The following is a 551,430-nucleotide window of genomic DNA, read 5'->3' as shown; positions in this document are numbered from 1 at the left end:
GGAAAGAACCAAAATGTGATTGTGGTCTCTTTTGGGGTTTAGGAATGCCTACAAGACAGAGCCTTCTATTAGGAGTCATATAGCTCCATCCAGTTATAACTTGGTATATATAACTTGGTATATATAACTTGGTATATATAACTTGGGTTATAACTTGGTATACACAGTATAAAGCAAACAGAACTGGATGTATTACTAATTTTGTATGTAGGAACATTTCTATTATTTTATTCCACCAAACATATTTTTCTACATGTATTAGAATCTTGATTTTTCTTGCTATCAAGTTTATCGTGACATTCCTATCAATATTACTATATTTGGCTGAACTTCAGTTACAACTCCCTTAAAAAGGACTTTCTTGTAAGCAGGGCTGTGCCAAATTCACATGGTGAAATTTGTAGTGTCTGTATTTTTGGTACTTTCTTTGTTTTCTTCCATTTTGGTGTTTCTTCATCTTTAAATGAAAATGTATTTCTGTTATTGCTCTGGAACAACAGTGTGAATTATTGTGAGTTGTGGTTTGTAAACTATTGAACAGCACTAGGAGAAGCTTTATTTCTGTCTTAAGAAAGCTAGTTTTGGAGATATAACAACTGCAAGCTGTATTGTAACAAGGTACAAGTGACTAACTAAAGCCCTTTTCTTTTAACCTCTTCTGCCTTGCAATTTGTGATCTTTGTGACCACAAGGTCCCAGAAGCTGAAATTCTGACTTTATTGAGAGAGATAACAGCATAGGTGAATTTGTTATGTTCTCATTCACTCCCTCACGTGCAAGCAGCAGATCCTATTACTGTTATTTCTTTCCATATTTGAAATACATGTGTTCTATGCTGTCAGATGCAGACTTTATCAAGAAAAGTGTAACCAAAGCTAATTAAAGCACAAGGGCAAGCCAACCTGCTCAGTAGCAGAGGCAAATTAAAGATGTGGTTACATTGCCCTGTGCTGCTTTTGTGAGTAGATGCCACATGGTGAGGTTTTTCATGCAAAATCTTTACTAAACTACCTTTTAATCATTGAATTAATATTGAATTATTGAATTATCTTTCAAAACATAGCATTGTATTGGCCTGAAATGAAGGCCTAAGCTTAGAGTGTCTTTAAGAAGTTTTAATCTTCATTTATATAAGCTGTATAGCAAAAAGTAACAATAAAAACATAGCCTTGATGTGTACATTGGTATCTCACTGATACCAAGAGATCTCAGCTAATTTGCAGGCCTACAGAGTGTGCTTTGTTTGGGACTCTGCCTTCTCAAGGCAATTGTTTGTGTGTTTTAAGAATTAACACATGAATGTAAACTGTTTAACAGCAAGGCTTGCTCTTCCCAAATCCCTCATCTCTTAGTGACAGGCCTCGAGATCTTCAATCCTGTAAAATTCATATCAGAGGGCTAAACTGCATGTACATGGGAAGAAATGCTGGAAATGTCAGTAGCACCACCCTCCACCTCTGTTTTTCCTATTACCCAGCATGTTTATTTGAAAAGCAAAGCAAGGTTCTTTCTGTAGAAGCAAGAAGATGGGTGAACCCTACCCTGAAGGGTTTGTAATCTGAAGATCTGACTGAAAAAATATGACAGAAAAAAGTATAATATCTATATTTTCTCATTCCATGTTTGGGTCCTCTTTAAAAAGAGCTTGGGATCTAACCATGGCAGGAAACCACTCAGGACTGTCAAATGACCTCAGGGAATTTATCTCTATTTCCATACTGCAATTCAAGTGTGTCAATCTGCAGACTAGAGAGATGCCTCTGTGTCCCTGAGCTCTCCTCTGTGCTGGCATTAATAGTTTAAGAGTTGTACAGGGAACTACCTCATGGAGCCAATGTTGAAAACGATCTGGTAATTTTTTGGCAGGTCAGTTTTTCAACCAGCCCACTTCCATGGCCCGCTTCCTCCACTATCACAGTGTCTGCTCTACAGGTTGGCCAAGTTCCAAGGAAGGATGGAATTTCCTTCCTAGTAGCTATCTACACCCAAATGAGATTAATCTGATCATGAGTACACAGATGGAATGTAGGCAGTGCCCAGCATGCCACAGACACCAGCAGAGTAAATATTAACATGTAGTTCATGAAGGTGTTTTTGGCAAGAGCACAGGGAGGAGTATTCTATGGCTAATCTTCTTACCTAGTGAAAGTCAAAGAAGCCTGCAGACCCTAGAATGGTTATCTAATGTCACCTGTGGCCCCTGGGAGTCTGGTGTCAAGGCATTGTGTGATATTAAAGGCCCGCTTTGTGGAGATGTCCAATAACACAAGTGTGGCAAAAAACCCTAAAGGAATTTCAGTGAAGTCTGTAGCTGTTGCAGCTATAGGAGTTCAGACACGTAATGCTGGTATCCCTCAGAGCCTCAGAAACATTATTGTAGTGGTGTTCTGGGACAAAGATGGCCAATACTTTTTTTAAAGTTATGCTTTTTGAAGTCAGACCTGTCATATTTGGGGCCCAATTTACAATTTTTGAACAATTATGTTGGCAGCAGAGGGAAAAGACAATCTCTAACTCGATTAAAAAACAAACCCAAAAAACCTTGTTCCTAGCCTCTGTAGTTTGTATTTCTGCCTGAATACAAACCCAGATCCTGAGCTACCTTCCCAGCTCACGCTCCTCCTTGGCTCAGCTGTATCAGTAACTTTGTGTTCCCACCCCTGCATCAGGAGTTTCTCCTGGCTGGGATCTGAATCTGCCTCCCAGACTAACCACCTTGCTGAAGGGGATGGGATCCTCATCAGTCATCATCCCGTGGCTGACACCACCCTCGCAGACAGATGGAGATCTGAGTCGTCTTAGTCACTAGTCCAAGCTTCAGGATATTTTCCTTCATTTGGGATGATGATAAGTAGAATGATATATTTTTTCCTCTATACTTTTTTCCAACTGCTGTTACAGAATTCTTTTCTGTTGTCGTTAAATAGACAGCCATTCATCAAGCGAATCTGGTGCTTCTCAAAATACCATAAAGCTAAAGGAAAAAAAGCATAGGAAGTTATGTGGAACTGTTTGTTTAGTTTATCTTTATGTCCAAAATGACTAATTGATTTTAAGTGATGTTTTATAGAAACAGTTGATATCCACAGCAAAAATCTCATGTAACAAATTTCAGCACAGATGGTATTTTGGTTGCAATCAAAAAAAAGTGGCATATAGTAAATGAGTAGAGAAGGTTTCAAATCCAATATAATAAGTCTTGAAAGATAGTTGAAGTAACAATGCTTTATATGTTCAGAAATTAGAAAGCTGGCTTCTGATAGAAGTAACACAAAACCTGGCCCTAAATGTTTTAAGCTGTCAAACTAATTTACCCTAAAGATACAGGTCAGTGTGGAAGTGAATCTTATGAGTTGAGGGCAGACAGTAGGCCCTTTTCTGAGTAACAAAATTAACCCCTTAGTCTGTACCCAAAAGCATTCTTCCTATGCTCTATGTTATGCAAGTTTCCTTTGGAGGAACAATATTGAGGTGGTGACAATGTTGATTTTCTGAGTAAAGGGAAATACCTGGGCATGGAACAAAATATTTTTATGTGGTGCAACCTGAACAATTCCAATAGCAGTTCTGAATTAGTACTCCAGGAATAAAGAATCTCTTCTAGTTCATAAGTGCCAAAATACAAAAACAAATAACACAATAATAAAGCATAAATGTGTGAGTGCAGATATGCCATGTATAGAAGAGGATGTGACAGAGAAGTGCGGTACAGAATTAGAAATGAAGGCTGTAATGGTTAAATAGGCACAACTGGAAAATCTGCCCAGACAGAATGCAATTACTGCCAACTCCTCTGCAGAGAGGCTTCAGAGGATCAGTCTTCATGTAATGTCCTGGGCTAAAAGAAGCACTGAAAGCTGAACATTTCCATGGCTCGGGGGGAAGACTCAGGACATTGTGGGAGAGGATGTCCGATGGATGTGACTAAGAGCAAAGAAACCCCACAGAGCTGCAGCAGTCCTTGGACTGTGGATGATTGGCAGCTGAGGGATTGTTGTGGGAAGTGTCGGACTTCGTGCCACAGCCTCCAGCTCTCCCCTGGCCATCTGCCTTCAGCCACTCCTGGAGATCAGTGGCTGGGTTCCCACAGATCTGTGGTCTCACCCAGTCTGCATTTTCTCCTGTTTAGTGACAGGAGACGAAGGTTGTGAAAAGTGCTTAACAGAAACAGTATGTTTAGAGACAAAGTCAGTGTCCTTTTGAGAGGTGGGCAAGGTTGATGTTTCACAGAACTGGGCAGATGTGTGCAAATGAATAGGAACTCAATTGGATATATAATAAATGTAATAAATAAATTTTGCCTTTAATGAATAGAAGCATTTTCGGTTTTGATCTTGGTAGGCATGGGCTTTGCATACATAGCTATGATTGAAAGGATGAAGTTTGATGGAAAGAAATTAATTCAAACTGATTGGCTCTAGCTTTAAAAACAATACTCTATCGTAATATATTCAGATTTTATACTGACTCTCCATTAATGCTATTTCTTTTACCTATTTCACTGCTGCTGAGGGATATATTATTTTCTGCAAGACTTTGACAGGCTCAGACAAGCATCTGCAATGGGAAATCTTTTACTTCTTGTTATCTGTAGGTTTTGTTAGCTCTTCTAAAATAAATTCAGGACAGTCTGAGGTTCACATTAATTCTTATTCTATATGGATTCAAAAATGAAACAACAATTAAAATAATGTCTATAATGCTAAGGTTACTGATATTGAGAAGACGGCATTTGTTTTGATTTCAGGATCATTTACAACTTCCATGATAATGGATCTGACATCTAAAGTAATTATTCTCCAAATAAATAATTAAACTGAGTAAAGCAGGGCAATTTTAACTATTTATAGGAGGTGTCCCAAAAGACACTAATGGTAATGATTTTTTTTTCTTTGAGAAAATGGGTTTACAGAATTTCTGCTAGTCATTACACAGGATGGAGGAAAAACAGTAATGTCCCGTGCTTTCAACTAGAAGTCCTGAAGTGGCAATCAGTGCTTTTTACTGCAGTTCATAAAATCTCAGTATTTTATGAAAATTATGATGGAAGTTGGCAAGGTCCAGGCCTTTTCAAGTGACTTCTGCTACTTACACAGATAGAAAATTTTCACCCCTTTGATGAAAAACTATAGATCACTAATAGGTAATTGATTTTGGCTAGTATGTTACATTAGCCTTCCTTTGTATCTACTCAAAGAAAAGGAAAATGTCTGACTATTTTATACATCTTCAGATTTCTAAGTCTGAAGGTCCATGCTTGACAGTGTATATATAGAGCTGCGACAGGAACTTGGTGTCATGGTATTTAGTATTTGTGTCTACATCTGAGGCAGTTACCCATGGATCTCTCTATTACCATTGGATATTTAGTTGTCACCATTGGTAGATGTCAGGATAAATCTAAGCAAATGTAAACATCTATTTTATGTTAAGATAGCCTGTGTACTAGACTCATTTGCTAGATATCCACTGAATATGAATGAACCCCAGGATAAGGACCCTAGATGTAGAAATGTATGATGGGAATGCATAAAATATGGTGAGTTGATTCACTGAAGTAAAACAAGGATCAGTTTCTAAGATGACCAAGATATTTCTGTTAGAACAGACATGTGAATTTTGGCTTATGTGTATACAACAGATGCACAGACATTTTAGGATAAGTGCAATATAAAATGCATCACTGTGTTCAAGGTTCATATAGTAAATTATTCAGAATGCTGCAATTATTTGCATTCCTATTTTATTACATCAAAATTCCATTTTCAGTCTCTGGGAAGGGGAATTTTTCTTTGCTATAGGCAGTGTAATGGTACTCTGGGCACTGGTAAGAGAGCAGATAAGAATAAAGACTCTATTAAGATCTTTTGTTGTCTTTTAGTACCACAGGGAACTTTCTCTGAAGCCTGCTAGCCTTTTCATTTTCTTTTTTTTTATTATTTTTTTTTATTTTAGGTAAATCATTACTCATTAAATATAATTAATATCAAGAAGTATGAAAGAACTCATTTTACTTAAACCAATGTCCTCTTGTTTAATCACAAATACTTTGCCAAGAGTTTCTTTGGAATTACAGCATCTCAGGTTTCAAATTAAATCTGACATTTAACCTAGCATTTGGGACACTAAATATATGACTTTCTCTAGAGAGAAACTGTCTGTTCAGTTAAAGTGCTGCTGCACCAGCAGTGACCTGCGAGGAGAAGGAGAACTCCTTGGCAGTCAGCCTCGTTGCAAAGCTGCTTTATATAGCATTTGAAAAACACAAAGTTGTTGATCCTGGGGAATGGTTTCAATCTGCTGTTAAAAAAGATAAGAGCTGGCAGTGTGGCTCAAAGATTTCCTCGTCTCATATCCAGAGCTCACGTTATCTCCCGACCATCAGAGTGAATGGTGGGAATGTAACCATTGGTTTCATTCCATATAATCCAGCTCTGTGAAAGGGTCCAGGCCACCAACTTGTGAAATCACGAGCGGTGCCTCCCGCACACACCACGCTGCTGCCTCGGTTTCCAGGGTAATTTGTAGTAAGGGAAAGAAGGGGAATAGTCTTTTAAGTTCCACAAACATTTTAACTTTCATGGCAAAATTTATGCAAAGTAATAATGCTCTTATAGGGAACGAGCCCTGCCCCAAAACTCCCAGTAAAATGCTAAACATTGCAACATGATGTTGAGAATTTTGCATTTATTTTTTCCGTGCCAGTGATGGTCTGAATCAAAGGGACATTTGCTGCCTATAAATCATGCTCGCCATGGTACTTCCCTGGGCAGAGAGCTCACAGTTAGTGATCCAGAATGAGTTAGGATGGTAAGGAAACACTAAAAAATGTTTTTTTTTAAGGCATACAAAGACAAATGTGTGTTTCTCCTATTAGTCAGCTCACCCCTGGTGCTGCAGAGCCATCCCAGACCTACTCACACACGCTGCACATGCAAGTACAAAATTAGGATGATAATGGGCGGACTCCCATGTGCACAGGGCCTGTGTGAGGTTGTCCTGGCCTCCGAGCCAGTTTTGCAAGTTAATTTGAAGCTGAAAGGCTCAATTTGCTTTTGAGGAACTACTGTAAAAAGCAGCAGCCATGCACATAGGCAGAGCTTGGCATTTCCTGTCCTTTTCCCTCTCATGGATGATTTATAAGCATTTAACTGTTAGGGGTCAGTTATTACTCCCATCTCAATTCTTTTGCAGGTAAGGTCATAGTTTTGGTCTAGCAGTTTTCTCCCTTGACTTATTTTATCAGAACTGGACTGTTAATTAGAGCCAGGGTTTGGCTGTCTTTACTGTGAAATATAATTCTGTTATCAGTGCAACCACATTCTTCCCTAGGTGATTTCCACTTTGGCTTTAATTCTTTTTTTTTTTTTTTTTTTTTTTTTTTTTTTTTAAATCTCGTGAAATATAAAGTATTTTCTTACTTGGGTAAGCTGGATAGCCCTTTGGTCTAAACAGAATTCTTTCATTTTGAGATTTCTGATATGCTAAACCTCTGTGAAAGTTTGATAAAAGGTAGCTTTAAGGCTTTTAATTAATTATGTACAAAAAGTTGACAGTACTCTACTGGGAGGTGTTCCTAATAATCCATGCATGTAATATAGTGGGAACATTGTTTATAAATATAAATGAATTGGAAGGTTTGTAACCTTGGAATAATAGAAGATGAGAAATCAAATCATGGCTGGCAACCTCACAATTAAATGTTCTAAGATTAAATGACCTACTTGAAAGCTACATTTTTATCTTTGTTTTCCAGTAAGTAGAGGAAAAATAATCCCTGTAAGAGCTCCTTTAAGCTCTTACTGAGAGTGAAGCAAGCAAATGTTCGTTTTAATATTTCATATCTCCCACAAATGAAAAGACACACTCTCACAGTTTGGCCTAGCTGGAAAACACACAGTTCACATGATCCTGAAAGAGAGGGTGGATAAAAAGGGGAAAGACAGTGTCAGTAAACTAGGTACAGAGCACTGGCAGAAGGACACTGAAAGTCTCAGGTAAGCAAAAGAAAAAGGATCACAAACCAGGAAAAGAAGGAAAAAAAAAAGCTGTCTGCAGGGCAAGGGTTAATAATGTTGACAAACCAAAAATGAATTGAAAGGAATAAGGGAAAGACCAACCCTCAGATCAAATTCACTTCTGTCACTGTAGCATTTGGGGGATTAAGAATCCTATTACCATTGGCCAGCATGGATTAAAAAAACCCCCACCTTATCATCATCAGTATTGTACCTATTTTGCTTATGCTTGGCAGCAGCAGAACAGACACCTTCTGGGAAAGGTACAGTATATCAGCAGTATGGGACCAGGTCACTCAGAGCTGTGTGTCTGCAACTACTGTTTCACCTCTGATCTGATGGTGCCATTAAAAGGAGCATCCACAATCTGAAAATCACACTTCTGTCTGTTCTCATTAAGCTTAAAAAGAAGCACCTTGATATTCTGGAAGTTAAAGGAATTGGGGGAAAAAAAAAATCTACTTTTTAGTTCTTTTCTCTCACTGCCTGACTGTTTCAATGAGAGGCTCAACTTCTTCACAGGTTTCTGCACTGATAAAGGGCCGTATGTGGCAAAGTGCCTCTAGATCATTGCAGGGAGAAAATTTGACTGAACAAACCATACTTTTCTCCCTGGTGTCCTTTGTTGCATGGAAGTAATAATTTACTACTGCTCTGCACCAGCAGCAAATGTTTTCTAGGCAGTTCCAAGCCAGCTCAGCCAGGCTGGCTGAGGGCAGTACCACCCCTCCGAGGCACAGTCTGGTCCCTCTGCTCATACCTGCCTTCCTGGAAAGACCCTTATTCAACTTTTCATCTTTCAAAAAAGTGTTAATTTCAAAAGTTAGTGAGTTCCCTTGAGCCCTTTCTAGTCTTCATGACAGCACTTAAAGTTTGAGAGTGCAGGGATTACTTTTAAACATTCATTTCCATAGAAAAATCTAGAAACACTCCTATGTTTTTCAGATATGGAGAACAAAATGCTCAAATAGCATGCTGCCTTCTTCTTTCTTCACTGGCATGTACAGGACAGCTGATATGATTTCAAAATTCCTCCAGACAGCCAAATTCCCAGGAGCCATGTTGTAGAATTGCTGCTACCATTGGCCAATGGACTAACAGACTTGGGAAAACGCTGTCCTGGTTTGCAAGAACACGAAATAAAGAATGAAAAATAACTCATAGCTAATACTTCCATATTAATTTTCAGTATGCCAGATGGAAATGCTCATTTAAGAAGTGGAGGATTTTATGTTTGTTTTTTTAATGTAAAGCTCTGTTTGGGATCCAACTCCTCATTTCCATATGAGTCCCAATAAGATGCAAAGCCCCAGGAGTGCACAGTGGGCTGGAAAGAGCAGACACTGAGTTAATCTCCAACTGATTGAGATTCCTTTTTCTGCTATGCTTGTTGCTCCCAAGAGATTTTTGTCAGGGTGGGCATTATAGCTAGTTCTTCAGGGATAAGGAGGAATATCTGGGGGCAGTGGTCCTTCAACCTCTTTATGTTTATTTAACAGCTGAGTGTATTTATTTATTTGATTTTTTTTTTTTTACATAATGAAAATGTTTGAAGAGAAGTACAGAAGTACCTTGTTTTAGATTTCTGCTTTGGAAACCCAGAAAAAAATATGTGGGGGATATTTCATGACTGTATTTTTAACCTTCACATAGCAAAACTGAGAAGGAAATTTGCACTTCAAACTATAGCTGGAAACAAACCACCCACATAAAGAGATAATAAAACATCAAAAGGCCTGTGAAATATGCTGGCACATGTATATGTGTTTAAAAAGTGCACGAAAATGAAGAAATCAGGAACACACAGCTAAAGTTCTTTTCTGGCTGGAGTATTAGTTATAATAAGCAAAATTTGCTAGTCTTTAACCCAAGCCCAGCTGAAGTGATATGGTAAAAACGAATGTTTTCTGTAATGTTCAGATTGCTGAACATAAACATATCTTCTCACAGGATTGAGAATATTGAAAGATACAAACATTACCCAGCCTCATTAATTCTATTTGGCCTGAAAATTGCTGCCTTGTGCTCTGGGGAATATGTTGTTTTATTAAAGTGAAAGTTCTGAAAATGCATAATGGAAGTATTAGTACCATATTACTCATGATCTCAAGGCTCAGAACTTGTTGGCTTGTTGACTTTTGCCAGGATAATGTGGCTGCAGGAGCAGTTCCACACACATCATTCCCTCTCATTTTGATGTGGCAGCACAATAGGGAAAATTAAACCTCTGCAGCGTGGGCTGACTGAGAAGTTGTCGAGTGCAGAGAGACCACAGGGCTGCTGGAGACATCCCTGCACAACCTCATCCTCTTGGTTAGCCATGGAGATTCCTGGAGGGGATAAGCTAAATAGGTCAGAGGCCAAAATAATGCTCGTTGGAGAGTCCAGGGGAGAGTGCTGCTGCTGAAAAAGCCTCCAGGAACTTTTCTCTTCTGTCTGCTGGCAGTTTCTCCCTTGGTCTTTCCTGGGTTTCTCTGTGAGCTGGGATGAAGCTCTGGCTATCCCAAAGTGTCAGAAATTGCAGTCCTGCTCTGCCCTCCCCTTGTGCCGAGCAGTGCAGGGCACAGCATCCCAGGGATTACTCTTTTGGCATATGGCTACTGCTGAAGTTTCTCTTTTTAACTTTCCACTTGAAAGTCTAAAAAAAGTTAGTCTTTTATTTTATTTTGCAGCTATTACAGTATAGGGTATTAAAATAAAGGTTGGGAGTGCTGGTGAAATCCTCTACAGTGAGCTGTGCCCCGGCGCCTGAGCTCTCATTTCGAGGTAGATCTGTTATCAGACATGAAACTGGAAGTACCAGGTCTCACTTGATGGGTTTTTCTTTGGTAGAGGAACAAAGGTACTAAGCATCTGTAGCTGATATTCATTGCTATTTTTATATCAAAGCTTTCTTATCTACTTGGCAAGTGATTCAGGGATTTTCTCTCTCTCCTAGGTGCCCCCGCAAAGTGTTTGTTGTAATCTCTCACATATCCTCATTACACTTTTTGCTCCACATTAATAAGAAATGAAGAAGTCAGGTTGCATTAGATTTTCTTATCTTAGCCAGCTCTTTTCAGAATTTCTCCCCAAAAAGTTAAATGCCCTCTTTTCACTTTACTTTTTCATTTCCCTTTTCCTATGCACTTTTCTTCTCCATTCTGTGCTTACAATATGTCTGCTCTGTGACCTGAGCTGACCTCCCCAGAGCTCTTAGAAAATTATTAAATACGCTATTGTGAGCTTTCATGTGTATGCACATGCAAGCATTATTCTTACATGTATAAATACACTTCTGCTTAGTTTTTAATCCTTTCCTTACTTCTCTCTCCCTCCCTCCCCCCCTCCCCACCTTTTTGTGCAAGTGGGTTTGCTTTATCTGTCCCAGCAGACCATGTGAGCTGTGACTGTCTCTCCTTAGCACTTCTGCCAGTATCAACTGGCTGTAGTCAGATCTATTCTGCTTTCCTGCAAAGGCCAGCTCTGATGCTTTACTTTGGCTCTGCCATGAAAAATTATCTCAAGCACTGATGATTTCAAACTCACAAGAAACAGAGACAGGCAGAAGCTGTGATATTTGGATTTGGACTCAGATTTTAAGTCCTACAGAGTTCAGGCTATCTTGGATCTGCCTAGTATAATGATAAAGGTTGCAAGCAAAACAGGAATTTAGGCAGCTCTCTGTTCTAATGATAAGGGAGCTCAGGAGCTTTTAGTTTGACACCAGCTGCTTCTCTAAGAAATGAGTTAATTTCCAATTGACCATTTATCAGTCTTTGAGTTCTTGATTAACAAATATCATCTTTTGTAATGAGATGGGGAACATAGCTCAGAGCCATGTCACTCCCTTGTGAAATGTTAACATGTTTCCTTTTTGGTCCCAAAGGAAAAAAAAAGGAATGATGGCATGTGTTTTGGTAAAGTACAAGACTGTTTCCTGACAGCTCTGACATGACCTCAGAAAACATGTTACCAAAGGGGAAAATAGCACCTTTGCTGCAGTCCAATGGGTCGGGCATGTCCCCTGCACTCCAGGGCCTCCTGCAGGAGGAGCCAGGTTGTGCATGTGCAGAGGGAGCAGTGGGAGCCCTACCTTGCCTGGGTAAATGTCCTACGAGGTCTCTGAAACACCACAGAGTTCATTGCTCTGTCATGACAAGGGTACCAGGGAGTTTTGGTAAGGTGTTGATGTAAAATACTGTGGGATGGCTGCAGTAGCTGGCAGTCCCTTGCCTACAGCACCGCTCTTTGAGTCACGTTTTACAAGCCCTAAAGTGGATGTGAGCAATGCTGTAATCCCCCATGTCTATAAAAAAGGCTGTTGTGTAATAGAAAACCAGTAACAACTTTTGTCTCTCCTTTAAAAGTAATTCCTTGTAGGAGCCTAAGATGCCAAAAGATAACGGGGCAAGGCTGCAAAGTGTCTTGGCCAAGCACAGGAGCTCTGCAAGACCCAGAGGAAATGAAGGTACTGCTCGGAGCATGAACTGAATATCGTTTCATCTGCTGGCGTTGGAGAGACCAGCCTACAAGTGAAAAAGGCACCTTGATAGCTGTAAGCCTTTTGGTCAGTGCTTCCATTTTTCTAAAGCAATTCCTCCAAAACATGGAGTTCCTGAGTTCCTTTTTATGAGCTCTGTTATCAGTTATTATGTTGGTATGTTCTCTGCCCTTCGTGAGCAGGAAGGGGTGGAAACTGCTGTTTCTGAGCTTGTGCCCTCAATGAATCAGGTTTTTACATCAATTTTCTGACTATTTGCTTTCAGGTTTGTTTTTTTGTGTGTTTGTGGTTTGTTTTTTTTTTTTTTAATGTATTTTGCTACAGCTCACACTAAAAAATTCTCTCTGTTGCTGGTGCTTTGGCATAGCCTCCAGCCTCCTGCAGTGACTTGTGTCTGATGCAGCTTTGATCCGCAATATATCTCCTATCTCACTTCAGTTGCTTTCCATTTTCTTTTAAATGGGAAGCCAATAATCACCATTCCTGGAAGGGTTTTCTTTTACACGTATGCTAAAAGTATTCTTTTAACCAGGGACTTCTAGTGAATGTGCTGCGAAAGACGCTGAAAAAGGGCACAGTGGACTGTGGTGGAAATTTGCTCCCCTTTTTCAAGCCTTGCAGGAATGTGCTGCCTTCGAGGGATAGTGCTGCCTAATACTAAGGCTCTATGTTGAGATGGATGAGGATGTGCCTGTGTGTCCATAGGCAAAGAAAGATGCTGACCTTCCCTTGGCAGCTGTCCAGTAAGAAATCCAGCCACTGCCAAGGAGCCCTTCCATCAATTTTTATACCAGATGAGATACAGATAGGCAAAGGGCAAGAATGCAGCCCAACGCCTTGCCCTCTCAGTGCCAGAAGGGGCCAGAACATTTGGAGCAGGGAAGGAAGATGATGATCAGGGAACTGTGACTCCCATCTTGCTAGAGCCCTGTGCCATCCACCCCTTCCTCTGCTTCTGTCCTGATCAGAGGGCTGCCTGTGTGGAACTGGCAGTAGATCTTCTCCTCCTGGGAGGAAAGTCTCACCAGTCTTTGTTCTCCCCAAGCACTATAACTGCAGGATTTGGTTGGGTTTTTTTATTTTTTTTTTTCATATGCAACTTTCAATTTTTTTGCATTTGCAGTGAGAAAATTGGATATAACATGATCTTTCTGATCTTCCTCCTATGCTTATATGTGTTATCTGCATTTTGATCTTCGTGTGTAAACATTATCTGTGTAGACTCTACCTTCATCACAGTTTCTGTAGTTGTTTTAAGTTGAATAAGCATGTAATCTCATTAAAGTCCCAGATGCTTATCCATGTGTCCTGCTTCTGAAGGCACTACTGCTGTCTTTTATTATGTCATAGAATTGAATTTATCTTAAAATAGAAATTTAGATTTTGTTCTAAACACCTTTGCTGGTGTTTAAATCGGTGTTTTCTATACCAATTCAGCAAATATTAGAAAGTCTGACACTCCCAAACAGTATCTTATGACAATCGTGAGCCACTTGCAGGGATTTATAGGGGGTGTGTTGTGCTTCTGAGTGTGTGTAAAATTGTACAAGGTAGATTTGAGGCAGCTTTTCCTTTTAACCCTATGGACCCACAAATACCTTGTTATCCTGTTGGTCGCCTTCGAGTGTTGCACCTCGTAACTCTCTTGAGTGGAAGCTGATGCTGTTGGGAAAGATAATAACAAGCTGGGGCACATTTTACACTCATGGGCGTAAGGCTGTCTTCTAAGGATGGAGAATTTTCATTTCCCTGGACTTTTCTGGATGGTTTCTCAGCTAGGGACACAACTATTTAGCAGTAAAGACCCAATCTCTGGATAAAGGAGAGACTCACTCCCAGAGCTTGTGTTCCCTCTGCTTGTCCAAAAGAAAGAGAAGAGCAACAATTGGTCTGAAAGATTTAGGATTATTAGTACTCTGCTGAGGTTGCTAGGCCATTCCTTTCTCATGTAAATATAGACACTGATCAGAAATGGAAAAATCTGCAAGATCTACAGATCAGGAACTTAAACAGCTAACTTGTTTGGCTTCATGTCCTCCTTCTCCAACAGAGAAGGAAAGGCTACATCATGGATGTGAACAAAGTAAATGTCAAGTAAAGGGAGAAAAATGAGTGAGTGAATATTTGCATATGCACAGGAGAGGAAATCTTGTGCAATTTTCTTATGGCATTTCTTTGCTCTTGAGATGAATTTTAAATAACAGGAAGTAATTCCTTCTTGGGCTTTCCATAAATGATGATTTATATCATTTTGCCTCTAGTCAATTCCTGTGATATATGGATGAATATATATCAATATTTGGGCAGATACATCCTCTATAGATGATTCATGGTTTTTCAATTAAAGTGTATTCTTGATGTAACAATTTTCTAAAAGTTGTCATGTTCCCCCATTCATCTCCCAATGCATCATCCAGTTTCCCCCCCCACTTAACAAGTTATTTTATTAAAAGAAAACGTTCACAAATGTTCTGGAGATTTTTGTTAAGTAGTTGGGAGATGGTGATAGATTAATGTATTTTTATATCATTTCAATGTCAACACAGGAATTGTGTTGACATTGCAATTCTGTAGACTTAGTTCTGAAGGAAGAAACAAGTCTGGCAGAGGATTTTAACTTGCAAATTACTTTCAAAAGTAAGTCAGTCCCAGTTAAATGCAGTTACACTGTGTTGGAATATAGCAAGTCCCAGCTGCAGATTTATTGAGGATCTGTACCCTTTCCTTCACTGGTGTGATATATGGTAAGAAGAGCAATCCCATTCATAACATAATGCACCTATTCCTGTTTACCACTTCAATACATCTGTGCTGTTAACAATGAACCTGCTGTTCCTCTTTAGTGGGATATGCAACCAGTCTTGGATGAAACATTTTACAAAAACCTTGCAGAAATCTGTAAATATACTTTTAATGCCCTAAATATAAGGAGCGCGGTATTCAAGTCTGCACCTAAATATAAATGTAAGGTAATCAGTGGCTCCCATCTTTGTATTTTTGGCCATCATTCTTGATGCATGTTCTTTTATCTTCTTGGTTTTCTGAGTGCTTTAAAATTAAGTACATACGTGTTTAGCACAATTCAAATTAAGAAAAACACAAGCTGACTTTGGTCAAAGAATAATAATATTCTAAGGATTTTTCAACCTCATAGCAGTTTTCTCAAATGAATGACTTAAACAGAAGAGGTTAAAAAACCTTAAACTTTTTGATTACAAGAGGCTAGATGTTGTACAACGTTTTTGCTGGTGTTTTCAAGATGCTTAGAAAATTTTTCATTCACCAAAATCAGGTTTTCTATAAAGAATATTTTAGTTTATTTGAAAAGAAATCTTGAAAAAGTTTGAGATGCCTACATACTACCCCAGAAAATGAAAAATAAGTCTTTGACAATATTCAAATGTTAGTCCTTCATACACAGTTGGTTTTTTGAACAGACTGCATTGTCTTTCTTTTTCTCTTGTCTTTTTATAGGTAACCATATTATGCTTCTTTGTACAGCTAAAACTGGATTGCTGACTGATAATTTTAACATTCATGTGTGATAAATAAGATAATCAGCTTCCTATTTTCATTAATTCTGATTATGTGGTCATTTTCAACACTTAATTAATTAGCACGATCAAATAAATTCTGTAACATTATTTTAAGGCATTGATCTGGATAATTTTGAACTCAGAAGTCATGGCAGTTCTGCAGCAACCCCTCAGATGAATGCTGAAGTAATTGGCTCCCTCAGAGGTAATCCTCGTAATCACACAAATCAGTAACACCATCACGAACTCCTGTCAAGACGGACAGAGCTCAATTGGCCACATTAGCTCCTTGCCGGACTGAGAGAGCCCATAGATACCATGTTGCAAAAAGATCTTCCTGAAACATCTTTCTTGAAGGAAAGACCCGGCCCATTTTTTGCCTTTCACAGGTAAAAATTGAAGGAAAAAATTGAAGGCTCAGAGGATGACTAACCTGCTTGCACTGGTGGTGTTGCTATTCCTTACTGCAGGACAATGTCCAGAATAGCCCTGAGCATGGTGGTGAACTCATGTTACTTAACACAAGAGAGAGATGGGATATTTGTGTAGCCCAAGGAAAGAAGTACAGAAAAGAAGGGCTCCAGAGCATCATTCTGTGGTTCAGAGAGCTCCTGTGAGTCCCTGGGCACATCCATACAGTATGATAGAGGGTGATAATAAATGCCTGCACTGGCAGCTGTGTTTGGAGGTGGGTGTGTGGACATGCATGCCCAGATCTGGAAGCACTGCTCCTCTTTCTTTCATGGTGCTTTTGTCAAGCCGAAGGTGTCCTGCAGTACTTCTGGTGCACGTGGTCCAAGCCAGGCAGTGAAACTATGAAGCAGCCCTCCTTTGTTTGCTTGTCACCCTTCCCACAGCAAGGGATCAGAGCCTAGGGCAGTATTGCACATAAGGGTGATGAGGGGCACTCATAAAACACACAAGCCTAAGGTTCCCAGAGGTCTCTTTTTAATTTTGAGTTTCACAACAAATAAATGCCAAAATCAAATTTATTTCTAGAATATGTAATTTCAATATTGAGCTGGAGGCTGGACTATCATAATTTTTTAGAGAATGACATTGATAAAACCTGAAAACACTGGTAGAAATAAAGCAAAGCAGCCTTAAACTCTTCTAAGCTTCTTCTTCTTTTGGGTCTTGCTAATGGGAATTTTACTCCCTATGAATTATTATGCTGCTAGTAAAGTAAGTCAGGGTCATTCTGCCTCCTTCCCAGCTGTGCTGCTGGAGCAGAGACAGCCTGCACAACACTCCTGGCTGGCCATGGTGTCAGGACCAGGATTCTGTGCTCCTCTCCTGGATCAGATGGTGTCTGAAGTGAGTAGGCTTGCAAAGGGTTTTGGGAAGGAGTCGTTGAAGGGAACAGGGCATTCAGTTTTTGAGGAATGGGGTTTGTGGCTTGTGAAGTTACTCACTATTCCCGATAATTAGAAATTTTAGCTTTTTTTCTTTCAAAGGTAACATAGCAAGAGCTAAATTACACTATAAATTGAAATAAAGAATAGGTCTCCAGATTCTTCATAGGATAGGTGTTGTTGTGCATGGGGCAGAATGCACTGTACTTTCACTTTTCTCATTCCATGAGTCTTCAGTGATGAACAGATATATATCTTAAAAATATTGCATCTGCTTCAGTAAAGCTGGGTGTAATGATACCAGAAATGTGTACTACAAGCTGTTGAAGAGATTCTTCATTGAAACTGGAAGTCGTATTGAGAACCTGCTGTTGGCTATAGGTAGATAATTTTACAGCATTTTCAAAAAAGCTAGAGGATAATTCTAAATTTCTATAGCACAAACCAAGATAATTCCTTGAGTAGTCTAACCAAGAAAATTGCACAGGTTCTTGACACAGTACTACCAGATGTGATACAGCTTTTGTCTGCAATCCCTTGTACTAGAGAATTAAAGGAAGTGTAATGAATTCTGAGTGTGGGTATTGTATGCAGGGTGTGAAAGAAAAAAAATATATAGAATAGGTTCAGTTGCACTCTCAGGAAATAGTAAAACCTCCCTGGTTTATAGAGCCTGTAAAGGTGCTCTATTGCAGCTGGCCATCGTAATGATAAAATATATTTTACGTGATCACAGGCAAGCTCTTCTTTTGTGTTGACCAAATCCCTCTGAGCTTCTACTTTATAGATACAGTTGTATTTATCTACATTAAAGGTTGTTCAGACAGTTTGAGATCTTTGTGTGAAACTCATTATTATAGAAAGTCAAAATATTATTATGCAATCCTAAGAATAAAACCTAACTTCCAGCTCCCTGGGTATTACTAGCTGAGAGAACTCTTCCCAGGTGAATGATATGGAGGTCAAGTGAATACAATTTTGTTGATAAAGTACACAAGCTACCAGCTCTGTGGTTTGAGAAGGATTTAAACTAGTAAGCTTCTCCTGTTCCAGTCAGTTTAACAAGAAAGCAGAAGCTGCTCACCACCTTTCAGGTAAGCCCAAGTATATAACATAGTGTGTTTTGAGTAGCAATTATTCACAGCTTTGGCAAAAAAAAAATAGGGTACCCCTCATTTTATATGAAACATATTCAAAGTAAATACCAAGCTTATTGTTAGAAACTTGTTTATTTAGGCTTTCTCATAGAAGTCTATTATTTGTATGTGACTAAGACATGGTATCCTCAAAAGTTAGTATTAAGACAGCTCTATGTTTTGGAATAATAAATTAGGAACTATGGCACAGTATAATAAAAGTACTCTTCATTTGCATGTGCTAATTAATTTTTACTTTATTGCATCAACATTTGGGAGCAGTAGCCTTATTATCAGGAATGAATTTGCTTATAGTCTGAAACTAAACACTGAACAAACTCAGTGAAGGTGACCCTTTTTCCTTTCAATTATCAAGGTTAATTATAAAATTAATTAGGTCAATTTGTAACTTTGATTAGGAGAGTTTACCTTCTCTCAGCTTTGACACAGAATCTGGATCTGCAGTGAAAGAATTTTGCCTTCTTTACTAAACTCGGTAGTTTTGTGACATCCTTCTTAAAAACTTCCAGTTTTCCACTACTTGGATGATATCAGCTGGTTGAGCTCAAATTGGAGACTGTGTATTCGTTTTATCTTGTCATTATCCTTTTCCTGGTCTAGTTCAATAATGAAATCTGCTTTTATAAAACAGTTTAACAATTTAACGGGAAACAGATTAAAAATTAATCGGTTTCTGTTCTTTTCATGTACTGTCAGTTACAGTTGCAGTTATAATCTAGAGCATCAACATGAGTCATCCGTAGAATATTACCTTTTATTTCTGATTATGTTCAATAGCCTTGCTTTTTCCATAATTAGCCTGAATTCTGTTCTTTGGCTTTTATAAATTAAATGAGCAATAGCTGTGGACACTCATTTTGCTTAAATTTTCTGCTGCTGTCTGGCACACACTAAGAGCATTAACTATGGGTTAATCCTGAATGGTACTAAGGTCCCACCATAGATGTGCACAGGCATTCTCCTCAAGAACTTGTAGGCTAAACAAGTGTGGGTTAATTGGCAAATACAAAAAGGTCTGGAGAACAAACAATTATCCCATTTACTGGTGGGTAACAGAAATTTTAATTGATTTCACCTCTGTGACAAAGCTGTGCCTGGATCAATAATTAAATCTTAGTCCAAAATTTATTGTCTTAATGAGACAAACATCTTATTTCAGCTGTAATATGACCCTTTCCTGACTAGAGAAAGCATTAGTAGTTAACTTCTGCAACCTTCTGCCTCTTAGCAATTAACAGAGGGACTAATTCTGCAAGGTAAAGGGGGATTTCTGAGTGGCAGCAAATATTTCTCTTTCATTGCGAAGGAGTTTGAAGTCTTGGCATTAAGTAAAAAAAAAAAAACAAAACCCTTCTGAACTCTTGGCTTCTTAAAAGTGAGAAATTAAAGTGCCAGGTCAAATAGGCAAGGATTAGGAGTGGTTTACCTCCATATCATAAGAGATAATTAAGTACTTGGACTCCATTTTGTCTTTGAGGGGTGTAAAGGCATCCTGAAGCAACAACTTCTAAAGGAAATTTCTGGTAGGTCTCCATTTACTCTGATGATCCCACTTGTCTTCTCTGCTCACACACTTTCACTATTCACATATTCCATATTTCATTTCATTATAATTTCAGACATAGCTTTCCTTTACTTCTCCCTATTTTCAAAGCATTTTAGACTGTTTCTACTGGGAATACATTAATAGTTCAGATGATAACCCCGTTTCCATCTTCTGCATGGATCCAGTCATTAAGGCCTGACTGATGCTTCCCTGCAGTACAGTTGCCAATGTCAAAGGGGTGTGTGCCACTTTTCAAAACTGTACATGGAGGTCACCTCTCAGCTGGGCCTTTTATGAGCATGATTATTAGCCCCCCAAATCAGAAACTAGTTCAGAGAAGGCAAATGGACTCTGTTCTCCTAATGTGATTGGGAGTACCTACCACTCCAAAACCTGACTTGTTGTCTGCAAAGGTCTTGTACCTTAGTGAACAGCTTCTCTTGTTTAACCTGTCATATCGATTATAGGAGCAGAAGGGCTTTTTTTATTTTAGCATGACAGACAGGCAGCCAGTATGCTCATCAACCTCAATGAACTCAGTGCTTCTATATGAAGAAGAATTTGACAGCAACCATGAAATCTTTCAGCATTAAAAAAGTCACTAAAATATTTGATATTCTCCCTTAAGCAGGAGAAGCAGTCCAGAAGGCATCAACATTTTTCCTGGGCCTTAGCTTAATAGAAGATAGATCCAGCTAAATGTGGTTGTTTTCCTCACCTCAAGGCTACCTGAGATAGGGAACTTCAGTTATCATAATTACCCTATCAGCAGTTTTTGCATTTAAAATAGGAGGATTATGTAACTATATTAAAAAAAAGTTACAACAAAAGTTTAAATAGATCTCTTAAGATTACCTTTTCCCCTTTTCTTATCAGTTTTTGCCATATACAGAAACTTTATTTTTTCAATTACGACATCATCAAAGTCTTCTTCCCCACTCAAATTATTATATCTTAGCTAATTTGTAGCTATTGAACAGTCTGGTTTTCCCCTCTCGGCTAGCTCGTGTGTCTGCATTATTTGCTATTTTATTTGCACTCCTGTGCTTTCCTGTGTTTTCCCAACTGTCAGATCTTCAATACAAGAAAATCCAGTGTCTTTCTCCTTGTCTATTATAAACTAAATGCTATTTCCTTTCAGTGTTAGAATCAGGAATGTAATAAAATTCAAATATTTGTTACTTCATCTGAGATGAAGGCCAAATAAATATCTCCATAACTATGCCCTAACATTTCATTGCCCTTGGCTATGGGTAGTAATAAAAGATAGACCAAGTTGTTTTCTTTTGTGAGCAATAGTCAAGAATGTCACCATCAGTAAAATCCAGCAAACTGACAGGTACTCGCTTGGACTTTTGTTGGGGAGTATCTCGGATCCACCTGCCTTTACACTGTGGCTGCAGCCCATCTTATCTGTGCCTAAAGCTGAAGCAATCTGCAGGTGTCACCTGAGGAATTTGAGCTGAGGAGGCTACACACTACTTTGGTCCCGCTTGTTCTGCTGACCTATTTCCTTTGGCTGGTGGAGATTAGGGTACAGTGGCACACCATGTAATCACAGGAATCAGTCTGTGCACTACAAGTCACAGGAAAGAAGCTTACAATTTTCTTTTAGTAAGTCAAACTTGTTTAAGCATGTACACTCCTGGCTTGTCAGCTCCCTGCTGCTGTGGCTTTGCTTTTGTCCCTTGCCTTGTCCCAGAGGTCACTTGCTTACACACTAAGCAAATGTCTTAAGTGTTCCTTAGCAGAAGGGGAACACTTCTGCTAAATCGCTGTGTAGCCCTTAAAAATAGAGCTAGAGGTAATCAAATAATAATAATAAAGCAAATAATTGCTTTATTCTCATACTGAGTATTTAGCAAGAGCTTTGAGGCTTGGGAATACTTTTTCCGGGATAGTCACTTCTTGCCATGTGCAATAAGCAAAGCACTATCAAAAGCATTCTAAAATCCCTGGAAAAAAAGAGCATTTACTGTTATTTATGGAGCTGCACCGGATTTACTCCATTTTCCCCATCTACAGATGTAGAGAGTCATGATCACAGTAATACTGCTATGGATTAGCAGTACATGTGTATTGACAAGAGGAGGGGATCCTCCACCATCAATTTAAAGTGACCAAAACTGGGAACAGATTTGGGTTTGCCTGGGAGTGAAGATAACCCGGGTGGCCTGGGCACCACTGTATGCCTCCGTGGCATTTTGCACTCCACAAATGTGACTGAATTAATGTGGGGGGACTTGTCTGATCAATAGCACACTGGAAAACACTAAAAGAAACACTTTAGGTATATAAACCTCTTGGTCATAGCTAACTTATAATTTTTTCCTGTAATTAAGCCTTTGTTTTATAGTTTATTAACTTGCTGTGCCCACAGAGAGGTGCATTTGAAAGGAAAGCCACCAAGAATTACAACTGTGTAGGTAGAGTGCAACTTTTAAATACAAGTCAAGCTAATTTTGCAAATGGACAGTGCCTTCTCATTGAAAATTTAATCACCCTGTACATGGGGTTGATAGCTTGAGCAAAGCTAACATCTCTGTTCATTTAGGCTTTCAGCTTGGGATATTGCAGCTCAGTGTGCAAGAACAGCAGAAATCAGTGCAGTGACTTTGGCAATTACCACAATATTTATTGTGCTTCATGGGAACAAGACTGATTTATATGGGCTGCAGGTAGCCTGAAGGAATAGCCTACTAAATTTTCTTTTTTCCTGATGCAAGTTCTGGATCAATGCAGCAGACAAAAGGAGCTCTACAACTCCATAGTATCCTGCATTCATTCTTCAGGCAGTTTGAAGCTCAAGTTTGCTTCATGGTACCAAAGAGCTGGCAGCAAATACTGCACGAGAACACCAGTCCACAAACTCAGATGAAATTTTGAAAGAAAAGATTTTTCCTTTTTTATCGGATTTCACTGAGAAATGATGAACCAGAAGTAGTGATGAAAATTTCCTCTGTACAGTGAAGATTCCCTGTTCCTTTGAATATGTATTTTGAAGTCAGAAGTTAATAGGAAACTTTACATTGTTTTCCATAAGTTATCTTGTCTTAAAACCTGAAAGAATGCTTCTCCATGTGAGATGTATTACAAAAATACAGACATTTGCATGACATTGAGTGTCCTTTTTGCTATCTCCTCTTGGCTGACTGCCTTTAGCTGCTTTTCTTTATGACTGCTAGAAGGTTCAGACCTTTTATCACTTCACTCCAGTCTAAGAACTCTTTTTTTTCCCCCAGCTTAGAGTAATTGTGTGAAATGGCTTTCCATTCACTTTTATCAAAAGACAGAACAGATCAGTAACATAAGTGATCTCTCTGGGCTAGTAGAATGCACCCACATCTCATGCCCTCATCCTTCAACTCAGTGAAAGAGAGCCTGTACAAAACTCCACTAATACACAACAACAACAACTTATTAATTTGGGTGAGGAGAATTTGTTTGTTTGCATTTTTGTTGTTGTTTCAAAAATCAAAACAAAGCAACAGCAGCCTTTTTTGAGGCAGCATCAGAATTCAAATGCAGAATTCTTGTCAATTAGCTCCCCTTGGAGCAATACACAGCGGTTTGTTTCTTTATCGATATCATGCTAGTTTTGAGGAATCTTAAGCAGGATGATGGCCTCATTTTTCTGTATAAACACATTCAAGAAAGAAAGTTATATTGCAAATACAGTAGACTGACACATCATGAGTGAAAAGAAGCCTGGACAACCATAGTCTCTGTGAGAGGGAAAGGTGGAGGGACAAACCCAGTCACCCTGAGCCTGTGGAGAGCTGGCTATAAGCATAACCTAGACATGAGACTAGTCTGTGCATTGGTGGACAAATTTGGGGATAAAAATTAATGTACTTAATCTAAAGAGCAGGAGCTGTTAAGGAGAACTAGATGTCTTCATTAGGAAAGAAAAACATGCCTGAAAATGTTTAATGGGCACACCAAGAGAGAGGAATTATAAAATATTTTTGACTAACTCGCCAGGATATTGAAAAGAATTTGTATTCCACACCAGAACTCAGGACAATTTGTGCTACTTTCTTGTAATAAAACACCATAAAGAAAGAAATGGTAATTATGTGCACTTCCTTTGTATGCAGCTGAGAGATACCTTTAAGTACTATGACAGCTTGCTAATGTACCACTGTATTTGAATAAATACCTGAAGCAAAGAGATTTGTGAAACCCCTCATAAACTGCCAGGTGCATAAGGGGATATTATAATAGTACTGTAACTTGCTCAGTTTTGTCTTTGTACAAGCTGTTCCTGAGCAGGTCTATAGGTGACTGGATGCAGAGATCACAGGCAGACACGGTGATTCAAGGGAAAGGGCACTTACTTTCATGATATAAATCTACCTAGGTTGCCCCAGAATATGAAGACCAAACACCCCAAGGTAAATTCCTGTGAGTTGCAATTTACTTTTCAGTAATTAATCTGGAACTACTAAAACTAGAACCTTCCTCACTGATTTTCTTGGAGGTCATTTGGAGGCCAGTCTTAAGAACTATTTGTTGCTGACTCAAACATCAACATGCAAAAGTCTTACCATTCAGTTTTACATGATTATATTTTATAAAAGACACTGCTATCAATTAGAGGATAAATTTCATAATTAAAAAAAATTCCCACAATGAAACCTGTAACTTTATTTCTATTGGTCTCCAGTAATTCTCAGGGCAGATAGGATGTTACAGCCAGACTACACTGTATTTCTCCTCTGTTTCTCCTAAAGGAACCAGCACTGAATTGAGCACCTTCTACATTTTATGTTTCTCAGAAATTCAAGAGTGATCCCAATCTGATTTGTTTTCTTTCTCTCTCTCCACTCCCCACCATCCCCCAATATCATAGAAATGATGATGCCTCAAAGTCTCATCATTCTTCTGAGACAGTGGCTATTTTCCCATTTCATGGTAGTTTGCAAGGAAGATTGTTTTCTTGGAGTGGACTGCATTCAGCCTCAGCAGGGGAACGTGCTTAGGTAGCTCTGTCAGGGACAGGGTGGCTGGAGAAGAGAGAACCACAAGGTAGCACAGCTTCTCCATCTCCCAGTGTGCCACCTGCAAGGTGTCTTCACATGGAACCAGTCCCAGCACTCCAAGCTGAGACAGCAGTCAAAATAACAGGCAGGTTTTCCTTCAGACTTATGTTTTTCATTCCTCATCTTCTGATTAGACATTTCCTATTTTTGTAGCATTTCGAATTTAAAACACTTTATCTTGGCATGAGATGTTTGTTTGTTATCTAAATGTAAGTGGGGCTATGGATGCTCTCAAAAGAACACTGACCTTTAAGCATATGTACAACATCTGTAGGAAACAGCTGGAAAACATATCAGGTGATGATTCTTCAAGTAAAAACGCAATGTAGTGTTCCTACAAAGCCTTTTTCAGACCTCTTCACATCATGCAGCACACAGCAGTGCTATTCATTACAAGCTGAAAAAATTCTTCTATTGACCTGAATATTCTAACACAGAGAATATAAAGTTGCACAGCTTCCCATATGTGAAATTGGTAGTGCAAAAAAAAGAAAAAAAACCCCAATTAACCTTTTTTCTACTGCTTTTACCTTTCAAGCACTCATTTGATAAATAGCTTCCTTTTTAACATCCATTTTTCTCCCTGCTAAATATGTGTTACTAAAATGCATATTTTAGTAATCATTCCTCAAACATTTATACACATTACCTAATTGGTTTGCAGGGGTTAAAGCGAGTGGTTTGTAAAGCTCAGATAATACTGGCAACATTCAGAGGTTCAGATGATTATCCAAAATTTATCCAAACTCATCTCAGCCTCCTCTGGCTAAAACCTCAGCAAGGATTGCCTTTTTTTCCTCATTTCAGGTTGGGCACAAAAAGCAGCAGGTCTCTTGCTTGTGGTGCTGCCTTCCAGTTTTCCTTAAGATACTTTCTATATAGACAGATGTTTCTCTTATACACTTCAGACTATATGGGTAAAGTGGACGGCAGATTGAGAATGCCTTTGGATTCTGAGTTTAGGGCAATATGTTCTGGACTTGCTTATGCAGCCATGTGGCCATGGCAAAGCCCCCATAGCTGGGCACACTGTCACTGATGTCTGATGCCTCAAGTGCAGCCACTCCAAGAATATCCACTTTGTGCTGGTGCCTGGGATCACAGATTTTGTTTCCCTACAGGATACAGCTTGTGACACTTAAGACCCCTGCATGAGGACTAAACCAAACCAGTCTTAGGCTTATGAGAGCCTGCTTTAACCTTGACCACTATTACAGTAAAACCGAGTCGAGCTTCCTTAGCTACAAAGGCATTTCCCTGCTCTCTGCGGCTCTTTGTGCGCTCCCTGCTCTCCCGTTCTGCTCAGCTTTCAGGGTCACTGTGTGTAAACAGCCACCTCTCTCCCTCCCTCAGGGCAATCTCCGATGTTTCTGGGGCCATGGCCAGGCTGCCTGGCTCCTGGGGCACGTGTGGGTTTGCTGGGGGCCACCAAGCACTGACTTGTTCCTGAGTCAGGTCTAGTCCAGCGCATTTGTTGGAGCAAGGGCAGGAGAAGCCAGAGCCTGTTTGCTCTGCCGTGTAAACAGGCTGTAAAACTGGGAGCCTGGGTCGCTTACTCAGCCTGTTGGACCTGCACCCTTTGCCCCTGCAGCTAAAGTGAGGGTAAAAGACAGTGAAGGATTTGACTGTCCCCTTTAGAAATACAAGTGCACTCTCCCCTCTTCCCTTTCCCCTGAACTCTGGGATTGTATTTCGTCGCTATCTGAGTGATCATAGAAAGTTTAACCTGCAAAATTATGTGCTGTAAATGACAACCATTTTCCTCTCAAGGTGAAAGACTTGGAGACAGAGAGAAAGAAGGAAAAAGAGAAGACCAGTTTCCATGACAACCCTATGAAACTTATACACCATAGGAAAATGTCATTTTCTAAAAAAGACAGAACTTCATGGACAAGTGGTACAGTACATCAGAAAGGAAATGGCAGTTTTAAAATGAAAAGCTCATTTGCATTTATGGTTTTGAGTTTCATTTTCTAGTTACAAGACCCAATTGTGGACAATTTAGCGGAGAAAATTATATTCTACATTTGAGGTGAATAATGTAGATTAAGATCAGGTTCAGCCAGAAGTGCATTGTGACAGACTCAGGTTTGGAGAACACAGATGTGGATGGATTCTGCTTTAGCTGGGCTGATGCTGAGGCATCAGAGAAGTTGTTGACATTTTACACCCTCTAATAGACCTTGGAAAGTCAGGATATGTCCCTAACTGTTGAGATCCTTGCCACGACTTGCAATTTCAGCATCTAAAGTTATACCTTCTAGATTCCATGTTACCTTTGATACCATCAATCACCATCCATTGTAAGCCACATTGCATAGGAGAGCATTTTATGATGAGCATTAGCGTTGTAATATAGCAAAGAGCATTGTTAATGAAGCGTGGAAAAAGAATAAATTCACCTAATGGGTATATGTGTCAAATTTCAATTAGGGATATGTTGGAAAGTGGAAGAGACAGAGGAGCATACAAATTAAACCTTTGACCTTCAGAGTGAAGGGAGAAAAACCTGAAAGAAAAGGAGGATGTTCAGAGATGTTTCCCTAGCTGAATGCCAAAAAGTCTGAAAACTCTAAAGTACTATTTTCTCTTTAATTACGATTATTTTATGAGTGATTCAGCTGGTTTATTGACAGATATATTACTGTTTGAGCTATTTGCTGCATGTGAGATAGATAAAGATTGTGAACAGTTTATGGTGATGGAAGACAAAATCTCACCTTTGTGAAGCCTAGGCAGAGGATGTTAAAACTTATCCTTCCCTGCCTGTGAAATGCTACTGGAAAAAACTCCTTCTCACTCTTCTTAGGCTTTCAAACAGGTCTTAGTTGATTCAAAGTGTATTTTAATGCATAATCTGATATAGCACAGTTTTTGAATGCAAATAAACAGTAGGGGAGGGGTTGCAGCAGGAGCACAGCTGAGCAAGCTGCAAGGCTTGGGCACAGCTCAAGGCACCTGGCAATTGGTAGTTCACATTTGCTTTGATACTGGGGTGAGTGATGGTTCAGATACGCAGCAGTGGGTTCATACAGGTGCCATTGCACCCCCGCACAAGTGTGATTTAATATCAGTTGCTCTACTAAAGCAATGTGGGTTGAATTCCACCTGAGTTTAATAGGCAAAATTGCCATTAAATGTACATATGTCAGGGTTTAATTTAAGCCATTTGTCTGCATGAAGAATAAGGGCCTGTTTCACAGAGCACTGAGGCTTGTGGGGAAAACTGCTAAGACCTGAACCCAGCTCCACTGCCCTTGCAAAACCTAACGTGCTGATGCATTTCTGACATGTTGACTGCTACAGAAAGCTTCCCTGAACACTTGTCCCAAGGAATTTAGCTGTTCCTGGTTCCCATATGCCCCCATGGATGCCTACTCACCCCACACCCTCAAGCCAGGGGACACCTCAAAGTCCCTCACCCTGGGCACATCATCCAGGGCCAGGCATGGGGATGCTCCCTGCCTTGCGTGAGGACAGTGGGTCAAACACACCAAACAGATGTTTCACAACACCTCTGTGATAGATGCAAGCTTGTGTTTGAGTCACAGCCTTGGTGCAGCTCTTCTGCATGATGCACACTTGAGGACAGTAATAGGACAGACACCTCTGCACGTGCCTTGTCACATTAAAAATGGCAGGCAGCAGATCACCACTCACTGTCAGCCTAGCAAGGAAACAAAAGCCAGTTGTATTATATCCCCACAACTGATTAATACTTCTAAGTTCCAAAAATATTTGAACATTTGGTCAGGAGACCAACCCTTGATAGATCTCATAGTACATTCTTGAGTTGTTGTCATGTGTTTTCATTTTCCAAGATGGTCCATCGTTTTGAGGAACTATCTTATCTTTATTTTGCCTTTTTTTGATCACAAAAGCCTCTGGGTCCTTGACGGTCCAAGAACTTCTTCTCATCTCCAGACATCCTTACTCTCACCTCACCTGCTCTGTGGATGTCTGCTGCCAATTTCAGATTTAAACACGGTACAGAGCTCTAGTCTGAGTCAAAGTCAATACAGAAGGTGAGATTATACTGTTACCTGCTGTGTAGTATAACCTTGAAAGGATGAGGGAAAGGAATGTCTATGTCTCAGGGACAATTCTCCTCTTCAGTGAGGTCCCATGTGGGCCTGGAAAGACCTTGATGCCCTCTGGTCAGGTCTTTCACCTGTAGGTTTGGTTTCCATTTACAGACATAAGGCAGATATTTCAAACATTGCAATCCCTATTTGCTGAACACTGGATTTGTAGTAAGAATATGTAAATGACTGCTATCAAAAGGGTATATTACATGGAAAACTGTGTTTTTCCAAAAGCTTTTGTAAAGACTAGAGACATGTTGAATTTATCCTTCATTCAGAATTACTAACATTTTTTTGAGTAGATTTTCCATTACAACAGGTATCTCAGAAATATTGCAAGATTATTCTTAGCATCTGATAATGGAAGGATGGAAAGCAAATTATCCTGTTAAGTCATATGACATCACTTTTGTTTCATGAATGAAAGATGTATGTCCCTGCAAGTAGGTAATATAGGTAAAATTTTGCTATTTTTAAATAACAAAATTTGCTTTGACAAATCCTGCAACCTGAAAACTTAAATTCTCCTTCTTCCCCTGTGGTAGTATGTATTTCAAACTGTTTTTCCTTCTTTTGTATTTAATTTTACTAAGTAGTTAGAAAGAAAATATTTTCAGTAGAGTATCTTCTCTAGTCTAATGAACATCTACAAGTTTACTTCCAACTATACTGGTTGATTTTAATAGCCTAAATAGGCTACATCATTGTTACTAGATAAATATTATACTGTGGAAGCATATTTCCAGTGTTAAAATTCGCATTTGCAGGTCAGAGAAGAAGGAATCTTCCATGAATTTCCTGCAATATTTACTTTCAGCTTCTGTTTAAGTGAACATTCTTGCCAGAAAACTTGTTCGGTAGCACATTCGGGGAATGCAAATAAAACAGGAAAGGTACAACAGTGAATTAAACTACATTCCTTCATCAGGTGAAAATTCATCAAGCTCTGTGTGAAATGAAGAAAGTCAGAAATCATCCATGTAGCTGCTTTCAGGACACAGTTACAGTCAAATCAGTTTCATCAATCTCAAATACTAAACATCTAAATTGGGATTTAATTCATTGTTTTATTCAAAAAGTGTCTTACTTTTAAAGACATGGTACATTTTAGAGTTTTTATTTGCTCTAGTGGTTTTGAACTACTGGAAAATATAGTCATAGTTTTGAACTTTTAAGACCAATCCCACAACAAATAGAGACTTTCTTTAAAAACAAACCCCACAAAAGCTGGGGTTCTCCAGGCAGTGCAGTGCTCAGATACTGCAAAAGGAGCTCAGATATCTGTGGCCAGATACAGCAGGTTTTCGCTGGGAAATGAGGTCCTCCAGTGTCTCATCTGGCTCATATCATCACAGGTCCTGACACAGAGATGCAGCCAGGAAAGCAGGTGAGGGATCCAGCACTGTATTAACTCAAAGTTTCCATAGCAGCTCTTTGGGAGGTGAGTACTGCACAGCCTGTGATGCACTGATCACTCTGCATCCCCTCTGTTCTGCCTCCACCAGTGTTTCCTGGGGGGGATTTGTTCCTGTTTAGCCAGATTCTTTCCAAATATGTTCAAACTTCAGATGATTCTTTTTCCCTACCACGAGCAGCAGAGATGATCAGCTGAGTGCTACAGGCTCAGTCCTGTCAGGCAAACTGTCCACAACTACAATACTTCTCACCAAAGTTGGTGAGGGACACCTTGACCCAAAGCTACAGCCCATTTTTCTCTTACTAGTTGAGGATGGAGATCTGCCCCACTTGCCAGCTATGGATTCCTTGCTGATTAGAAGCAATATCTAATGGAATTTAACTCTGACATTGGGGTGGTGTCACCAGATGTAGAGACATTTCTTAGTACATTAGAAAGGGGAGTTAAGTGAGTCAGAGAAGAAATTAGCCTGCTTTAATTTAGGGCTGGGTATACACACAGCACCAAGAGTTCAGTATGCTCAGAGTGCCAGATAGATCAAACGCAGTAATTTGTTGCCAAAACAAAGAATTTAAGCACAGTGGATATATGTTTACATTTCACATCTCTAACCTTGGCTCTGCTGTTCAGACTTTAAAATTTCATCAGTGAGAAGAGGATGAGTATGGCTGTCTTCAGGTGTAAAATGGAGAGATTAGGAAATTTCAAAGGCAGAAAAGAAAAGAATGCTTCTACCCTGCAAGGAATTTTCCAGGACTTTTTTTGCTATTTGATGCAATATGGATTTCTACAATAGATTGTTAGGAGAATGTCATAAAACATAGATTAATGATTGCATTATCATCTTTTTGATGTGCCATTTAATGAGGTGTATTCTCTTTCATACTTGACATCAAAAAGACAACTGCTGGAATTCTTCACATATACATCAAATGAATTTTTGTGTTAATAGGTATAATCATCTAGGCAAAAGAATGTCTCTTTTATATCAACTGGTTTGTGGCTGATTTGATATAGTCTGTCTAGTGCTCGCTAGAGTAAATTGAAAATATATGTTAAAGTGCTGCAGTTTGAGCCCATTCTGCTTCCCAATCCCAAATGAAAGGGAACAAGACCACCCTTTCTGGAATTTAGATTAAGTTTTTAATTTAAAGAATAAATGCCAGTAACCTTTAGTACCAGGGAGAGGTAGCAACTAAGGTGGTGGAGTATGTAAAAGCTAATGAAAGCAGTTAGAGTTGGTTTTATCCATTCACTGCTCTGCCAGCACAAGTATTTTTCTGTATCCCTGAAGCATGTAAGGGAGAGAATCTGATCCTGGACATTTGGAGAGAGCAGGATGGACTGAATTTATGTAGTGCAACTCTTCTACCCCTCTGAGCTTTTTCCATTTCCTGTGACCTCCCAAAAGAGAATTAAGCATGGTTTGTTGATGAGCCATTAAATGACTTTGTGGCTGGTGGTCACCATCAGTGTTCTTATCATAGACCAGCAGGTCCAAAGCAAATCTTCATGAGACTGAAAGCATACTGGTTCTACAGACAATCATATCTTCAGTCTTTTGGAGCCTGTATGCACGCTTTTAAGCATGTCCAGGATACCTTTACTCTACACCATTTGTGGCTTTCATTTTAATCAATATCCTCCTCTTTAAAGGGTCCTACTTTTAACATTTTCAGCTTTTATGATCTAAATACAATTATTCTGAAAGCACTTAGCAAAAAAACTTGTTAGGTGGCATGTTGAGAAGATGTTTAGCTTTTCATAACAGTTGATTTGCTTCTGCAGGTAACTATAATTTTTAAAAATCAATCACACTACATGTATCTTGAGCGAGTTTTGGCTTGCAGAACAAACTACCTCCTAGAAAGACTAATACAGTATCTGTCTCTGCTGCTAGAATGGTTTTATTTCAGTTGAAACCCATGAATCTATTGGTTTTGCAGTTCAGACAAGTTTTACAACTTTTATCACTGATTATGCCCTTGTACTGGTGCAGAAACCCATCAGTGTTGGGAGAACATGGAGAAACTTCCTTCAGAGTATTTGTTCCCGTTGCCGTCAAGCAGGATTTTTAGCTGTTGGTTCCCTACAAGTGCACAGTTTGATTTCTTACACAACGTGACGGTTGCTCCTCCATGGGGTTCAGCTGTTCACCATCCAGCCCTTGCCTTGGACTTCTTGCCAAGTTTGCTGCCATGGCAATTTTATTCTGTTCCCTTTCTATGGGCTTCAATATGGTTTGAACAAGGGTCCCGGCAGACAGCAGTGTTGCCTAAAAGTGTTGGGAATTTGTATGAAGAAAGCTTTCCTAAAATTTATGCTATACCTTAAGACTATTCATTCAAACACAACATGGGCAAATTGAAGGATGCCTCCCACAATATAAGCTGTAACAAATATGGATTTTGACGTTCATTCCTATACATTTATGCATTTTATCAAACTCTTCTCCACACCACCCAGTCATTTACTGCTTAGATTCTAAAAGCATTTTACAAGAACTTTGGAATTATTTTTTAAAATATAATGAGAAAGAAAGCTGTTTTGTTTCAGAAAAAAAATCAAATTATGATCTCTAGTCTCTTTATAGTGATTGGATATGCAAAAGCTGTTTTTAAATTCTGTTTCTTTCTCATCTCCAGTGGCAGACTCAGCTGCCTGTTCTCTAAGCAATAGAGTTCTACTTACTGTTTTGCAGATACATCATTTTTCTGAAGTAAGGTGAAGGTTGGCTTGTATGGAGCTGCATGCACGCGAGCAAGCACAGCCACTAATGCTGGTATACAATTTGTTGTTGCTGTTATTCCAGGAGACATCACAAATGTTTAGGTTTTTTAATACAGACTGGTATTATATTAATAAATGCCTATTTGTCACTGAGTGGTTGCTCATTTCTGACTACAGCTTCAGGTCCTAAATTTAACTACTGCTTTCCCAAGGTGGTAATAGCAAGGGGGTATATGGCCAAAAAATATCTTCTGAACCATGTTTGTAAATAAGGCAGGTGATTGCTTACCTGTTGTTAGTGTATATGTTGCCCAATTTTCTTAAGTTTAATGTTAGCAAGTCCTCTTGCCATGACAGTGTATTTCAAATATATATATGTATATGGTTTTATATATATATATATATATATATGAAGTTTAATATATGAAATTCTGGAATGTTAAGCTGAAAACTAATGCTATTCAGTGTTGGAAGCTTTGAGCTAGAAGCCCATTCTTCCCACGGACCTTAGACTGACAGGTGGCTTTGAAAGAGTTTTTAAATATATCTTTGAAGATTTAAAAATAGTTTTATACCAGAAGGCAAATATACAGTAGCTTCTTCTGTGACACTTATCTTTCAATTGGCAATAAATAGTGTATGGCTCAGGGATTTTTGATCTAGTTTGAACTATTTATTCTGTTATACCTGAATAGATTGCTTTAATATACTATTGAGATGAGCTCCCACTCTGGAAGGTCATTATATGGTAATGAATCACCAACTCTTCTTATCCCAAACCTGAAGCCCAGCTTTCTCGGGCTGCAGGGCTATCAATAGGGGTCTGCAGGGAGAGGTCGGGGGGGAAGCACTTCAGGCGAGGGGCTGTAATCTGTGAGGCATGGACAGCCAGTGAACCTTTCCTTTTATCAGCAAGGCAGCTCTCTCCTAGGAGGTTGCCATGTCTTTATCACACAATAGACTGCAAAGCATATCTTTTCTCTGTGACTTTCTCCTGCCAACTTCATGGGGAAGGGTGACATTTAAAGTTTCAAATCACCATCTTTATTTTGTTTGTGATACTTTTCTCCCCAATACCCCCTCCTCAACATTTTATTTATTTTTTAACAATGACCCGATATGAATATTTCCCGTGGTAAAGCAGATCTGAGAGAAAAAACAGAGTTTTGTTTTGTTTTGTTTTGGTTTTTTTTTCTGTTATTATATAACAACCATAAAGGACAACCAAATATGGTTGTTATATGTCAGTCATACAGGCCATATGCAATGGCCTGTAACTGAAAACTTTGTTTACCCCATGTCTACTTTCTAAGTATAAATGCATACTTAGTGAATAAGATGTCTAACTTGAAACAAATTGAAAACTAAGGTGAATCTTGGCAAGACAGGTCCCTGGATTGTGCATTGATTGAAGTTTGTCATTATATGAAAAAGCTAAAATAGCTTTTATGTCAGTATAGATATTTACCCTGAAAAATATATATTTATTTATTTGTCAGGAAAATATGTGTCCTGAAGAAGACAGTCTGTGGTGTTAAGAAATGCCAGCTAATACATAGATAACCAAAGGTGAATTACATGTGAATTTCTTTTACACAAAACTCTTCAGATGCTGGCAATAGCACAGTCATTCTGATAAAGAAGCCAAAGAGCAATTACTGAGAAGCAGGATGGTTAGCTACCACCTGAAGGCATAATTCTACAAGACAAATGCACATGGACTTTGACAACTGATAAGATTTCTGATTTTCTACAGAGCAGAAAACTCTCCCCACCTTACCACTATACAATAACATTACTTGTTTGATTATTATCATTCATCTTTTGCATTACATGGAAAAGTAGTTCTAGTGGAGGTAAAATACCTTAGAAATTACCTACTCTTTCTTTTTTATAGGTAAAAGCTATTTGTCCTTGTAGTATACTCTCATACAAAATCCTTTCAGTCTGAGAGATGGGCCACATCCCAGCTGATCCATAGGGCTCAATTTTCAAAAAGTCCAAAAGGAAATTTTCTGTGGGTGATCTGCCTTATTATAAGACAGAAACCGAGCTGGCTGCAGAGGTGGAATTCATCATGTTTCTTCTGTTCTGAGTTAAGCTCCTGTATCTGATTTAGGAAATAGGCTGGAGAAAAAAAATATCATGTTTGGCTTGTTTAGATATCACCTATAAATATAGTTAATTTTATACAGGTTAAGTATGGTTGTAAGGTGCCAGGAAAGTATACGATGCATAAAACATGCCTTCCAGAAAATAATTCTACAGTAAATTGTACTTTTGCACATAACTAAGCTATATATAAACTACATGAGACGAGTCATGTCCATATTGAACCATTAAGTAGCTTGCCAAACCTGCTATTACTACTTCTTTATTCTTGTTTCCCTTATTTCCCACATAATTCTATTGTTTTTCACATTAAAAGTATGTTATTTTCTGTATAAAGCTCATGAAGGTAAAGAAAAGTATTACTATGAGTGCATACTGTGAATGGATTGAATCTTTGCCTTGACCTTCCAATGTTACAGAATAACAGCAGGATCAGGTTTTGGAATACACGATAGAGACTTAGTGTAATAAGCAGGTAGAGTCTGTTGTCTGCATTTTAACTTCTCTTTCTTCTGTGGTGGTAAACTTTAAAAAACTTGAATATGGGATTTATTATCTCATCTAAGGAGGTGTGTGCATTGGGATTCTCCATTTCCATTCTGTCTCATTGAGATAGAATGAACGAGGCCTCAAGAAAGTGTTGCTGGAAAGGGGAAGGGCTGGTCAGTGCAGTCACTTTGCAGTTATTCTTGGTAAGCTCTGTGCATCCTGGCAGATAGAAGCTTGGCTTTCATAATGTCATGTGCCTATTTATGTAGCAAAGATTAAAGGCACTTTTTAACAGACATTTGGTTTAAAAACTTGCTTATTAAAAGGAAAAAATGACTTTTTTTTCCCAGGTGATATTTTAATATAATGGGAATCATCACAATGAGCAATCACTTTCTGAGCAGGTGCTTAGCATCATTACCCTGTGTTAAGAAAGGTAAAGACATAATATATAAAAATTTATCTCTGGTGTCACGTACTCTCTAGTAGATGAAAAATAATTCCCCTCATGTCAGTTGAGCTTAGGCAACATTAAATTAGTGCAAATGAGGTCAGAATCAGGCCCAGAGATTATTCAACATATTGAAGAAGAGATAGCGAAGTGTATTATCTGTTGTTTAATTAATTTTGTGTTTCCCTAAACAACTCTCATTGGCATCAAGTACACTAAATATATTTTAAATATAAATGCCTGATTCCAAACCTGAGTACACTTCACTTGTGTGAGCCATAAGTTAGAACTTGCTTTTACTGCTAGGAGTGGCATTAGCAAGGTATTTAAATAAAGGAAAAATTATTATAGGATTACTAAAGAAAACAGTAGCAAAATATGCATGGCTAGAAAATCTTACATTAAGAAAACAATGTACAATAGCAATATACTGAGAACCCCTGGTAATTGTTCTTAGAGCAATGTGCATTCTGCAAGGTTGCACTGTAACTCTTGAAGGCCAGAACCAAACTATTTTCTTACTGAGTTACATTCAAAGACAATAATCATTTTGATGTAAAAATCCAATCATATAGTAGTTCATAGTCATAGATTTGGTCTTAGTCTTTTTGTCTGTATGACTTTTCTTGATTATTGCTTACTTAATTGAATATAAATTTATATTTGACTAAAGGACATAGCTGACACACAAAGTTCACATTCATATGTAGTTTCTTAGTCTAACAAACTCTAAAAATCCTTGAAAAAACTCTGGTCTCAAATTACTAGCCACGCAATTAATTGTTTTCCTGCAGTGATTGGAAGCCTCACAACATTTTTCTGTTTTTTAATCAGAAACTGTTTCCAAATTAAGGATTTTCTCTCAGAATTTGTGCCTGTGCTTTATGCTTTCCAAGAAATTAATTTCAATATAAAATGATCAAGTAAATGTACATGTGCTCTGAAATCCATGTAGTTTAGGAGATAAGGTGCTTTTTCATGAGAAAAGCTGCACCTCCAATTATTTTGACATATTAAAACATTTCCCACCACTTTCCCTGTCCAGAGCTGCTTGGGCAAGATGGTGTAGACTGAACAACATTTCTCTTAAAATGGGATTTTGACCGTGTAGGTACCAGGGCAGCCTTACATGAGGTTGTTTTTTTTCCTTGTACTCTCATGACATGGTGCTAGTCCAATTGATGCAATTAGGAATTCAACACATTCTAATTTCGGAAAGCAAATGGCATTCTTAATGCAAACCTTTACTTGAGGGAAAAAAAAAAACAACAAGGAAAAACAAAAACAAAAAAAGCCCCAAACCCACACTAAGGTATAATTCCCAGAAGTCTTTGAGAGGACATTTTAAAGCTGGCAGAGCAGGGAGAAATGCAAAGAAAAGAAAACATTTTGAAAGCATGTTTCAAGCAAAACATTTCAAACTGCTACCAATAGAAAGCCAATAAAGCCTTCCATTAGCACATCACAACTATAAACCTGTGTAAATAATTTTTCTTAAAAAAATGCACAGCCTCCTCTGAGGAGTGACCACCCAAGCAGTCCTAATAGCAGCTGTCTGGGAGTTCAACAATTTAGGTGATGAATTAAGGAAATACTGCAGCTGTTGACTCACTTGACAGAAAGATAATTGCAGATGACCTGAGCAAGATCAGACTTTGAATGAAATGGGGAAAAATCACAGAAATGGGCTGAGACAGGTTCTGTTTCCCAGTGTGACAGCTCATGGGATAAAGATAAATCTCTTGGGTTTTAAGCTACAGCACCCAGCAAAATATATGTACCTATTGCTAGGAGGTGAGAAGATGGTATCTGAAAATATGAGAAAGCAAGGCCAAAGAACAGTGTGCAAGGCAGGTGGAGAAAAGCCCTTTCACTAAGGCAGATACTCTGACTTTAGAAGAAAAAAAAGTCAGGTCCCATTTTGTCCTCAAATGCTGTGTGGCCATGTGTAATGGCATGATCTTACAAGGAGATCAGTCAGCAATACAGAAACTACTGTTTTGGGAAACCATAAGTGTAAAAAAGCACTGCCAGAGAGCATTTATTTTACTTGTGTTCTCATGACTGACAGAGTTATCTTCTACAAGTCTTCTTTCACAGTTGTGCATTGTGACATTCAAGAATAGTGGAGGGAAAGTGGCATCCTTCACACAAGATTCACTTTCAGATTCATCTACCCTCATTGTAAGACTTCATTCAAGTTGAAATAGCATTACATAAGCTGAGCCCACATCAACCAAGAAATCATTCTTCAGTTTTCTCAGAGAAATGATGGATTCAAAGGTACTAGTTCAGCTAGGATACTAAGTAGGTATTCTGGAATCTGTAACCATCAGAAAATACAGACTTCCTCTAAACCCAGTAGGATCAGAACAATACTAGTGGTTCTGGAACTTCCAATGGTAGAAATAAAAAGGCTGGATGCTGCAGATGAGTGTAGTTTCTGCATGTGTTATCCAGAGACCCTCTATCTTTAGGAAGATCTCTTTGCAAAAGCAAAATGAAGCTGGGATTTCTCTAGGGCAGTCTAGAAGTGCTTGGAGATACTACTTCCATTAGCACATAAAAGCAGAAAAAATGAAAGCAGGTGGTATAGGGAAATATCTTGTGGACCAGATAGCTGTTTGTATTGCAGAGGTGCACTTGATGTTGCTTTCCAAATGCAAGTGTCTGCACATGGAACTGAATATTGCAAAACACAGAATCAAAGAATGGCTTGGGTTGGAAGGGACCTTAAAGCACATCTAATTCCATTGCCACGGGCAGGGATGTTACCCTCTAGACCAGGATACTCAGGGCCCCCCCCCGGTCTTGAACAAATATGTTTGTATATAAACAGGTTCCTCCCTCTTCAACATATAGGTAAAGCAAGGTACAAATTTCAGTTTTATTTATCTTAGGTGTAGCAATATTGAGTGCAACATCTCAAAAATCCCACTGAGTCAGATCTCAGTTCCTTAAGTCCCCAAGTAAAAGACATACTGCACCTAGGGTAGTTATTGTGGGAGGCATTCTTCATCAGAGGACATGCTGGATTACTACGAAAGGACTTCAGATCCAGTGTTTGCTGTTGGCTGCTGCAGAAACAGGCAAAAACATCCTCTCAACAGGGTGGGGAATGTTCAGGATGAAATTCCTTTGGACTTTTTGCCTCAGGGTAGGATTTAATATGATCTCTTTAAGGTGAAGGCAGCTGCATAAGGTAAATTTCCTCCCAGATTTAGAATTAGCTTGATGAAGGGAATCACTGATTACTGATGAAATGCTAATACCATCCTAAATGTAATTTATTCAAGAGTAGCCGTGCTATTCATGAACAGAAACATTGCTATTAATGAACAGAAACATTGCTACACCTTAAATTTACAGGATGATGTAAAAAGTACAGGTCCTGCTTGAGGTGGTTTTACAAGGTATTTGAAGATCATTTTTATTCAAAATAGTAGATGAAAATTCAGTGTTTCCATTTTTAATACTGTGTTGTTATGAAGTCTGTATTTGGTTGGAATACAGGTAAGAAGTAGCATCACAAGCAGGTTTACTGGTCAGCCTGCTGCAGGTGTGGGGCCATCCACAGAGCCCAGGGCAGGGGTTTGGGTTCACTCCTTCAGTTTGCACCAGGGGGCCCCGGGATGGGACCGGGAACCCAAGAACAGTCCTGAGATGTGAGCTGTGGGAGAGGACTAAGTCAGCCTTGAAAGGGAGAGAAGATGAGCAACAAAGTAGCTGACTTGCTGACAATGTGGTTTTTAGGGAAAATTTGCAGTTTTTGTGAGAATGACAAAACAGTCAGAGCTCAAAAAGGTCGAGAAACTTGAGGCAGCAAAGTCAACCCTTCTCTGTGGCACTAAAATTTAGCATGGAAATTTTTGCGGATGACTTTTACCTCTCTGAAAATAACATCTGATAATGAAACTGTGGACTTGAGTTTAATGATCCCAGTGTGAAAGGGTGTCTATAAAATGATTTCTCCTTTTGTTGCCTGCTTCTAACCAGCATTTTAGAAAAACATAAACAATTTACAGCAACAAAAGCCTTTTCTTTTCCCCCCCTGACCTGAGTAAAATAATTGCTGCAGTTACTTTATGTCTCTCCTTTTGGAGAAAATAAAATAGAATAGATGATGAGCAGAGCAGAGGGTATGTAGAGCCAAATGAGATAAGTGACAGATGGTCACTGAATGACCACACAAAGTCACAACATCAGAGATCCTGGAAAGAGCTTTGGTCCAGGCAATGGGTAGCATGGCATAGCTTCCTAAACTTAAGTAGGTACTTTTGAAATATAACTCTAAAATCACTGTGAAGTATTTTTAAAACTCCTCAATATTGTGCCTGTGGGGGAAGCTGCTTTTTGTGTGTTGGCGGTGATTTCAGGAATGAATTTTGGCATGATCAGCTGAGTTCCCTCACTGCACAGTACATGGTAATGTTCATTATGATTATATCGAATACTATCCATTCTGTGCAGAATTAAATTTGATCTAATTTTGAAATGAATTCAAACTCCTAATGCCCAGGTGCATCCTGGAACCAATTTTTTTGGTAATTAGTCCACCACTCCTTGACGGTTGATTTTTTAAATTTTGTACAAAACTCTTATTGCATTTTACTTTACTGCTTTTTAAATAGAAAATATTTATCAGAGCAATAAATGGGTCCTCTAGCCTACCTTTTTTGTTAGAGGCCAATAAACCACAACAGTGGACCACAAAGATCCCCAAGCTCGCTAAGTGCTTTGCTCCTGAAGCAGCAGAATACCTTTCTAATATCCAGGGCTGAAGCTCTGGAGAGTTTTGAGTGTTAAAAGTTTCTAATCTTTATTCTGCTTTACTTATCTGGCAATACATATTCATGAGGAAGGTCATTATAGCAGCACCCAGTAGTGTGGCTCCAGTTTGGAACAGCGGCACTCATCGCTTAACAGCCAAACTCACAGAAGAGCATTGCAGAGCTGAACACCAAGGCAGTCAGAAGAAAGCAATTTTCTGAAAACTAATGAAACCAAAAAAGTTTTCATTTACATTATTGGGCTACCAGGGGGAAAAGAGAATTCCAACTTATTTGAGTCTGTCTTCCTACTGATTTTAAAAAGCCATTTTGCCTTGAGAGTGCTCTGACAGGGTGCTCCACACATGTATTTTTCAGGTGCAAGAGGACTGCTGCAAAGGGCAAGTGGGGATGGTGGGCTGAATGTCATGGATTCAAACAGCCTGGTCATTTCAGGGACGGGTGGTCTGAAAAATAACACAAGGATCATGTTTGTTCTGCTAAAGCTGTGGTTTGTGACTACTCCGGATCTTGGTAACCGACTTGAAGACACTAAAAAACTTTTGGTGTAAAACAAACTACCAACTGAGTGAGCTTTGAGTAACAGTTAAATGCAGAACTGAGAATTTAGTGGAAGCTTCTGGAGACTCCCTCAGAACACCTGAGATTGAAGGAACTCTGCATGTACCGGAGTTCCCCCAAACTTATTCACTGGTCCCGAAAGCAAATACAAATGCAACATTATGACATCCCTCTGGTAAATGACGCCTCTCAAATACCTGAAAACCCAATCACCTTTCCTGCCTCACATCAAGTGATTTATAGTTTCATGATAATAAAACTGTATGCAGATTACTTAAAGACTAATATATGCTAGATAAAATGTTGCTAGTATTCAAATAAGTATACTTATTAATATTTCAGTCAAGCATTTAATTCAAGTTACTGCCTATATCAATGTCAAAACATTTCAATGTACATAAGCGTGGGTGTGTTTGGATGAGTGGGTGGCAGTAAATGTATAATCAACATATTCCTATACCACAGACTGGATATTACTTTCTTATAAACTGTATTTTGCCAGAGCATTAGTTTGACTCATTAGATTCAAATACTTGGGCATGTACGAACAGCAAAGAATAACAGCAAGACAAAAGAGAGCATTCCTATTCCCCAGCTGACTTTATCTCCTATTTTCTTTCATATTCTGCAGGTGTGACCTTGATTGCTGCCCACAGCATGGAGCAGGAAGGCCCTTTCCACCCATTCTCGACAACAGGAACATGGAATGCTAACATGGGAGGCTGGTGCTAAAATGCATTTTCTGCAGGGGACTACAGAAGCAAATTAAAACAAAATAAAATGGGAGTGAGTCCCTTGTACACAGTCTTGGGCTGCTAGGGTCTAAACAGAGATCTCATTCCCTCTGCCTTTCTAGTACCTGGCAGCTTCCGGAGGAATCCTGCCTCCTGTTGGTACCTATCTTTCATTTCGGGATGGGTGATCAAGTCTGGATCCTGAGTGTTTTTCTTTTTCTCTAGTGTCAGCTTTTATCTTCACTGTTCTGTGGGATTGTCTGTCTCTGCAGTGCAGTCAGGGTCCCCACCTTTTTATTTCAGTGATTATAAGGTAAGATTTTATTGTATTATCGCTGCTGTGGTCTTGGAGACAGCATCTATACCTTCCCTCACTTATCTGTATTCTACCTATGCTATTGATCTCAAAAATTGTTTCTTCTCTGAATGTCACCTTCCCTGCTCTTGAGTCTGTGCCAAGTGACTGTGCCTGACACATCTCCTCTTGGCCTCCTGACCTGTCCCTGGCAGTGTCTGGCTCACTGCAGGATTAGCTGAAGTGCATCCAGAGGTCTCCCACCAGCCCTGTGGGGCTGCATCCATGGTGCAAACCCCTGGCAAACTTTGGGCTACCAAACATGGAGTTACCCCTGCAGAACCCCAGTGGTGCTGCCAGGCCAGGGCATCTCCTTCAGGCTCAGCTGGCCCCACACCAGCGTGGTGCAGAGGGTGGTTTTGCATAACTGCTCCTTTCTGCTATTTGCAGCACTTTTGTGGCCAGAAAATGGCCGTGGTCTCTCTTCCAAGTGGTTTTAAAATGGCAACATAATTTTAGGTGTTTTTGAAGGAAGAAGTGATTTTCCACTGCAGAGACAGCTTTTATCAAAATATTCTTAATATTAAGCAATGATGACATTCAATGAGTTAAAATCACCACCCCCTAGAGACTATTAAAAATTCAGTAACCTTGGCAACAAAATAAAAAGCAATTCTGGTTTAGTTGTTTCAAATGAGGAAAATACACCCTTACATGTGTGAACATATTGTTAACAGATTGGTTTGGGTAGTTTTTATTTTCCTAATTGTATAGCTCAATACTACATTTCTTCCTCTTGCTTCCTTAAACATGCCAGTATTAGAAAATAGCAATTTTCTTCACATAAAACCTGTCCTACATCACAGAACATCATATAATTAGGAAGAAAACCCAACAAAACAAAACACTTCTCTCTGAAACAGAAACAGAAAGGTGTCCAGAAAATGGCGCAGGAGCCTATAGACACTCTTATGAACTGACTATAAACAGAAAATGAAAATATGCACTGAGGTAATTTTTCAACGTAAACTGAGCAGTTCATTATTCTTTTCACATCAAATGTTTTAGAGATTGTATAATTTGCTCTATTCCATAAAGAGATAGATATCTATTCCAGGTTAGGAATTAAGTACGGGAATATTCCCTTCAAGACTAAAATCTCGTACAGCTACAGAAGATGAACTGTGTGTTAAGAGACAGGTTGGCGAGTTTGCTGCTAAACTTAGAAATATGTGGGACTAGTGGGAAAAGACTGGGTGGCTGTGTGCACCAGCACCCAACACCACTGAGGTCACTGGTGCTCTGCACCTCCACAGGGCTTTGCAACTGAAAATTGCTCTTATATTTGGCTGCCTGAGGCTTTGTATTTGCTTTTGCAAATTATACCAAAGTATTACCCTCGTTCATTTAAGGGGCTTGAGGCAGTAAGTTCAGACCATCTAACAGCACACTACAAAAAGTGCTGCATGTTTTCTTTTTTTAAGTTTGTGAAATAATTTGTTTCCCCAAGCTAGTGATAATATGGATTTGGAGCACAGCTTTCCCAGATTTATTTAATAAAAGGTTACCATTTTTCTTCTAGCAGAAAGAAGCAGAGAAAAGAAAGCTATTCTTCTCCACACAATAGAAGGTAGGATTATAGAATAAATGCAAGGCAGATAAGAAAGGTGAATCAATTTAAATGACCTTTATTCAAGCTTCATTGAAACAAATGAATAAGAGGATTTATCCTCCAGAAAATAAAGCGGAAATAAGAAAATAACAACTAAATAGCAAACTAAAGGGAAAATTCTAATTATACTGAAAGAGATTTGTCAGGGTATCTTAGTTGAAAATTAAAATCAACCAAGAGTATGTTAAAATGTATAGATTAAAGCTGAGCAAACATAATAAACCACTTGGATAGCTAAGCTAGGAGTAGGATGTAATGCAGTGCTCACAGCTGAGAGAGGGCTTTGCCTATTTGCATCATTAACCTTCTAAAATTTAGTCCTCCTACCTTATGGATCAACTGTTTTAGAGATTAATTGACTCACTAATCCTGTGAATTCCTATTTTTATATTTATCACATAGGACAAGACCCCTAAAAGTCCATTGCAGAGCTAAGCAAAAAAGCAAGTGGAATAATTTTAATGGTGTCACAAACACTTGCTATGGTGCTCAAGGTCCAGAGCACAGGCTAAATCTTAGCCCAGTGCCCAGTGCAGGGATGCTCAGCCTGACATTTACTTGCCTGGCTGTGCAAAGCAGAGGCATCCCTGAGGCAAAGTGTCAAGTGTACAAACACCTGGTGCCCAGTGCTGGTGGGAGCCCGTGGGAACCTGCTGGTGGTGTGCCGGAGTGCACCAACACCCCTGGCAGCTCCTGGGCACCCACCTGGAGTCTTTGCTGCTTGCAGCCAGCTGAACACTGCTTCTGAGCGGGCTGAACAGCATCTGCCTTGCAATGGTGGGCAGAACTTCATGTGTTTTGGGTTTTTTCCCATGAATATTTTTTCATATTTTGTTAAAAAACACCTTAAATTAGTAAACTGCACATGCAGTTCTTCTGGTGCCATTTTTTTTTTGTTTTGTTTAGCTTAAACCTTACATCTTTGCCTCTTCTTGATATGGCAATCAACCAACTAAAACCATTAATTACATGGTGATAACTTTCTGCCAGTGCACAGATCCAAGGGTAATAGGTTTAAGCAAAGTGATGGAATTTGGCAGCTTTCTCTTTGTAGCAAGATTATGTCAGTTGCTCCTAAATCCATCGATCCAGTGAGACAGTAATTAGTTAATTTAATGAGAATCAAAGGATTTTAGCCTGCAGAATTTACACTACTAACAAGACAGGTTATTATTAGAAGCTATTTCCAATAAAAACACTTCAATCAGCCAACAAGAATATTGTCTCTTGATTAAAAAAAATTGAGCATCATTTATCGTTATCACCACAAGGTTAGGTTAATGCTAGAAAATATCCTGCAACACCAATTACAGTGGTGTTGGCTACAGCTAGAGAATGCCTGTTTTGTTTTAATAATAATATTAATATGAATCACCTTTTTGAACATCTTCTTAGGGTGCAGCCGTGTGCATGAATGGTTTTGCTTTTTCTTGTTAATTACTTTCCCACCACTGAGGAGATTTCTGCTGATGTCTGACTGCTGTGGCTGCCAGAGAGCTGCCAGGGGCAATACAGTGGGCAGGGGAAACAAGGCTGGATTGCAAAAGGCAGATTTGCTTCACAGCAAGATGTGCCCAAGAAATATTGGTTTCAGCTGAGGGGATCAGCATAAGCCAAGGGTACAGGAAAACTGTGTTGAACCTGCATGATACTGGAGTCTATCTTTACCATATCTCTAAAGCACTATTAATTGTTCTGAAGTGACATCCTAAGCTTGGCATTTAGTTTAACTCTACAGAGATGTAGCACTTCTGCTGTTAGCAGAAACAAGCAAAGAAACCAAAACTGCTCAGCAAAAGAGCAAACCAAATAAAGCCAACCAGGAGCCAATTAAATGAAAAATGCAGCCCATGAGCCATTGTTCATTTACTTGTGCTATGCAGGGACAGGTATAAAAGCATCCAAGACAAACAGACTCACCCTACTTCCATCCCCCCACCCCCAGTCCCAGATTTTGACTGTACAAGGAACCTCTGGGAATCAAATATGTTCTGTGGAGAAGTGTTTCCTGGAGCTGCAAGAATTCAAGTGTAAGGTAGTCTCCACGCAGTTTGAATTGCTGTAAATACATACCTTTCCTTCTGTAGACTGCTTACAGCATGCTTTGACCACGAGGTGTGAGCAAGTTGGAATGTTGCTCATCTCTGGAATTAGTTCTAATGCTGGCTTTCACCACAAACTTTATGCTCCTTCTGCAGATGACATTGCTTATTCTCCAGCATCCATTTTGCAAATATGGAACACTTCAGATGGCTTTAAGGAAGAAATGTGAAGATGAGACATACTGTGTGGCAAAACTTTTCTTATAATATAATTATTTAGAGGGGTGTGAATTCCTGATGTGTTTATTTAAAAGCATCTTCAGTTTACAGTCAGCCCCAGAATCACTGCATAATATCCCCATCATACAAGTAGTAAGTCAGTTTACACATAAATATAACAAGTTTGTCTCTTGTATTTCTCTTTGCTTACATAAAATAGACATTTGAGTATAAAAATATTGTGATTAATTTGGGGAATTAGTTGGCTGAGTACTTAAACAATTCCCCTACCAGAAAAATAAGAACAATTTAACTAGAAGAAGAGTCAATGTCTTCTCTGAGGATGCTTTAAAAGATTATTTAAATCTTATAAATATTTAAAGACCTGCATAAAAGCTAATGGATTTTTAAGGAAAAACAAAGCAACAATGTGTTTTTGAGAAACAGCATCTTCTACTAAACCAATTAAATAAAAGAGTAAATCCTATGTTGTGACTGTGTTTTGAAAATTACCTCAATTGGACTAGATTGTATCTCTGCTGAAATACAGTCAGGATTTTGCTGAAAATAATGCAAATGCATTTTAGCTTTAACAGGAAAAGCTGCTGCTATAGGAACATTGCATGGCCTTAAAGAACCAACGTGAAGATGCATGTTCCTCATCCTTCCCTTTCTTTGCTGCAAATAATAGGCTCTGGCCAGTATCTGACTCCCATGCTCATTTTACATTTTATGTTGCCCGAAGACAAGACCTTCATAGTTTAAAAGAGTAGCCATGATGTTTCTGAAGGGGTTAAAAGAGTAACTAAATCTGATTTGCTTCGATAATAAAACTACTCAGTGCAACCACTTATCTCTCCCTGAGGATAGTGACTGAGTATATTTAAGCATATAGTGCATATTTACGCAAATCCTTGTGCATTTGAAGGTGAGCACATCTTCAAGCGTGTGGAGCAGTGTTTGGTTAAATAGGGCCTCACATGGTCCATCTTGGCTGCTTGTGAGGAAAGCTCCCTGAATTCTACAAAATCTCAGCTTTCACAGAAACCAAATGAACCTGAACACATAATTTTTGGGCAAAACCCCCACCCATTTCACTGTGTGCTACATGTGTATTTTCCAATTGATAATTAAGCTTGATCATGGAGAAAAAACCCATAATATATAAATATTTTTAAGACAAAATAGTAGTGTGATTTCATTTACTTTAATACAAAGCTGGTATGCACCTTGCCTAAGTGAGAGGAGAGAAAAGGCCTTGCTACAGCAACCCTTGAATCTGTAAAAAGTTTAGGGTGATGTGAATGATGAGGGGGAATGTTGTTGTTTTGTTTTCAATGTTCTGCTTTATTCTCACTGAACACATTGACAAATGTTAAGATGAAACCACAGCTGAAGGAGATTCTGAAGAAATACTGGACCCCTAGCAACAGTTACTATGCACAAGGAGTATGTAAAACCTTATTCCCCTATAAGACCATGTTTGAGAAGGAAATAAAATTTTATTTTCTTTTAAAATAAAGATAAGGTGCTTGCAAATGCTTCATGTACCTCTAAATATACTGTAAGCACAATTTGAATAGTTGCAGGATTCATAATATAAACTCAAAATGACAACTGCAGTACTGAGGCAGATAACTAGTGGAACCAGAGATACAAATCTTTTCTGTGAAAAGCATGTTTCCACCTCTATGCTCGGGGAGAAACAGAGCATTTGATTTTGATTCCAGAGAAATAGAAGTAAAGAGGACAATAGCACCTACAAAGGGTTGCTGCTATAATAAGAGAGGGCATGTGAATGGGAAAGGCTTGTGGCAGCCTAGTTATCACCTAGAAGAGGACTAGGCCCTGCAAAGGGAGGTGGTTCACAAAAGACAGTCCTGCAAGAAAGCAAAGTGAATAGGAGAGGAAAATGAATCTTTTTACTGGCTAGATGAAGGATGCACTCAGAATAATGTGCCACTAGGAATTAATCCTCTTTCTCCTCTCTCAGAAGCTTACATAGGAATCAGAGCCTACAGAGTATTAATGATTGCAATGAGTTAATGAATAGATGCTGTGTTGCTGCAGTTTACGAAGCATCCAGCAATTTTTTAAAAACTTTGCTTTATCCTCCAAACTGCTACTAAGAAAGAATTGTATCACTATAAATCTCTAAGCAAATTCTTTGAATATGTTGCTTTTAGCAATTTTATGTTTTCTCTTTATTGACCAAAGCATTTGTGAATTGCTGTACAGTGCAGTGCATGTCTCAACTTGCTTGTAAAAAATAAGATGCATAGGGTTATATCCTTATACATCTGGTCACCAGAAACAAAGGGTTTCTTTCTGTTCCAAGAGCACAAATGCACACAAAAGGCAGACTGGACTGCTAAGGACATAATTAAGGGTCATGCATGCTGATATCCTGGGAAGAGAGACCCAAGCTGTGCTGCACTCACAGGCCCTCAGGCGCTCGATCGCCTTGAAGCTGGCAGGGCTGGTGGTGCACAGCGAGTCATTTTGATACTCAGAAATGGCTATTTTGCACCCTTACTCCCCATGGAAGCAGGAATCCAAGTCCAGATAGCTCTACTGTAGAATCCCAGCGCTGCTGCCCTCACCACCCAGCAGGGACATGCACCCAACAGGTTCAACAGCTTCTGTCACATCCGGACAGAAGGAAGATGAACGAGCCTTGGTGAAAATGTTGGAGTTTTTCTTCTCCCTCTAGAAAAGCTATTTCCATCAGCAGCCTTCCTTTACTTTCCCAGCTGATCAGACCCATTGCAGATGCAAACCAATGGAGTGCTTTTGATTTTGTACACCTACGTTTACGACAAGTCTCCCTCAATCAGCATTGTTCACGCTTGCAACAGAGGTTACCAATTATACTGCATGTTTTACACGGCAACTGTTTACAAAAAAATTACATTGTTTATATATTTTTGCTACAGTTAACAAATTATTCTAAATGTCAAATTGCTTGATACAGAAATAGAGGAGCCTACTCTATGCCTTAAAGCACTACAATTGTTGGTAAATTGCACTCAGCACAGAATTATAGACATTTAAACATCATTCGGAAGGAAAATACTTTCCCAAGGCATTCATCTGACATCATAAACTATGAAAGTGAAGGCTTAACAATTTATAAATGTCAACACAACAAAACCAGCCCATCTTCTGAGCATGACTGGTCATGTGCAGTTAACAATTTACCAGTTGCACTGTACTGCTATTGATCTAGTATAGCTTTTGTGAAATTAATTTGATAGATGTTCATTTATCATTAATTGTGCTGTGAGCTTCAGAGGGGATTGAGAGCATGAAGGAAGTTAGCTCATGGACTGGACCCAGTAGTTTGTGGCATAATGAGAAAAAGTGAGCCACATCTACCATTCTGCATGTAAGAACCATCCATAACCATTATCCTTGTCCTCACTGCTGTTTTCTGTATCATTCTGGCAGCACTTTTTATCAGCTAGGGTCATTAGGCACTTAAAAAAATCAGTGTTTTCTGTTTTCATACAGAGATCTTGACAGTCAGGGGCTGTAGCTGGCTTGCAGGTGCAGTTCAGGGCAGCAAGGAGCCAGCACTCAGTCCACTGCTCAGGCACTGCTAGATGGTAGGAGCATCAGTACAGCAAGTCCATCTCTCTCAGCTCCACAGGCAGGCTGGTGAATCCCAGCAGCTTCAGAAAACACCCACTACCTTAGGATGTTATTGCTGGCACCCTTGTCTCACACTGACCAGTGCCTTTTGTCCTTGAGGCTGAGTCACTGCCTGGGAAGATCTTTTTAATTCATCTGGAAACCTGCCATGTCACGTGGTGTATGTACAGTTGCCACTTCCCCTCACTCTCCTAATAATTCTCCATAAACAATCCAGCTCTGGTGAGCAAAAGTGCATTTCAATGCCCTTGTTTTCCTCCTGGAGTCCCCTTTGCTATAAGAAGATATGGTCTCATGGTCTGCTCACAATCCCCACCTAAACCTGTGCACATCTTGGTGAATTGTCCATTGTGTTCCACTGCTGCTTATTTGGGAAACTGCCACCAGGGCTGTGGATCAAAGGTTTGGGTGAAGGAATACAGTTTGTCAGGATCAGAAGGACAGAATGCTCCCCGAGTGAGATCTGCAATTTGCTTTCATTGATTTGGCCAAGCACTGGTGGAGCAGTGGTCCACCAGCACCACTGCTCACAACGGGAATGGCTCCATCACAGACCTCCATCACAGGTCAGAGGCAACAAGCCAGAACTCCACGCCTGTCACTTTGCTTCCTTACACTGCACTGCTGTACTTCAGCAGATTGAGAGTATGGCCTGTTCCACAAGGTAACAATTTACCACTATTTGGTACTTCTGATATAAATCCTTGTTTTTTCTAGTTGCAATGATAAATTATAAATATTTGCTCTAGTCTTAGTAATGAGCATCATTCTAAAATTTCAGAAGGGCCTCATTAGTGCTCTTGCCTGTATTCACCCTATTTAAATTGAGTAGCAAACTGGGGATAGACAATTCACACAAAATTGGACTAGCAAACCATAACCCATCACTGTATCATACTTTACACTTTCCAAGCCAGTGGTGTCTTTCTGTGCCTTTCCAGCAGCAGACCCGTAGTCACTGCAGAGGGAGCTTTACTATTAATTATGATGATAATGCAGTAAGCTTTGCATTTGCTTCATACATATTACATATTTCACATGGATAATAAGGGAAATAGGGTACACACCCAAAGAAAAGGTATAATGGGTTATAACATCTAGACGGGGATTCTAAAAAGAGAAAGAAAAACACAGTTGTTGAGAAGTAATTTGGGGAAATCTGAACCAAAGAGAGTCTTAACAAAACTGGCCATGGAGATAGGAATTAAAACAGCCTCAAGAAAGGTGTTATTTCCATGTATTTTCTTCCAACCAAGTTGTGATTTAGAAGACGAGCATCCTATGTAGGCTGTCATTAAAAATTAAATTAAATTGAGATTAAATTGGAATAAGAGACAGGAGAAAGGAGGAAAAGTGTTCAAAATGAGGGAAAGGTGAGAGATATGCATGCATTAAAAGTAGTAAATTGTCACTCAAGTGACAGTGACAGGAGTGTGACAGGTAAACAGAAGAATTTTTTCTTCCCCAACAACAGAATCATTTCAAGCATGTTTCATTGTGTCTCCTTATTTACATTAATATCTATTTGATCATTACAGGCTATGAAAAATGAAAAATGACAAGTAGCAATTTTTTTCAGCTACAAGGACAGTAAGTGCTAATGAAGCAAGATCAGTCTACAGCAACCCAAAGTCCACAAACAGCTGATGACAACTGGCTGGTCCCAGTCAAGTCCCTGCCCTTCATGTGCCTTTTCTACAAAGTGAAGATTGTATTTGTTACAGCTTCTTTTCTCTCAGCTTTTCATATGGGATAGCAGCTCGTATATCAGATCGCATTTCATTATCTTTTCAGGGTAATGCTTGGGCCATATTTTCTAATAAATCTTAGCTTTGCCAGCCTAGCAGAGTATCATAACATTATCTTTCAAAATACTGCTTTCAGCACTGGATACACAGGGCTGCATCTTTCACGTGGGTTTTTTTGAAGTTTATCAAAATGAAACATGACATCTACTGTAAATGATATTCCCATTTAGTGTTTAATGATACATCTGCTTCCCATCATCCACAAATCCTGATGGTTTGCTAAACAGATATTTTGTTTAGTGACAACCTGTATGCCAAACTGAAGGTTCGTTATCTTCAGTCTATCAGCAAGCTGATGTAATTATTAGTTGGGTTTAAGAGCTAAAATTGCTTAGTTATTACAACAAAAAAACTAGTTTACAAATGCTGGATTTAACACCACGTTGACTTCTAGAAAAAAACATCAGCTTTAAAATCTGAGGTGCCATCAAGCACTGTTATTGCTTTCTACTCAAAGGGTAAAAATGATGTTCTGCCATCAATAGCTCAATCCAGAAGCTACCACTATTGGGATGGAAAAAGTAAGAGAGAACATAATGATATCTTTTCATTAGCTTCTGTTGTACTGGATAAGCCCCGTGGACACATTCAGAATTTCATGGGATAGTAGAGCACAGAGAAACCTGTTGCTGCAGCCCCAACCTGTGCCCCCTTCCACAGTCTCTGGGTTGGGTACCGCTCTCTGTTGTCCAGTGGGCAACTCAGCAGGGTTCAACACTCAAGATTTAGGCAATTATTTTCCAAAGGCCTTTCATGGCAGAACGTGCAAATTACAGCAGACCTACAGTAAGGTAGTTTTTGCCAGTTAAGCTGTGAAAAATGTTAAATACAATTTATTAATTTCCATCTAAATTAACTTTATACTTTCTTATTTTTGTTTTCCTCTAGACTCTAGGACTTTTCAAAGAAATTTTCAGAACTTTGATAGAATCAGTGGAAGTCTCAGTGGTGTAAATTAGCTCTTACCTCCACGAAGACAATAATCTGAAGGAGTTAAATGTACATGTTTTTGTTGTCATGCATACTCAGTAAAACACAGTTACCTTGTGATTGGTATCCTAACTGTACATCCAAGACACAGTGCTTATCTTGTTATATTTCTTATAAGTGGCTGTAGCATTGCTTTCAAAATGGCCCATGGAGATTTTCATTTTATGGACAATTACACTAAGTTGACTCTCAAAAAAGGAGACTTATACTTGTAAGAGTGAGAAGGAACAATTATTTTCTTGATTTCAGTTACTTTCTAAGGCAATCAAGACTTTGTTTGATCAAATAAAGAACAGTACGTAGATCCATATTTAAAATATACTTCTTGCACACTGTACATATAATTTTACATCATGATAAATAGGGTGATTTCTATGAACTGACAGTAAGAGCTTTCCATATAATTAGTATAAATTGTTTGCATAGATAAATGATGATTTCAAAAAGAATCTTAACAGCAGCAGTTCATCCCATGACCTAAAATGGAAAAAGTCTCATGGCCACAGTTACTTTGACCAGCCATAAATTAAAAAGCCAAGCTGTATTTGATTCAGATTCAGCTCCAAACAACTAAACCTGCTCAGTTCGAGTGTTTCAAAGATCAGTTACCAGAAGTCTCTTTCTAATGTTTGTTTCAGAACCATGTCCTCACCCTGAGGTTGTCCCTGGAGATTGCATATCCATAACTGTGGGGCAAAACTCAAGGACAGTTCCCTCTTCCCTGTAATACATTGTTTCCCTGAAAAAAATATGCAAACCACAGATAACCCAAAGTTAATTTCCATTTCCATTTTTAGGATCAAACCTCCCTCAGCCAGGCCTTGCTTGATATCACCAATTTTAGAGCTGCTTCACACAGTAGCAGGCTATTTACACCGTTATGGCCTTAGATTTAATAAAAAGTTATCCGTTATGGATAGTCAGCCATTTATGGTTCAGAAATGGAAATGGCTAATGCTGTAACCATGTCTGAGGCCCCAGACCTCCTGGTCTACAATGATGACAATGTATTTGCAAAGAATAGGGCTCTACAGCTCTAGAAAAGAAGATATGCTAAGGGGAAGAAAAAAATCTCCATTTTTATCTCTGGAGATAAAGTCTCCCAAGCTTTTGGTCAGACTGGTGTGTGAGAAGGGGGTATGGCCTCCTTTGGACATTCCACTCACGATGGAGCTCATCCTAGGGAGCAGGTGGCTCTCTGGCCATCACCCAGAAACCTCACCCGTGCACTTTTCCGACAATGCATCGAGCTGTTACGGGTTGACCATGATCCTGAGCATCCCAGGGACAAGGCTTCATCAAAATAAAGTTGACTTTTGAATGACACTCCAAATATTAAGGTATCTGAGGTGCTACAGGAAGAAGGCAGAAAGTTTACTTAATGTGAGCTTTTCACTTGAGTTTCCAACGTTTGCCAAGCTCAATCAGGTTAAAGGGAGAATAGGAGACAAATCATTATTTTTTTCTTACCTGTCACTCAGTAGTTTCCTCCTAAGAAAGCCAATAGCTAAAGAGACATGCCATAAGAACCATGTTAAGGCACCTCTTCCAAGGGAGAAAGTAGTAATCCATTATTCTGAAAGATAGTTCAGTATTTAATGAGAAAGTCATGGTTTCTAAATATTACCTCTTTTCTAAATGAAAACTTTACAGACGCTTGAGATCATATCTACACCCGTACCTAGAGTCTCTAGTTCTGCAAAGTTCTCTTTCTGCCACAATGATCTCTTTTTTCTTGACACCCACAGGAAGTCTGTGAATTGTTGTGGTGAGTGCAGCCATTTCTACACATCCCATCCCAGACTGGTGACTGAAAGCTGGATCCTATCTTCCCTCCCACACAGGCCATCAAAGTGATGCTCATTTCTCCATACTATTGCTGCCTTTGTCTCCATAGTGACACTGATGCTTCAGCTGCACCTGAATGCCATCCCTCAGCCCTCTCCTTCCTGCCACTTGATGTGTGCCAGGGCACAGGGATGCTGCTTGGAGCTAAACCACCATGATAATATTTCATTTGCCTTCATCTTCTACTTGCTGTGCTCCAAACTGGTTTTACTTCTCTCCCTCCAGTTCAGCTGCCAAATGAAGAAAAAAAGTAATAAAAATGTTCATTACCTTAGACAGATCCCATGTTACTTAAGTTCTTCACTGTACTTCTCAGACCCATCCTGGAATTGCATGGAAACCTCTGTAGCTATTAAAGCAAATTCACTTCACATGGACAGAAATTTCCAACTCAGGAGCAGAAGTTACATTAAAAACAGTTTGGCTGTGTAAAGCACTTGATGAAAGGAAAATGTGATGGCCAAACTGACTTCTCTCATCTGTGTCCCTCCTTGGCCTGGCACAGACTCCACTGAGATGAATGAAAAGACTCCCACTGATGTCAATGGGCTGGGGATCCAGCCCTTGATGTCTGTGCTTTGAGGGACTGAGAAAAGAGCACCTTTGTACTGCATATATCTAGGTAATTTTAATTGTGGCAGTGGAGTGAAACAGCACCTGTACCTAAAGGATGGAAAAGGGAATGTTAACAAGGGGTTGTGAAGTGCTGCAAGACAGGAGGAGCTGCCTGTCAGTGAAAATAATGAGGAGTCTAAGAGACGTGTTTGGTGTGTTTTTTAGAGAATATTTAAACAGCCTCTGCCTCTTTGTGCAAGTGCAGTATTGGCTTTAGTTAACACATACACTGGATGGGTATGTCCTTCCTTACTGAGATATAGTGGAGATACCTGCATCTCCCCAGCTCTCCTCCTCCCTGGCCAGCAAACCAGCTTCTGCTGGATACAGCTCCCAGCATCTCTGCTCCCCAAAAGCCAGACCTAATCACCATCTGTCTGCCAGACACACCTTTTCTCCTCTGAAAGATTTCTCCTGCCTTCTCTGTGCTGAGAGCTTCCCTAGGGATGCAGGGCAATTTCCTCCTTTTGCTCTCCTGTGTGAATTGACCCCACATACATTATCTACAGGTCCTCCCTGAGAGTGCTGCGTATGCCTGACAATATAGGGAGCAATGCCTAGAGGATTAGCAAGGGCTTGATGCCACACAGAGCTGTAACTACTGCAATTTTCCCTCAGGACAGGAGATCCAGTCTATCCTGCTGCTTGATCCTTAAAATAACCTCTTTATTTTCCTGCTTCCAAATGAGTTCAATTTTCTGAAGATTAAATTCTCTCTGCATTAATGATGGAGGAAATCAGCTTTCTTACAAGAACTTTCTTTAACATTTCCCTTGGCTACAAACAAATCTAAGCTTTGAGAAGTTATCTTTTAGCAGGAATGCCTGGGAGTTCGAAATGCTCTTACTCTTACTGGTATTACAGGTCACTGCCCTTCTCAGCATTTACCAGAGCTGAAACACTAAATAGCTTGTTATTTCTATTTAGAAATGTGCCTATGCTTGCACCCGCTAGTAACCCTAGTGTAGCAAAGAAAGATTAAACATTCAAGTAATTTAGCTTAGTTCCAGTTCATTTTCAATTAACAGGAGAAAATCCTCTCAGACATAATAGACTATTTTTGGTTGGAGTTTAGTTTATTTGTCTGACAAAAGTAAGCATGTAGGCTTACAAGTTAAACTCACTAATGTTTTTACAAATGTAGATTATTAAATAAAAACAAGTTAAGGAAAAAAGCATATAAAATTAAAATACCGATTTCAAAGGTATTTTCCCTTTTCAGGAAGTTTCAAACTAGTAAATATCCCAAAATAAAATCAATACAAAACATTTCAGGGAATAAATTGTAATATTATTTGTAGTATTACATAAGGTTTTATTTCCTAACCTCTAACCTTTCTGTATGTTTATTTGGTATACTTAGAATGTAAAACCTGCTCTGGAGCTGGGAAGGTTTGCCCAAATGCCCATCTTTCCTAACATATTAGGCAATAAGATGTCTTCTGAAGACATCTTCCTGACTTTATAGGCAGGAGGAATATGAGTCCAGAGAAATAAGAAGGTTGATGGCCAGCGTCTTCCATTGAGGTTTAACACTCTGTCATCAAATAAAAGCCAAAAATTAGTCTCTTAACAAACTGATGTTAATTGCTAGGAAAGCCAAAGATTCCTCCCTATGTGACAGAGGAGGTCCAGCAATTTTCACAGGCAGACGATTAGAAAGTATAAAAGTGAAGAAAAGAGCAGATGTACATCAGGATTCTTGGGTCAAATCTCATCTAAATAGCTACATTCAGGATTTTGGGGTAAAATCTCATATAAATAGTTGCATTTGAAAACCCACATATCTCAGTTTTGCTGGTTTTTCTATTAAGGAATCCTCTCCAAATGTCTTTTCCCTAAAACAAATAAGATTAGAACTTCCTGCTTCGCCCAATCCCAAGCTGCCAACCTTTATGCTTTTGTGTTTCTTGTGTTTCTCCCTGTCTTTGAAAAGTTATAAAACCATCTTTTCTTTTTTTTTTTTAATGGAATCATATTGTTTTCTGAAGGAGGACAGAAGTCATTGATGGGCACATATCAGTGAGCTGTATCTGGAGAGGGATAATGAAAGAACATAAGAAAAAACTATAAAAAATGCAGAAAATCCCAGAGCATTTATAAGCTGTCTGATACACTTTTGATTTACACATCTGGCAAGAACTCTGGCAAGAAGCAATGAGAAAGTTAGAGAGTATGAGGAATCAGCAGTGCAGAGGACAATTTGCATCTGTGAGAAACACAGGAAAACACCACACCATTCTCATTCAAGCTGGTTTGCAGAATTAAAAATGAATGTTTTCATGAAACAAGTAAGCATCATAATCATCTCTCCTCCAGCAGTTCCCACTGACCAAGCATTTCCTCTTGCCCTGTGACAGAAGGAAAAACTGTGTATCCAGCTCTTCAGAGACACAATATGCTCCAGTTCCAGGGCAACCTGTGTTTAGAAAATCAATTGAAGTGAAAGGGAGAACGATAAACATTTAAGATCATTGGGGAGCTAATGATCCTCTTACAGTCCAAAGATACCACAATTATAGTAATCTTTACACAAGACTGAGAACAGCAGCTCCTACCCTGAGCACACACGTGGGAAACCTCCCATGAGACCGAGTGTTCCTGACAAGCCAAGGTGTCACAACGGAGCTGTATCAGACAGTCACTATTCTGGGGTGAAAGGAAGGTCTGTTTGGTGACATGTTTATGATAAAGGGACACACCTTCTCATCTGTAAGGTACATTAATCCTTTTTGATTCTTTATTTTTTGACTCACCTGTACATTATTTTGGCATTTTTGTACTTTGCATCCCCCATTACAAAATAGAAAGACAAGGAGACAGAAAAATAACCACACTGGGACATGGCTGGCTGTACCTAGGCAAAAAACTTTGTTTCAGGGTGAGGTTTTCTACAGAAAGTTGCTTCTTTGAGGGTGGTGGTGGGGAGTTTCCTACAGAAAGCTGCCTGGTGCCCTGAGACCCAGCCTCTCCCATTACCTCCCCATGCCTGGCCATTTCCCAGTCTCTGATAAGGGAGTGCTGATAAGGTTCAGATGTGAAGTTGGCAACCATAGGTCCCAGTCGTGCTCTGCCTGCCAGAAAGCTTCAGAAACCCAAACATATTGAGATTTAACCAGTTTCCAGTGACAGAAGTTTGATTTTTCTTTCCTTTTGCAAATCTATTTAGCCTTTTTTCTTAGTTGTTCTGGATAGACAAACACGAGTTTGAATCACAGAATTCAGGATTCACACATGAGTCAGAAACTTTGCTCTAGTTTTCTAATTTTATCCCTGTGGGTTTTTATTTTATCCACTTGTCCTGCATAGCTTGTTTATCTCCTGTATTCTTTCAGCCCACTCCTGTTTGCTTCGTGATTTGTCTCTTAGCACGTTGCTATTCCACCTTCCTAAAAATAAAGTCTTAATCTTCCCATTGATTGCTCTGCCACCCACAACTGCAATTTATAAAGGCCTGTCACCAAATTCAAGTGCCAATCTTCCTCAGTGAACAAGAACCACTCAACAGTGCTATACATCCTTCTGAAACCTCATATTCTGCTCTAGATCTGACAGACCCAGGTTAGTACACAGAAACTTCCAAGTCAAAATCGGATAGATTGTATGGGAAGGAGGCAGCGTCTTTCTGGCATAGTTTATGTGTCCCATGGACTGATTCTTCTATCAATCTGCTGTCTCATAATCCACATTCAGCCTTTATACAAGAATCTGTCTCTTTTTTGGATCTGCAGAAAACGGAGTGCTGCAAATAAGTCACCATCTCCCCGCCTACAAGTCCGCCTCTTTTTAGAAATCTGTGCAAATAAGAGACATTTATCAGGTGCTTGATATATATTTTCCTCCTTATTCTGCTTGTTCAGAGCCTGCCTCCTGCCCCCCAAGCAAAACCAAAAAAACAAGAACATACTTAGCCCAGCAGGAAATTTCTATTATTTACTTCAAAGAGAATCAAATATGAATTTGAAGCCTGAGTGCTAAGATGATCCATTCTTAAAGAAAATAGTTCAATTGAGTAACTATTTTACACAGTGATACTACCAGAATTAGCCACAGCTTATTCTCCCTGCCCACCCCTGCAATGCCCATATGCAGAACAACAGCTGATATCTTTTTGAAGACCACCTAGTCTTTAAAACACAGATTTGGTTGGGTAGTTAAACTATCTCACTGCTGAAAAAACCTCTTTCACTTTTATAATTGACTAAATAAAGGCAAATTTGTAGAATTTTTTCTCTACAAAACAGGCAATTGCATTTAGGAACATTTGTAAATCTTTAAACACACAGGTCATAGAAACTGTGGTTAAAATTATGGTTTCATACCTCTTTTATCTGTACCCCTAACTTAAATTGAGGTTTACATACTAGGTTATTTTAAGCAGTGAGCAGACTTAACTAGAAGTCAAAACTGATGCAGTTTTGTCTTTCCTAATCAAAAAAACCCCACAGAAAATCCTACAGCAATCACCACTGCAAAGCCCCAGTATTATGCTTGTGAAAGGAAACAAAATGACTTCTCAGAAAAGAAGATGGGCATCTCAGCAGAACCATTTTAATCTGCAAAGTAGCAAATGGTGTGACTGAGTGGTTTTGACTCCAAAGCAAAATTTATGTAGTGAGGACTTCTGGGAACAGCCGGGTCACGCTCAGTCCAGAGCCCAACTACTGGGACTGAGGCAGTTTTTTCACTTAGATGATTCTTCGAAAAAAAACCACAAGCCATCCAGAACATGAGATGGAAATCTTAATTTTTCATTTGTAAGAGGATTTTCTACAGTTTTCTGATTAGTTTTCTCTCTTTAACCTTCCTAAGAGTTTCCATCCTTTGACCTCTATTAGACTTTGCACATGGATTACTTCTTTACTGAAACTTAAAAAATATTAAAATTCACTACAAGTTTTAGGAGAAGAGATTTGAGGTTTCCTTTTAGATAGTAAAGAAAGTTCGAGATGGAAAATGTTTGTCGAGTCAAACAGAGCTCTTTTGTACATGAAGAATTTGAGACTGATGTTACTCTCGTGCTGGAAAAAATGTAAAGTCTTTGAAGTCACTCTATCAAAGTCAACAACTATACAGTAATAAAGTAAAAAATGAGCTGCTTATGTCTTCTTTTTTTTGCTTGTTTCTTCCTTTAATTTGAAAAAAATAATAAAAATTGCCTGATTTATGTTTGTTCTTTGTGTATATAAGGCATGACAAATACATTCAAATATGCAGACCAAATACAGTTCTGATAAAAAATTCAGGATTCTTTCCTTTCATTTTCATGGACTGAGTTTCAGCTTTTCATTTTGATATTTTTGGAATTCACATTTTCCTGTGTGGTCTCTTTTATTTGGTTTATTAATATTTCTCATGTCTTGAACAGAAATGACAGGTTCTGCTGCACTTTTGACACTGAGAATCAAAACCATACATCAAATCAAAGTAAATGAGGCTCACAAGTTTCTCTCCATTCTGTATTTTATGACATAAGTGTGAGTCATAGCTTTGAAGCAATGGTGAACTTGGATGCAGTGGCTGTAGAAAACATGTGAATAAGGGGGAAAAATTTAACTCAGAAGAGGACTGAATTAACTAAAATGAATTAACTATTTTCCCAGAAATGAGATTAAAATAATTTTTACCAAAAGAAATGGCCAGTGATTCCAAGCATATAAATACAATGCTAAAAGTGGAATATTGGTGTTTTACTCTAGGATGTTTCTTTCATTCAAAAAAATAAATAAATCAGAGTATTTAAAGTCTGGGTGGTTTTTTGTTTGTTGGGGGTTTTTTTAGTTATGAAAAATTTCATTATGGTGATTATGTTGAGAACAACAAAGAGATGAACAAGGCTCCCATTTTGGCGGGGGCTGAATGCACCTGTGCCAAATTTTCTGCACATAAAGATTATACAAGGAAATTTCAAACTGAGGAAAAATGTCAGAGTGGGCTGTGTGGTGTGAGCACTGCCCAGTCTGCCTCAGGGCAGAGAAACTGGAAAGGCAAGAGCTGATGATGCTGGCATCTTTACTGTGTCCCTTCTAATGTCTGCAAGGTTTATCACTAACTTGTTTTCTCCTTCAGTTTGGGTTTGACAGCCAGGCTATCTTTCCTTTCTTTGCTCTGTTATTTATGTGTTTACAGTTAAGCACACAGAAAGCACCTGGAATACTTTTCAGTGCCTTCTGATGTCTCTGTGGAGGATTCCCCAAACTTCCACTGGCTGAATCCTGGCTTTCCCTGGTTGTATACAAATTTCCTTCTCCATGACATTGTGAAGACTTTCCTGCCTCACAGGGCTGGTTTAATATTTTTAAATCTACCATTATCAGCAAATTGCCCCAAAGATGATATTATCAAGGCTACATGAACGAAGGCATGTATTTTTACTAACAAAATGTCTTCCCCCTGCAGGAGAGAGGTGTTCCAGGTATTCTGTGAATTCAAATATACACTGAACAAGTGGTTTCCCACAGCCCCTCATATCATTTGACTCTGTCTAATACTGTGCCCTTGAGAACAGCTTTTCCAAAGCATTTCTGCCATGGTAAGGTACCAGCAAGGACACTTAAAAGTGCCAGCAGAAATCTTACTGCAGTTGCACCCAGAGCAGCCGAGGACCTCATTTCATCCATCTGCACAACTAGAGAGCTGGCATCAGCCAAACCCTGGGTGTCTGGACTCAGGGTTGGCTTCAGGACTGGCTGAGGAGCATCAAGGTCTCCTCAGTGCAGCCAGCGTGGGGGGGGAAAGATTGAGAGAGACTCCCTGTTTCAAACGTAGAATATATTAATCCTCTGAAAAAGTCATAAGTACTCTTTTAGAGAAAGCATGAGGAAAAGTATCAGCTACTGTGCTCAGAAGAAGAGAAGCAATGGAAATGGCAGTAGGTCTAAAATCATGAGGGACCAGCCAGTGGGGTGCCACCAGGCACAATTGCAATGGACATATATTCATTTTTGAGGAATCTGCTCCTCTTAAGAGCTCAGCCATACTTGTAGTGCTTGGCATGCTGACCTAAAACAAATTGACCAGAGAAGTAAATTTGCTTTAGTTTGGGTAGAGAGAGAGGATACGTTTTCATACACAAACCTCTTTGGGGATCTGAATTATCTTTCTTTCCTTGCAGTCCAAAGAAATATGTGATCATTTCCTATGCCTGTGCATGGTTAGTGGCTCCTGGGGAAAAGAAAAAGATGTTGTGCTTGTTGCCTGGCTAGTGTTTTAGGACTCCCCAGATGTGTTCCACTTCTGTGCATCCCCAGGAGGGCAACTGCCATGCACAATCACAAGCAGATCAGTTGAAGACTCTGTTGAAAGGGAGGTGAACATTGTCATCATCACACACAGGACCTAGAGCAGCTTTTGCCAGGAAAATGCAAACTCTATGACTTTTGGAAGGAAACAGAGCCACAAAGCAGTCCTGCTGAATACAAACATGACACCAGGACTGCAATAGGGGTGATAGCACAGCAGGAGCAGAAGGAAAAGTGCAAGTTTCAGTATTTTGTCTAAAGTATTTAAAGGAAAAAGAAGAGGCAGAAATGTCAAAGAAGTGTCTTTTAATTATGATAGGGAGAAAGATTATAGCTATATCTGCATGGAAGATGTAAAACCTATTTTACTAAAAGGGATTATTAAAAATTTGACTTCAAGTACAAAAATGCTCGAAAGCCTCTCCCATTTCAAGATTTTTCCATAAATAAGCGGAGAGGAAGTTTTGTTTAAGAGCATAAGGCGTAAGTGCAGTATAATTGAAAGAAGATTTAATTTCTAAAAATATAAAGGATAATCAAAATTAAAGAAACTCCAACAATCTCTTAATCCCTGATAGACCTAATAGTTTCAAAATATATCTTCCCACATCACCTTTCTGCCCTGCCCACTTTTCATAGCAGTGATATATTTGCAAAGGCTATGGAGACTTCAGTGAAATCACCTCTTCTGATCAATACAAAGGTTTCCCATACTTTCCATGTCTTGCTCTGTCCATGGTGGTAAACAGCCAATATAAATAGACTGAGCCCTTTCACTCTCCCTCTCGCTAACTAAAATGCAATCAATACCTCATCATCCTTTCTCCTGCACAGCAGTCCACAGGTTATTTAGCTTCTAAACACAACTATTGAGACTGTCAGTGTCAAAGGAAAATGGCAGGATTGTCCTGCACTAATGTGATTCTGTCCCTAATGTGATGGCCTGTGAAAATAGGTTGCCTCCATCCTTGTGATATTCAAGTTGCACCTTTGCCAATTCCTTCCTTTCTGTCCTGCAATTGTTTTCTTTTTTTGTGGGAGCTGAAGAGGCTCAATATTCCTTTAATAATCCCTAATTCAAGATCTCCAAGAGTTACTTGGGCAGCTTGTGTCTGAGAGGATCTCCTAGTGGAATCTGCTCAACACATCACTGCCAGAGCTATGGCAAAGGATGGAGGGATTTTGGAGTGGTGTGCCTCCTCCATTGTGCCCAGAAGGTCTGGAGCTCAGACCCCTTTTAGAAAGTTTTGCGTGATCTCGATTCACTAAGTGCCAATTTTCATGGTGTAGGGATTGGTGGCACACAGATCATTGTGTGTTCTTGGAAAAAAAGAGGAAGTGTCACCCCTCACCACCACCACTTCCCCCCACTCCCACTTCTGAATGGTTTACCCTTACCTAGATATTCTCAGTTTCAGGATGAAGAAAGAATTTAACAGGTGCACTCCTGCTTAATTTGATTGAAGCTCTTTGTTAATGCTGCAAGATTTTCACTAAAGACCAGCTTTGTTGTGCTCCACCTTCACAAAGGACAGGCCTTTCTGATGTTCCGTGCTATTACACTTTCTGGCAGTTTCTATGTTCTCCAAAACATCTGCAAAACAGGTCAGATGATCTTGTCCACAGTGTGAAATATAATTGTAAGGTGCACAACTCAGAAGCATAAACTCATGCTCAGAGAACCTCGGATTTTGCATTATGGCATTATCATACTCTGCAAAGCTGTTGACAACTGCCAAATACATTTCATTTATACTGAAGTCTGAGAAAAACATAATTAGCACCTCATATTAAAAAGAAAGCAGCATGCTGTTGACAGTAAGCCAGGAAGTTGATAAACACAACTTCCTCAAATTAAATTTCCTGAACAACCTAGACAGGGACATAAATTCTAAAGAGGCTGGTGTTAGCAGCTGTGCAGCACAATCACAATTAAACTCCAAACCCTAACATTAACATTCACTCTTACAATATATATTTTCAGAAGATTTTCAAATTATACCAAGCAAGTTTAATGTTTTGGGTTGGGGGCCTCTGAGTAAGGGATGGTTTCAGCACATAGTTGCTGAAAAACTCTTGTCGTTCCAGAGTTGGTTGTCATCTGTGTGTACTGCTCAATTCAACATGACTTTTTGTAGCTATGTGGAAATGCAGCTTTTCAAAATAGAGATTCCCTTAACAGGTACAGCTTATTTAAAAAGAGAAAAAGAAGTGAGCCTGTATGTGACACAGTGTGGACTTCCCTGCTTCTTAGAGCTCATGGGAAGCCCTGCGAGGCAGGGGAATGTAGCTTTGTGATTTCCCCCATCCCGGTGCTGTCACACCTGGGTGAGTGCAGGGAGAGCAAGACTGGAAGTTGTTTGTTCCTCTTCCAGACCAGGGACAAATTTTGACAATCCAGGGGCCTCAACCCTGAAAGTGCTGTTCCTACACCTATTTTCAGTGTTGCACAACTTTCACACACTCCACATTTTCTTCAGGACTTATCCTAAGAAACTCACAATCCAGTCTTCCACAACTCAGAAGCATAAACTCATGCTCAGAGAACCTCGGATTTTGCATTATGGTCTGTTTTCTCCTCTCTTCCTTCAGCACCCCTGTTCCCTCCACTTGCACAGTATAGTCTGTCTTCCCTTGCATTCCTCTTCCCCCTGTTACGACTTACTAATTGTTTCTCTTCAACTGTGTCTCTTTTTTGTTATTCATATCCTTGTACTTTATTAGTCCTTTTCTCATTACACGGATGTACATAGCAGCTTCCAGCTAATTTTTATGTATTCGGTGCCAAGCTTGCCCTTAATAAAATATTAAAAGACATACACATGTACACTCATAAATCTGAGAGAAGATGAAGGGACTGATTTCTAGAAGCACACCAGAAGGCTGCCAATTTTCTTTGACTTGGTCCCAAATGCTACCCCCAGTTCTACCACTATAAAGTTATAGTGGGTGCAGCTGCTTTTGGTGATGGAACTGCCCTGGCAATATGTTGCATTTCTTCTGAAACTGACAGGTGAAAGGAGTAAGAGAAATATTAAGAACAGAAACTCCTATTATCATTAATTCCAACAATTTTTGTGGGTATGTAGGTATACCTGATATCATGGCGCAGCTCAGCAGTGATTGCACAGAATTGTCCGTCGGCAGTTTGTGCAGAGGGTGAAGAAGGATTTTTCATTTCATGCATCATTTGCAACTGCCTTCAATAATTCAGCAAAGTCAATACATAGCCCTGATGCACAGTTAAGAGAAAAAGCCTGAAGCAAACAAAAGTAAGTAATCCAGAGAGTGACCAAGCATAGCTAAATCCTTTTAAGCTTTGTTCCTCCCCGCTCCCCTGCCCTTTTGCTACATACTACATGAGAGCTTGTAGTTGTTTGCACAAAGTTCATTACAGTCATGGAAATTCCTTGAAATAAATACATAAGGATCTGACCCTCCTGCATCACACAGTAATTTAAATGGATTTTATAGTGCCTTTATTTGCTCAGACCATTCAGGGTTCAGACTGCTCAGTCCTCCATAGTAGAGACCAGACAGTAGTCTTGGGAGAACATTTAATCCCCAAGAGTATGAAGAAACTGTCCTTTAGACATGTGTATTTACCCTGACCCCTTCTTCCCAAAAAAGAGTGAGAGAGGTCAGGAAAAAAATGGAGTAATACAGACACCAGAAATCACTGTAGAATGACCCCACAGCCCATAGTCTGAGGTCAAACAGGTCAGGATCAACTTCCTCAGAATGACCAAAAACCCAAATCTGATACATATCCTACTCCTCAGGTGTCAAATTCCATCTTTGACGCTGGACATACCATGTAGCCATCCTAGAGCATGCAAAGGGTTGAATTGACAAATCCAGACCTCTCGCAAGACAAAAAACTTCTTTATCCTCTGTGGATTACCTTTTTTTTAAATTCAGGAATGTGACATTCAGGCAGCCATAGCGTCAAGTAAATGGATAAAGTCTTGTGACCTTGACAGACTGAATGACTCTGCTGGAAAAATTACTAATGTTTCAGACTTAAAAAGGAAACAATCATTCCATTAACCTGACCAGCAACTCTAGAAACCCCACAAAACACCTGTAGAGAAAAGAAGGAGTGTGTTTGGGACATACATAGGGCAGTGGTGTCAGCAGGCCAATAGGAACAACCTTTCCTGAGAGTGTCTTACTTAAGAACGAGGAATGGTTGCTTTAAGGGTTAGACAACAGGAATAGGACATTTATTCCCATGCCACTAGATCATTGTGGCTGCATTTATGTGATAAAGCATATCACATGCAGAAGTAACTGTCTCTTTGGCCACACTATTCCTCTTGGACACAGCACTGGCATGGGAACCCCAGATAGCATTGGAGATGAGCAGCACTGCTCTTCAGTGTTTGGAAGCTTGGAATGCAAATGGAATAGCCACAGAAGTTGGTTCTATGTGGAGAAAAGAGTAAACTTTCTCAGTCATCCCAGCACTCCTCAATTACTAATGGCTTTCATTCTCAACACTGCTCAGAAAACAAGTCCTCATCAGTGGCGTGTGTAGGGCAGCAAAGGCATTCACTGCTGGGGCAGTAGAAGGGAAAGTCTTAGTCAACCACTGCAAGTGAGAAGCATGGCTGAACTTGGAGACTGCTTGAGAAAAGGCTCTTGGAGAAAAACGCAGGCAGTGTTCTGGGGGTTAATTTTTCTCAAGGTTTTCTTGTGAGAGAGGTTTTCTTTCCTGCTAAGAATTCAGGTTTTTTTCGGCTCCTGCTCCATTCTCTTGCTTCAGCAGAACACAGCAAACACATTTCATTTCCTTTCCTGCCTAGTGGGATGCTGAGGAGATGTGATCTCTGAATTGGTATACGTTTCTGCTGGCCCATATTCACAGCAAAATTTATGACACATGCCATTGCCTCCACTAGCTGATTGGATACAGCCAGGGAAATGGAGAAAGCCTCAACTCGCTGAGCTTCAAAAAATGAACTTCACTTAAGTGATGTATTGTTGTTTTGCAGAAAAAAGGAACACCTGGCTTGTACTGTGGGGAAAAAGAACAAAATGCAACATTCATAAAAATGACTGAAAGGGAACTGGAGAATACAGTTATTTTTGCTTCCACATGAGATAACGTGCCACAAAACAGGGTTTGCAATTATAATCTGGAGTATCTGTTGCTTTTGTTTGACATGATTGCAATAGTATGTCCACTAATTCAATTTTAATTTTCATTAACACCTACTGTATTTTTCAGAGCAGATTCATACTGTTTGATGCTTCCCATGTCACTTGGAAGAAGCATTAGGAAATTATTGTTGGGTTTCTTATGACATTAGATAATTACTTCTTCAGACATAAAAGTCATTTATATTGGATGAGCGAGATTTTGGTTTTGCTTATCCCATTGTACATCTTCAGTGCAGATGTGCTGCCTCTATTCACAAATAAGTAAGAGTAGAATTGACTCTAGAAAGAAAGATTTTTGTATGTATCTTCAGTGCAAAAGAGATTTGCAAATATTTTTAGGTATCTTAGAGTTTAAAATGCTGAGTATGGAGCACATGTTTAATTCAGCTAAAATAGGAGTTAACCCAACTTGCAACTGGGCAGAGAGGAGCAGAGAGGTGTGGGAGGAGAGTGAATAACCAGAGAGGACCCAGAGGTAATCCTTTATCTATTAAGTTATCAGAATAGCAAATGCAAAGTCTGCATGTGTGTGTGTGTCTGCAGGATAGACAAGATCTGTATTTATGTATACATACATTGAAGAAATATGTAAATCAAGGGATATATTTTTAGCAACAGGATATGCAGTGTTATAACACGCACTATTTGCCTTTTCCTAAATGCTACAGAAAAGCAAATCCTGTAGCAGATTTAGCATGAAGATATAGATGTCATATCGTTCATTAAAGCCAGACCAGCTCTTAGGTAATAAGCAAATAAACACGCTGACTCCAACACCTATTTACACATAGTCTCCTGCACTCTGCATTGAGCAATGAGAATTTTGAGTAATTTTAATGCTTGGTAAGTGTGTTACCAGATCCTAGCACCAACATGAATGAGGTTCCTGGGACAACAGGGATACCCCATGTCTGTCTATTACAAATATGGAAATAAATGGTTCTGGCATGGGAGCACTGATGTAGAGCTACTGCCTGGGAGCGTTAATAGAGTTGGTGCCTAGCAATCCTAATTGCAAATGAGCAGCTTCACCTAATTGGTCCAGCAGCACGAATACTATCAAAGTATACCCATCTTCACTGGGAAAATGCTATACCCATTTTGGTCTCTGTTGTTCTTGGAGAATTTGAGCCTTTATTCTTGGGAAGCAGAATCCATTATGATGTATATCTTTTAAAGAATAATTGCTTGTCAGTAAGTGCTGGTCCCAGAAGAAATATATTCTGAATTGATTAGTACTCAACCACCCATCCCTCCATAGAGTTGGGGAGTTCTGTATTATCTTTCTTAACTTTTCAATTAGATTGTGATTTGGGAGCGTTTTTTTCTCCTGCTATGGAGAGAATTGGCTGGCAGAGTGCAGGGAGCAGCAGGAAGGAACTGTGAATCCTCCCACCCTATTGCTAACATGGCATTTTCAAAATAAAATGGAAATTAAACAGTGCTGCTAAATACATGCAATTTCATGTGTCCCTTGGTTTTTAGTTTTAAATATTTGGTGCATGGGTTCCTCAGCATTCTGGTTCTTGGAGAGACACCATCACTCTTGCAGAGAGAATTCAGCAACTGCAAGCATCACTGCTCTCCTATTTGCCTGCCTTCAGCTGAATGACCTGCTAAGAGCAATTCCCGAGACTGTTGTGGACAATCCCACCCTGTGCATTAATCTGCCACTCAGTATAAACCAGGATGTCCAAATTTCTGGCAGTCTGAGCTGTGGGGCCAGTTATTTTAGGGAATTACGTGTGAGCAAAATATTCCAATACAGAAACCACAGTTTCAAAATGATTTGCCAGCCACAAAATTAAACGAATTGGCTGGATAATTCGTTCACTAAAAGTAATTCCACCAATTTTACCACTTAATTTCCTGTCTCTCAGAATGGGAGTCTGGAAAGCTCAGTGTATCAAGGTACATATTTTTTGAAAAGTATTATATGAGAAATGATCATCATAACATACCATCAACAAGTTATGAAAACACCTTGAATTTGTATTTCAATAGAGGAAAGGAGATGGCTGCATGCAAAGTACACAAAAATATAATAACAGTGATTTCTTTGTATTATGGAGAAAACCAAGATGATTTCAAGAGGCAATTTGAAAATAGGATACTAGGCACACTCATCAAACCAAAGAAGGATTGTTTAACAAAGGCCTGATGGTCAGACCAACAATTAGCCGCTGTTTCATCAAAATAATTATAGTGAAAAATTGAAAAAAAAAACCCATATAAAAATCAATACAGGCAAAGAAAACTCCTGATCTGCTGATTCCAAAATAGTGGCCTATTTCTCTCTTTTTAAAACAGCAACGTTGGTGTAGCAGTTTCGGGATATTTTTAGGATAAAAGCCTATTTCTTTCAAAAGCAATAACAAATATTCCATTACTTTGGGAGAGAAGGAAAAAGAAGGACTACTATTTTACCTTTATTTCTATCTCTGTATTGTCTGTGAGAGCTTTTAAAGTCCCTTTCAAATGTGGATAAATTTGCCTAAATAGCATGATTCCTTCCCACAGTCTCCCTATGGTGTGGATGTGCATAAAGATAATAGAGCATGTGAGACTGGGAAAACATGGCCTGGGAAAACATCTCTGCATGCTCTTTCATACAGACAGGTGAAGCATCTTTGAAAGCAGCTCCCTAACTTAATTTAAGTCAGGGTAATTTTGCCATATAATGATGGTATTTCAGCCTGTTTTATCAGAAGGCAACTCTCTCAAGTGAAACATGCAGAACTGCAGTTTGGGCTCCTGAAGCATTTCCTGACATGCAGGAGGTGCTGGACCCAATCTGCTTTTCTCCCTGCTAACTCAGAGCTCGCTTGTACAAATTGTCTCGGTTTCTTCTGAAGAAAATTTGCTAGAAAAAATGTGTCCCAATCAGCCATTGACAAAGCTTATCAGTATGAAAGATACATAAAATAAATAACAAATAAGAGAGACACGGAGAGTCTGACTCTCCCATGCCCTCGCTCCTGAGAAGGAGTAATTTCCTCCTGAAAGCCCCATCTCCAAATGTGCCTGGCAGCACAGGGCTGTCCCAGAGGAAAGGCCCGGGCAGATCACAGGTGAGCACAGTCTGAGGAGCCACAGCAGCACCGGTGGGTGACAGTACTCTGAGGAGAGGACCCTGAGCTGTGGCAGAGCACCCTCCACTTGAGGATGACTCATGTCTCTATGCCACTTAATAAAAAATTAGTGCTACCAGTGCACAACCCAGAGTCTTACTTAACTGTAATTCCCATTTGATTTTCTCTGAAATGGAATGATTACTTTCAGGAAAGAGCAAACTCCCTATCACTGGAGATAAAGCTTCTGTATCTTGCAGCTCCTGGCCCAGGTAGGGGCTCTCTGGGGAACAGCCTTCCTGCTTCAGCTAACATGAGGTCTCCTGAGGAATGGTGAAGGAAATTTGCCAGATCCAGCTTCCTCTCCTGCCATCCTGCCCCAGCCAGCCTCCACCTGTGAGCTCAGCCTCCCTTTCCCTGTGGCCTGACAGCCGTCTTGGCCACTCATCTTTGTTACAAAAAGAGCTTGATTTACTGGTCAACCTATAAGGCTCCTGTGTAGAAATCTCTCAAAGCAGTTGTAAAGTTGTTTGGGTTTTTTTCAATAGCAGTGTATTGAAGATGCATTCCGGGTGGTGTGTGAGATTTTTACATTTGAGGAAGCACGAAAAACTCATAAAAGTGGTAACTTGTGGGGGAATTTGAAAAAAAAAACAACCCTCAGATTTTGCACAGAATAGGAAATATAGTGTTCCACTTCTGTCACTTAACTAAAAGCCTAATCCTGGAATCAAGACATCTCTGTTCATTTCAAACACTAAAACCACAAGATGTTGTCTCAGCTTTGAGGTCAGCACATCTTTGGATTTTTGTGGCACTTTTCACCCCCGGACCCTGCTGTGCTCTGTGCAGTTGAATTGTTCTTTGGATTACTCATGCTTTCCCAAGGAAAATACTAAAAGTGCAACAATCAAGATAACTTGTTCTACAAGCAGTGACACAAGGCTTTTTCTCTATTTGGCATTCAGCTTCACAGCCTAATTAATTAGCATTTGTACAGCACTTTGAAAATATGAAATGCAATTGAAGAACTAAGTACTATTATTAATATTAGCAGCACCATCACTTTGCTCTCCTGAATGCATTTTCCAACAGACTTGCTACAGAAAAAAGTAGCCAAACCAGCTGAACTGACATGCTATAGACCTGAAATACACTTAAGAGCTTCTTCAACACATTTGATTACAGTAAGCCAAATGGTTGAAACATCTGCATAGCTGTGCAAATTTTTTCAGTCTATTAAAAAAATTGAATCTCATATAGCACAATTTGTTCTGAATCTGTCAGCAAGGTAGACAGATATTGCTTTGCAGGACAATTTCAGGATTGTTTATGAAAAGCATTCTGAGATGCTTGACTGCCATAGGCTACCTCTCATTTGTATGTATACAAACAAGCCACCCAGAGAAAAAAACTGCCTTATGAGCCCTTGTAATTGTATCTTTGTCATTTAGCACAGAAACTGCTGATAGTCAAAAGGCACGAACACTTTTAAATAGGCAACTGATCCTGTTGCCCTCAATTTAAAATTTAGCTGTAACTTGTGAACACAGGAGCTCCTGGGACACATCTTTCTTGATTTCCATTTTGGTAGCTTCTGTTTTTGGCAGTGCCAAGAGGATATCTGGCCTTAACCCTCTGAATCAGTTTTATTTCAAAATCAATGGCTTTTCCCCCATGCTGGCTATTTGCTGCTCACACGCTCTCTAACACATGCATGGGTTAGTGGCTGCAGCCGTCATTTCCTCACCCAGCTGCTTCTAACTGCCGGATTTTTATTTCCGAGCAAGCCACCTTGTTCTGCTCGAGGTAATTTGCAGTAGCTGAGAGCTAACTAGCACTTGGCTGCCTTAGGCCAAAGGGAGTCTGCAAAGGACTGTGAGGCTAAATCATTACCTTCCTGCAGTTTGCTTCTCGTGATGGTCACAGTAGCTGTCACACAACGGGACGTGCACCCGAGCCATCGCTAAGGAGGTGCACTGGCTCACCTGGGGCAAACCTGACTGCAGAGGAGGCAAACTGCAGCTGCCAGGCTTTGTGCAGGAGCAGATCAGGAGCACTCTGGAAATCTTTCTGACAGTCCTGCTCAGGAGTGTTACCCATCTGTAAGGGCAGAGCTGACTGTTGGCAGCAGCAACTTGCTTTGGGGTCTACTTTGGTACCACAGTGCCCACACATGCCTGGGTTTTGCAGTGGGAAGAAGAAGCCACGGATTTGCAAGAGCTGAACCTCCCATAACCTTACCCAGCTCACGTATGCTACTGCAAGAGAAGGCATGAGGAGAGAGCAGGGGTCTGAACGGACATCTTTTTGGGCATTTATGGCATGACCAAATCTAAATATGTTGCTTATTGTGCTGCAAAAATTTCCATGTGTACTGACTCCTACTTCATGGTGTATATTTGTTAATTAAAATAAAAAATTATTATAACTCAAGTTTATACTTTTCATTTCTCTCCTAACTCCAGATGTTATTGCCATGTTGGTAGAAAAGTGAAATTTCATAGCTGCAAGGAAGTAGGAGAGAGGAGTTTCATCATTGTAAGGAAGCAATAAATGCCATTTAGTTTGATAACAATGAAAATGGGGCACCAAGGCAGAAAAACAGGTAATAAAACTGGAAATCATGATGCCATGGAAGTCATGGGGCCCCAAGATTGCATCCTGGGCTGTAGAAATTGCCTGCTGTAAGTAAGGCAGGTATATATCCTCAGAACAGCCAGGAGATGGGTCAAAGAAAAGTCAGATTTTTTGGGATGAGTCGCTTAATGGATACGAGTCCAGGAAACAGGAAACCTGACAGCAGTTATTTCTCTGAAAGTCTTGAACAGCTGATTGATCACTACAGACAGATAACGTCCCTAACAGCAATAGCAAACCAGAGCAACCTTGAACTCTGGAGAGTCGACAATTTTCATTAAAAACATGGTATTCAATCATAAAAATACTTTGTGGTTTTAGTTCTTGTGAGTGTTTCGCCCCCCCCTTCCAAATCCCCTGACACTGAGATAACACATCCCTTCAAGATGCATAACAGTGAAATACAAAGATCTTTCAAATATCAAAGCTGTGTGCTGCAGCCTGCAGACAGTACTAAAGTGCTGATGAAGATTTGTTTGATAGCTTTCTGAATTCTGGGGATATTTCCAGAGCCAGAAGACATATTAGAGAGGCTGATTCATAAAGCAAAACCAGATTCTTCATTCATTTCATGTGCAGGGTTCAAAGGAAAGACCCTGTGAAAACGTTACAAAGTACTAATAATACAAACCTCATAAAAATGAAGGAAAAAAAGAGAAAACATCCAAGAAACAAAAAGCCTCCAGAAAAACACATAATAGAACTTAAACCCTGCGAAGCTGGTCTTTGAATACAAGATTGGCATAATACATTTTGAATCTTCAGTCATACAAAAATGTGGTTTTGCATATGAAAGGTCTTTGTAATTTTTCCTATCATCACTATAAGCCTCAGATGCATTTGCTTTGATTTAGTAAACAATAAAAAAGAAAGAAAAAATCCTAAGTGCTTTTCTACAGATGTATAAAGATGCTTTAGAAAAAAATGTTATTGCTTCTTCCCCCATACCAGTTGCAGAGGGAACTGCCTTCCATGACTGGGTTTTGATTATTCTATTTTTCCTTTCATTTTTCTTTAAAAAAACCCCCACAAATCCCAGACTTTTGGCCTGATTGACTGAGCCTTTCTGGAAAGAAAAGGAAGTGTGTGAGGAAGGAAAGACAGACAGAAGTGAAAGGAAGTTAAAAAAACACAAAACACCAAACAAGGGCAGTGAAGTATATTCAGTGGGAGAATATACATCAAAACTAATTAATAAATTAATAAAAAAGCATATGCTACTTCCAAATTCAGCCATGAGGAACTATTAATCATATTTTAAAAGGTATTGTGTTTTGAAACAAGTGGAGAAAGTGAGTTTTGTAGGCTCAGAATTTCCCAAGGATACGGTACTTTGAAAATTTCTGACATTTGTAGTTGTTCAATAACTTTTCAGAGGAATTATTTTTCCACTGATTTGCATTTATCTAGTGTTAGAAAAGGCTGCTCAGAAGAAAGTTTTATGTTCCTTTATGGAAAATCTATACAATCAGAGCCTAAACTTCAAGTCCCAGCAGAGTCCCAGAGCAGGTCCCAGCAGCCAAGGGCAGGCAGGTCCTCAGATCTCTCCTCCCAAGGCAGCAGCAGTGCCACCACTCACGTGCTGCCCTGCAGCTTCTACCTGCTTCTCAGGTACCCAATGCCATGACTGAGCACGACACAAGAGGAGCTCTGGAATTCAGGTAGTGGACCCAGTGAGCTCATTTTGCCCAAATGCCACAACCATTACCTGAGAGGCCTTGCCCGTGGTGTGACAGAAAGGCTGGACCATAACTATTTTATGGTCAACCACAAAAAACAGCTATTATGCTTGTTTAATGTGTTTTCATTCCTTGATATGATATCTCAAAGCCTAAGCAGAGTTCAAGAAGCTCATTTAATTTTAATGTATTTTATTCCTCTAACCAGAACAATTTTTTCTTCAATTACCTTTAGCAGAAATCTAATCTAGCAAACAAGAACAGCAACAAAATATGTCATTACAAATGATTTTTACAATTTCGTTGTTACTCTGATTTATTATGGTGTCAAGTTTTTCTAATTTTGTTTGCTGATTGCCCTTTTAGGAAAAAAATATGTCTTTGAATTTACAAAAATTGCCAGTAACACCTATGTAAATATTCAGATGTAAAGAGGCAATTTCAACAGCCATTTAAACAGGGTAAAATACCTGCTTAGATACACAGAGTAATGAACTTGTGTCTGTTTTCCAATGGCTTACAAAAAATAATACAATGCTCTACAAGACTATTACAATGTATAGCTGATAGCCAGAATTTAAAGTGGGATAAATACTTTCTGGCAAGGTCATAAAAGGAATCAATGCTGGAAATTTAGTCTTTCATCACACAACTATACAGATAATTGCCAGGCAACAAACAATACGCTGGCAATGACCATTTTTTCTGTCCTTAAGAGATACAGGCATATCTACACTTGCAAATGCTGTAGTGCAAGAACAAAGAGTCTGTGGAGGTAAAGAGCTCGTGGACTCAGTGTGCACTGGATTCATGTTTAGGCTGTTCCTTTCTGCCTGTGTTTGTCTGGACCTTGGATGTGGATGAATGCTCTTCAGGGATGGGAGGGCATCCAGTGCCCTCCTGGAGGATGCCTCCCAGGTCAGCTCATCCTAAAAGGGAGCTGGATGGTGCAGCCCTGACTGCCTGAGGAGGTGAGCCAGACTGAGGCAAGAGGGCATGATCCCACAGTTTACTTCAAAAGCACTGTCTTGATCCAAAACCAGACACGAAGGAAACTGCTCTGTCCTGCCTACAAAGCTAACCCTGCCCAGCACCACAGTGCCCAGATGTGACAGCCAAGCTACCTCTACAGATGTCAGCAGCTCCATGGTCATTCCTGATCCATTCTGGAGGGAGGAAAGCCCCGTGGGACCTGGGCAGGCACTTTGCTTCCTTGATTGCTCCTTCCAGACGTGCTCAGGGATGGAGGCTCTCACACCCCTCCAGTCTATTCTCCCATGCTTGGTCTCTCACACAGCCCCATGTGCCACCCATGGTACACAGAACATTTTCTGGGGCCATTTTTGGGTTTCCCAGTGGATGGGTTAACCAGGCTGGCACTAAGCTCCTATTGCCCCCAGTGTGATTACCAGACTAGAAGTATCTCTCCTCCAGCCAAAGACAAACATTTAATTAAAAGAAAGATTCTAAATATTCCAATTGCTGGAGAGCATCTACTAGAGGTATAGATGCAACTTTGCAGGGTTTTTTTCTGGCTCTGATTTCTGTTATTGTATCTCAACACAAGTGCAATAAAAATAATATATTGACTTCCATTTCAGATCCTGAAGAAATACAGAATGCAAAATCCCAGATATATTACCTTTCCTTCAGACATAAATTTTGAACCAAAAATGCATATTGATAAATAGAAAATATTTCATTGAATGATGGTGATTGCTTTCAAATTTTACCACAGGAAATGATATTTTAAATATAGTAGGCAGTATACAGTACAGGAGGGGAGAAGGGAAAGCCATGGAAAACTCCAGGAACTGGCTGCCTCCTCTGAGGGTGACACCACATAGCAAGTACTACCCCTGGATGACGTATAACCCCTACTGGAAAATGCTCTTCTAAAATGTATCTGTTCAAGGCCCTGCATTTTTTTGCCTTACAACTGCCATTTTTTGCCAGTTTTTGAATTCTTCCAGCTGTAGGCTGCATTTCAGCTCAGCTTAACAATGGACAACAGATTTTCCAACCCTTCCAGTTCACTCCAGTCAACTGCTCAAGCAAAATAAAACAAAACAAAAAACCCCACCATAGTTTCTTTAGAATTTTAAGTTACTTAATTTGTGCGATGGCAAAAGTCAATGAAGAGGAATGCTATGCTGGTTGCCAAAATAAATGCTTAACACTTGCAGTGAATTGTCAGTAAAGAACAACTCAATTAAATTAAACAAAATCTGCTAATCACTTTTTGGTGACTTTATCAAATTCTCTTTGTAGAAAATAGATGATCTTTGCTTTGAAAGATTGAGGGAAATGATTAATAAAATCAGCTGGAGTCTGAATTTCTTTATTAAAAAAAATATTTGATTCTATCAGGACTAAAAGTCAAAGTTGAAATCCTATTTCAGAGAAGTCTTTGTGTTTCTACTTTTAAAATTAAATTAAAACAGTGGTTATCAAAATATTACTTCAAGTAGTTGTCAGGAATTGTCTCTGTTCTTCCTCAGACCTTCAGAAGCAGTTCCTAGCTATCCACATTTGGTAAATAAGTATATAAACTGTACCAGATAGTTTCCTCATGAACATAAATATTTTACATTCAGATGGCTCTCCTTTTATTTCTACCCAGGTAAATCAAGGTCATTTTTTCCTGTATTTGCTCAACCAATTAGTCACATGGGAGGAGCGTTGGTAAGGCCACACTAGAGGCTTCCCAGAAGAGGGGTAGAAAAAAAAAAACCCAAACCTTAAGGCATCTCGAAGGTTTCTGCTTTGTTTATTCCCTAAGTGAAAATGTGAGCCTAGAAGCCATGTTCTCCTTAAATCAAATGAACACAAAGGCTTTAGAAAAAGTTCTCATGGGAAACAACTCATCTGCAATCACCCTGCACTCTCTGAAACTTGAAACACATAAGAGAAGAAGGGTGACAGAAGGCCATCAGATACGTTTAGCTTCTCTTTCAGATTCAGAAAATGCCTAAACTCAGCTTCACCAGGAAAAAGCAGGAGAAGATGGTGTTAATACACCATGTGAAATAGAGTGAGAGAGCTGTGTTTCCCAGAGTCTCCACAATCACCTGGAAAGGTAAGCACACATTTGACAAATAAAAGGATCTTTCATGTCCTACTTCTTGCAATAAACCAATTTTCCTACAAATGTCCTTACTTTGGAAACGAATTTTCACTTCATAAGCAGACACCCTGGACATAAGGCACCACATTCTCCAAAAGCAAAACCAATTTAGTAGCTCTTCATATTCATTAAAGACCATCTTTAAATACTGTTTCAAAGATATGTGGATTTACTACTACACATCCCAGTAGATCATTTTTAAACCTTCATACAATAAAAATCTAAAAAGAAACTAGAAAGGTTCTTCAGAAAGCAAAGAGAAAATCTGATGAAATTGTAAGCCACGGATTTTTACTCCTGGTCTAACGCTGACTTTTAACTGCTAAGCAGCACATGGGTAGTTTCTGTTTGCTATCCAAAAGCCAACTGTCCTGCTTAGTCCTGCAGTCTAGGGAGCTGTGAGGCTTTGGGATAGAGCATCATATCCTTTTGCAGCTAAAAATAATATTTAACAACATAGCTTCCAGTTATTAACAACAAGCTTCCAGTTATCTTTTGCTGAAGCTCAGATGCTAGCCAGCGGATGGAAATTTCTACCCACTTTTGAACTTGCTATTCAGCTTCCCAAAGGGAGGTTCAGCATCTCCAGCATTTATTGCCCTGAAGGCAGAGAGGCCCCTAGATGCCTTTTGTCCCTTCCAATTAAGTTACCTGCTGTGCTCCCCACATATATGCAAGGAAATCAGTTGAAACCGCCTCTCCTCTCTGCTGCTTTTATGTCACTCTCTGAGCAGGCATCACGCAGAGAGGGCCATATGTTGGCCCTTTTTCACTAAACTCAGTTTAATGTTCCCAGTCTTTTCTTAAAATACGCTGAACAAAGATAGCGTAGAGGACATTTGGAAATGCCTGATGGCAAAGTGGGAGTGTTCCATCCCTTTCTGCTTCACACCGTGTGTGTGTGATAGCAATGTCACTCCAAATTACAGATTTCTTTAAGGACAGTTTTTTGGAGGAGAAGGTCACGTTTCCCTTCCCTTTGCAGTGGTGTTCTTGTAAAACAAATATACGTGACATGCACAGACTCTGAAATTTAGCAGCATTGCCTGTGATCCGGATGCTGGTACGCAGAAGAGAACAGGTAGAGGCAATGAACATGGAACTGTTTAGATATTTTGCCTTTCAAAAAGTGATCTGACCTTTGAATAAATTTTTTGCTTGCAACATTTTTCAGCTGCAACTTGTAGCCACAAATGATGAGCTTGACTTCTCCATTTTGCTTAAAGACAAACAGAAATGTTCACATGTATTTGAATGTAACGTATGGAAACTACTAAGACAACCTGAAATATTGTTTTTCTTCTCTGAACTAGGGGATCTAAGCCCTGGTGAACATACGCAATGACAGAATTGATGGGCTGGTGTTGAGTGTTTTTAATAACAATTCCATTCTCAGAGTGAAATGAACTTTGAAGAAAATAATTCCATTCGGAAATGATATCGAGAATTTGTGGGTTTGAGGGAGAAAAAACAAAGGAAAGCAGAATTGTTATGAGTACTATTATGACACAATGTGACCCAACCCATCATAAATTGCATAATCATGAAATGAAGTTATGAGCTGGGCATTGCATTTGAAAAAAGCACTCCATCAGATCTGCTCTGCAAGACCATATTAGCAAAGCAAACATTCTGGAAAAACTGGGATTTAAATTTACTGAGAAACAGTTGCATTGTGTCTCAGATACATTTTTTTTTTTAAAGTTAGACTACAGACAGGCTGTAGCAGTGGTTTTTAATGCCATCATTTGAACTTGACAGGCAACTACCAGGTAAAATGAAAGGAGATTATACCTTTTGGCAACTGCCCTCTCCATTTCCTAAACTAAATGACCTTCAACCAGAGCAGCAGTGAAAAATCACAGCAGTCTAATCTTAAATGTGAACCCTGTGGTGAAAGAGCAGTGGTTCATATTATAAGTAGGACATAAATGCTTTGAATCATCATCAGATTAGATGAAAAATGCCACTGTGTTCAAAAAGAGCAATTCTTCACAAAGAAATGTAACAGAAAAAGGCTTAACAATGTCATAGAGACAAGCTAATGGGCTTCCCCATTTCTCTCAGATTCATGAAGATATTGTTTACCTTGTTCACTTTCTCAATGCAGATAATTTTCCATAGATTAACTTTTCATCTACTCTAATTTGAAAAAAAAAGGCATACATTGTCTGATACTTAAAAGGAAAAGCAATCACTGTAATTTCTGTGTGTTAGCTTTGAATCTCTCTCCAGTAATTACCTGTATTTCTTCCATGCTGTACATCATACAAGTGGAAATAATTTTCTTCTTCCAGTTCTCCTGAGCATCAGCCACAGACAGCAGTCACACATTTTTGCTTGCTTGCAAATTATTTTTAGGGCTTTTACCTGCCATCTTCCTTTCATCAATTGCTTCAGGGTAGTAGGAATTTCTGGGTATTTCTGTTCAGCCTGGAAAGCAGGAGGGCTCATCCTCTCAGGCCTTCAATCTCCTCTTTGGAGCATCTGAGCCCTTCCTGGTTGCTGGAGTGTTTCACTGTTAGCTGGAAATTATTTCTTATTGAATTATAACCCATTTGCTGTTCAAATGAGGCAGTGGTTGACTGCAAAAAGCTCCCAAATTACATGTTTGTGGAGACCAAGCCTCTGTGGTTTTCCCTCTGCAACCATTGCTAATAAGGCTGGTGATTCCCTATCCCCTTCCAGGTGATAGGTATGTCTCCTGTACAACAGCTTAAACTAGCAGACCTGATCCCACTTGGCCAAGCAGAAATCTTGATCCTACAGCCACCCTAAGGAGTTACTGGGGGTAGCCATATGCATCATTGCTTTTAGAGGAAAGGTTCATTCTTTTTCCAAGTTAAATGATCCCTGTACTTTTGGGGAGTTTGGATTTGAAAGACAGAGCAGAAAGCAGTGCTGGGTTCTGTGCTGCATCTCAAAGCATCTCAGCAGCTGGTGTGCAGCAGGGTCTCTCCTCTCTGCCCTCCCTCCTCAGATGTGTGCCTGCTGAAGCTCTGCTGCAAGGGAAGTGGTCATTCCCTGTGCCAGGGGAACAAATGCCCTTGTCCTTGTGTATCCCTACAAACATACTGACATCCCATCTTTAAGTCAGAGCATGAGCAAGTTTCTTATGTGAAGGGCAACAGTGGGTACCTGAGTGGCAGTAAGAGAAACACAGAGCTGCCTTCTGTTCCCAACTCTCTGCTGAATGCAAACACAGTAAAAATTAAAGATGGGAAGGGGATTATTCCAAAGCTTAACTTCCAACAGCACATTAATGACCAAATTAAGACTTAACAGAGAACACAGCAAGTCATTAAAATGCTAATGACGTCACTGAAGGATGTATAAGATGAAGGATGCCTGTTTTGTGTGTGGTTCTGTGACAGACACTTTGACAGAAGCAATACTAAGTGAAGATGGCAGTGTCTTTCTAACGTGATTTTAAATGCCTGATTTTTGGTAGCAGTTTTCTGCCTCTGCTCTATGAAATATGATCGTTGTTGTTTCTGTGCAACCTAATTGCCCTTAAGTCTTCCAGCACAGAAGACAAAACTTTGATGAAGGCAAGTACAGCCTAGCCAGGGATGTTATTGGAAACTGAACTGTGTTGAGGAACTTTGAACTCTGACTGTATTTCTGGGGAAAATTAATTGCATGGAAAAGGCTGATGGGAGTTGGGAAGCTCCTTACATTTCCCACTCCACTCTGTGACTTCCTGGAACATCAGGCACAAAGCAGTACTAAGGTGGGTTTGAGCTGGGATGTAAATTCCCACAAAGTGGCACTGTGAGTGCAATAAATGGTGGAAGTCCCAGTGCAGGATCACTCAAAGCATATCTGTAGTTGGCTGTGAACCCACATCTGTCAAGCTGTTATTCAACATTACAAAACCAATGCACTGCTTCAATTTTGCACTGCAAGCAACTGAGAACACAGCTACTTATCTCTGCACCATCAAGCATTTTAGAGTTAATGGCATAACATCTTCTACTGGGCACCTGATCTGATGCCACGCTGATTATACACTTCAGATGAAAGCTCCTTCTGTGAGATTGCTGATTTCTTTAATGCAGGTCAATATATCATGGCCAGCCAGTGCATTACATTCTAACCCCGTAGCTACACAAGCTTTCTGGCATTCAGAGTGGCCCTCACCCAGGTGCTGCTGAATTCTTGGAGGAATTCAAGTTTGAATAGTCATAGGCAAGCACCACATAACAGAAAAATGTTCCCTGTCTGGTGCCTCTGGTACAGTCACACTGGAATACCAGCTGCAGCAAGTGGTGAAGCAGTAGGGGAGGTTCAGTGTGGGAGGGAATAAAAAGCCAGTGGAAAATTATTCAGAGTATCTGTGTACCTATGACTAACCTGCTTGTGTGTAGGGTGATGGATGGTTACATGTGCCCAAGCCCCTGCTTTCCTAAGCAGCACACACCTTCTCCAGACCTGCAACAGTGACAGCCCCTGTCCCTTGCAGCGACACCCATTAGATCACCTAATTAGGATTATTTCACCAATTTGTTTGAGACAGACCAAAAGGAGTCAGAAATTCTGGTCTCTCTCAAATCCAGATGGATTTAAAACAGCAACCTGGTGTCAGGCAAAAACCCTTTAGCTGCACATAATCATGGCACTACGGCACTGGCTTTGCACCAAGTCACATAAGTGCCTTACTTGGAGGACAAAGAAGGAATGTAAAAAGCTTTACTTTCACATACTGATTCCCTGAGAAAATTACCTCATAGTACTTCTTTATTTTCTTTGAATGGAATTACACATATTTTTCTTCATTACCAAGAGCTAAATCTTTCTATCCTCCCAGCTTCAGATAAATTCTCCAGTGCAGCAACAGATAAAGGATGCTCAGAAATTAAAATATGTGACTTGTATAAATACATAATGAAACAATTGGCAAAACATTACAAAAACTAATATCCCTACTGATAGAATACAGAATTTGAAGTTCCCTTTAATGAAACTAAACATTTGGTTTCTGCAGAAGAGAAAGCCTCTAAGAAGCTTAACAGCATTAAGAGAAGAGAATAAACTATTGTTAACTTAATTTACTTTTAAAAAAGTTAATCCTGCAACAGTCATTTATATTTTTCTGACTCAAAGGTGCTACTATGATTCACTTTCATTCCCAACTCCATTTCAGTATAATGGAGTTTAGATGTGCCTCTGAGACTGTTGATTTATCAAGCTGTAAGTTGCATGTTCTTCATTTTTAGACCAGGCACTTAAAATCTTTGCAATGATGCTCTGTGCTGGGAGGGTTTTTTTTTTCTCTTTTTGGAAAAGCAGAAGAAACCATATGGCAAAACTACACACAAGCCTATCATAACTGTTCCAAAAAGCACAGGGACTTTTCTCTTGTAATCTTTTTAGTTTTTTACTAATTGTAAAAGAGTTGTCAAATCTACTTTTCCAATGCTGTTGCTGAAAGCATTACTAACTTTTCCAAGGAAACTTCAGCTAAGCAGTGATTTTTGGCTTGAATTTTTTTGGCTTACAAAGACCCACTACCTATCAAATGTCAATCTTTTAGCTTTTCACTGTCAGAAATCACAGCTAGTGGTTATGGACTTCGTCATATTTCAAAGTATGAAATATCATTACAAAATGGGTATTCAAACTTGATGTGTGGCAACAGGCTTCAAAGAGTGGAAAATATTTTTTGTACTGTTGGCTTCGCTGCTGCTCCTCACTTTCAGGTCAGCTGGAATAAACATATACTTTGTCCAGAGCATGAATTGAAATTGCAAATTAAATAGGTTCCTATTTGCTTCATCTTATGCTACCCATATAGACTCAGAAATTTGTTGTATTTAAGCACAAATTTCTTAAGCTATCAATGACAGCTTTTAAGAGACCCCAAAACATACTTTGCAAATGTCATGTTACTTTTGAGAGAGGAAAGAAATATACTCAGTAGAATAATTTGCTGAGACTCAATTCAGAAAAGAATCAGCAGACAGAAGCCATTACTACCACCCAAGAGACATGCTGCATCTAAACCTTGTCTCATATATCTTTGGTGAATCTCCTTCTTTCTTGCCACACCCCAGCACCTCTGCACTCCACAATAAATGCTGGTTTTTTTCTGAATGTCTGCTCTGATAAAAGTTAGTTCTTTGTTACCCATCCAGATATTAATTGGGACCAGAAAACCCTCAATACACCACATGGTATAGTGGAAAGATACCACCTCATAAGGGCCTGTCTTCCTGCCCTCTTGCGTAGAACAACATGCCCTGTTGTTCTATCTTTTGCTCACCAAACCAGCTTGTGCATCTGGATGACATGCAGATCCTGAGCTACTTCACAAACAGCTTAGAAAAGCAAGTCACAAAAGAAATAAAATTGCACCTCTGGAAAGCCATATGTGAGTACAAGGATCTACTACCACTAGCAATTGCTTGTTCAAAACAAGTAGTACAATACTTTAAAAACACTCAGTAGGTTGATCTAAGCTAAAACCATGACTTGGGTGGGATATGTGAACCATTATCACAAGGACTGTGACATGCAGCACGGTCCATCAGGGACCTCTCCTCAGGCTGTGCATCTTGGGACCAACGCTCACGAGTAGTTACGGGGTTTTCCTGGTGGCAGAGTTAACACAAACTCCATTTAAACTGCAAGCACGGCACGCTGGGATGGGCTGGTGTTTTTCTGAACTCTAGATGGCCATCCCAAAGGTCCTCATTTGCTAACTTACTTCGTTCCACAGGGAAAATGTACTTGGCAATACATCTAGCTCTTATCTCACAATTTGAATTCTCCCCTTCCTCTTTTCTTACAGAAAGTGTCCTACAACTTAGATCATTCAGCAACACTTTCACAGCAAGTGTAAGACAGAAAGAGGAAAGGAATGAGGCTTGTTACAGTCTGAGTGCCACAAATTTTGGCTTTTGATTTATTTTTATTCTGCAACAGAAGCTAGAAAAAGGGAAAAAAGTTTGAAAAAAAGATTTTGGTATGAAATATTTGAAAATGCTATTCAGATGCCATCTAAGCAAAAATTAAAATTAAATCAAAGAAAAAAAAAATAACTGAGAAGCAAAATCCTCTCTCTCTCAAAACAGATATTACTCTAATATTTAAGAAATGTATAAATAGGTAGTTTCTTGAACACACTGGTGTTGTCAAAGCCCTGGTTTTCAAGTCTTCCTGCATACAAGCAGGCCACACTCTGCAATAAGCAGGAAGAGTAGAATTTGCCTAAAAAAAAAACTCCAGGAAAAACATAAGAAGGGAAATGCAATCTGTCTTCCAGTCCATGTCTTGTTTCAGAAACTGCTCATATTCTCCTTTCAAATGTTTACTTTCCAGACTAAGGCAGTTTTACGACAGCTCCAGACAGGTTATCATCCAGCTGAAGGTGGATCCTGGTGGCAGAATTCATCACAAAATTGGTAATGGACTCCAGAACCCACAGCAAAAGCCCAGGAGTCTCTGCAGAGAAGCAAATGCACTGCTACATCCGAAGTAAAAGGATTTCCCTGAATGGTGCTGTAGGGACATGGTGGGGGAAGCAGTGGGCACAGATTTGCAGACCCACCACAGTTAACAGGCTGGCCCACGGTGGCATTTGGCTTTGTGTGGTACACTCCTGCTGGGCTAGCTGGTGAGCTCATTCTCTACCTCTTTGCTCTCCACATGTGGGTTTGTGCACACACTCCCTTCCCAGCTTTTGTCCACCACTGAGGAGCTGTGCCTGCACTGTGCTTTCGTGGGTATCTCTGATGTTGACCCCAGGGTCATAAACTGGAGAGAAAAACCCAAGAAACACCTTGTTAACAACACAGTTGCAGAAATGCTGTGCTTGCCCTATCTGCTGCGGGGTGTGGGAACAGGTTGCCAGCAGAGCACTGGTCAATTAGTTTTAAATCCTGATCAATGTAACTTTTTTAAATCATCTTTAATATTTTGCCTACAGTGAAGAACCTGAGATAACCACCGGCCAATCAAGAAGGGTTTGAAACAACACATTTTATTCATGCTTAGTATTGTCATCTGATCAATTTAATCAGTTACAAACTTATAACTTTTCTTCCTCCTTGACAAGTGAGGGAAAAAATTCCTAGCCCTCCTAAGGACCATATAAAAATTTAATATTACTGCTTCCTGAGCACCCACCTGCCTCAGTACAGTTAAAGTGTGAACAAGAAAAAAAAAAAGCTGTCATGCTGTTCCTGTTTTGATTTAAATGTAACATTTATAAAAATAATAAACAATAATAAATTCAGTTATAACACGGCCTCCAACTGCGGTTTTCTGTTTCACTTTCCAAGCAGATGCACCACTTAGGCTTTTACATATTAAAGACCAAAAATCTTCAATCCTATCACTGGAAGAAGGATTTTTCTTCAATTATGAGTCCATCTGTTTCCACTTCTAATAGCGCATATACGTTAAACAAAAAGCTGAAATCCTTGACTAACTCAAACTAAGATGTTTCATTTTATATATCCTAAAGATCTGACTGTAACAGCTTCAACTTTTGAATTTCACCACATTCAGTTATGAATGCTTAGGGAAGACAGAGACTTTTCTCTCTACACTCCAGTTCTAGATAAGTAATCTTGCAGAAGTTTTGCTTACAGAAGGATTTCTGAATTTACGTCTACACTGAGAACTTTTTCCTTAATTGAAGAAAAAAATGAGATTAGCCTTAAATTTGACAATTTCTCTAGGATACTAATTTTGTAGGAGATCAATCTACTTTAAATTTTTCAAGGTAAACAAAACTCTTGCATCTTCCCATGATAGAGAATCTTCTGCTCTTTCGATTCAGAGGATGCCTAAAGCCTTGAGCCCAGAAAGTCTTAAATGAAGATAAAAAGCAGTACTGCCCTTAATAAACAACACTTAAAAGAGTTCTATGGGGCTTTAATTCTTTTCTAAAGGAAGAAAGATTAACCCAGTAGCTTAGCTGGTTCATGAACACGAGAAGAACAATGTCCAAACCCAGGAAAGAAAGGGCAGAGAAAAGTTAATCTTCTAAACACTTAAGATTCAGGCTACTACTAAACCATAAATACAAAAGTCACAGAGAAAAGAGACCTTCAGTCAGAGAGAAGGGAAAGCCACTCCAACCTGCATTTCCAGCACAAAAATCTTCATCTTGATCTGTATCTGCCCAGGCCAGTCAACCTTCTCTTAGGCTATAGGACTCTCCTTTATAGACTGTCAGCCCTCGTGGTTCACATACTCATTTTCTGCACCGGGTCTCCCTCGTCCTTGCAAACCAACGGCAGTGACTTGCCCACAGGTGCATGTATTTTCTTGTTTGGCTTTCCCTGTTTTTTAAAGAAGCATCACATCAGTGAGTGGGGTCAACAGAGAAATAAGTTTATATCTGGCTCACCTGTGTTAAGCAGTTTTCCCCTTTTTATTTTAATTTTTTTTCTTTTGGTGGGCAGGACAAGCAATAAACTATGTCATGTCTAATTTTTACTCGATTTTGTCTGGCTTGTATTTAACTTGTTACAACTTCTTGCAGAAGGCACCTTTCTTTCTCCTCACTCCAGAAATGCATCTCCCATTTCCCAGAGAGATAAGTGCTCTTCTGCCCCAGCTTTCTTGGCACGCTTGCTGAAAACTTCAGAATGAAAAATAAATGAATATGATACAGGACAATGCATTGTTTCTGATGCATTTCAGCAGTTTCCCAGGCAGCCCTTGTGTGCTGTCTCTGGGCTGAGACCTCACACCATGCCAGGTGAAAGCCACCTCAATTCTTATTCCTTGGAACAGTGCTATCTTTACACAGTGAAAATTTCATTTTGTTTTAAGGGCCCCTCCCCTGCACCAGCCTCCAGAGAAGATAAATTTTATCAGGCCAGCGTCAGCAAAGTGATAAATAAGGGTGCAGCCTGTTCCAGCATGAGCCAGACACCGAGGCTTGCTTAGCAGCGCAGCCAAGTGCTTCAGCAGCTGATGATTGAAAGTGGAAGCTTAATGGAGTGAATGCGGACAAAGAATTAGAATAAATGCCACCTTTTGAAATAGAAAGCAAGCAGCTAAATGGCTTGGGTGAGACAGGAAAGCAGATGTAGAGCGGAGAAGCAGTTCAGCAAAGCCAGCCTGGATTCCAGATTACAGTTGAGTCATCTTTGTCAGCCAGCACAATCACAGCCTCTGTCTGGGTGGCCTCCTGTGTGTCAGCAGGTGATGGGAAAAACACATGCTCCTCTTGCAAGAGCGGACTTACTTCAGAAAATGGTTGTTTTCTGGTCTCCTGAGTAAATCTTCTTCTAATTAAGCATTTCCCATTAGAACATACCACCCCAATTACCTGTAGACATATACTAATCTTCAGACTGATGGATCTTCAGGCTTTAGCAGGATAAACGTAATCTATGAAACCTTGTCCCAGATGAAGGAGAAGGGAAGGATTTTGTCCTTCCACAATTAAAGCAGCTACAAAATCTGAGAAGAGATTTTCCACGGATGCAAGTAAGTCAAACCATGAGAGTACCACACCAATGCAAATCATGTCAAGTGGTACAAATATTATGGCACTTTAAGAGAACTGGTGCATGTGGCTCTGCACCTCCTCCCACGGGAGTCCTTACACGGTGGGACTATTCTGTGAGCTCACAGAATAGTGATGACTGGGAAAAAAGGATGACTGGGAAAGGAATGAGTTCAACAGACAGACCCCTGAAGTACTCCAATCTGAGGCAAGGGCTGAGCTTGCTATGAGCATGAGATTAGCAGTGGTCTAGATGCACAGGGCAAGGTGTGACTTCTCCATGTCTTTGCCAGAGGAGGCTGTAACTTGGCAGGAAGAAAGAAAGGTCATGCTGCCCAAGGAAAAACCCAAAGGAAAACAGGCCATTGGTGATGATGGGATGAGTGTGAGAAGTCTGACCTGCAGACCTCAGTAAGCCTTGCAGACTAACCGCCAGCACTGAGACATGATGTTGGATTTGGGCAAATACAAGGAGCAGAGGTTGTGATGCAACTTGAGAAGATGAATCTCTGAACCCCAACCACATACCAAGGATGAGGCACACAGGCTCTGGCTGTGTCTGGATGCAATACAGCTGGGACTAACAGGACATAACTGGTAAAGTGTCTTCTCTGTCATTTTTCTCTCAGTGGTCGCCTTGTAGAGTGCATTTGATGAATATGAATAACCATAAGCCAAGAAGTGAACAGACCTTTGTGCTGCCTGAGGGCTGTCCGTGAAAATAGTGGGCCAAATTTTAGTCTAGATGAATGCTTCAGTAGACTTCTTCATACTTTGCTAACAGAAAGTATTTGGCTGCTGTCTCTGGCAGTAAGGGTAGGGGCAGTGCCAGCTGCCATTCGGATAAGGCAGAGACTAATGGATTTCACCATCAGACAACCGTCACTGAAAGCTGTCCAGAGATGCCTGGGTAGACAATATTCATTAGACAGAAAAGAAGAATTTCTTTTCTATAAGAGAGGGTTGGAAAGCACATCATTCCTACACAGCTGAAGGGAAATAGATGCTACTCTGGCCTGACTCCTCTCCCCTGCCTCTGAACACAGCAGCAGGGCTGCTGCCTTGTCTTGGCAGTGTTGATGAGTGGTAATTATAAATATCTGTCAGAACTTTGATGTCAATATTTGTAGGTAGCTACCTGATCACACTTTGGAAACAGCAGAGCATGTTCTGTACTTCCCACGTTTTAAAATGGATTAAAAAATTTCCTTAGGAAATCAAATACAAGTCAAGAGATTGAAGTCAAGTCCAGTCCTTATTAATTATGACTATAACACTGTTTGACTTGACACAAAGGAGACATTGCATTCAAATCCTTTCCAGAATTGTTTGTAGCATGTACGAATCTAACCGAAACTAGCGAGATGTATTTGCATATTTGAGGAGAGAATAACTGTCTACATACCAATGCACAGCACAGGTAATACACAGACATTCTTTTTAATGGCCAGGTTTATGCAGCTAATTCCTCACATTCAGCACCAACTGTACAATAATCCTTTTGACAAATGAGTCAAGAGGCAGGGTGCTGCTGAGCATAATACGCATTATTGCCTTGCACACATCTAGGACATGTAGATGAGTGAGGATTAATAGTCACAATTAGAAACGTAAGGGCAGACTGTGGATTGTGAAAATAATTAGCAGGTTTCTGAAAAGAATTTCCAGCTCCACAAAAATGTTTTAGTGCGGAACGCATTTCAAACGGAAACAATAAAAGAGGCTCAGCCATGCTCTTCCCATAATGATACTTTTGGGACTGTTAGGACAGGATTTGAAAGCTTGCTGGCTCCTTAACAAAGATGGCTCAATGTTCATAGACAGCCAGACACCATGGCCCTTGCTGGGGGTGGCAGGCAGCCACTTGGCTTCCCAAGGCAGTCTTGGTCACATTGTACCTGTGTTCCTACTTGTGCTCTTGCTCTTAGGGTTGTAGCACTTCACGGTCCAACAGAATTTATACTCCCCAAGCCCTTGTAGAAGAAAACATCAGCAATGCTGCAGTATGTGAGCAACCTCACCCACAGCAAGGATAGGGCAGAATCTGGGCAGGTGTGTGGAAGGAGCTGTCCAAGAAATTGTGGACACACACTAGGAAATTTAAATAAGCCCGAAATTGGATTATAAAGTTTTGGTTTTAAAATACAGTAAATGCTATATTATCTTTGATTGACTTTTGGGATTAGAGGAATGTGGGTTTTCTTCTTAAGACAAGATCTGAGATGCCCCCATTTTTCAGGAGTGCTGACTTTCGACAGAGGCTCCACAGATTCAGAAACCTTCAGTGAGGTGTAGAAGTTGGCAAAATGAGCAGTACGAAAATGGCCAAACTTCCCAGCCATGCTGAAGCAGCCTGGCAGGGAGCAATGCTAGCTGAGAGGCTGAGCTGCAGGATACCAGAGCTGAAGCATCTCCAGAGCAGGCACATGAGCTTCTGCCCTTTGCAGATCAGCCACTCTGCAGCTTCTTCCTAGTGGGCTGTCTCTGGGATTTAAATAACTAAAATACCATTAAAAAGATCATGAATCATGCTCACTCAGCAGGAGAAAACAAGTCTGATTTGCCTTTCTTTTCTCTGCTTGAAGGTAATAGGTGACTGTTGACAATTCCTTAAAAATCCACAGTCCACAATTTATCTTTCCAGAAAACTGTCCTATTATGGCTATCCTTTCACACTTCACATAAGACACAAATGGTAAAAGCACTCTGAGAAACCCAAAAATGCAGAGTGGGTTTCAGATAACAGACTTTAACAGTAAAATGGTGGCTCATTGCCAGTAAATTCTCTCAGGTGCACCTTGCTTCTGGCCAGGAGACAGCATCCCTCCAAGCTGCGGACTGAGTGGGGATGCCTTTGCAAAGTTCACAAGTCTCTAACTTGGCAATGAATAAGAAATTCTGGCAGGAGAGGAGCATATAACGATCAGCTATAATGAAATGGTGACAATACATCTCACCAATCAATAAGGACACTCTCTTTGTAAGAACATATTCCTTATTTATAGATCAGCTAGCTTGTGCTGAAAAGGGGAGTCAACAGCTTTCAGTCTGATTTAGAAGAAAGACTGACTGATCATGTGAAATTAGCTGGAATACTTAATCACAGAGATCAAAGCAGCTGGTTTGGGTTTTGGGCTCTTTTCTTGTGTGTGTGTTTGTGTGTGTAAGTACAGCTTTAAAAATCATATTATTCCAATATAATTCCCATTGTTGCTGTCAGTGTGGAGTGTTGGAGTGCCTAATATATCTAACACAGATGTGCCAAAGGGCTACAATTAAATCACTCTGCACTCATCTTCTGGTACCAATCAACTTTTTCTCCTCTTAATGAACAGGCACACGCTGTTTTATACAGTCTGATTGACTGGCTGATATGAAAACATAAAGTGGCAGAAGCTGGTGAAAAGTATTCATTATTCTCTGTGTTTGGAGCTGCAATTGTTCCTGACTGTGGCAGCCACTCTTGTGATGACTGATGAGCGCTACAGCACTGGCACAGAGGTTGTGTTAGACAGGATGGAAACTCATTTGTGAGACCTTCATGAAAGTTAAGGCACCCCCAATGTTTTGTTTTAATGGTGAAAATGGCTTTGAATTGGCAATTTTCTACTACCTGGTCCATAGAAGGTATTACACCTTTTTAAGGAGCCCCAATCCAATATTACAGCTCAGGAAACTGAGACAGAGGGAGGAAAAGCAGGTTTCTCACATCTTTAGGCAGCAGAGCCAAAGTGATCCACGCACTGCAGGAGTCCCTGTCTGTCACTCTTGGTGTGACATACTTCAGGAGACTCATACTCAAACTGAACTCTACTTGTTCATCTCAATGATAGAAATAGGTGAATTTTTTCCAAAGCTCAAATATGTTGCATTAAATAATGAAGGTTGGTGATAGGACCTCAGCAACAAGGACACCTCCTCAATGTCTATGTGCTCTGTAGAGATAGTAATGACCTTACCCCTGTACTACTGGCCTACAGTCTTTGTGAGCCTCTGAGTTGGGGCAAACTTATCCCTGTTTCTGCATTACTTGTAAACAACACTCTACACAGGTTGCAAGCTGAGTTTGCCTGAGAAAAAGGGTCTGTAGCCAGCTGAAGCAGTGCCTATCATCAAAATGCCACACACAGGGTAAAAAGCAGAAGGAAAACACATTACTGCTGAAGTAAGTGAAGGCCGTTGACACAGGAGCTCAATACTTATTTTGGAGGGAAGGTACATTAAATTATGATCCTCAAATGCCAAGTCAAAACCAAAGTCAATCAAAACCCACATCATTCTTTGGAAATATCTGGGAATTACAATTACTTTTAAAGTTAACATATTAAAGAGCAGATTCAGTGAAAAAGGAACGGGTTCTAATTTGGGCTAGATATGAAAGCAGTCATTTCCCAGTGTAGATGGATGTGGGAACATGGGTCCACACTCAGCACATCCATGTGAGGGCAGCATATCCCCGTGGACACTGGTTTTTGGAACTAGGCAAAGGACGAAACAATAACAACAGCAAAGCAAACCACACTTTTCGATCTGAAAAAGCATGAAAAAAACCACTGGAATTGAATCTCAGCATTGGCTGAGTGTGTACATTTTGGTTGCAAGTACTCAACTTGCATTTCCTAAACAATAGCAATAAACTTTCCTTGAGCAAAGTACTCAGAACAAGTGCTGGAATGAAATTACAAACTTGTGTCTTTTGTAAAAGGATAAAAAAAAATTAAATAAATAAAATCGCACTTGTCATTTGACTACCAGTGGTTCCCATAAAGGCTGTTTTAATACTATGTTTCAGTGGCACAAATACATTAAATTCTTCGGTAGATAATCATAATTTTAAATCAGTTAAAAATATTGTTGTGCTCTCTGGAGAGCTTTGCAAGTTTAAATTCAATTTTTCTGCTTTGCTTTTTTTCATCTAGTTTTGTTTGTTGGTGGGGACTGCCAAAGTTTGTGTAGATATTTAAGCCCAAGACGGCATCTTAGCTTAGCCATCTGTGAAAACAAAACTGAGTAAAAATATAGCTTTGAATAAATGAAGCACCAAGGGAATTTCATACTGGATATGAATAATTGCAGATATAGCTTGTTGCTATGCAGTTAAGAAAAACATTTCTCTTATCCTTGGTGAGGATTCATTTCTTTAAAAGGTTTCGCTTTTAAACACTAAGACAATGAAACATTAATATTTTTCCATCTTCCACTTCAAGTGTACATGTAAGATCAATGCCTTACTGTCTGGTTTGATAAGAAAGAACACAAAGGATTTGGAGAGAGGCTGGAGAGAGGCAGCAGAGGTTCCTGGCAGCTGATGCTTACCAACACCAACACTTCTCATGGTCTCAGCCAAAGACCAGGGGCTTTCAGTTTGGTGTCCAATCCACTAGGGCTTAAAATTTGGGTGCTCTATGGAAGCACGAGAAACAGAGGCTTCTTCTCTTTTAGGGGGTTAGAGGAGAGCTGTAAGGCATAAGCTCTGGGAAAGGGACACTCACTTCCCAGGTACAGCAAGAAAAGTCACTTTATAATGAGCACATGGGAAAAACCCTGAGGACACAGAAGGCAAGGGAAGGCAGTTCTGCAGCAGCAGTTCGCCCCCCCCCCCTTTCTTTTTTTTTGTTTCCATTTCAGCTTTTGGAAAGTGGCACGCCTTGTTGCAGGGCAATACTTGCAAGGGAGGATTCGTTTAGGAACTTGCCCTTGAACAATTCATCACTACTATGTGTTTAACTATGATCCTGAGCCGTAAGCCTCAGCTCCAAAGTAAGACTTCTTAGACATAACATACAGAAATTACAGAGGTGACTGTTTTGTAAGAAAAGCTGCTTTGAGATGGGCACCCTGAAAGCACAAAACCAGAGATGCCCTGCTGCTTTTGGTGCATTGCAGGGCAAGGGCTCAGGTGCCCTGGCTGCCACACACAGCCCCTGCCTCCCACCCAATGTGGGCTGTTTCTGAACACTCTTGTCTCTGTGGAACTATGGGCACAACAGGTCTGCTGGGGGCTGCCTGATGCCACTGCAGATAGCCCCCAAAAAGGAGAAATGCTTGAATAATAGAGCACCACTCCCTCCACACGTGCTCACTTAATTTCAAGCCTTGGAAGGAAGACTACAGGGATCTGAGCACCTGTGTAATAAAGCATAAAACCAACAGCCATTCTGCTTCCAACCATTCTGTTTCTTGTGGAAATTTTCCGTCCTGATTTCTCCATCTTAAGTCCTGAAGGGCCTTTTCTGATCAATGCTTTGTAAAAGTGCACAGGGTCTCACACTTGTCCTTAGCCCTCAGTGAGGCCACAGCTCCCTGTGTGCATGCTTGGAGTGCCTATATATGTGTATGTTTATGCATATGTACAGGGGGAACAGCAAAACCAACAGCTTTTTTCAGCCCTAGAAAAGCTCAATATTTTTTTGCTTCCTTGTTTGACTTGTTTCTCTGAGAAAAAAATTGGACTTTCTTGGCTGAAAGCTGTCATCTTCAATGAAAAGCTGATTATATAGTGGAAGTAAATAATAAAAGCATGATTCTGTCTGGTTGTCTGGGCTAAATTCATGAAAAAACCCTCAGTTGGCACTCAATAATTTCCTCATGAAAAGCAGTGTTTTCTTAAGGAAATTGTGACAATTTGCCGTGGACCAAATTAGTGAAGATATAATCTGTCTTCGCATTGAAGATGTAGAATTTGCATGCAAATAATTGTGGCATGAGAACTGGTGGTGTCACACAGCTTTAATGACGGTCTGCAGTAAAAATACCAGGAGAACAAACACTGGCTCTCCAGCTTCTGCAGGTTGCCAGCGCATTATTATTGGTTCTGACCTTCTAATTGCCTCTCTATTTGCTGCTCCTGGCTGCATGGTGAATAACACCAGTGCTCTTTCAACTCCTACATGTCTCCCAGGTGCTCCCCCCTCTCTCCTCTTTCTCTCAGAAAAGAAATAAACTACCAATTTAATGACTAACTAGCTTGTACTCTCGGAAGAGTTTCCTGAGCTTTTGTAAAAACGTTGAGCTTTGAACATTTTTCAAATAGAAATCAGTATTTTTGTCTCTCTTTCTCTTAACTTTCTGTACGTGCCAGTGAGGAGCATTTTAGTTAGAGCCCTGTCTGCGTGGCAGTACAGCCCCCCTGCCTCTTTCCTGCTGGTAGTGAGAAAAAATGCTATAGTGGCTGCTCCTGTGTAGTCAGGGCAGTAAACAGCTGCTAAGTACGAGGAATGTTAAAGACTCGGGCGGCAGGCAAGGTGCAGGTCACGCCTGGTACCCGGGGGTCAGCGGTCGGGGATGCTGCGGGTGGGATGCGGGCGGGATGCTGTGCAGCGCCCGGCGCCCGCGGCCCCGCTGCCGCTGAAGGGAGCAGGATGAGCTCTTTGGGACCGCAGGAGGCTCTTCCAAAAAAATATCGTCATGTGAGTAATTGCCAGAAGGAAGGGGAGGGCGAGGACGGGAGCGGCAGAGGCGAGCCCCGGTGGCACGGGGCCGATGCAATGCTGGTCGACAGCCAGGAGATGTCACTGAGGCCCCACACAAAAGCAGGTACGAGCTAATTTGTCAGACAGACCAGAAAGACTGAGCCGTGGACGCTTCGCTCCTTGCCTTCCCCCCTCCCCGCGCCCCAAAACTGATTGGTTGTCGCCCTGGCCCCTTCCCCGTCCCTCCAGTTCGGTTCCAGCGATGTGCGAACCCGGGGCATCTCCCTGCCACGTTCAGGTTCCACCGGCAGGTCTGCACAGCAACTGATGCTGCTGAGGATACACCACCTTAGGGCTGTGAGGAGATCACACAGAAATGTAAGAGTTGCACCATTACTACAGCTTCTAAACTGTGGCTGACTCACGCCACCTTTTTCTGAAAAGAGACCACCACGGTTCTGTCATTTTTCTGAGATGCTCGAGTGAAAATCACTTAGTCATTCCCTTTAGATCTACAGTCTGACCTGACATTTAGAAACAGTAATGAGGGATTTTAAGCAGTCGTCTAAAGTACCTGCCATGCCCTCCTTGCTCTAACGTAGTTTTTAGTCTTGTCTCAAACCTTCTGATTCAACAACTAGATTTTGTAGGAAGGGCAGGATCTTCAGTACTACTTTTTGACTTATCTATAGCTATGCTTATGTTGTTCAGCTCTTCAGTGTTAAGAATAAATGTAAACATATGCTAGCAGGGAGAGGACTTTATTTTCTTTCCCACCACATCCCATGTGCTATCCTGAATAAAAGTTCCCTCCCAAGTAACTCAGGGACAGGTGTGCTTCCTCAGCACTTAGAAATTCCTCTCTCATCAAACTTTTGGTACAATTGCACTTTTTTCACCCTAGATGAAGTGGAAAGTAAATAAGGTTTATCCCTGCAGCAAATCCTTCAGAAGACTGGCACCGTCTGCCATTACGTGAGGACTGCAGAGATACAGATAAGAAAAGCAAGTCTAGGAAGCCTTACTGAGGCATATAAATATGCCCTGTATTAATAGCTGTTTATTAAAACAGGTTATAAACCACATTTTCAAAGTTCAGATAGTGACCATCTTAGCCACTAACATCCGAGGAATATACTTAGATCAAAGTTTTATGACCTCTATTTATTACAGCAGATAGCACTACCTGAAAATGCCCACTTTTAAAATCTTATTACTGTCAAATTCCTTATTTAGGCCAGTGACTTGACATTCTTGCATGAGTGAACATTAAAGTTTTTGCCTTTTTAACCTCCTAATCCTGGTGCATAAATCTTTTATAACCAATTCTATTCTATGTGTCTTTTTGGTGTTATTGGATTCTTATCTTTCATTCCTGTCTAGGTTTCTGATTTAATATATTAAAAACTTCAGTTCAGCTTTGCTTTCCTTATTAAGATGCAAAAGAGGTAGAAGCTTTTAGAGTGTTGAACAAAAATCACTATATATAATTCTTTTTTTTTTTAAAAAAAAGGAAAATTAAAAAGTTTTAATTTAAAAGGAAGGTTGTATCACCCTCTCATGTGGCACCCCTTTATGACTGCCACACAAATGCAGAAAATGACTTTTAATTTTGAGCAAGTACATTTGTGTACTCTCCCTTATCTGCTTCTGTTCAGATAGTGAGGTCAAGCCCTGCAGCCCTAGTTCTACTGGTGGGTCTCAGCAAGCTCTTGCTTCTCCAGAGTGCTGCTGGAAAATCTCTTCCTGGGGACCTCCTGGCAGGATCAGAATATGGAAGGACACGGACCTAAAATTCTCCTTTACTATCCCACGTTGCCTTCTTCTCCTAGAACTTACAAAACATCTGGGTGAAAAAGTAAAATCAGAGGCCACTAAACCAGCAGAAAAAAAGCAGAAAATAAAACCAAGCCCAAACCCTAAATATTCACATGACTAGCAAAACCAAGTAAGTCTGATTTGTATCTTGGAAGTGGTCTATATTCCAGGTTTTCTTATGACAAAGGTCTGACAGCTGAAAGGTTCAAAAGTGACAAGAAAACTGATGAGACCAGTTTGGTTATAGAGCGTTTGTATTCAGAAAGTCCTGGCTGTACCCACTATAATAGTATGAGAGACTAACAGCCTGCCAGATTAGCTTACAAAAGGCAGGTCTGATCCTTCACATGGGTACATACAAGATGGCTCAGGGATGGATGAACTTGCAATGATAACAGGATCACACTGCAAATTAAAAATTCATCCGTACAGAATTAGATACTTGAGCCACTACTGGACATAGGAAGAGGTGTGGTTAAAAAATACATCTTTTTTGAACAAAGATGAAAGTATAGAATAGAGAGATTTTCATCTACATTTAAATGAAATTGACCTGCTTTACAGAAAGAAATCTTGTTCGTGCCTTAAGTACACCTGCAGTCACATAGATTTGAACATCAAGTAATCTCCCTTCCCTGTCCCAGGGAGGCTGTTTAAATTTAGATATACCCCCCCCCCCCCAATCCCCTTGTACTCTGCATGTCTGTTATGTCATTTGGCCACATCATGCTTAAGGACCCTGGCAGCAGATGGAAAGAGCAAGGTTGGGCAAACTTGTATTCATTTCATTTTCTATTTGGATGTATAAAGCATAACCCAGATACAAATAGTAATGAAGTACTCCTCAGTATTTAGTGGTTTAGACTCAGACTTAATTACTGATTCAGCTGAAAGTGATTTGTATTCAGGTAAAGGAAATGAGTGGGTAAATGGTCTTTTTGCAGCAATAGTTGAAAGCCCTGACCCAGGAGCCTGCCAGTCCAGGGTGAGAAGATGGCAGCCAGGAAAGATGTCAGGAAGAAAATTGTCATCTGGCACTGCCATGCTGGGACATGTGCTGGGACACAACACAGCTACCCCAATGCTGTACAATGTATTTTTCCAAGACCACTTGTTGTAAGAAGCTCATAAAATCACTCTGACAAGCCCCCACCTGAGATTTTCAGGTCACCCTACTTATTTTCTGATTTAGGATTCATCCACATGAAAAACAATTTTGGAGCACAGCTGGGTGACTCTTATCTCTGGACAGCTGCAGCATTACAGGTCATCTGTAATGGTGATGGGAGACGCTTGTGTCTTGGGATGCAGGTTTCCCAAAATTGGACATGCTCTGAAACCCAACTGTGATCTGATCCAAAAAATGGGATTCTACCAGTTTTGTAGTGCTTCACACCCAGAGTGGTAAAATCCTGACAGATCTCACCATCATTCCATGGGGTGCTGCTATAATTAATACTTGGTTCAGCTGCCAATTATTGCAGATGCCCTTCTGCAAATAAAAGGGGACTTTTCCCCCCCCATTTATTTTTCTGCAAGTTCCCTGACCTGGAAACCTGACATTTTCTAGTTCACACAAGCACATTTCAGCCCTTGAGTCCTGTTTGGGATCTCTACTGACAACAAAATGACACAGACAATAGAGTCTGCACCCACCCAGAGGAAATGCAAACACAGCCTTGTCAGGATGGTCAGCCTCTGTTATTACCCCTTTGCTACCTAAACTGATTTAATCCAGCATCCATTTCAGGTGCTTGCTTTTCTATACAGCATTTTCTACATGTTACCAAGCTCCACAATTTCCCAGTGCAGCAAACTGAAAGATTCCTCCCACTTTAACAGGGGAGGGGATTCTTGGTGTCTTAAAAAATCACCTAGAATCCAGCATTCCTTTTCCCTCGCTTCTTGAAAGAAAAGGGCAAAAAAATAGGAAGTAGATTCTCTACAAACTGACAAGCCTGCCTCTGTTCAGAGCGCTGCAGAAACTGCCAGAGAATACTGGATTTGTAACAGAATAATTCCAACATAAGGCTGCCAAGGTCAGTCAGCCTTGTGCACTGGGCTGGCAAGCCAAACTTACTTACATAAGTAATGGCTGTCGGCAGTCAGCTTTAAATTTGGCACATACTTCTGCCCCCCCGCCCTAGTATAAAAGGAAAAACATATTAAACTTGTTCTGCCCTAAGCTGTTTTTCCCTCACTTGTTTATTTTCTCCATCTCTTCCAGCTCGAGATGCTCGCAACTGCTGCTACAAGTGTAAAATTCAGCATTCAGCGAGGGCCTGATGGTTTTCTCTGTTTCTTCGGAGACTGCTGGGATTTTATCTCATTAATGGTGTAGAGGTGCCAATAGGAAAGGTCATGTAAATAAGTTGGGTCATCACAATCTAATGCTCCAACTTCCTCACGCATATGCATTTCTTGTGTCCATCTCATGCCAAAACCTGGTATTTCATGTTCTTACCAATGGCAGCTGTTGGTTACAGTGGGTGTCATCCTAGGCTGAGGTGGGTTACTGTTGTTACCCCAAGTACAAGGGCAGATACAGTACCTACACCTCTCACTTGCAAGGCAACAGCACACCTGGGGCTGTGTCAGGAAGCCCTGCAGCCTCAGGGCAGCTGGGCAAGGGCTGAGCACCCTGGGCTGGGCTGAAATGGGTCTGGGTCCATGAAGTTCTGCAGTTCTAGCTGGGGCTGCTCAGGGCCATCAGGACCTCGCACCACCCCCAACAACTATTTCCAAGCTACAAACTCCCTCTCCCTAGAGATGGCAAGTTGCAAATGAAATAGCAGAGATAGTGAAAAAGTGGTTAACAGGAGCTTTCGGAGAAGAATAGAAGAATGTGGAAATAAGCCCCTTCCATTTCTTACATTATCTGAGAGCTGTTCAGCCATGAATTGTCTGTAATAATTAGCATGAGAATATCTCCTTGATGACATTCATACTGCATAAAAGGGTCTGCATTTCCTCCATCAAAGTGCATATTTATGAACTGAATCTCCGAAAGACGGAGCCTTTGATAGTATTATTTTAATATTTTTTGCATATGATTTAGAAGTTTAAACTTCAAGAAGGCCTAATAATAAAAAAGACTATCAGATTTCTGCTAGTCACCCCTGTTCCTAGTAAACACAAACACATATATGGGAGTCACTGTTTAAATATGAAAGTGATAACCTATACAAGAGAGAATGACATGAATAAATTTACTTTTGTTCTTTAGTGATCCTGAAAATAGCAGCTTGAAAAACCCAACCTTGAATACTGAAACCATTGGTTTCCTCAGTTCCCATTTGTTTCTTGACCCTGGTGACAACTTATTCTGAGTCAACTAAAAAAAACTCTGCTTTTTGTGTACATCCTTGTATACGTATGCTACTGCCCCTTTGTTGTTCAATATCTGTTCTTTTATGTACCTGATTACTACAATTCCTCAAAACCTAAGCTTAATCCAAAACTAGACTCATCAAGGGCAGGATTACAGGACTCGCCTCCATCAGAGGTAGGACTGTGAGGACATAAAACAGACATGGTCCATCAGCTTGAGTAGCCTGAGTAACTTGAGTTTGACATCTCTTCTTAAATGTCAAACTTATAGGAGGTTTGTCAACAGAGCCTGCCCAAAGCTCATGTACTTATAGATGCTTCTACTTACTCGGTCCTGGTGTTATTGTTTTAACACCTACAAAAAGTAGGTGCCTGAAAGTTAAAAGACTTGAAATCTGAAAGGCAGTTGATAGTTACTGAAGTGCTTATAGAGAAAATATTCCCTTTTGTTACTATCCTTTCAGCAAAAGTGTGCAAACATCCGAATTATCCCAGGCTTGGACAACTGAGGCTGAAAGAGAACCCAGGGAGGGCTGTGTGTGTGAAGTTGTGTTTAAGAGGTGATGGGCCACCAAACCTACTGCCACGGGATGCCAGACTCCTTTTCTCCCAAACTCATGTCCCCCCCAACTCGTTTGCACTGCCCATTGGAAATGATTTTCCCCATGAGCTGCATCTGCTTCTCCTTTGGTTTGCAAGACCTCGATGCCACTGGTGAAGACATCAACCTGTCCACGATGCCTTTGGAGCTGCAGCAGCCTGCTGCCGACCCATGAATCGCAATGTAAAAAAGGTTTGGGTTCTCACTAATTTTTTGAGGCTGCCAATGTAAAGTTTGGAAAGTGGAGGAGAAAACAAAAGGAAATATAGTGAGGTTCAGGCTCCCTGGGAACAGAGAAAGAAATTTTAGAGTGATACCAGAACCAATGCTTTTGCTACTGCCCAAAAATCTTCCTACAAGCATCCCACATGGAAAAGTTTCGAAGTTGTCAGCATTAGGCAATTACAATTCCTGCAGCTAAAGTCTTCTTTTGTTAGAAAGCCAACTATTTTAACTTGCATAATTTCAACATTTATATTACTTTGACAAATCCTTTGACATTTGGCATGTATCTCTAAAGCTCCATTTCTAAAATAACTTATATCTTCTATTATTTAACAATAAATAATCTGTATATAATTCATGAATGCAGATAGCAGTACATTTTATGCACTAACAAAATAATAAGTTGTGCATGTCTTACTCTTAAGGATGAGAACAATGGGGGTGAATGCTGGATAAATCCCTGTGCTAAAGAAAATAACTAATATTTGCTAAACAAATACCTATTCAAGGCATCTCATTTTTTCTGAAAATTGAACAGAATACTCTGAATTAAAAAATCCAGGAAAAAAAGCCTCTTCACACTTAAAAAATCTGGAAATATTACAGTTTTGCCTGGCATACTCAAATAATAATAACAGTGAGTGATTGTATTTGCAGGAAGATTAATAAAATTATCTTCCTTACCTTTCAACTGTTATTTATCTCCTTTAGATGTAAGTTCTTTGGTGCAGGGATTGACCTTCAGTGGCCAAATACACCCTTGCTCAATATCTCTCAGTGTTACAGGAATGAAATTAGTATAGAAAAATAGTGTGTTTATGTATATATACATAAAGTATATATATACTCAATATATATAAATATATATATATTATGTATAAAGTGTATATATACTTGTGCTTATAAAGAGAGAGCAGTATAGAGACCAGGTTCTTATCATAATGAAGTTATGAATATTTCTGAGATCTTTGGTGAAGAGTGATGCCTTTATCCTGATATCCCCTGTTAGCTGATAGAAGACTAGGCAAAACCCAATGTATTCAACACCAACAGCTATTCAGAGCTATTCTGATCTTTTTATAAAACACATGGTGTGTCTAAGTATGTGTCTCTTAATTAACAAGAGAATTAAACTTGATAAAGTATATTTATGATGGACTTTATAGAATCTGGTCCAGAGAAAAACTTATACCATAATATGCTATTTTCATGTATTTATCTTGAGGACCATTGAGAGCTTTAAAGATTGTATTTCAATTCTGCCATGATTTCACCTTTTTATAAACCATGCCATGGTTATCTAGAAACAACTAGATGTCACCACATCTTTTACACCATCACCACTTGGTTGAAACCCCACTGGGGATGATGCAAGTGAGCCCAGACACTCCCTCTGCCCCCTGCTCTCCCTGAGAAGGAAACCAGGAACCCCTCTGCATGGGCCAGGCAGAAATTTAGCACATATCCACTTTTTTTTTTTTTTTTGGTCATTTTGAAACAAAATAAGAAGTGAATGGGTGAAAACAGTCGGGGAATGGATAATAATAAGAATATTTTGGTCTATATATCACAAGCACGAATCCTGTAAAATGCTGGTCCCGATCAGAAAACAACCACATATTCAGAACATGCAGAAGTGACTGAGTGTTTTCAGAAAATGTTAATTCATCACCACCAGAAATTCTTGTGGGAATACACACATCAGTTTTGAAGGACAGCTTTTCTTGGATCTGAGATGAAATTTCTGATCAGAAAAAAGAAAGGATAATTGAAGGTTCAGGTATTTGCAGGGCACCTGGGAACCCTCCCCACTCTATTCAAGTCACCATTTTGCTTCTAAAAGGAAACTTAAATGTGAATCTCCCAGGTGAACCTTTTAGCTATTGTCTAATCGGAGATGGGTGAGATTTCACAAAAAGAGCTTCACAGAGTTTTAATTGCATCCTGACTTTGTGCAGGACATCTCTTGGATGCCTCAAAGAACTGCTGTGACATGAGAAGATATTTTTGAAGACTGGTGCTGGCCCCTACTGCCGTCCACTCCTCTCCTTACCCCTCCTCCCTCAGCAAAGCAAGTGAGAACCAGGAGCAAGCTCACAGTCTCATGCTTATAAGGTTATCAGAATAAAAATTCATCCACATGAAAGGAGAAAAATAAATCCTATTATTGTTAGGGAAGATTTAAAAATCACAGTTGTTTTACTGATCATTCTTATTCATAATTCAGCTTATAACTATAAAAGATGAAGGGGAATATGCCCTACTTTTCCCTTTGTGATTTGACAGCACCTCTGTTGAGTAGCTTTGCCATGAAAACCAATGGTTGCTTAGTTTCCTCTGTTGTGTTTTTGGGTCTTTTACAACACAAAAAGAAAGAAGAAAATCTGGAAAAAGGGGAGGAGAGCACAAACAAAATGCCTCAGGCAATTAAAGCCCTCATACTGACTTGGGCCAGCCCTTTTCTTGTTGTTTGCCTGAAAAATGATCAGTTGACAATAACTTTTGCAATTAAGAGGAAACATTTGCTCTTATCAATGACTGCAGGACAAATCCAACCCCTAATGGCTGTGACTAAAAGTCCAAAGTCTGCAATCTCCACGGAGCAGGACCCTTCAGACCATGTGAAATGTCAAGTCAGAGCTGTGAAACCAAGAAATGAGGATGAAGTCCTTAATTGCTCATGTTCTCACTAGCACCCATTTATTCCTGCCAAAGGCGTAATCCCTGGAGGCAGCTCTGATGCCTGGGAATGCAAATGCAAACATGTTGTGCATGCTTGTATTGCCTCTGCCATCTGTGCAGTTTGATGTCATCCCACCCACCTCTACAAACCTTCTCACTATCCAGCCCCTGTCAGGAGGGGTACCTGCACAGACATAGAGGTCAGGCAGAGGTGCATAGGCAATGGAAATAACCTGCCAAAAAGCCCCAGTTGACTTATTCCTCTGCCAATGTATCAAACAGGAGCTGGGAAATCCAATTTCCCCCTCAAAACCTTCCTGGTTTCCTACACTATTGATTAGTGCGTCCCAGTGACTTCAACCATGGCTCTAGAGGTTTTGTGTTTGCATATCCTTAGCCATTTCCAAAGAAATTTCTGCTTCCAATGAGTGGGTCTGCTGTACCATTTTTTTCTGATTCATGAAGGTTTCCTGTTGCTGCTTAGTGCATTTGTGTCCTGGCAGACCTCGCTGCCCCAGAAACCTGTGCTTGCTGAACTGCCTGAATGCAACTATGTTCAGTTTCTCAGGACTTCGGTGGTCTCTTTGCAGAGATACAATGACACTTGAAAATTTTTCCTCAAACCAGTCTATTTTGTCCTGTGCTTTGGCAGCTATCAGTAAACATCCTCAGCTGAACAGACCCCACAGCAATAAATATCTCCTGATATGCAGGAAATATCCTCTTTTCTGTTCAGATCACCTGAAGCTGTGAGGCTCATCCAGCCATAATACTGTTGCCTGTTTTTACTCTTTTCTGAACTATTACTTTGTACTGATTTCAACCACATTTTTCTTCAATTAGGGAATCATTCTACCTGACGATACTGTTCATTCAGCTTCTCCCTCTCTGTAATTTCACGTGAATGCTCCACGTACCAAGTAGGATCTATTTTTAAACATCTCCTGCTCTGTGTTGTTTTCCATTTGTTTCCCTTGTGTATCCTGGCCAAGGAAATTCAAACCGAGACATATTCTACTACTTGCTCTTGGCTGTGCCACAAAACGGCTTATTCAGGGAAGAGCATTCTACATGCATAAAACCCATAAAAATCTCTGCTTTGATCAGGAAATGATATTTGAATACGTGGTACTGGGGTGTTTCATGTATCTTGTGTGGTCTAAACCAAAAAGACAGTAGTGAACTATTAAAATGCAGTCAGTAGTGCAGGTTCTTCCTGCTGGATTATTTTAAAGTAATGTTCATTTCTCTGGTTGTCCATCCACTGATGCACAGCAATTGACTTATTTTGACATCTCACAGCTAACCCAATAATTTTACTTTGGTGAGCAGTTTCTAAAGTTGCTAAAGACAAGGGACAAAAGTGGTCTCTTGTCCAACCCTTAAGCTGGTCATTCACTGGCCTGTGATCAGCAGCCACCTTGTGACCATGGCCAGTGAGCTGTCCTAATGCATCTGCTATTCCAAGCCAAATGCCTAATGCTACACCTGTCCTCCGAGATAATAGTTTTTTTGAATAATTACTTTGAAAGTGTGGTGGAAATAATTCTTCCCTCTGCATAAGTGCAGCAGAACAGGTCTCCCCTCTGCTGCTGAAAGGGTCCCCCTCAGCAGTTATGGAGTTCTGGCTATAAAGTGTTTGGTGAAACAAGGACCGTTGGCATTTAATTATTTCCTTGCTCAATCTAAATCAATATTATGGTCCTCTCCATCCTTTAGCTCTCTGAGGTGAGGAATTTGGGCTCCCCTATAATAATATGGCATTGCCAAAAGATACCTTAGCCCTGAAATATTCCAGACTGTGTCCAGATTGTATTTCACTAGGATGGGAGTGCTCCTTCACCCACACCATAAACATTAGCACCATCTATTCCTGCCAGCTCAACCCCATCCTGGGAGGGACGTGGCTGCAGGAGCTCCCTCCTCCCTCCTCTGCACCACCCTGTGCCCTGAACAGACCACGCATCTCTGCAGTATTCACTGCAAGGGGTCAGTTTATCAGCTGGTATTCCAAATCTTAATGTATTATTTAAAGCCTTTTGAGGAGATGTGTTACCAAGCTCAGTCTCTCCCGCTCCCATCCACATAACAGATGACACCATTTAACTGCTAGAGCACACGATCCATCATTCCTTGCAACACCACAGGTGTACTGGCTACGCCATATGGCAACTTCTTAGACTTGAACAGCCCCTTTGCATGTGTTCACAGCAAAGGGTATTTATTAATCTGAATCTGGTGTGACATGCTGATGTGTTTAAGACAGGTCAAGTTTTGTAAGCCTCTCCCCCACCTGTCATTTTGAAAGTCATAGTTTAGGCTTGGCTGATGATCAGCTGTCAGAGGCTTACAGGATGCATATGTCAAGCTTCTATCTTTCCTCTGAGCTGCAGTAATAAAATTTTAAATAAAAATTAGTGGTAGTAGTAAGATTTTTCTCAATTGACTCTAGAAGTTTTTGACATTTTTTCTTAGTGCAGGAATGTTTATTTTAGTGATTTCTAGAACAGAGAGGGAGCCAGCTCCATCCTGACCTGCTTTGTGTCTTTGCCATTGGTTCAGTCCCAGAGCAAAATGGGGTGGCCAAGTCCCTGCTACCAACAACAGGCACACACTGACTGGAACTGGAGACCACAACATCACAGAAACAATATTGGTAATGCTTCAGACAGCTCTTCATTCTACTGCTCAGTTTCCTGACTGTTTCCTTTAGGACTTGAGAAGTAAACTTTCAAATGCCTGCAGAAAGGCTCATTCTAGGAGATTTGTTTTCTGATTTGGCAGTCTTGAGGGGTTCAGAGAAGCATCAGGGAAGGGTGACTTCAACTATAGCACAGTGAGCTTATGCTCCTCTAGAGCTCCATCCCTGCTACATTCAATCAGAAAAGAAACCTCTTGGACTCACTTAAAAAACCCAAACAACAAACTGATCCCCCCCAAAAAACTAACCCCAAAGTAATATTAGTAGAACTGATTTTTATTCCACTGGAGACTTGCAATATTCAAATTTTTTAAAACTATTTATATGTTTTTTTCCTATGTTTTTCTATCACTTTTGGGTTTTTTGCAGTTATCAATTACCCATCTATTTCTTGGAGATTAAAATAAAACCGGGCACTACAGATCATTTGTTGTTTTAAGACAACATACATCTCTATGATTTAGGCAGCAATCTTCTCTGTGGTTTAGGCATTGATCATAATTCTGTGAAAGAACCAACCGGAGGTGAACTCTGCTGAAAACCTGAAGAGATTTAGAACAAAAAATTACTTTTCCATTTTATGGCAGATCTTTATTAAAGTGATATCTTCCCTCATCTTATCCTCTGAAACCTACTGGAATTTTAAACTTTATTTCCTCTTTTTTATTTAAGTGGACACTTGCTTCAACATCTTTAAAGCTATTTAAAGTTCAGATATTAAACATGAATAATTGCCTTCTGATTTCATTGCATGATGAAATAAAAACTGACAATGCATGTCTTCTGGTGACATTCACACCTGCATCTGTGACAGAGACTTGTAATTTGATGAAAATTAACTTTACTCTGGACTAGAAGGGCAAGTTTTTAACCAGCTTCAGTATCACATTCTGCATCTCTTTTCTCCCTCACATGGAGCATGGGGTGGCAAGTGGAAAAGGAGTGGATGAATAGATGAAATCTGAGCACTTTTGAGTCCTTTATCAGCTTGAAGCATCTCACTGATTGTAAAAAAAAAAAAAAAAGAAAGTATAAAATGGATGCCTGAGCATCTTATCACTAAGTTCTTTAGAGAAACAATAGGAAGAGAGAAGCTCGTTGATCTCCATCATTCAAAAGCCCAAGTCTCTCTGCCACCTCCTGAGACAATTGGCAAAAAGAGTGCAACAACTCCTGCCTGAATTTTCCTTAGCCTCTTCCTTCCAGGCTAAGCACTGCTCACTAAAGAGTTGCAGAATTTGTACTGGGGAAGAAGTGCACCTGAGAAGTCCAAGCTCAGTTGGTGGACAGTACATGTAAGTAATACCGTGAGTTATTCATGACCTTTTGTGAATATGGTTAAGACCTGTGGGAGTTAAAGAATGGCTACCAAAGAAAAAAGTGTATTTTAGTGAAATATAAATATTAGATGGAATATCACATGGAAATACTCTGGAGTCTTACACCTCATTTCCAGGGAAGGAAAAGGCATATTTTTGAATCTCTTGAGGTGCCAATTCATTAATTAGTACGGATATGAAAGCTATATGCTTAGATGCATCAGTCAAGCAATTACTGAGGAAGTATAATTAGAGAGTATAGTCTGGCAATGATGCTACTTTTATGCTCATTTATATTCACTTCATTGACATTTTATTTAGCAGGATCCAAACAAGTAGAAGCAAAGAAGGAGCATATGGCTCCTGAATAAGGTCCCTAAGGAGTTTGTTTGGGACCATGGCACGTTCCCCTTGCAGAGCACTGGTGAGGCACAGACCCTGCTGCGAGACCCAGGGCTTCACCACTGTTCCCCAGCTTTCAGATCTCCGTGTGGGACTCAGCTGGGGGCTGCCCTTCACTGTCCTCTTTCCTTGTCTGCTGCCAGTGCTGCTCAGCAAACCTCTTCCCTGGGGCAGACTGTGAGCAGAAAAGTGTAGGGGATGGCACTGCTGTTCCTTTTCCTTCAAATGCCTGACTTCGAGGTTTGGAAAACAGTTAATTCTCACATCCTCTATCAGCCAGTCCTGCTTCCAGAAATTCCATGTAATAATGGCTGTGGAAGTTGGGTCAGGCCTTTTTCCCTAAATTCTCTCTATGTATTAGTGATATAAAAGCAGTATGAACAAAGCTGATGCCAAGGACCTAGACTATTTCTATCCATGATTTTCTGCCTGATGCAGCTTATTTAGCTAAAATCTGAATAAGAGAATTTCCATCTATGAAACTTGTTAAGGTTAGAATAGTTCATATTTACATTATGTTTGATACACAACATAAGTATCCACCTTACAATTACCAATTGAGTTACTTTGTACCAGTTCCTTGGACAAGATGGAGCAGTTAGTTTGACTATTTTATAATGATTTATTTGCTGGGAATGTTCCAATTTCCATTGAAAATATTATTTATGACTGGACTGGAAGGACATTTCTTACACTTATTTCCTTGCAAAGGATAAACCCATCTCTAAATCGACCTTTCATGCTCCGTAAAATGGATATGGGATGAAGACAAACTTTAACTCCCATTCTCACCAGGATCAGGTCCCTTACTGTGCACATGTGACAGTGCCTATGTTTTTGGTGTGGTGTTTCAAGCGTGCTGTGAGCTCAGTCCCATCGCAGTAATTTTCTCTTTCAGTTTCTGAAGTAATTTTTCAGGACTTTACACACCCGCTCCTCAAAGCAAGGCTGGGCAGTGAAGCATAGGAATGTGCATTCCTCAGAGCTCTTAATGTTTTTAGCATTGCATATCACTTTCAACATGCAGGCTGAAGAAAACCCTGAAGACTCACAAGCACCTTCTTAATTCAAAATCTTCTGGAAGGAAGGCTTTTTCTCATGCAGTTTTGCCAGAAGAAATCAAGTGACTTCTCCCACTGACTTCTTTTAGTCACTCCATGAACTTCACACATTTGCTGCAGACTGATTTCCTGATCTACATTTTTCTTTGATACTGGGGAAACGGGGATCAAAAAGAGAGGCTTCCTTACAAAGTAGAGTCAAGTAAAGGTTTCAACTCTCATTCATGTGGCACATTCTATTTCATCACCTTTGGCAGCCAAAGGTGTCACAGTCAAACATGAGGCAGCATCATGCCCCATAACTCATGCAGTAAATGGCTTAATTTTCTCTTTTAGCTGCCTCAGTGTAAAGTGTGGTGCTGTAGGATAGGTAATCTTGCATGACTTATCACTACTAAACTGAGACCACTTCCCAGCTTGTTCTTTAAATGACCTTTTTTTTAATCTTTACATCTTTGTTTGGATTCAGTCATTCTGTTTCCTGAAGAACTGAGAGCGAAGTGTCTTTTAAAACTGTTTTCTATATTTGTGGCTGAGGAGAAAGGTACTCACATAGTTTGTACTGTAAACTACTGAGAGTGAATAACCTTGGTGCTGAGGAGTGAATGGAACAATTTTCTGGTAAACTTATGGACTTTGAGGTCTGTACTCAGCTTTCTTTCAAAAATAGCTGAGTAGCCTGAACATAAAATAAGAGAATTGGGTCTGGCAATGCTGTGAACTGAAACATCAGGAAAGGAAGCACTTTCCCCCCTGCTTTTCAGGAATATCACATTTCAGTTTTCTGAGGTATGGGCTAATTTGGCTCTTTTGTGTTAGACAGTCTTTTGTAGCACTGTGTTCAATTTGTAAGTGGCTTGTAAGTGAGAAAGGCAATTCAGCCGGTGAGAACTTGGGTGATAGCAGCAGAATGCAGCAAGTCATTCAGAGAGGAGAAACTCAGCCAGACCTCTCTGGTGCATCTGTAACACAATTATATCCCCATAACGACCTTCATTAGGCCCAGCATGCAAGTCAATACAAACAACTTTCAACTTGATGGAGATTTTCCCTCGGAAAAGTAACCTTTCAGTTCTATTACTTTTGTACCGTTTTTAGCCATATGCTAAATATTAGAATGCCTCGTTCTCATTTACCCTTCACATATTAAGGTGAAAACTCTGACCTAGTGCATTCTAATTACTTGCCTTATTAGCTTCACATTATATCAGTAATGGTGTGATAGCCAACATAATTACTAGGACTTGAAAAATTATACTTTGCTGTACTATTTCATGAACTATGAGACGGTTCTCTCTTCTTATTAACTTCCTTATTTAATGGGTCGACCAGATTTTTCATCTACCTAGGCCATTGATCAAACTGATAATTTTAAATTTTAACTGCAATTGAGAAATTGCCCCCCAAAACAGTGGGACATGTTTTTAAGAAGAAAATACAGACATTCTTCCTCTGTGTTTCTTATTGACAGGCCACCACATTAGGTAGTTACTGAGTGCTGTTTGAATGACGTTTTTAACTCATAAAGTTTTGTGAAATTTAGAGCTTTTCCTCAAGGAAATTACTTTTTGTTCTTTTATTTTTTGTCAAATTATTATTTTTGTATTCACTAAAATTCTGGTTTACCTTTTTTAATTTAAAGCTTTTTTTTCTCTTTCTGGAAGAAAATAGAACTACCACACCTTTTTCTTGTTTAAGTAAAACCATAACTTCCAATCCAAACTGGCAGGATTGGCAATTATTTGTTCACCAGTTCAGTCTAGGAGTTGAGTCTGATTTTGAGAGTTTTTCTGATCCCAAATAGTTTTGGTTTACAGTATGAATATACAGAAGAGACTGGTTTGTTTGTTTGTTTGTTGTTTTTTTTTTTAATGGAGACTCCTTCTAAATGGGATAACAAGATACTTGTAAGTGGTCACACAGCCACCCTTTGGTGGTTGGTGGTCCTCTTTGATAAGGCAAATTGCAACAATGATGAAAGGAGTAGACTTTCTGAAGCCATCAAGGCAAGAGATGGCAGTTCTCTATGCCTCAAAACTGACTCAAAAGGCCTGGCTATCTCCAGGAACCCCTCTTGCACTTCAGTGGGCTTTGGACAAAGCCCGTAATGTACAGACATGGCTTTTTTCTCTTTTCAGCTGATTACTGAGTTAGACCATCCTGAAAGACAAGCATCCACAGTCCTGTCTGTGCCACTCCAGGACCTGCAGTGTCTCCTGTGGAATGTGCTTTTTATCATGAGTGAGGTTCATCCATGTTACTCGGCCACCAGCCCAGGACTTCTGCCTGCAGGGGAGAAATCTCAGCCAGTCTCACTAATGTCCATGTGTCCCTGACAGAGGAACAGCTCTGAGGTGTTCTGGAATATTTGTCCCCAGACCACAGAACAAATGTAAGACAGTCATTTTCAAGGAAATCATCTCAGAAGCTCCTGGATTGAATTAATCAGCAAACCATCCCTGCTATGCTTTCTGGAAGCAGTCACAGTATAACCCCCTGGCTTTTGGCAGATGGACCTGCACTTTTGCAATGCTGTGACAGCTGGAAGAGTTTGATGCTGTCTTGACTCAACATATCAGTCAGAAGATTTCCCTGTGGGGAAACCTGTGTGTGTTTTAGGCTTATTTAGTTGGAAAAGAAATGAACTGACTCCTTATTTGTTTTCTTTTCCCCTCTCTCTCTCTTTTTTTCTAAGTGGGAAAAGAAAATACATACATCTTCTTTCATAGCTTCCCAATGAAAGGCAGAGTTGTTGGGAGGGAGGCTGACACAGGACTTTCAGGCTCTCTGTGAGAATTTCACTTAAGGGATAAATCCCTTCATGTCTTGTCCACCTGACCAGAAAACAAAGTGAAACTGTGCATCATCACCCATCAACAAAATCCATGCTCCCTGTGTAGATGTGCAATCCCCATTTTCACAGCTGCACCTTTAAGCCAAGAGGAGATGGTGTAAAAATGGCCCGGGATTATTTAATAAATAATAGGAAATTACTTTTATAATGTAGCAGGGAGCACCTGGAAATGTATTCTTCCTGCAAGATTTTAATGGAGTGCTACTTAATTCTATTGTGCTTGGTGAAATCAGTTTAATAGTTCTGATTTTTCTTGACCTCTCTGCATGAGGAACATTATTATAAAAGAAATATATTAAAAATCTTCTAAAGGTAATAGTAGAGACAAAAAAGGTAAGAGGCATGTGAGCTTGAATGTGAGGCACTAGTGTTAGTGCAGATCTACAGGTGGCTTGACACTTGCCTGCTTGAGTGATTAGGGCTCAGTTCATGCTGCATTTGAGATTAGTGGAGGTATTAAAGCCACAGCCCTCAATATTAAAGAGAGGGAAGCGAAGGTTGAGAAATTTCAGTCTCAAATTGGATAAATTTGCCAAGTCTCTGGCTGCAGTGCAACACTCATTTATTTGCAGGTGAATTTAATAGACAGGGTGTTGAATGAGGAATTACTTCCCAGAGTGGTATATTGGTCTAGATAGAAGCTGCCTAAAGCCAGAACAATAGGTTGCTTTTGTGCTAATTTGTGCTTTAAAAATGCACCTGGCATTTTAGGTAATCTTTATATATTTAAATTAATATGAAATTCAAACTGTGTTTTTGGAATTCTTTCTTCACTAGAGTATACCTATGTTATAATAGGCATTTTGTAATATATAACTATGTATCTTGTGGTTTCTTGATAATTTAAGCAAGAGAGGCTTTTAAATTAGCTATTAAATTACCATTCAGAGATCTGATCATCTTCTAATTTCCGTAAAAAGTCCTCCACAGGGGATAAATCTAGTTTAAATGTTCTCTTCTTCCCATGATTTTATACTCTAGCTGTAAGATGATACAACATTCCTGCATTTCTAGCTGAAATACATTACAAGCACCTGAAAGGTTTTATCTCAGTCTTGTCAAATAAGTCTATATTTCAGTTGTAAATGCATCCAGAATTATGAAGAAAAACATGATTTGCGGTTTTGTTCAGTTCCTTACCCTAGCCACAGGTGTGATAGCTGAGTAATTTAGAAAAGCACAAACAGTGGGTTTTTAAATACTTCTAAATGCTAATTGTCTCCCCAAGTTCCCTTATTTACTAGCAGAATTGAAATTCTGTGTTTTATTTCTTCTGACTTTTTGGGTAGACATTTGCTCACTGCTTTTCTGGGCAGAAAACCTGCAGAGTTTTCTCGAGCTGAAGCAAGGGGTGAATTTCTTCCCTGACCTGCAGAAGATGGAGAGCGTGTTTGGTGTTTCCCCCTCCACCTCTGCACCATGAGCTGCTGGTGCTACCACAGCCTGGCTGGAGCGGGTCTGGGGGGGGAACTTGTTCAGCAGATGTGAACAGAAAAAATATACAGCTCATGAACAGTCAGACAGATTAGGAGGAGGGTACTCTGGGCTTCATTTCCCCTTCCCTCCCTTCTTGAGTCTCCCTACTACTGCTGCCTTTCCAGCCTACCCCTGCTACGGCAGATCCAGTTTCCTGACTGTAGCTCAGAAATATCTGCTGCATTAAGCATTCCTCCCCCTTCAGCATTACTGCACAAAAGCGTGTCTGGTTGTGACAAATAGCATGATGCCATTGTGTGTGTCCACACTGCTGAAAACAGATAACATGTGGCCACGTGAGTGGTGGGAAAACCTGAAGAATAAAAAATGAGGATAGCCCAGTTCTTATCTGTTTTGTGAGTTTTGCCTTTCAAGGTGCTCTCAATCAAAGTTACTTGAGTTCTACTTCCTGCTGCAAAACACCTTTTATTAATTTTATTCTGACGACAGAGACTTAGGTAGGAATTTTCATCTTCTTCTTAAAAAAACTGAATATAAGCAGAAAATACAATAAACTGGAACTAGATTAGCCTGTATCAGTTAAAGTAGTAATGAAAAAAACCAGAAATATTATATTTGAAACTAGATTGAACTCATGCCCTTCTTTTCCAGCTTTGTTGAGTTCATTTAGTAAAAATACTATGCTGTTGTTACGTTTTTGAGCCTGTAATTGCAAACTCAACATGCAAGTTCAATATATGTTTTTTCTGGTTCCCATGAGTTTTCAAAACTTAAATCTTAAACATCTTTTCATGATGCATGAACTTTGCTCCAATACCTGCATTAGCCTAGCAGAACTATCTCAAGTGATACGATAAAGCTATAATTTTGAAACTGTTCAACTGAGAACAAAGCAGCACTCAAAACTGTTGGAACAAAATACTTTTCAAATATGATTCCTTTTTCTGGGTTTACTGCTCTGTGTTACCATGACCATTCACCATAGGCATGTAGTCTATTCTTATTTCATTCCAGCTCCACAAAAAATATAATCCCACAGACCATAAACTGTGATCTGCTAGAGCAGAAGGATAAGGATGCTTTTGTCTGTCTCTGTAATGGACTAATCTATTCCTGAGCAGGTTCCAGAGTATATTTTTTATAAATTCTCACTATCAAAATTTGCCCAGACATATGCAACCCACAAGGATACCATTAATTTTGCTTTTATACAGATTATAGTAGACTAATTAGTTGTTCCTCTTGAGATTCCCATAGATGGGGGGTAACTACATCCATTGTTAAAGGCAAGCATGTGCCACTCTAAGAACAGTATTTACTTCTCAAGTTTTCCTTTCCTCCTTTGTTCTTCTGTTGTCCTCTAACAGTCTCAGAAGTTATTGTTGTTGGGTACTAATTTAATAAAAATGCAGGAGATTCTGACTGAAATGATAACCACCAAAGCTATTCAATTGTTTTCCTGTGTAACGACTCTGATTGAAATTCTGGTCACAGCAAAGTCAAAGGCAAAATTTCCTTGGCTTCTGCAGGGGACTGGAATTTCATCTAAGGTGAATATTGGTTTTGATTTAGACACAAATATCTTATAACAGTTTCTGATTTGCAAGTCTCGTCTAGCATAATACCACATTAAGCAAGCCAAGAAACCGTAATCTAAAGGATATTGTCAAGTGGAGGCTGAACATATATTCATTTCAGGTGCTGTATGCTAAATACAAATCTCTTTACTTGGCATGTGATGTCTACCAGGAGATAATGTTATCAGGTATGTCCCGCGTGCTGTAGAGATTATCACTTTCAAGGCAGAGAAGGAGAGCAAAAGAAAGAGCAACATGGCAGGAATGAAAGTAGCAGTGGAAGAGGAGGAAAGCCGTGGTAGGGAATGCCTTGTGAGTGGTGTGGAGATGTTTCAAAAATACTTGAATTCTTTTCTAATGCAACTCTCCCCATGAGCAGGATCTGTCCTTTCTGATTGACTTTTCAAACAAAACACATGTAAATAAATCCGAGTTTTACTTTTTATGGTCTGCATTTCCCTACGTACCTATGTGAGAAAATGATTGAAATGCTCGAATGAAATCACCTAAAACTTAACCAGCTAGTTAGCTCTCACTATTTCTGGAAACAGTTGACAGCAACCCCTTTTGAATACACAATTTCCTTGTAGCAGGAAGAGCTATCTTAGTACTGCCCTTTTCAAGAAAGTCATAAAGCAGTCTAAAATATGTACATACATATATGTGTCTTTATATGTGTGCATGTATCTACCTACCTATTTATATATTTAGGTTATGTGTGGGAGCAGAGGAAGGGTTTTTTCCTGTTCTAAGCAATTACCTATCCCATCAATATGTACATATTTCAGCACTTACTTTTTTCTCTCCATTAAGCCAGACCTTGAATATACATGTTTATTTTTAAATAATCGCAAATTATCCATGAAATGTTAAATAGGATGATGAACTCATTAGGCACTAATCACTGAGGCAAGCACTCTGGTGATGGCATGAGCTGCAGCAGAGCTCTCCAGTGCACTGCACAGGGGGAATTCCCAAACTAGGGGAACTGTAGGAGAAGTTGAGAGAGTCACCAGGAGCCTGCAGCTGATGGGGCCAGGAACAACAGTGGCCAAACTCCTAACACAGAAGAAACCCCTTGGGGAACACTATCAACCAGGGCATGGCACAGCAGCTTGCACAGCAAGACAGTAAAAAGTGCTTCTATAAATACATCAGCAACAAAAGTAGGTCTAGGGAGGATCTTCATCCTTTATGGGATCTGGGAGGAAACAGCAACAAAGGATCAGGAAAAGACTGAGATACTTAATGCCACCTTTGACCCAGTATTTTCCTGTAAGACCAGTTGTTCTCTAATCCCCTGAGCTGGAAGACAGGGACAAGGAGCAGAACAAAGCCCCTGTAATGCAAGGGGAAGTGGTCAGCAAACTGCTACTCCACTTAGACATGCACAGGTCTATGGAACCAGACAGAATCCATCCAAGGTCAATGAGGGAGCTGGAGGAAGTGCTCCCTGAGTCAGTTTTCATCATTTATCAGAAGTCCTGGTGAAACAAGGGTTTTCCAATTGACTTGAAGCTAACAAATGTTATGCCCATGTAAAAGAAGAGTCAGAAGGAGCATTTGGGGAAATACAGGCCTGTCAGCCAGACCTCAGTGCTGGCAAGGCTTGTACCTCGAGTGCCCTGGGCTGTCATGCACTGAAAGAGGCTGCCCAGGGCAGAGGTGGAGTCACCACCCCTGGAGGTATTTAAAAGGCAGTAGATGTGCCACTTGGGAACACAATTTAGCATGGACTTGGCAGTGCTGGGTTAATGATTGGACTCAATGCTCTTAAGGGTCTTTTCCAATCTAAATGATTCTATGATTCTGATCACATAAGGTAGTTCAAGCAAGAAAGCAGGCTATTCACACACGCTTCTTGTGAGTTACCATAAAATGCAGAGCCATTTGAGGGAATTGGGAAGACCAACAGTTAAAGTGGTTGCACAGGACCTGGGAAATGACAGCACATTCCATCATCCCACTGCAGACATTTAGGTGCTGCTGCTAAAGGATCGTGCCTCCCTTCACATCATTAGAGGAGTGATAAAACATCTCGGTGGGAGGGGAGGACAATAAGCACATGGGGGGCTGGGGGGATGGTAGGTGACACATCTAATGAAGGCCATTAACGTATCACAGTTAGATTTTCATGGAGCAAGAGAAAAGCCATTAGTCTTTTTGTGTGTCAGCTGGCAGAAAGACTGTGGAGCAAAGTCACTTTTCCTCCAGGAATTTAAATTCACACAGAAAAAGAGATCTTATCTTAAGGCTCTTTTTTCACTTAACCACAACATGCAAGGAGAGCAGTTACAGCAGCAGTCATTTGTTTGAAGATACAGTTAGAGTGCATGCACTTATCAAGTTAGGCTTGATATTAGTTTAGGTTAAAATTGCTTAAGCTGAAAAGTCAAAGTAAATATTTTTCTTTAAAACACATTCACTTTTTTAAACTGTAAGTTATCAACTGTTAAACAGGACAGGGGGGAAAATCGTGACATAAAAATATTTCATGTCAAGGAGAGTAGTTTGTTTGATATAATTCCTTTTCTTGGTGAGAAGGATTATTTTGTTGGAAGGTATTAACAATCAGTGTTATTTAATCAAAGTTAGAAGACAATGGTTAAGCTTTGTTGAAATTTATTTTGCTCTAGTGACAGAAGGTGTTTATTTCACTAGAAAGCCTCCATAATTCTTGCTTTTTTTGCAAAACTTATCAAAATTTTACTCAGAAATTTACTTTTTATTTCACAGTCTCTATGAATAAAAATATTATTTCAAACACTTGTAATACCAAAAAGAACAATTGTATTCATTACTTGCTTAACAACCATCCTAAAATAAATTATATTTTGAGTAGCTGTAGGTAATATCTTGCTATTGGATAATATTTTTTTTAAAAAGTATTTTATAAAATAAGATATTTAAATGCCCAGTTTTTTTACTTGAAACCTCAGATATCCTCAAGCCATATTTTCTGCTTCATTTATGTCAGCTGTTCAAAGTCACATAAACCAGGGAAAACCCCTGACAGCTCAGAAGGGTTCAGGATTTGCACTTCTCTGTAGTCATTCAAACCATGACAAACTGAGACAATTTCAGAACATCAGAAATGGGCCATTGTTGAACCAGGACAGTAAATTCAATCATACCTACATGAGTGTATGGCATCCCAGTGCCTAGAGATATATGCTCTACCTACAGCTTTTTTCATTTTCTGGGCAATTCATGGATATTTTTTATTTTTCATTAAATAAGTGGCAGTGCTTGGGTATTATTTTTTATAATCAAGCAGTAATAGCAGACCGAAAAGACACTGGCATGGAATTCAGGTTGCTTAATCTTAATCTTACCCCTTTCTAAATACAAACAGTGGTTAAATACAAATCTGACACATAAAAGAGCATGCCAGGATTCAGAGTTGCACATCACTTCAAGTCTTAGGGATAGCTTCAGGTGCCTCTTCTGTCCCAAACTGCATTACCCAATGCTTCACCTTTACAGATGCTTTCCCTCAGACACCTGGGATACAGAACATGAAAGCAGTGTTGGACCAGGTCCAGTGCTCTCATCTCACCACAGTACTGGGGACCTTGCTTTCTTGTCCTAGGAATGTTTCAACTCAATCCTGCACATTAACACACCCTTTATTTAAAATTCACAGTTAATCCTTTTGATTTCAATGATGCCGTTCTCACTCACGGACAAAATCAGTACCTTATGGAATTACAAACTTTGTGGCATTAAAGATATTGGACCGAATTCCCTGAAGCATCAATCCAGTAGAAGCCAACATGGTGTCTGTAGCTTGCACTGAGTAGACATGCAGAGCTTCAAACCCAAATAATATGCAAAATAGTACTGCAATTACGGGGCAGGAAAGAGCATCGAGAAGCAGCAGAAATGTTCTTAATGCAGAGGGTTCACATGATCCCTGTTGCACTGCACCGTGTCTGTGAGATGTAAGGTATGATGGTAACAGTTATTCAGCCTCATTTCCCTGTAAGGACACTGATATCTCAAATAACATAAACAATTCTGCTCCTTCTTCCTGAGGTTCAGCATACTTTATGGTAATAAATTTGGCACATACCCAACAGACCTCAGCATTCAAAATGCTTTTTTATGGCTTCCAGTAGTCAAAGAGTGTAAGAAAAATATTCAGTTATGATAAGCAGCGTTAATAACAGCACATTTATATTCAAAAAGTACCCAGATTAGAGAATTACACATGTTAACTCTTAGCATAAGTACAATACAGATTTAATTTATACATTAAGGAATTGGAGACCAATAATTTCTGTACCTAGCAGGAAAAAAAAGGCAATTTTACACCTCTGATTGTCCCTTTTCACTTTTTCTGTAAAAGTCACCAGAAATGTGTGTTAAAAAGAATAAGAAGAGAGATGAATTTTACATCTAGGTACTTCTCTACAGATGACATTAAATAGTTGTTTGAAAAGCTGCTTTTCAGGGAGTCCCAGAACAGAGTAACATTCCTACACGGTTTTAGAGAAACATACTCATTAAAGAACTCTTCCATTAAAATGATTTTCTAATTCTCTCATCATGTCTTAAACCTGTTTTTTAAAATGTCTGGCAAAGCTTCATCATTTCATGAGTCACCTAGAGAGGCAAAGTTAGGAGAGTAAATGGCCTATTTTTCTTGTTTTAACCAGGGGTTAGAGCTGGAGGAAAGACTGTGTAGCAGCAGAGGTCCTGCATCACCAGAAGCACCAGTCTTCTGACCCTTGCATACCCAGATGGTTATAACTAAGAGCACTTTTGAATTTCTACTAAGCTACTTGTGTTCCAAGAGCAAAGGAAAAATAGACAAAGCCACCCCATTCTGTGTCAGAGAAAGTAACTCCCTTACAGTTGCTGGGTTGCTCTTTGCTATTACTCAACCAAATACCACGGTCCTAATCAGTAACTAGTCCTGCCAATCAAGACTGCAGGAAAGCTCTTTGTTTGCTATTCAAAACACATTGCCCAGCAGGTTGTGAGGTCCATTTGTTTTTTATTGAAGGGAAGGAAATATTGCTTATTTTGTGCTCAGAGTATGGGACAGTCTAGGTTTTCATTTTGCATTCAGTTTGCTCTGCTCTGCCAAAATTCTAAAAAAAAAAAAAAAAAAAATCACAAATATGAAGAGGTAAACATTTTATTGACTTGTATCATTCATCTTTTATCTAATGCAAATTCACTAAAAAGAAAAAGAAATAATAATTTCTTCCAAGAATTGCTGAGACAAGTTGCTTATTTTCTAAAACCCCAAATGTGCCTATTCAAAGTGGGACTCAGAATTTGGTGATACAGATTTGCAGATGGCAAATTATTTATAGTTGATGGATTATCTAATCAAATAGTTATGGGGAGGAACTAACCACAAAGGATAGGCAGTTTTTCTCAAGTATTTATTTTCCTCCCAAGGAATTAATGAATTTCTTCAAAAATATTGAAAAACCGAAAACAGCAAGCAGTAGCCACAAAAAATTAAAACATATTGCATAGGAACAGACTTGTTTTCCTAGACCTCTTTTTCACAACTGAAATGCTATCAGATGGCAATGTTACCAACTGTAATTATGAGTAGCTTAAAATGACCTCAGCCACACAATCTGCTTACTCAAAAATGACAAAAGTTATTCCCCTCTATCTTGCCATCTTCTGTTAATGTAGAACTGGAGGTGCATGTGTTAAATACCAGTGTCTAATAACTGGCATAAAGAATATTAGTATACCAGCTGAGATGGTATTCCTGCCATGGTTTTTTTGTCCTTTATAGCAAGAGAATGGGCTGGAACTGACAAAACACTTGCAAGAAAAGAGATAGGAGCCAGCCTGTCCCATCTTATTTTTCATATGTTCCTGTAAATGTTTTTCCTTCACTTGTAAGTGCACTTATTTGTGTCAACAAAGACTTGTCCTGGTCAAGTCCCATCCTCACTGCCGATGACTAGAGAAAGTGTCAGAGGGAATGACACTTGCTCCAGACACCCTCAAACTTTGGGAAGAGATCCTTCAAGAAGGGGCCAAAAGGAAGACATAGAAATGTTTTCATTACAAAGCTTTAAAAATGTCTTTTTTGTCACACTTCCATTCTCTCCCTGCTCCAAATCTTGGCCATATGAACAACCGGCTCTTGGTGCCCGCACTCAGCTTGCTCATAAAATTGTCAACAAGACAACATCTGCATTTCCCTTTATTCCTCTAAGTCAGTTATAATGATAATAGCCCCATCTGCCATCATTTCCAAAACTGACTAGAAAAAGAGATTACAGAGGTGTCGCTTAAATGACTGTTTCATGCAACTGGTAGCCTATAATTTCTAACAAAGGGTTGCCCTCAGATAGCCCAGTCTTTGAAGGATTGGATTTTAAATAGACTCATTAATGAATGTATAATCTTGCTTAAGAAGGAAAGAAGATGAAGGAAATCATAGTCAACCCTAAAAGGAGTCTAAAACTGTTTGGAATAAAATGTTTTGAATGCAAGACTCAAGCTGGTAAACACACCAGAGCAGAGCTCTAACTCTGATGGGAAGACAATTTGATGGGGAAAATAAAGACTGGAAGCTAGTATAGTCCACTTAAGTACTGCATACTTCAGGGGGTTCAAAATATAAGTATGATCCTAATATTATGAATCCTGGACAAGACATCAGCATACAAGATTATTTTAATAGGAGATTCACAGGTTTCAAAAAGAGTTCATCTTACTGAGGAGGCAGCATTCAAAGCAGCATTTCAGCTCCCTGCTGCAGCTATTGGGCGGGAAGTGAACAGGAATGATTATTCCTGAGTTGCTATTTGAACCTCTGCAGTAAGGCTTGTATCAGCACTTACCCTGTAAAACCATGATTTTGATGAGTTTTACTACCACAATATCAACAATTTTTTTCAAGGTCATATTTGATTCACACACCTCTGTGTGAGAGGAATCCTTATTTCAAAAGTTTGGAAGATGCAAAACCAACTTCATTTTAGGCTATGGATATAAATATTAAATAATTGGACATTTACAGGTTTTAGAGACTGCCCTGTTGCTCTAAATCAGCACTGATTTAATAAATGAATTTGTACAATAGTCAAGTTAATACCATGGTCTAAATCAATGTTGATATACATTAAACTGACAAATACATATATTACTAACTTGCTCTGGAATCCAGTATTACTTAATCAATAAATAGGGTTGTGATTTGTGCCAGGTGGCTAAAGCACAGAGGCAGTTCCTGGCCTACACATTTTGCTACACATACTGAAAAGCATTTTCTAACTAGTCTAAATTACTCAGCTGCTTAGTTGGGGTAAATCCATGGGATGCTTTTAACAGGGGTAAGAATTATTTAGTTGCTACCAGATCACAGCAGAGCCAGCTCTGCCACAGGTATTTGCTCCTACCCAGCATCATTCAAGCAGGTATGGTCAAAACTGGGACCAAAACACTGATCTCCTGACTTGAAAAAAGCAAAACCAAACAACAAACAAAATACAAATCTTTTACAATTTTCACATCCTTTCAAATGAGACTGAAAGCTATTTAGGATACAGCCTGGAAATGTGTCAGAGGAACCTCTGCATGAAAACCTAACAATGATTTTTGTGACCCTTTTAGTCATTCATTCCATTTTCAGATCTAGTTTCACAGAAATCCCCCCAAAAGACATTGCTTTGAGAATGTAGGCATTAATTTAAACATGTATCACACCATGCTGCTAATTAAGTTCCAAAATGTAATTTTTCATAGAAAAAGGTGTTCACAATTGTTGACCATTTCAAATCACTACCAAATCCCTAATGTGGATTTAAAATAATGATGAAAGTATCTGCCAAAATTAGGGACTGGAGGCAAAATACATATAGAATGTACTGAAGAAGGAGCAAAGACATAATTTTCATGATTCATTTGCTCTGTAGCAGTACCTATGAGTACCACGACAGTCCTTCCCCCAAGCATTGAACAATTACAGTGCTATTAAAGCAAAATGCTTTTAGTAGATGACATAAGTCAGGCCTGTATGGTGAGCACATTGGATTGCAGCACTACTCTTAAAATACTGTTAAAATACCTCTCAAAATACCCCTTGAGTCACAAGAAAAAGCAATTCTCCCTCAAATCCTACCCATTCACAGCCCAAAGCCCTGGAAAATGCACAGGATTGAAGTCTGGGACTTGATCTTTTCAACATTTTCCTAAAGCTCATACCAGACTGTTATGTGCCTCTGATGAGACTGATTACTACTTTATCTTTTTAAGCCATACAGTCTTTTATTTACTAAAAAACTGCTACCCGTATTCCCACTTTTTACTTTTCCTTTTGACACTAGACCTTCACATTCCTGACCATTTCTTTTTTGGAATAACCTTTCACTACCTTTATTACCTTGTTAAGAAAGGACATTCTTTCCCTTCACATCTTCTGCAGGCCATCTTCCTACACATTTTTTAACCAGATTCATATAATGTTAGTAATGTATCAGTCATTTACTGGCATGTCTGACAGCCTGTGAATTTATTGGGCTCATAGTCTGGTCTGTGACTGGCAGAAAAAAAGATGTGATAACCATTTGCACAATGTAATACATGGCACATTCAATACTACATTTGATAATGAGCAGTTTCTAACACTCAGCAGAGGGGGAAGATGCCAAAACCTAGGAATGTCCTTTGGGCACAGTGAGGGACACTGAGCATTTTGCTCCAGCCCTGTATCTCTGTCAGGGATCATTTGTATCTGGTGAACAAGCATCTTGCAAAGACATTGAAGAGGCACTTTAATCACATGTTCAGCTGGCTGTAGTCCTGAGGATGTTTGGGAATTTACTGAAACATTTTCTAAGGACTCCCACTGCTACCACTAAAGAGTCACACTGCTGGTGGTGTCCAGCTAATGCTTCGTGCTGAGACAGGTCTCCCCTCAGCCAAGGGTGAGCTCTTTAGCTTCTGCCTGTGACAATTTCTTGGCCCACCTTGTCTGTAAAGACTTCTTTGCTTGTTACTTTTATTTTACTGCATGAGCTTAGAGTCTTGCTCAATGCTCCAGGTTTTCTTCTCATCTCCTTCATTGGCCAAGGGGACAAGCCTGATAAGAATGAGTTTTTAAGAGATGCTTCTGTCACCCCAGCCACATGCCTTGTATGCTTAAATCATTGCAATTGAAAGTTGCTGTCTTTGGCTCTGCTTAGATCCTTCCATTCTGAATTAGGTATTTTTCTCTGTTAAACGTTTTCTAATACAAACTCAAAATTTACTTCAGTGCTTTATTTTTGCAAGTATTTATTTGTTGTTCTTCCTTCTTGGTAATGTCCTTATCACACTTCCAGTTAAAAAGAGTGTTATAACACTATCCTAAGTCTGACCTTTATCTGGATCTTGAATATCCTCAGTAATTAAGAGCCAAAATTGTTTTATTGGGATAAACAACAGATTGACTCTGCATATCTTAACCTTCCTTTTTTTTCTCTTTCAGTCTCTGTCATGTTTAAGTAAAATTACTAATCCCTAGCATGAATGTCAGATACACTTGCCCATGACTTGCTCATTGTCCATAATTTTAACTTTCTTTTTTCCACCATTTTCTCCAAGGGTCTGTGTCTTGCTTGTATTGTTTGTGTCTTAGGATAGTCAAGTTACTTGCTTATCCAGTAGGATGGTACAAACTATTTAAATTTATGTGTGCACTGGCCAGCAATCATGCCACTTTTTCCAGGGAAATATCAAAAAACACTAGGAAGAGTATTCACTATTCACCCAGGGCAATAAATTTTAAATGTAGATAATATTTTTTAAAAGAAAAAAAGGGCAGAAGTACAGTTGAATGTAAGACATGGATGGGAATATTGTTGTTGTTCTGTATAAAATCAATGCATGTTTCATGGGTGCTAAAAAGAAATCAGCAAAACTCTTTATGATTAGAAGCATAATTTAACATGAACATTTACCCGATAGTTTGTTGGTTCCTAGACCTTACAGTACAAGCTTCAGAAAAGCTTCTCCACAGTTACAGTACATTACTTATAATTTAAAAACTGGCAATAATAGAAACATCACAAATACCACAGGGACATTATCCTAATATATTAATATAATTTTTTACTCTGGCTACATTCCTCAGTTATCCAGGAAACTCAGGACTAGACTTCACTGACTTGAACAGAAATTTTCTGGGAAAAAAATATTCCCTAAATTTTGCATGTGAGAAAAAGGTAGTTTGACAACCTCAGAATTCATGAAAGTGCAATTACAGAAAGGTGTAATAAACAATCAAACAAGTAACTTTTATATCCCTGCTGCATTATATTGCTTTATTAGTTATTGCCTTCAGTCCTTTTCCAGGTCAATTAACTGAATTACCATTGGATAAAAGACTGGCTTTTCTTATTCCATATGTGCCGATAAAAGCAGACCAGGTATAATTAATATATAAATTTAAAAAAAAGGAGTCTCGATCCTTCCCTCCCTCCCAAGCCTTTGGATAAGATAAAAATCTTTGACAAAGGTAGTCAAAGGAGCAGTTTGCAAATGAGTGTATTCACTCCAGGAAAGCAGAAACTGTACAGACAGCAGTGCAATGTGTGAGATTTCTGCAGCCTGTAATGTTGCTGGTAAAGCCTGCAGATACAGTTTCCAGGAAAAAAAAAAAGAAAAAAAGGAAAAAAGATATTGGGAATACTGGATAAACTGCTTGCCATGAGCCAGCAAATAAACTGGCCAGCAAAATAATGACACTTTGGACCACACCAAAAGAAAGCAGAGTAAAAGAATTAGGGTTGAATGAGATGATTCAGGCTGCTTGTACTTGGGAACAAGGCTGCCTGCTCTCCCAGCTGAAGGATAAGAAATAATACAAAGAAGTCTAAGGGAGCCTTGCCAAAACTCATCTTTCTAAATGGCAACCTGAAAGCTCACTACACATGAAAATCAATATATCACTGTTCAAGATGAAATACAGTCAATTACCAAACAGAGATACATTTTTTGAACATGGGCAATTGTGCTTAAGGCAAAAAGAAAAGAGAAATAATCTTGCAAAAATATTGTATATTAAGACTGGAGAAGAATGTTCAACCTTTGAAAAAATAATTAGCTAACGGGCCAAGCTACCAGCCAGCACATATTTCACCTGGCAAATAGGAGCACATCATCAGGCAAGTAGGAAACATTGGTATTTATAGATAATAAAAGCTGAGGAAGGTCTTGGGTTTGGTATTAACTCTGTGATACTCAGTATATTGCTGAGATATTTGACCCAATAGCCTTCTTCTGCTTGCAGGGCCCCAGACAAAGAAGATTCTCCTTTATTCACCAGCACTATATTTCTGCTTCTTCAGAAAACCTTCTCCTCCTATAAGTACATTCATAAACATACAGTGGACCACACCAACTGTATTGTTTGACACATTAGTACAATTAGGAGGCTGTTCAGACCTTTCTCTAATTGTGGAAATGCTTTTCTAACTCCCAGTCTGAGTCTGTTTGTGACTGTTGTTTTTTCTGTGTCACTTCTGCAAGTGCCTGATATTTTTAACTAAAAAAAAAAAAAAAAAAAAAAAAAAAAGAATTACATTCCCTATCAGACCTTTCACTGCCAGGCTGAAGCCCTTTCCTGTAAGAAATCCTTCCACTTCCAGAAGCAGTGCTACAGATGAACACCCTACAGGGTATTGTACAGTGCCTCTATTGATAAAAATCTCACTCAGTCTACCCCACAGTTAAGTTGTCTCTTTTCAGAGTTTCACCCCTTAAGGTATGGTCCTGCTCTGATCAGCTTGTCCTGCCTTCTGTTGCTGTCATCAAAAGGTCCCCTGCTCACAGCAAAACACTCCTGCACTGCAGCCTTTAATCTCACCTCAATAGCATGATCTTCAAAGTTATCCACCTTTTCCTCTGCAATAATCTCCCTTCCCTTTTTATGGTATATGCTGCTCAATCATCTTCCAAGCCTGGGACATGAAGCAAGAAACAGATACCATCAGGAGATGGCCAAGGAACACGGGCTCCTTACCATGTACTTAGGCAGGGCTAAGGGGCCCTCCAGGAGGAGAGCAACAAGTGAGCATTAGGGAGAAGAGCATGGAAAACAGGCATCCTAGGATGCACAGTGTAAATTCTGCCACTATAATTATAAATCATAATGTTCTCAGAGGTAAAGAGTCGCACAGATTTCTGAGGTAGATCAATGTCAAAACTTCCAGCTTTCATTGCTGGAAGTACAAATCCATGAGCACTTTTTGCCTACGTGACCATTCTCAAACCAGATCTTCAGCAAGACTTTCTTTACTTTGCCCCCGGGCTATTTTTGCCACTGTCTGGCTGTGCTGATGGATATTACCTCAGTCTGCCCTCCTCTCCTGGAAAGCCACCCCAGCGCACAAGGGAGGGCCCCAGGACCTCCAGGAGGGGGAGCAGCTCAAACACCAAGCCAACACTTCCCACTTGGATGTCCTGGGCAGGACCCAGCAGGAATGGTGTCCTATACAGCCACAAGGATTGGAACCTGCTCCATCAGAAATCTAACCCCCAGCTCCCATTTTGTTTCTGTTATTATAAGGTGAGACTCAGAGATGGATGTTTTTTCTTGGATTCCGGCTGAAAGTCCTCTAGTGATGTATTCTTATTTCTCCCAGACCTCAGATGTTTCTGATAAATACATTTTGGGTTTATTTCTAATAGGAAAATCTAACCACTCTTCAGGCTTTGAAGGCAGAGGTGAATTGTGTCAAGCTTTATTGTGATTTATAGATAAGACTGTTCAGTTTTATCACTGTCTGGTTAGATGGCGCTGCAGTACGTGACAGCCTGGTATGAAATTTTCCCTCACCCTCTAGATAAGTCCAAACTTTTTTTTTTTCCTTATAGATTACAAGTGTGAAAGACAGAAAATGTAAAATTACTGGGAGCTTAGCACTAAAAAATAATGATCCATTATAGTGACATCATTAACTACCCCTATCTGCCTGTTATGAAACTCAAAAATGCATTTGGACAAAGATATCTGATACCATTCAGGGCATGTGGAGAGTTTAGACTAATGAGGAGCTGCAATATGAACACACACACACACAAAAGAGATTTCACTTTTCTTCCCAAGTTAATTATCTCTGACAGAGGAGGCAAGCTCAGAATTGGTATTTGCTGTTGTATGCAAATATTTAATATCTCCTTCCAGAGTCAGCTTTGAAAAAAAATAAATAATTTAGCAAAAATATTTATCACCACTGACTTTGTCAGTGAAGTTTCATTTAAGACATTTATGTTTATTTTTAATTAAGTGAGCATGAACATAACACCAGTGAGTGTCGTAAGTCCATGGGGAACACACAAGGCACTGCAGGGACTGTGCCTTTCTTATAAGGAGAAAGTTTCTAGGGAAGTTTTTACACAAAACTCTTGCAAAGAGAGAATTCACCTTATATATACTTCTAGCCAATGTAAAAGTCTGCCCATTATTCCTGAAACAAAAAGCAGTAGAGTAAGCATGTAATATCAGTATTCAGCTTTGTGATGAATAACTAAAATGTGACTTTTTCAGAAATTATTACTTTAAGCTGTACAAACAGCGGAAAGAAATAGTCCATAATGTTTTAAAACCGTCACCCTCACTTTTCTGGTGCATTCAACCATTTATATTTCTGTACATTCTAAGAGCTAATCAAATTCTGCCAAAAATGGATTTGTCAGGAAGTATTTACCCTGATAAGACACATTAAGCGATGAAATAATGTAGTCACTGGATACTGTTAGAACACCCTCGCTTGAGATGTCCTAGTCACGCTCATCACCTTGGTATTTTCCCTTCCTGCATATGCTCTCTACTTTACCTGTCTGTAACAGAACATGAGTCACTCTTGAGTCAAAAATTTCCTGCTGTATCTACCTTTTCCTTGTTTTTCTCTGGTTTTACCACTTTTTTTTTTTTTTTTTTTTTTTTAGTTTGTCTCTGCTGTGTGCTGTTTAGCTTGCTTTGCTCTCCTTTTCCACCTCATTCTTTATTTTAGAAGCTTCTCTAAAAATCCTTATTGTCTTTTTCAAAACTTATCAATCTTCCCTTCACTTTCTCTTCTCCACATCTGTCTACCTTCGTATGTCCCCTGGTATTTTTATGAAGCATTCACAGAAATGCTGCAGCCAGAGCCTCCCTGAGAGAGCAGGTGGTGAGAGAGAAGTGGAGGCCCTGGTCCATATGGTTGGGAGCCAGAGGGGCCTCTGCCCTCCTGGGAAATCAGTTTAGCTATTTGTCTGATAACACACCCTCCTGTGGTGCTGCCTTCTTGCCCGGGAGTCGTAGCCATATACTATATTTTACCTGACATACTAAGGTGCTTCTGAGATAAACCACTGGCAGGTGCATCCTCTAGATTAAACTGGGTGTCCCCTCTGAACTCCTATCTCAGCCTTTCTGCAGCAGTGGTGGTTTTCAAGGCAGACCAGGTGCAATTGCTCAGTCAGCAGGAAGCAAGGCACAGCAGATGGGCTATATGTGTCCTTAGAGACTAATGAGCAACCTGAGAATAGAAATATGTATCACCAAGTGTAAAGGCATCTACTTTATATATGGTGTACTGAAATTTTCCAGATAAAAGAGACTTGTCTTTCAGGCCTGATCTTCATTCTTCCTATATTTTAATTTTTATGGTCAGAAACAATTGAATCAGCTCAAAATAGTATTCTAATCACAGCTTTTTTCATGTGGTCCATTCTGTTTGACAATTAGCTCCCTCACTGGCCACATTATGGCAGCCTCTGACTAGACCAGCAAGAGGCCAAAATGCTGTTCAACTTAGAACGTGAACTTTTTATTTTTACCTTTGTATCATTTTCTTTCTGCCTATTTATTTACACTCCCTGAGACTGCATAGGCCCTTTACTGAGATGTACCTTGACAGTCAGCTTTCTCTGTTATGTCCATTTGTGTTGGTTTTTTCCCCTAGAGTGATTATAGCAGCTTATGCTTGGGACTTGCCATCAGTGACATGTCTAATCACTAGGTTGTTTTTCCATGCTCTGATACAACAGGAGGCATAGTTGTCTTTCTCCAGAGCAGATCAATGATGCTTCCTATCATTTATTTATGCATGAACTGTTGAAGAATAACAATAAAATAGACCTAACAGAACAGTTTCCGAGAGGTGTCAGGATTTCATTCCAGTTCTGTTCATAGATTCTCCTCTATATTTTTTCTTGTGTTAAAACCACACAGAAGATTATCAAAACAAAGAATATGATTTATTTTTATTTGTATAAAAGAATCTTAATCTCCATCAAGGTTAATATCCCTCCCATCAAGGTTAAGATCATTCTATACTAGGCAATACATATTTGTATGGTAAGAACTTGTCTATGGCTTAAAGAGTTTTTAATGCAAATAAGTGATACAATGACAATAAGAGGAGTAAAATGCTTTTGTTCCCACTATATACCTCCACAAGTGAGACAGAGAGAAAGATCAGGTAGCATGAGAGAAAACATAAAAGGGTTTGGTGGCAGAGGGAAAACCTGCCCTGGGCACCCCAAGGGCAAGGTCATTGGCTCAACCCTGACTAAGCTGCAGCCTACCAGAGATTACATTAGTTTTACTCCATCATAGGAAATCACCACTCTGAAATAGCTTTGTTTTTCTTCTTTTTTTTTTTTTTCTTTAGGTGATACAGTGTTGTGGTGAAGTGTCTCAGAGAGAGACACCTTTACCCACAGTTTGTAAGGTGAGGGGAAAGCACCATGACAGGACTGGAAATCACACTCCCAAACCGACTTGCCACTCAACAAATTTTGAGTAGATTCATAATATGTGTGGTTTAGCTGGAGAGAACATCATCCTCAACTACTTTTGAGGTGAGATCCTAGAGGATGATAGGAGTCTGAATAAGGGTGTAGCAGTGTATTAGAAATAAAGCCAGCACTCACTGATTCTCTCCTGAACCACCCAGTTCTGCTGCCTACAGCCAGAGCCCCCCCACACGCTGCCCTTTCACAGTCACCCCAATATTCATTATAAGTCTGTTCCCACAGTCCTGACACCGACATTCTGAAAGCAAATCATCAGCTCTCTGGCATCTCCATTTTGTTTGACATCCAGCAAGACAATGAACCACTGTGACAAATTACTAACATCAGAAACCCCATCAAGGAATATTGTGACAAATAGAAACTCTGCAATTACTTCTTTCATAGCCCTCGACATCGTGTCTGCAAGTAGCATCAATCAGACCATTCAAGATATGATAAGACAGTCTCTGAAACCCTTTTTGCACTCTCCAGATGTGCCATTACATGCTTTACTTGTTGAGAACTGTTGCTAATTTTAATACAGATCTTCTAATCTTGGATGATATTTTGATTTTTTTTTTCCTGTTTTATAGCTGTGGCCCTTTTTCGCAGGAGAGAATCACGGAAAGGCTCTAAGGTGCGTCCTTTCAGGGGTAGCCTCAAGTAATTTTACTGAAAAATATAAAAAAATCCCCTTTATCGTCAATATTAGCTGTCCTTATTTCCCTTATTTCCATTAACCCTTTCATATAAATGTTGACAATATATCCAAACTAGATTGGTTTACAAAAGAATACACACAATGTTCAGGGATCAAGACATATAAGCTGGTAAAAATATGTGGGTTAAAGTCTAGTGCAGTTACTGTACCTTGTGCCAAATATGTTCCAAGAAAATTTCAGAAGAATGAACTCTATATTAACCATAATATTGGAGCTATTTATTATAATATTTGATAAAGGATTAAAGTAGATCAACTTTTTAAAAGACCTGAACTACCCCAAAGATGATCAATTTTTAAAAGAGCAGTCTTATTGTTTATTCTTTCAGAATTGAAAAATTTCATTTTTTTTTGTTTAAAACTTCAGAAAGTCCTCCATGGAGCCATTTAGGAAGTTACATGGCACTTTTAAAACATTGTATTAAATAGAAAAGCTGCCCTACCATTTGTTGTATTTCCCCAACTACATGGGACCTACTGTGCCAGACCTAGAGATGATCCACACGGCATCCTGACTTTTTTTTATATTAACCTTAACAACAAAACTGAAAACTTTGTGTCCACTTGTGAAGACCTGACAGAGCTAACAGATCTCCTCGAGAGGCAAGTATGAGCATCACAGCCTCTGCTTTCTCAAAGCATTAATTTACAACATAAGGATTAAATAATGAAGTTTAAGGGATACAGATCAGGTTTTGTGATGGAACTATATTAATGCACAGACTGATAAATTCATCTTTAGTTAGTTCTAAAGGAGTACAGTTTAAAATTAGTATATGCTGCTAAAACTGTGCATAATGAGAAATCTTAATAGTTTGGAGGGTTATTTATTAGTTCAATTTATGTATGAACCCAACACAATTCTAGTACTTGGAATTGAGTAACACTGTCGAAGTTGTCAAGGACTTAGAGCTGAGATAGGTTATCTAACCTATACTTGGCCATCCCACATCTGGGGTCCACCAAACCCAGTAATTTCAGAATGTCAGAAATCTTCCAGATTCTAGTCTAATAAGCAAGCTACACACATTTTGAATGTTCAATGAAAATGAACTGTTAACAAGTGCTACAAGTGAGATATCAGTTAATTCGACTATATGCTCCCATTAAGAATTAAAAATGTTTTAGATCTCATGTGATGACTTCACCATGTAACAGCATTTTTAATTTTCAGCCATTTAGTGCTTTGTAGTAGAAAAAGGCTACAAAAATAACTGGTGAGCTGCTAATATTCTTTATATCACAGAAAATCACTTCATGAGAGCGACGACATGGGCTTGCTTCATATTTTCACACTTCATTTCCACTGAGCTGAAATCACTTCAGACATTTCCAGCTGTCAGTTCCTGTCTCACCAGGGATCTGGAACATGCACTGAGATGCCTGGAGGGTTTTGGAGAGAAAAGCCATCGGGTGGAAAAAAGGGGGCTGGTACACACTGGCTTTCTAACAACAATAGGGAATGTGGTCTGGTGTGCACAGTGAATACACAGATGTTATAGAGGCCATACAGATACCTTTTTTTGAGCTTATTTCCTAAACTCATTTACCTGTGTTTACCTCTGGAAGATCCATATTGGTGACTGTGTAGCATGTATTTTACAAAGATTGATTAGAGGGGGTTTTTAAAGTAGCTAAGAAATCAGCTCCCTCAATAATGGGATCTCCCAGAAGGCTTGGCACGATCATGCAATAAAGTCAGACCTGTGCTTCTCTACTTGTCAGGATCATCTAACAAAAATGAAACAAGAAGTGATAGGTGGTGGGGAATCTCCTATAGTTCAAAGAGATTTATGATTTCAGAGCAAAAGTTCATGACATGTCTTTTCAAACCTCTGTCACAGACTTGTGGCAAAGCTCATTTCTGCTCATGTGGTCCTGAATTATTACAGATGGTTGGAATTCAATGAGAAACTGTATTTATCAGAAAGGGATTTGTGCTATCTGATGGGAAAGAGCCCATTGATTTTTTTTAGCCTGCTACAACAGGTGTTTTTGAAGATGAAGAAATTCTTTAATGTGTTAAAATGCCACACATGACCAGTAATAATTCAATGAATAATACTTTATGCATTCAGTAACAGCTTACACGCAGCCTAAGATATTGAGGGATGAACCAAGTGGGTGGTTTAATTGAGTGTAACCACTGTGTTATTAGTATGTTAAAGGACTTTGCTAGGGAAGAGATCAGGTAAAATTTGGATGAAAAAGACATGGTAGTATCTTGGAATCCTCTATTTCACTTAGACCAGCAAAATGAGGGTATTCTGAATGCTAGAGACCTTCAGGACTAAAGAAATTGGATCAGAAGCTTTTAGAAGATAATCCCACTCACAAAGTCACTGAAGCTGGAAGGATGAATTTGGAGCTAAGGGAATAGCTCCATTAGTTGATAGTATTGGAGAGTTTTATGCTTTGAGTAAAGCACGAAAACCTGGTAAGTTTTCTCAGGCTTTATAAGAAAATAACTGCTTGGTATGTGAAACAATTAAAGTCTGTTAGCCTTACACAGATTAACAAAAGATTACAAATTCATTTTGACATTGGTAAATCCAAAGATCGCTGTGCCTCTCATTACAGCCTTTTTTTCTTCTCAACCAGATGAAATTAAGATCTGGAAGAAAGAACAATGGAAAGAGAGCCAAATGAGGTGATAAAAGACTGGTACAGCAGAGCATAAGGGCTGAGAAAGAGAAGGATATGTAGTAATGTATTATACTTACATATTTTCTACTGACTTCCAGTCTTGTCAGCCCTCCTCTTGTACACTGATACATGTCCTGGCACCATATTTATAATTTTACTGTAGCTACAAAGATGTGGAAAATGCCTGGATCCCCTTGTTTGTGGTGAAGCTGTGCTTTCCAGCCTTCCAGACTACCTCAGGTTAAAGAGCTCTTGAAGATATTACAAATAGCATGTGTTATGAATCTAGCTGGCGCCAAAACTGACTTTAAGCTTTTGCTTTCTTTAATATACTCTTTGGAGGACTAGAGGGACAAAGAAACAAAAAACATATTTACAATAAAATGTAATGAGATTGATCTCTATAGTAAATGTCTCTCTTGTTGTAGCTTAAAAATATTTGGTTGCTTAAAGATCTTATAGTAAAGTCATTATTGCTCATGGGAAGTATTACTCTACCCTGTGGGTAACTGATGTTATCAAAATGATGTTATCAGTATGTGCTCCTGTATTTCCTTTCAAATGAGAGCTCTTCTACCCCATCATACTGATGTCTCTTACATTAGATAGTGACAGTAGGGGGTAAAGGAGTTAAGAGAAGGCTGATGAAAATGTTTCCCCCCCCCATGGTATGTTGGATCCCAGCTGGTGCCTCTGGAGGTGACTTTTCTGCTAAAAATCACCTTTTGGAAGGTGACATCAAACCTTGAGAAGACCACACAACCCGACACACATGAACAGCCAAGCAAGGGCACAAATCAAGAGAGTGATGGGAAACACCTATGGAGTGAAAGGCTTCACCAAAGTCGTGTACTACAGCATGGTCAATCAACCCAAATACGCACACCTCTGTTACCATGGGCTAGCAAACAACCTCAAGAATGCATTTGGATTTAAAAGGCTTCAATGAAATAGAGGAGGCAGCAAACACTTGGTATTTACCAAACATTTAAAAGAACCAGCTCTTTCCGCTTAAAAGCAGAGGAAAATCCTTCCTCTCCTCTGTTACTGGAAGTGTTCAAAAATGGATCTGTGATTATGTATATTCACCTTTTCTGCTGCAGCAAATGCTCCAATCAGCCAGTGAAGGTCTGTCATGGGTCCATACAGATTCATATTTGAATGTTGTCAACAATAACCAGATTTTTCTTTGCCTTGATTGTGTAGTTTGGCACCCACAAATATTACAAGGCAGCCCAAGATCATAAAGCAACTGAATTTGGTCCGTGTGTGAGAAGAACTTCTCCTCCTCATATTTTAGTTCTTTTCTCATTCCTCTACCTCATCTGCCTTTCATCCTGCCTTCGTTATCTGCTTTTATCCCATATCTTAAAGCTTAACCTAAAGCCTATCAAAGCGAAATGTAAAACCTCATTGAATGCAATAGACTTTGGGTCAGGCCTGTAGGGATTAATCAGTATGGATACAGATCATGCCTGTGAGCTGCTGAATGCCTTCAGGTCTCAGTAGCATCAGCAAACCTCACAGGACCAAGCCTGTTGCTGGCTGGTGGTACCAGGACTGACGGGAGCCTGAGACATCTTGCAGCTTTTGGGTTTCAGAAGTTGTGGCATATTGATCTGACAGGCAAAGGAGCTGGTATATAGGTATGGGGGGGCTCTAGGAAAGTATTTCACAGGACTGGAAGCTTCTTAGGCCCATCTAAAATTTTCATTTGAGTTATCTTAATAGGCTTTTCCCCTCAACCCTCCTGAGGTCTAAGGGAAAAAAAAAAAGGATAAGAAATTAATTCAGGTTTATGTTCTTTTGTGACTGCTCCTACTGAGTACAATAAACTGACATGCTGCTTTTAATTAGCATTTAGTTAACTGCTCATTTTTGTGCAGAAACTATGCACCAACTCCAGTGAACACAGAGGTGCTGAAGTGAGGACAGGAAGATTGGGTGGAATTATTTAAAAACAGCCCTTTAGATTCAGTGTTCAGGCTCTGTCTGATTTGAAACTATACAGATAGAAACAATGAAATTTTAAGAGAAATCTAATTATTATTCATAATTCACCTTAAGTAACAAACTTCAAGTCACTATGACAGAATAGAACCACAGAATATTCTGAGCTGGAAGGGACCCACTAGAATCAAAGTCCAACTCCTGGCCCTGCACAGGACAGTCTCAAGAATCCCACCATGTGCCCAAGAGCATTGTCCAAACACTTCTTGAACTCAGATAGGCTTGGTGCTGTGACCACTTCCCTGGAGAGCCTGTTCCAGTGCCCAGGCACCCTATGGATGAAAAACCTTTTCCTAATATCCAAACTAAACCTCCCCTAAATTAGCCTCATGCTATTTTCTCAGGTCCAGTCACTGGTCACCACAGAGAAAAGATCAGTGCCTGCCCCTCCTCTTCCCCTCACGAGGAAGTTGTAACTGCAGTGAGGTCTCCCCTCAGTCTCCTCTTCTCCAGGCTGAAAAGACTAAATTGCCTCAGCTGCTCCTTAGAGCTTCCCATCAAGACCCTTCACCATCTTCATTGTCCTCCTTTGGATGCTCTAGAAGAGCTTAGTATCTTATATTGTGATGCCAAAAACTGCCATAAAACTCAAGGTGAGGCCGCCCCAGGGCAGAGCAGGACAATCCTCCCCTTGCCTGGCTGGTGATGCTGTTCCTGATGGCCCTCAGGACACGGTTGGCCCTCCTGCCTGCCAGGGCACTGCTCATTCCTATTGAACTTGCCATTGACCAGGACCCTCAGGTCCCTTTCTGTGGCACTGCTTTCCAGCATCTCATTCCCCAGTCTGTACACACATCCAGGGTTGGTGATTGCCCAGCCCCCTAATTTGTCAAGGTCTCCCTGCAAGGCCCCCCTGCCTTTGAGGGAGTCAACAGCTCTCTGAGTTTTGTGTCATCTGCAAACTTGCTCAGTATCCCTTCCAGTCCTGCATCCAAGTCATTTAAGATGATGAAGATCACTGGGCCTAAAGTGGAGCCTTGTGACTGTGCATTAAAACACAATGGGGTCCTACCACTACAACACAAGCACAATCCAAACCCGAGCTCAACAATCAGTGCCCAAAATCATGACAAAAAATAACACCTTCCACGGTGAAAACAAATTTACAAAGCTGTAGGTGATTTCATCAGCACAAGTTCTTCATAATCACTGCTCTTATCATATCCATTTATCCACCCATTAGGATAGAACTCTACCAGTAGAGAGCTGCTGCACCTTGTTTCAGTAAGGCTGCAAGACCCAGCTTCTGAAAATCAAACTGCATAATTTCAGGAGAACACCGGCCTCCTGTGAGCCGTACGCCTTCCTCTGACACCACACAGCACCAAAAATCTTGCTAGAACATTTGAGTTGAAGAAAATTCACTATTTAATTTTCACAATTCACGCAAGCTGGTTCTTGAAAAATTAAAAGTCATCTTGGCAAAAAAGGGAACTAATCCAGATGTTGGCTGAATTTACAAACAGAGTAATACGTTTTCTCTACCGACTTGTAAATGGGCATCACCACATACAAAAACTTGTAAAATGAGCTACTGCATGTGAAACTTGCATGCCTCTTCAACTGAGGAAGAAATACACCCTTCTCTTTCCCAAGCTGGGAGATCCTGAAAAAATACTTTCTTTCCTAAGTTTAAGAAAATACTGATGACCTCCTTGTTTTCTCATCTGCTATTCTTGGTCAGTATTCTCCAGATGGGAGCCTGAACCCAGGGGTGAGCTGAATTAGTTAGAAGCCACTTGAAATTTTCCCATATCCTGTCTTTATTATCATGGGAAATTCAACCAGAGAAGCTGTGCCATCTTTGAAAAGATAAAAAATGTTTAGCAAGTTTTTCCAGACAGAAACAAGGCATTTATGCTTTTAAAGTTGTGTGGGGAACCAGGGAATTTTTACCATTATTTCACTACTAATACTGCAGTAGGAACAGCAGTCATGGACCAGAAAGTTTGCAAATGACACCAAGCTGTCCTTCAGGCACGTAGCTGACATGCCTGAAGGACAGGATTCCACCCAGAGGGACCCAGACAAGCTCAAGAAGTTGGCCCATAGCCATGAGATTTAACAAGGTCAGGTGCAAGGCCCTGCCCCTGGATTGAGGTGCACCCCTGTAAGCCCAGAAGAGCAGCTCAATTCCTGTGCATAGTCTCAGATGCCATTTATAGGGTTGGACATCTCTTTACTTAACAAATACGCCTAAAGAGATGTGAAATGCCACCCCCTGGGACACACTGCACCAAAGGAGAGGATTTTAGAGGACTACTGCAAGAACAGAAGTAGCCGTTCTGCATCCCTGTATCTGTCTGCTGTATAGCCACTGGTGAGACCTGAGACTTCTGTGCTGAAGTTGCTCACAGGTACTGCACCGAGACCCTGGTAATACTGACTTTGTTAAGCATAGCTGGCTGTACCTGAGGCAGTCTGAGTAATAACCATTACTGAATACATAACTTTTTACATGCCTTGTAAAATCACGTCATTTTCGAGCACCGAAAGGTTGCTGGAAAGTCACTCAGAGTGGTACCAGAGCACCACTTCATTATCATAAGCTTGTTTGTATTATTTTCATAAAGGAAACAAACTCAAAATGGACAAAAAAGGGACGCACTATTGCAGAATAGTAAAAATTGTAGTTCGGGATATTAATCACACTGAATCCCGTGAGTTTTTGTCAGATAATAAACGGGTGATAGATTGATCTCTAAAATCACAGGCATATTATGAGAATAATCCTCACTTTAATATAGGGTCATAGAATTTTAAAGCCTCATAAGCTTGCAAGTTTCACCTGGAACATCAAAACAATTGCTAAAAGTGTAATAAATTCTATAGCTAGCCATCTGCTTACCCTCCTGACCTTTCAAATCTTATAAAAATCCTAGCTCATAATTTTTCACTCTATGAATTTCAACCCCCCCTTTTTTTTAATACAGTATGTTCAGAAGGTTATATTCATCTTTTCCATGTAATAAAGAAGATCCATTCCATTTGATAGTATTTTGTGGCAATAGACATTTTTTCTTGAAAGGACTGAGTGCTATCACTAGAGTTAATGGGATTGTGGGGCATTGCCAGTTGTTTTATCTGGTTGGAAACATTTATTTTGAGTCATGCTCTTCTTCTGTGGGTTCACCCATCAGCCCCTATTGGAAATTACATCCAGCAACTGCTTTAGAAGAAGGTTAAATAGCACCAGAGTCTGTTTCCTACTTTAATCTCTGGTATTGTGAATCACTCTGCTTTGCTTTTCAGAAAGTCATAAAGGTTAAGGTTTCCTATTTCTCAGCACTAAACTATTGTATCTTCCCCCGAAATTAATATTTCTATTCCAGCTAGACAATTCGGAATATAAAACCTATTGGTACATTGTTTTAATACACTCTACTACACCAATACTTTTATATTGCCAAAACTCCTATACAGGATCTGTCACATTTCATAAGTGACACAAGTTAATAAGCAAACTATTGCAAATATGCTCCCTTGATGCCACTAATACAGATAGGAAGGAAAAAAATATGAAAACATGCAAAAAAAAATTATTAGGGCTTACACATATCACAGTTTAAGATAATACAGTTTGGAGACATCAGCAGAGAGAAAGAAAACAGCAAAAAAACCAACCAACATGTTAGAAACAAGTAACAAGCAAAAGACAAATCAGGGCAAGGGCTTTAGGCTGATGTTCTCTCTGTGAAGCACAATGTTAAGGTAAAGGAGATCAGCTCTCTGATGCTTTCACTGGTGGAAAAATAATATTCCATACCATCTTCCTCTGACATCTACAGCAAGTTTAGGGAAGGACTGCTCTCTCTGTTCTATGTCATAGAGAGACCTGCTGTCCCTCATGCTGTAGTGGTCAAACACTAGTGGAGATACAATTAAAATTACATCATCGAATCAAGTCTTTCTCCAATAGTAATTTTCTCCCATTTCTTTTAGGATTTTTTTATTTTTCCCCTCTACCAGAGATAAGGACAATATTCATGCTTTTCATGTGGATGTTGAAGAGTCACCAGCTACTGTTCAGAAATACAAGCAAGGTGAAAAAAATCTCAATTGTTGTTCACTCAAATTAGTTTTGACAATTCTTTCAAAGGCTCTACATTTGTCCTCAGCAATGAATAACTACAAATATTATAGATCCACATGCAATTCTGAAACTCCTTTAATTGTCAAAGAAAAAAATATTTCTTTAGATTAACATTATCAGTTCTCCCCTTCCTCAAATTCATTTATAGTCATGTTATTTTCTCCAGTTTCCTGACAAGGTGAAATCTATTCAGTCTCTCCATATGGATGTCCCCCTTAATAACCCTTGAACTTCTTGGTCACTTTTTAAAAGGCATAGCTTTCAGAGGTGTGAAACTGCTGCAAATGTGATGAAAACAGTTGACTATTGAAAAAGAGATCCAAATTATTGCCTCAGCTGAGGGAAAAGATTTTTTCCCATTCTCAGAGATAAGAGCCAGCAAATCAGCACACATGTGCTTTGAACATGCCACAGCAATTTGTCCAGCCAAATAAACTGGGGATGCTAGAGAGAGATAGGCTTGCTGCAGGAGTGAGATTGTCAAGGAATAACGAGAGAACTAGAGGAAACTAGTTGTAACTGGCAGTACGATGATATTAGGGAACATAAGGCAAAAGGGAAGAATGAGGTTTAAAACCAGGTTCTGCTCACTAAACAATTTTTCTTTAAAGGAATAATTAGACTGCAGTACATTAGTTCATCTCTTTATGAGCTTCCCTTTAAAATACTTTTAAATATAAGGTAGGAGTCAGTGTTTAAAAGAAACAACAGGAGAATACCTGCCTTTGCATCATACTGTAAATGTGCAGGAAGGACTGAGTAGGAATCCATTTATAGGAACCATGTAGTCAGAATATGTCTCAGGAGAAAGAGTTCTCGTTGAATTAGAATACTTGACATACTCAGTGAATTAAGGGAGCCAACTGTTCTGCCTGACAGCAAAAAACTGTTTTGCTAATAAATGTGTCAGTTGCACTATGTTAGCAAAGTATTAAATGCAAACTCCTCCATAAGGAAGTGTGGACACTTTCAGGAGCTCTCCCAGCACAGGGGAAAACTGACCCTGGCAGCTGTGGAGAAGGACATCTGAAGATAACCACTAGGACTACTTTGGGAAAAGAAACAATGGGTTAAATTAGCATTATTTCCTATTCATTACAGTCAGTGAAACAGAAGATGAACCAGTGCAAAGCCATTCCTCCCTTGTTACAGTTGCAGTCTCAGGTTATGTTCTGTCAGGTACCCAGCCTCAGGTTATGTTGGTCTCCATGTAATGTGCAGTCAGTTCTTGCAGACTTTTCATTTTTTATGATTTTAATCGGGAACCCCACTGCTTCCTCACAGTAAATATGGCCAGAGACAATATTATTCTACACATTTCCTATGTCACCTCTCCAAGTCAACAATGCCAAGATGATTTCAGAGCGGTTAAGTAGTTAAAGTCCAAGCACGTGCAATATTTGAAGGCATGTTGGCCCACTCTTTACTTGTTGCCTTTCTGCAGTTGGAGTTACATTAGCTAGCAAGAGCTGAGATTTGGCCTTTTTTTGGAATGTCACCCTTCTAAAATTTGCCTCAGTTAAGAATTTATCCATTCCAAAGCTTATTTTCTTCTTGGGTTAGACTTAAAATATAGGCACAGAATCCTTTCTTGTGTTTCTTTTCTATGTAAAATAAACAGCCAGTGCAAAAGTTATGTAAAACCTCTGTTCTCATCTTTGGGGTAAAATTGTGCCATGGAAAAATGTGTATCCAAGCCTAACTCATAACCTGCTCTTCAACAAGGACAGCTGCTCACATACCATGCAGAGGGTTGTGGGTGGACTGGCTGGTTAATTTTCAAATTAGTGAGTAGTTTCTGTGGGATACAGACAGATATTGTTCATTGCCATTTTATTTGCCCATAGTTTAGACTTGCTTCTCTCCAGAACATCTACAGGAAAAGAACAGGCAATTCTTGGCTTCCTCCAACACCCCGTATTTGTCCAGTGTAACTCTATGGTGCAGAGGACAAATAGAAGCACTTTAAACTCTTTTCTTCAGAAGTAAAGTGAAAAAAGCTTCTCCTGGAATAGATCCATGTTGGGGAGAAGCCCTTCAGAGCAGTACAGAAAAGAAATGGCATTTGGGAAGAAGCAGCTTTCTTTAAGGATAATCCAAAATAGATTAGGGGCCATGTATCTCACATTATGTCCATTTTGGTCACACAGCCTTCAATAAGGAAATGTGATGGCTGGGAAAGGACAAGTAGTCCTGGAAATTATTGAATGTCTTGAATATCAGCAGCAGTTGCCATAGCAAGTACAACATGCACAGAGCATGCAGGTCACTGTGGTCTTTTGTTCTGTTCATTACTGACCAGATTTTCAGTTGATAATTCTAAAAGACATGGAAAATCGTGTTCTTAAAGAAATGCCATTAAAAATTTAGCAAGGGGAGGTGTTTGAAATCAAGAAGAATGGATACTAATGGTGCAGTAATTAAGTAAATCAGAGCTGATGAAAGCTAAAGGGAAAATTACATGCTTAAATGGGTAGAAAAGGAAACAAAGTTCAAATTATGATCACCCACAATTTCAATCATTCAACTTCTCATTTACTCACCTAGGGGGAATTGATAGCAGTTGAAACTTATTTAATGGCACAGTAAGAAACTGGGCTTCATCTTTCTTCACAGTAGATGTGAGTGAGATTATTTCAAACATTTAATTCTAAGAAAGCAGAACCTTTATTCAGGATTCCAAACACAAAAAGACTGGGTTTTCCATTTCTAGTGGAAAAAAGATTCTGTGTCACATCCAAGCAGTCTGACTAATTGACATTGTGATTTGGAAAGTCACAGAATGGATTGCTCAGCAGAAAAGTGACCTCACTGGCACTGTGTTAGTGACCCATTAGCACTACAGCCTACAGTGGGATAAACTCAATTTAGCAAGAGAATTTGTTCAGTGTTTGATGCACTTTGATATAGTTTCCTCCAGCATGCCTCCCTCACTCGTTACAAGCAGGGTCCCTTTCTGTCCTGGGGAACAAACCACACATATATGCAGATCTTCTAAGAAAGAATCATGCAGTCAGTCAGCACAGATGCTGCAGCTCTCAGGCATAAAATAACCATGAAAGGGGAGCTCATCAGAATTGCCTGCACATTATGTTGATCCTCACATTTCAGATCTGTGTGTGCTGGCATTGAACAGACTTCAGAAACATGCTCCACCTGCACCTTCTTTCATTCTCTGAGACACTCATCAGCCTTGATAGTTCAACTACATCTGAATCATTCCTGTTCTTCTGCATTGATATCAGGTTTGCTTAAAGGAAGATTATTTTATATGAAGAGGAGAAAATCACAACTGTTACTCAACCAGAATACACTTGATTAAATGCAACAAAATAATACCTTGTTATGTTGTGAACAAATGTAATAGTATAGACACACATCCCTCAGATAAGAAAATCAAAACCACATTAAGTATTTTTATATTTACTCCACATAGGTTTACTGTGTTTTCTACTAATTTGGTTTTATCCTTCAATAACATAACACTTACACACTGGAATTCATCCTTTAATGTAGTCATTGCATGTAACAAAATCTCAAAGATCAGATTTAGTATCAAACCCTGACTTCTAGGAATTACATATTTAAAGGCAAAGAGGGAATGAGAAAAATAGAATAGACCATGGAGGTGAATAATTATTGTTGAATGAAGTACTATTTTTTTCCATTGGTCTGATTTTTGCCACAGTTGAGAAGCTCACTGAAAATCAATAAAAATTGTTATTAAACAAAAAACTTTTTACTAAATTTAAGAGTAGATTTATAATGATGTAAAAAATAGATAAATAATCCAAAATCTATATGTGCAATTGTTGATTTTCAAAAATGCAAACTATTTAATAGCCTTGGAAGACTACATCAGTAAAACTAGATTCTCATACAATCTCCTATGTCATCCTGGACTGCCCTTCCTCTCCAAGTTTCAAAGCTGAAGGTTTCATTCTGCAAGAGGTGCGTGCCCTCCAAAAAGGCCAGAACTATCTGAAACCAATTTTAATAAGATCTTTCCACAGTAAAATAAAAATATCTCCTAATCCTCTTTTCTCTTTGTAAACAAATTCACTTTGAGATGGGATAAGTTTTCACTTGAATTGAAAGTGGATGAGTTGGATCCAATCCTACAGCCTTGTCAGTCTTCAAGACACACATGCAGCATACATGTTCTGTGCACCAAAGCAGTGAGTAGGTTCCTCATCACAAACAGCTCAGGACATGAGAACTTTGTCCAGCAAGGTGAAACACTCACAGAAGATTTTGAATTCCATGCAGAGTTTCACTTACATAGTTTATGAAAGGATTATTAAAAAAATAGAGTACAGGTAGAGTAGGTTGCTATAGTAGATAACCAACACAGTCGTGTAAATTTTGTGTTTCCAGACTTAACAGTAGATGAATACAGAGGAATGGGATGCCAGTATTAATACTCATGGCATATCTTTACATTGTCTAGAGTGACATTCATCCCAAAGGCCAGCAGCAGGCTTGCTTTACATACCGAGTCCTTGATCTGTAATCTGTTTCACTGCACAAAATGACAGCTTGCACTACCTGCTTCTGCTTCTCTATTAACATTTCAAATGGTCTTCCTTCTCCAAGAAAAGAAATATCAAAAACCAAAGAGAATTCTCAAGTCCAAAGTCACATCAGCAACACTAAGTAAGCTAGGAAAAGATCAAGATGTGTTAATGTCTCTGCAAGGCATAATTACGAGAAAAAAATGGGGTATTATTCTCCTTGTCAAAACACAAGGCACTTCCTGTGCATGCCTGTGCAAATGCATGCAAAAACTTAGCTCCTCCGAGAAAACATGGTAGTACACCCTTGAAGAAGTAAAAAACCTAGAGAATTTTGAGGACGGTAAAAACTTTTCACCTTTTCACTGAGATACCCACCTTGTCAGGGTTATTTCTTGTATGCTCATAGGGTAATACAAAAAAAACTAGCAAAAAAATACCATAGAGGATACTTTGGCTTTCATTGTTAGATGTTCTCCTTAACACCTTTTCTTTCCTTTGGGCCTCCTCTTCTCCTCATTATCCTCCGAGTTCATTCTCTTCTGACTTAAAATTTAAAACACGGAAGGTGGGGAAATTTGTCAGCTTGCTGAAGTTAAGAGCATAAATAATATTGAGGGTAAGATCCTCAGATGATGTAAACCTACCAGAGTTGTAGGTCATGAACTCCCAGTGATGCACCACGGGCAGCTCCCACACTCCCACTTCCTTCCATTTGTCTACAGGGCATTTGGGATATTTTTTTTTCCATGGAGAAAGGGTTGGCAGGTTTAGGGTTGGCTTTTTTAGAAACCTATACTGTTCTAATTTAGCTATTTACTTAAACAGTGTCAGTAGATTACTATATATAGTAATAGATGCTTAGATAAATGAATTATGGATAGAGAGTGCCATCATGTTATTTCACTTTTTGAAAAGCTACTTGCAGGATACAGACCTGTGGAAAAGCAATTATCAGAACATCTCAGTATTTATTAATTCATTAAAAGCAAGATGTATCCTAGCCCTAGAATTATGTATGTGTGAGTGAACAGTAGCATATTTTCACTTTTGTTTACAAATATTTAGGCTAGTAAACTAATATCTGAGGGTACAGTTGGCAAGTGTCCCACGGCCATTCTGCATGAGGTTCTGCTTTGTGAAAGAGTCGTAAAGGAAGTCAAAAGACTTAATTTGCTTAGATTCTTGGGTCTGTCAGCCTTTATTCAAAGCCTGTAGAAAACAAATACACACATCTTTATACAAGCTGTAATGGTCTAGCCAGACCCAAGAACAAAATAGCAGCAGAACTGAGCACTGTGAATTAGTGTGACTTTCAGAGAAGATGTTTCACTACCTATGGGCTACTGCACAGCAAGAAAAACCTTCAATTCATGGCTCACATGATTACATCATTTTTAGTGGCCAGCTGAAACAAATTATCCTTGTAAAAGAAGTGTTTTATTTTCTATTGACTATATTTGCTTATAGTTATTAATTTTTTTTATGGTTAAACATAACTCCACTAATCACACAGTTACTCACTTTGAGAGAAGGAAGTTATTATAACATTTGTTCATATTTATTGTTATGCCAACAGTTTTATAATCACTACAGTAGTCTCCATGCTCACCATCAACCATATTATTATACTGTACAATTTTTTCCTCAGTGCTTGACATCTCTGATTAATAAAGCTAAATGGTGGTAGATGGCCTCTAATTTCACAGCCCATGCCTGGCTTTCCTTTGCATACATCAATGTATTCTGTCTAAATCCTCATGCTCCTCATTCTGTTGTCTGTAGGAGACAGAAGCTGTGAGCATCAGAAAGACCCTGTTACCTAGTAACATGTACCTTCCTCAACTATATTTCTAATCTTGTGAAGATTTTTTCTGGCAGATGTGCAATTTCTGCTCTTGCACATGGTTTTCTCTCACAAAGAGCAGGAGCCCTTACCTGCTATTAGTAGGTAGCTATTTCCTGCTGACCAGTATTGCTGACTAGTAATATCCTCCTTTTCACCTAACCCACCTGCTTACCACTCTGAAGTTTCACATGTTGAATCCCAATACATTCCCACCATTTCCTGCCACGTGTTGATTAGTAACCCCTGGTCAAATATCTCAAAGCATAACTTGCTAAAGACCACATTTACTCACATCTGGTCAGATTTGGTTAGTGACATCCTTCTGTAACATTCTGAATGTTTACTCTGCTTTTCACACTTCTCTGCACTGAAATGACAACTTGGGTTCTTCTGACACACCTGAGGTTCTCAAAGAAGCGAGCTTTCAGGAGGTACTACTAGATATATAAATTATGTCCTTGAGTTCCGTTTGTCTAGAAGACCATTTCTGTTGCACATAAAGGCTGAAGAAGCAATTTGATTGTTACTTTGCATTCTCAGTCAGGTTAATTATCATCAAGCCATGTCCTTTTTGTTGCTTGAGAGATCAGTAACAAGTTCACCATCTCTTATTTAAAAATAAATACAGACCATTCCAGAGTATATTATTTTATGTGGCCTCTAATTGATTGCTATTATCCCACACTGAAAACCAGAACATGGAAAGACAGAGATTAAGTGGGGGAAATCAAAGGCAGGACTGAAACACAGACCTGTGTGTGGAAAGGACTCACTGTGTTTTCAGATCATACAGGTAACTGTGGGACAGATAGTGAATGTTCGTGTGGTACTGAGACTTTTAGACTGTTGAAGCCTTTAAAAAAATAAAATGGAATCTTTCTTTGGGCTGCACAGTGAAATAAAATAGCACTAACCCACAGCCTTACTAAGTGGGTGCTCGTACGACTCTACAGCCCAGAGCAATGCCATTTTTTTCCTAGAGTAGTCCACTGTATATGCCTGTATAATTTAGCTGGAAGAAAACTTTGAGTACACCTCCACAGCTGTGTGATCAGCTTCCAGGTTCAGTTACATGCTCCCCCTTTCAACTGTTCTTGACTCTTTCAGGTAGACTTCTTTGTGGCTGAATGGTTCATGTTTGAACTCGTTTGGAGGTGACCTGTTTGTCCAAATTCAGCAGTCCTTGCAGCCATTAATGAGTCCCAATAGCCAGAAAAGCAAAAACATTTTCCCATCAGGTTCCAGCTAGAAACTGTGCAGGGAAATAACTGAGGCAAGGAGTGTTTGGCATCAATGTGAATTGAAGTTAAGATCTACCTCAAGAATTTCAATCTGCAATCTTTGATTCAAGAAATTCTATCCAATATGAGAATATCTTTTGGCTACAAGGATTCCTTCCCAGGATTAATGGCAGGATAGTTTGAGTCTTTGTCCAAAATCTTCTAATGGACTCTACTAGCAGAGCTTAAACTAGTATACTACTGTGTGTATATACAAATGTGTTTACTTCAATTCCTCACTCCTAGCACACTATTCCTTTTTTCACCCAGATGGAGATTACCTGCAGCACATCGAGCTGTCTTGTCCTCTTCTTGTACTTCCCAATTCCCACAGAAACCCTCGAGGTGAAGGATTCTTTTTTGTTTGTTTGTTTGTTTGTTTGTTTGTTTGTTCTCTGGGACAAGGCAGTGTGGGGAACCTTCTCTGTCACCAAATGATGTTATTTAATTAGAGTTTATCACTCCTAGGTACCAGGACACCAAAGGACAACTTAATGGCGGGGGGGGGGGGGGGGGGGATGAAATATCAAAACCAAGAGAGAGGCGATGGATTATTCTGAATGTTTTGTATCCCAGATAGACCCATTCAATGCACCAGCTTTCCCAGGTCATATTTGAAGACTGTGAGAATGGATGGTAACAGGTTTTCAGTGCACAGGGAACGGGGAAAAGAAATATCACAAGTAGGGAAAAGAACCCAAAACCTCTCCAAGGACAAATGACCCAATTTGTTCCTTCCCAGTAACTGTAGCAACTTGGTACAGCTTTGCAAATCTATTTCATTGTTGCTACGAATTGGTTACTTTAAATGGAGCCTCACTTTTCTTAACACAAGGCACAGCAAATTGCCTGTAAGTAGTTTTGGGTCAGATACACCAATTTTCAGTTTGAAGTTGCAATTATTTTTTCCAGCTTTCACTTACTTGTACAGAGCCTTTGCTCGTTTTAAAGGCAGTCAGCATATATAATAATTTGCATTGCAAAGAATGTGATACAGCAATTAATACTATGAACATTTCAGATCAGATTCCTTTCAGTTTAAATCTCTGCTGATGCTTGTACTGTGGTTCTCCAGCTCACACCCTCAGCTCCTGTATTTTGTAGAACCTGGGCAGCCTTTCAATTGTCTGACCTTTCTGTTTTCTCCAGATGCTAAAATTGAATATAATTTTGCTTTATTCAGTATTAATAAACTGTAAACATCATCATTGCCTATTCTTGGCAAAGTGCCTGAATTAAATAGGTTTCTTAATGTGTCTTCTATCTGTATTAGAGCTATTTAAAAGCAATATGCCAAGTATGCTGATGATAAAAAGACCATTTTTCATTCATCTGTTAGCTTTTAAGCTCCATATACTCCCTGTGAATATTTTCTTTAGCATAAACAGTTGCCAATACGAGCCTTTGTATTCAAAATACATAAATTACTACCTAGCTTTACAAAGGAACTGCTATTTTCCTGAGCAAGACTGTCAACTCTCTTTCTTTAGTTGGTAAAATCCACGCCTATTCCCACTCTAGTGAAAAAATACCCAGTTGGACAGCTGATATGACAGAAGTTGTCTTTGAACTGCTTCTACAGGTCTGATAACTTTTGGAAAATATCAATTATTATTCATATAGTTGTCCAGGAGAATTTTTTTTTTTTAACTGAACAGATGTTAGCTAGAAAACTTGGAAGAAATTCATATCGAACCTTTGTATTAAGTTAATGTTCACTGTAAAACCAGACAACAGCAGTCAGTAATCATTGTTATCATTTTAGGCAAACCATCCATAATTAATGGTTAGTTCATTTATTACAGGTCTTCAATAAGCTGATGGATTTAAGTAGTCAAATCTTGAATCTCACATCTTGTGGATATTTTAACTTCTGCTGCCAGTTTCCAACCAAGTAGCTAGCACAACTTTTATTTCAAAACTTAAATTTACACTTAGAAAAAAAAAATCCCAAGGAATCCTACTCAGCTATACCAAACTTATTATGCTATACTGTAATTATTTAATGCCATGACTGCCACATATACTTGTGTAGAGTCTACAAATAACAGAGAATCCATATTAAGATGGGTCAGTGTTGGGGTCCTATTCGCTTTTCTTACTACATTTAAACTTGTCACTGATTTGAAATAACAAACCAGGCAGATTCAATTCTGAAGCACAGAGAAGCCCCTTTTCCCACTTGGTTAACAGAATTATGAGTGAGTTTTCTGTTACATATTGACCAGATATTGTGAATAAAGTTGTCAAGTTTGTATCCTGCTGTATCAGGGAGAAATCAAGAATGGCAAATATTGAGACCCAATACCAATAACTAGAAAATATTCTGACTAAAGAGTAACAGATGTCCATTTCCCAATTTTAGAAGGCTATACAAAAAAAACCTCAAAACAACAAACACCAGCCATACACCAATCTGAAGCCCAAGAACGTAAACCCTGAAGAACAAAAGTATAATTTCAACTCTTCTACGTCAGTAGAGAGAAAACCTTTCTGAAAATCTGGAAGCACTTCACTGCTTAAGAGCTCCAACTTTGGGTGTTTAGATGGCAGCTTGGGAGGACCTGAGGCTGATTGTACAGCACGTGGAGTACACTGGAAATAGTCAGGGCTCTTCCTGCAGTGCAGTCACGTTGTTAAGTAATGAAATACTTATTTGCATCTTTACCCAATAAAATTTCGTATAAATATAGGTGCTGATAACGTAGCATTATTTATGGATAACAGCTGTCATATTCCCCAGCTGTTTCCTTGTTGTCTGCTATAACATATGTTAATCTAAACTTTCACCAAATGTCATGGATTGTTTGCAGTGCTCCAGCTGCAGCTTGGCAAAATTTTCCTCTAGGTTTCTGTTGGCTCTGGAAGTGATTACACAGACAGCCCATAACAACATAAACAAGTCTTGTGTGGCTGCTGAGCTGTTCGTTAACTCAGCTAAGTGAATGTTTGCTGGAAGATGCGAGATGTGGATATGAAGCATCTCACTTATTTTCATTTTCTGAGGTATTTTTGGCTGTTGTCAGTAGAGAAAATGCAGGGGACGCTGGTGTCAAAGGAATCCTTAAGGAAAAAATGCATCACACTGAACACATTATTTTTATTAAAGCCTCAGTGGTCCCAAGTTAAACTTATTGTAACTTACATTTGTAGATAAATTGTATTCCAAATGAGTGGATCTCACTGTCAAAAGTCAGATCCTCAGCTTACAAAGGCAACCATAAAAATTTAATTGACTTAACATAGCAGGACTGGGTGACAAACTTTATGATCAATAAAAGGTTGCCATATAATATGAATGGAAGAAAAAAAGCAGGACAAATTGAATATCACAGTTTGTGCACAACTTCTAAGGCACCGCATTGCACAGTAGGAAAAAATATGTAGCAATGAACAGTCTAAAGCAGAAAACGGAAGGTAGAGAAGAAAACAAGAAGGATTGACAGGACTTGTCAGGCTTGTTTGGTTTCTTTCTCATGGGAAACTTTCAATCAGAATAAATACCATCTACATATGCTGGAAACAAAGGCTGATACAGAGGGGAGGCTCTGATTTCTCAGGCAAGAGCTTTTACCATCCTTTCTCTACCGTGCTGCCTCTTCCACAGTGGGACACTGGCATTTCTTTGAGATGTGCAAACAGTAAAAACACCTCCTGCTTTCTTTTTCCCCTATGTTGCCATCAGTGTTCAGAAATGATATTTAAATTACGCTAAAGGTCAGCGTTGGCAGACAGAACAACTTATATCTGCTTTTCAGAGCAGGGTAAGGATCAATATACAGAAATGGAACTTACACTTACGTAAACGTACAAATGATAAGATGATGCCAAGAAGCACAATACAAATATTGATCAATTTAAATACGAGAGTAAATGGAAAAGGAGAAAACATCATCTCTGGTGACAAACTGACAAAGAGGCTGTCAGCATATAAAATGGATGGTAAGATGGGAAATCACTCTTTTTCTTATTATTTATTTTTCCTTAAATTTGCTTGGTATTACCTCTCTGCCTTTTCATTCTGTTCTCAAATCACATTTTAAACTTATCACAGAAAAATTTCTCAATATACGGAATGTGTTTTAGATTATTATGGTACAGAGCCTCTGTAAAAGTAAAGGACAGCAGAGAAACAGAATTCCTATATTAATTATACTAGAATCAAGATATTTTCTGTAACAAATAAGAAAGTTGAAGATCAAATTTGTCTTGTGCTATGATACAATTTGCCACAACCTAGCATTTTTCAACCAATACCTGTAAAAAAAAAAAAAAAGGCTACTATAGGTATAAGAGGCTGCCATTTCAATTTGGGTGAAATGATGCACTTCTATAAGCTACAAGACCCAAAGTTTTTCCTGTGTAGGTGGTTTTATGCCTCTGACAGAGTTCCAGGACCAGCTGTGAAAGTAGCATACACCTGCACTACACGCAGGGAACAAACGTCCCCCAGTCCCTCACTTCAGACTGGGACATTCCTCCACTCTTTAAAACATTCTGGGGCATTTTAACTTCTCTTCAGTAAGGAGGTTTGCCCTGAACAATTCAGTGCTGACCAACAAAGAGAGGCTTAGTATCTCTTCACATCTCTGGCAGACCACTCCTACGAGAACAGTTCCCCGTGCTGCTGAACTGCTCTCTGAACTAAACTCTTCCCTTCAGCACCAAACACAGAGATTGGAGCACTTAATCCTTCCTTTTCAGCAGCACTCCTCTGCCAAAAGTTGCTGAATTAGAGAAGGCTTCTAGTTTGTTGGTATTCTGCCAACTGACACAAAAATTAAATTTCACCCAGTTGAATCAGCCTCGTTTAGTCAAGGGCCATTTAACAATTATTTTTTTTTAAAAGCTTGATTGTACAACCACAGTTAAATGCAACATCTTATCTATGATACAGTCACCACATCCTTAATATTGACTTAATCCTTGAGCACAAAGCTTAAAGGAATGGATATTACTAAGGACTGATTCCAAAAAATGATGTTGCAGGAAACTCATTACAAAATACCTTTTTTTTTGCCTTTGTTTTTAATCCTTCAATCCTGAAGACCAAGTGTGCTGAAATGCCATCTTAACTTTCTCCTAGAAGTTTTAGATCTCAGATTATACGAGGTGCCTTTTTTTTTTGTTTAAAAAAGGCTGTTCTGCATGTGGCACACACAGAACCCTGTGATTTTGCACTTTCAAATTCCTCTCTTTAAACACAATATACAATTTCCTTGAAAGTCTGAAGAACTTTTCCAAAATCTTTCTCTTAGTCTACAGGCAGTCCCTATGTGGAAAAAACCCAGAAGACTTTGGATCAAATACAGAAGGTATATAGCTTTACTGTGGTGAAAGGGGATAAAATACTTGGTAGTTGCTTTGAATTTATCTTCATCACAGATTTTCAATAGCACAGCATTAGATGGATTGATGTTAAGTTGCTGCCTACATGAAGCAAAGAGGTGATCTGTAATCATCTCTTCCATAAAGCCATGATCTACACTTTGAAGTATAAAGCTGCAAATTTCCTTCAATTTTCCCATTTTCAAACTCTAACACCTGAATTTTCCATCAGTTAAAGCAGCTGGAGACAAAAAATTCTAGAAATCTCCAAGTAGTATTTGAAGTCTCTTTTCTTAGATGCTGAGACTTTCAAGACAAATGTCAAAAATAAGGAGACACACTACATCCTATTTCACACCATTTGTTTCTGCTTCAAAGCTGAATTTTTTGTTTATGATTTCTGGATTAACATCTGTAAAAAAAGTAAATAATGTAACTGAAAAGGGTGTGCTGCATGTGACTTAACTCAGAGTTGAGTTCTCCCTGTAGATACAGTTAATTTAGACTGAATCCAAGCACCTTATTTGCTCCCAGGTAAGGATCCATGAAGGTGTATAGGCTTCTTTCCAGACTTTGCTGGTCCCATGTTATAGCACTCTTCACCAAACACAGTGGTAAATGTGAGACTTTGTTGATACTATCAGTAATGAGACACAGATGAAGGACAGGGAAGAGTTTGCTTCCACTAGAATCCACAGTAGAACTCTGTGCTACCCTCACAGAACAACCCAAACCTTGATAGTGCTCCTGTTATAGGTCAAATATATGTCATTAATGTGTAAAAACTTAATGGAAGTCTTTGATATTCACCTATTTTATCATAGGAACATTTGCATGCTTGTATTGTACTTGTATATAAATTATTTTGATAAATTATTCCAATAGAGTATTTATTTTCAAATAGACTATGCTAAAAGCACTGAAGTAACCTCAGTGTGTCTTTAAAGCAGCAGAATATGTTATGGGTTTCAGAAATATGCCCTAACCACAGACTTATTCTAAAAATCATGATTTGACATGATAATCAGGCACTGACACACGACTAGACCTCTTTATCAGAGCATCATTATTCAATTGAAAAACAGACAAAAAAGAAATCACTGACAGAATTTAAAAGAAACTGTGTGAGTAGAGAGAGAAGAATATCTAAAGGCATCTGTTATTTGCATTATAATAAAGTAAGATTTTCTGTGAAAGCAGCAAGTGAATTTGCATGGATGAGAGTGTCAAGAACAGTTCCACCTGAAATCCTTTTACTGAAAACCCTCAAAGTATCTCACAAATACTTCTGGTTAGACATGTTAGGAATAGTTCTTATAAACTAATGAAAAAAAAGGAGAGAGACCTTGCCACGAGCTACTGCCATGTGATGATCCTATCTGACATCTGCCAAGCCTTTTATGACTTGCCTGTCTTGCAGGTTATGAACAAGATAAGAATTTTGTCTGTGGAAACTGAAACACATTTCTTTGAACTACCTCTCTAACAGGCAGTTAACTCTGGTGGCCAACATCACTGTCATGAGTGCTGCATCTCTCTCCCAGTATGTGTCATCAAATCCAGGGACAACACTTTCCACCATCTGCTGAGACCTTTGAATTCAGCCACTGCAGCTGCTTAATGATGCATCACTAACACGATCAAACCCCTTCATCCCCTGGGCCTGTTGTTGCTGAATATTTCAATACTAATTCTGGATGTGCCCATTTTTGGCTAGTGTCCACAGGTTATGAGAAATTAGTTTGGTTCTTTGGTTCATAGCATTCTCAGGATACAAACCAAAATGACACCAGTGAGGAAGGCCAGAGTCAGGTGAGTCAGTTGTAGGACATCCCAGGTGTGCCCTGCCCTCTACACTGGCAGTTACCTTCTGGTGAGCAGTGGCTGACAGAACCAAACAGTCACAGCTCCAGTGAGATAAAAGCCCATTCCCATTTTTAAAGACATTAATTTCAGCAGTAGATGAAGAGTAAGGAAAACTGGCCATTAAGACGGACATTTCTTCTTGTAAAATCAGAACTTTTTGCCAAAGAGTTCGAAGTTTTGCTCCTGTGCTTAAAGGCACCTCGAGCAGGACACTTTTCCTCACTGCATCTCTCCAATCTCTATAGCTGCAAAAGCTCTGTCTCAAGATTGCAATCTCTTTTAGGGCACCAAGACATCATTTACATGACTGCAACAAGTACCTGACAGGAAATTTAATAAATAAGCCTAAACTAACCTCATCATAGAAACCAATGTGTTAGGTCAGTGCTTCCTTGACCAAGGCAGTGTTTTTCTACCTTTAAAGCCACTCTCAAATGCTCTCAACAGTTTGGAGCCTTGTCATTTTTAGAAGGAGAGTGAGATCTCTGTGTAAGGCTTCTTCCTAACCTTTGGCAACTGAGAGCATCTCTGCTTTCTCAGCATTCTTACCTGGGTCCAAGGCTTTTCCCCACTCCTGGTAACCTTCTGCTTTAGTGCCTCTGCCCAGCGTGACTGTGCAGCCCTACACCAAAGCTTACACCCTGATTTCACATGTTTTATGTGCTTCCTCCTTTTTTTTTTTTTTTTTTGTTTTTAGCTGGGGAGGAGGCAAAGGCAATGCTTGGATGAGGCACTAAGAAGAAAGTTAAATCCTCACACTGAATCCATATTTCAAGTCACATGCTAAAATTCAGTCAAGCCCTGCCCTTTCCTTCATAGGAAAGGATTTCTTCTTGGATTACAAGGGCTTCATTCTGCTCTCCATCCCTATTTTGCAGCTCAGGGGCCTGGACACCCCAAGAACAACTGGTCTTATGATTAAAGACTGAGGCAAAGGTGGCATTAAGTACCTCAGCCTTTCCTTCATTCCTTGTCACCAAGTAATCTGTCCAGCTAGGCTGGCCCTCTTCCACACCAGCTCATCTTTGGATACATGCTTGCTTCTGTAACTTCAGGATTTTCTTCTTGGAGAATGTCCAGCCTTCCTGGAATCCTTTGCCCCTCAAGACTGTCTCCCAAGGGACTCTCTCAACCAGTTTCATAATCAGGCCAAGTTCTGCCCTCTGGATGTCCAAGGTGGCATTTCTGCTGACCCTCCTCTTTACTTCTCTGAGAACCAAAAACCTTTATAATTTCCTGATTGCTGTGCCCAAGATGGTCTCCAACCAGCACATCACCCACCAGTCCTGCTCTGTTCACAAACAGCAGGTCCAGTGGGGCACCTTCCCTCACCAGCTGTGTCAGGAAGTTATCTTCCACATGCTTCAGGAACTTCCTGGACTGTTTCCTCTCTGCTGTATTGTATTTCCAGCAGATGTCTGGTAAGCTGAAGTCTGTTTGCCACACAGTGTGGCAGCTACTAAAAACTTTCCTCCATTCATTGGGTGCTCAGGCAAAGAGCTCCACAGCCAATCTCACACTGAAGAAAAGCCCCTTGACTTTGACTGAGCAAGAACGAGCACGTGTATGGTCAAACAGTGGTTTGGATCAGAGTTCACAAATAATGCCAAATGAGGGAATAAGCACAGTTTATCAAACACAAGAAAACAAATAAAGCAGAATGTATCAAGATAGCAAGCAATTAGCTCAGCTACCTGAGATGAGCCCATACTAAGGGAACATTAAAACGTAGTAACTCTGGAAAATACATTGAATTAATAATAAAATATGTGCTATGCAGCCTGAATTATGCAACGAAAAATAATTTGGTATAGAATATCTGAGCTGTTCTGTGACTTTCTGCAGAAGGCACAAATATACCCTTGTAAGGTCTAAGTCGCAATACATTTATTTTTCAGCTTTTTTCATAAGAACACCTTCTCTGCAGGTGAGAAATACCGTCATCTCCTAAAATCCCTTTACAATTTTCCATAAACAAGCAAGGTTTCAGAAGTAATAGCTCAACCTATTTTTCTAGTAAACTCCTGTTGAGTACATCATTCAACAATCCTGACAGCTCCTGAAAGCAGCTTAGATGTTTCTTTTTCCTTTCTAAATCATTTCAGCTCAAATATTTTACTACTTGGAAATCTCATCTAGAAGCCATTAACAGATAAACAAGTAACTGCTCTCAAGTTATCCTGATTAAAAAAAAAATAAAAATTCTATAAGAATGCAATAGATGATGCACAGATATAAATATAAGCACAAAAATACCCTGAAAGCATACTACATTCTCCTCAACAGTCATTCACTCTCCTCTTGCCTTTCTCTATAGAGCAACTGCAAAGAAGCTGAGCACACAGAACCAGTTCTCTGCCCACCATCAGCTCTTCTCCTGTGGTCAACTGCTCACTCGTTTCACAACCACCCCACAGAACCAGGTATTTTTGGGTTACCAGTGACTTCTACAAGTCCCTGCTCTGACCCAATTGATGTCAAAAGACTATTGCCAAAGAGTCTTGTCAAAAGTTTCACTCCCTGTGAGCTCTGTAAAGTTGCCTGGTGATTGAAGATGTCTGAATAATTAATTGCCTCCTTGAGCTCACAGTAAGGTGCATCTTATAAAAACACATGGGCTGGCAAGATCCTTTTATTTGTGTCTCTGTAGGTGGTTTCTTATGTTGGCTGAGACTCAATCCAATATTAAACTACACCCAAAGATTAGATTTTTCTATACTAAATAATTGAAATTAAATCAAATAACTGCTCTTTTATAGCCCTTGGGACATTCCAATTCTTTTCTTCTTAGAGGATAACAGCAATCTGCATTAGCTCAGTAGTCAAAGGCAGGATGACAACTGCATCTGACATCTAAAGGGACAGGACTAGTGAGCAGCAGGGTAAAGGAGGTAAATTTAGTTCTGACTTCTCTATCGGTGTCCATGGGGATAAAGGTGGAAATTGTGATCCATTGATAGATCAGAAAACTGAATGGTTGAGATCTGAGGAAGAAATTTATGGATAGCACCCCAAAAGGATAAAACAAGTATAAAAGCTGGTCCAAGCTCCAGAAGTAAGTCTTTTACTTAAAGGGAAAGGCCCCCAAATGCTTGAGCAAATATCCAAATACTAACAATATAATGAAGTCTGTACCCAAACCGATGTGAACAACTGCTTTTAAGGTTTTCTGGAGTAAACCTCCTTCTGTTGTTCCCAACAGCAATCTAAGCACTCTAAGTAGAGGGTATAAAGAGTTAAACACTGAAGCAATGACTCATATTCCTGTATAATTACTCTAAACACTGACTTTGGTTACTTCTAAAATGTTGTCCCTACTTCAGCAGCACATCATGACTGTCTATTTCAGTGTTCTTTTGTGTTTTAACACTGTATGTAAAACAAAGGGTTTGAGGATGAATTATTTAGCTCGCTGCAGAAAACGTGCTTTAAAATCATCTTCTTGGGGACACTGAATGCATTTATTACCCTGGAAAAATTCTGATCCAGCATCTGTTGTCCTGTGTGTTTTATTGGCTAATGATGAGAGCCTGTGGGATTTGTTTGCAGCAAGGCTTTCTGGATTTATTTTTTTGTTTGTTTTCTTTTGTTTACTTCACTCAAAGACAACAGGAAATTGAAAAACATTATTAATATTTTAATGGAACAACTTATGAGGTTTTGACAATTTACTGATTAATTGAGGTGGTTACCAAATTGCCCTCTTTTAAAGAACTATGGTATTACAAAACAAAAGCTAAGGAAATGAGGAAAAAAAATGATTTTGCCTTTTTTTTCCCTCCAAGTTGCTTATAATCTGATTGTGTAATTTGACTTCTTTGAGACAGGAGTCCTGGCCTACTTCCCGAAGCATCTTATCTTTCTAATTCCTGTCTAGGATAAATATAGTGAAGACTAAATTCACAGAAAAAATAGGTGGAAACTGTACTTCACAGAAAATCCTTGAGAGCAGGGAGGCTGTATGTATGCATGTGCATATTTATGACAATACTGTATTTATTGTTATAAATGGTCTCTTGCACATCTTTTAGGAGCAGGTTTTTGATTTGTCACTGAAACCAACAGAAAGGCCAGGCTTTCAGAAAATTGCACTTCTCATAATTTTACCCCTCAGAACAGGAGGAGGGTCAGCTGCTTTGTGTTTGTTTCAGAGGCAGAGCCATGCCTTCCTAATGAGGAGGCAAACAAGAGCTGCTTTTGTTTTCCCTCCCCTTTTCTCCACGGGGGTGCAGAGACTATGGGGCACTAGGGGTAGGTGAGGGAAAGGGCACAGAATGGTCCCAGGTCTTGCACCACAACAGAGCAGGATCCAGCCAACTTCTTGCAAGAAGGAGGATGCTTGTGCCTATGACATCCCACTGGCTTTACTTTTCATCTTCCAAGTTGTCTTTGTTTTTTTCTAAGCCATACTGGACACCTTTCAGTAGTGCTTATGTAAAGAATACCACACTAGTTCCAAGAGGAATTTGTTAAATGTCCTACAAATTGAGCCAAACATCTGCAGAGCTAAAAGCATTTGAACAAAACTGAGCAAATGAATTCAAACTCTTTAAGACACACTAGGGCCCTAGCATACCCCAGGGCCTTCACAGTTAACCTCTGTTCCACCTGCTGTAATGATTTTGGAGAAGATGAGAAGATTCTGAAATCAAACCATTAAAAAAAAAGAAGAAAAAAAAATAGATATCCACAGAGGGAAAAAGTTTTAAGAAGTTCTGTAGGTTACAGTTGCCAGGGAAACCACTTTGCAACAGCCATATGGTCAGAAAATCTATTTTCTTTGTTCTCTAGGGGAAAAAAAGGAGGTATTTTGGTGCAAAGTGGAAGAAAAATCCAACAAAACTTACAGAGAAAAATATTTGCACAGATACACTTAATCACTAATGAGAGAAGATAAATGACTTGCCAAACTGAGCTACAGAGACCCAGTACTTACCAAAATATTAACATAGGGGATGCGACTTCCTTTCTGCTTTATGTTCATACCTCGAATTGAGCAGCTTCCCTTGGTATCAAAGCTCTTTAATGTAAGTGTGAACTCTGTAGATGGAAAGATGATCCCAGCACTGGCTCTAATTTTCTTTGTCACTGTTTTTCTTGCTGCCCTGTGCTTTCAGCATGGGCCCTGCTGCTCTAGCAGGGACTACGGTCCATAGATGTGCCTTTTTAAAGCATTTGCCTTTCAACCTTCCGTATTACCAGATTTAAGCAGAAAACTGAGCAAAGGGCTGAAGGGGATCTGTGGCAGCACGGTACATTTCCAGACCAGCACGTGAGTGCCTGCATCTCTGCCAGCACTGAAGACAAGAGCAGTTGCAGGTCCCACGGGCAGAGAGCCCTGATTACCAGAGGTAGCCAAGAGAGTCTCTGGCCCCTGCCTCCAGCTCTGGCCCCAGAGAGGGAGACCACGTTTGAGCCTGCAAAATTGTACTACAACAGGCTTTTCCTATGCAGTGATGCAGGGGGAGTGCCAGAGTCCCTCACAGCTCTGCAGAAAGAGAGGATGAACCTGTTCAGTTTGGTTCTTTGCTCCTCAATAGAAATAGTATGTTATTTGACTAGACCTCTTTCAGCTCACAAAGGGTTCCTAGTGAACTATTAGGAACTATTTTCAATGCTATCTATGTTGAGATGTTTGGAAAAGATGTTTTGTTCCCTAATAATAATGGCTTGGTGAATAAAAAAAGTCCTTGAAAATAAATAATCTGCAAAATGGCAAAGATGCAAATAATCTGGTTTTTCTCTGACCACAACTATTCAGTCCTGCTTTTCAGAAACAGGTTGACTGTTCAAAATTTTTGTTTTATTCTTACAGCACTATCAACAGAAATGTTAATGACAACAAACCTAACAGTTTCTGCTCATTATAAATAATGGATATTTACTTGCTCTTAGTAGTGCTACATACTTGTTCTTCTGAAACAAGCTTAAATACATACACAGTCACAACTTGTGTTTTAAATTAGAGTCAACACTGACTTTGCTAGTGTTACAGACCTGCCAAAGAAAAGCTTAAGGTGAAAACAAATGCAGACTATAAACCAGATCTATTTCTGATTCTCTGTTTGCCCCCATGTTAGGCAGCAATAGGTGAAATCTTAACTTTCTTATAAAGATGGTGACTCTGGGATTTACTGTATCAGTAGTGTAATGACAGTCTCTCCTTTTCAAACTGGGTTTTTGGTGGGCTACTGAGACATGGCTTTCAGAGAAAGTGATAAAAGGTACATTGGTACCAGGACATAGGGATTTGTTCTATTCACATCTGTAAACATTTACAAGAATAAAACAACTGATGACAAGGCTGGCAACTAGGAGGAAAGCATGTTCCCTTTCCTCTTACACTCATGCTGATGTTTCATCTGAACCCTGCACCAAGCAGACTGCAGTGCTGTGTGAATTAATCGTAGCACATAAGGCTCAAGATGCCCTGCTGCCTATTATGACACTCTGTTGGTAGACCTTAGGAAGGATGTTCAGAGCAGAAAACTCGGCATTCACAATAGACATCTACACTCTGTAAGAAGGGAACTGTTTGTCTACAGCTTAAGAAAAAGATGCCTCAAAATCAGACATCTTCAGAAGCAAAGGAATAAATATTTAATTGAACTGCGAGTTTCCAATTTTTTTTAATTTTTTTTTTTTTTAAAGCCAGTTTTACTTTCTTTTTAAACCATCTTCTGTCTATCTTGGTGTTCCTGGAAGGCCTCCAGCTCAGGGTCTTGCTCGTGGCCTGCACCCAGGAGCTGAGCAGTTCACAGCCATCCTTGGCACTTGGCAGCTGCCACCACCTCCTACACTCTCAGCCAGCATGGAGGTGCAGAAGACATAACAGTTTCTCCAGATGTCACAGACACTTAACCCATTCTTCTCAAGAATCTTTGTGGTTGGACAGACTACTGCAAGAATGACACTAAGAATATTTTTTCCTGGCTCTTAATATTTCAGCTGCGTAACTAAGAAAGCTCCTAGAGGTTATGGTTAAAATTACCACCTGCAAGGACACCCTGTATCAAAATGTTCCCTGGTTAAGACTGTCAAGAAACCAAATGGCTAAGTGAGAGCAAGGACAAGCCAACAGCAGCGGCAGAAGCTTGTAGGCAATGTTATTAGAAGAATGATCTCAAATGTCCCTGTTATTCACTAGGTCAGTCACTTCAGTTTCAAAAGAAACCTTTTCTACCTGCTTATCCCAGCCTCTTTATTGTGCCTTACCACTCTGAGAACATCAGTTTTCCAAGAGCACAGCTAAAGACCTGGTAGCTACAGTGGGCTTTGCTGCCAAATGAGATCACAGATTAGCAAATCACTGAACTTGAACAGGTACTGAATTGGTTCTTGTTTACTCAGACCTTTTTCTCAGGCCTACTGCCAGCCTACTCATTTTGTCAAAGGAGTGACTTGGCACTAGTTTTGTCACTCTGAACATTTATTCTGGCAAATTTAGCAACTGATCTTCTATTACCTCGTGCTTTTGCATTAAAGTCCCAGTTGAGGCTTCCAACCGAGAGCAGTTTGCATAAGTTTCTGAATTCCTGCTCTGCAATCTTTGCATCTCGTTCCTTTTGGCGAACATGAAGATAGCTCCTAGCGATACCTGAACCTAAAATGAACCGAAAAATATATTGCAACTTTTAAGCTTGCCAGGCAGCAGAAGAGAAATTCACACCAATCCCAGCTCTCAGAACAGCTGTTGTGACAAGGTGATATTGCTAAGAAGTCTCAAAATAGAAGCCAAGGCAACTACTCTCCCTATAAGGGTTCTGCTGTGTTTTGCAGTCTCCAGCTGGAATCTAATTGCAATTTAAACCCAGAGCACAAAACTCACAATATTTTCTACTTTTAAAGTTCTTTTAAGGAATCAGAGAAAATTAAATAGTAAATCATAATCTAGATTTTCTTAGAACTAACATGGATTCTCTAGAGATACAGTAATTCTTTTATCTATCCAGTTGAATTTAGTGAAATGCTTTTTGTTAAAATAACAAGGTGCCAAGGAAAAATAATACTTTATTTCATATACTTCCCATGATGCTCTCTGTGGTTTTTTTTCAAGTCAGCAGCAGATGCTAGGTGTAGATGAAAAGCTAACACACATTTTCACAGATGTGTTATTTGAAATCATTTCATATTTGAGGAATTCTTCCACATCTCTCTCAGTAAATTATCTCAAATAACATTCTGATAATAAAGATGATTGACGCAATTGTATTTATACTTGCTGCCTGTCTACATTCCATTCTTAGGGGTTGAAGATTGCTGTTAAAGGTATTGTGAGCACAGACTGCTCCATTCAAACATGATATCCATTTGTCCTGCATGAGTGTATTTACTTAGTTATTTTTAAACCAAGCTATCTTATTTGCATCCACCTGTATTAACAAGGTAACTTCTACATATTTCATTGTGGCTCTGTTGGATGTCTGTTGAGAAAGGACTAAATGTGTCTGCTTCTTGATTATGTGCTGGGGATAATCTACTAATACAAGACAAAAACAGAGCAGTTAATTTTTCCTGTAGCAGTTTGCTACACCAGACATAAAGTGTGATCTACTGATTGTGGCAGAAGTCTTAGGGTTTGGGAATTCTTCATAGACCAGACTGCACTTCCTATGCCTGTTTTTTAATTTTCTTCCCAATATAAATTTAAATGATGTGGTTTCCTCTGTAAAGACATTTCTATACAATCTCTTAATTTTTTTTTCACCAAATGTCAGCATTTCTTACTATTTCTTTAAATACGCACCTTGATCAGTATCCAGAAAGAGAACAATAAAATAATCATAAAATCATAACCAATCATTTATCATGAAATCTGTTAACTTTTCACCCTTTACAAAGCACTGATGTATATAACCCTGGAACATAAACCATCTCTTCCTAATAAAGATTTCAAACATGGGTGGTTAGGTTTTCAAGTGCACTCTTTTTCACGTAGCCTTATCCCCAGAATATACAGAGCAATGATGGATTTCCCATTTCCTCTCAGCTGAGGCGTGTCTGCCTGGTGTGCATCAAGCAGGAGACCCAGATAACCTATTTAGCCATAGCAGAGAGCCATCTGAATTGGTGGGTCACAGCAGCTGCAGGACAGCAAGGGCCAACCCAGCTTGCTGCAACAGGGAAAGCCCGAAACCTGGATTTGCAGCAAGGAAACATCACCACTGACTGGCACTGGCTAGCAGAAATTCCCACATTAATCTTGCTCAGAGTCTGTCTCAGGACAGCTGGAAGAGCACACCTCAGGCTGCGCTGAGGCTTCCCTGAGCGCGTGTGCTCTGACAGCACACTCTGTCATGGCAGAGCGGGGTTTGGGCCTGACTCATTTTGGCCATGACAATGTAACTTTCAGCAATGAGACTGCTCAGAGATCTGCCCACCGAAACGAAGTACAAGAGAAATGGGGCCTCGTGCAAGTGTTTGCTCTTCCTTTGCACAGAACTACACACATGAAATACCATCGAGAGATGCATATCACTCTTTTGTCCACTGTTTGTGGAAGGACAAGGGACAACCAACAGGACAGATGAGAAGAGTCTCATGCTCCTTCTTTGCACTACTTTGAGCAGCACTGAGAAAAAGCCACTCCAGATCCAATTACTGACCACATAAGCGAGAAAGAGGGTCCTTGCTGGTGGTGGCGGTTTGTCTGACTGTCAAACACTGAGCACACTTCACATTTTCCATGTCATTCCCTCAGAAGTTAATGGTGAGTACACATAATCCTGTGTGTCCAGAGAGCTTGGGCATTTTCTGTTTCTGAGTGACCAGACTTAAACTGCAATAAGATCTTTTTCAGATGACAGCTATTCTTCTGTCTCCTTAAAAAAGGTGTTTGGGGAATCTAACCTCTTGACTGCCAAAGAATTGGTTCATTTTGAAATCCAGACACTGCTTTCAAAAGTTCATCAATATTCAAATGTGTAAGGAAACAGCAGCACACACAAGAGGTTCCTCGGAATTTACCCAAATGTTTTATTTTCTCAGTTTTATCTCCCACACCCTCCTTATTAAGATATTGCTTTAAGAGATAATGGTGAAAAGTAAGATTTAGCCAGAACATATTTTACTTTGAGGTAAATTTATGCATTTTCTTATTTCATAAATACATAAGAAAATTCATTGCAGCATGCATCTTTGGTGAGCTTCATCTCTGCTCTGTTCACCTGTAACCTCTCCTCTTCTGCTAAGACTACATTGGGATAGACCCTTTATTTGGTAATTGATACTATTAAGCATAAGGAAGATGTCAATTTAAAACCTCAGCTTGCATTCCTTTCTACATAGTGCAGGTTTGCCATTATTGTGAAAACTTGAAACTTCTGCTGCTTTTCTCAGTGTTAGTTCAGAACTTCCCAGGCCAGTGCCTTTGGCAGCACACACACTAAATACACCTTCTCTCGCCTTCTCCTCTGCAGGCAGAATTGTCTAGTTTTCATCTGAAAACACCTGTTTCACTATCATTCAGGTTTCGAAGACATGTCTAAAAATCTCCATTGAAAAAGAACAGAAGTGACTGAAGTCTACAGGTTATTTTTGCTTCAGCAAAACAACATGATTGACAATTTGCTGCAATTAATCCAGCTCATTCCAGTAATGTTAAATATCTCAAAACAAGTCTTTGAAAGACAGATTATTTTTAGTTGAGTGAGCCTAATTACCTGTTCTAGGTAAATTCAGTATTTAAAGAGATCTTTCACAAAGCTACAGATAGGGAAAAATAAAATTTATACAAATTTTGATCCATAAAAGAGACATTTTGTTCAGTGATTATTATTTTTTTACCATTATTGGCAATAAAACAGGAATCTTGATTCCTTTTCTGTTACCATTATGTCAATGTCATTCTCAAAGCTTCACCTATAGCTCTCTTGCTCTATAAGTAACAAATACCACAAAGAGTGGTAGTTTTGTTAAGTGCAAGCACTGTGCTGACATCTTAGATTCAGTAGAGGACTAACCTACTTTTGAACTGTAACTCCCCCTTTGATCATCTCTATAGCAATAGACCAAAACCTTTTGCTTTCTTCATACTCTAATGAGTGCTAAACTCATTTGTATTATTGCCTTAATATCATATGATGCCAACAGTAGTGCTTTAATCAGTCTGTACCTTTTCTTGACTGGTCACACTACCTCCTTCCCATTCAAGTGAACTCTGGGAGTTAATTATCAGTTTTTAGATGGATATTAGTATTAGCCTTCCATATTTATGTCTCCTATAGACTTACTCCTGAAACTGCCTTTCAAAAAGTCACTGCAAGTGAAAGCCATAGAAACAGTGTTTTCAGATTAACAGAAAGATCAAGTTTGTGGAAATTCAGCTGTGTTCACTCTCAGCTCAGTGAGATCACACTGAAAACACAAAACTGGGATGCATTATGCAAACACTGCACTGTTTCCTCCACTGTACCTACTTGGTCAGGATTGTTGACTTGTTATATGGATTAAATAAGGAAGCAAACACAAGTGGTGAGGCACCATGACTTGACCCTGGATTTATATCTGATCCTCAGGATCAAATAGGTGCAATTGTCAGTTTAGTTCCCCTGTACATGGCTCTGAAAAAAAAAACACCTATAGCGATAGACAGCTCCTGAGCACCAAATCTCTGCATTAAAATGCATAAAATGTTCGGTGCAAACAGAGGCACTCAGAAGTGGCATGAGGGTCACACATCACCTGGCCAGAATTCAGCTCAGCTCCCTATGTCCATTTGGCTAGGTAAGCTTTCATAGGTTTTTCTTTTAATCTTACTCCAGTTTTGCTTCAACCCGTACTTCAAGATACTTCCCCCCTGCCCCACCTCAGGGTTATAGTTATCTCTAGCAAACTTGGAGACTGCAGAAATTAAAATAGAAATCCAGAAGCATGCTGGAACTTTACATGACAGGTACAAAAAGTGTTATTGTTCATCTGAACAGTAATTATAGGAAAATATACAAAATAGACCAAGAAGAGGCCTCAAATCCCCATGGTCCATTTTTTTGCCTTGAGGCAGTAGCATTATAATCCAGACTACTCCTGACAGGCATTTGTCTACCTTATTTTAAGAGACTCTTCAAAAAGCCTTGTGAGCTGATAACTATGCAAATTACTATCTCACCACCTTTCAGACAGATAGTTTTCCTCAAATCTGTGTAACAAACATATTAATGCTTACCCATTACAGACTGGACATAGAGAACATTATGTTATCTACCTCTTTGTAGCCAGCCTTTGAGGACTATTGTGTCTTATTCTTACTGTCTCCTTTTAGATATTTCTACCTTACAGGAGGACATTACAGCAGATCTATATTCCTGTCAAAAACCAGCGACGCTAATTGTAAATCCTGCTTATTCCAACTCCACTCAGCTAATGTATCTCCAAATCCTGCAGTTACTACAACAAAGCCATTCTGTACACAAGACAGCACATATCAGGGAACCATTCATAATCACTGTATTCTGTAACCAAAGATAATATGCAGGGGGGCTAAAAAAAAACCTTCCAAACCCCATGATCAAATAGATGCAAAACCAGCAATCCCCGCTGCTTTCTCCTTCCCCCAGTGTGTTACTCAAGTGCATATGAAAGGGAGGCTGGAGAGCTGACAGGAGATATGGTTTGCCTTAATTTGTGGAAGTAGCCCACAGCTTTGGTTACTAGCACAAGCATTTAATTCACTCAGCCTCTTTCAGGGTTTGAAATACGACACGCTACAGCTGAAGGCCATTTCACAGTCAGTGTCAAACATAGTTTGCTGTATATGCATGTGGGGATAATAAGGTTGGTTCCCGTCACTTGGCATTGCCCAGGACCTATCATTTTAATGTGATGGACTGTGACACATGCCAAGTGAAAAGAGCACTTGACACAGTGAACCAGACATTTTGAGATGTCTTTAAATAGAAAACATGCATGTAACATCCCTAACAACATCGGGGTGCTGCTTTAAAAACTGCCTAGAGACACTGAGACCTTTGGAGCTCATGAAGACTGATCCAAGCTCTGGACCCATTTGGGGGCTGTGGAAGCCAAGCACCTGGTGAGATACAGGAGTTTTAATCTATTCTCTCAAGATGCTGTAATTGATAGATCACAAACCCTTTTATTCTGATGGACACACATCCTTGTACCTGGACCATTCCCAGAAGCGTTGTCTGTGGCAAGACTGTATTATGATAATTGCAAAGTTACATTAGACTGTGTGGAGTCTGTGTAGCAACGTTAAATTAAATTTCTCATTGGCTTCAAGGCTTGCTATCTGTAATTAGTGGCTTCTGTTCTTTATTACGCTGATCAGTAGTGCAGTGCTATTCATCACCACAGTCTTAGTTAATTATCCTTGCTAATGATTTTCACTGTGAAAATAATCTACAGGTCCCATTTGCAAAGATTGCTTTGTGTTAAAATTATTTGCTGGTAAGGCACCATCATGAGCTGACAAGCTGTGGGTAGGAAGTTACTTAGCCTGTAAGATGGTAGCTTAGTTGATGCAGTCAAGAGAGAAAAGTATTATAATTTCAATTTGGCATTAGGTTCATGACTATTATCTGCCAGATGTGCGAGAGGGTGGGAGCGAGATGTCATAACAGCATGCTGAGGGGAGCTCAGCTGGAGGTGACAAAAATAGAAAAAGAAGATTTTAAACATCTCTGCAGTTTCAAGCAAGCACTGCTTGTGACTATTGCTGGTCTTCTTATAACAGCCAAAACGTACAATTATGGCTAACTAGCCATACCTACACTTGGCAGAACACTTACTCTGAAGTTTAAAGCAGAGGTGCTGAGTGATTTTTGCCCTGCAGGTGGGAGGTTTTGCCCTGTAGCTAAGGATGTGTCTTGGTAGAAGTTGGCTGTATCTCAGAGAACTGAGATGTGGCCACCCCTTCTCAGGCTAGAGGAAACCACCATGAAGAAGAGAGCTGGCAGAGGACAGCCATGCTTTACTCCTTACATAAATGCAGATGACAGAAGATCCTTGAGAAAGAGAAGGTTGTCTGTCAGAAACAAACAAGTTTTGTTTAACAATTGCTTTTGATTACCTAAACCTCTTAATGGCTATAAAAATCCAAGGATGAAATTTGTCATGCAATGAAAATACCAGACTGTGAAATTAAACAGCAGCCTGGCACCTGCCTTCTGTGCTCAGTATTTGTTCTGCACTTGGAGATATAAACACACCACACATATCAACTTACAGTGCACTCTGCACATGCAGTGTCTTCAATATTCAAACTAACGCAGTAAGGAAAGAGGTGAAAGGACTTGCATGGAGCTAATGTTGTTTGTCTCTGGAAGACATTAAAGGATATAGAAAATCACCATTATTACAGGGACTATCAGAAATCATATACATTTCACCAAGAAAACAGAACTTGCCAGGGGGGAGCAGAGAAAATTAAAAGGACAAAGCTTAGTGACAGATGCTTTTCAGAAGGAAGGTGTCTCTTGTGACTTTACTGAGTAAAGTCAGTAAAGGTGAGGAAGGCCAAGGCACAGCTGGAGCTGAACCTACCAAGGGAGGCAAAGAATAACAAGAGCTTCTACAGGTATCTCAGAGAGAAAAAGAAGGTCAAAGAAAGTGCATCTCCCCGATGATCAAGACTGGGAAACTGGTAACAATGGATGAGCAGAAGACTGCTGCATTCAACTTTGTCTCTGTTTTCACTTGCAATCTCTCTTCCCACACATCTCAAGTGAATGGACCACAAGACAGAGACTGGGGGAGCAAAGTCCCTCCCATTGTAAGAGAGCAGGATGGTGACCACCTGGGGAACCTGAGCATACCTCCCTCCATGGGACCTGGCGAGGGGCATCCCAGAGTCCTGAGGGAACTGGCTGATGTAGTTGCCAAACCACTACACCTGACCATCAGGATTTTTTCAAATATCAGGGAAAGATCCTGGTGACTGGAAAAAGGGAAACAATGCACACATTTTTAAAAAGAGTAGAAAGAAAGACCCTGGGAACTGACCGCTCAACCTCACCTCTGTACCTGGAAAGATCAAGGAGCGGATCCTCCTAGGAGCTATGCTAAGGCATATGGAGAGCAGGGAGGTGATTCAAGACAGCCAGCACAGCTTCACCAGGGGCAGGTCCTGCCTGACCAACCTAGTGGACTTCTCTGAAGGAGTGGTAAAACAAGGGAAGAGCTATGGATATCTCTTATCAGGACTTCTCTAAGGTTTTTGACACAGTCCACAACAACATACTTCCATCTATATTGGAAAGAGAAAAATTTGATGGGTAGACTGAATAAGGAATTGGTTGTCCATCCAAGAAGACAGTTTTAAACTAAAATAGGATAGATTGAGTCTAGATGTAAGGAAAAAAATTTTTACAATGAGAGTGGTGAAATGAAGGAACAGATTGCCCAGGGAGTTGGTAAATGCCCCATCCCTGGAAACATCCCAAGTCAGATTGGATGGGGCTCTGAGCAATCTGATGTAGTTGAAGATGTCCCCGCTTATTGCGGGGCGGGAGGCTGGACTAGAGTCCTTTAAAAGGTACTTTTCAATCCAAAGTATTCTATGGTTCTAAATGTGAAGTCAGCTGTAAAAATGTATAAATTGTCATCTGTGAAAGCAGGGATGGCACTGGAGCAGAACAGCTCCAACCCTACCAGCCTCTGTCAAATGAGGGCCTGGGATATTTGATTCTTGACACAGAGCACTTCACAGGTACTGCCTGGCTGCAGGCAGCAGCAGGGATCTTTCTAGGGTATCACATATTTATTCAACAATGGTAAGAATCCTACAAACTGTAAAATTTGTATCTAGCAGAAATATCCAGAGAAGGAGCTCTAAGTTCTTTGCAAGGGAAATGTTATTTTCTTATGAAATGGAGTTTCACAGGATGCAAAACATGAAAGTCCATTTTTACAACTTGAAGTTCTTGTAACAATTAACATTTGTCATCAGTAAACACCTTTAGAATTAACCTTTAAAGTTAAAGTAACCCAGCAACCCCCTTATCTCTATTTCTACTAAGTTTTACTGTTTATACTCATTTGCTTTTGTCTCCCATAAAATCTGATTTAATCCATAACATGCCATATGAATTGCACACAAACTACAGAAACACCTACCACACTGTAGTGTCAGGAACCAAGAAGCTATACCCAAGAATTCAGTGCTCCACAAATATAAGCATTAAAGCAATTACATTGTCAGTGAGGTTTTCACTAGCACAGACCTGTGAAATTCCTGCAATTACTTTTCTTTAGTGTTGAGCAGAAGACAGAAAATCTTCCTCTCTGTCTCTGAAGAGAATCAGGGAGTATACTGTGTAGAAGTTTGGGTGACCATACATCTGTAGTAGCCTCTTTCTGTCTAGGAGTAACTGCATTGTGCCTTTTTTAAACACCCAGGGGTGCTGAAAACTTTACGGAGGGCTAACTGGTTATTGCAACTCTGCAACACTTGCAGCTTGGAACATCCAGTAATTTTTTCATCCTAAGTCTGTCCAGTGCTCAAACCCACAGCTTGGCTCAGGTGCTTGATTTCCCCCTTTGAAAAATACTCCAAAATAAATATGTTTATAGTTCTGTGTGTTTTTCCTCTTCAACTGCTGGGAGCCAAATGAAGTGTGATGTTGATTTCAATCTGCTTTGCATAAAATACACAAAACAGAATTTTGCATTTCCAATGCTAGGAACAGCACCAAGTGAAAACTTCTTTCAGGGTCTGCATCTCCCTGGTAACTGGTTTATTGTGTCTTTCTAGTGGTAGCAAGCTGTCGAGCTTCATTCTCTCCTCTGTGTCAGAGAGCAGCAGCACAGTCACAGGGGGCTCAGGTGTGTTGTGCTACTGAAACACCAAATGCTCAAGGGTTCCCTGGACAGATTAACTCTCACCTCCTAGTTAAGATAGTTATGTCACACAAACAGTGCCAGGTACACCAAAGGTCAGCTTCAATTCAACAGTGGAGCACAGGAAATGGGTTTACATCTTGTTTTAATTATGCTAGACTGTCAGGGAGTGCTAGTCTGTGTTGGCTCTCAAATACATACGATAGTTAGTGACAATACACAGCATAGTGTCATCCTAAAGTGTTAATTAGCATTTATTTCTCCCACAGGTGCTCCTGGGAGCTCCTCTAGAACTTCTAGGAATTTCCTGAAGTCCAGCTGGTCCTGTACCTAGCAGGATTACCCTAGGACATGTCTACTTTTACCACCCTGGTCCTTAACTCGCCGGGCCATTTGTACATGAGCATCACCTTCCCTCTTTGAACTTATACCTGAAGTTCAGCCTGAAGTGACCTCAAACAGACCCAATGCACATGAATAACTTCTTCCTGCAGAGTGTACCTTAGGCAATGCTTTTGAATTATTTAAAAGTATAGACAATAAGTCATAGCAATGTATATGAGAAGGTCTAAAAGCAGCACACGTGTCTTGCATAGAGGGGAAAGGGAGCAATGCAAGATGCACTGTAGTTCCAGCAGCAATGGATTTCAAGCTTGATGTGAATATAAACATTTTCCAAAAGTGAATAAGGAGTGAGAGGGAAGCTAACTTGCTTTCCCTTTGGAAAGAAGAGAGGGAAAACATTAATAAGAAATATTAGACAAAATACCCATTGGCTCTATGGTTGGCAGGAATAAGTTGAATATACTGCTTTGAGACTCAGATATGACGCTTCTGCATATAATGCAGGACGTATAAGCTGAATAACTTTGCTTAGAAATTACTGAGTCATGATGCTGGAAGTAATATTGTGCAACTTATTCTACTTGTGCTGCTCTCTAAATATCTGGCATCTGAAGCTTTTTAACAGCCTTTCACAAAGTTAAGATGCAACATTAAGAACCATAAAAGAAAGAGGGCTCAACAATGCATTTAATGATGCTCAAGTAGTACACTAGTACACCTGTTCAGATACAACAGCTAGCCCTAAATTCCTCATTTTACTAGATTTGTATCTATAAAGTTGAACTAAGTGTCACCTGAATCTTAGTGTTGTTTCAAGGTTACATCCATAGCCGTCCCTGTCTTCCTTATTTCTCAACCTGAAAAATTGCCTTCTAGTTTGAGATTAAAAGTACAGAAAGAACTATAGATTTCATGCTAAGTTTATGTCTTCACTGTTAATGAGTCTTTTTGTTTCCTGTCTCAAAAGCAGCATCAAAACTACAGAGTGTAGTTAAGCCACAATACGTCCATGCAAAAACCAGCCTAAACACTTTCAGTTTTATGTCAGGTCCTAGATGGTTATTACTCCTTTGCAATATGAGAAAAATGACAAATTTTCCTAGTGTCATCTATTTTGTTATTTTAGTTTTCCGTTACTCAAAAATTTAACTGCTCTCTAATATTATACAGGACTAGCACATCTGCTGAAGGGTATACAAGTCACTTGAAGTAATAAAAATGAAGGGAAAATAGCGCTTAAACTGTTATTTACTGCTTAGTTATTTATCAATAAATGGCAGCTGTGTACAAATAAAGTAGGTTTGAGCATTTCAAAAGACAACTGGTGGTTTCCATTACTGATAAGTGAGATGAAAGGCATTCTCAGTAAGATAGCAAAGATATACTGCCTGAGAAAGTTATTAGCTTTTCTGCTCGCAGTAAGCCATGGAAGGAGGCTGCCATTGACAATACAGCAGATGAAAACCTAAGTAACAAGGTGGAAAACCAGCAAGCAGCCAAGAGACAATCAATTAACTGCAGGGGGTCTACAGACAGTAACAGCGTCACACACCAAGTCGGCTTCCACCTACCTGCGGGGAGATAGCCTTCCCCACCCCTCTCTCCTCATTATATCTTTAAGTGATTAATATTGAGCTGCACGTAGGATGCAAAGTGAACTGCTTTCTGTTGTCCTCCTTTTAAAAGCAGAACCAGTGCATTTAATTAATCTTACTCTGGTCATTGCACTCAAGCTTAGAAACTTTTTGCCTGGAGGTAAGGAGGCAAGGTTTCACACCAGAGAGTCCCTCCAACCACCCCCTCCCATTTAGGTTGGGTTACCAGGGTGCTCCAGCTTTAAATGGTGCTTTAAATGTGTCTAGTTTGAATGCTGAAATACATAGGAAAATACTCAAAAGCAAAAAAAGGAGTCAGACATTGACAAAGTGGAAAGTGAACAGATCAAAACAGAGTTTACTAAAACTAAGCTAACTGATAATGGCTGCTTAAGCAGCTTCAAGTACTCAAACTTCTTCCTCAAAAACCTCTTAATTTACAGAAATACAAAGCCAGAAAGGCCTTGTAATCTACTCCTCTTTAAAGAGGCAGGAAGCCTTGTCAAAAGGAGAAAAGAAATATCTTCCTGCACTTAACTTTCACTCACGATTTGGGATTAGAATAAATTCTTTCTGTACGTGAAAAAGTACACTCAAACCGCAAAGCTGTTTTCATCTTCAGCTGCAGTAAATCTGCACATCCCTGCCTGAGCAAGTCAAACAATGCCAGCTCCCACCAGCTGGAGAGCTGTCCCAGACATTCTCACCCAGGGAAGAACATGGCATGCTGCACTTTAAATAGATTATACTCTTAAATATTTTATTGGACTTGAGCAGTTCAGCCACACATTATGTCTTTCTTTAAAGCAGAGCTACTCATGGCAATTATATTTGCAACTTCCTGTGATACCATAAACTCCCAATTACAGCTTCATTTGAAGCTTGGCCCATAGGATTAATTTGGCTGCTGGGGGAGGATGGCTTTACTCAGACCACGAGGGTGTCCACATGGAGGAAAGACACAGTCAGTTGAATGGCAAGCCTAGGACACACTGACATGGTGAATATATTTATAAAGTGACAAAGGTTTTTAGAGTATAAACCCCCATTCGAGTTCCCTGTTCAACAGGAGGGTTATTTTTTTCATTCTACCACGATGAAGGGGTGATAAAGGACTGTCTGGGTTTCTGTAACTGCTAAGCAGTTGAGAGTAAATGGCTTTGGGCACAAAGGGATCTGGTGGTGCAATACACGAACAGACTCATTTGTGCCAGCCACCCACTGCCAGCTGCTCAGCCAGCTTATCAGATGACATAAACAAAGCAGATTAAAGCTTGCTTTTGTTTTGAACTGCCTTCTTGCTTCCTGAACATTACCTTCATCCTTTCAAAGGTTTTAGATAAGCATTTATTGGAAGTGTAATCCTTGTTATTGAAAAGGGGTTTAATGTGTGTGAAGAAAAAAATAGGTTTTATAGTGATAAGGTAATAGCTTATTTTAGGTAACATTACAAATTATTAGCATCCCATTAATTATTTTCTCTTCAAAAACTTCCAATGTGAAATTCTTGAGGAAATTAATCCTTATTATTGTTACGTGCATTACAAGGAGACATGGGCTCTGTTTTGGTAAATCATGTTTTGTTAAATTTACTACTGTGTATGTACCAAATCTGCTTATTTTTGCCTTTCCAGGTCAGCTTTCTTCATTCTGAATTAATATCTAATAGCAGGTAATGCAGACAGAACGCCACAATGTCACAACAAATTGTTGTACAGTAGTATATGGATTGGTGATAGGGTCTCATATCCGTATTCTGTCAGATATACCAGGAATTTGAATCATAAGGAGGGGTTCCAACTCTTAAACCCCAAAAAACAATCAACCAACCAACCAAAAAACCACACAAGAGTTCCTCAGTACAAGGCAGCAGGAATCTACATACTTATTACTGTACTGAAAAGGAGGATTCCTTGGATTCTGTCCTCTCCTGTATGTAGGCTTTGCAATTTGGATAGTACAGCAAGGGATGTCATCAGAGCACAAGAGTTAAAGGGAGCAGTTGGCTGATCTGCAGTCATCTTTCTTGTTTACATCCAGAGGAGGTACTGGGCACAGCAGCCATCCAGCTGTGGGCACCCTCCAGCCTCTGACAAGTTTCAAAACACTTCAGTATAAAATGACTATCATGTTGAAAGATAAATACTACTTCTAATTTTATCTTCTGGCCATAAAAAGATTGAGAATATTTCCTAGACTGGAAAGTAAAGTATTTCCTTGAGTTTTTAATGTAATTTAAAGTAAAATATGTTATAACAAAGAAAAATATTTCTATGTCACCAAAAAATGAAACTATTTTCTGGTAACTCTCTAATCTAAAAAGCTGCCATACTATCAGACAGAATCTTTTTAACTTTCTTGGAAACATGTCACATCATTAGATAGCATATCTGCAAGTCAGTGATAGAGCCAAATTAATTTAAAACTAATGATAGAACTAAACACTTATGCCAGAGTCAGAGATATTTGTCAAACCTTACTTTGTAAGAATAATTTGAAAAGCCATTTTTTAAGACACACCTGAAGTACTGACTGAATAGCAAGGTATTTCTCTATATAATATTTTCAAAATGTGCCTTACTAATAACATGCATTCTTTTAGCATTTTGCTGTGCTTTTCTGCAGATATTGATTATAGTGACATTAAACTTCACCATGTCTTGCATGTCAAGACATTTGGAGCTAACACGAGCTTGAAGATCTGAGCTGATACACCAGATCTCTGGGTGTCTGGGGAGACAGAACACTCTTATTGCCTCTACAGAACAAGCACAACTGTTAAGATTCCAAAGCAATCCATAATTTTTTTATCTAAATGAATGGTAAGTACAGTAGCATTATACTAGTATATATATATATACACATACATATATACATACACACACACACACACTAGTGTATTGGTTAGTTTATGTTTGATTTCAGAACAAAGCCCTTGAAATTTCTATTAAATTACAATAACTTACAAAATTCTAAGTTACAATCAGAAAAGCAAATTCTTTTTTGAATGCTTTAACCTTTTGAATGTTGTATTTGTTTCCTTGCTTAAGTAATTCTAGACAAAATAAAGGAGAGAAAGTGTAATAGAGGAAGTAAAGAAATAAATTCCCCTCATATATTAACGTTGAAAGATATACCCCATTTACAAGAGACACTTTCATAGCCTGATTAGCAGGTTTTTCTTTTCTTTGAACTTCCTCAATAGATAAAATTATAGGCAATTCTTTCAGCTGAGTTTGTCAGTCTAACACTGTCAGGAACATTAAAAGTCACTTTTCTCAGGAAGTCTCACAAAAATTGAGAAGAGGAGCACCAAAAAGAAAAACTTAGATGTCTCTAGATAGCAAAGTATTTCACTGATTATAAGATATAAAACTCAAGCGACAGTGATGCTCTCATATCAGCATCTAAGAAATAGCATATAATGATCTGTGCTTTCAGAGATGAAAGAAAAACAAATGTAAGAGGTACTAAATAAAAGGAGGATGACACAGAAAACTTGTTAAGTGTTGCTTAGCAAAGATGCATTTGTGCTATTTGTATGGATGACACACACATTACCTACTTTGATAGAAGAATCAAATTTATGTTTACCCAGAAAAGAGTCTAAAGGCTTTATCATATGAGGATACTGATACTCTGCTGACTGGTTCATAGGAAGCTGGTCCTCTTTGAACTTCTGGTTGGGTACAAAGCAAGTACTAACATATGTAATAAAAAAACCCCAAAACCAGCACCAAAACCAAAGCAACCAACCAACCAACCACCACAAAACCCCTCCAAAAACCAAAAAAACAAAAAAATACCCAATTAAAAAGAAAACTTTAACCACTAGTTTTATTTTCTCTTCTTTTATTATGGTTAGAATAGCAATGGGGATGTTTGAAAAGGCATTTTGTTCCCTGCTGCTTGTTCTTTAGGCAATACTTTCTATTTTTTTTACCTCCTAACATTCTCCAGAGAAATGCAAGCTGCTTTATACCTCCAGCTTTTGTTTTCTGCCCTTAAACTTCCAAGAAGTCTCCAGTTTAAATGGGAGTTCCATCTCTAAACATGTTGAGGAACTGGACATCTTTCCAGAGCTGCTTAGAACCAGTATCTGAAATACATCTATGACACTGAAATACAAACTAAAATACATTCTAACTGAATAGAACACAATGAGATTTTACTGGTGTGACATGCTATGTAAGAAGGAACAGACATCCTAGTTATTTGTCTGAAGTGACAACACCAATTTGTGACAGGCTCTTCTTTGCTGTGGGTTTGATCCTGCGCTCATTTGTTGTTACACAACATTTCAAGCCAGCAGCAGCCTGGTGTATGGCACAGGGCTGTCGCTCACACATGCACCTGCTCTGAGGCAGCAAGGAGAATCCATCTCAGCTTTTCTTTTTTCACTGAAATTAGCCACCTGGCAGTTTAAAATAAACATTTGGGTGTTTTTTCTTCTCCCATGGAAGCACAGCATAAACTAAGACAAAAACAAGATAGAGTTCATCAAGAATTATACTGATGTAACCCATCGCAGAATTTATTTTATTAAGGTATGCTGGTGGTCATTTTTGCATCATTTTCCTTACAATCTTTCTCTTCTAGCAGGTTGCCTTTATAATTATGTCCTTGAAACACTGAAAAACTCCAAAGAAGGCTCTTATCAGCAGCAACTCATAGGACATGCTCCCACACTTAGCAAGAGCTAACAAACCCCGTGTGACTCAGGCAGTGGCAGCCTGTGACACTGTACAACGGGATCAGCTGCTGGGCCAGTGCTTCGCAGTAAAGCATGTAAACCACCACTCAGTGGTGTGCAACCTGCCAAGATCTTAAGGAAAAATGGCAAGGTGCCCCTAAGCTGTAACCCAGTGGCAGCAGTCTTGGAGAAAGGTATTTCCATTGGCATCACAGACAGAGTTTGGTGTCTTGGCCATCACATTATCTGTTGCATGGCGAACGTTTCACATTACACCACGGCATCGAGGCAAATACTTCTGATAGAGGAAAGCTCACAATTGCTCCTCAGCCAGCAAGGGGCTTCAGCAGTGACACTGGATTTTTGTGCCTGGATCATCCATGTCACTATAAATAATCTCCTCAGTGCCAGCATTAGATCAATACAAGATTATATATCAAAATAGTAAATAGCTCAATCAAGTCAGTCACAGACAGTGCCATGAGACAGACTCCCCTTTTACAGACCAAAAAAGAAATAAGACTGATTCCCCATTAAGTACTTTCCACAAGCTGCATTTGTTCAGCACTCCAAAGAGTGAAATATACTGAAGTAGGTGATGCTGAGAAGTATTCTATTCACAGACTAAAAATATCTTCACATTCAATCATTAAGATTATGAAAACGCACAAAGTCTTTCCCTATCCATTAGAAATTGTATTAGATACTTAGCAATCAGACATCTGTATCCCATTCTCACTGTATACCAAGAGAGTGCTTTCCCTCTTACCAAGATGCCAGACTTGAGCTCACAAAGAGCACAAGCCCCCCCTGCACGAATCAAGAGCTTTGGAGGAAACTGCATTGCCAAGTATTGCTGTGCCTCATCACAACACACTCTGTAAGATTGTGTTTGTCAGCATCAAGTGGTCTGTTCTCAGACACTCCTATTGATACAGATCTTTAGGAATAAATGTCCCAAACTACAAAATGGGGAAAACTAATCTCTACTTATCACTTCTCTGCTCTGGTATCTCTTTCACCTGTCCTCCCCACCTTTGTAACAGAGATGTTTCAAGTTGCCAGGACAATGGTGGCAGAGTTTAGCTGCTTTGCAGCCCCCTGAGTTGTGGTTACAAAGCAGAAGGTCTGTATGTTGTGCATGCTAAATGAGGCAGCATCCCCTGTGCTGCAGGAAGAGCACACATTGCTCCTGCCTTCAGCAGCACAGAGAGCACAGCTTACAGGATGTGACAGAGTCAAGGGCACGGTGCCTGGGACCAGCCAAAGCTCGTGGCTAAATATCATCTGACATGCTGTGCTTTCCCAAAGACACTTCCACGTGCACTCAAACACTAACTGGTTGCACACACAGAGGGTTCATGCAGCAAGTGCAGACTGGCCCCTTCTAAATCTCCATACAGGTTTATCTTTGGGAACTGAAGTTCATCCTCTAAAACCAGCTGCATCTTCCCTATAGAAACAACTCCCAGCCTGGCTCCAGCATGCTCCCACACATGCTCATCAACACCGATGATGTTTTCTTGTTCACCTCTTTTCATTCTGTCTGCCATTGATTTTTTTAAATTGCTGTGACAAAAAAGCAGCCTGTGAGAGATACACCCACTGCATTGTTATTTGCACATTTTCTTTTGTGTATGTCTGACACAGCAACGTGTTTATTACAATCTTGTTGGTTATTATATATTGTTGCCTGAGTGACTGTTTCTAACTTCTGCTAAATTAACAAACACAGCAGTAACATCAGTAACCCCTATCCTGCTAGGTAAAAAGAAATCAGAATAAGAAAAAAGAAACATAGCATGGAGTCCTCCCACTCAAAAAGCTCATCTTAATCAATAAATATAATTCATTTAGACATTAGAAATATAATGCAACTTTTTAGATATGTATATGGCATACTGGCATGTAATTTTTTTCTCCAAATTTCACATATTTTGTCAGATGCTTATCAATAGTTTTCAGAATGCATGACGTTTGTTTATCTGTGCACGTTGAATCAGTGCCACTTCTATCATTAAATAAAACTTTTTTAAAAATAGTGTAAGGGTGATAAAGCCATCAAATGAGTTGTCACATTCTCCAGTCTTCAGAAGACTTAGCAAATATTACTTTCTCCCTGCAATAAGTAGCTATCAGATGCAATATCCTTACTAACATGAGGGAAATTTGGACTACAAGTGCGTTTTATAATCCAAGATTTGACAAGACCTGTAGTGCAGAGCAAAGCACACAGCTGGCTTACAAAGCTGGTTGCGGTGGGAACATCATTTGCAACCACTGAATTGCTGTAGTGGGACAGCAATTTCATTATTGTAAGAAAGTCATCAGACATTTTAAAGAGAGAAAACATCATAGTAAAGAACAAAACCTCACAAACATCTATTAATTCCCTGAAACGCAAGACTTTCGTGAAGACAGTAACATTCTTGAATCAATAGAACCTGCTTCCTTCTGAAGGCTTCATACTTCATTGTCACATCTAGAACTCACATGCTTCAGTTTGACACTCTGGAGTTCACTTGGAGAAAAGACTTTTATCCAATTGTTAAATGACTTTGAGCCTTGTTATAATGAGTTCTTTCATTATTCAGTTGATTCTGATTTTTCAACCCCTCTGTGCTAAAAATGTATTTTGAATTTAATAATGTTTTTCACAAATTTACAGGTGCAAAATACCTATGACTGCAAGCTAAAAAGCTTCTGTGGATGAAGCCAGATGTGCAGAATTACACAACAAACCAAACTGTACTGACCCCTCAGGGAAGTTATAATGATCAAGAGTTTAAAAGCTGCTGCATAAAGTCTATGGGAGTTTTGAACTCTCCTTCCATCAGAGTAACATTGGACAGTCCCTGATAAAAAGACTTTAAACAAATGGTTTTTGATAGTCAAATGTAAGAACTTCGTTGTATACAGAGATACCAGCAGGCTTTTAACTAGATGTTTCTACACCTACTATCCACCTAAAATCCAAATGTGTCATTACTTTACTGAAATTGTCCACTTCTCACAATTGTGCCACACAGAATCACCTCTTGGGAAGAAATATCAGATATGATGCTCTACCATTTTCATATTTCCACTTGTGCAAAAATTTGCTAACTTTTGTGATTTTGCTGTTCAGGATAAGCCAAGCTAAGTTTTGAAGACTGAAAAAAGAAATCAAGGAGTAGTTCTTTGGAGACATCAAATAATAGGATTGTCAATATTCATTCTGTGATGATAACGGATCAAGTACAATCTCAGTAAACAGAGCTGAACTTCATCATGCTGAAAGGCAGTCTACACAGGAAGGCAAAGTCAGCAAACTGTCTGATCCCCCTGGAAGTACCTCCAGAGCTGACTTCTGAAGCAGGGAGTAGGAGAGGCCCTGTTGAAAGCTCTGTTTTACTGCCTCCAGCTACAGACATCACCTTCAAACACGCCTGGGCAGGTTTTGCTGAGGCTGGGGACGATGTAGCCTCCATGAACAAAGTGATGGCATTCAAAGGATGCAGCTCTTAGGCAGAGCTGGTAGATTCCACATAGGCATTGAACCCAGATGATGTATAGCACTGTAAATACGTATATGTGCAGGAGTAGTTGTCATATTAAACTAGAAACGTTCAGGCAAATGAGCTGCTCTATCACTACCTCAGATGGTTGAAGGCTGAAGGATCATATGCCAAATTTAAACAAATGTGTGCTACATTTGTTACACAGGTAAATTATCTTCCCCATTAAATTTAACAAGCAATGATCTGTATTATTCATCACATTAAGTTTTGAATCCATTTAACCACCTTAAGATTGTATTCCAGCTTAATTAGAAGTGATGGACCTCACAAAGGAATTACTAGGTGGAATTTCTACGGTGTATATAAAGCAGAAAGCCTGAGTAGCTGATATTTCTAGTCCCTCCTGGCCTCAAATCCAGTGACATCTCTAAACTCATGTAATGAGTGCTTGTGTAACATATTATTTGTCACAAGGTTTAAGATTTTAGTCCCAGATGCAGTCAGCAAACCTTCCTCATAGGCCTTTTACATGCAAATCTGGCATTGTCAGGTTGATGGCATTTTGTGATAGCAGGGCACTAGGTCCCCTGAAGAACAGCTGAGATAACACAAAAAAGCTCCCATCATTCCTCATCTTCAGAGTTATTCTCAGAACAGCTTTATACACTGTTTACTTGCTGTTTCTCTCCATCCCTTTAAATAGCTGGTACCATCAGGAATTGCTACAGGTGTGTCCAGGTGCTGAAGGAAGACCATCAGGAGACCACCTCAGCCAGCAATCCCTTTCTGAGCAGGGGACCACGGCAGTGTTCCCTGACACAGGAGATGGGGTAGGGCAGGACAAGCTGAAGCAGACCCTTATCTGCAAAATGTGATTTAGGACAGCAGTGGCTCACACAAAGCTTTTGTTCAGAACCCCCTCTTGCAATTTATTTAGAGGCCAAGGCAAATAGAACTGCTATCCCCCTCCATTTCTCCCAGAGACTCCCCTAAGGTGCAGCCCCTCATCTTGATGAGCAGTTCAGAGATACAAATGTCTTTGATTTTGGTGATAGTGTTGGTTTTGGGACACTAGTCCTTTCCCTAAGAAGCTCCTCTTGGTGTGATTTTTAGCACTCACACACCCAGTAGAAGCACAGTAAAGCAATGCACAGGGCACTTATTGGCCTGGGCTCTTTATCTGTGTACACTGCCCTCCAGTGTAGGGGAGCCTGCAGGGAGAATCACTAACTCTTAATATTAATTGTTTGATGTGTTTGGTATGGGCATAATACTTTGTCTAACGTATTTCCTTCATCTCCATAAACAATGCCATACACCATTTTAGAGCTAAAACCAAAAAGTTTTTTTTTTTTTCCAATATTAGCTAGATTCTGACTTTATCAGAGCAGGACTTAACGGTTTTGTTTTGAACACATACATAAAAGATCATTTAAAAAACTACTGCTTGTGGTTTTCACACCAGCATATGCTTTAGTTTAACTGCATACAGATAAGACACTCATACTTGGTAGATACTCCCCAAAAGAGTTAATGAAAAGATTTCTGACATATGGGGGTGGTAAGAGTTCACTCTAACATGAGGAGGCACAAAAGACGAAAGCAGTTATCTGTGAAGATACTAATTTATCCTGATAGCAGCTTTAATAACAGCACAGTTTCCCCTCCTAATGTCACTTCTGCTGCATTACTTTTTTTTTCATTGCACAAAAAGGTTAATTGTTAAAATTACACTTCAGAATAGAAAATAAGGTTAAAGATGATATCTAGCTTCTGACACACTGTTTAACCACCAATACAAGCTGGTAGACTTTCATTAAACAAGAAAGAAGAGAACTTGGGGATCAATGCACAGAAAACTCTGAACATAGAAGACAAAAAAAAAAATCACAGTAAATTGGCCAAATCACACACAATTAACATTGAAAGAAAAAAAACCAGCATCACAATAAGGCAGATGCAGTTCTGCCTTCTACAAAATTAAACAAAAATTACTCAAAACCACTGTTTCCTATTTCTTTCCACACAATCCTGACATCAGTACACTTGACTTCTCTCTTGATTTTGTTCAAGTTCACAAAGAAAGTCTACCGGGAAAACAAGAAGTATGAAAATCAAATAGATTACTTATGTCAGGCTTGATTCTCTCCCCTGTGGGAGAAGGGGAGATTCTGTCCCCTAGTGAAGAAGCAAAGCTGCTTACTGGAGTTCTACTAATGCCACGTGGTGTAAAGGAGGAAAATACTCCCTGAATTCTGATTCACCCAGTGAAAGAAATCAATGACAGAAGACTGTATTTCATAGAACATGTCTTTTTTAATTTCTCTGTTCCCAACTTGTCAATTATCTGCCTCCACTACCCTTTCTTCTTACTTTACAGCTCCCATTCTTAGCTGTCTTCACGATCTGCTTCTTCATACCAGTTTTCTTTCAGTTATGGCTCCATTTATTTAATATTTGAGCCTAATTCTTGGTACAATTTTACATGCCTATAGGCTCAAATTAAGATAGATTGTTGCTCTTGCCATTCAGATGTGCTGCATACTCCTACTCTCAAGCCCAGCTCTGTGGATGTTCTGTAAATGCCAAACAAAGTTTTCTTCTTTCTACCAGAATCTTTCAACTGTTCTGTCCTTACCCTGTATTTATCACCTTTATGTTTTATGAAACTCTCGAAAAGAAAAAAGCCACCCACAGCACTGTATGAATTCCCTTTTTCTTCCTCTTCTGCCTCCCACAGTCTCCTTTCACTTTAATCATTAATACAGTTTCAAACTACTTATCTTGATGACAAGTTTTAAGGTATTCATCCATGGTCAAAAGCCAGAGAAAAACATTCCTGTTTCTATACATACTAGTTGTCATTATTCATTCACATTCGCCAAATTCTTTCATCAAAACAAGCTTCTTCCTTTATCATCTGCCAACCTAAGAAACTAAGCCTCCTGGGAGCTCATCTATTCTGTGAAATGCTGTCTTAGATGTGCCTTTATTCTGTATTTTTACAAAAATAAAAAGAAAAAGTTGCAGGAGCTTTATCAGTGTAAAATCATGAACCCTTGTGAGTGTTGTCAGACAAAGAGAGGGGGAAAAATAATCAACTTCATTGTTAAAATGTTCAAGATGCAACATATGGGCAGCTTTGTTTACAAAATTCTTTCAGTGCCTCTCAGAACACTTGCATACAATATAAATGTCCAGCTACAGTCCTCCTATTTGACTAGCTATAATCACTGTGGCCCTCACTTTTACCTCGCAAAAAGATGCTTCATTAGAAGAAACCTTTCTGTATCTATATGCAAAAAAAAGAAACAGAACTGAAAGACTATGACAAACCCAGAAATCTCTAGTTTAAAACATATTTTTCTTCAGAAGCAGAAATTTAATCTGAATTTCAAGGGTGGCAGAGATAATTAGCTTAAGAAAACACATGCTTTCATTATTAAATTTAGCCACAGGATCTGTCAGCTGCATCACCTGAGTGATTTATATGCAGACAAGGATAGGGGAGAAAAAGTGAAACAAATATCAACAGATTCAAGCAGCAGGTATGGATTTCCTTCATATGAAAAGCCATACAGTAAAGTGTGTTATTCCACCAGAAAGGAGCAGACATGGGAATTGTACCAAAATTACTGCCTGGGGATGGTCGAAGACCTCTACCTCCCAAGTTTTTACCCCAGTTTCACTTTCAAAGTTGAGTAGATCACAACCACAAGAGCCACCCCATGATCTCCCCCTTCCCCAGAGCCCAGCTGGTGTTGGAGACCATGGAGCCCATACAGGGAGCTCTTCCCACACACACTCCAACTCTGCAAATGCACAGCTCTACAATGCAAATTCTCATAATTGACCCTTGAAGGGGTGGGACAGTCACAGAAGCAAGGAAGGAAGCAACACCAGGGAGGCAGCCTGGGAATTACCATTAGGGAGGTGACTTTGTGAGACAGCCAAGAAGTCCTAAGAAAAGCATAAAAGTCTTCTGTGTTACCCTCTCTGCAGTTCACTTATCTGACAGTCAGGTTGGATCTAGGCTAGATTAAAGAGTGCACAAGTCACACCAGGTAACTCCTCTGATTCACAATTAAAAACATAAACCAACTCAACAAGGACAAGAAAGCCCTTCTTTTCTTAGAACTTAAGATGTCTCCTTTCTGGTTTTTTTTTCAACATTATCCTGCAAAAGCTAGAAGCCACAAAAGGACTAATTTGTGAAGCAGTACTACTGAACTCAAAACCAGGAGTTAGTAAAATAACAGTAAAAAAAATACCTTTAGAAGACAACAGATGCTCTTTCCACTTCAGAATTCCAGAAAACTGAGCAGCACACGTTGCTTGTTCTTTTGTTGCTTGTGTGCGATTTGTGAAATCTTAAGAGCTGAGGACCTAGGAAAGGTTTTGGTCTTTGGAAGCAGCTGTAGATAGTGAACTTCAGATTAAATGAGAAGGCACAGCTGACTTGCAGCCCACAATCAGGAAAACCAACAAAGAAAGGAGTAAATAGGGTAAATGGTCACATGTGTGTTGGGCAAGGTGAGACAGAACTTCACAGCGTGACAGCCCCATGGTCAGAGACAGCCTATGGGTCACAGTTTACCCTCCCTCCATTAAGAAATTTGTTACTTTGTTGAAGTTTAGCTATTTCATATGCATAAAGGTAGAAAGATGTTATTTCAACATCTGTATGACTGCCTCTGGACTGTAAGAGCTGGATAACTATTAGCTTTATTTTCACGTTTCTTTTTCTGTTAAGGCTGTAACTTTATTGCTGCCAGCTTCCCAGTTTGTGCTTCACCTTCTGTTCCAGATTAGCACTAAGGGCAAATGCAAATTTGTATTTGTTGCTATCAGACCACTCACAGTGAGCAAGAGCCCTAATTTGGTGGTGTCAGCAATAAATTTTTGACATAGATGTTCAGAGCTGCTTTTCCAGCTGGCTCCCAGAAAGCATGAACTGCTCTCAAGGAACTGGTGAGATATCCGAGGGTGAGGATGACCACGATTTCACAGCTGAGATGTCTTCAGCATTTGCAGCTGCAGGAATTTGAACTCCTGATTAGCACAGCAGCCCCAAAGTAGCCTGATTTGGATCATGCAAAAGGCAATTGAAATGCTCTGCTCCACGTGACATTACAACTTTGTTTAGAATTTATTAGTGCTGGACATGAAAGGTCCTTGAGGCTGACTGTTACTTACAGTTTAGAGGAAATCATTTTTAGTGAGACAAAGAGGATGTTTTTATAGCAGTGATATACAGTTAATAATGTCATTTGTGGAGCCTAATGTACAAGCATTAAAATGAGATGCAGAGTTTCATAGCTGCAGCTATGAAACCATCAAATTTAACTTTCTTTTTTCCTCCCAATATCTATCTCTATAATTATACATCTAATCTCTCTACTATGGATTATTTATAAGGGGAGCTTTCCCATGATTTTCTATGGGACACAGTGGCAGCCAATTGTTCATTTAAGAACAGTGTCTCTGCTGTAGGAAATATAGAAATTTTGCCCCAAGTACAAAACTACCTTGTAATTATTCCTTTTTTTTAGAATAATTTAACTCTACCAGCCCTACTATCTTTCTTCAATCACACTGCAGTTACATTTGGACCTTTTTATTTCTCAGTAAGTCTAAAAAAGAGAACGTATACTCCAATTTGTGAGTAGTGATGAATAGCACTCATTCAGCCTCCTAATACACCCCAAGGTGTCAAAAATATTTGCATATGTATTTCATTAATAGATAAATTAGAGTCCAGCTTGCAAAGACAGTAAGACTAGCAGAGGCAGGAAAAGAATATTAAACTCTTTTCAGGCTTTTTTATATTGACTGAATTGCATCTTCTTACAAAATATTACTGAATCTCCATATTAAGAGATACCTTGTGCTCTTCCCTTTTTTCCAAAGCTACCTTGGGCTTTTTTTTTTTTTTCTGCTACATGCATTTCTCTCTAACTTTAAAAAGGAAAAAAGAGTGGTTTTCTTACTGACTCTAACACCCTGTCAGCTGAAATGCTGAATGAGAAACCATTTTTCCCCAGAAGTTTGTTACTTTAAATATCTGTCCATAGGTTTATTTCATAAACTACATCGTAAATGAACTGAAAACACTCAGATCTTCCTAACCCCTGCCAGTTTCTGCTGACTAAGGGAACCCAAAGTCTAGACCTGAGGATGTTTATTCAGCACCAAAGACCTCTACCAAAAGGTTCCTCTTGTTAAGCGGACCAAGCGCTGAAATAACGCTCAGTCTCAAATTAACAGACCTGGCCTGCACACAAGGTTTTACTCTGCTTGCAGAAATGAACAGTTCTTTGCTTCCACAGAACTAATTATAACAGCACCTGGCAGCATCACCGGAGATAGGGGCCTGTCAGCAGTTTCTCCAGATCCTCTTATGTAGACGTTTATAGCTCAGTCATTTAAATTTCCTTCAGCCTAAAATTTAATATAGATTTTTCAGCGGCACTTCTGTCAGGTATGTTTTGTGTGGTCAGATCCATTTGTTCAGTCCATGAAATAGTGGTTTTGATAAAATTGCGGACATGGTCTGCAACTGATTATTTTCCTCTTAGTATCTTTAAAGAATAAGAATTTCTAATTAATTTATTGGAAAAGAACTGATTATGTCTGGGTACACTTGCCAAATATATTCTTTGACGCTTTTATGAATTTGAAGGTTAGGAGGAACATCTTGCCTAAAATGACTGGAATATACTCAACAATACTTATTCATAAATATGTACTAATATCAAACAAAATCAAGCTTAAAAAAACCAAGTAAACCTATTCCCCAACCTGACCATTCACTTTTTTACTCCATATGTGATATAAGAAATTAAACAGTAGATCTGGTGTTTGGCTATAAAATGGTGCCATTTCATTGAAATCCAAGCAACTTTTTCTAACTGGAGGACTGAATTAGGGCAGAATTATATATCCTCACTCCTGTAACCATCTATCTATGTTTTTTAAAGAAATGAAGTGAATTCAATTATCAGGACTATTATCTCTTCCAGACTGATACACTATAATCAATTCAGCCTTCAAGCTTCAAGAGAATTTATGTCATCCAACTTTGCTTAATCCAGCTGACCTCTCCATAATGAGAAAGGATTTTTAACACTACAGAAATGTTCGATAAAAACCAGATAAGGAAACACTCCTGATTGGCTGTTTCCATGTGGTCCACCTTAATTTTGTTTATGTAATTTCTGGTTGTTTTAAAACTATAGAGTTAATATTTTATCTAATTCTAGTTCAATGTGCTGATTAAATTGCTTACCAGAGCTTTTCTAATACCCTATTAGAAAATAAAACAAAACAAAGAATTATGTTTAAAAAAAAGATTAAAACCTATGAATTTCCATAGAAGGTTAACCTTATGTCTAAGCCATTCTTCCAGTACTTCTCTTACAGTTGTTTTCATTCTAACTCTTGCATCCAGCAATATGTAAAACGTGTGACAACTACTGAGCTAATAAATAAAATGTCAAAGCAACAACAGTCAGAAGTGTCCCTGAAAGCAACTCCTCAGTTTCAAGTTATGAAAAAGAAAGCCAGGAGTTGATTAAGGAAAAAAAAAAAAAAAAGAAAGCTGAGTTATTTTATACAACCATTTGCTTTAATTTTCCTGCTTCCCTGGACATATGTATTTTGTCAGAATTAGTTTTTTGTGTATTATGGATGGCATTATCTTGCAAAGGATGGATAATCTTTGTGTAGGGGCTGTTGCACTTTGGAAGACCATTAGGCTTGTATTAACAAGTATAACTCAAGCATCATTCTCCAGAACTTATTTTTTTGGGGATAGAGAGAATTTCTTCTTGATCATCTGGCAGGATGAGAACCCAATCTATCTCATTTATTCACTACATACAGAAGTGGTTAATTCATTTTACCACTTTCTGAAAATACTAATGCTCTTGTTTTCATTTTCATAGCTAACCTCTTCAGTACTGGAATAATTTTAATACTGTTTCCTAACTTAAAATTAATCCTTTTAATACTGTTAAACTAACTTCTGCATTAGTTTAATATATGTTTTTTAATTAAATTAATTTAGTTAATATAGATCCATTCAATTTTCTTGGATGTTCACCACAGCTCTGTGCTCCACATGAAGCTCAAGGATTTGCCTTAGTGCTTGTGTGGGACAAGGGCAGTGGTCAGCCATTAGAGGCCATCTAATGTCACAGATTTGTCTCTTTTACTTCTAACAAGTCCTTTCAGACAGGTGAGCCTCACCTCCACATCTCTCTATAATTCCTCAAATATCAGAAACTAAGGCAATTCAGTGATATTAAAGTGCGTCTACTGAAAACTTCTGGAGATTGTAGAAATTTTTACATGTCAGTCCCTTTTTCATAAGAAAATTCACAAACACACTGTGTGGTAAGATATTCCCTCTAACTTTGCCCAGGACTACCTTAAGAGTGGTGATGTGACCTGATTCTACAGAAACAGCAACCTCTCAAAGCGAATGGGAAGGACCACACAGGGGATGAACACATATTGAACGACTATGACTGTTTCCAAGATTATATTAATCAGGCTCCTCCTAATCTTTCTGGTAACCTGATAACTTGTCTCAGTATTCCCATTATAAGTTTTTTAATTATTAATTCATTAGGACAGAGGTTACAGCATTGGATGATACATCAAAGCCTTCAGCTCAACTGTGACAGAAAAATCACTAGAGCCTTATGTTGAAGCTCTGTGTGTGATGAAGTTTTTTTTCTTTTGCCCTGAGGCACAGTCAATTATTTTTCACTGGCAGTAGCTTTCTGCCAACCCTGTGGATAAAATTTATTGGATTTGGACCACTGGTTGTTAAGCCCCTGGTCAAGAAGCCATCTATTGCGTTGTTACAGTATTAGGCTCCTCTTTCTTATCCCCTCTTAGGCCTTGCTCAGTCCCATTGACATCTTGTGTTTCCAAACTAAACTCTGCCCCCAGCATGTTTTATTTGTTCCTGAGTAACAAAATGTATTGATTCAAAATGGTATTTCAGACAATATTTCTTCTCTCAAACAAACAAACTGCTGATATACATTTACCAGTGGCATCCAAAATAAAAATTGTAGAGGATTCTGGTTTTCAGGGTGTACAATATGAAAAAAATGCGTGATGTGTAGAACAGAATAAAAAGAGCTACATGAGTGCTGGTGGGGTGTGACAGATGTTTCAAAGCAGGAGCCTGGGCTGATGCCTGTGAGGAGGCTCACAGGCTGTGCTTGCCAAGCTCACCTGCCTGTGGTACACAGCTGAGATGTGCTCCAAGGTTACCTTTGAATTTAAGTGACATCACAGTCTAGTCCTTCACTTCCAAAGATCCAAGTGCTTACTCTCTTCTTCTGGAATCCAAGAGTCCATGAAGAGCACAGGAGCCCAAGAGAGTAGCACAAAAGCCCAGAGTTCTAACCCAGGCTCTGTCATTCACATGCACAACATTTAGACTTTCAATGTTTTCCTAAGTGACCTTATTTACTAACTACTGCTTACTAAATACTTCTGCTACTCGTCTTTTTCCAGAAGAATTAACCAAGATGTAATTCCTGACTTTGTAGCTCAATTCTCATACCTGAAGGTTATTTTTTTTACCGACTGTTCAGGACCTTCAGGCTCCCAGCTCACATCTCAGTAACTTAGGACAAATAAAGGGAGGGAAATCTGTGGCATATCTGCAGTGATTTAGGTTGCTCAGAAAGCAGCCAGGCCCTTCAAGCATTAACACATGATAATTAGCAACTAGACCTAGTTGAATGACGAATTATGTTCCCAAATCATTTCCTAAACCATGATATTCACTTTTTAATGAGCCATTAGAAAAGTAAATGAAAACCTCCAGGTGTGAATTCTAAATGAAAATGTTTAATAGAAAAAGATATATAACAAGAAATTATCATCTATTAAAAATACTGAGAGAATTAGGTAGTGGGAATTCTTTAAAATTCTAAGCCACAGAACAAGGCAAGTTGAGCCAGAAGTATGTGTACTTAAATAATTCAGTTGAACGATGGACAGGACAGTCAATAAAGCAGCAGAAGGGGACGGAGCTGGCTAAGGAAAGGTGAGGAACAAGGACAGGCTGCAAGTGGCCCTGCATCCCCAGTGGGACAGATCTGCATGGGCAGGAGACCTGAGGGACCTGCTGCTTCCTCCCCTCTCATCAGGGCCTATCACAACTGATCCACAAATAGTGGTGTGACAGAAGAGACCAGTGAGTAAGTGCAGACCACTGTGAGAAGTGTGAAGCAACGTCTCCATACAAACACTGCGTGAAATGTGTCAAGAGATATGTTTACAAATATGTAATATATATGTGTTTATTTTTATGAGCATTCCTGGCTAGAGACTTATTGCCTCAGCTGCTACATAAATCAGATGAGAAATACAAGGAATTCGTGGTCCACTGTACACTTATGTCGTGTCAATACACCCCAGTACACAAACACATCTGCATACGTATATATGACATATAAAGCAAACTAGATGCAATCCAGACAATCAGCAGGTGATTATCCATCTTCCTGGTCCATTCAGGAATGGACTAAGCACAGATACTGTATATAAGTAGGAAAAAGTATGTATTTTCCTATGTGGGAGTAAAAAAAAAAAAAAAAAGAAAGATATTTTAGAAAATTTCCAAATAAGTTCTAGGCAGTTTCTCCAAACTTAGTTTATTCACGTTTTCCCTCAGTCATTATTTGTTACTCTGTGTGCTCCTGAGAGTCCATTGCAGATTTATTGAGAGTGAACTCAGGCTATAATGAATTCTGCTTTTAACTTGGACACCCCCAATTCGGTCTCCAAGAGGATGGTTATTGCATATCAAAGGATATAAATAAGACTGTGTGACTAATGGAGCCAGCCTTGTTGTCCAGATGGCAAGGAATGATTGGGAGTTTTGAGAAAATTCCACAGGCAATAATTTGTTCACATAAGTGATCTGACAAACACTTATGAATAAGGAATGAAGTAATAAAAGTCACATTCTTCTTATGGATATTTTGTAGAACCGGAAAAAATGGTTAAATACTTTCAATAAATGGTTTTTTTAGGAACAGTTTGACCAGATGCAGATAGAACAAATAAGGTTATATATGACCCCATTGGGTGGCTATTAAAAAAGTTATTGGAGAGCAAATAACATGCGCTTACTAGTAAGGAAGGGATCACATGACAAAAATCTTCAGACAAAAATTGATGCTTAAAATGGGGAAAAAGTAATTTGCTACATTTAAGTTGAAATAATGGACTAGTACCAAGCTACATTGAATAAAATGTCTTTAAGTGTATTCATTTGCCTTTTCTGGTAATTACCTGCTCCATGTATATTTAAAAAAACATACATCAAAAAAATAAAGCATGAGAGGCAGCCCTCCAAAACTAACTTTTATCAAAGGAAAAGCATCCTAAAGACTGGAAAATTACAATGCTTTGACTGGAATGAGTTAGGGATTTTAAACTAACTTGTACCAACCTGTTTTGTTTCTGAGACTTTTTAACATAAAGATGTGATGAAATCTGGAGAGAAACAGTTGGTTAAAAGGAGTTGCAGGTTTCTGACCTCACTCAGCCCATGCCAGTAAAACAGAAGTTCACAGTCAGAACCCACCTGGTATAATTTTGAGGATAGCTTTCAAGAGAAACCTGGAGCTTTAACACCTGCAATTAGCCCAAAGACATGTAGTTGTTCCCCAAGCATTTCTTATCATTCTTTCTTTGAACAACACAAAATAAATTGAACAGCTAAACAAGCTGATAGCAGTGATATAAATGTCCTGACTTTGCTGAGGGATGATGAAATCCCCTCAAGAACTTTTTGTTGACAGGCCTGCTCTACCTCAGGGGCATAATTCCACAGCGAAAAGTTTGTTTGGCAAAAAGGTTTTTTACCTGCACCTGTGATGGCATAGAAGAAGAAACTGGGGATTTAGTCTTAGAAAATTCTGCTGCATATTATCAATGATTGCTTTTATGCTTCCAAAGGAAATGAACCTTCTCAGAGTTTTGTGAGAAAAAACAAAAGAGAGAGAAACAGGTGCCTGGGAATTAGGCATTCACCCTGCTCTGGATCTATTGTTTTCCACATTCAGACTAAAAGGCCTATTCCACTTTGTGTGAATGCTTAAGTATGTATTGGGTGACAGCAATGGCTGCTGTACAGCCTGGTGTTGTACAGCTTGGTGTGTAAAGTGCTACAGTAGCTTCTGCACTGCTGCATCTTTGCTATGTCAAGTGTTCTAGTTATGAGGTTCTTACATTGGTTTCTATCATCTCCTGTTTGATCTGAGACACCATTTAAGCCAATGGCCATTTCAGAAAATTGGTATTTTCAGATTAAAAAAAAGTCTGAAAAACCACCCCAACAACCTCTGCTGAAGATGCCATTCCCTGCTACTAAGACTCTTATGAAAGCCTATTCTCAGATTCAATGTAAACATGTGGTTGTTTTGGGAAGAACTCAGGACAATCCAGCCATTTGGAAAAGTGTTCTGGTTTCAGCTGTTAATTTTCTTCCTAGTAACTATTACAGTGCTGTGTTTTGGGTTTAGGACGAGAATAACATGGATAACCCGCAGATCTTTTAGATGATGCTGAGCAGAGCTTACTCTAAGTCAAGGGCTTTTCGGCTTCTCATACGATCCTGGCAGCGAGGGGGGTGGGGGGCATAAGAAGTTGGGAGGGGACACAGCCACAATCAGGACAGCTGATCCCAACTGGACAAAGGGATATCCCATACTGTATGGTGCTGTGCTCAGCATATAAAGCTGGAAGGAGTTGGCTGGGGGTTGTGGCCCACTGTTTGGGGACTGGCTGGACATCAGTCAGTGGGGTGATAAACTGATTGTGCCTCCCTCATTTGGTATATTTTTTATATCATTATCATTATTTTCTGTGCTATTAAACTGCCTTTATTCAACCTAAGGATGTTACCTTTTTTCCTATTGTCTCCCCATCCCCTGTGTGTGTGTGTGTGAGCAAACAGCTGTTTGCCTGCCAGAGATAAACCACAACAAAAAGAAAGTCTTGTTGCCCTTCTTCATAACTGACAGGCTGTTAGAAATGGAGAACCAAAAGCAGAGAGGGGGAATGCTCTGACTTCTTTTGAAATATCAGAAGCATTACCTTTGTCTGTTAAGGGAGCAGGGGTAGGCCTGAGCCAAAACTCTAAGGACCAGCTTCACAGTGATGCTCTTGAGGGTCACTAATTCCATGCTTCATAAAGGCAGTCTGAGATTTTAATTAATATATTACAGTTGCTTCCATCAAACATGTTTATGGTCATTTACCTCTTAGATTTTTCTTCTTCTAGAGGTTTGTGGAATCTTAAACTAAGGATAATTCTTATCTTCGAGCCTATATTCTTCAATGAGCCACGATTATCAAATTCATGAGAAGATATTGAAAGTAAGGCCAAGCCTTTTCAAGCTGTATAAATTAAAAGTGTTTTTCTCCCTGCTAGAATAGCAGAGCAGTGACTGTTCTAAAAAGAATGGTTGCAGCAAGGGAGAAAAAGTTCAACTGTATCTATAATCTAATCTAAATGTTGTGATTACTACCCTTCTCTTTTCATAGCCAGCTGTGTGACACTTATCCATGTTATACATTTTTTAAAACCACCAACTGCATAGATTTTTTTTTTCTAGGAGAATTAATCACACTCCTGAATGCATGGATATTGTTAGAAAAGAATCAGTCCTAACAAGCTCTGAGCATTGGAGTTGTTAGACTTTGTGGAAGAAAGCCAATCTGGCAAATAAATTCTGTTTAAAAAAAAGAAAAGCTTAAAAGCTTGTAATTTCTGCATCTATAAGAAAATTAATCAGAGGCAGAACTAAATAGAAAACTGAATGTAAAAGTAAATGATAGGGAGAAGGTTAAGTAATAAATTAATGCAAAAAAATTGTACTTTGAATCAACTCAGAAGAAAAGTTAGGTGTCATTAAGCAATTCTTATTCACCTTGCCCTACTGCAATGAACTAGGACACAAGTAGTCTAAATATAATACATAGACTACATCCATACATGTGTTCTTCCTACATATAATTACATATGTATGTGAATATATTTATATAAAGAAATACAGATATGTACATATATATAATGATACAGAAATTATGTACAGTCTGTACAGTGTGTTCATTCACCTCCATACCCAACTCCCCCATGCACCTTTGTTCTTGTGATAACAAACATTAGAGAAAAAGAGCACAAGTGAGACCACAGTATGAGAGACACAATCTTCTCTTGAGAAGCAGCCCTGCTACAGTGTGTTACTGTAAATGCATTACTAGCAGGACTGAGGAGGTGAATTATTCTTCCTCTGTGGTTGAATTTAGGCCTATTTTTATCTCCTTCCTCTCTGTGTAACTCTGTGTACAGCCATGGCACTTGCAGACATCTAAAACACAGATGGTACCAGAAGCAGAGCACATAGATCCTAAGAACTCATCTATTGCACTTCCCTGTTTGATGCTGGAGTGGACCAGAAGAAAGTCCACAAGTCCTAAGGATGGGTAAGGGTGGGTAGGGTAGGCAAACACATCTAGAAAGCTTTCAGAATAGGTATACAAATAAGTAACATCTCAGAGATCCCCCACAGGCTGGGGGATCTCTGAGTCTCAAATGTGCAGGATAGGTGGAACCAAACAGCTGCTGGCAGCAGGGACAAGAAGTGGTGCTTGCTGGGGCAGTGGTGTGCTATGTGTGCCGTGGCTGTCACCGGGACAGCCAGCACCATGGAAAGGACCAAGCACATGGAGACTTTCCAGATATTGTTAGAGCACTGAACTGATAACTTGGACCTTTGCACCAAATCTGGCTGTGGAAAAAGGTTTTTGAGAAGATTATTTTAGTTCTTTTTTAATACAGCTCCTCCTCTTCCTCCTCCTCCACCCCTGTGTTTTCATTCCCCCTCACCGTCATCCTCAACCCTCCCTCTGAGCTGATGCAATTAATGAATAGAAGATGCTCTGATAAGTAAACCAAGCTGGTAACTCTTTAGCAATGTACTAATGAAACATTCTCAAGAACATCAAGCCCAGCTGTCCTAACACCAAGGTATGAATTCATTTGGACCTGTTTCTGGCTCTGATGCATACAGGAGGTAGAATAAACTTTTCAGATAAACAGCTTGCTGTCTGAGGCCTTGCAGAGGCACAGCTATCAATTAAATCAATTGCTTATCCCTGGATAGAATGATCTGGCTCTTGGCAAATATCAACATAAAGAAAAAAAAAATTTTAGGTTAAAATAAAATGAACAATTAGTTAACGAAACTGCTTCGTAATTTGATTTGAGTGGCTGGGTTTTATTCTATCAGGGAGAGAAATTCATGTACAAAAATACTGCAAGAAAAAGTGCTCCAAAGAAAATTTCACAGGAAAACTTCTACAAATTCCTGCATCTCCAAAGTAAAGCATGGACACTTTAAATAGTGCCTGTATTGTGCTTTTGGCTTGACCTCTGGTTAATTTTCTGAGCAGATCATATGATGTTGTTGAAGCTGTACAGCATGATAAGAAGCTCTCTTGACTTAAATATCAAATTCTAGAGGCCACTGTAGGGTATAAAAGGCCTCAGTGAATAGACATTTTTGGATCACTTCCTTCTGCATACAATACATGACTGAGGCTCTTCATGCACCATTTAAACTGTCTCCAAGCTGGCAACGCTCTGTTAATTTTCTTAATTCAGCCACACACTCATGTTCATCTTCTTTTTATTCTACTTATAAAAACTGAAATGCTCTTCAAATCACCAGTGACTCTGGGGACAGATGATTTTGGAGGTTTTTTTCCCATGTTATCAGTAAATGTTTTGTCTGCTGGTTTAACAAAGGCTTTTAGTCTGCACAGCAAGTTGTAGGTTTTTTTGCCCCCGTTGCACTCAGAAAAAACACTATCTTTATCTCATCAGCAGTGCTAATAGAAGTTGTTCAGGCTTTTCACAGAGTATACTATTGAACTGTCAGGCAGGTAGGTCCATTTTCCCTCTAAACAGCCATTTTTAATCCCCCCACTCTTATCCTATCTTGTTTCAGTGGGATTTTCATCGAGTATGTCGCTGCATTTGGGATTTTTTGCCTGTTTATTGCCAAACATTCCATCTTTTACTTCCTCTGGCACGAAGTCAGGATATAAAAACTTCACAGGCACTTTCAGATCCTAATTTGTGTATATATTAAATATCATGAAAGGCTAAGTTATATTCTTAGTACTGTGATCATTATTTTCTGAGTCCTTCTAAAACACAGAATATGGTCAACAACTATTTGCATGGAAGTGGTTTGAAGAGATTAATTTCTTCATATACCCTGTTTGACATGTTTAACCCCCAATTTCTGGAGAAAAGAAGCAGCTATGAATTCATCATGGATGATAGGGTATTTGCCTGACTATTTATTGCCTCTGCACCTCAGTATGAACACAGATTGAAAAAGCATGAAATTTAAGAAATTAATAAATGAGCTATAAATGTGTTGTTTTGTTGACTTGAACTTACTCTTTCTGTTCTCCTTATGTCTCCTAGGCTCTTGTTTTTGAGTCCTCATTGCTCAGATGAGATATTAAACACAGAAGATGCATTAAACACGCTATGGCCTGACAAAAATATTTACCATTGTCTAAATCTTTAAAAATGCTAACTCTGTTAACTGATCATGACAGAGAAGTATGGAGGAACAAATAAGTGGCATCAGTTCAGAAAGTAGAACAATTTTCTTCCTCTAAGGATCCTAATTTTCATAAATAGGCACGTGTGCTGAAAGACTCCTTATTTTTTTCTTTTGAAAGTCACAGTGTGTGACCTGGCATGGCTGCATTTAACCAAGACTGAACAAAAAAGAAGAATGACAAAAGGTGCTTTATGATTCAGTCCAACCCAATCTATGTATTTCTAATGCAAATGGAGACATTCAGGCAAGCACATTCTTAAAAACCTTTTTGGAAAGCTTTCTCATCTGCAGAGATGGATCGTTTTTATTGTGGATACTTTGGTTTTGTTTGGGGTTTTTTTGTTGGATTTTTTTTTTTTTAATTTCTAGTAGACTGGTAAGAGTTTATATAACTTACTAAAAGCCAAGGACTGCTGAATTATGGGTGTAATTACAGAAAGTATCCATTTTTTTGGGCTGATTCCTTGTCTTTAATATGTCACAAGAGTGCTCTTTGATTTTTAATGTTGAATTTCTCTTTGAAAATCAAAGTATCTTTCAATTGTAAACGTTAAGTTTCAAAATTTATAAGCTCTACAAGCAGTGCTGTCATTTGTCCACTAAGATTTCATGACATGCAAACCTGTTTCCAAATAAGCTTGTGCTGCCAGGAAAAAGAAGAATAAAAAGTCCCAACTTCATATATCAAGACCTACTGTCTTAGAAGTAGGTTCCTTTTCCTTTGCTTAATTCTTATTAAGAAATTCTGGAATAGCACCATTTCTTGTTTTTGCTTCTCATGCTTCTCAAGACAAATGTTTTTGATTACTGCTAGACCAGGCTTTGCTGCAACTGTTCAACAATTGCATTATCAGTCATCTTACTATCACTCTTTAGACCTCATCAGTTAAAATACGTTTTGTCCCCACGGTGTAATTTCCTGGAGTTTCTCTGCAGACTTTTTGAAGAACTAAATTAATGAGTTCTGCTTTCTAAAAGAAAACACTACATCCACAGCTCCATTTATTTGATGAATCCAACTAAATACAACTCAGCAATTTGACTTGACTAAATGGTTTCTGACAAGATGTTGGAGTTACAATGAAAGAGGCACTTAACAGGCTGTTGTATCTTCTCTCCAGTGCCTGTAAGGTGATGGCATCACTTTGTTTTTATAGTACTCTATGTTAATTTTAATAATTTCAACATGATCAAGGACATGAAGAAGTAATTTTCTGTGTGTGTTTTTCTCTTTCACCTGACCTTTAAAATTAAATTAACTTCATTCAGCCTCAAAAAAGGGCATTCATATTATCAAATGACAAAATCTCAATAGACATAGTATGTTTCTTTCAGCCTCATGGTTCTTGTCATTAATTCTTATGTAAAACTTGAGAACATGAGGTCATTTAAATACCTTGGGCATATTGGTTTCCAATCACCTGCCAAGTGGGTTATACTAACATGTAAATGTATAGCCTGTGCACATGTTGTATTATTTATTATAATACCAGAGAGAATTATTGCAATTTATATGCCTAGGCAAGGTTTCTTGGTCTACCTGGCACTGTACTACTAAGTAATGAATCTGCAGCATTGTGTATTTTCCTGCAGTTCCAAATTTCTGCTTTGTTTTGGGGTTTTGTTTTTATTTTTTTCAGCAATGGAAGTCAGCCTTCTGTATAAATCTTTTTCCTTCTAGCACTTGGTGCATAGTACATCACCCCTGAGGGACAGAAGGATCCTTGGAAGAACCACTTTCCAAACATGAGGCTCTGAAGGAAGCTCATCTCCTAAAATCACTCTTCTGTTCTTCTTCTCTTTCCATGATATGATGTTCAGTTCTTGTGGGACTGCAAGCTGAGCTATGTCACACCAGATAGCTTCGGATACATTTATACAAATGATCAAATCTGTGAAATCATTTACTGAAAAGGCTTTTGAGAATAATCCAGCATAATGAAAATGCTACTCTTTACATAATACAGAGTTTTTTATATGATGAAGCAATTATTTTCCTTCAGACTTTGCAGGTGATTTCCAATAAACTCCCCCTACTACACTTTGACAAGATTTTAAAGATTTGCTCATGGTGTTTTTTGCCTTCATAAAAATCAGAGCGGAGATGTCCTGCCTGCTTTCACATGGATGGCTCAAAGGTGGTGGGCAAACAACTAAAAAGAAGCACCTTGGCATTTTATTTGGCACGTGCGTAGGAAAATTTCTAAATAAATGAGAAGAACGTTGTGTAGACTTTGTGCAGTGCATGGAAACATTTCATGGAAGAAACACTGTGACTGCCTGGGAGAGAACACTTCTGAGAGCTTTGGCTTTGTACAGAAATGACAAAGCAGTTTCCTGATGGCCTTCCCAGACCTGGGTGCTTTCGTAAGCAACCATTACACATAAATTTCTGTTCCCATTTTTACCATCTTCCAGCTCTCTAAAATTCACCCATTGCATTTTCTCATTCTTTGTTTTTCAAGAGGGCACATACAGGTATTTCAAACATATAATTCCATGAAGTTCTTTATCCATTTTATAGCAGTTTATAACTGTGAAAGGAACGGCTCAGTCATACACCTTGCACACTCACCAGCACAGACACTGTTGTGGTACCTCTTTGCTACCCTAGCAAGAAGAAAAGATGCCACCTACTTATTTGTGGGTTGAATACTGGGACTGGATGGGCCACAAAACTTCCCTTTTCAGACCAGAGGAACAGAACACAGAGTTTCCAAGCAGATTCCATTGCAGGAAGGGATAGCATTTGTTGTCATTTAGAGTAGCTACACTTAACAAGAAAGACGGTGCAAACCCAGTGATTAAACCCAGCAATTATTAAATTACTCTAGCATAGGCTCTTTTGCTGGAGCAATTTTGTGGAGCCCTGTTGATTTCAGGTAAGCGAGACAGAATGAATCGAAACCCAAATCTTAGACATCCCTTCCCTTGCTCCTGCCTGCTTAGATGCTTCTTTTGCTACTGTTGACTTTTCATCCTCTGCTGCACAGACCCTTCTGGAAGTCTCGGTCTTTTGCCTTCGTGGTGCCATCCCTGCCCTTGCAAGCTTCCCTGGGGAAGCAGCAGGTCTCCAAAGTAAAATAAGTTGTCCAAGTAATCTAAGACTTTCCCATTAATTTTATCTCACTGCAACACGCAGGTCAGATCTCTCTCTGCACAGAACTGCTAATGAACTGCTAAGAAATTTGACCTTTTAGGTCCATCAGGATGCAAGTAAGTGGGAATTCACCACATGTGATCAGACCCTCTGGTTTGGGCATTGCTATCACAGGCAAAGTCATGTGCCAAAGGCCAGTATTAAAAGACAAGAGTTTCATTAGTACTCACTACAACTGGGATCAAAATGCTATTGATTTATGCAAGAAACATCCGTAGTTTCCTAAAGCCTTTGGGGTCTTTTATTTGATTTTTTTTAAGAAAATTGAAACTGTAATACTGGAACATGGCAGCCCTTTCTGGTTTTGCTACATGTACTTTACACCACTGACATTAAGAGTTATGAATAAATGGTAGAGAGGAAATATATATGAATGCAGGATTTAGACTACTCTTTACATACAGCAAAATATCATCTCTCCAGTGTTTGCAGTCATCTAAGTGTCATTTAGTTTTATTTCTCTCACTGATTTTATCCAAAACATGCAGTATGGGACTTCTTACTATGAATGGCAATGATGTTTTTTCATTCCATCTTACACTGTTTTTAAATCACTTGATTTAATAGTTGTTATACTAATATTTCTAATTTTCTGCAGCAAGTTAGATTAGACTGAATTTGAGGCAAGTGTATTTACTTATTCTGCAATAAGACCAGACCTTTAATCATACAAAAATCTCTCTGCCAGTGTAACATAGGCTAGGAAATCATCCCTGTGACATCTCTGGCTTTGTTTCTGTGGAATAGACAGTGTTTTGGGGGTTTCTGTCAATCACAATAGCATCTGTTTTTCCTTGTGGATATTTCCATCCACAATTCAGGGTGTGTGTGTTCAGAGATAACGGCTGATCTAATTTCATACAGGAAAATAAATGCATTCAGATAAGGTGAGAGGGGAGTAATTGAGTTAAAATCTGTCTGCTGTGCGACAGCAGAGATCAGATACACTCTTCATACATTTTGCTAAAATTACAATCAGGGATGAGTGAGAAATGGACTTCATCTTACTTTTCTCTGAATGGTTCTCCAGGCCAATGATTTTTGGTGCTAATTTTCTAACAGGAAGAGGTGTAAGTTTCTTTGTGGGACAGTGCCCTCCTTCACAGAAAGTAACGTAAGTGCACTTCTATGAGGTCCAATAGATTGTTCAAATGAAAAAGATGCTGTGGGTTTCTGTAGTGTTGGTTTTCTGTGATTCAGGAGTGAACGGAATTTGCTTTGAGATACGTGTTTCTCACTAACACCAACTCGGTTAGGTGAGGAGCATGCTAGGTTTCCTTTTCTTTTTCCCCTCAAGATCCTGAGGATCACAACATGCAATTTACGTTTTTTAAATTCGTTGTTTAGATCTTCCCAAGTCTGTGCACTTTACATCCCTTTGTTTCAACCAATGGCTCGCAAAATTCTTCAGTTTATGACATCAGGCTAGAAATGGTGATTTATTTCTGTTACCAGCTCCAGCACCTGCAGGGTAGCAGATGGGTGTGCCTGTCTGGATACCACTGTGCTAGAGACTTTTGTCTTATCACAGAACAGAACCCAAGATCTACTGCTCTCCTAATTGGACTGAACAAGGCATCTGTGTTTGTCTGACCCCTTTTATTCAGGTAGAAGGCCAGCATAATGTACAACTACTTTAAAAAGTCCAGCCCACAATGGAGAGGGTGCCCTTGAAACAGTGGTAGAGCAGAGCAGCAGGAGGTTGTTGTCTGAACTTGTCCATGCACATGTGCCATCCACCTTGGCACAGATGGTGTGCTGGAGTGAGAGGGTGCAGAGGAGAGGAGTGATAGGGGTAAAGGCACTGCATACGACATTATGGAGTGTGCAGAAATAAGATTCTGCTGGATTGGGGCCTCATAGTGACTCTAGTCAGAGAGGAAAGTCTTGCAGATCAAACTCATTCCATGTATGTTGTTCTGAATCTAACAAAGGCTGCATCTGGAATCCCTCTTTAGCATCTACCTCCTGCAAAAATAAAAACCAAAAAACCCCAGTTCTCTATACCTCAGTGCATCTTTTGCCTTGTTTTCTGCAACATATCCAGGTTGCAGTGTAACGTATTGGAATTAACCTGAACTAATGTTAAACAAGTTAGCTTAGAGCCAGCTTCTCAGCAGGAGAAATTAATTCTCAGAGATTTCCAAGTACACTTAACAGGTTGATTTTGAGACACTGTTACTTGCATAAAACTATTGCTTTTTCCATGGGATGCAATCCAATATACTAGGTGTAGGAAATTTCTAAACTGCAGATTTCAGGAAGCAGAATTCAAAGAGAAATGCACTATATACTTAAGGTGCTCTTTTGGCCTTCTTGAGGCCCCCACTGATTCTTTTTTAGGGCCACTTTAAAGAAGAGAGAGTGGGCCAGATGGGCCAGGACGGCCATTCCTATGTCAGTTGGAGCACTGATCTGTTCTTCATCACAGTTTGAATGATCCCTTTCCTTCTGCTTTACAGTCTCCCTTGAAATCATTTGTCAGAGGTCATAGCCTGAGTCAAAGTATAGCTGAGAATAGATACAAAGAATTTGAACTTCAGTTTGTACCTAATAACAGACTTCTCTTCTTTTCCTGAAATAATCTCAGATTTGAGGCTTGGAGGTAGTGCTCCTTCTTTATATTTGACACACAAAATATTCCGCCCATTCAGTTTCTGGTATTTTTCTACAAAGAAAATTATTATTGCTCTCAAGTGTAACTTTATTGGTTTGTTCCATTTGTTAAGCTATCTGAGAACCTGCAAGGAACACCAGAAATATTAATATTTACTAGGAATATTTAAATGTACCTGCAGGTCTAAAGATAAGTGAACTTGCATTATCATGTTTCTTTTCTAATAACACAAAAATTTTATCATCAAAACCATCACTTGGCAGAATCTGAATATGGATTCTCCGTATGTGGATATCAGCCCTAAAGGCCTCCAAGAAACACAAGATACATTTGGATCACAGTAAGTGTTGACTACTTTCATTCACCTCTACATCCATCTTGACATGCTTTAGCACATGGCAGACTGTCTATATGAAATTAACTGTTGACCTTTTTTAGATTTATTTCTGTGGTTTTTTAACTGGTGATTAAAAAAAAGTATTTAGGTTTCTTTGAGAGGTTTTAATTGCTTGTTTATGGAAAGTTAAAGTTGAATTTAGTTCTACTTAAAGGTTCTATTTTTAAAGCTATTTGTTTCCCATTTCACTCTAAATAAGAGAAAGTTCTGCTACCTGCTCCTCTGAATTTTATTTTGTGATCTAAATGCATTATTCATTTATATGTGTGAATGGTAAGATTTGCAGAAACACTTCACACTGGCCTGACATTGCTACTATAGGTTTATGATATTCAGACTTCTTAAAAAATGTACACACATGTATTACTTTTGGCTGTAATGTTGAAATTGTTCCAAAAATTCTTTTACTCTAATATTTTGCACTTGTAGGAGTTAATATAGTTTCTTTATGATAAAAATTCCAATTCTTTATAAAAAAATTACAATGGATCAGACTAGTTTATTGATTTCATACTAGTTTATGGTATGAGTGGGCTAAATCTATTGACTTCATACCTAGTTATGTATTAGCAATAAACAAGGGAAATTTTGATTATGTAGCTTCCTGAATCCTCTTGGGTAATATACCCTCTCTTCTTTTCTAGGCTCATACTGGAATTATGTTTTCCAAAGGCTCCTTACTAGTTTACCTAACTAGTCCCATTTAACTCTTCAGTGATAAATCCACTGGCATCAGGCGAATTTTAATTCTTTCTTTGACAGCTTAGCTACTCAGGAGTCATTTCAAAGCCTTGTAATGCTGCCTCTTCATTTCACTCCTTGTCCCTGCCACCTGCCCCTCTAGTAATCTGTCCCTGAGTCACGACCCCCTTGCTTCTTCCGTGAAGTACGAAACAAAGAAATGAACCCAGGTTTTCAGTGATATCAACCTTATCTCTGTCATTAATGTGTTTTTCATGACCTCTTGGCTCCCTGTCCTCACTGACGTGAGCCTGGTCTTTGCTACTTATTCTGCTAACACACTCCCTGTTGGTCTTTCTTTTTGTATTTCTTTTGCTGTACTCATGCACTTTTTCTACCTTAGTTCCTTATCAGGTTTTTACACGGGTTCAGCTTCTATCTTTGTATGCCTTTTCTATTCCATTCCCATTTTTAATTTTCTCTAAGCTGCTCTCTCCTCTTATAAATCACCTGGCTAAGCTCTTTACTGAGCTGCACAAATCTTTCCTTAGCCATCTTTTCTCTCATGTGGACTCCTATCCAAACAGCAGCTTCTGGGCTGTGATGGCCACCAGTGGAGCAGTGAAAGCCTCTGTACATAAATCTGGAGAGAGGGGCTTTTCAAAGCACACACATGAGGTTCATTGTACCTGACTGTGGCCTGACTGGGCACGCTGGTCCTGCAGTCAGGCTTTGTCCTGAGGGGTTCCATTGTGAGACTAGGGAGGTTCAGCTGCATTGAGAAGCTTGGTGCCTTGCTGTGAAGCAGAGAAGATAAAATTCCCTCCTCTGAAGTTTAGCAGGCGAGGCGATAAATTAAGATTTAGGTTAAAAATGGATGAGAATGGTGAACCAGAACTCCCACAGTGTCTGCAAACAACCCATATCCAGCTTGGCTTTCCGTGGGACATGGTAGGTGTGTTCCAACGAGAGGCAAATGCTATTGTGAGGTTTCCAGTGTTTTGGCAGGAAAGGCTGGAGCCAATGATTCCCTCAGAAAGGGCTGGGGAGGGAAGAGCAGGAACTGCTTAGCTACACCTTCCATGTTGCTGGCACCACATTCACCTGTGCAATAAAGTTTCTTGTTTTTATGCTAACTTAATGGAGGTTTCCTCCTCAGCTTCAACCTGCTGTGCAGGCTTGGATGAATTATCTTCTATTATAAGTGATATAGTGAAGAGATCAACAGATCTGTATTTTTAATCTTTAATTACCTGACATTTCCCATGGTATCTTTTCCTGTATTTTCTCCTGTTAGGGAGATTTCTGTTCAAAATAAAAGCTAATGCCAGCCTGACAGGAGAGAAGCCAGATGAATTCATAAAATTTCAGGCATCCTGCTGAACAGATTCCAGTGCTATTTAGCTCCTGCAATCTGAATCACTACCAACACACTTTAAAGACCAGCAGGTAACTTTTCTCCATTTTTGACAAGCCCCAGTTTTGGAAAAAACTTGGCTCCTTGTAGTGCAAAATTATTATGATGAATGTAGAACAACTCTATGTCATATGACAAATTTAGAGTGAGCACAACAGGTGGATGGCAGGTTACTGTTTTACTTCCTTGGTTAGACTCAGTGTATTGGGTGTTCTCCTTCCCCTGGGTAATGTTGACTATGCAAACACAATCAGTCACCAAGTATTGCTGTAGTGCAGTTCAATTCATGGTGTAAAAGCTGGGGCAGACAGAGCTTTCAGTAAAAGGACTAATTGTGAAAATAGAAATGCCAATCCTGAGCAAGAGAGAATGGAGACTGAACAGAGGAAGAAATATGGAAAGGGGAAAAAAATTTACATCAGTGGAGGATGTGGCCTTTTTTGGGTTGCATTTCCCCCTGTGTTTCAGATTCATGGCAAGAGCCCTTACTTTGATTAGTGACAGAGTGACAGAGCTTTTAAAAACTAGCAGTTTTTGTAACCCTCATCCTAGTGCTTGCTTTTTTTTCCCCTTCCTTTTTCTCTCTCTCTTTTTTTTTTTTTTTTTTTTTTTTTAAATTGGCACACATCTGGGCAAGTAAATCTCTGTTAGGTGAGTATATTATCTCGTGGGCTCTTAGTGCTTCAGCACGGGAGAAAAGAGATGTCTCTGTTTCTTTACTGCTTCTGGAAAGACACATCCATATCACTGTGGATTCACAAGACCCTGTGCTACAGGGGACAAAGGGGTGGCAGGGACACCATGCCTTGGCTCCAGTGTAATGGGTCATGCTGCTCGGCAGAATAAACCTCTTCCCTGCTCCAAGTAAAGAAAAACACAGGAATGAAACCTTCAAACAAAAAATGACCCTTCTATTCTCTCGCTCCCATCTGTTGCTTCTTTATCTTTCCTTTGCTTTTCTCTAGTGCTGGTGCTGGCAGACACAGTAGGATGGAAAGAAATTAATCTTCACCCACTAAAATATGTTTTCTCAGAGTGAAATCTGTGACTTGAAAACCAACCTGACTTAAAAAACCCCCAACACACATACCCAGGAGGTTTTCACAGTTGTCTGATATATTTTTCAAATGTTTACTAAGCCACCATTCCTTTCTCCTCATCTTTCTAACAAAAAGGACCCTGTCAGCCACTAGGCAATAATGAATGGCTCTGGGAGAAAAACAAAGCTCTCTAAAAAGTGTTCCACTGAAAACCAGTTATTTTTCCTAGGCACCACTGTGTGGTCAGCTTGGTTAACTGAGAGCCTTCTCTGGATCATAGACTTTGCATTCATCTACAAATAACACTCCAAATAATAATAAAAAAGGTTTAATTTTTAGTATTGTTTGAGTTGATTTGTTATTCAAAGTGGTTGGTTGGTTGTTCCATGACTGTGCAGCCATTGTGTCCCTCCTAGTCTCCCTTGGCTTGGACATCTACCTCTTTTTAATTGCAAATATTGTGGCACCATTAGTTGATTTTATATTACTATGTTGTTTGCTTTCAGTTCATTATGATATATGCAGAACAGTTAGGATTTTCCATTTTATTGATAGTGATCACAAAAGAGTTTTTCCAGACTGCTTACTTGCTGTGACTGTGGACTTTTTTCTTTAACATTTGCATATTTTGTGTTCTGCCCTAATAACTTTTGAATTACTTGGATAATTTCAGTAAAATTTGGCAAAGAGAGATCATTTTCAAGCATATCCAATTCTGATTAGTTTAATGAAAATAGAGTAGCCAGAACCTATTAGTACTGTTACTGAGGAAAAGTGAATTAATTCAAGTTGGAGAGAGATTATGAGAGCCTTGTGTCTTTAGAAAAAAAATATAACAGAAATCCATTGGAAATGAAACTATTCACTGAGCTACACATTTTTTTCATCATAACCAACATTGTTGGGCACTTTTCATTCAACTTACGTTTCACACAGTAATTCTTATCTACGAAGTAGGATATAAAAATTCATCAGAAGGCAAAAAGGAGAATTTTTTATCCTCCAGACTCTACAACCTCCAGCCACTGGACAATATCATATCTATAATAAAGTGGTTACATTGTAAAAAGGGCCAGTTTTAATCCCTTTTCACGTTTGGGACAACAATCACTCTTAAAAGTTGCTAAAGCCCTTAATTAGCTGTAGCCAGGTAGTGGGTTGCAGCTGGATTCCAACTGAATATTAGCAGGAGTCCCGTGCTCCTGCTGGGCAGTGCATTAACATCTGCATACCAAAAAGTGCTGTATGTCCTTCCTCAGCAGCCTGCCCATCATGGGGTAGCAAGGAAAACAGCTCTTTAGCATGGGATGTTCTGAGCAAACACTTTTTCTTTCACATTGTTCCTTCATATTTACCCTTCGACAACCTTCCCTAGCAATTTCACTGTAATAAATGCATTAAACAAGCAACAGAACCACCTCATCCAGTTCTTTTCAATTGACTTTTTCACACAGGTTTTAGTTACCTGCATAGAAAATCCCTTATTCAGCTGCCTACAAACTCCCATTAGCATGCTATTAGTAAGCACATACTGAGGAACAGTTAAAAACTGTTGGGTTATGTGTTCAGTATTGCCTTGGATCTTAGAGATTCATCTTTGTTTTTGATTGTTTGATGGTAAACCAGCACTTCCTTGACAGTTAATTGGGATTTGAATGTCTGGGAACTGCCTAATTTGGTATTGAGCTGTGAGCAAATGACATCATTAAAAAGTACAACTTTTTTTTTTGCATAACTCTGCTTATATTTTTACTGTTATGAGATGCTTGAAGAGCTAGAGATTATTAAAATAAATGGCTGATATAACAAAAAGTGGAAACAGTTCATTTTTGCATTCACTTCTCACTCAGGGGAGCTGTGAATGAAATTTTTCTGGGTTAATGTCAATGATTTTAAACTTTGAAAACCATGATTCACACTTGGTTTGCTTTAATCATGTGTTATTTAACTAATAATTTCCTCATGAGCATGAAAGTGCGTGCACAGACAAACACTGTACTGATGTACTTCTGATTACTCTCATTTAAACATACATAGATGTGTGTTTTTAAGGAGGTAGATATGTTTATTTTTGAATTTTATTTGTGTGGCACTTTGAGCTCATGCATTGCAAGCATGTAGTAATTTTCTGCCTTAGGAGCTCATAACCAAATGCAACTGGAAAGAGTTACATACTTAGAAAAGCTCTGTGTTTAAGTAGGAACTTGGAGTTGGGCAGGTGGGAAATGAAAGGCTCTTTTAAGTGTAGGAGGAAGCACTAGAGAAATTGCTATTCAAGTGCTGGCCAAGGGGATGAAGAAAGCAATTAAAAAAGCGGACTGGAAAATAAAAAGAAAAATTGGGAGAAAAGAGAGCAGAAACTAAGGTGGGGTGAATTTGATCAGGGTTTTGAAGGCAAGTGTCAAAGACATTTGTCAATAAGCCCTCAAATTAGAAAGCAGAGCAATATCCAAGCCAAGAGAGAAAGCTTCAGATGAACATTATACTTGATCTCTGCTAAAAAAATCACATCTCTGAAATATGGGTTATTCTTTTCTTGCATTTGATTTTAACTAGGATTTGGTTTAACATTAGATCAAGAGTAGTCAACTATTTGCAGGGATGTTAAAGGTTGGAAACAGCAAGAATAAAGAGTTGGAGAAATAACTCCTTTACTGAGGTATTTTACTTGCCATCATTGTTTCTACTCCTTCCTATTTTAATTTCCTGTTACACCTGTTTGACTGACTACGCCACCTACAAAAAGACACATTAATTTTATGAGCCTACCCAAACAAAATCTGTGAAGTGTTTGCATAATACTGCAGGGAGCTCTTGTGGCAGATGCAAGAATATAGATGCAGTACACAGCACACAACCCAGCTTTGTTACCCAGTTGTTATTTCCCAGTTTGTGTGTACAGAAAGCGGAGTCTTTAAGTCTATCTGAACTGAAAAACTTGAAAGTCAGTAAAAGTCATAAAAAATATTCGTGGTGTAGAACATTGCCTAGACAGAACTTTTTAAGCAGATGTACTGAACACCATTAAGACTGGGTTATGATGAGCTGCAAACATTTCAACTTTTCAAAATAAAAACATCATGGCTAATGTTATGCAAATTACAACAATGCTGAGTAACTTTCAGCACCATCAAGGGCTTCTGCTTGTAAATGGAAACATCTGTGAAACTAAATTGACAGAACTGGGGTTTTTTGGTTTTTTGTTTATTTATTTCTTTTAGAAAACAAACTTTTCCACTTCCATTGGAAGGTAAAAAAAAAAAAAAAGGTAAAACAGAGACCCAAAACACTAAGGAAGCAGCTAACCTATGAATCCCACAGCACCCCTCCATACAGAGTTCAGCTTGCCCTAGACTCCAGTTTTTTGAGTCAGGCATCTTGAAAGAAGTATACAAAGGTTCAGTGGTTTGGATGCACTTACAGTCCAGGACTTGCAAAGGCATCAGCTCATGTAACTGTCTTTTCTGAACTGAGCTCATTCAGAGTAATGTTTTTCTTAAGAGGGTTTTCTCTTTTGTGCACCTGCATGATTGAGGTAGACTTAGGCCACTGATTGAAACTGTGTCAAACAGTGTAAGATCCAGCATTTTTAAGAATTTTTAAGGGGAGTTTGGAAAGATCAAGAAGAGATTTTTGTGCCATACAAGTATATTTTATTTTTACTTCTAGTCTCTGATGATGTGAAAAAGGGAACAGACAGATATTGAAGACAGACGTATTTTTAAACTCGGAATGATTCAAGCTGTCCTCTCTATTTTGTGGTTCAGATCAATTCTTGTTTTATCCTGCTGTGTATTTTAATCTCAAACTGACTTCCATCTACATTTTTTTTGTGCTGTGCTTTTTTTATTGGCATATTATTAGCAAATTGAGAAAGGATGAAAAATCTTCAGCAGAGACTTAAACATATTTTTGATTGGAGTATCCATTCCACAAAATAATTCCCCTTGATGTGGAGGCCATGATAAAAAAAGGCATCTTTACAATATTTTAGCCTTGGAGCTGTTTTTGACGTTGAGAAATTCAGCTCATATGTTTTATTTTCTCTATTGGCCGAAGACATGTTTTGTGCTGATGAGGTTTGGGAATCGTAATTTCATGCTGTGTCTCAAAGCAAGAGGCTGAATTCAGTCTATTTTGTGCCTGTTTGTCTGCCAGTGCCATTAGAAACTTAATCCCAACACAAGTTTGTTTTCTGAGCTGAGGAGATGCTCAGGAATAAGGGCTCCTTCAGGGCGCTGCTCCTCCGGGAGACACTTCTCCACCCCCACCAGAACATTGCACACCTCCATAAAATCTTTCTTTGTTCTTCTGTCCTAATAGTGATGTGCAGTGAAAATATAATACAATAGAGGCAACACATCACCTTTCCATAGCACTTTGGTTACTGATGCTTAACTGCTTGGCAGAGTGCAGTTGTACCTGTCTGCCTGCACACAAGTCCTCAGAGGGAATTTTGCTTCCTAACACCAAGTTCACAGAGATGGACATGCAGAAACTTGGGCTGGAAGCTGAGAATGTGAGGGAAATGGTTATGAGGTCCCCTAACAGGTAATGGCAATTCTTTTTCTGATTTCCACCATATTATCCAACAATGACTAACCTACACTTGTCTTGCTTTGAACAGTATTGCTCTCTCTGAACAAATAAACACACACACATCCACTGCAGAATTTTCTGTTATCTCCATAAGCTAAAAGACACTTGAGCTGACAGTGGTTCTTTCTTAGCTATTTAACAGAATACTTTGAATATCTTTTAATTCTACAAGTTATCTAGAACTTGCTATTTTTTCAGAGCCTTCTCATTGCTGCACATCCCTCTGCCATTGTACATCTGAACAGATCCCTGTAGCCTTTTATCCCTCTAAGTCAAACCCACTGCATATGTATCACAGGAAGATGCCTACGCCTCAATTATAAAATCACAAATTATGCTACTTAGCTCTACCTTGGAAGCACCCAAAGAGCTCAAGTTTTGCTCTTTCTGCATTTCCAGAAGCTGGTTTATTTTTCCTAAATAAGTTATCTTAATTATAATGTATGGAAATTGATTGAAATCCTTGTCCCAAGAATATAGAGTAGATTCATGCAGAGTGATAGAGCTATGGCACTTAATGAATATTTTTTCTCTTATACATCCTCTCAACAGTATAGAAATCAGCAGTATAAACAACTTCTGCCTGGGTCATCAGCTGAAACAGATACCAATGGAACTATCCTCCATGAATTTGTCTAATTTGCCTTTTTGAAGGCATCTTTAGGTTCTATTATTTTTGATAACAAGGTCCAGAATTTTTCTATATGCTGCATGAAAAAGTTTGTTCTTTAATTTGCTCCAAACCTATTTCCTTTTATTGCTTTTATTTTGATACCATGAAAATTAGTGAATGTCTTCTTTATTCATAGTGCATCATTTATTTTTGTTGCAATATTAGGAATTCTCAAAACATGTGAAGAGCAGAAAGATAGGTAATACTCTTTTTCCCCCTTTTATTTCTGAACAGTGGATAAATGAGAACAATATATATTACTTTTAAACACATTTTCTAATATTCAGAATCTGACGAATTCTGAATATTAGATACTGTAATTTTAACCCAAGTCATATATCTTTGATAATCTCAGCTGTACAGCTTAGGAAGAAGTACATTATATTAGAAGATATTAGCTGGTGTTTATTTGTTGGATGGGATATTGAATAATAAATCTGGAGTAAATTATATATTTATAATGCCTTACACAGAAAGTTTGAAACATACAGTTTCACACAAAAGGTGAACCTACCAAATCCTCTTTCTAAAATCATGGCACATTCTGCACCACTCAACCCTTTTCAAGGGGGTGTGTGAGAACCTGACCTGCTGACACCAATGACATTTCTCCTACTGTCTTTGGCAGTGTCAGTATTTTTGTCAACTGTTCATTTAAGACCAAGATTATTTGTACCCCTAACTGAAAACTGGAATTGCATATTGGGTCTCTGTTTTTATTATTAAAAAGAAAAAAAAAAAGAAAATCAATGACCAGTCTTACTAAAAATTAAGAGTAATATATCCTAATTCTGGAAAGAGTAGATTAATATTGCACAAAACCAAATAACTATTTAGCTGCTGGTTATTTGATTGGAAGATAATAATTCTGCACTTGTTAATCACACTTTGCTGTTGCTAATGCCTGATTTCCATTAGTCTTGCAGACTGCTGACTGATAAATTTTTGTCATTTACTGGGTTGGATTCAGCAGTTTAGAATGTTACTATATCAATGTTATCATTTTTTTGTTTTTAATGTCATTTTGGTTTATATCTGAAGTAGTAGAAGAGTTTATTGGTAGCTTCATTATTTATCTTTTTATAAGAAGCTGTGAGGAATTAGTACAAAATTTAAATCAGACATATCTGGGTTTGTATCTGGTTATAAAATAGGGCAGTAACAACCTCCTGATATACTAATCCCAACCTTAAACTAGATATTCATTGTGATACTGATCTATAGAAAATGATTTTTCATTTCTTGTAAAATATGAATCCTAAATAAGAAACAACAAATCATACTTTTAAATGTAAATAATGTCTCTATGGGTCTGCACTTGGGTGCATCCTTGGCTTGCTGAATATATGATAAACAGCTCTGAAAGTCACAAATGTTTAAGTCACTGTGTGACATTATTAGGTAATGGATACCACCTATCAGATCTTCTACAAAAAAGGAATGCAAATGGAATTAACTGAGCAAACAATAACCAAAGATCTGACTTTTAAGGTATTGTTGATATTTCTAGTTTCTTTTTATTCCAAAGTCATCTTGATTTTGAGTGTAATGTTTGTATATTTTTCCTAAGCACTATTAGTTCTGTGGCAAACAGAAAAAATAACCTTCATAATATTAATCCATTAGTTTGCAAGCAATTAAAATATTTTACTAAATAACCCAAGCTCAAAGTAGAAAGAAACAGTACATGCAGTCACAAAACAGTGGCACACACACACAAAACACACACACACACACACTGGTTTTCATATAAGTCAGTGTTACTTAACAGCATTTTATTGTAGCTAATTTCTTCAAAGTGAATTAACATTAAAAATGTATCAAGTACTGTATAGAATAGCAATAAAATGGGGCCTCCATAAAGAACAATAACAAACCTTGATAAATAAAAGTGCTTCTCTGAAAAAAAACTATAACTAAACATAAATTCTATTGTATTTTTTAATACATATGTGCATACATAATCATGTATTTTCTCTGATTACACTAATCTTGGTGCACAGCTTTCTGTGCACATAGAAGTTTTTTTTGTGCATTGTTGGTATCTTTCTGCATATGCAGAAATTCAATTAGCAATGAAAGAGTTACTGTGAGAAGAAACTGAATGCTGTAATGTGATGATTTTGGTGTTATGCTTATCATACTCCTAGGGAGACACTCGATTACTGAATTTCTAGAACATCCAGCAAATACCATGTAGTGAATAAACATCAGCTTTTTTTTTCCAGTTCACAAATGTTATATTGTGCTTTGTTGAAAAAGCTTACAATAGAAACATGTTATACTGATGTTGAAATTACATTTCTCAAACTGACTATATTAAGCCCTTTGCTAGAGAAGAGTTATACAAATGCAACATGATTAAAGTCTTGATAAACAAAAAGGAGAACTTGAGGGGACATATGCACTATCTATACACAAGCATTAAACAAGAGTCACACCAGAGAAATATTTTTTTTTTATCACTGCTTCTTGGGGTTTTTAAATGCATGAAACCATATACTTGTTTCACTCACAGTACCTGAGGTACTTGCTTGGCTCTTTGGTTCTAGGAATAAAGCTTTTTATATTTTCTTTCTCAAATACTGCAAAGAATACAAATATTCCTCTTCCCACTTATAACAGAAATATAATTAATACTTAGGACTATCTTGAAGTCTAGTGCATACAAAGACTTAAAACTTATTATCAATAATAATCTTAAGACCTCTGTGGAGATGAACTTTCCTTCTGTCCTCCCACTTTGGAACTGTTGGATGAAAAGTCCCCACATTGTTCCGTGGAAATTCTTCAGAAGGGAGATAGATGGAAAATGTGACAAAAGACCTTTTAGAAAGTGTAGATTACTAAAATGAGGTTATTCACTGACTCCATTACTGCCTAGTATAAGGTCTGAACATGTGAGGAGGCTTTTTAAGTCTTTCAAAGCTGTTTCAGAGAGGAAGGAGAGAAATCAGCTTGTTCAGCTACATAGGGTTGGACTGACACCAGCCACTGTTTTGGGGTGAGTTTTCTGCCTTTTTCTAGCTTCTTTGCCCCATGCAGAATTGCTCTAGATGAAGGATCACAGAGCACATTGCTAGGCTGGCTCTGGGACGTCTCAGGGAAGATGATTTCTCACCTGTCTCCTGTTGGCTGAGGTCTCTCTCCTCGGTCCTTAGTGAGAACCTTTGGTGTTTATGAGACAGCACCAAGCCAGACAGAGCTCAAGAAACAGTTGGACAATACTCTCAGGCACATGGTATGACTCTTGGGTATGTGCAGGGCCAGGAGTTGGACTCAATGATCCTTGTGAGTCCCTTCCAACTTGGCCTAATGTGTGATTCATAGAATCATAGAATCAGCTGGGTTGGAAGGGACCTTCGAGATCATCAAGTCCAACCCTTGATCCACTACTGCTGCGGTTACTAGACCATGGCACTGAGTGCACATCCAGTCTCTTTTTAAAAATCTCCAGGGACGGAGAATCCACCACTTCCCTGGGCAGCCCGCTCCAATGTCTGATTATCCTCAAATCCATTGCCACACTCTGGAAAGAAATTCTTTCTAATATCTAACCTAAACCTCCCCTGGCACAACTTGAGACCATACCCTCTTGTCTTGCTGAGAGCTGCCTGGGAAAAGAGACCAACCCCCACCTGGCTACAACCTCCTTTCAGGTAGTTGTAGAGAGTGATGAGGTCTCCCCTGAGCCTCCTCCAGGCTGAACAGCCCCAGCTCCCTCAGCCTCTCCTCATAGGACTTGTGCTTGAGTCCCTTCACCAGCCTAGTTGCCCTTCTCTGGACCTGCTCCAGCACCTCAATGTCCTTCCTGAACTGAGGGCCCAGAACTGGACACAGCACTCCAGGTGTGGCCGCACCAGTGCTGAGTACAGGGGAAGAATCACTTCCCTGGACCTGTTGGCCACACTGTTCCTGATCCAGGCCAGGATGCCATTGGCCTTCTTGGCCACCTGGGCACACTACTGGCTCCTGTTCAGCTTCCTGTCAATCCAAACTCCAATCCAATCAAATGTCAATCCAATCAAACTTCTGTGATTCTAATAACAACACACACACTGCACTCCTTGTCTTTCAGCCCCATGGTATGGACACATATATGGACTCCACACTGCCAACTAATCCCATCCCTCCTTGTCACTACTCCTTATGCTGTCACTTACACTGCCATGAAGTGAGGGATGCAAATTAGAAACATTCCATGCTACTTTAAGCTATGGGGACAGTCATAGCAAGGGCACATCTGATATGACCTGAACCTTTGGACCCAGCTGACACATCCTCCAGACCCTGGGATGGGCACCTGCTGAGATTTCCTTAGGGAAAGAGCTTGACAGTGTCACTGTTCACGCTCTCCTGGCAACTGCTCATCCTCTGCTCCCCTTGAGCTTCTCCTCCAGGTGTGTAATTACCTCCTGCATTCCTGCTATGGCCATTTAGACACTCGGTTGGAGCTCAGCAGAGAGCTGTAGCTTGCTTTTCTGAAGATGTTTTGCATGTTGATTTGTCCCATTGCCTCAAGGACTGCTGGCCCCAGAGGGACTTTGAAATAAATTTCTGGTTAGAACAGGTAGATGAGTTCACTTTAAGGTGTTTTTTTTTCAGCTTCAGACTGAATGAACACGGGGAGCTAGGGGGAAAGAGATAATTTGAGAGAAGAAGTGGAAGTTGTTACCTTGATTGACTGCTAACATGCTTTTGGCTCCCAGAGATAGGGAAAAACTTGTGGTTTGTGCAGATGGTTCAACTCACAGAATATATTTACAGGTGAGGAAAATATCATGTGCTTGTGTTGTATATTATACTTTAAAATGTAGAGAAGTCTCGTTCACTCTCAAATGCATGCACAATCTGCAAGTTGATCTACAACATATTACTTTTGTAGGATAAGAAACTTGCTAAGCAGATGTAGAATAGTAGCATCAGAGCAGTCTAAAACCATATTTCTGGGACACTTAACTTACAGCCCTCTGGCTTAAGTAGAGTATGGGCAAAAATGTAAGCTGAAAGTTAATTTGCTTTTTTTTTTCTCCTATTTTAAGCTGACTTTTTCCTTATAGCATTTGTTACTAGTGACCATATTGTGAAAAACCTGTCTTAGGGCATTGCCTGGAAACCAATGATCATATAATCTTCACTTGTTTTTGACACACTTTCATTCAGCTGTCTAGCTTCTGAGTGACAGTGACCACCTAAAAATAGTGCAAATGAGGTGAAAAATAAAACATTTACACTCTGAGAATGTTTTGCCCTTGCAGACCAAATGTGTCCATTATGAGGGAACATTTGCCTTGTAGAGTGGAAGCCAGTGTAGGTCATTGATGTAGATATTTTGACTAGGCTATATGCAGGCAATAACCACAGCCCTTTTAGCCCCTTGATCTTACAAAACAGATTAATTGTAAGGCAGAAGATGATAGAAAATTGAATTAGATAAAATTAATGCGCACATTATAAGAATCCTGAACTTAAGGATTCTCCTTAGTACATATTACATATGAATGAAGCATTTTCCACCGTAAATTAGTCTGAGTTTGATGTGAGTAAGAAGTACTGTAAGTAAGAAGCAGGACCACAGGAAGCCTAAAAGTCTATTTTCCTCCTAGTCAAAATCCAAGCTTATAACCCGGTGTCAAAATTAAAACATGCAGATATTTTCTATGGAAAATTTGTGGACATATTACTTAGATTTTTTTTTTTTTGTTCTTGTTGGTGTTCATTAAACGAGAAGGAAAGAAGCTTCAAGATTTCTTCAGAATTTCTAAAATAATATGTAGGAGTTGCTCCAGGCTTTGACAATGGCTTTAGGTGTTTTGACCTCCCCAGACCTTAGACTGTGTGAACATACTGCAAATTTGCTGTTACTATTTATTGTTAGTAGGCAACAGCCAGCACAGAGCAAGTGTAATTAAGGTGTGCTGCAATGCAGCAGAGGGAATGTTCTCCACTGCCTAAAGAAATTAATTCACCCTCATGTAAGAGAGATCAGCTTTTACAGCTTACTCTGGGTATGACTAATAATTATCAGCCTTGATAAACTCCTGGATCCTGCCCATTAACATTAGTAGCTTTTCACAGGTCTGGCACTACACTTCACTTGCCCACTGATGGCCAGTGTGACTGGAAATACTATTTTGGATACTTTCTGTGGATTGTGTCCTCTGCCATTGCCACTTTGCAACTCTGAAAGGTAATTATAGTTAGAACTGTACTGAGAACATAGGTTCATCTGAAGGATACCCATGGACATGTAGGCTACAGATGGATGTCAACCAATGAATTAACCTGGTGGCAATTTCAGTATCTGTCTGTAGATGCACTAAACCAGAAAACTCCATGAAAAAAAACTGCAGTAAATATGACCTAGGCAAGAATCAAGAAAGCCATGTAATGACTTCTAGTTCTCTTCTCCTCAAGAATTTAGAGATCCTTATTACCATACTAAGTTGCAGGACATACTAAATCAGGACTGCCTAAACTGGCTTAAGAAGCACAGAGGGATAGGACAAGGGGTAATGCCTTCAAACTGACAGAGGGCAGGGTAAGAATGGATGTTAGGGAGAAATTCTTTACTCTGGGGGTGGTGAGGCAAGGGAACAGGCTGCCCAGAGAAGCTGTGGATTCCCCATTCCAGGAGGTGTCCAAGGGCAGGTTGGATAGGGATTTGAGTAACCTGGTCTAGTGGAAGGTGTCCCTGCCTATGGCAGGAGGTCGGAACTACATGATCTTTAATGTCCTTTCTAACCCAAACAGTTCTATGATCCATGAAATGCCTGCCTCACTCCCCCTCATACTCATTTAGGCTTTCTGGCACCTTCATAGTAAAAGCATATTTATTTATAACCATGGGAACTAAGCCAGCTACATAGAAATTGGTCTTTTTCAAAATGATTTTTCAACCAAAAGGACCCCTTCCTTGATCTGCTTCATAACACCACTTTTAAAGGGTGAAAATGAGTGACTAAGGTCTTTTGCCACCAAAGTGAGATATAAATCAAGCATCTGCCACTGCCACACTCCTTTGTACATTCTTCTGAAATCATGCTATGGCTCAGGGTACATGAAAGAGCAAAAGATGACGCAGATTAATGATTTTGGTGAGAAAACCAAGGAGTGGTACAGATGCAATGTGAGTTCTAAAGTCCCCTGATGGCAATGAGAATCTCTCAGCAGATTTCACAGCATTTGGTCCCAGAGCAGCAGGTGGATGGCCCTGTTCCCTAGTAAAAGGCTGCTGGAGATGATAGAGGAGGCCTGCCCAGAGGAAGGGAGCCATATCTGAAACACTGCAAATGAGCACTCCCAGGTCTCCAAAGAAAAGGTGACAGAGCTCATAGGAAAGAACACATCTGCAGCCAATGGGACTGGCTGTGCTTTCTTGCTTCCTGTGAACGCCAGCACAGTGATTTATTGGTTTGTTGTGCAAAACTCAAACAATGAGTACAAGACACTCAGTCTTTTTCCATAGGAACTGTTCTAATGGCAATCCTTCATGACATGGGTGGATAGTATAGGAGTCAGGAACACAGTATCCTTTTTAAACAATTCAGACATGAGATGACTGATTTTTTCCTGACATCCTTTTGGAAACATAAACTCAAGAGTCATTTTTCTGACATACTGCCAAGACAGCTTCAGGTTTAGAAAAGTTTTTAAGAAGTATGTCTTTTCCATGCTCTTCATTATATTACTTGCTCTTGGATAAGTATCACAGAGCACCATACAGCAAGAGAGCCAATTATAAGTGAAGGAGAAAAGCAAGATTTTTGTGGAGAGAGACTGAGAGAAAAGGTGATTTATTGTCTCAAGGTGAATAAAGAAAAAGGGAGTTCCAGATAAATAGGGAGAAAAAACCCCAACCACAAATTAAAAAGTGACTTCTGACCTCAGACTCTGGGAAAGGGACAGAAAGAGACTGGAGGAAAGATCTGGATTGGATAGGCTATACTGACTGGTGTTTTGATTTTAACTCTGAACAAAAAAAAAGATCTTAGTTCTCATTAGAGATAAGAAAAGATCTATTATTCTATCCATGCTATGTTTCCTAAAAGTAGCAATTTGCAGAGGGTAAGCTAAACCAACGGTTTCTTTATTTCATATGTACTACAATGGGCGAGAATCTATATTTTCCTTTCTTTGATTGTAAGACACTTATCTGAGTGGCAATGTTCTAATGTGAACACATTTTAAGAGACCGTCCTGAGCTTTTATTGTATGTTGGAAAGTCCTTGCACTGAGACCTCTTTAAGCAAATGAAAAAAGAAGTTGTAAAGCACTGAATAACTCCTTTGGAGCTTTTTTATTTGAAGTTGTCATGGACATGAAAGATGTTGATGAATCAGTTCTTCAAACACCTTTTCTTTCCACAGGGCGTCATTTATATGGAAAGTAGGAATATGCGCAAGAGATTATTTTTTTCAGACAGCTCATTTATTTAGCATGGGTCACCAAGACATGATGCCTTCCAAGTGTTTCTCAGAAAGAAAAGTAAGTCTTCTTTAGGACTTACAATAAATAGGGTTTCGCAGGGTTACAGAATCAGTCAAAAGTACAGACCTCCAGCAGAGTTTATGTTGAGTCAGTTGTTTGGAAGTGTAGTTCCAAGAATCCTGAAATCTCATCATGGTCAGGGAATATCAATTCTGAGAACTTACATTTCTGAGGTGCACTTTAAGAGTTAAACTGGTAACTCTTCAGGGATGAAGTCCGGAGAACTTGTAAAAATTCACCCTATACATTCTTTTAAGAAAGTCTTAAGCCATATTTGACAATTTCTGTGATTTTTACGTCACAGTAGTGACCCTGCGGTCCTGGGGAGCTCCTAGGATATTATTCCTTCATGCTAACATTCAAAGTGAGTTAAATTTTGACTTCTGGACTGCAGTCTTTAGACTATGCCAGGAGCGGGACTGATGTTACGATAATTGCCCATGTTTCTGAAGAATGCATTCTGTCCTTGCTATTGCTCTCCAAATGCTACCAGTGCTTCCATCTGTAAGCCTTACCTCTGTCCAAAATAGATAAAAAGAGAGGAAAAAAAGATTTACTTTTTTAAAAAGAAAGAAGGAAATGAGCCTTGTTGTTCCAAGAAGCTCTACAACTGGCTTATGTTTACTTAGCAGAGTCTTTATTCAGTAAAGCTCAGGACACCTGGGACAATGGAAAAGAAGAGAAAAATTACAGGGAAGTGGTCACAGCACCAAGGTGTGATTCTTGGGGATGTCCTGTGCAGGGCCAGCAGTTGGACTTGGAGGATCCCTGTGGGTCCTTTCCAACTCAGGATATTCTATGATTAATTATGAAACAAGAACTGTAAGAAGGGGCAATACAGCATGATGAGAAGTACTCAGATTGTGAACCATTACAGTTCGAAAGAGGTACTGCTGCAAGAAACTACTCACAGACAGATCTCCCTCTCTGTCCTATGAGTTTTCATGTGCTATCTTACCCAACAACTTAAAAAATACTCTGTAAAAGGTTCTGACTCAGAGCAGCTTTAATAATTGCAACAGGGAAGGACAAGCAAGGGGAAAGATACATATTTGATGCTTTTACATTTAAATGCACTGAATGTTTTGTTTGCAGTGTGCATTTGCATAACCTGAAATATAGAAAGAGGAAAATATGAATATGGTTCCAAGAAGCCTATGAGAGGCTTTACTCTAGTAAAAATCTTGAGAGGCCACCAGTGATAAAACTTGAAAAAAACCAGAGCTGAGCATGGCCAGAGTCCAGCAAAGCAAATCAGTTTATGTGTAGCATTTCAAAAAGATTGAAGGCTGCAAATCCCACATAGCCAGAATGAAAATCCCATCCTGAAATTGTCATTCATTCTGTACATGGTAGCAGATAACTAACTGTAATCAGTCACAAACAGTTAGGGCATTCAGCACGGTCTCGCTGTGAGGTAAGATTCCTTATTCTGTTGCCAAGACAACTCAATAGATGCTAATGGTGTAAGTTTATTTGGCAGCCCTGCTCTATACCACACTGTGGATATTAATAGGGGGCCTTCAGGCATTCATAAAACATTTAAAATTTTTATTTTTGCCATTTTTAAAGCAGGCATAATGTACACATAGGTATAAAATGAACACTGCTCTCTGTGGAAAATTAATAGTACTCTAAAAGAAAGAAAATGATGGTAATAAAAATGAAGTGAAGGATGGAGTCTGGACCAGAACATCCCAGAAAGGCAAGAAAGGACTTTGTCTTCATGCCTTTTCTTTCTGTGGACTCTCAATTGCTGGGACACTGACTTTGCTATGCAACAAGGATTTGTCTTAACACCGTTGCTTCCTCACCAAGCAATATCCTGGAATTATTCAACCACTGAGCAAAGGATAAAGTTCAATGCTTATAGGGATTATAAACACTTGCAAAAAATTTGTCACCAGCTTGCATGTGTCCAGCACAGTAAGCAGCCCAGTGTCACAAATGCTTTTAAGTGATGAAGTCCACTTTTCATGTTTACCAAACTCAAAATAAGCCAGCAAAACCACAGAAACATCATACACTCAGTAATGGGTTCAAGAATCACATTCTAGTCAAGAAGAGGTAAATCATTCTGTGGAGGGAAGGAATACACCCCACCAGGACTGATAATACCAGTGCACTATCATGCTTTCTTACAGTAAACACAGTGAGAGCTGAAACACACAGCAGGGTTCTTAACAAGAAATCAAATTTAACGCTTTTTTTTTTTTTTTGAAAGGCATTTTAAATTAAATCAAGATCTACGGATGCATTAGAGAATACATGTTCCAACTATACTTCTTTTAAAACAAGCTTTCAGCTGCTGACAGTTGCTATGGTTGGAAATGTCTGAAGGAGAATGGGTCTGTCCATATGTGTTTCTTATTGTTATCGGTGAGTATGTGTTCCCAGTAACTAGGTAACCAGAAACACTTCCCTTTAGCACACTGGCCTTTAGACTTTTCCTTTCTTTTAAGTAGAGAAAAGGTAAGAAAGAAGAAAATTGGGTTACTAGATGGCTGTGCCAGAGAGATAGGTGCACTACTTTTTCTCTTCAAGTGTGGACGTGGCCCTGCAATAAGGATACACTTTGATAGCTCCTGAGACCACTGAAACTTGCTTTGTTCTATTGTTGGACTGCTTGGGAATTCTGCTGGGGAAAGTCCTCATTGACATTTTCAAGCAACAAGTGGGTTGAGCTGCTTGTTTAGTCATTGAAGTGTACAGGAAAATGTAACTAGATCCTCAGCTTGACCTTGAAAAATGAAATGCTTTGAAGTATAGGATTTGTTTCACATCAGAAAAGTAAAAACTGTGTACGCTGGGCTTTAACTTGGTATTGTCTGAAGCTCTTTTATCTTGCCAGATTTCCAGAGGACATTTGTTTTCAAATCTCTGAGGAAACCCAGGGTTCCAGAGAATGTTTATTTTCAAATATCTGAGGAAAAGTAACTCGTTTACTATTACAAATGTCTTGAAAGTCAACAGAACATAATACTGTGGTTTTGCCACTGACATTAGGCAATGAAACAATAATGGTTGTTTTTAATAAGGACAGAGAAGGGTTTTTTTGGCTGCAGTCAGAACCAGAATAACTCCATCATATCTGTCCTTGGATTTTCTAATGGTTTTCAGAGAAACAGAGCCAAGTGATTCCAGAAAGCTCTAAATTTTGTGCTATGGAGGGAAGATGTTCATAGCAAGAGTGTAAATATTTATAGTGAAATTTTAATGGGACATTTTTAAATTTTTGGGCCTTCTCCTATTAGTTCTGAGTACTAATTTACCACCTTTAAAGACACCAATAAATATCTAAATTATCAATAATATTAGATAGAAACAGAAACATTGCTTTGGAAACAAATTACTGGAAATAAATTACTTAAAATATACAACCATCTTAAAAAAAAAAGTTTAGATGTAAATCAATCCATCCTGAAAAATAAAAAAGGATTCAGTTTCCATAGAAATCAGATATCAAATTCACAGGCTACTTTTAATGGAGAATATTGCTTTTCCTTTTCCCTCTGACATTTTAGGCTAGTTCTGTAGGTTGTGTAAGAGGCACCGAAGTGTTTTCTGCCCGGTGTTTTCTGCTTGGCAGAGCTTTTATCACAGAGGTACAAACCTTTTCTCTTCAGAAAAGGTTTCCAGATCAATGCTTCCAAGTGATCTGTTCAGAGCCCACAGGTGCCAGGATATTGATTTCCTGCTCAGGACTGGAGAAGAGGCAGAGCAGGGTAAGGTAGGAGAAGGGAGCTGATGAGGTGTTAGGGAAGCTGGCAGAGCAGGGAGTGCAGGTGGGCACACACAGGGCAGCAGCAAGGGCTGCAGACAGCGAGGACCTTTGCAGGTGCCTGAGAAGGGTGAGGATGCCAATTGTCAAAGCAGGGGAGTGGTCACTGCCCCTACATATACACATGGCCTGACACAGATCAGTTTGCAGGGGTACTACTGCCAGTGGCAGCCAAACCACTGCCATGCCACCTGCAATGTGACTATTGCTGGTTGTAAGGGCTGGGACGAGCACCTTGTGGAGCAGAGACAGAGACAGCCTTTCCCAAACACACCTCGCAGGGATTATTTGAACTGTGGACCTAATAAGGTTTTGGAGTCTATCTACATAATAGCTACCATCATTCTTGTCACAGAAACCTTAGAGACAGGGCTCTGCTGTGTCTCTCCAGTCATCCTGCCTCCAGCTCCTTCCAGCTCACAATATGCCCCAATGTGTGATGATCTGGTATTTGAGTTTGTCAACAACAGGAAATACTGTTCTCTTCCACACTGAGCTTCTGAAGCCTCACAGCTCTTATTTAAAGGATTTTCACTGGTTTCAAATAATTTCAGTTCATAAGTCTTTTGTTGCCAGAGCTGATAGTTCATCTTATATAGTTTAAAGGAGTTCTCACATTTCCATGTGGTTTGGCTACTGAAGATTAGAATCTATGCCCCACCTCCTTACCTTATAATACAATCCATAAAGCATACTCTTAGTTTTGCTGCATATTTTCTTTGGCCTATGGAACAAGCAGTCTGATAAAATTCTGCCTCGGACCAAGAAATTTGCAGTGAACATATGATCTCAAAGAAACACTTCCTTGCAAACTTTAGGCTGAACACAGAACTAAATTTCAATCTTACTCCTTTGGGATGTGGTGAAACAAATAGTGTCCTTTTGGATGTGTGGAATGAGCCACCAGAAATGATGCATTCTCCTCGCAGCACTTGAGTCATGAGCAACAAGTAACAAACAGCTGCAAACAAAACCCTACATATGATCCAGCACTTTTTCACTGTGATCATGCCCATGGCTTAAAGTCTTGGGATGTTCTACTACAAATAAACAAACAATGAAATTGTATAAAAGACAGCTCAACTGTTTGAGAAAAGATGGGTCAAATTAGAATGAGTTTTGATAGCAACAATGCATGGCACCTCTCAAAACTGCTGCAAAATACACTGTGTGGCAGTAAATGGCTTTACCTCTGCTTAACCTTGCTTTCCACAGTTACTGCTCCACACTTTGGACAAAGGAATGTGTTGTAATCTGAATTATTATCTTTAATTACAAAGAATTCACACTTATAGAATTGCCACTAGAACCATATAAGGAAAGGCAAAGAGGAATTATTTATAACTATTAAGCAATAGACAGCATACCTCTCATTTTAGGAATCATATTTTTTATTGCCTTTGCCTTGAGATAAACAGAAGAGCTGAACGAGGCTGGAATGGTCAATTAAAATGTTCCATGTATAGTTGTCCCTTATTTATGTTCAGTACTGATTTTTATAATTCATTTTTCCTTATAACCCAATGGTTCTCCAGTAGAACTTTCTGAAGATGGAAGATTAATATATCATTTTAATGTAATTTCTTGTACTTACAAGTTCACAAGCACTGGTAATAAGTTGTTTAGAACCTCCTCAGAGAACAGAATCAGGCTTTAAACTGAATTTCCAGTGTCTCTATTGCTACAGCATGCAGAAGTTCCAGTTGCATATTCATTAGTGCTCATATTCACCCCAAGCAGCATAAGGATGGGGGAAGGAAGCCAAGATATCAGCCTTGGAGAGTCTGGCACTGGCAGCAGAAACCTGTCATCCATGGAGTGGATGGCAAGAGGTGATTTAAATGGCAATTAGTGTAACACAGCCAACCATCTCAATATTTACAGGTTGAGCTTAAGGGCCCTGAGAACACGGATTTCCCCTTTGCAGAAATCAAGGTCAGGGTGCTGCTGTCCCTCCACAGCAGCCCCATCCCCACGGCATCCCCACCCCAGCAGTCCTCCCAGGCAGCACTCCTTTCCTTTCCCTTTATGAGAAATGCAGAGGGAAGGGAAGGAGGGAGGGACAAAGCTCAACTGCTTGGCTTTCTCCTGCCTCTCACATTATCCTAACAGGGCTTTTGACATTAAATCTGGCTAGTTACCAAAGGAGATGGGGATGCAGCCTTTTTGTTTGGTAGCAGTCTCATTATCTCATCAAAGCAGCTTCTCTGGCTTTTCTAGCTATTTCAAAAAAATAAATAAAGAAGAAAACAAACACAAACAAACAAAAAAATAAACAAGGAAAAGGAAAAGAAAATGAAAGAAAAAGTAAAAAAAAAGTAAAACTGGAAAAAGTGAAAGGCAAAGTTGTTTCTGTGAACTCTCATTTCTCTGTAGAGCCAGATCTGCTGCAAGTTAGCAGAGGGTGCTGCACGACTCCATAGCTAATCAACACCACCACTTTTATTTTTATTTCATTGCTCATAAAAAAAACCAAACCAAAATGAAAGAGTTTGCATAGTACTTTGCTCTCAGTCCAGCTGTCTTAAGATCAGTGTTTTCCAAGGAATCAAAAGATTAAATATGTTTTCCTTGTAACTGAACAGACAAGCAACACATCTAACACTCACCGTTATCCGAATAACCACCATGTATATAACATACAGATTATTTCTATGTTATCTATATTACATATTCTTATCAATAATTGGTTTCTAACTGAAAAGTCCCTTTTCCTGACACTTTTTTTTTTCCATTGTATTGTCAATAATACCATCTTTTTTGGCTATTTTTTTACCTTATTGGGCAAAGTAGTCTAAACCCCAGCAGATGCTATCACTTCCACTGGCAGGGATCCTATAGCTCCTGTTATAACAGGTTAGCCAGGGGTGCCTCTGACCTGCAGGGTGCTGTGTCCCCCCCCAGCACCCCTTGCCCCAGAGGGGCAACACCACAGGCACAGAGAGCTCAGGCAAGACTGGTGCCCTGAGCACTGGGTACATGTAAGAATGTCTGCCACTGCTGGCTGAAAATCAGTGTAATCAACCACAGGGTGCATTTCTACTCATCTAATACACAGAGCTAATTACATTGAGCTATAATCACCTACCGCTAATTTCGACATGATACAGTGAGTGAAGTCACATGGAAAGTTAACTCTGGCTTGAGGTACACAGAAGATACTGTTTCCTGGGGAATCCATAAGAAGTAGAAGTGTTTAGTCAAGCATATATATATTAAAAAAATCAAATCTTTCTTTCATGCTTCTAGGCAGTGGTATAGATTTCACCAATGTCAGCTACATGTCAGTGCCCAAACTGTTGCAGCAGTACTTGTGCCATTTGTGTGTTTTACAGATCCCATTTATTTCTTGGATAACCGGGGAAAAAAATGAATCCCACAGTTACAGATATGTTCACTGGAAGGCATTGTTCAAGCACATTATTCCTCTAGACAACCTTTCAAAGTAGCAATATAATAGGATATTGACTGTATATGAATTGATGGAAAGAATAAAGGCTAGTTGTGACCAAATCATTGAACTTTGCTGATTCAAGTTTTGATCAATAATGTATTAATTTAGAACCCCGAGCAGAAACCTTTTACCTTTTTCTCCCTCCCACACTTACTTTCTTTTTTCATTCTCATATCTCTCAGCATTTCAAAGGGACCCCATCATGGTCCTATGCAATGAGATGGAGGCAGTGAAATTGTGAAAGGTTACCAAATTGTAACTTTTATATAAAATGTGTTATTGTGTTGCTGTGAAAAGATTTTTTAGTTATTGCAAGATACCAGAGAATTGTGAGTGAACTTTGGAGCACTCACCCTCTTATTATCAAACTAACAGCAAACACCATCTTTTCATCTGCTGCCTTCTGCCTTGGCTGACATCTTTCATGTCCCAGTCAGGCTGCAAGATTCTCAGCTCTAGGCATCCTCTCAGACATGCTTAGCTATATATTTTTGGATTATTGGATTCTGGAAAATATAATTTGTATCTGGTGCCAGCAAATAAAATGGAAGGGATTTTGTTAGATACCATTTTATCTGTAACTATGTACTTAGTTATTACAGGAATTACCATGAGTATCTAATATCTAAAAAAGTTATTTTTCAATTGTTTTCATGGAAGACAGGGAAATCTCAGAGCTGATAAACTTCACTGTGATTTAAGAAATTCTGTATCCTCTATGTCATAAACTCCCTGTGTGACAGTTAAGAAAGCCCTGGAGAAACATGTTTAATCTTAAAAATATGTCCTTGTTTATTCAATAGGAGTAGCATGGGCTTAATATTAAACTAGTGTCTTTATCTTTCTGACCAGGAAGGGAACTCTTTCTGTGACTACACTTAGTTATATTGCTTCAGTTCAGAAGATTATCAGTCAGATTTTTTGCTTTTTTATTTTCACTGGAAATGAGGAACTGAGTAATTCCCTGATCTGTCTTTCCACTTTGGACTGTAATCTACCTAAAGTTCATAATTTGTTATATAATGGAAATGTCATCTAATGTGAGGCAGCCTGGTGCCACTGTAATACAAGTCATAAACAACAATATCTCATAATCTAATGGCTTTTTTTCTTCTACAAATAAAGTCAGTGGCAAGGTCTTATATAAAGATTCAAAGAGAAAAAAATACATTGTGGTTCATATATTTTCATAATTGGTCTCACAATGAACTGCAAACCTGACCTAATTTGTGTGATTACGTGATAAAGTGAAATACATCTCTCCAAAGACCAATCTGCAATTACTGGAGACAAAACTGCACTACATTTGCTATACATGTTTTAGCTTGCAATGAAGAGATTTCTTTAATGCATTTTAGTTCAAACCTCTAAAGCATTTTGCATAGAATTAATAACTGTTAGAAAAAAAATGGAGAAGTGGAAAGGATCCTTTCACACACAAAACCCCATAGTGTATGTGTATTTTTAATAATTACTATATTCCTGTAAATACAGTTACAGGTGCAGTTCACTTTGAAGTTAATGGATCTGCTCACATCACACAGTCAGATTAGGAATGTATTTATGTACAAACATCCATATGTGAAATAATCCTGATCTGGTAGTTCTTTTTATCCTGTTTATCTAAAATAGCTTCCAATCTGTAAGTGCAAGAATGAGTCATAGAGAGGGCAGGGAGAGATGCTTGAAGTATTTTGGTATTCTGTTTCTGGTCAGAAATACATTTTTAAAGCAAATTTTATGAAACATTATGTCAACCACATGCTGGAAGTGACATTTTTCAGTGAACATAGTGCTCTATCTGTCTATGCTTGGGAGGAGGTGAAAGCAATTAGTGCAGTTTAAATCCAAAGCCAGACGCACAGACAAGGCATGCCTTGCCATGTTCCAATGCTGATGGGAATTCACAAACAGGGAGATGTGTTTGAGAAGATTTGTTTGATGAAGCTGAAGATAGAACAAAACACATCTACTGGCATGCCTTTAGAGCACTGATTTCATATATCTAATTCCCAATTTAAAAATAAGACACTGCTCTTTGATTTGAATATAAAATATTCAAATCAAAGGAACTGAAAGAGGACCTGGACCTGACCTTACCTCTTGCCCTACACTACTGATCAAGGCAGCAGGGGAGGCAGTCAGAGATCTTTCTAGGAAACATCTCTTCTAAAATTCAGTTAGTCGTCCTGGGCTCCTTTTACAACTGAAGGCATTGCTACAGAGCAATTCCCGTGATTGCATTTATACAGCTCCATTAGACTCCTGTGTATCAGGACCTAGAAGGTTTATTTCTCTCCACTTTGGATGAAGTTTGGATAACTCTTCAATATAAGCATTCAGATCTCGTACTTGGTCATATGAACCAAATTTTCCTCTGTGGAAAAGTGGATGGCATTCTCCTATATCACAAGAGAAAATGAACCAGAGGAAGGACCTCTGTAGAGCATATCATTTTTAGTTTAGAGTAAAATTCACAGAGGTCTGTGTGGGTATTTTCAAAATGTTTTCAAATGCTTTTATTAGCTTATAGTAGGGTCAACGTTCGTGTCTTGGCAATCAAGGCTTCATGCTAAAATTCATTTTCCTGTCTTTCGCTCTGCTTTGCACTTTGTCCCATTCCGAATGTTACACTAGCCAGGGGGGGCCAGTTAGTGCCACTTGTTTCACCCTGATATGAGCCTGCAAGCAGGAAGGGGCCTGCCAGAAGGGCTCCTGTGGGCACAGGGACCTGCTGGACCAGGCTGGGCTTCTATTTTGCTTTTTGTGGCAGGGAGAAACTGCTCCACAGCATCAGCTACGTGACTTTCTGCTATGGGCAGCTTTTATGGAGCTAGTGCACAGGTTATTCTCCTGACCTTCCTTCAGCTGTGCTCTGGGCATCAGCATAAAAGTGTGTCAAAATCTAGTCCTTGCCTTTTTACAAGGTATTCTGAGAGCCTAATTCTGAAAGCATAAGAGAGAAACAGAACATTACTTGAAAAAGCTGCTATTGGTAAAATTCCACACTGACTGCATGCTTTGAAAGCATGTTGAGAAAAGGTGAAAAGGTTTTGTTTCATCTGCCTGATTTAGTAAATAAGGTGCAGTTTGTAAAACCTGATAGTGAGTGATAGTGAGTCTGGCTGACACAGAGGTAGTGCTGGGCAAAGAGATCACTCAACAAGTTCAGCTGTCACAGTAATGCCTACATAAAGATCTTGCATTAACTCCATTGCTATTGCTTCTATGAAATACAGATCACTAGAAAAAAGTGAGAGCAGATTAGAAACAATGAGAGACTGAACAAAACAGCAAGAGATAAGAGAAGTTCAGAACACGAGAAAAAGCCTGAAAAATAATAAGATCATTCAATTATATTTTCTTCTTTTCAGTTGATGTATATATACATCTTCTCAAGGTGGGAAGAGGAGGAACATTTTGAAAAAACACAGCACAAGCAGACTTTTTACCAGCAGAAAGGCAAAAGACATGAGAATAAAACAGATCCCAGAAGCTAGCACACTTATCAACCTAAAACCCTAACAAAACAGTAGTTTGGTAAATTGACTTCAAACCTCCCCTAAAAAACCCCAAATTACCAGTGAGAAAAGCAGACACAAGATTTTCACTGGAGAGAGTGAGACAAGTGTTTCTTCCACAAAAAAATTTCCTATTTCAAGTATTACAAAGTTGTGACCCAGTAAAAACTAACTCCTGCCATCTTAGTCATTCCTCATCTCTAATTCTCAGGTTGGTCTCAACTCTTAGCTCATCATGTCAGGTACATTGGGAGAAGCTTATTTGCCTTGCCCATACAAGGAGCAGAGTTTTAGGCTGAATGCACACAAGACAGGTATGAAGTAGAACAAAAATGAAGCTCGGGTCAGCAAAAACTAGGCAAAATTCCAGGATATTTGCTCATGAAGATTGTCCCCAGTCCCCAGCTCTGTGAAATGAAGTAGATACACTGCTCTGAATAGTTATTTTACACCTTCAAACAGGATCCTGAAAATGGAGTTATTTTTGCTTCTTCCATTTTCTTTAAATAATTGCAGTTGTAGGGAAGACCTAAATGAGAGTGGTATGCAATGAAATCTGGAATTTGAAATAGATTATATATTCCAAGTGGAGAACACTGCAATTGATTTATTCAAAATGCAACCTATCATTATAAGTCAAGGACTCTCAGAAACATAAGAGCTCTGAATTAAAATGTCATTTCTTTCCTTTAAAAGTAGAAATTAGACATCTTTGTTTTTCACTATATGGTCTGGCTTAATTTGCACAAGCTTTATATTAAATAATACACTTTAATGAAGATAGTTTCTTGGTATGACTGTTGTGAACTCATTTTGCCATTGCCGTAGGCAACATTGGCTCTGTCTCCACTGTTAAAAAAGGCTCTATTTTCTAAGGCAGGGACCTGGCATATTTTATTTTACCTGCAATAATTCTGTCTATATAGAATAATTTTTAGATTGATCTATATTTAAATATATATCTATCACATTTGTACAAGAATGGACCCATGATGACTGTACTAATTTAACCCTTTAAGAGATCTAGGCTTAGTTCGATGATTTCTGCTTTACTTATATCATGATCTTCAAAAAGGACTGGTGCTCAAAGTGTGACAGGTATGATTTAGGTGTTGAAATCCAGAACTACAATCCTCAAAACCTTGGCTTATTCTCTGGAGGATCTTCCAAGTCATTGTCACAGAGGCAATATTGGGCAAAGGCTGCTTTCAGATGTTTTTCACTCATCTCTAGAGCTTGTGGCAACTAATGAATATACAGAAGTAAGGAATAATCATAAAGAAAGTCCTAGAAACCAACATGCTTTTTGGAGGACTTCCACCAGGAGCTTCAGTACCATTTAAAAAACAATCAGATCAGAAGATAACTAGCTATTACTTGGAATTTCATTAAATTTCCAACTATTTTTTTACCCTCTACTAACATAACTATTACTTTTCATAAATAATGTACCGTAAATCTTACTTTAAATTATATTTTTGTGATTAATTAGTATTTTGAGTTGATTTTATTTACTACATTTGAATCACTTTTGTGAAGCGTTTTGTTTGTTTTTTCCTGTTGATGCATTAACATTATTAAGAGATTTTCAAAGCATTTCAGTTTTGTGCATCAGAAATGTTATTTTTTTAAATTACCTTATAAATGTTCAGCATCTGTTTAGCATTCAAATGCTAAATACTCAGGAGGCTGGATTTGCTTTTCCAAGTACATTATTATGAGGCATAATAAATCATAATTAGAATTTTAGTCTAATATATTATTAAAGTAGTGCTGCTTAACTGTTTTGGCAAATGCCACTGCTGCTGTCTTAGGTCTTCAATGGGCAGTATCTCAATTTAATGGGCTCCTCATAAACCAGTTAGGAATTTAAAATTTATTTTTCTTCTACATTTCCTAGGTAATTTTAAGCTTCTGGTTCTGTGAAACCAAAGCCTTTTTCCATTCCAGAAAGACTTCTGAAGCTTCAATTGAACAAGACTAATTTTTGTAAAAAATAATCACCAGTTAATTAATTTTTGGGAAAACATATTCTTGAAGAAGAAAAAGGAAATCTGAAACTACAAGGATACTTTAGCATTTTTACATGGATCTATTTTAAGTTTTTTTAAGCTGGAAGTCTTATCATCAGGATTTACATTGGGCAAAAAGCTACAAGACTTTGTGTCAGGAGGGGGTATTTTTCTGGGAAGAGCCACTTCCTAGTGATGAATACAATACCCACAGGGAGATGCTATGATCCAGTTAGAGTCCCTTCCCTGGTAGCAAAAAGGAGTGTAAATTTTCTCTCCCTTCTTCTCAGCCTGTTCTGTTGATAGAACTCCTGGAAGGTTCTGGGAGCACCACCAAGGGAGGTGCAAAGCCTCTGGACCTGCAGCTCTGCATAGGGATGGCCTGTTGGAGGCTGGGTCTGCTCTGGGAGCCTGGCTGAACCATTTTCTGTCTTCATTTCCCACAGACAAGAAGACTGCAGACATGTGGCACTTTCAAAGAAACCTGAATGGCTCCAGGGTGTTGTTTTCTTTACTTGGTTTTCAGTGAGACACTGTTTTACTTCAGTTAGGTTATTTTGAACACCCTACCAATGCAGTTTGTTTGCCAGAGATTTTTGGTAATAGAGAGTGATTCATACGGAACCAGACACCCATTTTCTCTTGGCTGCTATTCAGAAGCATAACTGTTTACATAAAATATTTTTTTCAGTTTTTTCCCTGTGAATTTTAAAGATTCCTTTCACCATATGTAGAGATAAGGAAAGCAAATGACGCTGACAGCTATTGGCCTATAGAGGTTAATCTCTTTTAAGTGAAACGTAAGGCCAGACCTTTCTTGTTAACTATAAAATATTATTCCCACAGGTTTGACTATTTTTAGCCTGAAATATGAGGTTTTCACTTAATTGCTTGAGCATACGTATGCTGAAAACACCTACTCTGAAGAAATGTTCTGCAGACCTCTTGCATACACTGATCTACTGTAATACACCTCATTCATTTAGAGCTCATAATGCCTCAAGCAAATTCCCGTGAAAGATTTTATACTGCAAGGCCCAAAGAGGTTTTTGTACACTTCTTAGGATTATATACTATGGCTTTTGTTTAATGCTCTTACCAATTTCTTGTTCCTAAATAATCCTAAAAGCCACGCTGGGATTCCTTTGCTTATTTAATTATACATAAAGTTTTGAGGAACTACACTTAGATTTTTATAGGGAGATCATTGTATACCATGTGTTTTGTTCCTCTTTTTGAGATACTGAATTTCTACAGGATAAGTGAAGACACTACAAATCAAAACAATTTAAAGAGCGATCATGTGTAAAATGAAAGAAAATTGAGCTGTATGAAATAGAGAAACTAATGATATTGAAGTTGGGCAGTGGGTATGCATGCACTTTAACACTAGGGAGACAACCACAATGCAATCCAAAAGAGGATATTTCCATTCTAAACTTTTTATGCTTACCTTTTCATACATTCTCACACAGCATGCACTACCCTACTGCAAATTCTTTCCACTGTGGTTGTTCACTATTCATAATACAGAAAATTCCTCATATCTTCAAGGAATCTTCACAGCCTCCCCAATTCTGAGCAGGAAGAAGCCTGCTTTACTTGTTAGCTGAGACCTTTCAGTACAGAATCATGCAGAGAACCCAAAGAAGGAGTCCTGTAGAGGCATTATCACAAGGCCAGAAGAGAACAGCACCTCAAGAGAGCTCTGGGCAGTGCCTGGGTGCCTGGGAACTGATTTCAGGGATACCCAGCGGTGTGAGCTTACAAATACCTTCTGTACAGAAGCCTAGGAAACCTCATCAAGATATAAAATAACTAAATAACCAAAAGACGTGCAACATCAGAAGGTATTCAGCACCTAAAAGGTGTAGGTTTTACACTTCATCTGCACTTATTCTCTTTTAACACTTACATTTTGCAGGTATATTTAATACTTGCATTTTAACCTGTTCTAGTAATCATGTTTCATTATGAAACACCTTTGAATGACAGATGGAGCTGACACTGTTAATTAGGATTTTGACCCCACTTTAACATCAATGACAAAAATCCTATTGACTTCAAATAGCACAGGATAAAGCTTTAGAGGATAGGTTTTTATTGCATTCATACCAAATAAATTGTTAATACCTAGACACTGCTGAAAGATGATGAGTATTTGTGGGGAGGCACTGTGAGTCAAAGGTGTCTTGCCTCTTGCTACACAGGCTTTAATTTCAATTTTTTTCAGTATTGTAAACTGAAAAGACACTGTGGTGGGCTGACCCTGGCTAGATGCCAGGTGCCCACCAAAGCTATTCTATCCTTCCCTCCTCAGCTGGACAGAGGAGAGAAAACATAACAAAAGATTGGTGGGCTGGGATAAGGGCAGGGAGAGATCACTTAGAAATTACTGTCACAGGCAAAACAGACTCAACTTCAGGATAGTTGTTTCTCTCACACATCCTCACTCCCCTCTCCTCTGGCTGCAGTTGTGCAGGATTTTCCCCCTTCTTATCCCAGAGGCACTGTCACTGTCACTGATGGGCTCGTCCTGGGCCACCAGTGGGTCCACCTTGGAGCCACCTGGCACTGACTCCACCAGACATGGGAAAGCTTCTGGCAGCTTCTCATGGAAGCTGCCTCTGTAGGGCCCCCTCTATCCAAACTTTGCCATGCAAACCCAATACAGATACCTAGTTTCATAATGCATAGGTTTGCCATTTGAAATGAGATCACTGTCCAGTGAAATGAAAATTTTACAGAGGCATGCTTATTTTCTATTAGTATGCATTCCAGAATATCATGGGACTTTTGTTACTGGCTTCAGCACGTCCCTGAACTAATTCAATTCCAGAAAAGTGACAGATTTATGGAAAGTAGATTTCAGTATGTTGTTCCCTGTCCCCCTATTTAGTAGAACAATAATACTGTATTTATAATATCTTGATTTCTGTATGAACATATTTCCTTTTGCACAGAAGGAAAATGTTTATAAACAAGGACCCTAATGTGATGCAGATAAGGAATTGTCTTACCTCAGTAGGACAATTAATTCTTCCATGTCAGAAATAAAAAAGGAAAAGATGGAAGAGTGACACATACAGTGCACTTCCCGTCAGCACAGAACTGAAGGGGGGGAGGATGTTCAGTGGGAATGACGTGGAAAATACATTAATAGGTACTCTAAAAGGTGGGAAAATTTGATTCTGGGGTTGCAAAGGCATATATTTTTTCCACAACAGAGCTGGCATCCAGGCCCTTATCCCCTGTTTTGGCCCATGTCATTTTCCCCTCAGTTTTGCTGGTACACATTTTTGTGGCGTTACAGCACAGTGTCACTCAGAGGTGGGAACAGGGAACTTCTAAAGTATGGGAGGAGACAGAGAAAATCTAAAGCAGATTTATTCATGGAGACATACTTTAAAATACAGAGAGAAGAATCATTTATGTGTAAATTATTTACTTATATAGTTTGCATATATAAGTTGAATTAAGTAAAATGAATTATGAGTCCTAAAGGGTGAGTCCCCTCACACTCAGAATAACAACTCTCAACATTCCAGTCCTAGAATTAACATGACATTAGTTTTTATGCAAGAGCTATCCTATAAAATATCAGAAATCTTTAAAAATAACACTGATGTGGGCAAAGCATTTTATTTTTTATGGCATTTTAGAGAGTTGTTGGATCACGGCATTTTTGGAAAGTTATTGGAACAGAGTTGGGTTCATGCTGCTGCAGTTGGCAGATGTCAAGTATCTAGTGGAGTTCTTCACCCATTGAGTTTTGGGTCCCTGACAAATCATGCTTGAAATTAACCTTGATGGGAGGCACACCTTCAAGAGGCTAGACAGCTGAGCTGCAGTGGCAAGCTTTTAATCCCTTTTCCGTGTTGTGGATTTACCACAGTGGCTTAGAAAGTTCATATTTTATACTCCTATATACTTCCACCTTTGGCTCCCTGTGGGATGCTTTCTGGCACTGATATGACACATGCCTTGTCCAGGGGCAGTTATGCCCTTTGGCTGCCTATGTGTTTAAGAAAAGCATCTACTGCTGCTCCAGCCTAAATTTCTGTTCTGCAGACAGGCACAGGCCCGGCCACAGAGGGCAGACAGTCACTGCCTCCTACCACGTGGAAATGATTAAAGAAATAATCATCATCTGCACTGTCCAACTTATGGCCCTTCACTTCCCAGAGGAGTTAAATTAGTACAATCACAGCCTGATTAAACAACATCTCTTGCATCTTAATTTCTTTCTGGTGTATCTGGTTCAATCAGGCTCCTTCCAGTGGATTCACATTTCCATTTAGAGCATCGCACCAGCCACGCAGATCAAAGTGGACATTTATCAGAGTGCTTTTCAATGAATAGTTATATTATAATGGGGCTCTCAAAAACTAATTTAGAATACACCAGCCTACATAGATCTTGTTTTCATAGCAAGTTGCTTTTAAATAAATGTCTGATAATGCTAAGAAAATGAAAAATGAATTTGCATAAGATGATTTTTTTTTTAAGTCTGCTAGGTGCATGCAGAAATATGTTTATCTGATGGGATATATGAGGGAATTGGACAAACAGAAAGGTCTCTTCTATCTATAAAGATATGTGTTGGCAACCAATTTATGAGAAATTACATATAGCGCTATGTACTTACTGATGGGAACTTGAGAACATAAGTCAGTGATAAAATCACAATTAAAACTTCCTTAGATTATTTTTCAGGGAAATATAATTGTATTATTAAGTAGGTTTTAATTTCCACACTGCTTAAGCACATAGGAAGAAAAAAAGAAAGAAAAAAGAAAAAAATTCATGAAAGCATATGTAGGAGGATGTAGACTTACCCTAGAAGGGTGTGTAGAAATGCTTTACTAGGGTCCTGACTACTTTATTTTAATGGACTCTTGAGCATTTTTTACAAAAAAAAAAAAAAAGCCACAAAGGTTTGACGTGGGGGCTTATTTCTTAGTTTGAGTGAGACATGTGGCACAAATATCTTGGGTATTTAACGGCATGAAGAAAAACAAGACAAAAAGCTACAGCCATGATTCAACATTTGGTTCATAAGTTTGCTCCTCAAATAGGAGGTTCACATGAACTTTGCGTGAAATATGAGTCTACTGTAAAAATCTTGGTAAATATGATAAATCTCCATAGTAAGAACATTCAAATGCTACTGTGATTAGCTTAGTTCTAAAACAAACTGAAAAGGATGCTCCGGGATAACAGAAGTGTATAAAGTTGCACAGATTTAACACATTAATTACAAGCTAATCATAATGTTTTACCTATCCCATAGCTGGGGGCTTACAGAGATTTTAGAAAATGCATTTTTGTTGTTATTTTTACTACTACCAAAAAATTCTGAAACATTTTGTATCTGCTTTTGAAGTGTTCTGAGTTTTCTACTCCATTTCTTTTTCCTATCTCAAAATCAGGATAGGATTTCACAAATAAAAATAAATAGCTATCAACTAATAATCAATTAGAAACAGTCAACAATGTGTTGCTGACTTTAAAATTTATTTTTCATCTCTAATAAATAAGTTAAAGAAATTCAAGACCATCACTATGACCCAGATGACAACTTTAAAGAGAAACAAAAAAATTTAAAAAATTCTACCAAATTCAGAAGAAGAAATCAGAATCTCCACAGTCCACTCAGGTCATCCGACTAAGGCAAAGCACCTGACAGTCAGTTTGTGCCATCATATTTCTGACTTGTGTCTGACCAGCAAAGCTTGGGGACATTTGGAATTTATTAGAAACAGAGGCCATTCACAAAAGTATATGACATGCTATTTTCAGGCCAATTGTGTTGAAACAGGTAAAGTTTTTGTCTCAGGTGAGTCATGGATTTAAAAGCTAGCTAATGTGTCAGAGAGGATCTGTGGGGTATGTCTCCACTGAAGAATTATTAGAGAGGTAGAAGCATTTGCTTGGTGTTATAGCCAGGTAGTGAACATTACTGAGATAATCTGAAGATACTCTTTGCCTTTGGCAGCAGTTCACACCTTCCTTCTCACCACAATATCACACTTTAAAATAAGTACATCTGGCAAGAATCTTGTAATAAATTGTTTATCATGGTCAAAATGGCCTCTGGTGCAATATCCTCCTAAGACATCTATAAATAACTCTCCAGTACAACCACAAGTTTTAAAGTGTAGTAACACTTGATGACAACTAACTATGCCATATTTGATAAAGACTGTCTTAGGTCAAGGTCTTTGCCTATGACATGTATAGTATTGAATACTTTGGTTAATTATATTCATAAGTTATATACAAGTTCTCAAGTAATTAAGTAAATCTGTCCTGAACTAATTGAGTTTCCACTGAACCATTCTTCAGATAAGAACATTTTCAGAATAAAAGTGGAATATGCATCTTTTATGAACCCCGGTGACTTCTTTTTAAGAGAAAGAGAAGGACCTAATGGCGGGTGAGTTACTTTTTGTTTGCCAGCAGCTATATCCATGAGATCAACTTTGTGTAAATATTAGTTCTGGATACCATAGCATATTGCATATTTCATTTTTTTCCTAAGTGACCTTATAAAGTATGTGTTTCTGGGATGCTGAAAAAAAATCTATTGCTTGCCTAGAAGAAATCTGAGGATTTGACTCACAGATACATATCCAATACACCAGAGAGACTACTAGACATTAAGAACAAGCTTCTGAAAGTATTTTGAAGCACTCCCCTGTAAAGAATAATTTTCATTTACATATCTGTGTTGTCAGCATAAATTTCCCCCTGACCTTTGCCTCTTTCACATACATAAATTAATAATTTAATGTTTACTGATATTAGTATTGATGGCATCACTGTAATGATTATTCCTATTACTGCTTCTGCAGTCAGGGGAAAAACAAAGGTCTTTCAAAGTAAAGTATATTTTGTGATTTCAAGAAGACTTAAGGAGATCTGTCCATCAGACTGTAAATGTTTAACTCCTGAGAAGCATGGCTGTATGAAAGGTTACTAAATTAAGCATCCAAAGAAGCACTCATCATTATTACTCTTTTTTAAAAAAATCTTGACCCCCATGTGACTGCGGGGTAGATACCAATAGCTGACAATGTGCTATAAATATGAAGCACCTGGGCTCTTGAAAAGTCTGCAAGGTAAAAAGCAGTGACACTGTAAATTTTACCTGTGTAGTTTTGCTGTGCACATATTCATGTACAATACTGAATTGATAATGACACCCTTTTTGCGTCCGATTAGTCATGATACGATTGCCAGAGGGAAAAATGTATAGTCATAAGGACGAGCTTCCCAAGTGTTTTACTTTTGCAGCATTAGTGGTATTTCTGCAGATTCAAAAGAGATTATTCTTGAGTTAATTTAAATGCAGCAGCATTAAAGCTGACTAACACAAAACAAAGGAGCAAATGGACGTTCCTCTAGTATTTACACAAACATAGAACCATAAAATTCATCCTAAATTCAGTTTCAATTATAGAGTATTTAATAAAACTGTCATTTCTACGTGTCCAACCTTATATATGCTGAGGTCTACAAATTTACCATTCCCTAAGAGAGGTGTCTCACCCTGAAAGAACATATGAGCTGTGCAAGAAATCAGAGCTTCTGTTTTCAAACCTTATTAGCTGGCATAAAACACTAAATTAATATTCAGGTGCTATATTTATTATACATGACAAGAGATAATAAGGTGTTATTAATACATAATAAGTATCAAACCTTAGGAATGTAATGACGATACACACTCTGACTTTCAACCAATTAAAATATTTCACTGGTTTATGTTGCAAAATTTGTCCAAATTTTTGAAAGAGTTCAAAAGGAATAGTATCAATAGTTGAATATTTTGTTTTGTATATCTGATCATAATGTTGCCAGTCTTTCCTGTGAGTCTCAGTAATATTTTCTAACTGAACTCATGGAGATATATGATCATATTGCAAATCCATCTTTGCCTTTAACAGAAGGATGTTTTTGCAAAAAAAAAAAAAATTGACTGTGGGACTGTACCTGCAGCCCAGAAGGTCAGAAAGCCAAAAGGTGAATTCAAAGCTACACACATTCTCTTATGGAAGCTGTATTCCTGCAATTTCTCTGCTTGAAAATGGCAGTATTGTGGATGAGTTAGAGTACCCTGTTTCCTCACTTTTTGTTTCTTGAGTAGATTTTTCAATATTTTCTTTCATTAACCTTTAATTAAGATTTTAAGACTCTGTAGCTCATTTGAGCAGCTCTAGATTCCAATAGCAGGTAAATATTAATATTATTCATCACTGTCATTCAAACCCAATATTCTTTCCTACTTCTGTTGCACATCTATATCAAAAAAGCATCCAAATGAAAGTGTTATATTTAATTAACAACCGAGTTTGCCAGTGGTAGTTCAAGTTAGATATTGAGAGGAGGATTTATCACGTCTACTATATTGAAAAGCTGCTGGAAAAGCAGATGCTGCTTAAAATAAGACCAATAACAAAAATGTGTGATGGGCTAGAGCTGTTGTTAATATCTATTTTTACAACTATACATCAATACATCACAGAATTATAAGCACAGTCATAATGTCATGACAGCTGTTAAGAGCAACAACATCTCGGACTGTATAGGATCTTTATCTTGAGAGATTCCAAATATGTAACTGATGTAACAGATGACAGAACAGACTCTTGGAAAGGAATGTGTCTCCTTGTTAGCTTGCATGAAGCAGTGTTTAGAGAAGAGAATCACTGCCTGGCCCAGAGGTGCACAGGTAATCTAGAAACTCGTTCCCCCAAGGCTCCGGCAAGCCCTGCACAGCTCCACATCACGCTGAGCGTGGAGCAGTGCCTCAGAGAGCAGAGCCCTCTCCTCCTTCTGCTGGAAAATGTGCCACCTTTTTTCAGGGTATACAGACAATTCAAGGTCCTAGGATGAATTTTTGAGCTGTATGACTTTCCTTTTTTTCACCAGTACAATAGTGTTCATACATATATTGAGTTCCTTGAATTTCTTCCTCGCACACAAAGGACAAAGCATTCCTTAACAGTTACCAGTCCCACAAACATCCCCTAACACCAGGACAGAGCAGCACACATTGTTGACCAGAAGAAAGAAGGAAATGTAAGAAACAACCGGGATATCACTTACTGGTCCTGGTCTGACGAAGTTTTAGGTTTTTCCAAACTAACATGATTACCGAGACTTAAATCTGACCCACCTTCTCTGTCGAGAATAGAGAAAATACATGAACGTAATTTTCTGTTTGTCGGAAAATGCGAATTGGAAACATCTGCTGGAGCTCCAAAAAGAGTAACTGCCTTATTTCAGTTTATACACAGAACTTGAGATGAAGGAAACTGAAAATATGCCACATGCTACAATGCCTTTTTTCCTTTCTTTTTTTGGGTAGAGAAGGAGACCTTTTCCTTCATCCATGGGCTGCAGCAGCTCTCCTAGAACAGTCTGGCACTGGTGGGAGGTGAGAGGGGGAAAATGAGAGAAAACATTGCAAAGCCTCTCCATTCCCATGGCAAAGAAACCCAGGGCATTTTCTGTCACTGAACCAAACTTCTGTACCTCCTTCTGTATCTACTGCCTAAGATTCTGAGGAGAAAACATTTATAAATAAAAATGTGCACTAAGTGAAGGAATCTTCAACTGATGCTGAAAATGTCTGAGATGCCACAAAGCTACAGAAAAAGAAACATGGTAATTTCAAAAAAAAAAAAAAAAAGCTGTAAAAGGAGTATGGAGGGATTCAGAAGTCTTGTAAATCACAGGTCTCACTCTTCTGAATAGATGACTTGCATTAATTTTTTTCCTACATGATTTTAAAATGAAAGAGTCAGCCTATTAAGATCAAACATGGGAAAGGAGGTACTGTATGTTTAACTTTCTTGGCTATCTATGCAATTATTAATCCAGTGCAGAAAATAAAATCTTCACATAACCTACTTGAGACATGCACCATTACACAACACTATGTTTTGAATTATTAGACATTATTCAATCACTAGACAACATTATGTTTTGATTTGTTTTTCTTTTGATTTAAGATTTTGGCAGCAATATTTTGAACAACTGAATAAATGAAATTTTAATTCATTCCTGAATGAATTGCATAGGTATAGAAAATATTTTAGAAGGATGTTAGTATCTGAGTTCCCTAAAACTTCTCTTTTATTGAAAATTTCAATGGCCTTCAGTAGAATCTATCCACTGAACAGAGTCAAACAGTTCCGGTATCTGCTTTTTCCTCTATTTGTGGAAATGGATGCCTGGGGACAGCTGCTGTCAAGAGAAATAAACCTCACCAGCCAGATAAAAGCGGGCAAGCAGGAAGCACATTAAAACCAGCATCTTGCACTGTGAAAGGAAAGTGATAAGAGCTGATCTTTGCTTTCCATGGCAGATGATATGCCTGTAAATGAGCATTTGGTTAATAGCACCTTATCTCATCTCCAGAGAACCTGTCTGGACAATATGATTGCAGGTTTTCTTGTTTCATAGCAGCGTTATTTTCTGTTTTAAAGAAAAAAACTGTTTTCTGCATTGACAGAGCTTGGACTACTCTTATGAAGAAGGTTGGCATCATTGCATTTAAACAGGGGTTTCATTTTTAAGGGCTTGCATATATGGGAGTTATCTCTCCTTTGGGTGAACTCAACCAGCTTGGATGTGTACGTGTTGGCTGCTGGTACGCCGCTCTGGGAATTCAGGGATGCCCAGAATCGCTCCTCTCAGTATGGAAGCAGACCACACCCATGATTTCTGAACAGCCAACAGTGTTTAAATGGGACGAAAAACCTCATACCCCTCTGCATGTGGTCAGAGGGCTTCCCTGTCAGTTATGTGGCTATTTTTAATTTGACACCTTTTGAACACAAAGGAAATGACGTATCCAAAGAAACGTGGACCACTGCCTTTGTGTGCCACTGCCAATTTTGAGAGGAATACTTAATGTCTGTTTTAATTTGGGCTGCTGAGTCTCTGTACTCTGAGCCAAGGCAAAGTGCCTCCTGATCCCCCACTGTGGGAGCCCCACCAACAGCCTGCTGCTTCAACCCAGCAGGACACTGTCTATGGAGTTTATTCTGGAGTTTCTGAGTGATTGGATTCATAACCCCACTGAAAACTTCCTGGAAAAACATGATCTCATTTTATAGCACATAGTATATCTAAGAAATAGGCTGTTGGGAATGCAGTTTATGTATTTAACATTGTGAACTAAAATAGTTTTGCAACATTGTGAACAGTAACACCTGAAGTACTTTAAAACCACGTTTGGCTCAAGTTTCCCTGAGTCTTCCTCTTTGCCCTTTGAAAAAAGATCCTAGTTCCTAGGAAATGAATGATGGAGTTGGATGACCAAGAGCAACTTTCTCTACTGCTGAAATGAACCAGAAGTATATAATATATGACTAGTCAGGGTGTCTGGCTTTTAAACTGGTACCAACATGAATTATTCTTGTCCTTTTGGAGGGACAGATAACATCATAGCTGAGATTTGTAAATCTATCCCCTGCTCATCTCTCACTGCAATTTGTGCTGCTCTGGTTTTCTGTCTAGACCCTTCTGAGCAGAGTCCAGCTCGTTGAGCATTAGTCAGTTAATGTCATCCCTGGCTCTCTGGACCGTGTTTTATCTTTGAAATGCGTGTGAAAAACTAGACAGCATGAGCTAACCTATACTTATCAAAGCTGACAAAGTAAGCAGAAATTCTGTTGAAGGAATACATGGAAATTTAGCATGCAGATGACAGACAAAAGATACATTAAATTCCCAGGGTTGTGTGGCCACTGATGTCTCTCTCTCTCTGACAGATTCCCATTTGTTATTTTGGTTGTTGCCCTTTTGACGGTAATTTGCTGCTTCATGTTGGTCATTCTCAGGCCTTCTGCTGACAGGCACATGAGAAGAGGCGTGCAGAATATTTTTCTTAGCATTTCTGGACTCCTGGGCACTTCCCAAGGAGAAAAGAGTAATGAGAATTCAGCCTTGGGTTTTTTTTTTTTTCTTCTGAAAGTAGTGCTTTAATAACACAAGAAGGAAAACCAACTGACTTGTTTTAATTTCATACACTCACATATATGCACACAGACACACAGATCCTTACAGAAGCAAAAGGTATGCCTGCAGGGTTCAGGCTGAGTTGAAGAACAAACTGTTTTAATGAATATTTTGATCAATCTTGCCAAATTGATTTAGAGTGTGAGTACAGTCTGGGAATTTTTCTCATTAGTGGTGAACTTCATGTTAGAGGAACATGGAGTGGTGAGCTCATTAGTATCAGCCTGCCTGTGTCTGAGAATGTACACGATGACAGGATGACACAAGTGACAAGAGACAGGGCTGTGGTGCTGCATGTTAAAAATATCCCTTGCAGGGCTGCTCTGAAATATTAATTTTACTAACAGTTCTTACAATCAGTTATCATGAATTAATAGAAGAATGAGTTGAGTTGAAAGCATTTCCCTGAAAGGAAATATGCTGGCTCCTTCAGCACAGAGCGAAACAAACACTGTAACATCTGCCTTGGATTAACAACTTGTTTGCTTCAATATGAGGAATATGTAGCAGATCTGTTACACAGGAAATCATAATTATTTCCCTTTACTGAGCAGAAACATACACAATATTACCAGCAAGTATTTACCTGTAATAAACCTGTGCTAGCAAAACACTGTTGCAAAGAAATAAATGACTAAAAATAAAAGCAATAGTAGGAGCACAGATGAAACCCACAAACATATGATGCTGTGATGGACTGGCAGCCTACCTCATCTTCCCTTGACTGTAAGCAAAGCATGGCAGCAGCTCCAAGGAGCCCTAGAGTGGCCATGAGAGAATAACCTGCCAGCTAAAAACATTTCCTCCTAACCCCCATGAGTTAGTGGTTGCCTTATGGCCTGAAGTACTGGACTTTATGTCTTCTATAAAAGCACTTTATGCTCTCTAATGTAACAAGGTAACTTCTGATTGTACATAAAAATGTCCACTCTTTCTAAATCTCGCACATTCCTGACCTCAGTGCTACCCTATGGCAACAAGTTTCAAAGGTTAATTATATGCTTTGTAAAAATGTCTTAATACATTTTAAATCTGTTGCTTTTTAATACCTTTGAATTCCCTTTTCCTCTTCTGTTGTAGGAAAATTTATACAGAAGCAGAGTTCTACAATATGCAATTCATGCACTAATCTCAGCATTTCCTTTTTGCTACGCTTGAAATAGCCCCAAACTCATGAACTGAATATTTTTGACTCCAATTTCTTAACTCTGCCTCTGTCCTGTCTTTGGAAAAGATAGATCAGAAATTAGCCTCTCAACCCCAGAAAAGCTCTTTATTTTAACCATTTTCATCACAAACATTATATATAAGGGTTGTTCCTTGTTTGCCACATCCTAACATTTTTGTCTTCTCTTACACTGACTAAGATACTTGCAACAACAGTCAGGATGTTGCTTTATTTTTTTTTCTTTCTTTTCTCTATTTTGAATTCCAGGTGTGACTTTATAGCAGGTATGGAAAAATGGTTTTAACAAGGTTAAGGAAGTGTATTGTAAACATCTGATCTTTCTGTTCCAAGATCAGTGTAGCAATCAAGGAACAACTTTTCTCTACAATGACTGTGATGAAAATAGTTCTAATGCCTGGAGGTATTCTTTCAGAGGAAGCTGCTTGTTTGGGATGGTATCTTGTGGATCTCAGCTTGTCTTTGAAGAGAATTGGGAAATTAACTCATGTATTTGCCAATTGGCTTAAACTCAAAGATAGTTCTTGGTCAAACTCAACTAAATGGTTTGAAGGGCAGTGATTTCACGCTGGAATTGAATGTTTCCTGACCTTTCTAAAAGAATTTTTTTGTATACTCTTAATAATCAAAATTAATTATTGCTACCAAGTTTTCCTTGACTATTATTCTGACTTTTCTGTTTTCAATTTTAATAAAAAATTAATAAGGTTACCATTTTATGTTTTGTCATTTTATAGTAAAGTTCTATAATTTCCTTCTAAGACCATTGTTTCCAGTGGCTGCAATTCCTGGCAATTATGAGGATTGGTGTCTTACAGCAGAACTTAGGCTACTGATATTAAGGATTATATTAATGTAAATGACCTAAAATGTAAGTGGTCAATGTCCAAAAATCACATAAAGGGCAGTACGTGTAAATTGAAGGTAAACATTTTAAATAAGAAGAGAGAGCCTGGCGAATAATGTTACATTTGAAGGTGCTAGAAAAAATACTGCTTTGTTTACACATCTGGAGCTATTATTCTTTCTGGGGTAAAGTAAATTAATTTGAGAAAAGCACAATGTTTGGTAACCTCTGCTACATGTCCCTTGCCCAGCCAGCTCCACCTCAGCTTGCCCCTTCCAGAAAAGAAGAGTTTCCCTTCATGACAAGAAACAAATAAGAATGTAAATAAATACTGGGTAAACAATGTCTGAGCCTGACATCAAGTCAATCACTTACACAGTCTGATCTACCAGCCTGACTGAGAAAAGCACAAGTATTCATAGCACAGGCAAGATTAAGGTTTGTTAAACTAAACTAACAAGAGTTTTTATTTCCAAAAATTGCTGCTCTTAAAATTATGAATTTTTAAGAAACTGAAGGAGCAGATGCTCACCAAGTATAAAGAGTACTAGTCCAAGACATACAGTTGTTTTCTTCAACAACTAATCTTAACAAAACATAAATGTGGTCTGAGCAAAGGCATGAAAGTTAACTCTAACAGTGCTGGAGAATACTGAAGGCAACCTGAAAAGATAATGAGCCACTATGATAAATCCATATATTTTAATTTACTTGTTTATGCATCTATGTTTGCATTACTGCATGGTGTTAACACTTCAATCACCCACTGCCAAATACTGATATTTTAATTTTTACACTGCTTGGCTGAAAAGCTGAATATTTAACCACATCTTAGTCAGAACACGGTATGCTATCCAAGTATTTTCTAATGCAAGACCCTTTTAGTGACCATCTTTGCCTTTAAAACCTTAAAGATTTATTTGAAAATCTAAGCTGTTGTTTTGCAACTGTGAATTTTGCCTACCCTTTAAAATCTGAGAGGCAATGTGCCACAGAAGTGAGAGCACTGGTTTGGTGAACCTTCCTAAATTTCTGCAGGTGCTAAGCAGTGCCATCAAGTCAAGAGATGGCAAAAGTCAGACTAAATCCACGTATTTTGTTGTAGCTATGTTGCTGCATTGTGATGCTGTGCAGTTTTGCAATGTTTCACTACTCATATTATTTGTAACTCTTGGTCTCCTAGCAGGTTCTGGTGCAACTTAATTTCTTGTCCTCTTTGTGACAGATGGCTTTTCCCCCCATAGGCAGGGTTGGGTTTTTTTTGTGGTTTTAACTTTGCATTAGACCTGTTTTAAGAGCACCATAAAAAGTTATGTGCTACAGTTTTAAACAGTAAAATATTCATGCATGCCAGAATTATTTATGGGCTGTTAATTGACGCGAAACAATTTGCAATTCTTTTTTTTCATAGTCAAATCAGTAATTATGATGTAAACAACCAAATCATCTGCACTAATAACTTAAACATGACTGTATATACTTTTAATGATCAAAGATTTTTTTTCATCTAATTTAATTCCCCGTGATTTTAGACACTTGCATTCAAATACAATGAGGTATAAGGCAATGTACCAATAATTAACTTTAAGGCAGAATTCAAGTCATTAGCTTTGATTTATAACTAAAGCGATCTTAAGAATATTATATACAGAATAAATTGCTGGTTTGATAGAGTATTTCTTTTCTATAAAAAGTATACAGGATGAGTTTTTGCCTATGTACTACTTAATGTGAAGCTATCAGTATGATTTCAGACATGCTGTGTATTCTTCTTTCATCTGTCAACAGACTGGTTGATGTGCTTGCTCAATACAGCTATATCTTTAATCAGTGTAAAAGACATAACTTGACAGAGTGCAATTATTTTAATTGCCGTGGAAAGACAGAACTAAATTAGAAGAGAAATTTGGGTTTTAAACTTAGATCTGCTTTAGAGCTGAAATGAGATTCCAGACACCTAAAAAAATTTTGAACTTTGAGGGCTGTCCTTTCAGAACTACAATAACTTTTTCTAAGAGGACGCATCCAATGAAGAAGAATGTTTTTACCCATGTGAACACTGTTAACTTTGGAAAGACTTGGTTTTTCAAGCACTTTTAGGATTTCTGTTGTACAAGATAAGTGTGAGGCAGCTTGTTCAGCAGCCATGAAACCTTTGCATTCTTGTTTCTCTACCCTTAAACAGTTTCTGTCAGGAAAGGATCTATGTTCATTTGACAGTCACATTAAAATGAAAATAATTTTGATTGCTGACATTCCTCCCTTCACCCCCCTAAGATTTTTTAAATTGTCAGAAACAAAACAGAAAAGAGTCTTTGGGCTTCAGGTTGCAAATAGTCATTATTGTGGGATTTTTAGATAAACTGCATGTTTACTGTAGAGAGAGACACAATGGAGCCTCTCTTGGACAGTCAAAATCGTAGGCCACGCTCCTGGGCTTCTAGGAGCAAAGTCAAAGGCTCAGAGCCCATAATTCAAGAGATTTCTCAGGTGTGACTGTTTCTGGCTTGAGCATCAACATGCAAGAGCTGAACAAGGACAGTCTTTCCACACAGAAGGCAGCAGCAATTTGCTGGCTGCTGGTGTGTTGCTGGCCCTTCACACTGTCCTGCCCAGGTGGCTTTGACAGAGCTCTGACACGCTGATGGAACGACTGCTTTGCAGGCAGGTGTCTCCAAACTCGTGAGCCAGCTGCAGTCTTGTAAGGACATATGTCTCATTTTTGTTTATATTCTTATTCCCTAAATGAATATGTATTGTTTTCACTTTTGACAGCTTAGAAAATCCACAATACAAAACAAAAGAGATCCATTCTTAAGACCTTAGAGACTTCTGAGTGCAAATATTTGCTCTTTCCTCCTGCTCTCCTCCTGCCCACAGAGGGCTTGGTCCTCAGCTAGCACAGCACTTTGTAGCTCTATTAGTTGTCACCATCAGAGGACACAACCAGGTTTTTTTTTTCTTTTCCACACTGTTTTGTGAAAAGAGAAGCTCTGGGAATTTCTTGTTTGATATCCTCAGAAAGCCAGGGGAGGCACCATTTTCAGACTTTACAGCACATCTGTCACTTGGGTCACACAGCTTAGCATTTTAGTAGCCTTTTCCTCTGAGAAAATATTTTATTTTGAAAGCCCTGAGTTCAGAAACATAAAAGAGAAGCAGAAATATACAGGAGAGCCTATCCCTAAGAGTCTATGCCACTGAGTAACATGGAGTAGGTGAGAAAGATTTTTAGTTCTCTTTGACACTTTCTCACCCAATTCCTTTATCATCTGTTAATGAGAAGACTGGACCTAATACTGTGTTAAGGCAGGCTGCACAGAGCAGAAGTTCACTTCTAAATAAAGCTTACATAGTTTAAATAACTACAGTTGAGAAACAAACCAAATCAAACGAAACAAATCATCCTCCCTTCCCACTTCACCTCCAAAAAAACCCCCACAAACCCAAACCAACTAACAAGCAAACAAAAAAAAACACAAGAAGAAAAAGCAGACAGACTTTTAGATACAGTAGTTTTAGGGCTTTTTTTCCTGTTTGGTGTTTTTCCCCTACAGCTATATCTCTTATCAATACTACTTAAGAAGGGCTGTAATTTCTTTACATATTACTCCAGATAGAAAAGCTCCACGAAAGTTGTCACGTACTTGGGGGACTATTTCCACAATGCTAATGACAGAAATTGTCTGCAAAGATATCTTAAAGCCACTTGAGTCATCTTGCAACTGTTAGATGATTACTTGGGACAAAGACTTATGGAAAAGGCAGCACTACTCTTCAAGTTGTCAAGTGATATCTGGAATCTCTAGAGAACTAGTTAAAATCAGTTTCACTGTAGATGCTGCCACATAAAAGTTCTCTTCTTTTTTTGAGAAAAGTGGATCAGAAACACTGTGCATATTATCCAATCACAGAAGGAGTCACTGTCATAATTATTAGCTTTTCCCTGCATGCAAACACAGTATCAGACACAGAAGCATTAGAATTGTCAGTCAGTGCCCCTTGGAGCAATACAGGCATGGCAGAGGTTCTAGTACTAGAGGTTCTGGTACGTACCAGCAGATGGGAGGTCCTAATATTGGTTGGATAAATCCTCTGGAGCCCAGCTGGCAAACAGAGAGCACTGCTTCGTGAAGGTGATTTTTCAAACTAAGATGCAACAAGCAGACAGGTGGTGGTGGTTAACATTCCAGTATCTTTCATGGAAATACAATCTCAGATCCTGCAATGTTCTCAATCATTGGGTGAGGTGCTCCAATAATTGCTAGTAAAGGTTGATTGGAAGTAATTAAACATTAAGCACCCTCTGTTCAGACCTTAGCAGTGGTGAGTCGGCATAAGTCCCTGGAAATGAAGTACTTGTCCTATGACTAATGTTATTGTACACAAATGTTCCCTGTCTTTACCTTTCCCTGGCCATTCTTCCACCTACTTTTCTACAGTTCTTTGGTCATCTCCATCTGAAACTTATCAAAAATTGCAACTGATTCAGTGATAAAAAATTGCAAGTGATAAAGCTTAAGAGGAAATGCACCCAGCAGTGAGTATGGCAGAGAGAACTCAGGGCATCACACCTGCACCTGGGTCCTGGACTATGAAAACCTGAGAGGAAACAGCTTATAAATTAATACCTCTGCAAGAAGTTTAAAATGTTTCATTCTAGTTTCTTTCATGTATTTATGATGCTTTTAAGGTTGCTCAAGCCTACAACGTCTTTTATTGAAAGGTTAAATGAGAGACATGGAAAGATCCCAAGAAATTGTTTATCTCTCTTTATAGTTATGTTATATGAGTTTGTGTTACCCAGTTGTCTCTCTAAAAGCAATTTATTCTTAGTGATTACCTAAAGTTTCTTGTAACCTTTACTTTCTTTCATTTATGCAAGACTATTTAATACAATATCTGTGTATTTGCTTCCTAATAGCTTCATCTATGGATCTTTGTGGTTTTTTGCTTTGTAAGATGTACACAAAAGGTTTGTTGTGGATTATATACATAATCTCTAAGTCAACCCTTCTGTTATAAAGAGGTTCTATAGCAAAACATATTTTGAACTCTTTTTTTCAAGCACTAATTTTCCTTTCAGTTTAAGATATGTTTTCTAAATTACATTGTACCAATAATGTGCTTTAAAAAAAACAAACAAACAAACAAAAAAACCCCCCAAGCATACACACTTCTTTAGTTTCAATGAGTAACTGAACAATAAGGGTCAGGAGAAGAACTGAAACACTTATTACAGAAAAATGCTTTTCTCTTTATCCAGGATGAGAGGAGCCATCTGAGGTCACTCCTTTTTGCCGTGCAAAAACTATAAAAGCTAAAGAAACCTGTAAAAATAAAGGAGAATCCAACACAAATTATGTTTCAGAGCAAGCTAAACCTCATTATTTTTCAAAATATCATTCGTTTTCAGGTAAGAGCAAAGAAAATGGTGTTTTTAAAGAGCAGACAGTGGGTTTTGGTAAGACAGCTATGAGAAGTGCCTGCAATTCCAGACTCAAGGTGCAATTTCTGTGTCTTATTTCAGCAACTCAGCAAAAGGTAAGTTAGGACTTAGGGCTGACCTAGGTCAGAGGTGAGGGCAGGGGGAAGTGAGAGATGGGCTTACTGGGAAGGAGCACAGATACCAACAATTTTGAGGTAAGTATGACTGTGGGGAAGGTTAGAAGGGGGAAAAAAAAAATTACTAACAGAAATGTAATATGACTGAAGAGAAAACAAATTCTCCAGGTTCTTGGAAATTCTGAGTGCAGTGACCTAAGGGTAAAGTTCTCAGTGTACTTCATGACCTGTGTGCCAGCCAGGACAGAGTCTGCTTTGAATATTAGCTGTGGAATATCGAGTGCTGTGCCAGACTTAACTGGGGAATGCAGGGATAGGGATTTTGGGGAACAAGTAGCTGCTCCTTATTGAGAAGAGTAGAGAGACACTGAAACTTAAACCTTCATTTCTCCTTATGTGTGTGTGCAGTGTGATGTGCTGTTCTGTGCACAGTGCAGAATCTATTCTGCCTCACCTTCTGACATGTTTCTGTTCTGTCTAGGTGTATTAATAACACTCTTGCTGTGGATTTTGAGATTTTGAAATGTTCCACCTTTACCATTCAGAACATTAATTATCTTTGTCGGTCAATAGAAAGCACGTTTTAGGATTAATAGATATGTTATTATAAGTTTTTGAATATATGAGCATAGCTTTCATTTTGTAAGCTTGTCAGATGACAGGAAACAAGGGGAAAAATACCAGTTCCTACCTCAATATAGGTCAGATTGCTGAAGTTATTACCCACCCCTTGTAACTGGAGAATTTAGAAAAAATTTTGAATATTGTTAAAATGGCCTTGACACTGTTTATAACAATCTTTAGCTGCCATTTGAGAAGCCCTGAGCAATCCAGGACATCCACACTGTGCTGTGGCAAGAGGTGAGGGCTGGACTGAGATCCCCAACAGCCTTAGGCTTAACACCAATTTATGGACTACCAGTCTGTACTCACTGTTGATGGATGGATATTTGCAGAGCCTGAACAATAACATCTTTATAAATTAAAAAATAAATAAAAATTTAATTTATAGTCTTTGTGGATTCTTCAAGTCAGGATTGAAATTCTCATGTCAGTTCCACTTGTACAGATTCTCCTTCTACCACGGGCAGTGATGTTATATCACTATAGGAAGACATCTTTTACAATTGGATTTTACAAGGCAACTGAGTGCTAGTGTTAATGTGCAGAGCCCCTTGACAGTTGTAGAGACATTTTTCTCCAGGATAGTAAAAAAAATTCATTTGTACATGTGCATTTTCCTGGAAGCTTATCCCCTAAAACTTTTAAATTGATGTTCTATTCTGATCAGCAAGTGTACAATTTTGTGATGTCCTATTGCATACACTAGGTGTAAAGGCACACAAATGGAAATGTAAATCCTCATCCTATGAAGAAGTGTTCTGTGTGCAATATACTAGGACCTGACTTAGTTTACATCAAGACAGAATAGAAACCTGCCAAAAGGTGAGGCAGAATAGATTCTGCACAGTGGAGTCACTTCCACAAAATCTGCTGCCATATCTTTTCTGTGCTATGCTGCTGATAGCCATACATCACCCAAGAAATCACTCATCATGAGAAGCACTGCTTCATTCCAGAAACATTCCAGCACATTGAAGAATGGGACTGAGAGAAACTTCACTGAAGATGCCTCTAAATTTCTCTTTTTATTCCATTGCTTCACTGTGTTGTTTTTCTAAAATGAAGCAGTTACAGCCTCCTAAATCCTGCGTCACAGGTTTAGACAAGTATTCTTTTATTCACTGAGCAGTTACACAGGGTGATAGTTTTTTGCAGGCAGTTCATAATGTATTGGCAATTGAATGATGAACATACAGTAAAAGAGATATTCATAGCAATAGCAGATAAATATTTATAGATAACAGGTCAAATGGGGGGGGTTGTGCTACGTGGGGTTCAGTTTCAAGTGACTCCAGAGAACACTTTTGTAACAAAGATAAGAAGGAAGACAAGTACACAATGACAGGAACCCAAACTAGAGATCACATTCCAACTATTATGCTAGTAGATTAAAAGATGAACAATTTAAAACTGGGTTTCAATAACACCTGATAGTAATAAGTTCCACATCTCATCATGCTCCAAGGTGTAGGGAAAGTACTAGGAAGAGTACTTTCTTTTAATTTGCAGCTTAATAATCTTAGATAGCTTATAGTTCTGCTGTAAATTTTGAGTATTAATTAAAAAATATCCTTTTTTTTTAAATCTATCAGTTTGTCTTTGGGAACAACTCAGCCATAAATCCTGAAAATGTTTAACAGAGTTTTTTGGGCCTCCTGCAATGCTCTAAATTTATTTTTGTCCCTTTCTCCTTTGCACTTGCCATAATATTTGCTATAAATTGAACAAGCTGTATCTCGGAAACTCCAGGTAGAAAATGTATAAACAGCAAAAATCCAAGGAGAAGGCTTCTCCCTCAACTTGGAAACCACCACACATGCTGTTGATGTTACAGTCTTTTGAAAGGAATGGGCAGGTTGCCACCACACTGGAGTTTCCATAACCAAGACACTGACGTGAAATGAATGGCCAAGATGAAGGCACTGAAGTGCCTCAAGGGCCACTCTGAAGCAGAAGAGAAAAATAAACTGTGAATCACCAGAAAAAGAGAGAAAAAATATCCAGGTATGTTCACGCAGAGGCACACACAGTGATATTTCTCAAGGTGTATCGGTCTGATAAAAATTATGACCTTTTTTTTCCTCTACCCTATTTTATTTTCCAGTACTAAAAATATTGCAAGTGCCTGAGGCGTAAGTCAGAGCAAACCTCCACTAGCACTCCAGAGATTTGGCACTTTGCTCATTAGGCTCCTTAGGATCTAACTGAGTGACCTTGTTTGGTGGGAAGGCACAGATGGAGTCTGTCAGTAAATCTTGTTAATGTAACAAGTATTCCTACTGTTAGATGAGGTTTGCACCTCATAGAAGCATTTCTATCCCAAGTAAACAACCACTATTCCCTCCTACCAATGTCAACCCGCCTTTTTCATGCCACCAGGTACTTCAGCATTTGTTTTTACTCTGAATTACCAAAAAAAGAACATCTCGCTGCGAGTGTAGGATGATCTTTCTCTCAAAGGCAGTCATGCGCCTCACTTCTAGAGAAAGTGATGTTTGCTTTTAGATATGGAAGTGTAACCTGATAAAAACAACAGCTTTCTTCTTTCTGCTGTGAATCTTTTCCTGAGCTTAGAAAACATTTTTACGGTAGGAATGCAGTTTTTTCCTAGATTCATGCTCTCACAGTTGTATTTTACAATATAGAGAGCTAATACATAAATAATAAATAAAAAGTTTATTTATGAAACCATTTTAAGTGATGTAAAATTTAACAATGTTACCACTATTTTGCTACTGTAAGAAAATAAAAAGCTGGTTTCAAAGCACATTCAGCTTCTAAAAGACAATGTTAGAAAGGTGATGCCACCTTAGTTCAATGGACGCCTTTGGGTAAAAGAAGAGGGATACAACAGTAACTGAAATATTTAAGCAAATTTCAGTGCCGTGACCCTGAACACAGGAAAAATTTCATGCTGAAAAAACCATATTCTCTAGGTGTTTTGCATTGTTAAGCACAGCAAAAAACCTAAGAGTAGTTGAATTAGGGACCCCCATTTTTCAACTCTATCTTCAGATTTGTTTACTAAGTTTCCCAGTCCGAATGGGATTGTGAAGACACCATTTCAAAGCTACAGCTTTGCATATTTAGAAATTATATTCTATCCTGGTTTGCAGATGAAAGGATCAAGCTTGAAATTAGAAAGTGAGATGAATCTCTACTGTATTTTCCATAACCACTTGGTTCTACAGGCTAGTTCAGGGCTCCAGCTCCCAGAATATAGAGCCCAAATAAAAGAGAAAGAATCTCCCTGCTCACCTATGCCTGTCCCTGCAGGAAGGGCTGACTCCAGCAGGATCTCTGTACAACCACCTGATGGGTGGGACTGCTAGAAGGAAGAGAAAGAACAGACAGAAGCATCCACACTGCTTTTACTTCTACCTTTCCACCCCTCATCCCTCTACTAAGAGCCAGCAAGATTCTGCATTAGAAAGCCACCAGTGTTCACAAGCTTACTAAGGGCTATGGTTTATAGTGCCTGTTAGTTTTAAAATATTTTATACCATGTATATTTCTGCCAAGTTCTTATTGCTTCCAATGTTCAAATACCTTTTTATTAGCTAAAACTCCTCTTTGCTACTTGCTACTGCAGGGATTATAAAAAGAAATTACATGTAGGACACCAAAGATCATCACAGGCAGAGGAATAAAACCTCCCTGCAAGCTTAGTTAAATCAAGAAGATGGTCCAATAACAGAAAATATGTTGTTAACGAGGCACCAATGGTAGGAACAGGCCTGCAGAAAAGGACAGACTATCATTATTAAAATCTTTAAGTTGCATGGAAACTGATGGCCAGATCTTGCTACCACAGAAATGGAAAAGGCTTCTTGGGATCTGATGGGAAAGAAGTTTGTAGAACAGATCAGTGGGACAGAGGAAGCTACAATAGGCAGAAACATGCTGGAAATGTTTGTTTTGAAGCACAGGCCTGGCAAACTTATTTCTACATTCTTATTGGTGAGGTTTGAGTAACACTGGCTTATCTTGATCTTGGCTTCAGATTTTTAGACAAGTGATATTATGCCCTGGTATGATCCATGGCTCCACACAGAAGTGTCACTTCCCTCTGTCTGTGCTAAGAGGCTTAAAAGTCACATAATTGCCGCTGCCACTTCTCTGCTGCTTGCTCACTTGAAACTACTCAGTAGTGTAAGGAATAACTATGTCTGGTTATGATTTAAGATAATTCCTTGGGCAAAATACGCCCTCAGTATATGTATGTAGATACTCTGGAAGACTGGCCTCTAAACAACACTGTACACTTTACAGGAAACAAATTCTGTTGAGCATAAGTTCTGTAAATAAAATAATGAAAAAAATGTGAAGGTAGTATTTTAGCATAACCCTTTACTCAGTCAGCTTTGATTAGGACTTGCATATTGTGATGACTTCTCAAAGATGTAAGCTCTTATTTGTACCAATTTTGCATGCTGTAGTTAAAATGGAAATGGTGCAGTTCTCATAAATTACCTTGATTATTTCTAAGATTGATAGATCAGGATTATCAAGCCCTTTCTTTCAATTGTTCCTGTTCACTTGAGCTGTTTCCTTGTTAGAGGGGCTCTGCATTGTAGTGATCAGTGTATTCCAAGTGCCCTGTCCTGCATTACTGTTACTGTAGGTGCCTGCAGTAATGGAATAGCAAGCCTTAGCAATTCTTTCTTGTAATAGTTTGTTCTCATAATTAATTGACATAGCCATGGAAGTAGTGCCTTAGATTGCTTCTGCATCACTGCAGACACACTTTCAGGAAAAATTTTCTGGTCCTAGGAAAATACCACTCCCTCAACTGATAGGCCCTGCAATGGAAGCCTGAAGCAGCTGGAAGAAGTGGAGCTTGAAATTCAGATTGCCTTCCTTTTATCATAGCAAAACTACCTTTTTTTGTCCTCAGGGAATTCATAAGATATTTCCATTGCTGGCTGATTTTAGCCAATTCATCCTAAAACATCCAGATTTTTTGGTGATGTTTTTCATTGCTTCCAACCTCAACAGTCATTTTTTTGCTTCTTACAGGCTACTCTCAACACCCTCAAAGCAAGCTCTGAAAGCAAAATCTATGAGTTGCTATTTTGGCAAGTTTCATTTAAATCCATGCAAATTCAGGAAAAAAAAAAGGTTCTGATTTTCATGCAAAATTTTAACAAAAAAGTTCTAATATTATTTTTCTATAGTCTCACAAGATACACAAAATAATCATACCAGGAATCTAGAACTTGATAGTGATTGGCATCGGCTTCAACGTCCTTGATAAGTGTCATTGGATTATTTGAGCATGGATTATTGGTCAAATCAATACAAAGCAATTTCCAATCAAGGGAAACAACTGTACATGGGTTTGTTCTGATCCATTTTCAGACTGTATTTCTACAGCCTCCCGTGGATTTGCAGCTGCTCAATTGCAGTCTAATTGCATGACCCCCACAGAGTGACACCCAAGGAGTGTCAGTGGCACACGGTGACATTCAGAACAAAGCAAATACAGTGAAGCTTGCAGTGCACTTAGGAAGGGAAAGCATAGCATGTGGAAATAAAGATGTCATGTTAAGATACGGGTGTCACATATTTTCTTGTTTACAAAAACTCTAGAATGTTTGTGTTGGCCATCAGCTTACTTTAAGACACACGGAAACACTCAGTCAAATGTGTATGTTTCTTATCTAAAGAATAAATCAGAAGAAAACAACCAGATGCAGTAGTTTATACAGAAAGTTCCTGGAGAATTTCCTTGTCAAAACGAAGCAAATATCTTTTAGCAGTGCTAGTCTGCTAGACAACTTCACAAGTCATTGGGGAAATTGGATGGCACCTTCAATCTTCTTGATATTCCAGGTTTGGCTCACAGACTGTGTTTTGGGCATTTCATATTTTCAGTAGTGGTTGTTTTTTTCCTCATTTTCTGTTGATGCATCAAGGAGTAAAGGTGTTATACCAATGCATAGCAACAGCTTATATCAGGACAGCTCAGGAAAGAAAAATATCTTGTTCGTCTTCAAAGGAGGACCAAAGCCAAGCCATTTCCCAGGTTGAAATTTTCTGTGAGATTGTAGATTTGTCCTAATCTCATTAAAACTATGGTAGTGAATTCAGGTCTTGGGAGAGCCATTTCCTATCTCAGCTTAAAAGAGGTGCCCCAGTTCCACGTCTAGCTGGATACTTCAATCAGAAAAATCTCCCTGCCCTCACAAAGAGATCACAAATTCTGCAATGAGTTCTGAGGATTTTTATGGAGGAAAATAATTTTTTCCTATCCTTTGCATAGAGATGCTAAAGTGGCCTCATTTTTTTTACTATAAGCCAGAATTCCTGAATTTTGGAATAAACTGGGTAAACTTAAGGCCACCATTAAGAAGAAAGGACTCTGCAGTGAGTTCTTAATTTGTGGGAAACCTTTCTGCCTGCCTTTTAGAGCAGATGGAAGGTTTTCCTTGCAGATTTATTGGGGATAAATAATCCACTTTTTTATGGATGTCTTGCCACTGGACTTTGCAACTATACAGGTGTCAGTAAATCTCAACTTGTCAGTTCTCAGTGAAAAGGCAAAATAAGTTCTTCCCAAAGGTCCTAATTTCGTACACTAAAAGAGAAACTTCAACTCCACAAAAAACCCTCTTCAACAGAAGGAAAATATTTAGCAGAGAATAATATTACAATACAGGAATGCAGAGGTCAAACAAACAATTAGCAGGTAAATTCAGACTATTTACACTGAGAAATGAAGACAGAGTCTCTTAACATTCCATTTTTTTCTTTTCTTATCATCAGTTGTATCTAACTGCTGAGAGAAAAGCATTTCTTTGTGGAACTTTCACTGTTGTGTTTCTGGGAGTGAAGAGTGGATTTAACTACTTTTATTTATTATGCACTTACTTTTTGGACAAACTAATAAAAACTTACTGTCATATTACTTCTACTCTTTCCCATGGAACTACTTTCCCACACTGTAGAGGGTGGTTTGAGTCCTTGGTACACTTTTTTGAATGGTTTCTAGGGCTTTTATTGAAAAGGACAGCAACAATGCCAAGGCATGAGGGCATCACTTAAAGTCTCCCTGCCCCTGTTTCATTGCTGAATGTTTTGTTGCAAGAAGAAACTTGTGAGACTATTTGTTATTGATAATGTCAAACTGAGGCGAATGGCAGTTGTTTTTGCAAGAGAGCAATGACTTAATGGAGACCTTGTTAAAATCCTAACCTCGGGTTAACATTGGTGTTGCCCTGAATTGGTCTCAGAAGTTGTCAATTTTAACTTTGCATGTGCACTCGAACTCTTACTTTCCTACAAAACCAGCCTTTAGTTTTCATTAGTTTGAAGTGAAAACTTTAGCTAGAGGTAATATTTTCCCCCTGACACACACTCATTCATCTAACTGAGAATATTTGATTAAGCATATGTATTAGATGGGATAATAGATAATCTTTGCTTGATTTTAATTATCTTGGACTCTGATGCCAATGTCAGTGATGACAGATGCCAGTGGGAGTTTGAGTACAAGTACAGGGCAACTCGAGGGTCTGACTGAGCACTACTTTGGAACTGTCTAGTTTTTAGTTTCTGAATTATTTTATCCTAATTATTTCTCTCACAGTTCTAAAAAATACTATTGTAAGAATGATGCTTATCTGAGAATATAATGAAGACTCAATACAGGCTTTTCCTTCAATAAGTAAAATAGTTTCTAAGATAAATGTATTAGTTATCTGAAGACAAATATGCATTTTTTCCCCATCTTATCTGTACAAAAGATGTTAAGGCAAAATTTGGTAAAGCTGCTACAACAGATTAAATATTTTCACACTGATATTAGAGGTTTTTTTTCCTCAGGGTCTAGAACTCTTTAATAATAATTAATGTAATAGAAACTGCCCAAAAGTAGCAATTTTTGGCAGGTAGCATCATATGCTACCAAACACACCTTGTCCAGGGAATGCTCCTCATTTTTGTCACACGTGATTATATCAAGGAATTACAGGAAATTGGTTGGAGAGAGAGCTTCTACCCAGTTCCCAGCTCTGTTTCCTATGATGTTTCAAGTCAGGATCAATTATTGAATTTGTTTCTGGCAGGATGTTGTGATGGTGTTATGTCAAAAGGCTCAAAGAATGTCCACTTATAATACACCATTTACGGTTTGTCTCTAAATACTTTATGGCTAAGACTATTTGGACAATTTGCTATTCACTTCAGAAAAACTTTTTAATATACATTTCTTACCACATCCATCTTAAGGGATGTCTTAAAGCAATTACTGTGGCCTAAGCAGCCAACAAGTAATATATATAAAAATGATGTATACATAAATAAGCCACTAAAGAGCAAAAAAGTCATTCTACCAGCCTATATTATCTTTTTCCAGATTAATGTCTTAAAAGAGCAGCACATACTTCTTTATGACAAGGCTTTCCTACTTGACTGATAAGGTTCTCTTGTGTCCTAGGGGTAATCCAGGCAGTTAGAATAGAGGAAACACAAAAAGACACGAGGTAGGTGATAGTCATAAACTGGTAGGGAAAGAATGTGCAACACTTACTCATCGGTGCTCATTACTATCAGAACTTCTAACACTGATCCAACATAGACCATGATTCTTGAAAACATTAACTGTAAGCCATGTTTTAAGCACAAGCCAATCCTTCCTTGCCAGAAAACATATATTTATTGCTTTTTTAGTTACTGAGAATCAAGAATACACTTCGGATGCCTTCCTAAGTGAGATTACAGTGGGAAACAGAATATTCTAAGAGCTCTTGATTCAAGTATTTCCACTTCTGATTGTACCTCCACTCTCTCTCTTAAGAGGGCATTATTATTCAGAAATATATCCCTCCAGAGCTTTCTTGGAAGATTTTTAATAATGAATATTACAGAAAGGCAGGTGTATGCCATATCAGATTGTTGTAGAGGCATTGTTGTCACTAACTGAAGTGAAAAACAGAGACTACATCCTCAGATATCACATGAGATGACAATGTTCTTGGTATTTAGGCATAGTTCAGTTTAAAACTAAGGAAGTGTTTATGTGAAAAGCATTAAAATATTATGACAACAAATCATGCTTTCTTATATTAAATGTTCTGAGTAAAACTGGGATTTAAACAAAATTTTCAATTATTGCTATACAGAAAATTACATCCTCAGTGGTGCTGAGTACTTCCAGACAGCTAAGTGGTATGGGAAAAGCAGATAGGATCATGATTTCTTTTTCCAGGTGTGAGTCCACATCCTCAGCTTGCAAATACTTCAAACTTTTTAAAAATAGAAACTATAATGTCTTAGCTATTTTCTTCTCAACCTGCAGCTAAACCAATGTGATTAGCTCATATGCTTGTGCCTCTTTCCTCCTTGCTTGCAGTGTGGAAGGACGAGGAAACCTGGCTTCCTTGTGGCATGGAAAGAGCTGACAGAAATGTTTTCTCTCCAACATGACCTTGTTCCTAGAAATATTCTGTTCCACAGTCATCTGGGGGACAAGCTGAGTGTCTCTTTGAACCTCCAGTGTCAAAAACTGTGATCATAACTGTAGCACAGGCAAATCCCAAACTACAGTTTGAATGTTGGTGCAGGATTTTAAAGAGTGCAGAGAGTGGAAGACAGACTTGTTGTGATTAGAGCAAGCTACACTGCTAAGCAGCCACTGACACTCTGTGAGGTGCAGTCTTGTTTTCCTAGGTAGTTGAAATTACAACATCTGTGCCTGGAACACAAATGTCTTAACACAAGTACAGCAGTACTATCTCATCATATTCTGGAGGATTTTTCACAAACCACTTGGCAGTAGCTTTATTCTTTCCTGCGGGAATATTCGTGTTATGCCCACCAAGCACGAACTTTCAATACCTACTCCCTTGCATGTACCACCCATGGAGATAAGGATTTGTATTTAAAATTGTACCCTGGGCAGGACAAATGACACATAGTAGAGTCCTTGTCTCTATGCACGGGCTAGAGGAGAATTTGACTACTTTCACTTCTGGAAACTTGGTTGGGATCCTAAGTTAGGAGACTTAAAGCTAGTCCTGAATGCTACTACTGAAAAATAATAAAAAATAATAATAAAAAAATCATGCTGTGTGTACATACTGAAATGAAACTTTGAAGTTATGTGCAGTGACAGAGAGCTCCTGGGAACTCTTACATTAATTGTGTTTGGACAAAGTGGAGGAACAGTCTTTCCTAGTGATATAGAAGTAATTTATAGCCTCCACCTGCTGGTGAACAGAGAACCCAGGCTCTTAGCCTTTGCTCTCTGTAGGAAGCTGGTTCGAATCAGTCACCTTAGACTGAAAAAAAGTCTGTGGCCCTTTCCATCAGCTCTTCAATGCTTCAAGCATGTATGCAATTCCAGTGATTCCTTTTATTTTGCACAAATGTACAAAAACTTCCATACCTATATAAGTCCGACTCTGACACATCCATTCACTACTCAATCTTACCTTTCCCTAGTTTCTCCCTCCAGCTTTCCCAGGCAAAGCACCACTTGACTCCCTGGCATTTGGCAGGGCTGCACTCACCAGCCTGCTGAGTATGTTAAAACAACTCTTTTGTTTTTGTAGCTGAGAATATTTTTTTTTCTCTCCATAGTGAAAGTTTCAGAGGCACAAGTTGATTTCTGAGTTTGAACTTATAATAGATACAGTAGGTTTTACAGAAGATCACCCACTATTGATTAAAGAGAATAATGCTTCTTCTATGTTATCATTTAATCCATTGTTCCTTGCCAGTTTTGTACCTCCAGTTGCTAATCCTGCTATTACCTTTTTTCAACCCTTTTCTACAACATGAAAGATATCCTTCTATCTACAGATAAGAATGTAAATACATTAGCAAATGCCATTATATGATTTTCTTATGAATGGGGAAAATACTCTGATTAAAAACCTTGCCATTAGATTTTGAATAATCTACCAATCAGTTGCCCAGCTGACAAGATGACAGAAGGCAGCAGGTATCTAAAGAGTTTAAAGTCATATCCCCGTGTTACCTTAATGCAGTAAGACTTGTGTACATAATTTACTTTTTTCATAAGATATTGACAGCTGCCCTCATTTCCCCGCAGCACTTTTAAAACACATCTATTGTGCTGCATCCAATGTGCAAACTTACATTAAAGAAATCTTCTGTTATAGAAGAAATTCACATATTTTAATATTTATTTCAAAGAATTAGTCTCAACGTATTTTGAGAGATACAAACCAAAGGAATAGAATGAGAGTCCATGAAGACAACAAATGAATGTGGTACAAAAAGTTTTGCCAGTAGTAGTAATGATATTTTTCCCCAATGAAAGGAAATAAAGGCCTTCTACATCAACTATTCCCCTTGCTATTCCTTGTCATTTATTTTTCCTATGGCCAGTGGTTTCAGTTTGCTCAAAGAAAAAAAAAAGTGTTTACAGACTGTTTCTGCTTTTTACGAGTAAGAAATCCATAGCATTTTCTGGACTAAGGTGGCACACACATTAAATTACACAAGCAGTAAAAACATATTAATCGAGGCATTGGCAACTCATTTAGTTTCAAGGTTGTAAAAAATACTTGACTAGCAGAAGTAAGAAAACACACAATAAGTTACTGATTTGAATAGAGGCTTCTGCTTCAAAAGGGCTATTCCGTTAGCCAAAGTACCCATCTGACCAATAACCAAAGCAAACAAAACAAACTATTTCAATATCAGTAAGATGCCCTCCACTTTTTTGTTGTTGTTTGGTCTTTTTCTAGTTTATTCAATTGACAAATTATCATGGAAATACCCAAATCCATTAAATATAGTTATACCATCCTCAGAGATTGTTGGAAGACCTTGTAATTACTCTCTTGTACTAAGAATAGTAAAGACATGAGAGATTTTGCTACTCTGCCTACACTTTTTTCATCTGAATCAGACAATTTAGTATCAAAAAGGCCAGCACATACACAGACAATGTGCATGAATCGAGCCCAGTCCTGAAGCTACTTGTAAGGCCCAGGTGGGGCTCAAACCTGCTCCCAACATGGTCAGTCCAGGCTCTGGCTTGACTTTGCAACGACCTTCAGCTTCTCTCCCCTCCAAGCTGAACATCAGTATTTCAAGCTTGAAAGCTGCTCTGAGCTGTTATTTGGGGGCAGGTTGAGCTTGTTTATAAAAGGGGAGCCTCCTCATGGCCTGGCTGCTAATTAGGTTTCTGATTTTCACCAAGTCAGCTTGTTTTCCACCTGTCTCTAGTGGCTGTGTTGGTGCTCTGTATTGTCTTTCATGCTTCACAGAGGGACAATTTTTAACATGGCCATTAACCCAAAGGCTGGCTCAAAATTTGTGTTTTTCTGTGGAGCATGAAGAGCAGCAGGGAAGAGCTAAGCACCTCCAGTGCCCAGGGAAAACCTGGCGAGTGGTGAGAAGCCAAATACCCTGTACACTCAAATACCTCAGATGGAGCAAAAGGACAGATGGAGACAGAAAAGTAGTTGTAATATTGTACAGGACTGAAGTTTAGAAAATCGTGAATTCATCAAGAAGCAATGTGACTGGAGACATTAGGGAGGGACAGATGGCAACATTTTAAATCTACATCCTCATTCAAACAAGTATCTTGAAGGCAGCATAATTTTGAATTCTACCTGACCCCTCTACAGTGTAAGATGCTAAACAATGGAGAGGTGTATCATACCAGGAAAAATTCCCTAAGATCTTGGGATTTGTAATTCCATATGGACTGAAACAAAAAGGATGATTTTCTCACAGCTTACAATGTTTCATGTGAATCAGCAATAATGTCTTACACAAGAGAAAAAAGAATATATATTTCAGCCAACACTTTGTCCTCCATTTTAACTGTAACTCAGTCTCCCAAAAGATTTGCTCTTTTAAACTCATATTTTCATGCAATTCAGCACACACTCTTCATATTGCTCTCACTGCTCTCTTCTTCAACAGCTTCCTGCACACTTAATAATCTTGACTCTTGACATTTAAGAACCTGCTTTGCTTCAGAAAAATGCCAAATCCACCACACTAATCTCCATCTTACCCACCTCGCTGCTCCCACTCCCACTTGCTCTCCAAATAGGCCCTGGAAAAGTTTTCTCTGTGATTTTTTGTTTTTCTTTCTTTAAGCTTCCCTCTCTAAAAGAAACCCAACCATTTTTTTTTGAAAGAAAATCTCAAATTTTCTCCCAATTTTCAAGTCCCAAACAGTGCCAGATACTATTTTTTTTTAAACCTACATTTACTTTTCACTGTCAAGCAGCTATTCCCCAAAGTTGCAGTTCACCTGCTTCTCAACCTTCTACATGTTTTTCCTCTCAGTTTTTAGGAGTCTGGATGCTTTTTCATAATGTTCTCATTATTATCTAAATTTCTCAGACACGTTTTGTGATTCCTCCTCCTGCAAGTGCTGACAGTAGAAAGAGATAAAAAAGAAAAGGGCAGTACAGCTGTTCCAATCGCCTCCCTCCCCCTTCCCCCAGTGATATTCACACCTTCCTCTCTTCAGAGAGGAGGCTTCCAAATCTGTTTTTTTTTCCAAAACTTCATCAGATGGTTGCTTATACACAGAAATGCTCTGTGGAAAATCCTATGGGATACAGTGCAATAACAGTTTTATCTATTCTGGGGTCTAGGAAGCTCTCCCTTGCCACGCAGGATTTTTGGGTCCATTACAAATATAGTTATGAGAAATATGTGTAAACTCCAGTGACTGAAGCTGCTAGAAGTCAAGCAGACTTGTGTCCTGAGTTTCAGATAGTAGGAATCAAGACCAGGAGAGACATTTTAATTTAATTTTCTTTTTTTTTTTTTTTTTTTTTTTTTTTTTTTTTTTGGTTTCAATCCATGTCTGAATCCAAACTTGGACTAGTTGAATTTCTGTTTTCAAACAAGAAATCCCCATGACCTACTTCACCAGTCTTTCCACCTGTATAGCCAATCAGGGTGAAATAATAATTAAAGAAAGGTGAAAAATGTTACCTTTCAAAACTTTCAGATAGTATGATGCCTAATACTTAAACTAATGCCCAGTTAGGTTGTTAGTAATGCTAAAGTGCTATATTTATAAGCATAAACATGTCTACATTACATCTAAGCATATATGTTTGTACAAATATAACTGTACATGCAGACACTCTATATTGGTACAGTAAGAATACTTAGAAGACACAACTTATTTACTGGCTGAAGTAGAGTATTAAGGTCTGCTAGAGTCAATAGACAGAGAGCAGGGGAAGCTGTCTTTTTTGTTGAGGAAAGATTTGTTCCTGTTTCTGTGGTTTCTCATGGGAGTTGTTTTTTGGCAGCTCATCTTGGTCTTGCACACAAACAATAAAACTCTTTAAAATAAACAAAAAACTCGCCACAAGTTTAAACTCATTTGGTTACTTGTGCTATGTTGGCTGAACGAAGTAATTTTTAGTTTTGCCAGTGTGTGCCGGCCTATTTCTATATTCTTGTGTTGAAAACAATATTACAAAGAACAATTCACTGGCTGTCAATATTTCATCAAAATTTTGGTTCTTGGAAACAGTTAGTCCATGCCCAGAACTTAATGGACTCCAGCAGGAGCTGGGAAAGAATCAGATTCCAAATTACCAGCTGAAAAACTAAAAATCAAGCTAGATACCAATATTATATCACCAAAGCAACACCAACATTTAGTTTTTCACATCTTCCATTTTAATTAATGTTATTTTGATAATACTGTGGATGAATAAAAGCAGTTTAGTCTTGTGTTTTGTACAGAAGTCCCTTTCTACTGTACAACCACATGGGGAAAGTGCAAATGATATTTCTCTCATTCATTTTGGAATTGCTATGAACGGTGGAAGGAATGAAGTGTTCTCACCATACAGCTTATGACAGACAGAAAGGTCACTTCGTATGGGAAACCTCTTGGAGAACAGAAATGTGCCCTCCTGCAGCTCCTTTGCTTTAGATATAGTGCACTTTGTTGCCATGTTAAGTATTCCACTGCCAGTGATGCTGAAACAGTGGGACTCCTGCTAACTCATCATGTTAACCATTTTTTTCATCATACTGAAAAAACATGTGCCCAAAGCCAGAGAATGTCCTTACGATGCATCCTAAACTTCAGAATATAACTTTGGACCAAGCATGTGTTATGGCATAAATACATTATCCTGCCCTTTAAGGTACAGAAAAAACTTAACTGCTTGTGAATAACAACCACTATTGCAATTTGCCCTGTTTTGTATGATTTAACCGGCTGAAATCAGCCCCTGCAAATTGCTGCAAGGCAGACAGGAAAGCTCCCTGGTTTCTGCAGAGCAGTTAGTAGGTAACAGAGTTGTACCTCCTCAGCTGTGTGCAGCATAGCTGAATCCTCTCTAAACAGCATTAATTACCTCTTTTACAAACAGGCATAGAATACAGGCTGACTTCAGCCGGAAAGAAACAGCTTCTATAATGCTCCCAGGCTGCTTCCCTTTCCAGATCACCGACTGTGGTCACTCTGAACAGCACGGTGCTGCAGCTAAAACAATAAACCTTGACAGCCAGTCTTAGTAGTGGATGTTTGTCTCAATCTGTCTCTGAAATGTAGCTAATATCCAGCTACCTGCCAGGGCCCAGGTGAAGCACAAACAACATAGCCATTGTGTTTGTTTTTACATAACCCAACTTACTGTACTCCAAATACAAACAAACTCTTTTGGGGTGCTCCTCATCTTCCTGAGATACACAGGCAGCGTGGTGCTGAGACAGCTGCTGCAGGTTTAGGAAATATTCAGCAACATGTTTAAGAAGGAGAAGCCAAACATCACCTTGCATTTAACTATGAAGTAGTTGCTAAAAGGTTACCAGGAGACAAGACACCATAAAAGAATACAGTTCTGCATCTATTTCCCTACAGTCTACAAAAATTAGGAAAATATATGTTATCATCTAAGGAAAGAAAAAGACTTTTTAATTTCCCATTCTCCCTGACACAAACTAAAATAAAAATCCCTTGCTATAGATAGCTGAAATTTGCCATTCTGCTGCTAAGATAGAATAGTGTCTGTTTTCTGAGATCAGAGTCTGCTGTAGGCTACTGTCCCTACACTGTCTATGGGAAAATCTACAAGTAAATAAACATAAAAATGAGCATCCGTGTTAGTTTGTCTGCATTTCCCACTTGCAACCAAACCCTCTGAAATGGAAGAAATTGAAGAACATGGCATGCCCTCATTAAATAGAGCTGCAAAGCTCAGGGACTGACTGAAATCTTCCTTCTCCTCCTTGTGTTGCATCTACTGCAGTAGCTTTCTTTGAAGTAAAAAGGCAAACAAACAAGCCCAGCTGTTGTCAGTGCTCTTTATGAGTCACTGAGCAGCAGATGCTGAAAGTGCTGTGTTTCTAAGTGCAACACCTGCTGCTGAACCTGAATTTCCAAGCCATAGCATCATACACACACAGAAAGATCAACTGACCACATATGTATCACTAACAGCCACTCAGAGTAAAATTAAAGAGTGACTGTCAGCAGGAAATTGTAACTGAAAGCTCTGGAGCCAGTACATGATTTGCAGTAGTCCAAGGCACAAGATTTCTTCAAAAAGCAATAGAATTGCAATTATTTAACTTTCTTTCTTTTACGCATTGTCAGACAAACACTTTGAAGACCACTATAACTTTTTCAGCACATACCTGTGTCTGGTTACTGCCGTAACAGACTCAAATCCAGTGCTGTCTTAGGCAGTCATTTCAGAAAAATGTTTCTTCTGGTTGCAAAAGCAAAACGTGAAAGAATTTCCTCCTACTTTATGTACACAGTGGGTTTACATGGCTATCATGTAAAACTGCTTACTGAACAAGCTTGAGAATAAATATTTTTCTTCTTTTCTTGGAAGGAGAGAAGGGAAGTAAAAATTATTTCTGAACTGGCATCAATTTATTCCCCTGACCTACTGTGCAACATTCAAAATTTTTGTATTAAACAGTGTAGAAATCAAAAAATTTTAGTACCTGGCAAAAAAAAAGGAAAGAGCAGCACAGGCACTGCTTGAAAGGACCCAGGTTTGAAACACATGGATCGTAAAACCTGCACGTACTCATGAGGGTTCCACTGCCCACCCAGGCTCCCTGCTTGCCCGGTGACCAAGTGGACTGGCACACAGCCTGGCCATCCTTTTCAGGGTAGCTTCTTATTTCTAATTTTCTCTGTGGTACTTTTTTGTTAAAAACCACTACTGCAACTTAATCCTGGCAGCTACACACATCTGGTATCTCCTGAACAGAAAGTATAACAGACAATGTGTCACTACAGCTCAGGAAACAAGCTTGGCTCAAGCCAAATACTCTTAATCCTCGGAAAGATGGCTCCTTGTGATCAAAGTAGAGGACAGTGCAGTGTCACAGCTAAATCTGCTCACCAACTTTCAATACCATGCTTGGTCTGCATCTCCTTTTTTCTCGAAGTATTTTCTTCCCAAAACTTTTTCCTCCCTTTCATTTCTGTCGGAGTTTACAAAACAAAGCAGTTCCTAATCTCCACTTTGATCTGAATTTCTCTGGCAGTGACCATCGATTTTCATTTATGCTCCCAGCTTCTCAGAGGAGCGTGGTCTCCTGCTGTAAAAGCCGCAGTCAGTGGGTAATCTGCTCTGTATGAGCCATGGCACACCACTAGTGAGGCTCACGGTCATGCTGGGGTATCACACATGGCCTAGGCTGCATTTATCCACGTGCTCTAAGGTGCTACCCCTCTGCATCTCACTGCCTCCTGCCAAAGCTCAGCTTAAGCTACTGGTGCACAGGACTCATCTCATTTGTCATCTAAATCACACATATGACAAACTGAAACGCTGCATGCAAATCTCTGCCCAGAGTAGCGTGCACTAAGTACCCTTGCTAGTGATATAGGTAGTAAAAAAGCAGAAAGAAATGATAAATTTGTGGTCTGTGTTGTTCTAGTGTATTTTGTAGCTATTTACAACTGTGTGATATAAGTGGCAAATAATGCTAAAGGTAAGGATCTCTTTGTGCAGGTGGTAACTTTCTACATTTAATGTCATTTCTAGTCCATGTCTGTTACCAGTGGGTTTCACTGTGGGTTTACAGGAATAAGAACACAAATATGCTTGTACCCATGCATACGTGCATCTGCAAGGAAATGAATATTAAAAAAAACCCTAAAATAAACATTTAATAGTGTCACAATATGCTGCATTAATTATCCAAGCCCAGATTCCCAGCCAGTGTTAAGGTGGCATTGTAAAACTGAAGAAGAATGTGCAGAATTTAGCAAAGCTTGACATATTTTCTCAGCTCTGCACGTTGGGAAAACCGTAACACTTATCACATTTGTCTCCTGAGTGGTGCATTTCACCTTTTAATGTCACACAATGCAGAAACACACCAGTAATTGCAGTGTATCTGCACTTGTGTTCACATTGTCTGAAATATTTTTTGTATGTGTCCTGACATCATAATGGTACCAGTTGCTCACACCTGTGGTCCCAACAGAGTATAATTTACTTCTGGGTTTGTTTTTTGTGTGTCGGTTTTTTGTTGTTTGTTTGTTCTTTTTTTGGTGTTTGTTTGTTTGTTTGTTTGTTTTTGAGGTGGGGAGGAGTCAGGATTTTCTGGCACTGTAAATACTGAATTGATTTCTCCTTTTCATAAAAATTATAAGCATATGTGGGCTTTATTAATTTCTCTTTCATACTGTAGCTCAGTTGTGTGCTCCTAAAAACACCTGTATGAGTTTTTCACTCCATATACAACATTAAGTGCAACTAAGGAGTTACAGAGTGAATTGGCAGACCAAAGTCATAGCTCAGACCAATGTAATGAGTGTGACTCAAGTATTTTTTTGGGAATATGTCCCTAGTTCTGAATGTATTGCTCATATGGATCTCCTTCAGATTGATTTACTGATTCCATTGAAGCAACCTATATTGTAATTTCATAAACTGAGTTTAAAGGTTTCTTTAAGGAGGTTTTTACTGTGTTGCCTTCTTACCTCACAGTAACAGAAACCCAGTACTAAGATCACCTGAGGTACCAATCAGAGCATTAGGAAAAGCTAACACGAGAATACGAGACTGGTAATTAATATGGTAACTTGATATAACTTCAGCCTTGAACTTTGACTGTCTACTTATTTATCACTCTAAGAAATTATAATACAGGTTATGAAGCATACCAGGACTAGTCAGTACAATCTGTGATGCACTCTGGTTTTAGGGAATGTTAATGTACTAGAGCAAACTGGTCTCTATGGTAACCAAACCCACAAGGATTATCCACCAGTAACTATGGTCCATTACAGGCAGTGTCTACTAAGGCACTTACCCTTACAAAATGAAAAAGTTGTTTCTGTGTGAAAAAAACAAGAGCACCAACAAACTTCCCTGTCTCACTGCTGTGCAGCTGTGTTCTTCAGTTCCCTTTTAAAACCATGTCCCCTGAACATTTGATAAATTATTCCTGCCTTGCTTAAGTCAACCTTTAAAAAAACATGGAACAATTAATTTGCTAAAAACAAACATAAGTTGTCCCTTCTGGCTCTAAGCAGAGAAAAATCAGATGTTATGGGTCTGATCTGGAGGAAGCTGGGAAGACATCAGTTTGAAGCACTTTTTCCAACTCTGGCCTCTAAAGAGACATTTTTGAAAGACAAAAAAGAACTTTTATAGCATGTTCATAGGCAGAGATGTCTATTCAAGTTTTAAGTCTTGCAGAATTTCTAAAATAGGAGATTAAATTCGCTCTTTTTCATTTATACATTCTATAGGGAAAAGATAGGAATTTTAAGTGAAGTCAATGGTTTTCACAAAAGGTTTACTAACTAAGTGACCCTCTCATTCAGTTTTTCTCAGAGGATCTCCAGTTACAGGAAGGCTTAATTGGACCCAAGATGACTTCTAAGCTCTCAAGTTCAGACACATTTCTCCCCACACTCCTTTGTGTATCAGGTCCCTTCCCCTGTGCCCTGATTTCCACACTGAAGACTCTCAGACCCATGAGCTGGAGATTGGTAACACACAATTGCAGGAAACTTATTTCCTCCCCGACTCTCAGGTGGCTTTGCTGCTGTTAGAAGAGAACTTGGTGAGCTAAAACTTGGATGTACTATCTCTAACAGCCTTTTTTCTGGGATATCTGGGTGACTTCTGCTGCTTTTCTGCTGCTATCATGAGCCATTTTTGTTTTAAGAGCACTTTGGGGTTTTTAAACACAACTAATACCTTAAAATCTTTGAAAAATGCAAAGATCCAAAGCAATCATCCCTACAGACATTTCATGAACTCTCTGTTTTCTAACATGTCTCAGCTTATGGAGTCACTGTACATTGTTACAAAGGTGACAGTGCCAATGTGGCTTTTTCCAAAGAATCCTGTCACCCTTTTTGTCAGTTTTAAGGACATATGGGCCTCAGAGTGGCTGCATATGTCTGAATGGGAATATGCATCTTCACTGCAGCAGCTATAAGAGTATCTGATAGATTTGGTTCTCAGTTACTTAAAAATATGTACACAAACAGAAGCTCATATTGGTGAGCTAATTTCAGCTTCTCTTATGATACCACTGGATCTTTTGCATAAAAAGCTATTTATTTTTAATTTTCAAAATGAAGAACTGTGATATCCTGGGTCTCTACTGGTATTTATACACAACAATCCCATGACTGCACTAGAAAGACCTGAATGCTGAGACTTGCTGACGCACCATGGCCCTGACATGAGTCAGAAAAAAAACCTCCCATTAGTCTTTCATATAAACAAACTCCTCTCCTGGTTCAGCCATGTCCTCTGTCCATCTGGGGCCTCCAGGGAGAGCCTCAAGAGGAGCACTAGAACACTGGCAGTAAGATTTGTGGAAAAGGGATTTTCTGACACTTGTTCTGATGCCTTACGAACGCTCAGCCTTCTTCTGCACATGAATTTGCAATCTGAGAACACGGGTAATGGAAAGAAATGATATAGCTGCTTGATAGGTCTGCTTCATTTTAAAATGGATTGTCATGCTTCTGAAAGGGTCCCTTGGACAGCAGCAGAATTGATTGCTTATTAGTGTTTTCCTGTGGTGGGCATGGTTAAAAGATCTGTCCTAGAATTGATACTTTCAATTCTTATGTATGAAGCACTTGACATGCAGAGCAGTGACTCTGAACTGGCACTGCCATTTGTTCAGACGTGCTTTCTATGAATACAATCTGAATATTGTAGACTAACATCCTATCAACCAACTCTATTTTTCATCTTCAGGGAAGCTTTTGTACTTTCCTTTGCAGTTGCAAAAGAATTCAAGAAAAAGGTGTCTTTTTGAAACTTCACATATACAAAAAATTAATGCAAAGAGGGGAACCACACACCAGGTAAATGATGGTGTGTGATCTGACATACATGTCAGTTCAGTATTTACAGTTCCAGATCTATCCATAGATGTAAAATTTCCAATACAGTTCTTGCTCATCAGAAATTTTTAGTAATAAACTCAGCTGAGCAACCACTATTGAAATTATGGTAGATTAAATCTACAAAATTATGGTGTTTTTTAATTGTGCACATTACTTTCACAAGTGAGTTCAAGCTGGCATGTATCTCTGGATACGTTTTTAGATATGGAAAACTTATTCCAAAGGCAAGAAAAGCTATAGCCCACCGAAGTAACTTGAGAGGAGCTGACACCTGAATAACTTTTGTCATACCTTGGTCCTGGCTAAGGACCATAATGAAAAAGCAAGACAGTCATGTGACAGCATCTGGGCACCCATGAAATGGAGAGAGACAGCCATTGTTACAAGAGCTCAAAATCTAAGTATTAGACTTAACAAAGGACTTGAATAACTAAAACTCCAGCCATTTGAGATGAAACTATGAATAGAAATATTTCTATGACTTAGTAGTTATCCTGGGATCGCTTGATTTATCAAAATTGGTGCTGTTTTTGCAGGGACACCTTCTTTCCAAATATCAGTCAGCTTACTTACAGTTTATATACTGAGGATCTACCTCACATCATTTGCAACACCACAAAATTTCTTGTACCTTATTTGATTTTTCCAGAATATTTTGGTCTCTTTCTCAGTTTCTCTCCTAGCTAGGAACTGTGAAGTTACAGTGAATTATGCTGTCAGTAAAACCATAAATTGTTGTAGAGAGATACAACCACTTCTTTGCTAGTTATCAGCCAAGAGATGCCCTAACAACTATTTGTTTGTTTAATGATTTTATATATATTATTGTCAGGCTGACTGACAGTAACAAAGATAAAACAACAAAGAAAAGATAAATAACAGGAAACAGAAAATTAAGGAAATAGCACAAACACTATGAGGAGCTCCAATGGACCACAGACTAACAGTGAGGATGATGAATGTGATAACCTGAATACAAATGAGTTTCAAATAATTCTTCCTTGTTGTTCACACTTGCATTTATCTCCTTGATTTGAGTAATTTGCATAACTGGAAGGTAATTTCCTGTTAAAAAATGTGATAAAAGGCTTTCATTCCAGCCTGTGTATCTCCATGCATGAGCTAGTCTGGAAAAGTCAGAAGTATAGTAATGAAGTAACTATGTACAAATAAGGAATAAATAAAATAATAGAGAGGAAACAAGTGAGACCACCCCTTTCCAGGAGTCATCCTCTCTAAGAATTCTTGGTGAATGTAACTCCAGGAGGCCCAATTCATAAAATAGCAAAGACCTAACAAAGTACAAAGTCACAATTTTTATATTGTATTATATTATATTAATCCAACTTTTGAATAAGTTATAGAACCAAAACATTGACCAAGAAGAATTATTAAATAATCCATTATCAATTTGGTAAGTCATGCTTTTTCATTATGAATACAGTTGGAGACAGCTTTTGCACAGCAGGCTGAAAGGCCCTGAAAAAAGACACCCCACCGTACTCAGTTTACTAAAGAAGAAAAGACTCAGCTACAATCTGACCTACATCAGATGGAATTTTACAGTGGGGGACGACTAAAGTCTCTCTTCCATTAATTTTCATCAGATTCACCCTCTCTCTTTTAACTGCTTAGCTTTGGCATTACTGAACTGGAATCCCCTACAGATCTATCTCAATTTATCTTCCGTAAGGAGTCAACTGCTTTGTGCAAATCTGATGAGAAGAGGAAACAGAAACATACTGTTTCAGAATGAGCAATGTAAATTTGTATTTGTAACAGCTGAAGCTGCCTGACAGTTCCAAATTTTTGTCAGAGGTTCTGTTTACTGGCCATAAATTTTCACAACTATTAGTCAATGAAATCTCAGCATGGTTTAATTTCACAAATGTAAGAGCCACCTCTGGTCCTGGTCAGAGTTCTGATGGGCTGTTTACCTTTTGCACAGATTGAAATCCACGTAATTTCATCACCTTTAAATCTCCATTTTTTTAGGAATCCCATTCCTGAAACAAGTTAACTATCCTGGGACCAGTTAGCTATAGGATACCTCCCACCGAACACTAACAAGCAGAATATCAATTTATATTAGTGACCCTCTTATGGACAGATTTTTCAAGGATACCTCAGGCCAAAGGCACAGCAATGGGATTACTTTCACCCCTCTAATACAAAGGACCAGTCATTTAGCAAGATTATTACGAAAGGCTCAAGAAAATTTAAACTGAGGCTGCCCTGAAGGTTCTTCTACTAGAGATAACAGCGGCCATTAATCTGCAACTGTGGGGCTCTTACATCCTCAACAGTAGGAGCCTCTTTGGGTGCCTAAAAACACTGAGACCAAGTTCCATGCCTAGAGATCCGACCCATAGGCCAGTGATCCAACAGTTGAGCAAACCACTGTATTGAGGCAAACAGGTACTGCCTTAGGAGTCTGAAATTTAATCTGGTTTCATGAAATACAAGTTAGTCTAATTGAAATCATCTGTATGTCACATCTTGATTTCATTTGAGATTGAATTTCCCAGTATAAAAAGCTCACAACTCTTTCACCTAATACTAGTGCTGCTGACTTGCTACATTACTGTGGATAAACCATTTTTCACTGCAAAAAACAAACATTTTTTCCTTTTAAATTATGGCATCAATGAAATGGCTTTCATGGAAAATCAGTATGTAAGAAAACAGAAACAATCACGTGTAGAATTCCCTTTTGTGTTTGTAGGGTCATACAAAACTTTGAAGTCTACAGAATAAATTTAAAGTTTCCTAAGGCTTGTGTGATTCTCTGGACCAGGAACTCATGGTCTGAGTATAAGCCCTTAGGTTTATTTCAATTTAAGAGAAAAATTTTATGTTAAAACTATAATAAAAATTTTAAAAATCCAATTTTCAAAATCAGTTTAAGTCCCTCAACATTTGTATTTTTCTATAAATAATAAAATAAAACCTGAATATTAATTTAAAGAAAAATAGTTTAAACTGTTCTTTTTCTTGTAATGAATCTGAACATACATTACATACATTTTTTACACCAGTTGAAATATGAGTTTAATTAAAATGTGATATAGAAGCATAAAGTATTCCCTATTCCTTATTTTCTCCATAGTAAGAATGATATTTGTTTGGAGGTAGCCATATAAACAGGGAATATAATAAAATCACTTCCCAGGAGCAAAGGAAACTGAACAGCTGAAGTCATAGTTTAAGTGGCATTACTATAGCTTTGTTCTACCATAACTGTTTCAGTCAAGATTAAAACCTCTTCTTATCCTAAGAGCAGAAAGAAAAAAGATGAAATTAGTTTGTCATAAATTAATCTGAAGGTCACTGGAAGTTCCCCTGTTATAACTTTAAGTGGTATGTATTTACAATCCTTCCAGAAGTTAAGTACCTCAGCCTTTCTTAGATCTGAAGACTCAGTTGTCTAAGAAAGACTTATCTGCATGATAATAACCATTAACTACATTATCTCTTTCATATAATAGTTTCAAAATATTTGATAGCAATATGGAAGTATTTAAAAAAGGAAGAGTTGCCCTAAAGTAACAGTAATATTAATACAAACTGAGGTTTACCCTCTTGCATATGAAAGCTTTTTGGGTATGGAGATTTTCTCAAGTTAGAAAGATTGAGAGTTGAGATATTATTTGTTGACTGAAGGAAAATTAAATATTAGAATATGATTTCATTATTATGGAGTATTACCTTTCACCTGAAGTATTCACATGTTTCTGTTTTTATGAAAGTACTCAGAACTAAGAGTTAGCTGAATTTTTGAAACCTGGTCAGCTATTTGATATACCTACAATATGTGCTGGCAAGACATAGCCACAGCTCCACAAATTCATGCCTCCTCTTACTTGCCTGATCTGCTGGTTAATAAAAAAAAATGAAATCTGTTGGAAAAATTGCTTCATGGTGTCTTGCAACTGCAAAACTGTACAGCTTCAGACTACAGACATAGTTGTCTTGTCAAGTGATGTACTCTCTCTTCAATGAAAGGTTGGGCAGCAGGGTTTATGAAAGGTTAAGAACTCACACAAACTTCCTTCTTCCCAAAGACAACTTGATGGTTTAACTAAGCCACAACCTCTTCACACAGGAAGAATCTGGAACATGGACCCTGCTTTTGTCAGGATTAAGATATATAGTGATGACTGCAGCCTGTAAAACTACCAGGGTAATGACTGTAAGCCTGCAAAAAGTGATGCTTCCTATGTTTCAGTGCAACCCTTTCTGTAATTTGGTTACTGCAAAGTAGGTTTACAAATCTGTGAATCAGTGTTATCATGTTGTGCAGGAATCATTTGATGTGTATAACTTACATAATTTCTTGTTATCAAGGAAAAAATTCCATGATTTTACTTTTTTCACATTACATTTCAATATAAGATTCAGCAGCATTCCATTTTCCTGAAGGAGAGGCAAATTTCCCATATTTAGTGTTTCTGTTGAAGTTGGGAAATCATAAGAACTGCTTCTCATCACCCCTTAGCACTACACTTGTTAAGCTTGACTTGGGGAATTTGAAGAATGAGGTGAATAGTGACTGAGAAAGGAGGGGAAAAGAGAATGAATTTTATCTGACTGCCTCGGACCTCAGCAAATATTAGTTGGGATTCTCTGTGAGGACAAGCTAAGATCCTTTTTTTATTTCCTATAAAACTGTGAACCTGCCTTTATTTACCTGATTTTTCACATGAGAAAATTAATCAAGCACACTGCACCTCACAGCCACACAAGTTCACCAGAATCAAAGCAGGCTGTTGACTTCATCAAATACACGAACAATGGAGTCATGATAGATGCAGGGGATGGCTGCCAGCACACTGATGCATTATCATTACATGCAGTGCAATGAGCTATCACATTGCACATATACAAATCCTTTTTCTGCTTTATGTCCTTTTGAAATCCCTTACTCAACTGCTCCCTTCTCCTGGGAAGTACAGGGTTTTGAAAACATAGCCAGCATACTTTGAGGCCGTCGAAAGAAGATGAACAATTATTGATATTTCACTTCATTTTTTGTAAATGAAATGCTACGCTACAACTCACAAGAGCATGCTGAGCACACACTGGAGAGCAAAGAGGAAATGCTGCCCTGTTTATTCTTCATAAATGATTGAATATGATATTTCTTTTATGGTACTGTACATTTTTCTCTTTGAAAGACATTCTAGCTGGCCATGCTGTAGTGCACATTTAAATGGTCACTACTGCCTCATTTTTATTGTACAGACCTGCTGGCGCCAAATCACTTGCAGCCTTCAGGGTTTAAGCTTGGCAGCCTAAGACATAGTTAACATTGCTTAGAAGAGGACACAAAATTATGGAATAATGCATTTAATAAAGCACATTTCTCTATAGAGCTGATGCTAAACAAAATTCCTAATGTTTTCCTAGGGAGGGCTGTAAACCTGACAGCACTGCTACTCTATAGCTCATACAAATTATAATTCCATGTCAATAATTTGTGTTCCATTAACAATATTAATAGAAGCTGTACTAAAAATAAAGCTCCATAATGTTAGTCGCTATATTGACATACATGTAATAAAAAAGAAGTCCTTGCTTCAAAGACTTAAATAACTACTTGAATTTATTGAATGCAGCAACAGGTGTTTCAGCTAAAGCCTGGCTTAAATTTGCTAGTAAGAAAATTTCTGACTTGAATTGTGTTGGATCACACAAAAAACTGTAAATCCATCAGTCATGCTAGCTAGATTAGCAATATAGCAACAGACTGCTGCATTTCATAAGTTCTCCTTTGTTACATTGGGTGGAATGCATATACTTTATGTTTCCTGAGAGCACTTTGGGCTGTTTCAGAATGAATTTAATATCTTGCTGGCTCTACTTCAGCAAAATACATAAAGTTGTACAGAATTTAAGCAGGTGAATAATCCCCCTCGGCTCCAGTAGGATTTGTAACATGCTGAAAATTAAGCACATACTTAAATCTTTATCTGTTTGGAAGGCAACTGCTACAGAACTAGCTCGTTGGTTTGCTTACTATAATGCACAGTGCAGTTTTAAAATGGTCAATGTATTCGAAGCTGGACAATTTAATTAGTGAAATCAGCCAACTAAAGTAAAAGACAGAGACTGACTGGAAATCATTTTGAAGAAGAAACTTTATAGTTTTTTTCTCATTTCACAGATCTTTTTTAACTTCATATTATTATCTTAAAGGCTCTTCCCTGTAGTTACCATTGCTAAGAAGGAAAAACCTCCATTTTGTTCTGGATTTGGATACTTTAAAGTTGTTTTTTTCCCTTTTGTATTTGCTGAAGAGTGGCTCATACTCATGACACGCTTTCTAATTCCCTTCATCAGGGTGTGCTGAGTTTTAGCTGGGCAAAACTGATTACCTGTGCAGGCTTGCAGCTACAATGCTCTCCTCATCTCTCATACTTCCCCCCCTTTCACTTGTTTTCCCTGCTGTTCACAGCATGGTGTTATGTCAAGAAAAGTGTGCTGCTTATCTTAGCTATCCAAGCTAGGAAGGCTGGGCACAACAGATATGAGGAGGACCACGAGTGTGTTAATGAAACCAGTGCTACTTGCCAAAATTTTCAAATTTTTCTGTGCAAACTGTCACCAAAAATGTCAGGTCACATTAGTAAAGAAAAGGAAGATGGGACACGATGCAGTTCTGCCACTTGCTAATGGCTCCTCACTGACACAGGATACAACTAATGATCAACTAAAAATTATGCTAATTACAACTATCTGGAGATAAGTGGTGCCAAGGTCATGGTCCAGCTTTCAAAAATGAGGAAGGTGGCCATCTCTTATGAATCTATGTGAAAGAATTCCATCTGATCTCTGCAATTTCAGGAAATGATAACATGTTCATGTATATCCTGAAACCAACAAAATCCATTAATAGGTTAAGTTTCAAAACTGATATTACAAACTACAGCACAGGAAACTGAAAAGGGAATTTGGTTATCATTTACAAATGTTCTGTGAAAAAAAAAAAAGGCGAATAAAGAAAAGACCTACATTATTTAGGATTGTCTAAACAGCTGTGACTAGGGAACACACGCTTGAAAGAAAACAGGAAAACTAAAGAAGGCTGTTAGGAAAGGTCACTGACAGCCAAATCCATTGCATCCAACATATTTTGTAAATATGTTGGTACAGGAAACTTTTCAGATATGAAGAAGAGGAAGAGAAGAAAGGATTTGGATTCTAATGTAAGATGCAGCAGCATGTTGGCAGAAGGAGAGCCAGTACGATCAATAGCCTTTAGTTTCTGTGATTCAGAACGAGCTAGTTTGCATTTTCTCATGCACTCAAACACTCTGAAACACAGGGAAAGACACCATGGGAAGACAGGACTCTTTAGTGAAAACTTCACAAGGTTCAGCGTATCTTAAAATATTCCACTAGATAACTACACATGATACACTGCATGTAAAGTCCTGACTCTTAAGACAAAGCCTGGATTTCTGAAGGGTTTTCTGCTATAAAAACTATTGCACACATAACTGTGTTTCTTTATCCTTTTTCTCTCTCAGGAACGCTGATCTGACCAAACTACTTAAACGTAGACCAAAATAAACTGTAATAATTCTCCATGAAAAGTTTGACTTCCAATTATCCCAGATAGATTTCTTTACAAGGTTCAGTGTCTCCTGTCTGGCAGCAAGCCTACAGCCAGACTAGTTCACCTGAGGCTGTGAGCCTGTTAAGATTCTCCTGCGCTAAAAGAGGCCAAGCCAGGTCACTACTTAAATAAGAGAACAAGACAGATTTGAGTCACTGTTCTATAACAGTGTCATCCTTTGGATGATGCAAAAAAAAGAGTTTCTTTTGCCACTGACAATCCCATAGCAGTTGTGAAATGATGGTCTAATATCCTCTGTGTTCTGGCCAAATTCCAGGGAAGAAGATTACCTCTTCCTTGTGTAAAAATCCTTGGGCTTTCAATTTGGTGTGGTTTCACTCACTTTCAGTCCATTCCAGTGGTGGGTGAAAACTCTGCATACAGATGCTAGAGACATCTGTGAAAATGAGGTTTATTAGGTTATTCTATTTATTTATTTATTGAGTGTATTATTAGGTTATTTAGTCTAATTTTTTGTGAGTTTTTTTTTTTTTTAATTTCAGAGCAGAATACAGTTGAAAAGCTGCTGAAGCAAACTGGGTCTGCAGCATTAACCCGAGGAGGAGGATAACAATTCTAGTAAGCTTCTATATCCAGCTATAGAATTGGAAAATGTTAGGATTACATCTTCTTATATTTCAGGAAAATGTTCTGCTTTTCAGGTTCTTACTCCTTCATCCTCTAAAAACACATGCCATACAAGTACCATTCAACAGCTTTACTCCACCTTTTTTCTCTTTTCTCCCTTCCTTTCTTGCACATGTTTTTTGAAGATAAGTTTTATACCTTGATTATGTTGATTATTCTTTCCTTTTCTTCTGCATACATCTCTGAGAAAATAGACAGACAGGATGGAAGTCTCCTCATATAATGACTTTGAAATGAGGACACAGAATTGTTAACAACTAGTATTTAAACCCTTTTTTAAGAGAGTGTACCAAGGCCAAAAAATAGAGGAAGGGGGCATGCCCCAAATATTGTTCTAAGTCAATGATTTCTTGTCACTGAGGTTGCAGTGAGACACAGACCTGAGGCTATTGAAAATTGTGTCAATGGTCAGGTTTCAGAAGCTTTAGGATCAATGAAGAGTAAAGATTAATCCAGGTTGCCCTCAAGGACAACAGAGACTGACTTGAGTATTACATCAGAAAGTGAAGTACAGCTTACTGCTGAGGGCCTGGCAATGAAATTTGGGTTAGTTTTCTCTTTCTTCCACAAACATCCTGTTTCAGCACATCATCCTCCTGCTTCACCTTTTGCCTGTTAACAAGTTGGTGGAAGCAGCATGTCTCTGCCACCTCTCCTTTAATACATGACTCTTCTGTCAGTTTAGAAGGCAAAACTTATATAAGTAAAGTCAATCTTTCTCAATCTTCCTCAATCTGACCTTGCCCCACATAATACTTTAATAAAGAAATTGATACATAGGTCATTACTCCTTGATATTATCTTGAATTCCAGCAGTTCTTTATCTCAACTATTTCCCTGCTCATGTTTTTAATTTAACATTAGTCATGATGTTTACTTCACTTCATACAATTCAACTAAATGTTTTACTACCCTAGCTTATGCAAAATATACCTAATGAACAGAAATGTGAGCTTCTACAGATTTACATGTAATTCTGCTAAGGAATTTTCTGTAGCTTTGTCAGTTATTAGCTGAGACATTTTTAACCAGCACTGAAAAGAAGTAATTGTATTCTGGCATTCAACATTCAACATTCTGGGTCCCAATATGACAGGAGGATGTTTTCATGGTCTTATGAAGCTTAACATGTGTTCACTGAGACTTAGCACAACTGTACAATTTGAAAAATCTGAAATAATTTGATGCAACCTTGGAGTTTCTTTAGATCCTTTGTATCTTTTCATGGCCTATTAAACGTAAGTGATTTCAGAAGTGTCTTTATAAGTACTTACACAGGCAAGGAACATTCAAAACCATGTAATGATTGCTTTCTTTAAAGGGAATATATGGATCTAGAAAGAACAATAGGTAGTGATTTTGTTGGAATGGAACAATGCTTATACCTAACAGCAAAATGTAATCAAAGGGAACATTTGCTCTTGAGAGATTTAGTACACCCTGTGCTAGTGTAAATTAACATAACTTCATTAGCACCTGCAGAGCTATGTTGATTTAAACTCACCAAGACTCTTTGAGTACTTCAGCTCTTTGTGTATGTGAGAAAGAAAAGTAGACCTGCAACTCTCATGTCAGTATCTTGCATGCTAGTATACCAGTATTTGGGAAGCACATATATAGAAAAATTATAAAATGTTTTATGCTGAATTGTATGTCCTTTGCAGGAATGACAGAAAGAAGAGAAATACACATTTTTTATGCTGGCATTGAGAAATAAAAAAAAAAAAAAAAAAGAACTAAAGTCAAGCTTATTTCTGCAGTATCTTAAAGGCAGATTTTGACAACTCAAAGAGTTTTCTGCTATTGTATTCTAGTAGTTTTAAGTAAGAATATGAATTTTCCTGGCTTTGCTATTGTGCATGACTATTTGCAGTAAAACAAAGTTATAGCAAAGCAGATTAATTTGATTGAAAGCTATATAGTACATACATTCAACAGTCAAACTACTGAGTGATCTCTGGACAGTTCATACAGATACAGGTAATGTGACCATTTCCCTCATCTATCTGTATCTCAGTTATCTGTATAATTCTTCCAAAAGAGACAGAGTATCTAAGAACAGGCATAATGCTTGATGGATTTATCTGATCTACACTCTCCTTCACAGCTTCACTTCTTTGCATGTCAAAACAAACACAGTCCCAAGGACTACATGAGGGGTGGAAAAGATTGGATCCATCCTTCCATGTGATGCTGAAGAAACCACCCATGCAAGACAGTCATATAATAACTTTAAAAGTTCAAAAGACCATCACATCATTTTGCTGATACAGGTAAGGTTAAAGATATTGAGAGAGAAAGATGGAGAATGAACTTAAGTGTAAGCTGACAAATTCCACCAAAAGTGCTATTCAAGTTGTGATTTAACCCTTTTTGTAATTTGACCTTTTTATTTCCTTTGGATGAGCACAACTTTACCATTAGCTCCTGCTGAAGGCTGTATTTGAAGCCAGTACCTTGTTTTCAACATTTTTATTTTTTGTTCTAGTCAGTTAAAGCTTGTTGAACAGAGCTTTCAGAGAAACCTGGTTTTATTAATTGCTCAGCCACCATGTGAAAGTGTACAAACTCTGCTTACAGAGCTGGGCACACTAGTTAGTAAAGTGCAGAAAGCACTTTCATGGCAAAGGGTGGAGTTGTACATAGTAAAGCTCTGTAATTCAGATTAATCACAAGGAAAAAAGTAAAACATCGATTAAATTAACATCTTTGTAGTAACTGGAGTAACATCAATTGCTTCAGCCTAATTTTTAGCTTTTGAGATACAAAGGAATAAAAAACTATCAGACTTTTTCCACTAGAACAACTTCTAAATTTCCCTTGCCAAATCCTTGCCCTGTTTAGGGTCAAATCAAGAAAGAAAAAGACCTGTTTCTAAACAGTGAAGAGTTTGTTCCTCAGTTTAACACGTTCCCTTCCACTCCTATTTACTGTTCAGGGGAATTCTAAATCCAGCAGGCTTTATGTAGGCCTTTGCAGTAAGGCTGACAGTATCATATAGGTCCAGATGTTGTCTCAAGCTTAGTGATTATTCATTTTCTAAATTCCTCCTTCCAAAATTCTCCTTATTGTTGCGGTAAGCCCTCTACTTGAACACCTTTTGAAAACACTTTGGTTTTGCTATATCCACTATCTGATTTCTGAAAGCTGAAGGCAGCTATCCCTTTCTTTGATACAGTGGATCCCACTGAGCAGAAAAGGTTGAACAATCAGTTTAGATTGTTTTTAAATTCTGCTAGAGATTTGTCTACAAAACTCTGACTTAACTCTAATTTTCGCTTTTACATATAGAGTCAGCCAAACTGTTTGTCTAAACACGATGGTCCATCTGGGAGCTGTTCTCTTTGACTGTTCAGTGATAGCTATTTGCGCTGTCACATTAGATGACAAGTTTTTATTAGAAGTGAAATAACATCAAGTCCTTTATTTTATCATAACAGAACCTTCCCAAGGAGCTGTGAGACATTTGTTCTTGTGTGCTTTGAGCACTGAGCGGGGTTGTGTTCATAAACATAATAATTTTTTACCAGAAACATATAAGTGTTTAGTAGACCTTTGCAGCTAACAAGCACAAAGCCACTGAGCACTTAAAGAGACACAGGGGCATGACCACTGAGACTTGCAGTTGATATAATGGGATTGGATTTGAATGGATTGACTGCAGAGGTTTGGGAAGGATGAGATTAGCACATCCTTATTTCATTGCTGTAACTTTTAGAGGAAGAGGACAACTTCTTTGAGAATCATGCCTGAAGCAGGTAACTTTCTTTTCTTTCAAAGATTTGGCATAATGTTTGGTAATACATTCAATGATGCTGTCTTATAAGCTGTCACCTTCTTCATCTTATCCAAAGAGAACATCTCAGTGTGATTTCAGCAGGGTTGTGGAGGAGGATTCCATGAAAAACAGTTTACTAAATGCATCAGACAGCACCAAAAAGACCTCAGCTGGAGTACTGTAGTTGAACTGAGACACTGTAATTTAGAGACATGGATCAAAAGGCAAGTTCAGAAGAGAGTCATGAGAAGTGATCAGCAGCCCAGAAATTTTTACTTAGGGAGATTAAAAGGCATGAGATTGATTAATATTGAACACAATAAGAAAAAAGGAATATATATATATATATATATATATATATATAAATTGCTGCTAAAAAAAAAGTGGAATAATCTTTTCTTCATAGTATGTCAGGCAAGAAATAAAAGTATAGACTGCATTTTAGGAAACGGCTTTCTCTTGTAAGGATATCTGAGCAGCAGAAAGAGATAGAAACTTTAATCACAAGAAATTTCAAATTACAAGATTAACCTGTCACTATTCTCATTTCTTAAATTAATTTGGGGATGATTGCATCATTGATTTCCTGAGCCTTTCAACCTTATTTTTGATAATATTTGCAGTATAGTAATGCTAATCATTCCAACTTGGATTAATGACTTCAAGGAAGAGGACGCCTTATTTTTTAGTTGTTCTGAGAGCAAGATGGAGAAGGTGGAGAATACAGAAATTTGCAATTCTTTAACAAAGCAACAGAGTACTCTTGCACTGCACTGAATAATTAAGATATAGACCTGCATGGTGTGTCTTCTCTGCCCTTATGTCCTTGTCATTCAGTGGAAAAGGAGAGTTGAAACCCTGGAAAACAAGAGTTGAACCAAAGAGAGAAACAGAAAGACAGAATTAGTAAGGAAATTATCTAACATTTTGCTTAGGTTTCTTTAACCCAGTGGAAGCTTTAGCAACAGCAGCAGTGCATTTCCTGATAAGGAAATTTTTCATAAAAATTTTGAAGAAGAAATTTCCAAGAACTACTGTAACTTCTTTCATGAAAATTTCTTTTCAGAAGACAGAACAAGGGCATTTCTACTCCCAGTTTTGAAGCTGCTCTTTTCTATGACTTTCTTAGATTACTTCCCTTATGTGAGTATCAGTTTCCACACTGTATGCATGTTTTATGGAGTGCCACAATAAAAACCTCAAAGACTACAGGATGTCATGCTGAAAGGCAAAAAAAGGCAAACTATTGACAATAGACAACTCTAATTATTATTATTATCATCCTTTAGTTCTCAGAGCCTATTAGCTCTCTTCCTCCCAAACTAGAAACAAGACATTTATTTAAGACGGGATTTTCAAGAATGTTCAGAAGGCTTTGCTTTCCACTGACTAAAGCCGCCACAGAAAGAGGAAGAAGGGAAAAGGGAAAGCCTTCTGATAGTCCTGTCTTTAAAAAGCAACCTAGTTTGCCTGCAGTGCTCTTTGGGGTTCTGCATTATCCTGGCACAGCAAGAATGGGACTGCTCCATGAGCAGACGAAAAGCCAGGAGCCAAGCCTGGCACCAGAGCTGGCTCTGCTCTCCTCTGCTGGGTACAACCCTGCAGGGTCTGAACACAGAGAGCAGAGAGGGGACAGGTAATGGCCACAGGCACAGCAAGAGATGAAAGAGGTTCTGGGTTCCCCCACCCTGGTCAGGGGCAGCAGCAGATATGGCAAGGGAGACGCTGGAATTCCCCCAGTGCTGCTTAGGCTGGGATGGACCACTCCAGGCTGAGCTGAAAGGGTCTGTTGGGCCCATGGGCAAGGGTGGGTGAGGCCCAAGGAGGGGGCAAGTGCACACCTGGTCATAAGAACTGACACTGAGAATTTAGAAAACCTGTAATAGTGTATTGCTGCTACACATAACCCAAGTTTTCAGAGTGATCTTTTCCTCTTTAAGAGAATGCTGCGCTCTGGGAAACTGCAAGGTTTCTCAAGGGCATGAGAAAGCAGCCAGCTTAGCTGAATGAAGAAATTCAGGAGAACTGTAATCTGGACCATTAACTATTTTTAATACATCAGCAATGTTTCACTGATGCATTTGGGTTTTCCATTAAAGAGTATCCTCCTCTTATCCCCTCTCCAGGATGTGAATCCAGTTTTATTAGAGCATGAAAAATATGTCCTCTTCTGCACTGATGTGGCTGAGAGGAGTAAAAGATGACTCTGATGATATACACTCTCAATTGCACTAATAACATCTCATTTTTTCCCCAACTTATCCTGTTGCTGCTGATAGAAGTGTTTCTGTTACTGCTGTGAGGCGTCACTGTGATTATTACTGTTCCCTTAGTGTCTTTATGCTCTGGGATCCAATCCAGAAGAGCATTCTGTTTCAGGAGATTTACGTGGCCAGATTGCACAAAGAAAAACGGTAACATGAACAGCAGCCCTATTTTTTTACAAGGATATATTTACAAGTAAGTCTAAGACATCATGCCAGAAATAGCTTTCCTTGTAGGACACAGTTCACTAAATCTGAAACCAGCCCAACCTTTGGATTTTCTTAACTCTGAAATCAAGAAGTTTCAATTTGGTCATAGCTTGAATAACCTATTAGCTACCAACAAGCTGAAAACAACAAAACTTTTCAACAAATGGACAACTCCCCCCCCCCCCCCCCCGCTCACATTTATAAACATTTTGACACATTTAACTTTTCTGCTTCAGCTGATATAAAAGACAGTGACCTCCTAGATAAAGATGTTTTTGCTGGAGCAATATTATCATGTTTTCTGTGAAGTTACTTGTTTACTTATTATTTTGTGCATTGTGGCCGGTATTTTGTTAGGCAACTGATATTTTTAATATCTTTTTTTTTAAACTTTCAAGATTTTTCAAATATTTTTAATGTTCCCTGTCAGCCCTTGTGATTCCAAAGCTGACAGTCTTAAGTGTATATTTGGCATTCACACATATCTGTCACTTCACACCTGGCTTCCATTTTTGATCTGCATTTTAACTACTGCAGACTGTTTTGGTAAATAAATAAGAGAGATCTCATCCTTATAAAAAGAATAATGTTTCTTCCTTATGCATGTACATTACTATTCTTTTTCTAGCCCTTCACAATTTTTAGAGCTTCCTTACCAATAGGTTGCTACAAAATGCCATTTTGTCCTTTAGAAACAATAAACCTCATCAATCTTATTTCATGTTTTAATCTGAGACTAAAATTAGTCTAAGATCTATATTACAGCCATCAGTATGCCATACTCATCTGAATAAATGCACCTGTAAACCATTTACTTCTTGCAAACAGTATACCAACAACTATAAAACACATTCCAAATTCTCATCCTAGCTAAATTGGTCTAAATTAGAATGAACTGAATTGACTGCACCATTCATCATTGTTGAAGGATTAATGTCTTTCACCGTTGTAAAACCAAAACAATGAACATAGTCCTTTAGCATTTTATACTTTTGCATAATAGAATAGAATAGAGAGAGCACAACTAGTGTAAATTATGTATTTTATACAATATTGCTTAATCAATACACCAGTCATACTTTAACGTGTTGTTTTCCCAGGAGATTCTAAACTGATACTGGCAAAATCTGGCTACAAAACAGCAGCAATAGCAGTTGGGGTAAAAGAAGCAACAGCTTGCTCATCTAATGCAGTCCTAGCAAATGTAACTGAAGCCGAGGAGCTTTAGGAGAGTGAGACCTGTATTACAGCACATAACCATCTGTGGGACTGTTTTCTGCTTTGTGTTCTACCCTAGTGATACATTAATTGTGCATCTGTATCCTGGCCTTAAGGAAGGATTTTAAATGTTCTGATAAACATCTGATGACATACCATTTGTATCAACAATTTCAATTCAGGAGCCTGAAAATGCCCATGATCCTTAACTTACTTTAAGATCAAATAATGTATTTTGCACAGGTGCTAAGGGACTATGTGCTGAAGGACAACATGCCTCTTTAATTTGGAAATAGTTTTCAAACAATACCGTGAGGGTTTTTTTTTTATTGCCTCCTAACCAGGCAACCATTGTTTAATTGTGGAAATAACCACTGGATTGAACGAAAGTTTTTTTTTGGAAAAGAATGTGCAGTGCCTGCCAAATTGCCTGGGTGTGTTCTCCTGTGAACCAGTGTTTGGCCCAAGCTCTGCTCTGGGGCAGGGAGGGTCCTTCCCACAGCGGGTACCACAGGAGCAGCTGGACTCACCAGCCTCTCCATGATCCTGAGCACTGGAAGCAGGTCTCAAGGGATGAACTGATAACACTCACAGAAGCAGCACCTCCTTCCCTGGCAACTACTCTGCTTGTGCACTCATATTTCTTTGAAAAAGGAACAGCATAAAGAAAAATTCTGGGGAATAATGCTTGCTCCAAGAGGTCTCCTTGCAAGTTTAACTCTCAGCAGCAAGCATGACTTTGAAAAAATCACATGAAGACCACTGGAATGTGCACCAAATTAGTTCTGTTTTATAAAAAATTGCCTAGGAATTTACAGTACTTAACATTATCTTTACATTCTTAGGATTTGTTATTTATACTACTGACACAGTTGGAGAATGTATATTTTTACTATCCCTAAATACTTGCATTGAATAACTCCTATAGTGTCACTATAGGTGTATGCAGAATGAATTTTAAAAAAAAAAATCTTCCCTTAGAAATCTCTCCCTTCATTCTTCAAGGGAAAAAAAAAAAGAAAAAAACCCAAACAATTATTCTCCCTTTCCTTTTCCAGAACTAATTCAAATGAAAGCTAATGTGACTAATAAAGTAATTGTAATTTAATGATACAATTGAGGTGTGTCAGAGTCTTCCCAGAAACTCAGACATTGAGTTCTCATTTATGCCTCTACGTTTTGAATTACTTCTTTAATCGGATGTGCTACAGCATAGCTGATTTGCAGCTATGCAATCACAGAACCAGCTGGGTTGGAAAAGACCTCTGAGATCATCAAATCCAACCCTTCTTTTCTTTTTTTTTTTGGAAATCCAGTCCGTGTTTTCCCCTATTCCATACTCCAGGAAAATCCAGTCCGGGTTTGCCCCCACCCCCCAAAGCAGCCCCGGGACGCCCCGACAGAGGCACCGCAAGGTGTGAACCCCCCAAGGTGACACCAGAACGGTGTTTTGTTTATTGTGACAAACACGGAGGATCGTGATGCAATGAATTTCTTCCAAAAAATCAGCCATAACCCTTGTAACTACACAAGCACACAAGGAGTAAATGCAGTACAGCAGCGTGCATCAGGCACTGGTGTCCGTCTCACACTGGTGTGAAGCAGCCACGTTACTGTATCAGTTCCAGAATGTAATGGGGATGCAGAAACGTGTGATGGCTTTTAAGAGAGCCCTAGAGAAGTGTTCTACAAAGGGTAGATCAGTGAAGCAGTATAGCACAAATTTATTGCTGTCATACCAGACTGCTACGCAGTCTACAGCTCAAAGATGTCGAGGGAGCTGGTTTTGTAAAGACAGTTCCACATAAGTGTTTCATTAGCAGTACATACCTCCTCAGCACGTTGGCTAAAGGACAAATTAAACAGCAACAAGGAAGCCAAAACTTATTTGTCTTCTAAAAGACCAGTATCTATATCCTAAATAAAACAAGGCATCTTACCAAAGGGTGCTGGAAGATTAGTGATTTGGAAACTCCCTGCATGGGTTTCTAGGACCTGGGGTCTTTATTTCTGTATTTTATCTAGTGATTATGTGTATCCAAAACACATGGAACTGCCCAGAGAGTAGGGAGCAGAACCTGGGACTTTCTCTTGCTCAGAGATCACTAGGCAATAAATTGAAGGACTTCCACATGAACTTCTCCTGAGACACCAGAATGCCCAGTGAGCACAGCTCCTTTTCCCAGAGCTTGGAATTAGCTGGAAGTTAAAAGTCCTGCTACAGGTGAAGAACTGACTGTGATTCTTCTCAAAGACAAGTGGTAATTATGTTCCACACATCCTGGGGAAGTGCTCAGCCAAAGAATTATTGGTACAAAAACACTGCAGCAGCAATGCTTCCTCTGGCTGCATTTCAGAAGGGACAAAGCAGCAACTTCCCACTTGTTCGGTGCTCTTCCCAGCTTTGTTTTCAAAATAAAATCTAATTCCAGTGTCCCAAGAGTCCTAAAATTCCTGGATTAAATTTTATTTGGAGCCTCAAAGTTTTATACCAAACAATGCAGTGCTTAGGTCCCTTAGATCTAAACCCTTACATATCAGCCTGTGAAAAAAAATAAAAATACTATGCAATGTGCTACAAAAAAACAAATTAATTTTCTGTAAGCAAAAGTTTGACTAGGCTAGGTATAACTCCCAACCTAGTCCAGAAAGGAAGATGAAACAAGTTGTCTTATTTAGTGCTCAAAACTAGTTACATTTTACAGTTTAATCATGTCTAATTCTGGATCAGTGTATGATATGGAAGACACAAAAGGAAGAAGGACATGAGAAACATTACCCTTGGACCAGAACAAAGGATTGACAAATGGAACTGGCTATTCCAGGATGGTCTACTTAATGGAGTAGAACTATAGGAAATGAAGATGAAGGCCTAAGGGTAAAAATTGAATGATATAGGAAAATGGAGATCAAGTGTGAGTTTGGCATGCATAGGAGTCGGCTGCAAATATTAAGGGATTGTCAGCTAATCCCTAATTATTCCATTATGTGCATTACCTGCTATGCATTGGTTACTGTTGCTATCATCTTTTTCATCTGAGTGATTATTTGGACTATCAGGATAACTATTAGAAACTGCAGCATCAAATGCAATTCAAAACTGAAGGGCAAAATGAACAGGTGCTTCAAGTCTTTCCCTCGCAATAACATCTGTGTTCCCCAACAAGAGGTTTAAGAGAATAAAGATTTTATTGTATTCTTGCTATGCTTTGGTTGTAAGCATTTAGAGCAATTTCTCTGATGCAAGTCAAGTTTAGCAAGGCACCAACACATTTTTTACACAGAATATATCTGTACCAATGATCTTGTAAAATAGCACAATCTAGAAGATATCATTCACCTTGAAAACTGATAAACATTTACTATACATCAAGTAAATTCTAGTCACCAGTCCATCTCAATTTTACAAACCTTTAAGTATCCATTTTCTAGCTAAAAAAAAAACCCAAATAAACATTCCCTCCTTCTACTTGAAAGCATATTATTCATAGTCCTGAGATCCTACGTATTAATTTAATCTCATATTACCTTACCTGAAAAGAAAAATTATGTCATTAGAAAATCTCTAAAAGGAGGCACTCATTCCTAGTCATTTATAGGTAGATTGAAGCTAAATACTTTTGGGTTTGAAAACTAGTTTTTGTCAACTTGTAGACATTTCCAAAATATTTTACTTACAGTGGTTTTGCTGTACCAGCTTGTGTCTAGTTCCCTACTAAGCAGGTATCTACTAGTTTGGCAATTAAAAAGAAATAAATTTTATTGTTCACTTCTTTTTATTAATGATTAGTGAACAGAAAAAAAGAGATTAAGACAAGACACTGTTTTCTGTATGGTTTCAGGCAATTACAGTAGACTAATTAAAGAGTAAGTCCATACATTTTAATATATATCTATTATGGTTAGAAGCATGTTCATTTTATCACATGGATATGCTTACTCAAATGTACAAAAATATATGCATTTCTATATGCTTTATGTAGAGTAGCTTAGGTATTATCTTGAGGAGAACATATTGCTTTAATTACTATACCTTGAAAGGACTAATTCCATACAGGAATTCCAAGTCTAAGGAGATATACACTGAAGTCTTTCACAGTACTTAAGTCTGCTAAGGTAGCTCCATATATATATAGTGCTATGAGATTCTTCTCGTTCTTGTTGCTGGGCCTTAATAATTATGCAAGTTGGAATGAAAGATACTTCAAGAAAAAGAGGAATAATAAGAGAAAGTCTATGATTGTGTAGTTATTTCTCTCAACCCAGAAAAGTTATTAGGGGCTCTTATCTTTTGCTACCTATATCTCACATCAAACAGCTTCTGGAGAATATGCAAAAACATGGGCTTTGCTGCAGAGCAAAACACTTTGGCATGCATAGAGTTTCTTCTATTAAAAAACACTGTTAATTCCATCCCCAATATTATCTATGAATATTAATTTTCTGCATACTGGGGAAGAGGCAAACCAAAATAACAGAGAGAGAGAGAGAGGGTTCCCCACCTTCCTTTGTAGCATAACATCTCATGAATATTTTCCTCCCATACTATGCAGGGAGCCCCTAGCACACAGAACAAGGAGTAGCTTCACAAGAGTTCTGCTTTGAGCAGAAAGAAAATGTATGCAGAGGCTTTAACACTGTGAAAAAACTTGTTATAGGAACGCTAAGCTGGGCTTGGTGAAAAAATCCATTATTTGCTGTGATCCCATAAAGCAAATTGTAGACAATGTGGTTCCCCTGCAACCTGTGAGGGTCTCTTGCAAAGACAAAGGAGAAGAAAAGACTGACCCTTTCTGTGGAATCGAAAGAAAGAAAAGTCAATAGGAAGCTCTCCTATATTCTTGAACAGAGAAGTTTTCCATTTGAAAGCTACAAATTACCTATTCCTTTGAAGCTACTGTAAGAAGAAACCAATATTTTTTCTTGAGAGAGAGTTAAAAGGTCCTAAGTGAGAATTGTTGAGAAGCTCTTTCTTGCATGATGTCTACAACAGAAACTTCTGTTAGTCTACATGTCTGAGAGCTACAAAAGGCTATGCTCTCAGTGATATTATTCTGCAGGCAGAAACACCCTGTAGCTGCATTTCTTGCTCCTTTTACCTCTTGGAAGGCTGAAGGGAATAGTTGGAATTAATTATACACTATAAAGCACAGTTCTGCTAAAATAACCTATGCTAGGAGTGTTTTGCCTAGTTCAGCAACAGTGTCAGCAAGATATTAATCTACATTGTAGGCTAAGCTAGATCAAGGTAATTCTTTACCTTGGTTTAAGTCTTCCAAGCACAGAGCTGGGTTAATACCACAGAAACCTTTTTTTATGTATTTAGTTCAATTTAAAAAAAAAAACCCACAACTTTTTCTTACCTCCCCATTGCATTACATTTGCACAAAAAGATGTTATTTTTAGTTCCCTGTTGGCAATATGCAACAACTATTTGGAACAGAGATTGTTGCAGCTTGATTTGTGCACTCCCACAACAATAGCAATAGTGAGATGATTTCTGACAATTTCAGAGAGGTACTGTTTAGGAAATCAAAAGACCTTTACATATAAGACCACTTATGGATAATTGCAACTTATGTCAGTGGGATGACATAGATACAGCTGCACTGGGAAATATCTAAACAACAGTGGCTTTGTTTAGGATTAATTGATTAGATCAGAAAAGGAAGTACTAGAAAAGGAGAAATTTAAAGTACCTAAACCCCAAAGTTTCTCACAGGTCTATTTCTGTGTACTTACATGTGTTGCTTTTCTGAGATACTTCAAGTTTCTTCAAGCCCTATGGTTGAGAACTATGCATTTATCTTGCTAGGAAAGATAAACAAACCTGTATTTTGCCATAGAAGCATAGAATGGTTTGGGTTGGAAGGGACCTAAAGACCACCTTGTTCCATTCCCCCTGCCATGGGCAGGGGCGCCTTCCACTAGACCAGGGTGCTCGAAGCCCTGTCCAACCTGACCTTGTAGTGACAGGAGCAGCTTATGAAATACATTTTATCAACATAGCTCAAGCTTCAACAAGGATCAGAAGAGGTCTAAGACATGTTGGATTACATGACAGGAATAATTGGCGATTATTTTCCAGAAATGAAAAGTTTTTTCTTTAGATTAAATTTGCATTGGACTGTCTTCTCTTTTGAGGTTGTAGTGTGCCTTGCCTAGTGATACCTTGGTTACTAAGAAGGAATTGTATCCACTGTTGTAATACAAACACTAGCAATACCAGTAATAATGAAAAAAGTGATAGTTCTATTAATACATTACTAAAAGACTTTAAAAGCATAAGATACATCAACAGTTTTAAAGATGAAGCAAGAAGAAAAATTTGATGTAATAGTTTAAAACTACAGCTTCTCAAATTTGTACACCTTTGCCAGTCCTCTACGCATTCATAGATGGGGGTTAACAGAAAAAGAAAAAAAAATCATATCTGCAAAATGTGTAGGGGAACCAATAGAACAAAGATAGGCATCATCTGTATTCATATTCAGTTGTGATTTCCAGCCTATCTGCTTGTCTAATCTAGCCCTAGATTACCGTTGTCAGCAGCAGAACACAAATCTGAATGCTGCAAGTTGTGTGGATGGGTGCATGTATGTCTGCATCTCTGTGTGTAATTAAATGAACAGTGACTAGGTAGATTGGCTTCTTAACTCATCCTAGGAGCATAAATAAGGAGCAAGAGTCTTTGATTTAATGTAAAGCAGTTTCACACAGAACATTTTACTTCTAAGACTTCCTGTTGTAATGTTGTCCAAAAAAAAGAAAGGCAGAGGAAGATGTGAAAGTCCAGACTCAAAGGCGGGTGCTAAGCAGCTGTGTAATCCATCACTTTCAAAATCTCTTCTTGTTAGCCTCAATCATAGATGTATTGCTTTTGATTTATGACCTCCACAGTAGAAGTCCTGCCAAACAGTCAGATTCAGTAGAGGAGAGTCATCCCTAATGAATTGCATTCTAGTTTCTCACTAAACAATTCTGCTCTTTTCCTATGACCCAGTGCTGCCCAAAGGATGCAACTGTTGCATCCCTTTTTCCTATAATTCCATAATAACATGCTCTGCAGCCTGGAACTGTGTTGTTCATTTATCCATAGTTGTGAGGTTCTGAACTCACCAAACCAGGCAGGCCTGACATAGGCTTACATTCAAGAAACAGATGCTGGGACCTTATTCAAACCTTTCTTGTGCTGCCTACATTTCCTGGTGAGCAGACACACTAATAAAGGTGTCTGCATTTTTATCTCTGAGGAAATGAGAAAAAAAATTTATTGTCATTATAACACCCTTAATAAATAAAAGAAAGATTAAATAACTATGATTATACTTAAGCAACACTGGGCCTTCTGGAGCCCAGGCTCTCATTTTAATTTCCAATTGGAATGGAACACAAAAACTTGAATTGCTTAACAGTGATCTGGAAGGAATGAAGAATGGTCTAAAGGGGGAACCAGCATAATCTAAATACTACATACTTGTTTTAGGCTCTGAACTGTACAACCATTACTATGAAAATACGAAAATTTACTGAGGTCATATGGTCATATTTTTCTCAATTTGCATATCTCTTAATTATATACCTTGTCCTCAGGTGATCCTCATATTTATCTTGTGATGTTATCTGTAGTTTGCAGACAGAAGCCTGAGTTATGCACTACCTTATTTATTTCAATGGTTGGCCAGGGTGTTTTTTTTTGGTTGGTTGAGTTTGTTGGTTGGGTTTTTTTAAGGCTGAGAACCATGACGTATAAGATATATCTTAGAAACATCAAGTCTTCATGGTTGATTATGTAAAGGGGGGAAAAAAAAGAGAATAGCTTTGTTTTGTGATCTAGGTAATATTTCTCAACTTTCTATTACTTTAAATACTATATTATATTTATTCAGAAAAGGGCTTGTTTAAAAAAGAGAAACTGCGCTTTATTTCTGAATAGGAACAAAGGTGCTCAAGAGAGCTTGTAGCTGAATTATGTCAAGCTGGACAATAAGAGATGACTCATTATAGCCTTGAAAATCTGATCCTAGGCTTTTAGCCCAAAGAGTCTTCAAGGCCTTTAAAAGAAGAAACTGAGACATAAAAAAAACAAGTAAAGTGCTTTCGGGTTTCAAAAAGAATTAAAAGGAGCAACAATTATAAAGGCAAAGAACTTAACTTGCAAAACAAATATAGAGCTTGGAGATCCTTTGCAATCAATCTTATTAATCTGTAGTTGTTATTCAGCTTTGTTTGGTAATGATGAACAAAACTAAGCCCCTTTGCCCTTATAGGATTTGAAGCTTCATTTCTGAACCGCAAAGAGAAAAAATCCAAATCTGCATAAAGCCCTGTGCACCATGCATTACAAATTCAACACAGGAGGTGTTGCTCCTGGTTATCAAGCAAATCTTCCCGCAGGAGATGAACAGCTGAAGAGAAAATTCAGAGCCATTCCATTCCCAAGTGTAAATAGTGATGGGTGGGAATGCTTGCTTTGCACCTCAGAGCAGCTCACTGGATACTGAGATGGATTTGTAACCCAAACCCACCTAAAATAGTCAGGTGAAGCCCATGTGATATTGCCATTCGAACTCACAAAGCAGGTTCTGTAGAGAATATGCTCTCTATTCTGTGAGTAGAGGACTGGGACAGAAATTGTAATATTTTGCAGCAACTTTAAATTAAGAACAATGTGACTTCTCTTTTTTTATGTCTACTGTGATTACTTCTTAGATTTCTACTGTTTATAGTAGAAAATAAAGAAATATCAGTCTAGACCATGCTTAGTGACAATATATATAATTATCTTGAGATCTGAGGATTTTTAATCTAATCTTTCCTTGTTTAAAAAGATTGTGTTGAATTTATAGCATCTGTTGTCATTATTGTTATTCAATATAACATGGACTCCACAATACAGTTGAATGATCTCAGTTCTGAGCATGATACAGACGAAGTGCAATGAAGAGTTCCTAATCAGAATTAGGTTCTTTACAGATGCAAAATGAATGCATTCATAGTCAAACAGCAAAATTAAATTGCAGGTTACCAGGGGAATTAATCTTGATTTGCAGCTATTTATGATAAATAGGATTCAGGATGCTGGTGTCAATGAACTGCTCCTTACTGAAGGGAGAGATAAACATCAACAGCAGGACTTCAAGAAAATTAGCTACCAGACTTCTTAAAATAACAGAACGAGGAGATGCACCAATTAAAAACCATTTAGCAATTTGCATATAGGTAACTCACTAGAGGATCACAGACACTTCAGATTCATACTTCCATTTTATCTCTTAAAAGCACATAAATTAAAATGGCCATTAGCGATAACAAGAATTATTCTTATAAATGCCCTCATTCATTTATTTGACATAATATAACCTGAAGTCTATTTATGTTGTTATTTCCATATTATAATCAACTCTCTAAATCTACAAATTATGAAAACCAAATGCCTTAAGTTCCTAAAGTGTCAGAGAAAAGTGTTATTTATGTACCATACCATGGGGATGTGGATACAAGTCTGTACCTGGATCTTAAAGGACAGAGGATAGGGAAGTTATACCTAGAATATGCCTGAAAGATACACCAGCCTGGAACCTGGTATCAAATTCTCTAATATCTGTCTCTATTATGTCAGATAATTGAATTATTTAATTAAGAAATTCTTAAAGGAGACCAATTTATTATTAAACCACAGAGTCCTGATGACAATCAGGAAGATAATATACTATTTTTAAAGATCCCCAAAAGGAGGACAAATTACCTCAACTTATGAACCAAATAATATAGTACCAAATATATAGGCCACTTTTGGATAAACATATATTAATAAAAAAGAATCTTAAAACACGAAAAAATATATAAGAGTATTTTCAAAAGGTATTGATATAGAACACAGGCCTGAAACCTTAGCCATCTACCACTTTCACATCCAAAACCATGACAACTTTCATGCTTTTGCCTTCCCTCTATGCATTCCTAGAATGCTTCTGCTGCAACTTATTTGCTTATGACTAGGGACAGTATTTTACCAGAACACCAAAGCTCAGAAATTTAGCAGCCACAAAAATGTTCATCAGATTTTCTTCCATTTGAACTTATTTTTCATGGAACAGTAAGTTAGCAGATCTTGATGCACATATCATTACTAAACAAGAATCTTTAATTTTAAGGAACAATTTTAAGGCAAGACATAAGGGTTAGATTAACACACTGCCAGGTACCTGTTAAATGACAGTCACTTAGACTGCTTTCAGAATGGAGTTCTGTTGGGCAAATACCTGAAACATGGAGTTTGAACGAGATAAGACTAGAACCAAGACTCTCCACAGCAATCAACATTTAGGGAAGAACTTCTCATTGACTGAGTTATATCAGACAGGGTTTGCACCAAAATGAATGTTTGTGTGTGCACTTGTGTTGTAGATATGCTCGGGAACACTCCCATAAAAGTAAGGCTGTATTTTAAAACCAATCCCATTATGCAGGGAATTACATGAGTTCCTGTTTCAAAGCATTGACTATTCCCCTTGAAGTAGCATTTTTATTCTTATATCTCCTCTCTAATTTAATTCAGTCCTTCTCTCTTAGGTAGCCTGTTTGCAGGTATGCTTAGAAGAAAGGGAATTGTCTGTACAGAGACTCCATGCCAGAGCTCAGCTTGCCAATGCTGTGGCCTTCTGAACACTTACTGACTGCATGACAAAACTTGAAATCTTTCTTCACAGGTGAATGCTTGACAGTTGCTTAAAGGCTACTTGAAAATTCTGGTGAAACGCTTGGAACTGAGTTAGGAAAGAAACAGTCGTTATTTCCTTTATGATCAATAAGAAAATCCTTAATTGGCAGTCTTTCCCACTTCAAAATAAGCTTTGAAACACAAGTAAAATAGAAGTTAAAAATATGCAAACAGTAACAAAATCCAATCTGTGTTTGCTTAAAATATGAAAGACTGAAGTGGGAAAGCTGGGGCTATAGTTAAACCTTCTGCTCATAATAGAGTAATTTTTAATTTAAAGAAATATTTTTAGCCTATGCTAAACTACAGAGATATTTTCTTGGGGTCTAAGAGCACTCTGCACAGAAAATATCCGCTAAAGCAAAAGTAGAGCTTATGTTCCACAGGATTCAAAATAAGTTTCCCGTGGGAGAAATTATTGCCCTGAGTGCTGCACGTACATTAAAAGGCACAAACTGAAATTTTTCAACTTGAATATTTGAAACATTTTCTATATAAAACTTGCCTTGGCTAAACTTGTCACAAGGAACAAAGAACAAAGCTCAGCCCAACAATTTGCAGAAATACATATCAGCCTTCTGCAGATCTCTTCTGCATTGGTCTCTCGTTCTGAGCTCAGTTGGGGTCAGCTGAATGAGGTAATGCCAGCTCAGGCAAACTTCAGGAAAAATTTGTACCAGTTATTTGCCTCAAGTAAGACAGAACAAGGTTAAAGAGAATGACAATATCACTCATCACCAGAGCCTGTGTGTGGGCAAGGGTGGTTGGGCACAAAGAGCAGATAAAGCTTTTTTAAAGGAAATCAATAGATTTGATGATGACAGACCCTTTACAAACACAACTAATTGTTCTATATAAACATATGTATATGAATACACAAACATATCATATACCCTTGATACAGAGAGCTGTAAGTGAAAGGTCTTGGAATGCTTGGAATGTAGGTGGTGCTATGCAGAGGTCTGTACTGACAGGGCTGTCACTCAGAGGAAAGTCTCTGTCCTATCATGGCATTTTGACTTTGCCGTGCATTTATAAAATGAATCAAACCCATTTTATTTGCTTGCCAGGAAAAAAAAGAATTTAAAGAGTAAATCTGTTTCACCAGTAGAGAATACTGATGCCTGATTTCACAAATCATACACTCTCAGCATAAATGTGCCCTTCCTTTAAAGGCTTGCCTGCCAAGAAAGATTTTCATAAGAGCAATATGCATCTCACCTTATCAGCAATACCTTATCAACATGCCCTCTGTATTCCCTTTCCAAAAGAGTCAGAAAGTTCATGGGATTGTGTTGATTACAGGTTGTTTATGATGAATTCCTTTCCACACTACTTTGCATGTTTAATGAGGCTGAAATATTTCTTTTTAAAACCTGTATGTGGATTATTTGTTTTCAGACTTACGAGTATTTAAAACTGTCAGACTGATCATTAACATTCCTTTGTAAACTCCAACTTCAACAGTAAAACTAAAGTTACTTACTAAACTCCTTAATTTTTCACTTGCAGTAGCAAGCTCTCTATTCCAAAGAATTTTGATGCTTGTGATGTTGGCTACCATCACACAGAGACGATTCCAAACTATGAATTATCCTAGTGATTGCTCCCAGTAATATGCAGCACATACAAGAGATGATATAAAAGAACATAATAATCCTAAAAATATATTTTTTTTAATTTTATTCTTCATATGCCATGAAAATACTGCAAATGTCATCATTCTTTTGCATAGTTGCTGCAGGGCTCCTGCAGCTTCTGTGTGTTTGCACACAGTGTAGTAAATTCGTAACTCAGCTTACAGAGTTCAGCTTACCAAATCTCTGCCAATCCTTACAAATATTTGGGCAAGGTATTAATTTAACAAAAAATGTTTCTGGTAAACACAGTTTCTAAACCAGAAACTCAAATTGCAACAGCAGCAAAAACAAGAAGAAAAAGCCATGTGTTCTAAAAATTTGCTATGTAAACACAGTCTCTAAAAATATCAGAGGTTGTTGGAGACTTTGATTTGATATTTCCTCTCTTCTGCAAATTATAGTCTTATTTTTTTATTCGTTCCATGTGCATGAGTTCAGTTTTGCATCACATCTTTCCATAAATCTATAGAGGTACACCACATGCACAGTTTTGAGGTACAAAATTTAGATATTGTATCCATACTTGCATGAGCAAGTGGCAGAAATACCAACTGTAGCCAGATGCTACCCTTGTTATGGGAGTTACATGTGTACTTCTCCAATGCCATGAGAACACCTACATGGATAGATACTCAAACAAATAATTTAGTAAGGTGTGGTGTTGAAGTTAGACAGGAATTTGCTAAATATGGTTAAAAAATTAGTACATTAGCTAATATACAAGACAAAGCACATTGTTTTTCTTTCCTTAGCCAAAGGCTGATTAAAAGTAAAGTCTCATCACTAGTGCCCTTTAAAGGTTTTTTTCAGAAACTTTTGTATGGATTTCACCTGGCAACATTATAAAAATTTCTTAAAAGTGCCCCAGATCTACAGAAGCATGTTATTTCTGCACACTCACATAAAACAGTTACTGCAAAATTATTTGTATTTCTGTTAAGTACCTATTGAAAAATAGATCAGATTTACTTTCAGGAATAAACTGCAATGCATGCTAACATAAATATGTAATGCAGATAATCACAGAAGAGTAAAGGTAAAGTTAAGAATATCTGGATAGATTATTTTCTTTAGTATTATTTTATTGACATAAAAATAGACAAGAGAAAACAATTTTGTATGCACAGAGTTGGATTTGAATGCATTCATCAACATTGCTATTTCATACCTCTAATGGGTATATGTTTTAAATACACTAATCATTAGTTCTTCATCTCCAAGAAAGAAGAAATAATTCCTTTTAAAACAAGAACAATACAGAGTCTAAAGAAATGACATGAAGAAACATGGCCATATTCTGCGTTCAGTAACAGAGTCAGAACCATGATAAAATTCTACTGATCAGAAGTGCTCATATTCACATAATAGAAGTCAAATCTTTGTCATAAAGACTAACGAGGACTTTATAGATACAGTGTATACACACACCTCTATCCATATGTTCATACATCTACATGAATACAGAAAACTTAAGCGGAGGGAGGTAAGTCCTGTAAGAGAAATTCAAGAGAAATTCAAGAGAAATTCAAGAGAAATTCAAGAGAAATTCAAGAGAAATTCAAGAGAAATTCAAGAGAAATTCAAGAGAAATTCAAGAGAAATTCAAGAGAAATTCAAGAGAAATTCAAGAGAAATTCAAGAGAAATTCAAGAGAAATTCAAGAGAAATTCAAGAGAAATTCAAGAGAAATTCAAGAGAAATTCAAGAGAAATTCAAGAGAAATTCAAGAGAAATTCAAGAGAAATTCAAGAGAAATTCAAGCATCTTTTTTTCATGAGTTGAAAAGATCTGCTTCCAGGAGAAACAAGCCCAGGGAGGAAACTCAGGAGCAGAATGAAGTGTGCTTTGGATAAATTCACTTCATAGGAAAGCAAACCAAGGAGAGTGCAGAATGAGGCACGAGACATGCTGACGTATCAGATATCCACAGATTTTCTCAGGTGAATTCATCACTCGCAATTTTACTCAAATAATTTTACACTTTTGCTTTAGGAATGTGTTAGTCATAAGCAGAAGTTTACCTGCACTGCCCATAACCCCACATCTGTAGCACCAGGTCTCAACTACATTGACTGGCTGTGCTAGACCTCTGAAGATCTAATATAAAGCTCCAGGAAAAAGAGACATTTTTATGTTTTAATTAGATTAAAACCAGGACTGTCTCATCTATATGATAAGAAAATGTAATGTTTCCAAAGATCTTTGTTCTCTTGCCAGGAAAGGATACACAGAATAACATATACTACACTATGGTGTATGAAGACACATGGAAAATATCAGGTTCTGTGTAGCCAAATAAAAGTTCTGCAAACCCCTTTAGAGCAGTTTTGGTGTAACACTGGAACTGGTGTGACAAAAATGGTGATGGCACTGAATAAAGTACTACTGAGCCTGGAGAAAGACACTAGAGGATCAACAAGCACCTCATCTCTTGCTCTAGTTAACAGTTAAAAGCGAGATCTTCATGTTATTTAATTGTGGTGGAAGCAAAAGTTCAGGTTATGCACGCTGCATGTTAGATTGGATAGTTATAGCCATATTTTAGAACTTTAAATAGAAGCATATGCAAATTTTAAAATAAACCTGCATCTGAATAAGCCAAAATCAAAATGGAATGCTACTCAGTGTTCAACCTTTAAGATTACATGTCAATAGTACTTCTTAGATGCACTCAAGAATGAGTTGTAGCTAATGATCATGCAGCATTCATTTTGCTAATCTATTTCTATCCTGAATTTTCTCATTGAAATTTTGAAGCAAGGAAAAGGTAATGCAATGTAACTTTCAGCTTTAGGTGTGTGTCTGTGATAGACACTCAACTGAGGTCAATTCAAAATGAATATTAATTCAGGAAGGATGGAAACAAAGGGGGTGCTAGTCCTTATGGTTTTACTACATCACCAAGAGGACAATCCTGAAAGTGAATTAATCCTGGCTGTTGATTGGATTAACTGCTAACTTGTCTTATCTTCTGTACTTAAAGATGACTTCTTTAGAGAGAAATTAAAAAGACTTTATTTTGCTATTAGTAGGGAGGTATCTGAGAGGAACTTGCACAAAAAGCAGGGAACTGAGCAGTTCTTTCCATGTAGTGGATTGTAAAAGTGGGCTCACACTCACAGCTGGGATGAATTCTGCCCTGGTCAGCCAATGGTTAGCAGCCTTTGCTGCTAACTGTGACTGTTTGGGTTCTGCTGTGTCAAGTGTCTGTCTGTGTGACAGACACTACAGATGAGATATAGGATTTGGTCAAAGTCTTTCATGAAAGTAAGACTGTTAGTTTACATGGGATCATGTTTATCAGGACTCGAGATCCTTTCATTCCCAAAGAGGAAGAATCAAATAGCCATAATCCCATCAGCATATAATATGTAACCACTCAAGAGGGGTCAGAGAGGATAATTAATTACTCTCTGTGGGGGTAGACTCTTAAGGTGACTAGAAGTTGATTAAAAATATGTTTTAATACATGATGGGTGGTAGACTCCATGAGGTTCATCCTATATTTAGTATGTAAACCCACCAAATTTAATGGCCTGGTGCAGATCATGGCACTAAAAAATAAAAAGAGAGACAAACACAAAAAATAACTGTGGCCAGTAGTGTAAGCAAAAGTCCACATTCATATTCTTACTGACATCCTCAGAGGCAACTTGCATCAGTAATGGCAAAGCAACAGGTACATAGTGCTGAAGTGGCACAGACAGGGTGTTCAAATAAAGACACCGGGTTCATATTTAATAAGCACAGCAGGTGAGCAATTGGATTTGAAAGGGAAATTAAATGGGCTGACCTAAGAGCAGAGGCATTTATTGTCTAGCTCTGTACTTTCTATTCCATGATTACTGCAAAGCTCTTTTGTAAACCAATATGAAGGAACACTTTACTGTGATTGTGCACCAGCTAAGCATGGTAGCCACAGTAGGAAATAAAAAAACATTTTTAAAAGTCAAATTCAATCAGGTTTTACCTCCAAGCTTTTATATTCCCTTTTCTTTTAATCTCTTTTCCTGCATGAGGCCTTCTTTAACCCTAACTTTGTTTGCATTAATGCTATTTCTGGATGCCTGATAACAGAGTAAGGTAGAAAAATTAGCAGAGACTAAGAGGGAGACAGAGCTCTCATTCTACTCCCCTCTAAACTAAACTAGAAGTAACCATTTATCTGGAACCATAAACAGCCAACGAGTCTCAAAGTGCAAAATTAACGCAAAGGAAAATGCAAGGAACAAAAATCTTCAAGAGTGTTACAATTTGTTTCTGATTACAGATGAAAAGTAGATGTATGAGTTGAGACCATCATAATAACCTAAAAGTGAATATGAGGTGTTGCCAAGGAAAACAATTATGAAGTTTCTCCTGCCTGATGAACAAACCTCAGAAATGAAGAAAATGAAAAATAATGGGAAAATGTATCAAAGTTCTTATGGAAGTACTAGTGAATAGTTTCATCTCCTCTCCTGAATAAAGGATTTGTAGCATTTAACCACTGAACATCACACACTTTGCTGTCCCTAATGCAATTGTTAGAGACTTTGAGAAGCTCCCCAGACATAAGTCCACGTTTCAAAATAGAATGCAAATCATTGAAACCACAAGTAAAATAAAACAGATTATCTAAGTGAGGAACAGAGGATATGAAAGCAGGACAATAGGTGTCACAGGTAATTATAAAGATGCATCTGGTCCCTAGTTACTTTTGACAAAGCTGGTTTTGTGATTTATGGCAGGTGCTTGTTTATAAACCTATTTCAGCACAGACACACTGAAGCACATTCATCATTCTGCCTGGTCTTCATTATTGGATAAACGTCATTTAAACAGAACCTGCATCCAGACTTCTGCTACCTTGACATAAAAATCAGGATCTCCTATTTGCCTGCATTTATTTATTTATTTATTTCCATTGACCTACAGAGGTGGGCTGTGTTTGACAAAGGCTCTACACTTACCCCACAATGAAAGCAAATGAAAATGTGCTGAAGTTCAGGAAAAATTCCTGGCAAGCACCATTTCTTTTAATATTGACATCTTTTTTTTGTGTCCCGCAGTTGTGTACTATGGAAATGCAGGATAACCAACATGCAAGTTTGAACTACAACAACTATGACTAACAACCAGAATGGTTTTGATTGTTTGGGGGTTTTTTTTGAAGGGGAGTGTTGCGGTTCGAGGTTTTTTTATTTTTTTTTTTTTAGTGCACTTTTAAATCTGTGAAGTTTGACAAAGTCCCAAAGTTTTCTTATCCTGTACCAGGAAAATTTAGACTGTGGCACAGAGTTGTGCAGTCACCTCATGTGAACAGCACAATTGTCATTTCTTCATTTTTATCTCACTGAATATTTCTTTGCTGGAAACAAAGCTAAACAAAAAAAGTCCAGCAAAACCCTGTGAGAACAGAAGCCTTTGTATATTGCTACTATAAATACCCAGAGCCCGCCCTGCTAGGAAAGGTAAAGTTGCATAATGATATCACCCAGTTTTGTAAGTTTGAACTGTCAATAAACTGCTAAATATGGAAAAAGGAAGTTGAATAATGTAGAAATCGTGCACAACATGGAGTATATATTGAGGTTTTTGGGAAAAGGTATGGTAGTAGAGAACATGATTTTTAGCATAGTTTTAGGTTAAATGCAGAAACTTTGAGGCAGCATATTTTCTTGCAAGGAGGAATGAAAATGAAAAGGAATAAAAGTTGAATGTCTAAAACTCAACTGCACCATATTCTTCCCTCTGTTCATTAATTTGTAAGTCCAAGTAGTTTCCCAACTCTTAACCACTACAGTACTTAAATAATTTATTAGAAGAAAAAAGATACTAAGGAACATATTTGGAAAAGAACAAAAAAAAAGCTTTTTGATTACAATTAAATCTTCAGCCTTTTTTCATTGTGAAAGTCAAGCCAATATTACGATATTCTTCAAATCAGAACACTGATTTCAATAAGAAAATAGAGATATATTTTCTCAATGGAAACAAACTTACCCCAAATACTATGTGTTATGGAAAAGGTCTTGGTCATCAAGTAGTTAAAAATCAAAACATCAAGAGAATTTTTAGAAAGAGTTATAAATGTATAGGCCGTTCTAGGTATAGAATGAACCATAAGAATTATTGACTGACTCTCGAGCTATTTTGCTAGATGCTAACAGATTGCCAGCATGACTACTGGAAACTTGTAGAAAATATAAAGAAACTTACAGAAAATATGAAGTACAAATGCAAGACTATTTCATTTTAATTTCAAAGTAACTCCGTGTATTGGACTTATACAACAAAACAACTCACAATATAAGTCCTTACAGAAAACCTTATTGGTGACAATGATGCCAGCTATTGTAAGATGAATTTTTGATCTAAGTAATTTCTTTACTTCCTATTAAAGGCTATCCATACAGGTTCAGCCGTTACCTCCTTCCTGTAATTTGGTTGCTGAATGCAAGTCAGCTGGAATACTGCTTACCTGTAAATAAAGATATGTAATAACTTCTTGTTTTAGCAGCACAACAGAGTTACTTAAAATGTTTATTCATCATGAAATTGCATACTCAGCACACATATGCACGTTTTGTAACACTGATCTAATGACAATCCATGCATTTATCAATAATTTCAAGTCTATTTAACATAACATTATTTGCTAGTAAATATGAACAATTAATCCTTTGTCTGTGAGTTGTTATTGTTCAACTTACTCTATATGTTCAGAATATGAAATTTATACTAAATCATTATACTTTTGAAGGAACACAAGGCCTGCTTTAGCACAGGACCACTGAAAGGAGAGTCACTGAAAGACTATCCAGAAGCCTTATTGGCCCTTTCACTGCCCCAGCATAGAATTAAATACATTTATATTGTTCCAGATAGGCACTTATTCTACCTGCCTATGAAGACCTCTAGTGTTGATGTGAGGTGGCCCCAAGCCAAAATTAGAGTCTTCAGGTCAGGCTATCTTGCTTTTCATTAAAGAGAGCCTGTCATCTGGAAAATTATTTCCAGTTTCTACTCTGAGGGGTCTTTGTTGTTACTATCATTGCCTGGAACAACGTAACCCGTGAGACGGAGAAAACTTAAAAGAAGAGGTTTGAAACAAGTCTCTCCTAAGTCCTTTAACTGCACTGCTCCTTAAACTGAGCAGTACACACCACTCCATCCTTTCTCTTATGTTCAGAGGCAAGCTTAGCAGATGTATTTTTTCATTTTTTTAATCCCTTGCCAATCCTCCACATGTTCTCAAAAATAATAACTGCAGATCTGAAGTATCCACAGATGAAGTTCATCAGGCTCACCTGATTTAAGAGCTGTTAAGTACCCTGTTTTCTGTTCTTTCCTTAATCAAGATTCAAAGGTTTTCTGGTGGCTGTTTTTTCCCCACTGCTTCTGTTTGGTTTACCTTTTTTTCTGTAAAGGATGATGCAAAAAAAGAGGCCCTAAACACTTTTACTTTCTTAGCATCATCTGTCAACAGCCTTCATTCACTCAGCCTCGAGTGCACAGGTTGCAAGTTGAGTTGGCCACTACACATGCTGTGCAAGGGAAAGGAGGGTTTCTTCACTTCGTTACACTTCTGTACATCCCTGAAAGTGCCAGGTGCTCCAGCCAAATTTTACTGACAAATTGTATATACCAATCTCCCTTTGGCTTTACTGGAAGCACTGATTTTTACATTTCTGACTAAAATCGTATGCCCTCTGTAACATTTCTAAATAAAGAACTGTAGCAAGATGACCTATTTTTTAACACACAGAAAGCCCCAGAACCGTTCAGTCAGGATTCTTACCATAAAATCCAGGTACACAAGCAATTTAGTCATATGTTAAGCATTTATAAATCCTGTTTCCTACATTTTTCAGGGAGACCGTTTTTTCATTTATGAAAAAACTATCTCAAAGCAGAATAGCTCGCTACAAAGGACCACATGAGTAAGTGCAATAGACCAAAGTCACTATATGTGATTACCACTTCATTTTTTTGAGATTTTTTTTCTGCTTACTTCACTAGATTTTTAAAATTCCCTTTCTTTTCAGGTCTTGCTGTAGTGGATACTTCTTCAGGGATTTCAGTTTCTAGGTTACAGAATGAGCACTCCCCTTTCCTTAAGGTCTCATGTCTATTTTTAAACCTAACCTCTTTCCAAATCACATTTTTCACTTTCTGATGTGGAAAGAACCTTTTTTTCTTTCAGCTTTAGCAATGAAAAACAACTCAAAAGAAAATTCCCTCATCTTTTAGTCATATTTCAGTTATCAGCAGTACTTATCTGCCATCATTGCTATGGTAATGGACATGAAAGGAGCTAATATGGATTGTCCTTTTGTTGCTTATTTGAATTCTGATATGGATATAGTCTAGATATTCCACAGTGAAAAGAATGCAAAAATGCATTCCTCTGTGAATGGTTTGTATATAACAGTTCTGCTAAGGATGATTTTGCATTTTTTCTGTACTCAGAAGACCAGAGAAGGAATTGGAGAACACTCTGTGGGGATGGGGACCTTACTGTGAAGGAACAGTTACAAGGTGTTGAAGTCTGGAAGCATATGGCCTTTTATCCCTTTGATTCCCCCTCGGCAGTGCAAGGTGCATCAGTGTGCTTGCATCCCAAACACAGTGCTGAGAACAAAGGACACCACACTTGTGGAGGGGGGATTGAGGAGTATTGAACCAGAGAATCTTAAACCTTTCTGATAAATTGCAAGAACTGTGAGGCAGAGAGATATCTATTTTAAATTATTCAGGAATTCTTTCAGAAACATTCCCGCTGATGTAACCAACCAGGAGCAGAGAGCTACAGGCAGATGTAACAATTGGGAACAAAAAAAAATAAATTACAACCAACAGTTCACTTAGTCCACTTGAGACCTGATCCTTACCAGGGTCTTCATGAACCAAAGGTTAAGACAAAAACTTTCCCTATTCAGCATGTTAGATATGAGAGGAAAAGGTGCAGTCAGTGAATCTGACAGAAAAAATGAAACAAACAAACAAAAAAACATGAAGAGAAGGCAGAGAACAGAACTTGCTACAGCACGTGGGCAAAAGTTATTGTCAGGTCAGTAATGAGTCTTTGTACCAACCTCTCCCTGGGGGACTAGGGCCTCAGAAAGACTCATACAATTCACAAAACTGTTGCTGAAGTAAGACTGGATGAACAGTTCAAATTCCTTTTTTTTCTCTTGATGACTTAAAACATCCTCCATGGCTCTTGTTTCAGTTATGGTGTTCATGTGGCAATATTATTTTCACTTCAAAAAGTGTTTAGTTCATGTTTAAGCTATGATAAATACAGGTTGTCTTTTTTTTGCCACCTTTACTTTGAGGCACAAACTGTCCTTTGTGCCTGTCTGGATCCTGATTTTAATGTTCTACTCTCTGACAATAGTTGAAGAAAACATTTGTTGAGGTGATGGACTGAGATATCAACTACTCGGTGTAATAGAAGTTATCCTTTGTCCTGGCCTTTTAATTTTAGATCACAATGACCAAACAACAAGTTAAATGTATAATTTATTTGCCTTATGGATGCAACCAAGTCCTTTTAAGATTGGACACTAAAGATGGACACTTTTATGGGCACTATTATTAGAAATCATGGAAAATATCAATTACATTTGTGAAATACACATTTGTAAAACTACAAACTTAAGTATACAAATCTGAGTAAATATGTTCAATATATAACATATGAGAATATACTATCAAAGTACTCGCTTTTGTAGAAGCTACTAAAACCTCTTACAATTCTGCAACGTAGCATTCATCTTCATTATAAGACTCAAACCACTTATAAACCTTCAAGGAGAATGGATATATTAACTCTAGATACCAGATATTAGTTTGTACAGAAAACTGGTTTCTGAGGTAACTTCCATCTCAGAAATGAACATAAGCCATATTAATGGACAGATTTAATCAATTAATAAAAAAAATTAATTTCACATCTGTTTAAACACAAAGATTTTGTTTACCAAAGGGCTTATAGGAAATGCTGTTCATGAAATATCTCTAGATATTTGTAAAAGATTGCTTCTGTTCCTCTTCCCCCTTAAAGGAACCAAACCAAAACAAAAAAAAAAACCACAAACAGGGAACCTGTGGAAATTAAAACTAGAATCCTCAACGGCTTGGTTCAGACTCTAAGGTTTTTATGAGGCATAATTTGCAAAACTATAATTCCCTGTTAAAAAAAGAAGAATAGAGAATTTAGATAATTCTAACTTGAGGAATATTATAAAAATTCTGTAAGGGAAGTGCTTTGCAGTCAGAACATCTCAAGTCTTTTTTATTTATCATTTTTATTTAATGATCCAAAGACAGTGTGATGACCTGATGCTACCCAGTCTCAAGATATCCAGATTATCCACCCTACTCAGATCAGTATTGTCCCAAACAGCTTGCACCCCATCCTAGTAAGCAGGACATACCCATACTGTGCATTTTATGGGGTACAACTCTCAGCTTCTCTGAAGGGACTTGTGCCACATCCTGCTCTGAGACTTCTCCATGAGCTGCAGCAGAGGGAATGGTAAGATAAAAGCCCCACTTTGTTTCAGCACTGCCCTTCTGGTCCAAAGGGGTGGGGGGTGGTGAGCAAGAAGAGCAGTAGATAAACCATTAGAAATCTTTTCCCTAGAACAAGCTGTCACCATCTATTCTCTTGTTTGTAAAGATTTACTATGGAGACATATCTTAAAAACTAATTTTAAATGTTAATGGAAGTGAAATTGGAAGATAATCTCTGTTGGCCACACCAATTGCTGCCAGCCCCATTGGCAGGATTAACAACTGAGGATCAAACTGCCTTGGAGAAATAGGCATCTGATAAAAAAAATTAATTTATTATGAAAATTAGGCTGAAAGGACCTTGTGAACTTCAGAATACAGTCAAAATCCTGACTCCTTTAATAAGCTATCCAGGATGCACAACCTAAGTATCTAAACAGATATGCCTGTAAGGGAGATTCAAGAGGAGGAGTCAGCTGATGGAAATCTGAATAAAGTGTACTGTAACCATATCTCAAAGTGTATTGTTGTAATGGTGGATACTTAAACGCACGTGTTACTGAGGAAACCCTTCTGTATTTATAAGACATAGCTTGTAATCAGACATTTTAAAGCTGCATGCATTAGCTAGTTTGCTAGCAAGCCTGATAGAAATTAAGAGACTGTGCAAACAGAGCCACAATGCCTCACATGCTTCCCTTACAGTAAATTCTTAGAAAATACAGCAAGCTCTCTTCATGTAAGCTTAGCCTCAAAGGCTGTAATAAATGTGACTCCAAGGCACCTTAAATAGCCTATTAACAGGAGTAGAAGATCAGAGAAAGTCTTCATGCCAAACAGCCTTTGTGACAGGCAGCAATACCACGCACATGCTCTGAATACTCATCTGGCATTATCATAGACAGCTTCAGGAGGAAAGGCAGGGAAGGTGGAAGGGTGAAATCTGCTTACGCCAAGCAGCCAGACTACTAAAGGCACACAGAAAACCTGCCTCAAGTAACACAGTTTGTAGAAAACATTAGTCACAAGACACACAGGGCACAGGATGGAATTTGTAAGAAATGCATTTCGTGTGTGTATACATGTGTTTTACATGGTACTGATAATCAACATAACTCCAAACTAACTGTCTACATTACTGGCCTAAAAGCCATCATAATAAAATAAGATAATCTTAACTATTCTTGGGCTGCCAGAGAGCTCTCTAATTGCTCTATTTAAATTGTTCCGTTTCAATTAAACTGAGTAGGGGAAAAAAAGTAATAGAATTAAGTGCTTCACAATTTACAGTCCTTGGGTGAATACAATTCATGTAATCTGTGTAGGATCCCTATTAGCAGGGTTCACAGTAAGAAACCATAGTGATTAAATCATTAAATCATATCTAGGAAGAGTGAACATTCCCATTGATATGGGACGCCTTGATGAGATTTTAAACAATTAGAATCATCAAGTGCTTTTATGAATAGCAAGGATTCTGAAGGCAGAAAAGGTTTTAAAAATTGAGGGGTTCACACTGTTTCTACCCTAATACGTTTCACTTTCTCTTTGGTTCATCAACACTGATACAATTTGCATTCACTTTCAGTCATTAAATGGTAATTCAGCTTTTCAGTATTTCAAGCCCTGGTCATTAAAGTGAATTCATATCATCTATTCCCTCTGCCCCTCCTATCTTTTCCTCAAAGAGAGCACCCTTTTCAATAAATGACTCTCAAATTGGTGTTAGGATAGTAATTTCTAATTTCCATGGTTACATTTCCCAAAAGAGCTGCTGCTGATAAGAAAAATGCATTGGAGAATCAGAGAACTGGAATAGTATAGCTGGCTCTTAACTTTCATTTGGGGGAGGAGGAGTGAGGGTGGATGTTATTTGGAACTTTTAATTTTTTTTCTCTTTTTAGGAGCTTGGTAGATCAAACCCGAAGCCAGTAAATGCATCCATTGAAACGTGGATCTTGTTCCACAGATCTTGAAGACAGTGCCTAATTAATTTCTTTCAACAGTTTTGGAGTTATTAAAATATGTAGAAAAGTGCAAGTTTATCAATAATACGAATTGTCCAGTGCCTTGTCAATACAAAAGTATTGCTGCAAGGTCAGTTGTGGTGTGACATCATGAATAGGAAAGCCCCCAGCTACGAGATCAGCCACGGTTGTCTCACAGAGATGAGATGATAAAGCAACCTACAGAGCTGTTATTTTTACAGGATGTATTTTATAACACATCAGCATACTGGAAAGGTGTCACACATTTTAATTCAGACTTCACACTACAACTTCAAGTCAAAATTAGAAGTGCACGATTATTCACACTAAAGATAAAAGTATAAAATAATTCTGTGTAGAGATTTGGTTTTGTATTTTAACATGCTCATTTTCCTTACAATCTAAGATCAATCCTGCAAAAGTGTCTCTAACTTTGAGCTTTACTTTTGCGCTCGAAGCTGGGCAGTTGAAGCTGTTGGTCAGCCAGAGTAGAAAATAAAGTATTGCTTAATCTACCCTTGTAAAAGATCAGACTGACTTCAGGTTTGCCACAGAAATTATGCAGCTCAATATGATGTGTCATATTAAAAACTGCAACATTATTTCAGAAGTGCCCGTTGACACAACAGACGAAAAGCTCCTCTGAAGCATTCATTGACTTATTTGGAAATCCTTCCTAGTTCGTGGATCATTGACCTGAAGATAGGTTTATGAGAGAAATACTGAAATGATCTTTTCCCCAGTGGCATAAAAACTCTGCTATAGTTCTCTTTAGTCTTCTCGACAAATTCATGAGGCTTGAAGTTCTACCCATTAATAAATAAAAATCTAAAAACAGTGGCACTTTGGATTTTTTTTCCTTAGCAGAAAAGCATGTTATTGTGATTATGTAGAATAAACCTATTTTAAACCTAATGCTTCACAAACATTATGGAAAAGATGCCCATAAGGAAATATTTTATTGAGGATTTGATTTTATTTCCAACATAGTTGGAAATTTCACACCTCTGTCTTCATTAGGAATGTTTATCTTTTAGTGTGAATTAAATCTGACCAGCATTGCCTTTTCCTTAGCAGGAGAGGATGAAGGAAATTGTGAAAACATTTTAAAATGTGGCATTGCCTTTTTAAAAATGGGCAGAGAAGTAGCTGGCAATATTGTCATCATTAAAAAAAACCATTGTCTATATCACGAGATTGTGAACTTTGAAAAAGAGAAATCAAATGATGACCATATCTCTTCTTTTCCTTTGCTTCTACTTTGGGTGCTAAACGTAGATTTATAAATCATTGGTATATTTTGCAATCAGGACCCCCTGCTTCAGTTTCCCCTGTCCTTGTTTTTGTTTTTCTGTGACAGTCACTGTTCTGGCTGGTGCTTACACTGCCAATGCCTGTCTCCAGTATGTTCCTCATTAAGTCCTACTAAACTGACTTCATTCTGAACTGCACCTTGACCAGCTACAGAGTTTAGAAGTTTAACTACTGATAATTCTCTGAAGTCCAAGTGTCAGGACTTCAGCACACATTTTCTGTATTTATTTGCTTTTTTGAACAAGCCCGGTGAGTTCATTAAGACCTGAAAAAACAAAATTAAAAAAAACCCAAACCTGTCTCGTAACATTGGCAAGCGTCAGCCAGCTTAAGAGCTGAAAAAGTCTTGTCCCTTTGATCAACTCCAACAATAAAATTTCCTCATAATAGTGTGGGTTTTTTGAAAGAAAAAAAAAAAAAGAAAAAAGAGGTTTGCACTGCATTGTAAATATTTCCTCTAGAGCATGAAACTACCCAGAGCATTCAAAGTATTTGTCTTTCAAGGGGAGTTTCAGAGAGACAGATCTAGGTGGAAAAACACATAAATGGCAATAGAATAACTGCAAATATTGGGAGAAGGGGCAGTATTTTTGCAACAGTTGTGTGAAATTGCTCTTAAATCTCTTTCTAACCTAGCTCTGTTAATGAGCAGTAGTGACTCTGGTACAAGGTTTCAGTATGACCTGATAAAAGCCTTAGTAGGTTCTATGCATCAGGTAAATAAAAGAGACCTCTGAGCGTTTCCCCAGCTTCTCAAATGAAATCAATGCACGTGAAAGTGTTCATAGTGACTGTTTGTAGCAGCTGAGTACAGGTTACATCACCACATTCAATAACTCAGGCTTCAATACTGCCACGTCCTTGTTGTAAAACTTTAGGAACCCCTGTGAATTTAGCCAGAGCAGACTGCAATATTTCAGTGTTGGAAAGGAACAATGGAATTCTAGCTAAACCACCATAAAAAACCATGCACTCCAAAATCTCTGCATTAACACATAGAGTTTGAAGCACTCATTTTCATGTGTATTAATGATTTTACTATCAGTTGCATATATATATATTACAGCAGAAAATATAGCTTCCACATATTACTATCAACTACTGCAGTTTCAAACTATTGCCTCAGAAACAATTTAAGATAGAAAGTTCAGAACAAAAAAGTAAAAATGACTTAAGCATTTAATTATTTTGCCATAATCTCTTTGTCCTACACATTTATGTCTTACAAAATATTAATGATTTTGTAAATTTAGCTATAACTAACCTACTAAAAATGCTATGCCAAATGGAAAAGTAAAGCGTACATAAAAATGTAGATGGGTGCTCAGGAGAGACAATACTCATCGATCTCCCAAAAATATGCTTGCCTATATAAAACACAGCAGTTAACACAGCTTTATATGACTCATAAGAGACTATGTGGCCATGAAAACAATGCTTGCAAATGATGCTTTTAGGGAACAGGAAGTTGAAGGTATAATGGTTCTGCTAATTTAGAGGACAGTAAAACAAATATTATCATATTCTTCACATTTGTCATAGGGACACCTTGAAAGTTAATCCAAATTAACAAGAGGTATCAATTTAAACTGCATTCATTAAACAGTACTAAATCTTGATATTGACACTCTAAGGATTAGAAATATGGACATGTTACTGCAGCTTAACAAGCTAAGCCCTAGTAACAAGCTTTGTATGTACTCATGCATTATAAAATGTGAGGTAAAATGAATTCATTTAAACCTCTTAGGTGAATATATTTAATATCACATTTGGTGTGTACTAAAAGCATGTGCACAGATACATACTGCAGCTCAGCTCAAGCCTAGGAACTAATTAGTTAATGCCTATCTACAAATATTTAGACCCATTCTGACCATTGCAATTATTTTTTTTTCATACCTAGCCTCCAGAATATATTTCAGTGTGAGGATGCTAAGGATATTACTTCATAATCTTTACCTCAAAGTTTCTTTAATCTGTAAATTTAATGTTCTTCTGTTGTTAATAATGGTATTTAAATGAATGGCCAAACAAGCTCTGCTTTCCAGCATCTACATCTTGATGCTCCTTTAGTCTACTGGTCTCAGGACCAGCATCTGCTGGTAGTAAGAAGTGTGGAGTTACCCAATTCCTAATTCAATTGATTCTGGAATAGTTTTGAATAGTTCATCATTACCTAACATTGCTTCTTGTAAAGTAAGCTGCCTTATAATGTGATACTTAAATCTTTAAAAGAAGAAAAAAATAAAGAATAGTGTAAAATAAAGAATAGTGTAATGATTAACAGTATAACCTGCAATCAGTTCTGAACAAATCCATTTTTAGAAATGATTTCATGCACAATATCTCGCAAATGCGATGAAAAGTGAACAAACTGGCACTGTGAACCAAGAACTATACTTCACTTACTGCAAATCTCAGTCATTAGCAGGGAAAGAAATAATGGATTATGGTTGAGCACACAGCTAAAATAAATCTAATCAATGCTTCATAGGCATTTAAGATCCTGACTCCTTTCTTTAAAGGTAACAAGCTATTTTCATTAACATATGTATCTAGTGGAAAGTCAATGCCTTTTTAAAAGGTCTCAGGTTTAATTTTAGGCATACAAAGTTCTAAATATCAGAGGAAAAAAATCAGGTTTAAGTGACTCATTTGGTTTGTATCGGTTTGAGCTGTGAGCCCTAGGCCTTCCTCTAAGCCTTTTTGTGGAAAAGGGAGAGAATTGGGCAGGTCACAGAATTAAGCTCTTTCCTGACAATCAGTTCAGACTGGTGCACTTTGCAATCTCTGAGTAGAAGTTCATCCACTTCAGCTGGATCTAAGAATCACCCCCCAATTCAGAGACTCGATCAGCAATGAGAAGTCAGGATTTATGAAGCCTCTGAGCAGATCTAAATCCTGTGGACTGATGAACCTTCTCTTATGCCAGAGTTTTAACCTTTTGTTCTTTTGAGGGCAGTGACACTGCTGAGACCTAAACATGTGCTGTGGCCTGGTTGGGGACCAAGATGATCAGTATCTTCTCAATTAGGCTTTCACAGATAAAGTTCTGCAGTCAGATTAATTCATTAATTACTTCTCATTACGTAGCCACACATTATCCCTTGAGGAAAAAGAAGACATCTCTTTTTAATAGAATTTGCCTTGGAGGATCTCACTTTCATAGACACACTAAAGCCAATCATTTAAAATGCCATTATTTGGAAGGAGCAACATCTAATATTGAAATGTAACATGTTTAATATAAAGAAATATGTTTCATTTCAAAGGCCTTATCATCCATGCTATTACTATGTTAGTTAAATCAAAACATATTTTATATGGAATTCATGTTATTTGTGCTCTGAAAACTAAATCTATGATTTAGTTTAATCTCACATCTTGGCTAAAAGAGCATGTGTATAACACACTAGACAGATTACATAGCAGACTACGCTACAAAGCATCCTGGTCACACAGATTCACCTAAGGCATTATTTATAGATCTGAAATACTTTTTAAAAAGTCTTTTGTAACCTTCCCACCTGTGGTGGTTTGAGAGCCCCAAAATCCAATTCCCAAGTCCAAGCCCCCCTATCCAAGGGTCACTACCCCGTTGGGGGTTACCATTTTATAACTCCAGGGGGAAAACGTTTTTCCCCCACCACACCACCTTCAATTGCTCCTTGAAATAAAAAAAGGAAACTAAAAATCCACTGAGCGAAAAGCAAAAAAGTATTTCAAAATTTAGTACATTTTTTCAATTGCGTATTTTCACTGGAAAAGAAAACACTGGTACAAGGGCATTGGTAAGTCTCTCTCCTGTTCCTGCTTATCTAGTGAATCATAATAAAAAATGTCTAAGTGTGATAATTGCTATGGAGTATTTAAAGATTTTTTTATTGTACTTTCATGATACAGGTAAAACTTTAATCCCAAAGAAATATATTTGTTCCTTAGCAAGATGACTTGCCTCTGCAGATAAAAAAAGAATGTGGAAAGACCACTGATAATTGATTCATTCAAGCCGAAAATGAGACCATCAGAGGAAGCTTAAGGTGGTGGGAAAACAAAACCAAACACTTGTTCCTATCTTAGCAGTACAGGCTTTTTACTCCCCGTGTAAACCTGTGTTTTTTCTTGATTGAAAGTAAAGACCAGTGGAATAGTATTTGCCAACTACCAAAATAAGTGCTTCCCTTCAAATTTCCATATAGAGTGACTCTGCAGGTATACACATGTGCATATATTAAACATACATATTTAAAGAGCTGTCCTTGTAACTACATTTTCTAAGTCCAGACTTCAGTGAACTGTTTATTTTTTAAAAGGCATTTGACAGAATTCCTGTTTAAGATATAATGACTTATAGTCTCTGAGAACTCTTCAGTGTGTTGTGAAAAGAACACCTATACCTGTGTAAACACAACTCAGTGCCCCTTTCTCACTACCAGGTCTCTTCATGCATATCAAAAAAAGCACATTCACCCCAGCGTCAAGTCCTCTGTTGGTACTTACACATTAATAAACCCGAAGCTTTACCAGATTTCTTAAAGTGCCATTATTTTTCCAATAATTAAATTATTTCATAACACCTACAGTGTAATTTTATTGACTTTTAAGATCAGTCAGCTAGAAAAGATAACCCCTTTTGCACAGATTGTAATTCAAAATTTAAGAAAGCCAATGGATAAGACCAGTTTGTGCTTTTTGATATTAATATGCAAAAATAATTAAGCAAAAGAATCCTGTGGAAACTAATATTCATCTCTCTCACACAGAAAGCATATCTGATCTTTAACTAATCTTCTGTGCTTAAGAAAAAAAAAGCCACAACTTGAGAAGAAAAGGGAAGCACTAGAAGAATCACTGTTAAAGAACTAGAGAACCAGTTTTAAAGTGCTTTAAATTTTCTGAACAGACAGTAATTTTGCTCCATACGTAAATAAAGACAGGGTTTGTATACTCCACACTTGAGAGAATCTACTTTTCTAACTCAGTTTTATCAAATAATGAGGTTAGTTACAATAGATTCAATTGAAGCTTGAAAATGCTTAGCAATTTGCTTGTCTGAACATTGAGATCATTTCTTCAAATGGCTAAAAATTAAAACTGTGGAAAGTCAGAGCAAAAAGTAATTCTCAAAATTCAGTAGCTTGGCAGAAAATACTAAGAGAAATGAAATTTATAGTTTGAATCGTGCTTGGCCTGCAGATAAAAAACCTGAATTCCACTGAAAATAAGCAGTAGACTAGATATGGTCTGAGAAGAAATTAAAGTGAAATATTGCCAAAGTGAAAGGAAAGGTGTCCACAAGGACAGACACAATATAGCACAGAAGAGAGGTCACACCACACTATAAAGGCAGAAATGAAAGATCAAGTGTTAAAACAGCATGGACAGCAAAACACATACTGTTCCTTTGTACAGGGCAGAACCCTGGATAGAAGTGCTATTTTGTGAAATTTTAGCAGTAATGGGTTTAACTATGAAAGAAAAGTAATAAAGAAGGCAAATGCTTTCACCTGGAAACGTTAACCAGGGATGGCTTAAGCTGTGAGGAGCAGGCCCTTGCAAAGTACTGCATTCAACACAGCCAGGGACTGCTTTGTTCAGCTGAAGTTGGGGTTCTCTACAGGTATGTATGCTGACACCACGTTAGAATTCCCAGTAAAATGTCAAATCTCCATCAGAAACAAACAACAGCTGTTCTGGAACAAGACATATGGAAAAGCAGGCTCATGTCTGCTGACGCCTCCTCTCAAAGTGACCAAATCCAACCCAGTGTTTTGTAGCTCCTTTCCAGCACCACCACTCCCTGTGCACACATCAAATGGTTGACCCTGAGCCTGACACTCTCCATCAGCTCTTGAGAAACTGGAGCAATACTGGAGTGATTGTAGATCTATACCATAGATACCAAACCACAAGTCTCTAGAAACAGCAGTCTCTCTGTAGTCACGAAGCAGCCTCACTACAAATAGTCCTCCAAATATAAGCATTTACAGAGTAAGAATTAATAGCAAGTCTAATAAATGCTTTTAAGTTATGCAGAAAAAAGAACCTTGTCATTCCACCAAACAAATGGATTTCCTATAGCAAATATAACCAAACAGATCTTCACAGCTGGCATAAACCATTACATTTCCATTAACTTTAATGGAGAAACTTCAACTTCCATTACTGGGATCAAATATAGTTAATATACTTGTCATGCATGATATGTCTCCTATATACCTTTCAGGCAAAAATATTCAGTCCAGACCTCGTGTAAAAACATTTTAAAAATCCAAGTCTGCAATTACAAAGTCAGAAAGTAACACTGTAAAGGAGACATGGGAGAAAATATGAATCGCTTTATAAAACTGAAAAACTTTTCGAACGTAACGTGTAATTAATCGATGTCACATTTACGATGTAACAAGCAGCAAAAGAGTAGAAAACATATGGCAATTTCTTCTTTGATAGATGAGAACAAAGAAAAGAGTTACGTCTGAGCCTCTTTTTCCTACACTCTCATCTTCTCTCATCCCAGGTAAGACTTGACTCGCTTGCCTTTAATTACCATGATGCCAGATGAAAAAAATCTTCAAGTCAAGAAAAGAGCAAAAGGCAAAGGCAGCAAAACTGTCAAAGTGGCAGCAGTGCCCCCAGAAAAGAGGGAAAAACTCCCCAGAAAAGGCTGTTCAAGCTGTGACTCACCCTGTGGGAGATCAGCCTCTGCCTCAGGATGCTTGGGACAGGAAGGAAGTGCTGCGTCCCCGCTGGCTGCAGGAAAGCACCCTGAGGAATAAACAAAACAAAAACAAAGAATAAGGTCAAACTAAATTAAAGTTTCTTCTTGCATTAAAACAAACTTGTGCTGTAAATATCTTTGTTGTTACTGATCAGAGCAGTGCAAAATTTTTCTGCACACAAAGTAGAGAAAATACTTTATTTTTCGTTTCTCACTTCCTTTGCAGCAGTTTTCATTTTGCTTTTAAATTTGACAAGAGGAACCGAGGAGAATGATCATGGACAGGCTGACCTAAAGCAGCACCACCAGGGTCCCAGCCCTGCAATCCAGGGGTTGCCAGGCTCCCCACAGCCCAGGGTACCAGCCAGGAAAGTCCCATCACAAACCAACCCCTCATCTAAACCCCACAGAGGGGATGGATTGTGCCAATAATGAAGTTTCTAAAACTGTGTATTTTTCAGGCTGTAAGCATATAGAAAGAATGTAGGAGGAAAAAAACCACGATTTTTTTAAAAGCTTACTTCCATTTTATAAGAGGAACAGATGTTTTATTGTAATTAAAGCTCATCTTTTTTGTACAAGGTGACTTTTGAAGCACGTATATACTCCAAGTAAACAACTTTACTGTATTGCTTTCACATGATACTGATGATCCATAATTTTCCTGTAAACCTAGCTTATACTCAAAGAATTATTTTTTAAAAAACAGAAATCTATTTCAGCTCATATGGCTTTTCATTCTATTGCTTATATTCTCTGCTAAGCCCTAAATAATTACTTTTACTTAGTATGTCTTCAATATTTATGAAAACTTCCTCCCTATAATATAAAAATGAAGCATAGACATCTGAGATTAGTAACCAAATGAACCCAATGCTGAGTTGATTAAAACCTGCTTAGCAGCAGTGTACCACACTGTCACACTCATACAAGTAATTTTACGTAGTTAGAACTATCCAATTACTTTTTCAAATATATTAGTGAAGTGCTGTAAACAGTGCAATGTGCTAGTTTAAACAACATACAGTAAAATATGTTAACATACAGTTAAGTAAATCACTGTGTCAAGTCTGACTCTTTTCTAGCAATTATCATGTCAAAGTCAGCTCGAGGTCAAGTTCCTGAGGATGTTTCCAAGTGGGAACCCACTGGGTCACATTTGTGAATACAGATGCAGTGCAAGAAAGAAACAATGAATGTCACCTGGTAGGGCAAGTCCTCTGTCCCACCAGAGAATTTACCAAGTAAAACATGGTGCATGTTTTCAAATGCTTATTTATCTTGGGATTATTTTCCTCGAGGTTTCTCGAGGAAATATGTCATCTTTATAAAATTATGTTCTTCAATGAATAATTTCTGTGCTGACAAGACCAATAAAATAAAGGTAGCAGTACCCCTAATACAGGTCATGGACTACCGGCAAACTGGCAAGACTTGTTAGGCAAGTGATGTAGAACCACATCTGTAGACTAAATGTATCTAACCTGAACAACAAGGTAAAGGTGTTACTATGATAAAATTGGCATGACAGCTGGCAGGAAAAGGAGGCTGATAGGTTACTCATGACTAAAACTAGCAGAGAATCCTACAAACCTAAGCACTTCTGGAGCTGTGGCGTGCTGACGTATGTTTCCCCAGCTTAGGACAGCCCTGATTATAGGCAATTTTCTGAAGACAACATCAATCTGTTGATTAAAACCTACATGTCAGAGAAAGTACAAACCTGACTGTGAATGTGTGAATGATTCATTATCCAGATGAAAGGAGAGCTCTGCCTGACTGCATACAAGCATCACCAACTTGTTTTCTTCCAGTTTTATGACTATCTGCCACTTTATTTTAGCAAGAATAGCATAACAAAAAGTAGTGGCATTCTTGCTTTCTTTCTCCCCTTTCACTTTCAGCTGGAGGTTGCTGTACATGGCTGACAGTCTTCAAATGAAGAATTTGTCACGTTTAAGTCAGAGTAACATCAAAGTCAGAACCCAACTTGCTTTTGTGATAACAGGAAAGTCTCCACCAAATTTTTTTCTGGTAGAATGGGAGCGCTACTCATTTTATTTGATGGTTTATTCATAAGGAAAAAAGCAACAGACAATTACTCTCCTAAAATCTGCATCTTAAAACTTTCCTTCTGTGTCTGTATTAGTTGTCAGTCTGAATTTTATACATCTGAAATTATTTAAATACTAGAAGACCATAAATACATGTCAAGTCAATCATATTTTGCGTGCCTCAGCCTTCCTTTATATCATGGATATTGGCTTGATGTGGCAGATTTCAAGACAGCAAGGATTTTGTTTTGGCTTCAGTGAATGCTGGGAATTCTCAGACCAGTGTTTCTGCAACTAAAGTGATTTCAAGTGGGTTTACTAATGAATTCTTAATCTAGTTTGGTGGAAATGTGCATTAAAAATAATACTGAGTTCTGGGATTAACATTTCAGAAGGCAGTAAATGAAATGTTTTTAGTTCAGAGCAGAGAAACAAAGGTGACCAACATTTTTATTTATAATGAAATACTGAAAAGAACTAGTGAACAGAGATGTATTGAGCAGTAATTTAAGGGTTATAATGGTAGTGTGACTTTTCAATAGCAGTCCTTGGAGAGTATAAGATAGAAAGGAGGTCAGTGAAGTATTTAAATCATCTGAATCTAGTAGTAATGAGAAAAATTGAAGTAAAATAAATTCAGAGAGAATGCTGTGAAAAAAAAAATGCCAGTGGTCTCACTTGTGCAATAATCTAGTTGAAGGAAGGAAGACTGATAGAAACCCCACAGCAATGAAGCTTTTAAAAGTAGATCTGAAAATAAAGCGTAATGAAAAATTCCCTCTAAGTGACATTACATATTAAGTCACATCTGTACCTGAGTTCCACTGCTGAATACTTAGCTCTGTTGTTATTTCAGTACCATTAGTCAATGATGTATCATAATGCTATATGTCGTGGTGCCATTTCTGAAAACATAGCATTTACAAGTGTCTCTGGGAACAATAAAACCAAAAATGTTTGCAATTTGCAATCCAACATAAATAGACACAATGTAAAAATAAGCTCCCTATTCAAAAATACTATATAGCTTTTGAAAAGGCTATTTTTCAGTTTGAGCTCCAGACTAGTTTTCTTACCCTTTCAAAAATATCTAATTTTTCAGCTGCAAAGGAAGGTGAGGAAACATTGTGCAAAAAGGAGAGTAACTGATGGTATTTTTTAGCGAAACAGAAATTTTAACCGCTTCTATGTTGGCCATTTTGTTATCAGTAAATATGTAAGCACTTCTTATTTATAGTTGTTCTGATCAACACCATCTAGACAATTGCTTTTAGTTCAGTGGGCTGTTCTGGAAGCTATAGAATAATCTCTTAAAATCTTATGCATTCTAGTTCTACACTTATGCAAGTAGAATAATGGACACTGTAGGCTGACATATGATAGCAACTGCAGGCAAAAAATTTACAGCCAAGATGCCTTATACAGAAGGAGGCCTCAGCTGGAAGTGTTTTACAGGTAACTGCTTATTATGAGTCCTCATTAATGTTAAGATGGAATGGAATCCTTATGGAAACTTGTAAAAAACAATTTTAAAATAATTGAATTCAAAGTTATGGGGCACTTAAAGCGTTCTCTAGAAACCGGTGAACAGGACTACAAGGAAGGATAAAGATTAAACAAGCAGCTTTTTGCTGCCTTAAGAAGCCATCACCTCTGAACTGGCTAGATCCACTTAAGAATGCTTTTAGCTTGATAACTGTAAATTGCCAATAATTGCACTAATGCTACCATTTACCATAAGGAATTCAGTCACAAATAGGTGACTCAAGGCTTAACACACACCTTTCAAACTGCCTTTCGTGTATTTGTGTTAGAATAAAGAAATGAGACAATACTTTTAATATTATTAACATTTAAATGTTAAAAGTTAACAGCTGTGGCAAATATGTGCTCTTTTGACTTTACTCTTCTACAAATGGTGTTATAATGATTTATGAGATTAAAAGGCTTTGAGCTATCCACTTGAAACTTGATTCAAAAATTAACTTTTTAAAGATACTGATTCTTTTTCCTTAATTACAGACAAAATAGAGATTATCTGTTAATGGCTTCTGGTTATAAAGGAAGGTCTTACATAGGTCTTAAACACAGAGGAGTAATAATTCTAATCAAGTTCCTCTCTTCATGGTAACAGAGGTCAAGAACATTCTGTGCCTGATGAGGACATGAAAGTACAAAGATGCCAAAGTTAACTCTGTCTTACAAAAAGAAACAAGTTTTATAGAACCAAAGTGTCATGTTTCCTCACAAGTGCCTGTAGAAGTCAGATCTGCCAGCAAGGAAAGATTTTTATTGTTTATGTCTATAAATTTTGATTTTGGAAAAGGGTCTTGCATTATTACAAAATACCACAGTTTTCTATGTAAAATCACACCGTAAACAGAACATCCTGAAATAAAATCCCTGCTTAGTTTATGTGTGTTGTGATTAGAGACGGTCAATAGACATGGAGAATGCTCAGAAATAGGTAAATCCATACTGAAATGCACACTGAATAGCAATCCCCTTTTTCATTGTTATTTTAGCACGTTGAGTGGGTATCAGAGAGCAGCACGTGCTCTGCAGTTTGTCTGTATAATAATGGCCTCTGTGGTCAGCAGCTTCACTGCTGGATCATAATAATGGATGATGCCTAATAATCATCTCTCACCCGCTACCCAAATGGCAATTACAGCCATTTCCTCACTGCAAACTGCAATCTCTTCTTTATTTGGCGCTAAAATTATTAGCTCTTTTAAAGAGTTGTAACATGGATTAATCAATACAAAAGCTGTTTATATAGTCCTGATAATGATCCATTATCCCTTAATCTGATTCTTGAACTTCCTCGGGGTATGAAGGCATTTTTTTTTTCTTTTTAAATGAATATCATATCTTTAGTAATGGCACATGGAAAACCTAAGTAGGCTCTCTCCCCAAGCTATATTACCCAAATCATTTTGTCTTTCAAGACAAGATTCATTTATGGAAAATAATTACATTCAGGAAAGGGAAGTAATAACATAATAATGTATCTACCTAATACAAACAAGTTTAAAGTGAAGCCTGACCTATGTGTTTGCTGAAATGCTGGAATTAAAAAAAAAAGGTCTGTTGGGGCATGATAAATCCTACCATCCACTTGCATGCCTAAAATAACCTGGGGAGTGTTAGAATCTATTCCTAGACGTGACTGTGTAACGTGTGGATTGCAATAAGTGCCATGGATGTACCCTGTGATAACTTGAAAATGATGGTTTGTCACTTTGTGTTACAGTCAATGCTTTGCAGAGTTTGGCTTTTGAGTTCAACTTGATGTTTGTTTTATCTTTGCAATTCTGTGATTATTAATGTCATATGAAGTAATAAAACAAAAACAAAGCAAAGAACCCCACCCAACCCCTCAACACAGCATGGGAGGAAGAAAAATGTGATTAACGGAGCAACTACATGACAAGAATCATGCAGCAGGGAGTTCCTGAAGAGGTGCACTCAAGACATGCAGTTTGGATATGTAGGGATGGCTGTGGAAAGCCAGCCTTCTCATTCCACTGGCAGTCTCTGCTGACTGGGGCAATTATTTAGAGTTTTACAGGTCTGCTTTTAAGCAGAGAAGAAATGGACTTATGTGAACATGACTCTTATGTCATAAGACTCAAATTAATCTAGAGAAGAGGGAAAACAGCATGTGAATTATCAATTCTTTCAGGCAACTCAGATCAAACTGAGTGCTCAAATCATAAAGAACAGTTTATTCTTAAGGAATTAACTCAAATAGGAAATGAAAGTACCAAAGCAAATTTTCTTTGTGCTCAGATTCTCATACTTCAAGGTTCAGTGCCTCTACATAAAAGCATAAATATCTTTATCTCAGTCTAAACATTGCATTGATAAATAGCATTGAAGGTTATGCATCCAAGTGTAACATATGACAGAGCTTTGATTTCCCTGGAAAACTCTTTTAAAACTTTTTTGTTTGTTTGGGGTTTTTTTGCTTCATCCCTTCTGTATTTAGCAAAAAGAGGCAGGAAGAATGAAAGAGGAAAGAAACAAATACAATCTAGTACAAAACCAAAAAGCACCAGAAACCTCACACACCTGATTTTCAGAGCAATTTGTTGGATTAAATATCTGGAATATATACAGGCTTAATGCTGATGAGATGCCTTAATCAGAGCTTCCTGAAAGTGTCATCTGTTCATTGGAAAGAGCTGCTGTGGCTCTTACCCGAGGGTGAGTATGTATTGGTGAGCCAGTTCTTGCAGCAGAATTATTTGAGACAGGTAGAATAAGCCTTACTGGTGAGAGGTACTTTCTGAACTAACACTAAATTGTTCAAATATGTAACATTAGGAGTATTTTAATTAAAATTTCACAAAATCACAGAATGGTTGAGGTTAGAAGGGACCTCTGGAGGTCATCTCATCCAGCTCCCTTACTAGAGGAGTGCCACCTAATGTGGGTTTCTCAGGACCATGTCTAGACAGCTTCTGAGTATCTCCAAGGATGGAGACTCCACAGACCCTGTGAACAGCTTTCAGTGCTTGATTAAAATTTGGATTTTAATTTCCCCCCCCTAGATCTTTTCACACTTTATTGACATTGCTTAATTAGAAAAGTGTTCTTTTAAAGGTAGAGAAATTAGGTTATTAGGATTCCTCTTATTTGCTGACGCAGAAAGCAGAGTGACGTTGTTGTCACATTAAATATGTAAACATCTATAACACAGTCTGCTAAATACCCTCTCTTATGGCAAGAAATAGCATCTTCCAAAACATGATTCAATGCCTTTTTTTAGGTGACAGCACCAGCACAAAGTAGGCAATATTCTAGAAGTATATTTCTCTACGTTCACACAAGCAGGGTCTAAGGAACTTGCCCAGATTTATACATTCACAGTCCAAATACCTGAAATTAGGTCAGCTGAGTACACTGCAACAGTCAGAGACTGGAATACACCTATGGCCTTCTAAACAACTCCAACATTCACTATAAACCTATTACAGAGACTACGTGTATATTTATAGGGCTTTATCCAACAGAAATTGAGATACAAGATTAACACATTTTTATGACTAGAATTAATAAAACATTTCTTATTGTGAGGTTGTTACCCTCTACATCCTAATACCTTCCTTGCCCAATGGCTGCTGTTACAGGTGTCATTTTAGGGAAGGTTAAGGAGAACATTTCTCCATTAAGATAAAAAACAAATGCTTTTAGATTTTACATAAAATAGCAACATTATTATTTGTTGTCATTGTTGTTACAGTTTGAAGCCTAGTACTCTCCCACTGACCACTTTCCCTAAAACATCTTTCAGTTACATAGTACATAGTTCATGTTCATTTATGCCACCTTTCTTTCTTTCTAACTTCATTTGACTTTCACTTTGTAATAAAATTTCACCAAGACACTGTTCAGTGATTTATATACTCAGTGGGTTAACAATGTATAGCTATTTTTAGTGATGATAATTGGCTGTGATTATTGACCAAGTCTGGCCATGACTATGTCAATATCAAACATGGCAAGACACAATTAAGGCCAGAATAATTTACTTTACAGCAAGTACGATAGTAAAAGCTGAGTTAATATCTCAAATCAATTTCTACTAATAACCACTCTAAGAAAATAATCAAAACTGCTTTAATTCTACCTGGTATTCCTTTCTATTAATTTTTAGCAGATACTGCTGTTTCAGAAGCAACACTTAACACCATCTTCAAGAAAATAATTTTCCTTTTTCTTTTATTCTATTGCTGTTCATAAAACTTCACTCACAAACTTCAGAAGGCATTCTGAGTTAATCGGTCATGTATTAGCTAGAAGGATAGTTCACTTGAGTCTCTTTGTAGGATAAAGAAAACAGCAGTTGAAAATATATCTTCTGAATTTAAGGAAATCCAGGGAAAACAAACCCTATTGCTCCCAAGTGAGTCAATTCTCAGCCATTTAACATCTGTCTTTCTAATGACCCCCCCAAAAAATAATCAGATGTTTTATATATCATATATAGGTATATATTTATGTACATGAACATGTTTATATCAGCATAAGTGAAATATTCCCTCATTTCTTCTTTCTCTGAACTACCCATATACAGCCCTTAAACAAGCAAAAGCACAGTCGGGATCCAAGTCTTGTCTTTTGCTCTCTTTTCACTATACTCTGGTGGGGTCTTTGCTTGGTGGGGCACAACAATTTATGGTGGGTTTTGTTCATAACGGGAATACTATTTTGTTGTTCTAATTTCCAACAACACACACACACAAAAAAGAGAATATTCATGTCAACACATAAAAAGTTTCTCAGTCAGTTCTTACAAATGAAATTCGGTGTTTTTTCAAAAAATGTCAAGAGCTCAGGTGTCCCTCTCTGATTCACCACGGCAGCATGAACTGAAAATACATATTAGACACCCAGAGGCTGCTGCTGCACAGGGGAGGGAGATGCAGCAAACGTGAGCATGAGCAAGTGGAAAACAGCCTTTGGCTTCAGTGTGTAAGTGCTGTGCCTTCATCACTGCTGCTCAGTGCAAACAAACAAACAGAGAGCCCCTATACCTGTAGAGGGATCGTTGATTTAGTCCTAAGAGACAAATGATCATTTGCAGCTCTGCCTACTTCTTCAACATAATGAATCATTAAGTGTTGTTTCTGGACCTCTCTGACCTTTCTACGATTAAACAGTGATCCCTATTGCACAATAGGGTATTTAAATTACTTGGAATAAGCATTCTTAGAAATGTTAAAAATGGAGCCTTTCATGTTTTAGATATATTGTATTTAAATTATATATGGATTCCCAATAACCGTGGGATGACACAACTGCTAAACTCCTACTTTAAAAGTCTAAAGCAACATTTCTTTATCCAAGCTTCCAAATCAGCAGCATTTGTCAAATGGCCATGACAGAATGGCAGGAATATAGTGTGGGAAGCACTAATTACAATAACTCTAAGCTGGCAATTTTGCAGTTAAGATCTTTTCAAGATCTTTTTTCTATGTAAACAGAAATAATTTCTCTCACATTTTTACAAAACTGAAATATCTGGAAATAAATAAAATAGTCCCTGCAAAGTATCTTTCCCATTACTATGGAGATCATGGCTGTTCAGAATCAGAAACTTTCTTATCTACAGTGCATCTAATGAAGACAAGAAAAGATGTTTTTACCCTCAGGTAAGTGAGATAATATTTCACTTATCCTAAATTCTTGGTTTAATTGCTTGGTGATTTCTGAGGAAGATAAAATCGACAGAAGTAAAACTGAAGCTTTCTGATCAATCTGTTCCACATTAAAACAAAAAAAATATAAAATCGAACATTCCAAATTCAGTATATAAACATCCTCAGGCACGTTATCACTCAGCAGATAGTACAGTCTGAGGGAGGTCTGCAGTGCTCTCAATATAAATTTAAAAATCACCGCAGTATTTTATTAGGAAATGATCAGCAAACACTTTGTGATACACCAAATGGAATCAGAGGTGGCAGAAGTGAAGAAGGAATGAAAGGTTAAAAGAACAACCTAATTGATAAAGTCTGGGAAAAAACACCCAGAAGTGGAATGTAATTTTGGAGAAATATAAGTGGTGGAGATAATGTCAAAGCCAGTTATTGCTTTTTGCGCGGCACAGGCGATAGGACAGAAAGCACACACAGAAAATGGAACCTGGAGCAAGTCAAATTCCAGGGAGAGGAGGCTTTCAATCTCTGCATGTTAATCCTTTCTGGAAGGTGGAGGTCGCTCTTCTCATTGATTTCTGTTTGTCCCAAAAATTAGATGCTCTTTGGCAAAAGCAGGTTGTAAACGCTCGTTGAAGCACTCAAGAAATCACAATATTAACTTGCAGAATTACACTTGTCTTTAAACAGCACATCTTAATGTGACTTGGATCTAGAATCAGCGTTCATTTGGAAAGCTACTTTCTAGAAGACTTTCCTAATTATTACAGTTGTATTTAGGTCACAAGATACTGGGTTAGGCTTTTTCTGAAGTAGCACTGTAAGAAAAAAAGTCCTTATATACTCATGCCATGTTATGTACATTTATTAGTGTAGAACCCAGAGTATGTTAGGTATTATTTGGATATATCACAAAACATGACTGCCATTTATAAAAGCTGTCAGTCTGATGGGAATAAAGGAGGTTATTTATTCCTTTAAATTCCTTTAGCTATTCTCCCTGTTCAGCAGCAGGCTGACAACCAAAATCTCTGCCGTGTTCGAAATCGGACACCACAGAAAACCCACTGTTTGGGAGAGGCAGCCATGGGTCTCACTGAATAAACTTCTGGCAAAGACGAAGAACTTTTTTTTCCAGAAATTGCTCTTCTTGCTTTTTCTTGGTCAGAACATCCAGTACTCACAACTCATACCCTAGAGCAAGAAAAATCTATTTTTTCTTTCAAAAATCCTGTTAAATGTTTTAATATTTACTGTTCTAACTCTGGGTTTTCTTAAACCTAGTTTGTAAGCTGCTGGCCTTGGACCTGTGTAAACTCTCCTCTGAGCCTCCTGTTTCTCTTTTCTCCTCATGCCTGCGTGAGCCTTGTGTACAGGCTCAATGTGTAACGCCTGCTACAGATCACCCCTGTTGTAGCCATTGACACCATCAGGTTGTGTTTGCTTGACAGCAAACATCTGCCACGGGATCTAAGAGACCTGGAGTCTTTGGGTTCTGCACGCTGGCAAAGATGTGGGAAAGAAGGTAAATTGACCAAAGGCAAGGATGCTCTGCTAGTTTGATGTACCCACAACTCCTGGCTACATTCCTGTTGTACTGGGAATAATATTTAGCTGTTATTTGCAGTAACTTTGCGAGGAATTCACAAAGATAAGCTTCATATTTTGTGCTTTCAATCTGCTAGGAGTGTTCCTAGAAGAAAAGCTGCCAGAGAGAAAAACAAGACAAATCTTTATCTAGCACAGAGATTTTCTGAATTAAATAAGAGAACAATCTGCTTTTTTAATTCAACCCCCACTAACAAGCATTTTATTTTGGGTAGTATTAAGCAACATTCTGTATATTAAGCTTTACACACTGGAAGGTAGAATATTGGATAGTTTTGTGGTGTGAAGATCAAAAGATCAGAACCAGTGATATATTTTTTTAACTCACTGTGCAACTCAAGAATTTTTTTTATTATTTTTTAATCTCTTTAGGAAATTATGACTATTTTAATCAGCATTTTACCACACACAGGTGTACAACATTTTCCCTAGTGATTTTACTGAAAATATTCCAACTTGATCAACCTCAGAAGATTATTATTATTAGCTGCTTGATTATATTGATGTTATATTAAAGTTTCATCTATTTGTTTTATGCTTGGTGCTGAAAAATCTGTTGTTCTAAAGTCTGATATACATCAGTAATTTAAGATTTTATTTTATTCATAATCTTAGGAAGAAAAATGATACAAAAAGGAGACTTAGGGGGAACAACAGAAGATTCATGACTCTTTTGTCTTCAAGCTTTTCATTGTGTAGCTAAGCCCACTGAGAGGTCTCTGAGAAGTACCCTAAGAACTACTATACCAAGCAGAACTAAACAGAAGAGATTTTAATCCCTCAGGTTTTTGCTAAGCTTACAGAATCAAGCAAGGCATTCTGCAGAACAAAGGCAGCTCTCACCTTTTTTTAAACAATTTTGTGTTAATTTGGATTTCGTAGATTTGGACAAACTACTTTTATTTATAAAAATATTATATAAAAAGATAATTGAGAGGCTTGCTTTCCAGCACTTGCTTGCATTATATCATCACATTTAATTGTATTCTTGCATAAAATAAATAGTTCTAAAAGCACAATAAAAATAGAAAAAACCCCTAATATTCGTTCTGTAGGGAAAAAGATCAAACTGCTCTTCTATGATAACCTATGTCTTATTTAAAAGCACCATATGTGCAAAACCACTGCACTGAGCTAAACCTACAGGTCCTCCTACTCAAGGGACATAATCCAATGTTACCACTAACTTTTAAGAAAGGTTTTTGTAAATTATCCAGGTCATCTCTCTTGCTTGGAAGCAGGCAACGGGACTTTCCACAGCTTATGCACTGAGGCCAGCATTAAGGTTTTCTGGATTTTTCTGCAATTTTAATTCTGGGCATTGTTTTGGACACAGACTATGCCTGAGATGGTACTTCTTTGGTTTGACTGCCCCTGTAGCAGAAGGCAAAACAGAAACAACCACTTAAGTTATGGAATTTTCCTCATGACAGAAAAGATTTACACTTATCAAAGAACTGTCTCTAGTCAAAAGTTCTGTCCCATATTAACGAGTTAAAAAAAAAACCCTAAGACTAACACAAATCTGAGTGATTACACCCAAAACAGAAAATTATTGCAGTCTGCCAATCTTAGTTTTCAGTCTACAGAGACATTACTTTAGGGTGATGAGTACTCTAAATATGTCACTGGGCCTCAGCTGATCAAATTTCATCTTTATGATTTACTTGGGATAGGTTGGATCTTTAAACTCTTCTGTGATAAGCACAGAAGAGCATTGGCTGTTCTGAGAAGCTGAGCAAAAGTGCCACAGCAGCTATTGCTGCTCCTTGTGGTGCATGTTCCCCTCTGAAAAGGGGTTACATCAGTGAGGGCAGAAAGAGTACAAACAGTGACAGAAGAATTTGTATGTGTAGGATTTCCACGTGGGTCTCAAGAGCGAGGTAGGAAGCTGCAACTATGTATTTGTATATAAACAGAAATAGAGGAAAGAGCTTTCTACCTAGAAGTTTACACAAAGAGGCAGGCTAGCATGCAGTTCAGAGATCCTAAGCTAGGAATATACTTGGGGGATATTAAACCACAATGTTTAATTAGACAGTACAACTTCTAAATTTATCCTGTTACAGTGACAGAGCTACTTAGAGGGCTAGTTCTGAGCACTACCTAGCTTTTATCCTCAGTCTAGCACAGTGTCCTCTGTGATAAAACTGGAAAACCTCAGATGAGTAAATCTATCTCAGTATAAGTAGATTTAATATCACCTTAATAGCAATTAGTGTCCACTTTTTGTATCCTCCTGAAAGGGAAAATGGCCTAGTATTTACATGTCATTGACATTGTGTTAAATGCCTGCACTATAACTTAATATACAAGGGATTGCATGGAAGTGTGCTTAAGCAGTTATATTAATTACACATACAGGGAATGTATGGACTGGAGTTTCACTGTAGGATTTGCACCATGAAAGACATAAATAACTTGGTGATGTGTTGGAAAAGTAGGGATCAGAGGGACTTGCCTCTGTGCATGGCATACACACATATATAACTGTGTCTATGTCTGCTGTTTGGGCTGTCTCAAAGACCAAGTGCCTCACTGTTGTATGATTAAATATGAATCACAATTCTACAGTCAGGTATTATGCTGTCTGGGCATTAAGATCCTGGTTGGCAAGACTTTTACTTTTGTACTCTATAAAATGACTTTTTATTCTACATTTGAATATTCTCATATTGATTATCTTTTTATAAAACAAATCTAACAAATCTGGCTTTTTTTTTTTTTTTTTGGCAGGGAAGTTTTTTGTGCCATTAGTCTTTCATTTCATTTTAAGATTAGTTGGTAGGGCAAGAGTTTTGATGTAGTCATGGGCAGGGCTCTGGTTATATTTGAAACAATACCTTCCAAGCTCTGAAACAAACAAAAAAAAAAAACATTAACAAATCACTTTGCAGCTTTTAGAGATAACTTAAGGGCAGTCCAACAGGGAGTACCTCAAGGAAATAATTCACATGAGGGAAGGCATTCATCCTAGTAGTGCTTAATCAGGAAAATCAGGGCAAGGTAAGAATATTCAGCTTCACAGTGTCTTTTGTTTTAAATCTGGTTCACCAAGTGAGGGTAATTTAATTTTAAAGGATCAGAAGTTCAGTGAGAGAAGTACACTCCTAGGTATTTAACAGAAGTTAAAAATGGGTGAAATGAAATTTACTCCTAGTTTATTCAAAGTGTCTGTAGAAAGTCCATAGAGAAATGTCTGTGTTGGACTTCAATTTGATCTGAGACCACAGAGGCTACTGAAATGATTGGAAGTGTCCTTGCTCATGTTGAGGGCCAGACAGTGGTATTGTGGGGGGTGTTGATGCCAGTAATTGTGCACAGTGGCTGGAACAGCACTGTTCTGGTGTGAGTTCAGAGCAAGCCTGGGTTTTGCTTACTCAAACCCTTCTTGATGAAGGCACATCATACAATACAGAGCCATAAGTGGGTTTATAAAGGCTGTCACTTCCCTGAAACAGCTCTGAGGTGACGAAGTCTGTACACGCAGGTTTTTGGGAATGTTGGAAACCAGCAGCTCAGGGCTTGCTAATACAAGCCAGACACTTGCTCTACAGAGCATTGCTACATGTAGGAAAGCAGCAACAAACACAGAAAAATACTTCAGGTTCTGAAATGAAGCCCTGATTGGGGCAAGCAGCAAAGTTAGTTATGCCTGGAGCTTAATTTAAATTAGTAGTAAAACTGGGCTAGCCTTGAACACAGAGTCCAGCAAAGTACCATGAAGATTGTCCCATGAGGGGATATCTCAGACCATTTAGGCTGGCCAAAGGAAGGCTCAGAGGGATCCCAGCAAGAAGACAGAGCTGGGCTCTTCTCAGTGGTGTCCACTGACAGGATAGGAGGCAATGGGCATAAATGTCTAGACAAGGAAAAGCTTTTCTACTCTGAGGGTGGACAAGCACAGAGAGATTCTGAAGTTGAGTCCCATTCCTTGGGGATATCCAGGCCTCAACTGGACACAGCCCTGAGTGCCCTGCTATAGGTGACCCTGCTCCCAGAGAGGGGTTGGCTGGGGTGGGGTGCTCCCTGCACACCCCACAGGTTCTGCTGCTTTGTGAGACTCTCAAGTGGTCTGAAATTCAGGGGAAGTAATTTTGTATGCTGAATTAAAAGCTGCTGTTTCCTTTGACATAAGCGTATGAATCAGAAGTTCTTTTTTGGATCTTTCACAGATATTCTTATCCATGACAACCTTAGCTTACACAACAGTGTGGACTGTTTTCAAGAAGACAGGTCAACTTGATAAAAATCAGACCATTTCCTCCAGACAGATCTACATTAAGCAGTAAGTGATGCCGTTTCTGTTCTCCTGAAATCTTCCCATATCTCTTTTTTTTTTTTCCATGTAAGCCCTAGCACAGCTTCCTTTTTTGCCAGTATTAGTTTCTCAGTTTGCTCCAAGCCATGAAAAACAAACATCTTGCTTTGCCACTGTTTTCAGGCAGAATCATTTGTATTAAAACACAGTTTCTGAATGCTAAAACTGTTGGAATCCTGTCATAAATCTGGTAGTTTCATGTATATAGCAGTGGTTTAGAGAAGCAATTGCCTACGAAAAAAAGCTAAGTGCTAAATGACACTAGAACAAAGCAGAGTAAGATGAAATCAGTACTTCAAGGAATTTTGAAAAGGATTACAAGGAGCATTGCCTTTTTCACAGGCTTCTTACCACATCCTCAGCTATGTCACTTAAGCTCTCAAATATATAAATGCAATGTCTGTACCTGTTCCCTGCCTCATTTTAGAATGAGAAAAGGGCTCTGATTCAAGTACCATTGGCTCAGGAACAAGGAAATTAGAATGGTCCTACCTGTAAAGAATTTATTTTTTCTGTAAAAGAGTTTCTTAACACAAATTCAGTCAAATAAATTATTCTCATGGGTCTGGCCAGCCATGTCTAATATACCTACATCACAGAATCACAGAGTGATTTGGGTTGGAAGGGACCTTAAAGATCCTTTAATTCCCCTGCTGTGGGCAGGGACACCTTCCACTAGACCAGACTGCTAAGAGCCTCATCCAACCGGGCCTTGAAGATTTCCAGGGATGAGGAATCCACAACATCTCTGGGCCATCTGTTCAAGTGACTCACTGCTCTCATAGTGAAGAATTTTTTCTTAATATGTAATCTAAACCTGCCCTCTGTCACTCTGAAGCCATTCCCCCTTGCTCTGTCACTAAATGCTCTAGTAAATAGTCTGTCTCTATCCTTCTTGCAGCCTCCCTTCAGGTACCAGAGGGACGCAATTAGGTCACCCTGAAGCCTTCTCTTTTCCAGGCTGAATAATCCCAATTCTCTTAACCTTTCCTCATGGGAGAGGTGCTCTTTCTCACTAATCAGCTTGGTGGACCTACTCCTCCTCTATAAAAGATATACAGAATAAACATGAATAAAAGGTCGAGTTATAAGTCTCTTTGCTACTGAAGACCTAAGCAAATATTATTTCATGAGACCAGCACATAGAGAGGTCTTAGACTGCTGTCCTGGCCTGCAGAGCTTACATACCCAAAGTCCTGAGGATACTTAAGCAGATGACAGGAGAAATCCTCAAAACTGCCCTAATTGTGAGCACAATTTTTTATCTTTCTGCAAAGCATGTGAAGTCTGAAGTCCTTCTGCGAGATATATAGTGCTGTTCTCAGTCAGCAAGTTACAGCATCTCCCTGCTTGTCCTCCACAAAATTTGGGCAGCTGGTGAACAAAACCTCTTACCCAGGGCCCGTATAATGCCAGTCCCTGCTGCCAGAAAAGCACACACAGACAGAAAATCACAGCTTGCTAAGCGTGGTTCTGATTGTCATGCTGGTGAAAACTGGGCTTAAAAGTACCTTACATGAAAAAAAATTCTAAAAAATCATAGATATGTAACAATGTCACATCAGAGATATTCAATCTTTGCATGAGATGGTGTATACATGCCCTATGAACTTAGAATCTGCTTTAGGGTGAACACTTAACAAGTTACACATAACAATAATAGTTTTCCGCAACAACAGAAAATAATTTGACAAGCCTCTATTATTTCTTTTTCCTTACCCGCTTGCCCCTTGATTTCTGTGCTGATATTTAGAGTCAATACAGCATTATTCACATGAACTGGTCACACTCTTTCTCTTCCCACACCACAGAAAGCCACAGAGTTCTGCTTCCTTGCAAACTGAAGAGCTGTATCTTTCTCCTCCAAGTCTTTCCTTGCACGTAACCAAAGAGTGCAGACCAAAAGTCATGAACAAAGTTCTACATTCAGACTTTCTGAGCTTGAGGTAATACATTTTTCCTGCATCTAGCTGCAAAATAATTGTAATTTTCAATGCATGCAACTGTCTCAATAGAACAAATTTAAAATATACACGTGTGAGTTTGGGAATATTTTCTTGCTAAAAATTCCCACCCCCCAATGAAAAAAAAATTAGACTTTCACCTTCAGTTATATGTGGAGTTGCAAAAAAGCTAGTAAACATTAGATTACTACTTCCTAGAAATAACCAACAGCAAATATAAGTAATGAATATATTTTATGACACTGCTGCTGTTGCATTCATCTTGGGAGCATTAGAATGTCTATATGAATTTTACAGTCACGTCTTCATGTGAAGAAGTAATTTATGGCCTGGAGAAGAACATGAGAGAGTTTAATAAGACCTGGAACCATTTTAAACTTCATCAGAAGAAACTGCAACTATTTAGTAAACCTTAATCTATCACTTTGTGGATACACATGTGCATTGGTCATTATAATAGATTAGGATGTAGTTTTACTTTTATTTCATCCATACATACATGTTTTTCTCTCTGTGTAGTATACATGACTTAATTTTGTTGATGAAGCAGTAATGCTTAAAAATATGATTTAGCAACAAACATGAACACCTCCAATTTAGTTTTAGGGAAATTAATTCAAATGTTGTATTTTCTATAGTCTTATTGTTAGTGAGTCATACATTCTCTGGCAGCCACATTCAAAGAACATGCCTTTAGAGGCTATTCTGTCCTCTCCTTTTCTCACTCCTACCACTTTGGACAAATGGTGCAAAAGGGATTTGGCTCAGCTTGAGCCACAAACTCTAACAACAACTATTTTTGCTGTCTAAAGATAATAAAAGCCTTCCAAAGTGACTATTACTACTTTGTTCTATTTCCTCTGTTTTACTTCCTGTAAAATTCACCCACACAATTCCTATTTACGTCAGCTTTTGCATGGTGGAATCCCATCACTCTGCTGCACGTAATCCCTATATACCGGAATTTTCTGGAAATTGAAAGCAAAATATGAAAACTCGCTCAGAAATAGACCACCACAGTCAAAACACTGTTGGTTTCTCAGTTTTGAAGCAAATCATTGAAAGATTTTTCCCTATCCACACCATGGTCTCCCTGAGCACAGCCTTACCCGGTTCTTACTGATAACACGCATGGATATCCTGCTGCTGCTACACAGTCCATGGGTCTGATACCACACAGTCAACAGAGCAGTTATCTTTAAGACACCCATCAAAGCTGGGCTAGTACAGCACTGCTGGGGCTGCTGACCCCTCCTTCCCCTTCCAGCACACACAAACACACCGTTGCTCTCACAAAAAGTGAGAGCATATCCCCTGTCCCTCATTCAGAAGGGGCTGCAGTCACTCCAGAGCAAGCACCATCAATGACACTAAACTGCTATTGAGGTGTAAATAGTGGAAAATTTCTCTGTGAGATCCAGTGCAGAGCACTGAGAGTTGAATAAAGTCATCAGAGTTAGCAGGGATTGACATGCCCCCCAAGGAAAACACTAAAGCTAGCCCCTCCACTAAATTTGCCTAGACTACTACATAAACTTTATTATTCTTTCATGGCAGCCAACACTCCACAGGTTTCTTCTTCTTGTATGTATTTTATGTGTGGTGGAAAACACAAGTCTGTATGTATTTTATGTGTGGTGGAAAACACAAGTCTGTAACTTTGCACACATCAGTTTGACTTCCTAGAAAGGCAAAGGGTAGTGAAAGCCTGTTCTTGTCTCACCCCACCAGCATGAAAAACTTAACCTCCTCCCTGAAACCCCTGCAGCACAAGGTTCCTCTGAAGCCCTGAGAAGGCCAAGTTGGTTTCAGGTCCCAGGTGTTCAGCATGAACAGCAGGCACTAAAGCACAGCAGGAATAAAAACACGGACGGAGCTGGACAGCAATGAATTAACCAGAGACAGCATGAAATGGTTGTACTGCTGTTCTGACTTAAAACATGCCATTCTAGTAAGTGCTATGATTTTTCTCAGAGCCAACTTGGGTATCTCTGCATGGGTTTTTCCGCTGCCATGTAGACACAGTAGCTATCTCACAGGAAATTTGGATGTCTCTGACTGATGCCCTCCTCAGTACTTTCAAGCTGAGCAGTGGTGTAGCCACAGAGTGCTTGAAGCTTGAGAGCTACTCTCCTTGAAGCCAGAGAGCTACTCTCCACTCGGAGAAGGAGCAGTCTGTGGGCAGAAGTACTTTCTCAAAGGTCTCACCTCTCTGCTCCTAACTCCAAAGAGCCTCCACAGGAGATTTTGGCATGTAGCAACAGTGGTCTTCTAATAACCAATTTTCTTCAGTTTCATTTCGGTGGCTGGTGGAGATCAAACCACTCAGCTCATCTTTCTGTACTTCAGGAATACACTGTGACTTTTCAGGCTGTCTTCCAAGATTTTTGCCGTATAGTAAATGGTGAAGGTAGTGGGCCAATAAAGTCAGATGTTAAATGAGGTTTAAGGGTTTTCTTGTCATCATGGTGAGTTATTATTCTTTAAACATGTTTCATTATCGCCATCACTTCCTGGGGGGTATATGATGGCAAAGAAAAAGAGTATCTGTAATAATGACCTGCCACTGCTTTTGTTTTCTTTATTGCCCCTTGCACGTGAACATAATTCCTGACCGTGACATTTCTTGAAGAGATCCCATTCATTTATGAACATCCCTAGTGATGGACACAAAGAATCAAAGGGATTTCTTCTTCCCCTTGGCCACAACAAAAAGAGGTAACAGGGGAAATCTACAGCTAATGACATTTGCGGGAAATTAGATTTTAGAGATGTGCAAGATTATTTTTCTTTCTCTAGTTGTAGAAAATGTGGCATTTTAGCAACAAAAGAAGCAAAGGTTTCGCAACACCAGCAAATTTTTGAGGTATCAACAGAAATTTGGAGTCAGTCCTGTTTTCTCACAGTTGCACTTAGGGCAGAGGGAGGGGATTTCATTTCCCCACACCTGCTGTTGTTGAAGATTTCATCCTGTCACCAATTCATGGAGGAATGCCTTCAAATAGCAGCAGGCTGGACCCTCAGCATGGACACTGGGGGTTCAGGTTTAGTTCAAGCTTGTCACAAGGCAGATGGCTCCTATACTCTCTACATTTTATTATCTACCTTAATATAACACTAACATTTTACTAACATTCATAAATTAAATAAATTATAATAGCACATTTTTGGTAACAATGACATAGTCTAAGAATCTTAATGATGATTCCCTTTTTGAGCCAGAGGAATTTGGGTGCTAATTACTTTAGCTGCTTTACAAACTCCCAGTGTCAAATATAACAGCTTAGATTGCTGTTAAAAGAGGCAAACTAGGGCATTAAACACATGTAAGTGTACCATTGTCACAGAGCTGTAATGGTTAAGAATACCTATGAAAACATACTTCAGATGTCCCTATGTGTTTATTTTAAATTGAAAGTCATTATTTAAAGTTATGAAAAGGAAAAAAAAAATCAGTTATCCCATTGTTTTGTAATCTCTATTCAAGGATTTAATGCATGGAAACTCTTGCAAGTTTATGCCCCTCATCATTTAGAGAAGAATAAGAATTGTGGGAGCAATGGGTGTAATACAGAACAGTTTGGGGGTTCAGGATTTGTGAGTTCCATCCGGTAAAGGAAAGTGTAGAGGAGAAATCAAGTGATGTCACAGGAAAACCAGCATTCAAAGAGCAGAGACTTAAATACACATTACAAGAGCACAGATCGCATGATGGGAAACACGTATAAATATATCATACTCATATATAAAACACTTTACTGTTTTGCTTTGCCTCTGACACTTCAATGAATTTCTATTAATTCTCAGCTAATTGGCTGACAACCCTTTGCTTTATGTTTTATGCCTACTACTAGAGTAGCTATGAATTATAACAATGATCCATAGGTCCTGTCATATCACAGCCCTTTGGTCTGACATCTAAATCATAAATCAGATTTTTTTTGCCCATTGCCACATCCACGGCATATATATTTTTTATTTGTACTTGGCCCTTCACAGCTGGCAAGCAAGTTCAGTGTCAATTGACTCTTATCCTGTGGTTAATTCCTTCAGTGAAAGGCTCCTTCACTTAGCTGTAACAGACGGTTTCCTATGATGTTCTATCTCCCCTCCTGGGTGAACAGTAAAATATTAAAATTAAACAGAGGTTAAAAGCCAGATCCTAAGTTATAGCTAGGTACATGTAAAGGCAGGAGTGCACCTTTCAGTGTTTTTCAAAAGTTCTCTTTTTCTGTGACCTCACTTCTCATGCACAATGGTTTTTAATGGTAGTAGTAACCATAAGCTGCATTTTTTAAATTGCAGCTTTCAAATAAGCAAACTCTAGTAGCCATAGGTACACACAGAAAAGAAATCCCCAAGACTTGGGGATTTATCTGTTGTCTCCAGAAAGATTTGGAACCCTCCACTGAGGAGCATCCTTTCAGAATGAAACCATTGCTGTCCATGTCAAAGCAACTCCCGATACAACTTGGATCAGTCTACCTGAACACAAGCTGCTCCTCTCATAGCAGACACATGCTTAGAAGTTTTGCCTCCAGAAAACCACTTCACAGATTTCTTAATATCCACAAAGAAAATGCAAAACAAGAAAAAATGGACATCACCAGCCCCCAGCCCCCCCCCAAGAAATATGGCAAGAACTGAATTTGCACCAAGTAGGTGTCTTTATAGTTAGTGGTTGTCTCCCACAGAGATGGTAGAGTAGCCTGCTGGTGCAATGCCAGGAAGAGCATGGCCTGTGGTCTTATGGCAAGAATAGAAATGAATCTGACAGGTGCCCTGATAATCAGGATGTTGGCAGAGGGTGGGCACAGAAGATAGGAAGGAGATATACAACAAAAAAAAAATCCAGAGAGTTAATGTGTCACCTGTATGTGACCACAGAGCATCTTCAACCAAGCCTTTACCAGCACCACTACAAATCCATTGATTTCAACATAGTCTGAGGAGCTGAATACAGGGTTCAAAGTAGACGAATACGGGCATAAAGGAGATAATGAGGAAGAAGGCAAAATATGAAAACAAAAACACTCTGATAGCAAGAATAGAATCTGTTTCCAGGTAGCTTATTTCATAATGTTTATTTCCCACCTGGATTCATATCTGCAGTATACAGATAAAGCTTATCTTGCTTCAAGTGTCTGTAGAAAACAAAGAGCTAGTTAAGAAAGAGAAGGTAAAACAACTCGCTTAAAATCCTGCTCTCAAATTTATGTCACAAGAAAGTGTGTTTATTATCTCTCCATCACTCAGCTCTGAGAACGTGATTCAGCGAAGTCTACAGGTAGCTCTGCAGTAACTTTCATGGGGTATTGCTGGATTTCTGTCACTAAATGGCAAAAAGCAATCCTCACATCAATAGAATGAAGTGTGCATCCAGACCGTCATTTTCCAACAGCTTTTTGAAAGAACAGAGGATGAACCCACTAGAATATACAGATTTTGTCGAACTGGACCTGCCATTATTACTTTCTAGAATACCTTTTCTTTTAGCATAACTTCTCTCAAAATTGTTGTAAACCACAACAACTGTTGTACCACACTCAGAGGATCTCAAGAGACATGCTTTGCACCACATCTGCGGGCTGATTGCCGAGGAGGGACCCAAGGTACAGTCACAGTCTAGTTGGCAAATGCACTGTTGCCTGGGTGTCTCCACACAGTTGGTTGCAGCACTGTGATAGAAGAATTAAAATATCTGAAAGAAGCCTGTGACAGAGAGCTACCCTCTTCTTTTATCCTCCATAGCAGCCGCACAAATCTTTTGGCACACATCACTTAAAATTTGCCTTCCTTATTCTGCACAGTCTGTATCTAACCCTCCTTGTGTGACAGGCTTGAGAAATCAGCAAACAAAAATCCATTCAATGTACTGAGGCGTCCAATGGATCCAAATAGTCAAGACCCTGTGCACTGAAATGAGAAAACTGCCTTTAAAGTGGGAGTGTCTCGAGTCCGAGGTCAGGAAAGAAAGAGCAGAAGAGAAATTTGCCCAGCACAGTCTTGTGACAGTGGATAAATACATATGATGGTTGGGAAGGTCAACAAAATAGGGTAAAGCACATGTTTGTGAGCAAGCTGGGGAACAAGGAATTTTAGACAAAATAATGAAAATGTCTCTACAGCAAAACTTGTTTTCCTTTGACAATTATTAAAAGATACAGCACTGGTTTAGTGGATCTTTTTGGCTAGCTTTGTTGCAGAGTGGCCAAGAGAGTCACTGTGTGACCAGAACTGACAACTTGAACTTTGACTACATCAGTCCCACAGCCTGAAACACAACAGCATCAGTAGGACAATTTCACTTGCAGTTGGACCTTTTTTCCTAACAAGAAAAGGCAGGCCCACAGGATCAGATGCTTTCTGCTAACCCATGAGCATTTCTCTAAACTACATGCTATTTTTTATAGTTTTCCTATACATGATGCAGCATAGCAATAGTAAGAGAAGAGAATACATGGAATTTGGTTATAGTCATAATCCAACTTTCGGAATACTGTTTGTTGCAAAGGAAACTCATCACCGTGTGGGAATAATTGTCCTATACTGACTCTATAATGTCTTTTTTTCCTACTTGTTGTTCTAAATGTTTGCAAAAACAAACATTTTTACTACCTGCTGTTTGCGAGGTAGTATTTAAATTGCAAACAATATTTTGAAGGAAATACACAGAGAAATACAAAGCCCTCCTCAGAGGAATACAAAGGCTTCCTTGTCAGCACTTCCAGTTCTTCCACACCACAACAAAAAAAAAATTCAAACCCTTTTGTCTTCAAACCAAGAGGTAAATGCATGCAGCTGCAGCCTGCAAGTGGCTTAATTATACACTAACAACTGCTCAACACGTTTGAGTCCAAAATCATTGTCTTTTCACCTCATCAAACCCACAATTGCTTATGCATTTATAATGCTCTCGAGCAAGTATTTCACCATGTACCTTTCCTTTGGAAAAGGCTGTCCAAAACTCTATATTTAGCCATCACAAACATGCTAGTCTTAATCTTCTTGGCATAAATGTAGAAGGCTGTCATCTCCTGAGAATCAGCTGGGATTCTGTCTCAATGTTTTTTCAAGTGATAAAGCAAAACTGTGGTGTCTTATCTAGCATTGAACTAACAGAGTGTTAGCCACATAGGGAAAAGACTTTAAACATTCATTAATGTTCTAAAAAAGGGTCATGAAATGCACTCAAATAACTGTGCCTGAGGTTAATTTATGTTTTCACAACTATATACAGCAGGGTGACTTGATAGTTTGTCTTCATGTTCTGGCTGTGAGAATAAATCCGTTGTTTCAGTTTAAAAACAAAGTGTTAGGGAACAACTAAAGCATTCAGGTAAAATGCAGTATTGAGTACTTCAAGCACCCAATTAGCACCACTATCCCTGAAATAAAGAAAATTTGATATGTTGTGCTCATTTCATGTATTTACTGTTCTATTGTAATGTTGTAAAAAAAGAACATAAAAGACCTGGTTTCTCAGCTGATGTGAGCTGGTATAGATTCCTTGAGATAAAAATTCCACCTAATTCAGTTGTGTAACACCTACATGATAGCTACTGTGCTCACAGACTCCACATCTGACCTGGTGGTCACATAGTGCAGTCATACAGTGCAGTATGACCCCCTCAGCACATGGTTGTCTTTTTCAAGATACCACAAAAAACCCAGTTTGCTGAGGCATGCCAGCATTGCCTGGGCACACCTCAAACCACCAGCTGCTACAAAGCACAACCAGCCCTGGCATGTCCTGGAGTTGCAAGAACCTAAAATCCATGTGAGGAAGCTGTTAAGACACACATTTCAATTCACACAACACTTTCCAAGGACGTGTGTTTTTCAGAGAAAGAATAGCTTCTTCAGTTTATCTTAAACTTGCTCCTAATCAGCTTAAGATAAGACATGCCTAAAATCATGCCCGAGCTCAAATTGGCCCTGAAGACCAAACTCTGCCAACATTGTGGCAATGTGCTTCTAGTGGTTAACTGCATTCTGGGGGCAAACCCTTCTCTAGCTGTCAGCATGGCATGGGTGATGATGACAATGCCCATGAGTATCCAAGTGTGGGGATGTGTTCTTTCAGGTATAACTTCAGAGCCAAAAAAACTGGAAATGCAACAATTTGCAATGAGCAAAGCCAATAATGAAATGGCAGCTAAAATGACAATGTTTTAATGTCTTTTTACATGAAATTCCTTTTCCTCACAGACATTTTCCATTTCTTTGATATATTTTTTTTTAAGAAATCTTAGATTCAGAAAAATATAATCCTTTTAAGTACATCACCACAGCACTATGACACGATAATTTATATGGAACATTAAGCAATACAGAAGTTATAATGAGAACTTCTCTCACTTCTTTTGTCATCTGTTCTGTGAAGCTGGAAGACAGTAATTTTAAAAACCCATGAAGGTAAATATGTCCCCACTCAAAGCATAATAAGCCTATGAGATCTTATGGAACAAGTATCATTGAGACAAAAAATCAGTGCAATTCTTTTAAAGGGAACAGATGTTTATTTAAATAAAAAGAACTTTTAGAGGTACTATAAAAAGATTCTTAAAGTAAAGTTTTGGAAAGGATTTAATGCATTGTATTGCAAGATATGGTAGCCACAAATACAAGCGAAGTAGCAGAAAGAAATATTTCCTGTGAAAGCAATTATCACAGTCTTTCTCATATCTGCTCCTGAAGTACCCAGCACTGGCCACTGGCAGGGAAAGATATTAAATTAGATTGATTTCTGTTCTGCTTTGGTACAGAAATTTTTTCATTTCATCCCCTTCACCCCTTTCAGTACTGAGGATTTAACTCAAAAACCATCTTGCTCACAATTTCTAAACTGTAAGTTCCTGCTATTCTATTTAAAGGATGTCACTATTTTGTTAGGGTAGAACACTAATGAACTTTGAGTTGCAAAGAAAAACACATTAAAAATAATAAATCTGATATAAGACATGACAAATACTATGGCAGTTGATCATATTTTTCCTTTTCTGACTTGTCATATGATTAATGGCTCATGCGGATTCTGAATTTGTCTGTGTGTTATTTTCTGGGAACTCAAATTTTATCCTTCATAGCCCAGCATTTCTGACAAAAGTGTTTGTACAGCAGCATGATAAATTGGACTGGGGCACAGAGTTTACTGTTGTTGATTATTTTTCGTGCTGATCATGGTGCTCACCTGGGCCGTGTGAATGCACAGAGGGCAGGGGGACATGGCACAAGTGTAGCAGTCCTCTGCTAGGGCTGGGGAAGAACAGCTGCTTTCCATGGCAGCTTTTTGTTGTGGTGGAACATCAGATGTTACCTTGGTCATGTCTACTTAAGTGTCTGCTCCAGTGGACATCTATGTGCAATGGCAAATGCACTTGCCATCAAAGGGCAAAAACATTTATCATGTCATGTGCTGCCTGGTCAACACATCATCAAATGAAGAGCCATAAAACTCCAAAGAATGTGGTCAGAATAGGGAAGAGAATAGACAAAAGTCTATCCAGGTAACAAAAGTTTCCTTCCTTCCCTTCTCCACATCAAATACCAGATAACAACTGCATATCCTGGAATGCTTTGCATCCAAGCTCCAATTGTGCAACAGCAGCTGTGGGAGCCACACAGAGGCTGCTGCCCCATGGGTGTGTGTGGCACCACATACCACGGGCAAGTTACACAGCAGAGAAAACTGATCCCGTGGAAAAAAAGTAATCTTGAAGTCTTGAGTAAAAACAACACTCCTCTTCCACAGTTTTGATTCCCAGGTTGCATTTCCCAGGACGGGGCTGCAAAATATTTTTTTTTCTTCTTTTTTTTCCTTTTTGCACAAAAATGTAATAAAAATATGCCACTTGAACCTGGACAAAATAAACAACCCTCTTACTTCTGCACCCTCGTATACCATTACAACTCAGGGTTATAACAATCAGACCTCAAACCATTAGAAATTTCTTCAACCCTGTATCCCCTTGGGGCTTCTTTTATATGAAGCCTTTGTGTGGCTGAGTACAGTAGCTGAAACAGCTGAAATCACTCAGGCCACGGAGAATAATATTTTTATTTTAATCTTTCAAAAGGTCAGTAAAGCTGAACAGGAGTAAATTACATTGCTAAAAATGCATTGTCTGTCAACACAGCACACCTTCACAGCAGCTTTCCTCAGCCTTTGCTGTTCGTGTTATTCAGTCCAAGAATTTTGCTGGGTGGAACATATTAGGTTTATTTTTATTTAGACCATATTTCAGAATTTGGGGGAAGCAATGTTACCTCTTTTGAAAGGGAAAATTCTCCCTTCCTTCGATAATCCATAAATGTTTTTATATACACTAATTCTAGAAAAATACTTGATTTCCATCCTTCCTTACCACCAAATGACAAATAAGAGTGTTAAGCGGAGGACTACACCACCATGGGAAAGTCTCTACAACCAAAGCAGAATGCAAACTGTCTCCTAGTCCAGTCTGCTCTTAAATGCCTGAGCAGCAACAGAGAGATCAGACTTCCAAATATTTATTTTGTAGGGAGATGTTTTTAACTCCAGCTCTCAGCACTCACTTTATATCACAGCAGAGGGTTTGGCACAACTGTCCATCAGAGGCTGTAGGGCAAGTAATCAACCAAAAGGGCACCTCTGCCCTGCTCCCCCCTTTCCCCTCCCATTGAGCCCTGGGATCAGGTAAACTCAGCTTAGCTGGCTGATCTGGTAGCACATTATCCCTGCCAAAATCTGTAATGGCCTCTCCCTAGAACAGGGACCTGCAGCAACTTATCCCCCAGCTCCAGGGCAAGGGGCAGCAGCAGCCAGACCACCCCACCAAGGCAGCTCCTGTTAGATACACAAACCCACCCAAAGAAAACCAGACACCTGCTTTCAGTCCAGTCTCAAACAGCCACCATGGTGCAGCCCAGTCCTAAGTGATTTTAAATAACCCTGCAATATTATTTACTGGAGATAAAACAGTGGAGCTATGCTGCCCGGTAGAATAGCTCATTCCCCTTCCCATGCATAGTTTCACTGACAGAAACTTTAAAACAGAATTATTTTTTTTTTTTATATTTGATATAAGAATCTCTACTGCAAAAAATACTTTGTCAGCTTTTACTAATTCTGACAGCAACAAGGGCTTCTGCTGTCCTGGATACTCAGCATAAAGCTATTAAATGTCATCAGTAATGAAAATCAGAGAACTTTTGTTTACCAGTGGAGATCAACACTTATTAAAGGGGATATTTCTGTTTGAAAGCACCTGCAAAGTTATTTTTTAAAGAAGGCTTTGTTTTGACAGATCTCTGACAATATACTGTTATATATGATAATTTCTAGGCTGTCTTATACAAATATACATTACCAAGGTATGTAGTAACTGAATTACACTTTTAAAGAAAACTAAGAAATTACCTATACTGAAACCTAGAATTATAAAATTTATAAGCTCTGTCTACATTTTTGTTAAATTGTACAAAACAGTGCACAAAGAGATTTGAAAAAGGCCCTCAAAAGACCAAAGCTGGCATGTGAATTTTGTCCTCAGATTTATATGGCTGTTGCCATTGCCATATAAATCAGGCACAATAATGTGCATACAAATGCATTTGCTAATTAGTGACTTCTTTTCCTCCCTGAGCTTCTCTCTTAAAAGCTGGTACATTCTTTAGTCACAAGCAAATTAGGTGATTCACATTCCCACAAAGAAGTGTCTTTGCATTTGTAATGTCACAGAAGTGGATCTGGTCTCCTGCTGCTCCTGCAATATAAGAGGATCTAAACTCTCAATTCAAAAATATCACTCTGTTTTCCACGGTTACAGAGAGTACTTGAATAACCAGAAACTATGGAAAAACAAATAATTCACCTGTGAGCCTTTTTATTCATCAGATACCATACTATCTGAGAAATTATTCACTGACTAGTGAATCAGTATTTTAGATTTTTCTAGACAGTGTACGTGCTTATAATTGTTGGAAGCAGCAAACAGAAGCTGCAACACGTGTAATCTGTGTTGAGCTCACACCCCCCAGAACAGAGAATTGTTCTCAGGCAGCACTTGCCTGAAAATTTGGGTTGAGAACATGGACATGAGGGGAGAGGCTTCGTGAGGTCGAGAAGCCCCTAGGAGGAACCAACCTTCAGCCCTAGGAAGGAATTTGCCTCCTATCCTGGGGGGAATCACTGCAGCTGGCTTCCCAGCTCCAAAATGCCAGTTTACTTCTGACAGTAACAGTATCATTCTACATCATTTTACCAAAACAAGTTTTCAGTATTCTAGTCTCAGCATGGAAAAGCAATACTTCATGGAATTGTGCCTATTTGCTTTTTTTATTTTTAAAAAGGTTTGTGAATGTATACTGTTTCTACAGTGCAGTTCAAAGGACATGCAAATTTCCAGTTAAATAGGTGGCTAAACTATTTAGTGATAAGCAAGGCCAAATAGTACCTGACTAGCACCTGAGGAAGTGAAACTTTCTCATTTAAGAGCTTGAATTGAAAGGAACATTTAAAAAAATGAATAATTTCTTAGCTAGAAATTCTGTATTTTCTACTATATGGAATTTACATTGTCATCAAGGGTATGTGTAGACTGTCTAGATGAAAGTCCTTTTCTGTGCAGGTATCTATTCTGGGCAGTAAATTAAGTTAATAGACTTTTCAGTTCCTGTGCATTACAGAATAAATGCTTTTAAAACAGCCAAATGTTTGGGGTTTTTTTATGTTTGTTCTCTAACATTTTTAGTGCTTGAGAAATGTGACTTGAAGAATAACATTAAAATACCACTAATCTAATGCTCACATAAATAATGTTTCATAAATTGATGTTGCCATAAATACATTAGTATCTCTCTGGCTTTATAAGAAAAAAAGAAACCCTTGACATTTTGTAGTGCTGTTTCCTAACAAACAGCTCAGCATTGAGCCAGCAGAGCACCATTGCAAGCAGTAACTAAAGAACAGTAACTCCTTTGTCATAAAAACAGCAAATGAGAAAAAGCAGATAATGCATTTCAGAGTTTTCTTGGAAACAAGATTCTTTTAACCAAAACAAGTAAGTTTATCAGAGGAAAAGTGAAGTTTAGTGAAAGGCTTTCCTTGAAAGGCAGGTCAATTGAGGGAAAAGCCCTGTCTTCCAGCAGTGTTCAGCAAGGGCTGCACAAATGCAGTTAAATTTGTGTATATAGGTGGTTTGCTGCAGTGACAACCTGCAGAAAGAGTCCATCAACAGCTATCCTTTGTAAGTTTATATTTTCAGTTTATACTGAATGAACAAATAGACTTCAAAAAGTCAAAAGAAAAATGTGGGGATTTTTTTAGTTTGCAGAGAATTTCTATTTACATATAATATTTAGCTCTTATCTTTTGAGTAAACTAATAAGATCCTCCTGAAAGATATTTTTTTCACTAGTGCTCACACATTTCAACACTCAGTGATTTTAAAAGCGCAATCCACAGTAGTTCACAAAACTGCTTAAAATTAATATCACTACCCGCTGGTGAATTGGTGCTGTTAGATTAAAAACCGTGCCATGCTGGCCCTGGAAACCTGCCTCCTACTTATGTGGGAATAGATAAGGAATGGCTTTATTTAATCAAATTACAGCGGTGTAAACTAAAAAAAAAAACCTAAAGATAAATTAGTTCTAAATATTGCTAAAAATGTTCTAAGTTTCCATTCTCCGACACACACGCAGGAAACTGTCTTTTTATTACTGTAGACGTAACTGGCTTATTCTCCTTTCTCCTGGCCCCCAAAGAGAGCTGAGCTTTCCAGATATTTGTCAGCCTTCACCAAAACATGGCCAATGCTACGCTCACTCCAGCCCTGAAGTGCTTTTTGATACAGTCAGCCTGGATCAAACACTGTCTGCACGTTTTGCACCTGGGCCATCCAGGAAGGCTTATCGGTGGCCGGGCAGAGAGCACAGGATCTAATGACATGCCTTGAGATGCACAGCTGAGCTGGCACCAAGGGCAGATGGCCCAGAGGCTAAGCAGGGACTAGAAATACCAAAGATGCTTCAATGGCAGAAGATTTCTGCATGCCAGTGTTCGCTACTGAAATATATTAGAAAATTGCATCTTTACCCATTCTAATGTTTTAGAATTGTGGGGGTGGTTTTTTTTTTTGGTTTTACATGTTTACATCCTTTAAACTAATTGCATCTATCCCCACTGCATCAATGTATCCTGCAACACAGCCACAGCTCCCAGGAAAGAACCAACAAGATGGACACTTCAAGCTCCTGTGCAATTCTGCTTCCAGGCAGTTTTGCACAATCTGCATGCGTGCCTTTAATAACGAGCAACACCAGCAACTCTTTTTACCAGCTGTTTGCCTTGCAGGTGAGCTGCACAACCAGGGTGACTGCCTATTCCTCACAGGAGTGTCTCACAACTCTAATAATCTTTTCAGGATTTTTTTTTTTTTTAATAAAAAGCTTTACATTTTATTCAATCTTCTTTCCTGTTGTGACCTTCAGAACTCTTTTTTTTCCAATTCTTTTTTTATCTATTCTTAAATGTAGCATTTTAAAATGCAAGTCTAATACGTGGCTATCTCTGTGAGTCTAATTTAGGGTGCCAAAAGTGTAATAAGAGCCAATATTAAAAGTTCAGTTTTCATAGTTCCGCTGTCTTCACACAGCATTTTTTCCTTTAGGTGAAATCATGACAAACTACAGAATTCACTATTTGGTATGCAGCCTTAGTTGTCACTGGTATTACAGATGAGTTCTACTGATCTGCCAAGCAATGGAATAGAAATTTTTTCTTTAAAAAAAAGTAGAACAGCAGTATCTTTCATCTAATGTCAGTGGACTTCCACTGTCTCACAAGAACCTGGCCCAAAAACATCTGGTTTCTTAAAGATGGAAGAGCAGTGTTTAAAGTGTCTGAACACTTTCCAGTTCAAAGCCTTGTTGGTTTTCATTTTTCTATCTATAGTTTGTTAACTGCAGAGCAAGTTAAAAACATCACATCCCATATATATCGTGGTCATCAACTGCTTCCCTAACGTGAGTTTTGTCCTTTCACAGAACAACACAGACCTGAACAATATCGGTCATTCAGGTATTAAGCGTGACACAAAGAAAAACCTCCACCCACGAAAGCAATTCATCTTGCTTTCCCATCCCTCCAGAAGAGCAGGCCTTTCCTCCCTCGACATCCAGTAACTTCCCTGTCTCTAAACAGCAGGTGACAGCACTGTGCCAGACAAGTCAAGTGGCCCTTTCCCTCAGATGTGTGCCTTTCAACAAGCCCTTTTCTTTCATACCTGCTGGCAGTTTGCTACCAACACCACTGGCAACATTTTTGTCTTCAAAGGCACAGCTGAATTACCCAAGGACCTCTCTGCTTTCAAGACAGTGGATGTGGGGGTTTACATCAAGAAGATGTTTCAGTGCTTTACCTGGTGTCAGCAGCTTCCAACCTACTGCACAGTGTGACGGCTGCTCAGCAGGACAGTGCTCACAATACTGCTTTAAAGGGACATTTATGTGAAGGATAAGGAGGTTGGGACTGAGTCAGTGTACTTAAACCCCTTCATATAACCAGAGGTATAGCTCTTATTGTCTAAACCAACTTATGTGTACATTAAAGAGGAGGCACAGACTCGCACTGCAGTGTTATACAGCCAGCACTGCACACAGCATTTGACAAACATCACTGAAACACCTCAGCACGCAGCACACTTGAGAATTCCCAAGCTTGCTTCCTTTGGACCAGAGCAAGGGACCCTTCTTTGTCTGACAGGTAGCATGTGCAGAGCATGGACATTGAAGCTGCACGTCCTAAATCAAAAGCTAAAAAAATATTTTTTTTCTACTTTAAAGCTATACAAAAACAAGACCAGAAAAGACACCTTGCTGATTTATTGCCATTTAATCCGGTCTACTTCTACTCAGGAAAAAAATATAATCTCTCTGCAAATATTTGTTTTTTATTTAGGAGCAAACTTTCAAAGGAGTACTGGTTGAGCCTGACATGCAGTTGCTGCGCTGTTTGCTTATCTACCAGTTACATCTTTTCTGGACCAAAGAGAAGTCTTTTCTAATGTATAGCATACAGGTAAAATTTTCATAAGCTGTCCTGTTATCCCTGATCAATTCTCTCTTGTACTCATCTTCTGTAATTTTGATATTTTTGTAGCTGATAAACCAGCTCAGGACTCCCCCGAAGTATTGCTATGATTTTGAGTCACTCCATCAGCCATATTCACATACTTATGCAGATGTGAGTGCTTTTTTCTGCTTTCTTGCTCCTCTTTATGGCTTTCTCACTTCCAGATTGCAGGTAATTGCCCTGTTGTGTGCCAAGCATTCAATCTTGATAGATACCAATTTTGTGTAATATACACAGAGGGCATCCTTCATGGCTTCTCCATATAAATTACATCTAAATTGTGTGTAGATAGAACATAAATCATTCATGCAAGAAGCCATAGGTGAATAACTGCATACTTCTTGACAATAATATTTTCTTTTTACTGAAAATTAAAAATATATGTCTATGTAGTCACCTAAGTGCAAATGTTTACATCCGAGTCTAGAGTAAAACATTTATTTGGAAACACACTAGTGTTTGATATAAATTTAGTGCAGCTGTAAGGACTGTGGATTTCACTGACTGTCACTGCATAAAGATACTTTTGGGAGCAGTGCATCCCTAGGGGAAAGGCAGAAGGCACTATTCAGGAACAAAAGTGTTTCTATGTACAGGTAACTGGACTGCTACCCAGAGAAGATGAAGGGGTGGCAAAAATTGACTGTATGCTGTAGGAGCATGTGGCAAGACTGAAATATGTAACTGCAACGACACACTGTGCACAGCAATCTATTAAGGGCTGCAGAGCAGCACAGTGCTGTTGTGGCACATCTCTCACCATCCCACTGGTTCCCTCCTTGCTGTCCTTTCCCTGTCCTCCTTTCTCCTGACATCTGCCATTCTATTCAGCACTGACCCAACTGTTTACACTGAAGAAGCTGGATTTCATCCAGGCAGAAAATCCATTTAAAAAAATATTCCTTACTTCAGAAGGAATAAAATTAAGCCCATATTTCTTCAGCTTTTCAGTTGTTTGGTTGGGTTTGGTTTTTGTTTTTATTTTGGTTCGTTTGTATTGTTAGGCATCTACTTTTTAAACTTTGACCCATAAGTAATAGAAGCCTCTCAGGTCACCAGTCACACTGCCTTTAAAAACCCCACTGGTCAACAGATCTAATCAGAAATCACTTTTAAATGTGAATCACCCGTTTCAAATGCAGATAGTACAAGTGAACACCTAAAGAGAAGTGACATGGCCAACATAAGTACCAAATACCTGACACCACATGTGGCCAAAATCTCTAAAAGACATTATGGTTACTTGCAACACTCCATCACCTGGTTTGAACTGACTAAACAGGTACGAAGACACCAGCTGGTGGCTGGTCAAATTTGGCTTGAAGGTCAAAAATGTTATCATTGCAAGACATAAACTAGTCCTAAAATTCTTTAAATATAAATTTAATTTAACAATGATACAAGCTTTCTGCTCCAATTCGTTTTCCACATTTGTGTTCCAACAAAAAGATCATTTCAGATAGTGCATTCTGAACAACAAGCTTATTTTGCCTTTCATCCGTCACCTTTAACAAAATAAAGAAGAACAAAACCCCAAACCTTTGTGCATAGATAGGCTTCACTAAATCATCTCATTACTGAGGAACCACACCAATATCCATTACAATTATTAGATCAGGCTCTAATGCTGAAAAAGTAGTTGTGACAACCTAGTGCTTAGATTTCTGTGATGCAGTCTAATATTATTACTGCTTGCATTCTTACTCTCATGCCCCTCCCCTCAAACACTTCTAAAAATGCCATTTCACACGTAAAGGTTTAATATTACAAAAATGCCTGTTTGATCTAATTTCCAAAAACAAAGTTATGCACATTTAACCGTTCTCACTGTTTCACATGCTTCCTTAACGAGTAAAAAATAGATTCGAATTCTAAGATACTTAGTTATAAAAAGCACAGTTGGATTTTTCCTCTTTTATTAACATTTTCCATTAAAGACATGCATAGCCTCCAGATTTAGAAGTGCTGTTTGCAACTCCACAGAGCCCACATTCTGCAGCAGCGGGCACTGCTCGTGACTTAAGTACCACTTTTTTATTTCTAGAGCCATCAACAATTATTAAACTCTATGAGAATAAATGTCCTTATTAGCATGAAGATTAGAACATCTTAGGTGCAGAAAAATGTCAGCTGCTTGTCAGAAGTCATTCTGAGTGTACTCTCTTGACCCATTCCCAATTTAAAAGCCTGTTCCTGTGGAACAAGACAGATAATGAATGCAGCATGAAAACAGCCAGCAAATGAGCAATACAAGAAATTTGTCTTTCTAATTGAAAGAGCATAAGCTAAAATTATAGTACATTAGCTAACTATCCAAAGTGCTAGAAAATGTCATGAGAAATAAATAACTTCATCTTGGTGTCTTCCTCAGACATACAGAGAACACAGCACTGCAGAATAAGCAAAAAGAAAAAAAGCAGAGTGAGACTATGGTGAGCTGAGGTCACTATTTCTAAGTGGGAAGCCTACATAGGATGCTAATTTGGTTTGATTTGTTTTAAGCTTTCCTGGATCGCCATGTAGATAAAATCTTAATGATTCTTTCATTCAAATGGATTTAGAAGTATCAATTTTAATTCAGACAATCCTCCGTGACAGAACTCTGCCACGCTGGCATTGCATAGTCCTGAGGACACAACCACTTGGAATTATGTAATGGAACCTATTGACTTTGTTTTACTTCTAAACTTTGGGAAGACATAAAAGTTAGAAAGCCAAAACACTGTGTTTTAACAGAACTTTAGTGATAGCAAATCTACTAATGAGGTTAGAATTTAGGCATATTCATCAAATTTGATAGGGTTGCATAAGTTATGGCAGCCAAGGGCAGCTGTAAGATTCGGCAAATATATTACTGACCTTGCTGAAGTAATTATGCTGCCATTCACTAAAAACTAATGGTAATAATAGTACTTAGGTATACTTTTGAGATTAAACACAAATAAAAACACTGGTTACATCATATTTATTGTTTAGGCTTTTCCTTTTTTAAGTATCAGTATAGAAGCAAGTGTGTCTGATACTGCAAGGGAATAAGCCATGTCACATGTACCTTTTGAAATGTTACAAGTAAATAGGGAAAACACTATTAGAATGACTTCATAATATGATTTAGTTAGGACAAAAGATTTTTACTAGGACTGCACAGGGGTCGCAATAGTTGTAGAAAGATATTGCTGTCAGGAAGAGATGCAGATACAATTATGTTTAAAGTCCTCGTCTGTTTCACCCGTTTTAAAACTGGTTGCCTCACTGTTCTCTGACAAAGATTCCTCACTCTAATCCTATGGACAACCCTCCAGTCTTGTCTTTTCAGATTTTAAACAGCACTGGATTTTATATTTTTGCCTTTCACTTTCTGAAATTGGTCTGAAATAGCTTCCCAGGTGTTTGAGCATTGCTTTCACAGGATTGTGACATCTGAAAGGTGGATGTGTTTTTCATATGTGTTTATACCAGCACCTTATATAACTTTGCTCAATCCCAGAATAATGCTTATGTTGAACAAAGTTATTTTTATTTTAAAGCTGCCACCAGCCTGTAAAATCACTCATTCACACAGCTGTATCTCTTCAGTGCCTTACCTCTTCCCTGCACCCCATTCATCTTACGTGAGGCTGATAAACATGTCTCCTTTCACAGATATTATCACATACTGCCGAAAAACACCCTGGGATTCAGCCCAAACACAAAACATCAGACAAAAAAAGGTTCTGAAAAATCAATTAAAAATGCCACTTTATCTCTAGCTGACATTCTGAGCAGATACAGCTGAAAAGACACTGGAAAGAATTATGTCAAACTCTTGCCTGACAGCTCTGACAAGACTGCCCAGGATGAAGCAGCTTTTTTAAATTTCTTGTGCAATAACTTCTTTCTTTGACTGCAGGATCTGAGAATGCTCAGAGGAATTCGCAGGGTTAGAAGTTCTGCCACCCTTTCTGTAACACAGCTCCCGTTCAACCCTTTTTGGAGACCTGAATTCACTGTTAACATCAAGAAGGTGGCATAGAAAGAGCCATGCTTTAATATTAAGATATTTTTCTTTCCATTATCTCTGCCACAAAGGCCATGTAATTTTGTAAGGAAAGCCTGCACAGACATCCTTCTCCACTGCAACCATGTTTATCATTAAGCTCCTAAGACAAAACTGTAGGAGTATTACAAAGTAACAAAGTAAATGTAATTGAGGAGATTGGGCTGATGTGCAGAAATCTACGTGTCCCCTTCAAATACGAACACAAACAGCTGTTCAGCATTTTCTGGTATCTTACCTAAAGAAAGAGTAGGACTCTTTCTCTTAATACTTGAAAAATGGAAAAATATTAACAAAGGATTAGAATCAGAGAAAGCATTGCTAAAACTTCCTCACTCTTAGAAAAGTCATGACTTTGAGACCTCTGTTAGATTTTTTTTTTTAAATTTTGCTTTTTAACAGGTCCCTCTTTCAGCTGTAATGCCAGATCCTCAGAAGAGTATGATTAGAGTGTATACCCTCCAGAGCTTCTGCTATTTTATTCTGTAAAATTAGCATTGTCCCTTCTAAAATTCTACTTTTTTTGGTGGTTATTTGGGACCTCTACTTCTGTGATTGCAGTTTTATACCGTTCTGTCTAAAGACATTCCAGAAGCAATGCTTAAGCCCTCTTCCCAGTAACTGTGTGGGGTACATGCCAGTTTTTTACATGGAAAAATTGGTACAAGTAGGTACTACCTTACTCTGCTGAAAATACAAAATAAGAGGCTCTCTCTTATTTTTTATTATTTAGTGACAGGGCTACTATTACACATCCTCTTTTTCTGTAGCAACTCTTTTACATTCTTTGAAACTACAGAGCTTTTGTAACCAGACAAAACCAGTAAAACTGCCTCTCCTGCACTGAAGCAATATCTTGTCAAACTGAATTTAGGAGCTACAGAGAGCACTGCCTGACCCAAGCCCAGCTTGGGTTACAGCTATCGTAAGAGTACATGATATTAATGTGATTGAAAGAGAGAACTGTCACGGGTGGACGTGGTTGCACTTCAGCAGAGGAGTGTGGAATCCCACCAGCTACTCTGGAACCCACCTGCAGTGAGCACTGCTAATGCACCTTCCCAACCTCTCCCTCCAGGGCTAAACCCCTGCTTGCTTATTAGTTCCTCTACCACGCACAGCAGCACAATCCCTTCTCCTCTTGACCTACTTACATATTAGAAACTTATTAACTGTTGATCTAATTATCAGTAATACCCTCCTCTTCTTTAGTACCAAATGCAATAACTTTCTAGTCCTGAGTGAATAGCTGGGAACTATTGCCCTCTCATAGGGTTTCTCCTCTTTCTGGCATAGATATTAGTGAAGTGATTGACTGGGACACAAGCTGCAATCCTGCATCCTATTTTAACAGCAGCTTCTAATGCATTCATTACTTTCCAACAGGTTATCTTCCAGCCTCAGAAATATTAACTGCCACATCCCCATTGGCACAGCCCTGCACAGCATTGCCCCAGCCTTCATTTTATAGAGGTGATGTTTGATTTCCCTCAGTCACATTTAAAATGAGATGCATTTTAAGTTAAGCATCTTTCTTTGCATTCCTTCATCTTAGATTAACAGGTATTAGTTCCCTCAAAAGGAATTTTTTATTATATTTTCCATTAACCATAAACCTTTATTGGTAGCACACTGTATGTATGTATGTATTCAGTAAGGGAAACATAAAACTGGCAAACATTAATTGAACAAGGACTGCATTATACTATAGAACATTGCTAAATGCAAAAAGTCCCAAGGAAATAATAAGAAATTAATAGCTAACGATAATTACAGTGCTCACACCACACCACCATTAAGCAGAAACATCTCAAAAAGAAACTGCAACATAACTATCCATTTATGAAATACATTCAGTGTTTTAATGCTATAGTGAGCATATAGCAATTATCTTAGCAGTTAAAGTGAATTTCAACTATTGCATATCTGTTTGGTAAAAACTGTCATTAGATCAGTTTTAAAGCAAACACAATCAATATAACACCTAAACTTTCTATTGTAGAGTTGTTAGGAGAGGGACATACGTGTCCTTTTGGATAATAGAGGCAGTTTTGAATTAATAACTGGGCCATTTTACAAAGGCTAGCACTCTGCATTTATAGAATGCATTATATTCAATCATGCTGGAACTATATAATTACAGCTGATTTTACAGTTGTTTGTTTCATTTCTCAGACCATGATGGCACTTAGAGTAATGTAATTATTCACTTAATTATATAACATGGTTGTAATAAAGCATTTGGACTGCTCTGCAATGACAGTTGAGAACGTAGATTGAACATGTGATATATATACAGCTACGAAGTTATTCTACAATAAAGGATCTTTACTCTTAATTTAAAAAGTTATCCACATTTTAATCACTGTGAGATGTTTACCAAAGTCTTAATAGTGTCATTGGGTTAAATAAAAGCTCCAAACAGATTTTTTGAAAGAGTTTTTTGTTTTGTTGGGGTTTTTTTTGGTGTTATTTACGTTTTCCCATGGTGACCCTGATTAAGGGACTGAATCACTACAGCTCAATACTTACATCTTCAGACAAGGATTGCTGGTGGCAGAACTCTACCAAGATCTAGGAAATATTCCAACAGGCTGCAACAAAGGTCTATAAAGGTGCAGCCTGGAGAGTTTTGAACTTTGCTGTACAGTTATTTTTATCTAGCATCCCACAAATGCTAATTCTCAGCTCTACTGAGAAAGAATATGTTAAACTGGGCAAAATGCCACTGCAATGTGACTGTATTGCTTCCCTTATCCATGCTAACTTGTTTATTAGAAGTTATTTATCCTTTAGACAGCCCAACAAAGTCTGTAGGAACAGCATCTCTGTGCTAGGGAACATGTTTCTGTTTCCACTTAGTAGAAATAAAGGTACCTTGTCATACCAAAGGTTTTTATTCAAAACTCTAGTGGATACAAACACTCTGATCCCAGCTACTCAAGCAAGTCATATTAATTCGATTCAACTGACCAAAGCAGCCTCCAGGAAATGTCATGACAGTCAGCAGCTCAATTTTTCCCTCTGGTCCTTCCCTTGACTGCAGAATCTGCAACTATAATCCACCCTTTTCTCAACATGCTCTTCTGAAAAACGCAGGACAAATTCTAGAGTATTCTTTCAGCTGTATTCTTGTATTTGTTTTCTGACTTAAGAGATCGATTATAACATACCATTAGGCAGGATTTAGCACTTGGAGATCTTTCTGTACCACAGTGTTTGTCCTTGATATATCAAGCCCATTTTTGAGAGAAGAAAAAAAAAACTTTTCAGATCCCTTCTGCTTGCTGACCCATCTCCCCCCCTCAAAAATTAATGGAAGTTATGCTAACAAGGGCTCAGAAGCCTTGGCTTTGTTCACTGCAGAGTCCTTTGGGTGGGTTAATCAAGAGAGTGTGAACAGACTGCAGAGCCCATGTGGTTAATTCATGCATTCCAGAAGTTACTAAGCATTTTTAATATGGTTAAATTGCAATATCAGATTCCTGTATATGGTCCCAGTAGACTGAAAGCAGTTTAGTATTGTGGTCTGATTGCAGTTGACCTTGCTAGTTTCCCTCTAGTGTGGTATTTTCCTGCACTGCCTCCTGCAAGTCCTTTGTTTCTTGCATTTCTTTCCTTTATGTGAAGAGAGGATCTACACATCTTTTCTGCCAGTTCTCATTGAAACTTTCTACTTTGAAATCTTCATCGATCACAAGGCAAAGAAAACCCCCCTCAGCCTGCTAAACTGCTCCTCTTCACAGAGTGTACCTTTGTACTCCTGCTACTCCAACTCAGGTGATTAACTGGAGTCTAATTAAAAACTAAAGACTTTTAGTGCAACATCCTGAAATGACACAACTCACATAACATAAATGTGCATATGAACAGTCAGAGAACTCTCAGTGATCTCAGGATAGCAGTGCTGAGCAGGGTTAAGGTGCAGGCCATTTCTCCTTAGCAAAGGCCAAGAATAGAGACCAAACACCACAAACAGCACAATGGAAGCTCAAAATTATAATCTCTGAAGCCTAAGCATCGAGAACATCTTCTGAGATTAGGAAAGTAAATATATTTCTGTAAGTGAACACCAAAATACAAAGACTTTTTTGGGCTAGCACAAATTTTGTTCATCACAGAACTGCTCGGTTTGTCAGGGTAAGCAACTGAAAGATATTGTCAACCAAGAGGTGAATCATCCTGCATGTGAAAATGGCTACTGGTTGGAAATGTGAGATAACTCAAATTCAAATGAGACTTAATTCCTAGTAAAGCTCTAAGCTCTTGGATCTGCTCAAAGGAAAATATTTTGGCCAAAAATGATCTGGAATCAAAAAGAGAATATGCACTTGGAATGCAACACAATTGACTTATCCTGTCAATGTCTCACTTCTTTCGAGAATTATTTAATTTCAAATCAAACTCTTATATTTTGGATGTCTGTCAAAAGCATGTTACAAATGCCTGTAAAGGGCTAAGCACATAGTGGCTTTTCATTCTGAAAACAAACAGAACTGAGACATTTACAACCTTATCTGTGAAAGGGAATTGCCAGCTGGGCAGAAACATTTGAAACTTAGTGCAACAGCATTCAAACAGAATGAAAAAACAGAGCTCCCACCTCTGTTGATGATTTCATAGGGTTTTCTGAACCCAAGCAAGAAAAGATTCCTCTTTCTAATTAAAAATATGTTCTGCATAATTATGATAAATGGGAAATAAAGGGAGATTAAACGTATTTAATCAAGTTAATCATTCACAGGAGAAATATAAAGCTGTATACCAAAATTATGTTTTTCAGCTCCATATAAACTATTTCCGATGGTGATAAAATATTTCATGGAACAAATCAGCCATTTAAATACTCAGGAAAAAAAATGAAAAAAGGAGGCATCATTCACCAAAAACGTATCAAAGAATAGAGAAAAACTGGTGTTTTGTGCTACAGGTTGGGGGATTTTCTGGCTGGACACACTTTCCAGCATTCTTTGGTCCCAACTTGGTAAAAAGAATTATTTCTGTTCCTACTGAGGTCCAGTTCAGGTCTGCATTAAAAAGCAGAAAATGAGCACAGGCTTCATCTTTCCCAAAACATTGCTAGAGAAAGCTGACTTACAAGCGGGAAAAGAAAACAGTATATGTGTCCACCTGAACAAACACAGTGTTCTAAGAATATTCTGATTTTGGAGGAAAACATAAGATAATAAATTTTTGCTTCAACAATCCTTTGCAAAATGCAATAAGGATACAAAAAATAAAAGAGTGAGGAGCATTTCATGCCATTTTAGAGAAAATTACTTCTATCTAGAACTGTAAACCACAAGAATTCAACCGAAAACTGGGCAGGAACTCCAGATCATATTCACCCTTTTAGAACTGTGAAGAAACCTGAAAATAAAATGAAAACTAAAAATGTAGCAGACATACTTCTAAACAGCCAAAAAATGCTTACAGGACTCTCCCAGGAGGGCAGTAGGAAACCTGCACAGCAGACACTTGAACTTGAGTCTCCTGCATTGCAGATGACTGGTTTACCCAAATGTAAAACTCACATACATGTTTTAGCTAGAAGTTCAATTGTTTTTTTTTCAAACCTGGCCTTTGAAAACTGATTTCCCAAATAAAAGAAATCCATTGTGAGATTTTCCAAGAAAACTACACTAGACATTAAACTGATGTACCCCTATACATACACACACAAGTACAAGGGAATATCATGCATAAGATCAAGCAACTAAGCAGAGCCCTCTGCTATGAGTATAAACTGCTCTGGCAACTCTCCGAAGCACGTGTGACAAACCACTGTCAACTCCAAACGTTATACTGACAGTTTGTGAAAAAGGAACAACCCACCAGGACTTTCCAAGTGGTCATTGATTCAAGGCACCCAAATGTCTGACCTACCAAGTTGTTTTCCTGGAGTTCATTAATGCCAGAGAAACAGTCATGGCTTAGGATTACTCAAAATAACCTGTAACATAAGAGGAAGCCATAAAGAAAAGCTTAATTTAGGAAAAATAAAAGGTTTTCATCTTGTTTGCCATGTTGAAAGGACAAGTTTCAGAGGGTAGAAGTCAGTCAGGTAATTAAAAAAATTTAAAAAAACAAGAGATGCCTCCAGCATTGCTGGTTCAACTTCACTTACAACATCTGATGCAGAGGATAGCCCTGCAGTCCACTTCCCTGCCTTTGGTTCAGACCCCTCAGATGAGGGTTCACCTTTCTTCCCAAGGAGACAAAGTCAACCTTGCCCTAAGTGTCTGCAGTGGTCCTGCTTCTCCCTTCCCCTGCTTTTGTTGGTTGTACAAGAACATGCCACTGAAGCGAGTTTGTAAAGGGAGAGACTGTCTCTTCTTATGCTGTAGATGGTATTGATATTTCAAATTTTTCATTAAAAATGCATTTTTAATGAAAATAGCAATAAATCTACAAGCACAAATACCATCACAGTTTTAAATTCCCCATTTGTTACTTCTAAAAATAACGCATTCCTGTAATATTTTCCAGAATTTATTTTGGTGTGAGGTGTAGTTCAAATGGTGGGTCCATCTGGCTCCAAGTTTATTACTCCAGGACAACATTTTTAGTACAAATTTCATAGGGGAAAAGTCAAACCCCCAGTGAATTACTGTTGTTCAGGAGGAACCAGCTCATCTGCTCTTCTCATGGTGATAATATGATATCACTTGCATGCAGTGACATACAGACAAAGGGTACTGTGAACTACACAAAGTAGTTTCTTAATCACCTTCTAATATATATATATATACACACAAAGAGATGCACATGAAAAGGGAAATGTTAAAACTTGGACTCTGCCAGGCAAGATGCAACTGGTGACAACACTGAGCTGAAGAATACTTCACGTGGTCCAAGTTTGTTCTGTCTTTTAGTCTACTAAGACAGGCACCACTTCAGAAGAGATACTGGCATGACTCTTCATTGAATATCAAGATTGTCACTTTTTTTCCATGTACACACATCCTTAAAAAAAATCAAAAAATATTCTAATAATTAGAAAGAAACTAATTGGTTTTAGTTATTATCCAGAGTGTTTCCTACAAACTTCATGACTTGGTTCGTGTATAGTTTCAGATGTGAAAAAAGCTCAATTATGTTTGCATGTGAGCTCAGGAAGGAGGAAAAAAACCCCAAGAAATACTAATACAAGTTGGATGTTGTATTTATAAAAATAATAAAGAAAAAATAATTGACAAGAGAAATGGAACAAACAGTATTTGCTCTTCAACTGGAACATAACAGGTAGGTTAAAAGCCAGAATGGAATTTCGTTTGCATAACAGGAAATATCTCTTATATAAAATTCAATTCATATTTCAACAATTCACATTTCTAATATACTCTAGGCATAGCAGAAAAGGTTTGATTGTTTCCAACTTAATATAGTCCAAATAAAATGATGTTACTTCAGATAGGGAAATATAATTTTAAGAATCTTTTTCGTTGCTGAATTACAAAAAAAATTTATTTTTAGACATGTTTAAGATGTTGTCAGTTCCTCACTTTGGGAAGAAACTAAATCTTATTGTCAAACTGAGAAACAAAAAAAATTCCATTAGGGATTTCCCATTTAGCAGAAGGATGATATAAAAAATTTAAGACCAAGGAAATCCATGCTGCCTACATTATGAAACGCAGGTTCCAAAAACTTTTCAGTTAATAGCAAAGAGAGAATAAGTGTCCTTTTAAAAATACGACTAAAATTCAAAATTTTACTAAAATGCAAAATTGTAGTGGGTTTAACAAAAGGAAAGAGCAACCTTAACAGAAGAGCTCATACTACACAGGATGTTATTACAACACTGTGTTTTGCAAAGCAGGATAGAAGAGCACAAAGCAGCACATATAATTCAAATAAACTGAGAGCCACAGTCCTCCCACACCCCACAGTCAGTCACAGCCCTTCTGAGAGCTTCTCTGAACCCAAGGCACTGACTTGCTGTTCAGTACTGTCAGTGTGGCTGTAATGCCACAGTCACACAGGAATCCCTAAAAAAAGGCTGTTTGCTCAACAGTTTATAAGCACCTGGCAAACAACAAGCTAATAGAGAGGCAATAAAATTGCAGAAAACAGGCCACATGGAACTAGTTTAGTTTCCTTGGCAGGGTAACTGACCTGGCAGACATGGGACAGCAGCATATGATGTGTCCTGAATTCCAGAGGGCTTTCTGGCACTGCCTCAAGTGACAGTGTCCTAAGCAAGCTCATGAAACATGGCACAGCTCTTGGAAAATTGTACTTTAAAAGCAGTCATCAATAGTTTGCTGTCCACTTGGAAGACCTAAATTTGGTTTTGAAAAAGGTTCAGCCTCAGGCCCAACTACTTCCAGTAATTTCTTTATTGACTAAGATAATAGAATCAAGGAACTATAATAATTAGAAGGCTCAGAAAACCGGGAGGGGCTGCAAGAAACTTCAAGGACAAGCCTAGACTTCAAACTGATTTTGACAAATTGAAGGAAAGGGTTTAAAACCCAGAGAGATAAGTTAAATGAAGGCAGGCTTACAGCACAGTGCTTAGGAAATAAAAGGTACATAAATAAATAAATATAATATATACATATATAAATAAATAAAAGCTATCTATACACAGATATGAAATGAAAAATAATAATATTGACCAAGAGGGAAAAACTGTTAACAAACTCAGTGGCCAACTGTGGGGAAAGAGTGCCTGCTAAAAGGCACAACACTAGCTTCTGAATAGCTGTCTTGGTGAGTTCAGAGAAGATGAAAAAGAGGGATAAGTAGTTGGAAAACACCATTTCAGTGTTTTCCACAGCTGAAGGAAAACTGGAAAACTGTTTTCTGTAAGAGAGAGAAAAAGTTGAATGTCATGTGGTCTTGCAAGAAAAAGAAAAAGAGTCCACCAAGAGGACAGAAATCAATCGTTTTCCATTTCCACCACAAGAATGCACTAATTAGCTCAATTTGGACAAAAGAGATTCACTTAAAACATCAGGAATGTGCCAACATGTGAGGGAATTAAAACACCACACTTCAGTTATTTGCAGAGACTGGTGTAATTCTCTTCAGGCTTCTCCAAAGTCTATTTCTATCAGAACCACAAGGGCACATTTAATCACCACCACCCAGAGATGGTAGATGGTTTGGGTGACCTTCCTGGCTGTCCCCTTGCAGCAATTTCTACCAAGTCCAGCGCAGATTTTGGTACCTTGACTGATTTTATGTGAAGATGCCAAGATACTGTGCTAATAGAAGTAGATTCATTAACTCATATTCTATACCTGCAGGGCTCTTGAGTTTATTCAAGTGATCTGCAAAACTACATTTGTAGTATAAATTAATCTGGATTATATATTAAACAATTAGCAAATAATACCATGGATTTATGGGTGGGTTTTTTTAAGCCTTTTGCCACTACTCAAGTCTAAGTATGAAGCCAGATTATTTTCTTCCAGGATGTTATGACTCCATCTGGAAGCCGCCTTCTGGTGCTGGTTATCCTGCCTTGAAAACTAATGGAGTAAAACAAACCAAGGCAAACCTCACATAGCCACTCTAGGGAATGCATGGATTAAATCATAAGATTTGAGGGGAAAAGCTGCAAAGAGAATAACGGGTTTGCATCTCTGTGTGATGTGCAGGATAAGAACAGACAGGAGGAGGAAAATCTGCACTAAAAGCGTGCTGCCAAGAACCAGCCAGTTTGCAGATGATAGTCTGTCTGATGATGGGGATAAGCACTGAAGAGTACAGGATGGTTTTGTTCCTACAGCTTTTGTGCAATCTGATAATAACCAATAAGACCAATGGAATACTGCTGCTTGATAAACTCTCCAGCAAAGGGCTCTGGCTTGATCAGATCCTCCTCAGCTCCAAACCTCTGGTCTAAAGTTGAAGCCAAATTGGTTCCTTCCAACTCAAACCGTTCTGTGATCCCGTTATCCTGCTTTAAAAGCAGGAGAGCACACAAAGAAGATAACCATCGCAGAAACTGATGTTGCTGAGAACCCAACATTGATATTGCACACATTTTTGGGGCACGTGGGAGGGAAAAAAGAATTACATCCAAGCCCAAGTAGTTGAAGTGCACTGGGTGGGTTCCCAGAGTCCATCCCCCAGCTTCCTGCCAGTCAAAAAGAATCCAATGTGGGTGCTCCAAAGACACTCTTCTGTGAGAAATTGCAAAATTCACATTTGTGATGTAGACACTCCCAAGTGGCCTCCAGATACAACACAGTGATCCAGCTCTATCTTAATCAGCTTGGGAAAACAAAAACAAAAATAAAAATAAAAGCATGGCACTACTCTGTTACATTTACTACAATATTTGGGTAATTTCCTTTCATATTAAAAATCTTATTAAAGCACCTATTAAAACAAAATTGTGCAACAGAAGTTCTAAAAGCTGTTTTTATTTTTAATGCCAATTGCAAATCATACACTATTGTTACAACTTAACAAAGAGCATTGTTCTGCTCTGAGATTGATGAAGACAAATTTGTTTCCTTTCTGGTGAGGAAAGCTAGGGGGTGCCCTGGTAATGCACACAACAAGAGACACTGATGCCAGTTCAGAATGTTTCATGTGTTTGAGGCAATCAGTCTTATTCATACTGTTTATACACCTCCTCAACCCATTGTCTTCTACATTGTCAAGAAGAAATCAGACTGAATTACTTGATCAATAAACTGAAAATACATGTAGAGGATTTTTTCATGATTTTTTTTTTTTTTATAACTGACATAATATCAGTGAAACTCATTTGTTAGGATGGGGAACACAGTGAGAGGAGAAAAATCTAAACCACATCTCTTACACTTCACCCTTGGTGAAAGTAAAATGGGCTTACAAAAAAAATCTTGTTACTCTTCATTCCAGAAAATCTTTAATTACTTTGTTTTGACTTTTAATGTCATGTCAGTATTAGATTAAATCTGCATTTACAAACCCAGGGAACACACTCAGAAAAAAAAAAAAAAATCAAACAAAACAAGTACCTGATAACCCTATTTGCTTATTGAATGCCAGGCAAAGTGACAAACACATTAGGTAGATGTCATATGGAGAACTGCCTCCTAGGAAGAGGGACTGGCATAAAGAGGGGCCCTTTTTGTCATCTGAGTCAAGACAACACAAAAAAATAAATCTTGTCAATAAAAGGACTTTGTCTACCTTTAAATTTTAAAGCAGAAGTGTAAGCTCTGAGAGGGCAACCTTTACACATCTTTACTTCTGCAGGTAATTGCCACCACTGTCACTTGGGGAGCTTTCAGTGCTGAGACTGTTTAGGAAAAGCTGGCTGGTAGTTCAAACTTACTGCAAAACAGTGTTTGGAAGCGTTGATCAATAAATAAGATTCTGTTAACATTTTGGTTAAACTAATTTCTTTCATTTATTGAGGATTTAAACAATAAAGTGGAACTGGTTGTTTTGTTTGAGTGAAATTATTTTTCAATTCCCTACTCTCACAGAACTGTTAATATTCCCAATACATAGGGGTAATGTCACTTCTTATCAAAGGTAGTGTTAAGTGGAGGGAAAAGCCTTCAATTTGTAGAAATGAATTGACCTAAAAATTCCCCCATATATACTCAGAGGAAAAAAGTCCCCAAACATTTTTAAATAAATTCAACATGAAAACCTCTAGGATTATCTTTTTCATGATCGGGGAAAGGGTTCTTTTTTTTGACTATCTATATCAAAGGGAAAATTGCAAAATAATCTGGAAGTTTTACAGTTTCCTGTCTGAAATCTTTATAACAGATCACTAGAGGAAAATACTCCCTGTTTTAAAAGCAGGTATAAAATCATTACTAGTTTGCTGTTAACTATAGCAGACATGGGAACACGGCAAGTGATCTTTCTATAATTACAGAATTTGATTGGGAAGAAAGCCTAAACTTGTAACTTTTCTCATTAAGCTTTTCACTTCTCTCAGAATTACTCAAACGACACTTCTCCCACACCTTTTTTTTTTTTTTCAACACTGAAACCACTGCCATGATTTCCTACATCCTGGCACTGAGAGTATCCCACGTTTTGCAGCTGCTGCTTGAATCCCGACTTCCTTCTTTTCTTACAGGAGGTTCTTAGAATCTGGCACACACAGGGAAGAAGTTTTCATTGCTGCTGCCCACAGCCCAGCTGCTCTATGCACAAGTGAACAACTTCTGGGTACAAAGCTTTCCTACCATGTTCCAGAGGTGCCAAATTCAGCAGCAAATCATGTCTTCACAGAGCCCAGGAAATGGAGGAAACCCTGTGCACACATCCATGCACACGGGTGCAAGGGAGTTGTTCTGGAGCCATCAGTGGAGAGCCACACTCCCTGCATTGAGGTCACCCCAGGAAACATCCCTTCCTGCACTAGAGTTCCTGGCAATATCCAACCACTGGTTATATTCCCCTACTCTTTTACAGCAGACATAGTAACTGCTGATCCAAAGGGAACTTTCAGCAATTTCTGAAAGACTGAATCATCTGGGTATGGAACAAACTGTCCTCGAGCCAAGATCCACTTTTTTCAAGAAAAGTTAAAGCCAACCAGTTTTTGTGACTTTCTGAATATAAAAATCTGAAACTCAAAAAATTAAAGTATTTTAATTTGCTCTCTACAGACAATGAAAAGAATATAACAGAAAATAATTCTGAAGGATGCAAAAATTAAAAATATTTTCCAGGCATGTAACTTGACAGAAAATCCAACCCCCTTTCCTTATACTTAGCTTTTAATTTCTAGTTTTTAATCTTCTCACTAATAGATAACTGAGATTAATTCAGATTAGTAGCAAAAATATGCTGAGACATATGGAATGGAATCAGGTCATCCAGCAGTGACATATCCCTTGACAGAAATATTCTAGACTTAGCTTGGCAGCACCCTGAATAACTCTTGCGCATGGCAAGAGTTGCAAGGTTTCAGTCCCAATATCTCTGGTCAGTAGATAAGGACTAAATTTTGTACCCATGCTGAACCCAAATCCAATTATTTTAGATCAATGGAAAACAAAAAACCAGAACAAATTAGACAGGGTTCTTTGAGGAAATACCACACTTTACATCCATCTAAATGTACAATTTAAAAAACCACCTTTTTTAGTAATATTTTTTTCTTTGTTAAAACCTCTAATCAACACTGTAGGTTACCCTTTTTTAAAATTAAGCATTAGGATATACAGAATAAAGTGTTCATAGTTTATTTTACTAGGCAAATTACTTGTATTACTTCATGCTTATTAACCACTCTAACTTAGAAATAACAAGGTTAGATTGTGCCTATGAATCTGTTATTGGATTCGTGTCAGCAGGTGGGCTATAAACACCTTACACCTCACAGAAAATATTGTGGTTCCAAAACAGCTGAAAACAGATAATTTCTCCACTAACAAAGTGTTTATTGTGCACTGGAGTGGCTGCAGTCTAACAAAGAGTTTTGATTCAATTACTTTTGTAGTACTGTTTATGTTTTCGGAAACTTCTGGAGAAGCTGATCTAGCTCGGGCATGCCTTATTACCCACAGTCAGGGTTTAGATATTTCATACTTTAATTAGTTTCATTATCAAATTTCCACCTCACATCAATACCTTTAAACAAACAGATGCCTCACATGATTATGGTTACTGGAAAAGGAAGTGGAACAAGTCCAAGGAGAGAAAATACACCTTTGTCCTCACTTCTCTGCTTTAGCACAAACCTGAATCCCTCATGAAAACTATGGAAAAGCAAGGTCTGACATTCCAGAAAATAATGATTTTATAGAAGTATCATTGTTGCCATTGATCACTCAGGACATGATTTCAAACCTGTTTCAGTGACAGAGTACACAAACTCAGTCTTTGATAAAAACTGTGTAGATGTTTAAATCTGAAGACGTTCATCGGTTTCTTTTCAACTGGAGTTCCATGCATTTTGTTAGCAAAGGTTCTGTCACCACACAGGTAGATCACTGCACAACCTGGAGTCTGATTCAGCCCACAAACATACAGGTTGCAGGAGAGATTTAGAGCATTCGAACCAAAGGGCACAGGAGCTTGCCTGACCATGATCCCCTTCCCTCAACACTGGTGGTTCCCATTGGCATCTTTGTCTTTAGCTCAACAGTTACGAGCTAGTTTTTTTCCTTTTATTTTTTAAAGTTTTAGAATCCACTTCCAAGCCTTTTTCTCAAGGAACAGACACAAGAAAAACTAAAAAAGTACTAGCACGTAAAACTGCTAAGAGTAACTAATAGAAAACCAGGAGCTTTTTATATGCCTTGTGATTCCCTAGGGTAGTTTTCTGGAGTTAAAAAAAAAAAAAAAAGGTTAAAAGACAGAACAGAAATTAAGTATTTAAAAAAAAAACAACAAACACAAAAACAAAACAAACAACAACTAAAGACAGGTAATTGCTTGGAGTTGTTAGCTCCAGTTAGATATTTGGAGCAACACATTCAGCTGTACAGAAGCCTGGACTACAGTTCATCTGTGACAAAGAGAGATGCATTTAGCAGAACCTGGTGAGATCCCAACCACAGTAACCATAATCATGCCAACAACCACCCTACTGAACAGCTGTTCCAGGGCCTCTATTCTTAACCCAGGAGAATCACAACATTCCCTTGTAGCAGCCACCTTGTTACTAAAGTACTGGCAAACGCAAACATTTCAGCCTGTGCTTCTTTCCTTTCAGGTCCCATGACATGGTTGTGTGTGCCTGTGCCAACACCTTCCTCCTTATTCAGCAAGTTAGTCAAGATATGTAATAATCCAAACCTTTAAAGTGAGGAGTGAAAAACAAAAAAATGTGTTCAGTATCAGACTTGAAGGCCTTAATGCTGACAGTTATTTCAAGCTTACTAAAGTGTTCATAAAACTGAAACATTTGAAAGCCAATTTGTGAGGTTCTCTTGAGAGCATGTCAGGCTCTTCCTTTGAAACAAAATTGATTAAACCATGATTTCTTAAAGTGGTTATTGTCTAAAGGTAGTTGAATGCAACAGATGGATACAACACTAAGGAAAGTGTGATAAATCTTCAGCTTACATCATGGCCTGAAAAAGGTCAAAGAGGGGTTTTTTTATGCTTCAATGAAAAACTAAGAGCCCAGTGAATCAGATTCAGGATTTACATTCTTGATGCACACGAAGGCACTGCTCAGTCGGGGAACAAAGCCATGACATTCCTGGCCTAGATGAACATTGCTCTGGTAGTTTTGGCAAGCCAGTGCAGATAAGGAGGAACTTCATAGCTGTAATAATCAGTTGGTTTAAGCAGCAACCTGACTGGAGCATTACAGACAAAGTACATCCTGGTTGTGTTAATTCCAACAGTGAACAAATCAGAAGAAATTATTAATTATCATGAACACCTAAGAGGTAAATTTGATTTAATTTGTATTAATATCTATTGTCTTAGCATGCCTTTATTGTATAGTAATCCACTAGCACAGTATTATAGAGTTAGTTCCAAATCATATGCTTGAAGGTTTCCAATCTCCATTTACAACACTTATACAAATAGAAAGTTAAGTCAACATTGTGAGCTGCTTCTGCACTCCAGGGACATAAAGAGAAGTCACCAGCCATGCAAAGCTTGAGTAAGCCTTGATTCTCTAACATTTCAAAGTGAGCTAATTTCAGTAAGGAGGTAGTGGCAGCTTGGGGGAAGGAGGTGGTTGGCAATGTCTTTTGGGTGTGAGACATTAACAGGGAATCAATCTGCTCCTGAGAAGCAGTGAACTAAAATTTGTTAAACTGCCCAGAGCAATATGTTTCCATTTAATATTTAGTCATCTAAAACCAATTTTTTGTTACAAGATCTTGCCTACTCTAGCATGGGAGTAGATATCAGAGGAATGATCTTCCCTGTGAAGGTGCTAGTGAGAATGTGCTGACTTGGACTAGCACAAGTCATACTCGTGATCTGAATCCCAAATCAGTTTTTTCCATGACAAGAGCTAAATCTCAAATCCAATTTCTTACTTGGACCCTCGACATGTAAATAGTGATGTTTGTATATGAAGGTTAAATTTATTACTAAAATTAAACTATCATATGAATATCTGCATCAGTGCTAATAAAAAAACATTACAGAAGTGGCAGCAAATTTTTTCCTTGTGTATTCTTGCTGAAACCAAAGTAAGTATGCTTACAAAGCAATAAATACCTGTGTTTCACAGAGTTCACTGTAGAGTTTCAATAATTACAGGATAGGAATGTAATGGGAGAAATGTCTTTCCCAAAACAGATGGCAAAGTAATGTATTCTATACAGTTAGCACATTCAAAGGCTCTCTGGGAATTAGTTCAAACAAACTTGGAAAACAAGAATGTAAGCACAGCCAGGGAGAGGAGTTAAAACATTCTACTAATTTGGGGAAAAGGATTTATTGGATAAGGGATCTGGGTCAGTAGTATCTACTGCAAAGACCAGAGAAAGCGAAAGAAATCAAAAACCCATGGAAAACTTTGCTAATTTCTGTCCCCAGCACACTCTGCTGTAAGAGGCAGAGGCAGGAAGGACTCAGATTTAGCAAATTGGAGCCAGTAGTTTGTTCTTAATGCTCTCTTCCCTTCCTCTTTGGTGAAGGGATTTTATAAAATGTTCAAGCGGAGGTATAAGTATTCTGATTGGCATTTGAAATCCATTTTGAGGCCTCCTGCAAGACTGAGATGCAGAAAGGGATTAATCTTGTCATAAACATTTTTTCATACATATTTATATAGCATATGAAAAGCTGCTTCAAAACTGCTTTGCTATATGTAGGTAAAAATGAATTTTCCTGCACAAAGATGAGAGGAAAATAATTTCACATCCATCTTTGGCTATGTCAACCATTTCCAGCATCATTACAATTATTTATTCATAAACTCAGTTTCTCCTTTTGCTTCTCTTCCTTCAGTAGTTGTGGTCTGCTAGAATCTGTCCAAATAGAGTGGTGTTTTCTGTACCATGCTTAAGTACAGACAAATAAACCAGATTACTTTCAGATCAACTTTCAGATGATTTAGCAGCTAAACAACTAGAGGCAGAGCTCTCCTCAGGCACAGTAATTCCCACTGAATGGACTGTTATTCAGGAGAGATAAAAGTTCTGAATGAAGAACAAGAAGTCCTCAAAAGGGGAAGAGTTTTTACCTTTTTTACCTTTGCCATTTCAGTTTGAGACATTTGGTAAGCTCTGATGCAACTTGTTCTTACAGCCTTCTATTTCTAACAGTTTGTATTTCTAGCTCAACTTCTACTTGTTCTCTTCATTTTGCAGTTCCCTGCCAGTTACCACAGCAAATGCTCTTTTAATTCACAGAAGCTGCTTATGTCTCTCCACTGGCAGCACAACCTTGATTTTCCTTCTTGTTTTGAAAGCACAATCATGTCTGTACACTTCAGCATGAGAACAAGCAACTCTGAAAACTCTGTGTCATCTTTCTCTCTCATCTCCAAATCCAGAGATGCAAAAGCCTATTTTTTTTTCATGAAAGCTTTGCCTTGTTACCAAAAATGTCCCTGAAGAACCATTTTACTCATTTTGCCTTATGCTCAAAATCCTTTTTCTTGACAAGTTAAACATGTCCTTTGAATTGTGTACACAGCACATGTGATGTGTTCCCTTACTTCCAGAACTGTGTTAGAGCTGCAGCCAATCAAACATCTGTGGAGCAACTGTCTAATTCAACAACTAGCTGGATTTTCTTTTATGAAAGAAAACTCAGAAAAATGAGCAATTCTGCTCCAGGGACACTTTTGCAACTTTTATGCTTCCTGAAGTAGGATGCCATGACTTACACATTGGCCTTTTTCCTTTTTTTCCCCCTCCCCTCCTGTGACAGTTGTTGCACAATTACTGGTGTTCCTTTGTGATTTGTCCCCAAGCCTGAAGTCAAAATTAAGTTGTCAGAGAGTAGTGGATTTGACTTACCAGTTCAGCTCTGGGCAGAAAAGCAGCTCTATCAAGCTTGACCTACTATTAAACATTTGTGGCCAAGAGCCAAACAACGTGATCCTCTGAAAGTTAATTGTGAGGTTTTGTCTTTCCTCCCAACAAATTGCTCAGCAGCTCTCCCCCCACAGGATCACTTAACAAGTAGGCTCAGTTCAGAGAGATGAGGTTTCATTTCCCTGTGAAGGCACTGTGACTTTGGAAGATGAGAATCACCCCCTTCCTGCCTAAGAGAAGCACTAAAGGTTTGTACAGTCAGCCACCCAGGGATTACAGAACTTTGCAGTGAGTTGCAAATCTTACAGAGCAGACCACAGCCTAGAAAATCACAGACAACAGCAAACTTTTTTTTATTTTTTTCCTTTCCAGTGGCAGGCTAAATAACTTTTCCCCCTAGATTTTCAGGAAAATAAGAGTCAAAGCCAGAACCAAAGCTGATCAAGACGTGGTTTCATCTAATAACATCTTGGCACTGGAAGAAAACTGGGCCTCCTCTCTTCCTCCCTTTCTGCCAGCCCCTGTGTCATACTGTACTGACCCTAGCACCTACAGACACCACTTAGTTCACTTAAATTCAGTGCACTATTGCAAAGCCTGGGGACATGGAAGGTGGGTGGAAGTAAAAAGCCAGAAGAAAGAGTAAGAACCAGAGGGAAACAAAGTCCAACCTCCAGCATGAAAGACATGTTAACTCAGCTTCAAAACTGACAAATATTTCTAGGTGGTCATGGTTTATTTTTTCAGTCGACTTCACAAAAATCATAGAAAGACCAACTCAGTTGTCTACTTAGGGATCCTGAGGTGCCATTACAAAAGCTAGAGGGTGAAGGCCACTGCACAGTGGTTGATATGGAACATGAACACACGTGCCTGGGTTTGTACCACCACAGCTGACACTTCAAGAGCACTGAGCAGGACCCGTTAACCGTTTTTGTTTGTACTGAGCACTGAAATGAAAGCTCTTTTTCCCCTCTATCAGAAAAGTCAGCTTTTATTAAATTGCTTGAAATAAAACTCCTAGGGTCCAGATAATACAGAACAGAATATAAAGGCTTTATAAACAACCCTCTCCTGCCACTTGTGTCCTCACAAGACAGACCCTTCCTTTCAGCTTGGCTTTGTCTCAGTGCAGGCTGCACAGGCTCTCACAGCCCAGAGGCCCAGGCTTTGCACTGGCTCCTGTGCTCCAGGATACTGCAGGCTCCCAGGATGTGAATTCCCACCCCACATTGCCCTCCCACACTAAAGGCTGGGAGCTTGTCCTCCAAGAGCACATCTGCTTATTTTCAAGGAAGAATCCATCTCCCTCCTCTCCATCCACAGAGTCTCAATCAGAGAGCCTCCAATGAAGAACTAACCAACGAAACTGATATTTGTCTCACGACAAGAGAAATCAATTCTAACTCAGTGCAAGATTTTCCTTAAAAGCTCCAACTCCAAGGAAATATTTTCTCTTAATCGGTGTGAAATGCCTACTAGTGCTTCCTCTGGAAGTTTTAATAAAATAAAACAGATCCAGGCAGCAGCACAAACTACAGCAAACTGCTTCAGTATGTGCATAACAGTCCAAAACTGACTTGCAGAGCACCAAAGATTAAAAAAAGCAGATGACTGAATTATCCCAGGCTTGCTTTTTTTACCTCAAGGAAAAAATAACAAAAACAAACAAAAAAACCCCTCAAATCCAAAAAACCAAAATCTCTGCCTCTTCCAGTCCCCAACTCATTCAATCTTTTTGGACCCCATCTTGCTTTGCAAGTTCCAGTAACATGTGGCAGCACATTATCTTTGTTTGAGAAGAGATCTGCTCAGCAGGTCTTTCAGATCTGCTTCTTTTTTTCCCTTGAGATGGTGAAAGTTAGATTGATTTGCAGTGGTACTTTGGCCAGTCCCTGTCTTCCCATTTGCTCCTTCACAGATTTTATGAAAGACATGAACTGCATGGCTGCCACTTTTATGACTTCATCTGCAGCATTTACCATGTGCCTTTCCCAGTTTGAGCTTGTTTACTGCAGCGTCAGTCTCTGCCAGAAAAGGTGAAGGTTATTTTATGGCTACACAGATGATTGCCTTGCACTCTGTACTGTCAGTAATGTCCCCTTGTTTGCCATGCAGCTTTCTGAAACACACTTTCCAGGGATTTCTGATGACTTCCCATGCTGTTCGCACTTTGCCATCTGCTGCCCCGACACCACTGTCACAAGGCTTGGGTCTTTTGGTGAGATGGAGCGAGAAAGTCCTATTTTTGCATTCAATGTCTCCTTTGTTTCTGTCTGGCTCCGAAGCCACAGTTTTTTTTTCACATTCTGGACATTTTCAGAGGGTGTGATAGAGAAATCAGCTTCTGTGTCTACAATGGATGCTGCCTAAGATGAAAACCTTCTGACCAGCACACACACACAAAAAAAAAAAAAAAAAGGCAGGACAAGTGTCTAGGCAAGAACAGGAGATAAAGGATGAAGGAAAACATCCCCCAGTAAAGTCTATCATCACAAAACTGACTTTTTAGGAAAGATTGCTGTATAGAGTGGAAGGTAGCAGTACTTGTAGCAGAACAGAGACGGTTTGCAAGGAGCCACAAGGATAAATGAGATGAAAAAAGTCAGAGTCTAATTGAAGAATCTGGAAGGTTTCCATGACTGCAAAGAAGAATTTGCAAAGCATCACAGGCAAAACCCAAAAGCTGCCTGCAGAGCCACTGGGAGCAGCTCCATTGGCTGCACTTGCTGTTACTGCCCAAGTGCAAATGATGAGGTCACACAGGTACCCTCCACTCCCTTTTCACAGCTGAATGTCTTATGCTCAGCTGTGTTTCACAGCTGCAGCATTGCATGGAGGCCACAGCTCCTCAAAATTCCTTTGGTATCATAATTAAACTGACTGTGATAGATCCCTCATAACATCCTGACTGAGCTGCTTTTTTCAGGGAAAACAATTTTTCAGTGCTTCAGAGAAATGAACTGCAGGTCCCAAAGACATTCCCTGAAGGGCTCAAAATTCTTTTGAAAATAAATATGACCTCCAGATCCTAACATATCAAGCATGTTAAGTAAAAATGTACTTAAATTTGTTAATTGTGCCACAGTCTTTAAGCGCTTGGGAGAATAATGGAGTTCTCCAGTAGTTATTTAAGTCTGCATCCCTACTGTTCTTTGAAAGTGATTATCAACTTATTTCTCCCCAAACTATTATCATAATCACAGTTTCCTTGTGACTCACTGCTCAGATAAATCTGGCACATGAATGGAGAGATATTAATCGTTTACAGAGCAGAATATTTTCACCTCAGATTAGTGTGCGTGCATTTTTGTGCATGAGCATGTGTATTTTAGGGGTATACCAGAGAAAAATGGAGTGTTATATGCTACATGATTTCCTATGTCCATTCTTTTTAATTCCAGAGAAAAAGTACATCTGAATCTTGTATTTTGGGTTTTATTAAAAGAGAAAGGTGAAAAACACTGAGCACTTACAACAATATTCTCAAAAATAGTTCAAATAAAATAACTATGAAAGTGTATGAACAAAGTATTTTCCGATGCACTGTCTTTCCTGCTTTCAGGTATGTTCTGCTTCTTCCCTCACCTGCTGCAGGGGTTGCACATTTATCCTGCCACATTTTCATCTCAGCTGCTTTATTTTGTGACTGTTACAAAGATATTCGGCAGCTTGGAGAAGGTGAGAGATATGTGAGAGCAGGTTACACCTGCTTGGTCGCCTTTATGATGACTAAGATTTGTATAATTGCTGTGTAAAAATATAAGCTAAGAAAAGAACACCTTTGCTCATGACCATACTAATGTGAACAGCCTTTGGGAGAGGAGAATCAGCTGTAGGACACTTGCAAATTCCATGAAACAATTTTTTAATTAGATCAGCTTTTTCAGCAGTACTTCAATAGCTACTAAACTGCAACCATCTCCAGCACTTTCCTGTCTCCCTACAACAAGTCCCAGTACATGAACCTGGTAACTCAGAGAGAAACCTCAACATATTCTGTGTACTTCATGCCACTGTTGAGAGCTTTTGCCTCCCTTCCAGGTTTTCCATCATTTCCATATGAAGCAAAATGTTACTGTTTAAGCTATAGATTTTTTATTTTTTTAATTGAGGACTGCAAGGTGCAGGTGGAATCTCTTTTTGTGTATTTTGAAAATAGGTAGAAATTATCTTAACATTTAAAATTAAAAAAAAAATCATTGCAACTCTACCACAAATTCAGTATTACTTTACAATTGATACTGTACTATCAATGAATATTTACAAATTTCTATCTTTCTTCTGCCTTCTGGAAACAAGCATCTCAAGATCAACTGGGGAAGAATTAAGAGTTATCAAGAAATAGCAAACAACTTTTTCCCCTGTCATGACTGAACATGAAAAGCACATGAATCTCCTCTGCAAACATTCAGAGTAGATAGACAAAGGCTATTTTCCTCATCTCTGAAAAGCAGCCTGTTATGTGAGACCCTTGATAGGAAACTCTTTGAAGATTTAACTAACATGGCTTTATCCATGCAGCTAAGATAAGGAAGAAATCAATTTAGGAGTGAATGTAAAGCTTAACACCAGGGAAGAAGCATCTTTAGAATTAACCCTCACTCCCATTCGAACGCTGATCATGCACCCAGAGCACAGTGTTACTCTGGGACATTCCTGGCAACGCTGCAGAAGCCCACAGGCAGCCCCAGGACCTGCCCAAGGTGGCACAAGTGTGGCCACTTCTGCTGGAAAAAGAAAACATGAAAGTCAGAATGATTTCTCAGCCTTTCCTCCCTGCTGAGCCTTCTGAAGGCTTCACTCACCCTGAGGAACATGGCACAGCTTAAAAGGTACCCCCGGCACAAAGAGGAGCATCCCAGTCTTGGAAAACATTTGCTTAGACCTCGTTGCAGACTACTGCTGCTCCAAGTTATTGCAGAACATGTAAGTCAGGTTTTAGAGGTGTAGGGTCATGTCGCATTCTTCCAGCATAAACCAGAGGAATTAACTAAACTTATATTTCAGAAGGAAATTTAGACCTTATCTTCGTTTTTGCATATGGAACACATTTTTCACTAAAACCTGCATGGCTTTTGGGGCCAAAATGTGCTTTGGTGTTTAAAATAGGAAAATTTTGCAATAGTTATGTTGATGATATCCAGTTAAGCCTCCATGTTGTGTGCTAGAGTGGCCTGTCATTGTCAGCAATAATCACTTAGCATTAGCTGTCCCCACAAGAACAGCATAATTTGTAAAAAATTTGTAAACACCTTTTTTTTTGCATGATTTTTTTATTGTTCAATTCCCTCACTCTACAGAATGAGATTTTCACTTTGGTTATGAAGTCATTACTAGGAAAAGAATATATAACACCTTCTCTTTTTAAAATAATTGATACATAATAACTGTAATTGTTATGAATGGTAGAAACAAGAGTGACAGATAAATGGGATTTGCACCTGGAAATTCTCTCTTGAGCGCATTAGAGCTACTCTTTTCTGCACAACAAAGGTGAAAAGCACAGTGCAAAAAATGTAGTTGAGCATGTATTGAATAAATCATAATGCTGAGCATCCTCTGAATCACAAGGACTCTTCTACAAAGAATTCTGGTATTGGTCAATTACCTGTTGTTGAGTTTATCAGAGATATGAAGATAAAAGGCTTGATTTGTACTGGAAACCATGAATTTTGATATTTATTCCCAAATTATAAATTCTCTGTGTCATTCTGGAAACATATTATTTAATGCCTATCTCCTTTTCAGGCCTTTGAAACGGATACTGATATTTTTGAGGAGGCTATGTCTTGGATGTGCCAACAAGTGTATTTCAGTTCATTTATGAAATATGTAATTACTATGGGATTGCTGAAAAATAGCTCAGATATATAAAAGTATCAAGCTTCTCTAACACAGGAACTGTGAATAACATGACCTAAAAAAAAATAATAATAATCTTGAAGTCTAAAATGTTGCTCCTGCCAAGAAGAACTAGGCCTTCCCCATTGCTTTCATTGTGTGACAGACACAATGATCATAAAGATCTTGTCACTATTTCAATGCACCTACACTTCCCCTCATTTATTAAGTCATTTTCAGAGAAGCCATGGACAACAGTATTTTAAATTTTGTTCAAATCCTGAGAAAATAGAAAAAAATTAAATCCTAAATACAAGAAAGGTCCATTGATAAATGCACATTATGATCGTTCCAGGATGCATTGCCTGAGATCAACACCTGAGGAGATGCTATTTTTATATCATGCTGCTTCCACAGCTTGAAAATATTTCAGAACAAAACAACCTTACCTATACTACTTTGCTCTGAAGTTTTAGTGTAGAAATAAAAGAGCAAGTTCTTGCAGTTGCCAACAAGTCCTTAAACTCATGCATAAACATTTAACTAATTCCTGGATTCATACATAAGGACAGAATAGTTTGCAGCTGTGAACTGTGAATGCTTTTTAATAAACCCACTCAGTGTTTCCTGAGACAAAACCCTGAATTGACTTGTTATGCTTTACTATAGAGCATACATGTCTGTTAAATTCATTATGACATTTGGTGCAGTTTCACTTACAGCAGCAGCAATTTAACACCCTGTAGTGGCAATTCAAAATAGAAAATTAAATTACACATTTGCTTCAGTTCAAGCTCTGAAAACTGTCTATATATACACAACAACATGAGATTTCTTTGAATAATGGGTTTACATGGATATAATTTTTTCACAGGTATTAAGACAGGTCAGCTTCAGCAAGGTTAGATAGAGGAGGAGAGAAATATCTATATCTATATATGATAGCTATTGAACCTGAGAGCTGAAGTAGTGCCCAAGGACAATTCTATGAACAAGAGTCACCAATGAAAGGGAGAGCCACAGCAGACAGACTGAAAACAGTTACTGATTGATTACTTCAGAGATGAGATTGATTACTTTGGATTATAGAGAGCTATGTTGAAAACATACATAATGATGAGAGGTGCAAGGAAAATCCGTTGTGAACTTTCATTCCCCTCAGCTCAGCAAGCAAAGACCAGAGGAATGAGCAAAGCCACAGGGCTGGGACACACACAAGGGCATTCTGCTGCACCCAAGGGACCACAGCTCCACAGGCACCAGCCAAGAACCAGGCAACCCTAAAATGCAATGTTTGACAGACACCACCTCTGCATCCTGCATAGTTTCTTCCACCTTCCTTAAATATTTGTGTGTGCTGGCCACTAGCACCCAGCTAATTAAAAATAAGGCACTCTAGTGAAAGTCAGGAAAAGATAATACTTCAAGAAAAAAAAAATAAAAATCTTTCAGGTGGCTTGTAACCCACAGAATGAAATAAAGCTCAAATTCTGCAGCTGAAGCTTTTATCCAGCTTAACAGAAATTACCAACAGTGTATCACAGGGAGGCAAAATGTTATTATTAAACTTGGTAGGATTTCTAATGCAAAAACATAAACAAAGCAACCTCTTAAACAATTGATCACGCAATAAAGGCACCAAGTATGCTCATGGTAGTACTTCCCTGGCATCCTACTATGATGTTTACAATGATCTTCTTTAAGCTCTTCCAAATCGCTCTCAAAATGAGCCTAACAGATATCCTGGCAGGTTAATAGGACAGCTCTGCTTTCAGAAGCTCATGCCAAACAGGTCATCCATGGATATTAGGAGCTAGAAACAGTGCTATTAGATTAAATTGTATATTTACGAGAAACACATTAAACATCTTGCCCTTAGTAACAGGGTTTTCTCTTTTTAAGACAATTAGTTTGTAAACTACTTATGGGAACTCAGAGACTAAAGTCAAAGAGGTTGTTAGGCTGCCTGTGAGCTTGCCTTTTCCTGTGTTTTTTTCTGAGAATTTGATTAAGGACAATGACTAAAATTACAGGAATTAGATGTTTCCCTTCACTGGCTACATCTATATATTTTTAAGGAGAGAAGGCAGCATTGTATTATCTCATTTGACATCCTCTTAAGCACAACTTAATGAACACTGGTCTGAACCCAAACCTTACACTCAAACAAAACAGATCATCTCCTGTTGTTCAGGGTGGAAATCATGGGAGAAATGACTCTGCACAAAAGCAGGGGGATTACACAGAAGAGCAAGAGCTGCAGCAGATGCAGGAGTCCTCAGCCCAGCATGACAGAGCACTTGGCTTCTCCAGTGGATATGGGGAGACCAAAAGGACACCCCCTTCCTTAACTCTGGTTGTGAGAGCACACTGCAGGATAACAAGGTGTTAGCATTCAGAGATTAAAAGAACAAAACAGAAGTACAACTTCATTCCTCTACAAGTCCAAATCAGACACCAGCCATGTCTGTCAGAACCCATCTTGATTTTTGACTGAATCAACTGCTCTTCACATCATTTTAATTGAACGACTGTTTCTCTTGAAACAAGGTCATTCAAAAAAAAGACAACAAAGCTAAAAATAATAAATTAAAAAAATAAATCAATATTTACTGGCCTTAAGACCTGCTGATTAATCTACATCAAACACCCAGACCAGCTCATATCTTGCAAATATGGAGCATATGAACTATAGAAAACACAGACCACCAATTGAGTACTGAGACCGAAATGCTTCTCCCAAATATTTGTTCGCCTCAATACTGTTACTGTAGAAAAGCCACTGAGGTAAAGGGGTATGAGCAACTTTATGGAGCCTCATCCTACCCCAAGCTCAGTGTCAAAGACATAATATTCACCTGAAGAACTCCACCAACTTCTGCAGGACATGCAGCTTGCACAGGGATGCAGGACAGTAACAGCCAGAATACATTTTGAAGATGGAAATAGATAGCAAAGGCTCACTATTTGGAGACCAGAGGTTATGAGATGTCCTGTGATAGAAAATCATCATATGAGCAAAGCATTTTACTTTTTCTTCTTCAGTGGCAAACATCCCTCCCCTGCAGGTGTGCTGCCAGGCAGAGGGGATGAATACAGGAAGGCTGAGAGGAGGAAAAGCCTCCACAGCGTTGTTAAGCTTCTCACATACTATCTCAGAATTAGCGAGACTGAGAGCAAGTCCTAAGCGAGGAAAAATTTAGATACTGTCTCCAATAACAACCTGCCTATTTTCACACCTTAAGCCTCTCCAAGACAAGATGGAAGAAGAAATTGACTGAAGGTGACCCAACCACCTGCCTCTGTGCAGTTCAAAAAACAACAGACTAATGGTTTGGTGTCCACAAATACAAAGTCAATGCTTTGATTTCACAAGTGTTTGCCTCCTCTTGTCTATCACAATGCAAAACATCACAAGTAAAAGTCATTTTGCCCTCAAGAAAGAAACTTCAGAAAAAAAACCCTTCAAATTTGTCACAGGTAATTTATTTAGAACAGCTAAGAAAAGCTATGTGGAAAAGAAAGTGAATGATCTTGTTAAGAGCCTCTGGAAAAGTACTGAAAGATGCTCTTGTCTGCCTAAAAGAAAATTCTCATCAGGTGCAAGTTTACTTCCCGAAAAGTCAAGCTAAAAGCTTATCGGATTGGCAACGGATTACCTTACTTACAGCCATGTAAGTAATTTAGTGACACTGTGTTGAAATAAGATAAGACTGGGAGTAATTAGATACTTATTTAACAGACAAAACAGCAGAATACTGCACGGAATACAGACTTAGCACCATCTGCTGCAGGCCCTTTAAAGGTCGTCTGGATCACCTGAAGTGCACTTGTGCCTGGTAAGCTTAATTAAGAGCTCAGCGTAGAGTTTCATAAAGAAACAAATCACTAATCCTCCAGTCAAAAACAAGCAAATACACATGTGTTTAGCTTAATGCTTTGCAAAGCTATTCTTGACCTGAGGATTTTACCTTATTATAATTGTGCAAAAGTTTGTAGGGGCACACTAGAAGATGCTGGTGTATTTTCTCAGTGTTCAGATAATTATTTTTTTTCATAACCATGTCAGCACTACAAGGTTTCTATTAATATTTCTGGAAGCCTTTAAGAAAAAACAAAACAAAACTTTCTGATCTCTAATAGCTTTTCCTTAAATCATGTAAAATCTTGACTGACATTATGCCAAATGAAAGCATATTCTCATTCTGCATTTTCAATGCCATCTTAGCATCTCCTGCTAATTCACTTGCCTCTGACCTCCAGCAGCTATTCCTTCCTACACAAGAAACAGAGTGCACATTATCAAACCAAAACAATAAAATGCCTTCCTTGCATCTTTACAGCTTTGTAGAAAAGTAAGGAAATATTTGCTAACTTTAGGAAGTGGAGACAAATTCTTGCATTCAAAATGGAAGTGAACCATTTTGATCTGGCCAAGCCTGAAGAAAAGTCTATTTACCCAGCCATGAATGAGCAATGATTCTTGGGCAAGACAGTACAGGGCCAGGCTCCCTCTGACTACAGGAGGGCTCATGAGGTGCTTTCAACATGACTGTGTGTTCTGCACCTGTGAAACCCCAGTGTAGCAAACCTGCTGGACCTCAGCTCTTCTCAAGTGAGCATCATAAACATGTCTCTTTTCAACGACATCTTTATCTCAATGTGCAAGGGAAAAAAAAAAAATCACCAAAATAAAAACCAAAACAGACATGAATCTGAACTCCGTGGACCCAGCAGCACAGCTCCCACTGGTGGCAACAGTGAAAGACATCTGAGGCAACTGAAAAATATGGATGTTCTGATGAATGTCTTATTTCTACAACACAAAGATAGTATCGTATTCTGTCCTTATAATCTAATAGTTCCTTCTCTTCTTTTCCAATTTATCTTCCCACTGGCATTGCCAAGTAGATATTACTGTAGGTTCTCCTAGTGCCAGTGAAGTTTCTCTGAAGTACCTCCCTGAAATGCACATAACTGATGAAGGAATTATTTGTCAACTTTACCTAGTGAATATGGAACTAATGCCCTTCAAGACCATCTTGAAGGAAATATGAATGTTTCAATCATTAACAGAAGGGGAAAAAAAGCCCATTTAAAACAAAGTGATTTGTTTTTCAAAATAACCCTATTTCTGTAAGTTACTGTGATGGGTTAGATATCACTTGGCAAAAAAAAAAACAACACAGGTGGAAAGAACAACATATATATTGTATGCAGACAGAGTATCATACCTAGACATGAAAAATCTACCTGTATCTACCTCAAACAGGAGGAGAAGACACTTAAATACCATGGAATAATTCTTCTTCATTGTTCAGTCATAGAAAAAAATTTTCCCTGCTTCTCTCCTTAGAGTGACAGAGGTGCTCAAGTACCCTTCTTAAAACTGACAACTATTTTTAAGAATCTTGTCTGAATGTATGACGTTTTAAGTCCTCAAGCTTTTCAAAGTTACAGCAGGGCAATATTAAAATACAAGCCATTAAAAATATAAAAGTAAGTAAAAGGGATCAGTATGATGTTTTCAGTAGAGATGAATAACCTTAATCAATTTAAATATAACATCTAACATTATTCCTTTAGATCTTTCTTGACTTTAAAGCAAACACAAAGTTATATTTGGGACTGAGCCTGATACAGTTCAAGATCTGTCATAACAGCAGGAAGAGAAGCCGGCAATTTAAGAAAGGCAGTTTTCCTGTTGACGTAGGTAAGTGTTTTGTATGTGAAAGCAATAGCCAACTCTGTATGAAAGGGCAAAAAACTTTTCTTAACAATGGAAAGTAGACAGTTGCAAAAGCTGACTAACAGCTGTAATGTGTCACAGCACCTATAATTAACAAATTTAAACTACTTGGTTCAGATCTGAGTATGACATGCCACTCTGAAAACTGCTGCTTCTCTTTGTAGCACCTAACAAGAGAAGAATAAACATGGCAACATTACCAATGTATTGCACAGTCTCTTGCAAGGGGGATGGACCCTCTTCCTCCAGGCCAGTACCACCTGCACGCACACAGGGTTTATCCTCTGCACAAAGCTACTGCCAGCAAAACACTGAGCCCACGTGCTCAGGGTGCAGGAGAATGGGAAAGCCTGGACTTGTAGGGTCTTTTGGCAAAAAGGAGCCCTCACACAGAGCCCAGGGAATAACCATCATCTGCATACAGGACAGCCCAAGTGAGCTGATATCTGAGCAGCTCTGACACCAAAACTCTGCATTTTATGAAGCAGTTTTGTTTTGTGCGAAAGGGAACAGAACATACACAAGTGGAGGTTAGCAACAGTTTGTGGGCCTTAACAAGTTCCCTTTCCCTTTTCAAAATAGATCCAAATATTGAAGTCATTGTCCTTAAACTGAAAATACTATGAAATAGTTGGGAAAGGATATTACAACACATTCCTCAAGAATATTTTTGAATGTACCCCACCTCCTTCAGAGATGCTCAAGTCAAGCATACTGAAGTCTTCCCTAGTGTTACTGATAAGTGAAGGTGGTCAAATGCTTCATATGCCAACATAAAAAAGTTAACTTTACTGTTATTTTTTAAGTAAAACTGAGAAAGACTTATAAAAATATTTAGAAAAACCTACAGCCTATCAAGCTACATCCTTGCTATATTTAGAAAGCTAGGACTCAGGTCTACCAAAAGCTTCTAAGGTTTTCTCAAATACCATGAGAATACACCACAAAGAGAGTCTCTTCATACAAAAAAAACCCCTCTAAAAATAATAAATAAAAAACCCCCTATACATAATTTTCATCTCTTAAGCAATGATACGGAGGTATTCAAAGCATATTACAGTTCACATTAAATTGAAACACATTTTACCAGGGAAAAAAACAACAACAACAAAAATTATTAATTAAAGCCGACATTGAGACCTTCCTCTCAGCTCTCAAAGTCAAAGCAATATATCTGTAAAGGTGAGATGAAATTATGGCCCTCTGCACACAGGAACAGACTGGCTGTTCATGAGCTGAAGCTCCTAACAAGCCAACAGCAGTACCACAAAGGTGTGCAGACAATGAAAGGAAGGCAGCAGCTAATTCTAAGTCTAGCCAAGCTTGAAAGAGATGATTTTCCCTCCCTCTAAGGAATTATGGTAAGGGGGCTTAATAAAAGCACTGAATTGTTCAGGCTTCTCTCTCCGCTCCCTTCAGTTTTATGGACTCATCACAGCTCATCCTTTTCACCCTTGCATGCACAAGTTGCCACACAGGGCTGTGAAGGACCAGATCAGTGCTTCTGCAAAACAGAAAACGCCACTAAAACGTTGCAGGTCAAAGGAATTAAAGGATTTCTCTCCTTGGGCTATTTTAAGGATACTGAAATACTATTGTAGTGTAAAGTAACAGCTTCACCTCTTATCTGCCAGACTCTTTAACCTGTGTATTCTTGCAGAAGGTCACGTAGGTTTAAACAGAGAAACAAAGCACTTAAATTTTTATTTGATAAAAACTGAAGAATTAGTTACCTCCTGACAACATCTAGAAAAATTCTTGGCATGCATTCTTTTTCCAGACAAAGAGGTACCTTTCCAAAGGCAGGCTCACTCAGCTTTGCCTTGCCACTAAAAGCCGTTAACAAATACCAGGAAGAGCAGATTTGAAGGAAAGGTTGCCTGTTCTGTCTTCTCTCAAAGTGTCTCTAAAAAGAAAGTAGAAACTGCTTGAAAGGAAGGTGTTAAAGTGCTGTCCTCTGCCTCCACTCAGGAACAGCAAGTGCAGCTGTATGGTGTTGGCTGAAGCGACACCAAGGGGTTGGAGGAAAGGAAACCCCAACACGGTTATGAGTCCCCCAAGTAACTGCTCAGTAATGGCTGACCAGAAGGTCTGCATAGAATTTAAATGGCTACACAAGAGAAGTCTAAATAATGCTTTAAAACATCTATTTAGAAATACAATACGGTTGTCCTGGACACCTAATAATGGTAAGTGACTGATAAATGTCCTTATCACTCTCTACAACAACAAGGAGGTTGTAGCAAGGTGGGGGTTGGTCTCTTCTCCCAGGCAACCAGAGACAGGATGAGAAGAGGTAGCACCAAGCTGTGCCAGGGGAGGTACAGTTTGGACATTAGGAGGAATTTCTTCACAAAAAAGGGTTGTCAAGCATTGGAATGGGTTGCCCAGGGAGATGGTGGAGTCACTGTCTCTGGAAGTTTTTATGGAAAGACTGGACATGGTACTCAGTGCCGTGGTCTGGCTGACATGGTGGTGTTAGGTCAAAGGTTGGACTCCATCTCAGAGTTCTTTTCCAATATAATTGATTCTGTGAACACTCCAGAACACACTGAAATAGAAAATGAAATAAAATGTCGCTATTTAGCTATGTAAGTGTGACTTTGCAAAATGTAAAACTGTTAAAATTTTTGCCCAAACTGTGGGCAATTAAGATAAAATAAGCTTAGAGAATAGGGAAGGCCTTTTAGCACGTAGAGAGGGGTGGGGAACCTGAAACTGTTTGAAATGATAAAACTTTATGTAACTACTCTATAATGGTAAGAATAGGAAGTAAAACTAAGTGTCTATTTAGATAAGGCAGACTGCAAACAGAGTGTGTGTATAGATAATTTTAAACTTGCTACTTTCAAACTGTATAAAAAGCTATGGTATTCCTTTGCTCAGTGGAGTGCACTGGGGAAAACACCTGTCCCTTTGCATTCCCTGACCGTAATAAAAGTGCTTTACAGATTGTTCAAAGATTTCTTTGAATCAACACAAAGCCCCTTTCTACTGGCACAGAGCAGTGCTCACACTGCCTGTAACAGGTCTGACCTGCCAGAGCACTGAACAGTCCATAAGTTGTACCAAACATGTTGCCCTTCTGTCCTCTCTGTAGCTAGTAAGGGATAGTGGAAGGCTTGAGTAAACCCATCTCAGTATTTATAGCTTGCAGCTTTCTAAATGAACACCCTCTTAAACACAAATAATGGATTTCTAATATAGCTCTATGTAAAAATAAATCACATAATTGCAGCCCTCCAAATTCACAAAGTTACTTTTCACATACATTGCCTTCATGGATGGTATCAATATAATTTTTGCTTACAAAGAATGTCTGCAACAAATTACAGACCTTCCCCCTCCTTTTATTAATTACAATTAAAACATTCCAACAAAAGTGCTTCTTGAACAAGTACAGCAATCTATCATTTCTGCATACTTAGAAATTCAGATTCACAAATGTTTGTTCCAGCAGGCAATATTTAGTCAAGGGAAAAAAAAAAAAAAAAAAGAAAAGGGCAAACATGAGCAGGTCAGTCTCCACAGAGACTCAGCTGGAATGATAAATGGAGCCCACGTATTTCACACTTGGATTATTTGGGAAACAAAATTACCTGCTGGCACTTGTTTCATTTTCACTCCTGCTGTCCACAGTAGACAAAAACCCCAGCCCCAGTCCCACAAAACTCTTGACAGCATTATGTGCATTATGCACAGACTTATTTGCTCCACAAAGCCATTGAGAGTTTTTTTTCAGCTCCTATCATGGATCAGACCAAAAGCAAAACTGAGATGTAAACCATGAGAGAGGCTCAGCCACCAAGCAACTATTCCAGCTCCGCCAAGCACTTTTCATCTGCCTTGACATTGATTCATTTCCCCGTTGTCCCTCAGATCAGCTGAAATGCCTCTCATTAGCAAGACTGTAAGTGAGTAACATTTCTCCTTAGCATCTCCCTCCCCTCCAACAGAGACCCAGCTTGGGAGAAAGAACAGGAATTTATCAGGGAAAACAGAGAGAGAGTGAAGGCAAGGGATAGGAAAAGCTGGTGGCAGAGAAAAAGGTACAGGAGGAAGGCCATCAACCAGAAAAACTGTGAAAGATGGGCAGCTGAAGCGAGTTGCTCACAGCTGTGATTGAGATTTGAACAGTGAGGGATCGCTTCGTTTTGATACTGATCTTTTTCTCCACACCCCCCTACATATGCTTGAAAAAGATACCAGCTCCTCACTGAAGGATTTTTTTCTTAAAAGAAACAGTAACATTGTCTGAGGAAGGTGAAGAGATATAAGGCAAGATAGAATAAAAACAAAAAAATCTGATGAAACTGGCAACATTTTATGGATACTAAATGGTAAGTATTTGGGGTTACAGTTTAACCCTTCCAGCTTCGAGTCCAACATGGGGGCACAGCTTCAAGAGCTATCATCTTCAAGCAACCTGGTGACAGAGCAGATCATCACTACAACAGACTGTTTGGGACCCTCTGGGCTCCTCTCTAGCACCTGAGGGAACTCTGATGACACCTCTGCTCCCTAGTTTCTGGAGCCCACCTATGACACTCAACACCACAAAACAACATTTATGTGGCTTCTGCTGCCTCCATAAATCCCTCTTTTATAGTCTATTGTCTAAGATATCAGCCCCAGTAAACACCAGTTATGTTTTATGACACAAGAAGAAAAAGTCTGTAATGATCTGCTTAATGATGGCATCTCACGAGAACTTTTATATTACTACAATAAAGTACCTGTTTGTTTTAACCATCTATTACCCTCTAGGGACTAATTCACATTGTACTGCAGAGAATTCACATGCACCCCGTGACAGTTTCATATCTCTTGCCCCCATACTGTTCTTTAATAGATTATTTTTCTTAAGTACTTTTTTCCCCCCTGTGATACCAGTGCAGTAGTGCTGAAAACCACTGGCAAAAGGTGAGAGACAGTTTTTCCACAAAAATATCAAGGGGATGAAGTTCCAAGCAGCAACATCCATTATCTGCAGATAAGATGCTTTTCATTCTTGGCTAACACAGGTAGTGGAAGTGGTTACTTGTACCTCAGTCTGAAATGATCAAAGTAAGGAAAAAGGATTGGATGTCAAAATACTTGAAGTGTATCCCTTTGATCAGGATCAAAATCAAGGCTGAACTTTGAATATAATGTGCTGCTACATTTCAGTGGTCCTTTGAAGAGGGAAAAACTTAAATTCATGAACATGTAATACTGTTGCTACGAATGGGATAGGAAAGCTGACATCTTATTCTCTTCTCCTAATTTGGTAAACCCATCATACTTAAAACTTTCAGTTCTTCCTTAAGCATCTGAATTCCTGCTTTTCAATAGGGCTGCATGACCTGCATCATTGTCATATGGTGTGGTGGTGGGATTGACATTTCACTCACATTTTCTGCACAGCTATCACCAAAAAATTCAGTTACACACAACCAGGTACAAAAATATGTCTGTCTTTCATTTTTATCCCTTGTCTAAAATTGACTCAGTTGCTTATGATGCCCCACAGTGTTACATGTTGTAATGCTGTCCCTTCCCCTAAGGGTGCAAAGAGAACACTGAGGAAATAATCAAATATGAAAATTAAAACAAACAAACAAAACCCAACCAAACAAAAAACACCCAACCAAACAAAAACATGAGAGAAATGTTAAAGGACAAAGAAAAAGGGGATTATATAGTAGCATAAGTTTGTCATGGACAAATTAACAACAACGAAAAAGTGTTCAAAACAGTGACAAAATAAAATGAGTAATCCCTGCTACCTCTCAGGTATCAGGTCACTAATACTGGGTAAAATGCAGAGGATGACATTCAAAAGGAACAAATGGAAAGGGGAAGTGTTCCTGAAGGTCACCCTCCATGCAAAAAGTCTGGCACAGAAAAACTCAGTAGATTAATTGCTACCCCACAGCACGGGCCTTGGAACTAAATGATCTTTAAGGTCCCTTCCAACCCAAGCCATTCTATGATTCCATTCTATGATTCATTCTATGATTCCATGATTTAAATTGCTACTCAGGCCTGAAATATAGAAATCATTATGAGGTAAATAATATAGACAGAGGTCTGAAGGCATATAAATTGTTTCCAGACTTTAAGAGCAAAGAAACAAAGAATTCAAGGTAACACACAGATTAATGCACAAGGTCGCATCACACTGAGCCAAATTTAAGGATCAAAGTGACTACAACTTAATATAGTTGTAAAAATTAATAAACAAGTGGCACAGACTCACGTAAAAGCAACTGGAAGTTGCACACAGTAATAAATAGGACCAGGATACTTTTAGTCCTGTGTTAGCTCTACCCCAAAGCAACTTTCACAGGAAAATTACAGGTTCAAGCAGTCAATGGTAACTTCGTAGTAGCTTTAGTTCAAAGTCTGGATTGAATCTTACTATTTAAACAAAGGAATGATCTTCTTTGTAGTCAATAAAGATTTTTCAGGCAATTCACTGTAAATATGCCCAAATTAGCTTTAGATATTCTGAGACAGCCACAAGAACAAAAAATAAACAACTGGACTATTAAGTGAAATTACAGTATTGGCTGGAAGATAAGACAACAGGCCAAGAATACAGAGAAGGATTATAGAAATTAAACTGTTATAGTTCAAAAACAAAACAGTGTGAAAGATCATTACAGCACGTCTGAGTCAAAAACAACATAGACCATCAGCATTACAATGTCAGACTTGCATTATTTAGTCCTTTCTATGATCAGGAGCTCATTTGTTTGCTTCAGTGTTGGGAGATGAGCCCATTTGTTGACTTTTAAAAATGATGCCTGTTATCCATACGGTAGGTGCTTGACATCATTATGTCACCAAGTTGTTTTTTGACCAGGAAGGCAAAACACAGCCAATCAGCCTACAAAAATCACTTGCACTCGAAGTGCTCCACCCCTCTCTAAGATACAGTGTCCAAAATAAGGCCAGAAAGTGAAACTACCTTAAGATCACTTTGCAGAAAAAACTATTTTTAATTTCTACTCCTGTGGTATAAAATGATACAGACTCACACACTAACACTAACTTCTATCATTTTTTTTATTATTATTTTTCTGAAGAAAGAAAACAAAGTTTAAGAATTCCTAGCTAATACAAGTTTTGTTAGGCTAAAATGCATTTCAAAGAGCTTTCATGTATCTTGATGGGCGCTGAACAAAAAACAGAAAAAAATCCAATTCTAATTCAATAAAGTTGTTGTTGATTCTGGTGCCCTTTCCACTGTAAATAAAGATGAAAAGCACAATCATTCACAGGCTAAAAGCCTAGGAGCCACTGAAGAGCTCCACCTCAAAGTGGTAAACTTGAACCACAACTAAAATTTCCTTATAAAGTTTCCAAATTTATTCTGGAGTGGTTCTGCCTGTGAATGTTTTGAAAGGATTAAAACTTTGCAGCATATTAAACTCTTCTCACCTCCAACAACAACAAAAAAAAGACAGAAGAAAATTTAATGTAAAATGGTTTTCCATATAGCTCACAACTGTATGTTTTTTCCATACATATTTAAGCTTTTCTTAGTCACAGTATTTAAACAATTACTGGTATGCTTAGCTCTCCAGAAGTGTGCAGTGGTGATTTGTGAAATCACTATGATGGACATTCATTCAGGTTTGAAATAATGACACCAAAAGGTAAGCACTCCAGGCTTGAAGAGCTGCTTTCAACAGTCTGAATTATTATACATCAGCCAAAATTAACCTCCAATATAATCCTAATTTATATAATGAAAATTACTACATATCTCACTCATACATATAGCAATTTTGCATGTTCTTGTAGTAAGAATTTTCTTCTCATAATGACTGAAAGTTTCAAGCTTGTGAAAGCAGCAATTTGTTCCCTGTCTGCCAGGAACAGTTCTTTGCTAGGTGCAAAAAAGGACTTTGGCATGACAAAGACTCAGACAATAAAGTCAGCAGCTAAAGAAATTACTGTGTTCTGCATTGTTACATTCCATCATTATATAAATTTAATCCACAAAGTTTGCTTTAGTCATAGCATTTTGCTTGGCAGTGTTAGGACTGGCTTTTGATTGAGACTGAGACCTTTTTTTCCTTCTGGTCCATAGAACTATTGACAATGCCTTTCTCATCAAGTTTTGAATACCCAGAAGAAGTACTATCAAATAGTGAGATTAGGTCACGTTCCCAGACCAAATTAAACCTTTCTAAAGCAAAATTATTAGCTGCAGCTACCTTTAGCCTCTTCCCTCACATTCTGTATCCTATTCCAAATACATCTTAACCTAGAACCCTCCTTTTACTCCTTCCTCTAAACTTCAGCACAAATCCAGAGAGCAGGCCCAGCCAAGCATCTCAGTCCCCAGAATCTGCACACACAGAAACACAGAGATGAGCAGCAGGGACCAACAGGAGCAGTCTTCTCCAAACCAGGGCTTAGGGGCTGTCTATGCACCTTTTGTTGTTCACCCTCCCCTGATGGTTTAGGCACACACAAGGTAGGACAGAAAATGCCCTGGCCTTGGTCACAGCCTGAGCACCCCATTTTGGGGCACAGCACCCCACAGGACCAGGGCAGGTCCCTCACAAGCTGTTGGCTGCTGAGCTGCTGCAGCAGCAAACCACCTCCTCAGAGAGCTCCTCCAGAAATTCCAGAGCTCTTAAGCAACCTCACTCAAAAAAAACTTAGATGTTAGCTACTGCAGAGGCAAAATATGGGAAGGAAATTTACATCAGCAGACTTGGGTGAGTGGAGTTTTTTGTTGTTTCATTGACTTTTCTGGGTTTTGTTTGGGTTTTTTGTTTGTTTGGGTTTTTTTTTAAGTTAACGGCTACGCTCTTACATAGCTGGCACAAGTGAATGACAAATCAGCAAGAGGAATCCCTCTGCTAAGAATTACACAACATCCTACTTAATACCACTTAAAATCCTAGGCTTAAATAAATAACAAAGTCAACTGAAACAATCACGAATCAGAGAGAAACAATGCACAGGAAGATATGGATCAGAACTACTCATAGGATTCTAAAGAAACTCAGATTTGCTAAAATATATGTAGCTGACAACATCATAATGAAACAATCCAGAGCATTCTAGTAATATCACTCGTGTCCTCATTTGAGTCTTTTTGGGCTTTGCATTAAAAACTCATGATTACAAGGAAATTAAACAAGATGAGATGAGACAAAGGAAGCAGCCTGAATACTGCAAGTCAGGTTCAAGCTGTATGTTTACCCTGCTTTTAATCAAGTGTTTTAATTTTATTGTAATAATGTTGTTTCCTTATATTTATATAGTTTCCCTTTCTTCAGATCATAATTGAGGATATATTAAAAAAAAAAATCTAGGAAATATTTGTCACCTCAATCTCCCAAAAGGATCCCAATATGTAAACAAAATTGTTTCTTAATAGTAGCTATATAATTTTTCCCTATTCTTAAAACATTCAAGAGTGCAAAAACTTTGTTAACACACAGTACCACAAGTAGAATATATATGGTAAAAACCAAATGAGCCATTAAAATTACTAATTAGTAGTTCAGAATAGGAGATTTTTAGTATGAAAACTTGTCTGAAAATATTATTTGATATTGCTAACTATTCTATTGTGAAGAAAAGCTGATTAAGGCAGAAGCTGGAAGACTATTTGAGAACATTCCAGCAGCAGATCAGTTTTTTAACAAAAGAGAGATGCAAACCAAAGACATTCATAACTAAAAGATAATTTTGACCGTAAAACAAAAACTTATATCCCCCTTAGGGAAAAATAAAATGCAGAAGAGAGGAAAGGATATTCCTCACCACACAGGCAGTTTTGAAAATTCATATCATAGCCAGAATTATTTCCCATAGATTTAAAACACAAAAATAATAGCAACAGTTTTTGTTTGGAGCAATTCATTCTTTGGCTAAATTTTCCCTTCTTCACACACCAAGCCAAGAACCACCACAAGGCACTGATATTTGATACACATGCTAGTTTCATTTTCACAGATTCATATGAAGAAATGTGTTTTAGTACTATAGACTCCTGAAGTGTAAAAATTGAAATAAAAATATCATTGTTGTTGGTGTTGCTATAAAAAAATAACCCAAATCAAAATGGTTTGACCTTGAATCAACATAATGTATTAAAACAGGAATTTTACAGATCTTTCTCACCTGTTTAACCTTCCACCTCCACAAGGTTACATTATCCTAGAGCTATCACAGAGTTCTGCTTTGTTAGCACCATTTTATTTTAGCAGGGATTCTAGCAAGCCAAATTTATTTTTCCAGGTATGGTTTTTAGAGAACACTGTCTGATTCTATACAATTTCTATTGAAGAAGCTGCATTAAGAATTTCAGGCTTTCTAAACTGAAAAATGTACCATCTTATTGAGAAACCAAGCAAGTTAAACCTCAGCATGAGTTCAGGAATAACTAGTTCAGATCTCATTGCAAACACCAAGCCAATACCTTCACGCATCGAACAAGACATTCAATAGTGGGTATCTGACAAAAGCAGCAGATATATTGAATCAAAATGCTTTTCTGGGAATGCATTCCCAGTTGCAAAGGACAGGGCTAAGCACTGAAGTCATATTGACTCTTGGCTCACAGAATAAGCAGGGCTTTGTACTAGGTCAAAGGGAGAAATCCTCATGTTATTTGGCAACAACCTGTCCATCACTTTCAGTGTACTGTAACAGTTCCACTGGGCAGACACAGCAGAAACTAGAAACTTAGGAGATTCCAGCTACACTTGCACTATAGACAACACCATAGAAGTCGCTGTCGCCTTTACAGCATTTGAAGTGAGAAAAGAAGCTCAATAAAAATTTGACTGCTCCCCAGAACAAGGAAGTTTTCTGAAAATTAGTGCTCTCTCTTTAAACTCTGTCTTGGGAGGAACCGCTCTAGGGGCATACTGACCACAACTGCAGATATGAATTAAGCCAGTTTTTCCTACAAATACATGCGAAAGATGAAGCAACATTAATCCATCCTGCTACAGAATTTTGGATCATCAAGCAGCAGTGAGGAGTGCCAGAAGAAATTCAAGCTATCAACCTCACCCAGCTACAGAGGACAGAGTGAATAGCAAGGCTTTGATACTTTGCGCACTAAAATAAAATTACAAAACTTTAAAAAGCTGGCCACACACAATACTTTTCCTTTCAGCAGCTAGTTATTCAAGTGTTAGAATATTCCAGGTGTTTATTGCAGGGATGCCTGATGGAAAGCACATCAGCTGTGTCAGCTCCCATAATCACACTCAGCTAATGGATCTTGCAGAATCAACTAAGCACGGCTTAGCAGCAGGATTTAGGTGATGAAATACATAGCCGAGAAAAAACATCAATAAATCTGCATTCAAATACAGTATCTTAATTAAAACAGTTCATTGTTGGCTTTTTCCCAGGTGAAATTAATTGCCTAGAGACAGTTACTGAGCTACCCCAATGTTAACCTTTCATCAGTGGCCCCTTCCAAAAGCAAATGAGTCAATAAAGCACTAACCACACAAACTCCCAAAACATAATCAAAACCCTGACTACTCCAGTTCATCTTTGTCTATGTATTTTTGCTGGTTTAGTCCACACAAACTCATAAAGAGCACAAGTGGCCAAATTTTTTACAAGCTAGTTTTGTTAAAAGAGCTCACTTGAACAAATAACCAAAAAGACAAACCATGACAGATAGTAACAGGAAGACCATCTTTCCCTTTCAACACAGAAAGAAAACCTAAACTTGTGCTTTCCTTAATTTGTTCAAACCCACTTCACATAGTTGTGACAACAAACAAACAATCCAAGCCCAAACTCCTTCCCATTGCTGCAAAAGCATAGACCACAAGTCCTGCAGGAACACCTGCCTCCTTACATCTCCAAACCTTGTCCTACAACTCTTGGGATCCTGTTAACAAATACCATCAGGTACATTACATACTTCCTTCTTGTAAGAGTAGCTTAGACCATCAGCTTACCTAAGGAGAAGCAAGCTGCCTTGTCCCCCTGCCTTGCACCAGGATTGCTACAGCCCCTACATTGCTTCCTCCCAAAGTCCCCTTCCAACAGTTTCTCTCTTTTTCTCTTCAGAAACTCAGACCTACCTCCATCCTCCTCAGAGCCGTCCAGGGCAGGGTCCAAGCACCAGCAGCAGCAACACCTGCTCCCCGGGCAGCCGCAGCTTAAGGCTTCGGGGGTGTGGGATCGTCCCACCCACTCCCAGGAGTCCCGACTGCCATCACCTGATCTGCTGCAGGTGAAATCCTGCACCTGTGCTTTTGAAGGAGGGAAACAAACCCCACCACAACCTCAGCTAGAATGTTTGCCCTGCAACAACCCACTGCTGGCAAACCTCCTCCCTGCCTTGAGGATATGAACTATTTTATCTTATCTCTTTCGTATTCCATTACCACAACAAAATCCTTTTCTGCTCAAGAAAAAGATGTTATATGTGTTTAAGGATGGAGTCCCACACCAGGACCTCGCTCACAGACCACATCTGGGCCTGATCTCTCCCATTCACTGAAACCTGAGATTATTGGAACAGCCCTGATATTTATAGTGTAGAAATAATATCCTGAAATGTAACAACAACAAAAAATATACTAAATAAAAAATAATCTCTGTTAATGGTATTTGAAATAAAGATTTTTAGTAAGAAGGAAGTAAAAGAATAAGAAATACTGGGTAGTGTTTTGCTTCTCTGCAGTGCTTGATTTAACAATAGTCGGCAATAAAAGGTAATTGCTCAGATTAGCAACTCTTCAACACCTTTTCAAAATCGTGTAATTAAAAAGTGAGGGTGGCCAGGTAGGGGAGAATGTTTTTTTTCTCACAGTTTAATATTAGGTATATGTTAGCAGATTACAGATCACAGGATTCAGGGAAGGGAGCTGGCCCCGTTCAATATTCATTTGAGCATCAAGGTGCCTGAAGCAACCCAAGGGCCTCGGTGTGCCCTCCCTCAGGGAATGGTTGCTTCACTCTGGGGCTGTCCCTCTGCTGCGTCTGACCAACTCCAGGCCAGAAGGGGGGGACAGATCGTCTGAACATGCCTCTCCCATTTCAGTGTGGGTTTGATTTTCATGCTGTCACAGCTGCAAATATCAATAAAAGTAATTCAAAGGAAGTAGGCTGCTGATGCCCTGAACAGTGGAGGGCACTGACAGTGTGTGCAAAAGAGATGCTAATTTCCAACTGGTTAGTAATTGTGGACCATGGGACATAGTATCATCCTTGGCCACCTGCTGAGGGTCTGGAAAACTGTTTCCGTGCCCAAAGAGACACATTATCTCTCTGCTGGCAACTTCAGAGAAATGCTGGGTATGCCTTTGAGGTTACTGTAAGAAATCCTGCAGGGAATTCTTGTCAATGCGGTTTTCACCATATGAAGGTACCAAGCAGTGCAGAGAGAACTTGCTTTTTATTCTTAGCCATCTTAAAATGTCTGTGGAGACAACAGGTCTTTTTGTTTTAGTTGTAGAATGACACTTTGGTGGTGTTTTGTTTTTTTTTTTTTTCACTGTACTTGTCAACACTTTTTATATGCTCTCTGAAGAAGGGATATATGAATACTGTGTTGGGTTATGGAGTGTGCAAACACTGATTATTATTATTATATATTTATGTATTTTATAAAAGTGTAATGCTCGTTTGTTTTGACAGTTTCCCCAATGCCTGATGAAAGACAAACCAAAGCAGCACGGTTCAAAGCGTCCCTTTTTGAATTTACTGATAGATTTTAAAGTAATGGATTTATGAGTGAATATTTTCCTTTTTTTCTTTTTTTTTATTATTTTGTAGCGGGTGTAGGCTTGGTGTTGAAAGTATGAACCAAAAAAGAGGGAATGTTGAAATACTGGCTTTTAGCTATTTTCTGATAGTGTGAATGTACATTCATTTCTAGAATCTGTTTTGATCTATCTATATCTTTGTGCATGCATATCTAAAAATATGCAAATATTTAAGTATCTCTTTAATTCTTCTTATCCAAGATGCAAACATTTACATTGAGGCTTCCAGACCCTCAAATATTAGAAAGTATCTTCACTATATTATTTTCAGTTAAATTCTATTAATTTAGAGCAACTAAGTGCCTGACAGAATTCATGATTGTGCCTCCAAAATTGACAACTTCTATCCCTCACAAAAAACAACTTATTCCAGACTCCAAAAGCTAAGACTTCAGATTTGTAATCATTTTTGCTGATGTCTAATGTTCATCTTGGAAAGTAAAACCAGGGCTGAACACCTTTAATTTAAAGTTCTAGTCACAGTCAGTAAAGGTGATAGACTTAAGTAAACCTAAGGATTAATTGAGGATTTACTGTTAATCTGAGGATCACATTAACAAAGATGCATAGGCCATATCTCAAACCAGTAGGCATTTTATGTTTACATACTTCTATGAGTCAAACGTACACCTTGAGGATCCTGCTTGCCTTGTGCATGAAAGCATTTTTAAAATACTCTGGCACCTGTGCTTACAGGAAGAACAGAACCCTAAAAACATAAACCCATTCTGCCCAAAGTCGATGGATATTATGACCAGTTTGGCTGCCAGGCCAAGGAATCAGTAATTCAAATGAGGTCAGGATGCTCTTAGGTGTTGAAACAGGCCTGAAATAATGTGGGACATCAGTTTAGAACAGAGGAAGAGCTGATATGCTTTACCAGTCCCTTTACCAAGAGCTGTTAAGTTATGATTACTTGGGATGAAGAAACACCACACAAAACTCAAAACATGTTTCAACTGAATTAAAGTTAATGCTCATTATGATAGGCTTTGATGTATGAAGATGCAATTATCACAGTTAAATATATAAATCCTGCTCAAGTCATGTTGTGTATATGTACAAATGATCAAAAAAGATGTAAAAATAATTTGTGAAAATCTAATTGTTTTAAAAAGTAATCTGAGAAGTGGACAAAACATAAGGTGTATTCTGTCCCTCTTTACTTCTTGTAAATGTCTTCATTTAGATTTGTGAACATTTTATAATTTTTTGCTGTAGTACTGGATTTCAAGTTAATCACAGTAATTTTTTTGTCATTGAAATTCTTTCTTAGTACTCTTAGTTTCCTCTTGAAAGTAGTCTATTTCACAGTAATATCTATGTATGAAAAATGTTTTCATTTTGTAGTAGAGCACTCTTCCTTCTCAAAGGGAAGCCACAATCAAGTTTTGACAGTCTCTTTTTTTCATTTCTATTACAGGGTTCAATGAATTCCCATAGATTCATTATTATTTATGTAAACTATCTTGATCAAATAGATATGTAGCTGCATAACAAATAACCTGATAACCAACGTTAGAGAGATTTACTTTCCAGAGCACTAAATCTTCATACAATTCTGTTCTTTCACTCAGAAAAGCAAACCCTATTATGTATGCCTTATATCTATATAGAAATCTCCAGGTAGTGTAATTTCAGCTTTCAGGGTGAAAAACTTCACTATTTATTGAATAAATGGTAGGTGTTTAAAATTACCAACAGACATTCATACTCACTAACAACTTGAAAACCAGGCAAGTCTCTGTAGTTACAGCTGTAATGGGAAAATACATCCAGATTCACGTGATATTCATGAGCTCAAAATTTACTCATAGATCAAATCTTTGGAAATCCTATTAAGGGTAACACCTTGAGATGTCATGATTAATCCATAGTAGTCCTTCAGGAAATCTTTGTGTAGTCACTTTGAATGCCTCAGTAATTAATTCCTCAATGTCATTTGGCTTGACTCAGGAACATAATTTAGGCTATACTGGAAATAATGCTGTCGTCCTCAGTGTAGATTGTAGATTAGGAGGATATATGACAATTAGAGATAATTTATGCCTTTTCATTTTAGAGGTAATTATATATTTTCAGTTTTATTAAAACATAATTCAGATGTTGATACTTTATTGCACACATACATAGAAATAAGAATTATTTTTTTTTTTAATTATGGGATAACTTTGAAAAAATGTCCATTGTATATTTCTCAGTGTGGGACAAAGGGTGAATTTATCCAGAAGATAATATACCTCTAATCACAGATATAGCAAAGAGAGAAATCTATGGGGTTTTTTTTGATTAGTTAATGTTTCCTTAATCAAACATTTCCACTTTTGTACATCATATAAAACCATTATAGCCTACATATAAAAATGGGCAAATTATTGTATTGATGCATACTGTCAGTAATTTTGACTGAGCATTTCTACATGCACATATCTGTATGACTGGTGTACCTCCAGACTCTACGTAAACTCTCCAAATCCAAATCACTCCTGAAAAACTTGCTCTTCCTGCATGTTGCTGAACTCTCCTTGGGCTGAAGTGGGAAGTTCTGGGACCTTGTTGGTTAATTGAGGGGCAAACCCTGGGAAAGGCAGGCAGTGAGACAAGGCTTGTGATAAGGAAATTAAAAGAGGCTGTTTGGAGCCTGCTCTGGTTGGAATTAGTCAAACTGATAACAGGATAAAGATGAGTGGTAGATGACGTCCATTTCTCACCCTAATGTCTGTGGGTTTGTTTTAAATTCCATGGACTAAGATTTGGAAAAAAAAAATCGATTTAGTACTTTTTCATCTGGGAAGGTTTTTAGGCTCATTCATAGTTTTGCTGGAAATATACTGGATTTTAAAAGACCCATCTAATCTCACCTGTTTTGGGTAGGTGCCTGACCTGATTCCTCACCCCTTTAGTTTCACTGATAAGCTCTTACTGTGGTTACCGGACCAGGACTGACACATGCCCACCACTCCAGGCTAGAGCAGCTTTTTGAGGCCTTATTTTAGGCTTCTCCAGGATCTTCCCAGACCTGAGAGCCGTCGTGGGTGTTGGGGTTCCTCAGAGGAGGAGATACCCATGATTCTTGAGGAACTGAGGAGTCTGTGGCTCTCTGGGAGCCCCAAAACAGAGCCAAATCACCACTCTGAAACCTCCCTGAGGTTCATCTCTGCTTCCCAGCCTGGAGTCAGGGACTGGGAAGGTTGGGGATGCAAGGGTGGTGTCAAGGCTCTCCAGTAATTAATTTGATGGAAAATCATACAGCTTGAAAGGAAAAGAGTGGCCAAACAAAATCTGCAGTTGGAATAGATGCCTGACTGTAAAAGAGAGAAAGCATCCAATGCTACTTTGAAGTCTCTAGGGTTTTGTCATTGATTAAAGATGGAACTTGAGATTTTATGCACATATGTGGGGAGAGATCATATCTTTTGTGGAAATTGAGACAAGATTTCTTAGATATTTACCACAAGCTTGAAATATCTGCTTGTATAGAATTTACATGCACTACAAAATTTGTATCTAATTAAATATACATTGTAAGCCTGAGCATCTCAACACCATCCATAGGCTTCAGTTACCCTCATTTTGTTGCACTTAAATGCAAGCTGGGCATTCAAAGCTACTAGATCAGAGTTAAATCCCTCGATGATGTGGATCTCAGATTCAAATCTCTTAGGAGGTGAACCATTTCACTTGTAAAATTTATTTAGACTTAAAGTACTACTTGTAGTACTTTAACTGATATCACACACAAAAATAAAGAATATGCAAAGAAAATAGGAGTATGGGATATAAATAGGCAAAAAAACCCAACTGTTGTTCATAAGATCCACAGCTTTTAATAGCAATATGGTTGAAATTCACAGTGTGTATGTGCACACATAACACACGTATCTATGTAATACACAGAAATAGACATATATACTGAATATATACACTAACATGCAAACGCATAAATATATACATAGTTTGAATATTTACACACATTATATCTATACATTTAATATAAATGTATGTAAATATTCAACCCAAATATATATATTTATCATTTGTATCCATATTTATCCTATATGTATCCATTTGTATGTGTGTGTTTGTAAGGGGAGAGAAAAATACTGGGGACCTCAAGTAGCAGAAATCATGAAACTGTGTTTACTTGTGAAAGGAGTGGAAAGAGAACTGTACGGGAATTGCTGTTTACTCGAACAGAAGCCAGTGGTGCAAGCTGATGTGATCTGATCCTCCTGGTGTAAGAGCTGCGAGGAGAAAAATGGGCCGGTTTAGGACATTGCTAAGCAGAGTTTGAAGCTGCACGTGGAAGCTCTGCCCTGAGGCGCTGCACGCTCCGCTTTACAAATGACCGGCCGGGGCTGCCACGCTGTGCCCTGTGGTGGCAGGGCTTGTGGCCTCCTGGCAGAGAAACACAGGCTTTTTCATGGCATTGTCAAATAGTTTTTAAGTGTTGATTTATTACTGGGCCTAAAGATGTAGAAGAAAATATTTTGCAAGGAACAAAAAAGGGGAAAACCCCCAAAGAAACAGATTTATTGTGCACGCACTCCCACTTCGCAGGGACGTGTTTTCTAACGTTTCCCTTCTGAGGTGCAAACTCCAGCTTTATTACTCCAAAACTGACTGTTTCCAGATGTGGTTTAAGATGATTGTATAGGCAGATGGCTTTCCAAGAACTGTGATAGTCTGATCCATTAAACACGTCCATGCTTGGTTTACTTTTTCTTTGTTTATAAACTTAGAGGAAAGCAGACACTTATGCTCATTGACAGGTTGGAAAATTAAGAACTGAACTTCACAAGGCAGCAGATACCTCTGCTGAAAGATTTTGTGCTATAACGATTTCAGCACCTGTTCCAGTGCTGTTCTTTTCATGAGACACTTTCACCCTTCTAACTCAGGTATCTGTTTGTGTCTTACAATAAGCAGTTATTGACCTACATTAAGCATTCTTAAGGGTATCCTATCCTTTATATTAAGGAAGTATCCTTGATACAAGAGAAAAAATAACCAAGGTTGCTATTGTTTCTTGACAGAAAAAATCTATTGTTTGGGTCACCAGACACTCATGTATCCTGGGGTTTGACCTATATTTGAAAAAGAAAAAAATTAGGTGTGATTTGAACTGTAAGAGCAATCACATTGGGAAGGTAACTATCTCTTCTTTATTAACAGCAGTAGAAAAACTGAGAGGAGCCAAACGGTGACACACTGCTGACTTTGCACATACAGGCTATATACATGTTTATTTGCTTTTCCTCCAGACTTTTATTACATTTTAAAATTTATCTATTTCTATTCTATTGATTCTCCATAGCAGTGAAGGCTAAATTAATTTTGTTGTGTGGGTCATTTGATGTATCAGGAGACAAATTTTGCCTGTTAGACATGGTTTAGAGGAGACAATGCAAGTCTAAATGTCTGAGGTTTGGCAGTTTACAAATCAATTATTTCTGTTAGAGAGCCAACTGCCGCACCAACTGGGAGAGAGATTATATCAGATTACTGCACTTTTAATTAGCCGATCGTGACAGGCAAGGTTTGAAGAGGAAAAGAAATCAATCAGAAACTGCCAAACTTGGTCAGCTGAGTACACAGTGCCATTATTGAATTTTAGACATTGTTTTGAAGCACAACTTGATCTCCAGGGCTCTCCAAGGGGACCTGCCTCACGTAAGTGATCCATCTTAGAGCCAAAGGTTATTCAGGAGCAAATATTTTCAAACATTTGTTATAATTAGCCTCTGACAAGATCTGTCACAAAGCAGAATCTCATTAGAGAGGAAGGAGGAGCAGACCACATTCACCCTAGTGACACGGCAGAGCATCAAATGCCTCTGCACATGGTAAATGTTTGTGTATGTGGGGGTGAAATATGTATATGGGGATGCACTTCTGTGCACAGAGCAGTGCATTTTGGCTGACAGAGTTTAGAGAAATTTTCTCACACGTTCAAGGAACTGGAGTCACTATTTGCTTTTCTATCTCATTGGCTTTATAACAAGATAATTCTAGCAACCCAGAGCATCCTGTTCTATAAAGCAAGATTTATGGCATACTGTCTCAGAACCTAATTCTCTTGTGCCATCACCTCGCACAGTCATTTGCTCTGTAAACTACACATACAGTGGCCTTACATCAGGATGGTCCCACATTGCACAGGCAAAGGGAATTCAAGGTTAGCAACTCAGCTCAATTATGGTAAAAAAACCCCAAACCGTCAAAGGACACAGAACAAGTTTCTACATTTTTGCAGGAGTACAGAAAGCAGGGTGTGTGGTCCTCCCAGTGTGTCAATTGCAGGTTAGATTTTAGGAAGACTCATTGGGCTTTGAATTGTATATTGGAATAACTTTTTCCAAAAACCCATCCATGAACAGACAGACCACAGCGCTATCCTTGCACGCACCTCTGCTGACTTCACTGCTCTTCATTTTGGATCCTGATGTGCATCTCTCTCTAGTAAATAAAGATGACACTTCTAAAATAAATTGATGTCTTTGGTGAGACCACACCTTGAATCCTGTGCCCAGTTTTGGGCCCCTCACTGCAAGAAAAACTTTGAGGTGCTGGAGTGAGTCCAACAAAGCCGATGCAGGGTCTGGAGGATCGGTCTGGTAAGGAGAGGCTGAGGGAGCTGGGAGCATTTATCCTGGCAAGGAGGAGGATCAGGGGAGATGGTATTGCTCTCCACAACAGTCTGGAAGGAGGTTGGAGTGAGGTGGGGATCAGTCCCTTCTCTCAAGTAACAAGTGACAGGATGAGAGGAAATGGGTTCAGGTTGTTTGGCCTCTTCAGTGAAAGGCTTATCAACCATTGGAACAGGCTGCCCAGGGCAGTGGTGGAGTCACATCCCTGGAGATGTATAAAAGATGTGTATATGTGGCACTTAGGGACATGGTTTAGTGGTGGGCTTGGTAGTGTTGGCTTAATGCTTGGGCTTAAAGGTAGTTTGCCAGCTAAAAGATTCTGTGATTCTGTCATCCTCATGCAGATATCTGGGTGGCAAGGACCTGGGAGTCCTTTCAGTTTTTTAGGTGACTAGATCCTGCCAGAAGGAGACATTCAGTCTCAGTCTAACAAAACATTTACTGATGTTCAATGCCAATTACGTGGTTGGCCCAAGGATTGGAGTATTGATTCAAAACCCAATTAAATGTACACTTCAGAAAATTGTTGGATCAGAATAACATTGTTCAGTCCTTTGCAAGATCAAACCATTCCTGGTTAACATTTAAATATCTTTAGTATTTTCAGCTTTAAAATGTATTTTGTTCTAAAGATGGAGAAAACAGCTAAGTGTTGCTTATTCTGGTATATTGACACACTGTAGCTTTAACATTCCATTTGCTAAACTGTGAGTCCATTTCCACCCATTGTTCTGTGGTGATGTACGTGCTTTTCTTTTACTCTGTTAAACAGGAAGATTCCTACGTCAAAAATACAAAAAAGGCGTATTATATGATAACTAAAACCACTGCATGTCACTTTTGTGGATTTTGTGAACTTCTGTGCTTGATGTTTGGCACCCTGTAGTTCCACGTGGGGGTTCTGTTTTGTCTAGTCTTTCTCTGGGTTTCATTGATCAGGTGGGTGCAGAAGCAGAACTTCTTTGTCACTTCACTGGAAGCTGTCTGGATGGCTGCAAAGTGTATCATAAATCAATTCTACTCGGAGGACAGCTTGCAACAAAGTCAATAACAGAGCAGGAAAGCACACATGCTATCAGAGGAGCCAGAAAGAAAGAAGGAAAAAAACTGAGTACTCGGCTTAAAAAAAACCCCTGAGCTGCAGCCAACTCTTATCAAATATATGGTACAAGGCCACGTTCCTCACTTTCTTCCACAACATCTTTTTAATGCCCTGCCAGTTAACAGGCCACCAGGATGAGGAGACATACTAAAGAAAGGATCTCCTGTGAGCAGATGAATAATAGAGGGTGTTAGTTCACCTCTCAAAGATAATTTTCTAATTTCACCCTAGTGCAGACTATCCCCAAACTTGTAGGGTTTATAACTAGATTTTACACCTTTGTAAAAGTTTTTGCTTCTCAATCCTTATCGTGGCTTATATTTCACTTATTATTTATGTACTCACCTGTCGCGACGGAAAGCTCTAGACACCTCAATGTGAGAATCCAGGAACTTCGTTTATTGTAGACTGACAACAGCTTAATATACACTCTATAATAGGTTCATGAATATTACAGAAATTAGGCTCATTATTGGTGCTCAGTTACGTGGTGATATCATCTTAACTGTCTTTCATTGTTTACACAGGTGGCTCCTTAAGTGTCTCTGTTTTGGTAATGCCTAGCTCCTGTTTTTCAGCTCAATTTAGAATACCCAAGGACGCTGCTGCTTTCTCACGGCCCTGCTATCTCACACTTTCTCATGGGCCTAGTCAGACTGCGTCTTATACATTAGCAGCTCATCCATAGCCTTAGCCATGTTCATATGTCCTCGCATTTCTAACCAATCCTCTATACTCACCTCTGCCAAAATTATTTCTGCAATACTAGTTTATGTACTAGAGCTGGAATAAAATTTTATTTGTGCAAAACCTGCTTGGTCAATACCACAATACATGCTATTATTGTTGTTTCTGGCACTTCCACCTGTCTGTGACACCTGGTATTCTTCTACGTAGAGTGCCCTAATCCTGGCAAACCATCCTGATACCCATCAACCTGACCACATATGATGATGGGGAGGAAAAAAAGCAAGAAATTAGCACAAATGGATAATGTTCTGTTAAATTCATTGTCAACAATCATTTGTCTGTATTAAAACAAGTAAGCAACACTAAGAAAATTATGTTGTACTTCAGATAAAGTCTTGATTTAAACACCAATAACTTTCCTCCAGTTCAGAGAGTGAGTACTGAAATCATTAGTGTAATTTGCCAGTCTGTGTGAAACCACTAACAGAAGTCCTCTGGGTTTAACACAGATTTAAATTTGCTTTCAGTTTGTTTTCATGATGAATATTAATACTCTGTGTCTCCCAGTTTCTAGTTGCTTATTTTTTGATTTTGTTCTCTAATAGAAAGGTTGCTTTTCAAAGGAAGCTTAGTGCTTTTTCTCTGGTCCCTTTGTTCAAAAGTTTAAGGGTTTTAGGCAATTCCTTTGAGAGTCATTAGACTTAACTTAAGACAAATATGAAAGTTAATTAAAAGTTTAGTTCATTGACAGATAAAATAAAACTTTACACTTATTCACTCTGGAAAATAATGAGCAGGATTAGCTACCAGCTAATAAGTAAAGACTATGACAAAAATACAATTCAACTTTTCATCACTGCAGTCAGAAATTGTACATTTCAGGTTTTGCTTTGATCTTAGCTTATTAGCTGTTATCTCTCCATAGTAATTTCCACACCTCCCTACTTGATTACCAAGTCCAAACATACTTCTGAGAGTGGCTAAAAACAACAGGAGTTCGTATCATTAATGATGATTTTCCTTGGAAGAAAAATGGAGATGAGGGCTGTGAAGGTGTAACCTTCCCCTCCTGCAGCAGCTAAAGAAAGAGAATTTGCTTTTCACCCTCTGCAGAGAGTTCTTCCCATCTTCCAGAATGGCCTGGAGGAAATTAAATTTTTTGCCTAACAAGCAGAACCCTCTGCAGATTAATTTTTTTGGGTTTTTTTTCCTGGGCAATTCTACCAATTCTGCCTTTAAGAATTAACTCTGGAATTTGATAACTGCTCCAAAGATAATCTGACCAACATGTTATACCAAACAATGTTTTTCAGCTCTTCGAGTCTTGAGACAAACAAGGAAGGGAAAGACAGAGACTGCTGCTTTTCTCTCTCTGTAACTCCAGCATCACTTTCCTGAGAGCAGGAGTTCAGTTTCATATTAAAAACAGACACTGGAAAACAATGGAGAGTGTTTTACTTTCCCTTGCACTGTGCACCTCAGCAATACATTCTGCCATCTTTTCTGTCTGAGTTGAGTGGTACCCAGCAGTATCTGTACTTTTCCAAACTCCTTTTTCTTTCTCATTCTATTGCTAATGTGTGATGAAAAGAGCATGAATTTTGAATGCAGCAATTATCATTCAATAGATAGGTTTAAATGCTCTAAATGCTACTTAAATTCACAGAGGAAAACTACTTTTCGTGCTGGTGGGGAAAAAAAGCCATTGAAATAAAGTGGAATCAGTTTTTATAGAATTATGTCTCTTGAATTGCTGTTGTGGTTTGAATATCACTACTTATGCTATTAAAACTTAAAATCCCTTAAAGCTAGAGGTCTCTTTTTTTAATTGTTTCAGCTAAAATGAGCGTCCCATATATCATCCTACATCTGATGCTGACCAATGGAGAGAGTCATGCAGAGATACACAGACGTCCAGTATGGACTGACAAATTCTCTGACTTTGCTTTAAATATGTAGCTCAAACCATAGTCTGGGTTATCAAGAGATTTTACTAAACTGCAGAATTGAAATAATTTCTACAAATCCATAATTTTTTCTGAACTTATCATGACTTAGGATATATCATCTGAGAGCTAGTTTTCCTCATCAATATGCCTCTGAATGCATGCTATGATATGAAGAATATTTTGAATAGTGGCTTGGAATGGAATGACAGGTTTTGCAAGTGGTGAGGAATCACTGAACATTTATCACCTCACATGAAGCCAGGACAACTTATCGAACCTTATGACTACTGTTACACGGTGAGAAATCTTGCAGGGCTTGCAGATGTTTACCAAACAAAGTATAATTTGGTTATCATTTCACATAACAAAAAACCCTTCTGAAACCTTTGCTTCCCTAGTCATAGTCTTGGGGGGAAGAAAAGCCCTGACACTGTGAGTGACACAGTCCTCTGCTGTACTTTTACAACATGACCAAGGTGCACTAGAGACCACCTGGCTCAAGAGCTGTTTTGATGAAGAGAGAAGGTCCACCCCAACCAATCACCAGCCTCAATGTGTTCTCAGGACAGTCCCTTTCCTGCACAATGATTTGCAAAACACCCACTGATGTTCACATTTAGAGACAGTAATATTTTAGTGGGGGGAAAAAACACCTTCTATCATAACAAGCAGTAGAGAGAAGCTTCAAGCCAATTAGAGAAAATGGACCACAGTGAGTCAACATTCAATAACTCATGATTTAGAAAAGTATTCACCTTGAAACAGTCAATATGTGCATTACACATGGATATTTAACCAAATACCTCACCCATAGTTTAATTAACTCTGCAAACAATTAGCAGTGCTCCAGTACAGAGACTGAAAATTCTCTGCACGGCTAAAGTGAAAATGCTGTCATTCTCCAGAAGTGAACTCTGTGATATGGCTGGCTCCACAGATTGTGAAGGGATCCTTACAGATGTCCAGGGAATCCTGGTCTTATGACACCTGCTTATTGATCTGTGAAAATTTTCCAGAGGAATGAAAGTATAACAAACTGTAATAACAACCAATGCTCAGTGACTGGTGAAGTGCAGACCCTTTAGTTGCATGCTGACCAACAATTACAGAGTCCCACCCATTTCCTGGAAGGCAATGAAGTCCAAATTAAAGATATGAGTCTTCTGTGCATCATACCAGATAACAGTTCGGTGGCTATCTCTGCAAACAGTGAAACATCTCTTTCACCACTCTCTGAAAATTATAATATCAATTTTTATTTTCTAATTCTCTTCTGGAGAATTAGAATTCTCTTTTGGGGGCCGGTAGCTGTCTTTTGTTCCCTTTCCAGTCCCTGTGCTGGACTTCCCAAGGAGAGGAGCAGGCTGTGCAAGGCGAAGCTGAGTTCCCACAAGGAGAGACAGTCGTCCTTTCAGGGCTCCACTCGCTGCAGGGAGCTCAAGAAAGAGCACCTCTGCTTTGCCTTATATCTTGTACCTGTCCACTTGCACGTGGTGCTGTCCCCCTTGTCCTGCCTCGAAGGCAAGGAGCTGATCTTCCTTCAGGAGCCATACACTATCCAGGGCTGATCCCAGGTAACTCCCTGGGAAGCTGCTGCATATTTTTGGATTAATGGCACCAATAAACATCCCTAATGACTGACTATGGGTCCACAATGATGTGAGACAAATACTTAGGAACAAAACATTGGAAAAGTGGCACAGGGCAGTGGACTCAGAAAATGCCAGGGGAAAGAAGAGAGGGAAAGCTATAGAACGATTCATCAAATGTCTTGATTTTTGTACTTTTGTTGTATTACAAAAAGGCTCCAAGTGCAGAATGTTTCCATCAGATCTTAAGCAAACACTAAAATATTATCTTGCACCAGCAGTTTTCAATTTTTATTTTCATCTGAGTGTTCTTAATTATTTTCCTGGGAATGTACATACAGTAAATATGATCCCATTGTCAGTCAGCTATACTGAACTTTGTGGTCCATAGTCAATTTAGTCTTCAGAATCTTTGTGTCAGAGGTTAAAAGCTCTGCTCTTGCACCTGTTTGAAAAATTGATTTGGTAAAGCTTGTCACTTTAAGGGTTGGACTAGCTGCCACAAGGATGCCTTTTGATTTCATTACTTCTCTATTTAAATTTGTGATCAGACTGGATGAGCAGAATTCAAGCTGTAAAATACCAGGTCAGGTTAGGAAGGCTGTAGTGAGAGTATCCCAATGGACAATGATGGTTCTCCTACAGGGTAAATGCTGCATATCGGGGGATTCAAATACTACTGGTGAAGAGCACAGAAAGAGAAAAATTAGAAAACATAAATAAAAAATCATCTCAGTCACTGTAAAGTCTAGGTATTTATTTTCATAGCAGCCAATCTATAGGAAAAGCAATAAAGCCCTTGGCCACGATGCAACAGAAAGCCTGTCTTACTCTTCTTAACCTTTGCCAATTGGTTTATACAAGTTTAACCACATCTGTCTGTCTCCTGTGGGCCTGTGAAGAAGACACATCAAGTGCTGACATAGGTACTGTGCAGGGCAAGAACAGAAGGAGAAGGACTTTTCTAAAATCAGTCACTGGGACATGAAGAATCTTCTTTGCTCTCCCTGGCCCTTGAATGAATCTTTTTGAAAAGAATGATATTTCTTCCGGAAATCACTTTCCTGTGATAACTCACAAAATATTTAATTCTCCTGCCCACAGAAATGTACTTTTGGACCTTCTTGAAAGCACCTGTGGTAACTGATTACAAGGTCCTTATAAATGGCCTTTAAATTCCCCTTAGCAAAGCAGGTAAAGAGGGATGCTGAGCCAAGAGGATCTTGGGCACCAGTCCTGTCCTGCCACTGCTGCTAAATTTCCCCCTCCTGTCTTTCACTTTCTGAAAACAAAAGGGTGGCATTTATGTCATTGTTTATCACAATAAAGTGAAAATGGTCAACATGTGAGAATAAAATGAAAATAACAAGCTATGAAAAGAAACTTAAGCCTTCTTTCAGAAGAAAAGAATGGAAAGCCAAGAGAAATACCATACCCCATGGTGAGAATATGACCTTGGCAGAGTTGCAGAAAGTTATACAACCTGAATGGCACTGAATTACTCCTTCCTGAATGATTCTGAACCTGTCAGTAGCCTGAACTTTACTAAATTTGTGGCTGTATTTTAGTATGCACTTAGACAAAAACCAAATTATGTTGGAAAATAAGTCTCTCCCACTAAAACTCTGAAATATATGAACTTATTACTGGCATCCTTTTTTATGACCAGAAAAGATCTGTGTTTATTTAATGTTACAGTTCATTAACTGACTTTCATTTCTTTATAACAGGCAATTGAATTTTGTTAGTGACTGTTTTGTCCATTTTTACTTATGGTGATCAGTATAGTGATACGTGATCTGAAGAAGCCATGGATGAAATCTGCCCTTCTAGGTGCATGAGTATCAAAAGGTACTCAGTGACTCAGTTTGTGTTCTGAGCTATTCAACCAGAAAAATATTTAAAAAATAGTAAGACTTCATGATGATTCTCAAAAAATTATTTCTTTCAGTTCCTGCAGCTGAGTGACAATGTCACAAAATAACAAATACCAAAGAAAAAAAAATAGGTAGGAGATAAATTAGTTTTTAAATTTATTAATCAAATAACATTGGTGGGATACAGAGACTGGATGGCTGCTAATACTGCTAAGACTGTAATTTTTTTTGGAATGGCTACCATTCTTCCATTTGTTGCTCTGGCAGGAAAGGGCTCAGCATCAGCTAAGAAAGTTCATGCTAAGAGAACTGTGAGCTGCTCTGGAGGGTAAGCCTTTTGGTGCTTGCCTGTTTGCTCAGTTACCTCAAACTTTGGGCTCATGCTGTATTTCTGACAACTGCACTGAGTGTTATTCATACTTACAGAGATTTTCCCTAGCTGGGGAAAGAATATTACAAACCTAACACATTACCAACCCCTCTGCTAGCAAATGGAAACCTCCCACTTCTGTCGTATAACTGGCAGAAATTAAGTTTGTGCAGCTCTGTGATAGTCCTCTGTACACTGACAGTGCTGGCAGAGTTGCTCTTTTATAGGGTACTGCATGGTCAAGAAGCTCATCACAAGAATTAGTTAAAAATTCTCAGAAAAGCCTACTGATCCTGAACTTTTAAAAAAAGTAGTAAGGAGATAGGATAGGTTACAGATGCTGAGATCCAACCTAAAGCATAGCTTAAGAAGGTGTTTTTTTCTGCCTGGCTAAATTATCTCAACAGAATCTCATGTATACTCAGTTGCAACTATTTACCTCTACATCAGTGAACTATAAATTCACAGCCTCGAGGTGGTTCTTTTGTTTATCAGTTTCTTGCTTTCTTTGTACAGACTTTTCAGGCAATGATACATCAAGTAGATTAGCTGGTCTCCATATGAGAACCCCATCTTTCCAAAAATTAGTTGGTTTTTTTTCCCTTTTTCCATTTCCAAAGGTACAGAAAAAATGTTGGAACTGTTGTTACCAAGAGCAACCACACATTTAGGATTTTCTGAAAGGTGAAGGGGTCTCTTGAGCAATCCACCTATCTTTCTGAGGATTTGTGCTCGTGCTTCTCAGGGTTGTTCATAATAGATTCCTGGTATCCCAGAGAGAAGTCTTGGAGCTGTTTCAAAGGGCACCATCACTGCTGTTTTAACAGGATATTCTACAGGCAAGAATGGGAACACACCATGTATAGTATAGATAGGGTTTGAGCAAGAGAGAAAGAAGGAGAGAAAGGAAAGAGGAGAGAAAGGAGAGGAAAAAAAGGACAGAAAGACTGAGGGGACTGGGAGAGAGAAAGGATTCAACATACCAAACCTTTTATTTACTGAATTTCAGGACTAGAAAGTTCAAATTCAGAGTTTAATAGCCATTATTACTTTTTTAGCTTGGGTCACTTCAGTATTACTTGATGCTGGTGTGATTTGCCATGATGTCTCAGGGTGCATCTCAGGAAAAACAGTTTAGCAGAATAGCCCTGGCCACCTGCTCAACCACCAACTGTTCACACTTTTTTTCCCTCCTTTTTTAAGCAAATGTGCCAAAGGATATCAAAGCATATTTACCAGAACAGTAAAGTAATAAACTATAACAAGGTGTCAGTTTAAATAAGAAACGTGGTGGAAAGATATATTAAAAAGGTTTGAAACACACTTCTCTTGATTCTGTCCTTGAAGGGTCAACTAATCCCTCCAGTATTATTTTCTAGTTCAGCAGCTTTCCTGTGGCTTCCCGGGGTTTATAGCTATAGACACCTGTAGCAAAGGCTCCCTCTTCTTCCTGCTGCCTTGAGATTTTATTCTCAGTTCTCCTCTTTCCTCTCCTGCTTTCCTGTCCTCACATCCCCCAACACCTTCTTCATGCTGAGCACACTCACCAGATAGAAATTGTTCCCCTCCCTCCACAACGAGCACCCCAAATCCACTGACCAGGCTGTTCCCCTCCCATGTGTTACCCCACCTCAGAAGTCATTTTACAGCTCAGACAGAGTCCTTGTATACAAATTGGAACAAACCAACCTAAACACACCTCCCTTTTTGCCACTCTCTTATAAAGGGAGGCAGTTTCATTTGTGCAAACCTACAGATTGTAGATATCTGAAATGGAATTTTCTGTTCTATGGAAATAATTTCTTTCCTGTTATTTTTGCCATTTAAATTCAGGATGAAAATCAGAAAATGTAATTTCTAACCTGACAGAAATTCCATTTTTTACCTTCTTAAAATAATTCAGAATATTCTGCAGCATATTTTCTGCATGGAATAAATCAGCACATTGGGTATTTTAAACACATATTGATTTTTTTACTAAAATGTAGATAATTTTAAAGAAGACTTAAGCATCCTGAGTGTTTTAAAAATGTATTTCCTTTTGGTTTAATTAATTTCTGTTACAGCTATCTTTACAAGAATTTTATTAATTCAATTTCAGTTCAAGAGATACATAAAGCAGAATGCTTTCAACAAGATGGATTCCAACTCTTTGTTATGTTAAAAACAAAAACATTCTAATAAACTTTTCATCCAGCACTCATGAGGAAGTAGCTAAATTTATATGACAGGTTAAGATTTTCAGAAATGGTATCTATGTTTAGTTATCTGTTTTCTCAGAATGAGCAATCAGCATTTCTAAAAATTAGTCCTTTTTAAATAGGACAGCTGAAATCACTAGATCTGATCCTTCTTCTCTTTTCTCTTTTTTCTCCCCACTATTTTCAACACTTTTTTAGTTTTCAAGGTGAAATACTTCTTTTCATTCAAGGCATCTTTAGATACTCAACACTTGTAGGACAGGAGATTAAACTAAACAAAAGCTGTATGTTTAACACAGTGCCAGAGAGTGTAACGTTCCCATCTTGAGATCTTATCAAAGACTTACGGGGTGGGAAAAACAGTCTAACAAATTTTCAGCAGGGAAATGTCACTTCTCCTTGTAAAGACTTCAAGTAAAATCAGCATGTGACAGAACCACGTAAACTTCTTGGATTTCTGAGTGTTAGAGGAGGGTCCCCCCCACTGCATTCGCTGGCAAAGGCCACCAGTAATCCCCAAACTGCCTCATGCTGGAACAGTGGAAACCTTTAGGAGATGGTTCAGTCTGAAGCTCAACAATTTTCTAGTTTTAAATTCTAAGTATAGAAAACGAAGCCTGAGGCTATCTGTGCTGTACTCCAGCTGATACCAGAGCAGTGATGGCTCCAACTATTGTTTTTTTAAGAGGTGTACTTGCAGAAAATCTGCAGGTGTGTTAAAATCTCTCCTTTCTGGGTGAAAGTGCAGTCTGTGTCTGCACCATTCAGCTAAAACATTTCATGTCTTTGGAAACAGCCACTTTGCTCATGGGCACACGCAGGGCATGGTCAGCAATAGCACCAACATCCCTAGTTTGAGATGGAACCTGTGAGAAGCTGCTGAAGTACAGTATCTTTCTTTCTTTTGGTGATGGTTTTTCCTCATACAGATGCAAATGAAAAAGCCCTTAAAGTCATATATCCTTATCCCCATTAATTTCTTCAGCCTATCAGGTTGCTCATGTGGATACTCCCTAATCTGCTGTAGAGTTTGGAGTTTACTGTATTCAAGTCAAAGTAAACTGGGTTAACAAAGATCTATTTATTAAATTCCTAAGTAGATCTGGTTTATTTTGAACCTGGAAGCCAAAGAGCTGAGTGAGAGTACAGAAAGTACAATATTTAGATGAGGGGAACAAACCTCTCAGGAAGGACCCTAACCTCTCCATTTAGCAGAGGGAAAGACACCTGTGTCAGAGGTGGATGCTGTCAGGTCTCCCAAAATGATTCTTTACCTTCTCCTTCCAGGAAATTATGGATGTGTTTGCAGGCAAGTTATTGTTGTTCCCCCCTCCCTCATACCCTCGCATCAAGCCTTTTGGTGATACAAGTATGTTTTCTTACACATGTTATCTAGGGGCTTCATTGTATGTAATAAAAAAGGAGACCAAGAGGAAGGAAAGGGAGAAGATGCTCCAACAAATCCCAGAACTCAGGGCTCCTTGCAGAAAACCAGTGTTTGCTATCCCTGAATTCTTTCTCAATGCCAACCGTGATTACTTGCTTGAATAGAGGTGGTAAAATACCTGAACTTGGGAACAATTCTGTGCATAAACTACAGCAACAGTCCAGCTGCTGCTTTAAATGAAAAATTGTCTAATTATTTACTTGAAATTGCACAAATTCTAGCTTGGTCCCTTTTTCTTTTCTTTCCTGGCGTTCATCTGTCACACTATCTGTCATATAAAGCTGGTCAGAATTAAAATCCATATCCCTTTAGCATCTCAGCAAAGTGTGGCTGGCCAGGGCTCTTGTTCTGATGGATGATACCAGTGACAGCTGCCATAAAACACAGTTCAGTTGCTCACAGATCCCTTGAAGGTGTATGCAGCAATATATATTACCTGAAAAGAACCAATATATGTATTTCTGTTGGTCAGTTTTGTACTTGGATATTTTATTCTTTAATACGAACCTACTAAATCCAATTTCTCTGGGGTTACTTATTCAGACATTACCGGTATGATTAATAAAAACAGAATTGGAATTGACAATGGCTAGATTAAAATGCCAGGCCCAACCATCAGAAGCTATAAATTGGTAAACATTTCTGGACAGAAGTATGCCAAGGGTTTGGTCACTCTTGGTTTCAATGCCATTATTTCAGTATCATGTATCTACTGACAGAACGTTCACCTCCCTAAGCTTGACTACTGAAATAAAGCTAGAACCTTGTTTTTTTTTAAAGCTGTGAGCTGATTTTGGATGGGTCATTTTCTATTTTCTTCTTTTTTTATACTTGTTTTGTAATGAGGCTGATTTGTCCTCAATTTTTAAAGCAGAACCGGCCTGCTGAGAGTTTAAATGGACCTTTGAAACTTTCTACCAAGTAGGTCCCATATCTAAAGATGACCCATCAAGAATAAGTGGATTTGGGAAACAGCTTCCAGTTTCCTGGGAATTTGTATTTTTCATTTAGCTTTGGTCAAAATGCGACCAATTACTTATTTTTATTGTATTCAGCTAATTTTGAATTTAATGAATCTAACGAGATTATTTTCCAATAAAAACTGTTCTGTCAGAACATTTCTAACCAGCTTTAATAGAAACAATAAAATCCATGTTTCTCAAAATTTGTAGCTTTTATCAACAACCTTCAGCTTTGCATAAGCTTTAAAGTACTGACAGTCCAAAAAGAAAAAAAAAAGTGGAAGAGAATGGTGTTGAAAAAGTAGAAACATTGGGGTGAAATAGCTGAGGTCAAACTTCAGGTCAGTGGAAGAGGCCCCAAAGGAGCACAGGTCTCCTGGTTCCGAGTCTGGGGCCAGACAGTGGCCAGCAATGTCTCTAATTAGCAGTGTGGATATCCACTTTAGTCATGTCAATGATATTTACCTACTTAAAGCTGTGACCACACTTAAGGAGTCACATTGAGGTTCCCTTGAAAATCCAGGTTGTTATTTTATAATTAGCATAGTATATATACATACCAAAACCAGGCTGTCTCAGCAATAGATTTAATTCAGCAGCTAAGCCTTGGCAGTCAGGGTACACTTTAAATACACTAAAGCTGTTGATTTAGTCCCTGTTAATTTTAGCACTGAGGAAGCTGACCACACATCTGCTTCACTATTTTGCTGTATCCCCAGCAGGTTCTGCACTTTCTTGTTGATAAATACATTTGCTGTCATCCAATTTTTAGGTTATCTTTTTGATATTTTTTTTAATCAGTGAATAAATAAACCAGAAATAGTATCTTCAGTCAGTACAATATAGGTATCATATATTAAACCACTCCCAACTCTTAAGGTTTCCAACAAAAATAAGGAAGTGCAAAACTATTTCAAGTTAAACTGTGCCTTTTCATGCAGAAGCAGACATGTAACTGTATCTGATTGGGTGTGTTTTCTCCATATAGAATATTGTTTAATGGATTTCCACTTCTGTTATTTAAGCAACTACTACGTATGCAGTGAAACAAAGGTAATATAATTAAAATAAAATTAATTTGGGCTGGAAATGCCTGTCATGAAAATGTCATGTTGGAAGACAAAAAATTCTGCTCTGCTCTTCCTTTTTTAATATCATTAAATGGCTGGCTCAAACTTTGGGGAAAAGTCTAGACTAACTCATATTTCTGTCTGATAAAATCAAAGCATAGGTTTTTGACAACCCATTAATATCCATCAGTGATTTTTTATTAAGATAGATTAAATATTATGAAGTGATGGAAGAGCAATTTTGAACTAAAAATCACACAGCTTGGTTTGGTAGCAAAGCAATAAAATATTTAAATGGTAGAGAAATAAGTGTTACTTTGAGGCGTGGACTCAAAGTTTCTTTGCAAAATTTATGTATCTTACATCACCTATTCATAAAATACTTATAAATAATAAAATCCACATGCAATATTTTTTTTAAGCTTCTTTTTTTAATAATTCTGTAGCCTGACTTTTATTGTTTTAAGGTGAAATTGTGGGCCTCAAGGATACCTCAGCTTACCTTTTATTTCTTTTCTAGACATGCCCAAGAACTTAGTCTAATATTTATTTCCTTTACATACAATATTAATACAAATGCAGAATGTTTCTGCACAGAAACTGAAGGTACTGGTGTTTACACCAGTGTGAGCACATGCACATGAGAGTAACAGCGTCAGAAAGCTGCCTGAGTAACACTCAAGTAACACAAGCTGAGTTATTTCTTATAATATATTTAATTATTTCCCTTAAATTAAATGATAGGTTAAAAAGGCTTCCTTAATCTTTTAATAAACTTGTCAACAATCAAATAATATTATAAACAAGTTGGGCTTAAATTTGAATCCTACACAAATTAGTTGATGAGAGATATTAAACAGCCCTGACAAGAAAAGTTGCAGCATTTTGTATTTGATAAATAGATTGTCAGTTGTGCAGTAGGAAAAGGCTATATATATATATATATATATATATAAAAGTAACAGAAAATACATTTCAATGTTTAAAATAGTTGAAATGTAAGCACCAATGTGGTGTGTTCTAAATACCCACAATCGCCACCCCCTGTTTTCTTTATTTGCATGTGGACTCTTTTGAAATTTTCTTTTGTAAAACAATTTTTTTTTTTTCAGTTCTCATTTCAAATTATGGTAGATTGGAATAAAACTGTGACCCACCTGGGTATGAGTATTTCTGATACAGATTTTCAATCTCTGTTTGTAATGCTCATTTAGAATTGCATTGACAAAATAAAAGTTTCTGGCCGAGTATGGATTGAATTCGTGGCCACGACAGGTGACTATTAAAAACAGTGAATTTGGTTTGTCAGAGGTGCTTCAGAAGCTTGAAAATCAAATCTAAAATTCAAAGTTAACATGAAAGGGAAGTATTCAATTAATTATCAGATAAATCAACTTTAGATAATACATTAAACTTTATAAACCACTAAACAAAAGACCAAGGTGAAACCTTAGCCTCTTTTTCCCCAGTGACAAAATTCAGTGATGTCTGTGGAGGATTTCTGATTTATTTTATGACTCAAGTAGATGGACTTGACTCCTCTCCAAAGCTCTGCTGGAAAGACAATTAAATGCACCAGACAGTGATCTATTAACATATTTCATAAGATCCTACTTTAAAAATGTTTACATTCTTGAACCTGATGTAAGAATGTAATCTGACTGCAGAAGCCTGAAATACAGTTTAAGAAGCTGGAAGAAAAGCAATCCATTTTTTCCCAATGAAATGCTTTTCCTACTTTTAGATTAAAACCAACTCCTTTGTCTCTGAAGCCCAGAGCTGGGCTGTGCTGTGCTTGGCAGTGCTGTGTGGAGACACCTGAAGCAGATCTAGAAGAAGAAGTGGACAAGGTTGCTCCACAGGATGCTGCATCTGGCCCTCCTACCTGATCCAAAAGGGACAGAGTACCTTACTCCAGGTGTACACAGCACTTGGGCTGCTTGGTGACAGACACATTTCCTGAAAAAAGGGTCCATTTCCATTTGTGTGCTTTCCACAGTAAGGGCTTTTAAAATGGGATTTTTTTATCTTTGTAAAGGAGATGGAGAAATAGGGAGATAGAAAGAGTCCAGTATATAGACCTGCCCCTTGCCCTAAAGCCAGATCATCTGCTCTTAAGTTTGTCCTGAAAGTTGTTTATTAAGGGTCTTTATGAAACCCTGAAGTGAGGAAGATGTCCAGCCATCTATTACTTAGTGCAAACCACCTGAAAAGAAGCTCAAAGGTACAGAAGGTAAATTAAAATTCTTTTTAAGAACCTCAAACAGGTGCTTTGGGGAAATCACAATCTGCTTTAATGCTTGGAGAATACTGTTTATCTTATTCATGAAATCCATATGCACTGTGTATACAATGATATAAAACAGTAATGTGCTATGGACCATTATCTGGCATTGCAGATCACTCAGCCATCAGTCCTAGTCTTGGGCTCTCTGTTGATTCTGGTCTGCAAACACACAAAGACTACCTTTGCCCATCAACTGCCTCTTTTATACGTTGAGTACAATTTCCCAGGAACCAATCAACAGGAGAGCAAGTGGGCAGCAGTTGGTATTTCCAACTCGCAGGAAGTTTTTGCAAGCTTTTAGTGGAACTATGGAATTGAAGAAAGAAAGAGCGTGAACTTTTCCCTTATTTGTAGATAACTCCCTGCAGGTATGAGAAGCTTTGTAGAAAAGGCAGGAAGATTGTTTTAATGGGAATCCAGTAATACAGGAGGCTGATGGCATGGATTAGTTGAGAGCCAGACAAGTGGCTTCTCTGTAATGAAGGGGAAGATTATTTAAGAAATGATAAGGCAATAGGAAAAAAAATGGGAATAGAATGTGAGCATCTTAGAAATGGATGTTGAGCAGCTTGTACTTGATTAGATTAACAGAAAGAGAACCACAGAGAACTGCTTAGAGAAAACTTATAAATGAAGAAGTAGTTCCAGAAATAAATCTTCTCCTCAATATTTTCCTGGAAGATTAGGGGGGAAATAGGGAAGATTACGTTTGTCAAGTATCAGCAAAAGAATACTTTGAGTGACGTAAGTAAAAGAAGAAAAGTCTGGATGAAAATTTCATCTGTGTGCTTTGATATAAAGTCCATGTTTTAGTCCTGTAAGTCAAAAAAACCCCAACCAATCTGCAAATGTTAGATGTAACCAGTGATATTTTCTGCATTGATTAAGAAAACAGGTAGTAAGATTAAATTAAATATGGGAATTAAAATTAAAAGCTCCATCTATCAGCCAGGCATTACTAGGGGCAATTGTTTGTAAACCATAGGAAGACACCTGAGGCACAGGACAAGACTGTGAGTAAACCAGTTGGGGGAAAACTTTGTGCTTGCTGGTAAGGCTTATAGATGGGAAAGTAGGGAAAAAAGCTTTTGCCAGTTTCAGTGTGTGGTATTTTTGTTCTATTTTTGTTCTTTTCAATGACAAACTCTTTTGTTGTGACATGTATAACAATATTGCTTTGGAGCACTATTGTACTCACACATTGAAATTATACAGAAGTCATTAGCAAAGAGAAAAATAACTTTTTAAGCTTTACCAGCCTTTAAAATGTGCTGATTTCTAGTTCAGCTAAAGAAATATGTTGTTGGCACAAACAGCAGTTTCAAGTTGTTTCACAAGTACTTTAAAAAATTTCGAAAAACTTAAAGATATGTTTACCTGAATATGTTTTGTTATTATACTGACTTAATCCCACTATGATACTGGGCATTTTAATTCAAAGTCACAAGAAACTACCAAGGAAAGAAAAATTGGTAATATGGAGAGATGATATTAATAAAGCATTGATCTTGTATTTCTCTGCTGCTGGTGAAGCAATTTAGTGAGTATGCAGAGAAGAAACTAAATTATACTGATGAAGGTCTCACTGGATATTTTCAGTGGCAAGAAGGTGTACATGTGAGGGACTAATTTTGGAGAGGTTTCATTGCACCAAGGAACTCTGCAAATCTAAATGCTCACGAGGACCATAAGAATTCAGCACAAGACCACCATCACAAACACAACGTTTTTACTCCCTGCTATTTCTCCCATCCAGCAAAACTGGACTAGACCTGGGAAGATAAAGACCATATTTCCACAGAGACACTACCATAAAGACCAGATATTTTCAGAGGCCCCACAGGCTCCAGTGCTTGTCCCGATTGAGATGGATCCTTGAGCCCCCAGTTGTTACTGTGGAGCTTCTCTCCTGGGTTCTGATCTGCACTTGTTTACAAACAAATCACACACTTGTTGTTTAGTTTTAAACACGCATTTTAAACATGCTTTTAGCTGGTTGAACTTTCTTCATTTTAACAGAACATGTTTCAATTTAATTGTTTTAGTCTGTGTAGAATTATTTGCAAGTCCAATTCTAGCATTGCTTGCAGCTTGGAGAAACCATGCTCCAATAAACTGGCTTGATCCCTGCTTAAAACAGAATTTAATCTTCTGTAAGGTAATGCAGCAAGAAATTTTCCTAAAAATCTTACAAACTGACCAATAAAATTTCAGCTTTACATAGGATAACTAACTGAGCAGTTTTCTATTGAAATGCCAACACCTTTACATCATGAAAGAGAATGTAACTGTGTCCTCACCCTTCCATATTTCATGAGGTTACTGCCAGGACCTGTAAAGTCAGTGCAGAGGTAGTACATACAGTGCTGTGTATGGGCTCTTAGAGGAACTGGGCCTTCATGAAAGGAGTCTTTGAGGAATTCACTCGCTTTTAATTTTGCTTGATAACTTTTTACAAAGAAGTTTTTCACAGCAGGACCCTTATGGAGGTATTATGGTGAAACCTTTGGTCGTTTTGGCTCCAAGATAAATGAACTTCAATGACTTTACTGAGCAAACAAATTCTGCACATTTTTTCAAAGCACAACTCTCACCACTCTGACTTCACGTTGTACAATAGGTTGAAAGAGTGCATATAAACACTGTGCAATCCATATCACCCCTTGGGTCATTTAGCAAATTGCATGGTCAGCAGTTCCAAGATCCCACTTTGTGCATAATTAACATCAGTAGAGGTTAATTACAGCTGCCCATAAAGCTTCATTACAATCAAGCAGAGGGTAAAAATGATCACACAAGCTTAATTATTAAAAAAATTATGTTATACAGTCAATGTGATAATCACCGTACAATAGAGTTTATATCTTTTTTAAAACACATTCTGAAATTTCTGACCTATTTTGCAAGCATTATGTGCAGGGAATTTTATAAAATACGTTGTTAAATTAGGTAGATAGACTGTAAATACTTATAATCACTAATAGGAACACAAGAAGCTCCACAAATAATGCAAAAGAACAGGTCAATGCTGATCCTTTATCATCTGAAAAGAAAATTTATCTAAATTTGGTTGTGGTGATGTAGCGGTTTTCCCTTCACAATTACCTTTCTACAAAGTGCAGTTGCTGTGCTTTATCTATCAACCACCTTCTTCCCCAGTTCTTCACCCAAAGCTAGAAGAGCTCAAGATCTTTCTATTTTTCAAAACTTGGCTCTAAATTTTCCAAAGAAAGTAAAAAACAAATAGTGTTGTGTTCCTTGTTAAATCCTCCTGAAACCTTCAGCACATGGAGCAGGTAACTGTTACTGTGGTAAGCTGTTAAAATATCTTCCAACTGAATGTAACATTTTATCTCTTCACAGAGAATGAAAAAAAAGGAGTATGAGACTAAAAAAAATTAGTGGAAGGAATCCTTCTTACAAGTCCTTGAAAGCTGATAAGACTAGAGTGGCTTAGTGCATGTAATTTTTACATGGTTTTAATTGCAATCTAAAATTTTCAATCAGTCTGTAAAATTACCTGGTTTATCTGGATGCAGGCATGCAAGGTATTTTGCCAAGGATTTATCACCAAAAAGAAGCAATTCTGTATTTCTACTGAAAGACTTCTTATAATAAAAAGGTGAAATAATTACAGTGCTGCAAGATCCTTTGTATGGTCCTTCCAATTTGCCATTGTATCTGTCAGTGCCACTGACTTCAAACACTACATTAGGAGAATGTTAGTGGATACAGAAGAAACAGTCTTGAAATTCTCTAGGGAAAAGGGAAATAACTCTTCAGATGTGCTCGGCCAAATACCAAATCCAAACATTTACCTGCATCTCAGTGAATTTTGGCTTCTGAAGTAATTTAACTATAAAATAAAAGACCTAAGAAATATCTGTGAAACACTGAAATAGATTACTTTGCAGCATAGTGAAGTAAAAATACAAAGTAGGAACATTCAGTCAGCTGCTACGTAGGTCTTATCAAAGAGTACATAAATGACACATATTAATAGCAGTGATGCTCAATGGCATGCTTAACAATTACTCCCTCCCCTGCTCTGATTTCTAAACTTTTTTGTGAAGATGTTGGTAAAGAAAAAAGCTGAATTCTTTCTTCCCTGTTATAAAGGCCAGTAGCTGCCTTGAGCCTGAGGAAGCAGGTTAGGCACAGGTGTTGCCAAGAGAGCCAGGGAATGCTCTTGGCCCAGCTTTCTGACTACTTCTTGTTCATGTGAAAGGTCTGCATTTATCCTCACATATAGACACTGTACAATAGAATTAAAAGGCATTTTTCACTTTTTTTTTTTTTTTTCCCAGTTCTTGCATTTCACAGGAGGGAAAACAGCTTAAGGTTCTATAAGTTTAACTGGAAGAAGTTAAACTTTTAGGATGAAGAGATCTTTCTGTTGGTTGGATAAAGCACACGAGAAAATGTTGGTTTATGTGCTAACAAAATACTGAAAAAAAAGAGTAAAACTAATCTCAGTTATAGAAATTAAATATTTTTATTCAAGCCTCAAAAATATTAAAATTAAATATTTTTATTCTTAGGGGATAGGCAGGAGAATGCTTAATAATTAACATTAAAACCAAGTGTGGAGTATTTTTTTCCTCTACAAGAGAAAAAAAATAAAACAGTAGAACGTTAAGGAATCTCACTTTGGCCATGATGGGAAACACAATAGGGATTTTGTTCTCCAGTTAACATCTTTTACTCTTTCTGCATTCTTCTAATCTATTGGAGCTTATTTGCCAGGAAAAAAAGCAGATTTATTCCATAGCATTTGGAATATAGAATGTAATTAACTGGCAAAATTGACACATTGTATAGGGCACAGAAGCAACTAACAAAACTATTAATAATTTTTGCTAAGAAAACTCCTAACATAAGCAAATGTGCCATCAAGAAAAAGAAGGATTTGTTTTTTGCAACGTACCATTTGTTATTTTGGTTTCCATATTTTACTTATTAGTTGTGTGCTACATTCATATAGCAGGTCTACTTCCCTGTCCTTCTGCTCACTATGTTCTTCTCCTAGAAAATATTACAAAACCTAATTTCAAAGAATGACTTTGTGGTTCTTCTCACTGTCACTGACACTCTGCAATTTAATTATCACTTGCTAATAAAAGGGAAAACCAGTAAAAAGTAAAACAAAAGAACAGCAAAAACCAATACTCCAAAGAAAGTTTTTACAGCAGAAGATAAAAGAAGTAGTAGAGCTCCATGACATTTACTGGGAACTCTAATATTGTTTCTGGCTAAGTGGAATGAACCCAGATAGCAAAGTGAATAGAGGCAACCCAAAATCTTACAGCAAATTAGGCAGCATGGGGTTAGAAGGCCACAAATAATTTCTAATAAAAATAAAGAAGAAACTGTAGCATTGCTTATTTTTGCAAGGAAGTAGAGAACTGCGTATATTTTTAAAATAAAGAAAAATCATTAAACTGTCAAATATTGTTCAAACACACTTTACTTTAACCCCAAATACGGTGTGTTACCTGAGGTACTCAAGCACTGAAAAGAGCATTTTGTGGGTTTAGGCTTGGATAGTCCCAGCCCTTTCAATGGGTGTTAAAGGCATGGCTGGCTTAGACATTGCTTGGCTTGGGGCCCTAATGAGTTAGTTAAGCAATTCCTGGTGGCTGCAGTTCAAAAAAGGACAAAAGCAGGTATTAAACCTTCATCCTTTTAAAACAGTTTAAAGAAATTAAGGTCAAATACAGTGCTTAAAACCTTCAGTGGAGAGCCACGGGAAATGCAAGGGCAATCAATTCCGTGGATGTGCTCCCATTTCCTTGAGGGTCACTCCAGACCTGTGTGGCCCAGAGCTTGACAAGGCAGCTCCTGCCAAGACTGTCTCAGGTACAGCTGGGGCTGCACTGCCAGCACGGCCCAGGCCCACTTGCTCAGGTAGGGCTGCTCAGAGAAACAAGCATTTGGATGGGGAAGAAGTAGAGCATGGAGTGTGACACTCCCTGGAGCACCAGAGGCACATTCACCACAGCAGATTCGTAGTGAGCCAGATGGACACACACTATAAATGATGTGGCATGGGATTCACGCTCAACTGTCGTTGCTAACTTACCTAATGTGCTAGCAAACAGCTAGCACCTAATTTAACATCTCTGGCAACTGATATTTATTTCTTTCTCTCTCCCACCTACCCATTCATGCAGCTTTTACTGTTTTCAATTATGTATTTTTTTATAATACCGTATTTTTTAAAAAATAGTTACCAAACACGCACACAAAAGGCAAACCCTGTGGGCAAAGTGGTAATAAAATAAAAATTGATCTAAATAGAACTTAATTCTACAAAATCAGTTTTGTTCCACCGCATTTAGCAGGCTGACATAAAAGAAACCATGGTTTATAATTAAAAAGGAGATCTAATGGAAATTGAAAAACAAAGTAAATTTCCATCAAAAGGGAGTGGAATAATTTTCAGATGTGAATTTTTTTCTTTTATTCGTATCATTAAATAGCAAACATTTAATAGGATAGTTTTCGGAATGACCAAGGTTATTTGGGACACAAATAATGCGTAAAACCCACGCCTGACCTGCCATGAAGAACGTGATAACATGCTTTTCAGTTCTTATCAGACTGTAGCTGTCTAAATGAGCAATACTTTAAAACACTGTGTGATGGATCATGAAATTTGGAAGAAAAGTGAACATGTACAACTAAAAACTTCTGAAATTTTATAGGAGTGTTTGGTGAACAAAAGGCATTTCTAGAATTACAGAATGCACCCAGGATGTAAACCTGGAGAAAACATCACAGATTATACGTGTGAACTCACAGGAAAGTCATAGAAATGGATATAAGCTCATCTAGCACTCGAGTCATTTGGGACTCCTCAGCACTTCATTCTATCTATGTTTCAGGGACTCTGGCAAAAATCTTTTCATTCTTTTGTCTACTAAAAGCACCAGCAGCTCTACTTTGGTGCCTGCTCTGAAGAGATGTACTAGGGGCAGCCAGCAAATCTCTGGTTAACGGGGCAGGAGGGGAGGAGGGTACAGTGGGAGGACGTGACGTTTCAGGAAAGAAAAAAGAAAAGCTATACTGAAAAGAATCTGCCAAAAATTTAGCATCATTGTTGTCACCAGGGGTGAACATGTGGCTGCAGAAGCACATGGATTTTCTCATGGCACAGTGATAAGATCCTACCCAGAGGGAGCACAACACCTCAGTCCCCAGAGAAAAAAATTCTGTGAGAAGAACAGAAATGGTTCATATCAGTTTAACCTTATGCTAACTTTCTTTCCCTGTTATAATGCTAGTGTTTGCTGCTCCCCCTCTCCTTTGTTCTAGGCAAACTGATAAGACTCCCTCCTTGCTGGAAGATTCTCACGAGACATCCCCTTTACTAGTGACTGGACAGCACAACACTACCCAGATTTTGTGAACTATAATAATGAGCATGATCTTGGACCATTCAATGGTTTCTACATAGCTCATTAAAAATCTTTATTTTCTTTTTGGTGAATTTTTCATAGTCTTGTACAACCACTTGTGTTTTTCAATGACATAGCTCTACCTGCCCACTGCAGGCATTTCAAGCCTGATCCAAAACTACTGATAGTGAGAGAATCACACCCCTTGAAATCGTGGCATTTTGTATCTGGTTTTCTTTCCTGTTCATAATTTTTCTTTTAAAAAAACCCAAACAACCAAAGAAATACTGGTACTTTACTCCTCTTGAAAACAATATTGCCCTTTGTTTGGCTTTTTGTCCAAAAGATTGTTGCTTTGTGAAGCCACGATAGAAGAAGAACTATTAACTTCCTGAAGGGATGCAGCACATATTTTGCAGATGAGCCTGACTATGTGGTGGAAGAAACCTTCAGTTTTAGATAAATAGTAACATTTTCCAGCAAGATGATTTAAAAACCAATTGTTATATTTTTTCACTTCTTTTCATTGACAGCCACAGTAGTCTAAACCCATTACTGGACTTGGCTATGATGTTTGACAGCTCCCATTCACAGGATTCACAGGAACAAAAATTCTTTGCATTTAGCTGCACAAAATGGAACTGTTAATTTCTGGTTTCAGAGCTGCTCCCCCAAATTTTCTATGTGCCCTCCAGAGCAGGAGTCAAGTGACTTACGAGCTTCTTATTACTGAGAGTTAAGCTTTTTGGATTCAGCAAAATAAACTTTATGGCAAAAATTATGAAACAGCAAGATTATATAGCTCTTTTTGTGCCTCATCACAGCCCCATAGGAGGTCACTCAGATCATAGCCTACAGCTTCAGCATCATCTCCCTTCATTTACATTTTATCTGATTTTCCTTCTTCTGTCTTGGTACTTATCATCATAATTGCCTTGCAATGAGTTTTGACAACTACTGTGAATATGGGGAATATGGGCAGTAGAGTGGCTGCTACAAGCCTAAAATATCAGAGGCTGCCACCATAAAATATTGTGCAAAATAAGAGAGGAAACTCTGTTTTGCAGTGGAGAACCTCAAGCTAGCAGGTGGTTTATCTATCAGTAATTTTTTTTAGTTTTACCCCTGGGTTTCTGGATGTGTTCATTTGTCATCCCACATTATTAATAACCATGTAGTTTGATGCACAGCACAGAATTACTGTTCGGATTTGCCTACTGGAAAAATTTAAGGCATGTGGTCTGTGACATCTTCCTGAGGAAACAGCAGAATTAAATAAATGAAAAATGATGCAATGCTTTTTATAGCATTTAATTGGTAATTGGACGTTCTAGGAGTAAACAACTGTTAAATAATATTGATGAAAGGTCTGTCAAAAGATGAATACATTGTCTGATAAGCAACTATGTGGGCAAATATTTCAATCCCTCCAGTCTAGCCAGACACGCTGTATCTGAGTAATTCCTGAACCTGGTCTTTTAAATTGAGCTGGGCTGGTTTCCAGACAAGAGCAAATCTATCCTCTGGGTTGTACAGCTAAAGACCTCAGTGCAGAGCTATGATCCTTGCTCCTTCTGTGACTTCCCATTCTTTCAAATCCTGACGTTTTATGTTACAACATCGTTTTTGTTGCTGTTACTTGAATCCCCCAGGTACAGATTTAGATAGCTTGATTTAGAAAGCAGGGGAATAACTAAACTACCGTACAAGGGTTTGCTTCATCGTGACAGATGAGGATCCCAGTTCTCCAAAGCTTCACATGTGGGATACATCCTTGCAGGACTCAGGACTTGCCCTTCAAATAGTTGAAGGACTTAGTCATAGATAAACTCGGATGTTTAAGTGAAATTTTCTTAGTCTGCTGTCAAAATTAAATATTTACTATGATGTGTGCATTTAATGAAGAAGAAAGAGTGAAAACTTTCCATAACAGCACATTCAATTCCAAATTTTTTTATAGACAAATATCGTATTACACACATGGTCAGAGCTGTATGCACAAAGAGAAGTCCCACTAGTTTAAACTCAGAGGGACCAAGAATATCTAACAAGAACCCTTCAGTAGGCTTGAACATATATTCGCCTGGAAAAGATACATCCCTAAAGCTAGGAAGATTTTCATCATGATCATATACCTGTGTTTAGTGTCAGTTTATTTAAAGAGTTCACACTCGTGCTTACAATTATAACATCTTTGCAGTCCTAAGACCAAAACATTCTTTTTAACTCCCAAGGTTACTAACCACAAATAAATATAAAACCAGAACTCCCGAACCTCACTTGCTACTGTTTTATACAGGGAAGATCAAATACAACTATGATACACGAAAGCTAAAGGAGTTGTGCCTTTAAATTTGTCATTGTTACAAAAAATATATTTTGAAAATCTGATTTTGAAAGATATAAACCAGCAAGAATGTGATAACACCCATGTGGGTTTTTTTTTCCTTGTAAATCAACATGATACTATTTGAATAAACACACACAGGTATTTATTACATTTAAAAAAGACTTCTTAATATTGCTGGTAGTATTTTTTGGCATTTTTTAATATAAAATAAACATTAACATAGTCTATAGATAGTAATTTCAGTACACATTTTTCTTGATAAAATTACCAGAACTAGCAAGAAAAAAAAAACAAAAATATGGACTAAACATGTTCTTGTGCTTGTATCCTTCAAAGGTATTGCAGGACCCAAGTGGCTTAGGCTTCACTACTGGAATTGACTTAGATATTTAATGTCTGTATGTCACAGACTTTCAGGAAGAGTTAATACCCAAAAATAGATGCAATTCTAATATTTCCTTTATCAGAGATATGTAACTCTTTACACTGTAGTAACATGCTAGTAAAACAACATCCAGCTGAGATGCAAAGTAATCTTTTCTTCTCTTTATTTCTAAGATTGGAATTAATCCCTGCATTAGATACTGACAAAATTTATTTTGGGGATTAAATTTGCTCAAAGCCTTTGTTCATAGGAAATTCAGCTTGTCATACAGACATGACACTAAGCGTTATCATAAGCTAATAAAAAGACAGAGATAATAAGGTCCAAATCAGTAAAAACCAAATTTCAAAGGTAAAAATTCCCTCTGCCTGCAAATTTTCTTTTTCTCTCCCCTTTTCCCTCATACCCTTTTTGCTCTTCTTTTGGATTCAAACTCATTCCTTCGCCATGTTATTTTAAGTAGTCGATGAAAACCTGATAACCCCCCTTTGCTAAGGAGGCGGAAGAACTAATTGCTTTTTGTTCACTATCTTGGCTGATGGGTGAGAAACTAAAACCCAATTCATCCAGTAATTGCTACGTTCATGAAAAACAGCATCAAAGCCTTGATGCGTTTTACTGTTGTCTCTTGGGAAGGCTCATGTCTAATTCTTATGCTGATATGGCTCATAATATAGTCCTCTGACTCTTCTATTTGCTCCTGCAATTACAAGGGTTCTTATTCCATTGTGCATATTCCTCTGAACTAAGATTAGCTTAACTGAGCTTCCTTTGAAAACCTGCCCACCCATCAAATGCATCAGGCCTAATGCATTCTGCAGCCACGCAAAATCAATGAACAGCACAATTTTCTGCTTCCTGCAATGATCAATAGGATTCACATAATGGGTGGAAAATTTTTAATCATGGCAGCCCAGCATCTAGCTGGCATAAATCTTCCCTGCATTATAACCTCTCCATTTCCCACCAGTGCAAATTTGCAGGTATTGAATAATATTTATGTAGCAGATACATTATGAAAAGCAATACAATTAGAACTTCACACTTCAGCGATGATAGGTTGAGATCCCAGAGGCCTGTTTCCTAGACAATGTACTGGCTTCCATATTCCAAATGTAATATCCTTTTTTCCTCCTGAAACTATGATTTTTGCTGAAACTATACTTTCTTGGGTCGAATCTGACATAGCTGAGGAAAACGGGAATTCAGGTTGACCATAGCTAAGAATAAGTACACTTCAATGAGAAAATAATCTGCCACCAAGCGAGCAGTTCCCATCTCTGATTTAGCTTGCTTTTCCCACCTCTGTCTTGGCTGAACTCATGGAGATGCAAAAATATCTCTCTGGGCCATTTCTCCTCTGAAAACCCACCAGGGAAGAAGAAAATCCACTGGGAGTGTCCTCACTGACAGTGTGACCTGAGGAACACTTGCTTTTTATAAGCTATAGTCAGTTACTGCTGGTATTTGAGAGTGACAGAAAGGTGTAACTCTCCTCTGACTCTCTTTAATAAGAGTTTACAAATAAAGACAGAACTGCAGTGTTAAATATTGTACCATAATTGTATATAAGTCATTATTTAGTGTTTATTCGGGAAAAATACAAAGGAAACTTCCTCTGTGGAAACACAAAGAAGACTTAGGTGCCTAGAAAAAGTTTATTAACTTTAAATGTTGGGACTACCCTTATATTAAGATACACCAATGCCTTTTACAGCTCTTTGAGTCTAGGAGTCTCAGGACTTGCTATTAACTGGAGTAGAGAGGAATGTCTGCAGTGCAAAGGCTTAAGAGGATGAAACAGCAGCTGAACTTCTGCAGGTGCCTGAGACATAACCCACACTGCTGCCTGGACAGTGGGGCCTTGTGGGCCCCACTGTCAAATGAGAGCAAGCAAATTATCTGTTATAGACTATGGTTATACAAATCTTTACAGTCATGTTCTAGGAATGGATTTAATTTTCATTGCTTTTCCTTATGTTGTAATCACAACTCTACACAGGGTTTAGTTTCTTTTTTTGTCCTTTCCAGAGTGTCACAAGAATATCTTTCTGACTCCTTAAGCTCAGTGAGTCAGAATAATGATTCCCTGTGCCTTTGATCTTAGTGCAGAGCAGGTTTCACTGGGTACAAACACAAGTGCCAGCCCAATGTGAACCACTCAAAACTTACACTGGTAAATAATATTCAAAGAAGTCAAAACATTGTGTCGCTGCTCAAGTCTGACACTTGCTTCTGTCACAAAAACTGGCAGGGGACAGCACAGTTTTAGACCATTCTTATGATAATTATAAAATACAATTGAGAAAAGTAAAGGGTACATGATAAGCACCACAATACCATACTATCACAACTGTAAATGGCTACATATTTGCAGAGGTTTAGAAAGAAAGATTCTCTCTTTCTCCCTGATTTTTGCAAGATTTTTCTAAAGGACAAAGTATTAAATTCTAAGTTACAGTGAAGACACATGAATGTAATTACTCAATATAGATATAGGATTATAGAATGAGCCCATCAAATATCTACAGAGGGCATAAGGCTTTCTTCCTATTATTTTTTAACATCGATATGGGGAAAGAAAAGAGACAAACTCAGTGGTGGGTTCTGTTGTTACTTCTAAATTCTGAGCCAGAATCTGGAATGAGAATTGAAAATCCTCAGAGCCTGTTTAATCAGAACATTGAATCACAACTTTGCAACTTCAAAGTCTTTCCTGTAAGTAAATGCACTTCCTGGCCAATAGTCTATATATTTGAAACAGATAGCAGGGGAAAGGGAACCTGACTGAGCCATGTCTTCAGACTGGGCACAGATGAGGGCTACATGGCCACTGAAATCCATAAGGAATTAAATATGCAGATTTTAAAACCAAAATAATAAAGTTAGATTCCTGCACACTGTATTCTCAGTAGACATCATCTATACTATGGTGTATACATATATATATGGTATTTAGTCACTCATTGCCTGTTTTTCTCCAAAAGCTCTTTTCTGCAAGTCAGGGTAACTTTTATCATGGGAAACAAAATATCCACAATACTAACAAGAAGAAATACAGCTGACTGCCAATGTAAAGATCCTCCTGACCACTCACTACAGATATTTCATCTAGTGTAGAGATCTGGAATTTTCTGACGTCCTTAAATGACTGACCCTCCTTGATCTTAAACTTTGCAAATGAATGACTCTAGACAGGATGATAAAATCTACACATTTGTTGACAGTGACAAAAATTTTCAACAATTTTAACTAATAAGCTAAATAAGAAATGGGCAGGATTAACACTGTTTATATTAGAGGTCTTAAGTTCTGCCCGTTGTCCATTACCATACCGTGTAGATATGGCTCTGAGTACTAATAGCACTTAGAAAGTTATAGGTCCTTTGTAACAATGCCCAATTTCAACTTCACATCCTGTTACTATTTAGCTCATTAAATTATTCATGCATCCATGAACATGCACAAATACATACACACAGACATATATATAGTTGTCTGGGCTACAAACACACTAAAAGTGATATATGCCTGTCTTCTTCCTGTTTAATTTGCTGTGTAAGCTTTATAGTCCACTAGTTTCCTCTTACTATCGAGAAAAAAAAGTAATTGCAATGCTAGTTTAAAAAAAGGCTAGATTAATATGTTAAAATACAATGCTAGCATCATTTCTTCCCTCCATGCTCCGAGTAATCAAAATGTTTCACCCTCTTTTATGTTGCACATTAATTGAGGTTCCATCGGAGCTGGAGAGCCACAGTCTAGACAATATAAAACACCACACAGAAATGACAGTGCCTGCTGAAAAGACTTTATGTTCTGGTAGTCCTTTTTGTCATTATAACTAATTATGTAGGACCAAATAAGCCTGCAGTATTAACTCAGCACTCAGGGGTTCCCAGAAATGGATGCTCCCTGTGATGCTGTGGATATTAGAAAATGCAGTTTCACAGTTTTGTTGGCAGCAGGGTCATGTGGTCTATTAAGTACTGTCAAGTAGGATAAAGGAAGGGAAAAAGAAAAGCAAGTTTTAGTGGTATAGCTTGGCTCTCACTAGAACTTTCCACTGCTCTTTCATTTTTATTATAATTTATTCCTAGGTAATGATATACGGACAAAAAAGAAATTTCACTGTGTACAACCAGCTAATTCAGTGAGATGTTTACAGCCAATCTTAATATGCCAGGAGAAGGGAGAAGTTCTTTGAGGGAAGAGAAAATATCCCATGAACATTATTCAATATGAAATTATAAAAAATTGGAATAAGCAGTTTAAAAAAAAATCTTGGGGAAAAAAAAGGGAAAATAAACATTTTCTATTTAGATTTTTTCTACTTGCTCTAAGAGCTTTTGTATCTAAATTGAATTGTTTTCCAGGAATCCTATTTTTTTTTCTATAAAAATCAGGTTCTGGTTTCCCAAAAACATTCTTTTGCTTATGGAAGATGTTTTTTGAAGGAAAACTCATTATTGTCGATAACACAAAAACATGAGACTACACTGGGTACTCAGAAATATATAATTGCTTTCTCCTTCTTAGATGTTTTGCCTGTGACAGAAGTCAAGCTGCACTTTCAGTAGTTTCCAAGCAAGTAATGGGTTTTCTGTTGCACTGGTACTGTCAGGAGTGCTATTTTGTTATTGGTGATACTTTCTATTAAATGTCAAAAATTATGTTCATTCTCACTGAAAATGAGATTCACTAATAATCTGGAAAAAAATCTATTTCTCTTGATGGCATATCCATAAGGTAATGGCAATTGTACTTAGTGTTAAATCCCCACATTTCATTGATTATAGTGTTGCGAATTTCCCAGTTTCCTTTTCCTATTCCATTTAGCAGATGAAAGCAGGCTTTCACTTGCTTTGGGAACTTTTGAAAAGTGAGAACCTGCAAAACAAATCCACAGCTACATCAGGGCTTCATTTGGTGCATAATACAAAGATATTTACGTTTGTAAATCAGATCAGTTTATTATAGAAGCTACTAAGAGTAAACTCTGTTACTCCATTTTTTTCATGGCCATTTTTGGGGAAGAAGAGGTCATCTGCTGCCACAAGTGAAAAATCAGCTAAATCTACAAAGAGCCCAGCTAACATGGCTAGGTTTTGTTTCCACTGGTTCAATGTATTTTGAATCAAGCAGGCAAAGGAATTTCTTTGAGGTTAAAGAATGTGTGTGCCACAATTCTGAGACAAGAATAGGACAGTAAATGCCTTTGTTCCTCGGTTAACTACAGTTTTGTGGCAGACCTACCATTTACTGGATTCCAGCGTGGTTTTGTCCTCCTGTGACTGACATCCCCATGCTGTTCCCCTGTACACCTGCAATGCCAGTCCCTGTTCTCCTTGCTGAGCAGACCTCTTTGCTCTGGCATCTGCCCTCACTCAACAAGCCAGTCATAACTGTTTCTAGGAAATCATGGTAATGCTGAGAGCAACACTGTTCCTGTGCCTCGCCTGACTGTTGGAATAAACAAGCTGAGGTTCAGACTGGTGAGCAGAGCCAGGAGATGATTGTTCAGCTCTGGCATTTTACATTTTCATACACTAGCAAAGCATCTATAAATAGCCTTTGAGGAACATAAACACTTTAGTATAATGGGATTCATGTTTAATATGGGCAATGACTTCCCTTCCCTTAGGATCGCAATTAAAATGTTTAGACAAAATTAAACCGCTTCTTGGGAAGATACAATGATGCAGAGCATAATATTTAAACAAACTCCCAGTGCCTTACAGAAAATGGTCCTTTGCAATCAAGCTCTAAAAGAGGAGACAACATAGTAGTTCATTATAGCTACATATGCTGATAAAATATGGGCACCTGAGCACCAGTATCACAGAAGCTTACAGAAAAGAGGAATTTCTAGAGCCACTGACATTACTGGTTTCTGAAAAACAGGTTAGTAGTTGTCCGAGGCAAGTTTGGGACATGTTTTCATTATTAACTAACATCATGTTATTAGCCAACTAGCTTTGGCTAGAAAGATTTTCATGTTGGAGCTGTTTGATGGAAATTGCTGCCTACCTATTCTTTGAAAGTAACAGGTTTTAATCACAGTATTCTCTATCCTTGCAAGATCCTTGGCTCTGGTTGCAAAGCTCTTGTGTGGAGCTCAGAAGTGGAGGAAAGATAATTGTACAATACTTTCATGAAGCTCCAGTTAATCCAGGAGCTAATCAGGGATTGTTTAGCCCTTGGCATAAACAGGAAAATCTCTGGGCAGCTCTCACTTGTATCCTTTTCCAGTCCTCAATGACAGCCTGTTAAGGCATATCCAAATTCAAACAATATTTTAGGAAGCCAACTAGGAGGTTTTTTCCTCTTTGCTACCCCTGCATTCTTCAGAACCCCTTTTATTCCAGGAGGTGAGTGGCAGGAGATGGTAATGACAAGCACAAATCCCCAAATCCATTAGATATTCAAGACAAAATGAACTATGTTGAAGCAACTCAAAAGTTTATAGTTTCCACATCTTACTTGGAAGCATCTGCTATTTAGTCACAAAAGATATCTACTATTGAACTTTTACTATTTATTTAGTTTTAGGCTGCTATTCTGGTCATTCTAAAGTACACTTCACTGCTAGAAAGATTAAATTTTTACCCTTCATTGCTATTATTAGGTCCAAATGTGCAACAATTTATGATTGTTGAGAACATAATCGTGCTAAGGATTATGTTCTCAGAGAAATTTGCACCATTCTAGATTCTGAGTTTTGTCTATGCTACTGCCAAGACCTAATGAGAAGAGGAAAGAGACACAGCAAATGGAGATATTTCTGCTTTACCAGAGATTTTTAATCTAAGTACCATGTTGAAAAACTGTAGTCTTTGTACTAAAAACAAAGGATTTGGGGAGCTGTTGATTTCTTCTGCTGATATTGCCATTCTGTCAAAATCTATACTGCCCTGGAGATAAATACGATACACCCCATTGAAATCTGTGATTCCATAATGCTTTTCTGTTTCCACTAATCTTGGCATCGGTCATTTCATGCTGTGTGCAACCTGTCATTATGTATCTGAGGTTTCTGTCATTATGTACCCTTCTTTAATTGATGTGTACGGCCATGGTGAGATACGTTCCCAAAGCCAGCTTCTGAGTGACTGCCACGTGCACTGACCGTGTCAACCTCACTAAATTTCCTTTCCAGCCCTTAAATGTCAGAATGCTTCCAGCATGCTGAAGCCTTGAAAGCACAATGACATGTGTTTTTTAGCAGGTTTAGCTATCTTGGTTCCATTGGAGCTAGAAGCTGGTGTTTCCTCTCGCACGCGTCAGCTGCGTTAGCTTCAGGCAGAGCTCTGGTGACACCACGCTGTGTGGAGGACTGGGGCAGCCTCAAACCTGAGATCAGGCACAGCTTCACAGTCCACGTGTTTGCAGAGCTGTAGGGATCTTCCAGTTCCTCTCTCCACCCCACCCTGTGGCACAATCAGCACTGATAAGATCAGTAGAAACAGAGCCCATGTCAAGCCAGGCTGTGTTCAGTCTGGTATGAATATTCTGCTTATTATAATTCATCGTGATCCTTCACATCTGAGTTATGCTGGCACTGTGCCCTTGTGGCCAGAGGGGAACTCCTGTGCTGCCATCTAGGAAGGGCTCAGTGGTCTCAGAGTGCTTGATCTAGCACATCAAACCCTCTCATGTCCCTACATTAAATCTTCAGAAGGGCAGCATTTTAAACTATGATATTGTGGAGATACTTTTATCTTTGCTTTGCTTTATGAGCCTTAGCTAAATTTCCTTGTTTAAATTGGCCTTTAAAATACCTGCTAGAATATAGCACTGTTCTTGCAACCCACCACCCTGCCAAAAAAAAACAAAACAAAAACAAACAAAACAACCCAAAACCCCCCCCAGCAAGATCCAACTGCTTCAGATTTCTTGAGTCCCTTAAAAGCCATAGAACCTTTCTTCTTCTTAGTACATAAAACTGAAAATTCTGTAGTATCTATGAAGGTAAAAGGCAATAAACAAATATTAAAACCAGTATGTCAAGAGATCCCTACCTAAAAATACTGAAGAACCATTAAAAATTAAAACCTCCATTTTGATATAAGTAAATATCTATATAACACATTCACATTTTGTAATATGTTAGGCTTTGTCCAAGTGCACAATGCATCCCTTCTTCCACAAGGTTTTCTAAAAATATCTAAAAAAAACTTGGTAGTCCAGATGAGCATTTCTTTTTTTCATTCTGGAAATGTAGGCAGATTGCATTACAAACGCTTTTGTAAACTCAGTCATGAAACACTCTACATTTTCCTGAAAAAATGCATACAAAAATATAGCAATGAATTCTGAGGATGAAAGCTATTAAAACTACAGGTACGCTCTTACAGAGGACGTATTTTCAAATTATTTTCAAAAATGTTTAAAACAAATTATTTCACTTAGACTTCTGTCTTCTTTAACAGAAAAGAAAGAATTCTATGTGGATACTAGTCACAGCTTAAATTGTGAATTAAAAAAGAAGTCGCTTAATCAAAGGAACCCTGCAGTTTGCTCATAATACAGTTCAGGTGGTCACTGGGTACACAGCTTCCTTAGGTCTACTGAGTATCCCTGGAGTTCTGCAACCATCAAGTTTTATGGAGCAGAATCATTGTGAGCTGTAGGTGTAACCTGTCTGATCTGCCAGCTGTTATCACTTTGATATGAAATACAGGAGCGTACGAGCAGACATGCTCCCAGTCCCTCCCAAAGCAATCCCCGAGGGAAACACACACGGACACACCAGTTCCAGGGCTGTTCTGTGAGGCACAATGTAAATACTGCTGTAGGCTGTAAAACTATTGCAAGACAGGTTGACTATTTCTCTAATTAAAGAAACAATGTTATCTTGGAAATCATTCAACCTAAAAATGTATATAGTGTATATATAACTTCTTTTATTTTAAAAATGTAATTTTATATGCTAAATAAGACAAATAAGCTAAACAAGTTAACAAGGAACTTGCATGCATGTAAAATGAAATTAAATGTATTACTGCAATGAAATCTGTACTTTTTTCAAGCAACATCTACAAAAAAGAATGACATCACTTGAGAAGTTCCACATTACTTTAGAGACAGCATCTGTCTTTGGTCATCCATGATGTTCTAGTGATCTAAACAGGCACATTGGTCTCTACAGGCTGCATTCTCAAACAAAAAATGTACAGGTCTACATTCAAACAGCTTGGATCCTTTATGGACAGAGAACAATGTGCTACTAAAATCTGAACAAAAAAAGAAGTCACATACTGTAAAAACATAATTTTACTAGATTACAGTAAATAACTTTTCCAATATTACTATAAAATTTAAGATGAAAGTAATATTTGGTCAGGGGTCAGGCTAAGGCTGGGACTGAGCACAGTGTTTCTAAGTCAGGGGATGAGGGTCTGCTACCACTGCGTGTCCCACTGGTGCACGGATTGCCTGACTCATTACACCAGCCACCTTGTTTCAAACAGAAGGGAAAAGAGAAAATGAAAAGCAGGGCACAGTGAAAGTCAGATGGCTTTCTAAAAGGAGTAAGCTGTGACTGTCAAATGTATTAATATTTCCTAACATTGCTTCTCCAAATTAGCACCAGTGTTTTGTTGCTATAGGGACAGTGTGCAATCGGGAATCGCAGAGAAGGTGAGACACACAAAGGAAGGTGAGTTATTGCAGTACCCAAGAGCCCAGAGGTGTCACAATTGTATGGGAGAATGCAAGGAACACACAAAATTCCTTGATAAAGATGTGTGCAGTACTATGTCAGTATTGGCAAACAGCTGTGTTAAAACATTTCTCTCAAGCTGGGGGTTACACACCTCACTGTGTCAGGACCAGAGCGCTCAGTGTTTGGAAGATGGAAGTCATAGTGATATGTAACATGACTTAATATGTGTAGATTTGACAAAAATTAAGTTAAAAATAAAAAGTGATTCAGAAAGGACTATTGGTAATATAATTTTAAAGAAATACTCCAAAGTTCTTACAGAAAATACTGGACTAATGTTTTTGAGTGAGTCACTACAGTCCGCTGAGTAGCTAAAGCATGTTTTCATAACAGTCCCTAGATACCATAGTGATTTTTAAAAAGTTAGTGCACATATTTGGGTGAAGAGCAATCATAGCTCCGAAGAGTGTATTATTGTTTTCTGAGGAAGTAGAAATACCATATTTTTTTATTCAATCTTATGTTCTACAAGAGTAAGTCTCCTTTCAATAGCCGGATTTCGATGGAAAAGGAACTTTAGTTGGCTTGTTGGATCCCTCCCAACCCCCCAAAAGGAAGGCAAGTTTACCTAATTTTGAATCATTAAATCATGGTTTGCACTTTTTCTAATGGTCACACCACACCTAAAAACTATAGGTCTGATTATGTTCTTTACCTGCTACTTGCAAAAAAATCAGGCCTAAATTGTCCCTAAAAGCTAATCTACATCCTCTGATCATATCTGTGGCACTGAAGATAGGTGAGGAAACTGAAAACTTTCTTGAGGTGGTCAGCAGAAATATCTCCTATTAGAGGGGAATAAATGCAGATGGCCAAACTCTGGGCCCTCACTTCAGCAAACAGGGATGGAATCAATCTATTCCTGTAGTCACATATCATTTTAAAATTCAAACTGCTTGTGCTGGCTAGAGAGCAAAGAAACAACTCTGATTCTGTGGAGATCTGAGCTGAGAGTCAGGAGGCTCTTTTGCTTCCTCCATGCTTGGCCAAAGTCAAACTCTGACAGAAGGTACAGTCTAAACCTGTCACAGCCTCCAGGTGCAAAGGGAATGAAATAACACTAGATAAAAATGTAACATGGGTCATAAATACAGTCCTCACATAAAATTTTAAGAAGTGCAGAATAACACCACCAGAGGAGACTGAGGAAGAAAAGTTAAACTGCATATAGAAGGAGTAACAACAGAGTATGGAAAAAACCCTAAAATTGTACTACGTCAGAAAAGTTTCTACATATTTACATGTTTTGTTTCTAAAGGTTAGAGGTGTTACAAATCAGACAGAAGAACCTTTTCAATACGTAAATGTTATGAAAACTATTATTTTTCAAAGGCAGGAATTATTTAATTCTATTACTAAAGCATTAGTAGTGCTGTTTACTCAATGAGTAAACTTTGGTCTGCTTGGACTAGCACAGCATTCATAAGGATAAAAGATTTGATCTCACAGTGACTGCACTTGATATTACAACTACTCAACTGCAAAGCCAGAGCTCTCTTAGTTGTTTTTCAATCAGAGAATACTTTGTGCTAAATTGAGTAATGCAGATGTATAAGAATGGAATTTTAGTTCACAAGAAAATGCTAAAAACTACAAAACATAGTAAGTGTAGTTTTCAGGCAGGTGTTGACCCTGTGTTTTCTTCACATTCTTCAGAGAGAAATTTCTCTTTCTTTAAATCAGCCTGAAAGTACTTCTGTTATTTGGGCGTCGCTCTGAATACTGCGTTTCCCCATCACTCCTTGAGTTTATAACCTGACTGGCCTTTTGTTTCAGCTGACGAATTTCAAGCTGTGAAGTGTAATTCACTTTGACATCCGGGCTTTCTGCAGCCAAGCACCACCCCACAGAAATTCGTAGGACAGATTTTGTGTTGATATAAACGAAGGTGATGATTGATTAGAAAGGCTGCAAGTGCTGCTCTTATTCAGAGTTCCCTAGAAAGGGGATGTGAGAGTCATAGTTGTATCCAAACCACTTTTGAGCTATGCTCTCTGTCCTGCAGCAAGTCTGGGATTGTTTCTGTTCAAGTGCACATCCAAGGAACTGGCTTTTTTTTTTTTCCTCTCTTTCTTTTTTGTTAATTTCTGTTCCAGGCAGCATCACAAAAGGTTAGTGATGTTAGGCTCATAACTGGTATACTACAGATTTTCTAGAAAGGATAGTCCTAGGAGGGAAAGAGATATATGGGGGTGATTTCCTAATTGGTTAAACAGGATTGGACCAAGAATTTAGGCTGGAAAAAAAAAAGATGCTTTTTCCCATCACTGACATTCTGAGCAACCTTAGACAAGTCACTTAAATTATATGTACACTGCAGAGCCAAGAGAGGAAGTGTGAGTCCATCAGCCATGCATGTTCCTTCCATGCTGTTGACTTGAACTCATTCTCTGCAGCAAGAACGCACTGTGGTGATGAAATATCTCTCCATCACTTGCTACAGTGAATCTAATGGATTTTTTTTCCTCTCTAGGAAAGTTATTAGACATCCTGCTATATTTGTTGACAACTTAAATACAAGTATATCCAGGCCTTTTTTTTTTTTCACATATATATGAAGACAAACTCAAAAAAACAACTCAAATATAACCAGTCAAAAAAAATCACCAGAACAAAACAAAACAAAAAAGAAACCCAAAATCAAAAAAACCCCAAAATATAACAACTCAAAAAAATGGAGCCAGTGAAGGTGGTCTAGGCTTTGCTCCTTGAAAGTCTCATAACCCAGGACTTCTTTTCCACCATGAAGGTCTGCATTGAAAAAGAGCATAAACATTCCCTTCCTGTGTGTTTCTTCCCCACTTGTCACACACTTTTACAGACCTTAGATTCTTTATGTAACTGCAGCAGGACACTGCTTTTGATTCAGACTTTTGGGTTTTATCTACCACAAATAAAAATTGGGAAGATTAATATACTTTACACGGGAGCAGGGAGCTGAAGATGGGAAAGAAACCATAACAAAAATATGCAGGAACAATATGCTTGCTTATTTTATTATTTCCTGAGGGTTGCTACTCTCCTCCCTTCCATTCCATCAGTACATAAATTATGCTTGTGGCTCCTTACTCCCATTGAATACCAAATCTTCTGCCGCCTTCCTTCTTATGAAGATCATGAGTTAGAGGAACAATAATGGCCACGTTCCTAGGCTGTAATAGCAACATTTAGAGGTATTTGTCTTTTCCGTTTTCTGACAGATCCATTACCAGTTCATTAGCCTTTAGTGGGTAGAGACATTCCGTAAACAAATGAAAGTAACTCCATTTAAGAGCTAGTGAGCTAAATACAGCTCTACCCCTTAGCCTGCTAATTATATGGAGTGTTGCGAGTGCACACTGAAACAGATCCATCCCTTTGTTGCAATTTTAGAACGTTTCTTAAAATTTCTAAGAGCTAAGACACAAAATTAACTTTCTTTGTCGAATTGTCAGTGGCTACAAAGATGTGAAATGGAAAGCCAGTCTGGGAGAATTTGTGCTACCCTATCTTCTTATAGTCCAGCAAGTATAAGGTATATGTATTTTTAATTCAAAAGATCATTATCTTCCTTTTTCACTATATTCCCTTGTTAAGGTGACAGACTACTCTGAGTATTACAAAAGCATCATAGTGTAAAGGCTAATCTCTATTAACTTTTAAACATAAAAACCTTTTTAAAATATAGACAGAAGGAGTGACACATGGAAGTCCTGTCTTGATACGTGTGATGCAAATTATTCTGGAATTAAATAATCCAGTATAAAATAAACAGTCACCACATTGAGCAACAGGGTATAGCATTACTTGTGCCTCTCCATATCCTTTTGTCCACACTACCTTCAAGTTCCTATAGAGAAATCAGGAGGCTGATCATCTTCTAATACTTTAACAATAACCTCTTTAGGGTAGTTGCATATTAAATAAATTGAAGTTCTTCAACATAATGGGACTTTACCCAAACAGGGATAAAAATGAACTTTACCTTCTTCAGCTAATGCACAAGTCAGCAGAAACACAAGTTCCATAATAGAAATGCAATTGGTACACAAAGCTAAGCCCTTTATTGCTAAAGACAACCACATCCTATTCCTTTTTGGAGTATTTTTCCTACAAGTGCTGAGTTTCTGTGCCCCATCTGGACAGTAAGCCAGAGTGCTTCTCAGAGTTTTAACAAGGAGGCAGGTTCTCCTAAGTCATTGACAGTTAGGCAGTTCCTATCCAGGGCTAATCTAACACTTAGATTAAATTAAAAAATTGGCAGGAAATGACAAGCACTCTTAACTATTTCTGTTTGGGGTGAAATTGGAGGCAAGAATGATGATTCAACATGAGGAATCTAAGCTTTTTACTTATTTCAGAGGACTGAATGATGTTGTTGGTGCAGATGCTGGCTGTAGTTTGACAAAGAATGATGTAAATGTCAGAGATACACATTTTGGGAAGATATGTTATTGCAGAGTCCTGTTGTAAAGATGCTTTTAAGAAGCTGTTGTCTCTTCCTAATTGATCACAGGAAGTGCATCTCCTGGAGAAGCAGTGAGAGCTGGGATCAATGACAGGCTAGTTTAATGCAGCTCTTAACAACAACCTGCAGAGATTAGGAGGCTGTCAGAAAGATAACACCAGAGATTTATAGATTGTTTTCTGAAGCCATTCTCAGCTCTCATGGGTGCTCTGTTATGTTTCTCTATGCTTGGTATGTAATATGTACTCCCTTTATAGATCCAAGATGTGGTTCTCATTTATGAAGAAAATAGCATTGCACCTTTACGTGCTGCTCAACTCCTAACACCCCAGGAGAGCAGCAAGGCAAGTGTCTGGAAGCCAAGTCAGTTAAGTAGTTAGAATGGCTCAGGGAAATTTGAGTTATAGCTGCAGTTTCTTCTCTCACTTAAGTAGGGAATAATGGGCCTAATTCAGCTACTGTAACATCACTAAATCGATGGAGCAGCATTATCAACAAATGAGCCCCCTGTGTGCTGAGATGGGCTCAGGTGCTGCAGTGTTTGGGTTTGAAGGTCCAGCTCTGAAAGGCAGTTGAGGTCGTGGTGGAATGGCTCCACTCCACCAGAGGAAGAAGAGTGCCTCTTTTCTCACATTTGTGGCTTGGGAAGGAGTCAGATTGAAGTGTGCCAAACAGAAGGGGAAATAAGAGGTGCTCTGCTGACATAAGAAGGGAGCAGTACTATTGATTTTCATGGAATGGGCTATGCTGTACTGACTGAATAAGCCAAGAGTTCTGTTAGCATTGCACTCAGCCTGTTTGACATCTATATAGCAGCCTTTCAGAGAAAATTTTTATATTTATGAGATTTGCCTATTGTAACTTTAAAGTCACTGCAGTTTTTATCTAATATGAATTAGACAAGACTATTCATTGTAATTATTCCTGAAGATCATGTCACTTGTCGGTACTCAGAACAGTACAAAGTAAAAATGAATTACCTGAATGGTCACTATTTGAACAGAGGGCACTTTGGTCTAGGGAGAAGAGAAACTCTGAATGTGCAGGGAAAGGTTACTCCCTCAACAGCATATAAATCCTAAAGATGAAATCAGTTAAACACTCCTTAAAGGAATATTAGGAAGACTTTCCTGTGACTTTTGCTTTGTTTTATTATTGTAAATCAGGAATAGAGAGACCATAAAGACAGAAGTAGAATGTACTGGGCAGTCTCAGTCCACAGATTAATCTACACTTTTCCAGCTCTGCAGAGGACTTGCCATCATTTTCATAAATAGATGACAAGGACAAAGATGGACAAAGCTAATTAATTTAGCTTCTCATAAACTTGGTGCAGCGTATAAGGTGATGACTTGCAATCAAACTGCAGAGGCTCAAGATATATAGCAGTTAAAGTGGGTTGATGGGATTTCTTATCTACAGTGAAGCCCTTGGCAGCACCAACACTGACCAGCAGCAAGAAGTTACCTGTGTTCCACTGGAACCAAGAAAGGAAAGGGTTCTTTTTTACTGGGTAGGTCTGGAGATTGTGTCCATGGCCTGTGTGTTATAAGCTTCAGGTTAAAATGTATTTCTTTAGGAAAAAACATACTTAAAGTTATCTATGGCAATCAATAAATGGGGTGGTTCATATTCCACAATTATGTTAATTACCAGTTTGCATATGTTTCATTATGGCTTTTATGTCAATGCCCCTAGTATGACAAATGTGACACTGCCACCATTTAAAGAACATGACAGGACCATGTAAAATTCTAAAAAACCCTAAGGAATTGCTACAAACTTCTACATGAAATTTAGATTCTATTTCAATTAGAGAGTACAGAAAAAGGGAGAACAAGATACTGAAATACTATTTTTCTTTTTTTTTTTTTTTAAATGAGAAGTGTTGAACTGAGCAGGGGCGCCCAAACTAAAGTGCATCTTTAATGAAACTAGCCTTGAAAAGTTAACTGGAGGAAAGAGGGAAGCCAGTAAAATTCATAACTTACAGCACAGGAATTTCATTATGTGGGCTAAATGTGCAAGACAGCTGTTTCTCCATACTGCCATTTGGATTGGTTTTAACACATGCACCTTACAAAGGTCACATTTTGATCTGTGAAATGAACACCACTGCACAGTATTGAAGAAATTCAATCTATGAAGTCATAGCTTAAAATACAATTTATGTGTGCCATAATGCACTTGAGAGAAAAGGTACCAAAAAAGGGTGAAGCCTGTGGCCCACAGAAAACTGTTCTCATCCTTATGCTTGCCAGTATGCTTTCTCCAGACCACTAGGAGACAGTAAAAATGCCCTTTGAATAGTGAGAAATACAGGAAAATCCTACTGCATGTGTGTGTCATGGTTTAACCCCAATCAGCAACTCAGCCCCACACAGCAACTCGCTCACTCCCCCAGGGTGACAGGGGAGAATCAGAAAGGTAAAAGTGAGTAAAGACAAAAAGTGGGTTGAGAAAAGGACAGTTTAACAGGTAAAGCAAATCCACACATGCAAGCAAAGCATAACAAGGAACTAATTTACTGTTTTCCATGGACAGGCAGGTGTTCAGTCATTCCCAGAAAAGCAGGGCTCCATCATGCTTAGTGGTTGCTTGGGAAGATAAAGGTCGTCACTCCAACATCCCCCACTTCCTCCTTCTTCCCTCCAGCTCCATGTGCTGAGCATAATGCCACATGGTGTGGAATATCCCTTGGGTCAGTTGGAAGCAGCTGTTCCTACTATGTCCCCTCCCATCTTCTTGTGCATCCCCAGCCTCCTCACTGGCAAGATGTGGATAAGGAGGAGGAAAAGCTTTGATTCTGTAAACATTACTCAGCAATAACTAAACCACGCTGTATTACCAACACTCTTTCTAGCACAAATTCAAAACACAGCCCCACACCAACCATGGTGAAGAAAATGAACCCTACTTAGGCCAAAACCAACAGAGTGTACAACCACACAAGGGTGTCCAAACACACAAGTGTCCAACACGTGTTGGATACTAGTCCTTTCCAGCCTGAGCACTAAGTGAAAAGAATTAGGGGATCAAATGCTACATTGATAAATATAAAACTAATAGTGCAAATGCATTAGATAACTTTAAATACTGGGCAGATGCCCACTTCTTTCAGATTGTTATGAGGATGGAACAGAATATGGAACACAGACATAAAAACCCCAAACAACAAAAACCACGAGACAACTAAGCCTGTCTTCCTGGTGTAAACAACTGCATTTAAAAAGATGAGAATACTCAATAAAGTTGAATTTTATATTAAGACCTTGATAGAATCCATATGGCAGACAGGTCTGAAACAAGTGGGTTTTTTTCCTCGGCCTTACTTATATATTGAAAGCAAAGATTAGGGAAGACAGCTTTAGAGCAGTTGGAAAAATTGCAGTGGGAAAAAGTCTACATCCAGACTCTATTAATATGATTTCGGTGTGAAAGAATTCTCCAAGACGAGAATTCAAAAGGAATTGTGATTGTCAGAGCATTTGCCCAGGAAGAGGCCCTTCAGAACTGAATTAAAGCACCAAGAAATACTCTGTTGGAAATTTAAGTGGGGGATTTCATTATTAAATACAGTTTTAGTTTAAGACTATCAGGTTATTATAAGGGTTAGAGAAGATGGGAAATGCATGAGAACAAATCATCCACAAGAAGTTCAGAGATTTTTTTATAGTGAATTCAAATTAACAGTAATATTGAGGGGTTGTTAAGGCTCATCGTGTGCAATAAAAGAAATATAGACCTACATAAATTGATCTCTGGCTTAGAGCAGTGAGTATAACCAAGAAAACTTATGTACTTCTAATGAATTAGTTTATTGAAATTGCTTCATATATACTTTATATATATATATACACCACGAACAAATAACTTGGTCATGCTCATCATGTAGATTTTAACTGGCAGGTTATATCTGTTGGTAATGACTCACACTCATCCAATCTTTATAGCCTAGTGCAAAACTACTTTTGCCCTGTAGGCACCAGCAAGGCATCTCCTAAGACTTGGCCCTTCCCACCAAAGCTAGCTGCAAAGTCAGACCTTTTTCTGTTAAAACATGAAAACAGAAAGCCATTGTTGTTTTGCTTTAAGTTTCTGTGACTCAACTGGGCTGCTCAAAATTAGAAGCCCTTATAATAAAGACTGTCAGCTGAGATGCCATTGCAGAACAAGAAATACATTTGGCCATTTGATGGCAGTGTTAAATTGTGCATTGCAACATCTTTCTTAGGTTCAGGTTTTGCTCTTAGCACCATACACATCTCTTGTATCTCTCCTCCTAGGGCTTTTGCTTCACAACTCAAACCTTTTTAAGATATAAATATCGTGGAAAAAAAAAAAGGCAAAAAAATTAAGGATTAGGCACAGTACGGATTAATTTATCTGGAAGATGATGTTGGAAGTATTGCTTGGTGACATCTTGGTGTTTTGGATGACTTGAGGTCCCTACTGCAACATTTGGGATCATTCTATCAAAGAAACAACCCTTGACTAATTTGTAGTCAGCAAAATCCTTATAAAAAAACCCACAGCAATATTAAAGGAACCTTTTTTTTTTCTCCTTATCTCCAACACTATATATATATAAACCTGTATCAAGAAGTCTTGGAGACAGGGGATTTGCATTTCACTCTTGTACAGCTCCAAGATACCAATATCCAGGACTCAGAACCAGATCTGAACACATCATGTTACATAACAAAATAACAATCATTCACTTCCAGATAGTGTCTAAGTCCATTTCCAGCTTTAACCACCTGTCAGCACATCATTCTTTTGAGGAAGTGATTTAGAGTGAACGCTTCAGTTGCATACATTACTTTTTGTTTCTTTCTTGCACATGTACAACGGGTGGAATTTTTTTCTGATTTATTAATTGCACAGCATTTCTGGATGAATCAACTCACAGAGAGGTTCACATAACAGCCTGCAACATCTAAGAGAGAAGCTATTGCGTTCGTAGCCAATATTTGCATTGATCTCACACTGCATGAGGGCTCCTAGGATTTTTCCAGCACACAGGTGAAATGCAGAAGCCCTTGCAGCAGCAGGCACAAGTTTTATCCCAGGCTGTTCTTCAGTCATAATTGATCTAAGCAACCAAAATTATTCTACAAACATCCTGAAGGTTAGAAAGTGCTCACTTTGAGCAACTTCCGCCAACATTCTCATTGCTCTCTGAATAAGTGATCTTAAATCCACTGATCTTTATCTAGATAAAGCTAGGAATAGCAAAAATAGACCTCTCTGACTTTTCAGTCTGGACGACAAACGCAATGAACAAGAGTCTAACGATGCAAAGGTATCTCCAAGTACGTGATTTTGACTTTGCTAATTTAGGTCTGTGGTGGGTTTACCTTAACTAGCTGTCAGACACCCTTCCAGCCCACCACTCACTCCTCCCTCCCGAGGAAAAACAGGATTAAAAAAAGCTTGTGAGGGAAGGTAATGACGGGTAGATTGGTTACCAGTTGCCATCAGGGCCAAACATACTCAACTTACAGAAAATTACTTTTGCTTGCTGACTATTAAAATAGAGTTGGATAGCAAACAAAGAAACAGAAGACATAACACACTTCCTCCCATCCTCGCCTTTCCAAGCTCACTTCCACTCCCTCATTCCCAACTCCACTCCCTCCCAAGCAACATAAGGGCCCCAGGGGGAGGGTCAGTACACAGCAGTACCTCTCTGCAGCTCCTTTCTCCTCAGGGTTCTCTTCTGCTCCAGTGTGGGTCCTAAGGATAAACCTGCTCCTGCATGAGCTCCACAGCAAACAGCTGGCTCAGGGTGTATCTAGCTGCTGTGTCACAGAGCCCTCCACAACCTGTGAGGAAAGTGAAGAAACCTCTGCTCCAGCACCTGCTTATTCTCAAGTCTTAGTGCCCACACTCTTTTTTTGTTATTATTTTTGGCTTCCCCCCTCCCACCAGAGCATGGGCTTTCTGCCCTTCTAAAAGAGGTGTCCCCTGAGGCACCACACACACGTCTGAGGGCTCAGCCCCACCCTGTTCTGAGGTTCCTGGGGACAGCTGGAACCAGCCATGTGTAGTGGAAACAGTCCTGATGTCCCCTCACAGAAGCCACCCCACAGCTCCCTCACAACCAAAATGTTACCCTGAATACCCACCACAGATCCAGCTCAGCAATACAGGCACCAAACAGAGCGTGAGCTTCTAAAATAGAGTACTAGTGAGCAGGGTCCTTAGAAATAACCCAGGCCAGTGTCAGCAGTGATTGCACTCACCTGGCAATAATTAGTGCTCTCATTAAAGGACAGACACATGACACAGGTGGTGTGATTTTCAATTTAAGCTCCCTCTTTGAGGGAAGAAAAGGACCTGAGTGGTCGTGGTGGATTAGGGTATCATGCTGAAGAGTGCTAATCTGTTAATGAGGAGAAAATGGCTTTCTAATTCAGTGTTCTTAATTTCTTGTATTAATTGATTTAAACAACTCCTATTCCACTAACATGAAACATGGGGAGAGGGCATATAATAATCAGTTTTCTCATTTTCAGTTTTTACTAAAATAAACCTCTTAATCCGTCATGTTTCTAAATATTATCTGAATATCTGCCTCTTCTTACTGTCCATCTTAAGTGGCCTATCAAATGCAGCTGCAGTGACCTCTCTGGTTGGTAGTCTGCCTTCAGTTTTAGAACTTTCTCTTTTTTTCTGGAACATCAACTATAACCAGATAACACACTGACCTCGAGCAGTTGTGGCAAACATGGGAAGACATTGAGATCATATTAGCAGTCCCTAAACTATTCAGAGCACTTTTGGTAAAATGGTGCTGCAGGACAAAGAAAGCAAAGAACAATTCCCAGCAGGCCAGATTTTTTTCCCAGTTGCTGTCTGTAATTATTTCTATCAGATAAGTTATTTGCTATGCAAGTTTACCTTCAAAAGCATGTTTGTTAAAAAGAGAAAGGGGAAGAAATCCTTTGTAGGGCCTGCACATGATTAAATGGCTTTAACAAAGGATAATGAATAATAATGATAAAACCCTGTCAATTGGAATTTTAAGCATTTTGGCTTGTGAATTAAAAGAGCCAATGATATCAAAATGACTGCATGTAGCAAATAAATGGTATTTGTCAATGTTGCCTATCAGTGAATATTACAAATGAGCTGATCCTAGTTTGCATATTTCTACAAATAACATTTCTTCTGAAATTTTAATGTACTTACAACAAGTAGGGAACTATTACCTTATATTACCAATATATTACCAATATATTCTGCAGCTCTCTGAGAGAGGATCTGCTGTGTCAATTCTGCTCTTGTACAGCCCAAGAAAACGACTGGGGGTTTTTGGCTTTTTGTTTTTAAAAAGGACCTTATTTGGAAGTAGACAGACAAAGGTATATGTGAGTCCCAGCAGGAAGGATGACTCAAGGAGGGGTATCTGAGTTTCTTTGAGTGATGCCTGGTGATTATTGTCATGTTCTGTTCTCAAAACTGTATGCAGGAAGGTGTACATTTGCATAAAATTGCATTGAATTAAATAGATTTTTTTCCCCCATTGTATTGTTATCAGTTATCTTGCAACAAGGATTTCATATAAGGTGTACCTTAAGCTAATAATTTATTTAAACTACTATATTGTAAACACTGTTTTCTGGCAAATGTCTTTTTGCATGAAAATTTTGTTTTATTCCAGAAATTAGTTTGGGGGAAAACTGATTTTTTTTCCCCCTCTAATGTGTTCTTCTATATGCAGATGCCTTTCTAAATATGTGGCTTAATTTTTCTTATTTCATTGACAGAGGTAGGGCAATATAGTTGAAATGAATTTGAGAGGAGAGTTTTTTAACTTGTGCTCATACATTTCATCACTATCAACTTCAAAATTAAACCAAATAAGAAGGTATACAAACATTTAGATATACTGCTATAGTAGACAGAAGCTGAGGAAAAGACAATAAATGTCACAGAACCTTAGTTTTCCATCCAATTTTCCTCAAAAAATATCTTTTTGTTTCCTACATCCTCTTTGTTCAGGAAGGTCCACAGAGAGGAATGACAAGGCATCTATCACTTTATCACTCTGACGACATCCGTTACCAGTGTCACCTTTTATTTAAACCCAGAGTTTGCTCTAAGAAATCTATTTTTTTTTGACAATATACTGCATGGCCAAGGCAATTTTTAACATCTATTACTCTTGTGTATTGTGTTTGAAATTGATAGTGCTGAATGTGTTACATTTCTACTGTCAGATGCTCATTGTGGGAGATAGAAATGCGGTGAAGGCCACTAACATGTAATTGAGGAAAAAGAACAGAAATCTGGTGGCTTTCCAGTGAGGGACAGCTGCTCAAAGGGAGGTTAAGTAAGTAGAATATGTTGGATACTACTTTTTCCCCACTGGAGAAATGTGTACCAAAGTACTTCAGAGCTCTCAATCAGATGAGTGTTCTGCTATCAGTGCTGTAAACAATTTCAGTAGGATGCTGGCTGGGAGAAGTGGAAAGAGAATATAGAAAAGGAAAAAAGGAGGGAAACAGAAGAGGGGGTCTTTTAAAGAAAGTTACAATTTTTTTATTATAATGAACAAGCATACATATTCCTTTTGGATACAAATATTTACCTCTGTATACATAGCTTCCATTTATAACAAAGAGCAGTGAAGCAACTGGATATGGGCCAAAATTCTTCCCTGTATTTTAAAAAATTGGAGCAGATTCCCTGACTTTAAGCAATAATCCTATACCGCTGCAGTTTATTTTCTGGTGAGGAAAATCAGTGCTACTTCAGCATATACATCAGTTGCTGCAGAAGCCAAATCAATCAGACAGTCAAGGCGGATCTGTCTAGATCTCCATCTAAAAGTGAACTGCCCAAAGCAGTCTTAAAACATTGACTCAATAGCCTGGTTTTATTAGCAAATGAACCAGAACTCCTCTCTTTATAATCAGAGGACACTTGGCTGCCTGAGGATACAGTGTCCTTCTGTGACTCCCTCATGTCTTGCCTCAGTCTGAAGCCTTTGGCAGGACCCCACTCTGCTTAGCTGCTCTGCACAGAAATAGCCATCTCCTCTTCTTCAGGTCATTCCCTTTTCAAAGGCAAAAACCATGGAAACCAAAACCAAACCAAGCGAGAACCATCCTTCATACAACCTGATTAATGTTTCTACAGGTTTCTTAGGAGCTAAGTACAATTTTATTAAATTCTCTCTCTACTAATATCAGAAGATTTTCTAAGTTAAGCACTGGTTCGTGCAGTTGGGTATTTATCACATGCCTATAACATTTTTTTTTCCAAAAAACGTTTTTAGCTTCTTAGTCTTTTTTTAATGGAAAAACTTTTTAAGGCAGAAAAAGGGAGAGAAAAAAGACTAAAACCCCTGAAATATTTTCCTTAAATATCTGTTTAACCCCATATTCTACCTTTTGGTTTCAGATCCCTCAGTATATAATGAGGCACCATTATATCTCATGCGAGGCTATGAGACAGGAACAATAAAAATAGTACTCAAGTGTTGATTTCCATTTTCTCTTGTCACCAACTTTGTTCTAAGTTAAAGGTAAATGCCTTCTGACATCTGGCTACTAAATTCTGTTTTCCACTTGTGCTTCTAAGACATGTATGATGTCGCTGGGTGTGAAACACACACTGAAAAGGAGTAGTGGTGATGATCCTGTGGTACAAAGAGAAATCTTGTTTCCAGTGAGGTGATAGGGTGTCACTGTCTTCCCCTGGATCATGGACTGACAGTGGCTCTTTTCTTATGACACACTGACAGCTTCATGTACCCGAATTACTTTCAAGTGATGTCAATTTAATTCATTGAAATGAGAGTCTGATAACTGTCCTCAGCCTCTGTGTAGAAAACAACAGGCATTCCTGCTGCTGTATACAAATGTTAACAACAATATGTTGAAACACAAGCTCGACAAATCATTTAAGCATTTACTTTAGCCTGCCCCGCTGCAGCAAAACACTTAAGCACATGCCTAAAGGTATAGACATGCTCAAGTGCTTTTCTGATTAATGATGAACTGGAGCCCAAGCGTCTAATTTCAAGACTAACATTGTGTCTTATTGCTAGATTGGAAGAATTACTCATTCCAGTACTATCCAGGGAGATTAACATCACATTTCACTTCACTTTCTCCATGAATGCTGCTGGTACACAGTGGATGTGCTGAAGGAGCTCTGAAATGTTGATGCACAGCCAGATTTGCCCACGACTGATGCTCTGAGTTCCTCGAGAGGCAACCAGAATGACCCAACCCCACTCCAAAATGAAGGTTTATAAACTGTTACTTCACTTTTTGAATGAATGAGTCCTAAAAATCAGTTTTCAGGAAATGAAGGGGAGGAAATTGTTTAAGTTCTTTAACATTCTCTCAAGATGTCACCTATGTGCAGGAATGGTGTGTGTTCATTTTAAAAAGAGATAAATGCAGAAAAACACATGACAATCAGTCCTGAGCCAAACAAAACAAAAGAGAACAAAACAAAACAAAAACCAAACCCAAGAAAACCAAAACCAAAAACACCCACAAAAAACCCCCCAAAAATCAACCCCAAAAAACCCCAAAACAACAAGAGGAGAAAACAAAAGATAAGGACATTGTCCTTACTGTGAATCTTCATTTCCCTCTAAATGGTAAAACAACAAGGTCAGTGTCTCAGTTCAAAGAAGAATGCAGGCCCTCCATTGCCAAGGCACCAGAGACAATGTCAGACTTAATTGTCAGATTACTGTCTAATCAATGATTTCTCTGATTACTGACCCACTGACAATACAGCCAAATCAATGTGTTTATTCCAAGCGCTAGCACTGATGCTCTAAAAGAGTGAAAATCAGGAAAAAAATTACAACATTAAGTAACTTGAATCCCCTGCATACCAATTGAAACTGTCATTTGGTTTGCTTATTTACAGGGTTTGAAGGGTTTATCTGACAACAGAAGGGCTAATAAACAGAATCCAAGTCGTGTTTAATTACATCACTTTTATTATCTTAATTAATCAGTCCACCGCACTGCACTCTAATATCATAATGCTGTCTTTTTTATAATGGACTACAGAAGATTTCTTTATTTCTCTTCACCTAATTTTTGGCCCATATCTATTGTGGCATTCTTTTTGTTGAGTTCATACTCCTAGACATGAGGCCAGTGTATTAAATCTTCGAAAACTTGCTGTTTAGCTGGAGAACAAAAACACCCTGAAAGCTGAATGGAATAACAAAAAGACAAGAGAGTCTGTACTCTAATTAATTTTAGATGAAAAGGGAAAATTAGAAAAGACAATGAAGGATTTAAAGCCCAGAGGTATCTGGACAGGAACTTGGAAAAGATTGTGTAAATGTGGAATTGATGATAAAAGTCCATATACCAGTGCTTGATTACAACCAGAGATTATACTAAAAAAAATTGTAAGTTATGACTTAATCTATGCCAAGAGTAGATAGATATGCAGAATCCTCCTGATAGCTGAGATGAATGTAGAAAGGGGAAACTGGATAATACTGATCTCAATTTTAATTCACGTTTCAAATGCAAACTGTTTTAATTATGTCTAATTGAAATGATTTATTGCCTTAAGTGGCAAGGAAAAAGACCCGCACAGAAATTCAATTTCTTAATCTTTTTGCTGCACATTGTTCCTGTTCTTCATCTGTTTATTGTGTTGAATGCAGAAATAGGAGATATCTATATCTTTCCATTTAGATATAGATATATCTATATCTAGATATATCTATATCTTTCCATATCTAACTTTTTGAGCTGAGTTGAATCATGACATAAAGAGAGAGGAAATAGTTTCCATGGTGGAGACCCAGTGATGTGAAAAGGTGAACCATTTAAAGGTGAACTGACACCCTTTGAAATAAACACAGCTTAAGTTCCCAAACAAGGACTAGATGTGTAAGCTGAAAATATGTACAGCTCAAAAGGTATTCTGTAAATAAAGTTTCCTTATTTAACTGACAAAACTTCATTTTGGAATTGATTATTTATGTGACTGTTTGGAGTGCTGTTGCCACCACCCAAGGATTTTTCCTGTATTTTATAACTAGACCTCACCATGGACATCCTTGAAGAAGGCACCTATGGATCCATCATCACAGAGAAGGGAACTGGCTATAAACTTGCCCCAATTACAAGTGCCTTCTCATTTGTCTTGGCAAATGAAACTCTGAATTTTTATGACAGGTTCAATGGACAGATAGAGTGTGATACTCTGGGTAAGGCAGCCTCTAGCTCAGTGGCTGGGGCTGACTGAAGTGATGGCTTTTAGTACAAAGACAAGCAAATAGAATCACTGTTTTGCCTTCCCCTGGAGGAGGCTCAGTGCAATTGTGCAGTTGCAGGGCTTTTGGGGAACACAGAAATTCTTTCAGAGTAGAATCAGTATTCAGAAATCACAGAAGTAATCTCTGGAGGTCAGCTTGGATCAAGCCTCAGCTCAAAGCTGGGCCTCATTAAATTATTTTCCTGAGTGGCAAATGATCACTCTCCTGAACGGCTGTAGGAGTCCCTGGTTGTCCCTCACAGCAGCATCAAGCCTTCATGTCTCAGCATTGTGGTGGTACAGCCCAAAAGAGCATTTCCAGCCCTCCAAAAGCAAGTGGGTCTGCCCCCCTGCCCTCCCCATAATATCATCTCCTGGCTGGCTTGGGGAAGAGTGGCAGCAGGCCTCCGGGGCTTGGAGGGAATTTTTTTCTGGTCTTCAAAGGGTATTTGCCCTACAAAACCCTTTTCAAAATCAAAAGTTGGTGTTGGCTAAATATATTTGGCACTGAAATTTGTTCTTTTTGCCTCTTTACTGTATATTTGCCTATAAAATAAATAAATATAGATTATTTCTCTAAAAATATCCACTGACTTTAGTGTCAATGAATTTACTGATTGAAATGTGCTTCAAGAGAGGTACTAAAAACATATTAAAATACTGTAGAAATAGATAGGTTTTCTGTGTGTTTTTAATTTTCCATAATAGGAATAATTCCTTGTTTGGGTGGTTTTAAAAAAAGCTAATGGGGAAACATTTTCTAATACAATCTGTAAGACTTTTCATAAAGGGATGGAGGTGAAAAAGCAGCTGTGGTAACTTCGTATGTGGTATGTAACTGACCTGAGGGAAAGCAGCCTGCCAGAAACCTCTCACAAGGACTAACTATCCACATAAATTCCTGTGTTTGAGTTGATGCTTGCAGACAAGCAAAGGCCGATGTCAAAGTTCTGAAGGCCAAATTAAGACAAAGTTTTTCTAGGTTTCTTTGAAGAGCAAAGCGTTTTGGACTATCTTTCAGTTCCTGTAAGTCAAATCTCCTTGACAGCCTATTATTTGTTCAGTCATTACATTCTCTTGATCCTCTCTGACAAAGTTATCAAACACCCCACTGGGACCACAGCCAAAAAAGCATTCACCTTTATACAAAGGGCCAAATCCTGATAAAGAATGCACAGCTGGAGTAAATGCACAGTTTAGTCAGAAAATAGAGCTAAATGGAGATTTCTGCTGCACCTTGTCACAGCTTATGCAAATCCAAGCCACAGGAACTACAGGATATGGGGAGAAATCAAATATACAGCTCAAATATACAGTGGAGGTTTCTCCCCTCACTAACCCTTCTATACAAATAGCCACAGTAGAACTTAGATTCATTATATAGAGATGTGCTTTTATTTTCCCTTTATTGGCTCTCTATTGTCTATTCTTTCATCCATAAGGAAGGCAGTATTACTTTACTTTTATATTGTTCATAACTGCAGTGGGAGCAGCAATTGATCCTTATTCATCATTGGGTGCAGCATAGTCAGTCATAGTGCCAATTTTTTTGTATACTTACTACTCATTACTTTTGATATGCTTATTGATTTTTGTTTTATTGTAATAATTGCTCAACTTTTCACAGTTTTTATTTTAATGATCTGGTTCACTTCTTTTGCATGTTTAAAATGCCAGGTTCCCAAATGCCCTTCATTCTGCACTATATTCAGACCTGTTATGATGTATCAAAACAGACACCACCAGTGTGCATCCTTTCACCACTTTCTGAAGAATTCAAATTCCTGAAGATGAAAGTTGTGACCTTCAATATCCATCCTATAGCTAGATTTAATGATTATATGTGCCTTGCCATTTCCCTGCTATCTACAATGGGTACACCAACACACGAAGTACTGCACAAACACAGCATAACTTGTGTCGTGATTCCATCTTAGCTGAAGCAGAACAGTTGTCCTAAAAATCTACCTCTTTGCTGTAGCGCACTTGTACTTCTTAATGAACTGCAGTGCAGTCATTACATAGCTGGTCTATAACTGGTTTATTTATCTATATGCATATATAAGTGCATATATCTGTTTGTACGTACATGCAAACACACATCTCACAGACCAAGGAACAACTGAAGATGGAGAGTCTCTTAAGAGGCAACTACTGAGAGTGAAGGAGAAGAGAGAAGAAAGAAAATGAAGGTAAGTGTGTAGGAATTTATTTAGTTTTACTGGGACATTTGGATCCTTGTTTTACAAGCTCCTATAATAACATGGAAACATTCCTGATTATTCGGAAAAAAAGAGAGAGTTTTGGTCAGTGCAACTTCCAAGGTTTCCACCACTGAGACAGAATTCCAAAACTGCCACTTTACTTTTTGCAGGGTAAAATTCCTCTGCTGTACATTTTAAGAAATATGATTCACCTTGTAAAAGGCAACAATCTGTCAGCTCTAGGTTCAGGTACCTGCTTATCTCAACTGCTAGTGATTTTCTCCAAGTACAAGAGTGCAGACAGATAAGGAGGGGTGTCAGTGTACTACAAATGTACCATCATCTTCTGTTGAGACAGACAAACTAGAAACACATGCTCTTTTAACCTGAATTGAGCATTACATTGGCCATTAGGAAGATAGGTTTTTAAATTGAAGGATTACTGTTCATTACTGATTACTTTGTGAACAAGACTATTTAATGGACTCTAATTTCCTATAACTAATTCCTTTTTTGGGATCAGGAAGTAATTTTGGAACAATGCAACAGGTGATGTTAATAAATATCAAAGCATCTTCTGTCTCTGTAAAACCTAAATCTCTAAATCGAGATACATATTTTTCTCTTTTTGTCTTTGCTGACACTTCATCCCTAAAGTACTTTATGAAATAAAGCAGCACAGTGACAGAAAGAAAATAGTAAGCAAGGGAGATAAACTGAAATGCAGAATAAATAATTGATGAAATATGTACTTTTCTTTCTCTGCATTGGAACAGGAGAGTGGGACTATCTTGTCCATGGAAGTGGGAGAGTCACCATCCCTGGGGCTATTTAAAAGACATGTAGATCTGGCCCTTGGAGTTGAGGTTTAGTGGTGGACTTGGCAGCACTGATGAACAGTTGGACTCATAGATCTTAGAGGTCTTTTCCGACCCAAAACAATTCTATGATTCCGTGTTCCAAGGTGCTGTCAAATATTGCAACTTTTTCAATGAATTTCCCTTGTCCCCTCTAATTTAAGACAGAGGAGGTGCAGTTCATCTCAAGTGTTTGCTGGTATTTTGACAGCTTTTGCTTCTTGCACATCAACTGGGGTTCTCCATTGAGTAAGAAACAACAGAAGTAAGCTGTGGGTGTCACAGCTAAAGCAAAAACCAAGCCCACAGGACTTTCTAGAGCCAGCACACACAACATCCAGGAAGACCACTCCTCTTTACCTATATTGCTTTAAAACTGTGTTGCATAGTACATGCTAATAGACATGGATTTTCCTGCACCGACAATTTGGTCTTTATATCTGATGCAGGAATCTTTCCTTGTAAATGCTGGCTCCTTTGCAGCTGCTCATCAGCTCAACCCCGGTGGGATTCCTGGGAGGTGGAATGATAACACAGAACAACAGAAACACAGAATATGTTGAGCTGGAAGGGACACAGAGGGATCATCAAGTCATGTGGGAGCAGGTAAGGCATAGAACTCAATGCCCTTCCTACACATTGCCAGACTCTTCAAGGCCCTCTGGGAGTGACCCATCAAGGCAGTCAGTTCATCATCCCAGTCTGTACGAACATTCAGAGTTGCCCCATCCCAGGCACAGAATTTGGCACTTTCCCTTGTTGAACTTCATAGGGTTGGTGATTGCCCAGCCCTCTAATTTGTCAAGGCCTCCCCACCTTCAAGGGAGTCAACAGCTCCTGTGAGTTTTGTATCCTCTGCAAACTTACTCAGTATCCCTTCCAGTCCTGCCTCCAAGTCATTTACGAAGATGTTGAAGAGCACAGGGCCTAAGATGGAGCCCTGTGGAACCCCACTAGTGACAGGTCACCAGTCTGATGTTACCAATTCACTATCACCCTCTGTGCCTGACCTGTGAGCCAGTTGCTCACCTACCATGTGATGTGTTTATCCAGCTGCGTGCTGGATGTTTGTCCAGAAGGATCCTGGGAGAGACCACATTGAAAGCTGTACTGAAATCCAAACATATTACATCAACTGGCTTCCCTTGATCAACTAGGTGGGTTACCTTGTCATAATAGGAAATAAGATTTGATAAGCAAGACTTTCCTCTCATGAAGCCATGCTGGCTGTGACCAATGACTGCATTGTCAATCAGATGTTTTTCAATACTCCCCAGAATAATCTTCTCCATGACTTTACCAGGCACTGAAGTAAGACTGACAGGTCTGTAGTTTCCAGGGTTGTCCTTCTTGCCCTTCTTGAAAATCAGGACAACATTTACCAGCTTCCAGTCAGCTGGGACCTCTCCGGATTCCCAAGATTGCTCAAAAATCATCAAGAGAGGTTTTGCAATGATGTCAGAGTTCTTTGAGGATTCTGGGATGAATCCCATCAGGCCCCATAGATATGTAGGGATGCAGTTGGAGCAGCAGATCCTGCACAATTTCAGGGTGGACTGGGAGCTGATCATTCTCACACTTGTGGTCCTCCAGCTCAGGGCACTGAGACCCCCTTGGTCCATTGTGTGTTGAGGACAGAGGCAAAGAAAGCATTAAACACCTCTGCCTTGTCTCTGTCCCTGTTTGTGAGGTGACCATCCTCATGCTGTAACAGGATGATGATATTTCTATGCTGCCTATTGCCAGTAATGTATTTGAAAAAGCTTTTTTTATTGTCCCCTACATTTCTGGGCAGCTTCAACTCCAGTTGAGTTTAGTCAGTGTCCTATAACTATTTACTGAGTACATAAAATCTGCAGGGTTGCACAGTACATACACAGAAGGAGAAATTTTCACTTAGCTCTTCAAATACTTTACACAAGGAATATTTTAACATGTCTGAAGGGTACTGACGATTCTATAATATAAAAACATACAATTGCTACACACAAAGCTGGTCAAAATACCTGCCCAGGCATAAAATAGTGCAGTAATCTTTAACTAACCCTATCCAAATTAGACCAATAAGAATTCGTTTAAAAACTCACCAAACCAGAACTGTACTCTAAGGAAAATTTAAAAAATCAAGTACACAAGGCCAGTGTAAACATGTTCTTAATTATCACTCATGATAATTTTAGAAATCCAAGTCTTAAGTGGATTACAAATAAATAATCATTTTGAGAAAGTGTTTCCATGTAAAGAGAGCTCTCAAGGCAGCAGAGCAGGGTTTGTAATTCCTCCCTGCTAATACATCCCCACCAAGAGAATGTGCAGGAGGCAGTGCCCACTGGGAAGACAATCACAACAGAGGGCACACGCTCCAGCTTCCACAAAACCACTGAATAGGACGTTGGAAATGGAAGAGAAGTAAATGAAGGCATGTACTGCCCTTTAAAGCACCACTCTTTCTCCATAACCTTTTTACCAACATAACACAAATGGGAATACAAGCCATGTTTGTTTCTAAAATCCACTCTCAGCTGGAAGATTAACACAGCAGTGCTCCCACACAGAGAATGTTCCTCGAACTGACACTGCAGCACAACGTCTTATCCCCCTCCCTATTGGTCTCTGTTCCCACTCTAACTTTTCCATTCCTCTCCAATAACTGCAGAAGTAACCCAGAAAGCTTAAAGACAGCTAAGAGTTGTTGTTTCTCATAGATCCTGGCCCAGTGTATCAAAAAGAACCAAGACATGACAGGCCTCAAGACATGACAAGCCCTATCCAGCTTTGGAAAGGGAAGCAGGTGGAAAGAAATAAACTTTGAAAGTCATGGTTTGCATCACTGCCACACCACTGTAGCTTAAAATAAGCCATCCCCACCCTGACATCTCTGCACAAGTCCTCTGCAAATTCAAGGAAATGCTGCTTAAAAGTGGTGTTGATTCAAGAGAAAGCCTGAAGTTCCCTTGAAAGGACAGTAGAGGAGCTGCTGTTATTTATAGCACTTAGCTGGCACATATCTGCAACCTCCCACAAATCAAGGAAGGGCAAATCCTCTGCACAATTGGTAGCATGCCACAGAAAGACATGTGGGAGCAGTTAAGGTACAGAACTCGATGCCCTTTTGCTTCATGCACATTGCCAGACTCTTCAAGGCCCTCTGGGAGTGACCCATCAAGGCAGGCAGTTCATCACTCTACAGCTGCCCTTGTGTGCTCACCATCCAAAATACCTGGGCAAGGGGGAAAGCCCCAGGAGAGTGTAGACAGAAAGCTGGTGGTAAAATCACCTGTAACTTCTCTGGGGCCTGAGGATTCATTTGCAGACCACGTGGGCTCACAAGCTACCAGGAATGCTATTTTTTTCCTTTCCCTAGGTTTTGCAGTCACGGGCACAGACCCTCCCATGGGGCATTTTGAAAGGATACCATTTAGTGTAACCCTGCCAGGTTTCCTTGTCAGCCAAGCACAACTTCAGCTTTTTCAGAAGGACCTTCACCCACCTCATCAGTTTTCTGTCCTTCTTGTCCCAGGGCCTCATACCTGTTGTAGAAGGTGCCAGTCCTACCTGTCAGCTTCTGAGAAGGAGGAGGAACCCTCCTCCTGGTACGCGTAGTTCCAGGATATGTTCAGGCAACTCCTAGGTTCTGACTGCTACTGGCAACTCTCACCTTGAATCAGACTAAGTTATTTCTCAAGGTCCTTTGCCTTCTCACAAGTGAAGACTTTCAGCCAAGAGTTCAGTAGCAAAGTAAGAACAAGAAACCACCAAAAGTAGGAATGAAAAAAACATTGGCTGTTTATGTTTCCCTTTTCCAAGTCCCCCCTCTCTGTCATGTTTATGCGCTAGGCAACAAAATGCTCTGCTCTACTCTCTGTAAAATCAACTATTTCATGTTTTCTGTGTCAATTCAGATATTTTTATTGATTATGTCTGTGACTCTTGACAATGACCCTATTTTCAGAAATCAAAGTGTACCGTGGAAATAGCAGTAATCTTTTTAAGTAAAGTAATTCCAAAGAAAAAGGTACATGCTGTTCCATTTATTGAAGATTTATTTTTTTATGCAGCTCATTGGTATTTATTTGAACTAGACTGATGTGGCAAAAATCTAGATGAAAGATGAAATATGATAACTATTATAGTCCTTATTAATATTTCATATTTTAATGTGTAGCTACAGTCACAAATAAAAATATAATTCTCTCATTCAGCTCTCACAGCTTGTATTATTTTTATGAAAACTAGATTCCCATTATATTTGCTGGTTTTAATCAGTAATGTGATTTCCCTCTCTGTGCCACGTAGTTTGTGAAAAATGAGGCATTTCCTGAAGAACTCTCTGTTATAAGGTTTTAGAACCAAAATAATGTTTTAGAATCAAAACCCCTTACTTTAATTGCATAGAGAATGATCACTCAAACTTAATCCCAGAAGGACTCTGGCAAAAGTTTCTCTTTTTATGACAGTGCCAGTGAAAAATTACTTATCCACATCAGCTCCATACTTCAGTGTTAACATTTGAACTGAAAGGTATCAAATTGTGTGGAGTAAGAAAAACAAGCAAGGGCACCTATAGGATGAATGTACTCTGGGAAAAAGATTTGCTTAAAGACTAAACTGAAATTCTTTCTCCTGAACATTGCTGAAGTGATGTTAGATCATTAAAATCAAATGCAGAGCTACATTATTTTGTGATCTTTAAGCATATGTCAAACTCCGACCTGGGGAGTGTCTGTTAAAAATGTGCTATGGGCAAGCAGAAGACAGTATTAAATACTGCAAAATCAAATATAATTTTAGAAAATATGCTAAAATACTTGATTAAAATATCTGCAATTGTTTCTCTCATAGGGCATAAGCCTGTGTGTTCCCATATTCAAGAGAAGGTTCCTCCATCAGAACTAGGATCCAGGCAAAAGGTTTGGAAGTAGCAAGAGGTGTTACCTGCACCGCCAGGGTTGTACCGGGGCTGTAGCAGTGCTGCCAAGGAGGTGCCATCACCCCTCCTTGCTTTCCCACATCCTCACTTTTACTCTGACGTGCTTTTGTTTGTTAAAGCTGTTGAGAAATGCACCTCTCCTCCCTATGTGCAAGGACACAACGAGGAGTGATGTTACAGCATCCATTTATGAAGCTGAGTTGAGTTTGTCTAACTCCTGTTTTAACTCCTGTTTTAACTCTGAGGACGCTTGTGGGCGTCCACAGCAAATCTGTGTGGCAAAGAAGTCCAGAAGTTTGCTATCTATCTATCTGCTACTTTATCTTCCCTTATGTTTTTTGAAATGGTTTCTGTTTGTCCGATTGCCCTCATGTTCTCAGACTGTGGCACTCAGTAAAAAACACATCATCTGAAAGCACGTTATCCACTACCTTTATGATTTTTTTTGATCTCCGGTGTATAATGTCCCAACTCAAAACTGTTTGGTCTGTGCAGTACAAAATAGAAGCAAAGGCAAATAATTTTTATTAGGATTTTGAATGGTTTAATGAAAGGTAAGAATGTTTTTTGCTTTGTTGTTACTTTTCTTCAAAAATTATTTTCCCTTTCCTACTCTACTTTTGGAATCAGAAAAAATTGAAGTCAGCTAAAAGAACTTACATTGCAAAGGAGAGGAACCTCCACAAAAGACGTTTGCAAACACTGACAACAGAAGGAGGATATGTGTGTGAGTGGCACACAATCTTTATTGGTTATTGAAGTAAATATTTCTGTTTGCAGAAAGCACAAATAAAAGAAATCAGATGTAGTTTAGATAAGAGCCAAGGACCCAGCACTGTGAGGACCACAGTTATAAGCAGCTCTGACACCACTACTGCCTTCACAAATAGGACATAAATCAAGATATATTTGGATGACAACATTTTCTGCAAAGCAGTACTTATAATAACCACTCCATAGTAATTTAAGATTATCATATTACTGCATGGAATACAAACAGGTAAAATAATCACTCTCTGAAGATTAAACAAGTGGAAGACTATGCTAGTTCGAGTTAGTTCTTCCTTTTCACTAGGTATTGCTACTCCTCTAAATTTGTTTCTGACCGATGTAAAGTAGCTCACTTGAAAAACTACTGTGTTTCCAAGAGAGCTCTGCATACACCAAGTACTCTTGAAAATCTAGGCTTAATCATGAGTTTTATGCACTTACTAATTTAGAAGTGACCAATTCTGAGACTATATCTTCTGCCAGTAATGAAGAGAGTAAAACAGATTGTATTTTTGAGTGGGAAAATAGTGTGCACATGCAAGTTTCCTGAAGTACAGAATCAGTATTTGCCAACTGTTTTGTTTCAGATATTAGGTGTTTCCTAGGGACAGCACAAAAACTTGGTAAAAGATGATCACTTTAGTGACTGCTGGGAAATGAAAGCATTTTATGGCAACTACTAAAGCTGTTCCAATACACTTTAATCTCTGACCTGAAATACAGTTGGTACTTCAGAGCAAACAAAAGAGGCTTATGAAGGACCAAGGATCAAATTTCTTGGTGTTCTGCATCTTGTATCTTCATTTACCGTTGTGAAAAGCAGAATAAATCATCTGCTTTTCAGATCTGATTGTACCATATACCCACTTTACAAAAGGATGAAGGATGATGCAGGTAGGAAGACAATGGGGAATATGCCCACAGGGATTTATGTTTTCACTGTCAGGCATTTTGGTTTTTGAGCTCTTGTGATTTTCCCTTTGGACAGAATGATACTTAGGGAAGACACTTTATGCACAGTGTAAGAGAAACCAATACATTATTTAACAATTCTGTGTTGGCATTTGCTGATTCTTGTTTGCAAAAATATGCCATATACTGAGAAACTAAATAATTTAAAATGACTATCCTGTTTCCATATACATTTGTAATATACAAAACAGGAAAACTGTGTTTGCTGCCATTGTCAGTAAAAATCAGTAAATGAGATTTTCAGTGATGTATAGAGGCAATATGGCGGAAAACTAAGAGTTATGAATATTGAAGTAACAAAGTTTTTCAGTGTATATTGGATGATAGTCAGTAGATTAATAGATAGTAATACTACTGACACCACTGGACCCTTATCCTGAATTTTTCCAAAATGCTGTATGTGAATTTATATCTTAGGTGTTTATAAAAAAAATAAAAAATCTGTATTAGCTATACCATTTTTAGTTTTCATGACAAATGACAGAATGATCAAACTCCTGATATTGCTTGTATGTGAGCTGCTGGAAACCCAGACTACTATTTCATCTGCTGCAAATATAAGTTATTAAATGTCACCCCTGCACTGGTACACAAAACAAAATATGACAGACACATAAGTGTCAAACTGGATTTGTGAATTGTATTGGTAATCTGGTTTGAGGTGCAGCAGTGTGCTTCTCTTGTGATTGTGAGTGACACCGCAAGCCGGATTGTAAAACACCAGCATTTAAATCTGTTCTACATTTCAGGGGGTTGTTGTGGTTCATAATATTTGTGTTTCAACACACTCAATGTCTTTGTAGTCCAAGAGGACTTGTAGTTCCTATGAGATGAGCCAAATTTCCAAAATCCTGCTCAGAGGTTTATAAAATCCCATTGACCATGCAGTGCTGCCCTCCTCTCCTGTGCAAATTTGTTTGGCATCTTCAAGTGTGCCCAAAGAGCCTCCTCAAGCAGGAATGCAAAAGTACAAAGCTACTGCTGGCTGGCCAACACAGCCTAAGGACAGAGAGGCTCTAAGCAGCTGGTTGGGCTGAACACCAGTGTTGCCACCATCCCTTGACAGACAGAGGAAATTTTACTCTCTTCCATCACCACCACCAGGTCAGATACATCAGAGACACAACCAATGGACAGTTTGACCTAATGATCCAACATCTCTTGATCACCTACATCTTGGTTGGGGATCACCTACTTCTTGGCTTTTAGGGGTTTGTATCTTTCCATGTCTTCTTCCTCTTGAATCCTTGAGAGACCAGTAACCTCATCTCAAAAAACCTACATCTTCCCCTAATTTTACCTTTTTTACTTCTCAGTGAGCTTTGCTGCAGCTCTTTCACAACCTAGAGGTTTTCTTATGCAGCTTTGCCAAGCTCCTGTCTGTAGGAGAGAGCATGGTGGGGCTGGACAAGCAGAGGGCTGTGTCTTGGGGACAGGGGACTTATTTCAGAAGGAGAGAAAGAGCTGCTACGGTTCAGGTTGTTGATGGATGGCATTCAAACACTGCAAAGAGCTCCTCCATAAGATCAGCTTTAAAGGTTAGTGGCATTGCAGAGACAATTCACAGGCATCACTTTTTCTCATGTCCAGCTGAATGTTTAACACAGTCATTCCTAGACTTAAAATTTCCAAGCTAATGGCAAAAGTGGTTGACCCTCATGCTTTCATATTAGACTAGAAGTGAAAATTTTTAACCAGAAAAGATGTTTTTGTTGTTGGATGACGAGATGACATTTCCAGTGCTTCTAATGGAGGAATAGTATCAGAAGTAGCAAAATGTGTAACACCAGTAGAGCTGTATGTTGATAATATTGCATCACGTTTTTCTGGAAACTTTATTTTGGTTTGGAGAATTTGAAGGGTTTTGAATTAACATATATATTGCTAAATATGTTGAAGAATTAAAACATATGTTTATAATAAAAGATAAGCATGTTTAATTTACCTAATAAACAAAATAATGTGAATCAGCCTGACAAAAGTCCCTAAATTTTTAATTTTTGTCTTCATAAATTTTTTTCTTCAATCAGATTGCAAAACTATTAAATTCCTTCTCCCTACAAATGAAGACTGTAGACCTTTGAGAGGGCTGGTGCAGCTTTCCTCCACACAGTCAGCATTTGCATTCTGTACTGCAGTGGGGATTTCTAAACAGAATGGGAAGCAAACTTCAAAAGGAAGATTCAAATGTGGATAATACTGTTATTGTCAAGTCACTGAGGAAACATCCAAACAGTGGTTTGCTTAAATGAACTATTTGGTCTCAATGTTGGAACTGCATCACCTCTTTATCATGTGCAGTGGCTGGACTATTCATGGGGTGATGTCTCCTTAATCATCTGCTTCAAGATGACAAATATTCTAATTTGCAGTGTAAAATGGAAATAAAATAAAACCTGAAATAGTGATTTTGAGGTCACAATTGTCAAACTGAAAAACGTCTGACATATTTGCTGGGTGACAGGAACGAGGGAAAGAGGGTACAGATCTCTTGCAAATCAGAAAAGATAATGAATAGTGAAACATTGTGATGATTGTCACTCAAATAGTTTTCAGTATTGGGATTCAGCATGTGTGTTCCTAGCAACAGATGCTCTCAAAGCCCCTGTCAGGAATGACCTTTAAGCACAGTATTTGTTGCAAAGAACAACAATATTAACTGCCTCTTCACAGATTCAGATATCCCACATAATGCTTATGCTCTGCAGAACAATGAGATTCCAGGTTTTATTTTTTCAAATCTTCCTCTCTTGTTTCCCCCTCCAAGGACTATAAGAAAATAAACAGACTGTAGCAAGAGAAAAGGCTTGCTGTTATGGTGGAATACAAGCACTAATGTTTGTCCCATTATCTGGAGAAAGAAAGGCTATGCAAAACACAGGCAGCTGTGTAGCAGGTATGGCTTGAAATATTTTTTTAGCCTTAGCATCATTCAGCCATTTAAGCAAGAGTGAAAAGGGCTCTTGTTTAACTCTTCAAGCTAAAAATTCTTTCCTGCTGCAACAACATCAACAGAATGGATGAAAAATACAATAGATATAATAGAAAACTTATTTTTCTATGCCAAACAACCATTTAGAAATTCAAGGTAATTAACACAGCAACAGAGAGAGGCTATTCCTCCTCAACCTTTCCCTACTCACCCACTCTGTCCCTTCTTAGACAGAGTAAGGTACTAGAAAATAAGAAGTCACATCAAATTCAAAGCCTGCTCCTTAGTTTCTGCCCCCCACACTATTGCAGGATGAAATGGGGCCCAAACATCCTTAATTTTCTGATTTAAAATTCCGAAAGGTCAATGTGTTGACTGCTGATGTGACAGATCCTTTGCAGAGATGAAACAGGGGAAAGCGCTGTCAAGGCAGTCATGCTGTCTGTTTTGAGTTAAAGGAATTTCTTGGGTTCCATGCACTGTCTGCTCTGCCCAGCCTGCCCTTGTCCTTCCTGCAGTGCCTTGGCTGAGATCCCTTGGGGACACACAGGGCTGAGTCACTTCTGGTGACCTGCAGGATTCCCACTGTCTTGGTCACCTGTGGGAGTCCCAGCAGCAGATCCTGTGGGACACCCCTGGTCTGCACGGCTTCCTCCTGCCCCTCGACCCCTACAAGGGCCTGCCCAGTCACCCAACAGCTCCCTCACACACCACCAGCAACCTCCCCAGGGTGAAACCAGTGCTGTCATCTCACAGAGAATGAGCAGGAGAAGGAAGAGAAGGAGGAAGAGCCCAATTCGAGTTTTCCTATCGTGGTACAGCCCCTACCTGCTGTATGGGAAGTGACAAATGACCGTATCACTGCCCTGCTAAGACCTTATTTAAATGGGTACTTAAACTCCTGGTCCTGTTTCTACTTTCTCCCTACTTTAAAAAATTTATTAAATAAATTTATTTAAATAAATAGACTTCAATTTAAAGCAACATTTTTTTATCATATGAAGTTAGGTGTCTTTTAGAGAAACACAATTTCCAGACTCATTCACGTGGCCTACCCTACTGATTCTTACATTGTCCATACTACTAAGAATCTCTGTTGATAGCATTTTTGAACATAGCTGTAATATAGCATAAACTTAATAATTTCCTTCTTTTCCTCTAAGAACACTTCCTCATAAATCACAATCAAATTTTAGAATTCTTTCCACCCTTTTTTCCAATACTTTTTTCTCCTGCCTTCATGTACCCTGAAGAGTGTCAGGAACTCCTGTGGATCTGTCTGGAATTAATTGCATATATTATATCACAGACACAATTTCTGCACTGCATAAAGTCCTCTAGCTAGGAGTACTACCATTTTTAAATGCATCTGTTTATCCTGAGGAGTTACTGTCATGTGTATAATCATACTCTATTTCCAGAGCTAGTATTACATAAATTACAAAGCTCTAATTGGACAAAAGCAACTGTGTTGTATATTAAAATGAAAATAGTAGCACTATCAAGGAAACAATGAAAGGACAGACAGATAACTGAATGAAAGGAAAATCTCCCAACAACTCTTTTTAATCTCTCCACCTGCTTTTGTCTGGGTGGTGGCCAAATGGAAAAATGAAACAAGCTCTAGGATTTATTAGTTTGGATTCCTGTATAGGGGCTGTAGAGCAACAGGAATATTTATTAATGTTTGCAAAGAGTGTAATTTAATATTGATTCTTCTTTCTTAACCTTGTTTAGCTCCTGCCATGTGAAGACTATGAAAATGTAAGAAATATTTATAATATTTATTACTTCAACATCCACAATTGCAGCATTCTTTTGGCATATTATAACCTACTGAATTAATTCTTTCTTCTCTTTGGTTGATAATTGGAATTTATGTTCTTGTTGTGCTCCCTCAGATACTCTCGTTTTATCAGCAGTAACTCAGATTAATACTACAAAAACTCAGATGCTCTGTGCAAAGATCTATGCCTGACAAATTAATCAAGAAAAGAGTTTCCTATTATTAGTGTTCTGTATTTTGAACAGGCATTACTAAATGCACTTTGTATATCTGAAATAAAGTAACAAAGGATAAAGTCATGAAATTTATTTTAGTTGCTAAAATTATCAAGAAAGTAGAAAACATTTGAGAAGGAATGTTGGTCTCAAACTCCTGGGAAATAGTAATTTAAAAAATAAGAGAGAGCCAGGACGACTCCAGATCAACAGCACTGAAAACAGGGGAAAGAAGGAACAGAATGAACGTGTTCACACCAGAGGATCACAGGAGTAATGTCAGAGGGTAAATCTGTGCCCAGTGAGCACCAGGCAGGATGGGGCAAGAGGGCAGAGACAGACAGTGCAGGCAATGGTGTAATGTGTTTGCACTCTCAGGACAAGCTGGACTGTCATCAACCTCAGGCCTACAGGGACATCTAAACCAACAAAAAATGGCAAACGTGAAAATACTTGTGAGGTTTTTTTCCTTTTCCTTTTTTTTTTTCCCCTCTGATTTTCTCTCTGAAGCCCCACGCCTATGGTAGAGCCCTTCTTTGCACCAGTAAGGACCTCCTGGATTTATGTTCTGGAGATTCTTCTTTACATATAATTAATCAGCTTATTGCTTTCTCTGAACTTTCGGGTGTTAATAAATTGAAGAGAGTTCTGTAGCTATGGGAACAGTGGAAGAAATAGAAAATACATTTAACAGAAAGAATCGAGGTGCTTGAGCGGTTTTGTTAATCAAAGAGCCTGTTAAAGAATTATGGTCATGACAGTGAGGACAACTAGCCATAATGTGATTTAACATAGAAAGCATTGGATTGTCCCTCAATGTTCGTTTTAAAAATTGGTTTTTGTAGGAGTCTTTACCCGAAAGAAGGAAAACATAATTTGGGGCAATTCTATGTCCTGTGCAATAGGAATTCACCACAACTGCTTTACATTACCTGCTTTTTATGAATCATCATAATGTTTGAATACTTTATTTCCCTTATGGTCTGGGAATTGACAGGATGTGCACATTTGCCCTTGGGCTTGTTATTTCATACTCTTGCCTACCATTTGCATGTATATATTTTCATTTCATTTGCTCCTATCAGTTCCTTACACAGGAAACGAGTCTATTTGAAGGAATGCAAAATGGTGGCCTGACCAATTCCAAAGTGAACTGTGTCATGATACCAGCTTAATAATGCATGAATGGATCTGCACTAGCCATAATTCACTGCTAGTGCTATTTATTTCTTTATCATGTGTCACTTCCCTTTCCTGTCAGGATATCAAATGACTACAAAGTGCAGCATGCTGTTTTCCTTATCTTCGAGCTAAACGTTCCATTATATCACATTTTAGGCTTTTAAGATTGCATAATGAAGCACACATAAAATCTAAAGTGATCTTGAGTAGCATATCCATGATGCAATATGTTACAAAGTGATACAACACCAGGGTTGAGCGGTGCCTTGTGCCTGTATCTGGGTGGCAGGAAGGAGCGTGGCTTAAATCATTCAGTCATTAGAATAGCAGGTATTTTGCTCTTGGTTTATTATAGGATTTCAGGGAGATTTGTCCGCATCCACAGATATCTGGAGTTCAAGGGACTTAATTGGGCTAAGATAGAGTCTTTGTAACTCCTGAGATTCACCTCTAGAAACTGTTTTCTGGCTTAAGCCACCATGTGTGCTTGGTGTAAATGCTTTGGGCTTAACCTTTGAATTTTTACAGCATGAGAAGGTTAATCTCTTTCTCTTATAACATTCTTCTTTAAATGGGAGATGCCACACTGAAGATGTGGCATATTTCAATCTCACTGTTCTTTTGGATTTCAGCATCAGATGTAAAACTCTAAATTTTTTAATCAGAATGGCTCATGTGGCATTAGTATAGCTATAAAAGAACCTACTTCTCTTCTTTTGTGGAACAAATTGGATAAGAAACGGATTCACTGTCTAAGATGCATCCCAGAAATGTGTATTAACATTGCCAACGTAATATGCTATTTCTTATATTTTGTGCTTGAACTAACTATGACATATCTGTTATATCATTGTTCTTAAAATAAACTACCTAATAATAAGTGTTCCTCCACAGTATGCCACCAAACAGATGCTTGAAAGAACAGCAGCAATTCAAATGAAAACAAAATAGAAACCCTAAAAGGTCACATCACTTTCTGATATTTTAGGTGTCAAAATTCAACTGAGCATAAACATTGAAACTTCAATGTGTCAGTTGTTAGAAAAACTCCCAGAACCTGCAAAACTAAGTCACTTAACAATTTCTGACTGTGCAATGAACTACAGTATGCATCAAAGAAGTGTACTGAATATTATTATTACCTTTGAACTGAATTTCATCTAGGGTATACAAATTCATTATGACAAAAACCCCCCAGCAATTAAAAATAAAATGTCATTATAAAAATGGCTTTTTAAAGTATATAGTTCTTTACAAATCCCTAAGCTACAACTGTGCACCACTGAGGTATCTGCAGGCACTGCAGCCAACATGTGGGGCTCCAGCTGCAGACTGGGCTTCTCGGGTACCACTGCAATTTCCCATCAAACATTTACGTCTGCTGCCCTCTCCCCTCTAAATTCACAAAATCTGTTTTTGCCTTATGGTCTGCCCTAAAAAAACACATCCTTTCTCTTTTTGCTATGCTGACCCCTCAGAAGGATGAATGAGTTCAGGTGCAGCTGCACAGCAGAGTGAGGGCAGTATGTCTTACTGCCTCGTGCAGGCTCAACCCTTCGGATGTTGGCTTTACGATCTAGTTAATAAAATATTTAAACACCTCATTTTTATGCCCACAGGAAGCGTGATTATAACCACAGGCATAAAGTGTTACTTGGCCAGCACAAAACAGTGACAGATGAGTGGGTCCACATGCAGAGTGTCTTTCCCAGATGTGCTCCAGGGGCTGGCTGGAGAGAACGCCCGTGCCGGCAGGCAGGACAGGCAGCTGTGCACAGGCAGCAGGCAGCTGGGATTTGTCCTGTGGGACATTGGGACTGATGCCTGAGACTGAGCATCTGCCATCAGTGTTCAAGGCTTTAACAACTCAAACAAGACCAGTGCTGCTGGGGACAGGGCATTGCACTGAGTTCTCGACTCTGTTTTCTCACACACACAATAATACTCTAATTATTTCCTCCTATTAGTCCTAACATGTTGAAATCCATCTTACATCATGGTAGAATTAGTCTTCACTCACTCTGTTAGATTTTCATTTCTTGTTTGGAAGTATAACCCACTTAGTCTCAAGCTAGCAGAGCTTTTCAGTGTCCTGGTAATATGAACCTCAGAAAAGACAAAACATAAGGGACAGCTGGGATATCATACTTGCCAGGTTTGCACTTGAAATAAACACAGTCACAGATTCTGAAGAGGGGGCAAATATAAATGACAGCAGACTACCTCAAGACACCAAGCTCATTTTCAATTTCTTTCCCGTTCCAAAAGATTACACAGCTACAGGATCAAAAGATAAACCCAGTGATCAGAAGCAGGAGCAGCTCAATCTCCCTGTTGCACTGACCAGGCGGGCACTGTGGATTTGCTGCAGCCTCCAGGCATTGCCTGTGCCTGAAGCAGCCTCTGCTCTGAGATGCAGGCAGGTTGGGGAGCTCAGAGTGCCGAAACTTCAGCTTTAATGTACACAGATATAATCGCAAACCTTTTACATGAGTACCATTTGAGCTAACCCATTAGCCTTGCCTAAATTAGTCTGGCTGTTTATAAGATATTAAATGCACTACAAAGCCTAACATGTTTGTTATGCTCTATAATCAGAGCACCTGTTTAAAAGCCCACTGCAGCTGTACTTCCAGTGGATTACAGGCCATTAGGCAAGTTATGCAGTACCTTATTTTTATCACCTAATCTCTCTTCCTCTTTCACATTTGAATTTTAGAACCATAGAAATGAGATTCTTTCCCCTCCATACACCTTCTCCAAGTCCTTTAGTGTTTGAGATGAGGAGAGTAATATTAATATTTATACAATGCTCAGATCTAACTTTCTGTTGCTATGGTAAAATACTGTCATAAAAGATTTCATTAACTTTTAATCCTATTTAACACCATTTGTCCCTCTTGAGACTATACTGAAACTTTGGATACTCATGGGACACAATTTTGGTAAGAGATAGAATCATAGAATCACAGAAAAGACCTTTAAGATCAGAAAAGACCTTTAAACAGGTTTTTCCAACCTGTTTAGGTTGGAAAAGACCTTTAAGATCACCAAGTCTAACCCTTAACCAGGCGCTGCCAAGCCCACCAGTAAACCATATCTCCAGGTGCCACATCTACATGTCTTTTAAATACCTCCAGGGATGGTGACTCTGCTTTGGGCAACCTTGGGCACTTACAATGCCTGACAATCCTTTCAATAACAAAATTTTTCCTAATATCCAACCTAAACCTCCCCTGGCACAACTTGAGGCCATTTCCTCTCATCCTATCACTTGTTGCTTGGGAAAAGAGACTGACTCCCATCCTGCTCCAGCCTCATTTCAGGTAGTTGTAGAGAGTGATAAAGTCCCCTTTTCTCCAGGATAAACATCCCCAGGTCCCTCAGCTGCCCATCACAAGATTTGTGTTCCAGACACTTCATCAACTTTACTTCCCTTCTTTGGACACACTTCAGCCCCTCAAAGTCTTTCTTGTAGTGAGAGGCCCAAAACTGAACACAGATTCCAAAATATTTGTAGTTTTGCTTGAATTATTAGAAAACTGAATAGAAAAAGACCTTGGATTGGAAAGAGTTTCCCAAATGTGTTTACAGTGCTGCTGTAGCATGCATTAAGTGATGCATCAGCTATTTGAAGGATCACAGGAGAGATCTGCACTCCCCTGGGGAGGTAGCAGGAGGGCAAGAGTGGTGATGTGTTTGAGGGGCCTCACTGTACCACTACTCAAGGGCCAGACCCTCCCTCCAGCTGTTTTTTTTCTTTTCAAGAGCTTTAAAAATACAGCATTTCATATAGAGAATTCCTATAACCTTCACTTAGTCACACTTAGTATTTTCCTTATACGTAAATAAAAGTTGATATCAAACAGAATATTTTAAGATAAAATAATAATAAAACTAATTACCTCCAGCTCAGTATGGCCCATGAGAGAACAGAAAAGACACATCACCCTCACTGACATGGGATAAGATTATGATGCACGTGTTGACATGTCACTGAAATAGCTTCTCCCATCTCAGAGGTTGCTTTTTAAAAGATTTATATAAATTACAGCAATAGTGACAGGTTAAGATTGTTTTCTTTATCAGAGTTGCAAACCATTTCTACAACTGACACTTGTTTTAATGCATCGGCATGGAGTGGCTCTTTGTGAAGCAAAATATTACAGTCACAGAACATCATAATCCGAGTAAAAAATAATGTCATTATAAGTACTGTATAGGCCCAGTCAGGGCTATTTGTGTGATCCCTTCCAGGCAGAAGGGTCAACATAAGGCAGGTTAAGCATTCTAGTTTTCTCAAACTAAAAGCCCAGTGTGCAGTTGGTGCACTCTCTTGTGACAGCTCTCTAGGTAAATGCCCACAGTTACAGACAGTAACCAGCTTTATAAGGCATCAAAAAGAAGCAGTCAGCCTTAAAACCATGAGTTTTTTAAAAAGTATATCTCTACACTTTCATTATCCTTGAAAGTCTGAAAAAACATATTAATCAGACAGCAGTGTGCCCACTTATGGTGCTTTGATCAGGAGCTATGTAGGATTTCCCAGCAAATGAGCCCAAAGGCAACCTCAAAATCACCAGAACACTCTTATTCACCTTCTTCAGGAAATCTTGGCCAAAGTTTATAAATAATTACATTATCACTAACATTTTTAGTTTGTTTCATTGTATTTTATTCTGGTTTTAAAAGACAAATAAAACCAAACTAGACTTAATATTTTTTTTTTCTTTATAGGTCTGAGAGGTGTTACAGTGGTACCTAGAGGCCTTTCTCAGGTCTAATCATTCCTGCACATTCACTGCAGTGTTGAACTCTGAAGCCAGTCTTCCAGACCAGGAAAAATGGTATCAGAAGTCACACTTTAGGTTACAGACCACGAGCATTTGAAGGTAAAAAGACCAATCCCTTCTTGGTATGTGCCAGGACGACAACTAAATAGATTCCATTTTAATTCAGTGCTTATCTGCATGAACACAGATGTCTATTGATCTATTGATACATGTCTATCCATTACAATAAGTTTTAGTACTTGCTGCTGGAATTGGGTGCGTTATCCTTTTTACGCTAGTGATAGAGATTTAAATTTTGGTTTTGATGGAAAAGAGTAGCTATGAGAATCATCAATTCTCTAACCTTGCTGTGATCTCCTCAGAAAACTAAAGAGAGTAGACTTTTAATTCCTTCTTTACCATGTTTTCAGGAAGATATATGTAAACAACCCCCTTAATTAGCTCTATTTCTTATTTTTGATATTTTCAGCAATCTTTCTGAGTATTATGCAAATTTCTGCTGAATGAGACAGTCTACAAATAATCCAATTACAATACATTAACTATTTATTATGTTAGAATTTGAATTTATTATGTCCTGCTTGGCAACTGCTTCAATACTATGTAAATAGAAACAAAACCAACCAAACCCAAACTCAATCACTCCATTTTTTTAGGTAACAGAACAATTATTAAGTGATAATAAAAGTTAGTTATAATATGAATGCAAAACACAGTACTCATTAAGATAATTATTTGTCTATGTAAGAGTGAAAACAACATCACTGATTTATTCCTGTTGCATGTAAGCCAAAGGAAGGCCTCAGGTTCATGAGGAAAATTAGATTTCCCTGTCCCATTTGATGATTTTGGTGGCTGTGTGCTACCTTTCCTGGGTCAGGGTGTGGAAAGAGGGATGAAAGGAGAAAATGAGAGCTTGTGTGGTGCAGGAAGGGTTCAGATCTTATATGACTTCATTTTTATCCTTTTTTTTTATAAACCTTGCTAGCACATATTACTGAATACAGCATACCAGGACCAACCTTAAACCCCCCTTTAAAAGAACATAGTATTTTTTTCCTCACTCATCACTGTCATACAATAAATTTCACTGCAATTTACCTCTTCAGACAAGAATTCTCTGACGAATGGCCGAACTAATGTTTCCTGGAACACACCTGGCTGACACGTCTCACCTGGATATGCCCCGACTGCAGTCACGGTGCACTCACCGCTCTGAGGAGAGGCTGCCCGGCACTGCCCTTCTCAGGCATGGTGCACGTTTCCAAAGTACTCAGCTTCGCTTCTTCCTAGTTTTCAAATCACTTTGTGATTAAAACTGAAGAAAGGGAAATAATCCCGTGAGAATAAGACAGCCCAGAGTGGACTCGTCCTCCAAACTATCGATTAGGGTATGACTGGGCAACCACAAGGTCAATGACCGGGCAACCACTGCCCCGGGCACCTTCTTGTTGGGCAGGTGAGCGGTGAGTGAGCGCTCTGTGGGATCCCTCAAGGGGGCTCTGGGGGCTAAAATGTTCCCATCTGCAGAGGGTCCCTGTTAAAGCATCCAATTTTTGTTGTACTTTTTTGGGCTGTCGCTCTGTGGAGGATCCCCAGAGAACCTGCCTGTCCTCGCAGCGCTGGGTGCTGTGCCAGGGAAAGGGAGGGGTGCCCTCAGGAGCTGCCGAGGAGGGGCTCGTGCCAGGCCTGCCAGCAGGAACACTGGCATCTCCCTTCCTTTCTCGCTGTTGCAACAATATCATAACTGGTTTGGTAGGTCAAATGTGAGTCCACCTTCTGTGAAAATGTTCCACCAAAGTTCCCTGGAGGTAGCCTAGTTTTCTAAAGGTTTTGTGAGTTTGTTGTTCTTACCGATACTATTGTTTACATAAATGTTGCTGTTATACTTCTAATGTCACATTTCATATCTTGCACACCATTTAACTAGTAATTATAGAATCTCAGTTTATCTCTTTTCCAAATGCTTGTGTTGCTCATTAAAAAGTTATCTCTGTACTCCTCTGCCCAACCCTCTGAACCCGTGTCAGGCATGAAGCCCATGGAAATGATGTAGTTTTGTGTAAAATGGCAATAAACTGCAGTGCTAGCTTTCAGTCAGATTCCCTGTATGGACAGTGTACACGGTATTGGCTGGATCCTGTTCCACAGCATCCATCACCAAGCCTAAGCTCATGTTTCTTTTATTTTTGGTGTCCTCTCTAGAGGTTAGGTCATTGCAATGTTTACTGGGGAGCCCCTCCTGACTGGAAAGGTTAGCCTGGCATTACATTATGTGGCTATCATTAAAATTCCTGTGTGGAGTCAAGTCACAAGAAATGTAAGCAGGAAAGTGAAATCTTGACAAGCTTAATGGTCATCTGAAGCTACTGTGATTTATTAGTTTGTCCCCTGAAATAAAAGTTTTAAGTTGATTGTGCTATTCAATAACAGACCAAGTGACATAATCTGTCTCAAATTTACTCAAGTGGCAGCCAGAGCAGGACCTTCCTAAGACCCTGTATACGTGCTGTCTCCTGAGTGCTGTGGAGGAGAGCTTTGGACCAATGTTTTCTGGTCTCAGAAATGCAAGGCAATACCTGTCTGCACAGGACAAGCTGGAGCCAGTGCATGGCTTTGGCTGAGGGGGCTCTCTGTAATTATATAGTCAGGCTCAGTAAATACTAAGGAGCTTTGATACAAAGGAAAAGGAGTGGGGGTTTTGCCAACAAAGGAAACAAAAACCAAATACAAATTTTTGGAAACTGTTGTCTGTAAATGGACCTTAATTTGGTGTTTACTTTTATTTGAATTATTTTATCTTAGCCTACAGAAAGAGTGCGGAGATTATTCCATATTGTGATCATGATTTGCAGTTTGGGGTTTGTTTTGTGAACATAACTAAGTGATATTTCTGTTCTTTGAGTGGATGAGTACCTAATTAAAACTTTTCAGGAAATACTTGTGAACACTTCATGTGTATTGCATATTCATCAGAGTATCCACCACTGTATATTTGCATGCATATTCATTAAGTTATCTTTACTTACGAATTGTTCAGAAATAATTGTTTGCTTGACTATTCCCTTAAAGATAAAATTCATCAAATGGGATATGGATTCACTTATCCACCAGATATTTACATACATTTTAAAAATAGATTAAGAAATGTACTAGAGATGCCCCTGACACATGTATGTCTCATGTTTGAGTCCCAGTTGATGGGCTGATTTCAGCGTGTCCTTTGCAGCATTGCTAAGCATTCTAGTCAATTCATTTACTTACTATTCTGATTTTATTTCATTATTTTTCATGTAACACAGTAAATAGTTATTATTCCTTGCATTAGAATTGTTTGACTCTTGTGGGTTGTTGTCATGCTTTCGCTTGGTAATTGCTTTGTTTGGTCTTGGAGAATTGTATGCTGTGGTTCTTTCACTGTTTTATTATGTAAACTTTATTTTTTTTGTTGCTAAACTCCATTTTGTAACTTTCTGGAAATGGGTTGTTCTAAAATGAAAACAAGATTTCACCATGGCATTTCCATATCCTTGCATTGACTCTTCTATACCCTAAAAGGTGTATAAACCTTTTGGGGGTTTTTTTCTGGCTATATCTTTAATTCATGTCTGCATATATTATTCCTTCCTATCTTTCAATATCACATTTTGGATTTTATCTTTCAGTTGCTTTCCTCTTACGCTTTGTTTGCATTCTTTGATGTTCTTCCTTTAATTATTTTCTGAAAATTTTAATCTTGTCTCCACACTATGTGTTGTCTCTACTCTTGTGGTGTTCAGAATTTTTAATTTAGCACCACCTGCGAATTGCACTGGTGCACTGAGAGGTTTATGTTTGTTATATAATGCTGTTATGAGAGGTTTTTACTTTAGGTGAGTAGTGGATTTAAGTTTTTGTTTGAAACTATATTTCAGTGGAGTCATCATAGCTGGACTCTGGCAGCTGTAATATAATACCTTATTCTGACCACAAAAATCTAGTGCTGAACTGAGCTAGGAGTAGAGTTTCAGCTTGGGAGTTTACTCTTTTGCATGGATGTAAAGAATGGGGTGAGTCCCTCATCCCATGGAGATTAAGGAATGCAGATGAATGGCTATACATGTCACATGGATTTTAACAGGAAGCCTCTGAGACTGGTAATTTCACCTAAACTGATTGTTGTTCCCTGTAGCTGACCTCATTAAGTGTCTCAAAGGTTCCTGACTTCATGATGGGAGCTGGATTGCTGAATTTGGAAGAAAAGAAAAAAACCAAAAAGGCCTAATGAAGATTTGGTCACTCTGAAATCAGGCTGATATACAAACCCAGTCATTCCATGTCTGTGGCCATAGTGCTGGTATCAGATTTTCCAGCTAATAAGACCCATATTATTATGGGTCCCTCTTAAGGAGAGGGAATGTAAGTCTTCACACCCTTCACCTTCAGACCAAGGTGAAAGAAATGAACTGCACTTGGTTGGAATCTCCCGTATCTCCCATCTGTCAAGGACCACCTGCATTTGGCATTGCTTCCATGGGGTTTTGTGGCTGTTCCTGAGGAATTGGTAACACTTACAGGAGAATTTATTGTATGCTCCCAGTTCAGCTGCCCTCCCCTCTTGCAAAGGGATACTGTAAGGTCAGTGCAAAGGAAATGACCTCTAAACAGTAATGTCCATTGCCTCAATGATAGTTGGATTCCTCTCTGAATGACAGGAACTTTAATTACCTCATGGGGTTTGGGTCCTGAATGGCAAGTAGAAATGTGGAATTTGGAAATCTGCTTTTTTGGTTTGTGAATTCTGTTTTGCATTTGTTTATTGGGAAAAAGTGTTAAAGACTGGCCATTAAAGATGTTGAGGTAGAATGTAATGTTAGCCATGAGTAACTGAATCAGCCTGAAACTCAAAAGCTGAATGTCAGATAGCAGTTTTCAGGATTTTTTGGTATTATTTTACCTGTCATTCTATTTCATTTAAAAATCCTAAAAAAGCTGTCCTGTCAATGAAAACCAGAATAGTGAAGATTAAGACAGTTTAAGGCTTTAATTGAAAAAAATAAAACCAGTGAAAACATGACTCGACACACAGCTCTTCATATGAACAAAAAAAAGGCAATACAAATTGTTCCTTATTAAAAATTCTTACCACTGTGTTTAAGCTAATTCCATTTGATACTGTATAGCTCAGAAAGTATTTTTGAGACTGTCAGACTTGAAGATGTGAGTGAAGTCATGCTGACAGTGATTTGAAATTTCTACTCTGGCATTTCGAATTTGATTAAAGGTTTGAGCTTTTAAAGCTAAAGTGCATGTTTTATATAACGCAGTAGGAGCCCCATTGTCAAATGGTCTGAGGAGCTGTGAATCAACAGCTATCATCAAAATAGCACAAATCCTCCAGCAAGATCTCCTGAAAGACTATGGGGTGTTATTATAGCACCTAGTGGAGTATAACATGTTATTTATTCTGCAGGCATTTTTCCTACAGCCATCACTCTCTTTTGTAACAAAGGCTCTGTCTGAAGGAAGCACATGCAGCTTCTCTAGGGCATATCAGTCCTGGTCAAAGAAAGTTCTTCAGCATTTCTTGTGCAAAGTAAGAGCAGGGACAAATTCATACTCTCATCATACCTCAGTAGCTTGCACACGCTATTTTTTTATATATGTGTGATATCAGGTACTGATACAGGAATGCAGTCTTTATGATGGGACTCCTATTACGGTTTTGGGGATAGTTTGCCCTTTTGGTATTGATGAGGGGACACAGGTTTCAATCTTACACTAAAAGGGGGTGTTAAGAAAGGGGGGGAAAGGTGTCTAAATGCCCCACACTTCCACATGGTCTGGTAAGACAGGCTGAGGGCTAGAAAGCATGATCCACTTCTGGTTGGGGTCTGTTATTTTATTGTTAATTCAAAAAGAAGGGTGAAACACAGCAGTGTCATGAAGCTGTATTTTCTTAGTCTGTTATTTGGCCCGTACAAGAAAGTGGAAAATGGGTGAGAATTTGACATCTTTCCTTCTGTTTCCAAAAAAGCCAAAACAAACCTGCTGACACTTAGAAGCTGAGGCTGATTCTTCTGAGGTGTAAGGAGTACTCAGGAACCTCCTCCTTGGTGGCACCCCTGTTTAAAGTTCCATGTCTTTTAAAGAAAGCTGATAGCCAAAGTTAACATGACAGGCACATCTCATGCCCAGCAAACAAAACAAATCACAAAGCAATCTTTTTGTGGGTTTTCTTCGTTTTTGCTTTCTAGCACTCTTCAGCAGTCTAGGTAATTAGGAAATATTTCCTGCTTTGTCAGTTCAGATTTATTTGTTCCCTGCTTGTATCCCCCACATGGCTGGAATACAAATCATTTGCTGGAAAAAATGAGAAGTGATGAAGAAGAGGGTGATTAATGACCTAACATTCTATTTTAGCAGATAAAACAAGAAAGGTTTCACTCAGTTTGCCTCCAGATAACATTTTGTATTCATTTTGCAACACAGTTAGAACTCAATTGTATCAAAAGTGAAAATTCATAAACCTACAGCAGTTTGTGAAATGTGAATGATTGATTGCATACAGCCAGAAAACTCTTGAAAAGATAAACTAATTCTGTGATGAACAACGCATTTCATACTCAATTAATTATACAGTACATTTTGTTTCAAAATATTAAATGCCTAGAACAGTCTTCTGCCTGAAAGCGTCTGGGCTTTGTAATGAGACAAAAGTCTTGGGTTCAATCAGCTGTCTGTATGAGATTTTAGAATGACTTATGTCTGAATTAGAGAGGTTTAGGGCAGTGATTTCCTGGCAGGAAATTAATAATGAGCTAAATTAGAACATGCCTAGAGATGATTTAAACAACTTTGCTAGCATTGTCAGTGACAGGCTGTCAGTATTTTCTCCAGTTCTGCTATTGTCTAGTAAATAACTGAAATCATTAAAAGGTTGGTAGTGCACTGTGATCCAAAAGGAATTAGACAGTCATATTTGAACATGAGATGGCAGACCTGAAGTGTGTTCTTGCAATGCACAGGTTGTTGTGGTGGAGCGTGACAAAACACAGGCCTGTTGTTTCCATTGAATCAGCTTTTAGTGTTGCTTTGTGACTTGTCAAATAAACCCTAACATCAGAGCAGACTCCAGTCTTCTTCACACTGTAAAGAATGAGAAGACCGAACCAGAGGGAAATAGCTAATGTGTCTGGCTTTTTCAAAAATAGTGTTGGACTCAATCACCTCTTACTCCCTTTAAATTCTCTTTGGTGTACACTGATTTAAAAAGCAGAACTGGGGAGAAGGCTTTGATGTTCAACATCCAGGTGTTTCAGCTGGTGGCAATGAGTGCTTTTTGTAAGCAAATTGTCAGGAAGTTCTCTCTGCCTGGTCAGGCTGTATCGTGCCAAGATAAATTATTTCTGACCTTTCCCTATTTCAAGGTAAAACAAAACGAAAATCATTTGTCTTACTGTCCAGTTCTTAAAAGTTAATATCAATTCTACAACTTTGGGGATTGAATCAAAGAGGGCATGAGTAGTTAAATGATGGCCAGTGACACTAATCTGCCTGCTGTGTGCTGAGAGATCTTGTTCAATAAAAATGACAAAACAATACAAGCTCTTATTATTCAAGTGGCTCCTGAACTACAGGGCTAATGAAACAATTGACAGTCATTTGTTAATAAAACAAACAAACAGAAACCAGAACAAAGAACAAACCAAACAAATAATAATTAAAAAAATGGAAAAAAAATGAACAAAAAAACCCCCCAAACCAACAAAAAAACCCCGAAATCCCAAAATTAAACTGAAAATCAAAGCTCCCACTGTAAGCAATTTCACCAGGGAAGTAGAAAGAAAAGGGAATTTACTCATATCAACTTCACAGTGGAACAAGAACTGTATAGCCCTGTCTTGGAAGTTCCTAAGACAATAAAATGTCCTATTTTCTGCTCCCAAAGATTGAGAGAATTTCTAACTGGAATAGTTTCACGTGACATTTGCTCTTCAGAAGTACTGCAGCACTCTCCTGCCCTGCTGTGTCCTTGCAGGTGTTGGAGTAGAAATAACTCTTAGGGGAAAACCAGAACTCTGGCAGCATGGAAAAGCATGCCCAGAGGAGAAAGTTTCCCTATAGCCTCTGCTTGGCAAATTGTGCTCACAACCTATTTACCTTAGACTTCAATTTAAACCCCCTGTGCTGCTTATTTTTGTATGTATATGGATCCCTTAGGACTTACAAAGAAAAACTTCTGCGTCCCAGAGGAATACACAAAATAATGTAATACTAGTAACTGCACTCTAAGACAAATTTACTGGCTAAATATATCAACACTAATACCTTGCAAAGAAAGTAGTTTTGCTTTCAGGGTATCCAGTGAAACAATTTTCACTGAAATACCCTAACAAGCATAGTTCCATTTACTTCCGTGGAGTTTGATCAAAATAGATAATGAACAGTGTGGATTTTTCAATCTTTCATGGCAGCTTTGGTTTTCAGTCTTTCACATTAGCTTAGGAGTTAATTTCCTAAGTATCAGCATCTTTCAAAGGATGAGAAAGGCAAGTATGTATTTGGGGGAAAGTTACAGGAAGAAGACAACACAACATTTTAGTAGTGCTACTGCTTTCTTTGTGGTCCAGTCTTCCACTTAATTCAGTGGCATAATAAATGCATAGTTCTTTCATGGAAAACTAGCAGAACAGTAGATAAAAGTAGTGGATCTGTAAACATCAAAGTTCTATTTGAAAATTGTGGTGCAAACTGTAATAGAGAAATAGAGATAAAACAAAGTATTGGAGTGTTTACATTGTCTAGTTTACTGATGTACAGTTATATTTTAGTGGACCTGTTGCACTGAGGGTATTATTTACAGGCACTGTATTTTTAAGTAAAGCGAGGTTACTTAAAATATGACTGACTAGTCTGCAGGATGTATAGAGATACAAATAAAATTAAGTAAATGCTTCTTGGGTTTTTTTGTCTTCTCATGTTAACGCAGAGTTGATTTGTTACTTATTCTTTCTCAAAAACATTCACTTTATCTTAGCAGATAATTAAAAGTATATGTGCTAAGTTTTCTTTTTCTTTGTTGGAGGAAACAAAAATAAGTATCTTTTATAAAGTGCTTCTAAGTCACAAAGTTGCACAACAATTTTATGGAGACTCCAACAATAATTACTACATAGAAAGCTCCAAAACTATATGCTGTTTTGTTCCTACCTCTTTTTAAAGCACAAGGAAACTAACTGCACACACCACATCATACTGGGACAAAGGAACACAGAGCAAACATAGAGATTTCTCTCCATGAGGTGGATCCAGCACATTTTGGATACTATCTTTGTTTGGACACTGCATCCTCTGGCATTGGAGACAAACCATAGTTCATCTGTGGGTTGTCATAAACACAATGTACTGGATGGTTTCATCAGAACAAGATTTCAGACAACAAAAGTAAAAAGAAGTGAGATATGACTATAGCATTTGCATTATCCTCCAGGAATTACACATTACAATTTGCAACAGTCCCAGTTTCCAACTATGTTTGATGTGGGATTAAAAGTCATGCTAGAAACCAATTAACTCACCAGACTGTTAGAATATGGACATATCTACTATAACAAGAAATTTTTAAGAATTTCCAAGAAACAAAGGAATGACAGAGGAAGAGTTCAGGCATCATCTAAAAAAAAGTAGTTTGATACCATAAAATTTGGAAGGAACCAATAAACATTCTGGGTACTTTCAGAGTCTTGTTTACAGGTGGATGTACTTCATCTCGTTATCTTTGCCTCTCTTTCTGTTTTGGCCTAAGTGAAATTTGGTAGAATATGATAGTTTTCTAAATTTCTATCCAATTCTTGGCTCTCTGCTAAATAATTTTTCTTTTTCTGAAATTTTGTCTATTTAATTGTTTTATCTTGATAAAAAGTTTTATATTGTCTCTTTGTTTACAGGATTTGCTTGGTGCTAGTTAGTTCATCCTAAGATGTTCTCTGCACCACCCTATTTCACACAACCATACCTTATTCATCCTCTTTCAGGACTGCAATATTGACTGGTTTCTACATTAAAAAAAAAAAAAAAACAACAAAAAACCAAAACCAAAAACCCCAAACAAAACAGAACTCTTGTTTGCCTGCTCTTACACAGCTCAATTACAAGCAGACTAAAGAAGGCATTTAAGCATTGAAACTCCAATAACACTTAGATCATTACAGTAATTTTGAAATAACTAACATTTAATAGGATAAATATTAATACAAATTAACACAAATATTTGACTTTTTTTTTTGTTGTTGTTGTTCCTATAGTAAAGTTTTTAACTTTACTGACTAGGGTTAAAAAGCTGTCACAGTCGTAGTGATTCCATTTACCTAAACCAAAATAACTTTTCAGTTTAAGGTGTTTAATCGCTGCAATCTTGTTGTCAGTGAATGAGGATTTGAACAGACTCGTGTCTGATGTGCAGTGTGAGCACTAACTCTGATGTGTGAGCACCAACTCTGATGTGTGAGCACGAGCTCTGATGTGCTCACACTCAGGGCATGGCAGTGCCCCCAGCCCTGCAGTACTTCTTTGCAGCTCTCTCTGTCCCCTTCCATGAGCACTGTAATCTTTTCTAGTTAGGGCAGTCATCACATTTATTAGAAGACTGGTTTTCAATTGCCTTCCAAATACTGCAATAGATTGAAAACATGGATTAGCTAGACAAATGACTCAAAGCTAATTAGTTAAAAATAGGTTCTCTTTTCCCAAATACTCTTTTAGCCCCCTTCAGCTATTTAGCACTTTATAATGAGCAGAATTACAATAGAGGTCCACCTTTTAAATACATTTTCTCCTTAAAAATCAATAAAGACCTTTTAAAAAAATTCAATAGTCAACACCCATGACTTATACAGGTGACTAATTCAATACAATCAACATATCAAGTGATTTAATTCTAAAAGTGAACACAAATTGTTGCTGTTTACTAGAGCGCTTCTATTAAAAGTTCATCCATGAAAATTACAGACTGTCATTATAATTTTTATTTTTGCTTATGTAAACCTCTTAGAGAATGATTTCTGCTTTTACTAGAACTGTTAGAATACAAATTGCTCTTGAAAACAAAATAAATCATTCCCAAAGTAAATCTTGAGCAGAATCATAAATTTCAGTTGATACAGCAGCATGGTTACAAGACCATCAGCTGTGTAACAAGATACATACACAACTGGTTTGCAAGCCAAGCAATGCTGTATAAAGTCAGCAAGCAATGATCCATTAAATGAGCCCCCCTATACGTGATTTCAAGCCTGGGTTAGGAGCAACACTATAGCACAGACTTGATTCAATTACTCGGTCATTAAGAAAACAACAGAATTAAACCAGAAAATATCATTGCTATGGTGAAGCAAAGGCAGGTTATCTGAGAGAAGTAGTTCTTGAACTGAAATTAAGGTTTTTGAGAGTGGTTTGAGGTAATTTAGACCTGGTGTTTTGTATGCATGTCATCAGTGGTAGACAGAAAGGATGACAGAAGCTCTGGGCAAGCAATGATGAAGTTCTGGTCCCAGAAAGGTCTCTCAGTCTCACTTTTGCATGAGAGTGCTGTGGAGCCAATATTTAATTCTGAGCACTGAAATCAGATGGTGGGGAGTTTTGGGAAGAGAAGGCTTACATTTTTAGTAGAAACTAATAACTTGGCATAAGCAAATGTTTTGGTTCCTGTTTCTAGTAAAACCGTGGGGACAGAAACTATTGCTTTTAAGTTGCAGTGACTGCATCTTTCACTGAAACAAAGCATTTTTCCCCTATCCAAGGAAAAGGTTCTGCAATCTGCAAGGTAATTAAGCCTTGTGGTTTTTTGTAGTGTAGAGTTTGATTTTTCTAAACACTTAGGTTTATTAAATGCAATACATCACTATGACCTATTATCTTACATACAGAACATCTGATTATTGTTGGAATAATTCAAGGTGTTTCAGTTCTTTTCTTTATCCTCTGTTAATGCATGATTTATAGTTGATGACCTTTAAGGTTCTCTTAATAAAGTTATAACACACTATACCGAAATAAAAGGAGAATCAAAGTTTCCACATAATTAAAGGAAGGTTTTTTGTTGTAAGTTTTACAAAGATCACACACTTTTTAAGAAATAATGAGTTTAACATATCCAGGAAATACAATATTTTTTTTTGCCTCTTAATCATATTTAGTTTTCTTCTAGAAAGTGTCTGAAAAATACCCCGAGATGGCAATGAGATTACGGTTTTTAAATTGTCATGAAGATGGATTAGATTTGTTGTACCATTCACTATTCTCATTACAATTATCCTCACAAGAACGAATTCATAATATGTCATTTCCTATTCATTACAGGCATTGTCACTGCAGAACGTGAAATGAGTATTGAAGTGCCTCACCCCCCCCTCCCAACATGACAGTACTGTAAATGAGACCATTTTGACCTTTTCAGTGCTCAGTTGTTTAATACATTGGTCAGTCCCATTCCCTGTTTACTTGCAATTGGTTGGTTGTGCTACTGGGAAACCTTGGCCTTCATTTGAGACACTGAGCTTACAACAGGCCTAAAGTGGAATTAGGAGCTTGGGTTGGAAGACCACGTGTTAAATAAAGTCTTTCCCAAGTCCTGTGCTCCTGTTAGCATATATATTTGACAATATTAAAGAAGGGACAGAGTGCCAGGCCAAAAAGGATATAGACTCAAAAATAACTTCCCAGAAATAACTTTGGAATACAGCAAATTCCTGTAAAAAACTCATGTTGACACCTTGAAAAAGTCAATCACAATCACCTTACAAAACCAATAAGACCATAAAAAAGAAAATAGTCAAAATAGTATGAAGAATAGCTACCACATAAAAAATTATGTTCGTCTACTCTTTTAGCTTTTGGTGACTATTAACCACACAAATCCATTCATTCTCGTTAACAAACACGAGATATTGACACAAACTATTACCTTTTCTTTATCTTTTGTCTTCCTCTTCCTGCATGAATGAAGTAAAGCCACATGTTATATCTATAATGTTAGTAATAAAACAGCTTAGCCAGGAGTACTGAAAGGAGGATTTTGTCATATGAAAGGTGGTACAGGCCATAATTCCTCTTCTTTCCTTGGCACCTCTTTTACTGTGGCCTTGTATCTAATAACCCACAATAAGAAGACTGGCCATCAGGAAGAGTGCTGTAGTAGGTTAATCAACATTGGTTCCTCTGCATTTGGGAAACAAATATTAAAATTACCATTTTTAAGATATTTTGATACAATAACTGAATAAATGCCAAACACTTTCTAACGCTTCGCCAAAATTTGCAAAAGTAATAAGAATTTTGGTGTTTTGCCTGGAAGGGAAAGTTTTAAACAATTAATTGATTCACACTTTCTAAAATTCTCAGTTAACACTTCTAAACTTAGGCATCTTACCTTTTTTACATCCATGTTACCTATATTAAACCTTGAGTCTATTAAGACTATTTCATTTCAAAAGATGAAAATAAAGTATCAAAACTATAAGAACAGGGTTCAAATAAAGGTGCTCTTGCTATTGGTGATGCTTGAGAGATTGAAGAAACCTTCAAGCTTATGACCAGTGAAAAGGCCAAAAGAAAGAACATAGTTGCTTGAAATGTATGTTGGTGAGAGCCTTGATAGGTTTTGATCTGTAGAGAAGCTCTTTCAGCAGAGCATTACTCATTCACCTAAACAGGACTAAGAAAAACATCAATAAATCTGTGCAATTGTAGCATGCACCAAAAGCCTTTAAGGGTGAATATGTGGAAATATGAATGCTAAAAGGAATTGCAAAATCATTAAAAAGAATTTCATTAAATACAGTTCTATACTGGAAATATAGGAAATATATTGGAAAATTAGGCAAATTAATCGAAAATATTCAATTTGGTAGGAGATTAAAATTCTACTAAGTATAAAACATTGGTCACTTTGCTTACTCTAAAAACTTCCCCCTGCTTGGCTTGGTCCCAGGATTATGTTGTTTTAGAAAAACAATATTTATGTCTGTAACATACCACATGGAGTCAGTTTTGGGAGATAGGTTTTGAAGAGCTCTGTTGTTATTTTAGTCTTCCTAACAAGTAAGCAAATTTTAATTTGTGAAGAGCACATGTGACTTACATGACTTGTGGTAGTATGTTGATATGTATAATGTTTACTCAACTAACCTCTATTTTTGGGTGTAAAACTTGAAAGCACTAAAGAAAATTAAATTATGTGAGCAGAAAAATACGAAATTTCTGGGTTACTGAGTCTTCTCTCACTTTTTGTTTCATCTGTGTTAAAAGCATTTGAAATAAAGAGCAAAATGTCTCCAGATCAACCTATCTAGTATCAAAATACAGAAAATATGTCTCAGATCTTTTTTGATAGTTTTGAAATGAGTCTCAGTAAAAGACATTTCAGATACTTTCAGTCTTTTCAGGAACTATGTTATTTTTTTATATTTTTCAGTTTCCACAATTAGTTCAGACCGCTGCAGGGTTTACGTTTCTGAAATTTTCTCTATACCTTCAGCAAAGGAATCTTTTGCTCCTGCTTTATTTGACTTAGGGGTTTTTTGCTTTTCCCTTTGTTCTTCAGGAATCTAGGGCAATTTGCTGGAATTTAACCTGGTTGTGGGAAACATGCAGAAACATAAAGTGCCAATCTTCAATTTACATTTCTAAAAACATTTTTCTGGCCATATTTTTTTCTTTCTTACTTGAAATTTCTTTTTATGTGTTTATACATTAAAACTCTCATTCTCAGGTTCACTCTGGCCAAGTCCCATCTGCCAAAGGAGGAATTCAAAGGGAGGATTTTAAGAGTAGCAGATATCCTGGCTCATTTATAGGGAAAGTTTAATGCTTTTGAAGCTAGGAAGTTCTTTAAACTATGCAGTGTTCAAGTGCTTAATATACTTGAATATGAGGTGAATTAAGCTGACCTGTCTTTCTGCATCCTTGGATCACATTTATTGCAGCAATCTTGTAGCACCTGGAAAGCTGGTGTTATTCTGAACAATAGATAAAATATTTAGGATATAGCTCCCCTCTTCCTCCTGGTGATTTCAAAACAATCCTCTGGTTATGTTGTAATTTCTCTTTCATTTCCTTTGCTGAATTCTGGCTTTTTATTTTTTTTCCAGAAGCTGATTTTGAGAGGGAGGTGGGTGGAAATATAGGAAAAAAACCCGCAAACAACAACAAAAAACCCATCTTGTTTAGTGAGTTTCCATTTCATTTGAGTACAGAAGCAGTTAGTTTTGGTCTCAATGATGTTGATCTAGTTTAAACAAGTGACTCTTGGTAACTAACTTGGTACAGCAATGAAAAACTCACTGAATTAAGTGTTGGTGTTTACAATTGCCCTGGCTGTTGGGTGGCAACAAAAGTCTCTGTGGCAAAAGCAACGAGTGAGCTGGTTTTTAAGGCACTCTAAGAGAATAAATAAATGCTCAAAGTTTGGCTTCTAAATCTGTCATGCAGAATAGTCTTGTTTTTCAAAGGTAGGGAGAAATAATTAACTTCAGATACATTTCCTCCTATTGACTGTTAATTTATAATGGAGAGTGAGAAGCTGATACGAAATATCTCTCAAGTGTATGACACTTAATTTCCCTGCAAGTAGGGCCCTGGTCTTGCAAATGGTTTTGGCCCACATTTTCCACAATTTTTATTTTCATACTTTCTGTCTCAAAAAGACATTTTCAAGAGGTTCATTTCTGTTGGGAAGGGGGGCAGTGTGTATAAAGAAGGAGCTTAAGCTGAAAAATGCAGAAGTTGACATATTTGGATACTTTTCTCTCCTAGTCAATGTTCTCAGCAGTTTTGTCACATCAACACCAGAACTTAGTAGTTTGAGTTGGAAGGTTCCTTTAAAAATAATGTAATCCAACCCCAAAAAGTCACATGCCAAACCCCCAAAGTCACCATGCCATATCCAAGTGTATATTAGAGAGCTGAAGAGGACTTTCTTGAGGCTGATCACTTGTTATGATGTACTGTATTACAATTGACTTTTTACTGTGTCATTTAACAATTTCTAGAAGTATTTTCCAACTCAGGATATTTTATGATTCCATTTTCTTACATGACTTATTCTACTTTTGTTGGCATGCATGGCCTAATAATTAATTGTCCTAAAGAAATTAATTTCTCACTGGTATGTCATTGTTTTTTGCCTTTGCTTTAGAACAAAGTTGATGTGCTGTAAATCATTCTCAGTCTGCATATTGCTTGCACCCTTAATTACAGCTATTTGAAGACCAGTATCTCTCTTGCAGGAAAAAAAAAAAAAGAGAAAGCTAAAAACTCTCGGTTTACACAAGTATTAATTACACTAAAGAAGAAACCTTTTACATAGTTTAGATTCAGCCATCTAATTTGTAAATGTTGGTTGTAAATTACCTAATTAGATGGTTTTCACTTAAAATGATGCACCAAGTTCATTGTGCAGAAATGGCACACACGGGCTCACTCACTGGGCCATTGATTAAATTGCTGTTCTTAAGGCTTAACCAGCCCTTCGGGTTTCTTTGGATACAGAATATGAATCAATCCTATTGGAGTAACAAATCTCAGAGATAAAAATGCCTTACAGGTGAATAGATCAGTTAAGAACATTTCTAAGGGATCAAAATAAACCCATCCTGGGTTTGATCAAAGTGAGACCCCACTTTTGCCTTCCAGGCCTCCATTGTGTAACAGTAACCGTGGCAAATTCAAATGAAACCTCTTTCTTTCTTTCAGGCCTGAAATACAGGAGAACTCCAGAAAAGAAACTAAAAAACCTTTTACTCAAAGCAATTGCTCCTGGAGTTCCAAGAGTACAGTTCAGAAGTTAATTTTGGTGGCAGGACTGCTCTGTTAAGTAACAAAGGAGATGGTGATTTATCCGAGCTTATATCCTGTAGTCTGTGCAAACGTCTTGTGTTGGTGTCCCAGTGGAAATGGTTTCCTATTTATGCTGCTTATCACTGTGTACTTAAAGCATTATCCTAAACCAAGTTGGTACTCTTTGTAATCCAATTGGCCGTGGTCTTCTGCAGCCTTGAGAGGAAGGAGTGTATATTGACACTTCAGATTATTCTGTGTTCCTGTATTAAAAGTCAGAGGGAGGGATCCTTCATTTTTGTTGAGCAATGAGATTAGTATCTTGTCCCTGGTTCCAAAGTCATGGTTCAGCAGAAGAAAATTCTCTGTGCTTCTACACCTGTTATCCTTCTGTTACAGTTTTATGAGAAGGATAACTCAAAAGTTGGAGCAGTGATGAATTTTCAAGGCTGTGAATTCAAATGTGGTCAATAAAAAATGTAACTGAAATGATTGTGCACTCTTTCAAGAAACTTGTGCCTCAGAATGGGTGAAGTAAGATTACTGATGAATGGGACAAAGTACTAATTCTAGAAATAACAGGGACACGATGGCTCTGTCAGGCACCCAAGTGTTGTTCAAATATAAAAAGTATTTGTTACCTACATGGAAATCTACTGACCCACACCTTGTTAGCATTTGAAAAAGAACACTTCATTATATGAAAGATTGCTAAAATAGCAAAATAATTTATTTTATAGAATGGCATGTAAAACATGGGGGAAAAAAAGACAACCAGATTTGTTTTACAATAGGCCATGGAAGGGTTAGATCCCTAGAGGAGCAATACAGATGATTCTGAAACATATTAAATACCTCTAAGGAAGAAGTTTCACCTTGATAGCAACATTAGAAAAACTACCCTAAATGCTACTGTGTGTAGCAAGAGGCTGCTCAGCCATGTAGGAGATGTAGGCAGAGAGGTGATGGAGCAGAAGGAGACTTTTTAAGCAAGGAGGCAGGGTATTCAGAAATGAAAGAATCTGAAAAGTGGGTTTGTCAGAATAATTTTCTGTGAGTTTTAGTGGGCCTTCTCTACTCTTTAGGGCTTTCCATGAATGGTTGTACTGCTGAGAGTGCTGCATTCTGACCACAAGCCATGATGAAAGGGCAGAGGATAGAACTGAGGAGGTGACAAGCCATTACCCTTTTCTGGATGAGAATTCATTTCAGAAGTGACAGTTTTAGTATAAACAAAGATGCAGTAAGATTATTTTTTTCCCCTACTTAAACAACGTTTCCTTCTTAAATGGTGACATATTTCTGCCATTCCAAGACTGCAGAGATACCTCAGTGTGAAAAACAAATCATAGCCGCTGTCAGAGGCTTCTCCCTCAGATGCCTTCATATCAAGTACATTCAGTGCTCCGATGCAGGAATGGGCACCAACCTGTGATGTGCATCCAACTGCACTGGGCTGGAAAGGCCTCGTGCTGCAAAGGGAATCTGGGGCTGTGCTTCACATGGACTCTTTGGTCCATGCCTTTGAGAAATGATGGCCTGAGAACATACAGTCACACACCTACGGTGCCTATGTGCACTATTTAAACAGATATTTCAGATTTTAATGTCAGATTAACATTTAGATATCCCTGCTTGAATTGCTGTTAAAGAGGGGGAAAAAAAAAAGAAAAAAAAGAAACCATAAATAGAAGAAACATTCAGTAAACTGGAATATTTAAAATAGCAAAGACTTGAAAAAAATAGTAAAGAACTACTTTGTTCATGTTCTTAGTAACATTTGTTGGAACCAACTGCAGCATTTCTAGTGCCTCACTTGAAGATCATCTCCTTTGGTTTAATATGCTTTTTCTCATACACAGAGTTGATGATAGTCAGCGAAAATTGGGATTTTCTTTGCCTTCTCTGAATTTATCTCTCCCACCCCTCCTGCCCTTTCAGGCATAGGCCTAGACACACCAGAGGCGTTTTCAAGACAACCTTGTCTGAAGCAAATATTTCTTCTTGATGACTTCTTTTCCTCCCAGCTTTTGTTGCAGAGAACCCTGCTTTCTAGGCAAGTAATATGGAAATTACAGCCAAGAATACTTCACCTATATACAAAATACACCTGCAAATTATGTGAGCAAGCAAAAACAGGCTAAGTATCCACCATATCCTTTTATTTTATTTATAATTTAGAAGCTTTCAGCTAACCTGGGTTAATTATATAAACTGTACTACAACATGATTTTGTTTCTGCTGGGTAATTTTCCTCAATGTTTCAGGTCAGTAAAGGGTTTGGGGTTTGCTTATTTACAATTTTACTACATTAATATCTTCAATTTAGTTATTGTTTCCTGATGTCTGACAGATACTCTAGAGGGTCTTAACATGCTGCATCCACACTGTTCTTGTTCTCAGCCAAATTGCTGTATTACAGTACATTACTAATAAAAGAATTTCTTAATTCTCCTTGTCTAGTCACAGAATAAGTAGGCCCCAGTTCTTAATTAAAATATTCAGCACTTTTTAAGGTTTTTCTTTCATTATTTAGAAATACTTTGCTATAACAGACTTACAAAATTAGGAAAAAAAAGTAACCAACTACCTATACTTTCATGTGTTATTCCTAGAATATTTTTGCCCTAACTGACTTTGGGATGAAAATATTCCCATTTTTTATGACTTTCATGCATTACCAAAACTTTAAAGAGGGCTGAAAAGACAGAAAAATCTTGTATTGCTCTTTGCTCCTTCTTTTTCTTGAAGTGGGTCTTCCTCCACAGCGAATGCAGAATTCTAAATAAATCTTTCCCATAAGACTTTCAAACCTCAAAAAACCCCCGAGCCCAGAACCTCATGGAGGAAATGCTGGAGTACATGTCCTACCTCTCCCCAGAGCATCAGCGACAGGAGGGGTGTGGGGAAGGACTCTGCACTAACCAGCCCATTTACCCACAGCTGAGAGGAAGCACAGCAGATACTGAGGAACCTCATGATTTTCCCCCTTGTTTTGCAAGACTCTACATTTCCTTCACTTGGCTTTGCAGTTAAGAAAGTGGAAACTGAGGATTGCTGTCGTTGTCAGATGGAATATTTAAAAATTTTGATGAAAGCTCCTTTAATGCGTTTTCCTGAGTTCAGGTTGGCTGTTTAGAAAGGCATTTCTCCTTAGAGAATCTCTACTGCTGTTCAGCACTGTCACTGCTAAATGGGACCAAACTGTTCACTGGCCTGTGAGCACTGAGCAGGGCAGCCCTCTTTGCAGCTGTGAATATACCTCCATACTCCACAGTAGGCAGTGGGATAAAAATGTCCAAGTTAACACGGAATGGGCACATTCATTTGCCTGGTGCAGTGAAACACTGCCAGGGTCTTTAATGTGTGCCTGTTTTACACTGTGCCTGAACCAAAAGCCTGTTTGAAAAGGAGGTGAGGACAGAAACTTCATTTACAGGAAGGTATATATACTGATATTTCTTTATGAACACGAGCCTACGCCTGAGTTAAATATCACACAGATACACTTTAAGCTTGCTGAACACTTCAGGAAGAAAATAAATGATGATGATGTTCTTGAGGTTACAGGATTAAATTGTAGACACCCATGCATTGAGATAAACATTCCCAATGCTCTTTTATAGTGAGCTTTGTGAAGGTGTGTAACAGAATTGAGAGCAGAAAAATACTGGATTGAATATTTAGGATTTTGGAGATATTTGGTATATTTCATCTTGACTCTTAGCTCTGCCACACTAAGAAACCAAGTTCATATCAACTGTTCTGGAAAAATAATATGCTTTGTAGATTTTAATATCCCCTAAATGTGTACTTGAAGCTAAAAGAGATTCTTTTTCTAGGGGAAGACAAGTTAACAGTAGCTGAAAATTTCTGTGTTGCTGACAGTAGACTAAAAAAGTAAGTTGAAGGAAAAAGTCTTTGGGCAGTTTTTTGGTCTTAATTCTTTTGCTAGAAGCTGAACAATATGAGCTCTCAGGCTTAGAAAAGCAAAATAAACAAAAAATCTCCAAAACAGTTTCAAATTCTGTCTTAAATCTTTGTCATATACATCACTAGGTTTTCAAATGAGTTTTTTATTGAAAATATCTTAAGCATAAAAAGATTTTGTTTCCTTTTTCCTTCTGTAGGACCACAGCAGTGGACAGGGCTCATAACACTTTTCTGCACAGAAGAGTTCACTTTGGGGTGCTGGTGCCTCACATGGCTGATCTGGGTTGCACTGTGAGTTTCTGGTACACAAATGGCACCTTAAAGGCATCTTGTAATGTGCAGAGTCATATTTGTTTTACCTTTTTCTTAACTTCCTAGCACCAGCTGCGAGACAAGCACTCACTCATTGGTGCTCTAACTGCTGGGATTCCTCAGGCGTACCCTGGAAGTCTGTGTGGATCATAATCTAGAGAAAAGCAGTATGTTTGGGGGTTTTCTGTCCTACTCTTGCACAAAAGTGCATCTGGCACCTGGTCTGATGCAGCTTTCTTGACAAAAGCTCTTTGTAACTTCCCAGCTTGAAGAGCTTTTCTCGGTAGAAGCTCAGCTAAGAACTGTCAGGAGAGTGCTGTGATACCCAATGCAGACTGGGAGAGCAGCAGGGTGATTAAAATTAGTGATTAAAATCACGTATCTTAATTTTAAGCCGAGAAAGAAAGTTCTTGAACTTTATTGGAAATCCTTTCCTCCTTATTACCCAAACCATTTGGGATAGCCTATTACCTTAAAAAACCCTCAATTTAGATTGCTGCTAGACCCCTTTCAAGACTTCTAAGGCTGCACCAGGGAGGTGGAGAGCTAATGTGTTATCTGTTCTAATGAATATGAAAATTTATGACATTATGGAAGAAATAAAAATGGAGGGCTCCCTAATTTGTGGGGAAAGATCTGCTTTTGCTAATTATACAATCTCTTCCAGAACATGAATGTTTTACTTTAAGGAATTTGTGTGAGAAATAAAGCGAAAAGTTCTGTGGTAATAGTGGTAGGTTTCTACCCACAGCGTGTGGGCTTTCCTACATTTTTCCCTTAATAAATATAATATTTAATCAAGTTAATGCTGATTGTTTTATATCATTGAACTAGTCACTTGACAGTTTATTAAATTGAGAATATTTTAAAGACTTTAGGGAGTTTTAGAAATTCTTCCTATCTTCTAGGATTTTTCAAGGAGTGACATCTATCTAAATGATAAATGGTGATAAATAAAAGAACTAGACCCACTAGGCTTCAAGAATCCTCTTTATTAGTTGTTACTTACCTATCAGTGAACTGCTGCAGAAGCAGAGGCCATGATTGTGTTAATCTGCTATCAAATTATGTCATTTATTTTTGTCATAGTTTTCTGTGTAAAAAGCCATTGTAATAAAAACAAATACTCTATTTGGGCAGAATTTTTACAGCTTTGTTTAATCTCTTTATCATGGTCTGTTGATGCATTTTACAAAGCAAGGCATAGAATACCAAAGAAAATGCTAAATTAGAATCTTTCAATAAGTAAATTTTTAAAACTATTGAATTAAACATGGCAACGTTTCTTTGCTGGCTGAATTAATGTTCATTCGTGCAGAAAATTTTGAATGTAACATTATTTAAGCAATTTAAAAGTGAATTAAAGATTCATCCATTGTATCAGGTATCTGACTTCAGGCTAACATTTTAATCTCAATCATTGTTACAGTGTTTGCCATTCAAAAACTGAGAGATAAAGATGAAGGTTAATTCATGCAGAAAGAAGACCCAGTTCCTTGTTGATAAGTATGGTTGGCTATCAGGGAACTGCAAAATATGCTAATGGAGTTATTGTTTACTTTAACATATTAGGCAAGTTATACTTGCTTGAATAATTGTTTTCAGGTTTTGCATTTCAGATTTATTTTTTGGTTTATATTGTTTTCATAGCTGCTACACTGACCACAGAAGGACTGTGTTTTTCCCCTGTTGTAAGCATATCTGTAGATTTTATCAGCAGCTTTTGTAAATATGTTTGCAACAGCAGATTGACAAACTTTTCTGTGGGGACTTGGTTTAAAGAGTAATAGCTGTCACTCTTTAGCATTTTTCAATTTGCTAAGTTATTGCCCTTCTCTGACATCTTTTCATCAGAAGACCTGATTCATCTCCAGGTTAAACAGGTGCAATTTCTTCATCTAAGCTACTCTTGAATTTGAACGAGGAACAGTGAGCTCATAATCAGATTCGTTAAATAATGTACAGACATGCTGAATTATACTGAGAAATACTCTTAATGGGGTTCTGACTTGGCCAAAACCACTTTTCTTCTTGGAACAGACAAGCAAAGATTGTCCATAACACGACCAGAGCCTTCACCATACATCAAATATGCAAGGAGTCTGTGATTAGGATACATGTATAAAACAGAATGATAGAATATTCAGTATATAACTTCTCCAGTTGAAGTCCTTACAGCCACAGAGTGTGTTTCAACAGGCTGGAGGCAGAGAGCAAGAAACTGTTTCTGCCACAGGGAGTACTTTTCTTAGTGACTGAGATCAGGTGCTGTTTGGAACACAAAGGTTAATTTTACCTTGAAAACATTAATTCTGTAGCTGTGGACACTTATGAAGTCAGGCAGTGAAGTTATTTTTTTTTTTAACTCAGCAATATTTCATAGGAGGTGTTCACTTCTCCCAGGTTTACACTTATTTTAATGCCTTCTCTAAATAAAAGAGTGAGCTTTTTATGTAGCAAATAAATATCATTGGTATAAATTATATACTTTAAAATTAAACCTCATCACATATTTGTGATGATCTTTTCCTTTCCCTTGCCTAATGCAGAAGTGAAATAGTCTTTCCCTCATGCAAACACTGGCAAGGCTGTTTCTCTCCTATTCTTCTGTAATTATCAACAGAAAATAACTGGCTGTCCTAAGAACTAAATGTAATGGCTACAGTTCTACTTACTCTAATTAGATGATCGGGTTAGGAAGCCAATTAGTCATTCCCTTCAGTAAAACTCCAGGTACATTTCATTGTATAATTGCATACTAATACACAGGTAGGTATTTTCACCATGCTTTGTCAGATTCTGAACTCTGACATCCTGCTTATAAAAGTCCAAGTGTAGCAATCAGGACCTTTTTGTTTCCTCATGAGGGAGAAAGAGCAAGGATTATGTATTAATCCACAGTATGGGAAACAAGCTGGATAGATATCAGTGAAATCAGATGATGCTGATATTTCTTAGCAGAAAAAAACAATCTATAAAATTGGAAACTTCTTCACCTGATCTAATAAATCAGGCTGTACTAAGATGTGCAGTAATCACAAAAAAACCCCAACCAACATTTGATTATTAAATGGTTATAAATATGCAAAAAACCTCTCTTCAATTTTTTAGTAACGAAAGACTTATTAGAAACTAGCTGAATTTCAGTGGGTGGGGAATTACATGGATCAGAAGCTACAGGGATGATTGATTGTTATCAGTAATTACATGGTCTGACTAAACACTTTCAGATTCCCAGTGTTACTGTTTCTTGTATCCAAGTGATTTTATTTTAATCTCTGTGAACATAAAAGGGAACAAATCTGAAAAATAACAAAAGAACAAAACCTCAAAATCTTCCTATAAAGGCCCAAGGTTTAATTTTTTGACAATGTTTGGCTACAGTTTTAGAACACCTTTAATTACTGATTGCTCATAGTACATAGAACCAGCAAGAAAAAAGGTCATTGAAGTTTTCCTACTCTCTCTTGAGTGCTTCTCTATAATAGTCCTAACTTACAGTGGGGAATGTAAGCAGTGGTTCTTAATATTTACTGTTCTGATCTTATTCCAAATGAGTTCTGTATGCCTTTTGCATGACTGAAAGTAGACTCACAAATGAAGATGCCTTGTCTTCTTTTTTCGGTGTTGGAGAGTCCACGCTACAGACAATCTGTTCCCGGGGGCTGGAGGGTGAGTATCGCCTCTGGGGTAGCATCTTTTCCTTCTCCCACATACCATATAAACCCTGTGTTAAGAACATGGGAGAGAAATGTACAGCTACTGAAAACAGAGCAAGGTGTGCCAGTCATAGCACAGGCAGCCTCAATTTGTGTTCAGAACACAGGAAAGCTCCTGGTCCAAAGAGGCAGAAACCACCAGCAGCAGGACTGGGAACACACCTGTAAGTTACAGGCAGCTCCAGGGGATTTTTGTGTTGGCATTTAATGATACGGTATAAATGTTTCAGAGGTACCTAAACACGTGGCAGCAATAAAAGGGATGCATGTTTGGAATAGTTGCTTAAAACATAAAGTATGTCTAATATAGAAACTAAGTGGAATTTTTTCTTTTGTCAACAGAGAAAATCTAGTAAATCAATAGCTTGCACAAGAGTTAGGAGTCAGCACATAGACATACACCATGAAGACACTATGCAAATAGCTGTCTTGTCATTGAACTCAAATGTAATTGCATAAATAGGTTCAAATTGACACAGAAAGTACTAATTTGAAAAAAAGCCCCAAAAACAAACCAACAAAAACAAAACCCTAAACTTGGAAATGAAGAAGATTTAAAACTAAACTGGTTTAAGACGAAATCATTATTAAGGAGGAAGGAAGGAAGGAAGGAAGGAAGGAAGGAAGGAAGAAAGGAAGGGAGGGGTAGAGGAAGGGAGGGAGGGAGAGAGGGAGGACTAGATTCACTGAATGTCTGGAGAAGAAATGGTGTTAACTTGCCAACATTGCCTGATCAAGTTCATACCATAAATTACATTTTCTTAGATGAACTAGAGGGGAATGCTAATGGTTTCATATCTCACAGTGTCTTACAACAACTCATACATTAGGTGCTCACCACATCTGCATTGAATTCTATTCTTTTTGAATCTCTCCACCTCTACCCTGCTGAACAATATTTACTGCTATCGTAGGCCTTTAGAAGTTAAGATGTATTTCAAAACAGAATGATTAGTTGGGCTTGGATTTTGGATGGGATTTTTTATTTGTTTGAAAAAATAGAAGAGTGTCTGTTATCAGACTTTCCAGGGTTATCTACAAGGGCTTACTTTCCTATCAATTTGAATCTTAGGCATCTACCATGAATTTAAACTGGTTCTTAAGGAAGATTAAATTCATTTTTATTGCAAATATGGCTCTTTTCCAGCACCTTTGGGAGAAGAAAGGCAGATGAAAAAGAGAACATGATGTGAGCACTGAAAAGACGAGAGGCACACAAAAAATGTGAACTGCTGAATTTACTGTCTAGCTATAATGAGGTATTGCTTAACAATTAAGTTAAATTATGCAGCTGTTTCCTAGTATATTGTGCTAATGCATCTGAGAAATTATAATTTTCTGATTGGAGAACGTTATGTGGAGGAAACTGTAGTGTTCCCCATTCCTGCAACAGTTCATTTCATGATTAAAAAAGGAAGCCAGTATTTTTGCAGCTGTCAGGAATAGGCAATAAAGGATGACAATCTAAGGGGGGCTGTTAGTCACTGACACAATAAAATAATCCCAAACAAAAGCTGCAGAAGGAGAAAAGCTTTGAAGGGTAGCAATGACACACAGCCACAGCTTATGGGTTTCTGTGGTGAAGTGACTCTATAGCCCACAACTAGCAGGAACAGGTTGGAAGGTCTCAAAGACAAGTGCTGTCACGTGTGATACTTCAAAGACAAGTGCTCAAAAATTTCAGGGAGCTGTGAAATCAATACTTTAAAGCGAAAATTTCATGTACATCAGGGATAAGCATCAGGTTTAACAAAAAAAAAAAAAAAAAGAAGAAAGTAAAAACCCCAACCCCAATTTTGCTAACCAGTAAGTCTTAAAAAAAGCTTTAACTTTTAAAAAATAATTCTGCTTGAATGAGGATTAAATAAAAATTGAAGGTTCGCAAAACTAAATAATATTGAAAATATAAAAAAAAGAAGTACACTGGCACTTCAAATTTTTCATGTGGGATATGCTTATGGGAAAAATGGCTACATAAAGCAGAGAAGAAATTAGGTATGTTAATTGGAGCAGGTGGCTTATTTTATATTATTTATTTTTGACCAGCTTGAGTTTTTGAGACTATTTAAAATTCCAGCCTAACAAATTCATAAATGAATCTGTATTACCCATTGTTTAAACTTATTTATGCAAAAAAAAATCACAAACCCAAAATCCCTAAATGAAAACACGTAATAGCTTTTGAGTAAAAATGAAAGCTTTTCAATTAGCATCCATACTTCATATCATCCTTTTATTCTGACCATTTGTTTTGCATGATTCTTTTGTTTTAGTCAGCATTTCCTTTTAAAAAAAGGTTGAATTGGGGGAAAATATCATTTTATTTCATATTTTATGAGTCTGAATAACACAAAATGAGGTTGTGCCATGTTTCATGGCCATGAATATTTAAACATTTTCTATAAATACATTTACTTACTTTTGTTTTAATCTTGTGAAAAAGCACTGCCTGGAAATGATAATGAAGAAGCCTAAGAAAATACCATTTTGAATAATTCTTGCTTTTGCTTTTACCAGTTGTTCCATAAAGGCAAAACAGATTTGGCCTTTTAATTTCCTTGAGTGATCTAATTCTTTAAGCTACTTCTTTACTTGTTTTTTATATTGGGTTACAGTATTATTCTTCTGGAAAAGTCTATGATCAAGTGAATTTCAAGATTTTTTTCAATCTTGTCCACTATTTATCTAAGCTGAAGTTCCCCTAGGCAGAGAGAAAGACTCTGATGAAAGAATTATTTCCGGTTCCTAATTTCTCATGGAGTGATTACTGAGTTTTTACCCATAGGACAAAATAGTAATTTTTTTTTTTCTGTTTGGAAAGGGTGAAAATTTGGGAAATCCAACAGAGTAGTAAAATTATTCTTCAAAAACAAGAGAGTTAAAAAGAATTGAAATCTTTAAAACAGAACCCAGGAGTCCACGCTCATTTAACAGGTTGATTTGGCAGCTGGGTTGCTTCAGTTGACAACGTGCACTTCTGCTCACCCACCTCACCCTTGCTCTGTGGTGATCCCTGATATCTGTTCTTGTCCCTTATGAAGTAATTGATGATTTTTTAAGATGCTCAGCTGTTATGGACCATTTCTTCTGTAAGTTTTTTACAGAGAGGGTGGTCAGGCATTGGAATGGGTTGCCCAGAGAAGTGGTGGATTCCCCATCCCTGGAGGTTTTTAAGATGAGACTGGATGTGGCATCAGTGCCATGGTCTCATAACCACGGCGGTGTTGGATCAAGGGTTGGACTGGATGATCTCAGTGGTCCCTTCCAACCAGCTGACTCTAGGATTCTGTGATTCTACCTGTTTTGTGTTTATGTGGGTGTGAAGAGCCATGGCTTTCTACCTTTCTGAGGCAAGACCTGAGTAAGGTACCTTTTATGCAATGGAGAAAAAAAATACTTGTTCTACTCTGAACCATTCACTGTACTTCCTTGGTGGAGGACCACAGGCCATTCTGAAGATTAACCCTCCTCCAGAGATTTTCTGTTCCAGCTACAGCTTGTCCTTTTCTCCCTGAAAGCTAAGGAACAGTGTGGAAGGTAGTGGATTGTAGATTTAACCTTGAGCACCCAAACTGTGACACAATGTAAAGCATTCCTTTTGGATGTGTCTGTTTACTTTGTATGTTTTCTGAACTGTCATTCATTCTGTGCGCTTTTTCATGAGCACACAAGCTAGCTTTGTTCTTTTGTTCATGTCCACTTGTGCTTGCAGCACAGAGGGAGGAGCCTTGGGCTTTGCAAGAGTGTTCACTGGGCAAACTGGGAAGAGCTGAGGACGAATATACTAAATAAAGCCAGGTACTGTTGCTCTTGGGCCTAGTATGGGAGATCAAACTGAAAAAAGATCAGGATGGGAAAAAAAAAATCAGCTATTACTATAGGAGCAAACCAGGAAAATGTTAAATTAGTGTGCAATTCTGAAGTACTTTTTCCTGTCAATTTTTTTTTTCTCTCTTCTATTAAACATGGAATTTGGACTTAATTTGGTGAGAATATCCTTAGTATGGGGACTCCACCCATGCTGCTACAGCTCTTATGCTTCCAGTGACAGCATGTTTTATGTGTTTGCTTCTGAGCAGCATTTAGACCCTTGCCCGTATGTTAAACTCTCCTGACTTTAGCTGCCTGTCTGCTATAAAGAACATCTTTTGTCTGTGAGGGTGTCGCCTCTGTGAAGCCAGGTCCTTCAAAATGATGGATTTAAATAAAATGAATAATTACATGAGGTGCATTTGACTGTAGAAAGGGATCAGAAAAACACTGTTATCACTGCATTGCTATGTCCATAAATACAGTGGTAACAGTATGTATATGACCATATATATGTGACATATGGTGTCTCTGGTATAAATGTACCTTTTTATTTAGATCTGAGAATAGATAAAAATGTCTATTGCGTGTTCATAACCACTTTCTAAAAGTAATGCAGTTTGTGTGTTGATATTATGAAAAGTATAAATAAAAGAAACTATTTATGTGCTAAGTTCAATTCTGAGTCTTATAAATATTGTAATATTTTACAAATTACTTGTGCTGTGGCCATATAATAGCCACATACAATTTATGCTTCTTAAAATGGGAGGTTACCACAAAAGTTGTTGCAGACTCTTAACTAGTGACATAAATATTCCGCTGTAATCCATACAGCATGAAATCTTTCATTGCCTCTCCCTTGAAGGTATATTATTCAATTTTCATAGTTACAGCACAGTGATAAATTAGAGTTTAATGCCGTTGTGCCACTAAGCTAACCAAGATTTTTATAAGCAACTGTCCAAAAGGTAAAAATACAGAAAGTAGCCACACTAGTGCACAGCACACTTTTTTTTTGTTTGTTTGCTTCTCAGAAGCATGAAAACGTTTCACCCTTTCTTCTAGTAAATCACTGAGGGCAGGGGAGAATATATATTGACTCCTTTCGTTCCTGGATTACTGTGGCTGTTTCTCTTTTTTCAAGCAGACCAATAAAAGTTTTTATACTTTTTACAGTTTATCAGCCTACATCATCTGAGTTTCTCAAGCAGTACTTGTGGAAATTACCTGTGCCTTAGGCCATGGGGCTCTGTACAGTTTTACAGTGAGCACAATGTTCTAAGGAAACTCACAATACATAACAGCTTTTTGACAGAGATTAGTGTACAAGTGATATTGTACCATAATCTAGAAGACAAAGCACTTGAAATAGGTTTCATTTTAAGTGAAGTAGGCAAAGTATCAACCTTTGATGTTAGTAACAAGGATAAAATCAACATTAAAAAAAAGAGACTGTACCTGAAAGAGATATGTAGATATAACAGACTTTCAGTACTTACTGTATGTATAGAGGTAGACCAAATTTAGCTATTTTTTTGTGAAGGACTAATTAATTTTATTAGAGAGTAAGTAAATTCAGCTGCGAATCCTAGAGAATCTAATGACTTCCAGAGATTCAGAATGAATTCAGCAATAAAAGCTAATTAGAAGGGAAATGGATGCCTAAAATATCCCTGGTGTGCATAAAGAAAGAGTATAAAGACCATTAATTGAAATTAAAATTTAACAGTAGCCTAATGCTGCATGACATAAAATTCCATCTGTTGTGCAGAGCCACTAAACAAAGATACATGGGGAACAGTGCGTGGTATCTCAGCTCTGTATTTTAATGTCAAACCACTCCACACAATGAGAAGTCTGATGTTCAGAAGAGTCAGGTTAGGGCATGATGACTCCTGTAGCTACTGAATTAGAGAGGGAAAACTGAAAGTGATATTGCACTAGTGAGACATTTTATTTTTAGTGAAGTAGGTGGGGTTTCTTTCTGCTTTTTATCCTTACGAGTGTAGAACCTGCACCCATGCATTTTAGACATATAAGCTGTCCAAGTCTTAGGGACACCCATGTGGTGCAGGCACGGAAGCAGCAACAAAGTCAGTGTTCTTTCTTGAAGCATCTCATCTGAAATGCCATGGAAGTTTCTGTAGAGCACGTGTAAGGAAGTAAATGAGAGCTTTGAATAATTTATCCTGGAATGTCTGACTTCTCCTGCTGTTCACAAAATGTCTGGGAATGTCTTTTTTGTTGTTTGGTTTTTAAAGACTGATTAACAGTGATTGCTGTAACCAGTTTCAGTGCACACATCTCTGGCATAAATTTCCCTGAAACAATTTTCAAAATGTGGACTGATCTATTGATGAAAGGTAGTTATGTGGTGTTTGCATTTCCATATTAGATGATCACAGCTATAATAATTCCATTTTGATGACTAGAGACATGCAGCAACCAAAACCAATATTGTTTGGTAAATGACATATGTATTAGTTTATTTTGAGAGGCTTTATAATTATTGACAAATTCCCAACATGACAATTTTCTTTTCAGCTTTATGTGTTAGGCTGGAACATCAGCTTTACTGAAAGTGAATCTAACAAAGTATTGTATGATTCTTAGCACAACATGACTGTGAACTGTGATTGTTATCTGAGGCTAACTGCATGCTGAATAGGCCATAATGTCAAATTAGATGCTACTTGAGATTCATATGGTACATTTTCTGAATGCCTACATGTGCATTAGTAATTCAGCACCTCCATTCTGGGACGTCTCTCAATGCAGAGTTAGCAGCTACCACAGAACACATACAGGGAAAGAAAATAACAGATTGTAAGGAGAGTCACCATCATGTTGTGTGGACTGAGACACAAAAGTCCTTTAGACAAAAAAGTTATTTAAATAGAGATCAAAACAAAGTTGTTTACAATAGAAAATTCTGCGAGTTAGCGGGAAGGGTAAGAACTAGAACCAAAGATAAAAACAAATTCACATTCAGCAGTTTTAGGGATATTTAGCTGAAGGTAATTAACCCTTGGATGAAGCAGCAGGAAAATAAATGGGGATAACCTATTTTTTTTTAGTCTAAGACCAAGGTTCACTGTCTTTTTGGACACTCCTTTTAAGTATTAATAGTATGCAAAATATAAATGTAAACAGGTTGCTAACAAGGATATTTGTAACATTGATTTTCAAATTTATCCAAAAGAAGAGCAAAGAAGTTTTTACAGATTAGAAAAACACTATTACAGATCTAACTATTTCTTGAGGGAGCCATTAGTAAATGCAACAGCAATGGTAAACAGTGGTATTAAAATGTAAAGACACAACAGGTGTAACAAGCTCTTGCCAGATTGCCAGCCAGTCTCTTTGCCAGGCAGAAAACAAGTAATTCAGCTGCAGTATGTTCTGTGAGTTACAGAATAGACCAACCGGCAGACGGGCAGCCATGGCAGGAGGGGGGATAAAGTTGCCTGTCTTACATCTTCCTGCTCCGTGCCTTGCAGTCCATTCTGTGTCCTGGGCTCTTGCTGGCCCATCAGCTTGTTCATCTCCTCTCATTGCTCTCGCCCTGTGTATTTGTGAGCTACAAAGTACTACAGTAACTCTGCAATTAATTGCTTATTAAGAAATGTGCATCTCTTCAGTCACTCGTAGCTTAGCATTTCACCCACATCTTTCATTAAGCATACTTGTAAGAACAAGTCTCTTAGTGGGCAGTTGTTCTCCCATCTCCTAAAGTCCCTATTCTTGCAGTCCTTAGACTTGGCATTTGCTGAAACATTTATTTCATTTTTACTGTTTTGATATCAATATTTGATTCAAAGTACCTGTTATAGTGCTTGTACTATTCCCAAAACATTCATTTGGGATGAAGGAGATAAGTGACTGGCTATGTATGTGTAGCAGCAAAGTTAGGTATCCACACATTTACTGACTTATCAAACTGTATTTAGGTAGTTCAGTGCATCTATATGAAGCTGGTGAGACTGTGCTGAACACACTGTCTTTGATTCCTTTACCAGTAGTAATCTTCATCTGTAATAAATTGCAAGGTGTGTATACAAATAATGTTGTCCATTAGTGAGATATCTGAAAACTTCTACATGCACATGTCCCTCTCTTTCAGCCTAGATGTAATGATTACATACACAGTATTTATAAACATATGGTAAGTCATTTTACAGAATTCGTTTCAGTATTGCAGGATACTTGGGAAAAATATTGTAAAAGCCATCTGTATGCAAGTAAGATAATGAGAGGTGTGACAGGCAGGCTGTTAACTGTGAAAATCCTAATATCTGCTGTATTGTTATTGCACTTGTCCTTTTTTATCATGCAGATAATGACAAAATGTGAACTTGTTACTCCTTCACAGAGCTTCAGCTTTTAAATACCAGACATTATCAACATAAAATGGACATGTAGGTAAAGCTAAAAAAGTTTCTTTTTCTATTTACTTTGTTTTTAAAAACATGTTGATTAAATACTTACAGAAGTTAAAGAAAAATGAGCTATTGCTTTAAAATTTGACAGCAAGATAGTTAGCATCACTCTGTCACATCTCTCCAAAAGATTAATTTGCATGATGGAAGTATTTTCTGTGTCATTATCCAGAAGCAGAACTGCAAAAGAATACCAATTTCCATCATTATTTTTTTCCAAATACCTTGTATAAAATCACAATGTGTTGAGAAATAGAAAGCTTAGCTTTCTATTGCAAAAAATCCCAAAGAATGAACATGAGTAGCACAGTATTTCATGCACAAAAATTGTAAACACGATCTACACATGCTTCTTGAGATGTTGTGAAATTGGTGTGTCTAGTAACATAGACACAACATTTTTATTTGTCAAATAGTTTTATCTTAAGATGTTTGTTGATTACTTTTGGATACTTTACTTGTCCAGTTTAAGTCTGTGACATGTGAAACGATGGCAAAGCCCAGTTTTAACATCATGGCTAAACTCCCAGCATTCATCAGAGTGATGCCTCAAGGATATTTTTAATTTTTATTCGACTTCTTCGTGAATTGGAACTCACCATTTTCAAATACGGTTTTTTACCTTTTTTGTATACATTGTCCTGATGAGAGAGCACTATTGTCTGTGACTGTAAAATGAAAACAATGAGATATTTCACCAAGAAAACCTCAAACGTTCAAAGCATCAAGAGAGTTAAAAGTTTTTTCCCCAGAAGAAGAAGTCTTTATGAAAAGGCAATCAGCTAGGCTGTTCTGAAGATTTATTCCAAACAAAATCTCCCTTTCTAAATTTATTTTCTCCAGCTACATCTTTGGCTAAATTTGGTATACTCCTAAAAAGATTTAGATTTTATGTCCATGTTTTAAGGCAACTGAGAGACCCGTGGTTTAATATTTTTTAATGTTATTTCCTGAAGTTATTGTGTTTGACTGTTCTTCCAGGAATCAATTTTCGGGGATATGCAGTCAACTCACTTTTATTGCAACTCATTCCAGCCATTAAGCAGCATAATTTCAGCTACCATGGAAATGCTGATTAAATCTACAGGTTTTATTTTGCCATTTTAGCTGTGCCTTGACAACTAATTGCTAGTTTGGTTAGGCGTCAAAGGGGCATTGAATCTTTGGAGTTAAGAACTCCGTGAGATCACATCCCAGAAAGGCATGGATTGCCCTCACCAGCACTTAGTGCTTGGTAAATGAAACATCAGTATGCATGGTGTTCATTCTCTGAGCGTGGTGGTGACCAGTGACCAGCATGAAATGGGGAAGGAGAAACACCCTAATTAGATGGCAAGTGTTAATGTCACTATTTAAGAGCAGCTTCTCTCAAAGCAGGGTTTGGGCTTTGGGCTGCTTACTGGTATGGAGAGAGGGTGGGAGAAGGAACTTCCTGGTTCCTGTGACCCTGGAAAACAGCATGTGTAGCGCCCAGTGACACATCGCCAGTGTCACTCGTTCAGTTGAGCCCCCAGTTTTAAAATAGTAAAAAAATGATGGGATCTGAGTCAGCAGCTGAAGCCGATGCCAAGGCCCCCTGGTCTGTACTGGGTGGGTGTGAGGAGGCACTGGGGGCTACGGACAGCCCCTGTCAAGGGAGGTCAGGGCTCGGGGCTGCCCTGTGTTCCAGCCAGTCCAAGGGCACAGCTGAGCCCTCAGCCATGGGCAGGGTGCCCTGGGAGACACTGGTTTAAGTACCACCCTTCAGGCATGGAGGAAGGCAGGGAAAAGCAGCCCTGTGAGCTGAGAGAAGGAGTGGGTGATGCAGCAGAGATTCCCCTGTGGTGAGGAGGAACCCATATAGGAGCAGGTTCATCCTGAGGGAGCTGTGACCTGTGGAAAGAAGCTCATGATGGAGGAGAAGCCTGAGGAGAAAGGGGCTGCAGAGAGATCCTGCACTGCTGTGAAAGGGAGACGGTTTGGGAATGAGAGAGGGGAGCCTGGGGATCCTAGTAGGGGAAAATCCAGACTGGATCAAGGCCCAAGTGGGGAATAAGCTGGGATAAAGAGGGAGAGAAAAGTGTTTTAAATTTTGTCTGTGCTCCTTGCTATCCAACTCTATCTTAATTGACAAAACAAATCAGTACATTTGTTCAGGAGACAAGGGAATGTCTTTCCCTTGGGTGGAGACCTGTAACCTGGGCATCCCTCAGGGGAGCAGCTAACATTTCCAACCGTGTGCAACAAATACTGGTTTAAGCACTTTTTTCTGCACTTTTGGGTAAGTTTTGAGGCAAGTTTTCTTTTCGCTTCTTGGAGAGGGAAAAAAAATAATCTGTATATTTTGTCTCCTAGTATTGTCATGAAACTCTTCTACGCTTCAAAAGTAGTATTTCTGTCACCTGAAGGTTTTTGGGCTTTATTTCATACATTTCTATTTATGTAGGTGGGATGTAAAACTAGATCAGTATTAATTTCTCTATTTTGATAGTAGGATATCTGTAAAATTATTCAGAAAAGCTTTCTACTTAGCTTTATACTTGCACTCTGCCTCCTGAAAGTGTGTTAGCCAACTCAAGAAAACTTCTGAGAAAAGTGCAGCTCTATCAAATATTTCATGTTCCCCTAAATTTTTATCACTTCTGGACCAGATTATAATCTTGGATAAGTAAAACAGGTTACTGCATTATTAATATAGTAAGAGATAAAGGGGCATGAATGTTTGGGGTTTTTTTGCTTTAAGAAGTTTTCTTTAGAAGTTTGATTATCTGCCTGGTGCAAGGCATTTGAATGGACCTGCGGACAAATTCCTTTCTTTTTTTTTAATTTGCTTCAGATGCTCAGTCACTCTCTAAGACATCTCTGTTGATCAGCACTGGATTGCCACAGGTATAAACATACTTGGGGTTGCATCTGACCACTTGTTTTACTGAGTTAGTTAAATATTTTGAAAGATTCTCCTCCGAAGTCAGTGTTGAAGCCAAAATGGTGCCCTCAAAAATATGATAGCTATTCTGATGTCCTGCATTTTCTCTCATTCCTCTATCTATGCCTGCCTGGTACTGCAAGTGTTTTACCTCATATTTAATATTGGCAAAACATTGTATCTAATCTTTATTGCAACAGTTCTATGACCTAAGAAAATGGTTTGCATTTTTGTGTTGTCCTCTACTGATGTTGCCAAATAGTGAGCAATCTTTAGTTAAACCTCACATACATCAGAGACCATAGAATCATTAGGGTTGGGCAATACCTGTAAGACCAAGTCCAACTGTTAACCTCAAAGGAACCGAGACAAAAATGCTGAGTTACTTGACTGAGGCTATGTAAAATTAGTGACCAATGTGAAGAAATAATGCAGCAAAACTGGCTTCTGGTCATAATTTAGTTCTTCAAAGCAATCAGGCATTGGAATGAGCTGCCAAGGGAAGTGGTGGATTCTCCATCACCGGAGGTTTTTAAGATGACACTGGATGGGGCACTTAGTGCCATGGTCTAGTAACCACAATGGTGTTGGATCAAGGGTTGGACTTGATGATCTCAGAGGTCCCTTCCAACCCAGCTGATTCTGTGATTCTATGACTCTATGATTCTATGATTCAATGAAGTCAGTATTTTAAAGCATGAAGCTGCTGCTGAGGTAATTTATTTCTTTGTACACCACGACTTTTGGCAAGCCCTAATGTAGGAGTCTGGAATAAGAGAGATGTTCTCTCAGCTGAACACAGCAAACACAAATAAGTAAAAGCAAAGCTTTTGATGGCCTCAGAAGTTATCTGATGGAGGGTGTGCTGGCTTAATTCTCCTTCAGCCATGCTTTGAACCCTCATGGCATGGTGTGGTCATGTTATTGGTATCATTAGGTAATCATCAGCACTGTGTGCAGTGCTCTTGCATTTCACACCCACTCATTTTTGAAATGGAACCTGCAGTTCCATTTATTACAGTAGAGTTGAAAGGCATATAGTCTGTTCTGAAACATGCAAATAATACCCTTCAGTGCTTAGAGGAATTAAGCACATATATCAGGAGGAGAATATGTCCTAAAGTGTAATCTCTGTCTAGCTGTTTTTCTGACGATAAATTGCATTTTATCTGAATCAGTGTTGTTATTTTTGCCAATAGGTATTGTGAAATTTGATACTATGAAAGTTCAAGGCAACAGAAATTAAAGCTCTTTTTCACGGTGAAATTTTTGATTTCTTAAAGCCTCACAGATTTCTAAATAACACCATGTGGTTGAACTGTTCCTTAAGCCAATAAATTTATGGATTAACTAAGTACTGCTTGCTGTGTTTACACATACAAATTCCCTTCAGAAATTTAATTTACAAAACATTACAGCCTAGCAAATATTATAGGAAGATCAGCAGCTACTGCCTGGCATTATTTTTACTTGGGTTGTAGATATATTTTCATCTTCCTGTCCCATTTGCTGTACGAGGCCTTTGACCACTTTGGGTGGTGATTTCACTTCTCAAAATATCCTCAGTATGTTTAGCTCAAGGAAGAGAATTTAGATGATGGGAAAGATTAGATTCAAAGCAATAGCATAGCTGTTTTGTGGGTTTGGTGTTTGTTTTTTTTAAGACTGTGATAGCAAATATAGATACTGCTGCAACACCACAGACCATCTGTGCACAACCATTTCTTATTATTGAAATGCAGCTCTATATATTTCTGGCTTATAAATATAACTCCAAGCTTACTTTGATGTTAACTCTCAGGGCTTGTTTCTGTTTGGCTTCACTTGTCAGTTGTGACGTTTACCTCTGACATTATTTGTGCTCTAGAATGAGCCTTACACAAGGCAGTGACAACCCATTTCTAGATGGCTTATATGTTATAGAAAGGACCCAGGTCTTTGGATTTTACATGTTTCTTAAAGATCTGAGTCTTTCTGGCTTTTTCATTTAATACTTGTTATCGTCCTAGAAAGCAACCACTTTTCTTGAAATATGGAATGGCACAACTCTTCCATTTATTCCCATAATTCACAGTCCTCCACTGTCTATACCATGTCTACAGAGTTTTAGCCTTGCATCAGAATATCTGATTTGTGATTTAATCCACTGAGTTAGGTGGTATCATGAGTGTACAAAGGTTGGACAGTATATTCCTCTTGTTTGTTTAAAAAACCCTAAATGAACACATACACACAGGATGCATGCTAAGCACTCTTGATGGGAATAAAACAGTGGCTAATTGATGAGAGTCAGTAGTGTTGGATTATTGCTTTGAAAAAGATATTAGGTATAATTATTCAGTGCTCCTTCTGAGTGTGGAAAAAACAGCTGTAGTATGTCAGCCCAACATGGCAAAGGTAGGAATGTATTTTTCCTCTAATACCAAATAATGATTAGAAACTTGAGCCAGTTATATCTCTCCTGTGTGCTTCTGCCACAGTTAAGGAAAACTTGTAAAAAAGTGACAGGAGAGTAGATTCCTCAAAGTGCTTTCATTGTCCTTACTCTCTGCCTCAGTCTGTGCAGAAATGTGTACTTGCTAGGCTTTTAATGGAAACAATACTGGAAGGGACTTTGAGAAGTTCTATGGTATGATCCCTTACACCTTCTTTATTCCTAACAGCCATGTCTTTTACTTGTTAAAAATTTCTTGTTGGAGATGATGTCCATCTCACTTCTCTTGGTAGGGAAGGTGAAGGGCAGAAATAGAAGTTTGTTTTCTGGAGGTGAAATCAAATCTTCATTATTGCAACTGCAAATTTTTATATGCCATAGCCCATGTATACAGATATGTTATTCACTTCTGTTTTACAAAAAACTTTTTCATACTTATAGACTATCATCACAATTTTCCTGCTTCTGTTCTTTCAGATTAACAATTCCAAATACTTCTGTCTTTTTTTTCATAGGTAATGAACCCTGGCTGTTTCATTGTCCTAGTTTCACTCTATCCAGTTTGTCCATGTTCCTTGGAATTCCAAGCAAAGGAGCTGGATGGCATGCTCCAGCTACAGCTTGATCGGTTCTGTCTGTAGGGAAAAGATTGCCTCATGCATCTTGACTCTCATTTTCAGCTGTCTGAGGGGGGTATTTGGCTTTTACTCAACAGTGTAACATTGTTGACTCATGTTCATCACTGATGCACAACCAACCAGAGTTTTTTTCTCTGTAAAACTGCTAACTACTTGATCCACGTCCTACATTTGCATAGCTAATTATTCATGCTTAGATGAAGAACCTTGCCTTTGTCCCCACTGAATAAATATCCTTTGCTTTTCATCTGCTTTCCCACTTGTCAAGTTCATTTGAATTCCTAGCCTGTCCTCCGCTTTATTTGTAGTCCCTACAAGCTTTGTTATCTGCAGATTTAGAAACTCATTGAGATTTCACAACTCTGTACAGAAGACAAAGGTCTTAATATTTGGTACTCATCCAAATCTTGAAATGCAGAGTAATCAGGAAATGCACTCAATCCTTAAACAATGTCTTTCTTACTGTGAAATTTTAAGTTGCCTATTCCCAAGTGATGTGAACATTTGGGGACTATGTTAGCTTCAGAAGATGAAACAAGAATGCCTGCTCAGTTCCATAATTTGCATTAAAAGTTGTCTATGTAAAACTTGGACCAGTTTCTTGAAATAGCAAGAAAATTCTAACAGATTTTTCTGAAAATTAGAGGTCACCTTTTAGGCAGACAAGTGAAAAATCTCTGTTAATTAATTTGCAAAATAATATGGATTTGCTTTTTTTGATTTAAGAGCAGTTTTAGGATGTTTCTGTAATTCAAAAGCTTCAGGTTGGCTTACTATCTCTGTACAATGCATCTGTGTTATTAATGGCAAAGATAAGCTTTTGGGAACACCTTTTAAAAAGTTATTGCTGGGGGAGGTTGGGGGTATTTATTGGTTTGTTTTGGTTTTTTTCAGGCTCTGGCAGCTTATTTTTCAAGAATAGCCTCAGTCATAATTTGAGCTGAATATTAAAAATGTTCTCAGATTTCAGGCCAGGACACAACTGAAAGCCTCAGAAGGGAGTCCTGCCCCTGTAACTTCAGACCCCTACAGCCTATACCTTCAAAGCTTTAGTTTTCTATGGATTGAATTTTAACAATCAGCAGAAGTACCTGTGCCACAAATCAGACAAAGGCTAGTGCAGGATATCCTCAGCACTGTAAGAGTTAAAGATCAGCCATGCCATTAGCCAGAGAAAAACACGTTTCACACACAGGGAATTTTATTTTTCTGACTGTCAGTGAGGTCACCACAAGGGACAGGCCACAGTGCTCCTGAGATGACAGTTAGAAGCTATTGCATTGAGCAACACTCCCAGCACCCATATGACAAACTGATAGGGATGGGTTCATCACAGGATTTAATAAAGTTCAAAGTAATTGTCACTAGCAGTAATGTTTTTTAATTATTCTGAGACACCGTGAATAAGGCCATTAACTAGACTTTGCATTGCAGGAATTTTCTATCATTTAGTAAATTGCTTTGTGGCATTTCTGTTTTGAAAAATATTTGTTTGTGTATGTGCTGAGGGGAAGGAAATTATACTGCAAATTATATATTCTCTCCCATTCTAGATTCTTGAGTGCCAGTGCCTTCTCTAGTTTTGAAAGCTTTTGAAAAGCTTGATTGTAATTTAGAGCAGGAGCATGTCTCCACACCATCATACAGAATGACTATACTTGAGGAATGCTTTAAGGAAGGGACACTTGTTTATTCATCTGAATCTTAATATGCTTACAGACTACATCAGTTCTAAAATTATCATGATTCCCTGATTCACTGCACTGATAGAACAGTTTGGGAGTACACCAAAAATACATCAAAGCAACTCAACACAACCCAATTCCAAAGCACATGTTATGTTGCCTTTAAACCAGAGTACAGACAATACCAGGAGGAAGCTCAAACCTGCCCAGTGAGACTCGAAATCTACATTAAAACACTTTGCAAGAAAATTCACTTCCAATTTAAATCATAAGTGATGAGGACCAGCATTTGAAATATTTTTTACATTTGTGGGGTGATTTTTAAATGTTGTGGAGTGTCAGTATGCAGCCATATGGTTGTAATGGAGGAATAAGGAAGGAGGGAGTGTTTTTCAATTATTGAAATGTGAGGCAGGAAAGTGATCACAAAATCTGTATGAAAAAGGCAGTCTGCATGTATATGCACCCTGTCAATCCATCAAAAGCACAAACAGAACAATGACTTTTATTAATTTCAGAGTAAAAGTTAACACCAAAGTGCTTTAGCAGAAGGAAGTCCTTGCACCTCTAAGTATATGGTGGTGAATGCACATAATCAAAGAACTCAAGTTCGTCTGACATTTGTTGAATTACACTTTTCCACAACTGACTGTTTGTCACAGTTTAATTCCTACAGGGAAGAGTCATACACATAGAAAAAAAATGCAGCAAAAGTTTGTCATGAATGCTGCTGCACTTTGTTTTCTCATTTTGTACACATGTTAAAAAATGTTAGTCATGCTTTTATAGAAGAGTTCTTCAAAGGAACGTGGGTTGTCACTTAAAATGATATAATGGCTTCCAGCATCTACAAAAAAAAGCAGTTACAATAGTACTTGTTTCAAATCTTTAGCAACATCATTAAATGCAGTGAGAAAGGCTTGTAAGATTTAAAACCATGCACAGATAAACACTGAAGAATAACAAGATCCTCTCTCTTCAGCTTTATTAACAGTGAGGGTTAAAGATCAGCTCTCAGTCTTAACTTTCTCGACAAAACCAGGCTGGATATGTTGGAGGAGGCTTGGCAGGGCTCTGGAGTGGTCTAGGGCTTTTGTAAGAAGACCAGAGAGCAGCAATGCTGTTTTGGTTCTTTGTATATCTTTGGTATTTTCATTAATTCCGTTGTGTACAGAAATGGGAATTGTGAACCACAAATGTCTTTTCAAAAGCAGAAGAAAAAATCAAAATAAAAATAAAGGAAAGCATTAAGAGCAGATAAGAAGGATGAGAAGCTTTGCTTGAAAAGAAGGGGAGTGCAGATGATGTGTGGTGATTCTTCCTATTTACCTGGAAGGATGAATCAGTAACTGGAGTTTTTTGGCCAGGGTTCAGTGCTAGAAAGCAGTAGCAGACAAGCAGTATGAATCACACCTTAGCCATAATCAAGAAAGAATTAAGTTCATCTTTGTACTAGTCACTGGAAATACTTTATTCTCATTTGCATGCGTCTGTCTTTTTTAAAAGATTAAAGAAACTTTCTTTTAGAAGTATTTACATTCTATTATCTGGAGCAGTCCTCTTCAAACTTCAACAGCTTTTTAGTGCTTGGCACCTTTCTAAACACTCATTCAGCTCCCTTAATAAGATAATCATCTCATGCCCTTAGCTGTGAATGACTGTTGGTCACCCAACCCATTAGCTATGGCAAAATACACAGCAATTCAGTTTGACATATTTAATGAGAATTCCAAGGCTGCTTAATTTATCAGCCTTTAACATTAGGATGCTCCAGCAAAACCTCAGTGTTATGAATGTTATGTGCTGAATCTTTTGACAATACATAATGATCCCCATCATTGTGAAGCCTCTGAATAGAATAATCTGATCAGTTCATTAAGACCAGAGAGGTCTGAACAAACTAATAGTGCCATTGTTTACACTCTGAACACTGAAGACCAAATTAACTTGCGGTGTAATTCCATAAACTTTAATACAGTGGCTCCATGAATACTTTCAGCCTAAGGAAAATAAGTTCTTTCTTTTGAGGAATGTCAAAACTTCACCCTGTCAGTTCTTTTTGTCTGATTACCTTCTTGATTGAGGTGTATACTACTGGAGATTCACAGAGGCTGAGTTGTATGTGCTATTTTGCCCTATAATGTGGATTTTGAATCACTTAAGTACTGAGGGGTGAAATATGTGGTTCATCTCTTTTGAGATGGTTGAAGTTACACCAGTGATTATTTTCTCAGTGTAACTTTACCTTGGTCATTTTTGATACATATTCTAGAACGATACACATGATAAAGCTGTAAAAAGTATAAAGATGTACTGTGAACCCAGAGAACATGAACAAATTAATTTGTTTAATTACAATTTCCCCACTATTGAAAATGAAATTGTGAGATGCACTAAAAGTGAGATATTTGGAAAAATTCTATCCTGACCTAGGAAATGTAACCTCCGAACAGGAACCCACACTGCTGTGCAAGACTAATCAGAACAGCTAAATTAGGTTTCTGCTCCTTATTACTGAACAGGTCTCTCTCCAAACACTGTAGAGAAGGTAAACTACTACTAAGCTGCCTTCAGTCCACATACTTCTGTCCCTTCAGACTTGAGGATTTTCTACCTTGAGCCACAGTTGCAATTTGGGGCACAGGGGCTGGCAGAGACCCTGCTTGAGGATGCTAACTGCTTTATGAAACTTTATTTGTCAATTTGTTTGGAGGCCACCATAACAAAATTCTGCTCTTTTGGATACCTGGGAGCAGTTACCCTACAAGTGACACAAATGATTACCTGACTTTGTAATATGTCAGGGAAATTACCATCCTGATCCATTTTACTGGAGTAAATATCAAGGAGTAAATGAAATGTGAGTGTTGGCTAGATTAGCTTGAGTTGAAGATCTTAAACCCCTTAATGCACTATCTGGCTTATCCATTTTTGTGAGATGCAGTATTTTTCTTTATTCTTATCAAAAGGGTCACAAAATTTTAAAAGTTCTGTTTAACCTGGAAAAATAGTGGGACTTGTTCACACTCTTCAAAGGAATGTAGCTCTTTTCTTTAAGGCTGTGTCACAGGAGAGTTTCATACAGAGACTTCTCCAGCCACTGTGTTGAAATTACAGTTCTCTACAAACAGAGGATGGTGAAGCTTTGCCAACTTCTGTGCCGGTGTAAAGAAATCAAATTGTGAAGTCTGGTGGTCTTTGGTGGAGGGAGTTTCATTTTGGCACTTTTGTCACTCACAGTAAGTCCCAGACTATTCACTTCCACACCATTCAGTTAAAATTGACTGTATGATTACAGAGGTGGAGCCATGACCATGATAACTCCTTTTTCCCCTCTGGTAATCAGAAATACAATTTAGTAAGGATTTGGAAGTCTTTTATTTTGGAGGAATAATTGAATTTCTGTCTGTCTATTCATGTCTACATCAAAAAGCAACTTCATCAAATTTGTAACTTAGCTGAGTTTCTTAACCAAATCACTAAACTTTTTCAATAAACTAATATAAAATCTTTCATTTTTCCCAATCTTTAAATACATCTAGGGTAGATTGCACTTGATTTATAAGTGTATAATAAATAACATGGTTTTATGCAAGATTATACAGCAAAGTATTCATGATTATATTGCTGCCTTATGTCATTATTAACTTCTCCAGAAATAGCTGATTTGAGCACTTTTTCCTTGCCCTCAAAGAACCAAAATTGCAGCAACTTCTCCTTAAAAAGCACTGACTATTGTACTCCACAGAAATCTGCAGACTTAAGGTGAAGAAGGGCTGTTTCCATAGCATTTACAATTAGGTTTCATTGTTCCTGCTACATTATCTTAGTGCTGTAGCTTGTTACACAGATTGTGAGGAATCAAAACATGATAGATCAACTATCACCATGTTTAAGGATTACTTCCCTTTGCCGAGTTTCCTATAAAGCATTTGTTGTAGAAGTGAGATATAAGCAGCAGGTGTAAGAAAATGGGACTTTGCTGAATATCCCTGCCATGAGACATTTCTCATCAATTTATTGCCGACACTGGTCCTAATTATTATAAATTATTTCATACTATGGTCACTTGTAAATGAAATGCATCAAACACATATTACAATATCTTAGTCTAAAGCCTCTATGCACAGGTTTTTTCACTGGTCACACCTGTCCATGAAATATGATGGTGCCATGTCAAACAGAGCTAGAATATTTTGAGCCACTTATTGGCTCACAAATATTACTTTCATGAGATAGAGCAATAGCTTTGCTTTTTTAATAATAATAGTTAATCACAATGATAGATATAATTTGGGTAATACCCAGTAAACCTGAAAATTTAGAGTTTTTTATCCTTTTTTTTTCCCAAGGTAGACTAAATACTCTGAATGCAGTTAGGCATTTACAAAATCTGATTACTGTGTTCTAGTGCCCTTCTTTCATGATTTTTACTTCCATCACTAAAGTTCCCTTGCTGTTTTCTTAGCACTTCCTAGCAAAGGTTTTTCACCACTTTTTTTCTCCACATTTTACCCAATCAGTTTCTAAAAAAGGGCAATGATAGTTTTTCATTCTCTTCAGCTTTTATGAAATAAAGAAATCATGTTTTTATTTTTATCTATCCTGTTTTTATTGTAAAAGTAAATATGATAAATATTCAGGTAAGAAATACATTTTATAGAAAGGGCAACAAATCCCCAAAGAGAGGCGGGTGTTCATAAAAGATGATACCAGCACATGGAAGTTAATAGACTCATTCTTTCTCTACAGTCACAAGAGAGACAGAGGCTCTGGATACTTGAATTGCAGCCATCTCACTTCATGTAAAAACAGCAAGATGACTTACAGCTTGACTTTATGAATAAACATACCCTTCTCTCTTTTTTTTTTTTTTTTTTTTTTTTTTTTTAGTATTTTTGAGGAGAGTTACGAGAGATCTAAGGAGAAATAGAAGTTTGGAGAATATTGAGAAAACCTGCCTTGATTCTGGCACAATCAGTACTAAGTAGCACAGGAATAATTTGTTTTGTTCTTATACACTTTTGAATTAGCTTATTTTAGACAAAAATAAGATGCATAACCAAACTGAGTAAAATATAGTTCTTCCTCCATGTGGATCACTAAAGTCTTTTTCCAATTCTTCTTTCCTCACTCAAATATAGTGTGAAGTTCTCAGTCAGGTTCCCCCTGCCCTGTTAGAGCGTGTACTCATTCAGATATTTCATTTTTGACAGATAAAAATTAAAATGTCAATCTCTACAATTCTTTTCCTCTTCCCCTACAAAAATGACAAAGATGGAAGGCTAACCATAATCCACATGAAATATGTAAGGGATTTTTCTAGTGAAGCAAACAAAAAAGAAACACCTCAGAAGATGAGCTTTTTGTAGAGATAAAGTGTGAGATTGTTTAGAGCCCTTTTGATTACTGGGCCTTTTCCCCTCAGAAATGGTGTTGTAGAAGACTTTTCTTGAGAGAGTATCACTGTTGCCCACAAACAAAATGTGACTTTTAAAACAAAGAAGCTGACATGTTTCTTCCTCGTGACACAAAGTTGAAAATTACCTGAAATTACATCCTTTACATGAGACATTCTTGCTTTGATACAAAAACCACAGTATCCAAAGCCAGGTGTTAAATCTTTTATGTTCTGTATAAATTAGGTTTCCCCTATTTTTATTAGTATTTTCAATAAAAGGTATACATTTTTTTTCCAGTGAAACAGCATTCTATTGTAAGAACATTTTTGTTCCTAATAAATTAAATTAAAATTTTTTTGAAAAACTGTGGCCTGTTTTCCCCTGCTAGGAAGTGTCTACTTCCTTTCAGCAAAGGTTTTCTCCATAAGAAATGCATTTTAGGCACATAATTATGTTAAAAGTTGCTTCTTGAACACACCATATGAGGTTTTCCAGTGCAATATGCTAAATGAATGCATATTTAATTTATATAGTACCCAGAACAGATTATGATAAAATATTTCATATCAGATGTGATAAAAATGTCACCTATTGCTCACTTATGTTTGTCATCATAGACTACATATTTAGGTCAGATTAAACTGCAAGGAAAATAGTGACTCAAACACCAGTAAATACAGTATTTGTCCTACACCAAATTAAAGACTTCTGCAACTAGAAAATGTTTTAAATACAGGAAGAATTTGAAGTTACAATTATGCAAAAGAAAAAAATTAAGAATAAAACTATTACCCTTTGGTTCTAACTCTTCTTATTGTAGAGCCACTGAATGAGTCTTTACTCAGTTATTGGACACTGCTTACAGGTGTGGGATTTTTATCATACCATCTTTTTTCTATGGGATTGTGGAATAATATAGGTTGGAAGGGGTATCTGAAGGTCATCCAATCCATCTTACACAACTTGTCTGTTGAAGACTTAATCATATATCATCTCTTCAACAACATGCTTCACTCAAAAAGTCTCTACATAAAAGGAGGCAACGTCTTCATTTTATTCCTTAAATAGTTCTTCTCATCTGTAGAATTTTCAGAATATTTCTTAATAACACTGAGATTATATGTTACCCTAGGGTGGGTAATTAATTAGTTATATAGACTAGATATTTTTTTTTTAATACTTGATTACACCGTTGGAATCTCAGGGAGTTACAAAGGATAAATAAATTAGGGTAAATATTTGGCCTATTGGCTTCATGTTTTTAGTAAGGATGAATATATATTTTCCTTCAATGTAAGTATTGACCTCCTCTTTGTTTTGGTCAATACTTAGTTCTTGACTCAATTAATCTCAATAGATACCCAAACAAAGGTCAATATTTATTGAAATTGTGGGAAATATGCATATGTGGGGAGCAAATGGATTTCCAAGAGTTTTCTGTCAAAAGCTTACTTAAATTTCTAAAAAAAACAACACTTCTCAGTGGAATATATGACATCCTGAGCCCTGCCAGTGATATTAAAGAAATATTAAAGCACCTGAAATTTTTCATATCCTTCTCTTTAAAAGCTCCTGTATTCTTGGCCTCTGTGCATTCTAAGATTTATCATGTCTTGGGAAGAGAGGATAAGAGGTCTTTGGCAGATACTATGGTTGCCTGCTTTAAACTTAACATTAATATGTTCCCAGCATAGTCATCAATTTTTCTTATATTCTTGGCCTCCCAGAGAAGCTGTTGTATGATGCAAGACCTGGAAGCAACTCCCCTTTCATGTGAATCTGCACAGGGCCTTCAGTGTGGTTGGTGTTTCTTTCACAGGTTAATCAGAGGCTTTCTGAAAGGTCTGTCTGCCCAAGACTGAATTTTCCCTGAATATGTCTCAATTATTTTTCTCTTCTAAAGATGAATGCTCATTTCTATTTTCTTATGCTTTCAGCAGAAGTTGTGGGAAAGACAATAAATGAACTGAAGCAGTGTCTGATAATAATGGCACCCATTTATCTCCATTACTTTCATGCACATTAAATATGCATAGAATCAGATAAATATATTATAAAAATGTGGAAAAATGTGAATGATATTGGGGGTTGAATGAACCTTATGAAGCCCCCCTCACGCTGAAGCCCTGGGGACTTCCCAGGTTTGTAGCCCTTTTCAATTCAGTGTTTCTAAGAATCATTTTTTATTAGAAAAGAATTATTTGCACTGTTTTCCAGAATTACTTTTGAGGTACTCCTTCAGCTGTGTGTTGATATGTACTTTGTCTTCACAGTTCTTTGATCTGCTTACAGAGAGGTGGGGAGAAACAAACAAACAAACAAAAACCCTAAAAACCCCCACCACCCCACAAGAGAAAACAGCTGAGGTTGCAGTCATCTGAAAAAGCAAATAGTTAAAGTGTAATTACAGAGACCCATGACTTGCTTGAATTGTGAGTAATAAATATTGAATGAGAGCTGAAAGCAAACTGCTTGTGGAAAAGTTCACTAACCAAATTTATTCATCAAAATATAAGCAAATGCCTAAAAAAAGATAGTTTTTTTCCCCTTGTTAACAGGCTGAATTCACTGGTTAAATTATTTGTTTCTAAATAAATGTGTTACTTAATGATCTGCAGAGCAATTAACCTGTCACTTTGTACACTAATTTACTAAATCCTTTCCAATCTCCCTTTATATTAAGTCCTTATCATTAATTTGAAGAGATTACACATTTATTTAAATATATTTAATGTTTCCTGGCAATATGTTTAAAACAAATCTGCTTCCAAAGCTCATTGATACCAGGGAAATTAAGCTGATACTACTATTGAAAATATTAGATATAAGGCCCTTGTCCAAATCCTGTAATGTTGCAAGCAGGAAATTCAGGGTCAGTCTCTAGTGCTGACTTGCACAGAGTTACAGAATGGTGGAGGTTGGTAAGAATCTCTGGGGATGATCCAGTCCAACCCTCTGCTCCAAGCAGGATCAGCTAGAGTAGGCCTTGCCCAGGACCACATAGAGATGGGTTTTTAATATTCTCAAGGCTGGGAACTCCAACATCTCTAGGCAAGCTGTGCTAGTATTTGACCACCCTCACAGTAAAAGGAAATTTGCTTTTTTTTTTTTTTTTTTTAATGAATTTAAAATACTTAATTTTGTGACCATTTTCTTTTTTACTCTTGTGCTTATGCACATTGAGATTCCCCCAAGCCTTTTCTTGCCAAGGCTGGTCAGTCCCAGCTTTCTCAGCCTTTTCTCGTGTGTCAGATGTTTCAATCACTTCAGCATCTTTGGAGCCTTTTGCTGGATTTGTTCCAGCATATCCTTGTCTCTCTTGTACCAGGGAACTGAAAACTGGGTGCAGCACTCCAGGTGAGTCTCAGCAGTGCCAAGATGGGGAAGATTCACTTCCCCTGACCTTCTGGCACAATTCTTTTGAATGCAGCCCAGGATCCTGTTGGGTGTCTTACTTTCCAACTTCTTTGATTCTAGAATTTTTTTATCAAAATGAAGAAAAACACAAAAATAACTATAATTTACTGTTCTTCTTTTACTATGTGAATATGTATGTGTTTATTGGTTATATATTAGATCACTTGTGTATGAGCCTTGCTTTGCAGCCACAAACAACAATGCAATGGTAAGTGACAATTAGTATTTTCCTCAGCCTTGGTACAGAGCCTACAACGTTGTGTAAGTATAAAAGAGAACAGTTTTCTCACCCAGTAATGTAGTCTGTCAAACAGGGAATCTCTTAATGCTTTTCAGGCAGAACCAAATTTCTCCAAAGTGGGTGGTATGCTTGCTTACTGTATGTCAGCCATTAGCTACAGTTTAAACATTATATTCAAAAGAATTTTAATGAAGATAAAGAAGTTGATAGGAAGAAAAAAATTATTTGTGTAGCCTTGCTTTATCTTTCCCATAATTGGGACTTTCAGATGACTTTTATCGTGTCTGTTTGTTACAGAACACAGAAACCTGAATTTCGAATGACATTCCAAATTAAAATTTATAAAAAACCTTCTAATTTGATAAAGGTGCCTATTATTTAAAGAGATATTCTTTATGAAAGGTGGATGATAAAAGGTTTAAGAGAAGATTCTGTCACTGCTGTTTACCCAGCTATTACTGTATTACTGCTTCTAAGCACAGTGCAACACCATGAGGGCATTTCATTTCTGAGTTAACATGGATGGTGGTCCTGCTTTTGAAGCAAATCTCTGCACCATCCACACTTATTGTTCCCAGGTCCGTGTTACAGAACACTGAGTATTACCTGACTCCCTTTCAGCTGAAACAGAACTGGAACATACACTCTAAGCAAATGCCCAATGCACTCCAGCTCTAAGAGACATGGGACCAGATCAGAGGTCATCCAAAGTTTTAAGAAACCTTTAAGGAACCTTTCCTATCTGACTGTCCAGGGGTCACTCTGGCAGTCACACTCACACCACCTAAGTCAAGGCCCTTTCTCAGCTCCATACACCAGTCACACCAGGTTTCCTTACTGGCTCAACCTCAGGTTTCCCACAGCAGTCTCAGACAGCTGGATCTTTAAAGTAATTTAATCATGGTGCAACAACACAGTGACAGCTTGAGCTGGTGCTTCTGAGGAGGGATCCTGAACAAAGGAAACCCTGAGCTTCTGTCCCCTCACAGTCTAAGGATGGGAAAGTCTGGGAGTCATCAGCTCCTGTCTTGTCTCCCGGTGTCCCTCACCTGGCTGTGCCACAGGTCCCCGGGCCCTTTGTTGTGCAGAGAGTTGGCAGTTCCCACCATGCAGAGCTCAACCTGCAGATCCCACTGCAGCTGCACCCTGAGCTCCCTGCACTGAATGGATTCCTCAACAGATCAAAGACTGGCACCAGATCACAGACCAATCAACAATTTTTTGCTCAGTTTGGAAATTTGATCAATTTGATCTCAGTTTGGAAATCAGAAATCGTTCTAACTCTCTGCTTTGCTCTAAGTACAGGTAAATGAGCAACAACATTACAAAATTCAAATAAATAAAATATTTAACAGTTTATTTAACAGATTTAACAGGTTTTAAAATTAAAAGATTTAACAGTAAATTACCACTTTTTAGATAATGCATTTTGATTTTATTCTCTTAAGGAGTTACCATATAATTGAGATATTCAAATAAAGTACAGAAACTTTGCAGCCCCAATTGAATACATGTTAGGCGTGTTACCTTTCTTTAGATGGCTGATTTTAAATTGATCTGTTTAAATTCTCTTCAGACAGCAATTAGTCATAGACTGTCAACAAGTGAAAACAAGATTGTAATTATTAACTCACAGGGATATGTTGCTGTTCATAATCAGATATAGATATGATACTCAATTTTATAATTTCATGAAAATGTTCAAGCAAATTACAGTCTTTTAATAGCTCGGTGGCAGTTTTATCTTTGATATTATCTCTGTTGCTAGTTAATATTGACATGATATCTTCTTGTAAAAATGGTTGTCTTTTTAATCAAATGTAGCACGTGGTAGGGAAAAAATGTGTGCTAATGAAGAAGCAATGCATACTGGAAGTGTTTGAACAGTATTACTTTCAAGTATAAAAACCCCCAAAACACCCCAACCAACCAAAACCACCCACTTGGACCCATTATTAATCTGAAGATATTTGTGGACAAGCATCTGGCCACCTCCATACCAGTCATCCTCTGGCATTTCTTTCTAACACTGAATAAGTGCACTGTCACAATGAGATTTTTTTTCCACAAGTTTCTGATACCACAGGTACTGAATGTTCCCATAACACTGTGACTTGTAAGCAGATGGTGTGAGTACAGCAACAGAAAGTGGGATGAAAATCCTGTTTTGATAGTGGGCTGGGACACTGCTGAAGGCTAGTGCCAGGCTTGGATGTTTTAAAGGAGATCTGAGGTCTGTACAAAGGTATTCACCAGGTTTTTGTCAGTCTGTCCATTTCTTCTGTGGCACCCACGTTCTGGCACAACATTTACTACTGTACACTTTGCTACAGTGCCCTTGTTTTCTGGTGTTTTGAAAAGAAATCCTCAAATGTTACTGTCAGATTGTTGAGTTTGATTCCCAGAAAGGCAACCCCTTGCTCTGGATGCCAGATATGGCAATATCATTCCCATGTTCTGTGCAGGCTTTGCACAGGTGTCTTTGCAGCACAAAAAGCTATGGAGAACTCTGGCCCTAATTTTCATTTGTGCCATTTAAATAACTATTTTCAAGCAGCAAGTCTGGTGAAAAGGTTTAGCCAATTCCAAATAGGCACTGTTTGGTATGTACCTGCTGCTTTTTCTGGTTTTAGTTCAGTTGGGCTGCTTTGGAGTTTTGTCAGAAGGGAAAAAAGCAGGAGAGGTTGTTCCAAACATTATTGGACCAAACAAAAAGCATGTGATGTTAAAGATAACCTTACAAACATTTAACCCCAGTTAAAGTATTTTGGGGTGCACTGCAGATGACATACTTTCAGTAGGTCTATGAGAGGATGCTATTAGACAAGGGTGGAAAAACAAGAGCCTAGGAAGGGTACCAAGCCCAGTATTCCCACTAACAGCCTGGATGAGCAAAGCAGATGATCATGGAGAGAACATAGCAATTTAAAAGTTGAAAAACACTCATTAGATATGAGATGTGATTATACCATTGACTCTTCCCTCATTCCTGTGATTATTCAGCATTTCTTCTGCACCTTTATCTTCCCAAGTCAACAGTAGTGGCGCTCATAGAATCTCCCAACTCATTTTATTTCTGTAGCTCAAAATTCACCACGGGTGTTTGCATCTGAGCTCCAACAATTTGGCTCTTTTGCCAGCCTTCCAATTGAGCTGTGTGCATGGTCTCAACTTCCAGAGCTGGGTAAGACTAGATATGTGCAGGACAGCTGTGTTGGACAATGCATATGCATTTCATCATTAGAAAACTGGTTGCAATGGCAAAGGATAGAAGTGGCAACATCTCCAGCTGTTGATCACTGACATCCATGGTTAGCTCTCATTAGTGCTGTACTGAAGCCATGATCCTCAATGTTGGGTGCATTGGTAAGAACAGAAATATGAAAAAAAAATAGTCTGGGAAGAAGCCACTTGAATTAAATTTACTGGCATGATTATATCAGATAATGACTTAGATTTGTATAACCTGTGACTAAGAGGAGGTAATTACTATTCCTGCCAGGAAAAATAAATAAGTATTCAGCAATATTTTTCAGACCCTCACACTGAAAGGCCCATTGTATGGTCACCACAAAAAGTCTGAATAAATATTGTCCTATTCTGTTAAAAATGAAAGAGGGTAATAGGCTGTAATATGTGGAAACAACACAGCATTGAGACAAGGAAAGAAAGAGACAGCAGATGCTGTTTTCCAGACTAAATCTCCTCTAATGCACTCCAGGGACCTCATTTAATCAAGCATCATTCTCACACTTCATCATGTACATTATTCAGAAATGATGAAGAATTCTGAGAATAAATTAGTAATTTATTTCAGGATAAATGGTTTTTAAAATTTATTATTATTCAAGCTATTTTGGAAAATTTAGTTTTTCCTTTATTTCTCCCAGAGGCTCCCAGCTCAGTTTAATCAGAAGCTTCTACTTGCAGGGTCCTGAAGATCCAGAAGCTGACTCTCCTTGTAAAAGTAATTTTTTTGGGACATACCTTCTTCTGTTATTGCATTCTCTCTACCTCTGATTATCAGACTTTTCTCTTAGTGCACTCTCAATTAGGGGGATATGTACGAAAATCCCATGACAAGGAACTCTTTTTTTTCCTCTGGTCATGTCTATTTAAGTGTCTTAGTGAAAAAAAGAACTCTCCACCAAAATCCTTTCCTTCTTTCCTCATGTCTTGTCAGCTGTTGGTTTTCCCTGCCCTTTTACATCATCTACTGCTGTTTACCTCTAGCACTTTTCTTGTCAATTTTATAACAATGGTGTGGCATAACTTGACACTGTCCAGGTAAATATATTCAACACTTTCTTGAGGAGCTTATACAAGCTGATGCTTCTCCAGGAAGGATTCTGTCATATTTAATCATCCAGACTGGTGCCTTATCTCACCTGTTAGGGGCACAACCCAGCTGCTCTAAAGTATCAGAGTACGGCTTTCATGGCTGGATCACGTATTTGTAAATAGCAGCTCTCTTGTTCAATTATTTTCGACGGAGGGATTTAAATTAGGTTAATATAATTTATACACCCTCCATACTTGGCGCTGTCTGGGTGATAAATTGGACAGCCCTATGATGGACTGCATTTATCCTGCTCAGTGTCTCTTCACGCTGCACGCTAATCTACCCCTGGGCACTTCAGGCCTTTGCCAAGTGTTGTACAGACAAGGAGGAAACCATGCTTTATGAGGCCTAAATGAAGCTAGATTTAGCTTGAAAATGTGAGGGGTAAAGAAAGGTTATTATAGAAAGACTCGCCCCTCTGTACATGCATGCATTCTGTACATATCTGCATATATGTTTTCATTCAAATGTCAATATTTTTTTGCCAGAATTTTCTAGCCTTTACCAGAAATCAAGGAGCACTCTCACTAATTTTTCATATTTTTAGTCAAAATTATTTTGTTACTTTAAAGGGGAAGAAATACTAACTCTGATTAGTAAGAAAAAAAATTCTACAGATTTTTTATTAGCATAAGAAAACACTCCTCCATAAAACTAGGAAAATATCTAGATAATTTTCAGTTGAGTCATGGAATCTTGATAGAAGTTGAGGTAATATACTACAAGTTACTCAGTCAAGCAAGAGGCATTAACCCTGGGACCTTTCTTCTAGACTGCAGCCTACTTTCTTCTAGGCTTTGCAGCCTATCTTCATTGTCATCCAAATATGTAGCTGGATGTTCATCTTTCAGTCTGGGAGATCCCATGGGTCCCCTGCAGCCTGGCAGCCGTGGTAACCTTCTGGCAGAAACAGGGGGTCAGGAATGAGGAATTTAGGAATTATTTGCTTTTAGGTTTTTCCCAGTATCACTGGGATGACACGTGGCTAAAGCAAGCAGCTGACCCTGACAGCAAAGATTAGACAGATTGGATGAAAAAAATCTTAATATTTGCAATGTCATGTTTATTTGTGCATATGGATGATACACTTCAAAGCGTCCTCCCCCCGTTACGTTCTTAGGACACTTGTCCTCCATTTAGCAACTGTGCAGATTTATGGGACAAAGAGAAATTCGAGAGAGCCAACTGAAAAATAGCAAAAACAATTAAAAAGGAAAAGCCATATTTGAAATCTTTATAGAACTCAGAACTACTTGTTTTCAAATGCTCAGCTAGTGTATAAACCATGATCTATTCCTGGAGAGCCCTGGAAGGGACCAGTAGGGAAGTTTCAAGTTCCATTTCATATAAGTTTTCTCTCTTTATCTTATGATGTCTGTTTTCTCATCCTTTCATTTTCTGTCCTTTTCTTTTAGACAAGAGGGAAATCTTGGTAAGTCAGCCTTTGACCAAATGCAGTCATTGTTGTCAGTTGTTTGCAATGTTGGAGGAACAGGAGCTTCAAAGCAGAGTGACAAACTCCACATGCTGTAGAGCAATGACTCACTTTATGCTCCATTCTTTAAAAATAAAAATGGATCTTTTTTAATGGGCTTTCTCATTATTATTTCAGAACAGCAGTCTCCAAAAAGCCCTCAGTGTGAGAAACCAAGGGGGACTGCACTGCAGAGATACAGGAAAACTCGATTACTTTGCACTTACTCATGTGTGCTGTGCTATGATTCACTGCAATGAACTTCACGAACAAGAGATTTGTGTAGGTGATACAGTGTTTTAATGAACTAAGTGATCACATTAAAAGATCACAGTTCAAATCCTCATTAAACCTGCATTTCATAAGCAAAATGAGAAGGTATTTAGCAATATGTGCTGTGATGTTGCAAAAGTTTATTCCAACTGGAGGTCCAGGCTTAGGAAATATTAACACCAATTTGTATAGGACAAGATAGGATATTCAATGCCTCTGTATAGGATACTTCTCCAGCAAGTATCTAGTATCTAATGAAAAGCAAAATTTAGGGGAATCTGAAAGCCTTCCAGCTGCCAGAATTTTCATGTCTGGAGTCCAAAGCAGAAAGAGCAGAGGAGTGTGAGGTAGCTTGCTTTAAGCAATATCTTTGTGTTTCCAGGTAGAAAGAGTAATTTGGTTCCCTTTCCAGACCCAGGAGATTCAAATCTTCATTTTCAAGCGATAAGCCAACTGCTTAGTCATAGTGCAAGGCTCTAAAGAAGTGTTCTCCATTCCTCATGGGAAACTGTGCCACTAGGAAAGGCAGTTCGAGTATCATGGAGCAGGGAAGAAAAATCGCAGGAGCAGGCACAGTTACACCACCTACTGAACAGAGAGAACATCACACTGGGAGGCACCACTCTGCTCCTATGTACTACTCTGTACATTTATATGAATTTAAACTGTTGTTTGTTCATACACAGCTTTCATGTTCAGAGTCCAAACCAAGGAAGGTGTATGCCCAATGCTGTTCCTCAGTTAGTATCCAACAATATTCCAGTCAATATCCCTGTCAAAAGCCAGCAAAAACATTCTGTGTTAAATGAGTACATTTCACAGAAATGCAACTTTTCCTCTTGTATATGACTTTCCTCTTAATCTTTCTCCCAACACAGCTTTTGTCTGTTATTTTTATTATTTTTCTTGGGTTTGCAGCATTTTTAATGATCAAAACATACACTTCTGAACTTTTTCCTCTCTTAAATATACAATTGATTAAATTAGAAACATAAATTCTAAATTTAATACAATGAATTTTGCATTAAAGTGAAACTGGTATTAAATGATAACATTTCAGAGGTATTTGAAGAACCATCCTGCTGATTTGCAGGATTTAACAAACATAACATCTTCCTACTGTGTACAGCAGCTATAAAAAGGACAAAAGGAGGCACAAATCTGAACTCTTATACCTGAACCAAATCAAACCTAAGTCCTTCTTGTGTTAGGATGAAAGTCAAACTGCATTTTGGTTTTTTACACTTTGTCTGATTTGATTTCCAGTCTCAATTCACAAAATACTCAAAAAAACCCCACTACCACTCATCTTTGCTCTTGCCTAGATAGATTTTAATCTTGTGAAACTACAGCTCTATGTTAAGATCAAAAGAGTAGGGGTACTGAAGCACTCTTTTCTCTTCCACTGAAAAACACAAGACAGCACAGGCAGGATGAAACGTTATTTCCACACTTCAGCTCTAGAGCACAAAATAGCAGCTATAACTACCTGTAGCCTTCCCTCACCAACATCTTGCCTTCTTCATGATCATATTATCCCCATATCATAACACAACTCTTGAGAATTACTTCAGTCCTAATAAAGGAGTGTTTCCTATGAGGGTAATTCTCTCTCTGTCTTAGTGTTAAAACTATTCAGGGAATAGTGGCTTTGGGAATGCAGTGGCAAAAAAAGAAACTGTGAAGGGAATTTGTAAAGACACAAATTTCCACTGGCAGGAACTACTTGAGATCCACTGGCTTCAGAAGGTCATAGGGGACTGCAAATATTTTTCAGAAATGAGTGCCTTAGCCTTGACCTCAGCAAGATGTAAATACTGATTTATGGTTGAAAGTTTCCATTTCCTAATATTTATTCCTGAGCCTTCTATTTGCACTAGAAGAGGAGGGAATGGGAGAGAAGAATTTAAAACTGTTTAGCTAAGTCTATAGTTCACTTCATCTTTGGATATTCTGAGTTTCCCATAGTTCAGAAGAAATCATTTTGAGAGAGAACAAACATATTTTGTCATAGAAAGGAAAAAATATTAGGTTGCTAAGGTTTTATACTCTACACCTGACCATACAAGTACAATATTGTAAGTGCTGGACTGATACAACTCAAGAGCTCTTTTTGTTGCAAATACACTTTTGGCTTCCCTAAAGGCTTTTGAAGTTTCTCAGAAATATACAACCAAATTGTATTGCAACATAGCAGAAGAAAGAAAATAAATATAGAGAGAGGTGATGAGGGCTAGTTTTGGGTAAATATGAACTGAACGGTCAGTTCAATGTCATTGCTTAGGTTCTTTCTAGTAGATTTAAACATATAACAAAAGCACACAAACACATTAAAATGGTGATTGCAATGATTAAATTTATTAGCCTTTCTTCTTCTGATTTCCAGTAGGATCAAGTCACCATTTTGCTCCATAAGATAAGCAGTTTACAAAGAATTCACCACATTTTTTCTTTTTTAATTTGGGGTTTTTTTTTACAATTTGAAAAGATAAAAAAATCAGCCTCTAATTTGTGCATATTTATTTGAAAGTTTATAAATATTTATGTAGTTCTTTCTGAATTCATCAACACCAGGTAGCTGCACCATGAAAGATACCAGAATGTATGTTGAAGCCAACATTATTATGTGATATATGAGAGAATACCACAGTACACTAATGTGGAATTGAAACACACTGAGCCTGTCAAAATACTAGCATTTTATGCATTCCACTTTTCTCTTCCATTTTAATTTCTGAGAATCTTGTGACAATCTCCAAAAAAACATATGACCTTGCTGATAAAATTCATGTTTGGAATTTGTGAGAAAATAAAATCGGCATTTTCTCAAAGCTGTTCCCTTCCTCTGCAAAACTCCTCTTGCTTATCACTGCCCACTCAAACATACCACCACATATTATATTTAAAATTCTGTATTAGGACTTTGTGGGTATCCAAAAGTACATTTTTGCTGTTCCCAATGATGTATCATGCTGAGTGTAATTATTAAATGTAAGAATTATTAGCACTGTGTACACCTAATGCTCTTTCACTTAACAGATGGCTTATGAATATCTGGGACAACTTATTAGACCTAAAATGATTCATACCTCAGCTATCTGAACACATGGCTACCTTTCATCACTTGTGCTTAGTCTAAGAGCTGGTTTAATAACCCAGTTTTGAGAAGAATTTCTCTTCTTTAAACAGTATATGCCACTAGCATACTTTTTATAAGGAATGAAACCCACAAATGTAAAGTGTATTTTGAGCTTCAAAGGCCAGTCTTTCTTTCTTTTAATATTATTTTCTCTGGTCCTTGTATAACTTCAGTTATATTGCTTGTTGCATCAGCATAATTCATCTGATGAGGAATAACACCCTATCATAAATCTATGAAACCTGTCAGAATTTCCAAAATGAAAATCCATCTGTGCCTGGCATTCCCGTGCTCCTCTTTTTGTTTCCATGTTTGGAGTGAATTGTTTCCTGCTTTCTTGCTTTCTCACTCCTCTTACATTCTCTCACTTTCTTTTGCTTTCTTGCTACTTTTCTCTCTCTTTCCTTTTCTCCTCCTCTCCTGTTCTTGAATAATCAAACAACCTTCTACTTTATATTTTCCTGGTTGGCCAAACATCTCACAATACTGATTTCTACAACCATTTGTTTCTCTTCAGCAAATTTTAGCATCTGTGGGTTCCTTCATAGCAACCTCTTTATCAGAGTGCATGTGAGTTCTGCAAGTTTTGAAATCTGTGCTGTGCTGATCCATTATTTCAAACAGTTCTGGCCACAGATGATGTGTTTCATAGGAAGAAAGTCACATCCAAATTAGGTTTACCAAAAGGTGAATGTATTCTAAATTGCTAATGCCATTTTTTCTCCCCTGTGTTGGAACACTGGAGGTGATCAGTAAGTTAGAAAAAAGTGTTTCTCACATGGTAACAACAGCATTTATTATGGAATTGAAGCACATACCAGTGATCCCTAACTGTGTAGAAATCCATGATGAGTACTAGTTAATTTTACCATTTAGAAACTCACTTGCAACCTACAGTATAGTAAGAGAGTGGTGTGCTGAACAAAAACACATTTCAGGAAATGTTAAAATAACTGTGCTTGCAAACTGCAGGAATCAGGATTCAAATTTTCTTGCATAACTTACAGTTGTTCAAGAATTTACATATTTATACAATATGAACAAAAACATATAACCAGAGTGTGAATAAAAAAGAAAAAGTTCATGAAAGGACACTTGAGAAAAATAGTTGGTAACAAAGCCAAAAACTAGATTACACTTTCGTTTCCTGAAGTTTTCAGAAGCTCTGCGCAGTGGACTTATTGGCAATTTTGTCATTAAATATCAATCCTAACTTCACCTTTTTTTATGCAGCATTTTTTTTTTTCACAGTGGTCATGTAATATTTTAACAATCAGAGAAAGCTATATGTGTTCCCACATGACTTGGGAATAAAAAAAAATAAAGTGTTAAAGAATTTTCTCTCCATTGAGTAGTGCTAGATAAACATGGATTCTTTGTTAATTAACACAGAATTCCATTTGGGCAACCAAAAATGGAAGCAAAGCATATGGGAATCAATCTTCAGCTGGTGTAAACTTGCACAGTTCAACAGAAATTCAATGGAAGTGCCCAGATTTGCAGTAGCCAAAGGTCCAGCTCCCTGTTTAAGGTCTTATAGCTTTGCTGCCTATGCCAGAATGGATTCTAAGAACTTGGTAATGAGAGGATTTGAGCTCCAGAAATGCCTTCTTAGTCTGGTTCTGATTTTATTTTTGAATTCCACACAGAAAGTACTAGGGGTTTTTTGCCTTCCTCCCTCTCATGATGATCACATAAGATGTCAGAGAAGAGATTTTACTGTGCCTCTTTCTTTGGAAGGAGGATGCATTATCCACAGAACAAGCAAGAATAAATACATCTTAGAAACAACTTGCTGAGCTAGTTGTGTTTTTTAGTCTTGCTAATCATTATTAGAGTCAAGGTAAATATATTGAGGCAGGACTGATGGTGTAAACTCCTTGTGTACTCACCAGTCACAAACCTCACTGTTTGCTCCCACAAAACAGCCTCAGGTTCATTTTGCAGCTGCTGTTTTCTGCATGTTCCCTCTTCTAAAGCTGGTTCCTCTAAGCCTTCAAGACCCACCTTTGTCCACAGAAGTCAGGGATGCCATTATTCTACTTGATCTTACTTTGCTCTCAGCTTTTTAAAAAAAAACCTTGATCCATGCAATGTTTTAAAAGGAGACTAAAGGACCATAATAATTAATATGGCTCTCAGCAGAGGTATGGTAGCATAAGAACATCAAAAAAACTCAATGTTTGGTCCAAACAGGTTGCATGAGCTCTGCACACAGCTCTGTAGCATCTTTGTCACAGCTGGGGCCACATCCCTGTGGCCACATCACTGTGACACTCCTCTACGCCTGGATCTATATCGAGAAGCAGACTTCCATTTCTACAGCTGTGCTGTTTCCTTGCTGTCCTGCATAAAGTTGTCCACATTAATGGTTCATTGCTGCTCTTTCACTGAGAAAAACCAATTTGCTATTACCATGGAGTAATAATCTATTTTTTAAATTTCCTTCAAAAAAACCCCACACATGTATTTCCATGGATATTTTGTAGTCTTATTATGGTAAGCTAGTTTTCTCAGTTTACACGTTAAAGGCCTATCGTGTTATCAGTAGTGCAAGAATATAAACCCAAAAGTAAGATGCTAAAAGGAAAGTAAATTTGTCTTCGTTGTAGGTATGAAAAAAAACAACTGAGGTCTGTATGTTTCTAAGAGTAATTTCCTCACGTGTGTGGCAGATCTCTGTTATTACAGTGGGTTCTAATGTTCCTCTGGAGAGATCAGTTATTTACTCTACTTACCTATGTTAATGGTGTGTCAACGTAATTTATGACATCCAAGCACCAAATTGCAGGAAAGTGTGGTAATGTGCTGTAAGTTGTCTGAAATTGCCAAGTGATACTGGAGATAATTATCCACATCTCAACCGTAATCCCAGTTCCCTTCCGAGGCATGAATACTCAGGGGAAACTCCAGCTTCATCAGTTGGATGTTTCTGGCTATGATCAGGAGCAGGAAATTAAGTTTCTGCAGCCTGTGCTTTTGAAAGATAAAGAAGCAGATCCTTAGCCAACGTAGATTGTTATACATCCACTGATTTCTACAAACCTATTCTATAAGATATCAGCCTCTTGAAGGTAAATTATGACTGAGTGGGAAGGACTCAGGCTAGTAACCGAAAATCTGAATGTAAACTTTTGATGAAAGCTTAGATCTGGATTCAACCTGTCTCTGTCAGACCTCTCTCTATATCCAGTTTCAATCCTCATCTGCATTTAGCACAATTTTTATTCCGGGGTCATTCAGATGACAAGTGTTTAGGAGAAAATCTCATCAGAATCTTATTTGGCTAGAAATTGTTTTTCTCAACTGAGTTGTTTATTGCTCCTAAGTTCAGCAGACTTTTCTTTGTATCTTTCCTTTGGTTTTTTCTTTAGTTTTTTTTCTGTGGCTAAGCCATACATTGGATTTGGCCAAGTTAATGATGGTCAGAAATGCTTTTTATTGGTTTTCCTCATCCTGGGTTATGCTTATAAAGTTTTTGTCCAGCTCTTGGTGGACACATACATGTCTTTATAGAATGTTACAGTACACTTAGCATTCCTTAGTGATCACAGTGGTGGGGGAGTAAAATCAGTCTCAAGAACCACCTTTTCCTTCAGTATAAATCTGTCCTTCTCAAGAATTTTTTACTGGCACTAATATTTACATATTTACACTTTTTGTAACTGTAGTGCTTAGGAACTTTTGTCAGAGAGATTTTTCTTGGCAGCTCTCCCAGACTTTGCCAAGGAAAAATTATTGCAATTATTCACGCAAGTTTTCACAATTTCTTAACATAACTTCTTTCTATTTAATGCATCATATTAGAACAATTAATTCAAAATGATCACACAATTCTAATGATTTTCTAAGTAGCTTAGTGAAAAAGGCATTAAAGTTCTAGGATTTTCAAAATAAGGGAGAAAAAGAATTAAAAAAAATTGATGGCTTAAAGGAAAAAGAGAAAAATTAAAGTTTGACAGCCAAATTTGAGGAGTTTTACCAAAATATCATTCCATAGACACTGATCTTGTTCCCAGAAAACATTTTTTCACATTTGAAAATCAGGCTATATAATAATAATAATCCACTGAAAACTCATAACATTTAATCAGAAAAGTTTAAAGAATGTAGAATATCACAGAATTTGAGAGAAGGTCATGGTTTTGTGTAAAATTTTGTCTTAGTCCCAAGGGGTTTTCTTCTGTTTGTCTATCAATGATCTTAACTGGTTTACATCTCAAGGCTCCCTAAGTTGAACACTACAATTACTTGAATGTGAAATCCCTCTGTATTTGATTTAATAATTTAAAAATTTCTTGATTTCTTTCATTACAAAATAAACATCAATACTGAATTTTAAGTATCTAGCACCTAGGAAATTCAATTGTCTGTGTTTTAGGCAAGATATCCACTGAGTTGAAGTATCATCAGCATGGAACCAGGCAAGTCTAGCAGACTGAGTTATAACCAATGAGATGCTCACTGACTCTGGAGAGGTTACAAGAACAATCTTTTCAGGAACAATATTGGACAAATTTTCTGCCACTTGACATCTCAACGCTATTACTATATTTATACAATTATATTTATAATTTTAATATTACAAAAAAGATGGTTTATAGAACTATGTTTGTATACACGAGATTGCCTTTTAACATCAGTAAGAAAGCTTCTTACTTCCTTTAGTATTTCCATTCTCAAAGATCATAACAGATAAACTATAGCTCAGTGTCTTCATAAACTTTCATTGCTGAAAAGATAGGAGAAAATTTAGCAACACGAAACAACTGTCTCATAATTCATAGCTCTCATTATTCACCAATTCCCAGACAAATTTTAACTGATTAGTTTTGCCTGTTTGTTTATCCTTAGTACACGTACTTGACACGCCGTTTAATTGCTGCATTTGCCCATATCTCAAGGTGGTACCTCTGTAGATTTTCTGTTCTGAAAGGACCTGACTGCTTCATCTTCATCCCATTACTAAGAGGGGTGCGAGAGGAGATGCTAAAAGCCTATGCATTGTGCCTGTCTCACCCTGTCAGCCTGCATATGTGTAATTCCCAAATGGGAGTTGCATCCCTTTTTCCAGAGACCCAACTCTATTGTGTGTCATAAGATAGGTAGACAGTAATTAAAAATTTGTGACAAGAAAAATCAAATCACTGATGACATACATTTTCAAATCCATGCAGAATACAAGGTGCTGTGTCCAGATAAATGAAAAATGAAAAGGATCATGGATAATTTGACTGGGATGAAAGTGGCATAAGAAAAGGAATAAGATTAACAAAGATGTGGCACAAAACGAAAATAAGCAACTATAGCATTCAAATAAAATACCAAAATATTTTATTGTTAATATATATTATGAGCTACTGGCATCACAATATAGCACAGGGTCACACTTTCTTTTTGTGTCTGACTACATTGTGGCTCAGAGTGCCGTGCCTTGGGCCAGCAAACGCGAGTTGAATGCACAACAGAGCTTTGTACCTTCCCACCTTCCCATTTTGGCAGCCCTTTGATTGCTGCATCCAAGGCTCAGGGCAGGGGGCAGGTCCCGCTCTCCCAGCTTGCTCGGCCTCTGCCCAGCAGGATCTTGGCTGCAGAGCCCAGCTGTCTTCCCAGAAAGGGGGGAAATACGGGGCAGAAACCACATCCCCCTGAGCAGCACCGGCTTTTCATCCCGGTTTGAGGGGGAAGGGGGTTAAGCCCGTGCACAGCTCTTGGGGACAAGCACGGCAAGGCCAGATCTGGACCCCGGCACACCCCGGCCTGTTTCCAGCTCATGTGCATGATTCTGTGGTGCATTCCCTCCAGCTGCTGTCCCTGGCTGAGCACAGGTACAGCAGGATCAGATTCAGCTCCCTGCTCTCATTCCCTCTTCAGACGTAAAATCATATTTGCTTGAAATGGATTGGGGGGACAGTCCCTCACTGTCATGTTTCATAGAGTACATAACAAGCCTAGATCTCTTGTCAAGAAAATGAAATGAACTTACTGTGTCTGGATGACCTTCAGGAAAATGAATAACTACTTTTTAAGCTTTACATGACATACACCTAGTATTGAAGAATAGTGGATATTCCATAGAATAAAATTAAAGAAAAAAAATACTCTGCTCTAATCCTTTGCATTTTGCCCCAAATTTTGCTTAGCATTTAGATGATTAGAAATACATGCGCCTGCATATTCCCCTGGTCTTCTGTTTCAATTCTGCTACTCATATTTATTGGAAAATTGGTGAAATTACAGACTCTACTGGACAGAAAGCAAGATGCTGAAATGGAATGTCCACAATTCACTATTACACAACAAGCATACTTTATAGCACGACTTTCT

General features: G+C 38.4%; 3 long non-coding RNA genes across 3 annotated transcripts; 2 read left to right on the top strand and 1 right to left on the bottom strand.

Annotated features, from left to right (window-relative positions):
- Nucleotides 1-64,304: 64,304 nt before the first annotated feature.
- LOC135417607 (uncharacterized) lies at nt 64,305-459,063 on the bottom strand. The gene is made up of 3 exons (XR_010432135.1): nt 458,908-459,063; nt 326,176-326,256; nt 64,305-64,487 (listed from the first exon to the last, which is right to left on the bottom strand). It is a non-coding gene; the product is annotated as an uncharacterized LOC135417607 (long non-coding RNA).
- On the top strand, nt 335,043-408,748 carry LOC135417606 (uncharacterized). The gene is made up of 3 exons (XR_010432134.1): nt 335,043-335,426; nt 341,216-341,328; nt 405,014-408,748. It is a non-coding gene; the product is annotated as an uncharacterized LOC135417606 (long non-coding RNA).
- A 51,743-nt stretch (nt 459,064-510,806) lies between the features above and the next one.
- LOC135417605 (uncharacterized) lies at nt 510,807-519,417 on the top strand. Its single transcript, XR_010432133.1, has 4 exons — nt 510,807-510,854; nt 512,049-512,160; nt 514,614-514,699; nt 519,051-519,417. It is a non-coding gene; the product is annotated as an uncharacterized LOC135417605 (long non-coding RNA).
- Nucleotides 519,418-551,430: the final 32,013 nt, after the last annotated feature.

Source organism: Pseudopipra pipra, chromosome 7, assembly GCF_036250125.1.
Source record: "Pseudopipra pipra isolate bDixPip1 chromosome 7, bDixPip1.hap1, whole genome shotgun sequence".
Taxonomy (NCBI): Eukaryota; Metazoa; Chordata; class Aves; order Passeriformes; family Pipridae; genus Pseudopipra; species Pseudopipra pipra.
Note: the sequence above shows the minus strand (reverse complement) of the source record. Positions and strands in the feature narration are given on the sequence as shown.